Source organism: Homo sapiens, chromosome 3 (genome assembly GCF_000001405.40).
Source record: "Homo sapiens chromosome 3, GRCh38.p14 Primary Assembly".
In the NCBI taxonomy this organism is placed as follows: domain Eukaryota; kingdom Metazoa; phylum Chordata; class Mammalia; order Primates; family Hominidae; genus Homo; species Homo sapiens.
The window spans coordinates 63617327-64049736 of NC_000003.12; the positions used below are offsets into that span (position 1 = coordinate 63617327).

Consider the following 432410-nt stretch of genomic DNA (forward strand, 5'->3'; position numbering starts at 1 on the left):
GCGTGTCCCAGGCAGAGAACATCCTGACAAAGCTCTTGGATGGTAGGAGACAGGATGGATATATAGGGTTGCCAGAGTTTAATGAACAAGAGGCTTTTTGGGAAGTGTGACTGCTGATGGGGACATGGGTGAAATCTGTCTGAAGGCCTAATCAGGAATTCTGTCTTTATCCTAAAGAAGCTAAGGGAAAGCATTGAAGGATTTTTGAGCAGGGGAGGGATGTGATGAGATTAGCATGTTGAAAGGATCTCAATGGCTACAGAGTAGAGTGGATTAGAGGACAAGCGAGAAAAACATCCTGAGGATAAGGAAATAGGCCTTAACTCCTAGCATCTAGGAGGCAGTAGGCTGGGAGTGGGAGGAGGGGATGTGGTATGAGTTCTCCCCGCTCCCACCCCCACTCCCAATTCCCCCTTATTTCCTGGGACGATGGCTGGATTTGACTGCTTCCTTCAGCACTGCGCAGGAGAAGAAAGTGTCCTCTGCTTTATAAGCTGTCATGAACTCAGCAAAGTGGAGAAATCCTCCTAACCAGCAGTGATTTTTACCAGCCTTAGCAGTTCCAAAGCACTCTGGGCACTGATAAATGGAAAACACTACCTGCCCAGGTTGAGATAGAGACATGCTTCCACGGTCCACCGCAGATTCGCAATAAAGACCTGCTCTAACCCAATGGGGATTTTGCTAAACTGATTTATTCCTTCAGGTTTCAAGAAAAGAGCAGTAGATTTGTTATTTATTTATTTAAGATGGAGTCTCGCTCTGTCGCCCAGGCTGGAGTGCGGTGGCGCGATCTCGGCTCACTGCAAGCTCCGCCTTCCGGGTTCACGCCATTCTCCTGCCTCAGCTTCCAGAGCAGCTGAGACTACAGGTGCTCACCACCACGCTGTGCTAATTTTTTGTATTTTTAGTAGAGATGGGGTTTCACCGTGTTAGCCAGGATGGTCTCGATCTCCTGACTTCGTGATCCGCCCGCCTCGGCCTCCCAAAGTGCTGGGATTACAGGTGTGAGCCATAAAAAGAGAATGGCAGGTGAGTTTGAGTCTATGTATCCAATAAGACTAATTTGGAATCTCAGCTTCAGTGCTCACTAGCTGTGTTTCAGGGTGTGACTTCACCTTCCTGCACCTTTGATTTTTTAGGAGGAGGTAAAGGGTGGGCCCTGATATCAGACTGTCTGGGTGAGAATCACTCACTGCCATTTCCTCAACTCTCCTTTTTCTTTCTCAAAGCCTTCTTCAAAGCCCTGGGACTTTTCTGAAGCCACAGCCTACAGGCAAGTGCAGCCTGGAAATGCTGGAGAGTTAACACCCCAGGGAGCAACTTCAAACACTAGGGGATATGGGCAGATCAATAAATGCCTTTGGTAAGATACTTAATATCTCATTCATTCAGTTTCCCCATCTCTACAGTGGGGATAACAGCAATATCTGCCTGGTAGATGAGAAAGATAAACCATCTAGCCATGTGACGGAATTAGAACAGCTTCTCGCAGACAGTAAGCACCCTCTGGGTTTGGGTTTTCCTGAAACTAAGACTAAGACAAGAGCTGGGTGCAAGGAGTTGATTCCAGGAGTCAGGAGTGACAAAGTGGGGAGAATGAGACAGGAAAGGAGGCAAAGCCAATAAAAGGATGTGTTCATGTTGTTGCTGGTAAGGCAGCAGGAGCTCAGTTTCATCAGGGTCTCTGAGCAGCTCCAGCAATTCTCTGAGCAGCTCCAGCAATTGTCCATCAAGGAGCAGGAGCTGGAGTGTTCACCTACCAATCCCCGGCCCTTATTGGTTGAGAGTTGCCCAGAACAGTGGTAACTTTTCCACGTTTCCAGGTTACACTTGCCAGGAGACTGAGCAGGTTCCTAGGACTTCAGAGAAACAAGCTTTGAGTGCTAACATCTCAAGCAGTGGGCTGGGGGAAAGGGGAGAGGCACTGGTATGGGTCCTATCACCACCATCCCCTCCCCCATTCCTGGGGACAGGGACCTTGAGGAAAGATAAAGGGTAAGCCCTGGGAGGTGCATGCGTGAGGTGGGGAGGGGGCCACTATCAATACGAACCAGAACAATTCTTCAAGCTATGGCTGAAATTAGAGGCTGACCAAAGGAAAGCAACACTTGGCATGCAAATCACCCACTACAGTGATCAATGATTACTGTATCACATTACTATTCTCACTTAGTCTGTCAAAGGGGGCTGCAGATAGTCCCACCTCATAGGAGCTGAGTTGGTTGTGTGTGGAAGAGGTTTATGAACTGTACACTACCGGGTGTAGTTAGCTTGTTATTGAATGTTGAGGTATAAACCTAATCCACACTCACAAAAATCTGAGTTTTGGGGATTTTTTTTTAACTTTTATTTAAGGTTCAGGGATACATGTTCACGTTCATTATATAGGTAAACTCATGTCATGGAAGTTTGATGTACATATTATTTTGTCACTCAGGTACTAAGCATAGTACCAAATAGGTGTTTTTTCTGATCCTCTCCCTCCCACCCTGCACCCTCCAGGAGACTTCAGTGTCTGCTGTTCCCCTATTTGTGTCCATGTGTTCTTGTTGTTTAGCTCCCACTTATAAGTTCACTTAGGATAACGGCCTCCAGCTCTATCCATGTTGCTGCAAAGTACATGATCTTGTTATTTTTTATGGCTGCATAGTATTCCATGGTGTGTATGTACCACATTTTCTTTATCCAGTCTACTGTTGATGGGCATTTAAGCTGATTCCATGTCTGTGCTATTGTGAATAGTGCTGCAACGAACATATGCATGCATGTGTCTTTGTGATAGAATGATTTATATTCCTTTGGGTATATGTGGAATAATGGGATTGTTGGATCAATTGATAATTCTATTTTTAGTTTTTTGAGGAATCGCCACACTACTTTCCACAATGGCTGAACTAACTGACACTCCCAACAGCAGTGTGTAAGCATTCCCTTTTCTTTTCTTTTTCTTTCTCTTTTTCTTTCTTTCTTTCTTTCTTTTTTTTTCTCTCTCTCTCTTTCTTTCTTTCCTTCTTTCTTTCTTTTTTTTTTGAGATAGGCTCTGGCTCTACCACCCAGGCTAGAGTGCAGTGGCGTGATCTTGGCTCACTGCAACTTCCGCCTCCTGGGCTCAAAGCGATTCCCCCACCTCAGTCCCCCCAGTAGATGGGACACAGGCTCACGCCACCACACCTGGCTGATTTTTTGTATTTTTGGTAGAGATGGGGTTTCACCATGTTGCCCAGGCTGGTCTCAAATTCCTAAGCATAAGCAATCTGCCCGCCTGGGCCACCCAAAGGGCTGGGATTACAGGTGTGAGCCACCGCGCCCGGCCAGCCTTCCCTTCTTACCAGCATTTGTTATTTCTTGACTTTTTAATAATAGCCATTCTGAATGGAGTAAGATGGTATCTCCTTGTGGTTTTTTTGAAGCCTGAGTTTTTATAAGTCAAACTTCTGATTGTACTGAATTAAGCAAAATACAGTACCTGGCATCTTTTGAGCTTACACTCAAGATTGGAAGATTCAAATAGCAGACAAGTAAATTAACCAGACATGTAAGAATGAACTGTGATTAATGTTGTAAGGAAAAGAAACAAGGGACAGGGTGGGGAGGAGTGGCCTAGAGTGGTCAACAAAGGCCTCTCTGAGGAGGGAACATGTAAGTTGGGACATGAAGAATAGGAAGGAACCAGTTATGTGTAGAATATTTTAGGCAGAGGGGAGAGTACATCCAAGGACCTAATGAGGGGAGACTGCTAGGTGCCTTCAAATGACTCATAGGAGAAAAAAGCTACTAGGGCTGGACATGCAAGGAGTGGGGCGGGAGTTGGGGCTACAGAGTTTGAAAGAGCCAGGTTATAAAGGCCCTTGGAGGACATGGAAACAGATTTTATTCTAAGAGAAGTGGGAAGCCAGTGGGCAAATAAACAGGAAAATGACATGATTTAATTTTCTCTTCAAAGAAATCCCTCTATCAAATTCTTGGCTTTGATATTGTACTATTATAAGACAAGACGTCACCTTTGCGGGAAGCTGGGTGAAGGGTTCGTGGGACTTTGTACTATTTTTGCAACTTCCTATAAAGGATGATGCTGCGAATGGATTAATGAAGTCATCAATTCATTCAACAGCTATTTATGGAGCACCTGCCATGTGCTAAGCTTTGTTCTAGGTGCTGGGAGAAAAATAAGATAAATTCAAATAGTGATCAATGTTAAAGAGGAAATAAACCAGGATGACATGACGGAGAGCAATAGGGTTGGAGGAAGATGGGTACAGGATGAGTTGCCAGAAGCCCTGGATGAGGATATGGCAGCCTGAGTTAGGATGGGGGCCCCATTCATGCTCAGCAACAGCTCCAGCTGGTTCTTGGGTCTTAAATATTGGTTGGGGGAAATCTTAAACACTGGCCAAAGAATAATAAATCTTCACTTTATAGAAAGTGCTTTGTACTGTTCAAAGTTCATAACATCTATAATTTCATGTGGTCTCTCATCAGCCCAGTGAAAGGGTAAGTGCTATTGTCCCCATTTGAAAAAAGTGTCCTAAACCGAGTTAACCCAGAAGCCAACTCTGTCTGAGATAAGAATTCAAGTACAAGTAGGAGGGTGGGGAAGTGAACCAAAGAAGAGAAGGAAAACAATAAATCTTGGGTTATGGAGAAGATTATTGCTATGGGCAACGGGGGCTCAGTCCCGCTAGAGAATATGAAACCCAGGGCAGAACACCAGTCAGCCCAACCTGGGCCAAAAGGAGCTGTGATATTTACCTGCTCGCTCCTGTCAGTCATTGAATAAGGGCTGCTCTAAGAGAGTGGCAATTCCCTAGCTCTTTCCGATCACCCTGTCTATGGGCTAGAGCAGATGGAGAAAGCATGAGGAGTGGTGCGAGTGCTGGCATTTGGGGGTTATTAGGTCAGTATGCATGCAATGGTGAGTCTCAAGAGGATACGGGTGGGCCACCAATAATGTATGCCACATTGAGGTTTGGGAGTGTTAAATAGCTTGCCAAAAATCTCTTTTAATCCTAAGAGGTTTTCTGTTTGTTTGTTTGTTTGTTTTAACCATCAACTCCTCAGTCTACTTAGCATATAAATATGACTTTAACCCCAATATTTCATGTGATTTTATCTAGACATCGAAAGATAATTTTTGATAGCAACTATAAACCAATAGCTAACATTTATTGGGTGCTTACAATGTGTCAGCCACTGAGTTAAGCACTTTGCATTTAACCACAACACTATGTGACAGATACTAGTATTACCCTTGTGTAACAGTTTAGAAAACCAAAGTATAGAGAAATTAGATAATGACAAAATACCTGTGAACAACTTCACTAATAAAAATAGTTCGTAGTTACTACCAGGTACTGAGCCTCTATTCCGCAGAGAACTATGCTACTCAATTTATATCCACTTTCCTATTTAATGCTCACAGGAAATGCAAGATAAATGTATTGTTGTACCAATTGAACAAATGGGAAAACTAAGATTCATAGAGATTAGATAACTTGTTGAAGATCATTGAGCTGGATGTGGGCAGAGCCCAGCGGATGCAGAAATCTAGGTTTCTCTGCATCCAAAACTCCTTGCTCTAAACCACCTTGCCAGATCACAAAAGTGCTACCACACTACCTACTATGTTTTAAGCTGATGAGCTTTGTCTGTCCACCTAGGGTGCAATTGGCACAGACTCAGACCATCAGGTGCTTCAATTAATCTTCACTAGTGATGCTGAGTCCCTGATAGTTGGAAGGAATTTGTTTTGTCAGCATCATTTATCAACATGAATAAAGTCAGACCCAATTCACTGAATAAGTTAATGAAGTCTTTAAGATGGCTAAAAGTCCGGCAGAACTAAGAATAATTTCTTAACATGCTTGGCTTAGAGGCTGAGGCTTTGCTGGATTTTAGGAGTTAGCTGAATGCTCTTCAGAACCTGTTGGCAGCAAGCACTTTCAAGAATGTCCTGGCTCCTCCAGTCCCAACTGGAACTCACCTCTGTGAATAATACACCTTGGGTATAAAAAGGCCAAGATGAGACTAGTGAACTTTAGCTATTTTCCTGGAAGTCTCGTTATTTGTGCGGAAAATATTATGTCTAGTTGAGTATTTCCTTTAAATAAGCAGGTTACCATTATGTGTGCCTTGGCTTATTGAACAAAACCCTTTAAGTTGGTTGTAATAAGTCTAATAGATTTCCTGGTGGCTGAGAAAGAGTTTGCCTTTGAGCCTCTGCTATTTTATTCATATATTGATTGCCTGGCCACTTGGAACTTAAGAGGGTCTAATTGGCTTGTGCTGTGAACAAGACTCACTGGCTCATATCAATTTAAAGTCATCTCCCTACTTACTAGAGACAATCTCATGTAACATGTCACCTGCTGTCATGCCAATTTGGTGAACATAAGAAATGCAAAATACAAACTGAATGTTTTTTCTTATTTCAGATATTTTCCCTCCTTTCCTGTGAAGTGACATTTCTCCCAGATATTTTCTCTTCTGATCTCTTTAGAGAGTTAAGTCTCTTCTGATTGATCTTCACTGTCATATTCCTTCTAGAATTTTGATAGATTCCATAGCTGACACATTGCCCTGAGCATTACTGCCCTTTTTATAAGTCCTTTCTTAATCTTGCTCTCTCGAAGCTCCTAGACATTCTATTAAAATTTCACGGTTAGTATTGATACATGATTCCACTGGACTTAGCAGCATGGTGCCACATGCATTTCCTGGAAACTGCCTTTATCAGCACAGACAATTGCCTCAGATGAGACCTGAGGTCACTCTTTGTCTTGGGAGTAAGAGCTAGATTGCATCTTTTGCATCAAAAGATGTTGTCATTGGCTTTACAATGTAAAGTGATCACATACATTTCTAACCCCCCCGGTATAATCTCCAGCTTAGAATCAGATGGACCTGGATTCAAATTTTGGAACCAGGCTGTGTGATCCTGGGAGAGGGCCTCATCATCCCTGGGGCTTAGATTTTTCATGCATATAATGGGCTGAAATCAAGGGGTTGGCAGGGATTTGTTCCTGTCTGGAGGTCCTTTTCCCTATCATTTCCAACTTTTAGAAGCTACCTATATTCCTTAGATCATGGTTCTCTTTCTCCATCTTCAAAGCCAGCAAGAGCAGGCTGAGTTCATCTCAGAGAGGCATCACTCCAGCCTCTTCTTCTGCCTCCCTCTTCCACTTTTAAGGACATTTGTGTCCACATTGGGTCCACTTGGATAACCCAGGATAATCTGTCTATTTTAAGGTTGGCTAATTAGCAACCTCAATTCCATCTGTGACCATAATTCTCTATGTAACATAACATAACCACGGGTTTGGAGGTTAGAATGTGAACATCTTTGGGGAGGCTATTAATCTGCCTACCACATTATCCCACCAGTAAAGGATAAAAATAAAATCCTATAATTATGATACTTTTATATAAATGTAATATAAAAATGAATATAAGTAAATTTAGTAGCAGATTTCCCTAAAGTTCTCAGTAGCTGATAATGTTCTTAAAATTGATAGTTGTTCCAACCAATTATATTAACTTTTGTTAGAAAGTAACCCAGTCCTTAGCACTAATGTGTGGCAGCAGGTAGCTTTTCAATGATCAAATACTGAGATAACTTTGACAATGCTCCCAATCAGGAGCCAATGTTCATCCAATTTCCTGCTGAAGAGTTCTAGTAAATGAAAACGTACTGTGTACAGATGGGATCCTCGAGGTGCCATACAGTTATTCAGCACACAGCTGGAAAAACAGATAAACGGGACACAATTCTTGCCTCAGCGTTTTTATAGTCCAATGGGAGAGATTAAGTATAGACCTGAAATTACATTATGTATTCATTTGTTTAGTTGTCCTTTCTATCTCTCCCACTCGAACATAAATTCCATCAAGGGCTGAGACTTGACTGGATTATGCATGCCTGTATCCCCAGCACTTGGAACAGTGCCTGAAATAGGCTAGGCACTCAAATATTTGTTGAATGAATACAGTATGATACATTATACCAGCTATTATTAGAGATTGTTCATAAAATATGCAAACTATTATAACATAGAGTACGTAACATTGACTAGCCGGAAAGAAAAGAGTCTGAACTTTCCTTTGGAAAGTTTCCAGCATGTTTATAAATAGCGCTCACTGTGTGCCCACACAGAAAGGGCTTCCTGCAGTGCAGGGCCTGCAAACCTTGCCCCTCATTGGTTCATTTCCACTTCACTGTTTTTTGTTGCCCTGTTTGCAAACTGCAGCATCTCCAGATCATAACACAGGGATCACGTGAAGTTCACACCTGTGCATACCATGTTAAGGATTATCCACTGCACCCACCCTCTCCCTCTGCACCCCTGCTGCCCCCAGTAAGTAAGAAATATGCTAATTTGATAGTGATACCCTATGAAGGATATAAAACAGAGTGATGTAATCAAGAATGTCTGGAGGGGTAAGAATTTTCACAAGCTACAAATGATCACACAAAGATTAATCAAAGTGCTAGAGTCATCTCTTAAGAGGAGAGGCACTCTTAACAATAATTATAATTAAACTACTACATAATAATTACAAAAAATACATTTTGAATGTGCCCCAGTACACACAAGGAACTACATTCAAAGTTTTGAAAAACAAATGTTATGTTTACCACATGGGACCTACTCTTTCTACTTTATTCAATTCTGTTCCATCCCATTGTTTGTTTGTTTGTTTGAGACGGAGTCTCACTCACTCTTCTCCAGGCTGGAGTGCAGTGGTGCAATCTCGGCCCACTGCAACCTCCACTTCCCCGTTTCAAGGGATTCCCCTGCCTCAGCCTCCCAAATAGCCAGGATTACAGGCATGTTCCACCCGACACGGCTATTTTTTGTACTTTTAGTAGAGATGGGGTTTCACCATGTTGGCCAGGCTGGTCTCAAACTCCTGACTTCAAGTGATCTGCCAGCCTCAGCCTCCCAAAGTGCTGGAATTACAGGCATGAGCCACTGCACCCCACCACATCCCATTGTATTTCATTTGTTTTACATGCTGATCTCCACTCTCCCGACTGATTCATATGCATGAAGGGGCCACTAGTGATTTGACCCATTAGGGATACCAGCTCTCCGTGACACAGAGTTTTTGACACCAGATAAGGGATACAGTTTAGCAGATAAAGGTAAAGCTTAGTAGAAGAAAGTTCTTATCCTGGTTCTATCAGTCCTCCCTGCCATCACTTCTTTCTTCCAAAATGCACTGCAGGATCCAATAGAGTCTTCATTTGTTGGGAAAGAAAGAATAAATGGGAAGCGTGTTTTATTGCCATAACCTCAAAAGGGATTTCTGGGTTCCAAAAGAGATGAAGGCAGGCTAGGTTTATTCTAGCAAAGGGTTCATGAACTCACTCAAAATCCCTTTCTTCCAATTTGGAGTTGTTTGTGGGGAAGAGAGAATCCCAAAAGTCTCTTTCATGGAAAAGGGAAGAAGAGGCTGTCAACTAAGCCACTGAAGCCAGACAAACAAGCACTCCCGGCAGATATGAGAAATGGCAGCCCTCCTCCAATCAAGGACTTCCTGGAGAGAGGCCTTATTAGCGCTCCTGCACCACAGCCAGCCTGAGACAAATGAGGGGAGCTCAGTAGGTGCTCTCTTGTGGGGCCTCACTCTCCTTCACAAGATAGTCATTTGTTTTGGCAACTTGGAGACTTTCCTTTACGTTCTCCTTATTTCTTGAAGAAAGTAATACAATCTGAGACCTTCCTCTTCTAAATGATGCTCCCAGACTGCACCCAGAATTGCTCTCCATTTCTTATAGATCTTTCTGGAGATGGCCCATGAAGATGTAAGTACATATATAATTTGTGAATTCTCAACTGGAGGCAAAATCAACTCCAAAACAGTGAAAATTGGTTCAGATGAAGGGGAGCAGAAAAATCTTACTCTTTCTGTATAAAGCAATACATAAACACATATCTTGTATATCTGTGATACTAAAATTTTGGGGGGAGGCCATAGGGAAAAAAATAACTTGAAAGGCTCCTTAGAGGAGGTATTAAAAAAAATCTGTTGAGAAACACTGATATGCCCACTTTTTAATATACCTAAGTGGTAGCTTACTGTCTTGGGTATACATTGTTCCAGGAAGCAGTATGAGGGGAGGGTGAGAACTTAGGTTGGGCTTCAAACCCGGTTTGAATCCTGGCTCCACCACCTATGAATTATAGGAAGTTGACCAAGTTCCTTAATGTGTTTTAGTTTTCTCAACTATTAAATGGGTATAATAATTATAGCTACTTCCTAGAGAAACTGTGAATATGAAGTTAATACCTAGAAAGCTCTTAGAATAGCACCTAGCACTGGTAGACACTCTATAGGTGTTTTCAACATTATGATATTCCACTTAGTTATAGCTCTTAGAGATGTTCCTTTTGACATAGTATTCCCTTGTGTGTGTGTGTGTGTGTGTGTGTGTGTGTATACCATCATTTATTTAGACCAAAAATCAGCAAATTATGGGCCCAAAGCCAAATCCAGTCAACCACTTAGTTATATCTCTTAGAGATGTTCCTTTTGATGACTACATAGTATTCCCTTGTGTGTGTGTGTGTGTGTGTGTGTGTGTATGTATATATATATACATATATATATATATACCATAATTTATTTAGACCAAAAATCAGCAAATTATGGCCCCAAAACCAAATCCAGTCAGCCACCTGTTTTTGTAAATGAAGCTTTCTTGGAACACAGCCATGACCATTTGTTTTCATATTATCAATGGCTGTTCTTGCGTTACAATGACAAAGACTGTGTGGCTTGCAAAGCCTAAATTAGCTACTGTCTGACCCTTCATAGAAAGTTTGCTGGCCCTTGGTTCAGTGAATCCTCTGTTAAAAGGCACCAAGACTGTCAGATCAATCTTCTGCTACAGCAAATATCATAGCAGTGACTATTCTAGAACACACGTCTTTGTACACATTAACAAATATATTCTAAAGACAAATTCTTAGGACTGGCTTTCTCGGGTCAAATTTAAGATACATGTATTCTTAACTGTGATAGATATTGCTAATTGTCTGCTATAAACTGAATTATATTTCCCCAAAATACAGATGTCAAAGCCCTAACCCTCAATGTGACTGTGTTTTGCAGGTAGGGCCTTAAGGAGGTAATTAAGATGAAATGAAGATGTAAAAATGGGTCCCTAATCTAATAGGACTGGCCCCTATAAGAAGAGAAAGAGACTCCAGAGATCTCTCTCTCTACCCTGAGCACAGAGGAAAAGCCATATGAGGACACAACAAGAAGGTAGCTGTCCGCAAGCTAATAAGAGAGACATCACCAGGAACCAAGTTTACTGGCACCTTGATCTTGGACTTTCAGCTTCCAGAACTGTGAGAAAATAAATTTCTATTGGTTAAGCGGCCAGCGTGTGGTATTTTGTTACAGCAGCCCAAACAGACTAACATACCTTCTTTAGAGTTTTACCAATTACTCTCCTACCAGCAGCAGTGTACAGGCATATCTCTTTACCCACTTCCTTTGCTGAATTATTATCTAAGTTTTTTTTTGTTTTTGCCAGTCTGATAGGTGAAAAAACTATGATAGCCTTATTGTTTAAATGCATTTATCTTATGAGATTGAGCATGATTTTGTATTTTAGTAAATTCCTTTATTTAAAAATAAACAGATCAAACAATGGCTCGTAGATACTATGCCTTGCAACAAATTGTGTGAGCTATGTAACATTATCCCTGTTTTACATATGAGGAAACTGAGGCACACAGAAGGTAAGTAAACCTGGCAAAAATGAGAGACATAGTAGCACTGTGGTTAAGAAAACTGACCTTGGAGTCAGACTACTTGGGTTTGCATCACAACTCCACCCCAAGTATCAGCTGTGCGGTCTTGGGAAAGTATTTAACCTCTCTATGCCTCGGTTTCCTTTTTTGTTTAATGAGACTAACAATAGTACTCATCCTATAGTGTGATTTGGGAAAATAAAGGAGGGCTTTGATGATACCAGTTTTAAGTGGTGAAGCCACATTTTGAATCTTTTTTTCTGATCCACAGTAGAAGCTCCTAAACATCGCTGTTTCCCTTAGTGGCAATGTACGATTGTTAGACATTTTCTATTCCCTGGATGAATGCTGTATCTTTCCTCATTCTTGGAGGCTTTGAGGAAGTATGCCAACTCTATCCATTGTTGCAAACATACAATATACAGAACGATGGCCCCCAAGCCTGAGCGTGTCTCCACTTGCTTAGTCATAACTGTTCAGAAATTTTGGAACATCAAACCATTCAGGGTAAGGATTGACGAGGAAACATGAAAACTATGTAATCCTTCAAGTGTTTCAGATTATTCCCATCTGAAATAACACAGACAGTACAGAATTAGATTTTAGAAAGATGCATACAAAATAGTTTTTTAAAAAATGTTTTGTGTCAACACATAAATATATTGCCTGAGTTCACTTTTTGAATGGAGCTGGCTCTCATAGAACAGCACCTCAGCCGATTAATAATCAATCAGCTCATGTTTGTTGAGCACCTACGTGCTCAATACTATATACCTATTACCCCAAATATAGCAATGGATAAAGTGGACACACTCTACATCCATATAGAATTTTAAATCTAGTGCAGTACTGTTCAATAGAAATTTCTACAATGATAAAAATGTTCAAGACTTCCACTGTCCAGTATGGTAGCCACTAGTCACAAGTCGCTATTAAGTAGTTGAGATGTGGTCAGTAGGACTAAGGAGGTGGATTTTTTATTTTAGTTAATTTAAATCAAAATTTAAATTGCCACATATAGCTCGTGGGTACCCTACTGAGCAGCATAACTCTAATGGGTGAATGTAAATTTGGGGCACATTTTCAAGAGTTGAGAAAGAATGTCACTGAGTCCACATTAGGTATTCATTTAACACTAGGGGAAGTAAATTGCTGTGTTCTAGCGCCCCTGGAAATGTTACCTGGTACCCCAGTGTCTTGGTTTACCGACTTCAGCAAGGCTATAACTAGCTCTATACTGCCCAGCTGAGAAAGCACAGAATGGTATGAAAGCAACCCCTTTATCGATAGTGCAGAGGTTGCCAAACATCAGTCTCACCCAGCTCACAGATGTGTTTCATGTGGCCCAGTGTTTTAAAGTTAGTTTGAATCAAGGGTCAACATTCAAAATTGAAGTGATTTTATATTTCTGATTTCTGTAGAAGATTCAGAAGTCCCAACATCTTTCTCCCTGGCAGTAGTTGGCTGAAGTTCAGGTTTCTGGTCTTGTCAGAGGGAGCGTATACTCTCCACGGTGATGAAGGTGCCACTATTCCCTATAGTCTTCCCTCCAGCCACCTTCATTCATTCACCCCATGCAAGCTTGGCCCCAGAAGCCATGTGAGCTTGTAGTCACTGCTTTAAGGCTTTGGTACATCTCCAGCCACTTCCCTGGATGTTACCAGATGCATGTACACATGCACATACACACGTGCCAGTCACATCTTGCACTTCTGCACCTCTGTGCCTTTGTAAATGCTGTTCTTCTTACCTGGAATGCTTTTTTCTGTCTGGTTAAAGGGCTTTCCTCCACAAAACCACCTGGATCTACCCAGGAAACTGCTTGTCCTTGTATATGCACTTAGAACATTACCAACTCTTCTGTCACCTTTTGTTTTTCTCACTCCTGGACTCCAGACAATGTTTTCATTCAGAAGAAGAAGTATCTTATTCACCTTAATATCCCTGAATCCTAGCACAGGGTCTGATGAATGAATTCTGAGTGAATGAATTCTGACATCTCTGTCTCCAGCCCAGGCCTTCTATATGGATCAGGAGGAACCATCAAGAGGTCTTATTCAGCTGCCTCCTGGGTGCTTCCGTGAAAGTCCCTGCAGCCGTTCTGTCTGCACTTGCCTGCTATCTTCCTCCTCTTCGCCTTTCCATCTCTCAGAAAGCCTGTTACCCCTCCTGTTTCCTCAACTTGTATAAGTCACAGAGAACCTCTAACAATTCCATAGTTAGTTACCTGAGCCAACAACACAGAGGTCATTTTAGTTTCTTCTTCTCCCATACCCCACCTGTCCCCTTATTCTCCCTCAATCTCCGGCCAACCCTGGTACAAATGCCTTATTTCTGATGCTCATCACAGGTCAACTATTTTAGCAGTCTGCAACCTAAGTCCCTACATGTTCCCATACCACCCTGATCCATCCTTCACTGTAATACATTCTCAACTTTCTAAACATATCTACAATACTTCTACAATTCTCCATTGCCCTCAGGATAAATGCAAGTCTCCCAAGCATGACAGAGAAAGTCAGCCCTCAGTTTCTCAGTTACTCTGCTACAGCCCCAGTGGCCTCCTTTCCATGCCTCAAAACTTTGCACATGTCATTCTCTCTGTCTAGAATGCCCTTCCCCCAGCACTTCACATGGTTGACTCTTCCATGGTTCAGGACTTAGCTCAAATGTAATCAGAAAGGCCCTCCCTGATGTCTCAACCTAAAGTGGCTCCCTGTCTAAACATGTCAACCCATGCTACTCCATCCACGATGTGTCAGATTCTGTCATCAAAGTCAGTAATGTCCATGTTTGTTTACATGTCTGTCTCCCCACTAAAATGGAAACATCACGAAGGCGGGGACCTATCTGTAGCCCCAAGGCCTTGGCACAGTGCCTGGCACACAATCGGCACTTAACCTGTGTTGGTTTGAATGCCAAATGATGACTGACTCTGGTAATGAAGATAGGAAGGAGGGAAGGAAGGAAGGAAGGGAGGGAGGGAGGGAAGGAAGGAAGGAAAGAAGGAAGGAAGGAAGGAAGGAAGGAAGAATGGAAGAAAGGGAAGAAGGAAGGAAGGAAGGAAGGGAGGGAGGGAGGGAAGGAGGGAGGGAGGGAAGGAAGGAAGGAAAGAAGGAAGGAAGGAAGGAAGAATGGAAGAAAGGGAAGAAGGAAGGAAGGAAGGGAGGGAGGGAGGGAAGGAGGGAGGGAGGGAAGGAGAGGTAGGGAGGGAGGGAGGGAAGGAGAGAGGTAGGGAGGGAGGGAGGGAAGAAAGGAAAGAAGGAAGGAAGGAAGAATGGAAGAAAGGGAAGAAGGAAGAAAGGGAAGAAGGAAGGAAGGGAAGAAGGAAGGAAGGAAGGAAAGAAGGAAGGAAGGAAGGAAGGAAACAGATGTATGCATGAACGTAATAAAAAGCGAAGACTTATTGTAACTCATGCACCTATGAAGAAATGGTTCCAAAGTGTGTTCCAGTGCATTCCTCCCAAAAGTAACACCTGTTCCAAGTTAGGCATTTGAAAAGAAATCTCAGAGTTTATAAAGAGACGGGAATTCCTGCTGATCAACAGTGTCAATGATAGGTAGAGGTATCTGAGGTATCAATTAATTCTTATTTGGGTGTTATTTTTAGGTACCCTGTGTCCCCAGAAACCTACAAAGGGCTTAGCAACTTAAAATTGTGGTGGAATTTGAACAGGTAGACGAGTCATGTAACAATTTATTATGATGACAAGTGCTGAGGAGTTCAAGGGAACTTGCTGATGCCTGCTTTCCTAAGTCAGATCTCAGGAGAACATATTTTGTTAGGGAAATTAGAATCCCCCAAATAGATTCTTGAGTGTATTAATATCTCTGTTGGGCTCAAGACTGGCTATTTTGGTTTACAATTAGTTTATCTCTACTTGTATCTGTCCAATTTCAAACATGCCACAAGGAAGACATATTGCCAGCTGTTTTGAGTTTTAAAAGGACAATTTCATCAACACAATATCTATTTTTTAAACCCCATATGCACATTATGGCAGAAATGAGTTCCAAAATAGAGTGAAACAAAAGCTCTAAAAAAATACATCTTGCCGGTATTCTGGAATCCAAATCTCTCCAGGTTAAATCACATTCTCTTCAACACAGTAGCACCAATAAAAATTTATAGCATATTGTATTTTACTTCTTCAGTATGGATTAGTGTCAAACTCTGACACCAGCATAGAAAAAGCTTCTACTGGGTTTGAAAAGTCATGTGCTAGAGACATAAACTGAGAAAAATAAAGGTCTGAGTGCAGGCGGGGCACTTCATTTCCCTGGGGGAAGGCAGGAGTAGATACAAATAAACGTGCAACAGAGCAGCGAGGAAAGGACTAACTGTTGGGTCAGAAGAGAGGACAGCCGAGACCTCCACCAGGACAATAGTGAGGGCTCCAAACACCTCGAGATATGGAGCTAAGCAGCTCTGTGAATTCTCCCACTCTCAGAGGCACAGAAAATGGCTCATTAGAAATCAGGCAGTGGGGCCATGGCCTCTGTAAGATCCTCTCTGTAAGAGAAAGGAAGGGAAACCATCACTTCATCATGCCTCCATTGGATACCTGGTTTTATAGTTATAAATGGATGTCTTCACTTATTCTGTGCCTTATCCCCTGAAGAAACTAAAACAATCTTGATTCTGTATGAAAACCACACATGGAATATTCTTGCAAAAAAAAAAAAAGGAAATTCAGACTTTATAACCAATTTAGGCTAACATGACTATAACTGGAAGAACAGAGCTGGGTAGGTGGGGCACAGGAATAGGATGGAAATGTTTCACTATCTACCGCTTTATGTAGATAAAGCACGTAAATGTGTTTTTTATTTTTCAAAAATTGAAAGTTTGAATGTATACAGTTAAACCTTTTCAGATTACTCTGAAAGTAAACCATTTCAGGAAAATGGAAGTGAGCATTTCCTTGTCAGGGTAAACAATTCCTTCCATTTTTCAGTCAAACCTCTTTAAGCTAAGCTGAGCATTCTTGCTTAGATTCTACACTCTGTGGGCATTAAAATCCTAAATTAAGAACCCATGTTTTTCCAAAGAGATTCCAGACCCTCTTAGTGTGTGGTGGGTTACCAATAGCAGCAAAGCCTAAAATCTTGTTTAATTATCTGTCTTAATTGATGGGATAATAAGCATTGATTCTACATATATAGGTGTGTTGGCTGCATCACTGCAATTACATGGCATGTTTTATTCATGAGAGAGGCCGCAGACTGTCTTGGTGATCATCAGAACCAGTTTCTCCCTCTCAAATGAGCATCAGAAAGGGCTGCATAATGACAGTCACCAACAGAAAATTAAAGGTTCTTGCTTTTTCTCCCATTACATTGCAAGATAATTAAAGCTCAGACCAATACAATGTTGAACATCTTTATTCAGAAATTTGATTTCCACTACATCAGACAGGCATTTAAATGCTTTAGGCCAGCTGCTGGCAACTTTACTGGGTGGGCCAATGATAAAGACATAGTCTTTCCAACTTGTTTTGCCAGTGCCCAACCAAAGAGAGGGAATAGGCCTGGCAAGTGGACCCTCTGCTTTGTGCCTACTGGCTCCGGGTAACACATCCAAAAGAGCTGTTTTATTGAAAAGAGACAAACCACTAAAAAAAAAATGTTACATAAACTATGGAACATGAGAGGGTCTAATTCTGATATGCACTATTTCCATAAAGCCTGACTCTGTCCTCATTTGTATGGGTAAACTGGCTGTCAACATAGGAGTTCTTTCTTTTTATTTCAACCTTTATTTTAGATTCGGGAGGGTGCATGTGCAGGTTTATTACATGGGTATATTGCGTGATGCGGAGGTTGGAGATACAAATGATCCCATCACCCAGGCAGCAAGCATTGTACCCAATAGGTAGTTTTTCAGCCCATGCCCTCCTCCTTCTTCCCCCTGCCCCGCCATGTAATCCCCATTGCCTATTGTTCTCTTCTTTTTGTCCATGAGTACCCAATGCTTAGCTCTCACTTATAAGAGAGAACATAGCATGGGATTTGAATAGCAAGTCCCCATTATAAAGACAAGACCATCCCAATGCAGATCATTACGAGACAGCAAGAGCATTAGATGTACAGAAAGGGGTCAGCAGAATGTGGACACAAAACTTATTAGAGGGAGAGAGGATAGATAGATGATAGATAGATAGATAGATAGATAGATAGATAGATAGATAGATAGACAGAAATATGTAAGGACCTGGCTATAGAGTATGTGAAGACAACTGGGACAGTGACAGAAGCGCAATGGCATTCCGTAAATGTGGGCACTGTTACTGACAAAGAAGCAGGGTAGGTTTGTATAAGTTATGTGGCCAGGTCAGAAAACATGCTTTTGAGCAAGTTGCTCAACCTTTCTAAGCCTGTTCATGAACATATAGCAAGTATTGAAATAAGGAAATATTTAAAAAATTATACAGGGACTTCTATTTCCAGGAAGATGGAGTAAACGTATTTTCTTTATTCCTCCTACAAGGTACATCAAAAGCTCCTGGATATTATATATAAAATAAACCTAAATCTAAACAGGGAGAAAAGGAGACAGACTGCTAGGGACCTCAGGATGCCAAGAACTTCATGGCAGTGAGTTCCGGGGTTTCTTTTTTCCTCATATAACCTAGAGTGGGTGTGGGGGAAGCCAGTCACTAGAAACAGACACAAAGAGCCTTAACAGAAGTCTGCTGTCTCTAATCAAAGGTACAGGAGGTGGGCGGCCTAGCAAGACAAAAAACTTTTAGAAAATAAGTACTCTACTGCAGCTAAACACCTTTACAAACAACTGTGCTTCACCCCCACCACACCAGCAAAGATCAACTGATGAGCCTAGACTTTCAGCCTCTCCAAGCCCCCAATCATCACCATATCAGAGTGCTGCCAAAGAAAGCTAAGAAGAAGGCCAGGACTTTCATCCTCCAACTGTAGCCCCAAGTCTTCCCACCCACCATGGTATCAGATGATACCATGATGTGAGAGGAGGCCTAGTGAAGAGATGGGACTTTCACCCCCACCTAGAAGTAATGAAGCAACCCCACCAGTGATATCAATGGGGGCCACATGGGGAGCAGTAACAAGGCACTCCTATACCTCCCAGCCAGGAAAACATCCATGGAGGCATAGGAGGAAGTCACAACGCTTACTCCCAAGCAGAAGTAACAAGAAGCCCCCCAACTAAGACATCTATCTGTACCTGGCAGGAAAGTGACACCCTCCCCATTTCCTTGCTGAGGAAGTACAGAGGAGGCCAGTTAAAATAGAAGGTTTAAATAAAATTAGAAGTCTCATAATAACCAAAATATCCAGGTTTCCATTTTTAAAAATCACCCATCATATCAAGTACCAGAAAGATTTCAAACTGAATGAAAAGCATCAAGAGATACCAACACAAAATGACAAAGATGTGAGAATTATCTGACACAGATTTTAGAGAAGGCATAGTAAAAAATGTTTTCATACTTGAAATATGTTTTAAAAATAGAGAATCTTAGTAAAGAAACATAAGCTATAAAGAAGAAGCAAATGGAAATCTTAGAACTGAAAAATACAATAACTGAAAATTTTCCTCAAAAGCAGAATTAAGAGAGCAGACGAAAGGACCAGTGAACTTTAAGATAAAACAACATAAATGATAAAATCTAAGCAATAGGGAGAAAATAAACTTTAAAAAATCAACAGAGCCTTAGGTACCTATGACACTATATCAAAAGATCTAACATTCATGTTTTCCAAGCCCTGGAAGGAGAGAGGAAAAGAAGGTGGAAGACTGAAAACTACAAGAAGAAATAACGACTGGAGACTTCCCATATTTGGAAAAAGATACAAATCTATAGATTCAAGAAGCTGAGTGAACTCCAAATTGGGGGAGACATCCACAGCAAGACATATTATACTCAAATGTTAAAAACTAAAGACAATGTTTTAAAAATGGAAGCAGTGAGAGAGAAACAGCATATTACCCATAGGGCAAAAACAGTTAGAATGTCACTGGATTTCTCATCAGAAACCATGGAGGCCAGGAGGAAATGGGACCTTTTTCAAGTACTAAAAGAAAACAACTATTATCCCAAAATCCTATACCCAGTGGTAATAACGTTCAAGAATGAAGGGGAAATGCAGACATTCCTGGAGAAAGGAAAACTAAAAGAATTTGTCGCCAGCTGACATGGTTTGGCTCTGTGTCCCCACCCAAATCTCATCTCGAATTGTAATCCCCACGTGTCAAGGGAGAGACCTGGTGGGAGGTGACTGGATCATGGGGATGGTTTCCCCCTGCTGTTCTAGTGACAGTGAGTGAGTTCTCACAAGATTTGATGGTTTTATAAGTGGCAGTTTTGCCTGCTTTCTTCTCTCTCTCCTGCAGCCTTGTGAAGAACATGCCTGCTTCTACTCCTGCCATGATTGTAAGTTTCCTGAGGCCTCCCCAGCCATGCAGAACTCTGAGTCAATTAAACCTCCTTTGTTTATAAATTACCCAGTCTCAGGTAGTATTTTTATAACAATGTGAAAACAGACTAATGAACAGGCAGACCTGCCCTAACAGAATGATTAAAGGACATTATCTAAACATAAAGGAAACTATAAGAGAAAGAATTTTGAACATCAGGATGAAAAAAGGAACACAATAAGGAAAGCTATGGGTAATTACAATAGACTTTCCTTCCATTCCTAAAAAATTTTAATTCAATTCCTATGAAACTCCCCCTAAGGTTTTTTTTTTAACTTTTATTTTAAGTTCAGGGGTACAAGTGCAGGTTTGTTACATATGTGAATTTGTGTTGTAGGGGTTTGTTGTACAGATTATTTAATCACCCAGGTATTAAGCCTAATACCCACTCATTATTTTTCCTGATTCTCTCCCACCTCCCACCCTCCACCTCCCATAAAGTCCCAGTGTGTGTTCCCCTCTATGTGTCCATGTGTTCTCATCATTTAGTTACCACTAATAAATGAGAACATGCAGTATTTGGTTTTCTGTTCCTGAGTTAGTTTGCTAAAGGTAATGGCCCCCAGCTCCATTTATGTTCCTGCAAAGGACATGATCTCATTCATTTTTATGGCTGCATAGTATTCCATGGTGAATATGTATTACATTTTCTTTATCTAGTATCTTTGACAAACCTAACAAAAATAATCTATGGAGAAAGGAATCCCCGCTCAATAAATGGTGCTGGGATAACTGGCTAACCATGTGCAGAAGATTGAAACTGAGCTCCATTCTTACACAATATACAAAAGTAACTCAAGATGGATTAAAGATTTAAATGTAAAACCCAAAACTATAAAAACCCTGGAAGACAACCTAAGCAATGCCATTCAAGACATAATCACAGGCAAAGATTTCATGAGGAAGGGGTTTTTTTAAATAGATATAGAGAAGATTATTCTAAAATGTATATGGAAAGACAAAAGAATTGGCATAACTAAAACAACTTTGAAAAAAAAAGAAATGGAGTGGGAGGAATTAATGTGTACAATTACAAAACACATAACACAGTTATCAAGACTGTGCAGTAAATTGGAGGGACAGACACGAAGATCAACAGAACAGAATTAAGAAACTCAAAATAGACCCGCACGAAAAGGTCAAACTGATTTTTGACAAAGATGCAAAAATAATTGCATGGAAAAAGGGTAGCCTATACAACAAATAGTCCTAGAGCTATTGGACATGCATGAAAAAAAAATTTCTACCTAAGTCTCACATCTTTGTTTTTTTCATGTTGTTGTTGTTGTTTTCTTTGAGACAGAGTCTTGCTCTGTCACCCAGGCTGGAGTGCAATGGCATGACCTCCACCTCCTGGGTTCAAGTGATTCTCCTGCCTCAGCCTCCCAAGTAACTGGGATTACAGGTGGCCAAGACCACGCCTGGCTAATTTTTGTATTTTTAGTAGAGACGGGGTTTCACTGTGTTGGCCAGGCTGGTTTTAAGCTCCTGACCTCATGTGATCCGCCTGCCTCAGCCTCCCAAAATGCTGGGATTACAGGCATGAGCCACCAAGCCAGGCCAAGTCTCACACCTTTTAACAAAAATCAAAATGAATAACAGATTTGAATGTAAAATGTAAAAACTATGAAACTTCTAGAACATACATGGGAGAGCTACACAAATAATTCTTAGACTTGATACCAGAGGATAGTCCATAAAAGGAGAATTTAAAAAAATTAGATCTCATGAAAATTTTAAAATTTTTGCTTTGTGAAAAAGTCCCATAAGGGAACGCAAAGACAAGCTATACAGTGGAGAAATAATTACAAACCACATATCTGACAAAGAAATAACTAGAACATGTAAAGAACTTTCAAAACTCAACAGTAAAAATTTTTAAAAATTCTATTAGAAAATTAGCAAAACACATGAAATAATCATATCACTGAAAAATCTACAAATGGCAAATAAACAGAAAAAAGATGTTCAATATTGTTAGTAATTAGAGAAATGCACATTAAAACCAAAGTGAAATATCACTCATAACTATCAGAATGGTTAAAATAGAAAATAATAATAACACCAAATGTGGGCAAAGATTCTGGGAAACTGGACATTCATATATTGCTAGTGGTGATGTAAAGTGGCACAACCAATCTGGGAAAGTTGATGGCAGTTTCCTACAAAACTAAATGTAAAACTACCATACAACCCAGTAATTGCACTTCTGAGCATTTGTCTCAGAGAAATAAAAACCAAAGTTCACACAAAAACCTTACATTAACATTTGTAGCAATTTACTCATAATAACCTAAAACTGGTAACAACTTAGAGGTCCTTCAATGGGTTAGTCAAATAGTGGTGCATACATACTATGGAATTCTACTCAGCAACAACAAATAACAAATATACAACAACCTAGGTGAATCTCCAGAGAATTATGTGAATGAAAAAATTCCAACCCCAAAAGGTTACATATTGCATGATTCCATCTATATAACATTCTTGAAATGACACAGTCATAGAAATGGTGAATAAATTAGTGGTTGCCAGAGTTTAAGGAGAAGTGGGGGTGGAAAAGTAGGGCCAACATGAGGCATACTCTTTTTTTTTTTTTTTTTGAGATAGAGTTTCACTCTTGTCGCCCAGGCTGGAGTGCAATGGCACAATCTCGGCTCACTGCAACCTCCGCCTGCTGGGTTGAAGCGATTCTCCTGCCACAGCCTCCCAAAGTAGCTGGGATTATAGGTGCCTGCCACCATGCCCAGGTAATTTTTTAATTTTTTTTAATTTTTAGTAGAGATGGGGTTTTACCATGTTGGTCAGGCTGGTTTGGAACTCCTGACCTCAGGTGATCCACCCACCTCGGCCTCCCAGAGTGCTGGGATTACAGGTGTGAGCCACTGGGCCTGGCGGAGGCATACTCTTCTTGACTCTATCAATGTCAATATCTTGGTCATAATATTTTCTAAGATGTTATCATTGGCGAAACTGAGTAAAGGGTACATGGGATGTCTGCATTCATTTTTGCAACTGCATCTAAATCTGCAATTATCTCAAAATTTAAAAAAAATTTAAATTATACAGCATATTTGCTGAAAAATACTAGTGACAACAGTGGCTAGAAGAGTGATTATTAGTGTATTATTATTACATTTGGAGCCAGAGAGATATACATTTTTGCCTTTTTCTACTTCTTTATTGTCTAGAAAGTTATTCTCCCAGACACTCTCATGCTTCCCCCACTCTCTTCCTTTAGCTCTTCAGTCAAAAATCATGTCAGGAGACCTTCCTTGCCCAACTTATATAAAATTGCAGGCTTCCCCATCCCCCACCAGTATTACATATTCCCCATCCCTAATCAATTTTCTTTTCTCCTTAGAACTTATCACCTCTAATGCATTCTATATTTTATTTATTAATCTTGTTTCTGTGTCTTCCTCCTAGAATGTATGCTGTAAGAGGGCAGGGATCTTTGTCAGTTTTGTCTCAGCATTGCATTCTCATTGCTATTAACAGTGTTGGACCCATAGTAAGCACTCAATAAATATGTATTTAGTGAATGAATTGCTAAAATTAATTTCTGTATGTGTGTTACAGGGTCCTCATATGTAAAGTTGAGTTAATGATACTTCTTTTTCATGTTATTATGAGCACTAAATGAGATATTCAAAAACACAACTTTCTCAGGATATATAAAGAATTTCTACAACTCAAAAACAAAAAAAATAGGCCCGGCGCGGTGGCTCACGCCTGTAATCCCAGCACTTTGAGAGGTCAAGGCGGGTGGATCACGAGGTCAAGACATTGAGATCATCCAGTCCAACATGGTGAAACCCCGTCTCCACTAAAAATACAAGAATTAGCTGGGCATGGTAGCATGCACCTGTAGTCCCAGCTACTTGGGAGGCTGAGGCAGGAGAATCGCTTGAACCCAGGATGCGGAGGTTGCAGTGAGCCCAGATCGTGCCACTGCACTCCAGCCTGGCAACAGAGCAAGACTCCACCTCAAAAAAATAAAAATAAAAATAAACAAACAAAAAAAAAACCTGACTTTTTTCTAATTGGGTAAAGGATGTGAATAGACATTTTCCCAAGGAAGATCTACAAATAACCAAACAGTACTTGAAAAGATGCTCTACATCACTAATCATTAGGAAAATGCAAAAAAAAAAAAAAAAAAAAAAAAAAAAAAGGACCACAATGATACCACCTCATTAGAAAGGCTGTAACTGAAACAAAGCAAAACCTAAAAGAACTATTGTCAAGAATGTGGAGATATCAGAACCCTTGTGTCCTGCTGGTAGGAATGTTTCAACTGTGGAAACAGTATGGTGGTTCCCTCAAAAATTAAAAATACCATTGCCATGTGATCCAGCAATTTCACTTCTAAGTGTATACCCAAAAGAATTGAAAGCAGGAACTCAAACAGGTATTGGTACACATGTGTTCATAGAAGTATTATTCATATAGACAAAAGGTGGGGGCAACTCACGTGTCCATTGATGGATGAATGGACAAACAAAATGTGACATATACATTTATACATGCACTGGGCCTTAAAAAGAAAGAAAATTCTGACGCATTACTGGTGAAAGTGTAAAATGGAACACTCCTTTGGAAAACTTTGTCAGTTTCTGAGAAAATTAAACAGAACCTACCCTGTGACCTAGCAATTCCCTGTCTATATGCAAAAGAAATGAGTGATTAGATACACAAAAATACATGTAGAAAGATGTCCATAGAAGCTTTATTCATAATGATTCAAAACTGAAAATAAACCCAATATTTATCAGCAGAAGAATGGATACATAAACTGTGGTATCCTCAAATGAGTATTTTTTGAAGTTCTACTATGTGCAAAACACACCCCTCACCCTTAGCATCTCTTCCTTTAGCAGGCATGACACCCTTTCCTTGGGGATTCCGTTTGTTTCTCTGGTTCCTCTGAAAGCAGGGAGGGAGCAGGAACACTATATATTAATATATCCTGGCACCAGACACAAGCCCAACTTCCCTAGTGGCTATCACACTCTAGATTCTAGGGCACACTGTATTCAACAAATGTCCAATTACATAAACATTTCATGATGCTAGACCCTGAATAGAAGATACAAAAATGATTAAGCCATGATTGTTGATGACAAGATAGTGATTCACAAGTTGATACTTGGACTCAGAAAGACTTGAGCTTGAATCCCAGGTCTTACTAGCTATGTACTCTTGGGCAAGTCCAGGTCTCCTAATCTGTATAAGGCATCTGCACAATGCAAACAATCACAATAGTGCCCACCAAAAGAGCGTCCTAAGAATTTAATGAGAGGATACATGTGAAGTGATGTCCAGTGCCTAGGAGGTTTTAAATCAATGCAATTTATTATTATTATTATTATTAATGTTCTCAACCTAGTGATGAGATAAGGCAAATAGTAACTAATTATAAACATAAAGCAATGATAAGAGATGCCAAATAAAAGTAAAACATGCTTTGAGGATATTTAGAGGGAGAAGAGGCTAATTTGAACTAGCAAAATTCTGGTGAGTTCCTATGAGACTTATAGAGAGTTACGATTTGTCAGCTTAGGAAACAAGAACTGTGGTTTTAATTTTCATGATCAAAAAGTGCAGCAAGAGGTGAAATGACGTAAAATAAATAGCATCAGGTTTGAAACACCCCACAGCCTTAGATTTAAATTGAGGCTTATTCATTAATTAGCCAGAGGATTTTGGACAAGTAATTTAACTCTTCTACACTTCATTTTCATCATTTGCAAATGATGACAATTCTTATTTCTAATGGTTATTGAAAAGAAAAAGAAATATTTATCAAACACCTCACACAATACCAGCTACTCAATGCATAAATTTTAACAATTATGCATTGTTAAACAATATTATATAAATGTTATATAAATATAAAAATAATATATTTTAACATATTAACTGACCATGAAACTAAGGGTCCACACACTATTTCTCTGAGAGTGAGGCTTGGGCAGGGGGCAGTTCTTTTCAAAAAGGCAACCTCATGACCAACCTGGTGGCATTCACCTCCAGCAATGACTCTTCAGCGGTTATAGGCCACTAGGAGAACCTAGTTGTCCTTTCAGCCAGGAAAATTCCCATACACATGAAAATTTTTGCATTCATTCCAGTAGTTCTAACACTCCCTGAAACACAATTCATGAAGTTACTGAGTTTCCAGAACCCTCAATAAATAATGTAGCACCAGAAAAAAAAAAAAAAAATCATGAGCCAAATCTTCAAAGGCAAGTCTTTTAGACTCTCACTCCTATTACCTGATATTAATTTTTACTGAATAGGAACCAAGTTGGCAGACTCAAGTGTAAAGAGCGAACCTGGTAAAAAAAAAAAAAACACTTTTCTCTGTGATGGCATTTTTTTTCTCACTCCGATAGCTGACCAAATTTCATGCACCATTAATACTGTCCTAATCTTCCGCTGCCTGCAGCCTGCCAAGCCCACAGACAAGAGCCCTGCTGCTGTGACCTTCAGGTCGGTGGTCTTGTGTGCTTGTCAGTAAATCCACATGGAGTCGTTTGTCAAACCCCTGCTGCCCTCAACACATTTCCTTCCCCCAAATGGATATCTACTGAGTACACTTAAGCCCTGCCCTCACATTGCCAAAGGGCCAGGTTGACTGAGGGATTTTTAAAATAATGTTTGCCCAGATAGTTTGATAGTGTGTGTAAACAGCCTGAATGTTTTGAGAGATGAGATTCTGATGTAGAAAAAACGGTGCATTTTCACTTGAAATGTCTGTGAAAACTGCTGTATCTTTCTGAAAATGTCAGCTTTAATTTAATCCTGACAATAAGAAGATAATCAATAAATCTCAGATTCTCAGTATTTTGCTTCTGTCATCATTATCATCATCATTAGTATCATCATTCTGCTTCTTACCCATTTGTTCACCTCTCCCTCCCATTCCACTCTCTGCCTTTCTCTATGCCCCCAGAGGCTGATTCCTACAGACCCCATCTCCCGGGCTCCCTCACCGCCAGTTTCCTGATTGGCTTAGTCAATTGGAGGCACAGGCTGCAGCTCAGAGCTTAGGGTGTTTCTTTTCCCTCCCTCCCTGCTTTGCTTGCATTTCTAAGAGTAGCTGCGTCCCTTCAATCACAGCTGCTGTGAAGCGGACCTGCTCCAAGAATTCAGCTCTCACTTGACTCTATAATATTTTCTCTCCTTGCCCCTCAGAACTAAGGTTGGTAACAGCTTCCCACTATTGCTAATCTCTGGATGCTGCAGCACCTCTGCATAGTTTCCTGACCTTGCTCATTGCACATCCTTCTGTGAATGTCTCTGATACCATCATATCGAATATCATCTTCTCTACGACTGTTATTTTATTGATTGCTCCTCACTGTACTGAGTGCCCCAAAACACAAACTCATTTAGCCTTGACAAAAATTCCAATGGGAAAGTATTTCACAGATGAGAAAGCCAACTTAGCAGTTTTAAGGATCTTATTCCAGGTAACACAACTAGGAAGTGTCAGAGTCAGAATTCAAAGCCAGCTCTTCCACTCCAAAGTCTGTATTTAACCACTGCCAACAACTCCGCAACACAGCCCACATAAGAATCACCCGAAGTGTTTGCTGAAAATCCAGATTTTGGGGGAGGAGCCAAGATGGCCGAATAGGAACAGCTCCAGTCTACAGCTCCCAGCGTGAGTGACGCAGAAGACAGGTGATTTCTGCATTTCCAACTGAGGTACCGGGTTCCTCTCACTGGGGAGTGCCAGACAGTAGGCGCAGGACAGTGGGTGCAGCACACTGTGCGCGAGCCGAAGCAGGGCGAGGCATCGCCTCACCAGGGAAGCGCAAGGGGTCAGGGAATTCCCTTTCCTAGTCAAAGAAAGGGGTGACAGACGGCACCTGGAAAATCGGGTCACTCCCACCCTAATACTCCCCTTTTCCAATGGGCTTAAAAAACGGCACACTAGATTATATCCCTCACCTGGCTCAGAAGGTTGTATGCCCACGGAGTCTCCCTCATTGCTAGCACACCAGTCCGAGATCAAACTGCAAGGCGGCAGCGAGGCTGGGGGAGGGGCGCCCGACACTGCCTAGTTAGTTGTTTGATTAGGTAAACAAAGCGGCCTGGAAGCTCGAACTGGGTGGAGCCCACCACAGCTCAAGGAGGCCTGCCTGCCTCTATAGGCTCCACCTCTGCGGGCAGGGCACAGAGAAACAAAAAGACAGCAGTAACCTCTGCAGACTTAAATGTCCCTGTCTGACAGCTTTGAAGAGAGTAGTGGTTCTCCCAGCATGCAGCTTGAGATCTGAGAACGGGCAGACTGCCTCCTCAAGTGGGTCCCTGACCCCCGAGTAGCCTAACTGGGAGGCACCCCCCAGTAGGGGCGGACTGACACCTTACACGGCTGGGTACTCCTCTGAGACAAAACTTCCAGAGGAATGATCAGGCAGCAGCATTTGCAGTTCACCAAAATCCACTGTTCTGCAGCCACTACTTCTGATACCCAGGCAAACAGTGTCTGGAGTGGACCTCTAGCAAACTCCAACAGACCTGCAGCTGAGGGTCCTGTCTGTTAGAAGGAAAACTAAGAAACAGAAAGGACATCCACACCAAAAACCCATCTGTACGTCACCATCATCAAAGACCAAAGGTAGATAAAACCACAAAGATGGGAAAAAAACAGAGCAGAAAAACTGGAAACTCTAAAAATCAGAGCGCCTCTCCTCCTCCAAAGAAACGCAGCTCCTCACCAGCAACGGAACAAAGCTGGACGGAGAATGACTTTGACGAGTTGAGAGAAGAAGGCTTCAGACCATCAAACTACTCCGAGCTACAGGAGGAAATTCGAACCAATGGCAAAGAAATTAAAAGCTTTGAAAAAAAATTAGACGAATGGATAACTAGAATGACGAATGGATAACTAGAATAACCAATGCAGAGAAGTCCTTAAAGGACCTGATGGAGCTGAAAACCAAGGCACGAGAGCTAAGTGACGAATGTATAAGCCTCAGTAGCCAATGCGATCAACTGGAAGAAAGGGTATCAGCAATGGAAGACGAAATGAATGAAATGAAGCGAGAAGAGAAGTTTAGAGAAAAAAGAATAAAAAGAAACAAACAAAGCCTCCAAGAAATATGGGACTATGTGAAAAGACCAAATCTACGTCAGATTGGTGTATCTGAAAGTCACGGGGAGAATAGAACCAAGTTGGAAAACACTCTTCAGTATATTATCCAGGAGAATTTCCCCAATCTAGCAAGGCAGGCTAACATTCAAATTCAGGAAATACAGAAAATGCCACAAAGATACTCCTCGAGAAGAGCAATTCCAAGACACATAATTGTCAGATTCACCAAAGTTGAAATGAAGGAAAAAATGTTAAGGGCAGCCAGAGAGAAAGGTCGGGTTACCCACAAAGGGAAGCCCATCAGACTAACAGCTGATCTCTTGGAAGAAACTCTACAAGCCAGAAGAGAGTGGGGACCAATATTCAACATTCTTAAAGGAAAGAATTTTCAACCCAGAATTTCATATCCAGCCAAATTAAGCTTCATAAGTGAAGGAGAAATAAAATCCTTTACAGACAAGCAAATGCTGAGAGATTTTGTCACCACCAGGCCTGCCCTAAAAGACTCCTGAAGGAAGCACTAAACATGGAAAGGAACAACCAGTACCAGCCACTACAAAAACATGCCAAATTGTAAAGACCATCAAGGCTAGGAAGAAACTTCATCAACTAACGAGCAAAATAACCAGCTGACATCATAATGACAGGATCAAATTCACACATAACAATATTAACTTTAAATGTAAATGGGCTAAGTGCTCCAATTAAAAGACACAGACTGGCAAATTGGATAAAAGAGTCAAGACCCATCAGTGTGCTGTATTTAGGAAACCCATCTCACGTGCAGGGACACACATTGGCTCAAAATAAAGGGATGGAGGAAGATCTACCAAGCAAATGGAAAACAAAAAAAGGCAGGGGTTGCAATCCCAGTCTCTGATAAAACAGACTTTAAACCGACAAAGATCAAAAGAGACAAAGAAGGCCATTACATAATGGTAAAGGGATCAATTCAACAAGAAGAGCTAACTATCCTAAATATATATGCACCCAATACAGGAGCACCCAGATTCATAAAGCAAGTCCTGAGTGACCTACAAAGAGACTTAGACTCCCACACAATAATAATGGGAGACTTTAACACCCCACTGTCAACATTAGACAGATCAACGAGACAGAAAGTTAACAAGCATATCCAGGAATTGAACTCAGCTCTGCACCAAGCGGACCTAATAGACATCTACAGAACTCTCCACCCCAAATCAACAGAATATACATTCTTTTCAGCACCACACCACACCTATTCCAAAATTGACGACATAGTTGGAAGTAAAGCACTCCTCAGCAAATGTAAACAAACAGAAATTATAACAAACTGTCTCTCAGACCACAGTGCAATCAAACTAGAACTCAGGATTAAGAAACTCACTCAAAACCACTCAACTACATGGAAACTGAACAACCTGTTCCTGAATGACTACTGGGTAAATAATGAAATGAAGGCAGAAATAAAGATGTTCTTTGAAACCAACGAGAACAAAGACACAACATACCAGAATCTCTGGGACACATTCAAAGCAGTGTGTAGAGGGAAATTTATAGCACTAAATGCCCACAAGACAAAGCAGGAAAGATCTAAAATTGACACCCTAACATCACTATTAAAAGAACTAGACAAGCAAGAGCAAACACATTCAAAAGCTAGCAGAAGACAAGAAATAACTAAGATCAGAGCAGAACTGAAGGAAATAGAGACAAAAAACCCTTCAAAAATCAATGAATCCAGGAGCTGGTTTTTTGAAAAGATCAACAAAATTAATAGACCGCTAGCAAGACTAATAAGAGAGAAGAATCAAATAGATGCAATAAAAAATGATAAAGGGGATATCACCACCGATCCCACTGAAATACAAACTACCATCAGAGAATAATATAAACACCTCTATGCAAATAAACTAGAAAATCTAGAAGAGATGGATAAATTCCTCGACACATATATCCTCCCAAGACTAAACCAGGAAGAAGCTGAATCTCTGAATAGGCCAATAACAGGCTCTGAAATTGAGGCAATAATCAATACCTTACCAACCAAAAAAAGTCCAGGACCAGATGGATTCATAGCTGAATTCTACCAGAGGTACAAAGAGGAGCTGGTACCATTCCTTCTGAAACTATTCCAATCAATAGAAAAAGAGGGAATCCTCCCTAACTCATTTTATGAGGCCAGCATCATCCTGATACCAAAGCCTGGCAGAGACACAACCAAAAAAGAGAATTTTAGACCAATATCCTTGATGAACATCGATGCAAAAATCCTTAATAAAATACTGGCAAACCGAATCCAGCAGCACATCAAAAAGCTTATCGACCATGATCAAGTGGGCTTCATCCCTGGGATGCAAGGCTGGTTCAACATACACAAATCAATAAATGTAATCCAGCATATAAACAGAACCAAAGACAAAAACCACATGATTATCTCAATAGATGCAGAAAAGGCCTTTGACAAAATTCAACATCCCTTCATGCTAAAAACTCTCTATAAATTAGGTATTGATGGGTCGTGTCTCAAAATAATAAGAGCTATCTATGACAAACCCACAGCCAATATCATACTGAATGGGCAAAAACTGGAAGCATTCCCTTTGAAAACGGGCACAAGACAGGGATGCCCCCTCTCACCACTCCTATTCAACATAGTGTTGGAAGTTCTGGCCAGGGCAATTAGGCAGGAGAAGGAAATAAACGGTTTTCAATTAGGAAAAGAGGAAGTCCAGTTGTCCCTGTTTGCAGATGACATGATTGTATATCTAGAAAACCCCATCATCTCAGCCCAAAATCTCCTCAAGCTGATAAGCAACTTCAGCAAAGTCTCAGGATACAAAATCAATGTACAAAAATCACAAGCATTCTTATACACCAATAACAGACAAACAGAGAGCCAAATCATGAGTGAACTCCCATTCACAATTGCTTCAAAGAGAATAAAATACCTAGGAATCCAACTTACAAGGGATGTGAAGGACCTCTTCAAGGAGAACCACAAACCACTGCTCAATGAAATAAAAGAGGATACAAACAAATGGAAGAACATTCCATGCTCATGGGTAGGAAGAATCAATATTGTGAAAATGGCCATACTGCCCAAGGTTATTTATAGATTCAATGCCATCCCCATCAAGCTACCAATGCCTTTCTTCACAGAATTGGAAAAAACTACTTTAAAGTTCATATGGAACCAAAAAAGAGCCCGCATTGCCAAGTCAATCCTAAGCCAAAAGAATGAAGCTGGAGGCATCACGCTACCTGACTTCAAACTATACTACAAGGCTACAGTAACCAAAACAGCATGGTACTGGTACCAAAACAGAGATATACACCAATGGAACAGAACAGAGCCCTCAGAAATAATGCCACATATCTACAACTATCTGATCTTTGACAAACTTGACAAAAACAAGCAATGGGGAAAGGATTCCCTATTTAATAAATGGTGCTGGGAAAACTGGCTAGCCATATGTAGAAAGCTGAAACTGGATCCCTTCCTTACACCTTATACAAAAATTAATTCAAGATGGATTAAAGACTTAAATGTTAGACCTAAAACCATAAAAACCCGAGAAGAAAACCTAGGCAATACCATTCAGGACATAGGCATGGGCAAGGACTTCATGACTAAAACACCAAAAGCAATGGCAACAAAAGACAAAATCAACAAATGGGATCTAATTAAACTAAAGAGCTTCTGCACAGCAAAAGAAACTACCATCAGAGTGAACAGGCAACCTACAGAATGGGAGAAAATTTTTGCAATCTATTCATCTGACAAAGGGCTAATATCCAGAATCTACAATGAACTCAAACAAATTTACAAGAAAAAAACAAACAACCCCATCAAAAAGTGGGTGAAGGATATGAACAGACAGTTCTCAAAAGAAGACATTTATGCAGCCAAAAAACACATGAAAAAATGCTCGTCATCACTGGCCATCAGAGAAATGCAAATCAAAATCACAATGAGATACCATCTCACACCAGTTAGAATGGCGATTATTAAAAAGTCAGGAAACAACAGGTGCTGGAGAGGATGCGGAGAAATAGGAACACTTTTACACTGTTGGTGGGACTGCAAATTCGTTCAACCATTGTGGAAGTCAGTGTGGTGATTCCTCAGGGATCTAGAACTAGAAATACCATCTGACCCAGCCATCCCATTACTGGGTATATACCCAAAGGATTATAAATCATGCTGCTATAAAGACACATGCACACGTATGTTTATAGCGGCACTATTCACAATAGCAAATACTTGGAACCAACCTAAATGTCCAACAACGATAGACTAGGTTAAGAAAATGTGGCACATATACACCATGGAATACCATGCAGCCATAAAAAATGATGAGTTCATGTCCTTTGTAGGGACATGGATGAAACTGGAAACCATCATTCTGAGCAAACTATCTCAAGGACAAAAAACCAAACACCGCATGTTCTCAGTCATAGATGGGAATTGAACAATGAGAACACATGGACATAGGAAGGGGAACATCACACACCGGGGCCTGTTGTGGGGTGGGGGGCGGGGGGAGGGATAGCATTAGGAGATATACCTAATGCTAAATGACAAGTTAATGGGTGCAGCACACCAACATGGCACATGTATACATGTGTAACAAACCTGCACATTGTGCACATGTACCCTAAAACTTAAAGTATAATAATAATAAAATAAAATAAATTAAAAAAAAAAAGAAAATCCAGATTTTGGGAAACTTGCCCAGACTGCCCCTTCTGAGGAAGCCATCTCTAGGGTCTCACTTGAGCAGTGAGAGTGGCTCGGGGTCATCACGTGACCCACAGGAGCTAATTGCATGGGGTAACTGACTACCTATGGGGTGAACTGGCACTAAAACTCTGACCAGCATGGGCAATGGTAATTAGTAAGACCAGTCAAACTTTCCCCTGTATCCCAAATTTGAATTGAAAATGCTAAGGAAATTAATGAAGAGGTAGAGGGAACAAAAAAAAGAAAACCCATAAAGAGAAGCAGGCAATGGGAGAGTGACACACATGGTCATTTGATGGTGGAGCAGTGACCAGTGAAGCAGCAGTAAGATGGCAGAGACCCTGGAGCCTATCATAGCCTGAATAGTGATTATCCTTAGCTTCTCTTGAGAATTCTAGCTCCTCTCACGCATCAGCTCATCAGTGACTTAGGCAATTGTTTGACATGTCTTTCCTGAACCTGACTCATTTCGCTGAGCTGATACAACCTCTCGTTTTTACAGAAAGTGCTCTAAGCTACAAGAGAAATAGCCTCCCTATCGGCCTTCCTATATTTACTCTGTCCACCTCTCTAAACCATTATTCACTTTGAAGTTGGGGTGATCTCTCAAAAATGTAAATTTAACTTCATTAACCTCCTTGCTTAAAATACACAAATGGCTTCCTATTCTTTTGACATACAGTAAAAAATCCCTACAGTAACCTAAAAGTTCCTGCATGGCCTGGCCACTGAGTCTGCTCTTTAGCCTCAGCTTGAGACACACGCCCCCGATCTCTTTGGTTCAGTCACGCTGGCTTTCCTTCAGTCCCTTTTGATCACCACATTCCCTCCTGCCCCAGGGCTCAGCGCAGGCTATTCCTTCTGTCTACAATATGGATCCCTTATCCTTTCACCTAGTTAACACCTACTCATCATCAAGCATCACTTCCCCAGGGATGCCTCGCTGACCTCCCTGACTGATGTCAATCTCATGGCATCTGCCTTGCATAGTACTGTTCACAGGTGTGACTTTTTGTGCAATTACTTGATTAATATCAGTCATTCCCACTAAACTCCCTAAGACCAGGGTCTACATCTGATTTTGCTCACTGTTGTTTCCCCAGCACCTTGTACAGTGCCATGCTAACAGTAGGCATGAAAATATTTATTGAATGATTTTATGTCTAAATACAATGACACTGTGGAAAAGTTCTTCTAGACATGCAACTGTATAGTTGCCATGGAGTGAATGACAATAGTAACAGTGGGCAAGTGACTGTTGCTTAGGAAGGACTGACACAAAACAGAAGATGAGAGAATGGGTGGCTGTATGCACAGTACCCAGGACAAATCTCTCCACTTGGAAGGAGATCCCAATCCTTCTGCAGCCCCAACATCCACCTGCGCACCTAGGAAAATGCCCAAAAGGTCAGTGGCACTTGGCTGTCTTTTATTGAGTTTCATTTAAGCTTGCAGATATATTTCCAAAGAGTTTATGTCAACAGCTTTATAAGCCAAGTTATTGCCAGTTTGGTGCCTATTACCTACCCTAATCCGGCTTTAAATTGACTTGGAAAAACAAAGACAACAAACTTGCAGCCTTGACTGCAAAGTGAAAAGATGGTGCAATTAATGCAAATATCTTTGATTGCCTCTTGAGAAACATTTGTAAATCAAAATTGGTGATGACTTAACTGTGTAGCATATTCTCTCAAATTATGCACAACAGAGAGAAATTGTTTTATATTATTCAAATGTGTAAAGTTATGTTTAATAAGTGAAAAATGTTCTTTCTCATATAATTTCATTTAGGAGACTGGCTTTAGTTTCAAAAACCTTTTGTGGACACCTAGCAAGTTCTAGGTAGTCTGCGAGGGCAGGGGAAGGAGATATGGATATGAACTGCATGATTCTTTCTTCTCAAGGGTCTCACAGACCCTTGAGACCCTTCTCAATCATGGCAATAGAAAGAAATACATGCCATGTTACCAGTGCACATTGTGCAAAGTGAAACGTCCTTCTTCTTATAAAGGAAATAATAATGGTGCAGAGGTTGTAGAAGAGCAGGAGGCACTCACCAAGAAGACCACGAAGGGTTCGAGATAACACAGGGTCCAGCTTTGTAATGTTACAAGTGAAAAAAATGAGGAACCCCTAAAGACAAAGTTCCCTCAAGTAGTTAATGCCAAAACCAGATCCTGAACCCAAAAGTTCCTTTTAAGGAGTTATCCAAGGTACTACCAAATTCTATTATCCTTACTGGCTTTCTCAAAAAACACTCCAGCCATTGGGGGTTGAAAAATCAAGCAAACTTTGATTTGCTGTTTATAAGAGAGCAAGATACAACTTCCTGCCTCCAATTTGGCCCCTTTTCTATCTACTTCTGATATAACCATGAAATAATTTCCTAAAATGCAAATCTGATCATGTGATTCCTGTTGCCCTTAGGATAATAACTGGCATCCTCCATAAGGCCTCCAAGGCTCAATATGCCCTGGCCCTGCCTGGCCTTTAACCACTATCTCCTTCTTTCTCTAGGTGCCACCCACACTATACCTCCTCTGGTTCTTCAATCATATGGTGATTTCTGCCACATCAGGCCTCAACACATAAGTTTCCTCTGCATGGAACACGCTTCCTCCTTCTTCACTACTGATTCATTAGGCTCAGGCAGAGTGCCATTACCCTCACTGTAGACTAGGTTATTACCTCTTTGCCCTCTCTATGTGCTCTGCCATTACTTTTTATCGAGTTACCTGCCTAGTAACTGTCTTCTTTTCTAGACTTAGCCCCAAGAGGGTAGGAATGTCTCTATCAGTCACTCATGCATCCCACACCTCAGCATAATACCCAGATTCTTAGTTAGGAAGGCTAAGCTGCTGGAACAAAAAAACTTCAAAGTCTGAGCATTTTACAGAATGCGAAGTCCTTTTTTCTTTGCCATGTGACAGTCCAGAGTGGGAGTTCCAGGTCTGTGACTGTTTTACTCCATGCAGTCACGTGAGACACAGGATGATCAGCATGTGGCTTCTAAAGTCTTCCTGATAATTTCCACCTTAGTCAGCTTGAATGGGGAAAAGCATGGAGGAGCTTACATGGAAGGTATTCACTTCTCTTCTGCTCCATTTCCGTCTGGAGGAACTTAGTCACATAGCTGCAAAACTACAAGGAAGACTGATATACGTGGGTAGCTGGCCAGCCATGTGCAGGCATTTCTTTACTATGTGGCAGGGAGAAAAAGGATTTTGAAACACAGATGGCTGCTCCACTAAAATCTCAGAGAATGTTTACCAAAATAAACAATTTTTAAATCATTATATTGCTCTGCTATAGATGCTGATATCAATACCCCAACTCCCAGAATCATTCTGTTTCTTTCATTTTGTTGGCAGGATTTCAATATCCAAACAACTGGCTTCAGTGAAAGGTAAGGCACAGATGACGCAGATGTACATTTTTCTCCTCTACCAAGATGGCATGCCAAGTGTTAAAAAAAAATAATAGGACATCAAAGAATGCCAGAGATGTAAGGGAACTTTTGAATAAATCATCAAATATTCATGATGTTCTTTTTAAAGATGTGGGAACTGAAGTCCCGGAGTAGGAATTAACTTACCTAAACTTACACAGTTCATTAAAGACAGAGCTGAGATGAGACCATGGATCCCCTGGCTCCTAATTCAGCGTTCTTCCCACCATATCCAGTTGCGTCTCCAAGGGCAGCATCCTTAGAATGTCTAGAGCAGGACCATGAGTATCTGACTCATGAATGTTAAGTGGAACTCAGGATGCAATCAGCTCCCAACTGCCTCTGTTGACTGAGTGGAAACAGTGTGGCCACCTCTCGAAGTGTAAATATTTGCCCCTGGAAATCAATTGCATAGGTAAAATAAGTTTGGGACTAACAACATTGCCATGGAAATAACAATGTAAGAAAAAAACGCTTGTATACTTGGATCATTCTTTTATTCAAAAGTATAAGGCTTCACCTGTTTACAGAGTAACAAGCACAGCTGTACATTACTATATTGCAGGTTTTTCCCTCCTAGATGACTAGCCAAACTCTCCAAAAGAGACTCTGTAATTTTATTTAAATAAATCTCCATCTTCATGGAACTATTTTTATATTATTACAACACAGCAGACTGGTGATTTATGTTTCAATAATTTACACAACTTCAGGCACTTTTGAGAATTGTCCCATCACATGTCTAACATAACTTCTCCTTCTGGGAGGTTGAGATTGTAACTCGGTCACCTCCACCACACACCCACCCCTGCCCACGTACACAACATTCCTAGCACCAGACTCCTTAAATCGGACCACTGAACCACATTTATTCTTATGCCTTAAAAAAAACACAGGATAAACATGATTCATCTCCCCAGAATGTATTTTATTTAGTGGGAAGTAATTCTAAATGTTATTCATCAAAATCAGACATGGATAGGTCGTGACATAGAAGTCAATACAAACCCACATTTTCTCTGCTGGCTACTTGGGCCTATGCCCCAATCTCATGAGGATTAGGAATGCAGGGTGAGTATATATTTGCCTCTAACACCCAGGGTATTTTTGCAGTGGGAAAATTTGAGAAGCACTGGGAAAATTACTGGCCTAAAAAGTAGACAGCAGGGACCTAGTTTTTAGTTCTGATATATACTACCTATGTGAGCTTGAGCAAACAACTTCTCTCCTGTAGGTCTTCACATCATTCACAAAAATAACTGATATTAGGACAAGTTCTAAAATGAGGAGATTCTTTCATTCTTCTGTATTGAGACTGGTATTTCCATGACACCATTCAATGTGAACTGACAGTGAACGAATTAGGAGATTTAGTGTTCCACATTCCAGAGCAGGTGAGGAGGAAGAGGCAGAGGATTTTTCTGAAGTTCAAAACAGCCCAGTTTAACACATGTATAGTGAAGCCTACAACATGCCAGGGCCTGGGAATGAATGCAAAGATAAACAAGAGGCAATAACTGTCCACAAAGAATATATAGTCCAATGTGCTATACAGTATAGCAGCCACCAGCTTCATGTAGATACTGAGCACTTGAAATTTGGTTAATTTGAATTGAGATGTGTTAAGACTTAGGAGACTTAGTAGGAAAAAAAATGTAAAATATCCCAATAATTTGTTTATATTGATGACATGTTGAAATGATAATATTTTAATATATTGGCTTCAGTAAAATAGATTATTAAAATTAACTTTTACCTGTTTATTTTTACTTCTTTAAAGTGGCCATCTATCAGAAATTTTAAAATTATGATTGTGGCTCAAATTATTTTTGGTGGGGGTACAGCACTGATGTAGAAGATAATATAAACAGAGTGTTTCAGTTTGAAGATTATGAAAAGATTATGTTTAAGAATTACAGAAGCACAAAGGAAGGACATGTAGCCCCACCTGGGAGTTTGGGAAAGAGTCCTGCAAAATACACTGCCTGAAAACACAACACCTAGAGGCAGCGTGCATCTTGGAGTGAAACCAGAGCAGTTGTGTGGGCAAGCTATAATACTTAGCCTCTTGCTGTCTCCGTTTCTTCATCGATAGAGTGGGGGTTGATACTAAGACATACCTCATCGGACTGACATCAGAATGTAGTGAGTTGAGTCATGTGCATTCATCCCAGGGAGGAGTCATTGGCATGTAGAATGTGTGTCGTATATTATTGTCCACCAGAACACAAGCTCCAAAAAGTCAGAGTTTGTTCTTTTGATGTTGCTCACTGCCCTACGCCCCAGAACTATCACAGGGCCTGGTAATAAATACTTGCCAATAAATACTTGTTGGATGGATAGAGTATGCAGCGACTACACACAGTTCAGTATTATTAAAGTACTGACAGTGAGCTAGGGAATAACAAAGAGGGCAGCAGAAATCGGCCTGGCTTAATGTCTTTCCCTGCACCCCCATTCCAGAGGCAAGAGAGCCAATAAAAGATGCCAAAAGAGAAAGAGCAGTCCCTTGTGTTTTCAGTTGCACTTAGCCCTTTACAATATGCTTTCACATACTAGTTCCCAACTCTGCGAGGCAGACAGTGAAGGAATTAAGAGGCAGCATGCTGGGTTTATTAAGGGAAGAATCCAACCATAAAAACAGGAAACTAAAACGCCTCACCGAATATCATCAGTGTTATTAGAACAACCAGAGTTCCTCGTTATCTTTTATTTTTAATATTTTCTAGCTCTGTTTTTACCATGGCCATATGCTATTTTATAGTGAAGGGAAAGGCATGCTGTTTTTTAAAAGAGATGCAGGAAAAGAATGGGAAGTTGGCTAGACCAGATGGAGTTCCCATTTCAGAGTGCAGTCAGACCTGAACTTCATCAGAGGGTCAAAAAATATCTGGATTCCACAATCACGATGGGGATGCCCTTGCAAGAAGATACTCCTAAGTGGCTAATCTTTCTATGGACTTTGAAGTCAAAGATTTCATATACTTTCTTTGCGACATCTTAGCAATGTGAACTTTATTTAACCAAATATATAGCCTGGGCACTGCTCAGAGATACAATAAAAACTGAGAAGGCCCACACACTTCCTCCTTTCACCCACTTGTCTTCACTCTTGTCCATCCTCCTCACCTTTAACTGAAAAATTAGTTGCTCAAAATGCTTTGATGCCTTCTCTTTCCACTTTGAAGAAAATCCTGATTCCTTTACACGGCCTACAAGTCCTGCATGATCTAGCTTTTGCCTACAAACACCCTTCCAGCCCCTAGACTCTACTCACAACTGTCTTCTTTCAGAAATCTGCCAAATATGTCAGATTTCTTCTGACCTGAGACTTCACGTATCCAGCTTCCCAAGCCTGGAACATTCAGCAAATTCCTAATCTCACCCTGAACCTCACCCTTTTCGTGGCTGGCTCCTCCTCATCCTAGTAATCTTAGCTTAAATATTAATCTACTCACGGAGGCCTTCCAGACCACCCATCTAAGTAGTTTTCCTCCCAGACCCACTCTGTAATTTTTTTCCTGTCTCTGTACCTTCCTTGCCTCATACATCACAAGTTGTAAATATATATATATATATATATATATGTAAAATATATATAAGTGGACAAATAACATACAATAACAGAAAAAATAAATACATGTGTATACATATACATACTCTTGATTATTATTGATTTCTTTGCTAGATCGTAAGATCTATGAGAGCAGAAACCACATCTGAGGTTTTTTAATTAAAAAAAAAATAGGGACAAGGGTCTTGCTATGTTGACCAGGCTGGTCTCAAACTCCTGGCCTCTAGCAATCATCCCATCTCGGCCTTCCAAAGTGCTGGGATTACAGGCATGAGATCCAGTGCCTGGCCCCACATCTGGTCTTGTCCGCTCTGTATTCTGGGAAGTAACAGGCACTTAGTAAGCACTCAATATGAAAATCATGTTATTCGGACTGAACATCATTCTTTGAAACTGTCATTGTTGCACATTACCTGGACTGAAAGCTGGGACATTTTGTTCTTATTTTCTTCAGATTCATTCATTTAACAGCATTTATTAGCACCTACAATGTAGCAGACATTTGTACTGTCACTGGGAATACAGTGATTTTAAGAAAAAAGGTCTGATCCCTGGCCCATGGAGACTGCTTTCTAGTTGAGGAAAGGACAGGTAAACATGTAATATCTGTAAAGGGTGATAAGTTCTACACTAGGGGATGTATTGGTGACTAAAAGAACACAAAGCATACGAATTTTCTTCATGGTAACTTGTACATTTCCCTGTGTTCACAGCAGCACAGTGGAAAGAAACGAATTAGCATTGCCCTATCAAGAAGCTTACCTGAGAGAAACCAGCTGGGAGATCACTCTGTTTTAGGCCACGAGTCAAAGAGAACCCTTATTCATCATTATAGCAAAGAGCTTTTCCTGAAAGTCATTCTCCTTTCTCATACTGACACGAAGTGATGCTGTGTCTGACACAGAATATAAATTCCACAAGAGTAGGACTTCATTTTATTCGGTGATTCCTAATATCAAGGACTGAGCCTCGTCCATAGTACATGCTCTATCAATATTTGTTGAATAACTGAATGAAATTACAGATCAGAAAACCAAAGCTTAGAGAGGTGAGAGACTTTTCTAAGGTCACATGGCAAGCAAGTGGTAAATCTCATATCTAACTCTACTAATTCTAATTGCTATTAAGGGACCTTTGTTCTCGGTTGTTTAAAGATGCAGGATTGGAAACTCCCACATCCTTCTCCCAGATAGGAGGCAAAGGGCCAAGATTTAGAAGGTTCCCTACAGTTCCCTTGGAAGACACAACAGCAGGTCTGGGGAAGGGTTATTTCTAACTCAGGATACTTTATTCCACATTTCTTCTCTCCTAGCTCTGAGGAAGTGCTCAGATCTGGAAAAAGCTATTGCCACCACTGCTCTGATTTTCAGAAATTCTTCTGACTCTGATGGTAAACTTGAAAAAGCTATTGCCAAAGATCTGCTGCAAACCCAATTTAGGAATTTCGCAGAGGTGAGAGAATTAACTTGCATAAAGAAACAGAAACTACACCCTCATGGCTGACCCAATGAGCAAATAACTCCAGCTCCAGGTCCCTGTCATGTTGTCTCACGTAACAAATGTTTATTGAACACCTACCTTATGCCAGGCAGTGAGCTGCACTGGAGTTGATGCAGTGAAGACAGCAATCCCCAGCAGAAGAAAGAAATACACTAAAAAAGTAATTAAAAATAGTCAAAGGATGTGAAAGAGTAGAGCATTCAGTGAGAGTAAAACAGAGGAACTATCTTGGGGCAGGTAATCAAAGATGGGCTCCTGGAAAACTAAGGTATAGCTGAGATCTGAAGAATAAGCAGGAGGTAGCTAGGCAAGGGGGAGTGAGAATGATGGCGTTCCAAGCAGAGATCTGGAGGGCCAGTTGGTGAGAAGGGATGGGACGGTAGCTGGGAAGTGGTTAGAGATGAGGCTGGGGAGGCGAGGAGAAGCCAAATCTTACAGAAGCATAGCCTGATAGCAAGAGGAAGCCAGGAACTATGTCTACGTCCAGGCCTAAGAAATTACACCAGCTGCAGTACAGAGAACAGACTAGGGTTGGGGGTGGAATAGGAAAAAAGGGAATAACTAGCTGTGGGGAGGCAATTCAAGAGAAAGATGGTGATGGCTTAGACTACGGCGGTGAAGATGGAGATAAACAAACAAATAGAAGAGACGTTTAGAAGGTGGAATGAACAAGATCTGACAATTGATTGACTGTGAGAGTTGAAGGATAGGAAAGAAAATGATGACAACCCAATTTCTGACTTACAAAAGGAATGGTGGTGTTCCCACTCCTAGAGAAGAAAAAGGCTAAAGAATAAGCAGGTTTGAGGTGGGATGGAGGTAGGGAGGAGATGGCGAGTTTCATTAGGTTGTGTCAGTGTTTAGATGTCCATGAAATATTTAAGAGGAAGACTTAGCAACAGGACAGATGAGTTCAAAGGTGAGAATAGAGATCTGTGTTCAAAATATGGAAATGAGAGTCAGCAGTATATAATCAGTCACTGGCCTAAAGGTTACTACCTTACTCACCTAAGGGTATATTTCTCGAATTTCAGTCATTGAATACCATATTTAGTATTTTTCCCACAACTGCCTATAGCCTGTGTTGCTTAGAACTTTTCCTTTATGTTTTCTCTCTACTTAAGTAAATTTTTATAAGGACACCGTATCATTATTCTTATTGTAAATTCAGTGGATTAGAGTAAAAAATAATAGTGAAAAAATAGACGACTATCAATTCTTATTTAGTGTTTAATATTTATTCTTGCATCACCTAAAATGGCATTACATTCTATCGGCAGTATATATTCATACTTTGGAAAATACCAGCCTAGGGAAAATGTGTAAGAGGAAAAGAGGGCCTCATATCAGCTTAAACTATCAATATTTATTGATGGGTAGAGCAAGAAAGCACATAGAGGCAGTCTCCAAGTCCCTGTATCTGTTCTGAAATATTGAAAAGATATTATTCTCTCTATATATGCACACATACACATACATAAACACCTATATATGGTTTCAGTGCACTACAGTTATATAAGATGTCACCCACTGGGGGGAGCTAAGTCAAGGGTACAACTTTCTGTGAGTGGGTGATTATTTCAAAAGAGAAAGGGAGAATATAGTGTAATACACAGATAAATGAACGGAAGTAAATGTTAATAAGGGTTAGCTATTTTGAGTAATGGGGTAAAGGGTTACAGTCACAGTCCTTTTTTTAAATTTACTTTTTCTAAATGTTCTATATTAAACATGTATTTTTCTGATTTTTTTTTTTTGGAAAGCTACTTTTTCAGGCAGAAATATCAGGCAGAATTTATCAAGAGATAACAAGTTTTGGGGAGTCTAAGGAAAGGATGGGTAAATAAATCCTATACCATTTGCCCACATCCAAGGCCAAAAGAAATGGGGCCCATATGCCAGACAGAAAGGGGGCTCATTACCTGGTAACCTGGCAAATGCTCAGCAAGCTTTTAACACATATGAAAATGAAGAACTAATGGATGCACCATCTTGATGTAACTCATCATCCCTCTCAGAACACCAGGGGAAAAGAATTAAAAACCGGTCCTTAGGAAAGACACCTTCAGCCTCATGTCTCTCAGTGTAGGCTAAACCCTAGAAGTACAGCCAATTTCTGGATCTCTCTAGCAGCAGGCACACCCAGGCCTCAGTGTAATCTTGCCCTCTGCTCAAGATGAAAGCAGAGCCATATTTCAGGGACTTGAGGGGACAGTTCATTCCAAGGCATTCTCTGCAATGTCTGTCAGAATGCTGCCTTGGCCCAACCGCCCTGCCCCATGAGACCCCCTAGGGCAGGTGCATTCACGTGAGTCAATGGCAAAGCTCAGGAGCCCACTTCATTCCTAACTGGGCTTTCTCCTCAATCCCCATGTTGCGTCCCCTGATAAACTGAGCTGGTTCTTTTGGCGAAGGCCTGAGTTCTAAGGGGAACATTGCCTTTCCCATAAGGCTAAACATGGTTTTGGGGATCTTAGCACCTTATAGCCAGTCAGATAGAATTTTAAAAAGCACCTAAAGGCACTACTGGGAAGATACAAAAAGGTGACAGGTCATGCCCCAGGAGGACTGGACCTCAGAAAATGGTGTGCTCTTAAAATATGCAGGAAATAAAAGAAGACCAATACCTATCTCATACCTCTGAGCAAACAGTGTGCCATTCTGCTAGTAAAGTGGTCCTGTCTACCTGTGTCTTGGAATCTGACCCTTTCTAAATAACACTCAGCTCTCCTGGAGGGAGAGAGTAGAGAGCTCCCCTTGGCCCTCATGGATAGGGTGATGGTGACCTCTTGAGGAGAAACAGCCTATAAGAGGAATGTAGCATCATTCCCAAAGTGCCTTAGTCATTGCTGTGATGGCTTTGTACACCTAGCACATGGGTGAGCATTTGGGAACAAACTAAATGCAAATATGGTTCAATATAATGGTGAATCAAATGACTTTAACATTTTTATTGTCACTGGGGAAGATATTTCACAAGCTGTGATTTGAAATTAAAAAGTCTCTCCATTTATATACTATTAAGATGCTTTCCTTCAATCTGACTATTTATGAACACTGTGAACATAGTTTGATTTATAATCAAACTAAAGCTAAATAATCTTTCAAAGCATGTATTTTCTTTTAGCATATTATATTCTATATTTCTGGATAATCTTAAGTCTTAGATAACGAACCCATAGAAGATACCTTCCCTAACACAAAGATTGTATTTTGAAAATTTAAAAACATAATATGTGTGTTCAAAAAAAGGCAGAATAGCTTAGCAGTTAAGAGTATGGGCTGTCAAGAGGTAGATGGGCTACAAACCCTGGCTCCACACCAAAATCTTCCAGCTTGGCGCAAGTCTCTTAATTATCACCTGTCTCTGATACTGCATCTGTAGGATGAGGATAATAGTGGTATATATTCAATAAGGTCACTATGATGATTAGAGGAGATAACACATAAAAAGATTTCACATGGTGTTTTACTGGTAGCATTGTTGGCAACTTGATGTGTTATTATTGTTAATAACATGTTTATTATTTACTATGATTTGGATGTTTGTCCCCTCCAAACTCCATGTTGAAATTTGATCTCCAATGTTGGAGGTGGGGCCTTATGGGAGGTGTTTGAAGTCATGGGGACAGAGCTTTCTTGAATAAATGAATGCCCTGCCTTGGGGGTGGTGAGTGAGTTCTCACTCTGTTAGTTACCACAAGAGCTGGTTGTTTAAAAGAGCCTGGAACCCTCCCTCCTCCTCTTGCCCCCTCTCTTGCTGTGTGATCTGTTCATACACCAGCTCCCCTTCACCTTCTACCATGAGTGGAAGCAGCCTGAGGTCCTCACCACATGCAGATGCCTGATCTTGAACTTTCCAGCCATCAGAATTGTAAGCCAAATTTTTCTTTTTTCTTTATAAATCACTCAGTCTCAGGTATTCTATTACAGCAACACTAAACAGACTAAGACATTATTGTTTATGATCTGTAAACCTAAAGTCTATACAACGAATTCGGTTTTTATTTCTCCATTCTCACAGGGACAAGAAACCAAGCCAAAATACAGAGAGATCCTTTCTGAACTTGATGAGCACACAGAAAATAAGCTAGATTTTGAAGACTTCATGATCTTGCTCTTAAGCATCACTGTCATGTCAGATCTGCTACAAAATATACGGAATGTAAAAATTATGAAATGAACAGTTTTAAATATGCTGTATAAAATAATGGCAAAAGACAGTGTTATTAAAATGTTTCCATCTTATTTTTGATTAATTGAATATATCTATCATGCATCTGAAATTGCCTAGGATGGTTCTGATTGCTGGTATTCAGATCCAATGTAACTCCAAATATTTACCCATACACTTCAAGAATGTTTGAATGATAAGGTCTCTGTGTGCTTTACAATAGGATAGATTTGATACCACTGAATAATAAATGGCTTTTGCTGAGTCAGTAGCGACCTAGAGCACTCTACTTATAGTCATTGAGTCACTCATTTATTCACTAAACATTTGTTGAGCATCTACTTGATGGAACTGCTGAGGATACAGTAATGAATTGGCCAGGCAATTCCTTCCTTCAGACATGTTTGCAGAAGTCTAGCAGAAGAGATAGACATTGAACAATTTTTAAATAATTGCATACACAGTATAATTAGAATTGAAATAAGGGCTATAGGATGCTAAAAGAGATTATCACCTGATCGGAGTTCAAAGGTCAGAAAAGCTTTACTGACATTCTATAAAAAGCAAAAAAAAAAAAATTGGTCCATGGATGCCAGGGATATGGGTGGGAAATGGGGCTGTCCACAAATGGCACAAGGGGAGTTTTTTATTTTATTTTATTTTATTTTATTTTATTTTATTTTGAGACAGAGTTTTGCTCTTGTTGCCCAGGCTGGAGTGCAATGGCACGATCTCAGCTTACTGCAACCTCGATCTCCCAGGTTCAAGTGATTCTCCTGCCTCAGCCTCCTGAGTAGCTGGGATTACAGGCGTGTGCCACGATGCCAGGCTAATTTTTTTTGTATTTTTAGTGGAGACGGGGTTTCGCCATGTCGGCCAGGCTGGTCTCGAACTCCTGACCTCAGGTGATCCGCCCACAGCCTCCCAAAGTGCTGGGATTACAGGCTTGAGCCACCAAGTCTGGCCAAGGGGACTTTTAAGGGGGCTGGAAATGGTCTCCATTTTGATTGTGAGGTGGTGGCTACAAGATTGCATGCATTTGTCAAACTCATAGAACTGCACACTGAAAAGAGTGAATTGTACTGTATGTCAATTATACCTAAATAAATCTGACTTAACAAAAAAATAAAACCCAGTATTCTTGTAATCTCTGAACACAATTTAACCAACAATTCCTTGGGATTATGATGTAAAAGTAGTCATATCCCAGAGACCCACACCGACTCCCATGACCACCTCCTGTATTCCTGAATATAAATTACATACACACATATAGTCAACGCCTGAACCTTTAAGGTAGACTCTCACAAAGATTTTTATTCATGTAGGACCTCACTTGAGGACAGCAGGCCCCAGTAGGGTAGCTCAGCATATGGCAATGGGCACTCAAGGTCCCCAGAGCGGGCACTGGGCAACAGCCAGAGGCACAAGCCTTCATCAACCCTGGCTTTCAGAGATGCCATCTTACTCTATCTTTACATGGGAGTAATAATGTTCCCCCTTTCCAACTGCAGGAACTGAGGATTACAGTAGCTAAATGATGGTCCAGGATCATTGAGGCAATCAATTTCAGAGTCAGAATCCTGGCAGAAGCAAAGAGGTGCCAAAAGGGGAGGAGAAACAGGAGACATAGTTTTCCGGCTTTGATTCCCATTTTGTTCCAGTCACTTGCTAAGTTCCACAATCAGGCAGGCAGTCACCTAACATGTATTGCACTTCTACCGCAGGCTGTTGCCAAGAGAGAGGCAAAGAGGAACGAGTCACAGTCTTTACCTTCCAGGAGTTTATGGCTGGCAAAACATGTATGTAAATGTGGTCTATTGGAGCTATTCTATAATCCTGTCAAATGCATGGTAGGACTTTACTTCTCTGTTTCCTTACAGTTGAGTGTGCCCATCCTTTGACCAGTGACATCTGAGCTGAAGTGAAATATGCCACTTCCAGGTGGAGGCTTTGAGAGCCTGGGTCAATTCACTGCCCTGCTTCCCTGGGCTGTGATAACTGGCAACATGCCCCATGGAGGCTGCTCCTTTAGCCTGGGTCCTGAGGGAGGCCAGTTTAGAGCAGAAGCCCAGACAAACTGATACAGACATCTTGCTGAAGAAAGAAATAAATATTTTACCAGAAAAAAAGACGGTTATTCACTGTAAAATTATTATAACTTCCCAAGTTATCCCTCACCTCTCATTTTCTTCCCAGCCCAACATTGTATGCCTCATAACCTATGTTAAGAAAATCTGCCAGGCACAGTGGCTCACGCCTGTAATCCCAGCACTTTGGGAGGCCAAGGCGAGCAGATCACCTGAGGTCAGGAGTTTGAGACCAGTGTGACCAACATGGAGAAACCCCATCTCTACTAAAAATACAAAATTAGCCAGGTGTGGTGGCACATGCCTGTAATCCTAGCTACTCAGGAGGCTGAGGAAGGAGAATCACTTGAACCCAGGAGGCAGAGGTTGCAGTAAGCCAAGATCGCACCATTGCACTCCAGCCGGGGCAACAAGAGTGAAACTCCATCTCAAACAAACAAACAAACAAACAAAAAAATCCTTTCCAGAGAGAAACCTTCAGCCTTGCTCTGGTGAAGTGTTGCTTCATCCTGTCGTTTTCCAGATCCACCAGAACCCAACTCCCTGGCCCTCCCCACTTCCAAAGCTCAGACATCCTAAATCGAAGAGATTACAGATAATGTAAAGGAAAGGCCCAGAGTTTATCCTCTCACCATTTTAACAGGAGGCAGGAGTGTTTAACAAAAACATTCAAACTCACTTATCTGACAAAAGAAGAAAAAGGAATTAAAGAAAATTTGTTATATGTCCCATTTTCAAAGGCTTCTTGCTTTGAGCTGTTTCAAGTTGAGTGATAGAAAAGTTTTTTTTTGTTGTGTTTTGTTTTGTTTTTTGACAAACACAGGGCTCATACTATGAGCCAGGCACTGTTCTAGGGAGTTCCAAATAGTAACTCATTTAATACGATAACAACCGTGTGAGATAGATATTATTATTATTACCATCTCATAGATGAGGAAACTGAAGCACAAAGGTTGTGATTTTCATGAATCACACAACTAAGCAGATTCGAGAGTTTTCTGCCTTCCCCAAGGGCATTGTTAATTTTGCTTTAATATTAGACTTCTTTGTGAGCAATAATATTATAACTCACCAAAAATAGCTGTGCACATTTCAGGCACTGTGCAAGAGATAGCAGTACCAGCTGGGACCTAGAGAACCATTTGGCATTCCTCAAATAGAATTCTGTGGGCTGTTCTCCCTCAAAGCCCTTTGTGTCTCAGTTGCAAGTAGCTGAATATGGCAACCTTGGTGGCCAATGGAAAGGTCATATTCACACCTTTCAGAGAAGGAAACTAGAGAGCCTGACCAATGGTGTGATGAAGAATCTTGGAGTCCTTCCAACTCTATGGGCTCCCAGTAAGAATTTTTGAAAATCCATCCCAGATGGAAAGTCACACTCCTCTGGGAGAGATATCAATTATAGAATCTATTTTAGCCTGATGCAAAGAATGCAAACAGAGCAAAAGCACATGTATGTGTTGAAGCATCAGCGACAGACAAATCAATGAGTGTGATGCTAAGACACTAAAACATAGGAGATCTACTTCTTGGTTCTAGTCCCAGGACCATGAGCTCTACTCTAAAAACAAAGCTGCCATCTTGAAAATGTTACTGATCGTCACAAGTGAGATTGTGATGCAAATCTGTCTTAAGATACCTTGGTTGAAAAGAAAAAAATCCGTTCCAATTACACATAAATACATATACACACACACACAAAGGAAAAATGGGAGGGTTGTATTTATCAAGGTACAGAGCATATAATGGAATGAAAGGATAGAGAATGCAGTGAATGTCCACACAATCCTGAAAACAACAATAGAAAGCAAAATTGAGGCTTCACTCTCAGTTTCTCTCAAATGAATTGGTTTCTGATCTCTGCTTCTCTCTGCATGTGGTCATTATTTTGTATTCTCTTTCTCTCTATCTCTCTATCTCTATTTCCTAAACCAAGTATTTCTGGATTCTTGGCACAAGAGCCAAACACAATGTCCCCATTGCTGACTTGACTTTTCCCTTTAAATGCTCAACAGACACTCAGTAGCATCTCAGAAGGCCCAATTCTTATCCCAGGAGAGAGACACTGATTGGCTGAGTTTGAGTAATGACTTCTAATCTAATTGTCTGAGGTCAAGGTGGAGGCTGACATGCTCACTTAGCAGGGACTGTGGGAACCGACTTTTTGCGGAGTCTGTGGATGGGTTCTCAAAGAAGGAAGAGAGGAACTGGGGAGGAAGTGATTGATAGAGGAAATTATAAGAATCTCTAGTACAAAATCTGTGACTTGGACTAGAAAGGCAATGTTATTTGCATCTCAGATATGGGCTTAGTGAAAGTGCCTTGAAGGAATAATTTTGTTTGTTACTCCAAGTGAAACCTTTAGTGTATTGTCATTGTACAAAAGAAGCTAACCTGACTCTCCCTGGGAAGTTTTCCTGTGATTAAATATAGCCAAGATATTCCTGTACAAGAGCTGTGGCAAGCTTGCAATTTGGTGAACATGATAGAAACATACCCTATCCAAGAACCCCTAATTTTCTTTATTTTAGCATCTAAAAATGGATCCAACTCTGAGATCAGGATTTGCGCTTTAAATAGTCCTTTATAAGAAAGGGGGAGAGGGTTGGAAGAAAACCAATGGCAGTACTGTTCATCAGCTGATCTTCTTCATGGGTAGAGCTAAGGAGAGCTCTTGGGGAGACCATTCTGCTCAATATGAAAAGGTTGGGCCAGCCCATTAACAAGGGGGGAGAGTGACCCAAAGAATTCAAGCCTGAGAGATTTGTTATACTAGTCTCCTCTTCTCTAACTTCAGTCTAGGCCACATGGATTCCGATTTCACTTTGATCTTTTAGGAGATACAATTTTTAAATCAAATGCAGGAGGTGGCATGGTATAAAATGGAAATTTTAGCATGTTTTATACTCCCACACACTTGAGGAATACCACACGTTCCTGTTACAAGTTCTCAGTACCTTATTCACAACTCTAAATCTAAAGAACAGTGACCATCTAAATTTTTTCATAATTATTTGGTAACAAATTACAAACTGTAACTAACTAGAGGCTATTTGTGGTCTTTATTTCTTCCACTTTGGGTGAGTGTTCAGAGTGTGTAGCTAGGAGATCTATGTCCCTAGAGAAATTGTTGATTTGTAGAAGTGGGCCAGAGAGAGGACCTGAACTCTAGTCCTAGATATACCACCACAAGCTGGGTAGCTCTGTAAAAGTCCTCCAACTTTTCTAAATGAGCCTTGTGTTTTGTTTTGTTTTGTTTTGTTTTGTTTTGTTTTTCAAATAAAAATTTGAGATCAGAAAGGGGTCTGTTTTCTTACAGAAGTTGTTGTGGGACTTCAAGAGGCATATACACATTTGAGGAGCTCAAAGTGTACCTATGCACACGCCTGATGTCTATTCTAACTTGTCTTATTCTAGACAAATTGTTACTATCATTTTCTTTATTAATAACTGCCCTTTATAGAACATCTACTACACTCAAGTACTGCTGTATAGTCTTTTATTAATTCCCTACACAGCTTTAGGGATTGGTATTTCTCTATTTTACAAAAGAGAGTGAAATTTAGGGAAGGTTGAACGTCCTACCCAGGATCTCATAGCATTAAGCGGCAGATCAAATCCAGGATTGCAACCCAGGCTTATTTCATGCTACAGTCTAGCTTCTTTATGATACCAGGAGTGGATATAAAACCGCCAAAGGAGGGTTTCTCCATTATTTACAGTTTATACTGAATTACAACAAATTTATTCTGTAAAATAAGGAAGAGGAAGAGGAAGGAGCAGCATTTCACATGCCCAGAGCTCAAAGGAATCAAGAAGAGTTTTGTGGGTTTTTATAATGCTCTAACAATATAACAATTTCCCTCCCTCTCTGTGTCATTTAGTTTAGTTTTCCAGAAAATTATTCCTCTGGGAGAAGGCAATGGAGTTTTTAAATCTGTGTGGCCTGTAGCCCATGGTTTTCCTTAAAGAAGGTACAAATGTTGGGAAGAAGACCATGGAAGAAGGGAAAGGAAGGCAGTAGAGCCCCTGGGAAGGTGAAAGCATCTTCCTGATCTTAGCACGTGGCAGGTGGCATGGTAGAAACACTGATGCAAAGGTTAGAATGACTTTTACTTCCAGCTCTGTACCTGCTACCTCCTCTCTAGCTCTCAGATTCTTCCTTACTTAGTGAAAAGGGACTCTGTGACCAGATGTTCCCTAAAATCCCTTCCCATTCTGATAATCTTTTATGCAAAGAAATATTTTCAAAAAGAAAATTATAACAAGGTGCTAATACGCATATGGACAAATTCTAATCACCTAAGAATCTGTCTTTTCTACCCCTTTTCACAACCTTGGCCATGACAGTCTGTGGCATAAGCCGAGCACACAGAGGGCTAAATGTCAATAAGCAGATGTCCTAGAAGGGAGAATAAGAAGAGGGGCAGGAGAAGCTGACAAATTCTCAGTGCTTTTCAGATTAAGAACATGAAGATAAGGTCAAACAATTCATGTGGCCATCTATTAATCTGTAAGGTCTTTAAAAGCAAGAGCCCTGCCTGTCTTGTATAGTAGCTTCAGCACCTAGAACAGTGCCCTTATATAGCAAATGCTTAGTGAATATTGAAAAGAAAAATGACTTTGGGAGACCGAGGCAGGCGAATCACAAGGTCGAGAGATCGAGACCATCCTGGCCAACATAGTGAAACTCCGTCTCTACTAAAAATACAAAAATTAGTTGGGCGTGGTGGGGCGTGCCTGTAGTCCCAGCTACTGAGGAGGCTAAGGCAGGAGAATCCCTTGAACCCAGGAGGTGGAGGTTGCAGTGAGCCGAGACTGCGCCACTGAACTTCAGCCTGGGCGACAGAGCAAGACTTGAAAAGAAAGAAGGAAAAGAAAGAAAGGGAAAGAAAGAAATGAATGGATGAATGAGTGCTTCTCAAACAGAAGGGGTAGAAAGGGGACTATTAACATATTTGCTTATACGCAGGTCAATGACATGCCAAAAAAAGAAAACACAGGTGTGCTCTAGTGGTAGATGAGTAAACTAGGTCTGATCACAAAGACTGTGCTAGTTTTCAGAATTGGTGGAAGGGAATATGCAGACTCCATTTAAGACTGCATTTATTCCAATTTAGCTCATAACTAGCGAATAAGCAGTCTTCAAGATCAAAAACACTCTGTGTCTTTGTGTTACTTCAAAGACACAGAGAATGCAGCACTCCGGTTGTTTAAGGGTCAGTGAAGTTCTCACAGAATGGGAAATCTACCAAGGAAGACTTTATCCAAAACATTGCAACAAGGGAGAGACATGGAACTCAACTCTAAATACAGTAGGGGCAAGTGACGATTTATAGCCTATGGGCAGGGTGAGGAAGTAGATGAAAAATTGCGAAGAGGAGACGGGTTAGGTATCAAGGATCAGGGACATGAGGAACTTTATTGGATATCAAGGGTGAGAGATTCACACTAAACAGGTCTTGACAGTCTAAGGACAAAGCCTACTGGAGTAGAGGGCTCAAATGAGGCTAATGTTTGGCCAAGGAACTAGTCCAGGAGCAATATGTGGTACCTCTACTACAATACAAAGATTATTGAAGCATTCAATCTCCCATCCACATGGTTGACAGATATGTATGAAGCACTTCTGCTGGGTTCTGGGATACAGTGTGGGAGCAAGACAGATATGATTCTTGTTCTCATGGAGCTACGTGGAATTCTCATGGCACTTACTGACCTGCATAATTTCCAGTTTGCAGAAACTAGAAATTATGTAGCTCAAGTGGAAATTATGAAGTTCAGTAAGTGTAATGACAGGGAAAGTACAGAAATGTCTAATAGGAGCACCCAACCATGGTTTTGAGTTTTTTTGTTGTTTTTTAAAATAACTTCACAGATGATATTTTGTCTAAGGCCTGAAAGATGGGTAGAACTTGGCAAGGCAGCAAGGACAGAGAATAACATCATTAAGAACATAGCAGTTTCAATAAACTGGAAAAAAAAAGCATGATATGACCCAAATGCAGCATGAGGCAAAGATGTGGGAGAGACGTGAGAAATTAGGCTGGGAAATGGATAGAGGCCAAATCAGAAAAAGCCTCAAGAACCACATTAAAAAGATATATATATATAACTTCTCCTCAACTTATGATGAGGTTACATCCCAATAAACCCATCGTAAATTGAAAATATTATAATTTGAAAATGCATGAAATACACCTAACCTACCGAACATCATAGCTTAGCCTTGCCTGCCTTAAATGTGCTCAGGATACTTACATTAGCCCACAGTTGGGCAAAATTATCTAACACAAAGCCTATTTTATAATAAAGTGTTGAATATCTCATGGAATGTATTGAATACTATACTGAAAATGAAAACAGAAGCCGGGCGTGGTGGCTTACACTTGTAATCCCAGCACTTTGGGATGCTGAAGTGGATGGATCACCTGAGATCAGGAGTTCGAGACCAGCCTGACCAACATGGTCAGCTACTCGGGAGGCTGAGGCAGGAGAATCACTTGAACCCAGGAGGCAGAGGTTGCAGTGAGCCAAAATTGCACCACCACACTCCAGCCTGGGTAACAAGAGTGAAACTCTGTCTCAAAAAGAAAGAAAGAAAGAAAACAGAATGGTTGTATGGGTATTCAAAGTACAGTTTCTAATGAATGCATATTGCTTTCACACCATTGTAAGTAAAAAAAAAAAAAATTCATAAGTTGAACCATTGTTAAGTTGAGGACCATCTGTATGCTTATTGCAGGACTTCTCTGAGCCTTTATTAGTAGATATCTTAGTTTGGGTTCCCCCAGAAGCATGCTATAAAATAAGAATTCGAATATAATTCGTTTATGTGGGATGTTATTTCAGGCAACTTCACTAGGAGAAGGGAAGCCAGTCAATACAGGGTACATTAATGAGCTGTTTTACCACTACGGGGACCTGGAGCTCAATCCCACTGGTGATATCTGAGAGACAATATAGAACACACCTCAGAGTTATCCCAACCAACAGGCAAGAAAGCTGGGAAACTTTCTCCCAACTACCATCTCTCATTTGTTGAAGTCTGCTTTCAAAGGCGTTGACTCTCAGGTACTTCCAACTTGCTCTGCAGGCCACAACATGTACTTCTTGAGTCACCAGTGAAAGAACACAAATAACAAAACAAGAACCTTGAGCAAAAGTCACATGAGCTTATACTATGCAGACAGTGCAGAGAATACTAGTAAAGCAAGAACAGCAACTCCTCCAATAGGTAACGTGGTTTGTGAAGCTCTGAGAGGTGGATTAAGTTTGCGTTTTCCCAGTATATTTGACCACAGAATCTTCTTTGACTAGGAAATCCTGAAGGCTGATAATGTTTCACATAATAAACTTTGAGGGCTCCTTCTAGATCAGTAGTCAATAAATTTTATCCGTAAAGGTAAACTTTATCTGTAAAGATAGTAAATATTTTTGGCTTTACATGACATATGGTGTCTGTCACAACTGCTCAACCCTGTTGTGACATCCCCAAAACAGCCAGAGACAATATGCAAATGAATTTCCATGGTTGTGTTTCAATAAAGCTTTATTCACAAAATTAGGTGGCCAGCCAGATTTCACCCACCAGGTGTAGCTTGCTGACCCCTGGTCTGGCCATTCCTATAGCTCCATCCAGCTCTAGGATTCTAAGACATGTGTGTGGTTGCCCTACACAGCAGGGAGGTCAGATTGACTGATCTTAGCAAAGCCTTAACTCTCTTCTCTCATGTGGATTCATAGTAAATCGTGTTTCAAATCGATGTACCTAACCACTACAGAACCCCATCCCAGCCAGTCCTCTGCTGTAGTCCTGTTCATTCCATCTTGCTGAAGAAAAGCAAATGAGCCTAAATTTAATTAATCTGCTAGGGAAATAAAAATAGTGTTGCCTGAAGCTGCCTGATGCCAAGAATTTTCTGTGTCACAGGAAGAGAAAAATAAATAGTGGCTTAAAATAAACAAAGTTCTGCTCACCCTAGGATCTTAAAGAGATATAAAGACTGGTGGTGGAGGAGGGAAAGGGGTCAGAGAACAAGACCCAACTCCAGCTTCTTTATTTTCTAGCTTGAAGACATAAGGACAACACTTTCTCCTGACACATGCATTTAGCCACCTAGTGAATGCTGGGCATTCATTCCTTAATTCAATAAAAATATATTGGATGCCTAATTTTTGCCAGACACAGTGCTAGACAGGACGGGCTACATAATTTGTTGGGCCCTGAATTTTGCAAAACAAAAATTCAGGGCTTCTTTTCAGCAATTACAGTATCAGGAATTTCAAAATGATGACAGCAGAGTACTATACCAAGCCTGGGGCCCTTCTGACTGCTGTGCAATTGCATAGGCCACATACCCAAGAAGCTAACCCTGGCTAGACATTGGTGTTACAAAGATATACATGGTTACAAAGAAGATTTCAGTCTTCACTCTAGAGAAGCTACTATCCAAGAAGGGAGAGAAAATATGTGTAATAAGACTATCAGAGCTTCATATCTTCCTTTTCAAATGCTTCACCACTTTTATGCATATCAGATCCCAGTGAGCTTCTACATTCAACAGCCAGCACCTGCATCTCTCTGTTGGCATCTGGCCACAGGCTGCTGGTGCCACTTTTTCAGGGAACTCAGAGAACTAGAAGTCCTTCACGAATGATTTGTGTGCGAGTCCATCTGGTTTGCTCCTTGCCCCTGATTGGGTCAGCCCTGAGGCCAGATGTGCATTGGTCCCAAACCTTCTCCATAGGATTAAGTCACACCCCAGCCTGGATCCCTTCCCTTCCTATTTCCCCACTTCCCTATCAGTTCTTCTTGGGAGCACTTCCTAATAGATTATTTCCACACACAAATTTTTATTTCAGAGTCTGCTTTTGAGGAACCCAATCAAAAAACACACATATAAATTATAGGGGATTGTTAATAGACTAAATGTCTGTGACCCAAAAATATTCTTATGTTGAAATCCCGGCCAGGTGCGGCGGCTCACGCCTGTAATCCCAGCACTTTGGGAGGCCGAGGCGGGTGGATCACGAGGTCAGGAGATGGAGACCATCCTGGCTGGCATGGTGAAACCCCGTCTCTACTAAAAATACAAAAAATTAGCCCGGCATGGTGGCACATGCCTGTAGTCCCAGCTACTCGGGAGGCTGAGGCAGGAGAATCGCTTGAACCTGGGAGATGGAGGTTGCAGTGAGCCAAGATCAAGCCACTGCATTCCAGCCTGGGTGACAGAGCGAGACTCCATCTCAAAAAGAAAGAAAGAAATCCTAACTCCCAAAATGGGGCTTTTGGGAGGTGACTAGGTCATAAGAGTGGAGACCTCATGAATGGAATTATTGCCTTTATAAGAAGAGATGATTTCTCTCTCAGCCCTGTGAAGATTCAAGGAGAAGTTGGCCATCTGCAAAGCTGGAAGAGTCTACCCTTAGTAGACACTGGATCTGAAGGGCACCTTGGTCTTGGACTTCCCAGCCTCCAAAACTGTGAGATGCTGTTTGAGCCATTCATCTATGGTGGGCTGTTATAGTAGCCCAAATTGACTATGATAAGGACTAAGGTACAAAATGAGAGTTGGTGGAGATCCTGAGAAAGTATCAGGCCTATTCAGAGATGAGGAAAGCTTATTCCAGGTGAAGGTAGGGAGTGGCACAGGTGAGAGGAATCTTGGGTGGGTGGGTGTTTATGGTAGGTCTCGACTAACGAATGTATTCGTATAATGAATAAGGAATTGTGGAAGTAGGAGGAGATGTTGTATTTATTCTGTTTATTTCTACAGATCTCTTTACTCTTTTCTACCCTGCCTTGTTTCCAGAAAGGCTGACCTGCATGGACTGCATCAACAGGCAATCTTGTCTTTGGCTTCTCATTGCATTAGGCCAATGACCTTGTAGATGATTAGTGGTGGAGGAACATGAACATATAATGGCTAGATGGACAAAAGGAAAGATGAATGAATAAAATCAGTGGCCTCTGAATGTTACTATTAGGTGGCTTGACCTTGACTTTCTAGTACATATTTGGGTAGAATCATTTGTTCATCCTCTGTGATACTTCTCCGGGTTTTGTTTGTTTGTTTGTTTGTTTTGAGATGGATTCTCACTTTGTCGCCCAGGCTGGAGTGCAGTGGCACCATCTTGGCTCATTGCAACCTACACCTCTCGGGTCCAAGCAATTCTCCTGCCTCAACCTCCCAAGTAGTGGGGACTAGAGGTGCACACCACCACACCCAGCTTAATTTTTGTATCTTTAGTGGAGATGGGGTTTCACCACATTGGCCAGGCTGATCTTGAACTCTTTACCTCAGGTGATCAACCTGCCTTGGCCTCACAAAGTGCTGGGATTACAGGTGTGAGCCACTACACCCAGCCTCTCAGATTCTTATGTAGTTCTATGGCTAAGTTTTAGAAGTCCCATTTCAGGGGGTAATTAATAGAGTCATATTTCTTCCAACAAAGTTGTAATCTCTGAGCTGTTTGTGCTCTTGGCACAAAAGAGGATGCAGACAGGAGGATATAGTTGAAAAAAGAAATTATGAGAAGCATTTTGCAAAGTAAAATTAGGAGGAGGGAATGATGAAGCTAAAATAAATGTTTCCTGTTGAAGTCTGCTTTGTATTACAAATCATGAAGGGGCTTGATTGGATAGCCTGCTGGTGACAAATAGCCTGCAATTCATTTCTCTTACTGACATTTGGCCAAAATGCTGCAAGATACACATAAATGTTACTTGACAGTGCCTTTCAGCATTTTGAGGGAGGATAAGGCAGGGCTCTGCTCAAAGAAATACCTGAGTTTTTGGAACCAATTCTACTGCACATTACCCTTAACCCTATATGCTCCTTTACCAATCAAGGGACCTACAAGATACAAGTAACACATTCAAACATGCTAATTGAGGAGACATAACAAGAGAACCATCTACAAAGTGCTGACAGGGTTTGAGAGAACCAGCAAGGTATGATGAAGCACCCTGGACCTAGTATGAAAGCAACACAGAAGAAACCGGAGGTGAGAGAGGCAGAAAGAGGGGTTCATGTTGACGCTGTACAAGCACCTGGCTCCAGTCTTGTTGGAGTGCAGCAATTCATGAAGCTAGATTCTCCCTCTACCTCTCAATTATGTAAGCCAGTTTGTCATCTTTTTTGGCTTGAGCTAGTTGAAGCTAGTTTTTATCACTTGCAATACTGCTCATCTAGGCTCCCTTTTCCCTGAGTCCATCCCTACAGTGCTATCAATCACTTTGTACAGTGCCATTTATTTTTTGCGGGGGATGGGAATCAGACTCCCCCACTAGACTCAGAGTTTTCACTTTTCCTCTTTACCTGGGGCCTGGTGCAAGTTTGTAAGTGTTTAACAAATATGGAAAGCAAGCAATACAAGAGTCAGGGTTCCAAGACAAGGTAGTTCAGTATTCCTAGTTTCTTAATAAGGTAATAAGGAAGATGATGTTGATTATGATGACCACCACCACTAGGTGGTAGTTGTGGTAATGATAATGGTAATGATGACATTTACCATTTATTGAGGATTGCACCTTTAAGGGCTTTACAAACATTTTCTCATTACATCATCAGAACCACCACCTCAAGTAGCTGTGTTAGACCATGCTTCTCATCAGGAAGCAGAGGCTCAGAGATTTCAGGCAACTCATCCAAAGTCACACAGCTAGAAGTGGCAGTCACAGAATATTCACTCCAAAGTCCATGCTCTTATCCATCATGTGAATAGCCCCCAAGCCTTTCTTTCTACTTCTTCATTTTCCTGAATAAAACTCCCTATCCTGACATGCCATTCTTGACTCTGCCTTTGCTTGAACTCTATCAGAGCAAGGAAATAGGACTAAGCATTTTCCCGTCTCACCTCCTTATGCCAGGCCTGGCCCCTGATATACCATGTGGCTTCATGTCAGGCTGAGCACAGAAGCATCTTCACAGAATCACTTTGGGGCCTGAGAAATATGGTGGCACCTGAATCATAGAGTTCATACCCAAAAGTTTAGGAGGAACAAAGCCTGATTCCTACTTCAGAACGTCCAAGTTAATTCCCCAAAATATCCAATGCTTCCTTAGGGCCCAGAAGCAACCTAAAGCATCATCGAAGCATACAGCTTTGAAGTCAAATCCACCTGGGTCTTAATTCTGACTCTTTCACAATCTGGGTGACTTTCGGCAAATTGCATCAACTGGGGAATGCCTACCTCAGAAAAATGATGAGAGAATGGAGAGAATTAGCACTGACCGTAGTAAACTAATGGTATCTTGCATATAGCAATTATTCCAGCAGTAGTAGCTATATTTATTATTATCGAAATCTCTTGTTTTTCAGATGACTGAAAGCCAAAAAAGCTTCCAGAGGAGTTACAGGGAAATGGGGGAAAGATAAAGAATCCCGTTACTCCACACCTCTACTACCTATTGTTCCCCATACACACATGTATATGTCTCCATCTTTTAACAGGCATGCATCCTTCTCCAGGAAGTCTTTGGACCCTCCTTCCCCCAGTGGTGTTAAGAGTTGCCTGATTTACGTAATAAAAATATGGAACACCCAGTGAAATTTGAACTTCAGATAAACAGCAAATACCTTTTACAGTATAAATATGTCCCAAGCAATATTTTGAACATACTTATACTAAAAAAGCATGTTTTGTTTATCTGAAATTCAAATTTAACTAGGCATTTTATCCACAGTCCTAGTTATACGCTCCTCTGCAGTGTGTCACAACTCTCCTGTGCAGTGTTTTTCTTTCTGTATTATAATTGGCCTATGTCAGGAGCTGACACCTGTCACATCTGAGTTAACGTGTAACTTTAAGATCCTCTGATATTAAAGAATTAATGTTAATTTTGTAAAGAATAACATTATTGAGATGAATTTTTAAGAGCTCATATCTTTTAGGATACATACCGAAATATTTGAGGAAGAGATGACATAGTGTCTGGGATTTCTTCAAAATAATAAAGGTGCAGAGAAGTGGATGAAGATAGAGATTAAACAAAATTCTCCATGAGTTGGTAATTGCTGAAGCTGAGTGATAAGTACCTGAAAGTTCACTATAGCCTTTTGATTATTTTATATGTTTGAAATTTTCCATTATACATATTTTTAATGTCTGCTGAGAGAAGTGGGTTCTGACCATGCACACATGCACATACACACAAGACAGGACAGTTAACTGAATGAGCATTGCACAAGAATCAAGCAACCCATGGTTTGATCACAATGAGTTCCTTAAATAGCTCTGGGACATTGAGCAAACCACTTTCTCTTTCTAGACCTCAGTTTCCTTATCTGTTTAAAATGGAAAAGTTAGATTAAATGATTTTAATAAAATCTCTGAACTTCAGATAACCACACCGGGATGCCTCTGGCCTTTTCTAGGTTAAATTTTCTGTGCATTGTCTCAAGCCTCCCCTGCCCATCAGCCACAGAATAAAACAGACTGCTCTTAGCATCTGCCCCACACTTCAACCAAAAGGGGCCATAATGGGGTTCTGTGGAGAACTTTAGTGGACAGTGATCCAAAGCTCTCCAACACCAAGCAGCTGCTCTTTCCTTCTGCCACCTACTGAAAGGTCACCTCAGTGTATAGCCTACCTCAAGAAGGCCTTCCATGTCCCATTTCAGCCCTGAGGGGGGAGAAATAAAACCTCCTTTTTATTTAACTTTTAGACCTGATGTTTTCATGTTTGCAGTGTGTCAACTCCCAACCCACCTTCAAAGTTCCTGCATGGAGTTCCTTAGACTAAAGATCTGATGTGAGCCCAAAAGCCTGTTTCTCCTGTCCTTAAAAGTGCAGTCAATAGAGAAGGAGGACTAAAAGAAGAACCAAAAATGTAAGAAGAAGGGCACCATGTGGAAATTACACCTTGGTAGCAATCTGGTGGATAGTAGTTGCAGTTTTGTTTTGTTTTGTTTTTTACTAGTATCTTTGTGGCTTTGGGGGTGGGGCAAGGGGAAGATATGTGCTCATTATAAACAAAAGTCAAGCAAACAGAAAAGCAAAAAAAGTACATTATTATTATTCCAAAGTCCACTATTCAGAAGTAACCATTATTAGCATTTGGAGATTAAGAGTCTAGGGAAACTAAAAGGAACTAGGGGTCCAAGGAGAAATAAATGCTCAATTTGAGAGCAGCGCCAAGGAAGTACAAGATGAGACTGGAATATTTTGTGCCAGAAAGAAAAGAAGTGCTCAAAAAGTAAATAAATAAAGGGGTATTTCATGAGGACACAGCGGGCAGCTGCATGGGCCTCCTGATGGCCAGATCTGAGACAATTCTGGCATCAAAATAACTATAAACAATTCAAAATAAGAATGCAGGCCAGGCGCGGTGGCTCACGCCTGTAATCCCAGCACTTTGGGAAGCTAAGGCAGGCGGATCACCTGAGTCAGGAGTTTGAGACAAGTCTGGCCAACATGGTGAAACCCCATCTTTACTAAAAATATAAAAATTACCTGGGTGTGGTGGCAGGCATCTGTAGTCCCTGTTACTCCAGAGGCTGAGGCAGGAGAATCACTTAAACCCGGGAAGTGGAGGTTGCAGTGAGCCGAGATCCTGCCACTGCACTCCAGCCTGGGCAACAGAGCAAGATTCCATTTGAAAAAAAAAAAAAAAAAAAAAAAAAAAAAGAATGCATGGGTCCACACTAAAAATAAACAGATAAAAACCAATATATATTTATACCAAAATATGCATATGCTTATGTATTATATGTGTGTATATAAACATATTATATACTATATATGTGCATGTATACATGTTTTCCCTTCTCACATATATATGCTCAATCAAATGTTTGAACTGACAGCAGCTCTCAAGAAAATCTATTCCAATTTATTTAAAGTTATTTTTTATATATCTTGTTACATGAATATTCAGCAAATTTTAGATTATTCTCACGTTATCCTGTTCTTCACAATGACTTCCTATTTCCTCAAGGACTGTGTTAGGCTATCAATGGATTGGTGAAGAGACTGTTTCTTTAAACTGTACATTTCTCAAAAGGTTTTTTTTTTCAAAACTGATAAATTGAACCTTATCAAAATTTTAAAATTTTGCTCTTTGAAAAACAACATAAAGAAGGCAGAATGGCAAGCGACAGAACATATTCACAATCCATGTGTCTGACAGAGAACTTGCATCTCAAATGTGTGAAGACCTCTTACAACAGGAGAACAAGAAAAGAAGCTATCCAACTGAAAGAAAAATGGACAAAGATTTGAACAGATATTTTTATCAAATAAGATATTGAGATAGACAATAAGCACATGAAGAGAAGCTTGGCATGAGTTATCTCAAAGGTATTCTTGAACCCTAAAATACTGTGCTTCACCCTTGCTGGAATAGTCACTCAGAATTTCTTGGAAGTGCTGAGTGCTTCATTAATCTCCCACACATTGTTCCCTGCCTTCTGATTAAATGCTGCTGTCTTGACTTTATCATTCAGACCTAAACAAGTTGAGCATATAGCAGGGTTTACATGCAGATTTGCCATCCTGGAGATTGAGCAAATTAAAATGTTTAAGTGTCAGTGGCCTGGTGTTGAATCTCATACAATTCTGGCTTCATTTGGATGGGTGGTCTGGGCTAAATCTAACCCAGGACTCTGGAATCAAATTCATCCACCCTTTCTGCTTAGCCATTCTGCCAGCTTTTTCCCTTGGAGATGGAGACTGGTTATGGAAATCAGATTTTTTGCTTCTTCTAAACATGCAGACTCATAGTTCAAACTTGTCATTTGTGATTCTATGATAAAGAAAAAAATAAGCTGAGAGGAAGGAAGACATTATCATTTCTGAACTTGACTTGAAGCTGACTTAATTCATCCCAAGCTACGTCTAAGAATAATAGCAATTCCTCATTAGATACCAATTAAAATAAACCTCTCTTATCAAGATGGGATGACGGTTGAGGGGATCTGGTCATTTAAACAGAATGGGTTATTGAGAGTCAGCCTTTGAAATGAAAAGTAGGGATGGTAGTCCTTCGAAATTGTGGACAAAGTTTTTTTCTATTCCTGCATGTAATAGCAGCATCCAACATTTACTGAGAGCTTACTATATGCCTGGCACAGTACTAAACATTCTGTTTAATCCTTTAACAAACCTCTGGTTTAGAAACTATCTCATTTTCATTTTACAGATTAAGAAGCAGAGGCTCAAACAGGTTAAGTAATCTGTCCAAAAAACAGAGCTGTTAACTAGCTGGACTGTGGTTCAAACTCAAGTGAGTTGATTCCCTTGCATTTTCCTAATTTTTTTCCAAAACATTAATTTGTTTACAAACTTTAAAGATCTTTAATTCATCTAAAATTTAATTAGGAACATGATGTGAAGTGAGACATAAATATTTTGTTTTCTGAAAATGCAATCACAATTTAAAATGATTTTTTTAAACAACTTAATATAACGGAGAGAAAAATACACATGACATGATAAGTAAAAAATGGAAGCCTGGGCGAGGTGGCTCACACCATTAATCCTAGCACTTTGGGAGGCCGAGGCAGGCGGATCATCTGAGTTCAGGAGTTCGAGACCAGCCTGGCCAACATGGTGAAACCCTGTCTCTACTAAAAATACAAAAATTAGCCGGGCGTGGTGGCAGGCACCTGTAGTCCCAGCTACTTGGGAGGCTGAGGCAGGAGAATCTCCTGAACCCGGGAGGCAGAGGTTGCAGTGAGCCAAGATCATGGCATTGCACTCCAGCCTGGGGGACACAAGCGAGACTCCGTCTCAAAAAAAAAAAAAAAAAAAAAAAAAAAAACAACCAGAAGGGAAACTAAACTATATACACAGTATAAGTAACTGCATTAAGTACAAAATATGTATAGCCACTGATATGACATCCATTGTACATCTACATGGAAACATGACACTGATGAAGTTGAAGGAAGAGTCTGAAATCAGAAATCTAGCATTAGACTGCTTAGGTGGGTCTGAATCCCACACCTACCTCTAACTCTCTCTGGATGGCCTTGTGCAAATTACTTAACCTTGCTGTGCTGGTTTCTCATTTAGAAAATGTGGATAATATTACTTATCTTGTGAAATGGCTGAAAAGCTTAAGTAAGTCAATCCATGCAAAACAGCATAGTGCTTAACACTAAAAAACACTGCACCTATAAATATGCAAAAATATTGATAGTTCTAATCACTGAATGGTGTAATTATATGTATTTTAATTTTTTTCATTTAAATGTTCAAATTGAAATTTTCCACATTGTTCACAATGGTTTGTTTTGTTTGTTTGGTTTTTATACTCAGGGGAAAAGATGGTTAATTTTTTCAAACTCTGGGTCTTAAGTGTGTCAGTAATGCCAAAATATTCTAAAATCAAAAACTAAGCCCCATACAAACTCCCTTTGGGGATGCGCCTTTGCGGAGAGAACCCCCATGCCCCCCTCATAGAAAACAAGCTCCTCATTTCCATAAGCTGATAACACAGGAAGCATTAGAGCAAGGATTCAGCAAAAAATAGAATCCTGAAATAATAAATTGGAAGTATTGGGCATTGTGAAAACAAGAACCAATAAATGTAAATAACTCCAAGGTAAATGATTTCTTCAAGTCCCTGAGGTTCTGTAAGAGTTGGAAATATGTTATATTGCATTATAATTTATAATTGGATTTTGAAGTCTGTTCAGTAACAGGTCTAGTAACAGGGCTGGGAATTAATCCTCAATTCATACCTCATTATATTGCTGCAAATATCGCCAAACTTGACTCCACATGAGACAGACCTTCATCTATATAAACAAGGGGGCCAGCCAGGCCCATAGTACTCTAATACAGGTACTTTCTTATATATGGGGAACTGTTGGGATGGAAAGCTGAATTATTCAAAATAATGCAGTTCCCTTGCTAAACTTCACGGAGCTGTAGACGAAGCTAATGAAGGAAAGATTTGTCTGTGTTTCTTCAGAGATGATTTGCGAAAAAATCAGCTGCAAATAACTAGAGAAGCAATCTAGAGAAACGCTTAGTATGTCTCCTACAAGCAAGAGTCTGTCCTGGCCACGAAATTGCTACTGTTCAGAAATTCAATATGTGGAAAAAAACGCAAGGAGAATAGTTCTGGGAACCTGTTCTTCTGGAAAATGATGATTAAAACATTTTCTTCCAGCCACCGACCTCCCTCTGGGGACTAACAAGGCTGAGAAAGATAAAGAGTAGCTATGTGGCTTATTGCCCTCTCTGAACTTCATTTGTCCCACCTGTTGAGTAAGAATACCCACCCGGCAGCATTTCTGTGAGGATGTGAGGATGTGAGGACTCCAGATAACTCACACAGTGTGGTATTCTTTTCTTTTCTTTTCTTTTTTTGACAGATTCTTGCTCTGTCGCCCAGGCTGGAGTGCAGTCGCGTGATCTTGGCTCACTGCAAGTTCCACCTCCTGGGTTCATGACATTCTCCTGCCTCACCCTCCCTAGTAGCTGGGACTACAGGCGTCCGCCACCATGCCCAGTTAATATTTTTGCTATTTTTTTTTTTAGTAGAGATGTGGTTTCACTGTGTTAGCCAGGATGGTCTCGATCTGCTGACCTTGTGATCCGACCACCTCAGCCTCCCAAAGTGCTGGGATTACAGGCGTGAGGCACCGCGCCCGGCCCACAAAGTGTGGTTTTCTTAAAACCTGACACATAATAGACGCACAACAGCTGTTAGCATTATTACTGGGGTGCTGATTTCAAGAACCTTGGAAGAGCCTGGGTCTCCAGTTTCCCCAACTAATTTGCTAACGTTTAAATACCTTCAGTTGAAGAATATGCTTTCATTTTACTGTTATAGATAAGGCTTTACTATAAACATCTGGGTGTGATAGCAATTTCCTTAAATTCGTATTAAACTACAAATGATCCATGTCAGATTATAACAGGTTCTGAGGACTACTATAAGGGAGAAAGAAAACATTTGCCTATTCACTTATTAAGCATTTATTTAGCACCAACTATATGCCAGGTTTGCACCAGTTTGGGGGCAGGGACAAAGACAAGCCTATGGACTTTGAAAATGTTCCTTTCTTGGCCTGTAATAAACTGCCAGGCTCATGGTTCTCATCCTTCATGCCTTGGTTTAGATCACTTCTTAGGTTCCGTACATGCTCAGATTCTGTGCTTCTATAGTTTTACAACAACAGAATCCTCTAGACAACTTGTAGTGACCAGGCTTAGCCACACACTCAGATGTGTAAGAAATCACTATTTCTTTGTTTTCATGAAGCTCAGTTTAAATCAGTTTCCAAGGCTTATTCCCACCACGGTGGGCAGAAATTTCATCTTAGTCACCATTGAGCACCTATCTCTCTGAGTCATTTTAGAATCTAGGACTTTCCATCCTTCAGCCCCTATCCTCCATCATGGCCAACTTCCTCTTTGTCACAGCTGACAGTGGCACCTCCCCACTCTAAGAAGCTCTCAGCTTTGGTGGGTGCAGAAACCTTGCTGAGGCAGACAGCTCTGTGTCTTGAGTCCAGTCACTGTTTGATGTCTTGGTGCTCTGAGAGGTACTGCCAGCTACGCAATGTGAAGGTCCTGCCATCTCTCACCTTCCACCTCTGATCTCTCTTGGAGTCCACAGAGCTCCTTCCATCCCAGGCGTCTGCAAACTTTTTCTGTAAAGGACCAGGTAGCAAATATGCTGGGGCATCACAGGCCTCACTATCTCTTTCACAGCTACTCAGCTCTGTTGCTGTAGTGCTAAAGCAGCCATAGACAACTCATAAATGAACGAGCATGCTACATTCCAATGACACTATATTCATGAACCCCAGAAATCTATTTTTGTAAAATGTGCATGTGTCACAAAATAATATTATTTACATTTTTTTTTCTTTTTTGAGATGAAGTCTCGCTCTGTAGCCCAGGCTGGAGTGCAGTGGCCCAATCTCAGTTCACTGCAACCTCTGCCTCCCAGGTTCAAGTGATTCTCCTGCCTCAGCCTCCCGAGTAGCTGTAATTACAGGCGCCTGCCACCATGCCCGGCCAATTTTTGTATTTTTAGTAGAGACAGGGCTTCAGCATATTGGCCAGGCTGGTCTCAAACTCTGGACCTCAAGTGATCCACCCACCTCAGCCTCCCAGAGTGCTGGGATTACAGGCATGAGCCACTATACCCGGCCTCTTCATGTCATTGTTTTAAAACCAATTCTAATGTTCAGACCATTAAAAAAATAGGCAATGGGCCAGATTTGGCACACATCCCAGAGATGGCCAAACTGCTCTATCCTCTTCTCATCTTCAAAAAGCTTAACATAGTTTGTTTCATGAGTGTGGACTTTTTGAAAATAAAGGCCATTTATTCATCATTCATTCATTCGGTTAACAAATCCTTATAAGGTGACTGTCCATCATCCCAGATTGCCTCGGATTAAGGAGTTTCATGGGATGTGGGATTTCTAAGTATTGAAATTGGAAAGTCCTAAGCAAACCAAGAGCATTGATCACCCAACCTATTAAGCGCCAGGTAACAAAGGTTCAGGAGTAAATGAGACAAAGTATTTGTCATTATGAAACTGGTATGGTCTTCGGGAAGGCAAGTGCCTTTGCCCACAACTCCTATCCTTGGTTTAAGATACACACCTCCCCTAACTCATTCCTGGCAAGTGCAGAAGGTCAGGGGAAAGTGCTTGAAGGAAAAAGCCCAAATTATCACCTCAACAGATTGTTCTATTACACAGTAAAGTACTGTGCATAATATTGATTCTAAGCGTCAAAGGCAGAGCAGCAAGAGTAAACATGTAAAAGTTCCCAAAATGCAAGGTGACTGAACCAAAGTCTCACCACACCCACCCTACCCACCCCCGAGGATTGATCCAGGGCTGGAACACTAGGCCCAGGGAGCAGAGTAAGGGCTTTCAGAGTAATCCAAGCACCTTTAGCATCTAGAGGTGAAAAACTCTAGAGATTTCTGTGGTACTAGCAAATGCAAACATCCTAAAATCATTTTATAAATATTGCGAGCAATTTCATTTGTTCAATCCTGTTGGTTCGATTCTGTGATTACATTTATAAATTCAATTTGACTTCATGAGAAAAGTCTAAATTTGAGGCCTGCTAGAAATGTGAGGCCCAGGCAAAAAAGTTCTCCTCTTCTCCTGTGCTCCTTGCCCATGCTCTCCCCTCCAAAAGAGTTTGATATAGTAACACAGCCTCAGCAGGGCCTTTTTTAATCAGGAAAGGCGTACACTTTGGGAGGACAAGATCACATGCCACAGTGGTGAGTGATGTACAGACAGGACCTCAGTCCCTATTTGACTCCTCTGTCGGGCAGCTTTGTGCAGTGCATAACCTGCACCGCTATACAGAGCTACCCTGAGACAGCTGTCCGGACTTCCAGGGAAGAAATCAGACCCTTTTGCTAAAGTTGGAGGAATAATGAATGGGGTGAATCTAATTGCTTCAGACCCCAGGGCAGTAAGTTGCTCCTTCGGAAGTGATTTCTGTCTTTCAATTGCTTGTGTTTTTGACAACTGGCTGTTTCTCACCTATTGTGTCTTCCTGTGGCTCTACTTGCAGAATGTGCCTTCAAACAGTGGGCTGAGCATGGGTTGGGAAAGCCTTTGAAAGCCAGCCAGGCAGAAAATTCAAGACAAAAGGTCTTCAAGCAGATATTATTGACATCCTTTAGTTAAGCAGCTGCTCTGGCTGTAGGAGGATAATAAAGAGTGTACCCTAAACCCTGCTTCAAAGGGGGACTTTGGCTTGGCTGAGGGGCTGGTTGTAGAAGCCTGTAGAACAAGTGCTTTTATACATCCTTCACCTACCTCGCCAGCTGAGAATTGTTCATCCGGTACTAGTGGGAAAGTCTCCCAAATGCACAGTCTGACAGCACTGCCTAGACAGTTCGTGATCAGGTTGCCATGTCAACAAGAAAATACCCTACTGGGGTTTTGTTTACTCATCACCAAGTTCTCAGTTTGTGTAGCTCTTAGCCATGAAAAAAGCTAAGAAATCTGATCTCTGACTTCCAGATTGCTTCTCTGGGCACTGGAATTATTTTGACCCCAGTGGGGAAGACTAGGAGTCTGCTAAGGCACCCATCGTCTATGGGGAGGGGTGAGAGAGCAAGAAGGGATGGAGCCTTCGGATGAAGCATCTTGAGTGTTTCATTGACAGGGGAAATAATATTTATGGAGTATCTGTCATGTGTCTGGAATTCTGCTACAAACTATGCAAATTTGATTTATCTTATTCTCACAACTATCCTGTAGTATTAATATTAGCCTGTGCATTTTATGGATGAGCAAAGAGAGGCTAAAAGGCCAAACGACAGATCAAGCTTCACTAAATAAGAACATGTGCATAAGATGGATTATTATGCAGCTGTTTAAAATAACATTTTTTTGTTGTTCTTGTATTTTTAGTAGAGACGGGGTTTCACCATGTTGGCCAGGCTGGCCCCAAACTCCTGACCTCAGGTGATCTGCCTGCCTCAGCCTCCCAAAGTGCTGGGATTACAGGCTTGAACCACTGTGCCCAGCCTAAAGTCACATTTTTGAAAGACATTTCATGACATGTTCACCTTGGCATATCGCTAAGAGAAAGAAAACAGAAGGCAAAACTGCACAATATAACATATCCAGGCCAGGCGCAGTGGCTCACAACTGTAATCCCAGCAGTTTGGGAGGTCAAGGTGGGCAGATTACTTGAGCCCAGAAGTTTGAGACCAGCCTGGCCAACACAGCAAAACCCTATCTCTACTATCTCTACTAAAAATACAAAAATAATTAGCCATGCATGGTGGTGCATGCCTGTAATCCCAGCTACTCCAGAGGCTGAGGCGGGATGATCACTTGAACCCAGGAGGTAGAGGTTGGAGTGAGCCAAGATCCAGCCTTGGCGACAGAGCAAGACTCTGTCTAAAATTAATAATAATAATAATAACATATCCATAGAAGATATATAGGATGAATAAATAGCCCTAGACACAAAATTATGGAGAATAATACTATGGAAATAACTGAAGATCACCCAAATGAGAACAAGCAAAGTCTATTTATTCAGAGCCTGCTATACAAGGGAGTCAGCCACCATCACTTGCATTTGACAAAGGATGAAAGGCGGGCAGAGGAATGGGAACACTTTACAGTGAAAAAAAAGGGAAGGCTTCAGGTGTGCCTTTATTGGAGGCTGTTGGCACAAGGAAGCTTGATGGGGCTGACCAGAAGCAGGACATCCTATGTGACTGGTTAGGGGAACATATTTGGCTTTCTCTGGTTTGTCCTAAGTGGGAAACAGAGATGCAAATTGGGAAGCTGACAGTCGTTGACCATGTCCTGACAGTCTGGGACCAATTACTGCAAAGGCTGTGGTTTAGCTTCTTGAACTGGTTGCTGTTAGGTTTTGGGTCAGAGTTCTATTTTTATATCTGATTGCACCATTGTTCATTTGTATATTCAGTCTCTCAATATACAAAATGATAGTAGTAATTATCACTAGGTTTCAGGACTACAATTGATTTTTTTCTTTCTAATTCTTTTCAGATTGTTCTAAATGTTCTATAATAAACAAGTGTTATTACTAACAATAAATAAATAACTGTTTTTATAAGGAAAAAGAAATCGAGTTACAAAAAGGTTCAGTAATTTTTCTGAAGTAACACAGCTAGTAAGTAATTTGCCTGGAATCGAACACAGATCTTTTAGATACTAATGCCTGAGCATTTTCCTGCCCTGTGTCTCCTAGGGATCTTCAGGGCTTGGACTGTTGTTGGGTGAGGGGAGGGGGGAGGGATAGCATTAGGAGATATACCTAATGCTAAATGAAGAGTTAATGGGTGCAGCACACCAGCATGGCACATGTATACATATGTAACTAACCTGCATATTGTGCACATGTACCCTAAAACTTAAAGTATAATAATAACAAAATAAAATAAAATAAAATAAAATAAAAAAGAAATGAAGAATGTAAACTTGTGTTGAAGAACTTATACAAACCAGCAGCTTCACAGACATCACTTTAAAAGTATCTTGTTAAGTCTCATTATTGAATAGCTAATACAGTTTCAAGATATATATTTCCAGGAAATTTGAATTCAAATAAAAGGTGATGATACTTTAGTTTTTAATCACTTATCAAATAATAAATAATTTTTTTAGGGGAGCATTCCCAAATACCTTTGAGGCACTAACAAGCACTCTGGACTACCTTCCCAAAAAGAAATGCACAAAACCAAAAAGTCTTGTTACAATTATGGAGGCCGACAGGCCAAAAACCTCTATTCTGATGGTAGATGTGTGACATCACTCACAAGCCTAGATGTAGGAAGATGTTTGAGATCAGTAGGAACTTTCTGTGTACTTTACAAAAATCATCCTGTTTATAATCAGGTGTGTCTATGTTTGGTGCAGCTCAATTCTGATTTATTTGTGGCTAACAGATGACAGTCAGGGGTGCCTCCTGCATAACTCTCAGAATTGTGTCAGGTGACCAACCAGTATGTGAAAAGTGAAATCCATACATAATACACAAATTTTACTTAGGCAAATAGCTAACACCCCCATTCCCCACTTCTTCCACTGCCAATTATTTTCTTACCACTGACACCCTAAAGGGCCAGTTTGACATCCTCTCTCTCTTATCCCTGTGAAATAATCAAAATAGGGATGAACAAACCATGAGATAATATATTCTCAGATCAACAACCTCTGAAGTTAGGGATCATGGTGAGTTACTTGGAATTCCACTTCTGGCATGGCAGTGTAAGCTCCTAACAAACTGAACACTCACATAACAACTGTAAGCTCTGGGAAAAATACAAAAACAACTACCCAAAGCTGTATAGAATGAGCAAAATAGGAAGATTTTGGAAGGAAGTCAAAACCTAGAAGAATGATGTAGAGTGAGATTCTTATTTTTATGGGTCTATCCTGTGAGCTGACTGTAGTCATTGCTGGCTTAAAGTGGTCAAAACTTCAACAGAAAACTCATTGTTTCTCTGGCCTGAAGAACCAGATGACAGAACTCAGGGCAACCATAGCTTATGGAAAATGAGAGACTAACGTTGTAAAAGAGAAATCCAAAGAAAGGGAGTCCCAGATTCTGTTTTCAAACTCTACCCAAGTCTCTGGGAAACCAATAAGTCATGCACACATGGGGCAAACACAAAGCAGTTTTCAGAGAAAGCTAAAAGAAATGAAGTTCAACTTGAAATTCTCACATCCACAACAGGATAGAGAGAATTTGTGGTTTGAATCTAACCAAGTTAATTGCTTACAAAAACAACAGCAACCCTCTTCAGAAGAATATAGCAGAACCCAGAATTGCCAAAGTACTGTATTCACAATGTTTAGCATACAATCCCAAGTTACACAACACGTAACAAGTCAGGATATAGTGATATATTATCAAGGAAAATGTAATCAACAGAGGTCAACTTTGAGATTGCCTAGATGCTGGAATTATCAGACAAAGACTTAAAACAGCTATTACGACTATGCTAAAGAAAATAAAGGAAAATATATGCAAAATGAATCAAAAAGAAAATGTCAGCAGAAAATAAGAACAATAAAAAAGAACTAAATGAAAATTCTAGAAAGAAAACATATAATATCTGAAAAAAATCACTGGGAATAGGCTTAATATTATCAACAGCATAGACATGAACAAAGAAAGGCTCAGTGAGCTTGAAGATAGATCAATACAAGTTATTCAACCTAAATAAAAGAGAGAAAAATAAACAGAGCCTCAGGGGCAACATCAAACATTAAGCCTGTGACACAACATCAAAAACTCTAACATATGTCACTGGAGTCCCAGTTAGAGAGGGCAGAGAAAATGAGCCACAAAAGTTATTTAAGGGAATATTAACCAAAATGACCTCCCAAATAGTGAATATATAAATTTACAAAGTCAAAAAGCATCAAACTCCAAACAGGATATATACAAGGAAAACCACACCCAGGGACATCCTAGTGAAGATATTGGAAAGGGAAAAAAGAAAAAAGAAAAAAATGTGAATCAGTAAGATTAAAATGACACAATAAATATAGGAAAATTATTTGAATGGCAGAGAAAAACAATATATTACATACAGAGGGACTGAAAGGCAAGACTCAAAAGACTCTCATCAGAAACTGTGGAGGACAAAAATGAGTGGAACGTTTTAAAAGGCTGAAAGAAAAACACTAAAATCCCAGAATTCTGTTTCAGCAAAAATATCCTTCTAGAATGAAGGAAAAAAATATGTCTTCAGATTTAAAAAATAATAACAGAATTCACTGCTAACAGACTTGTACTACAAAAAATGCTAAAGAAGTTCTTCGGGATGGAGAGAAGTAATATCAATATGAAACAGAGCTTCAAGAAATAATGAAGAGCATCAAAAACAATAAATGGCTATTTTCTCTAAATTTCTTTAAATTATAAATGACCGTTTAAAGAAAAAAACAATATACACACATTATGTGGTGGTCATAATGTATGGAGATGTAATCAATATGACAATTACAGCTTACCAGATAGTGGGGGAAAAGTAAAGGGAGCTATATAATTAAAAGATTTCTACATGTTACATAAATTGATATAACATTAACTGTAAATAGATTGTGAAAGTAAAGAATATATATTTTAATCCCTAGATTAATCGCTAAAAAATGCAAAGAGGTATAGCCAGAAAACAAGTAGGTAAATTATAACAGAATTCTAAAAAATATTCAGATATTCAAAAGAAGGCAGAAAAAGGGGAACATAGGAATGAAAAGCAAAGAGGAAACACAGGAAATTAAAATTGTAATTATAGACCTAAAGCTAATCATATAATAAGTACATTAAATGCTAGTGGTCTGTCTACTTTCATGCTTCAAAGGATATTATCAACTGAGTAGAAAGGCAACCCACAGTATAGAAGAAAATATTTGCCAATCACATATCTGATAATGGATTAGTATCCATGATATGTAGAGAACTCCTAAAATTCAACAATAACAAAACAAACAAACAACTTGATTCAAAGATAAGCAAATCAAAAGAGATAACATTTCACACCCCCTAGGATGGATATTATCAAAACAGAAAATAACAAGTATTGGTAAAGATGTAAGAAGTTGGAAACTTTGCACACTCTGATGAGAATACAAAATAGTGGAACTGCTTTAGAAAATAACGTGTGGCTCCTCAAAAAATTTAAAAAAGATTACCATATGATCCAGTAATTTCACTTTTGGATATATATTCAAAATAATTGAAAGCAGGGACACATTTGAACACCCATGTTTATAGCAGTACTATACATAACAGCCAAGAGGTGGAAGCAATCCATGTCCATTAATAGGTGAATGAATAAACAAAATGTGGCATATACACACAATAACATATTATTCAGCCTTAAAAGGGAAGGAAATTCTGACACATGCTACAACATGAATTAAACCTGAAGACATTATGCTAAGTGAAATAAGTTAGTCACAAAAGGGCAAATACTGAATGATTCTACTCATATAAGGAACCTAGAGTAGTCAATTCATAGAGACAGAAAGCAAAATGATAGGGCTGGGAAGGTGAGAATGAGGAGTTGTTTAAAGTTATGGAAACTTTTTGTTTATTTCTTTATCTCTAATTTCTGACATTTCTGAAGATTTTTCAGGAGTTTACAAAAGTTCTGAAGATGGATGGCGGTGATGGTTGCACAACAATGTGAATATGTTTAGTGCCACTGAATATTAGATGGCTAAAATGATAAATTTGATATGTATATTTTATACAATTTAAAATAAATAAATACATTTTTAAAAAAGACACTTGGGTCCCGTTCCAAGATGGCCAAATAGGAACAGCTCCACTCTGCAGCTCCCGGTGTGATTGATGCAGAAGATGGTGATTTCTGCATTTTCAACTGAGGTACCTAGTTCATCTCACTGGGACTGGTTGGACAGTGGGTGCAGGCCATGGAGAGTGAGCCAAAGCAGGGTAGGGCATCATCTCACCTGGGAAGTGCAAGGGGTCAGGGGATTTCCCTTTCCTAGCCAAGGGAAACCATGACAGACTGTACCTGGAAAATTGGGACACTCCCACCCAAACACAGCACTTTTCCAACAGTCTTAGCAAATGGCACACCAGGAGATTATATCCCGCACCTGGCTCGGTGGGTCCCACACCCATGGAGCCTTGCTCACTGCTAGCCCAGCAGTCCAAGATCAACCTGCGAGGCAGCAGCCTGGCTGGGGGAGGGGCATCTGCCATTGCTGAGGCTTGAGTAGGTAAACAAAGCAGCCAGGGAAGCTCAAACTCGGTGGAGCCCACTACAGCTCTGCAAGGCCTGCTGCCTCTGTACACCCCACCTCTGGGGGCAGGGCATAGCTGAACAAAAGGCAGCAGAAACTTCTGCCGACTTAAAAGTCCCTGTCTGACAGCTCTGAAGAGAGCAGTGGTTCTCCCAGCTTGGTGTTTGAGCTCTGAGAACGGACAGACTGCCTCTTCAAGTGGGTCCCTGACCCCCGTGTAGCCTAAGTGGGAGACACCTCCCAGTAGGGGCTGACTGACACCTCATACAGGTGGGTGCCCCTCTGGGACGAAGCTTCCAGAGGAAGGATCAGCCAGCAATATTTGCTGTTCTGCAATATTTGCTGCTCTGCAGCTTCTGCTGGTGATACTGAGGCAAAAAGGGTCTGGAGTGGACCTCCAGCAAACTCCAACAGACCTGCAGCTGAGGGACCTGATTGTTAGAAGGAAAACTAACAAACAGAAAGGAATAGCATCAATATCAACAAAAAGGACATCCACACCAAAACCCTATCTGTAGGTCACCATCATCAAAGACCAAAGGTAGATAAAACAACAAAGATGGGGAGAAACCAGAGCAGAAAAGTCAAAAATTCTAAAAACCAGAGTGTCTCTTCTCCTCCAAAGGATTGCAGCTCCTCGCCAGCAATGGAACAAAGCTGGATGGGGAATGGCTTTGACGAGCTGACAGAAGTAGGCTTCAGAAGGTCGGTAATAACTAACTTCTCCGAGCTAAAGGAGAATGTTTGAACCCATTGCAAGGAAGCTAAAAACCTTGAAAAAAGATTAGATGAGGCCGGGCACAGTGGCTCATGCCTGTAATCCCAGCACTTTGGAAGGCCGAGGCGGGCGGATCACGAGGTAAGGAGATTGAGACCATCCTGGCTAACACGGTGAAACCCCGTCTCTACTAATAAATAGAAAAAATTAGCCAGGTGTGGTGGCGGGCGCCTGTAGTCCCAGCTACTCAGGAGGCTAAGGCAGGAGAATGGGGTGAACCCGGGAGGTGGAGTTTGCAGTGAGCAGAGATCGCACCACTGCACTCCAGCCTGGGCGACACAGTGAGACTCTGTCTCAAACAAACAAACAAAAAAAAGATTTGACGAATGGCTAACTAGAATAAACAGTGTGGAGAAGACTTTAAATGACTTGATGGAGCTGAAAACCATGGCATGAGAACTACATGACACATGCACAAGCTTCAATAGCTGATTCGATCAAGTGGAAGAAAGAGTATCAGTGATTGAAGATCAGATTAATGAAATAAAGCAAGAAGAGAAGTTTAGAGAAAAAAGAGTAAAAAGAAACAAACAAAGCCTCCAAGAAATATGGGACTATGTGAAAAGACCAAATCTATGTCTGAATGGTGTACCTGAAAGTGACGGGGAGAATTGAACCAAGCTGGAAAACACTCTGCAGGATATTATCCAGGAGAACTTCCCCAACCTAGCAAGGCAGGCTAACATTCAAATTCAGGAAATACAGAGAACACCACAAAGATACTCCTCCAGAAGAGCAACCCAAGACACATAATTGTCTATTCACCAAGGTTGCAATGAAGGAAAAAATGTTAAGGGCAGCCAGAGAGAAAGATCGAGTTACCCACGAAGGGAAGCCCATCAGACTAATATCAGATCTCTTGGCAGGAACTCTATAAGCCAGAATAGAATGGGGGCCAATATTCAACATTCTTAAAGAAAAGAATTTTCAACCCAGAATTTCATATCCAGCCAAACTAAGCTTCATAAGTGAAGGAGAAATAAAATCTTTACAGACAAGTAAATGCTGAGAGATTATGTCACCACCAGGCCTGCCTTACAAGAGCTCCTGAAGGAAGCACTAAACATGGAAAGGAAAAACCGGTACTAGCCACTGCAAAAACATGCCAAATTGTAAAGACCATCAATGCTAAGAAGAAACTGCATCAACTAACAGATGAAGTAACCAGCTAACATCATAATGACAGGATCAAATTCACACATAACAATATTAACCTTAAATGTAAATAGGCTAAATGCCCCAATTAAAAGACACAGACTGGCAAATTGGATAAAAGAGTCCAGACCCATCAGTGTGCTGTATTCAGGAGACCCATCCCATGTGCACAGACACACATTGGCTCAAAATAAAGGGATGCAGGAAGACCTACAAGGCAAATGGAAAGCAAAAAAAAAGTAGGGGTTGCAATCTTGGTCTCTGATAAAACAGACTTTAAACCAACAAAGATCAAAAGAGACAAAGAAGGCCATTACATAATGGTAAAGGGATCAATTCAACAAGAAGAGCTAACTATCCTACATATATATGCACCCAATACAGGAGCACCCCGATTTGTAAAGCAAGTCCTTAGAGACCAACAAAGAGACTTAGACTCCCACACAATAATAACAGGAGACTTTAACACCCTACCGTCAATATTAGACAGATCAATGAGACAAAAGGTTAATAAGGATATCCAGGACTTGAACTCAGCTCTGCACCAAGCAGACCTAATAGACATCTAAAGAACTCTCCACCCCAAATCAACAGAATATACATTCTTCTCAGCACCACATCACACTTATTCCAAAATTGACCACATAGTTGGAAGTAAAGCACTCCTCAGCAAATGTAAAAGAACAGAAATCACAACAAACTGTCTCTCAGACCACAGTGCAATCAAATTAGAACTCAGGATTAAGAAACTCACTCAAAACCGCACAACTACATGGAAACTGAACAACCTGCTCCTGAATGACTACTGGGTACATAACAAAATGAAGGCAGAAATAAAGATGTTCTTTGGAACCAATGAGAACAAAGACACAATGTACCAGAATCTCTGGGACACATTTAAAGCAGTGTGTAGAGGGAAATTTATAGCACTAAATGCCCACAAGACAAAGCAGGAAAGATCTAAAACTGACACCCTAACATCACTATTAAAAGAACTAGAGAAGCAAGAGCAAACACATTCAAAAGCTAGCAGAAGACAAGAAATAACTAAGATCAGAGCAGAACTGAAGGAAATAGAGACACAAAAAACCCTTCAAAAATCAATGAATCCAGGAGCCGGTTTTTTGAAAAGATCAACAAAATTGATAGACTGCTAGCAAGACTAATAAAGAAGAAAAGAGAGAAAAATCAAATAGATGCAATAAAAAATGATAAAGGGGATATCGGCACTGATCCCACCGAAATACAAACTACCATCAGAGAATACTATAAACACCTCTACACAAATAAACTAGAAAATCTAGAAGAAATGCATAAATTCCTGGACACATACACCATCCCAAGACTAAAGCAGGAAGAAGTTGAATCTCTGAATAGTCCAATAACAGGCTCTAAAATTGAGGCAATAATTAGTAGCCTACCAACCAAAAAAAGCCCAGAACCAGATGGATTCAGTCAAATTCTACCAGAGGTACAAAGAGGAGCTGGTACCATTCCTTCTGAAACTATTCCAATCAATAGAAAAAGAGGGAATTGTCCCTAACTCATTTTATGAAGCCAGCATCATTCTGATACCAAAGCCTGGCAGATACACAACAAAAAAAAGATAATTTTAGACCAATATCCCTGATAAACATCGATGCAAAAATCCTCAATAAAATACTGGCAAAACGAATCCAGCAGCACATCAAAAAGCTTATCCACCACAATCAAGTCAGCTTCATCCCTGGGATGCAAGGCTGGTTCAATATACACAAATCAATAAATGTAATCCATCACATAAACAGAACCAAAGACAAAAACCACATGATTATCTCAATAGATACAGAAAAGGCCTTTGAGAAAATTCAACAGCCCTTCATGCTAAAAACTCTCAATAAACTAGGTATTGATGGAACATATCTCAAAATAATAAGAGCTATTTATGACAAACCCACAGCCAATATCATACTGAATGGGCAAAAACTGGAAGCACTCCCTTTGAAAACTGGCACAAGACAGGAAGCCCTCTCTCACCACTCCTATTCAACATAGTGTTGGAAGTTCTGGCCAGGGCAATCAGGCAAGAGAAGGAAATAAAGGGTATTCAATTAGGAAAAGAGGAAGTCAAATTGTCCCTGTTTGCAGATGATAAGATTGTATATTTAGAAAACCCCATTGTCTCAGTCCAAAATCTCCTTAAGTTGATAAGCAACTTTACCAAAGTCTCAGGATACAAAATCAATGTGCAAAATTCACAAGCATTCCAATAACAGACAGAGAGCCAAATCATGAGTGAACTCCATTCACAATTGCTACAAAGATAATACCTAGGAATCCAACTTATAATGGATGTGAAAGACCTCTTCAAGGAGAACTACAAACCACTGCTCAGCGAAATAAAAGAGGACACAAACTAATGGAAGAACATTCCATGCTCATGGATAGGAAGAATCAATATCATGAAAATGGCCATACTGCCCAAGGTAATTTATAGATTCAATGCCATCCCCATCAAGCTACCAATTACTTTCTTCACAGAATTGGAAAAAACTACTTTAAAGTTCATATGGAACCAAAAGAGAGCCCACATATTCAATACAATCCTAAGCCAAAAGAACAAAGCTGGAGGCATCACGCTACCTGACTTCAAACTATACTACAAGGCTACAGTAACCAAAACAGCATGGTACTGGTACCAAAACAGAGAGATAGACCAATGGAACAGAACAGAGGCCTCAGAAATAACACCACACATCTACAACCATCTGATCTTTGACAAACCTGAGAAAAACAAGAAATGGAGAAAGGATTCCCTATTTAATAAGTGGTGCTGGGAAAACTGGCTAGCCATATGTAGAAAGCTGAAACTGGATCCCTTCCTTACACCTTATACAAAAATTAATGCAAGTTGGACTAAGACTGAAATGTTAGACCTAAAATCATAAAAAGCCTAGAAGAAAACCTAGGCAATACCATTCAGGACATAGGCATGGGCAAGGACTTCAGGTCTAAAACACCAAAAGCAATGGCAGCAAAAGCCAAAATAGACAAATGGGATCTAATTAAACTAGAGAGCTTCTGCACAGCAAAAGAAACTACCATCAGAGTGAATAGGCAACCTACAGAATGGGAGAAAAATTTTGCAATCTACCCATCTGACAAAGGGCTACTATCCAGAATCTACAAAGAACTTAAACAAATTTACAAGAAAAAAACAAACAACCCCATCAAAAAGTGGGCAAAGGATATGAACAGACACTTCTCAAAAGAAGACATTTATGCAGCCAACAGACACATGAAAATAAGCTCATCATCCCTGGTCATCAGAGAAATGCAAATCAAAACCACAATGAGATACCATCTCATACCAGTTAGAATGGCAATCATAAAAAAGTCAGGAAACAACAGATGCTGGAGAGGATGTGAAGAAATAGGAACGCTTTTACCCTTTTGGTGGGCGTGTAAAGTAGTTCAACGATTGTGGAAGACAGTGTGGTGATTCCTCAAGGATCTAGAACTAGAAATACCATTTGTCCCAGCAATCCCATTACTGAGTATATATCCAAAGGATTATAATTCATGCTACTATAAAGACACACGCACACGTATGTTTATTGCGGCACTACTCACAACAGCAAAAACTTGGAATCAACCCAAATGTCCATCAATGATAGAGTAGATTAAGAAAATGTGGCATACATACACCATGATTGAATACTATGCAGCCATAAAAAGGGGTGAGTTCATGTCCTTTGCAGGGACATGGATGCAACTGGAAACCATCATTCTGAGCAAACTATCACAAGGACAGAAAACCAAACACCACATGTTCTCACTCATAGGTGGGAATTGGACAATGAGAACACTTGGACACAGGGCGGGGAACATCACACCCTGGGGCCTGTCCTGGGGTGGGGGCCAGGGGGAAGGACAGCATTAGGAGAAATACCTAATGTAAACGACGAGTTAATGGGTGCAGCAAACCAACATGGCACATGTATACGTATGTAACAAACCTGCACATTGTGCACATGTACCCTCGAACTTCAAGTATTAAAAAAAAAGACACTTGGAACAAATACATTTTTTAAAAGATATTCAACTATATTGGCCCTTTTTACTTGTCAGGAGTTTACATACTTTTATTAACATTCCATTACATCTCCTAAGGAGTAGGTGTCATTAGTCCTGTTTTACTGATACAGTTATCAAAGCTCAGTGAAATTTTTAATAAGAAATATAAGTGCTGAGATTTATTGAACTCTTATTCTATACCTAGCCCATGCTGAGCTCTTTACATATATATATGTGTGTGTGCTAGTAACCTAAACATTACAATTAAAAGGCAGAGTTGCAAAGAACTTGAAAGAGAACTACTATTCAATCCAGCAATCCCATTACTGAGTATACACCAAGAGGAAAATAAATTGTTTTACCAAAGATACAGGCACTCATATGTTGATCTCAGCACTATTCACAATAGCAAAGGCATGGAATCAACCTAAGTGCTCATCATCAGTGGATTGAATAAAGAAAATATGGTGCATATACATCATGGAATGCTATGCAGCCATAAAAAGAATAAACTCATGTTTTTTGAAGCAACATGGATGCAGCTGGAGGCCATTATCCTAAGCAACTTAATACATGAATGGAAAACCAAATACCACACATTCTCACTTATAAGGGGGAGCTAAATATTGGGTACTCATGGACATAAAGATGGCAACAATAGACAGTGGGGACTATTAGAGGGGGAAGGGAGGGAAGGGATAAGGGTTGATACACTAACCAATGGATACTATGCTCACTACCTGGGTGATAGGATCAATCATAGCCCAAACCTCAGTAACACACAATGTACCCATGTAACAAACGTGCAAATGTACCCCTGAGTCTAAAATAAAAGTTGACATTATAAAAATAAATAAATAAATGGCAGAGATTATCAGAATGAATACAAATGTAGAACCCAACTGTATGTTGCCTACGAGAGATACACTTTAAATAGAAAGACACATATAGCTTAAAAGTATATGAATGGAAAAATATATACAATGCTCAGTCACATAAGGAGACTAGAGTAGCCATATCAGATAAAATAGACTTCAAGACAAAAGAGTATTACAGAAATAAAAATCTTCATAAGGATCAAATAATCAATGCATTAGGAAGATATAACAATCATAAATATGTTAACATAAACATATTAACAATAGAGTATCAAAAAAAATGAAGTAAAAAAAGTGACAGAACCCCTGCAAGCATGCTTTTTCTATGGTCTTGGTGTGAGCTGAGTGTATTTCTCCACATCTTGACTTCGGCCAAATGACTTAGTTGGACCAATGACTTGAAAGTGAAAGAGATAGAGTGCCAATTCCAACCCTAAGTCTTTAGAGTCATAGCAGATTTCTGCTTGCTTTCTTGTGTCTCAGCCTTATCCATGAGAAGAATATGACCTGGCTGGCCATTGGTCCAAATATAGTAAGGGACACATAGAGGAGAAATATCTGGCTAACCAGCAGACTTGCAGCTTAAAGCAGAGCCACCCAGCCAAGTCAAGATGAGCTTAGCCATGACTAGATGAACCCTGGACTCTGCATAGGTACTTAAGCAAGTTCATTTGAGATCAGTAAAATCATCCTAGCCAGCCTGCAGAAACATGAGAAACAAATGCTTACTGTGAAACAAAAAAAAATGACAGAACCAAGTGTAGACATCAACAGTTCTGCAATAATGGTAGAAGGTGTTCACGCTTCTCTCTCAGCAATTGATGAACAACTAGTCAAAAGATCATTAAAGACATGGATGATCTGTATAACATCACCAAACTCTTTGGCCTAATTGATATTTATACTATTTATACAAATTACATCCCAAAATGACACAATACACATTCTTTTCAAGAGCCTATCATACATTTATCAAGATAGAATGTATTCCGAACCATAGAAAGTTTCAATAAATTTAAAATCATTGAATCCGTGTTCTCTGACTACAACAAAATTAAACTAGAAGCCAATAGATATATTTGGAAATTAGATAACATACTTCTAAATAATTCATTGGTCAAAAAAAGAAATCACAAGAGAAATCAGAAAATATTTTAAACTGAATTGGGAATAAAAATACAACATAACAATGTGTTAGATGCAGTGAAGACAATGATTATAAAGAAATGAGCTTCTTCAAATGCTTATATGAGAAAAGAAGAAATACTATGAAATTGATTGCTTAAACTTCCACCTTTATAAGCTAGAGAAAGAGGAAAACACAAAGTAAAACAAAGGAAGTAGAAAAGAAATAGAAATAAAAGCAGAAATCAATGAAAAAGAAAACTAACAAAAAACATAGAAAATTAACACAGCCAAAAGTTGGTTCTTCAAAAATATTAACAAAATTGACAAGCCCATAGCAAGTCTAATCATGGGTAAAAGAGAATACACAAATCACCAACATCAGAAGTGAACAAGATTCTATAGATATTAAAAGATCATAAATTCTATAGATATTAAAAGAAAAATTAAAGAAATTAAGAAAAATTAAAGAATATTGTGAACAACTTAATACCGACAAATATGACAATCAGATTCAGTGTCCAGGACAGTGAAACCAGCTACTGAAAAGAGGGATGTTTATGGAGGACTCTAAGAGACATCACCAAGGTTTCCCATAATAATGTGTTTATACAGGAATCCCTTCAGGAGACCCTCTAATTTGGGCACATTGTGCTGAAGATTATTAGCCTTACAGGTTTTTTATGGTGGCTCAGAAAAATCAGGAAAAAATGAGATACATGCAAATTTCAAATTATATAGGTGCTTCTTCTCTTTCTGAGAATTAAATGCAACTGCAAGAGTCCCTTCATTCTGAGTGGGATGATCAGTGGCAATCCATCTGTAAAGTATAATCAATCAACTTCTAGATAATGTATTTGGATCACTGTGCAAAGTTCTGGTAAAATATACAAAAAGATCTGACTACCGTGGAACTTAGAATATCCATGGAAAATTTTATTCATTATGTTTATTTTGCAACAACAATAATAGAGCCTACTCACTGTATTCAAAAGAAAAAGTTTTCAAAAGTTTGAAAGTGACACTCAAAACTTTTATTTATTTATTTATTTATTTTATTTATTTATTTTTTGAGACTGAGTCTCACTTTGTCACCCAGGCTGGAGTGCAGTGGTGTGATCTCAGCTCACTGCAACCTCTGCCTCCCGGGTTCAAGCAATTCTCCTGCCTCAGCCTCCCAAGTAATTGAGATTACAGGCACCCGCCAATACGTCCAGCTAATTTTTGTATTTTTATTAGAGATGGGGTTTCACCATGTTGTCCAGGCTGGTCTTGAACTCCTGACCTCAGGTGATCTGCCCGCTTTGGCCTCCTAAAGTGCTGGGATTACAAGGGCGAGCCACTGCGCCCAGCCTGATACTCAAAATTTTATAGATATTTGCCCACCCAGTCAAAAAGAAGCCCTATGCAGTTGATATCATTAACTTCATTTTAAAGGCCAGAAAAATGAGGCAACATGCCCAAAGTCACAATCATGATTCAAGCTGGGTCCACCTACTGTCAAAGTGCACATGGTAGCCAAGTGGTTAAGAATATCGAGTCTGAAACCAAGCAGACCATCACTTCCAGACCTCCAAACTCCCCACCACTTCTGTCTGAGCCTCATTTTCTTCACCTGTAAATGGAAATAAGAACAATTACCCTTCAGATTCACAAGGGAATTTAGACAAGAGACATGTTGATAAAACATGGTAACACTTTAACTAGAGTTTTGTCTTGGTTTGTGTTCCCTAGAAATAGACCCTGAGGTAAAGATTCAAACACAAGTAGTTTATTTGGGAAGTAGTCCCCAAAATATAAGAGAGTGAGGAATGAGATAGGAATTGGAAGGAAGCCAATAAATGGTATGTTATCAAACAAGTCATCACTCGACCACTGGAGCACACTCCTGCTGGGAAACCACAGGAGACAGCGTAAAATATGCCTAGAGCTACCCCAACTGAGAGGTGGGAGTATTCATCCACCAGCTCCCTGTCCATCACTGGTTGAGAACAGCTTCTGAGAGCATTAGCTTGTTGCTGTTGGCTTGCTCTTGGCCAAGCATGTTCCCAAAACCAGAGGAAAAAAAAAAAAAAAAAAAAACCTTCAGGCATAGATTTGGAGACATTCACGGTAAGGAACTTTCTGTGTATAAAGGTGGGTGCTGAGAGTTATGGCCAGGGTACCAATAGCAGCTGCTACAACACTGAGACAAGAACTGGATTCTGAGACAAAGAAGCAAAGAAAAGAGATTTACTTTTTTTTTTAACTTCATCAGGAGCCCAGAATGTCTAGATAAACCCCAAGTCTATTTCATTTTGTACCAACGTTTCCTTGTTGAATATTTCCAAGCATGATTCCATTTCCTGGACTCCAGAGTGAAATGATCTGGTGAAGAAAGGCTATCCATTAGTCTCCACCTCCAGGTCAACCTAAGGATTCTTGGCTTGAGGTGGTGAGGCAACCAGTGCTCAAATCCACAGTGTACCCAAAACTACCCCGGCATCGTTGCACATCCACCCAAGCCTCAGCTTCCTTACCTAAGAATGATGCCTGCACACCATCTCCCTCTATGTAAACACAAAGCTTTTCCTAAGCCCCCACTATGTGCCCCACTCCAGGATAGGAATTGAAAGATAAATAAGACAATGTTCTCGTTTTAAAAGACTTTCCTGCCTAGAAGACAAATAAGTAAACCAACAATGACCATACAATGAAAATAGTGCTATAACAAAGGCAATCACATAAGGCTAAAAGAGCTACAACAACAACAACAAAAAGTAATCAATTAATGCGCGGGAGAGAAAGAGCACATCTGAAGGAGGTGACACAAAGTCGATCTTTGTGGTGGCCTTACACACCTATTACAGAGGCTGCAGCAGCTGTTGCTCTGAGCTCCATTCTAGCACTCACACCAAGGTCATGTCTCCACAAGCTGCTCCATTCCCATAACTCAAAAGAGCAGGGATACTAAGGCAGGCCCATTCCAGGAAGCCAAGGCTGGCTCAGGGATGATGCCTTTGCTTAACCTTTCTTAAACTGTGAGACAGGCCAGATACTCCCACTATCCAATGTTCTCTCCTTGTCTCCTTCACTCTGGATCAGAGTTGCATTGCAGTCTGATGACTCCTTCAGTCCTTTCCAGCTTCCTCCGAATTTCATTTCACACAGGCATTTCCCCCTAAAGAAAAAATATATATATTTGAATGTTTAATCTTGCCTTGGCATTTTTTGGATGATCTAGACTAACTGTCTTGAAGGATTAGTAGCAGTTAGATAGGCAGAGAAGGCCAGAAAATGCACATTAACCAGGAGAAATGGTGTGAGCAAAGGCAAGGAGGAAGGGAAAGCTATCCCTGTTCAGTGTAAGCAAGGACAACAAGTGGATAGAGTTTAGGACACTAGGGTGGGAAGTAAGAGGGTATGAGTGGGAAATTAGTTTTTGAGCTAAATGATTTTTGCCATTAAAATGAATGGCAAAAACAGCAATTGCTTTTGCACCAACCTAATATATTAGAAGGAAAAGGGCTAGAACCAGATCATCCAAAACCTGTTAGGAAATTTGAATCTTTTCCATATGACACTGAGGAGACTTTAGGGAGTTTTAGGGAAAGAGAACAAAATCAGGTCCTCACTGCCTAGGCCACAGGAGCAAATGGATCAGAGGACATCGGAACCAGGGACTGGGAGGTCAGATAGAAGACACTGCAGTAACTCTAGTGAGCTATCATGAGAACCTGACCTGGGGAGAGCAAAGCTGACAAAGAAGAGAGAAAAGACCCAAGTGATATTTACAAGGTAAAATTACTAGAACTTAGACACCACTGAGTATGAAGAATGGATGAAAGTGAGGAATTGGGGAAAATACCCAGGTTTCTATTGCATGGAAGCAGACGACTTCACTGGAAATGAACTGGCAGAGAGAGACCCACACTGCTCTTCACTATGTTCCATGACATTCACAACTCACAGTTCTTCTGAAATTTAAAAATCACAACTAAGTTGGCATTTCCCAAAGGCACACCCCCAAATCCTCAAAAGCCACTGAGACCATCTCATGCAACACACATTGCTAGAAATGTGGTTTTCCAGTTCAACAATTTGGCCAACCAGTAATGGAATGAAGAATGCATGTGGTGGTGTCAGCAGTGCCTGGGGGAAATGGAGGTGGAGAGCCCAGTTGAGACATGCCTTAGTCATAGAAAGAGGCCAAGGCTAGAGATGAAGAGTAAGGAATCATCAACACACAGGTAGAAATCTAAGCCACAAGGCTTTAATAGCTCACCCAGAAAGAGAAGAACAGAAATCCTGTGTATGTTTCCTATGGCTGCTGTAGCAAATCAACTCAATCTTGGTGGTTAAAACAACACATATTTATTATCACAACAAAGCTCTGGAGGTCAGAAGTCAGAAATGAGCTTTATGGGACCAAAATAAAGGCAACAGCAGAGCTGCATTCCTTTTCGAGGCTCTAGGGGAGAATCTGTCCCTTGCCTATTCCAGCATCTGGAGACTGTGCCTGCATTGCTCAGCTCATGGTCTCCTCCCAGCAATGGCTTCACTCCAACTTCTTTTTTCGTCGTATTTTCTTCTCTGACTCTCCTGCCTCTCTCACACACAACTTAAAGGCTCCTGTGATTACATCTCGCTCACTCAGATAATCCAGAAATATCCCCCCATCTCAAGATACTTAATCATACCCACAAAGCCCTCTTGCCATGTAAGGTAACATATTCCCAGGTTTTGGGGATCAGGACATGGATATCTTTGGGTGACCATCATTGTGCCTCTGGCAGCTAGGGACTAAGCCCTGGAGAACATGACTATTTATGGAACAGGCAAGCCTTGGAACAAGATAAAGAACTAAAGACAGGAATGAATTCCAGACAGTCAGTTACCGGTGACATTTTCAATTTCAAGGGTATCTTAGCTCCAGTTAAAATCACTGCATTGAGAAGTGAGGTTTGGCTTTTTTCCCCTCCCTTCCTATCTGTGATCTACATCACCAACTCAAGAGTAAAAAGCTATTTCGCGGTGGAAAAAAAGCACAGGGATATGCATAAAGAAGCATTGCAAGAATCATAATTATCATTCTGAAGTTACTCCTCCTCCGAGAAAAATAGGCATCTTCCCAAGGCCTCCTCTCCCTCAGTGAAATGCTGTGGCCCCATGAGGTTGTTCTTGATCGTGGGATAAATCTGGGTCCTGTGTGGACTCCTAGAAGCCCTTGAAGCTCTCTAGCTCAGTTCCTCCCTACCATTGAGAGGTCTCCTCTCCATTTCTAACTGATAACTTTAAGGCTTGATGGCAAACACAGTCAAGCTAGGATGTCACACTCTTCCCCTGACTCATGGTTGAACTCAGCAGCCTCTCCCTGACAGTTCACTTGGAAAATGGCTGGCTTCAGACATTTGCAAAGGATGGGATAATTTACTGAATTTTCTCCTCCTCAGCTTCAAGCAGGGAGTCTGGCCCTGGAAATTTCCTTGCCTTAAGAATTTTCTATCATCTGTGGCAGGGCAAACAGTAAGATGAGGCCAGAGTTCACAAAGTGTGTCTTAGGTCAAATTCTCCAGAACAAAATCCTGACACAAGAATTCACTTGCGAGTGATTTATTAAGAAAGTGTTCCCAGGAGAAACTGATAATGGAATAGGGAAATCAAGAAAAGGGAGAAGAAAAGGCTAAATAGGGTACAATATCAAGCAAACTTGCAGTTTTAGACTGATCCTATTACTCCTCAGAATTTGCCCTGCCAAAAGAAAGGAAGCCAGGCTTTTAAATGCCCTCCACTAGTCAGTCACTAGCTGAGAGTAACCTTGATAGGATGTGTACTCCTGGCCCCTGACAGCTCTCTGTACATATACCTTGAACACAAAACAGTGCCTGGCACAGAAGATCAGGAAATATTTGTTGAATAAAATAATTAATATTATGATGATTACTGTCATCGTCTTTTTGTTGTTGTAGCATTAAATAATATATATAGCAGAAGTGCAAATATGAACATGTGCACTGCAGGTCTGCACAGGGCATCATCTCAACTAAATGGTTTGTTTTGTCAAAATAAATGAAGCGGGTGTTGCCACTCTAAAACCATCACCAACAGTTTTACTGCCATTTCTCTGCAGCTAAACACAAATGTGACAATGAAAGGAAAGGACACAAAACTGGGCATCTTTCACTGGAATTTGCCTGAGAAAGAAGAAAATGACAAGAGGTGGAGGGAGAAGAGAGGACTAAGAGGCCCTGTAAAAATATGTGGTCGAGGCCAGGTGCTGTGGTTCACACCTGTAATTCCAGTACTTTTGGAGGCCGAGGCAGACTTGATCACCTGAGGTCAGGAGTTCAAGACCAGCCTGCCCAACATGGTGAAACCTCATCTCTACTAAAAATACAAAATTAGCCAGGCATGGTGGCACGCGCCTGCAGTCCCAGCTACTTGGGAGGCTGAGGCAGGAGGAACCCAGGAGGCTGAGGTTGCAGTGAGCCAAGATCGTGCTACTGCACTCCAGCCTGGGTGACAGAGCAAGGCTCCATCTCAAAAAAAAAAAACATGGCCGATTTGCCAATTTACACCTGAGGCTCCATTATTGCCCATCAATTGCCTTGGCAATAGAGTCCAGCTCTGAAATTAGACAAACCTGAGTTCAAAAGATCCTCCAGCATTTATTATTGGGTGGCCTCAGATGAGTGGCTTAACTTCTCTAGGCCTCAGTTTTTTTCATTTGTAAAATGAAAGTAATAATAATAACCTTCTCCTAGGATGATTCTGAGGAATGAATGAGTTAGTGAATGACCAAATGCATTTACCATGCCTCACAGAGAGTACTCAATTATTATTGTTATTATTTTTGTTGTTGTTGTTTGGGCTTTAGTCCCTCAGGTCTTTTCCTCTGTCCAGTTCACTTATCCACTCACTCAATTAATATTTATTGAGTGCTGACACAATGTGATGTTATCAGAGGAGGCTCAGGAAATACAGTAGAAAATAAGACAAGTATTTAACAGACTAACACAGTTAACATTGGTAATAATTAAACATTTGTTGAACATTTACTCTAACCAGCTTCTATTCCAAATGCTTTATATACATTGTCCCATTTAATATTCTCACAGCACCTCCATGAAGTTGACCATTTTGTCATCCTTGTTAGAGAACCCAAGATTAGATAGATTAAGCTACTTGTACAAGGTCATGCAGCCAAGTGGTACAGTGAGGTAGACCTCTGTTTAATCGTAATTAAGCAGACTCCTCTGTTTAATCACAAGGGGTTATGATGCCCCCACCGCCAGGGCTCTGCCAGAACTTTAGGTTGATCTCCAATATGTGACGCAAAGTTGTCAACCAGTCTCTAAGCCTGAGGCTCTGGAACAATACTCAGCACTCAACAAATTGGGGAAGATAACAAATTTTTCTACTAAACCAAAGCTGTGACAGATCTAATTGAATGCTGGAAGCAGTATGATTGCTTGTGATTTGCCCAGGATGAATGGCTCTGCTTGTCTTCATTTCAAAAGGCATTGCTTCCTGCCTGTGACACAGCCCTGGAGAATACATATTCTTTCCCCAGAAAAATCAGCAAAAAATAATTTCCAAAATATTTCCAACATTCCTCCAACCCACAAGCCCAGCTAAATGAAATTAAATTTCACCTTTCCTGAAGGTGAGTCTGTTTTTAAGTTTGAGCGATAGACTGATGTTTAATTTCAAATCCCCAAACATTGAGGCTATTGATTTTGGTAAGTATAAAGATTAATATTTCTGAAGAGGATAGATGGAAGAAAATATCCAGGCAATTACAAGTAACATCCATTAAAGAAACAATAAATATTTAATAAGTTGAAGGAACTGCTAATATAGGAGAAGCTGAGAAGAGTTGGAAGATCAGTATGTGGGGTGGGGTAGGGGGAGAGAGAAAGAGAGTAAGAGAGAGAGAATTTACTACTTACAAAATTCTACTTCCTCAATTTGTACATTTATTAGGCCAGAGGACTGGTTCAGCCCTCTTTCCAGAGTTTGCACCTCTCTTTCCAGCCCCCTCTATTAAAACCTAGAAATTCAGGCATGTGATGAAAAGTAAAGATAGAACACCTTACTTTTGCAGTGGGAAATGTGGCACTGGGAGCTGGAAATGTGTTAGCAAGATGGAAGAATTACATCCTAGAATAATCTAAGCAACAAGAAGTTAGACTTGATGTTTACACCCTCTGAAATACACAGTGATACTTAACTAGAGGCAGGCCTTTGAATAATTTTTTAATTTTTTTATATTGAGAGAAAAATATTTCCTGCTTACAGCTTCTGCCTAGGTTCTGGCATAAACCAATTCTGTGTTAAAAGAAGAAAAAGGCACTGTATCATAGGGAGGTTATAAGAATTAATTGAATGATTCATAAAGGAGTGCCTGGCACCTAGTAAGTGCTGTGTATTAGTTTAAGATTGGTTTGAAACTTAAATAGAAGATTGGCCCATAGAGAATTACATTTTAATAAGATCACTTGAGAATCAGGGTGGGTGGAGGATGGACTGGAAGGATGAAATTGAAGGTGGGAATATGTGTTGGAGGGCTGCTACAGGAATCCAGGAGAGAGACGATGGTGGCCTGAACCAGCTGGCCGCACTGGGGATAGAAAGAAATAAGGAAATTCTCTTTAATTCAGGAGATAGAACCCACAGGTCATGACAGTGGTTGACTATGAGTATACAAGTAAATGGAGAAGTCCTGGGTGACATCCAGGTTATTTAAGCAAATTGCAGCACCATTTACTAAGAAGGGAAATGTGAAACAAGAGTGGACTGGTGTAAAGTTCAGTCTTTATGCCCCACTCCCTCTATTTTTCATGCTACACAGTCACCAAGTGGTTTCAGATCAAAGGTTTGGAGAGTGGACTCTTTAATCTGAAGGCTTAGTGTCTAATCATGACTCTTCCATATACTAGTTCTGTTTCCTTGGATAAATTATTAAGCCTCTCTGTGCCTCAGTTTTCTCATCAGTAAAATGGAACAATAATAGTAATCTAACTTATGGAAGCATAATTAATTCCTTATGTAAGGCACATAGCATGGAATCTGGCATATTGAAATACTGTCTATACATTTTACTCCTTGGTATCACTACATGATTATTGATTACAAAATCAATATGCATAGTGAACATCTGAATTACTCTCCTTTGAATGGATTCAGCTGGTCTGAACCTTTTTCAAATTATTGGTCCCCAGTACTACAAGGGCAAAAGCAGACATTTCAGGTGTTGCCGTGAGCATACTATTCACACCTCAGGGTCTTCTCTATTTCCTCTTGCTGGAACATTCTTCCTTCTGTCTTCATCTTTCACATCACAATTGAAAGTTTACTTCAAAACTCCTAGAAGAAAACGTAGGTGAACAACTCAATGACATTGGTTTTGGCAATGATTTTTTGGATATGACACCAAAAGCACATGTAACAAAAGTAAAAGTAAATAAGTGTGACTAGTACATCAAACTAAAAAGTTTCTGCACAGAAAAGGAAACAGTCAACCAAATGGGAAGACAACTCATAAAAAAGGAGAAAATATTTGCAAATCATATATCTGATAAAGGGTTAATATCCAAAATATATAAGGAACTCAAACAACTTAATAACAAGAAAACAAATAACCTGGTTGAAATATGGGCAAAGAACTTGAATAGATTTTTTTTCCAAAGAAGACATACAAGTGGCCAACAAGTATATGAAAATGTGCTCAACATCACCAATCATTAGGGAAATACAAGATAAAATCATAATGCAGTAACATATCACACCAGATAGGATAGCTATTATCAAAAAGTCAAAAGAGGCCAGGCGCAGTGGCTCATGCCTATAATCACAGCACTTTGGGAGGCCAAGGCAGGAGGGTCACTTGAGCCCAGGAGTTCAAATCCAGCCTGGGAAATATGACAAGATCCTGTCTCTAATAAAAATTAGTCAGGCATGGTGGCACACACCTGTGGTCCCAGTTACTCAGGAGGCTGAGTTGGGAGGATTGCCTGAGCCTGGAAGGTCAAGGCTACAGTGAGCCGTGTTCATGCCACTGCACTCCTGGGTGACAGGGTGAAAGCCTGTCTCAAAAAAAAAAAAAAAGTGAAAAGATAAGTGTTGACAAGGATATGAAAAAAAAGGGGGATCCTTTTACATTGTTGGTGGGAATGTAATTGGTAAAGCCATTATGGAAAGCAATATGGAAATTCCCCCCAAAATTAAAAATATAGCTATCATATGATCCAGCAATCCCACTTTTTTGAGTATATATCCAAAGAAAACGAAATTAGTATCTCAAAGAGATACCTGCCCTGTCATGTTCATTACAGTTTTTTTTTTTTTTTTCTGAAACAAGATCTCACATTGTCACCCAGGTTGGAGTGCAGTGGCTCAATCTAGACTCACATATTCAAGCAATTTTCCTGCCTCAGCCCCACCAAGTAGCTGGAACTACAGGCATGTGCCACTATGCCTGCTTATTTTTATATTTTTTTGTAGAGATGGGGTTTCGCCAGGTTGCCCAAACTGGTCTCGAACTTCTGACCTCAAGCAATCTGCCTGCCTTGGCCTCCCAAAGGGCTGGGATTACAGGCGTGAGCCACCACACCTGGCATCATGTTCATTACAGCCTTATTCACAATACCAAAATATGGAAACAACCTAAGTGTCCACCAGTGGATGAATAGATAAAGAAAAGATTGTACACGTATACAATGAAATGTTATTCCATCTTCAGAAAGAAGAAAATCCTGCCATTTGTGACAATGTGGGTAACCCAGATGACATTATCCTAATTGAAATAAGCCGGACACGGAAAGACAAATACTGCATGATGTCACTTATAAACGGAACCTGAAAATACTCAAACTCATAGAAACAGAGCATAAGGGTACTTACCAGGGGTTGGTGGAGTGGGAGAAAAGGAGAGATATTTGTCAAAGGCTATTGGAAATTGCCAAGTTACATTGGTAATTGTAAGATGAATAAGTTCTGAAGACTTAATGTAAAACATGATGACTATAGTTAATAATAAGGTATACTTGAAATTTGATAAGACAAGCTGGGAGCAGTGGCTCACACCTATAATCCCAGCACTTTGGGAGGCCAAGGCAGGTGGCTAACTTCAGGTCAGGAGTTCAAGACCAGCCTGGCCAACATGGTGAAATCCCATCTCTACTAAAAATACAAAAACTTAGCTGGGTGTGGTGGTGTGCACCTGTAATCTCAGCTACTCAGGAGGCTGAGGCAGGAGAATAGCTTGAACTCAGGAGGCGGAAGTTGTAGTGAGCCAAGATCGTGCCACTGTACTCCAGCCTGGGCGACAGAGCAAGTCTCTGCATCAAAGAAAAAAAAAAAAAAGAAGAAATCTTCTAAGACAGTAAATTTTAAGTAGTCTCATCACCAAAAGAAGGGGGTAATATGTTAATATGTAAGGTGATGGATGTGTTAAATAGTTTGATTGTGGTCATGATTTCACAAAGTTTATGTATGTCAAGACATCACATTGTAGTCTTTGAATGTATAAAAAGTGTGTTTGTCAATTATACCTCAACAAAGTTAAAAAAAAAATTAAAAGGTTACCTCCCCAGGGAAGCTCACCGTGAAACACTCTAGCCTTACACTAGATGAGCAGCGTGTGCTCGGATACTCTTATAGTATAGTACCATGGTGTTTTTCTTTGTATCATTGTCACAAACCTAATGTCGATCTCCTCAAACCAGACTCTAAGCCCCATAAGGACGGGAAGCATTTTATGATCTTATCCCCAGTGCCCAGGCTAGGGCTTAGCACACAATCAATATAGTTGACTCTTGAACAACACAAGTTTGAACTGTGAGAGTCCACTTATACGTATATTTATTTCAACCAGAGATGCAAAATACAGTATTTGGGGGATGTGAAACTCCAGTATCCAGAGGGCTTTTTGTATGTGCAGTTTCTACAGGGCTGACTGCAGGACTTGAGTATGTGCACACTTTGGTATATGAGGGGCTCTTGCAATGAATCCTTACTAGCTGTGTGATTTCAGGCAAGCAGGTTCACCTGTCTAAGCCTCAATGTATTTATCTGTAGAATGAGGACAATTATATAATGATACATTCTACTCTGTAGAGTTGTCATAAATGTTAAGTGAGAACAGATGTGCAGAGTTCTGTGCACAAGGCCTAGAACAGCTAAGTGCTCCAAATGCGTGATCTACTACTAATATTATTATGACTGTTTTTGTATTTGATTCCAGGTTATACCCTCAGTAAGAAGAACTCATCCTCCACCCTCCTGTATTTACAGAACAAGGCTTCCTTGCTTTTCACTAGCCTATTCACCAGTTCTTTTAAGCACCACATACTAACAAATTTCTAGAACTATATTAGCAAGAAGAAAAACTTTCCCGGATTCTCATATTATCCTCAGGTCAGGGAAAAAGCCAAAGTAGAAAAGGAGGATTATTGCCACTGGGAATGTTATATAATTTTTCATGCAATTAGACCATCCTCCCCAACTTTGTTCCAAAAGTTCCAGTAATCAAATTCTGATTTTTTTTATCACAAGCATAAAAGCAAAGAAGGGTGAAGAAATCTCTCTCTGACAAATGAGGAGAAGACTGGTTCTCTCAACTTACAAGAGTAAACAATGGCTCTATTCCCAGGTCGTTTTTCACAGAGGTTATTGATGCTCTCTCCAGATCTTTCTGTTTCTGGCCTATACCATCCCCCAGCTTCTGCAGTTATTGGATGCTGATTGCTCATACCTGTGTCTGTCTCCAGATGCTGAAGGGTTGCCTAGTCCAAACATATCTGGGAGTTTTGACCTCCACTCCCAAGGATAGTGTGTGGCCAATGGCTGACTAGGTGGAGATATAAAAGCCAGGCCCTGAGAACCTAGGCAGAACAACCTCTGTAGTGCAACTTACACTCAAGAGCATATCCTGAAATCAGGCTGGACGTTGCCAAAAAAAAATAATAATAATCTATGCACCTATGGGGGGGCTGTGTTCCCACCCAAATCTCATCTTAAATTGTAGCTCCCATAATCCCCATGTGTCAGGGGAGGGACCTAGTGGGAGGTAATTTCATCATAGGGGCGGATTTTTCCTGTGCTGTTTCCTGATAGTGAATAAGTCTCACTAGACCTGATGGTTTTATAAAGGGCAGCTCTGCTGCACACGTTATCTTGCCTGCTGCCTTGTAAGATGTGACTTTGCTTCTCCTTTGCTTTCCACCATGATTGTGAGGCCTCCCCAGCCATATGGAACTGTGAGTCCACTAAACCTCTTTTTCTTTATAAATTACCCAGTCTCAGATATTTTTCATAGAACTATGAAAATTGACTAATACACTTACCCTTCGTTCCCTCCCTTACAGATCCCACCTGAGGCACCACTGTAATAAACCTCTTGCACAAGAATCCACATCTTAGACTCTGCTTTTAAGGAGCCCAAATTAAGATACTGGACTCTAATTAAACCAGCTATTAATAGGCTTAATGTGACGATTGTAAAAGAGGCTAATCTTAGCTCATGAGGATAATGTAAAAAGTATTTTAAAAGGAGATATTTAAAATAGTAAATCAGATCATCATTACTCCTTAATTTTCCATCACCATATAGTTTGAAAAATCCTTTTACATATACTGAAAGGAGGTTAATATTGTCCTTCTCCTTTTTGAGGTGGATAAACTGAGGCTCAAAGAGGTTAAACTCATCATATTCAAATACATCTTAAACATTTGGTGACTATTGCTTGAATTAATTGTTTAAGCCCTGTGCCAGATATTGTAAGTTCACTTATTCAACACCCACCCCAACCATCTTCCCTTCCTCTGCTCTAGAGGCTAGAAAGTACAATGTATGCTTGCATGCTTTCCCAGTCTTCTCAGCATCTCATGGTGTCCATGTGATGTATCTCTGGTCAATGAAATGAAAACTCCTAGTTAGGGCTTTTCTCCCAAAATAAACAGCAAAGTCTCAAAATGAAGTGCACTTCTCCTTCTTCCTGCCTGCCCAAACATGACACAAGGCCGGAAGTGGAACAAGTATCTGGAAAGAGTAAGGAGGATGAAGAATAAATCTAGATGTGGGAGACGATGGAGCAGAACAAGACAGAGAGCCTGGAACACTGAAAACACCATGGATCTGGTACACAAGCTGTAGGCGGCCTGCCTCTTGTGACCAGCAGCCAAACGTAAATATGAACGGAGACAAATCTTGATATCGGTTTAGGGAAACTTAAAAATGCTGCACATGCACACGGCTGGAATAGAAGTTCAAGTGTTATTTTAAAAGCTAGAAAGGGACATGTATGAAAAAAGCCAACATACTAGCAAAATTACTCAGCGTGCTAAAGGGAATGTCATGGAAAATCATGAAAAAAAGTTCTTGTTTTCCAGTGATGTATTGCCTAACTCCAACTCTCCATAAAATGAAATGTCTTTGCACAAGTGGATGCAAATGCTTTCTTTCCTTCTTAAAATAGTCCAAATATTATTTTACATATATTGATCAATAAATAGCAGCCATATATAATAGGTTCTATTATTACCTCCTCTTTGTAGATGACAGAACCAAGGCTGTGAGACTATGCTGTCTGGTATGATACCCACTACCCATATGAGGCTATTTTTAATTTTAATCTAAATTAATTAAAATTAAATCATATTTAAAATTTAGTTTCTCAGTCACTCTAGCCACATTTTAAACATATGTGGCTAGTGACTGTCACATTGACCAACACAGCTTTAGAGTATTTTCATCACCACAAAACCTTTCATTGGACATGTTGCTCTAATTGGCAAAGTAATTTGTGTAAGATTCTATGACTATTAAAAATTTGAGCTTATCCCAACTTCTACCTCATAGAACAAACAAGCTCACTTTAGGACAGTGTTTTGTGTCCTGCTTGTTGTTGTAACAAATCACCACAACTCTAATGGCTTACAATCGTACAAATTTACTGCGTTGTAGCTCTGGAGGTCAGGCATCTGAAATGGGACTCACTGGGCTAAAATTAAGGTGTTGGCAGAGCCGTGTTCCTCCTGGGGGTTCTAGGAGATAATCTGTTTTTTTGCCTTTTCCATCTTCGAAAAGTCCCTAATACCTTGGCTAGCAGCCCCATTTTCCATATTCAAAGTCACCAACCATGAGCTGCATCTTCCCCACGCTGCTCTCTCTCTGGTTCTCCCTCTTCTGCCTCCCTCTTCCATTCATAAGAACATGTGATTACAGTTTGCAGTGTCCCCACCTAGATAATCCAGGATAATATGTCCATCTCAAGGTCCACTAATTAGTGATCTTAATTCTATCTGCAAACTCAATTCTCCTTTGCCTTGTCACCAAACATGTTCACAAGTTCCAGGGATTAGGACATGGACATCTTTGGAGGTCATTTTCTGCCTCCCACAAGCAGCATTCCCTCCGTGATCTGACCCCATCTGTTTTTCAGCCTTTTTTTTTCCCTTGAATTCTTTTTTATATTCCTTGTGCTCCAGCCAAACAAAAACGTTCACTGTCCCCCAGCAATACCATTCAATCCAACAAACACAATTAAAACATCTTCTATGCTCTTCAACCCTAGAGAAACAAAATACATTTAGAGCAGGCCCCTCTCTAGAGGACCTCTTCTCCAGGCCCTTGTTTCTTAGATGTTCCCTTTTCCACAAACAGCATTTTAAGCCCCACCCATAGCCCAACCTAAGTACACCTTATCTTTTAATTCTAATCCTAAAAATTCTGTTCAAATAGCAACAAATCCACCAGACAATGTCTGAGATCACTCCAGAATCAGATGGTGGTCAATGGTGGAGCATTTGGCTGCAGCTCCAGAGATGTTTCCAGCCACATCTAGGTGTCCCGTTTGGTGACTCTGGGAGACAGGATATGTACAGGCTATGGCATATGAATAGAAACATGGACTCTAGAGTCAGAAGGCCTGTGTTTGAATCCCATAAGAAATGACTTTACCTTTTAATAATGGAATCTCTTTCTCCTCCTCTCTGTTGTGTGTATGTGTGGAGAGAAGAGTGGGGGCTAAGAAGGGTCCATGTGACTATTAAGATACTTACTTCATTTCAACTTGTTTATTTGATTTGTTTATTGTAACTCTTCTATTTAGATGAAATGGACCTTGCTAATATTCTTTATCCTTACATTTACCTATGTCCTTCTCAGGATCTTTGTTGAGTGCCTGGGTAGAGCATCCAGAAAGGGTCTATGAACACACAATGTCACAACAATGCCAAGGACTTTATGATAGTGATAAATGAACTTCAACACAAAAGAAATGTAAGACCCTACCAATGAGGACAGATGGAAAATAAAATCACATTTTCCAGGGTGATTTATCTAAAGTCATTTATGAGAAGACATTTCAGGGCAAACAGGCCACATCAGAGGAGCATATCTCTCAGGGTAAGTCAACCACCAAGGAGGGAAAGATTGTTTTTATACAGCATGGCCCCTAAATGCAAGACAATACTTAATCTGTTATTAAACTGAAAAATAAGAAACTTATTCAACACTAGAAAGGGAAAAATCACTTTTTAGCTTTTTGGGCTTAGTGAGAGAGACTACAGTGTACATGATGCTTTTTTTGGCACTTTATTGATAATTTAAAGGATTTTCAAGGGTAATTTTGATGCTACACAATTTTTGCCATATGTGCTGACTTTAAACACTAACTCCCACATAAGATATGACGCTACCCTTATGTCTTTTAGCACCTCAGGCCTCAAAAGTCATTCATATTATATTAGTTTCTTCAAAGGCTCTCTGATTCTAATAGAAATCGGCCCCACTAAATCCTAGTATTCATGTTTGCTTTTAAACAACTCACACCTTGGTTTAATGCAGAGGAGCTGTTTCCAGTCTTATTTTGACTGCTTTTAGCATCCTGGGCCCAGGCCCTAAAGAGCTTAGGGTCAGATGGGCCTTGAAGTTTAATTATTAAAGCAGCAATTATACAACTGAGAAGAATGAAATTGAAAATGAATCCAGCAGCTGATAGTGGGGTGAGTTTGAGGGGAGTCAGGGGAACTGTAAGGACTAAAAGCCACAGACACAACCAAACAGAGATTTGCATAAGCAAATGAAAACAAATACAATGCACTTTACAAAATTACGGAATGGAACTTTCTCTTTATTATTTCCACCATCTTATCAAAAAAATGGATGTAATTCTAAAACATTGCCTGGTCATTGGGAGATAGAGTATGGAGCTGGAAGGAAGGAGACCTCCGATTCAGACCTAATCTTTTAGCTCAGGCTCTGGGGAACTTGGCAAATGACTTCATTTTCCTGTCAAAAAGAGAAGAGTGTTTTCTCACAGTGTGTTTCATGTAACACCCGGTGTGAAAAGTATTATGTATGTAAAATTGTCTATAGTCAAATAAATTTGGCCTTGCATGTTTGTCTTGCCATATTCCCGTCTTAGAAATTCACCATGTCCATTAGCATATTAAAGACTCTGAGAAGTCCTGCAGCAAATTAAGCACTTTGCTTAAATTCAGTATTTCCAAATATCATTGAGCATAGATATCTTTTTTGGTGAGACATCATTTAAAGTGTGTTTCAAGGAACACACTTTGAGCAACCTGAACAACTTCATATAAACTCTGTGAGGGTAAAGGTCGTGTCTGTTTGTTCACAGAGTGCCTGGTACAGAGTAAAATGAGGGGCTGGAAAACTACGATCTGGAGGCCAGATCTAGCTCATGAGTTCAGTATGGTTTTTACATGTTTAATATTTGGGAAAAAAAATAGAAAACACAATATTTTATGACACAAAGAATATAAAATTCAAATTCCAGTGTCCACCCATAAACGTTTAATACACCACGCCCATTTGTTTATTTACCTTTTATGACTGCTTTCCAAATGGCAATGGCAGAGTTGTGTAATTGCAACACAATGACAGTAATGGCCCCACAAAGGCTGAAATTTTTACTATCTGGCCCTTTATAGACAAAGTTTGCAGATCCCTAGAGTAGACTCTCAACTAAATTGTGCAGATGAATAAATATCTTTAAAATTCACTATTCTTGCCACTTTCCATGCCAAGCTGCCTCATTTTCTGGGGAGAAGATCGAGGCCTTCCTTTGTTTAATTGGTCTTGTCTTCTTTTTTCTGGTCTCTGCTGTAGTTCATCTAAGCAGTTACTTGAGGTGAGCAAATGTTTGAAATCCAGGTCTTCTCTTCACACCTCACATGTTCCCTAGTTTGCTTCATGAGAGTCTTTCTCAGATATTAAGTATAAACACGCAATGTCAGGAAGGAGAGAAAAAAGGAATTAAGGCTTGGGTGGTTTTGACTGGGATGTCAGAGTTCCCACCATTTTTGTTTGAAAGGGACGAACATAGCAAGAAGAGGAAAGGTGGGACAGGGCACTTTGGATTTCTTTTTAACATTCTGATGTAAAGCACGCAAATCAGCCCCCTAAGAAAAGACCTGGAACACAGATTCTCATTACCACAACCCAAGCTGAAGAAGCAGCACAGGGAACTGGAGTCAGAAGGAAAGAACATGGTCAGAACCCTGGCCCCTGCCACTTAGTTTTCATGTAACCTTAGGCAACAAACTTAACTCTTTTCCTTAGAAAATGGGCCTCCCCAGCATCAACCTGATACCAAAACCTGGCAGAGACATAACAAAAAAAGAAAACCTCAGGGTAATATCCTTTATGAACATTGATGCAAAAATCCTCAATAAAATACTGGCAAACCAAATCCAGCAGCACATCAAAAAACTTAACCAACACAATCTAGTTGGCTTCATCCCATGGTTGTAAGGCTGGTTCCACATATGCAAACCATAAATGTGATTCATCACATAAACAGAACTAAAGACAAAAACCACATGATTATCTCAATAGATGCAGAAAAGGCCTTTGATAAAATTCAACATCCCTTCATGTTAAAAAAGACTCTCAATAAACTACGTATTGAAGGAACACAACTCAAAATGATAAGAGCCATATATGACAGACCCACAGTCAGTATCATACTGAATGGGCCAAAGCTGGAAGCATTTCCTTTGAAAACCAGCACAAGGCAAGAATGCCCTCTTTCACTAATCCCATTCAACATAGTATTGGAAGTTCTGGCCAGGGGAATCAGGCAAGAGGAAGAAATAAAGGGTATTGGTATTTACATAAGAAGAGAGGAAGTCAAATTATCTTTGTTTGCAGATGCCATGATCCTATACCTAGAAAACCTCATCATCTCAGCCCCAAATCTTCTTAAGCTGATAAACAACTTCAGCAAAGTCCCAGGATACAAAATCAATGTGCAAAAATGGCTAGAATTCCTATATACCAACAACAGGCAAGCAAAGAGCCAAATCATGAATGAACTCCCATTCACAATTGCTACAAAAAGAATAAAATACCTAGGAATACAGCTAACAAGGGAAGTGAAGGACCTCTTCAAGTGGAACTACAAACCACTGCTCAAAGAAATCAGAGAGGAAACAAACAAACTGAAAAACATTCCATGCTCATGGACAGGAAGAATCAGTATGGTGAGAATGGCCATACTACCCAAAGTAATTTATAGATTCAATGCTATTCCTATTAAACTACCCTTGACGTTCTTCACAGAATTAGGAAAAAAAATGTAATTCATATGGAACCAAAAAAGAGCCCAAATAGCCAAGATAATCCTAAGTAAAAACAACAAAGCTGGAAGCATCATGCTACCCAACTTCAAACTATACTACAAGGCTATGGTAACCAAAACAGCATGGTACAGTTACAAGAACAGACACATAGACCAATGGAACAGAATATAAAACTCAGAAATAAGACTGTGTACCTGTAAACATCTGATCTTCGACAAACCTGACAAAAACAACCAATGGGGAAAGGATTCCTTATTTAATAAATGGTACTGGGAGAACTGGCTAGTCCGATGCAGAAAATTGAAACTGGGCCATTTCCTTACACCATAAACAAAAATTAACTCAAGATAGATTAAAGACTTATATGTAAAACCCAAAACTATAGAAACCCTAGAAGAAAATCTAAGCAATACCATTCAGAACATAGGCATGGGCAAAGATTTCATGATGAAAATGCCAAAAGCAATCGCAACAAAAGCAAAAATTGACAAATGGAATCTAATTAAACTAAAGAGGTTCTGCACAGCAAAAGAAACTATTATTAGAATGAACAGACAACCGATAGAATGGGAAGAAAGTTTTGTAATCTATCCATCTGACAAAGGTCTAATATCCAGAATCTACAAGAAACTCAAGAAAATTTACAGGAAAAAGCAAACTATCCTATTAAAAAGTGGGCAAAGGACATGAACAGCCACATCTCAAAAGAAGACATACATGTGGCCAACAAACATATGAAAAAAAGCTCAACATCACTGATCATTAGAGAAATGGAAATCAAAACCATAATGATATAACATCTCATGCCTATCGGGCTATTATTAAAAAGTCAAAAAGCAACAGATGCTGGTGAGGTTGTGGAGAAAAAGGAATGCTTTTACACTGTTGATAGGAGTTTAAATTAGTTCAACCACTGTGGAAGACAATGTGGTGATTCCTCAAAGACCTAGAGGCAGAAATACCATTTGACCCAGGAATCCATTACTAGGTATATATCCAAAGGAATATAAATCACTCTATTATAAACATACATGCACACATGTGTTTATTGCAGCACTATTCACAATAGCAAAAACATGGAGTCAGCCTAAATGCCCATCAATGATATACTGGATAAAGAAAATGGTGGTACATATACACTATGGAATTCTATGCAGCCATAAAAACAAATGAAATCATGTCTTTTGCAGGGACACGGATGGAGTTGGAAGCCATTATCCTCGGCAAACAAACACAGGAACAGAAAACCAAACACTGCATGTTCTCACTTACAAGTGGGAATTGAATGATGAGAACACATGGACACATGGAGGAAAACAACACACACTGGGGCCTGTCAGGGGTTGAGGGGTTATGAGGTAGCACCAAGAAGAATAGCTAAGGGATCCTGGGCTTAATATCTAGGTGATGGGATGATCTGTGCAGCAAACCATGACGGCACACGTTCACCTATGTAACAAGCCTGCACATCCTGCACATGTACCCCAGAACTTAAAGTAAAAGTTGAAAAAAATTTTTCTAAAATAGATGCTTTCAACAGGCAAAATAAATAAATAAATAAATAAAAGAAATGTAAGTAATTAGACTGTATAACAGAGATAAAAAGTTAAAACTTACGTACTATATGAAATAAGTCTAAACTAATACTGACAATAACTAACACAGTTTTACACTAATTTTAGTAGTGGGTTTCTAGGCAATCAAAATTTTAAAACTTAATGAGAGGCTGAACTTTCATTAATGGAAAAATGGATACATACAAGTTCCTCCATAGGTGAGCTTCCTCCTTAGAACACTAACTCTTAATTGAAAGGTATTACATGAATCCTGTATACAGGCAAAGACTAATTATCTGTTTCTCATAGTGTGAAGAAGTTGGCTGGTTTGTATAGAAGAAATAAAGTACTTAAAAATATAAAAAATAAAAAAAAAGAAAGAAAATGGGCCTCCACAGCCCTCTCCATGTCTTCCCTTTCCCTGCTGTACTCAGCCACCCCAGCCCTCCTTCTCTTTCTCAAACTTACCGACTCATATTTGCTATTGTTTTTGTCAGGAAGGTCCCTCCCCTCCTACCCTTAGCTTTCTCTTTACCTGGCTCACTCTCTCATCTTTGAGGAACCCCTGGGAGGAGGTCCCATGCTTCTCCTGACTACCTCCACTGCACCCTGTACTTCACAGCACTTAGCACCATTGGAACCAAGCACTTGGATGCCTATGTTGTATTCCTTGTGTCTCCCCTTTAGACCAGCACTGCCCGATAGAACTGTCATGTGAGCCATAAATGTAATTTTAAATGTCCTCATGGTCACATTTTTTAAAAAATGAATGGAAGCCGATGAAATTCATTTTTATCATTTACTTTATTTAACCCAATATCTAAAATGTTGCCATTTCAATGTGTCATCAATATTAAAAAACTATTAAAGGTATATTTTACATTTTTTTCACACTAAGTTTTAAAGATCCAGTGTGTATTTTACACTTTACAGCGCAATAAAATTTGGACCAACCCCATTTCAAGGCTCGGTACTGTCACGCAGCCAATGGCTTCGTAATGGACAGCCCAGCTGTGGACACTTAACTCCCTGAAGACACACAGCACATCTATCTTACTGCTGAGTCTCCAGCACCAGACTGTTTTGCTCAGAGAAAGAGCCAGATAAGTACTCGCTTTGGGGTGGTTTTTTTTTTTTTTTTCGCTTTTTTGAAGAATATTTGTACTGAGGAAGAAATGGAGGTACAGAGAGAGGAAGTGATTGGCCCAAGGTCACAGGAATAATTAATGCTAAAGCAATTCTAGCTCCCAACTGCCAACTGTGAAAAGGAACTGTATCGCCCCTGTGCCTCATGGAAACTCTTTGCAACAATCTCACAGGTCAATCTGCCATTCTTGATGCAAACAGGCTCTCAAAGTTCAGCCCAAAGCACATTTATTAAAAGCTTTACCTTGAAAGATAGGAAAAGTTTGGTTTTATGAGAAAAGTTGTCATTCTATTACCTTGTAAATCCTATCAATTGATAGGTATTATGTAATGGCATTAACAGGCTCTGTGCTGACTACTGCGGATGCTGTTTTGAAGCTCCTGTACAGCTATTATATTATCAGTGGTGATTTCCTTCAGGATTCAGGATTCTAGGCAGAGCTAAGTGAGTCAGCATTAGCCCTCCCTCCCCAGGATTGCGAGGGTGTGAGGAGCGGTGTTGGGTGTGTGGGTGCTGGTGAGGCAGCCAGAAATGTGGTCAGCATACTTCACATTCCTAGCCTTGATTTACCCCCTCTGAAAATCAGAGTGGGGTTAGTCATAAGAAAAATCTCCCTCCTTCAGAAGGTTTCATTGTAAATGAAGGCACAGCAATCACCCCCCATCAAAAAAGAATGTAGAGATGCAAAAAATATAGGCTCAGCCTAAACTTATAAGTAGAACAAAGAGAGTTGCAAAACAATATCACAATATGATCCTACTTTCATCATAAAATGCATATTTCATATATTTATATTAAAGGAAAGTAATTCAGAAGATTGCTTTTCAAAATATAAATTATATTTATCATTAGATGGTAAAATTATGCATGATTTTTAATTTTTCTGCTCTTAGTTCACTCATAGTTTTGAATTTTCTTCAGTAGGTATGTATTACTTGTACAGAAAAGTAATGACTGAATATTTAAATAAGCCTGTGCACACATACATACACTCATATATGATCCCAAACATTCCAACAGTCTTTAAGTGCTAATTATTTTGGGAAGTGCCCATGAAACCCATTATTTCTTTAGCTTTTCAGTAAATGACTTTGGCCCTTTCAAGCTCACATAGTCCCAAGGACAGAAAATCTGCTGCCCTCAGTGCTATCAACAGCATGAGGAATGTAGCCTCCTGCAATGTGTAAACAGAAACCGCCACCCACCTGCAAGCCACTGGGGGTGAGGGGGCCTTCCCCAGGATGGAGATATGGGAGTCGGAGAGCTAGCCTGAGATTTGGCACAGCTGCCAGCAGCCTTGTTAGAAATTCAACATCCTTAACTAGGAAACAGGTTTTGGGGTAGGTTGCCAAAGAAGGTGTTAAACAGGTAATTGACCTTCTTCTGTTTTGGTGATGATTAATTCAAGTAGCCATTTCCCACTTTCTTGAGATAAGAGTTCAGATCAGGATCTAAGCCTGCCAAGTAGCATTTCAAAACATTCTAAGGGTTGCCAGGTGCAGTGGCTCACGCCTGTAATCCCAGCACTTTGGGAGGCTGAGGTGGGCAGATCACCTGAGGTCGGGAGTTCAAGACCAGCCTGACCAACATGGAGAAACCTTGTCTCTACTAAAACTACAGAATTAGCCGGGCATGGTGGCACATGCCTGTAATCCCAGCTACTCGGGAGGCTGAGGCAGGAGAATTGCTTGAACCCGGGAGGCGGAGGTTGCTGTAAGCCAAGATGGCGCCATTGCACTCCAGCCTGGGTAACAAGAGAGAAACTCCGTCTCAAAAAAAGAAACAAACAAACAAACATTCTAAGGGTTTAGATTACTTTACCAAGAGGCTGCTACTGCAGGCAGAACTCTTAGACCAGTGGTTATCAACCAGGTAGACTTTGCTTTTCAAGAGACTTTCGGCAATGCCTGAAGACAATTTTGGTTGTCACAACTGGTGGGAAGTGGGTGCTACTGGCAGCTGGTGGGTAGAGTCCGGGGATGCTGCTAAGCCTCCTACAAGGCACAGGACAGCCCACTACAACAGTCAGGCCAATGTTAATAGTGCCAAGGTTGAGAAACTGTATATTCGACAATGAAAGAAATTCTTCGATGCTTTGAAAGAAGGCCTACTTTTTTTTTTGCTAAAGTGAGCCATATCACTGGTATCTGGCTGTATTCCCCCCATTGGCCAACAGGCCAAAAGGAATTCTCTGAATGTTCTTAGTATCTTGTATCAGTGTATCACCTATCAGTGAACCCTCGCCTTAGGACAGGCAGGCAAAGTGAGCTTCCTTCTGCAAGCCAGCTCCAATCTGTTGGTAGTGACTTCTAGGATTGGTTCTCTGGAAGCAGATCTTGAGATGGTGTTTGAGGTAGGAGATGTTTATTAGGGATCAATGGTTGCAAAGGGAGAAGTTTTGGCAGAGGGAGAAGACAAACACAATTCAAGTCTGACAAAACCGCGGCCACCCTGGAGAAGAGCTCTGGAGCTGGTACTGGTATTTCCCATTAGAAGGAAGAGCTGGGTCTTTATAAACCCCCTCACCTAGCAGCCACCTGGCTCAGTCACTAGGTGAATGCTGTTCCAGGAGAGGCATGACTTTCAGTCAGGGAGTGCACTGTAGCTGAGGCTAAACTTAAAGTTGCTGACATCTGGAATGGCTGCTAACCACACTCCCTACAGCTGGACATCAAGGCCTTCCTTGAAAGGGAATCTGGATTTCACACCTTCACATATATACCACAGGGTGCATCCATACTCAGCAAATAGGCATGCTACAGCCCATTAGCAATGCCTGCCATGGTCCATGTGCAGAACAGCAGCATCTGTGCTAGGTATTTGGCAACCCTACATTAGAAACAGGGGCCAATGAGTAAGACCTATAATTGCAATATCATGGTGGTACCTGAAAATCAACTGGGTCTGGAAGAAAACCAAAAAGCAGGTATGCCAATGAGAAATGGAACCTGCCTGCCATCTAGTTAACTGTCTATCTATTGGGCTGGATTGAAAATGGAAGTGTTCCTTTGGTTTCTCATGATAAATTGCTTACCCTTCCTTTGTTTATTCCATGTCACTTATTACACACCCACTATGTGAAGAATTTGGCTTTTACCCAATTCATTAAATTTGTGCCCTCAGCCCCATGGGCTTCTTCAGTCTCTGCAGCCCTAACTAGAAAAGCCTAGTATTATAATAAGTGGCCTTTAAGAGTCGACCTAACCTTCTCTGCTAAGCATCCACACCACTAGCTTTGACTTCGGAAGGTAAGTAAGAAGAGGGTTTTGCCATACTTACGTTATTTTTGTGGATTAGATTAACATGGTCCAAAACTGTTGAGAAAGAGAGAATTATTTCCTTTTCTAGTAGGCAATCATTTGAAGATGCAGTGTTTTGTGTGAGGAGCTAGACAGCTCACACAGCTAATAACAAGAATAGTACTAGTGACTTGGGTTATTATAATAAATATAATTAATGACTTTTCAAACACTATTGGTTAGATGTTATGCTAATCATTTTAAATAAATTTATTACTGTGTTCCATGTTGATTTTTTAATTAAAATAAGAAGAGGGATTTTTTTTTAAAAAAAGTTAAATTGATAGTCTTTATCCACAAGCATTACCTGCAATCAGGTAGGTTGGTGCCTTTGAAGATACTGCATAATGTTAAATAAAGAACTGTGTAAACCTAATGTTATTATTCACTACAATAAACGCAAACTAAACCTGTTTTAGGTCCAATGGGACATCTAGACTGGCCCTACAGTCAGGTGCACTAGGAACAATGTGTGCAATATATCAAGAACACAATAAAACTGCCAATTTTTCCTATTTAAAGCGATCCACAGAGAGTTTAGATGATGAGCTAACAAAATGAGATGTTGTTAATTACATTCCTTGATAATTTTGATCCAAAAGGGATCATTTTGCTTTTTCCAACTGAAAGTAAATCATTTATTATAGATGAAGGAGTATAATTTTGGAGCTGGATGAAATATCATGTAACAATACTTCATGGAAGCCATTATGCATATGTCTCGGTCCATAGCAGCTTTATTTTCAACTGGTGAAAATATGCTGGTCTGGTCCAAGGAGCCTTCTTAATGAGGAAAAACCTAATGTTTTTGAAATATCTAGGTCAGATTTCAGAGTCAACTAGATTTCCCCTTTGCTTCAATTATATAATTCTAATGATTACTTTTGCTTCACAACAAAAAAAAAGCTGCCTGGTAGATAGTGAGCTTCCTATCTTGAGGATATTTAAGCAGACCTAGGATCAACACCGAAAACATTGTAGGAGAAAGTCATCTCAGTCTATCAAACAAGGATTTGGCTAGCAATATTTCAAAGGTAATTTATTTATTAATTCTACTAGGTATTTATCCAAAGGAAAAGAAAACAATATATCAAGGGGATACCGGCACTCACATGTTTATTGCAGGACTATTCCAATAGCAAAGATATGGAATCAACCTATGTGGCCATCAACGAACAAACTGATAAAGGAAATGTAGTACATATATACAATGGAATACTATTCCACCATAAAAAAGAATAAAGTCATATCATTTGTAGCAACACACAACACAGATGGAACCAGAGGTCAATATGTTAAGTGAAATAAGCCAGACACAGAAAGACAAATTTCACATGTGCTCACTCATCTGTGGGAGCTAAAACAATTGATTTCATGGAGGTAGAAAGTAGAATGATGTATACCATAGCCTGGGAAGGGTATGTGGGTGGGAGTGGGGATAAAGAGAGGCTGGTCAATGGGTGCAGACATACAGTTAGATAGAAGTAATAAGTTCTAATGTTCAATAGCAGACTAGGGTGACTATACTTAACAACAATGTATTATATATTTCAAAGTAGTGATGAGGACTTGAAATGTTTGCAACATGTAGAAATATTCAAGATGATGGATATTCCAAATACCTTGACTTGATCATTATACACTCTATGCAAGTAGCAAAATATCACATGTTCCTTATAAATATAAAAACTTTACACACAGTAAATATGTAAAAGAAAAGTGTTGAGCCTTTCTCTTGAGCCTAGCATTATGGGATGAAACTGTGTGTAAGTTGCAGCTCCTATCTTTAAGTAAAACACAGTCTAGTAATTCCTTTTAACTTTGAGATTCTATAACTTTATCTTAATAAAATTTATATCAGATCTCTATTTTCCACTTTTAAATATTTTCTTTAGGGACAATTTTTAAAATAATACTTCTTTGTGCTTTTTTAATATAAAGAGAAATGCAGGAACATATCATCTCACCTTTTTTCCTGGTGTAAGTTAGCTATTGCTATATAACAAAGAGGTGGCTCTGAACAGCCATTATTTATTATTGTAGTTCACTTGTCTGTGGGCCAGCTAAAGGATAGGTGATCTAGGATGGCCTGAGTTGGGCAGTTCTGTTCATCTTGGCTGGGCTCATGTATCTGCAGGTTGCCTGGAGATTTTGCTGTGGGTTAGGCTTGAATGGAGCAGCTCCAAATAGTATGTAGATAAGGACTGGAGAAAGTGATTGAAAAGCTATCACAATTTTCTTTCGTCTGAACCAAAAGGAACTTTAGGATCTGCACAGGAGAGCCTTACTGCGTAGATATGAAAGAGTCTCATTTTTGCGGAAGAGACTTAGATAGAGTTTACTCCATCACCTACCCCATTCCTCACAAAAAGAGTAGGACTTGACAGTTATAAGGTAAAGCTCCTCTGTCCCTGGAACTGAGACAGCAAGGAACACCCTGTTATTATGACAGATTTGATGGCCTGCCTCACTCCACCATCAATCCACACAGGGGAGTCAGAAGTGCCTCCACTCCTGCCTCAGAAAGATCCATCACGACTCAACCTCAGCCTCAAAGTAAACAAAGAAAAATGATAATTAATCCAAGGGAGCCAAGAGCCCCGAGGAAGAACAAATAAAACAATAAGAACAGACCGATACTGAAAAGGAACTGCTGGAAGAGACAGGCAAAAACTTCAATAAAAACAAAACAAGATGACCTAGATTCATATATAACATGCACTGGTGCATATCTTCCCCCCACACATAGACACACACACACAGACAGACATGTACACTTTTCTGGAACTAAAAACATGATTTGGGGCATCCAAATCAGTAAAGAGGAAGTCGAACTGTCACTATTTGCTGATGACATGATTGTATACCTAGAAAACTCTAAAGACTACTCTAAAAAGCTCCTAGAACTGGCAAATAAATTCAGCAAATTTTCAGAATACAAAATTAATGTATGCAAATCAGTAGCCCTGCTGTATACCAACAGCAACCAAACTGAGAATCAAATCAAGAAGTCAGCCCCTTTTACAATAGCTGCAAAAGAAAAATAAAACATTTAGGAATAAACTTCATCAAGGAGGTGAAAGATCTCTACAAGGAAAATTACAAAACACTGCTGAAAGAAATCATAGATGACCCAAACAAGTGGAAACATATCCCACGCTCATGGATGGGTAGAATCAATATTGTGAAAATGGCCATATTGCCAAAAGCAGTCTTCGAGTTCAATGCAATTCCCATCAAATTCCACCATCAATCTTCAAAGAACTAGAAAAAAAATCCTAAAATTCCTATGAAACTAAAAAAGAGCCCACATAACCAAAGCAAGACTAAGCAAAAAGAACAAACCTAGAGGCATTGCATTACCTGACTTCAAACTATGCTATAAGGCCATAGTCACCAAAACAGCATGGTATTGGTGTAAGAACAGGCACATAGACCAATGGATCAGAACAGAGAACCCAAAAATAAACCCAAATGCTTGCAGTCAACTGATCTTCAACAATAAAAACAAAAACATAAAGTGGAGAAAAGACACCCTATTCAACAAACAGTGCTAGGATAATTGGCAAGCCACGTGCAGAAGAATGAAACTGGATCCTCATCTCTCACCTTATACAAAAATCAACTCAAGATGAATCAAAGACTTAAATCTAAGACCTGAAGCCATAAAAATTCTAGAAGATAACATTAGAAAAACCCTTCTAGACACTGGCTTAAGGAAAGACATCATGACCAAGAACGCAAAAGCAAACACAACAAAAACAAAGATAAATAGATGGGACTTAATTAAACTAAAAGGCTTCTGCACAGCAACAGAAATAATCAGCAGAGTAAACAGACAACCCACAGAGTGGGAGAAAATCTTCACAATCTTTACATTTGACAAAAGACTAATATCCAGAATCTACAAGGAATTCAAACAAATTAGCAAGAATAAAACAAACAATCCCATCAAAAACTAGGCTAAGTACATGAACAGACAATTCTCAAAAGAAGATATACAAATGCCCAGCAAACATATGAGAAAATGCTCAAAATCACTAATGATCAGAGAAATGCAAATCAAAACCCCAATGTGATACCACCTTACTCCTGCAAGAACCGCCATAATCCAAAAATCAGAAAATTACAGATGTTGTTGGAGATGTGATGAAAACGAAACACTTTTACACTGTTGGTGGGAATGTAAACTAGTGCAACCACTATGGAAAACAGTATGGAGATTCCTTAAAAGAACTAAAAGTAAATCTACCATTTGATCCAGCAATCCCACTCCTGGGTATCTACTCAGAGGAAAAGAAGTCGTTATACAAAAAAGATACTTGCACACATATGTTTATAGCACCACAATTCGCAATTACGAACATATGGAACCAGCCCAAATGCCCATCAATCAACAAGTGGATAAAGAAAATTTTATATATACCATATATACTACTCAACCATACACAGTGGTGGCAAGGCTTATCTGCTACAAAGAAGACATGTTTTAGACAAATACTCATGTGTATAGGCACAACACTCAAGGACTGTATTTGTGACTAATCTTATAACAGGTTATTTTAGTTTCTTTTCTGTGGAAAGTATAAAGCATTCCAATAAAGAGTTTAATACAGATTTTTTTTTGCACCTATGCTGTTGACTGCTAAATGTAATAGTCTGATCAAGATGCTGAATAAATGTGTATTTTTAAAAATATATATTATTTTAAAACTTAAAACATCAGTAGATGAGCTGAAACTGAAGGTGGTCACCACTGATGAGACTCGAATTAGTGACTGAAGATCAAGTGAAAGAAATCTCTGAAATAGCAGAGCACAAATTTGATGGATTAGAAACTATGAGAGAAGAGAGAAGAGATCCAGTTACTAAATCCAGGAGACCCAAGAATCAGTTTCACAAGGAGAAAGAGACAGATGGAAGAGTCACACTAATTATACAAATTGGGGGATTAAAATACCCCAAGCAGTAGAGAGACCTGAACCTAGGTTCAATCTGATTTAAAAGAAGAGTCTCAGATCTGTATTAAAATTCCAGAACTCCAGGAATAAAGTATTTAAAAAGAAAACCACGCCCTAAATTATCACCACCAAAAAAATCCCTACTTATTTTATTAAGTATAGAAATAATATTTATACAAGGTTAGAAAATTCAATGATACGTAAAACTATGAAAGGGAAAGTAAAAATCTTACTTTATCCTCTGCATTTTCCTCCCCGAGACTTTTCTAGGAAAATGGAATCATTTAATAATGATTAATATAGTTTCCTGAATTTCTCACAGCCCTCTAAAGTTTATGCATGTAACATACATATACCTGGTGGGAGGAGCCAAGATGGCCGAATAGGAACAGCTCCGGTCTACAGCTCCCAGCCTGAGTGACGCAGAAGACGGGTGATTTCTGCATTTCCATCTGAGGTACCGGGTTCATATCACTAGGGATTGCCAGACAGTGGGCACAGGTCAGTGGGTGCGCGCAACGTGCGCGAGCCGAAGCAGGGAGAGGCATTGCCTCACTCGGGAAGCGCAAGGGGTCAGGGAGTTCCCTTTCCTAATCAAAGAAAGGGGTGACAGAAGGCACCTGGAGAATCGGCTCACTCCCACCCGAACACTGCGCTTTTCCGATGGGCTTAAAAAACAGTGCACCACGAGATTATATCCCGCACCTGGCTTGGAGGGTCCTACCCCACGGAGTCTCGCTGATTGCTGGCACAGCAGTCTGAGATCAAACTGCAAGGCGGCAGCGAGGCTGGGGGAGGGGCGCCCACCATTGCCCAGGCTTGCTAAGGTAAACAAAGCAGCCGGGAAGCTCGAACTGGGTGGAGCCCACCACAGCTCAAGGAAGCCTGCCTGCCTCTGTAGGCTCCATCTCTGGGGGCAGGGCACAGACAAACAAAAAGACAGGAGTAACCTCTGCAGACTTAAATGTCCCTGTCTGACAGCTTTGAAGAGAGCAGTGGTTCTCCCAGTATGCAGCTGGAGATCTGAGAATGGGCAGACTGCCTCCTCAAGTGGGTCCCTGACCCCTGACCCCCGAGCAGCCTAACTGGGAGGCACCCACCAGCAGGGGCACACTGACACCTCACACTGCAGGGTATTCCAACAGACCTGCAGCTGAGGGTCCTGTCTGTTAGAAGGAAAACTAACAAACAGAAAGGACATCCACACCAAAAACCCATCTGTACATCACCATCATCGAAGACCAAAAGTAGATAAAACCACAAAGATGGGGAAAAAACAGAAGAGAAAAACTGGAAACTCTAAAAATCAGAGCGCCTCTCCTCCTCCAAAGGAACACAGCTTCTCACCAGCAACGGAACAAAGCTGGACAGAGAATGACTTTGACGAGCTGAGAGAAGAAGGCTTCAGACAATCAAATTACTCTGAGCTACGGGAGGACATTCAAACCAAAGGCAAAGAAGTTGAAAAATTTGAAAAAAATTTAGAAGAATGTATAACTAGAATAACCAATACAGAGAAGTGCTTAAAGGAGCTGATGGAGCTGAAAACCAAGGCTCGAGAACTACGTGAAGAATGCAGAAGCCTCAGGAGCCGATGCGATCAACTGGAAGAAAGGGTATCAGCAATGGAAGATGAAATGAATGAAATGAAGCGAGAAGGAAAGTTTAGAGAAAAAAGAATAAAAAGAAACGAACAAAGCCTCCAAGAAATATTGGACTATGTGAAAAGGCCAAATCTACGTCTGATTGGTGTATCTGAAAATGATGGGGAGAATGGAACCAAGTTGGAAAACACTCTGCAGGATATTATCCAGGAGAATTTCCCCAATCTAGCAAGGCAGGCCAATGTTCAGATTCAGGAAATACACAGAACGCCACAAAGATACTCCTCGAGAGGAGCAACTGCAAGACACATAATTGTCAGATTCACCAAAGTTGAAATGAAGGAAAAAATGTTAAGGGCAGCCAGAGAGAAAGGTCGGGTTACCCTCAAAGGGAAGCCCATCAGACTAACAGCGGATCTCTTGGCAGAAACCCTACAAGCCAGAAGAGAGTGGGGGCCAATATTCAACATTCTTAAAGAAAAGAATTTTCAACCCAGAATTTCATATCCAGCCAAACTAAGCTTCATAAGTGAAGGAGAAATAAAATCCTTTACAGACAAGCAAATGCTGAGAGATTTTGTCACCACCAGGCCTGCCCTAAAAGAGCTCCTGAAGGAAGCACTAAACATGGAAAGGAACAACCAATAACAGCCGCTGCAAAATCATGCCAAAATGTAAAGACCACTGAGACTAGGAATAAACTACATCAACTAACGAGCAAAATAACCAGCTAACATCATAATGACAGGATCAAATTCACACATAACAATATTAACTTGAAATGTAAACGGACTAAATGCTCCAATTAAAAGACACAGACTGGCAAATTGGATAAAGAGTCAAGACCCATCAGTGTGCTGTATTCAGGAAACCCATCTCACATGCAGAGACACACACAGGCTCAAAATAAAAGGATGGAGGAAGACCTACCAAGCAAGTGGAAAACAAAAAAAGGCAGGGGTTGCAATCCTAGTCTCTGATAAAACAGACTTTAAACCAACAAAGGTCAAAAGAGACAAAGAAGGCCATTACATAATGGCAAAGGGATCAACTCAACAAGAAGAGCTAACTATCCTAAATATATATGCACCCAATACAGGAGCACCAAGATTCATAAAGCAAGTCCTGAGTGACCTACAAAGAGACTTGGACTCCCACACATTAATAATGGGAGACTTTAACACCCCACTGTCAACATTAGACAGATCAACGAGACAGAAAGTCAACAAGGATACCCAGGAATTGAACTCAGCTCTGCACCAAGCGGACCTAATAGACATCTACAGAACTCTCCACCCCAAATCAACAGAATATACATTTTTTTCAGCACCACACCACACCTATTCCAAAGTTGACCACATACTTGGAAGTAAAGCTCTCCTCAGCAAATGTAAAAGAACAGAAATTATAACAAACAATCTCTCAGACCACAGTGCAATCAAACTAGAACTCAGGATTAAGAATCTCACTCAAACCGCTCAACTACGTGGAAACTGAACAACCTGCTCCTGAATGACTACTGGGTACATAACGAAATGAAGGCAGAAATAAAGATGTTCTTTGAAACCAATGAGAACAAAGACACAACATACCAGAATCTCTGGGACGCATTCAAAGCAGTGTGTAGAGGGAAATTTATAGCACTAAATGCCCACAAGAGAAAGCAGGAAAGATCCAAAATTGACACCCTAACATCACAATTAAAATAACTAGAAAAGCAAGAGCAAACACATTCAAAAGCTAGCAGAAGGCAAGAAATAACTAAGATCAGAGCAGAACTGAAGGAAATAGAGACACAAAAAACCCTTCAAAAAATTAATGAATCCAGGAGCTGGTTTTTTGAAAGGATCAACAAAATTGATAGACTGCTAGCAAGACTAATAAAGAAAAAAAGAGAGAAGAATCAAATAGATGCAATAAAAAATGATAAAGGGGATATCACCACGGATCCCACAGAAATACAAACTACCATCAGAGAATACTACAAACACCTCTATGCAAATAAACTAGAAAATCTAGAAGAAATGGATAAATTCCTTGACACATACACCCTCCCAAGACTAAACCAGGAAGAAGTTGAATCTCTGAATAGACCAATAACAGGATCTGAAATTGTGGCAATAATCAATAGCTTACCAACCAAAAAGAGTCCAGGACCAGATGGATTCACAGCCAAATTCTACCAGAGGTACAAGGAGGAACTGGTACCATTCCTTCTGAAACTATTCCAATCAATAGAAAAAGAGGGAATCCTCCCTAACTCATTTTATGAGGCCAGCATCATTCTGATACCAAAGCCAGGCAGAGACACAGCCAAAAAAGAGAATTTTAGACCAATATCCTTGATGAACATTGATGCAAAAATCCTCAATAAAACACTGGCAAACCGAAACCAGCAGCACATCAAAAAGCTTATCCACCATGATCAAGTGGGCTTCATCCCTGGGATGCAAGGCTGGTTCAATATACGCAAATCAATAAATGTAATCCAGCATATAAACAGAGCCAAAGACAAAAACCACATGATTATCTCAATAGATGCAGAAAAGGCCTTTGACAAAATTCAACAGCCCTTCATGCTAAAAACTCTCAATAAATTAGGTATTGATGGGACATATTTCAAAATAATAAGAGCTATCTATGACAAACCCACAGCCAATATCATCCTGAATGGGCAAAAACTGGAAGCATTCCCTTTGAAAACTGGCACAAGACAGGGATGCCCCCTCTCACCGCTCCTATTCAACATAGTGTTGGAAGTTCTGGCCAGGACAATTAGGCAGGAGAAGGAAATAAAGGGTATTCAATTAGGAAAAGAGGAAGTCAAATTGTCCCTGTTTGCAGATGACATGATTGTATATCTAGAAAACCCCATTGTCTCAGCCCAAAATCTCCTTAAGCTGATAAGCAACTTCAGCAAAGTCTCAGGATACAAAATCAATGTACAAAAATCACAAGCATTCCTATACACCAACAACAGACAAACAGAGAGCCAAATCATGAGTGAACTCCCATTCACAATTGCTTCAAAGAGAATAAAATACCTAGGAATCCAACTTACAAGGGATGTGAAGGACCTCTTCAAGGAGAACTACAAACCGCTGCTCAAGGAAATAAAAGAGGATACAAACAAATGGAAGAACATTCCATGCTCATGGGTAGGAAGAATCAATATTGTGAAAATGGCCATACTGCCCAAGGTAATTTACAGATTCAATGCCATCCCCATCAAGCTACCAATGCCTTTCTTCACAGAATTGGAAAAAACTACTTTAAAGTTCGTATGGAACCAAAAAAGAGCCCGCATCGCCAAGTCAATCCTAAGCCAAAAGAACAAAGCTGGAGGCATCACACTACCTGACTTCAAACTATACTACAAGGCTACAGTAACCAAAACAGCATGGTACTGGTACCAAAACAGAGATATACACCAATGGAACAGAACAGAGCCCTCAGAAATAATGCCGCATATCTACAACTATCTGATCTTTGACAAACCTGAGAAAAACAAGCAATGGGGAAAGGATTCCCTATTTAATAAATGGTGCTGGGAAAACTGGCTAGCCATATGTAGAAAGCTGAAAATGGATCCCTTCCTTACACCTTATACAAAAATTAATGCAAGTTGGACTAAGACTGAAATGTTAGACCTAAAACCATAAAAACCCTAGAAGAAAACCTAGGCATTACCATTCAGGACATAGGCATGGGCAAGGACTTCATGTCTAAAACACCAAAAGCAATGGCAACAAAAGCCAAAATTGACAAATGGGATCTAATTAAACTAAAGAGCTTCTGCACAGCAAAAGAAACTACCATCAGAGTGAACAGGCAACCTACAACATGGGAGAAAATTTTCGCAACCTACTCATCTGACAAAGGGCTAATATCCAGAATCTACAATGAACTCAAACAAATTTACAAGAAAAAAACAAACAACCCCATCAAAAAGTGGGCGAAGGACATGAACAGACACTTCTCTAAAGAAGACATTTATGCAGCCAAAAAACACATGAAAAAATGCTCACCATCACTGGCCATCAGAGAAATGCAAATCAAAACCATAATGAGATACCATCTCACACCAGTTAGAATGGCGATCATTAAAAAGTCAGGAAACAACAGGTGCTGGAGAGGATGTGGAGAAACAGGAACACTTTTACACTGTTGGTGGGACTGTAAACTAGTTCAACCATTGTGGAAGTCAGTGTGGCAATTCCTCAGGGATCTAGAACTAGAAATACCGTTTGACCCAGCCATCTCATTACTGGGTATATACCCAAAGTACTGTAAATCATGCTGCTATAAAGACACATGCACACGTATGTTTATTGTGGCATTATTCACAATAGCAAAGACTTGGAACCAACCCAAATGTCCAACAATGATAGACTGGATTAAGAAAATGTGGCACATATACACCATGGAATACTATGCAGCCATAAAAAATGATGAGTTCATGTCCTTTGTAGGGACATGGATGAAATTGGAAATCATCATTCTCAGTAAACTATCGCAAGAACAAAAAACCAAACACCGCATATTCTCACTCATAGGTGGGAGTTGAACAATGAGATCACATGGACACAGGAAGGGGAACATCACACTCTGGGGACTGTTGTGGGGTGGGGGGAGTGGGGAGGGATAGCATTGGGAGATATACCTAATGCTAGATGACGAGTTAGTGGGTGCAGCACACCAGCATGGCACATGTATAGGTATGTAACTAACCTGCACAATGTGCACATGTACCCTAAAACTTAAAGTATAATAGTAAAAAAATAAAAAATAAATAAATAAATAAATAAAAAACATACATATACCTATACTTACTTTTATTTTTAAATTTATATTAATAATAATTCTGTAGTTTATCCAACTTTATTACTTAATGTATTTTTCATATAAATATAAGCTTAATTATTTTTTCTTTATATTCTGCTTATGTAACCTAATTCTTTCTAATAGCCACATTGTACATTCCATAATACTGACATGATATGCTTTTTCAACGAATTTCTTATTAATGGACACTTTTATTTTATGCAAGTTGTTTTTCTCTTACAAACAATGCTACCATGAGCAAATACCTAAATACATTTTGTAGATCTTCTGTAAGCACCTCCACAGGGAAATTTCAAGCAGTGAAATTGCCAAGTCAAAGATATTTGCATTTTTATTGATTAAAGGCCTTGAAAATTTTCTGTTACTTAGTAGGCACTCAAATACTTTTAAAACTAAAACAGTTATATTGTCTATCAGAAAGATTGTCTTGATTTATCACAAATATTAAAATATTTTTAAACTGTGATAGTGTAATTGTGACTCTCCCCAAAGGATATATTTATTTCCTAATTTCCAGAACCAGTGAACATGATCTTATTTGGAAAAAGAGTCTTTGCAGATGTGATTAAGTTAAGAATCTTGAGATGAAGGGATTACCCTGGTTTTGTAAGTGGGCCCTAAATCCAAAGAGAAGTGTTCTTATAAGAGGGAAACTTGACAGATACATAAAGGGAAAAGAGTTATGAAGGGGGAGACTGAGATTAGAGGGATGTAGCCACAGTCCAGGAAGCAGGGACAGAAACCAGGAGCTGAAAGTGGCAAAGAACAGATTTTCCCCTAGAGCCTCCAAAGGTCATGTGGCCCTGCCAAAACCTTCATTCCAGAATTCTAGCCTGCAGACCTGTGACAGAATACATTTCTGTTGCTTTAAGACACTAAGTTTGTGCTAATTTGTGATGGCAGCCTCAGGACACTAATACAATGATTATTACTCAATTGAAGATGGTCAGTATGATAGGAAAGAGCATCTAGAGTTTGGAGGCAAATTGATTATGACACAAAGAGGGGTCAGGCTGCACAGTCCTGCCTCTGTGGACACCCTTTGTAGCTCTCTCCAGTGACCACTGTCATCTCCAGTTCATGCATTCTCCCAGATACATCTGAAACTGAGACCCAAAAAACTAAACAAGGGAAAACAAACACTAACTTACCGATTTTTCTTGGTTTGGGCACAGGCAGATCAAATACAAATTGATCCAATCCAACTTTGAAAAGAAAGTTAATCAATGCTTTTCCTTTTTTTTTTTTTAAAGCCCAGGTGGTGGCAGATGGAGACTCACACATCTATATCCATCAAATCATAATTGATCCAGAGAGAGCCTTGCTGGAGAGAGGAGAGCATTTTCCCAGACAATTTTTGATCTCTCCCCTGGTGGAGAATTATCATGCCATCTGGAAAAAGACAGTATACTCCTTTCGCAGACGTTATGCAGCTAATTACCAACCAATTCCAACTTAGATTGGCCTAGAACCATGGAGTGACCCCCTCTGTATTCCCATGTCCCAAGCCACTGCTCTCTCAGCAACCAATTTTAATTTAATGAAACTGATCCTACTTTATGCTTAAATAGTGCTTACAGTTTAAAAAGCACTGCCAAAGGTGGAACTACAATTGTTTTGTGTTGTTTCTCATGGCAAAACTATGAGATACAAATGGGGCAGATATTATTGTATACATTTTCCAGAAGAAGAAGCAACGAGGTTTAGAGAGGCTACGTGATTTGCCACAAGCTTTAGACTTCAAATTCACTGATGTCCTCTGCACCATAATGCCTCCTGAGAATGGACCCATTTGAAGTAGACATCAAGAAAAAATGAGTCGTTTATTTTCAGATGCTCTCTTTCATTAGGAGGCCTGGTGTCTCTGAGCTGAAAAGGAATCCTCTGTGTGTATACATGCAAAGGAAGACAAATAAGACATTTCTTATCATCCAAGCCCCCAATATGCTCTGAGTCAAATAGTTCATTGCTCATTATATGTTTTACTTTGGATAAGATTAATTTTTAAAAAATTATTCCAAGCTGAACTCCATCATGGACTAAATGTAAATTTAGCCTCTATCATCAACAGCATTTCTGGCCTCCTTCTATCATATATCTTCTGATATCCAAGGCAGGAGATAATCAGAGAGTCCATATGTATTTTAAAACTTATTGTCTAAGTACATAGCTCTTGTAAGACTTGATTTTGACATTTCCTTGGCAATTCACTAATAAGTAAAGTTTTCAGGTGGTCATTCTCTATAGGGCTATAAAAAGAAAATTAAAAGCAAGATCAATTGTGTTTTGAAAAGTGCTGAAAAAATCCTGAATTTTTTATGACTACCAGACACCAAAAAAGTTATTTTCTAAAGATAATTCTCCTTTCTGTTCCATGAGTCATGGAGGAATAAGCAATTTGAATTAAAGGCAAGAGATCTGAATTCATATATTCAAATTTATTTATTCACAAATGTATACAGAGCCCCCACTCTGTGCCAAACATGCACTGGGGCTAAAGCAGTGAGCAAAATAGTCTCTGATCTTAAAAAGCATATACTCTACTGGGCAAAGTAAGACAATGAACATATGTCAATTTAGTATCTTGTTTTCAGCAAAACATATTCAGAGATTCAAAGCTCACCACTCCTGCCGCCTTCACACAGACACCCTGAAATGGAAGACCACAGAAAGCTATAAACACAGACAAAGCAGCTGGCCTCATGTCTATAATTTTAGGTAGCCAAGAAAAACTGCCTGTGACAATCATATACACAAAAAAGCAATCATTCAGGAGCTGGAAAAATGCTATCCTTGCAAATGAATTTTTAAGGATGTGGACTCCTCTAAAGGATGGACCTCTAGGAGGGAATGTATGTTTGCCAAGGGCTCCTTCTGGTGCCTGGAGGTCTTCTTCCACTTTCTTGCACCTGTTCTGCTATTATATTAATATACGTTCCCAGAGACTGTGGGAAGGAAAAAACAAAACACAGACAAAGTGAATTACAGTGAACTTGCAAAGCACTTATTTTTCCCATGAAATGTTTATTGAGCATTTGCTAGATAGCTGGCGTAGTGACAAGTTTATCTTCTCAAGTCTTGTTCTTTTACCAAAGGAAAAACTAGAAGCAGAACCTGAAGCAGTATGTGGTTTCACATGCATTAAAAATTGCCCCTTTAACACAAGGGAGTTATTTCGTGGTATCGGAACAGTGTTGCATCTTGACAGTGGTAGTAGCTATCTGAATCTATAAAGGTGATTAAATGTCATACACATAGACATATAAAAAATAAATATATGCAATAACTGGGGAAATCTGAGTAAAGTCTGTGGTCTAGTTAGTTGTATTGTACCAACGTCAATTTCCTGATTTTGGCAATGCCCTACAGTAAGGAAAGATGTGACCTATGGGGAAAGCTGGGTGATGGGTACACAGTACCTCTCTGTATTATTTTTTTTTTTTTGTAGTTTTTTGTGAGTTTTGTAATTATTTGAAAAGCAAAAGTGTTTTTAATTCAAATGGGTTTTTTTAATTGAAATTAATCTGCCATGTACAGGATCTGAGGTTTAATTAACCAACCCTTCCCAGAAACAATAATGTAATAACAGTAATATACAAGAGAAAAGAAATAAGGTAAAAAATGGCCTGATATAGTAGGAAATCAACCAATTATTTCTTAGGTGACTGAGGTGTTAATTAATGAATAAAAAGAATAATGATAACAATAATAACTGATCCTATAGTATTTACTATATGCCAGACTCTGTTTTCATATATCAATTTATTTAATCTGCTCAATGTCCTTTTTAGGTAAATATTATGTGCCACATTTTAGAAATAAGAAAGCTGGAGCACAGATACATTAAGTAATCTGCCAATACCACATCATCTATAACTGGCAGACCTAGATTTGAATCCCAACAGTCCAGCTGCAGACTCTAAATACTAATGACCTAGGGTAGGGGGCCACATCTTATCTCACTTTAGGTTGGGCTCCATGAACAAAATAGTGCCTTATGCATCATATTTTAGATTCCACGGAACATTTGATAAATGATAGTATGTTCTAACACATATAGGTAAACCTATTTTTATTTTAAAATATTTCTCTTCTTTAAATGTCATGTGAAACTTCACAGCACTGAGTCTGCTCTCAAAGATACATTAATTGAAAGGTGATTCTTCTGCCAGGACCACTGTACTAGAGTGAATAATGCACTTCCCTTCCTTCATACACACACAAATCTATACCACCAAAAAATCTACACCGTCATTCAACAGTTCATGTTGGAACTGAAAACAAATTGCTGAGGCACACATCAAACATCCAGGTTCAAAATAAGCCAAATGCATCCATCCAAACATACAGTAACAATATCCTCCTATTGAGTAGACCAAAGGTGACAAGTATCTGTCAAACACTGAATCAACAGAAAGTGACTGCAATAGCTTGTTGTCTTTATTGGATCATGTATACTTGTTTTTTTTCTCTTGAAAATGGAAGTACCTAAAGCCAAGTCTTTGTTGATGCACTGGTTTTCTGCCAGGCCATTCAATGATAGGAGAGGTCATGAATAGTGTTAGGGATAAAGGTTTCTGTGTCAGACTGCCTAGCTTCTAATCCTGACTCCTTCCTCTCACTAAACTATGGTTGTAGGGAAGTTGCCTTGTCTCTCTGGGCCACAGTTTTCTCATTTATAAAATGAGGATAATAATACTAGTCAGTACCTCATAAGTAGTTATGAGAATGTGCAATTCATGTAGAAGCATTTTGACCACACTCAGAATTCAGTAAATGTTTACTTTATTTTGATATTAGAAATACCCTAAAAACATCTTGCAATAAGTCTGCAACTGCATAGTTAAATATAAACATTTTCAGTTTGCTAAGAATAATAATGTTAAAATTAAATAGATTACATAGCAGCATTATTCACAATAGCCAAAAGGTGGAAGCAATGCAGATATCCATTGATGGATGACTGGACAAACAAAATGTGGTATGTAAGTACAAGGCGATGTTATTCCACCTTAAACAGGCAGGAAATTCTGACACATGCTGCAACATGGATGAACCTTGAAGAAAGACATTATACTAAGTAAAACAAGTCAGTCACGCAAAAACAAATATTGTATGAGTCTACTTATATGAAGTACTTAGAGTAGTCAAATTCACAGAGACAGAAAGTAGAATGGTGGTTAACAGAGGCTGTGGGGAGGGAAGATTAGAAAGTTATTGTTTAATGGGTATAGAGTTTCAGTTAGGGAAGATGAAAAAATTCTGGAGATAGTGGTGATGGTTGCACAGCAATGTGCATGTACTCAGTGCCACAGAACTGTACATTTATAAATAGTTAAAATGATAATTCTATGTTGTATATATTTAACACAATAAAGGTTTAAATAACTTAATAATTATGAACTGCTTAGAACAAGCCTGGTACACTGTAAGTACTAAATGAGTATTTATAAAATACACTTTTTTACGGATCATCACTGGTCATTAGAGAAATGCAAATCAAAACCACAATGAGATACCATCTCATGCCAGTTAGAATGGTGATCATTAAAAAGTTAGGAAACAACAGATGCTGGAGAGGATGTGGAGAAATAGGAATGCTTTTACACTGTTGGTGGAACTGTAAACTAGTTCACCCATTGTGGAAGACAGTGTGGCAATTCCTCCAGGATGTAGAACCAGAAATACCATTTAACACAGCCATCCCATTACTGGGTATATACCCAAAGGATTATAAGCCATTCTACTATAAAGACACATAAAAACCTATGTTTATTGCAGCACTATTCACAATAGCAAAGACTTGGAGCCAACCCAAATGCCCATTAATGATAGACTGGATAAAGAAAATGTGGCACATATACACCATGGAATACTATGCAGCCATAAAAATGGATGAGTTCATGTCCTCTGCAGGACATGGATGAAGGTAGAAACCATCATTCTCAGCAAACTAACACAGGAACAGAAAACCGAACACCACATATTCTCATTCATAAGTGGGAGTTGAACCATGAGAACATATGTACACAGGGAGGGGAACATTACACACCAGGGCCTGTCAGGAGGTGGGGGGCTAGGGGAGGGATAGCATTAGAATAAATACCTAATGTAGATGACAGGTTGATGGGTGCAGCAAACCACCACGGCACGTGTATACCTATGTAACAAACCTGCATGTTCTGCACATGTATCCCAGAACTTAAAGTATAATAATAAAAAAACTTAAATATATATATATGTGTGTGTGTATGTGTGTGTATATATATGTGTGTGTATATATACATATATACTTTTTTAAAGAAGGAAACAAAAAATGGCATACAGTAATTTTTGTTAGTTCCAATAATAACAAGAAAGTAGAGGAAGGAGCCCAGAGAAGGGCACGGCTCTCATTGCAGGCTGCTCTGTTATTCTTACACCAAGAAGTCTGGTACAAGACACTCCACCCTCGGCTGTCACACAACAGTCATCTTGCTGCCCTTGTACCTAAGGACCTAGCTACCTACTCCTTATCTGACTCTTTTCTACCACTATTAAGATTCAATCTCTGCTCTAAACATTTCCACTAACTCTTTTCCTCCCTGTCTTTGAAAGGAAAGAAAGCCATGTTACTCTAGACACATTTATTCCATACTCTAGACTCTAAGCCTTGTTTTAATATGCATAAAATGGGGACAATAATGGTACTTCTTTCACAGGAAGATAGAATATGAAAATAGAATGTTAATTCTCATTGTTTGGAACTTCAATGGGACAAGTCATATTTGGCATAGGTGAACACTCAATAAATGTTCATGTATGCTTTCAATGAATTCCTGGAAATTGGAACTCATTAGAGCCAGATTATTTAATATAGGTCAGATAAGGATATAAACAGTATGTTTTTAATTTTACAAAATACTTTTTAAAGGAATGACTTTCTTTAAGGAGAGCCTGGCAGTCAGTAATAAAGCATCAATAATTTCATGCCAAGCTATCCAGAGCTGTCAGGATTTAACTTGCAGTAAAGTGTCACAAGCTGTTATCATACCAATGAGTCTTTTATGGCTAATATCTCATGTTGAGTGACACTTTACAAAATGACTTTTACTTTATTATATTCATGTTTAAACTTCACAACCACCCCATGAAAGACAGAAAGCCCACACTGTCATGCCTTCTTTGCAGCTAGTAAAAGGGAGACTCAGGGAGGTTAAGTGCTTTCTCCATGTTCACATGGAGTGCTAGCAGTTGTGTCAACACTCAAACCCTAGTCTTCTAACTCTACACCAAGGCTTTTCCAATAACTCTGATGACTTTCTATTTCTGCCTCTTTCTTTAGGGAAGAAATGCATGAAAAAAAAAACTTCAAAATGTTTTGTAAAATGGAGGTATGATCTGCTCTGCAATTCCAGGTATCATAACAGATAAATATTTAGACCAGGTATTGCAAATCCACGACCCATTTGGACTGTAGATGTGGTTGATTAAAGATGGCCACAAATTCTTTGACTCCCATACCTTGAGAACAGGGGTGTATGCTCCTCTCTTTGAATCTGGATAGACTCTGACTGCTTTAATTAGGCAGAAGTGATGCTATGCCAATTTCCAGGCCTGATCCTCAAGAAATCACAACTTTCCCTCCTATCTCTTGGCTTTCTCTGAGAGATCTAAACTGCCACATAGGATGTCCACCTATCCCTGCTGGAGCAACTACATGAAGAGTCCCTGTATTAGTCTGTTCTCATGCTGCTAATAAAAGACACACCCGAGACTGCACAATGTATAAATGAAAGAGGTTTAATGGACTCACAGTTCCACATGACTGGGGAGGCCTCACAATCATGGCAGAAAGCAAAAGAGAAGAAAAGGCACATCTTACATGGCGGCAGGCAAGAGAGCTTGTGCAAGGGAACTCCCATTTATAAAACTATAAGATCTCGTGAGACTTATTCACTACCATGAGAACAGTATGGGGGAAACTGACCCCACGATTCAATTATCTCCATCTGGCCCCACCCTTGACATGTGAGGATTATTACAATTCAAGGTGAGATTTGGGTGGGGACACAGCCAAACCATATCAGGCCCTGAGATTATAAGAAGAGGAAGTGGAACCCAGAAGGGCCAAACTGTAACTGTCCCCACCAAGCTGTCATGCTTGTGAGTGAAGCCACTGTGGACCCACAAGACCAGACAGGCTGCCAATTGAATACCATTGAAGTGACCCTTCATAAAGAAAAAAAAGAAGAAGTCCAGGTAATACCTGCTCAAATTCCTGATGCAGAAAAGTGTGAGATATAATAAAATGGTGCTTATTCTAAGCTAGTAAGACTTGGGGGAAGTTTGTTGCACAGTATATAACTAGGGAATGAGGCAGATGTGTTTTATTTGGCCCATACAGTGGAGTTTAATTGAATTATTTGCCTACTTTTAAAAGTGGGTGGATTTCATGTAACAATTTGGATTTCTATCTTCCTTTTGAAGTATCAAAATTATGGCAACACAAGGCCTCTTCCCAGTAATTTGATGGAGCTGAGTGACAGCCATGTCCCCCAAGTATTAGCTGCCATTGATGATTGAATTTGCTGTTTTATCTGACCCCTTACAGTCATTTATTTACCTGCCTGGCCCTAAAATAGTATGCCTTAGGACCCAGTCTCATTTTATAAAAGAATAAGTAATTCATTCACATAGTTTAATATCTAAATAGGTGAAATGCACTTAAATCAAAAGATATTTAAACACCATATGTGGATCAATGGCTTCTGCATCAAACACAGTCTCATATACAGTGGTTTCCTTTTAAAAAGCACAGTGTATTAGCAGTAAAATCAGCTTTATAAGATTTGTTTTTACAAGTGTTGAAGACTTTGAGCAGATGACTTATTATAAGTTACCTCATCTTTCTAATTTATAGAGGGCTAGCAGCCTCAAGACAAAAGACTTCCCACTGTTTGTATCACCTCCTAATCCCATCCCCCACATCAGTCTGCCTGCCATACCCTCTTATCATGTATGGGAGGTGCTATGGGCTGAATTATGTCCCCCAAAATTCGTATGTTGAAATCCTAACCTCAGAGTGTGACTGTATTTGGAGATAGAGTGATTAAGTTAAATGAGATCACAAGAGTGAGACTTAATCCAATATGACTGATGTCCTTCTAAGAAGAGGAGACTAGGACACAGACAGCACAGGCTGAGGGACAACTGTGAGGACGTAGTAAGAAGGTGGCCATCTGCAAGCCAAAGAGACAGGCCTCAGAAGAAACCAAATCTGCTGGCACCTTGATCTTGGACTTCCAGCCTCTAGCACTGTAAGAAATAAATTTATGTTGTCTAAGCTACCCAGGCTGTCATATTTTGCTATGGCAGATGGAGCAGACTCATACAGGAGATGAGCTGGCTTCAGTTTACTAAAGAGGCAGAGGTAGGAAGCATTGAAAGAGAAGAAGTTTATGAAACAATGTTGGGTCAGTTAGGATTCATCTAGAAATGTTCTTGGTTTATGAGGAGGCAAGCAGAGAGAAAAAAGGAAATGAAGACTAAAAATGCCCTTCCTTGTTCCATTCTACATTTGCTTTTCCTGGAACCAGCCTTACCCTTGTATAGTCGTTTAAATGGATCATTTAGTAAATGAGCCTCAGTCAATTTGAAGATGGTTTGCATACTCTAGGGTGTAGATTTTTTAACATCTGCTAAGAAACTCCAGGGCTGAAAACTTATTTAGCTCAATAACATGTAGAAACTATTTACAAATACAGTGTCTATTTTTATTTCTATTTTATTTTATCTTTTTGAGATGGAGTCTCACTCTGTCTCCCAGACTAGAGTGCAATGGCATGATCTTGACTCACTGCAATCTCCACCTCCTGGGCTCAAGCAATTCTCATGCCTCAGTGTCCCAAGTAGCTGGGACTACAGGCGTGCACCATTATACCTGGCTAATTTTTGTATTTTCAGTAGAGACAGGGTTTTGCCATGTTGCCCAGGCTAGTCTCAAGCTCCTGACCTCAAGTCATCTGCCCTTCTCGGCCTCCCAAAGTGGCCTCCCAAAGTGTGAGCCACCATGCCTGGCCTAATTTTTATTTTCAAGAATGGTGAATAATGCTAAGTTTCCCATTGTCTACAGTTTTTTGTTTGTTTGTTTTTTTCTTGAATGCACTTGTAGTACTTGAGGCAGATTTTGACCTAAGCCAAATTCTAAAACTTAACCTGAATTTACAGTTTTGTAATGCATACAAATTCAGCAAAAGGAGATAAATTGAGATGCTTTTACTTCCTATGGTGATTGAGTATATTTACCATATGTTTACATGAAAGAAATTTTCATTGAACAACAATTACAGGGAAAAATGTAGTTCTCTTTCTTTTACTATAGAGGGTCACAAAAATGTACTTACTGTTAATACTTCTAATTTTTTATTTCTGTGTCCTGTGACAATATTTTCCTTTTGATTTCCATCGCCTATTCCAAAATAAAGAAATAAAAGTCAGGTACTAGATGAGTGGCATTTTAAAAATCACACAATTCAAGCATAATCATGTAACAATTAGCAATCTGTATCTTACCTGCAATATACTTAATTCCTCTGTATGAAAAGAAAATTTGACAAAATATCAGCTTTATTATGTTAACACATGACAAAAATAATTTCATTCAATAGTCAGCACATGATTATCCCATCTCCAAGAAAAAAGAAATACTGTATAAGAAGAATAAAATGGTCTTCATTAACCATCACCACCTCCTTCACTGCACCATAAATAAATTCTATTTAGTTAATAAACATTCATGTCCAACTCTATTTTTGAAGTCATGATATTCTGCACTCTGAAGAAATATTTTTAGATGGTGAGGAAAGTAGCTACATTTTCTACCCATTTATTTGTCCTCTCTGCCCTGCTCCAGATATGCTTCAGATAGACTTAAAACCAGTCAGATGTGTGGAGAGGGTACCTGCATTTATCACCAGTCCCTCAACTAGTTTATGGTGCTTCTCAAACACCTATGAAACCACTTACATTAAAATAATATGAAAAATTGTTTGTTTGTTGGCTCACAAATTTATTTGTTTAAAACATAATCTTGGCTGGGTGCAGTGGCTCACGCCTGTAATCCTAGCACTTTGGGAGGCTGAGGTGGGTGGATTGCCTGAAATCAGGAGTTCGAGGCTAGCCTAGGCAACATGGTGAAACCCCATCTCTACTAAAATACAAAAAATTAGCCAGGCATGGCGGCATGCACCTGTAATCCCAGCTACTCGGGAGGCTGAGGCAGGAGAATTCCTAGAACCCGGGAGGCGGAGCTTGTAGTGAGCCGAGATCGTGCCACCGCACTCCAGCCTGGGCAACAGAGCGAGACTCCATCAAAAAATAATAATAATAATAATCTCTCTCACAGAAAATCTGTTTCATGTGTTCTAAGGTAGAACTCAATAACATGTTGTTGCTGTTTTTCAAAGAAAGCTCCCCAACTCTTTCTGGGATAGAGTAGGTTTGAGATCATTGGTAAAAGGAACCATCAGGTTTCGTATACCAAGTACTTTCCTCTGCCCTTCAAAAGCATACATAAGTCCTTAGAGTAAGTTTACCAAACCTCAACTGGTTTTAGCTCTTTATATCAAAAGCTTAGAAAGAAAAATCACATACTTGGGTTTGGCCTTGGAGACTTCCTTGGTCATTTTCTGACAGCATTCCATAATGTTCCCATATTTCCAAAGCAGGAAACATACCCAGGAAATCAACCCAGCAAAGAAAATAGCCATCAGAGTGAAGATAAGAGGAATGTACCAGTCATTGGATTTGTACGTGTTTATAGCTGTGTACAGGACGATCAGACCTTTTCTTTGCTGGGAAATATCGTTTCAAAGGAAACAGAGCATTAGTTGTGTTTTCAGAAAGCATTTGTTTACACATAGTAGCATCGGTACAGAACCACAGTCCTTTACAGACAGGAAGATACTGTCTAACATATATATATATTTTAAAACACTACAGGTATTTTAAAATACCGAGGAACACCCTTGCATACAGAAGGCCCCAAATTAAGGAAGTGAATACTTGAATTGTATGCAATGACCACTCTATGATCTTGAACAAACCATTTCTCCTCCTTGTCTTCAGTTTTCTCATTTGTAAAATCAAGGGTTTTCACTAGGTGGTATCTGAGGTCCTTTTAAGTTTATATGCCCCATTATCTGCTCTACACACAGTAACTGCTTTTGTGCAGTTTAAGAGAACAATGTGTTCTTGAAAACCAAGCATTCTGTTGGGAGGATTTACCACCCATGTTTTTTTCAATGCTTCTATTTCAAAGGATAGAAAACAACAAAATAAACTAACCATTATGTTTACTGAACAGTTTATCTGTGCATTATTCAGGAGCCATTCTGGAATTCTGCAGAGGCTTTACATACCTATTTTTTTTAAATAATGAAATACTGAAAGGTCTGCTAAACTTCATGGGGTTTGGATTGAAGATAAAATGAAATGATGAATATAATACATGCAGTACAGTGCCTGGCACATGGTATGTGCTCATGACTGTGAATATCATGGCTACTAGAGAAGAAACTTTTTTTTTTTTTTTGAGATGAGGTCTCACTCTGTCACCGAGGCTGGAGTGCAGTGGCGTGATCTCGGCTCACCGCAACCTCCACCTCCCCATTTCAAGCAATTCTCCTGCCTCAGCCTCCCGAGTAGCTGGGACTACAGGTGCCTGCCACCACACCCGGCTAATTTTTTGTAGTTTTAGTAGAGATGGGGTTTCACCGTGTTAGCCAGGATGGTCTCGATCTCCTGACTTCATGATCTGCCCGCCTCGGCCTCCCAAAGTGCTGGGATTACAGGCATGAGCCACCGTGCCCGGCCGCGAGAATAAACTTTCAAAGTACCCATTTGTAGAGATTTTTTAATTGATAAAATTCACTGAGTAGTGGGCCCTTCTGATGGGCAGGACTTTCAGATCATTCAGATGACATAATTAGTTTCTTAGGAGTTCTCTATGCTCTACTTGCAATTCTCATAAATTCTGTTTCACCTCTCAATTTATACTCATAGATGTACACTCTAAAATGTGGTCCTGTGGCTGGATGGGGTAGCGCCCAAGTGGAAAAGCATATGGGTGAAGGTGCTGCCCTGAGTAGCCCTTTAGCCTTTTTAGATGAAACTTGAACTTACAGTAGAACATTTCCCATACAGAGACCCAAATTAAATTCTATAACTCTTTACTTCACAACTAGTGGTTGGAGGAGGTGGCATATTGGCTCTTCTCACATAAATATCTATAACAGCGGTGCCTGTCCTGGGCTTGGTGGATTTGCCATATTTCAAGTTATCATCAATTATATGCACAACAAGATGGTACTGCTGCTGTACTTCAGCTCTACATTCAAAGTTGAAAGGATTCTTCACAATTAATTTTGGAGTATTTGAACCTCGAGTTGGGTCAAATCCAAAATGATGGTTCTCTTTTCCTTTAAAAGTGATAATTGAGAAGTTAGAATTATTTTAAGGTATATTGAAAGATTTTCTCAAACTACCTTAAATTGCTATTAAAACACAGTAGGCGTAAATTTTTTTAAAATTTCCATTGCACCCTGAGTTTTTATATCTATACATGGCTTATAATAAAGCTGAGATCAAATGAGCAACAATTTCAGTTGGTTAGGAAAAAAAAATTTTGAAGATTAAGATCATGAATCTGATCCCATATATAGCCAGCAAGCCTCAAATTATTATCTAATTGATTCTCCTTTCCTTCTACTCAGATCAATTTGATTCCCATCTTCAACTTAGTCTAGATCAATATCAAATGGGCCGGTCAGATCATAAATATCTATTGAGCCCCTTCTAATTTTAAGTTATCTCCATAGCCCTGGAGACATTGTTGATACACAGGGTCCCTACCTTCATGGAGCTTATCACCCAGCAAGGGAATAAGACATCAAACTAGTCTTTATAATCAATTGGCAATGTCCTTACTGATTTCCAAGCTTCTACTCCTTCAGATACATGACAGCAGGTCTGATCTCCATAATTTAAATAGGTCTCCACGTTATGCTGTCTCATGATACCCAGTAGTTTTCTTTTATAGAACTTATCACAGTATGTAATTTTATAATTGCTGGTGTTACTACTAGTTTAGTAAACAATGAGTGCCGTGAATATCTGTCTCATATACTTCTGTGTACACATTTCCGAGCACATTGCCTGATACATAGTTGGTCCCAATATATGCCTTTCGTAAAAAATAAGATGGCTTAAGTTGATATGGATCTGTGCAAATCCAAAAATAACACAGTTTGAAACCACGCATCCTACTGAATCTGTACTAATAGCATCAAATGGAAAGGTGGCTGTTGTTATCCAGTACCATGGACAGCAGACTTCATTCCTTGTAACTTAACCTTCAACATTTCCCATCCAGGTTCAAAGTCCGTTGTCAAAGCATCTGTAAAATTACTGATACTTCCATTATGGGAGGAATTAGATTTGATATGTGAAAGTAAAAAAGATGCCTTGAGGAAACAATGCTATAGATATTAAATAGTTTAACTGTTATAAACATAATTATTTCTGAAGTTATACATAATATCTAACAGGGCAAAACTAATGTCAATTTGACATATGCTCACGATTAAAAGAAATAATAAAATTATGCACCAGAAACCATCTCAAAACGCATTTCAAAATCTTGTGACTCTCCGTCGTGGCAGTTCAGGGTGAAGCCATTGACATTTGTCCCAAGAACAACATTGTCAAAAATGACTGTCTTATATAGAGAGGGTGTGCAGACAGGTGCTTCATCATTCTCATTTTCAATGTCAACAGTGATCTGTCAGCCATGAGGGAAGAAGAAACATCAAATCCACACCATGTGACTACTTATACACAATATCAGAAATAAGCATAAGGGTAGAGACGGATCATTTGGAATTATTAAATAAAAAGTCTAGAGATTTGGATTTAAAAAAAATGTTCCTGCAGATTGGAATTCTGGCCATCAATCAACTAGTCAGTGGTTTATTATTCCTGGGTTAACTGTGACATTCAATGTAGCCGTTAGGTAGGATTTTGGCTCATTAGATAAGCTTGTGGAAAGCTCACAAATTATGTAAATGATGAGAAAAGGAAAGCTGAAGAATGATGCCTCTAGAAATTGTAATCCCTTGAACTCTTTAAATATCTATGCTTAAAGGCATAGATAAATTTGCTTCCTCTTTCTCAAAAGAACTTCCTCAGTACTACTCTCTCAAACTCAATATTTTATTGGTAACAATATGATTACTTCAAAGTATGCTCTGACCTTAATTAGGGACTGTTATCAACCTTTTCTTAATTAAAATACCATAAACTAGGAAACTATAATTTACGTAGAAAAAGATCAAAATATCAAGAATTTTTAAATGTCAGTGATTGAATACCAGTCAGCCTAGAAAGGTTATCTACCCACTTCTTAGATGACTAATAACTGTCTCAATAATACTTGCAGAAGAATCCGTGGTGCACCAATATTTGCAAGTATTATCTTTTTAAAGTGTTTTATGTAATGTTTTAAAAACATAGCTAAATTCTTAAGGAATGGTTCATTCTTTAATGCTACTTCTATAGACTGAATACAGCTATGTGTCTCACCAAGTATGTGAGACTTTTTACATAATAATTAAACGGATTTTAAGGAGATTTCTGGAATAGTCCAGTGCTATTTCCATTATATCACAGAAAGATATCAGGAATCTTTATTAAAATCCTGGGCCTGACACTTATTGATGACTTTATTTGGCACTAGTGACTTACCTTTTCTTTCTTCAACTGCAAAAAGCAGATCTCAATCTCTACCTTCTCAGGACTGTCAGAAGGATCAGTTCATTCATTCAGTGAATATTTATTGAATACTTACTATGTGCCAAGCACTGATCTAGACACCACAGAAGCTACAGTGGTAAACCAAAAACAAAGACCCTGATCTAATATAATTTATTCTAATGACGAAAGCAAAGCAATAACTATACTGACAAATAAATATATTAGGCAAAATCATAGGATAAGCTGATGCTATTTGGGTTAAGGAGATAGAGAATAGCTGATGGAAGTATTTTAAGAGGGATTTATTTCTTTGACCCACTCACCTATTCCCTCTCTCTCATGTTTGTTATATGTCCTTAAGCATGTATGTATCCTCATAGAATATGTAGCTTTTAGTTGTATAATTTTGACTTGCACAAATGATATGGTGCTATAGACCTTTTGTGTTTCTTACTTTTCTCACCCAGCGCCATATATGTGCTTTCCATGTTTTTGTTTGCAGAATTCATTTGCTATTTCTGGAGTCTGTATTCTGTAGTATGCATCTACCATATTTGCTTGTTCATTTCCCATGATGAACACACATGGATTGCTTCAAATGCCCACCATTACACACAATATAAAAGGCCCTTAGAAACAAATTTCATTTGGGCAGAGATATGATTAAAGTGAGAATATGAGCCAATGGAAGATAAGCATTACAGTCTTTGGCAGAGGTTCTGAGGTAAAACATTGTTGGTGTGTTGGAAAAACAACAAATGTTTCATGTGGCTGGATTGAAGTAAGTAAGAGGGAGAGAGCTAGGAGCTAAAGACAAATTGGTAGCCAGGGCCCAGATCATAGAGGGCACTGCAGACTTTGAAGATGACATTGGAGCTTAACTAAGCATGATGGGAAGCCAATGGAGAATGTTGAGGAACAGGATGATTTATCTTTTTAAAAGGTCACTCTGGCTGTGGTGTGAAGAGTAGGCTGTGAAGGGCACAAGTAGGAATGGGGGTTCTAATCAAGAAGCTGCTACACTAGACCAGGTGAGGTATGGTAAAGGCACAGTTGGGGTATTAGCAGTAGACAAGTTAGAAAAGTAAGAAGTGGAAGGACTTAAGGTACATTCTGAAATTAGAGAAGACAGAAATTGCTGTTGGATTGGAGAAATAATTTAGGGTACATGATAGTGATTAAGTACTCAGACTTAATCCTTCTCCTTCTTTCAGATGGGTAATCTTGGATAAGCTACCTAACTTTGAAGCCTTGGAAATAAAATTCTTCCATCTGTTAAAAGGAGTATCAGTAACTATTCCATAAGATGAGATTAAATTCTAAATGAGATAATCAAGGGCATTTCATAGCACTTGACTTTTATTAGATTCTCAATAATGAGTGGGTGATGATGATAGTGATGATGATGATGATGATAGTGATGATGATGATGATGATGGATTCCTAAACTTTGGAGCCTAAAGCCCTATCTCCCTTTTCTGAATTGTGTGTATATATATATATATATATATATATATATATATATATATACACATTATATATATATATACACATTATATATATATACACATTATATATATATACACATTATATATATACACATATATATATACACACACATTATATATATATAAACACATTATATATATATAAATTTGGCATATAAATATATATAAAATTTGGCAGTTGCTATATACTAGTTAACTTCCCACATGTTAAAATTTTGAAGCTCTCTGGTCATATATGCTACCTTATACTTCCTTGTAACAAAGGATGTTGTACATAGAGTAAACATTCAATAAATATTCATTAAAGAAAGAATGAATGAGCAAGCTCCTGCTTTGTTTTTGGGTGAAACAGAGTCACTTGAAGATTTGGGGGTTGTTGAATTATTATTAAATCTGCTTTCCCCTCTTCTCATTTGTAGTAAGTAAATGATAATTCTAAGTGGTATCATCCTATACTATTTGGGAGTCCTTAAATGTCTACAGGAAAAACTGCCACAGGTACCTAGGTCTAAAGATTACTCTTATGGGTATCATACTGAGACAAACAAGCCACTTAATCCCTTCCTCATGACTGTAACTCAGTCCCTGTGAAAGTCATTCTAATTATGATATAAATGGTTGATGTTTTCATCACAATGACACACTCAGAAAACCTAATAACCACATAAGCAGCAAGCCAGGGGGCTCTGTACAATAGGAGGAAATGTACAGGGAGTCATTAGGCCAGATGGAGTCCTTATAATTATTTAAGCCTACTGTTAATGTAAATGATGAGAAAAGGAAAGCTGACGAATGATGCCTCTAGAAATTGTAATCCCTTGAACTCTTTAAATATCTATGCTTAAAGGCATAGATAAATTTGCTTCCTCTTTCTCAAAAGAGCTTCCTGTTTCTTCTCCAATGACAAAACCTTATTGTCATTAATAACACACACCACATCATCAGTACAGCAGCATTCACCCTTGGTTTCTTTCAAGAGTCCTTTGACATTGCTTACATAACTTAGAGGGCCATACCTTCCCCCACTTTGATGCCAAAAGAATGCACCTTGGTTAACTACCTTCATTACAAACATCACCTCTTAACAAGGGGCAGACTGTATTTAAGTCTAGTTCTACAAATCTTATAATTAGGGAATTAAGGGAAGTTTTCTAAACTCTGTCCCTCAGTTTCCTCACCTGTAGGGTGAAAATGATTATAGTATATTATTACCTACCTAAAAAGTTTAAGGTGAAGTTGTACCATGTCAATATATATAATGTGTCTAGAACTGAACACACGGTAAGTACTAGGTGAATATTTGACATTATTATAAGTTTATTATTTTCATCAGAATGAGGGGTATTAGCAGGTTCTTCATTTTCAAACATGCCTCAAACTTTTAAAGTATAACATGTGCAAAAGTTACAGAATGCTTAGGCAGTAAGAGAAAGTTATGAGCTTCTCTATTCTCCATTGTTGTAACTGTTTGGCCAGTCTGATTTTAATAAATTAGAATTTAATAGAGCATCTCTATAATGTCAAAATCTGGGTCTCTCTACTTATCATGGTCATTGCTGTACAAGGGTGAAATCTGTCACAGTCCACAGCTTCCACGGTGAGGTTATATTGCTTCACAGACTCACAGTCTGGCTGTGTGGTAAGTTCGATCATTCCAGAGAGAGGATGAATCCAGAATCTTTGTATAACCTGGGTGTCTCCATTGGCTATTTCGTATGTCACACAATTTGGTGGGTGCTCTTCATCAATGGCAATCACTCTTCCAACTTTATAGAATGCTGCCAATAACATTTTATAAGGCTCATTCTCATCATGCAGATACACTGCTTTAAAAAAAACTTAACATGTCTTTGCCTACCAAATAGTATCACAGTTTCTCAAAGGATCAGCCTCTATTCTTTTGGATAATGAAATATGTTTGAAGACCTTCAACTCAACATAACGGAAAACAAATTCAGAGAAAGTCCTCTATCACTTTAAACCATTTGCCTTGAGTCAAATAACATAAGTTAACAGTAACTTTATAATAATAATGATTAGCTTACATGCACTGCATGAATATTTTCTACTAGGCATCATGCTAAGATTAGCATCAGATAACGGTTCACAGCCCAGACTCTGAAACCAGACTTCCTAGGTTTCAAGTCTCAGGTCTATCATTTATTTGTGCAACTCATTGGAAGATTCTTCAACCGCTCCAGCCCTCATATTATTTATCTGCAAACTAGGAATAATATCTACCATACAAAGTTGTGAGGAGTGAATGAGCTAAAATGTATAAAGCACTTAGAATAGTGCCTGGTATGTAAGTAAATACTAAGTAAAAATTAGCTATTATTTAATTGAATTATCTCATTGAATCTTCTCAACAGGCTTATTATATATCCACTATTACAGTCCTCATTTTATAGATAAGGAAATTAGGTCTAGTGGTATTAAGTAACTTGCTCACTGTCCAGAGCTAATAGTGGTAGAATCAGGATTTAAACTGGTACCTGATGATTCTACAGCCCATATTTTTAAAATCACTTTCTGTAATTCCAGTGTGCAATACCCCCAGATAATCTCTTAGAAGAGAAATGGGTATGATCTATTGGCTGCATAACAAATAGGCTCAAATTACTATTATTATTATTATTGTTATTATTATTTTGAGACAGGGTCTCACTCCATCACCCAGGCAGGAGTGCAGTAGTGCAACCATGGCTTACTACAACCTCAACCTCCTGGCTCAAGTGATCCTCCTGCCTCAGCCTCCTGAGTAGCTGGGAGTACAGGTGCATGCCACCACACCTAAGTAATTAAAAAAAAAAAATTTTAGAGACGAGGTCCCGCTATGTTGCCAAGTCTGGTCTCAAACTCCTGGGCTCAAGCAATCCTTGCACCTTGGCCTCACAAAGTGCTGGAATTACAGGTATGAACCACTGCACCCAGTCTAGACCCAAACTCTTTATCCTTCCGATGTTCATGCTTTTTGCCATTTAACCCCTTAGTGCCCCTCCAATTCTGACTTGGGGCCCAGCCCGCAACTTGTTTTGGCCAATGGGATATTAGCAAATCTGATGCCAGCAGAAACCTGAAAGGTACTTGCATGATCAGGCTTGCCTTTCTTGTGCACTTCTTTTTTTTTTTTTTTTTTTTTTTGAGACGGAGTCTGGCTCTGTCACCCAGGCTGGAGTACAGTGGCATGATCTCGGCTCTCAGCTCACTGCAACCTCCACCTCCTGGGTTCAAGTGATTCTCCTGTCTCAGCCTCCCAAGAAGCTGGGATTACAGGTGCCCATCACAATGCCTGGCTAATTTTGTTTTTGTTTTTGTTTTTTGAGATGGAGTCTCGCTCTGTCCCCAAGGCTGGAGTGCGGTGGGGCAATCTCCGCTCACGGCAACCTCCACCTCCTGAGTTCAAGCGATTCTCCAGCCTCAGCCTCCAGAATAGCTGGGATTACAGGCGCCCACCACCACACCCAGCTAAGTTTTGTATTTTTAGTAGAGACAGGATTTCACTATGTTGGCCAGGCTGGTCTCGAACTCCTGACCTCAGGTGATCCGCCTAACTAGGCCTCTCAAAATGCTGGGATTACAGGCACGAGCCACCATGACTGGCCTCTTTGCACTTCCTCCTTTTCCCTGAAAACAAGCTCAGGCTAGCCTGCTGGAAGATGAGAGAGGAGCCAACCTTCCCAGTCACCCCAGCCGAAGCCAGAATAGATCAGCTGAAAGCTAGCCAACTCACAATTTTGAGCAAGCCCAGCCATGACCAGAGAGACAAGCCAGCCACTTCTTAGACTCATGGGCTAAATAAGTGTTTATTGTTGTATTACACTAATATTTTGTGGGTCTTATTACATAGCATACTTACAGTAGTAGGTAACTGGCACCACAAGTTTACCCCTCAATCATTTTTGCCTGAACTGTAAACTCCAGGGCAGGCATCTTATCTCTACCATTTAGTGAAATACCACTATACAATGGCTGGCTCACTAACACAAGTACAGCACATTTTGGTTGCTAATAACCAAGAATAAAAAATTAATATAAAGCAATCATTTCATTGCTGTGCCCGCCACTTTCAACCTAGTAAGGTTTCTTTCTCTGTTTGTATCCTCCTTTTACCAAGGTTCCCTATCAGTCTCTAATAATATGTTATTTTTCGTTTGTTATTATTATTTTTTAATAGAGACAGAGTCTCACCATGTTGATCAGGCTGGTCTTGAACTCCTGGCCTCAAGTGATCTGCCCACCTCAGCCTCCCAAAGTGCTGGGATTACAGGAGTGAGCCACCATGCCCTGCCTAATAATGTGTTATTAAGCAGGCAATGAACACACCTCATAATACCAAAAACAGAGAAACCATACTCATGAAAAAGAATGTGTTTTACTGTGGCAAATCCAGAATATAGAGTCCAACCTATTGCTCGCATGAAATAATTCGTACTAAGAGAATAGCGTCACAACTGATACAAGACCACATAAAATAGATTACTGGTAAAACTGCCATCTCTATTAGACAGTCCTGGGCAAAGATGGTGTCATTTTCACATTTAACACCTGAATAAGTATAATAGGAAGCTTATTCTTCTGTAAGTGTAAAATTAACCTTTCAATAAAAACTAAAAGCTATACTGAGCATCTTTAGCTGAAGTTTAAAATAGAGTAATTATGAAATTCTGCAATTCTGCCAAATACCTCATCAAAAACTATTGGAAATAAAATATATTTTGCTTTGTGACTTGCAACCCAGTGTGATTTAATTATCATGTATTCTCTTCTAAATAATTTCTGATAAAGAAATATTTTTGCCTATTGCTAACCCCCTCTAGAAGTGTTTGTGAATTTATCACTTACCTTTAGAAAAAATTTACTATAAATATTATAAATTTCCATAATTTGGGGGGAGAAAAACTCATGTAGTTCTCAAATACACTCAAATTTTCTGTGCTAATCCACACAGCATGAAAAAGACTTCCACATTAATGGATTTTTTAAAATGTCCTCAAAGTCTATAGGCTAAACCTTTGATATTACTAGGATAGTTCATTTTCTGAGTAGTTTTACCTTCCCAATTTCCTCCTTTAAAGCAAATTTCCACTGATTGTGAAGATTTATCTCCTCTGATGGACATCATTTGAGATGAGACATCTCATTTGAGATAAGACATCATCTCAAAGAACAACTCTCACCTAAATTTACTCAGTTTATGTACTCTGTTTATGTACTAAATTTACTCGGTTTATGTACTCTGCTGGGGAAGATGAAGAGAGTTTGTTTGTTTGTTTGTTTTAAAAAAAAAAGAAAAGAAAAGAACGGGAAAAGTTCTGGCACATTCTACATTGTAAGCACTCAATAAATGATAGTGATTATTATTTGCAATGGTGTGCTAATCCTCCTCTTAATTCATAAAATAATTATTGCAATCTTTATTTTACAGATGAGAACTTGAAGACACATAGAGATTATGTGACTTGCTTTGAGTCATTTAACTAGCAGTAACAGAGTCCGCTTTAAATCTAGTTCTATATAGCTCTAGCTCCCATAGTTTTTTGCTATATCAGTGTGCTCCCTTTTAAAGACCTAGGAGTCCTCTGTCTGGGAGAGCAAGTCACTAGACAACTATTTGGAAAACAGTACCCACTTAACTCTTTGTATGAATTCTCAGAACTTGTTTTCAGATCTCTGTTGGTCTCAGTCATAAAAATGCATCCAAGAAAACCAGCCTGTAATACTAAACAGAGAACTGGACCAGGAATTTGGAAGTTTTCATTTAGCTACAACATCTGCTACTTATTAGCTGTGTAACTTTGGATAAACTCATTTCTTTCTCCACTCCAATTTCCTCATAGTGAAAAAAAAGAGGTTGAATCCTTCAGCTGTTCCAAATCAACAATATTATGACTGAAAATTCTCAATCCTTCTTCTCAGCCATCAATAAAGTATTAAATTACACTTAAGAAAACATGTAAGTGTTCAATACATTTAGAGGGTTTTACCTTCAAACATAAATTAAATTTCAGGAAAACTTCAGTTAGTTGGAAAGAAACTGACATGAAACACTTGCTTCTCCTAAAATGGCATTTTTAAAAATGCCAGTCTCAAAGGCAAAACTATGGAGATGGTAAAAAGATCAGTGGTTGCTAGGGATTGGGGGAAGGGAGAGATAAAAAGGAAGAGAACAGAATTTTTAGGATAGTGAAACTACTCTGTATAATCGTAAAATGGTGGATACATGTCATTTTACATTTGTCCAAACCCATGGAATATATAATGCCAAGGGTGAACCCCAGTGTAAACTGTTAACGTTGGGTGATAATTATGTGTCCGTGTAGAGTCATCAATTGTAAAAATGCACCACTCTGGCAAGGGGTGTTGATAATGGGGGAAGCTGCATGTCGCGGGGGAAGGGGTGTATAGGACATCTCTGTACTTTCCCCTCAGTTTTCCTGTGAACCTAAAACTGCTCTAAAAAAATAGTATCTTTTTTTAAAAATGCAAGTATCTATTTTAAAATCTTGTTTGGTTCTGTTAACTTTGCGAGGTCATGGAATCCCTTTTGTAACTTGATAAAGCCTATGGAGCTTTTCCCCCAGAGATTCTCAAAGCCCATGTTCACACCCTCTGCTCCATATTTAGGATTTATAAGCCAGGAAATGATTAGATGATTGTGAACTACTCAACTTCTGACTCATCATCATGCTCTTTTAACTCTAGAACTCCCTGGAGCTAGAAGATTACACTATTGACCACCACAGAGAAATGGAAGAATATGAAGAAAGGAAAGAAGTCATTGTAATGAGGCTCTATCAATAAAAGATTACTCAAAAATCAATATTGAGTACTTCCAAAAGCCCATAGGCAGAATGGGGGGGTGAGAGGGGACCAGAATCCTGTTTACAATACATTCAATTTATATGTAACTTTTCTGGATTGTCTGGTCACATATTGCAAAATCAGACTGTATTATATTCCAGAACCAGGATATAATAGGTGTGTATTTATTTCACAGAGACGTTAAGAACTTCTCCAAAGCTGCACAGTGAGAAAAACAAAGAAATGAAATCCAAGTACAGCCCAGATACAGTGGTTCATGCCTGTAATCCCAGCACTTTGGGAGGTGGAGGCAGGAGGATTGATTGAACCCAGGAGTTCAAGAGCAGCCTGGCAAACATGGCAAAACTTAATCTCTACAAAAAATACAAAAATTAGCTGGGCATGATGGTGTGCACCTGTAGTCCTAGCTACTTGGGAGGCTGAGATGGGATGATTGCTTGAACCTAAGAGGGTTAGGCTGCAGTGAAATGTGATTGCACCACTGCACCCCAGCCTAGGCAACAGAGTGAGAAGAAAGAAAGAAGGAAGGAAGGAAGGAAGGAAGGAAGGAAGGAAGGAAGGAAGGAAGGAAGGAAAAAGAAAGAAGGAAAGAAAGAAAAGAAAGAGAGAGAGAGAGAAAGAAATAAGAGGAGAAGGAGAAGGAGAAGAAGGAGAAGGAGGAGGAGGAGAAGAAGAAGGAGAAGAAGAAGAAGAAGAAGAAGAAGAAGAAGAAGAAGAAGAAGAAGAAGAAGAAGAAGAAGAAGAAGAAGAACTAGAAGACAAAGGAGAAGGAGAAGAAGAAGAAAAAGAAGAAGGAGGAGGAGGTGGAGGAAAGGAAGGAAGGAAGGAGAGAGGGAGGAAGGAGAGAGACAGGGAGGGAGGAGAGAGAGAGGGAGGAAGGAGAGAGAGAGGGAGGAAGGAGAGAGAGAGGGAGGAAGGAGAGAGAGAGGGAGGAAGGAGAGAGAGAGGAAGGAGAGAGAGAGGGAGGAAGGAAGGAAAAAGGAAAAAGGAAAGAGGGAAAGAAAGAAAGAAAAATAAGAAAGAAAGGAAGGAAGAAAGAAAGAAAAGAAGAAAGAAAGGAAAAGAGAGAAAGAAAGAAATTCAAATGTGTGGGCTTTTGATTTTCCAGTCTTTCCTCAGAACATTTGTCTAACGTTTGATTTCCTAGTCTCTCAACATTTGCAGTTGTCTGGCAAGGAAATAAGCTGGCTTGAAGTAGTGTGGGTTCCACCCAGTGTTATGCTGGCAAATGTTTAAAAACCAACTCTCTGAAAAAAAACTGGTGTGTGTGTGTGCGCGCGCACATGCGTGCGTGTGCATGCACACACATATTCACATAAATATATGTTTGTTATAAATTTTACTGATATAAAAGATAGGGAATGTAAAATTTACAGTTAACGATGAGATATAAAATACTCTGTATTGTAAATTTCCATATAGACAATTGATTTTCATAGAATGCTTTCACTGATTCACAAACTGTCCTACACATTGCCACACTATGATTGCAAATGACAAATGAGTAGTGCCAACATGAATGTTAGTTGATATTTTCCTTTGTATTAAAGAGTAAGGTGAAAGTGAAGCCGTGGCAGAACTTCACTAGCTCATCAATGATGGGAATGGCTTATTTGCTGAATTGGAAAACAGTTTTTGATTGCTAGAAGACTATTTCCACAATTTTTGTGCACTCACAACAATAATCTCAGACCTTTTTTTTTTTATACTTTAAGTTTTAGGGTACATGTGCACAATGTGCAGGTTAGTTACATATGTATACATGTGCCATGCTGGTGTGCTGCACCCATTAACTCGTCATTTAGCATTAGGTATATCTCCTAATGCTATCCCTCCCCCCTCCCCCCACCCCACAACAGTCCCCAGAGTGTGATGTTCCCCTTCCTCTGTCCGTGTGTTCTCATTGTTCAATTCCCATCTATGAGTGAGAACATGTGATGTTTGGTTTTTTTGTCCTTGCAATAGTTTACTGAGAATGATGATTTCCAATTTCATCCATGTCCCTACAAAGGACATGAACTCATCATTTTTTATGGCTGCATAGTATTCCATGGTGTATATGTGCCACATTTTCTTAATCCAGTCAGACTTTTACATTTAATCTGTATTATTAACATTTTCTCTATCAATTTCTTAAGACAAGATAATTTTTTTTAAAAACTATGAATCAAGTTTTAATATGTAATGTTTGTTGATTTCTATGGTATAAATGCTCTCACCATTTTCAATTTTAAATTTTCAATAATTATTGCTAACTTGGAAAGAGAAATGCAGTAGCATGCCATTCTATCTATGGAATTTCACCATTCTATTTATGGAATTTCACCATTCAGTCCCAACAGATGTGAATAACCTCAAGGCAAATATAATAGTAAAATGTAGTAACATAATTAAGAAGTACTGAGTTTTTAGCATTTACTAACTTTTAACATAACTTTTATAACTAAGTTTATTAATTTATTTTTAAGAATATTATTAATAATCAGGTTATCAAATTCCTGCAGATTTAACAATTGGATCTTGCAAGCCAGTATGATTCAACTCTAGCACACAACTGGTTCCATCCATCCCTTGAAGTATTCAAGTCAAACCTGAAAGAGATGCTGAAGAAAGGATGTGTTCCTCTCTTAGATGACAGAAGATACAAGTAGGACCTCTGCTGTCTCTTCTAAATTTAACGTTCCTTGATCTATACTAACAAATGTGTCCTACTTAATATGTAATAAATGGCTGAAAAAGAACCCTGACTAAGATCTTGACTCTGGACCTAAAATCATGACCCCAGACATTCACAGGATTGAATTGCGTGGACAATGAGCACATCGTTTCTACCTTCTTTGCATTTAGATCTAATTTAGAGGCAAGGGGGAAGATAAATGGAATAAAATTAGTATTGTGTAATTTTTTATTACAAAAATCCTACGTCATCAAATGTTAAGGAAGTCTTCGGGGAGCCATCAAAATGATACACTGAAGGTGTTACCAACGAAAAGTGCCTTGTTCTTGAGTGTCTGGGATTCCATAATGCTCTCTTATTTGCTTGCATTTTGTAAATGTATATGCTTTTTTCCACTGGCCATTCATTTGAAATGTGGTAGGTGTTTCCTTCTGCATGTTTCAACACCATAGACTTGGGGAATCTCTTACCTCCCAACGTTTCCGGAACAGAGAATGAATAGTGTGCAGCTTTAAATACAGGGCTGAAGTCACTGGCAGGAGCAACCTTCACAATGAAGGTCACAGTTGCTGTGAAATTGAACACTGAATAAATGCTTTGTTGTTGTAGTTTTATTCCACAAACAAGCTCCCCGTCCCCCCAGGAACAGGCTTAGCAAGGAATTTTGAAACTGCAGTGGGATTCTCTGTGCTCCCAAGCAACCCCTGCTCCCAGACTGCATTCTCAAGGAACCAAAATAAATTTTGGTGCTAGCCAAAGCAATTTAGTGAAAAATACATAATGTATTGCATGGTATATTTTGTTTTGTATAGTAGAAATATGCATGTATTTATATACATCATTTAAAATATACAATTATATATTTCACACAAGATAGTTTATTGCATTTTTCATGGGTACAGTCTCCTCCATTAGAGAGTTTGTTGGCGTGTCATTCTCAACCCAGCATGTGACATTCTCAATTCTGCTTTTAATGTATATCCTAGAAAGTGGAAGGGAAAGAGACTCAGAAAATCACGTTCAAGGCTTAGCCTTGAACACGTACAGCTGTTCCTCAGTATACACGGGGACTGGTTCCAAGGCCCTGGCATATAACAAAACATGCACATGCTTAAGTCCTGCAGTCAGCTCTGCAGAACCTGTGAATACAAAAGGTTGCCACTCTAATACATGCAGGTTTCTCATACTGAATACTGTATTTTGGATCTGCATTTGGTTGAAAAAAATCTGTATATAAATGGACCTTCACAGTTCAAACCCATGTTATTCATGGTTCACCTGTACCCTGAGGCCTTGAACTAGCTTAATTTCTCCAAGGATCAGTTTCCTCATCAAAGAAAAAAAAAGGAATAACATCAGTTTCAATCTCCTACATCACAGTGTGGGTATGAAGACAAAATAAGATCGTGCCCAAGAAGGTATATTTAAACTATAAAAGGTTAAGTAAAAAGGCAGCTATTACATTTTATTCACCTCAGCCAAATGTTTGTATATTGTGTGTTACCAAAAATGAACTCTGTATTTCAGACAAACAAGCTTAAACTATCATTACAGAGTTGTCAAAAAGAAGGAACTTGATGTCTCAACATAAAAGCAAGAAACTTGCAAACACGGAAAAATTTTAATAAAGGTAAAATAATAATTAACATTTACTGTAAAAGGTACTGATTTGCCATTGGTATTATTGTCCCCATTTCACAGGCAAGAAAACTGAGATTCACAGAGTTCAGTTCTTAGACAAAGATCACAAAACTCATAAGTCACCAGATGGGTATTAAACCAAGCTATGTTCACCAGCATCTCCCAAAATATCTTCTTTGAGATGCTAATGTGTCAAAAGTAGAATCCTAATGAAACAGAGGTAAAAGGTTTCTTTTTGGCAAGACTTCTTCAGATCTCCAATATATCATTATATATGATAAATCTCCAGGTATGCCTTGCTCCCCAAATTTATTTGACCAAAGAATTCTTCTTTAGTGGATTATCTTGTGGAATTCATGTTCTGAAGAGTGCTGGTATTGCCTCTACTGAAAATCCATGCCACGTGTGTCAAATAAGAAAATTTAATCTAGGATTCGTAGGATTCATAGAACGTTTACTTCAGAGAATCTGTGACATTCATTGAATTTTGGTATGTGTTGTTATGTGCATTTTTCAAGGGATAGGATCCACAGCTCTTATCAGAATCTCAAAAGTGTTCATGCCCCACAAGAAAGATTAAGAAGCACTATTCTACAAAGACAGGTGATTTACGTTAAAGCCTCTATATTTCCTACAATGAACGTCACTCATGTGTTGCAAGAGCAGGTGCCATTTACAGCTCTGCCATACAATGATTTTTATTGCATCCATAAACACTCAAAACTATACTAATTAGCTGGCTTGTAAAAATATATTGAACTACTTGTGCACTATTACAAGCATCCTTTATTCACATCCTTTGAATGTGTTGGGTGTGAAGGGACTAGAAAGAATGGGGATTTATTACTGTGAGAAATGTCTTTCCTCTTCCGTATCAGGGAAAGGCTCAAATCTGGTGAGAGGGAAAGACTCTTTTTTGATTAGAAAATCAATATGAGTAGCTGCAAGAAAGTGTATCCATCCTGAAAGGTCAATTGGGCTACAATATAGGCTTCTTGCATCAGAACACAAGTTAGGAACAGAGAAACTACAACAAGAACACTTCTGGGCATAGTGTCATGCTTAAGTCCCTGTCCCTTATACATCATCTTTCCACATGGTTGGGTCATTTAAGTATTCAAATCACCTTTGTAGACTTAGCCTCATTAGAACTCTTGTATCCGTGAGTCAAGAGTGATTTAATGAGCCCTAGATGTGCTGATTACAGTTCAGCCTAAGTTCCCTTTGGTTGCAAACGTATAGATATATACCATCATTCCACTCTTATCCATCCATGACAGACAAAGCACTCTTCCTCATTGCTCCCAGATGCAATCTCAAAATCCTTCTCAATGACCCAGGAAATTACCACCAATGATTCAGACTTCTCACAAGAGAAGAAACTCAAATGCCACCCCTATTCTAGGCTCTCCTTTACCAGGAACTGACATTCTACTACTAAACTTATGTTTGCAACCCAAACACCCACATTGTCTTGAATATCTTTGATGCCAACCAACTGCTCGATTACTTACTACCATATTTTCCAGATACAATAGATGCTTGGCATTAATAACAAATGTATCCAGAATTTTAAGAATCTCTACTTTCACAAATACCTCTATAGCCAACAAATTAACTCTTAAAATGGTAATACATAGGTGAATATGTAAATGACCCTTTAGGGCACTTGTATGTTCTGATGTGTAGTACAATAAGCAAACAGAAGCAGGTGTCAGGTGTTTAACTAAGCTGGGCCACTCTCTAAGTACTCTGCTCTAGATCTATAGCTCACAATTTAAATATGTACCAAAGAGTGGTTTACAATTAGCAAAACTATGACTATTAAATCCACAAATGCCAAGAATTTTATGACCATAGAATCTGGGTGGACTTAATCTCACTGTACCAAAGACTCATTCTAACACAGGCTGACCCAAAATGGTGGGATGGTTATGAAAAGACCAAATGGCAGAGAGGGATAACCATGCCCTGCACCTCCATGAAGGTGTTCCCGGGCTGCGGAACTTGGCAAGTAACTCATGATTTGCATTAATATGGCTCTATATATGTCATATAAAATAATTCAAATAAAATACTTTTAAAACATCCTATTACCTATATGTTCAGACTACATGTTGCCCAACATATGGTTCTTTTCAAGTAAGAAGTGTCTGGCATTACTAGCATAAAGGTATTCAAGTATAAAGCATAAGAGTTAGTTCTACACATCCCTTGCCCCTTCTACCTCCTAGGATCTCTAGCTGGAGTGGTATTTAAGAATTGTGTATTCATTAAGGCATTGTTAAGAGGCAAAAGAGACTTCCCAGATCTAATGAAAACTTCCAACATGAGTCTACTTAATTCTCCTCTTCCTCCTTTGCCCAACTTCAAAAAACTGCCTCAAACACGATGGATCTTTACATTTTAAAATCTAAATTGAAGAGTCTAGAGTATAGACACTTATTGCTCTTTGAAAAGTTTATCCAGATTACCTGTATGGGAAGGAAGTAGGTCATAAAATACTAAAATCATTATTTCATAGGTATGTCCAGCTGCAATTATCTCTGGGTCTTCATAGTCCAACTCTTTAGTAACCTTATAAAATGAGATTTCTTTGAACAAAAATGACCAAATTTTTTAAACGTACATGTTTTCTGTTTTTGTTTTTGTTTTTGTTTTTGAGATGGGGGTCTCACTATGTTGCTCAGGCTATTCTCAAACTCCTGGGCTAAACAATCCTCCCACCTCAGTCTCCCAAGAAGCTGGGATTACAGACATGTGCCACTGCACACCCAGCTAAATGTATGTGTTTCAAGTAATACATCATTCTGCAAAAGGCAAGCATATCTCCATTTTCATTTCACAGGGATGGTCTCAGAATATACCCAAGACTGACACAGACTGACACACAAAAGCAGGCAGTTTGGTGAAACAAAGGCACATCTTAGATTTCCTTCCAGTGTAGATTACTGTTGGACAAAGCATTGTGGCAAAGTAGAATAAAAAACGGGTTGTATCCTGTCTTTACTGCATGTAAATGGTGTGACCTTAGGCAATTTTTTTTTTTATTATTATACTTTAAGTTTTAGGGTACATGTGCACAATGTGCAGGTTAGTTACATATATATACATGTGCCATGCTGGTGTGCTGCACCCATTAACTCGTCATTTAGCATTAGGTATATCTCCTAATGCTATCCCTCCCCGCTCCCCCCACCCCACAACAGTCCCCAGAGTGTGATGTTCCCCTTCCTATGTCCATGTGTCCTCATTGTTCAATTCCCATCTATGACTGAGAACATGCGGTGTTTGGTTTTTTGTCCTTGCAATAGTTTACTGAGAATGATGATTTCCAATTTCATCCATGTCCCTACAAAGGACATGAACTCATCATTTTTTATGGCTGCATAGTATTCCATGGTGTATATGTGCCACATTTTCTTAATCCAGTCTATCATTGTTGGACATTTGGGTTGGTTCCAAGTCTTTGCTATTGTGAATAGTGCCGCAATAAACATATGTGTGCATGTGTCTTTATAGCAGCATGATTTATAGTCCTTTGGGTATATACCCAGTAATGGGATGGCTGGGTCAAACGGTATTTCTAGTACTAGATCCCTGAGGAATCGCCACACTGACTTCCACAATGGTTGAACTAGTTTACAGTCCCACCAACAGTGTAAAAGTGTTCCTGTTTCTCCACATCCTCTCCAGCACCTGTTGTTTCCTGACTTTTTAATGATTGCCATTCTAACTGGTGTGAGATGGTATCTCATTGTGGTTTTGATTTGCATTTCTCTGATGGCCAGTGATGGTGAGCATTTTTTCATGTGTCTTTCAGCTGCATAAATGTCTTCTTTTGAGAAATGTCTGTTCATATCCTTTGCCCACTTTTTGATGGGGTTGTTTGTTTTCTTCTTGTAAATTTGTTTGAGTTCATTGTAGATTCTGGATGTTAGCCCTTTGTCAGATGAGTAGATTGCAAAAATTTTCTCCCATTTTGTAGGTTGCCTGATCACTCTGATGGTAGTTTCTTTTGCTGTGCAGAAGCTCTTTAGTTTCATTAGATCCCACTTGTCAATTTTGTCTTTTGTTGCCATTGCTTTTGGTGTTTTAGACATGAAGTCCTTGCCCATGCATATATCCTGAATGGTAATGCCTAGGTTTTCTTCTAGGGTTTTTATGGTTTTAGGTCTAACATTTAAGTCTTTAATCCATCTTGAATTGATTTTTGTATAAGGTGTAAGGAAGGGATCCAGTTTCAGCTTTCTACATATGGCTAGCCACTTTTCCCAGCACCATTTATTAAATAGGGAATCCTTTCCCCATTGCTTGTTTTTCTCAGGTTTGTCAAAGATCAGATAGTTGTAGATATGTGGCGTTATTTCTGAAGGCTCTGTTCTGTTCCATTGATCTATATCTCTGTTTTGGTACCAGTACCATGCTGTTTTGGTTACTGTAGCCTTGTAGTATAGTTTGAAGTCAGGTAGCGTGATGCCGCCAGCTTTGTTCTTTTGGCTTAGGATTGACTTGGTGATGCGGGCTCTTTTTTGGTTCCATATGAATTTTAAAGTAGTTTTTTCCAATTCTGTGAAGAAAGTCATTGGTAGCTTGATGGGGATGGCATTGAATCTATAAATTACCTTGGGCAGTATGGCCATTTTCATAATATTGATTCTTCCTGCCCATGAGCATGGAATGTTGTTTCATTTGTTTGTATCCTCTTTTATTTCATTGAGCAGTGGTTTGTAGTTCTCCTTGAAGAGGTCCTTCATGTCCCTTGTAAGTTGGATTCCTAGGTATTTTGTTCTCTTTGAAGCAATTGTGAATGGGAGTTCACTCATGATTTGGCTCCCTGTTTGTCTGTTATTGGTGTATAAGAATGCTTGTGATTTTTGTACATTGATTTTGTATTCTGAGACTTTACTGAAGTTGCTTATCAGCTTAAGGAGATTTTGGGCAAAATATTTTAAAAGAGAAAACATTTTGTTTCTTTCCAAACTTCAGTGTAGGAAAAAAAGAGAAAATATTTTGAATGTACTCTGTAAGCGATAAAGCACTATACAAAATGTAAGTTATTCTTATTATGATGTTTCCTCACCACTTAAAAAATACCTGTTAAGTACTAATTATGTTTGAGGTACAGTTGTAGGCACTAAGGACATATCAGTAAACAAGATAGTCCCCTATCAGTGACTTGAAAACAGTCCTAATTTAGTAGCACAGGCATGAATCTCAGGTGGCATAAATTGGAATGGATCTATATGACACCAAGTACCCAGGTGTTCAGGAAGAACCACATTTTAAAAATTTTAGAAACTGACTCATTTGTCCATCCATTCAAGTATATTGAGTACCCACTATGCACCAAGCAGGTGTTGACACACAAAAATAAACCACTTAGAAATGTGTAAAGCTTACAGTCTAATAAGAGCAACAATGAGGTAGGCATTTACAACAGAGTCTAACAAGTGATTTGATAGGGAATATACAACTAATAATACAAGCCCTTATCAGGGAGAACTAAGCCAGTTATGGCATTAAAGGAAGCTCTTAGGAATAAGTAACATTTAATATCTGTGGAACAATTATGCAAATATAAAAATAAATTAGAGGTGAGAAATGGTGGAGATAGTTACCCAAATATAAAGTGAACATACGAAGACCCAAATCTTAGCATCATGTTTATAAAACCTCCATCTTCATCCAAATTTCATTTTAAAAGGTGATAGTTTGGCATTGCATTTCAAAATGAACATCAACCCAGGAAATCTCTTGGCTCAGTGCCTAAGCTTCCAAAATTCACAATATATGCAAAAGGCCAGCTTGTAGCTTATGGAGTTTGTCACAAAAATCTGGGGTTAGGGCCAGAGAAAGAGAAATGTTACCAGTGGTCTCAGCCATATCTTCTGGCTAAGTGTGGGGAGGGTGCTTGGTGATATTTGGGTTATAAAATCTAACAAGGATTAGCACTTTGAAATAAAGATCTATGGAAATTAGAAGTTAGAAGGAGGGATTTCTTCCAAGACAGAATCCCATCTTGGGAAGCAAAAAGAAAACTTAACTGTGTCCATCATCTGCCGATGGAAAGTGTATAATCTCCAGAGGGTATAGAAAAGAGGAGCTGATCAACTGCTCCCAGTGCCAGGAGAATGAACCATTGTCACACACATAGTCACACAGACTAATCTCTAAGGAAATCAGTGTGCTTTTTACCCTCTGATTCATTTCCCCAGCTAACTAGGACACAAATTACTTTGTGCTTATTATAAGAAGGAGAAACTGGCCGGGTGCGGTGGCTCATGCCTGTAATCCCAACACTTTGGGAGGCCGAGGTGGGTGTATCACGAGGTCAGGAGATCGAGACCATCCTGGCTAACACGGTAAAACCCCGTCTGTACTAAAAATACAAAAAAAAAAAAATTAGCCGGGCGTGGTGGCAGGCGCCGGTAGTCCCAGCTACCCGGGAGGCTGAGGCAGGAGAATGGCGTGAACCTGGGAGGTGGAGCTCGCAATGAGCCGAGATCACACCACTGCACTCCAGCTTGGGTAATAGAGCGAGGCTCTGTCTCAAAAAAAAAAAAAAAAAAAAAAAAAAGAAGGAGAAACTGATGACAGGCATCAAGATAATAAAGGACTTGCCCAAATGCCTTCCAGCAAGGGGGGACCGCTTGAGGTCAGGAGTTCAGGACCAGCTTAGGCAACACAGCAAGATCCTGTCTCTACAAAAAAATTTAAAAATTAGTCAGGTGTGGTGGCACAGGCCTGTAGTCCTAGCTACTGGGGAGGCTGAGGCAGGAGAATCACTTGAGTGCAGGAGTTCAAGGCTGTGTGAGCTATGATCACTCCACTGTACTCCAGCCTGGGTAACAGAGCAAAACTTTATTTCTAAAAAAATATTTTTTAAGACAGCAGAGGAGCCCAGAATTACGCTGTGCTATGTTAGAGTTCCTCTTGCTGAATCCACCAGCAGCATCTTAACTGTGGCCATAAAATGACTCCGTCTCTCTGGAGTTACAGCAACTGTTTCTCACCTGGATGACATTTTCAGCATTTGGCACTTGCTCAAAGAGTTGTCCAGAACCAACTGGGCCTGAGCTAGGAGCATAATGGATTGTATCAGGAGGCTCATCAAGGTCCCGACACAAGAGTTTTGCAACTACTGTATCTTTCGCAATTTCCTCCTTGAGTGTGTGCCTGTTTAATTTTTTAAGAAGAAAAATCCCTTTAGATAGATATTATTTTTAAATTTAATGCATTTTCCATAAATATACACTAGTTTGGGTAATGCATGTGTGTAGATGCCCCGTGTATCCTGGAGCAGACAGCTCAACTTTGGCGTACCATCTAAGAAGCCATTTCCCAAAAGGTTCTATGAATTTGGTAGGATTGTTTTCATTTTCTGGGAGTATGTATTTTCTGAACCCAGATGGGCACTTGTTTGGGATGGGCAGTTGATCAAGGACATCACCTTAGTGGAGAAGTCTTAAGTGGGAATCAGATAATTCTCTGGGATTGTTCCAACCTGGAACATCTGGGTGGTGTGGTCAAGACAGATAATCCTTACCATTCTATAGTCAAAGTGGATTTATTTTCATCTCAATATGTTTACCCATTTCTTCATCAGGATCTCTCTGCCTCAAATGCTCACTCTTAAGCCTTCAGCCTCTAAAACCTACTCATCCTTCAAAGGCTAACAGCTCTCATTCCTCAAGAAGCTCCTCTGATTATTCCAGTCTCATGTGTTCTTCCTCTTAACAATTAACGCACAGCACCTAGAACTTGAAGTCATTGCACATTTTTATCATCTGTCGTTTTACATATATTCATCTTATCACTCTGACAAGATACAATCTTCTTACAACAAATGACCATAACAAATACTCATACTGACACCATTAGGGGCTATAGCACTGGGTGCAGCATATGGTAGGTGTTTGGTTAATTAAATATGATTCTCCTGGGGGAAGAAGAAGGAGAAAAAGTAGAAGAAGAAGAAAGAAAATGAGAAGCAGAAAGGATAACATTTACTGAGTGTATGCCAAGCCCAACTAAACAAATTCCAAGTATTGCTTATATTTGATCCTTATGACAATGCTGTGAGGTAGGTGCAATAATCACCTCCATTTGGAAGATGGAGTAATTGGGACCCAAACAAGACCACATGGGTGGTAGTTAGCAAGACTAGATTTTGTTTTTGATTAGGCAATTAGGAGTAAAACCTAGGAAACGTGGGACAGCTGTCCTCTGTGTAAATAAGAAACAGAAGGGAGTTAAGGGGGAAGAAGAGTGACACAGATGTAGGTTTGGAGACTGAGTTTCTGATAATAAAAATATTCCTACCAACGATAATACAAACCCGCCATCCCTTATCCAAACTCCAAAATCCAAAGCTCTGAAACTAAGAATTTTTTCATAACTTACTTGGCATCAAAATTTAGCCTGACCCTACCTGAAATTTTCGACTTCAAAACCTTACCTGAACTGTCAGATCTTTATTTGTCCCATTTAGTGTGAGTATTCACTATAAATTTGAATATGGGGTATATGGATATTACTCTTGCTGGGGAAGTTGCATAATATATGATATACACATCCTATTACATTTCTAAAGTCAGATAAAAATATCTTCATCTTGAAACATATTCAATGCCAAAGGTTTCAGATAATGGGTTATTTAACTGTAATAAATTGCATTTATAAAAGTCATGTGATATGTGAGCACTATGTTCAGAATCTCACATAAATTATCCCACTTTTTCTTCACAACAATCCTGCAGGTAAGTACTATTATTATCCAATTTTATAAAGAAAAAAACTGAAAACCAAAGGCTTAAGTAAGTTACCAAAGATCACACAGCTGAAAAGTGATAGAACCAGGATTCCAAGCTAGGTCTATGGTTCCAAAATTCAAGCTTTTGCCACTTACTGTCAGATCCTGGAAATCCAACTTGCAATAATGAATAGTGATATAGTTTAGATATTTGGCCCCTCCAAATGTCATTTTGAAATATTATTCCTAATGTTGGGGGATGGGGCCTGGTGGGAGGTGTTTTGGTCATAAGAGCGGATCCCCCATGATTTGTGGGATTGGTGACACCCGTCCAGAGTGTTCTCACTCTGGTAGTTCATAGGAGAGCTAGTTGTTTAAAAGAGTGTGACACCTTCACCTCTCTCTTGTTCCCTCTCTTGCTATGTGATGTATTCGCTCTCCCTTTGCCTTCAGCCGTGAATAAAGGCTTCCTAGGCCTCACTCAAAGCCAAGCAGATGCTGACACCATGCTTTTTGAACAGACTGCAGAACCATGATCTTATTAAACCTCTTTTCTTTATACATTACCCAGTCTCAGGTATTCTCTTACAGCAACACAAAATGGACTAACACAGATAGGCCCAACAGGTTATTTCTGAGGACCATTACCTGGGGATGAACAAGAGTCAATTTGATGATTAACCACATGTCCAGTTGGGCCAATAAATATGGCAATCTCTCTTCTCTCGACCCACTCCAAATTCTTGCCCATGCCCACCTATCTCAGCACACCTAATGAGGTACTGATCACAGAAAGGTGAATTGTCATTAATGCCATGGGTATAGGCAGTTACTAGAATTGCTGCACACTGCCAGTCACAGTCACGAGCCTTAATGGAGAAGGACTGGACACTTGCAAACCCAGCTCTCTCCACGTCAAGACGTGTAGCAGTAAACACAGTTCCACGCTCTGTAACAAAATAGCACATCTTCTACAAACTGATCCATGCTGTCATTTTCAAAATTACTTTATTACATACATAACAATGGAAAAGATAAGGGGAAAATTATGCCCTATTCATTAGAATTAAGACATAGATTCAGGCCAGGTGTGGTGGCTCACGCCTGTAATCTTAGCACTTTGAAAGGCCCAGGTGGGGAGACCACTTGATGCCAGGAGCTTGAGACAAGCTTGGGCAGCATAGTGAGACTGATCTCTTCAAAAATAAAAATTACAAGTCAGCCACGTGTAGGTGGGAGGATCGCTTGTGCCCAGTTCAAGGCTGCAGTGAGCTGTCATCACACAACTGCACTCCAGCCTGAGCCACAGAGCAAGAAACTGTCTCATGAAATAAATGAATAAATAAATAAATAAAATAACAGAAAAAGAAAGTGATTCCAAATATAGGCACAATTTTAATTGTTTATCACCAAAATACACTAATTAATCATATTATGTTAGCTGGTAACAAAAAGAAAATTATTTTTGGCTTAGGGAACAGAGAAGACTTTTTAGAAGAGGAGGCCCTTATTTGGGGACTTGACATATGTAGGATAAGAAAATGGTGGTGAATGGGGAGATCGTTCCCGATAGAGAGTATCATAAATGAAAACATGAACCATAACTCACTGTGCTTCTTTCCACACATCCATCCACATATTCACTCGACAAACATTTATTGAGTGCCAATTATGTGCCAGGAACTGTGCTAAGTTCTGTATATGCTACAATGAAGTGAAATCTCTACATTTATCAAATTTATAATCTGGGCTGGGAGACAAACACTAAGCAAGTGTAGAAAATCAAAACACAAAATTCAAATAGACATATTATTAAGAAAATGAAAACTGTAAAGTGATTTTTAAAAATAAGGTCTAATGGTCAGATCCTGAAAAACACAAGAGCAAACATCCCAAGGCAGGCAGCCTAGCTGTTTGGTTTCAGTATAATGGACCAAGAGGGCCAAGGAACAGGATGAGGTTGGAGAAGGATACAAGGGCCAGAGAAAATATCTTGGGAGTGGGGTAAGAGTTTGGATTGCATTCCAAATGCAAAGGAAAATCCCAGGAGGATTTTACACAGGGGAGGAATATGATCCAATTTAACTTTAAAAAAAATTATTCTAGCTGCTCTGTGGAGCTTCTAGGAGGCGGTAAGGGTGAAAGAAGAAGCCCAGTTAAGAGAAATGAGCATTAACTCAGGTAAGACACAATGGTGGCTGTCATGATTGGGGGCTCCTCTAGAGACAGAATCTGAGATGGGGATTAGAGTGAAAGTAGTTTATTTGGGAGGTGATCAGAGCTATGTGGCATAAGAAAGATTAGAGTGAAAGTAGTTTATTTGGGAGGTGATCAGAGCTATGTGGCATAAGAAAAGTGAGACAAGGAAGAAAAAATCCCAATAAAAAGTACATCATCAAACAAGTCATTACTGTGGGAAGCTAGAATTTAATAATCCTGGGAACCCTGGAAGCGAGTGTAGAATGCACATTCAAAATTGTCCCCCACCAGAGGCAAAGAACTAGAGTGCACCAATTCCTTTCGTTCATTGACTGAGAACTCCTAGGAGGTAGTATTTCTCCAACACTTCCTGGGGGGTGGGGCAGGGCAGAGCAGATGTCAGATCCAAATAATACCTCAAGCAAAGAAATGCATATACTAGCAGGTGGAAATTGGGCTTGCTGCACTGAATTGTTAAGGCCTGAGGAGGTATGAGTAGGATATTGACAGCATCTGCTACAATGGCTTAAACCAGCCTAAGTGCTAAGATGACCACCTTTCTTCTTTACTCAGCCCTAGAGGAAGCCTTAAATACCACACAATCTGACCCTCCCCCGGCCTCAGACACAGCGGATTGGATGAGGAATGAATGAGTGACTCTAGAAAGTCCAATCGGATTCTCTCTCTCTCAAAAAACTTGGACCTGAAGTACAGAGTAGAGTTAGTTAGATCTGAGAAGATGTGCTAGAAGGGTATGTTCAGTGAAGGGCTAGGACTGCTGCTTTGTAGCGGATGAAGAGCCACATATTATTAGCTCATAAGTGAACAAAGACTTGGGTCTCACAGAGAGTTATTCAACAGATGTTTATGAAGCATCTACTATGTGCTTCATGTTGAGGTTCTGAAAACGAAGAAGACTGATATGTAACCCCAAGAAACTCAGTCTGTGGAGGAAATATAAAGATCAACAGAAGACGGCAATAGCATACGGTAGGATATATAATTTGCCAAGAACTTTTCTCAACCTACCTTTGTCAACTGCAAAGTAATCATTCCGTGGATCTAGTTGAAAGGTTAAATCCCCCAGGTTATCTTCATCTGTTGCCTGGCATACTCCAATCATTTTCCCAATTGGAATTTCTTCATCCAGTGTGATGTCAACTTTATTGTGCTGAGTTGAGTTTTGTTTGTTTGTTTGTTTTTTAATTATACTTTAAGTTTTAGGGTACATGTGCACAATGTGCAGGTTAGTTACATATGTATACGTGTGCCATGTTGGTGTGATGCACCCATTAACTCGTCATTTAACATTAGGTATATCTCCTAATGCTATCCCTCCACCCTCCACCCACCCCAAAAAAGGCCCCGGTGTGTGATGTTCTCCTTCTTGTGTCCATGTGTTCTCATTGTTCAATTCCCACCTATGAGTGAGAACATGCGCTGTTTGGTTTTTTGTCCTTGCGATAGTTTGCTGAGAATGATGGTTTCCAGCTTCATCCATGTCCCTACAAAGGACATGAACTCATCATTTTTATGGCTGCATAGTATTCCATGGTATATGTGCCACATTTTCTTAATCCAGTCTATCATTGTTGGACATTTGGGTTGGTTCCAAGTCTTTGCTATTGTGAATGGTGCCGCAATAAACATACGTGTGCATGTGTCCTTACAGCAGCATGTTTTATAATCCTTTGGGTATATACCCAGTAATGGGATGGCTGGGACAAATGGTATTTCTAGTTCTAGATCCCTGAGGAATCGCCACACTGACTTCCACAATGGTTGAACTAGTTTACAGACAGTCCCACCAACAGTGTAAAAGTGTTCCTGTTTCTCCACATCCTCTCCAGCACCTGTTTCCTGACTTTTTAATGATTGCCATTCTAACTGGTGTGAGATGGTAACTCATTGTGGTTTTGATTTGCATTTCTCTGGTGGCCAGTGATGATGAGCATTTTTTCATGTGTCTTTTGGCTGCATAAATGTCTTCTTTTGAGAAATGTATGTTCATGTCCTTCACCCACTTGTTGATGGAGTTGTTTGTATTTTTCTTGTAAATTTGTTTGAGTTCATTATAGATTCTGGATATTAGCCCTTTGTCAGATAAGTAGATTGCAAAAATTTTCTCCCATTCTGTAGGTTGCCTGTTCACTCTGATGGTAGTTTCTTTTGCTGTGCAGAAGCTCTTTAGTTTAATTAGATCCCATTTGTCAATTTTGTCTTTTGTTGCCATTGCTTTTGGTGTTTTAGACATGAAGTCCTTGCCCATGCCTATGTCCTGAATGGTAATGCCTAGGTTTTCTTCTAGGGTTTTTATGGTTTTAGGTCTAACATTTAAGTCTTTAATCCATCTTGAATTAATTTTTGTATAAGGTGTAAGGAAGGGATCCAGTTTCAGCTTTCTACATATGGCTAGCCAGTTTTCCCAGCACCATTTATTAAATAGGGAATCCTTTCCCCATTGCTTGTTTTTCTCAGGTTTGTCAAAGATCAGATAGTTGTAGATATGCGGCATTATGTCTGAGGGCTCTGTTCTGTTCCATTGATCTATATCTCTGTTTTGGTACCAGTACCATGCTGTTTTGGTTACTGTAGCCTTGTAGCATAGTTTGAAGTCAGGTAACGTGATGCCTCCAGCTTCATTCTTTTGGCTTAGGATTGACTTGGCAATGCGGGCTCTTTTTTGGTTCCATATGGACTTTAAAGTAGTTTTTTTCCAATTCTGTGAAGAAAGTCATTGGTAGCTTGATGGGGATGGCATTGAATCTATAAATTACCTTGGGCAGTATGTGTGCCGAGTTGAGTTTATGGAAGTCACACTCGAGACATCATTTTCAATATTTAATAAACTTGTTTAAAAAGGAAAGATTGTGAGAGAGGCATTTGCTTGCTGTGTATTCTTTTCTACACCTTATGGTGGCAGAAGAGTAGGAGGTTGGAGATTGCAATGATAAGAGTGGAAATTGTGACCATGAGCTTAACAAGCAACCCATTTATTGATCACTTACCTACAGTTTAGACAAACTCCTAAGCATTTTTTAAGTGTTGTTGCATTTATTCCTCACAGCAACCCTAGGAAGTAGGGACCATTTTTTGTCCCCATTTTACAGACATGGAAATGGAAATTGTAAGACATTAGGTAACTTTCAGAAGTAAATATCAAGGTGGCTGAGAGAGGATTTGACCCCGAGCCTATCTGGCTCTAGAGCCTGTATGCTTAATCACTGTGCTCTTATCCTTCTGTAAGAACCAGCTTCTTACTGGTTCTTATAGTGAATCACTGTTGACCCTCAATACGGTTTTATAAACTCCTTGATGATAATATTAGCCAGAATCTCCCTTGAGGATAGAGAGAGATAATCCAACATAAGTCAGACACTAAGAACATATTGCACTAACACTTTATTCTATTGCAATTTCAATACACTTTATACTCTAAAATTAATTTGCTTTCAGTTTTTAAGAAAACCCTTTTTAAAAAATCTTACATCTTAAAGTGGATGTTTACATCTTACTCGTTTATTTTCCTTCTCAAAAAAAACAAACAAACATAAAAATTTAATAATGAATTTGCAAAACATTTTCAAATTCAATTTTCAAGGTCAAACTAAAATATTATGTTTTATGATCTTACCTGTAGATAAGAATGGGGTCCTTATTGTGTACATTGATGAGAAAAATCTTTAGATTTCCAGCTGTAAACAGTCCTCCAGAGTCAACACTTTAATAACCACTGAAAAACTGAAAATGAAGCCACAAGAAAGACAGTTGAGATTGTACAGAAACTAACAGGCTTTCACAGAAGTAGAATCTGTTTAGTTACAACAATCAGTTAAAACAATCGATTCATCTAGTTAAAATGTCAATCAAGCCAGTTATTTTAACAGTTAGAAATGGCTAACATTTTGTTAAGGACTAAATCAGTCGAGTCAGTTGAAAGGACAGGCAGGAACTTAGAAAAGTCTGCTAATCTCCATACACAATAAAAAGGCAAAGGGAAATCCTTAGCATGTTATAGCAAACAGAACTTATGGCTATGGGTTCTTACCTTCCAAACACTGATGTTTCAATTTTGAAAACAGACACATGCAAAGGAGAAGGTGTTAAGAACACTTCAAAACAATTTAATGACTATGAGGGGATATTAGGACAGTTAGATGACTAATGGGATTTTATTTTAACAGAGATGTGTAGGGGTTTGAGGCATAAGAGTGCTCGAAATGATGAAACTGAATGAATCCTAATTGAAAGATGAATGTTCATATCCATAAAGTATGATCTTGGGTGGTCAACTCTCCCAATTTGCCCAGGACTGTCCAGGTCCAGAGATTTAGCACTGTAAGTCTCCCATCCCAGAAAACTCCTCTGTTCCAGCAAAACTGAGAGCGTTGGTTATCCCTTCAGAAAAATAAAAAATATACTTGAAATGTACTATTAAGACCAAACTGACTGTTTTCTTCCACTTGTAATAAAAACTAAACCAGTTTTCAATATCCCTCTTCTTTCATAATTTTTCCTACAAGAAGATTATCTATGAGATACTCTTGACAAAAACCACAAGTCAATCACTGTTAAGAATAAAGACATTTAAAAAATAATTCTGGGCTGGGCATGGTGGCTCATGCCTGTAATCCCAGCACTTTGGGAGGCTGAGGCAGGCAGATCACAAGGTCAGGAGATTGAGACCATCCTGGCAAATACAGTGAAATCCCGTCTCTACTAAAAATTACACACACACACACACACACACACACACACACACACACACAAATTAGCCAGGTGTGGTGGCGGGCACATGTAGTCCCAGCTACTTGGGAGGCTGAGGCACGAGAATGGTGTGAACCCAGGAGGTTGAGCTTGCAGTAGGCCGAGACTGTGCCACTACACTCCAGCCTGGGCAACACAGCGAGACTCCATCTCAAAAAAAAATTAAATTAATTAATTCATTAATTAATTAATTAATTCTGGGAAGCCTTTACTACAAGAATAGAAGGAATAAGGTATGGATGAGATCTGCAGCACTAAAGAATTCAAGCTACCTGTGGTCTAGCTGAATGCTGGAGGGTTGATGACAGCAAGGAAGGAAGAAAGCAATGAGCCTTTCTAACACTTTCATCAGGACTTGAACAAGTGATTTCATGGCCCCTATATCTTTTTTTGAAAGGAGAGAATGGAGAGAATTGATAAAAGTCAATGAGGCATTTCAAAATTTCCTTGACTCTCACTTAAAGGTCTGCTCAGTGACCCTAGAAGCTCTGCAGCTAAGAAGGAAATTAAGGAATAGTTACTCTCTGTAAAACTTCAATGAGGTCCCATTGCAAAGCTTTAGCCAAATACTTATTTATTCAAATTCTGCAAACAAAGGTTAACTTGTCCCATGTTAGCTCCTTTGATTTAAATCATACTGAGAAAAAGGAAAGATTTAGTTTTCACTTATCAAGAAAAAGTTAGTTTGTTAAAAAGTCATTAACAACTTTTACTCCCATTATTAACAAATCTGGGGATTTATAAATACCTTGCTTGTGCATAATCACTCTTCCATGAGATACACCAGGCCAAAAAGAAAAGAAAAACAAAACTGTGATGGCTATAATCCATTATTCCCAGAGTGATTTATGAAATAAGATAATGCAAATAATTGTTTGTCATGGGGCACAGCAGTGGAATTAAAGGAAAATGGATAAAGATTTTGGCAATTTCTACTAAAAAAATATATAAAGATAATGCATACAGCTGACTTTAAGAAGCTGGCAGAAGACAGCATATCCCATTTTTTTGGCCAGGCATGGTGGCTCACACCTGTAATCCCAGCATTTTGGGAGGCCGAGGCAGGTGGATTACCTGAGGTCAGGAATTTGAGACCAGCCTGGCCAACATGGTGAAACCCCATCTCTACTAAAAATACAAAAATTAACCGGGCGTGTGACACATACCTGTAATCTCCCAGCTACTCAGGAGGCTGAGGCAGGTGAATCACTTGAATCCAGGAAGTAGAAGTTGGATTGAGCCAAATACGCACCACTGCACTCCAGCCTGGGCGACAGAGTGAGACTCCATCTCAAAAAAAAAGTGAAAGTGTTAGAAAGGCTAATTGCTTTCTTCCTTCCTTGCTGTCATCAACCCTCCAGCATTCAGCTAGACCCCAGGTAGCTTGAATTCTTTAATGCTGCAGATCTCGTCTAGTTTTGAACTCCTAATCTGTTTCACTGAGAGGTAATCTCATATGATGTGTGGGCCCCTAGTCTCCACTGGACTTCTCTTCTTCTTCTTTTTTTTTTTTTTTTTTTTTTTTTGAGACAGTGTCTTGCTCTGTCACCCAGGCTGGAGTGCAGTGGCGTGATCTCGGCTCACTGCAAGCTCTGCCTCCTGGGTTCACGCATTCTCCTGCCTCAGCCTCCCGAGTAGCTGGGACTACATGCGCCCGCCACCATGCCCGGCCATTTTTTTTGTATTTTTAGTAGAGACAGGGTTTCACTGTGTTAGCCAGGATGGTCTTGATCTCCCGACCTCATGATCCACCTGCCACGGCCTCTCAAAGTGCTGGGATTATAGGCGTGAGCCACCGTGCCTGGCCTCCACTGGACTTCTCTTCTAAAGATGCTAACACTTAGGATATATCCCATCCTCAGCTTTCATAATAGAAAAGAATATCTTATCAGATTCAGGAGCAATTTGATTGGAAAGGTTTAAAGGTCCATTTCCTTTTCCTATGAAGCACATTGATGCAGAACATATGACTGAAAAGGGTGTTCATAAAAATCACTACAAAAATAAAAATAATAACTTGAACCAGTGGCTACCCACTTAGGAGATGGCATGTGTGTGCATTAACTTTTTAAAGATACTGTATTACACGGTGAATGAATTTGGTGTCACAGGTATCCAGAGAGGAGTATTCACCTACTTCCACAGCAGGATGCAAATGCCACCCCCAAAATAATCGTGGCTTCACTCTGAAAACAGGATGATGCAGAGAGGAGCCCCAACAGCCAAGTCTAGCATCAACCAGCCACCATGCAACTATCTGTTAAGTAATGATTTCATTAAAAAAAAGAAAACCACCAAAAGCATCTTAATTTGGGGAGCACATCAAGGCCAGATGAGGGAAAATATTCATGAAAAGGGAAATACGAACCAAAGAACTGGCATTCCAAATGAAAACCCAGTAGTAGTATTTACCTTCTAGATTCACTTTCAAAATCAAAAACTGCTGCTGTGGAAATTGTTCCGATGCTGTCAATTATAAAGCCAGAGCCCTCCGGGGAAATGAAGTACTGTTTATTGGACAGTAAAGAGAAAGCAAAATATTGCAGATACATCAACTACTTCCCTGGCCTGATTCCACGCATCTCTAAAAACCAGGCGTGAAATCTCTTTGTGCTCTGAGCCCATTCCCACTCCCCTGACCCCCCTCCCCTATACATGATAGACGCTCAGTAAATGTTCGTAACTGATGATGATGATGATGAAGTTATATTCCATTCAACCAATTTCAAGTTTCAATTCTTTCAAGTTTCTATTCTTGAAAAATTTCTATTCTTTTTCAAGAATAGAAAAATGAATTTTCCTGTTCTCTTATGTTCAGTATGTTATCTGAACATTTCTCACAACACTTCCCCCAATGCTAAAATTAAATAAAAAGGAGTTTACATTTAGAGAAACATGCTGACTGTTTAATGAGAACTCAGGGATAATTTTGTTTGTTTGCTTGTTGATGGAAAGAATGGGCTTTTATGTGGAGGGAGGTCGTGGAGCTAAAGAAGGAAAAAAAATATGAAATACTCCGACGTCTGTTCATCTGAATTTGTATGTGTAGGCACAGGCAATATTTTATCAAGTTGTTTTCTTAACCTGTCTTTGATTTTCATTTATACTGCCTTCCAGTTGCTCTGTTAAGTGCTTCAAACACGTTGTCTTTTAATTCTCACAATAACTCTATGTCATAGGTACTGATATTATCCCTATCTCACAGATAGAAACACAGGCTTAGAAATTTCAAGTGGCTTGTCCCCAGTTTGAGAGCTGAGTGTTTAGTCACTTTACATCATGTCTCTCTGTTCTCCACATTTTATCCCTAAGATAAACTTCTCGAGAAAGACAGCAGTGGAAGTCAGGGTCTCTCATCTAGGTGAGAATCAAATGACCAGAAAAATCCAGGGCAAAAATCCATAAGAGAATTAATATCAAGAGTTCATTACCCTGAGTGCTATTTACTTAACAATTGTGTAGACACAGAGATCATTTAATAGAGAAGATTAAGCCCAGAAGAACTGCAAAGCAACCTCAAAATCTTTTGGAGAAATGAGTGACCTTTTAATTTATCGACTTTCTGATGAATCATCATGTTCTGATTCGTTTTAATTCATACCATCCATTTCCATATATGTAAATGAGATGGACTTGATTTCTGCTCTTTCTGTAGAACAATGTAGAATATTAGCATTCAGGAACACAGGCAAATCCATTACATATTTACTTTTACGTCAAACACGGGAATAATAATGCTTATTTCATGGGGAAAGGAAGAAAGGCAGTTGTGGTTAAATTACCTGAGAGCACTCACAGACACTGGGTCTGGTTATATATAAATATATATGATTTTTAAAAGATGCTTGCATTTATGTTTGCAGTTCCAAATTCAATTTCGGTGTCACACAGTTGTCAACAACTGTTTGGGAGCAATGCACATGGGGAAGCTACATCTTCATGAGGTTTAATTTTTCATAAAATTCAATACCCTTTTTTAAAAAAAAATTTGATGACACTGATATGAACAACTCCCACTGTCCTTTAGGGAAGGTTTGGAGATGGTGGTTGCTAGGCAGCCAGGGCCATCACCGGGAAAGCCACCGAAATGAAAGTTTCCCCCGAACAGGAAAGCAGTCCTAGGGATGAGAAATTAACTCTCTGTGGGGCCAGGCAACTTAGATTCTTTTTCTGTTTGTTTTTTTCCCCTCCCATTGTATCTGTAATGATGCCATCAACTGGTGAAGAAATATTTGAGCCACAAAATAACAATGGCAACCCAACTCCCAGGTTCTGAAGCATGAGAACAGATTACTGGGGAGAATGTGTGTCAAAAGGAGCCATCAGTTTTTCTGGATGGACTTATCCACAGAATCCGCTTTATTCCCTTCTCTGAAAGCCTTGTTCATGACTATTTGCTTTTAGAGAAGCTTGGGAATTGGAAATGTCAGTGCCCAAACTTCAGGTCAAACACAATGAGAAGAGTTAGAGCCTCTCCAACAGCTGGCAAGCTTGGTGCTTCAAGAGCAGGGACATAGAAACCATGGCTGGATTCTTCTGGGTTCTTAGCATCATTGATAATAAAAATAACAACAGTGATAGCTATCAGTTACTCTGACCCTGTGCTCAGGTTGTTCCTTAATGAATTCATTTAACCCTTGAGATAATGCTAGCCCATCTTACAGGTGAGGAAACTGAGGCTTGCAAATGTTAAGGAAGTGATCCAAGAATACATAACTAGTGAGTGGTTAGGCTGAAATTCAAACCCAAGTCTTTCTGACTCCAGAGCCATTATGTTATTCTGCTGGTCTCATGGAAGACTACATTCCTGGGAGAAATACAATATGTCTTTCTATTTTTAAACTTGTTTTAAAAACATTTTGAGAGGGGATTAAAGAATCTAGGTGGGTGAAAACGTTGTTACGGAGCAACTCAGTGTCACTGTTTACAGAGGAAGATGAGGAAGGATAAGGAAAGAAAGGACAGGAAGGGGACAGAAGGGGAGGACAAGGCAAGAGAAGAATGGTCTAAAATGGAGCCCTGAGAACTTGCAACATTGGAAGGGCCAACAGAGAGGGGTAAACCAGGAAACAAAATAAGACACAGTCGTTCTTTCTTTCTTTAACCTCATTTAATCCTCATAACAGCCCGGAGGAAGATCCTATTATTAACCCTATTACAATTTAAAAAAAAAAAACAAAAAAAACTGAGGTACAGAAAGGTTAGGAGACTTGCCCAGGGTCACAAAGCTAGAAACTAACAAAGCCCAAATTTTAACCTAAGCTACTAACCTTAGAATCCGTGCTCTTCTGCTGATATACTATGTCTAGTTCGGTTGATCGACCCAGAGTAACATTTTCTTGAGGGGTATTAGTACTGAAGTATGATCTGGGCTGATTTTTTTTTCCTAATAGAAAAATATTTTATGATTCTTTTGAAGCACAAATATTGGCTAATCACTGATCACTTACAACAGGGGTTCCCCAACCCCCAGGCCACAGACCAGTACTGGTACGTCATCTGTTAGAAACTGGGCCTCACAGCAGAAGATGGGCGGCGGGCGAGCGGGCATTACCACCTGAGCTCTGCCTTTTGTCAGGTCAGTGGGCATTAGATTCTCATTGGAGTGTGAACCCTATTGTGAACTGCGCATACAAGGGATCTAGGCTGCACGCTCTTTATGAGACTTCAGCTAATGCCTGATGATATGAGGTGGAACAGTTTCATCCTAAAACCATCTCCCCTTCCTCCATTCATGGAAAAATTGTCTTCCACAAAACCAGTCCCTGGTGCCAAAAAGGTTGAAGACCGTTGATCTACAAAACCTTGTATAGGAGAGATACACTTTTAAGAAAATAGTTTCAAACTATAAATACACATATAATCCTATCCATTACATTAGTGTAACTTTGAATCTTCATTTTGGGACTATGTAGAGTAGAATATCACTTCACCCTGAGCATTTTCAACAGAAGTACAACAGGGGGCCGGGTGCAGTAGCTCACGCCTGTAATCCCAGCACTTTGGGAGGCTGAGGAGGGTGGATCACCTGAGGTCAGGAGTTCAAGACCGTCCTGGCCAACATGGAGAAAACCCATCTCTACTAAAAATACAAAAATTAACCGGGTATGGTAGTGCACACCTGTAATCCCAGCTACTAGGGAGGCTGAGGCAGGAGAATTGCTTGAACCCTGGGGGCAGAGGTTGCAGTGAGCCAAGATGGCGCCACCGCACTCTAGCCTGGGCGACAGAGCAAGACTCTGTCTCAAAAAAAAAAAAAAAAAAAAAAAAGGAAGTACAATGGGACATATGCTTGCCCTTGAAAGCTTGAGACTTCACACTTTACATGAAATCCTTTTTCCTTTCCTCCACAGTATATTAGATCCCTCTCATACATCCACTTTATAAGCAATAGGAATGGTTTTTTACCTGTAAACGTCCACTGGACTATTAGAGCCATTATCCTTCCTAGCACAAATCCTTATGAACCACTCTAATACATTGTCCTTATAGCCAGCTATAAAGCTAGACACCTCTATGCAAGTTTTCGCTGTAGTATCTTTGCTTGCTGAACCCAGACCCAGCCTCAGAATCCTTCTCAACACTCCTGAGAGCCTCTATCCATCAATAAGAGAGGGTATGCAAGTGGAGTATGATTTGCCATCCCTGACCTAGCCGGATTTTCTCAGTGGACTTACCCAGGTGTTTACTGTTTCCCTGGTAGCAGCCAAGACATCTGAAAACAAATATTTGTAATATATGCAGAATTGTTGAATCCTAATACCTGGTGTAGGTGGGCCCAGGAATGTGAATTTCTAACAGGCTGACCAAAGTAATGTTTATGTACTCTGAATCTGGTTCTTTTAAGGCGATTTTCAACCTTGGCTATACAATAGAACCACCTGGAGAGCTTTAAATGGGACAACGTCCAGAACACACCTGAGACCAGTGAAATCAGAATCTTGGGGGTGTAACCTGGGAACGAATATTTATTAAATGGTGTATAATTTCATAGTGCAGCCAAGTCTAGGATCTTGCTATAGCACATCTACCTCTTTTTTTTTTTTTTTTTTGGCACCTCAATGCAGTAATCTATTTAAGACCTACATCTTTCATGGATCTGAGTAGATCAGTATTCATCATTCTTTCACATCTTCCCATTAGACGATTAACTGCATGATTTAACACTTGGTTTGTATAGGTTCTCTTGCAGCTCAGTGGCCTTTGTTTTTGATATGTATCTTCAGGTTTCCCCAGAAACAGACCCTAAGATGAAAATTTGTGTGGAATTTATTTAGTAAGTGCTTCAGAAAAACTGTGGAAGAGGGATTGAGATGGCAAGGAAGCCAAACAAAAGTGTGATTGCAAAGTCCCACAGATGCAGCTTTAGCTTGGCCCTGTAGGCAAGCTCAGGAGTACACGTTATGCCTCAGAGTTGTCCCCACACAAGGAAAAGAGATGGGGCTTTCATATTCATTGAGTGGTTAAGGGTTACTCCAGGGAGATGTAAATTCCCAGGTACTTTTTGTTTTTTCAACCTGCAAGAAACACCCAAAGGCAGCCCTCTCTTCTGGGTGATGGAAGCAGAAGCACATTGAAATTGGTGGAGAATGGGGTGCACCACACAAAAATGGCAAAAAGGTATCCAAAGGGATATGGGAAGAGCATGGATATTGTCCACTGCAGTCTCTAAAACTTCCTTTGTTGGAGAAGGCTGAAATAATTGTTTGGCTGAATCATACTAGAAAGCAGAGTTAGTTACCATATTAGGAAATCAATCACCTTATATGTGAGTAGCATTTAATTCTGTCCCTCCCATATTCTTTGATAAGTCTGTTAGCAAGTGGGTTTCATTTCATCTCTGAATTGATTGGTAAAGGCTACCCAGAGCATTGTACTGAGAGAAAAGGTGAGCTCAGGTTCAGTTAGTGATGCCTGCGGTGAGCAAATGAGAAGGCACCCAATACTGTCAGTGAACTCTGATGCCTCTGGTACCATCAGAATGCCTAGGGAGCTTTTAAAAAATACTGATGCCTGGGCCCACCCCAAGAGATTCTGATTTAATTGGTCTGAGAGGGGGCCCTGGCATTTGTGTTTTATTAAAAGCATCCCACTTGGTTCTATTGTTGCAGTCAAGACAAAGAACCACAGTAATATTCACCATGAATTGCCATGCTATATTCCAGTTGTTCCAGGCAATATTTTCAAGAATACTTTAAAACAATGAAATAAATCCTCCTAAAAATAAATATTTTCTTATAATTTCTTCCTTAGTCTCATAAAAATTTCTTTTTCAAATGTGAACATCAGGACTTTTTTGTTGGTTTTGTCTTGGGCCTTCAACAAAGTGTTGACTTAAACATGCTAACTGATGCCAGATCTTCATCTTGCGTGAAAAGACTTAAATTCTTGATTTCTTTTCGTATATCCTTCAAATATTTACACTCAGAGACATACATACCTCTGTAAAACAATCATCTTTACCTATAGAAAACGTTGCCAGAATGTATACATTTGCAGTGTGTAACACAGAAAATAATAATTCATTGTGCAATTGTTTGGACTTTATTGCTTGCAGCAAAATGATTTAGCAATGGCATGACTACCAGCTACAGTATGTTACAAACTTGCATGCCATCTTGTGGAGGATGTTGCAAGTTGTGCAACTATGAAGTAAACAACTGCCCCAAAAATATTTGTTAAAACTGTGATTGTGGTTTTCTCCAAATACCTGACTTTCACTTGAAGAATTAAAGATATTTTTCTAGATAATTAAAGCTTTTCTTAAAATCACTTTTCCACAATTATATAGCTACTTCAAGCCAAATTGTTTTTCGGCGTGAATAACCCAGATAATTGCCTCCATTCTCAAGTTTATTTGGCCACTCTATGCCTAAACTAAATGATATTTCATCACATAACAAAATTATCTAACATCATATCATATGACTCAAACCTTTTCCCCCCTTTCTCTTGGTGTCACAAAAAGATAAAATTTTAAGATGACGTTAGGGTAGAAGACCAGGACACTGGGAGCAACCCAGAAATTAATCTCTCAAGTGGTTCTGCAAACATTTCCTGAGAGTCTATTATGAATTAAGAAAAACAAGGCCCACTGCCTGTTTACGTGAAGGAAGAACACAGATAATACAATTTTATAGGAGCATTGATATGTCTACAGGACCACAAACCGATTAGGTAAAAGACAACCATTCCCTTGCTATGTAAATTGGCATCAAGTAGCCCAAAGAGTTAGTTTTTCTACTAGGTGCAAAAGGTTTACATCCCTAGGTAATCTCACCTTTTTAATAAATATGAGAAAAGATTTGTGTGCGTCGGCACTATCCAGGTGATGTGGTATTACATGAACAGCAAAACATTTTTGTTTTGTCTTGTTTCGTTGTCTGTTTACTTTGACCAGGTTAACCATTGACAAATCTTCATTTTTATTTCTGCGAATAGACTTAAATTATGGATTCCTGTGTAGTGATGCCATGAATGGGTTCCCACTCCTTTCACACGCTCTCCTTCTTGACACTGACCACAGTGGGTTTTAAGGAAACCCCAAAGAGCTCTTTCTGTTCCCAAAAAGATAGCCACCCTTATTCTCCTTCAAGGGCAATGACTATATCAACTGTTTAAATCTCCTAAGAGACTAGTCTCAAGCATAAATTATAATCAATGCAGACTATTCACCTCCTGCCACCTTTAAGCAACCACCAGGACATATCCATCATACCTCACATATCTCAGTCATCCCAGGAAGTTCAGTCCTCATCACCAGGACAACCGCTTATCCCACTGATATCATCAAACCCTTTCAATATGTCCTCAAAAATTTAGTCTCTCATCAGCAACCCCCCTTTTATCCTCCACCTCTTCTCTGAATGTTCCCTTTCCCTTTCACATTTCTCTGGACAATTCCCTCTCCTTCTCTTGGAGGCAGCAAATTCATGCCTTTTTCCCCTTCTTCGAGTCTCCAGCACTCCCCACAACCCCCTCCCTCTCCTCACTCTCTGCTGCTGGCCTCATTTCTTATTTCACTGAGTGGAAGCAATCAGAAGAAAATATCCACTGCCACTATTTAAAATTCTTGATTATCGTTTTAAAATTGCAAACTATTCCTCTATAGAGTTCCTTATCCTTTTCACTGCTTTATTTTGCTCCGTCACACTAGGCAGCATCTGATATACCAAAATATATGGGCAATCTTCCTACCGCTAGAATATCAGCTCCATGAGAGCAGAGATTTTTGTCTGTTTCCTTCACTGTTAAAGCCCCACTTCTTAGAATATGCTTGGGACAAATAAGCGCTCAATAAATAATTGTTGGTCAGGTGTGGTGGCTCACACCTGTAATCCCAGCATTTACTGAGGCCAAACAGGACAATCGCTTGAGCCCAGGAGTTTGAGACCAGCCTGGGAAACATAGCAGGACACTGTTTCTACAAAAATTTAAAAAATTAGCCAGTGGTGGTGACATGCACCTGTAGTCCCTGCTACTTAGGAAGCTGAGATGGGAGGATCACCTGAGCCTGGGAGGTTGAGACTTCAGTGAACTACGATCATGCCACTGCATTCCAGCCTGGGCAAGAGAGCAAGACTCCATCTCAAATACCTACACACACATACACACACACACACACACACACACACATTGTTGGAAGGGCAAAAGAACGAACATGCAATTACTCTACTTGCCATTTTGAATATGTTCCCTTATACCCCATCTTCCTCCGTTTCTATAAACAAACTGTGCTTCTGACAGTAGGCCCTCCACTCATGCCTGGATGCCATCACTTCAACAACTGTTGTCACTAACTCCTGCATTATTCATTTTCTCCTCTCTATTGGATTATCCCTATCCACATAGAGCATGCTATAATATTTCTCATCATTCCAAAGTAAAAATTTCCCTTGATTCCAAAATCTCCTTTAGGTACTATCCTATTTCCCTGCTCTGCTTTTTAGGAAAATTCTTCGAAAGTTGTCTCTGCTCACTATGGCTACTTTCCTCACCTATCATTCTCTTGAAACTTCTCCAATTAGACTTTCATTCTCACTTCACCAAATGAACCCACTTATCAAGGTCACCAAAGATCTCCTTTCATTCACTCATTAAACACCTCCTATGTGCCAGGTACTTGTCTGAGTTCTAGCAATTAGCATTTTGCCACTTCAGTGATTGGTGATCTCAGTTCTCATCTCCCTCAACATCTCAGCTGCACTTGACCAATCTCTCCTTGAAATACATCGTCCTGAGGCAGGAAAATAGGGTCTGGAGGCAGGGAACCTAAGGCTGTTTCACTACCACTTCCTAGAACTAAATTGAAAGGAAAACCCTAACTTTCCATACCTAAGTAACAAAAGGATCAGAGGCTACACTCTGCAAACCCCCCACCTTTTCTGCCCTGCAGGTGGGAAATTGGCTGTCTGCAATAAATCAGCCTGGTTGCCGTCCCGTCTCCCTTTGCAAATTTTTAACTTCACTCCAGCCTCTGAATTGTTGCTGTTCACAACCAATCAGACTGATTGCGGGCAGAGCCTTTGTTTGCATAGAAGTTTAACTTTGTAACTTCACCCCAGCCTCTGATTGGTTACTTTTTGCAACCAATCAGATGTTTGCATAGGAATGTGACCTTTTTAACTTCACTTCAGCCTCTGGTTGGCTGCTTTCTGCAACCAATCAGACTGATTGAGGGCTACCATTTTATTTACATGAGGTGAGCAGGAAGTGGCCAATGGGAAACGTCTAGGGGGTATTTGAACCCAAGAAGATCCTGTATCCTTGCCCTTGAGCTGCTGCTCAGGTCTGTTCCCACACTATGGAATGTTCTTTCGTTTTCAATTAATGCCTGCTTTATTCTTTCATTGCCTCACTCGTTCTTTGCTTTGCTGGTCCTTTTGTCCAATTCTTTGTTCAAAATGCCAAGAATCTGGACAACTTGCAGTCACGACCCTCTACCAGTGACAGCCCTATACTTCTGGGAGACACTCCACTCTCCTGATTTTCCTTTTACCTTGCTGGTCCTGTTCAATCTCATTTGCTCAATCGTCCTCTTCCTTCTAACCGCCCGAGGTGATCTCATTTGGTTCCAGGCTGTAAACACTGTGTACAAACTGGTAATTCCACATTGACACTCCAGGCCCCATGTCTTTGATGAACTACGTATTTTTAAACCTACTTGCCTACTCTTTCTGGTTGTTTAATTGGCTTCTCAATGTAAACATGTTCAAAACAAAGCACGTGATTTTCCTCCTCAACTTCATTTCTCTTTAATGAGTTGCTCAGGCCAAAAACCTAGAAACAATCTTGATCCCTCTCTTTCCATTATATCCCACACCCAATTTGTCAAGTTTGTCAACATTACCTCCAAAATATATGCAAACTGCCAACGTGTTTAGGGGGAAAGGGCAACCATGTTTGCAATTTACTTTGAAGTACACAAATATAATAAGAGGAATTCATATATGGATACAAAAATGGATAATGTGATAATGCAGAGACAGTAAAATATTAATAATAGAATCTAGTGGTGGGTATATGGGTGTTCACTCTTTCAATTTTTCAGCTCTTTCACCTTTTTGGTATATTTAAAATTTTCTATAATGAAATGTTGGGAAAAATATGTAAAATGCAATAACTTCTCATCACCCCAACTGCCCCCATCATCTCTCACCTGGACTGTGGCAGTCACCTCTAAATGGTCTCCCTGCTTCCACTCTTGCCTCTTGACCGTCAACTTTTTCACACACAAGATAGTTTGATCTTTTAAAAATATTAATATGATTCATTCCCCTACCAAAAATTTCCAAGGGGATTAATCCCACATTAGCCAAAAGAAGATCCAGAATCCTTACCAATGTTTAAAAGAACCCACAAAATCTGATTGCTGGCTACATCTCCAATGTCTTCTTTCTAATTCTCCCACTCACTCTTTGCTCTTCAATTAAATCACTATCTTTGTGGTGCCTTCCAAATAAATGCTAGCCTGTTTCTTCCTCGGGGCCTTTGTCAGCAACATTCTACCCCAAGATATATGCAATATACAATTTTGACTAATCTAAGTGTAGCTTCAAATAACACTATATGACTTTATAGATAGTGTGGGTATCTTATAAGAAAGTTCTTATTTCCAGTTTCTCCTCTTGTCACTTATGATGTTGCTGCCATTCATTTCACTTACGCACTTGATATAATCACCCAATACACTGTTAGTATTAAAGTGATCTTTTAGATCAACTAAAAGGAGAAATACATATACTTTACCTTCATTTATTCCTTCTATATCCTTCTTTATGCAGATCCAAGTTTCTGCGCCATATAATTTTCTTTCTCCCTGGAACTTCTTTAACATTTTTTGCAGGACAGGTGTCTGGTGGTCATGAATTTCCTCAGTTTTTGTTTGTCTGAGAAAGTCTTTATTTCTCTTTAGCTTTTTTTGTTTATTTGAGGTATATTTGACCTCAATTTAAAATTGGATATATCTAAGGTATGGAATTTGATGACTTGATATAATTTTGTTGGATATATTTTATTTAAATTTCAATAAAATCTCATTTTAAATACTTCATTCCACTCTCATTTTGTTTGGTTTCTAATGAAAAGTCTGCTGTAATTCTTATCCTGTTCCTCTATAGGTAAGGTGTTTTTCCCTCTGGCATGTTTCAAGATTTTCTCTCTCTCTCTTTGGTTTCTGAGGCTTGAATATGGTATGTCTAGGGGTATGTGTGTGTATGCAGTTATGTGTGAATATATAAAATCTGGTAGATGAGTCCCAGATAATATAAGGCTCAGACAAAGACTTTTCCTTTGGAGGGTAGGCCTTTGTCCTGCAGAAAACTCTGGGATTATTTCACCATGATTCTCTTCTCTTCCCTCTCCCAGAGACACAAGGTGTTCTTTCTTGGATCTTTGCTGTGAGAACCCAGTAGAGTTCATAACGGTAAAACTTACAAAAGTGTAGGACTACCCTCACAAGACTGTGACACACAGTTTCTCACTCTCCTGCTAGTCCACACTTAGCCTCCAGTAATTCATCAAAGCTACCAAGTATATCTTCCTACCAGTCTATGGTTCCAGAAGCTTCTGTGCCAAATAAGCAGAGATTGGCTAGCAGTCTTCCGTTTACCTGTCACTCCAGATTTTGGAGTGGCAGTTTGCCCTAAGGCGTCCAAGAAAAGTTTTGATTTTCATTTTGTTCAGCCTTTCTTTGTTGTGAAGATGAGAAGTCCCACTTTTTCTACATCTCAGAACAAATATCAGGGATTCTTAACATGTAGAGTAGCAATGGTGGTGAAGTATGAAAAGCCCTGGCCCTGGAATTTAGGTAGGTCTAGATGTGGATATAATCCAGACTCGTTACATTGTCATTTATTCAGCAATTACTATGGAATTTCATCTTTCACCTTTCATCTTTCTAATAACCCCAGAGATAGATCATATTAGATCAATCTTACAGGGTGATCTAGCACAATCTTCCTACTCTGTGGATTCTAGTTAGGCATTGTATAAGATGTTAACAGGTGTTACATTTTTTTAAGTGCAATGGACAAATAATTGGAACAAATTTGATTAAACACACATCTCTCTATTAGACAACTCCACAGGGAATTTAATGTGCTGTGTATTGTTAATTCAGGGGAGATGTGTAGACATCATTTCCCAAAATAATTTGATCACAGGATCTTTTATTTTTCTCATGGAGCATCTGGTAAACTGTGTGTTTTGTGGAATACTTTGGGAACTGTTGGTATGATAGGAAACATGCAAGATTTAGAGCAAGATGGACATGAATTTGAATTGTAACTCCACTACTTACTGTTGAGGCAAATTACTTCATTTCTATTGGCCTCATATTCCTCCTCTATAAATTAAAAATATAATACTTCTTTAGCAATATATTAGGTAATACTATAGCAACAATAGCATCTACTACAGGGATTAACATGGGGATTTAATATATAAAGTATGTGCCTATCACATAATAAACACTTAATAGTTATTAATATTATTTTACTATCATCATCATCATCAGGCCCCAAAACAGTGGCAGCCTCTTCCTAATATTAGAACTTGTTTTTCTGTGAATCAATATAAAGACTGAAACAAATGAATATTGTAACCCAGTCATGAGTACATGAATAGCATCTGGCCTGATCTACTGTGTCACAATGATGTATGTAGGAGTGTGTCTAAATGTAAGTTTCCACAGCCTATGTCACCGCTGAAATGTCATTCCATGATTGGTGAAATTCTGAGAGAACATTGCATAGACCTTCCAAATATGGCCCAGGAACAAATTCTCTTCTGTGAAAAGTGTAGGGCCGGAACCAGAAACATTTAATCTCTATGAGCAAGCATTTAGAAGTCCTTTATTTGAAATGAATTACTTGCATTAATTGTCTAGTAAGTCATTTTGATTGTACATTGGAGTCACAGCTAAACCCTATTGGACTGTGGTGTGTTTTATGCCCTATAATGTCAACATTTTAGGTGGGTGAGCTGCCATGGAGAACAACAAGGAAGCAATTGTGTTATGATATCTGATTCCTGTGCGGCTGGAGCTGCTCAGTGCTGCATTCAATCCTATAATCTTGAACATGCTGATTTGGAGCAATATGCATGATTACGTGGTTGAATTGCATGTTACAGAGAAAGCTGTGACCTTTCCAGTCCCATCCTGGATGTGGCATTGTGCTATTGGGAGAAGGAGGAGACAAATGTGTGTGGGGAAGCTTGTGTAATTATTCAAGTGTACTCAATACTTTTTAAAACCATGTGGACAATACCTCAAATATTAGTGGACATCTACTGCTTAAAGAAAATTTTGTATGATTCAAGTTGCCTGGAGCAAGTATCCAATAGCATTACCAAAAGTTGTAAATATTGAGTGTACAGCATCAACATGTTCAATTGTGTAATTTTTAGCCAGTCTGGGAAGGCAATACAACACTAAAAATGAAAGACACAATATTATTTTCTATCAATTCATTAGCTAAAATATTATAGTTTAATAATGCCATAACCGTTCCATATGGCATAAAAAATTAAGACATTATTATAAAGCCTATCATTTGCAAAATGTTTTACAGTTTAAAAACTACTTTCATGTTCATATAAACATAATCAAATATTATGTTTAATTATAATGAGAGAAAGCAATATGAGACAAGAAAAAGCAGGTGTCATTTTCCCAATTTTACAGTTGAAACAGCAAAGCAGAAATGTTAAGTGATTTGCAGTAGTAGAGTAAGAACTTAAACCCAAGCCTCTTGGTACCAAGCCCATAGTTTCCTCTCCATCTAGGGCATTATAAAACCTGAGGACGAGACCTAGAGTTTTGAAATACAAATTAATTCTGCCAGAAAGCTGGATTCTTTCTCTACCTGTGTATAGCCAAGATTCCTAAGAACAAAATGAAATGTCTTGACATCTTTTGCTAAAGTTACTTAAGGATTAGGTTGGGTCGGCCTGCACAGGATGGAATGTACTAGAAGGGAAGCAATTACCTGGACAACCCAGACCTTAATCATTTTCACCTAAAGTATCCTGATAATTGAGGCAAAGGTATGTTTGAAACCTAAGTTGTGGGTATAAATGACTTGATTGCCTCCATGGCTTTATATTTGAATTCAATCACACATAAAACCACTAGGCACTGTTATTCTCTGTCCCAAAGCATAAATTACCTCCAAAACGGTATCCTCTGGGTCGTTGGCCGCTGCTCAGTAAATGACTGTGCCTGGGGCAATATCTTTCAGGATATAAATCTCAGTAACTGCCAGAAAATGTACAACAGATGTGCTTGAATGAGCATCACCCCCATAAGCCTAAAACCTCTCATCCAATCGTGAATTTCAGATAAAACTTAAGGCATTGCGCTTGCTCAGCACAGATGTTTTATAGGGGTATTCCCATTAAACCTATAATAATAATAATAATAATATACCATTTGTCAAGTGTCTCTTATGTGTCAAGTATAGACCAATGAGATTTATACATTTAAACAGGAACAATGTTGAACATGTTTTGAGTGCTTATTAATTACTAAGCACTTAACATCACTGGTGACTTTATCATCATTTCCATTTTACTAAGGTTTAGAAAGATTGAATAACTGGCTCAAGGTCACATAGCTAATACGTTAATATTGCCTAATTATTTTATTAAAATTTGTCTTGTCCTTAATTTTGCACTCTTCCCATATGTTTTTAAAACAGTGAGGAATACAAACTTGCAAATTTGCCAGTGGAATCCCTTTTCCAAGCAACAGGAACCTTGAGGCAGTAAGAGATCCTTGAGTGTCTGAGGGGAAGAACCACCCAGGGGAAACTGCTGCACAATTGTGCCAAGAAGGCAGGATATGTGGATAGCCAAAGGGTCAATGGGCCTGCTTAGAGGGTAGCCAGGACCTGCTCATCTGATAAGCAAATGCTCATCAAGTGTCCACAAGCACTCTGGCACCAAGCTCGCAGTTTTAGAAGTCAGAAGAGCATAATTTCACCTTGTATCTGCCCAGGAGGAGTTTACCGTCTGCCCTGGGGAAGGGAAAAAAGGGAGACACTTGTTGAGCACCTACTGTGTACCTGGCACTTTAAAACCCTGAGCCTCATCAAGATGGGATTAATATCTCAGTTTAATCAATGGGGAAACTGAAGCTTAGACAAGACAAGTAATTCTCTCCAGTTAGTGGCCACTCCAATATCTGAGCCTCAAATTTTTTTTTATAGTAGAGAACATGTAGGCATTAAATATTTGACTACATAGAAAGAGACAGAGATGAGAAAGAGAGAAAGTGAAAGAGATACATACACGGTGAAAAAATAAATAGACAAAAATAAAAAAAAACAGAGCAAGAAGAAGCAAAAGAGGCATGGTCCCTGTCCTTGGTGAAGCTTCTAGCTTAATGATATAGACACATCATTAATTAAATAATCACACAAATAAGATAATTTTTAGTACACAATCATCAAACAAATAAATGAATAATTCTCAACACTGAGAAAGTTACTTCACCTTTCTGTTGTCTACGTAATAGAAATAAGAGTAGAACTTACCTCTAGTGTTGTGAGCATTAAATAAAGTAGTACAGTTAAAGCTGTTAGGACAGTGCCTGGTACATAGTTAGTGCCCAGCGTCAGCCATTTATCATTTCTATTGTTACTGTCATTTTTATCACTATTATAGCCATGATGTTTTGAGAGTACAAGGGGCACAGGGAAGAGCATCTATGTAGACATATCCACTTCAAGGAGCTCCCTTAACCAAGAAATACAACCCTGGGCTCAAGCTGGCCCTTCAGGTATGTTTCCCTCTGTCCTGGGAGCCCCCAGGGACAGCAAGTGTGTCCATTTTGCTCCCTAGCATCTTACATGGTATCAGGCTTCCCATTCGTTTTCAACACATATTTATTGAATCAATGCAAATGCCTATTCTTTACACTGGGAGAAAACAGGAAGATGGTTTAAGTCTCCATCTGGCAGATTACTTCCATCCAGGGAATAGGCAGGGTGAACACAGAAAGGGTAACTTGGGTTCATTTTCCCAACCTGCCTATGCAACCCCACTTATGTTGCTCAATGACAGGTCGCAATTTGAAGATTACATAACTGGAGTGTACCTTGTCTCATTTCCGTTGATTTATCTATATAATCAGTTCACTTCAAGCTTTGCTATTGTTTCTGCAGAGACTAGCTTGGTGTTCATTTGGTGGTTGTTGGTTTTTGTTTGACTGCCTGACCAATCGCCCTTCCTAACTAAGCTCAATCAGTCTTTTGCAAAACAAACAAGCATATATGCTGCAAGGAAAGAAGTTCAGAAAAGGATAATGATATGCTGGGATATGCCAAACCCCAAATAGAACAGTATTTCCATCCTTGTACTGCAATGTTGTAGAAACAGTTATTAACTCATTTCGTTTAGCCTTTATCTGCAGGTGTACTTGCTTGTTATGAAACTGCTGCATAATTGAACTACTTCTAAAGCTTGTCTTTAATACAGTTATGATTATGTGGCCACATCTTTCTTAGTTTTTTTATTACCTGTAATCTGGCTATAATAATGCTAAATATTGAAGTATAAGTATATTTATTACAGTAACAGCTATTGTGTGTTGACTGCTTGCTATGGACAAAGCAGTAAGACAGCACTTTCCATACATTATCTTTTAGAATCTTCTTGCTAATCCCTGAAAATAATAATTAAAGTGCAGAAAGTCCAATAAATTACCCAAGGTCATGTTTCTACTGACTGAAGGAGCTGTGGTTGAAAACTAGGTTTATCAGACCCCCAAATCAGTGCTTAGAGCAGCTGTGCTCACTACCTTCACACACAGAAACACACACACATACACAGACACACACACACAGACACACACACTAAGCAAAACTACTGAACACTCTTTGCCATCATTCTGCTGCTATTTAGACTTAAAACAAAAATCTAATTAAGAACAAGCAGGAGAAAACATTTTACACCAAACTGAAGCTGGAAGCAAATTTAAGTCTGACAATACCAAGGTTTGGCAAGGATATTCAAAAGCCTCATAACAGACCTCTCCTGCCCCTTTTAAATCTGTTCTCTTTACAATAGCAAATTAAGCTGTAAGCAAATCATGTCTCTTTCCTGCACAACTCCTTAGTGGTTTCTTAAGTGTGGGAGGTGGATTTAATATCCCCAATTCTTAATATTTTCTATATTCATGTCTTTTGCCGTGTGCCTTGGCAATTCCTCCTAATAAAAACAGAGTATATTTCTTCAGCCCATGGCTTGGATATGTGACACTTGTTTTAGCCAATGATATGCGCAGATGTGGGTCTTGAAATGTACATGTGGGGTTGAGAAATCCTCTTGCTCTCCTCCTTTTGCCCAGAGAAGAATGTCCCTCTGCTAGCCAGTGTCCCAAGGAGAATGGGAAGGACAAGAGACAGACCTGAACTCAACCTGCAGACTGAAGCCAAACCAGGCTAGATCAGCTAAACAACATGCTGCTCTCAAGGACTTTATTACTCCGGCACAGCAAGCAGCATAAGCTTCATGTTCACATTGGTCCCCTTGCTCTCACGTGCCATGGGGACCATGTAGAGGAGCCCGGCTGAATGCTGTGCATGCAGTGGGTTTGTATCAAGGTCTAAGAAACTCTGACCTTAGGGAATCTGGATCTCTTATAACAGCAGTCCCCAACCTTTTTGGCACCAGGGACTGGTTTCATGGAAGACAATTTCCACAGACCAGGGTTGAGTGGGAATGGTTTCGTGATAATTCAAGATCATTATATTTACTGTGCACTTTATTTCTATTATTATTACATTGTAATATATAATACAATTATTATACAACTCACCATAATGTAGAATCAGCGGGAGTCCTAAACTTGTTTTCCTGCAACTAGATGGCCCCATCTGGGGGTGATGGGAGACAGTGACAGATCATCAGGCATTAGGTTCTCATAAGGAGAACGCAACCTAGATCCCTTGAATGAGCAGTTCACAATAGGGTTCACGCTCCTATGAGAATCTAATGCCGCCACTGATCTGACAGGAGGCGGAGCTCAGGAGATAATGAGAGTGATGGGGAACAGCTGTAAATACAGATGAAGCTTCGCTTGCTTGCTTGCCACCCACCTTCTGTTGTGTGGCCCAGTTCCTAACAGGCCATGGGCTGATACTGGTTTGTGGCCTGGGGGTTGGGGACCCCTTTCTTATAGTGAACAATCAGCCTGCCTAAACTTTGATCCAGAGGGAAAAATTAGCTATATTTTATCTAGCTGGGTATGATATAGCCATCTAGGTAAACAAAGCTTCCTAACATGGCTCACAGACACTGCAGGCTCTGCCTTCCCCATCTCCTTTGCAGTATAATCTCCCACGTGCTTTCTCTTTGGCTCCTGTCACATTGATCCTTCAGTCTTCTCTTTTTACCATGCTCCTTCTTGCTACAGGGACTTCGCACATGCTGCTCCCTCTGCCTGGAATGTTCTTCTCTTCTTCTTTATCTATTCAATTCCTATGCATTCTGCAGATTGCTTTTCATGTAGCTCTTCCTCAGGGAAGCCTGACTAGTTAAAATGTCCCCTTTAGGGACTCCCACAGACCTGTGAGTCTGCCTTTCTTGGCTGTTACTGCATTTACAATTTTATGTTAGATTGGTGCAAATGTAATTGCCATTGAAAGTAATGGCAAAAACTGCAATTACATTTGCACTAACCTAATACTTTTGGGTATATTCACTTGATCAGTATGTCTCCCTATGAACAAGTCAATTCCATGAGGGCAAGGAATTCCCTGTGTCTCAGTAGATTCTCAATAATTACTTGTGAAATAAATGGATCTTGATGTCCCTAAGGATTTTTAGAGTGTTTGACATATAATAGGATTCCAAAGAGTGGTCACCAAATTAATAACATACAGTAGAAGGTAAGAAAAAACAGAATGATATTTCATTTTAAAGACCTTGTGGTATCAAGTGATAATACTGTTTGCCAACATACTTACTTCCCAAAGATGTATGGATCTATGAGACAGCACAAATGGATGGACTGCAGGATTTGCATTAATAATAACAGGATCTCCAACCAGAGAAGCATGAGGTGAGACAGACACAGTGACTTTGGCAATCTGTGTATATTCAGAGGCATTTTCCAGAAGAGGGCTGGCATTCTCAATTACAAAATTTGGAAAAGCTAGAACATCTTAGAGGAAACACAAAAGTTGGCTTTTTAATGAGGATTTCTACAAGGCTTCCTAACCAATTTTGTATTTTAAAACCACAAAGGAAAAGTGCAATAAATACTTCTTTTTATTACTTTTTTTATTAATTAGAAGTTATTTTTTAAATTAAATGTCTTAAAGATCAGTTGAGTTGGCTTGGTAGGGTCATCAGGAGCTGAGAAAGATTTCAGAACTTACCCTACAAGTTACCATACTGCAGTTTCACAGAGGCTGGCAGAAGACACAAGACTTCTGGGTCAGAGACAAAGGACTTTATTACTCATAGCTCAGCAACCAGCATAAGCTTCATGTTCACATCCTTTCTCTTTGTTCCTCAGGCCCCACGGGGGCAAAAACAAATGCCCTAAATAGATGCTCTGCATGCTTTGGGTCTGCATTTGTATCACAGTTGAGAAACCCTTAACTTACAAACCCACATCTTATAAAACGAGCAGTAAGCCTGCCTGACCTTTGACCTGGAGGGAGAAAATACCTTTATTACACTGGATGCTAAACAAACCATCCTCTGCTTCAGAGGGAAATAGTATCTCTATTACTACTTAAACATGCTTAAAAAAAATTGTCCAGAACAAAGGCAACCAGTGCCTCTGCTCACAAGATGCACAGAAGTGCAAGAGACCCACGGAGAACTGTCTCCCAGCAAGGGCTGGTCTTTTTTCATTTGTTTTGGTTTTGTTTTTTTATACTTTAAAAAATATGTGTAGCAGCTGCGCAGTGCCCCGCCCCCATTTCCTCCATACTCACCTCTACAAGTGGAATACTACTTCTACAACTCTGCCTGGAGAGCAGCTTCTCCTGCACAAAGGATAAGCCAGAGTGCCAGAGAGTGAAGTCCCCTGGAAGCTGTCCTCAAGCAATGGCCAAGAGGGATATGGTGATCAAATACCTCAGCTTCCTCACCTTTAGTGTGGATAAATAACACTGAGGTGTGCTTCCACACTGGATTCCTGAGTACCCCAATGAAATCGAGCTCTGGTTGCCCCTGGCGCTAACACGCTTGTTAACACACCCTTTATCCATTGCCTACCATTCATTGTCTGGCTTCCTTACCCCACTCTGGGTGTTTCCTGGGATCAGCTCCCAAGTTAATTACAGTACTTGCACTGGAACCCTTCCCTTAGTGTTGGCTTTCAAGAGAATCTGAACTAAGGCAATGTGATATAATAATGTTTTGCAATGTGCAACAAAACATAAAGAATATGGCACTGGCCATTTCAGTAAGAGAACAGTATTAAGGAAATCAGATATGATCAGTTAATTCAGATAAATACTGAAGTTTAGAAAGGTCTTCTGCCTTGCCATATCTGATCCCTGCTCGTGTCTCTGGCCTCATCTTTCCATACGTCCCTTTTCATATGCTCGTTGCAATTATCCCGAACTTCTTTCCACTTCTCTAGTCCACCTCTAAACAATTATATATATTTTTTCTACAGCATTTTTAACTTCCTAACATTCTACCCATTCTTCAGTTGGCCCTTAGACATCACTTTCTTCAGAAAGTCTTTCCTGGCCTGCCTGACTCTGCTTCAGTATTCCTTCTCAGTGTTTGCATGTTACCCCATCATGACATTTGACACATTGTATTATAATTGCCTTTAGTTTGGGTGACTCCTCGGGGAACCATAAACTCTAACTGCAAAAAATGTGTTTATTTGATAACTGAATAAGAATACCTCATTTTTTTTTTCTTTTTTTTAGACGGAGTCTCGCTCTGTGGCCCAGGTTGGAGTACAGTGGCATGATCTTGGCTCACTGCAAGCTCCATCTCCTGGGTTCACGTCATTCTCCTGCCTCAGCCACCCGAGTAGCTGGGACTACAGGCGCCCACCACCACGCCCGGCTAATTTTTTGTATTTTTAGTAGAGACGGGGTTTCACCGTGTTAGCCAGGATGGTCTCAATCTCCTAACCTCGTGATCCACCTGCCTCGGCCTCCCAAAGTGTTGGGATTACAGGCGTGAGCCACTGCACCCGGGCCCTCATACATATTTTTTGAATGAATAATAAATAATATTAATGATCATTTGTAGGACAGTCTTTCACTCATATTTTTTTCATTTAATCCTCACAACAACCCTGGGGTGAGGGGTATGATTATTCTCTCTTCCATTTTCCACATGAGAATGCTGAGACACAGAAACACCAAGTGGTTTTATGTTATACAGCTAATCAGTGGCAGAGTTGGGATTTGAACCCAAAATTTGACTTGCTGGAACCAAATCTCATGTTTTCAAATGACTGAGATGCTTTCATGATTCAGGATGAACTTCTCTTGGGTAAAAATGAGAAAAAGCAAAAGTTGGCTGGGCAAGTGGCTCATACCTGTAATCCCAGCACTTTGCAAGGTCGAGACCAGTGGATCACCTGAGGTCTGGGAGTTCGAGGACAGCCTGGCCAGCATGGTGAAACCCTGTCTCTACTGAGAATACAAAAATTAGTCGGGCGTGGTGGTGGGCGCCTATAATCCCAGCTACTCGAGAGGTTGAGACAGGAGAATCACTTGAACCCGGGAGGCAGAGGTTGCAGTGAGCCCAGCTCGCCCCATTGCATTCCAGCCTGGGCAACAAGAGTGAAACTTCATCTCAAAAAAAAAAAAAAAAAAAAAGAAAGAAAGAAAGAAAGAGAAATAAATAAATAAATAAATAAAGGGAAAGAAAAGAAAAGAAAAAAAGAAAAAGTGAAAGTTTTCAGAATGTCAAAATTTGAGAAAGTTCTCACGCAACTGAACAATAGCTCTGGGGAGGAAGGAGGAGAACGACATAATGAACGAACTTTCCGATCAAGCAGATTTTGGCTCAGATCCTAATTCTGAGTCTCACTGGACAAATGACAACTTGGACAAGCAACTCATCTTCTCTGAGGCTAGAAGACAACTGTCACTCAATTAGAAGCCTCTGGCTGGACCAGTTAGGAAGCTCCTCATTGTTATTTAAGAGATAAGTGATACAGATTATTGGTCACTATGATTTGTCATTCATTCTCATAGAAAATGTAGAGTTTCTTTTTACATAAATTCATTATGTTTTATTAGACAGGATGTATGAAAGCTGGGTAAAAATAGTTCCCTAAATGATGTTATTTCATACAACTTCTGTCTAACCCTGTGGTGTCAGGAAATTACTCAATGCTCGAAGTCACAATGCATTTGGAAACAAAAAGTCATTATATGTCCTACTGTGCTGGCTTACTTTGTATTTTTCTCTGTTTTCTTCTTTCTCTCTCTTTTATTTGTTCTCTGCTTCCCTTAATTTCAGCTGAGCTTTTTCTTTACAGTGAAGGTTTTAGCAAAGGTAACTAAGGCTAGACTCTCAGAACATCTTTGGAAAAAGCAAATAATTTTTTTAAAGTGCCCTGAATTCAGGTCCTATTGCCTCTTCATTCCCGAATTAAAACTTCTCTTCCAATTTAGTTGGTCAAGCTTTTATTGAATGGTAAGGTTGGTCCCTAGGTATTAGGTATAACTTAAGAAATTCACAAGGATGAATAGGGCCTCATACCTACCCCTTCACTCCCTGCCCAGGTACACTCAGCCCAGGAGAAAATGTGATGTATCCAGGAAACAACAGTGAGGCAGACACTGTCAGTGCCCCACCCACATCCCTTTCACTCTTACCATTTCAGTGCACACAATCCCAATTCCGTCGGTACCTGTGGTGTCCTCTGGCACTGAAGTACTGGAAAATTAATGTGCTTTTTTTTTTCTTTTGGTCTCCATCAAAGGAGACTTTCCTCTCCAAAACCTCATGAATCTATTTCATGAAGGTGGCTGCAAGCCTCTCTCCAATCATGTATATTTTCACCATCCTCTTTCCTGAATCAAAAAATTATCTTCTACTTCCAAAGGTGGGCTTTAGGATATATAAAACCTTTCTGTTTAAGCAATAGTCTGAAAATTTCTGAACCATAAAATTTGTTAACTAGATATTTTTTATTTTTGCTCATTGACTTTCCTGAAACAGGCAAGGAAACAGATTCACCCCTCCAGCCTCCAGAAGGTAGCATAGCCTTGCCAACACTTTGAGTTCTTCCCAGTGAGACCCATGTCAGAACTTTTAACTACAGAACTGTAAGACAAATTTATGCTGTTTTAAGGCATCATCAAGTTTGGGATAATCTGTTGCAGCATGAAAAGAAAATTAACACAGAGGTTATTTTGATTATGTAAGAAAATATCAGTAAGCACATCTTACGTGAGTGAGCTGCCCATAGTGAATGGCCAATGTGCTAAACCTGAAATTGGGTAGCATCACTCCTTTTCTCAAAATCCTCTAAGAGCTTCTCGTCTCACACAGAGCAAAAGGCCAAACTCCCACAACTGCCTCCAGATCCCACATGTTAGGCCCTTCGTTATCTATCTGGCCTCATCTTCTACCACTCTTGCTCTCCCTCCCTCTGTTCCAGCCACACAGGCCTGTCTGTTCTTTGCACACATCAAGCAGTCTGTGCCACAGAGACTTTGCTCTGATCATTCTCCTCGTCCAAGGTGCATCTTCCCTGGATCTCTCCATGACTCATTTACTCATTTCCTGTAGGTCTCTGCTATTAGGTTGGAGTAAACATAATTGCGGTTTTTGCCATTAAAAGTAATGGCAGGCCGGGTGCAGTGGCTCATGCCTGTAATACCAGCACTTTGGGAGGCTGAGTCAGGTGGATCACTTGAGGTCAGTAGTTCAAGACGAGCCTGGCTAACATAGTGAAATCTCATCTCTACTAAAAATACAAAAAATTAGCCGGGGCATGGTGGTGCCTGTAATCCCAGTTACTGGGAAGGCTGAGGCAGGAGAATCATTTGAACCCAGGATATGGAGGTTGCAGTGAGCCGAGATCACACCACTGCAATCCAACCTGGGCGACAGAGCAAGACACCATCTCAAAAAAAAAAAAGTCATGGCAAAAACCGCAATTACGTTTGTGCCAACCTAATATAATGTCACTATAGCAGAGAGGTCTTCTCAGGCCAAATAAAAAAATTTCCCACCCCTGCAGACACTTCCTATCTCTTAAAATTTCACATATTATTTGTTCATTTTTTTGCCTCCTCCCTATCCCCCTCCCACTTAAAATACAAGTGTCATGAAATTGGGAACTTTCATCTGTTCCTCGCTGTATGCTCAGTACTAAGAACAGTGTCTGTCCATAGTAGGCACTTAATAGAGATTTGTGGAATGATCAGGTGAATAAATGAATACATAAAATGATCCTTTTTTGCTAACTGAAGTATATCAAGCCTATTGACCTATGGGTCAAGACCTTATTATTTCGTGACACGGAATGCACTTGAAAACTTGCTACTACATGTCATTTTGTTGGTTCGGATTCTCTATTCAATTCCACAGGTTGGGCCATGTCAATGACGGCTTATATCTGTATTCGATGGTGTCTTGTTGCCATTGCATTAAAGAGTGAATTGATTTTAGGTTTTTCTTCAATATATTTGCATGAGCTGAGAAACTTGGGAATAATTTGGTTTTCCACTAAAGGTATATTCTGAAAAACAATCTCAATCCCTTAACATACGATAATCTCTAGAAAAGGGGATCATAATTTTCCGAGAATATCAACCCATCCACCAAACTGGTTTTGTTTTGTTTGAGACAGAGTCTCACTCTCTCACCCAGGCTGGAGTGCAGTGGTGCGATCTCAGCTCACTGCAACCTCCACCTACAGGGTTCAAGAAATTCTTGTGCCTCAGCCTTCCGAGTAGCTGGAATTACAAATGTGCACACCACCACACCTGAGTAATTTTGTATTTTCAGTAGAGATGAGATTTTGCCATGTTGCCCAGGCTGGTCTCAAACTTCTGACCTCAAGTGATCCGCCTGCCTTAGCCTCCCAAAGTGCTGAGATTGCAGGTGTGAGACACCATATTCGGTCCAAACTGTTATTTAAGTAAGCAGGGCTGGCATTTTATTATGCATTTCCTGTTAAAATAGTTAAATAAAAAACTCTTCACTTTCTGAAATTAAGTCAATAACTAAAAATAATAAAAATAGAGCCAGGCACGGCCAGGCGAGGTGCCTCGCACCTGTAATCCCAGCACTTTGGGAGGCCGAGGCGAGCGGATCACGAGGTCAGGAGATCAAGACCATCCTGGCTAACACAGTGAAACCCCATCTATATTAAAAATACAAAAAACTAGCCGAGCATGGGGGCGGAGGCCTGTAATCCCAGCTACTCCGGAGGCTGAGGAAGGAGAATGGTGTGAACTCGGGAGGCGGAGCTTGCAGTGAGCCGAGATCATATCACTGCACTCCAGCCTGGGTGACAGAGCAAGGCTCTGTGTCAAAAAACAAAAACAAAACAAAAAAAAAAACAAAAAAAAATAGAGCCAGGCACACTGGCTCACACCTATAGTCCCGACTACTTGGGAGGCTGGGGTGGGAAGATCACCTGCGCCTCAGTTCAACTTGGGAGGTATAGCAAGACCCCTTCTCTAGAATAAAATAAAAAGAATAAAAATAATCATAGGCTCATAGCTGTATTACAAAGACAAATTGTGAAAAAATAGAGAATGCTATGTGAAAATGCTGGCATAGAATGATGGAAACTGAGATGCTGCCTCTTCATACTCAAGGACAAGAGGAGATTAAAAAAAAAATTGATCTCCAGAAAGACAGAACCAATAGAAAAAATATATTAAAAATAAAATTAATTTAAAATTAAAAAAAAAAACTAGTTGAACTCTGTTCATGGAGATTGTAAAATAATGCCTGACAGCTGGTGTAGAGCACTGGGAGTGGTAGCGACTGCGGTAAACTGAGAACTTGTTCCCACCCAACTGGGGTGCCACTCCTCTGCCTATCTGGGAATGTGGGCTGAGTTGCCAGGGACTCTTATTTTTTTATGAGGATCCTGAAATGGAAATTTTTATGTGAAATCTTCTGATATTCAAAATATCCTGTAGGCCAGGGTTGTCCAATCTTTTGGCTTCCCTGAGCCACAATGGAAGAAGAAAAATTGTCTTGGACCACACATAAAATGCACTAACAAAAATGATGGCTGATGAGCTAAAAACATTTTTTTAATCACAAAAAAATCTCATAATGTTTTAAGAAAGTTTATGAATTTGTGTTGGACCACATCCAAAGCCATCCTGGGTCACCTGTGGTCCACGGGCCACACGTTGGACAAACTTGCTATAGGCCAAACATGTCTGAGCATCTCCACTGTGTGTCTCCAGATTCAAGATAAAAATCTTTACCCAAACACATAAAAAAGTCAAAATATAACAAACTAAGTTGAAATAAAATATTTCTTACATTTCATTAGATCTTTCAGTCCTTAAGATACCTATCATTTATCCTTATTTTACTTGATTTTTTTTGTTGTTGTGAATAATACAGTTTGGCTCTTTTCCAATTCTAGAAGTGGTTGATTCTAAAGCAAATGGTTGAATTCATCAATTGAGTTGTTTTATGAATCAATTCATGCCATAATGAGAGAAAAAAAATTTAAACCGTTGTTATTATGCATTCAAAATTTTTGTGATTCATTTCTAAACTTTTGGGTTTAATTTTTTAGCGTAAATGTAATTCATATTCTTTTCCTAAGTCAAACAGTAAAGTCTATAAAGTAAAAAATTTTAAATCTCCTACATATTTCTCCCCACCTCTGCTGCTCTACCACTTTCACTCGTAATCTCCAGAAACAATCAGTTAAATCTTTGTTATACATTATTTCAGGATTTTCTATGCCTGTTGGCATGTGAATGTAGATAGGTGTTTTTAAAAAGATCTTCTTGTGTTCATAGCTTTAGCACATCCTGCCTCCACAGAACTCCACAGTACACCACAGATTACCTCCTTACCTGCGCGTCGGAACTCCCACACCAACCTTCTTCTTTTAATGGCTCCAATACCCATAGTATGCATGAAGCACCATTCATTTAATCCTCCACTGGTAGACATATGGGTTGCCTCTAGCTTTTGTTATTACAAATACAACTACATATATCCTTATATCATTGTGTACTTGTGTAGGATAGCTGTCCAGAGGTGGAATGCTGGCTCTGAGGCTGAAGATTTCAGATGCTGGCAGGTATTTCCAAATTGCTCTCCAAAGAGCTTACTCCCATTGATATCAACAGCATCTGAGAGGACATTTTGATTCATATGTTGTTTTTCCAGTGGGGTACAGCCCAGAGCACTGGGCAATTTTAAAGGCCAACACTGAGAAGTTAGAGAGTAAATGCCAACTGATAGACTACCAAATAATTATTTCAAAGCTATATGAGTCTTAAGTTAGAAATACTAACCTGGGGCAGCAATCAACACAAAAAACAAATGAAAAAAAGGCATGATTTAACTTGGAAGCCTGTTGGCTCTTCGAAGACACTTTACTCCAGCTGCACCTTTGCTCACTTCTGGGGAGTTCACCCCTTGGTAAGGAGTCTTCCCAGGAGAAACACTGTGTCTCCAGGCACCCTCTATACACTTCCCGAGACACAGTTGTTGCTGAGTGATCTGTAAAGTGATACCTCCTTCTCTCAAAAGGGCAAAAGCTTCAGCAAGAGGATTTGCTTGAGCCAGGTGGAAAAGCCCCCAGTTGCTATTTCCCCACATGCAAAGGTCTCCCAAATCCTGGTAAAACTGGGGTGGCCAGAATTAGTGAGGACTCTTCAGGAAACTCATGTATCAAAGGATTCTGCTTCACAATGATTCCGGGTCACTAAAGTGACATTGTCCTGTTCTACTCTATGTATTTACTTCACCCAGACTCAGAATAAAAATCTAGAATCTCAGCTTACCAAGTTTGCAGAGGGCTTACAAGTTGCTAGGCAAGGTTAGTATGCAACCAGATAGCAAGAAGATGCAAAAACAGTCTAATAACGGGCCAGGAGCCAACTGAATGCTTGTGAGTATGTTTAACTTAAAGCTTAGGGGAAAATCACCTTTAGGAGCACTGATGGGAGATACCTGGCTGAACAGAGAGTTAACATGAAAGCATCTCTGGAGGCAGCAAATTGGTGACCCACAGGCTAAATATGGCCTGCAGATCACATTTTTAAATGTGCGAGTCTTCTTAAAGATTTGAAGTTCAATAGAATTGGATTGGTCCAGTACTCTACAGTTTACCACAATTCCCACCCCTCCCTTTTACACCCCACCCACTGCTTCTCACATTTCCCTGCTTGGTTCCTGCGGTTATTCATGTTTGCAATCTCTGACTTAGAGGTTTCAATCAATTGCTATCTCAATAGGAGTCAACTGTTGTCATGGTTACCTGAATAGGATTATGCAATCTCAGACATGTTCAAAGGAAGAATACTGTTAAGAACAAGGGAGATTGTGTTTTGACCAGATTTTGTCCTGCTACAGCTGGCTTTTTGGCTTTTCAGAGGGACATTTACAAATGTCCGGGGAATGATCACACAGGGATAGCTCCAAGCCATGTCCTGTGAAGGGTGGTTGATAAAGAGAGTTGACTGATGGGGGACTCCTGAATGGGTGCCCTTCTCCTTAGTTCCACTGTTCCCCCTTTAGTTAAACCCTTGGACTACAGCAACAACTTAACACCCCAACTGAGTATCTCTTCTCTACTCACCCCCTATAGTAGGCTGTTCTTGCATTACTATAAAGAAATACCCAAGACTGGGTAATTTACTAAAAAAAAGGTTTAATTGACTCATGGTTCTGCAGGCTGTACAGGAAGCATGGCACCAGCATCTGTTTTTTGGGAGGCCTCTGGAAGCTCACAATCCTGGCTGAAGGCGAAGTGGGAGCTTGCACATCACTACGTGAAAGCAGGGGCAAGAGAGAGAGCAGGGAGTGCCACGCACTTTTAAACAACCAGATCTTGCAAGAACTCACTTGCTATCACGAGGACAGTAACAGGGGATGCCACAAAACCATGGGTGAGAAACTGCCCCATGATCCAATCACTTCCCACCAGGCCCCACCTTCAACACTGGCAATTACATTTCAATATGAGATTTGGGCAGGGACACATATCCAAACTGTATCATCCCCTATATCCCAGTTCATTTCAGGGACACATATCCAAACTGTATCTCCCCCATATCCCAATTCATTTCAGTATTTAACTTCTTAAATATTGCCTGGATCTGCACACTTCTGGTACTCCTCACCCCCATCTGTTGCCGGCCTGGACCAAGTGCCTACCTAATGACTTTTCAACACTCACTTTTTCCTCTCCAATGTATTCTCCAAGCTGCACACAGCAACATTTTAAAAACGTATGCATAACTATGCCTTCCCCATGTCACCTATGTTCCCACCACATTGCTCTTCTTCCTGCCCTCAGACATGCCTGGTTTGCACCTGCATGTGAACCTTTGCTCATGTCGTTTTCTGTCTTTGAAATACCTCTCCCAGATCTCAGCATAGTTTGTCTCTTTTTCAACATTAAATGTCTCACTTCAAACACCACCTCCTTAAGAGATCTTTCTTGATGATTTTGGAGGAGTGCCCACTCCCAGTCACTTTCTACCACGTTTTTCTACTTTTTATTTGTTTGTTTTTTTCTTTTCTTTTCTTTCTTTTTTTTTTTTTTTTGACAGAGTCTTGCTCTGTCGCCAGGCTGGAGTGCAGTGGCCTGATCTCAGCTCACTGCATCCTCTGCCTCCTGGGTTCAAGCGAGGAGGCGTGAAGCCGGGAGGTTCTCCTCCCTCGTCCTCCTGAGTAGCTGGGATACAGGCGTGTGCCACCATGCCCAGCTAATTTTTCTATTTTTAGTAGAGACGGGGTTTCACCGTGTTGGCCAGGATGGTCTCGATCTCTTGACCTCGTGATCTGCCTGCCTCGGCCTCTCAAAGTGCCGGGATTACAGGCATGAGCCACCATGCCTGGCCTGTTTTTCTTTTTATTTATTTATTTTTAATTCTTTTTTCTTTGTTGATTTTGTTTTTTTTTTTCTATTTGTCTCATAGCATACTTTGTCAGTACCTGAAACAATTTTCTATTGGTTAACATATTGGTGTCTGTGTCCTCCACTAGAATTGTAATTCCTGGGCAAGGATTTTAGTCATTTTCTTCACAACTGAATTCCATTTCCCTGAATAAATATATGAACAAGTTCCCTAAAAACCCTCAGTAAGGCTGTAATCCCAGCACTTTGGGAGGCTGAGGCAGGTGGATCACCTGAGCTCAGGAGTTCCAGACCAGCCTGAGCAACACGGTGAAACCTCGTCTCTACTAAAAATACAAAAAATTAGCTGGGCGTGGTGGCACGTGCCTGTAACCCCAGCTACTCAGGAGGCACAAGAATCGCTTGAACCCAGAAGGTAGAGGTTGCAGTGAGCGTGGTGCCACTGCACTCCAGCCTGGGTGACAGAGTAAGATGCTGTTTAAACAACAACAACAACAACAAACAAACCAAAAAAACCTCAACAACTCCCCATTGCTCTGAAGATCAAGACCAAAACCTTTAATTTGATCTATAGGACTCAAGAGATTTGGTCCTCCCTCCAGCTTATCACACACATCTACCTCTTTGCTCCAGCCACCCTAGCTTTCTTCCACATTTTCTTTTCTTTTCTTTTTTTTTTTTTTTTTTTGTGAGACAGAATCTTGCTCTGTCGCCCAGGCTGGAGTGCAGTGGCGCGATCTCGGCTCACTGCAAGCTCTGCCTCCCGTGTTCACGCCATTCTCCTGCCTCAACCTCCTGAGTAGCTGGGACTACAGGCACCCGTTACCACGCCCGGCTAATTTTTTTGTATTTTTAGTAGAGATGGGGGTTTCACCACGTTAGGCAGGATGTTCTCGATCTCCTGCTCTCGTGATCCACCCACCTCGGCCTCCCAAAGTGCTGGGATTACAGGCGTGAGCCATCGCACCTGACCGCTTTCTTCCACATTTTCAAAGACACTGGGCTTCTTCCACCTCCGGGCTTTGGCACATGCTGTTTCATCTGCCTGGGTCACACAAATTTTCACACGATTGGCTCTTTTCCCCGTTCAGCATTCAGGACCAATGACCTCATTGGACAGGCTTTCCTAACGCTCCATCTAAAGTCACTCCTCATCCTCAGTCACTCTATCCCATCATCCTCTTTTACTTTTTTCATAACATTTACTACCAGCTGAAATTAAAATGTTCATTTCCTTGTTACCTGCATCTCCCACAGCATATTAAGTTATATGAGTTCAGAGATTTTGTGTATGTTGTTCACTGCAGTATCCCTGGTGTCTAGGGTGGTGTCTAGGGTGGTGCCTGGGAACCACTAGGCATTCAAATATTTGTTAAATAACTGAATGACTCAAAGAAGCTTGGGAGGTAGCAGTTATTACTCCTGTTTTACGAACGAGAAAATGAAGGTCCAAAGAGGTTTTCGTTACCCGCCCAAGGACCCATAAGCTTGGAAGGGGTAGATCTAGAATGTAAATCCAGACACAGCTCAAAATTGATGTCTCTCTATACTCTAACTCTTTCCCCACCCCCTTCCCACTCCTTCTAGTTCTGTCATCTGCTTCAGGACTCCTTTGGGAACCTACAAGTTTTGTCACAGATGCCACAGCAGCAAGTGTTTCAGCCTATTACATACACACATACATGCAGACATGCACACACAGAGACATGTACATAGACACCCATGCACAAATAAAAAACAGCTGTCTTTCCTAGCATAAAATTCATCTCATTCATCTAGATAATTGATGAAATACAACAGAATTAAGGCAGGAGTGCCAATAATTGCATGAAAAATATTGCCCTGTTGCTAAAGAAAATATTCATGTATTCATTTATTCAAGCACCTATTATTTATTGTGCTCTGAGGATGCCAACAGATGAGGAAAAACAGACCAGGGAGGAGCATATGTCCATTTGGCCAAGGCATATTAGATATGCTCTACTTCAGCGTTTCTCAAATAAGGGACAGAGGAACATCTGCACCCACTCTCCTAGAATATGGATTCCTGGGTCTCATTCCCTGCTGAAGCGGAATTTCTATTTCACTTGAATTTTGCCATAAAACTATGGCTTGGGCACTATGAGTTGTCCCACTTTAGGGATGAGAAAACAAGCATGGGTGGGTTAAAATGAATTGGCCAAGGTCACATAGCTAAGCTAGAAATGAGAACTCATGCATAATTCCCAAATCCACTCTCTTAGCCCCTTAACATTATACACTTCATTCTAGACCATTTTAAAGCTCTTTTCCCCAGTACTGAAACATACAAGACCCTCACTACTCCAAGTGCAGTCTGGCATCATCAGCGTCACCTGCGGGTTTGTTAGGAGTGCAAATTCTTGGATCCCAGCCCAGATGTACTGTATCGAAATCTGCATCTTAAAAAGACCTCCAGGAAGTTTGTGTGCACTTGAAAGCTTGAGAAGTATGCTCCAGATTATTGATTAATGCAAACACAGAAAGCAGAGTAATTCTTGTAACTCCCAGAACCTTTCTAGAGGAGTTTTTCTTGTTAAGCATCTAGTTATTTGACTGAACAACTCAAACCGCGAGAGGGTAACAGGAATAAATCCTAGTGTCTGCTGCCACCTTGTGGTGAGAAGTTCCATCACAGGCAGAATTCGCTCTTCACCACGAAATAAATGGGGCAATGTTGGAAGGGAGGGGTGGATCAGGTCCTCAATTTAGCAATGTACTTTGAGAGACCACTGCAAAATTCCAAGATGTAATGAAAACCACCCTTGGGGTACATTTTGAGATGTCCAAACAACAACTGGCCTTGTCATATGTGTCCCACAGGACACAGAGAACATTCACCAGCTGTAACTGAGAGATCTAACAGAAGCTCAACTTGTGTTAATCAGCGTATCGTTGGTATTCCTATAGGTCCCTACCACTTCAGAGTTCAAATACGCACTTCTGAATGTGGTGGTCAATTAGTGTGTGGGTGTTTTTTGTTGTTGTTGTTGTTGTTTGATTTTTTTTTTCTATCCAAATGCCAGCATTGAGGCAATCAGATCATCATTTCTGTATTTGCCTTGTTCAAGAATCTGTGAAGTGTTCCACAAAGGTCCATGGAATTTCACACAGCTCTGTCAAATACATCACTGGTGACCTCTGTGAAGTTGTAAACAGGGCCAGTCCCACAAATAATGTCTCTAACACCTGGAAGGGAATAAGGGAAAGACTCTAAAAATTTCCTACATATTTTATTCCGAATAGCCCACACCTTGACAGTACATTCAGTCACTGGATGATTTTGTATTGAAGTCTGTAAGTTCAAGAACTAAAACAATCCAAAACGGCTACTACAGGTGAAGTTGAGAGCAATGGCCCAACCTCAGCTGTATCTACCAGAACCCTTTAAGATTGCCTACAGAAAAGTTGGACAGTGCCGAAGATTCCAGCAACTCAAGAAGAAAAATGGCTCATTCAAAAGGAAGGGGATAGAAAGGTAACAGAGATTCATTTCCTTTTCTGTCAAATGAGAGTCTTTGGGTTTGGCATAGTGGCATGTCCTTTTAAGCATTGCATTTAGGAATGAGGACTCTGGATGGATTGGCGGGGAGGGTACTGCGTTGGATCAAGAAATCTAGTGTGACAATGTAAGCTTCATTTTATGATCAGAAACATCTTAATTGTAACAGGGAAAACCTTTCCTTTCCACTCGAAATTAAGTTTCAATGTGGCATAGGAGACTAAAATAAGTTCTGATCCTATGTTGATATTTCAGCATCAGAATTTTGGACATCTCACATCCCGTGAAAATACTATTATTTTGAAAAGTCATTAGTGCATTCTTCGAAATAGGTCCACGATCAGTGCTTTCTTTCTCCTATCCCAGCAATTTGGGCTGCTGAAATATGTACTAATCACATTTCACTATGGACACATTGTTTAATGTAACGTTAAAACTGCCTTAGACTTGCTATTTTTTTGCCAATGACAAAACCATATAGACAGGTATGAAACATCCAAAATATAATATATTTTAATTTGGAAAGTCAGTGTGGTGATTTATTTTCCAATTTCTTTGGGCTTCTCTCTTACCAGGTCCATGGGCTATAGTTCAGACATGTAGAAGTGAGGTGTTTTAATGAGTCCTGGAAGCATCAAAGACCAAGCTTGTGAACTTCCATGGACAAAATAAAATACTGCAGAGATTTCCACTTTCAATGAAAAGTAGGCACTCCGGGGGAAGCAATACAACCAAATAAATTCAGTACCAACACAAAAATATTTAAAAACTTAAGAAGGGGAGGGTTCTGCTCATATCAGAAATTGCAGCAGTGTGTTCCTAGGCTCTGGAGCTAAATCACCTTTGTTAATTATGTTCTAGATAGATTGGGGATGAGAGTGGGGAGGATGGGAATGGGAAACACCTTCTAGAGATTCTGAGACCACTTAGAACTGGGCTTTTAACATGGGTGGTCTTCAAAATTCCTGAATCTCCTGAAACTGTATTTGCATTGTTCTGTGTCACAGTATGTGTATGTGTGTACATGTTTATAGTAGTAGAATCACTTAAAAATTAAATTATTATTAAAGGAGTCTCAGAGGGGTCTACGGGAGATTAATCCTACCCATAAGTTATCTCTGGGTGAATTAGGAAATGGTGCTCCCTCCTCAGGACATTTTACTGCCATCTGCCAGAAAATCATTATAATAACTATACACAAGTCTAAGGATGAAATTGAATAGCACCCCCTAGAAGTCATATATGTACATTTTGCAGAACCCTGCCCTTGGTCCCAGAAGGGAGGCTGCTAGCTTCTCCCTTATTTTGCCCTCTAGTGTGGGCTCCCTGCTTGCCTTTTAAGTTAATGGATTTTCCCCATAAGTTAATGGCTTTTCCCCACTGTTCTGATCCACATGGTAATAAAAAGTATCATTTATGGAATGCTTTTTAAGGTTCCAAACACATGAATTATTTCCTTTTATTTTCATAATTCTGAAAAGATTATGCCCATTTTCAAATGAGAAGACCAAAGCTTATAGAGGTTACATGACATGCCCAAGGTCACAGAGTTAGGAATTGTCCTGAGTTAAACCAATACCATTCAACTCCAGTGTCTAGGCTGTCACTGAACCACTTCCCATATATAATTACAGAAAAAGGCTGAATGATTTGGGTTCTGTTTAGAACAGTGTTTTCCTGGAGAGTAGTACATATGCTACTGATGGTACATGAGATATTTTAGGTAATATATGAAGAACATTGTTAATGGTTATAAATTTGTTTTAATCCATATTAGAAATATATGTTATATATTTAATACAACGTAATAGCATAATATAAAACCTGGGATTTCACCCAGAGAAATGAAAACTTATGTTCATACAAAACCTATAGATAAATGTTTATAGCAGCTTTATTCATAATAGCCCCAAACTGGAAACAACCCAAGTATCCTTCAATCAGTGAATAGTTAAACAAAGTGTGGTACATTCACATCATGGACTATTACTCAGCAATAAAAAGATATGAACAATTAATACACAAAATCTGGATGAATGCCCAAAGAATTATGCTGAGTGAAAAAAAGCATATCTCAAAAAATTACATGATGTATATTTCCATTTACATAACATTCTTGAAAGGACGAGAATTACGCAAACAGAAGACAGATTCGTAGATGCCGGTTTAAGAAAGGGGGGACCAGTGGATAGTGGATGTGGCTATAAAACATGAGGGATCCTGGTGTTACTGGAAATGTTCTGTATTCTGACTGTTTCAGTGTCAATATGCTGGTTGTGAAAATATAGTTTTGCAAGATGTCATCATTTGGGGAAACTAGGTAAAGAGCACACAGAATCTCCCTGTATTTCTTTCTTTTTTTTTTGTTTTTTTGAGACAGAGTCTCGCTCTGTCGCCCAGGCTGGATTGCAGTGGCGCGATCTCGGCTCACTGCAAGCTCTGCCTCCCGGGTTCACAACATTCTCCTGCCTCAGCCTCCCAAGTAGCTGGGACTACAGGCGCCCGCCACCACGCCTAACTAATGTTTTGTGTTTTTAGTAGAGACAGGGTTTCACCGTGTTAGCCAGGATGGTCTCGATCTCCTGACCTCGTGATCCGCCTGCTTCGGCCTCCCAAAGTGCTGGGATTACAGGCGTAAGCCACCGCGCCTGGCCCCCTCCCTGTATTTCTTACAATTGCATGTGAAACTATAATGATCTCAACATTAAAATTTTAATTTAAAAAACACCGAAATTTCATGGATATTATTACTTTGGGTGAAGCTAACAAAAAATAGTTAATTGAGGAAGAATATTAGGTAATAATTGTATCACCGTACAGGTGATACTCTAGCACAGTGGTGAACAACACAGACCTCAGGATCAGATAATCTGGACATAAATTATTTAATCTCTCCAAGCTTTAATTTCTTCATGTGTGAAGTAGAGATGAGAATATAAAGATTAAATTATGTTATACACATGAAAGCACTTGGAAGAGTGTTTAGCACACAGAAAGCTATCAGGAAATGTTGTCTATTGTTTAGTCTATTGTGTATAATAAAATATGCCAAAATTATGAAGATGGTACACGTAGTCACTATATATGAGTTTACAGTATGTTATCTAAATGAGTGTTTTATGTAAATGCAGTATTTATGGGGCCTTGGAGGTTACTCCTTATTGACTACCCTAGCAGACTCTCTCATCTTTTATTACTTTCACTTTGAAACTGCCAAATCTAGCAAAAACTATGTCAAACTATCATTGAAATAAGATTGCCAATTTGCCAATATAAGTTAATGGATTCCAACAGTCAGACCTGGATTAAAGTCTGCATTCAGCCCTTGGTCAATTAATTTAAACCATGTCTCAGTTTACTCATAAGTAAAATGAAGACAATAATATAACCTACCTCTAACAGTACTGTGTTTAAATTAAATAGCAGCCAGATTACTATAATTTGGTAACAAAACACCAAGTAGTTGCTTTGGCTTTATTTTTCTGTGATTTGATTCTTGGTCTTCAATTTCATTTTTTTTTTCTGAATTGTATAATTGGTTCACATTTGAAGTTTGTGTTTTAATGATTTAAATTTTTCACTTTTAACTTTTCAGTTTCCCTAATATGAACCATTTTTATTTTGTTTAGATGGCATAGAGCTGTGTCTACCAACTTACTAAAACAAAATGTATTGGTCCCTAAAGAGGAATCATCCAGTGATAGTGACATGGGATTTCATGAAAGCCAGCAAAATCAGAAAAGTAATTTGAAGACGAAAGTGAAGACTGCTTTTGGGAGGATGCTGTCCTACAAGTATAGAAGCAAGCCAGCATGTGCCAGCCAAGAGGGCTCCACTGACCATAAAGAAGCCCTCCTGTCAAACACGCAGAGCCTTCTCCCTAGGATTGTCAAGGAGTTTTCATCTCCCAAGTTATTTACAGCAAAAATGAGAAAGCTCTCAGAGAATGGTAATCATATTTGGGCAATTTGTCTTTGGGTTGAGGCCAAGAGGAAGAGTGAAATTAGGATGGATTATCTTGCTACACCAGTATGGCATCCCTGAGGAGCTTGTCTGAAATGCAGAATCTCAGGCCCTACCTGGGACCTTCTGAGTGAGAAGCCACACTTTAGCAAGATCCTCAGTTGGCTTGTATGTTCATACCGTTGTGTGTGTGTGTGTGTGTGTGTGTGTGTGTGTGTGTGTGTGTGTGTGTGTTTAGATGGAATCTCGCTCTATCACCCAGGCTGTAGTGCAGAGGCATGATCTCGGCTCACTGCAACCTCTGCCTTCCGGGTTCAAGCAATTTTCCTCCCTCAGCCACCTGAGTAGCTCGAACTACAGGAGCGTGCCACCACACCCAGCTAAATTTTGTATTTTTACTAGAGATGGGGTTTTACCATATTGGCCAGGCTGGTCTTGAACTCCTGACTTCAGGTGATCCGTTCGCCTCGGCCTCCCAAAGTGCTGGGATTACAGGTGTGAGCCTTGCTCATACCTTTTGAGAAGCACTGAATTGGATTGCCTTGGAGGTTCCTTCCAGTTCAATTAAACAGTGTTCTAATCAGTTTAAAGTCACTTTTTATTTAAATATATATGTGTGTATATATTCATATATACATATATATATTTATTGGAAAATCAAACTCAAGGGGGATTTTTGGTTTTGTTTCTGGAAAAAGTAGTGATGCAGACTTTCACATGGCTACTTCTAACAGTGGAGGGGGTAGTGAGACTTAAATGAATAAAATGTATAACTGGTAAGTCATAAAGAATGCTCACTTTTATTGCATTTACTTTCTATGTACTGTGTGAAAGAATTAATATTTGAACTGTTAACTTTAAGTCGTTTTTGCAACTAGTATTAATGCCATGTGGCATCCTATGAGTCATGACTAACAATACTACCAATGTTTGCATTCTCATCTGTGGCTTTTAAAAAAATAAATGGAGTCTAGGCCGGGAGCAGTGGCTCACGTATGTAATCCCAGCTCTTTGGAAGGCCAAAGCGGTTGGATCACTTGAGCCCAGGAGTTTGAGACAAGCCTGGGCAATATGGTGAAACCATCTCTACAAAAAATACAAAAAAGATTAGTCAGGCATGGTGGCATGTGCCCGTAGTCCCTACTAGGGAAGCTGAAGTGGGCGAATCGCTTGAATCTGGGAGTCGGAGATTGCAGTGAGCCAAGATTATGCCACTGCACTCCAGCCTGGGCGACAGAAAGAGACCCTGTCTCAAAAAAAAAAAAAAAAAAGAAAAAGAAAAAGTCTATTTTTATAGCACTTTTATATTTACAGAAAAATTGAACAGAAAATGTAGAGTTCCCATATATGCCCTCCCTTCCCTGATCCCCACAGCTCCTGTTATTAACATCTTGCTTTAGAGTGGTACATTTACAATCGATGAACCAATATTGATATATTACTATTATTAACTGAAGTTATAGTTTACATTAGGGTTCCCCCTTTATATTGTGCAGTTCTGTGGGATTTGACAAATACCTACTTTTATGTCATACTCTGTCATAACATACATCCACCATACATCCACCATAATTTCACTGCTCTATATATCCTCTGTAGCTTTTTAATGTCCTTCACAGCACAGAATCAGGAAACACACAGCCCTTCTAGTATATGTAAATATACATACAACCTCACATTTTACACACCATGATCAGGCAACAAAACTGATGTGTGCTTTTTCCAGGAAAAAAAAAACAAAAAAAAACCCTGATGGTTTCCAGCCGACTACTTTCAAACAAACTCTGTGTTCTGGAAAAAGCAGTCATTAATACAAGCATCCAAGCATCTAGCAATTACCTGGTATGGATTGAGCTGTATATTTCTGTTGAAAATAGCAAAGAGGACATGATTCTATATTGCTGGGGCTGGAATTGAAGAATCCAGCAGAAAACAGAGGATCAAATTTCTACTCCTAATCTGTGCACTGGTTTATTTTTATCTTAGTTGGAATAACAAATATCAACTAAGATTTCTCCAGAAAACATGCTCATCCTTTAGGATGTAGCTCAAACATTAATACCCTTTGTTGTGGCCCCAAATCAGTTGCTCTTCCCTGCTGACCTTCAAAACATGTTTTTATCTATTTAACAAATATCTGCTAAGTACTTATTATATGACAGCCACAATATTTGGGATAGAGTAGCACATAGAACAGACATAGTCCCTCCCTCATGGAGAGGCTTTCAAACATGCAGAAAATTACATTTGTTCCAAAGGAGCACAGGATGCTATTGAAAGAAATCATAGGTGCTCTAACTTTAGGGGAGGGGTCTCAGGAAAGGCTTCCCCAAGGAAGGGACAACTAAATTGAGATCTGAAGGATGTCTAAGACATAAAGATGGCTTACACAAGGTGGAGGGGGGAGAACAGTTTCCCAGGAATAAGGGAGAGCATGTTCAAGTCACAATATCAAGAGATCACCAGGCACAATTAGGAAATGAAAGAAATCCAGTGGAGGTTGGAACACAGAGAGCTAAGGGGAGGCTGGTTGAATTAGGTAGTAAGGGTGTCTGTCATAGGACACATTGAGAATTTTTAACTTTCTTCTAAGGGTGATAAGAAACCACTGGATACTTTCAAGCTGGGGATTTATATAATCTGATTTGCATTCTTAAAAGATAGCTTTGGTTATCTTTTAGTGTAGACTGGATTGGATGAGGGTAAGCGCAAATGCAGGAAGAACAATAAGCACCCATACATTCTTTCAGGCAAGGAATGACATTAGCTTGGATTAGTCAGGGCAGTGGGAATGGGGAGATAAAGGGAGAAATAAGCATAGGTAGAAGTTACAAGAGTTGGGGAAGAGTTGGACAGTGAAGGGTTGGGGAGAGGGAAAAATTTCTGGATTGAGCACTGGCTTTGAAGGTGGAGGCATCATTCACTAATATAAGGAGCAATGGACCTGGATTGAAAAATAAGTCATGAGTTCTGGCTAGACTTGCTGACATAAGGTCCCTGCCAAATAGCCAAGTGGAAGTGTCAAGTAGGCTAATGTATTCATTGAGGTCTGAGGCTCCCAGAGAAGTCCTTATCAATGGACTTTAAGCAACAAGATGATTTTAGGTGTGCACACTGCATGAAGAACAGTGTAACACACAGCAAATTGCAAACACCCTTTCCCCAATGCTGTCATCCTTTTGAATACATCAAGGAAAATGTCTCATTTAGTGACCCCCTTTTTTAAGAAAAAGAGAGTACCTGTAGTCCCAGCTGCTCGGGAGGCTGAGGCAGGAGAATGGCCTGAACCCGGGAGGTGGAGCTTGCAGTGAGCCTAGATCATGCCACTGCACTCCAGCCTGTGCGACAGAGCGAGACTCCATCTCAGAAAAAAAAAAAGAAAAAGAGAGTAACCTCAGGTTTAGTGCCTTCTGCAAAAAATAACATAGTTTTGTTTTTAGCATAGTAATTTTAATGCCTGTTTACCATACTAGTCTTAAATTTATGGTAGTGTTTTAAAGTTTCCTTTATAAATACATTTATGGAGTTAAGCACTGAATTGATATGTTTTAAAATGTTAAGGAATCCAAAGTTCACCTGGCTCCTGGATATAGGAAAGACAAATCAATGGTATGTAAATGACTGAGCCTTGAGCCACATTTCTCGAAAATAGATAGAAAATTTGCTTTAATCCACAATGAATACCCAAGGGAGGGCCTTGCATGTTAGAGGGTTACTTTTCTAATTCCACAATGGTTCAGGGGAAAAACTTAAATCTCGAAGAGAGAGAGAGGTGGCTACCTTGTCAAAGACTGGGTTGGTGTCCACTGAGGTCATGACCATAACAAAAGGCAAATGCGTGCAGGAGAAAGTGTAAGATTGGGAAGAGCAAATCAATTTTTTATTCTTAACTCTAAAGAAAAAAAAAGCCACTGAAGCAGCAAGTGATGCTGTCTTCTAAGAATACTGTATTTTTAACAGGAAGAATGTGTTCCTCATTGTGATCCTTACAGATTCCTTTTTCCCCCTTTCTTGAAGCGACTATACAACTTGATGTTGTAGAGGCAGAGACAGAGGAGATAACCCAGGGAAACACACTCCTTCGGGCCAGGAGAACCACCAAGCGGTTATCTGTGACATCTCTTCCTTCAGGACTGCAAAAGGTAAAACGCTAAATGAATTTGCCTCTGAAGACTTACACATAACTCAATGTCTAGAGATTTTGCAAAAACCAAGTTCTGTCCTACCATGAGTCCTCCACAATAAGCCCTTTAAATCTGCTGCTTCTGTCTCCTCTCCAAGAATTTAGGGTACTCTCTGGGTCAGATTCTTCTACTTCTAAGCTCAAACTGTTCAGCTTCTACTACATCTGGGCAACAGTGGATGGAGTTTGGATTTTTATAACTGACTTTCTCACTCTTCAAATGTTAGTATATTAGCATTCTGGCCTATCTGTGCATACTATGTGGAGTGGAACTCATTAGACCAGCACTGTCCAGTGGAACTTTCTGTGAAGATGTAAGTATGCATTGTCCAATATAGTAGCCGTTAGCCACATTTGGCTTTGAGACTTTGAAATCTGGTCAGTGCAACTGAGGAACTGAATTTTTAATCTTAATTTTCATTGAAACTAAAATGTAAATAGCCATATGTACAACACAGACAGTGCAGCGTAGATTATCTAGGACTCTCCAAACCAATGCTTTTACTTATCCATAGGTATGCATGGGTTTTGTTTGTGTGTTTGTTTGTTTTGAGACAGAGTCTCACTCTGTCGCCCAGGCTGGAGTGCAGTGGCACAATTTCAGCTCACTGCAACCTCCGTCTCCTGGGTTTAAGTGATTCTCTTACCTCAGCCTCCCATCTAGCTGGGACTACAGGCGTGCACAACCATGCTTGGTTAATTTTTGTATTTTTAGTAGAGACAGCGTTTCGCCATGTTGGTCAGGCTGGTCTCGAACTCCTGGCCTCAAGTAATCCACCTGCCTTGGTCTCCCAAAGTGCTGGAATTACAGATGTAAGCCACCGTTACTGGCCATGTATGTATGTTTGATCCTAAATTGCCCAGACTATTTTTCAAAAATAGAACCATGAACTATTATTATTATTATTTTAGATACAAGACTTACCTTAAAGCTATGTTCCAAACTCTAAGTGCTTTAAAAATATCAACTCAGATAATCCTTACAATAGCCCTATAACGTAGGTAGCAATATTATTCTTATTTTAGGGATGGTACTGAGAGTTTAAGTAATTTGCCCACGTAAGTGACAGAGCCAAGTTTCAAACCCAGGAACACCTGGCTCTAGAGTCCTTAGTAGTAATTGCCATGCTACAGACTAACTGTACTGTCCAATATGCTAGTCAATAGCTACATGTCACCACCTATGTTAATTAAAATTAAATAAAATTAGAAGTGCAGTTCCCCAGTTGCACTAGCTACGTTTCAAATGGCCAACAATCGCACCTAGTTAGTGGCTGTCCTATACAGCACAGATAGAGAACATTTCCATCTTCACAGAAAGTTCCACTGAACAGTGCTGCTCTTGAACACCACTGTCAGAGTGCACTGATACTAGTTTTGAAGTTTTGCCTTTTGTGTGCTAGGTTCGTATTCATTTTGCCCCTATTATGTTTTAGGCAGTCTGTAGGTTTGGGGGGTATAGGGTGATCTAATGGACATGGTCTTGCTTCTGTGGAACTTACAGTCAAATAGAGGAGATAGACATTAAACCATAGCACCATACAGCAGTGGGGTAAGGATAATCTTTTGAACAAATGTTGCTAGAACAATTGGGCATTCATACAGAAAAAAAATGAAAATTGACCCCTATCTCACACCATATACAAAGATTAATTTCTGTTCAGTTATAGATTTAAGTGGAAAAGGCAAAAATCTTAAAACTCCTGGAGGACAATAAGAATATCTTCATGACTTCAGGATAGAGAAACACTTCTTAGGACACACATAACAATAATCATAAAGATAAAGATGGAGCAATTTGGCTATGATTAAGAATTTCTGTCCATCAAATGGTGTTAGATCAGAGGTTGTCAACTAGCTATAAAAATGTTTTGTTTAGCCCTCAGAATGTTCTCAAAAATATATTTGAATTGGCTGGGTGTGGTGGCTCATGTCTGTAATCCTGGCACTTTGGGAGGCTGGTAAGGGAGGATCTCTTGAGCTCAGGAGGTTGATACCAGCCTGGGCAACATGGCAAAACCCCATCTCTACAAAAAAAAAATGTAAAAATTAGCTGGGCATGGTGGTACACACTTTTAGTCCCAAATCCTCAGAAGGCTGAGGTGGGAGGATCACCGGAGCCCACAGAGGTCAAGGCTTTAGTGAGCCATGATCATGCCACTGCTCTCCAGCCTGGACAACAGAGTGAGACCTCATCTTAAAATATATATATGTATTTGAATTAATTGTCTACGTTTAGAAATTAGGATATTTCTAATACAATTCTGGGTTTTCTACTTTCTCTTGAAAAATAAAAAGATTTGAAAATACTAGGCCAATTCCTCATGGCAACAAACAGGAGCTGCGCCAGGGTACTGCAGAAGGTGTGGTCTCTTCAGTCCATACCAGCCCCAACTAGTCCTGCTTTACAAAACTTGCCTAGGCACTAGATTTTACCATAGTTGTATTCAATAAACACAGACATAATGTAGTGACTGCCAAGTATGCTAGTATGCTAGTTGCTTAACAGGAAAAAGTACTGGGTTTTATGAAAGAGAAAAAAGAGGGGTCTTACTTTAGATAGATCAGGGAAGATTCTGCAAGTGACATTTGAGCTGGGCAAGCTGGCAGGGTAGCAGTGGTTCAGCAGACTCCATTTGTAAAGGCAAAAGGTAGGACCCAGATGTGGTCCCATATCCTACTTTGTGTAGGTCTCACAATAGTCCTAATGCTAATTATTAAGCACAAGGGGAAGGAAGAGTAAACTCAGTAAGACTAAAAAGGGCATATTAGCTGGGAGCCATGACCTGGGAATGATTTCCAATTGCAACACTGTTAGGACAGGTACTTGTAACCAGTAAGCCAGGGACAATGGGAAAAGTATCAGGCATGGGGTGAAAAGAACCCAGAGCTTTCTTTTTATGTTTGAAGACGTGACTGCCGTGAAAATAAGGAAACCTGCAGAAACGAGACCAAATTAACAACTAGATCCACGATAATGAGCTTTCTGGGGCACTGGTCCACAACGGCCCCACACTCTTACTGTGCTCAGCAGCTGCAGAGGCAATTTCTTCTTCTTCCCCTTACGAATGACCTGCTTTTTTCCTGATGCTGTATATTCTTTCAGAGCCAGACAATCTCATTTCTCTGTACCCTATAGATCTCTTCAAAGAGAGCTCTGGGCACAAAGAAGATACTTGGGGTGTGGAGAATAATATGAATACAGTCTGCAATCCAATATTGTTATGTGGCAAATGTTCAGTTTATAAGATAATGTCCTAAGGGTGAGAACTCTTGTTTAAGCACCATCACATAAATAATGTTGGTAGTTCCTAATCTGATGTGTTTTGCATTTTTACCATAGGGGCCATATTCACCAAAAAAGAGACCACACTTTCCAGCACTTAAAAAAAAGAAGCGTGGCATGGAAAACATCCTTCGAAAATCAGATTTGACAGTAGGAAAGCTTCAAATGCAGGTAGTGGACAAAGGCTTTTAACTTTTGAGTCTCAGAAGCATCAGAGAGCCAGGCTTAAGTAAACGCACAGCCCTGCTAGACAGCATGGGTGTGGGATGAAATTAATGATTAGCATTAAGAAATAATGTTAGCAGGGGGGCATTCTGAAAGTGGCTAAAGGATTGCCAAGGACACCTAGGATGATGCTGTGTACCTGATAAATGTTAAATGAATTCAGTTAAAATGAAGGCATATACATAGGTTTCTTTTCAGAAGAACTGAGATTGTCTTTATCACTGGGTGGTAAATGTATGCTTTCAAGCTCCATTTGCTATGACTTGAATTAGAATAATATTTTAAGACTTGCAAAATGTCCGCCAGTTCCAGAACTCTTCTCTCAGGAAAAGCAACTATCCCTTTGATTTTGACAAGGCTTTCCAACACATGGCTTCATTTCTTTGTATTTATCTGTCATAGGTGGATGACCTCATAGAAACAGTGACTGATAAATCCATGAAGCTACTGGCCCAAAGACATGCTGAGCTTCAACAGTGTGAGTTTCTGGGGGATGAAATTCTTCAGTCTTCTAAACAGTTCCAGAGGATATCCAAGAGAACCATGAGGAAGTATAAATTAAAAAATGTGTGTTTCCCATGTACCTGCTGCTGCTTCTGACTTTGTTCCTGATTCTTTAAAAGTTATCTTCCCTAGGCTGGCCGTGGTGGCTCACGCCTGTAATCTCAGCACTTTGGGAGGCCGAGCGAGTGGATCACTTGATGTCTGGAGTTCAAAACCAGCCTGGCCAACATGGTGAAACCCTGTCTCTACTAAAAATACAAAAATTATCCAGGAGTGGTGGCGGGCGCCTCTAATCCCAGCTACTCGGGAGGCTGAGGCAGGAGAATTGCTTGAACCTGGGAGGCAGAGGCTGCAGTGAGCCGAGATCGCACCACTGCACTCCAGCCTGGGCGACAGCACAAGACTCCATCTCGAAAATAAAAAAATAAATAAAAGTTGTCTTCCAAGAGATTCTTATCTTTTGGTACTTAATCCTGAATAAATCTCTCTAGTGAATTAATCAATGGGGGTGGGGATACGGAGGCAGCATTTTAAAAAAAATTCTACCCAATAGTCCTTTAAAAAATAAATATCTTTTTTGAAAAACTGGTATTTGTCTGGGGCACAGTGGCTCACATCTATACTCCCAGCACTTTGGGAGGCTAACGTGGGTGGATCACGTGAACCCAGGAGTTTGAGACCAGCTTGGGCAATATAGTGAGAATCTGTCACTACGAAAAATTTTTAAAAATTAGCTGAGTATGGCGATGTGTTGCCTGTAGTCCCAGCTACTCGGGAGGCTGACATAGAAGAATTGCTTAAGCCTGGGAGGTCAAGGCTACAGTGAGCTGTGATCAAGCCACTGCACTCCAGCCTGGATGACAGGGCAAGACCCTGTCTCAGAAAAGAAAAAAAAAGAAAAATGGATTTTTAATTCTGAGTCAATATAGGCAAATTTTTGTTTCATAATTCTTACTAATAATGGAAAATAAAAACGATTGTCACAGCATAGCAATTCTGCAAAGAAATTTCTCCCATGACTTGCCAGATGAAATTAGAGGAAGCATTTATATGTATTATGACACTTTTAATATGACTACAACTGAGCTAATTTTAAACTTTCATTTTTAAAGATAAAAATTATTATTAAAATTACAAAAATGTAACATCATTAAGGTATGATTCATGCAAAGTGTCATGTTTCTGAACTAAAATAAATGGATAAGGATGGAGCTGAACAAGTATTACACATATAATGAAATACTTAAGAAAATTACAAGTGATTCCGCCTTAGCTTAATTTTTAAAAAGATTATAAATTCTTTATGCAAGACAATCTTTTTTTTTTTTTTTTTAGACAGAGTTTCACTCTTGTTGCCCAGGCTGGAGTGCAATGGTGCAATCTTGGCTCACCACAACCTTCGCCTCCTGGGTTCAAGTGATTCTCCTGCCTCAGCCTCCTGAGTAGCTGGGATTATAGGCATGTGCCACCACACCTGGCTAATTTTGTATTTTTTTTAGTAGAGATGGGGTTTCTCCATGTTGGTCAGGCTGGTCTCGAACTCCTGACCTCAGGTGATCTGCCCGCCTCGGCCTTCCAAAGTGCTGGGATTAAAGGTGTGAGCCACCATGCCTGGCCTACGCAAAACAATCTTAACAAACTATTTACTTCAAACACTCTTCACTTTATCAATACATCTTTTTCTATTGAAAATGATTCCTAAAGAACAAAACAGTAGAGAAAACAGATCAACAAAACATTTGAGAACCATATTCCTCTCATATTAAGGAGAGATATATAAAGTAATGTGCACTATTTTACTTTGCATCTTATAATTAACGTCCCATACCAGCGAATTTTAACAGCCTGGAACCTCTCTCCACAATAAGCATACACCACTAACATTTTGCATGTAATTTCACAGGTTCATGGTCCTCCTAAAGCCTCTTCATAGACTCCGTTTTCAGAAGTGTAACCATTTCCAGAAATTGGCTCATTTTCCCATGTACATCCTAGAAATGCCAACTTCTAACAATTTTCAACTTATTTTGTAAGCCAATCAATGTTACCAGTTAAAAACTACCTAGAATATTAATGAGCACAAACATATGCAGCTTAAAAGCATTTTATTAAGCATTTTTGGATGTTGCTTCCTACCACTTAAGAATAAAAAATGCATTTTAATAAAAACAAATCTATACTGAAGTCATTTTCCTTTGTGAGAGGAAATATGAATGAAATACATTCATACTTAAAAACAGAGTATTTTACTGCCAAAACTTTAAATATCTCAAGAGCATACCACATTTTAAACACATTATGGTCATGTAGCTATTTCAATATTCCTGGGAGTGGTGGGCAATTAGCCTGTCTATGGCTTAGGATCTGTTTCCATGCTTGCTTCCTGAGCTTCTTCTACCTCTGAGAGTTTTTCATCATCTGTAATTGAGAAGGAAACATAAAACCTTAGTCAAGTTTGCCTATATTTTATATTCGATGAACACATGAAAACATGTTTATCCTTTATTAGCCAATACAATTAAAGCTAAGATGGCTACTAGTTGAATCAAACTTTAAAATTTATGTGATAGACTTCACTTAAAAAAAAAAAAATCCAGGCAGGGTCTGGTGGCTCATGCCTATAATCCCAGCACTTTGGGAGGCCAAGGCAGGTGGATCACCTGAGGTCAGGAATTCAAGACCAGCCTGGCCTACATGGTAAAACCCCGTCTCTACTAAAAATACTAAAATTAGCTGGGTGTGGTGGCATGCACCTGTAATTCCAGCTACTAGGGAGGCTGAGGCAGGAGAATCACTTGAGCCTGCAAGGTGAGGATTGCAGTGAGCCAAGATTGTGCCACTGCACTCCAGCCTGGGTGACAGAGCAAGACTGTCTTAAAAAAAAAAAAAAGAAAAGAAAAAATGGGTCTTAGGCTATTCTTTAAAACAATCAGAAGATCAGGTAACACAAAAATTTCCACTTGCCTATAGTGAATATAAAGAGCAAGTCTCCAGTTCCCCAAAGCACCCACTACTCAGTGGGTATGCAAATGTTCGTATGTACTGATTTCTTATTATTGCCTGCCTGGGTCCTGAGTTGTTATATTATAGTAGTCAACTACAGTGAACCAAGAAAGATTCCAAATCTATCATCCTTGAATTTTTCTTAATTTAAACCACTATGTATATGTTTAAATCCTATATTACTACAAATTAAGACTTTTCTACATGTATTCAAGAAAGTTGAACATGAGTACCTTCTAACGTCATCCAGCTACACTGTTCAGAAATTGAAGGTATACTGTCTCTCCAAGATGTATATTTCAAAAGGTACATCCCTGGGTCATTTAAAAAATCTTCATAAGCATTTACTTTGAGACTATTTCTACTTACTTTCCAATGTTTGCTGAAGTTCATGGATGGTACTAAGAAGAACATGAAACTGTTTCCGTCTCAATTCCAGCTGTGTTAACAAGAAAAAAATTTATACAAATGACCTGTATATATAGATATATAGACAGACAGATAGACAGATCATGAAGGCTAAATATATATGCGAATACCTTATCTTCAACACTTTCTTTAATGTGTGAAAGATGCTCTAATTCTTTTCCCAGAGCCTCTAGTTCCCTGGAAATAATAAAACAGTGTTACATTTTGCTGAATGGGGGAGAAGAGTTTACAATTAATGCCTAACTTTTAAGTTACTAGATAGGATTTTTAAAATAAAAAAAGGGCTTATAAGGAGTTATAACACTCCATTATGGTGAAACTTTTAAAGCTGAGGATGATTTCTTCTTAACTTCTAAATATGGACTCACTTTCATTAAAATTACATTTTTGGATCCATTTTTAAAGTACAGAAAAATACAGATAACAGAATAACAAGACCCAAGAAATGATACATATTGTGAAGTTTAACTTCGAGGGTTTTTTATTTTGGTAAAAGAAATAAAACATTGCCAATTAACTCGAAATACCCTTTGAATCTTACGCCTAGTCCTCTATCCTGGGCCTTTTTATCTCCTCTACCTCCCACTCAGGCAACTACTATATCATTCTTATTCTTTTTTATGCATATACTTGTATCCCTGAATAATACACAGTATTGGTATATAATATTTGAAAGGGGGTTCTAACTTTTATAAATGGTTATTATTCTGTATGTGTTTCAGGAATTTAAATATAATTTAAAGTTTATTATGTGTCTTTTCACTGATTATGTTTTGAGAGCTGTGTTTTAAAAGGGCATAACTAGTTTATTCTTTTTAACTGAAATTCAATATTTTAATATATGAAGACCATATTCTATTTATCCATTGTGATATTGATGCATATTATATGCATTTATTTTAGACATATAGCTGGTAAGGTTAGAGGAAAATAAAATCTAACAGAGAAGTATGGGAAAATATAATATTGAATATCTGACCCCTCCTTTTGAAACATATTTATTTCTGCAAAAATGAAATGCCTACGGTAGTTTTCGAGCATTTATGTATAAAGGTTAGTTCCTTTCAAAGTAAAGCTCTACACTTACTTTAATGTCTCATGCCTGTCTGGATGGTGCTGAATCACTTTTGCCAAAGCATCATATTCTGTAAGACATAAAAATATTTATCAAACTAAGGATTTTTTGAATGTGAATTATCAAAACAAAATGTGTAATATCACAAACCTCTCCTAATCACTTTCCTAGTACATCAAGAAATGAAATCACTGAAAGATGAGTATTGCCAGTTTTAGTTAACTGAGTTATAATTATAACGATACATAACATCAAAAGTGTTCCAAACAGGGGTTTTAGCTCCCACTTTTTTTCCATTTATATGTCCTGGACAGAACGTAAGAGGTCAGCATAAGCATAAGCAAATTTAAGTTATTATTGATTATCAAATAGACTGATTCTGAGAAGGATCTTACTCACTAGTTGTCCAAAAAGTAAAATAAAATAAAATACAATCAGTGAATATATCCTACCATTAATCTGAGTTGTTAGTCAACAGCAAATTACACTTCTCACTCATTCCAAAAGTTAAGATTTCAGAAACTTGCAAATAACTTAAAATTCAGGTTCTATTTTCTGCTCCACTGAGACCTCCAAGATAAGTCATGTAACTCCTGTTAAGCTTTCTTATGAAGTGATGAGTGGCAGGATTTACTTAAAAGCCTCATTAACCAACGAAAACACTGCAAAATATTTTTAGATGACTTTAGAACTGATACTAAGTTGGTATATGTTACTGTAAATAAGGCACCAAAACTTCACCATACACATTTTAAACTGAAAAAAAAAACTTGTAAAAAGAGGAAATTAAGCTTCATCTTAATTAGTTCATTAAAAAGTGAAAATTCATTGTTTTAGAACTGAGCATATTAATTCAAAGTATGATTCTTTTGGATACAAATTTTTTGAATTACAAAATAATACATGCCCTATGTAAAACAAAACAAAACAACACAAAAACAGAGAAAAGAACCTAAGCCATAAAAACCCACAACTTCAAAATAACCATTAACATTTTCTATTTTCTTCTAGTTTTTCATATCAATGTAACAGTTGTGATTACACATTATATTTTTTATTTTTACTTTTCTTCAATTTACATTATAAGAAGAGCAGTGCCTCTAACATTAAAAATTATCTTGAAATAGTATTTAGGAACTACATAAGGGTATACTCTAACTTAAAAACAAGAGATTATAACAAAACTCAACTTTAACCTTCTTATTAGATATTCTAGGCAGTCTAGAAATGTTTGCTTGCTTTGTACTTAATGAAAACTCAGAGTTTAAATTCTTTTCCATTTCATTTTTTGGAAAGTAGCTCTATTAAACAAACAAACAAAAAACCCAAACCATAAATCTAGTATATTTATGTAAATTGCCTCTGCTGATTAACCATAACATTATTTAGGCAAAAGGGTCCAAGATGGTAAAAATTTAATACTTAAGAAATACTGGGATAAGAAAAAAAAAGAGAAAAACAGAAAAGAAATACTTGGATAATCAATGTAATCCAGCAAAAACATTCTTCTCAACACAGACTTCCTTCTCTATTTTAAAGAATAATATAGTTTTAAGGAATTAAAATTTGGATTTTTTTTAATCCAGGTTGATTCAGGCTGCAGATTTTACCTCACAACATTAAAAACTGCATGAAAACTGTAGTCAGTAATAATGTATTTGCACATTAAATCCCTCAAAACCCTTACCTTGGCGATTTTTTCGTATTCGTTTTGCTTGAAGAATTTGCTTTTTGCACTCAGCAATTTTTTCATGTGCTCCAGCTATGCTACATTCTATATGAGAAGGTTTTTTAAAAGATAGTTGTAACAAAATCAATAATCCATTTTTAATTTTAAAACGCATTTATAAATTAACCTCTATTGGTAACAAAATAGACACTAGTATTTTTAAAAAATAGCTGTAACCCAAAGTACTATATCATCTTAGAATACACATTTTTTATAGCTAACATTTACTGTATTCTTTCCATTAATACAGTAATTGTTATTATTCTTTTACCACCAAAGAAAATTGTTAGCAGGTATTGTTTCCTTTAGACCATAAAAAATAAAATTACAGATAGAAACATTAAGATTCTTTACCTATTTCCTTGTAAATTTTTTCATAATTTTCCATTTCTCTGAGATTCATATCATATACTAGTAAAGTTTTGCCCATTGAAAATTCACATTGAGACAGCGTGCTCAGCATACGTTGGTACTGGCTATATCTAATGAAAAAGAAAGAAAACCAAAATAAAGATATTTGTGGACTGACAAAAGTGAACTGTTATAATGCAGACAAATATTTGCTAATTAAATTATAGCAAGTTCTGAGAGAATCATTTGCTTATTTAAAATTTAGAATATCTGTCCCTTAAGTTTTCTTTTTATCAAATGTAGTATTCTTGAATTTAACTACTTTAGTTACAAATGCAAAGGTGGGATTGTTGTTCTTATCAATGCACATTTTATTCAAACAATTATTTGAATTTTGTTTAAAAGACTTTAGAAATACTTTAAGATGTTTTTTTAACTTCACAATTCTGTTCCCACAATTTTTTCACTCTATAAAATTATTTATATGGAAAGCAAATTCAAATGAGAAAAAGTTTGCTATGTTAAAAAATAAATAAATATAGTTAGGCGTGGTAGCTCATGCCTGTAATTCTGGAATTTTGGGAAGCCAAGGTGGGCAGATCACTTAATGCTAGAAGTTTGACACCAGCCTGGCCAACATGGTGAAACCCCATCTCTACTAAAATACAAAAATTAGTCAGTCATGGTGTTGCATGCCTATAATCCCAGCTACTCAGGAGGTTGAGGCACGAGTACTGCTTGAACCTGGGGGGCGGAGGTTGCAGTGAGCCAAGATTGTGCCATTGCACTCCAGCCTGAACAACAGAATGAGACTCTGTCTCACAAAAAAAAAGATTAGATATACGTGTGTGCGTGTGTATCAGGTTGGTACAAAAGTAATCGTGGTTTCTGCCATTTCTGCCATTAAAGTTAATGGCAGAAATCACGATTAATTTTGCACCAACTTAATATATACATACATAGCAGCAGCCTTTTATTAGCAAAGGAGAAAATTCCATTTAGATATTTTATCTTACTAAACACTTATGTCCTAAAAGTAACCAAACTAATGAGTCTGAATTTAATCTTCATTTCTCCTTACCAATCTGCCTTCTCCATGTTTTAATAAACATATGAGAGGCCTTTGAAGAGAAGAAAAGGCCAAGAAAATCTACTCTTGGTTAATTAAGAGTTGACTCCACTGTACATTTAAGGTGAGTGAAAATTTGATCTACTCACAGGACCTTAATATAGGGCCTAAAATCACATTAGGACACTGGTATGGAAACAACAGTGAAAATGAAATACCCCTCTTCCTGGGACCCAGAGTTGCACCATTTAATGAAACTCTTCACTAGCAGATTAATTCTCCGATCATCTCCAGCACCATCTCCATCAATGAGGAGACGCTTCCGTATAACTTCGTCTGCAGGAAAGAAGGGCAATGTTACCATCTGGCTCTTGGTAACTTTCAAGTACAAATAACCAGTATCACTGTTCATTTGTTTATTCAAAAGAAAATTATTGAAATGTAAATGCATTTAATGCCACTGAACTGTACACTTAAAAATGGCTAGCTAAAATGGTAAATTTTATGTTATGCATAGTTTATGTTATTGTATATAATAAAAAATATTTATATACTAAAGAAAAAAGAAAGTTATTGCATGACTATTGTGTGTCAGGTACTATTCTAGGGGCTGGAGTAATAGCAGTGAAAAGACATCGTTACAGAGTTGGCAGTCTACTGGGTTGTTGAGTGGAAATAATTTTCAGGTACAATCAAGGAAATAAGCCAATAATTCATAGAGAACCTTTTGTGAAATAACCTGCCCAGACAGACAGAACTCCAAATGTTAATGTCTCTGGCTGTTGAGAAGCACTGACAAAAGGAATAGACAGGAAATATTTAAAAGATGTAGTGGCAAACTAGGAAAAAAAAATGAGATGGGTGAGGGAAAAAGGAATGGATTTGTTAGATAAACATATAATTTAAGGCTGGGTGGGGTGGCTAAGGGAGTATCACTTGAGCCCAGGAGTTTGAGACCAGCCTGACCAACACAGTGAGACTCTGACTCTACAAAAAATAAAAATTAGCTGGGTGTGGTGGCATGTGCCTGTTAGTCCCAGTAACTTGGGAGGCTGAGGTAGGAGGATCACTTGAGCCTCGGAGATCAAGGCTGCATTGAGCCATGATCTCACCACTGGACTCCAGCGCCTATTGGCAACAAAGCGAGATGCTGTCTCCAAAGAAAAAAATAAAAAATAAAAAAATACAGATGACAATGATGGCCAACAAGTGGGGTCCAAATCTGTCTGCCTGGCAGTCCTGAGCTAGTGTTCTTTCCTGGACAAAATGATGCTGGATCGTAACAAGAGCAAGGCAAGTTAAAACCACAGTAAAACGTCATTTTTCAACTATCAGATTGGCAAAAGATCTGATAAAACTGTTGGCAAGGGTGTTAGAAAACTGCACTTTTATACACTAATAAAATGCAAACTGGTAATTCTTTGTAGGGCCACTGAACAATAACAAATAAAATTAAAAACACACTACCATTCTGACCCCATAATTCCAATTCTAGAAGTTTGTCCTATAGAAGTGCACTCATGCACAAAGACAGACATAAAGGGATGTTCTTAGTGGTACTGTTTATAGTAGAAAGATTGCAAACCTATTCATCAGTAAGAAACTGGTTAAATGATGAAACATTCACATAATGTAATAGTATGAGCCAAAAGAATAGTGCAGATATACTGATACCAAAAAACTCTCCTTAGATACATTAAGTAAAATGAAAACAAAACAGGTGTAGAAAAGCATATACAATATGTTGCCATATGTGTGGAAAAAGGAGGCTTTGCGTGTGTGCATGTGTATCACACATGCATGTGTGTATTCAGAGACTATCCTTGGACAGATCCACAAGAAACTTGTAATAGCGGTTATTTCTGGTAAGAGGGACTACAGATAGAGGTGGGAAAAGATAATTTTCCTGCATGTCTTTGTAGAATTTGGGGGGTTTTCTGTTTTGTTTTTTATAGTACGCAGTAATTATTTTTTAAAATAAATTTTAAAGTGTGAATAATTCCTGGAGAGCCTCCATGCTGAATCAACAGCAAAATCTTTAAACAATAGTTCCTGTGTGTAGGCAGAAGTATTTTTGAGCGCAGGTGCAGCGGAGATAAACTTTGGAAGGCAGATGGCTCCAGTTTTAAAATATATTGTGATAATATCAGATAAACATTTTTAGAATTGGGTTTGGTTCTCAGAGTCATGGCTTTGACAGACTGCTCAAGCTACATATTCATCAAGTGTTTTAATTTTATATTTTAAAAATACAAACTAATGCTTTCGGTTTTTTAACCACCAACATTATTATCTGAAGAGACTGAGACAAATAAAACATAGTCCTTGAAGAGATTAAAATGCAGGAAATAAATACTAATAGAATTTTCTTACTACAAATGTTTTAAGTTTATTAAAAAGAAGCATCTAGTGGGTGAATCTGGTGGCACTGATGGTATTCAACAGTTCCTTTGCTAGTCTTATCTGTGTTCTTCTCAAGTCTCCAAGAAATACCATTTTTTTTGCTACATGCCTGGATCTCCAACTGTATTGAGGACTGGGGATTTCAAATGTAAATACATTAAAGTAATAGGAAAACAACATCTAAGGCAACCTGGGGAGTGAGTGCCCTGATTGAGAGGAAAAAATATTAATAGATCTAAGAGAGATTAAAGTTTGATGCTGTGGTTTGAATGTCCCCTCCAAAACTCATGTTGAAATTTAACAGCCATTGAAATGACCTGAATAGACACTTCTCAAAAGAAGACATACAAATGGCCAACAGGTATATGAAAAAATTCTCAACATCACTAATCAGGGAAATGCAAATCAAAACCACAGTGAGATACTAGCTCACCCCACTGAGAGAGGCTATTATCAAAAAGACAAACAATAACAAGTGTTGGTGAGGATGTGGAGAAAGCAGAACCCTTATACACTATTGGTGGAATGTAAATTAGTACAGGTATTATGGAAAACAAAATGAAGAGTCCTCAAAAAACTGAAAATATGAGCTGGAGAATTCACAACCTAAGTGTCCACTGATCAATGAGTGAATAAAGAAAATGTGGTATCTATACACCATGGAATACTACTCAGCCATAAAAAGGAATGAAATAGTGTCTTCTGCAGCAACCTGGATGGAGCTGGAGGCCATTATTCTAAGTGAAGTAACTCAGGAATGGAAAATCAAATACCATATGTTCTCACTTATAAGTGGGAGCTAAGCTATGAGGACACCAAAACATACAGAGTGACATAATGGACTCTGGAGATTAAGAAGATGGAGGCTGGGAGAGGGGTGAGGGAAAAAAAAACTACATTGGGTACACTGGGTATAAGTACACACTTGTGTAGTACACTACCCGGGTGACAGGTGCACTAAAATATCAGAATTCACCACTGATCTGGCTGGAATGCAGTGGCATGATCTCGGCTCACTGCAACCTCCACCTACTGGGTTCAAGCCAGCCTCCTACCTCAGCCTCCCAAGTAGCTGTGACTACACATGCAGGCCATCATGCCTAGCTAATTTTTGTATTTTTTTTTTTTATAGAGACAGAGTTTCACCATGCTGCCCAGGCTGGTCTCAAACTACTGAACTCAAGTGATCCACATGCCTCAACCTCCCAAGTGCTGGAATTACAGGCATGAGCCTCTGTGCCTGCCCCAACCCCTCCAAAAACCGTATGTATATTTGTTTGTTTGTTTGTTTGTTTGGAGACAGAGTCTCACTCTTTCATCCAGGCTAGAGTACAGTGGCATGATCTCGGCTTACTGCAACCTCTATCTCCTGGGTTCAAGCGATTCTCTTGCCTCAGCCTTCCGAGCAGCTGGGATTACAGGCATGTGCCACCATGCCCAGCTAATTTTGTATTTCCAGTAGAGATGGGGTTTAACCATCTTGGCCAGGCTGGTCTCAAACTTCTGACCTCAAATGATCCGCCTACCTCGGCCTCTCAAAGTGCTGGGATTACAGGCATGAGCCACTGTGCCAGGCCTCAATAATTCTTTTAAAATTAAAAATGGAACTACCATATGATCCAGCAATCCCACTACTGGTTATGTGTCCAAAGGAAATAAAATCAGTATGTCAAAGAGGTATCTGCACTCCAACGTTTATAGCAGCCTTATTCACAATAGCCAAGGTATGGAATCAATTTGGGTGTTTACCAACAGATGAATGAATTAAAAAAAATGTGGGCTGGGCGTGGTGGCTCACGCCTGTAATCCCAGCACTTTGGGAGGCCAAGGTGGGCGCATCACGAGGTCAGGAGATCGAGACCATCCTGGCTAACACAGTGAAACTCTGTCTCCACTAAAAATACAAAAATATTAGCCAGGCATGGTGGCTGGTGCCTGTAGTCCCAGCTACTCAGAAGGCTGAGGCAGGAGAATGGCGTGAACCCGGGAGGCGGAGCTTGCAGTGAACCGAGATCACGCCACTGCACTCCAGCCTGGGCGACAGAGTGAGACTCCGTCTCAGAAAAAAAAAAACAAAACTGTGGATGTGTGTGTATATATATATGTGTGTATGTGTTACACACACAAATATGTGTTACACATACACATACATACATAAACAATGAAATACTATTCAACCATAAAAAGGAGGACATCCTGTCATTTCAACTACATGGATGAACCTAGAGAACATTATGCTAGGTGAAATAAGGCAGGCACAGAGAGATAAATAATGCATGATCACACTTACATATGGAATCTAAAAAAGGTGGTCTCACAGAAATAGAGAGTATAATGGTGGTTACCAAAGGCTGGGGTGGCTAGGGAGAAGGAGGTTGGGGAAATGTTAGTCAAAAGATACATACTTACAGTTAGGCAAGAGCAATAAATTTCAAGAGACCTAATTGTACAGCAAGGTGACTATAGTTAATGATGATATAGTATATTCTTGAAAAATGTAAAAAGAGTGAATGTGATATGCTCTCACCACAAAAATGATAACTCTGTGAGGTAATGCATTTGTTAATTAGCTAGTTAACCATTCCACAATGTATATATACTCCAACACATCATACTGTACATGACAAAAATACACAATGTTATCTGTCATTTTAAAATAAATACATAAAAAAGAAGGAAGTTTAATTGCCATCGTGCCAGTATTAACAGGGGGAACCTTGAAGAGGTGACTGAAGAAGTGATCAGGTCATTAGGACTGTGCCCTGATGAACAGGCTTATGCAGCTATTGTGGAAATAGGTTAGTAATCTCGGAGTGAGCTCCTGATAAAAGGGTGAGTTCAGCTCCATTTCTTTTCTCCATCTCACACTCTCCTTTGCCATGTGATACCTTTTGCCATGTTATGACACAGCAAGAAGACCCTCACCAGATTTGGCCCTTTGATCTTGAATTTCCCACCCTCTAGAACCATAAGTCAAATAAACTTTTATTGCTTATAAATTACCCATTCTCTGGTATTCTATTACAGCCTTGGAAAACAGAGTAAGACGGAAAATTGTACTGGCAGTGTGGCTGTTGCTATAATACCTGAAAATGTGGAAGCGGCAAGTGTTGCCCAAGTCTAGAATCATAAATAAAGACAATTGAGATCTTTACATTTGTTGTAATTTTGTCTCTTGACAGATGACCACAAAAGGACCTGGAGACAGCTGACCTGAGACTCCTTGAGGAACACAGGAAAAGGTGATGCTAACCTTCTTTTCTGGGGGTGGGGGGTACTATCTCCTTCATGTAGCCCTGAGGGTTAAGTCCCCCTCAGATCTGAGCTCTGCTCTCTTTAAGTATTTAAGCTCGCTGATATCTTTGGCTTTGGGGGTATCAAGATTAGTTTGTGCTATGAGAGGACATTTGACTTTGGGGTACCTAGGGTTAGTTTGTACTGTGGCAGGGCACATGACTTCTGGGTTCATAGTGGCTGACAAGTCACTGGCAATGACTACATTGTTTCGGCTCCCACTCTGGTGATATCTCATGCATGATGCCATAAAAGGCTTGGGTCAAGCCCTGAAGAATGTGGCTGGACAGAAATACGGGTTGCATCCCATTGGTGACCAGCATATGACCAGAGGGAAATGTGCGTTACACTCTCTGTGGCTACCATAAAGGGCTGCAGTAGTAAAGGTAACCAACGGCAGTCACAGTAAGTGGTTATTACCATGAGGTGGAGGGGGACATGAACTCTGGCTTTTGGAATTCATAGGTATGTGTGTTCTTTTTTTCTTACATGTTTAGATGAGGGAGGCCTCAGGCATCTGACTGGGTCAGACAAAAAAGAAACTGAAATGTCATTAGCTAAGTTGGTCAAGGCGATCTCAAAGCCAAAGCCATTTTGGCTTTGGAAGACCCAATATCCAACATAAAATGGTTTCTTTAATTTCTAAAGATCTGAGTACCCTCCCTTCTGGCCAGTCTGCCTTTTTTGTGTATAAGGTTTCTGGTTCTGGAAGCTACAAATATTTACAAATGGCAAAATCTTACAAAAGATAATTCAGAATTATGATGCCATTACATGGAATGTTCCACATGAAAAAGACTATTCATCTAAGAAGTGCACTCGAACCCCGAGCCTCCCAAATTATGCAGAGAGAACAAAATTCTTATTGGCATTCAGAAGCCTCAAAGAGACAGTCCTCTAAAATCACCTTTTAAAAAGATTCACTGTAAAGAGCTAATGAAAAGCTGGAAATGGAAGATATTCCCTTACCAAGGATGGTAAAACTGATGTAACTCCTACTGCCTCTCTCTCTCTTTCTTTGCCTGAATATTTACAATCTACTACTAAATATTCAGTCTGCTTTGTCTGAATTGCCTTTCTTCCCTGAAAAAAGCAGTTAAACAGTTTCCTTATAAGAGAATCGTCTGAAAAATCAGGAGATAATCCCCAAGCGACTTGCACTCCCTGGACAAAAATGGACTTCAGGGCCACAGTTCAAGATTTTCCTAAACCTAGAGAAAAATTTCACAAGTTTTCTGAAGAATTCAGGGTCTTACTAGTAACTTATTATTTAAAAATTTTTATTTTTTTTAGACGGAGTTTCACTCTTGTTGCCCAGGCTGGAGTGCAAGGGCGCAATCTTGGCTCACCACAACCTTCGTCTCCTGGGTTCAAGCTATTCTCCTGCCTCAGCCTCCCAAGTAGCTGGGATTACAGGCACCCACCACCACGCCAGGCTAATTTTTTTGTAGTTTTAGTAGAGACGTGGTTTTACCATGTTGGCCAGGCTGGTTCTCAAACTCCTGACCTCAGGTGATCCACCCACCTCGGCCTCCTAAAGTGCGGGAATTATAGGCATGAGCCACCGTGCTTGGCCTTACTGGTAATTTATAACCCCAGTATACTTGATCTGTACCAACTAGTATATGTGTTGGTGTACTCTAGGGAGCCCCACATGGATGAAAGAGGCAGAATGATAGTCTCCTGAGAATTCTATCAAGTACCCAACAAGTCCCGTCCGATCTACTTATGGGTCAGGCAAAACCCAAAAGACTGCAAATTACAGTTTGAAAAGCCATTCCCCAAGTATTTCAGCTCCATGACAACCAGCAACCTAGAATGACATTTGGGCCTGTCCTAGGGTGCTTCCCCAAATAAGCAATCCCTAAAACAGCAGTTTCCAAAAATTCACTAGTAGGAGGGCTAGAACGCCTCCTAGTTTGTTGGGAATGGATCGAAGAATTGCGTAGGCGAATAGGAAGTACCACCACTTGTGCAAATAACCAGGACATTGGAAAAAGGACTGCTAAAAAAAATTTCTAGGAAAGCCCCTAAAATCAGGCTTCCCACCCACCCTGTGATAAAAAAAGTTCCTATAAATCTGGTATGTATTGGTATAAATGCTATCAGTCATAATTTTGGTTGAAAAATAACCAAATTTCCTTGTCAATTTCATCATTATTTTAATGAACTCTCATCAGGTTTTAACCATGGCCATTTTAAGTCATGTTGTCCACAGTTAATTGTTTTGGTTCTAATGCCTTTTATGAAAGCTTTCTGCAAGCAATTATAATCCTAAAGTGCTGTGTCTCCAAAAAGCTATATCAGAAGAATGAAAAGAAGGCCGGGTGCAGTGGCTCACGCCTGTAATCCCAGCACTTTGGGAGGCAGAGGCGAGCGGATCACTTGAGGTTAGGAGTCGAGACCAGGCTGGCCAACAAGGCGAAACCCTGTTTCTACCAAAAATACAAAAATTAGCCGGGTGTGGGGTTGCGTGCCTGTAATCCCAGCTACTCAGGAGGCTGAGGAAGGAGAATTGCTTGAACCCAGGAGGCAGAGGTTGCAGTGAGCCAAGATCGTGCAACTGCACTCCAGTCTGGGCAACAGAGTGAGACTCTGTCTCAAAAAACAAACAAAAAAAACAAACTCTGACATAACTTTTAGTTTATACCATTGGACAAAATTTCCAAAAGTTTAATGAAGAAACTGTAAACCAAAAATAAAATTCTAAGCCCTCCAGCCAATTGAATGGACACCCATTCAATAGGCCAAGGGCTTTCCAAAGTAAACCTGAAAAACTAGTTTAGGCCATGATGGGAATGGGGGTGGGGTCAGAATGCCTCATTACACCCTCCTTCTAGAATTCAGGCACAACTGACCAGCATGAACATTAAAACAGAGATCTTAAGACTGACCAAACAGACTCTTTGTACCAATAAGATACATCACATGACAGCAGACATTGAAATAAATTGAAGTATTTTACTCTGAAATATATTTCTTTGATGTATTTAAAAATGGCCCTGCAAAGTTGTCTCATAAATCTACATTCTGTGGAGAATCCCCTTCCCTTTCCAGGTCTTTTCCTGATCCAGGAGAGATTAAGAGTCTGGCACCTTTTTAAGTCTGATAAGAAATATTTACCATCTATTCTCTGTGAAGCCTGCTAGCTGGAGGTTTCATCTGTGTCAGAACCTTGGCCTCCACAACCCCTTATTTCAACCCAGAAATTCCTTTCTATTGATTCCAGGTCTTCAGACAATAACTTAACCAATTACCAATCAGAAAATCGACTCCACCTATGAGCTGGAAGTCCTTCCCACCCCCCACCTTCAAGCTGTCCTGCTTTTCTGTACTGAACCAATATACATCTTACGTGTATTCATTGATGTCTGCCTGTAACTTCTGTCCCCCTAAAATGCATAAAATCAGCTGTAATTCAACCACCTTCGGCACATCTCAGGACCTCCTGATGCTGTGGCATGTCTTTAACCTTGGCAAAATAAACTCCTAAATTGATTAAGACTTGTCTCAGATACTTTTTGGTTGACAAATTTGATGGGTTTGTAAAACTGCTAACCAAGATCAAACAGAGCACGAATTAATTACATGAGACTGATTGAACTGATAAATAAAAACTATGGGTTTTCATGGCTTCTTTATTTGAAACATTGCTGTTTTTTTTAATATTTTGTTTTACAGATTTAAGGAAACTTCTTTTTTTAAAAGCTATCTATAGCTTACAGCAATTTGGTAAAGCATACTTTTATGAATAAAAACAGAAACATTTGCTTTTTCTTTCTACCTGATGATATCTCCAGAATTTGGAAACTATTTGTTAGTACTGTTATTTTTACGGCAATTTGGTTGTCTGCATAAGTTCAACAAAGAATCTGTTCTCTTTAACAGGATACAATTGGAAACAGTGGTTATATTATCAAGGCTCTGACAGGAATACCATATTTGAAAATGTTCTTAGAATGCCTAGCTTCACCTGGGCATGGTGGCTCACGCCTGTAATCCCAGCACTTTGGAGGCCAAGGCGGGTGGATCATCTGAGGTCAGGAGTTCAAGACCAGCCTGGCCAACATGGTGAAACCCTGTCTCTACTAAAAATACAATAAATTGGCCGAGTGTGGTGGCATGAGCCTGTAATACCAACTACTCAGGAGGCTGAGGCAGGACAATTGCTTGAACCCAGGAGGCGGAGGTTGCAGCGGGCCAAGACTGCGTCACTGCCCTCTAGCCTGGGTGACAGAGTAAGACACCATCTCAAAAAAACAAGAATGCCTAGCTTCAAGGATTCTCAGCTTTATAGTGAATGAGTAAAGGTTGTCACTTCCTGGCAGGCCCATGAACCTCAAGGTACTAGATACAGCAGGCAAAGTCTGATGTGTGCCTTCATTTGGCTTCCTAACATTGAGAGGTTTCTAAAATTCTAATCTGAGATTCCTTGTCAAAGTTTGCAGCAAAGCAAATTTAAAAGACGGCTATGTAGTTATTCTTGCTGCACTTTTATAAATAATCAGGCAAATTGGTCTGTGATTATCTTTTGTAGAAATGAGGGTGAATGTAGAGAAAAAAATTACGTTAAAAAAAGTTATAGTGGCCTTGTTATTAGATTGTAGCCTGGCTCATTGTTTTTGCTTTTCTTTTTTCTTTTTCTCCTTTTTTCACTAGTAGACTAGACTGGATTCTGAATTCTTCTAGTTTTCTCTAATATCTGGCTAAGACTCTCAAATAACAAAAACGGCTGTTTCTCAAGCCCTATAAGCAAAAGCTGGACAACTCGATGTAAATTTCAAGGGAGATATCTCATACCTGATACATGTGCCACATAGAGAATTCACCAGAATGCCTGATGTCACACCAGAGACAATCAAACTGCAAATCAGGATGAGAAGTTGTTGACTTCATGCTGGGGACAACTTTTCCCAAGACCATTGGAATAAGACTCCCCATCATAAGAAGACTCTTACTCCTCTTAATTATTCCTTATTTATGCCTACTTCTTTCCCTTGACTAGATAATGCTATACAGTTTCACAATCAGTAATTCCTAGAAGTAATTTGGGACTGCCGGCTTTTATTTATTTATTTACTTAGAGATGGAGTTTCACTCCCATTGCCCAGGCTAGAGTGCGGTGGTGTGATCTCGGCTCACTGCAACCTCTGCCTCCCGGGTTCAAGCAATAACCCTGTCTCAGCCTCACAAGTAGCTGGGATTATAGGCACGTACCACCACACCCAGCTAATTTTTCTATTTTTAGGAGAGTCAGGGTTTCACCATTTTGGCCAGGCTGGTCTCAAACTCCTGACCTCAAATGATCCACCCACCTTGGCCTCCCAAAGTGCTGGGATTACAAGCGTGAGTCACCATGCCTGGCCTCTGCTTTAATTTAAGATAGTCATGGGATACTAGATTACCAACTAAACAAGGAGCAATCTGTGCAATTTATCTTTCTTTCTTTCCTTTTTTTTTTTTTTTTTTTTGAGACGAGTCTCGCTCTGTCGCCCAGCCTGGAGTACAGTGGCACAATCTCGGCTCACTGCAACCTCTGCCTCCTGGGTTCAAGCAATTCTCCTGCCTCAGCCTCTCTAGTAGCTGGGATTACAGGTGCCTACCACCACGCCCAGCTAAATTTTGTATTTTAATAGAGATGGAGTTTCACCATGTTGGTTAGGCTGGTCTCAAAAACTCGTGACCTCAGCAATTCACCTCCCTCAGACTCCCAAAGTGTTGGGATTACAGGCGTGAGCCACTGCACCTGACCTCTGCTTTAATTTAAGATAGTCATGGGAGGCTAGATATCAATTAATTAAACAGGGATCCATCTGTGCAACTGATATTTCTTGTTGCACATAAATACATTGGGTATTGTAGAGCAGATTACTTTGTTAAAACATGTAGACTCCTCATCTAGTTATTTGATTTTAGTTGGTTTGGCTCATGGGAATCCTGGCTAAGGAGAAAGCTCCAAACTCTTCATGTTTTCCACCTGCTAATCACAACAGTAGTCTCCCTGGTGTACTGTATCTTCTCAAAAAGTTTTAAATGTTTCCAGAGAGCCATCTGTCAAGCATCAAATGGTATGTCTTTAGCTGGAACAACAAAAACTCAAACAAACTTATAATAATGGGGAGGACACAATAAGCTATAAACACATGCTGAGACTAGAAACTCAGAATGATGGCAACTGATAGTACTGATGACCTAAGTTTTGGTTACACTCTCACCTACATAACAACCTGACCAAAAGGGAAAACTGTCAAATAAAAATTACAGGAGGCCATTGTTTTGGACTAAGTTCTTGTACTATGTCCCAATGGACCAGACTAAAAATCAAAATGGAGTCACCCATGCTAAAGTTCCATGTCACCAAACCTAGACTAAGTCGTTACCCAACCTTGTAAGAGATCAGAAGAGAATAACAGCTAATTTCCCAAAGAGGCCAGTTTAAATCTTCCGTGGGTATAATAATGAAGTTCCTTCTACTTTAGTCCTTGCTTCTCTACAAAAAAGGTAGGCTGAAATAACCTCATGTTAACTAATTAGTTATTTTTCTATCGTTGGCCTCTCTGTCCCCAACTTACAAGAAGAGTAGCTTTGAAATGACTAATATGCTGTCTGTTCTGTGCTTCTACGTTCTTTAGCCCTTCTCTGTATATAAAGCCAGCCTCTGCTCCTCGGCTTATTGGAACACTTATTCTATTTTATGGAATGATGTCTGGCCCAATTCTAGAATCGAGAATAAAGCCAATTGAGATCTTTAAACTAAAAAATAACCTTCAAGTCTGTCCCTCCCACCACAGACCCAGGCCCAGAACTATAGGCGGGTAGAATGGTTTTGGAGGACTGACCTAGGGTGCCCTCCATAGGTTTGCTGCCCAGAGCTACCTTGGGTCTCTGCTCCCTGCATTCTGGCACAGTGCTCCTCGGCCACCCCAGTTGTGGTTCAAGAAGGCCCAAGTGCAGCTTGACTTACTACTTGGGAAGATACAGCCATAAAACTTGGTAGCATCTACATGACGCTAATTCTGCAGGCATGCAGAATGCAAGTTGTTCTCTGACCTTCCAAGAGATCCGCCTAGATTTCAAAGGATGCTGTGGACAGCCTAGAAGCCCAGACAGAGACCCGTCAAAGGGGCACAAGGAGTCCCTACTAGTGCAGTGCTGAGCAGTATAGATACCCTGGAAGGATATACAAAAAACTAATAAAAGGGGTTACACCAAGAGAGAAGGCAGTATAAGTGGGGTGGATGGGGAACAGACTGGAAGATTGGAGATTATCTTTTTATAGTATTTGATTTTTGAACCATATGTACTCAAAACTTGTTAGCTGTTGTTAAAAAAGAAAGCTGAAGTCCTTTCCTTCTTCTCACCCCAGGCAGGGAGAAAGCTGTGCTCTAGCAGAGGCTGGGTGGGGAATGAAAGGCTGAAGCTGGGGCATGAGTGTGTAGAACACTAGGGAGGCTGGATGAGTGAAGACAAATAGCAGGACCCAAAGATATACAAGCAGTTGGGAGTCAGATTTTGGGAGTCACACCAGTAAATACTATACTTGTACATCTTGCTGGTAGGAAACTGGGAGTTGCTAAAGATTCATGGGCCAGAATTTTTAGGAGGATGTACAAACTGGATTGTAACTGGGAAAAGCCCAGAGGCAGGGAGGCTAGTTAGGAGGCTACCAAAGCATACACAGTTAGGAGCTAACATGGCCTGAACTAAAAAGGAGAGATTAGAATCACAGGTCCTGGCTGGGCACGATGGCTCATGCCTATAATCCCAGCATTTTGAGAGCCCAAGGTGGGCAGATCACTTGAGGTCAGGAGTTTGAGACCAGGCTGGCCAAAATGTTGAAGCCCTGTCTCTCCTAAAAATACAAAAATTAGCTGGGCGTGGTGGCACGCACCTGTAATCGCAGCTACTCGGGAGGCTGAGACAGGAGAATTGCTTGAATCCAGGAGGTGGAGTTTGCAGTGAGCCTAGATCTCGCCACTGCACTCTAGCCCGGGTGGCAGAATGAGACTCTGTCTCAAAAAAGAAAAAAAAAAAAAAAAAAAGAATCACAGGTCCTAGAAGGCAGGTTAGGACTGAGCAGATGACTTGGTTAGGAAAAAACAGGGGCCAATGCCAACATTGGGGTGGCACAAGTAGGAGTGTGGCACCACTAGTTCTGGCAGCACAGGGAATTCCCTGTCCAGGCATTCACAGGCCCTCCTCCCACTCAGCCCTCTCCCTCTTTAGTCTAAGCACACCTCACAGCCAACTGCCTAGACCAGAAAAACGAAACAAAACAAAAACTGGACCCAATGTTTACTGTGTGTGCATGTGTGTATATTCACGTAAGACCAACATCTGATTTCATCTGTAAAATGGGAATAAAACTATCTACTTTATAGAAATATTGGGAAACTTAAGGGAAATAAAAGTATACAAAGGAGCACAATGTCTGTCTATAGTACGAAAACAAAAAATATGTTATCCTTATGTTTATGTTAAATTTAATTCACGGCCGGGCACTATGGCTCACGCCTGTAATCCCAGCACTTTGGGAGGCCAAGGCGGGAGGATCACGAGGTCAGGAGATCGAGACCATCCTGGCTAACGCGGTGAAACCCTGTCTGTACTGAAAATACAAAAAATTAGCCGGGCATAGTGGCGGGCGCCTGTAGTCCCAGCTATTCGGGAAGCTGAGGCAGGAGAATGGCGTGAACCCGGGAGGTGGAGCTTGCAGTGAGCCAAGGTCGCGCCACTGCACTCCAGGCTGGGTGACAAAGCGAGACTCCGTCTCAAAAAAAAAAAAAAAAAATTTAATCCACAACTTGTATCATCCTATAAAAGTCAGAGTAAATGTTGAAGATTTATCTATAGATATATCTATGTAGATACATATTAGGCATTTATGCATATCAAGTTTTGCCCAGTTAGGATTCCTTACAAATTTGCTTCTGTCTCAAATTTACTGGGAAGGTCATGGCGTTTCTAGCTGAAATTGTGCACAGAGAGTTGCTGCCTAGAAAACTCTGTGGACAAGAATTATTGAAATAACATGTATAAAGTACAGAGCACAGCTCCAACAGAAACAGAATAAAACAAAAAGGTAAGCTCTCAGTTTGAGAATAGCCTCTGTTCTTTTTAAATTTAAAGATGGACTGCTGCTGATAGTTCCTAACACAAATGCCATGAGCATTATTATTTTTAATGACATCTTATCAATTAGCTCCATAATGAACACACTTAAAATATGTTTTGTTTACTATACATGTTGACTTCACAAATTATCATGCTTGAAACCCTCTGTAAGCAGTTTGAATGCTTATATTAGTAATTCTGCTGGGCTTTGGTCTATCCTGTAAAAACAGTAAAGATGGCTTAGCAGATTTTTTGTTATTTTTTTTATGTTATCAACATCACTCCTTGTCATAATTACTTTCTTTACTATGAGGATGAACATCATCTGGAAAGAGTTTCTAAACCAAAATACTTGACACCTGCTGTGAGGATGGTGGTTTTCCACCTGGCTTTAGGCTTGTAGGACAATGGCTGGATAATACCATCCATCTAGCTCCTGGAAAGACTGTGGAGTGTGAATCTGAGTCAAGAAAAGGAGGGCCGGGCGCGGTGGCTCACGCCTGTAATCCCAGCACTTTGTGAGGCCGAGGCGGGCGGATCACGAGGTCAGGAGATCGAGACCATCCCGGCTAAAACGCTGAAACCCCGTCTCTACTAAAAATACAAAAAATTAGCCGGGCGTAGTGGCGGGCGCCTGTAGTCCCAGCTACTTGGGAGGCTGAGGCAGGAGAATGGCGTGAACCCGGGAGGCGGAGCTTGCAGTGAGCCGAGATCCCGCCACTGCACTCCAGCCTGGGCGACAGAGCGAGACTCCGTCTCAAAAAAAAAAAAAAGAAAGAAAAGGAGGCAGCAATTAACTTCACGTATTAATTAGTGAGTAATATGACCACACATTGTCTAGAGTATACTGTCTATGAGGCAGGGGCATGAGATACATATTTGCTCATCAAAATGCCTCATATCCAATATGCCTAAATGTTAACCACTGAAAACATAAAAAAACAGGATTGGTTTAACAGTAGACTATTATCACAATTCTAGAACTTATGACTTCCTACTGGATTTCGTTATACCATAATTGCACATACAAAATATCTTTCAAAATCAGTTTAAAATCAGTAATGACACATTTATGCTGAAATGTAAATATTTACTTGCAAAATGGGATACATATATGCCAACATATAGCCAGAAGAAATATAAAATTATTCAAGACACCAAATAAGCCTCAAAAAGTCCTTAGATCTTAAAACTCTATGTTTCATAAACATAGAGGCAGGAAGAAATGACTCCTTTACAGTTACTAGAGCAACTCTAGATTTCTAGGCCTCTGGTCAGATGACACAGCCATTTTAGCTGTGCTCTCATTTTAGCATAAAAGGGAGTTTCTCATAAACCCAGACTAACGTTTTCAAAATTCATAATTGTTCTTTCCCTATATTTGCCATTAAAACCTTGATTACAAAACAACTTCAGAGACAGGTCAAGGCTTGACAACCAGAGGCAATAGCATCATTGTTATGTAACTCCTTGCTAAGGCTAAATTGCAGGTCAAATGTGGTTCCCTTTGAGGGAAGGCTGCAATCTCACCTGCCTTTGTGAACTAGTAATCCTGTGATCTACCAGTGAGGATTAGCATTTCCTTTCTAAATGCAGTTTGGCAAAAAATTTGGTAGGTACCAAACTGAAAGCCACAGGAAGGGATAACAATTTCAGACAGGATTATAGTGGGGAAAACAGCTAGCTACTAAGGCATTACAGCAAGATATACCAAAATTAAAGACACATATACCTTTTGACTTATCTTTTAGAAATTATTCCCACAAGTACGCGAATATATCTATGCAAATATCTCCATTGTAACACTGTTTGGAAGAGTAAAAAACTGAAAACAAACTAAATGCCAATAGAGGATCTGTCTAAAAAATTAATAGACTATACACACTGATATAAAAGAATAAGGTAGATTTATATTCAAAAGAGCTCCATGATAAGCTAAAAATTGAAACAACTGAACTCATGGAGGTAGAAAATAGAGATGGTTACGAGAGGCTGGGAAGAGCTGTGGGGTGTGTGGTGGCAGGGGAGGGGCGGGGATGCTTAATTAGTACAAAAACATAGAGTGAATAGGATCTAGTATTTGATAGCACAATAGGATGATTATAGTCAACAATAATTTATTGCACATTTTATACCAACTAAAAGAGCATAACTAGAATGTTTATAACAAATGATAAATGCTTGAAGACAATGGATATCCTATCTACCCTGCTGTGATTATTTTGCATTGTATGCATGTATCAAAATATCTCATGTACCCCATAAATATACGCACCTACTATATCACTTAAAAAAAATTTTATGGGTACACAGAAGTTGAATACAGACCAGTGTGTAAATGACTGTATAAAATTTTCAAGCATATATACCCACTGGTATACTAGCCAGCAGATACGTAACACTTAAATATGCTAAGGACTGCTTTAGATGCTTTTCACATATAAACACACTTAATCTACACAACAGCATTATAGATTTTTTTTTTTTTTAGACAGAGTCTTGCACTGTTGCCCAGGCTGGAGTGCGTGGCGCTATCTCGGCTCACTGCAAGCTCCGCCTCCCAGGTTCATGCCACTCTACTGCCTCAGCCTCCCAAGTAGCTGGGACTACAGGCGCCCGCTACCACGCCCAGCTAATTCTTTTGTATTTTTAGTAGAGACGGGGTTTCACCGTGTTAGCCAGGATGGTCTTGAACGCCTGACCTCGTGACCTACCCGCCTCGGCCTCCCCAAGTGCTGGGATTACAGGCGTGAGCCACCTTGCCCGGCCTCATTATAGATATTCTTATCCCTATTTTACCAATGAAAAAGCATCTTGCCAAAAATTAAATGTCACAGGAAGTAAGGAATAGAAATGGAACTCAAACTCAGGAGTCAGGCTCCAGAGAAGATACTTTTACCTTTTAGAGGCATTAAAAATCATTCTGGGAGAGGAATTATTACGGAAGGTAAAGAGGGGAAGGTTTTCATTTTTCATATTGTGCATTTCTTCTTGAATTTACTGACATGTAGTACTTTTTTTATGAAGTAGTAACAGTGGTTAACTGGGTGGTAAACTTATTTATCATTCTCAGGTACTTCATTTTCTCTGTATTAAAAATTCTACTCCGTTACTGAATAAAGCTATGATATGTTAACAACAACAAAGAAAACTGGCTTGATTTGACCTACTTTAAATGAACAAGAAGAGAGACTAAGGCCATGTAAAAAAAATGTTCATGCAGATTCCTGTAAGATTTATCGTTAGACCACCACAGCTCATGTTATTAAGATGAATCACACATATTAGCCCATTGTGTTACATTCCTTATGGTAAAATAACACCTGGTCCCTCCTTTCAAAAAGCTCAAAGCCATTAAAACAATTTTTAAGGTCAACAATATTAAGGAGACACATAAAAGGTGGGTGGAAGGAACAATAAGATGGTTTGATTCCTCCATGTAGATATTAACCTCTCCTAAGATACTTCTGACTGGTCTACATAAATTGCTGATGCCAAGGTAAATTACGTGCACCAAAATTAAATTTAAAATTTTAAAAGGAAAATAAATGCAAAACATCATGTTGAGGTCCTTTGTCTTTTCTCTCTATTTAAATGTTTAGAGTAGTATAGTGCTAATAAAGTCAAGGTGAAATGTCCATCTTGCTTTGAAAAACCAATTATCTTGGCTAAAGAAACATCATTTCATAGTTGAACTGCAGCAGTTATCCCTGTGTTGGGGCCACAGAAGATGGAAGAAAGTGGGCAAATGCAATGGCACTAATGAAAAAAAAACCCAAAAACAAAAGAACCCTGTGCCCACAAATGTCTAATTAACATTGGATCAGCAATTGAAATAGGAATAACAGCAGCAGCAAACACTTGCACAGCATTTATACCACCCTAGTTGGTGACCACACAACCCATTTGTTTCTTTTCACTCTGAAAAGTGTCCTGGTTTACACAATAAATTAAATGGTCACTCAACTTCAAAGTGCTTTACATATATTATCATGTTTCATCCTTGAAACAACTCTACAAAGTGTGTACTATTATCTTCCTTTCACAGATGAGTTACTACTCACCTCTGCATTCACAGAAAAATATATACAATTACATTATTAGAAAGTCATAATGCAGCTCCATTATTCTGTCATATTATTCGTAGGCATATTAAAAACCATTATTTCACATTGCAACAAGTACATATTCATGCATTACATTTTTCTAAGTTAAAAAAAAAAGCTACCGTCAAAACCAGCAAGCTTTATTAAATAGAATGTAGAGCCACATTCCACCCCAACCCCTTTCTCCATCTCTCATCTGTTGCTCTGGCATATCAATATATCACCTAATGTTCTCTGTAGTGCAAAAAGTGCTTCTGAAATGATTTCTATCAGGGTACTAACAATATTTAGCATCCTTTAAATTAACACATACAAAATACAGTTAACATAGTTTAAATTAACAGTGACAACATCCACACTGTTTTTCAGCTAGCCAGACTGCTAGAGTTGGCAACAAGGGAAGGAGAGAAAATGGCTTTGTCACAAACTACCTGTGTGACTGCAAGTCACTAACTTCCAAAGACCTCTACTTTTTCACTTATAACATGACAGTAGTGGTGAAAATATCCAGTCTAGTAGCTATAGCTACTCTAAAGCAGGGCAGTTCCTCAAACTGAGTGCAGGAAATAAAGGGCTGCTTCTTCAAGAGCTCCCAGTCCAACTGGATACGCAGACCCAGAGGAATGGATTACATGAAGGGACAGTGATACAGGCACATCAAATTTGTAAAAGACATTGGCTCTTATGTAAGCTCCATGGACAGGTACTGGTACTCCTCCAAGAGCTTTCCAGGAGGATGAATGAGATATCAAGAGCATCCACTTCTATCTTCCACACTAACATCGCTCTAATCCAAGCCCACATTTCTCTCATCTGGAATATTTTGCATTGGACTCCCTGTTTCCATTCTTGCCTTCCTAGAATCCATTTTTTATGCAACTCAGAATGATCTAAAAGATGAATTGGATCACTAACTCTCCTGCTTACAATCCTCCTATCATTTCTAAATGCCCACAAAGGACAATTCAGTCTCCTTTCCAAAGCCTGCAAGGCTCCTCCTGAGCTCCCTTTTACCTCCTTTTGCATCGTACTCCTCTTGGCCCACCTGGATGCAGTCCTGTCCCTAGATCCAGCCCAGTGGCTTTCCTTATTTCCTCTAAAGGGTGCAGAGCTTGTTTTCACCTCGGGCCTTTGCACTAGTTGTTGTCTCTATCTGGAATACTTTCCTGGGCTCTTCATGTGGTTGAACCTGTCAGGTATCACTGCCCTCCCCCATTACTCTCTGTCCTCATTCCATCAAGTTCATTCTCAGAACTTAATTACATTCCTTTTCAGAAATTATCTTATTTACTTATTTGATTGCACACTATGGCTTCTTTCCCCAAAGCAGGGGCCAGGGCCCTCCTCTGTCTAGTTCACTGCAAAGTAGCCAGGACCTCGCATTGTGCCTAGAAGGTATGCAATAAATACTTGTTGACGGATCACACATACCACTCATTTCAGCTTGATTTTTTCAAAAGCTCAGCTGACAAAAACCATGTTTATAGAGGATTGTCTGAAGAAGTTGTAGTTTGTCTTTCCTCTATGGTCTAGATATTCAATCAAAAAACCCTGATTTGAATCAAGCCAGATCAGCAGAGCTACCCACTACCCACCTAAACCACATTGTCCATTGATTTTATTTATTTATTTTTAGACAGGGTCTAGCACTGTTGACAGGCTGGAGTGCAGTGGTGCAATCATGGCTCGTTGCAACCTCAAACTCCTGGGCTCAAGTGATCCTCCTGCCTCAGCCTCCTGAGTAGCTGGGACTACCTACAGGTGTGTTCCACTCCACCTGGCTAATTTAAGAAAATTTTTAGTAGAGATGAGTAGCTGAGACTACAGGTGCACACCACCACACACGCCTGGCTAATTTGAAAAATTCTGTAGTATAGATCATGTCTTGCTGTGTTGCTTAGGATGGTCGCAAACTCCTGGGCTCACGTGATCCTCCTGCCTTAGCATCCCAAAGTGCTAAGATTGATTACAGGTGTGAGCTACCACACCCAGCCTCTACTGGCTTTAGAATGTCTTTCTAAATTGTGATTTAGCCTTCTTTTACCTAGCAAGGGATGTGCTACAAAACAGCTCTATGATCTTCAGTGCTGAAAAGAGGTTAAGGATATGACACTGGCTTTCATTTATAAAGACCTCAATGATAAACTTTTCCTCTAGTTCAAATCAGAAAAAAAAAGTGCTTTTCCTGGGCATCTAAGATTGCCTTCTCTCATGAACACTAGATCACAGAGCAGACGAGGTCCTGCCTCTCAGAATGGCCTACTGGAGAAACAGGTCACTTACAGCTTGGTTAATTAATGTACTAGACTTTATCCTCCTGCATTTTGAGGATCACCCCACTTCTGACTTCCCTTTATTTTTCCTAATCTCAATGTTCTTTTTGTCTTGTTTTCTAATCCGTTTAATTTTTATATTTTCTCATTACAGTGAACTGCCTTAAATGTTTTCTAGCATAAGGCATATAAATAACGTATTAAGGGTGACAGCAGCAATATGCATAAAATAATATGGCTAGTAGGCAGAAGGTCAACTACTTCTAGGAAAGAAAAGAGGGGATTTTTGAGGTGGGTCTTGAGGAATAAGTGGAGTGTCACCTGATAGAAAAGGCAGGAAAAGGCAACCTGTGCAGATTAAGAGAGAAGGCAAAGTCCACATCAAAGGAAAGTGGAAGACAGATTAGTAAAACAACTCTGACATTAATATTTACTGAATATTAATTATTATGTGTTGGACTCAATGCAAAGCCCTTTACAACTTTTTGTGTTTAATCCTCAAAACAATCCGCTGATGTGGATTTTATTATTATCTCCGTTCAGAGACTGAAGCTGAGACAGTCTGTAAGTGGCAGGGTAGAGATTCCTGTGGCTTTTAAGGATGTGGGGGGGCACTTGACTGCAGTCATTACTTTAGAACTCATCTTCTGTCCCTATCTCCCATCTGACAAAGCCTGTTGCTCCTTTGGACATCTCAATCTCAATAAATAGAAAAGTAGCACTAACAGGCACACAGTGAAGTCAAAAACCTGGGATCATCCTAAATCCCTTCTCCCACCATCCATTCAATACCTGAAGTCCTGACATTCTACCTCACAAATTTCCCTATTTCCCTCCCACCTGTCCTCTTTGCATTCCCTCTTGGTCACAGTCCTCATTGTCTCTCACCAGGGCCACTGCAGAAGTAGCAGACACAGGACGCATAATAGTGAAGAGCAGGAACTCGGCAGGTGGTCTCCCTGCCTTTGACCCTCTATAACTACTATCTGTGCGACCTTAGGCAAGCTAACCTGTGTCTGTTTCATCTGTAAAATGGGGATAACAATTAGAATAATACCTAACAGCACTACGTAAACGTTAGTAAGTGGCGAGGAAACTTAGCTCCTCATTTTCTCTTCCTCTAATCATTCTGCACATAACAGAGACAGTGTGTATGTGTGTGTGTGTTTTTTTTTTTTTTAATGAGACACGGTCTCACTCTGTCACCCAGACTGGAGTGCACTGGCGCGATCTTGGCTCACTGCAGCCTCAACCTCCCAGGCTCAAGTGATCCTTTCTCCTCAGACTCCCAAGTCCTGGGACTACAGGTGTGTGCCACTGTGCCAGACCAATTTTTTTGTATTTGTAGACATGGGGTCTCACTATGTTTTCCAGGCTGGTCTTGAACTTCTGAGCTCAAGAGGTCCGCCTGCCTTGGCCTCCCAAAGTGTTGGGATTACAGGCGTGAGCCACTGTGCCCGGCATGTGTGTGTGTTTTAATGCCAATCTGATTAACACCACACCAGTGTTAAAACTTTTAATGGATTCCTATTGCCCTTAGAGATCTCTGGCTCATAACTTTCTAAATTCTAGCAATACTTGTCAGCTTTGAGTTCTTCCAACATCTTGGGGTCTTTATACAAGTGGCTACCAACCCAGAACACCAGTCCAATATCTATTTATTCTTCAAAAATGGGATTAACTTCGAGGAGGCTTTCTCATTTCCATTGATTGGATAAATAATCTTTGTTACATGTTCCTACAGTTCCCAACCTTGTACTTCCTTGTGGTAATATTTGTCACTCTTAAAACTCATTAGTCAATGTTTCTTTCCCTTCAGACCAAAATTTTGGAGAGGGAAAAGTTCTTGCTTGTTAGTTCTGGGTTGTAATCCCAAAGCCTAGTCCAGGAAGGATAAATATCCACTAAATAAATGAAACTGGAATGAAGCAAAGCTGAAATTCCACATGAAGTTCCTGGGTCTTTAGTAGCCTCCCACCTCCACTACTCTTTATCAGTCTGGAAATTTGGGCCTATCACTGTTCTTCCCATGGCCAGGCCCTTTAATGTGGAGACCCTGGTGGTCTTCAACTCTTAAGAAGTGGCCTCTCCACAGGCATTTACAGTTACCGGTCACCATCTCCTGAAAAACACCCAAGAGCCCTAGATATCCCCTTCCCAGATATCAAAGGACCTCCTTCCTCCCTAACCAGATACCTTGTAGGTTCTCCCTCCAGTTGCCAATCATGCCCCTTCCCCCAAAGTGTCACCTTATTTCCGCTCTCAGTCCATAGACCATCTCCCTTAGACTGTCCACAAACCCAGCCTTTGCCCCTCTAAATTCATCCCAGCTGACAACCACCCTTCCTAACACACACACATACATCTTTTATCGTCCTGATCTACCCTAGACGGTCTCATCACTATACTGGCTCCTCCTTACCCCCGTAAATCTCCCAGGTACACTTCCTGATCACCCTCCGGATACCTCATCCCTATCTATTCCTTTTATAAATAATTCCCTGCTCCTCCTTCTCACCCACAATCCACTCGCAGTTCAAGGCCTCATTGCCATCGACTCCACTGTCTGTGAGTGCTTCCCAATATGCCCCAGGACCCCTCCTGGTGTCACGCTCTGTATCCTGACACCCCTTGTAGACGAGTCCCGAAATTCCCGCCCCGTCCCTGGAGCTCCCACTCCCTCCCAGACCTCCACAAACCTTCCAGGCCCCCAGCCCTAAGCCCGGCACCACTGTCCACCCTTCGCGGCTCCTGGGTCCTCACCGCGCCCCTAGACAAACCCGGACTCCCTCTGGTCCCACCCGCCCTTGCACCGCTTCTAGCCGTCTCGGCCACCCACGTGTGTTCCCAGCCCACCGACCACGCTCCCGGCACACCCTATAGCCCCGCGCTGCCTCCGGGAGAGCGGACGGGGAAAGCCGAGGGTCTCCGAGGGGCGCTCGGGCTCTGGCGAGAGGAGGAAGGACTCAGGGAAGCAGCCGGGGAGGCCCGGGGCTCCGGGGAGAGGTCGGGAAGGCCGAAGCGCTCTGGCGAAGAGGCCGGGGAGGCCGAGGGGTTCCCGGAAGCGGGCCGGGAGGCCAGGGGTCTCAGGGGAGGCCCAGCGGGCCGTGCAGCGGGCGCGTGTGGCGGCGAGCGGGGCCTCACCGTCAGTCACGGCTCCCATGGCGTGCGCGGCGGCGGCGGCGGCGGCGGCGGCGCAAGCTGAGGCGGCGGTTGGCGGCGGCGGAGGTCAAACTCCCACAATGCAGCCGGGTAAACAGCCATGGAGGAGGAGGCGGCGGCGCCCGCGGCCGCCTGCTCCGACGCCTGAGCCGCGCCGCGCCGCGCCGCCGCCGCCGCCGCCGCCGCCGCGGGACCCGCGCTCCCCGCGCTCCCGGTACTCCCCGGGGGCGGCCGCGGCCGGCGCGAGTTGGGGCGAGGCTTGGCGGCCGGCGGCGGCCCCGGCTGCAGCCCGGGCTCCCGCCGCCCCCCTTGCAGCCCCCGCCCGGCCCACGCCCAGAGGCCGCCCCGGAGGCCGCAGCCAGCCGCCAGGTGAGCTCGCCCGGACGCCGCCAGGGCTGCGGGGGTGCGGCGGGAGCTGCGGGCCGCCCGCAGTCGGGGTCCCGGCTTCTTCCCCGGGAAGGTGACTGCGGCCCCGCCGCCCCATCCAGGGTGACGCTGCTAGGGGTGGGCTCGTTTCCCTGGGGGGTGGGGAGGGTGACGGGGACGCCCGGATCCGGCTGAGCCCAGGAGAGGCGGGACTAGGGGTACCGAGGGGGGCGCGTCGCTGGGGGTCCCCGCGAAGTTGGCGCCCACGCGCGCTGGGGCGGGTCTCGAACGCCGGCACTTGCGCGGGGCGCGGCCGGCAATCAAAAAAGGCCCCGGGTTCCAGGTCGCGCGGTTCCGGCCCCTGCGGCCGCCCCCTTCCTTCCTGGGCTCGGCGGGTGCGGGAAAAAGGGTGAAAGAGAAACTTGGCGACCTCCCGGAGGAGTTCGCGAAGCGACCAGGAGCGTGTTGCCATCGTCCTCACCCGGCACCCAATTCCACCACAGAGTCGGGATTTCGTCGGTGATCGTGATGGGGTGCTTTTATTTTTCTCTTTGATTTTCAAAAAATGTCTATGTGACTGTCCCTATCTTAAGGGGAAGTTGAAAGTGGGGGCGGGGGTGCTCAATGAGAAACGTTGCCTTGTGTGTAGTTGTTTGGAGCACACTGCAAATTATATTGGCATCTCTTTCCAAAAGTCACTTTGATTCAACTTCGATAGCTTTCTCGTAAATGGCACGTTTAGGTGGTGAGAGGTGGATGAGGAAACAGGCACCAGTGCAGCTGATTTGACCTCCAGTGGGATAGATACGATTAGCACCAGGATCGTGTCTCATTTTGAACCCAGGTTTGTTATTTTATTCAGCCATACCGTTGTTTTCCAATTTTCCTGTCCCCCAAGTAGATCTTGCATCTTCATATCCGGGATGAAGAAGTTGTGTAGGATAAACTTGGTTGTTTCACTTTCCTTACTAAATTTAGGTACATTCTCCCTGTTTTCCCCCAGTTCTTTCAAAGAGGAGAAGTTGCAGATGCAAATGTATTAAAGTGAAGTGTGTTTAACCTCTAGCAAGAAATATGTACAATTTTAGTCATATTATGTGAGACCAGTGACTTCAATAATACCATTACAGTGCTCTCAAGAATTAGTGCTCAAGAACTTGACTTTTGTCACAAAGACAAAAATTACTTTACATGAAGATTCTGAGATGTGACTTGCTCTCCCCTAAGGTATGAAGTTTCCGACTTTGAAAAAATACTGACCTAAACGCTGGCTGTAGGTGGGCATCATCAGACCCTGTTCATTTCCTTGGTTTTAGGAGACAGGGCACTCTAAGAGAAGAATTGTTTTAAATCTTAAGTACTACAGATTGTAAACTGAAATTGTCAATTGATTGGGGTTCACAATACCAAGTTGCATTTTGGTGGGGATAGTTATTGTTTAGAAAGTAATTGTCGGCCGGGCGCGGTGGCTCACGCCTGTAATCCCAGCACTTTGGGAGGCCGAGGCGGGAGGATCACGAGGTCAAGAGATCGAGACCATCCCGGCTAAAACGGTGAAACCCCGTCTCTACTAAAAAAAAATACAAAAAATTAGCCGGGCGTAGTGGCGGGCGCCTGTAGTCCCAGCTACTTGGGAGGCTGAGGCAGGAGAATGGCGTGAACCCGGGAGGCGGAGCTTGCAGTGAGCCCAGATCCCGCCACTGCACTCCAGCCTGGGCGACAGAGCGAGACTCCATCTCAAAAAAAAAAAAAAAAAAAAAAAAAAAAAAAGAAAGTAATTGTCATGTGGTGAAAAGTTTTTTTTAAGTGTTTCTTAATCTTATCATAATACTGATTTTGAAACAGTGTCAGTGATTTAAAATAATCTGTAATATTTTCATGGGAAAGTATCACTGCCCCCTGTAACTTAAATTTTCGTGAGATACTCTCTGAGTTATTCATAAATGGAGTGCTGTTCAAACATTTCTATAAGTTAATTTGATAACCTATAATTTTGTTGGATGATGCTAGAAATTTTCTGGAGTAATAAGACCAAGAGGAATTTGAAAGACTTTAAAGTTTGAGCTGTACCTGAAAATAAACATTCCTGAAAGTTATTTTATTTTTTTTTGAGACAGGACCTTCCTCTGTTGCCTAGGCTGGAGTGCAGTGGCACGATCATCAGGGCTCACTGCAGCCTGGAACTCCTGGGCTCAAGTGATCCTCCCATCTCAGCCTACCAACTAGTTGGGACTACCGGCATGTTCCATGATGCCTGGCTAAGTTTTTTATTTTTATTTTTGTAGAGACATGATCTCACTATGTTGCCCAGGCTGGTCTCAAACTGCTGGGCTCAAGCGATCCTCCCGCCTCAGCCTCCCAAAGTGCTGGGATTATGGGTTTGAGCCACTGTGTCCAGCCTGAAAGTTCTTGACTCAAGTGGTGGGAAACACATAATTTGAGCCTTTATGAACTCTAAAATCTATTTTGTCAGCTACATGATTTTACTTGCAATTGCATTGACACAGATCTATTCATTGAACATTTAAGAATTGTCTTTTCATCATATCGTATATCTCATATATATGAGAGAACATCTTTTAGTAAACTTTACAAGTGGTCTTCTTTTTACATATTAACATGTTGATGAATGTTAAAGTAGCAAAGACTCAAGCCCTTACCATACTAATGTTTCTTCTTTTCAAGACAGATCTTTATGGGCAGAAACACAGAAATGGAAGTAGCAGATTTTAAGAAAACTGATTCAGACTTTGAACTTGTATGACCTTATATTTATTGATTTATTTGAGTCATAAGATTTCTGGGTTTTTTTTTTTTTGAGAATATGAAAGACTAGTTAAGAAAATTTGTGTGTTTATTTGATATTTGCTTTCTGAAAATATAAAAAATTATGAGAGAGCTAGCTATATATGGTCTTTATTCTGGGTCTGTGAAATAATGTAAGGAATTTTGTACTATGCTTTTAGAGCAAGAGTTATCCTGGGGGTCTGTGACCCTCCAAGGGTTGGTTTCAAGGGATTCCTGAACTCCCTGTAGTTGTGACCAGAACTTTTTGTGTATGTGTATTTTTCTGGAAGAGGGTCTGTAGTTGTTTTAGAAAAGAGATCCAGGACTTAAAAAAATTAGAGACACATCTTTTTATTGAATAAAATGGAAGTTAGAATTCTTTTCTTTTCTTTCTTCTTTTTTCCTTTTTCTTTTGAAACAGGGTCTCACTTTGTTGCCCAGTCTGGAATGCAATTGCATGAAACTGGCTCACTGCATCCTTGACCTCCTGGGCTCAAGTGATCCTCCTGCCACAGCCTCCCAGAGTGCTGGGATTACAGTCATGAGCCATCACAGAATGACCATTCTAAAGAGAAAAAAACATTTTTGAAAAGTAGATCTGTGTGCTCGTTACTTGCCTTTTAAAGTTATCTTCAGGCTGGGCACAGTGGCTTATGCCTGTAATCCCAGCACTTTGAGAGGCCAAGGCGGGTGGATCATTTGAGGTAGGCCGAGGCGGGTGGATCATTTGAGGTCAGAAATTCAAGAGCAGCCTGGCCAACATGGTGAAACCCCATCTCTACCAAAAATACAAAAAAAATTATCTAGGCGTGGTGGTGTGGCCTGTAATCCCAGCTACTCAGGAGGCTGAGGCAGGAGAATCACTTGAACCCAGGAGGCTGAGGTTGCAGTGAGCCGAGATCACTACACTCTAGCCTGGGCAACAGAGTAAGACACTGAAATAAATAAATAAATAACAAACAAATAAATAAATAAAGTTGTCTTCAGACTTAGAGGTGTAAAAGCACTTCCATTTTATTCCCACAACAAAGCATTGCCTATCAGTTGATAAGCCAAGCTGGTCTGACGTGCTAGTCCTGCATGTACTGTGGCTGTGTTTTTAAAAAATTATATCTAAAAATTCAGACCAGATCGTTTGATGGTAGATAAGCAAAGATTTGATCTTGACACCAGCCGTTGGAGTAAATGGGTCTTTCAGCTCCACTCTCTTCTCTCCAGAAAATTTGAAATTTGACTCAAAGGGAATCATTGTAAGAAAATGTGTTTGTGCCTTGGCAGGACAGTAGAACATGATGGGAAAAACACAGTTTGAGTCAAAATAGACTTAAAATTCAAATTTGGTTTCCTTTATTCACTGTAGCTACTTACCCTGCTTGACTCTTCAGTTACTCATCTGGATATGGCTAACTAGTAGAGTTGTTGGGAGGCTAGCTAGAAGTTTCCCGTATAAAAGTCTTAGCTCCTCTTTGGCCCGCAAGAAGGACTTACAAGCCAGGTTTGGGGAACCATTAATAAACATCTGAGGAAACATGTATATTCATGGTATAGGATAATAAGTACATTATTTCCAAATTGGTGTGATGAAGATATTAACACTTAAAACATTGTTTTTTAAGAAAAAGATTTTCAAAAATGAGTTAGGATTGAGTGGTCCCCAAATATAGATATTTAGAGGAAAGTGGAAAATGATGGTTTATTTGGCAGAGGGGAGGACATGGATGCTGCTGGGCAGGAAGAAATGATAGCCACCCACCAGCATTATATTTCTCTCTGTGGGCAAGATTCCATTTAACATTTTCTCTTCACTTATAATCTGAATTAAAAAACTAAAATACTGCACATGTACTTTATAGTCCATCACCCCTAAAAGTGCTTCAGCACTCCTTTCGTTTTGAGACCTTCACAGGTAACCCAGGGACTTCATGGGTGGAAGTTACACTTATAACTTTAGTTGTCTAATTCTGCTGTCTTTAAAATGCCTTCACAGTTGGGTACCTGTGTTGATTTTTGTCAATAGGAAAGGGTCTGGCAGGACTGAATCATATTTTACTTTAAATGCTGAAGTAAGAGAGGGCATTATGAGTCAAAAGAAAGTGTGAGATACGTAAATAAAATACTGTATAATGCTTATGGCCATAAAAATAAACTTGCTTCTACTATTTCTATAGTCTTAACCTTTCCTGTCATTTATTCGTGGTGATCATTTATGCTTTCTGCCCTTGGGTTGGGAAATGGTTATGAACACAGCCTTTAGGCTTTGAATATGGCCTTGATTCTCATTTCCTGAGCTCTCTGGTTGTGTTCAACTTGGTCCAGTCTCCTTCTTTGAGTCTAGAGGAGATGACCATTAAATGGGATAATAAATGCAAAAAAGTTTTGCTTACTCCTAGGCTCCTAGTAAGTACTCAGAAAGTGGTAGCCATTTTGAAGACAGTTACATTCTCATCTTTAGAAGGAGATATCATACATCTTTTTCTTTTCTTTTCTTTTTGTTTTTTTTTGAGACAGAGGCTCATTGTTGCCAAGGCTGGAGTGCAGTGGCATGATCTTGGCTCACTGCAACTCCTGCCTCCCAGGGTTCAAGCTATTCTCGTGCCTCAGCCTCCCTAGTAGCTGGGATTACAGGCATGTGCCACTACGCCCAGCTCATTTTTGTATTTTTAGTAGAGATGGGGTTTCGCCATGCTGGCCAGGCTGATCCTGAGCTCCTGACCTCAGGTGATCCACCTGCCTCGGCCTCCCAAAGTGCTGGGATTACAGCTGTGAGCTACCGCACCCTGCTAGAGATACTATACATCCTTTTAAAGAGAATACCTTTATTCATCCTTATTCCCACTTAGACCTTCTGGAACCATCTTACTTTCAACTCAGAAAAGCCTTTTACATTTTCTTGTTATGATAGGCAGGTATCCCAACATCTTGATGACCTATTGGACTTCTCCATTGTTCTTAGCCAATGGGGTTGCATTCTCTATTGGCCTGGCAGGTTATATCAAAATCTTGGATATGTCAGGGGCCAAACCAACAAGCCTGCACAGGTTTGGAGCTGTGATCCATCAAACAACTGTGTGATTTTATAGCCTGGAACAGAGATCAGCAAATTTTCTGTAAAGGACCATATAGTAAATATTGTTTACTTTGCCAGCCATCCAGGTCTCTACACCTACTCAGCTCTGCCATGATAGCAGGAAAACACTCATAGATATAAATGAATGGGTATGACTGTGTTCCAAGAAATGTTGATGAACACTGACATTTGAATTTCATGCAATTTTTATGTGTCACGTCATATTTTATTTTTTCAACCATTTAAAAATGTGAAAGTCATTCTTAGCTCCTGTTATATACAAATCTTAGCTAGATTTGGTCCATGGGCCATAATTTGCAGAATCCTTGCCTAGAATATTAGATGCATAGATTTGTGGCATTGCCAAGCAACCACCCCCAACATGTGCACACACACGTATGTGTGTGTGTGCTCACACACTGCTGTTTTATTTAGCATACTCTGCTTTTGGTATGGCAGTTTGATCTAATGCCTCATCTCTTTGGATAGGATGAAACTTCAGTCAATAAGTTTTTATTAGTCATATTGTGTGGCCGCCTTAGCACATGCATGATTCTGTCACCAATTAATTTTATTTATTGTTAAGTGTTCTCACCTTGCCCATTTTTTTATAGAGCTTGATGATTGGACCCTCTCAGATGTGATGGTTTTTGAAGGGAATCAGTGCTTTTGGAGCTGTCTTTTGCTTAATGTTCCTATTAATCCTTCTTTGCCGTGGAAGGGAAGTAATTAATACTGGCCTCTCAAGCTGCTAACTAGACATTCTTTCCTAAAGGAAATCTGTATCCTGGCCTTCCCTATTCCCTTTCTGCATGATATGTTTGGCTTTATAAAGCACACAAAAATTCCTCTTGTGTTCTAACCCCTGGAGATTAGCTCTAGGATTGGTGTGTACAGAGCATGTAGATATATATGTCTGTGTGTAATTTCATCCGGCCATCACTGAAGCTCTGAGGGCTGCTTCTTTTAGTTTCACCTTTTCACTCCCTCTACCTTTCTCTCCTGGCCATTGTGTAAGGATGCAGATTTGGTGACCTGATAACTGCTCTAACTGATTGGTTTATTTTTTGCTTCGTTTCCTGCTTTTCAACATTCTCTACTGATTTGCTTATTTTGCAGCAAGTACACTCTTTTTGGAGTTTACCTTTTCAAAACAACATTGTGCTGAAAATAAAACCACTAGAGATTATTTGGGTATTGTAGGATTTTTCCCCCTCCAAATGTACAGTAAATACAGTATAAGAGGCATGACTCAGTATTTTAGATATAGAATGCAATTTAAAAAATTGTTTGCCATTTTATATATAGATATTAGAGGTGTAAAATGTGTTCTTACTTTTAGCATTTAAGGGTTTCCTTCTTGTTAAAAAAAGTAAATTTGCTACGTATCTTTTGGATAACAGTTTGGGCAATATGAACCCAAAGTCATTACAAAAAAAGAAAAAAAGGTAAATTCACATCTAGGAATTTAAAGAAACAGTTGGTGAAGTATGCACAGATGTATGTACCAGATTGCTCACCTGTCCTTTTTTTATAACAAAACATAGAAAGTGATCTAAATACCTATGGATAGGGGATTAAGTGAATTAGGGCCTATCCATGTAGTGGAATATGCTGCAATCTTTAAAAAGAATGATGCAGTCAATATTTATTCATAGAAAAAAAGGTATATAATGAGACTATGTATAAGATGGAACTTTTAGAATAGGGTTTTAGTCATCTTTGAAGTATATGGAAGAAAATGCCAGGAGCAAGAATTGTTACAGGGGAGAATCTGTTTTAATTATTAAATTATAATCTAAAACTATAATTTTGATTATTAAACATTATTATAATCTGGTTTGTTTTTAAATTTAAAAAAAAAACAGATTATAATTTAATGCTTTAATTATCAATTAAATTGTTCCTTTTTTTTCCTTAGCCAGTTACCTTCAAATTCAACTCACCTTTATTTGCACCTGCATCTTTGTGGTTTAACTATGATAATTTTAGCAAATTTTCACTTCAGTTATTTTGGCTTTGGAGTATGTTCTATCTCCTATGCCCCACATTCTGGTGGAGATACAGTTCATTGTTTATATGAAATTAGCAACATTGATCTAGCCTTGACGAATGAGAAACGTAACCACATCTGGCTGTGACATAGTGACTCTTTGTGGACTTTGGGCCTTAGAGTTTGTTATAGGAAACTTTAGGACGTGAATACACTATAAAATATAGAAATATTACGATAATTCATGAAGCATGTCTGTCAGTTATCTATTGTTAACAACCCATTCCAAAAGTTTGTGGCTTAAAACACATACCATTTTATTTGCTCATAATTAGGGCAGAGCAGTTCTCCATTGGTAGTGCCTGGCCTGAGGTCACTAATGTGGCTGCAGTCCTCTTAAGTCTTGAGTCAGAACTAGTTAGTCAAGCTGGGCTATCTCTCTGAGCTCCACATAATCTCATCTTCTAGCAGCCTAGATCAAATTTCCTCAGGTGGAGGCACTTTGTTCCAGGAGGGTGAGAACTGCAAGGTTTCTGGAGGCTTAAGCTTAAGAGTCACACAGTACCACTCTGCCATATTCTGCTAGTCAAAGCAAGTCACAAGGCCAACTCAAATTTTAGGAGTTGGACAAAGATACCCCCTCTTGATGGCAAATGCTGCCAAGTCATATTGCACAGGATAGCCTACAGGGAATTGTTGCAGCCATCAACATATGTGCCAACCTGCTTTTGTTATAGTAACTAAACTCTGTTTGTTTGCCATGATTGATAAAACTCTGTTCTGAGGAACAGTGCTAAATGGTTTCCTGTGTTACCTCTTGGGATAACAGCTCTACATGTAGGTAGTATTATCCCATTTTAAAGGTATGAAAAGTGAGCCTTAGAAAGGTTAAGTAACCTGCCCTAGAGCTTTTATCTAGTTAGGGACAGATCTTAAAAGTTAAGGAAAATTTATGTCTATACCAGTGTTTCTTAATCCCATCACTAAAGAACTTGCATGGGGGAGGGAGAGAGGAAGGGTGGGAAGTGGGAGGAAGCGTAGTTTTTAAAATCTCAAAATCCATTATCTTAAAATTTTACATGAATTTTGTATTCTACTCTATAATATATCCCTTTTCAATGTGAAATTCATGGTTTAATTACTTGCCAATCAAATTAAATTTTATCCCCCCAATTTTTAAGAAAATGCAATTCTTCTAGACACAGTATAACAGCTAATCAGCCAGAGATCTTTGGTTGTAAGCAGTAAGAACTAAATCTGACTACTTTAAACATAAAGAGATTACTGGAGGGATGTGGTGACAACAATGCCAAAGAATCAGGCTTCAGAGTGAACCAGATCTAGAGCAGCTTCAGGGATCCAGGTAGCAGGACTCAGTAGACAGTCTTCTCAGGATACAGGAGGGCCAACCTCTCCAGCAGTTTTTAATCCCACTTTCTACTGAGAGTATATCTTTCAGGCCCATACTGGGTCCCAGCAGGTGCCTTGGTTATTGCCTCACTCAGCCAGTACCCTTTAGGGGAGTTGTCATTCCCCAGAAGTGGGAATTGATGGAGGGCAGGTAAAACCAACAGATATTTACTATCTGAACATTTGTGGGCCACTATGAGTGGACTTGGTTTAGACATTGTATCACATATAAGCGACACCATAATGATCCCTGGTTCACCCGTCTCCTTCCCAACCCTACATCTAAGGGTTTTGTTTTGTTTTGTGTTTGAAACAAGCTGTCCTTCTGTCACCTAGGCTGGAGCGCAGTGGCACAATCGTGGCTTACTGCAGCGTTGACCTCCTGGCCTCAAGCAGTCCTCCCACTGCAGCTTCTCAAGAAGCCGGGGATACAGGTGTGTGCCACCAAACCTGGCTAATACATTTTTTTTTTCTTTTTTGTAGAGACTGTGTTATCTAGACTGGTCTCCCATTTCTGGGCTCAAGCCATCCTCCCACCTTGGCCTCCCAAAATGCTAGGATTATAGGCATCAGCCACCACACCTGGCCCCGAGGATTCTTAAACTCCCATCTTTAAAAGCATTCTTGTGGCTCTACACTGTCTATTTCCATTTAACCTTACTGGTACTTACCACTCTAAATGCAATACTACATGTGTTTTTTACATGATAATCTTTCCTAAAATATGCATTTTCCTCATTTTTAAAGAAAAGCATATAGACTCTAACCATTTGTTGGTAACAGAGTCACTATAAACATTTTTATCCAGTGCATAGTGATCCCCTTAGAACCCAGTGAGATAAAGTTTATGGTCTCTGCACTAAATTTTCTCAAATTTCTCTGCATTTATTTTTCGGTCTTCTTGTGTCTAAGTGCTTTCACTGTAACTTTGCTAATACTTTAAAATACGCATGTTAGACTTTATAAAAGCTTATAGGCTGAAGGGGCAACTTACATTTATTTGGCCTTTGTAAGTATGAGTTAAACCACACTTCAAATGATAAAATGCTGTGCATATACAGTGTGATTTTATACAGAGCATTTGCACGTATGTTCTCCTGTTTCATTGTATATTCCAATCCTTTGAAGTCAGGGAAGAGGAGATATTTTCTCTATTTTTCAGCTGAGGATAAGGTTTAGAAAGGGTGATTTCCCCTCCAACCTAAGACTACTGCAGAATTCAGGTGTTCTGATTGCCCATGCCTTATTGAGGGTGGTTCTAGAACAGTGGTTTACTAACTGCAGAAGCTCCTTTTCTGGATTCTGAAGTTTCCAGGCTGAACTGGAGATGGGTAAACTAATGTTTGGCCTCATTTGAGTAATGTTCCCTAATTGTAGTGACGTTGGTGTGTGTCTTAGTCTGTTCAGGCTACTCTAACAAGATACCATAAACTGGGTAGTTTGTAAACAACATACCTTTGTTTGTGACAGTTCTGAAGGCCGAGAAGTCCATGATCAGGGTGCCAGCAGATTGTGTGTCTGATGAGGGCTTGTTTCCTGTTTCATAGAAGGTGTCACATGGTGGAAGGGGCAAACAAGCTCCTGGACCTCTTTCGTAATGGCACTAATCCTATTCATGAAGGTTCTGCCCTCATGACCTAATCACCCTGCAGAAGGTCCCACATCCTATTACCATAACTTGGAGGGTTAGGATTTTATTTTATTTATTTTATTTTTATTTTTTGTAGAGATAGGGTTTTGCCATGTTGTCCAGGCCGGTCTTGAACTCCTGAGTGGCAAGTGATTCTCCCACCTCAGCCTCCTGAGTAGCTGGGACTGCAGGTGCATGCCATTACACTTAGCTAATTTTTTGTGTTTTTTGAATAGACAGGGTCTTGCTATGTTGCCCATGCTGGTCTTGAACTCCTGAGCTCAAGTAATCCTCCTGCCTCAGCCTCCCAAAGTGCTGGGATTACAGGTGTGAGCCACTGTGCCCAGCCTAGGATTTCAACATGTGAATTTGGGAGGACATAAACATTCCGACCATGACAGTGTGTAATGGTGGTGTCTAGTAGTCACCTTGGTAATTAGTAGCTGCTGCTGTTTATTCTTGCCTTGGAGGCCCAGCATCTTTTTATTTCCCCACAGATAGCCAGGTGAGGAGCTGATTTACCCCATCTCTTCTTGCCACAATTAGCTGGGTTTGAAGTACCTCTTGGAGCCCTTCGATCTGGCCTTTTTTATTTCTTTTCCCTGTAATTACCACTTTGTGATGTAGTCACTCGTCCTTTCAGCCCCTGGACTCTTCTTTTATATGGTCCTGGCTGTTTTCTGCTGACAGGTCTATCACTACAAGAGGTTTTGAGAGGAGCACTTGACACTTTTGTTTAATTAAGGTCTCCAGACAGTTTTCTGTTAATAGCAGGGTTGTATGTTAGGCTCTTTCCCCCCATTACTTTTAAAGTTTCATTGTAGTCTGGATCATAAACTTGTCTGTGGTGGTAATATGGTGGTTCTTGTTTGGCCAGACCTTTTTGTAAATACACACATCCCAAGACTTCTGTAGCTTTTGGAACCTTGTTCTGACATTTAACACTAGTTTTAAAGTTGTCTTTTTCTAATTTGTTTCAGGCACTGATTTCTACAGCTTCTAACCATGTTTTGATAAGCACTAGTCAAAAAACTATTTTTTCCTCTTGCATTTTTAGTTTGTTTGTTTTTTGTCTTATGGTTTTTGTAGATACTGTGAGCCTTTGGAATCCTTCAACTTAATTCTGAAAAGAATGCGAGTAAAGTTCTACATTGAAAAATAAGTATTTTTCATTTCCTTATACTTTTTTCACTGGCATTTTTAAGTTTTAGCATACTGAACAGAAAGGCATTTTTAGTGTTCTGGCTCATAGCTCCTCTTAGCTGCTCTAAGAGGAGATATTTAAGGCTCAATTCTCTGTGTCCTCCACTCCGTACCCTGTTTATTATTATTGTGGTAGTTATAACTATAAATCATTTGCAGATCGAAGTTAGAAAAGAGACCATTTGTCATTACATTAAGACAGTTTAAAGGAATCGCTTGTTCAAATTTACTAGCTTCCTGAAGCTAGTAAAGATGTTTATGGTTTCCAAGATTCCCTGTTAATATATTTCAACACTACAAGACAGTGAATAACACATGTTCAGCTATTATAGATTATGAGGAAAGCTAGCTCCTAGAAAAGATTTTTCAGTACTATAAATGGCACTAAACTGAAAAATCAGTTGTCATAATAAACAGCGGTCCTGATCTGAGAGTAGGCAGGTTTCTTGGTGTGTCTGTGCTTTTAGCTAATGGCCAGCAATGAGTAGCTCTCTTTTCCATAAATCTGGTATCAAGTATTAATCAGCTGTAGACTGGAAAGTTTTTATTTGCTAGCATTTGTAGTGGAGGAAACACCAGTCTGTTTTATCTGTCTCTTAGCCATATAACTGCATATGATATCATCTGCATGGCGTTCTTACAGAGAGAAATAGTTGTATTCTTTTTCATTTGTAGTCGGAGTACTTCAGAATATTAAAATAGTGAACTTTGACCTTGAAGCATCTAAATTGTCTCAGTTAAGATTGTGATGTATACCAGAAAAAATTTACACCTTAAATTCAATTTAGCATTCTTGTTTTGCACATTTTGAATGGTTTTTTTAATTTAAGAGCAAAGTCCATAGAATGATTGTACTATTGAAAAATCTTAAATCTCAAAAGCTAAGAAAGGTAATTTAGATTTTAAGTTTCAAGAATTACATAAATTTGGGTCTTAAGGAAAAACTGAAATTCCTGAATGCTTACAGAGGTTTTTGTTTAATTTTTTTTCGTGATTACAGAAATCATAAGTGTTTGTAGAAAACTCAGAAAATTCCACAGATAGAAGGAAATAAAAGTTACTCATACTTCTACCCAGAGATATCACTATTAACATTTTATGTATATCCCCCCAGCTGCTTATAGAGTTCTCCAATAAAATATACTTTGAAATGCATGCTTAGAAGTAAGGGTAGAAGAGTGGTAGAAATGGGTACATAGTGTGAACCAAATTTTGTTAATCCTACTGCTTGTCAGACTGCCCGCCAGGTGTTGCCTTCAGGCTGATGAGAGCTGCCTGGCCCTTTGGCCAGCTTTGGCTGATTTGCAGCAGAGCATCTTTTCTTAGACAACTGTCTATATCTGTCTGTGTCTTTATCTTAGCAACTGTTTCTTGTCAGCTCCAAATGCCTGCTGGTTGCAGAGAGAGACATTTGGGGTCCTTGTTGGAGTGGCTTATTGATATGAGCCATAAGTTCTTATCAACCCCGTGGAAAAATTCTTTAAATCAGCTCTTATTCAAAAGAATGCCCGAATATTCACAAATATAGTATCCTTCAGATTACTTGCACCAAGTAACAGCAAGGTATTTAGAGACTCCCAGGTGATTTCAATTAACATCTAACCTCAAATCCGGTCTCCTTGGTAAGAGAAAAATCCAGAGAAGGAGCTCAAAGCAGATTATGGTATAAGCATATGCCAGTCCTCTCCTGTGGAAAAAGAAAAGTGCTAATCTGGTCAGAACTGTTAAAGAGACAGGCAAGGCTGAGCACAGCAGAATTCTCTCATCCTGTTCATCTTTTGCATTAGTGCAGAAAAAAGATTTATCTCAGGATGAAAGAAAGAAGGAAGGATGGCAGGCAGGTGGCTAGTAATAGGAGATGGTTGGTTCTCTTCCTCTCTGCCTGGGCTAGTGGTAAGCAGGTCCTCAGGTCTGAAAAACTAGTAAAAGTGAAGTGACACACAGGGCAGCTTCCCCAGGCAGTGATACAACTTGTTGGTATTCAGTGTGAAAATACAAAGCTGACTTTGATTCCTTGCCATCAGCCAGAGGAAACCCTGGAGAAGTAGGAGGCAGTGGCATCTCTTTGTAAACATTTTATTCTTGACAAGTAACAGACTCCTACCTAGAGAATTGTAAGCGTTGGCCCCTCCATTCTGCCAGCTGTCTTTCAAGAGCACTCTCAGTATTCTCCTGCACTGACCAGTTTAAAAGGTGTCGTTTCTGCTCCCATGCAGTGCTTGGTGTGAAGGAATTAATTTGCAAGATGAATAACCATTGTGATAACTGCTCACATGCAAAGGAGAGAGATTGCTGATTTTACAGGTGTGTGGTTTGCTTTCTTAGATCTGGCAGGAAACAGAGTCCAACTCAGATGGTTTAAGAGACTTTAAATGAAAGAATTATTTTCAGAAGGACGGGCAGAGTTCAGGATGACATGGGTTTCTGTCACCTAGAAACTAATAGGAATGGCAAGCTGTTATCACTGCTAGATCTGAGGGAGCAAAGAGAAGAAATAGTGTTACTGGAGTCTAGTGAGAGCTGGTGCCATAGTGGATGGGCTGTTAAGACAGGAGCTATAGTACTAGAGGCATTCAGCCACTGCCAGAAAAGGGAGCCCAGAGCAGGGAGGGAACAAGGAGGGAATATTCTCCTCTCTGACTTTTTTCTTTGCTCTTTGATCTTTTTCCAGTGCCTTCTATTGGCCAGACTCACCTGGAAGCTGGCCAGCAGGTGAATCTATGATGCTGCCCATAGAGGTCAGCCTCTTGGGACTCAGCAGGGCCCAGTATGGTGGAAAGTTGGTCTGGGGGTGGAAAGTGGATCAGACAAAATTATACCATACCCTATAGCATATTCTTAATTTCACTTTCATCATTTTATCTCATCATCCTCATCTCCTGAAATCCCAAAATAAACCTTAAAGCATGTGAACTATTGATTATGACTCAGTTCTATCTTTTAATATAAATAGCCCAAAGAGTTACCCTACTCTTATCAGAGAAATTAAATATTCAAAGAGAGAATCTGAACAGTTCTCAGAAGAATTGGAAAATCACTGAAAGACCTTCTGTTGGGGCATTTTGTTCTTGGTTAAAATTAAACTAACATTTAAAAAATATGCATATGAACTGTACAAGTGATTTATCTTAAAATATAAAACTTGTACTTTTAATGACACATTGCTGAAATGTGTTTTTTATTATTAAGGTTAAGGTGCAAAAGGAAAGTGCAACTTAAGTCCTTATGGATTATCTCTTCAGTTTTTTTTTTTTTTTTTTTAAATAGAGTCTTGCTCTGTCACCCAGGCTAAATGAAGTACAGTGGCGCGATCTCGGCTCACTGCAACCTCTGCCTCCTGGGTTCAAGCGATTCTCCTGCCTCAGCCTCCCGAGTAGCTGGGATTACAGGCGTGTGCCACCATACCCAGCTAATGTTTGTATTTTTAGTAGAGACGGGGTTTCACTATGTTGGCCAAGCTAGTCTCGAACTCCGGACCTCAGGTGATCTTTATAAGGCAGAGTGAATTAGCAAAAAGATTCTTATTCCACCGATCTAGAAATACAAGAACAGATGTGGCCAGTCGCGGTGGCTCATGTCTGTAATCCTAGCACTTTGGGAGGCCGAGGCAGGTGGATCACGAGGTCAGGAGATCAAGACCATCCTGGATAACATGGTGAAACCCCATCTCTACTAAAAAAAATACAAAAAATTAGCCGGGTGTGGTGGCACGTGCCTGTAATCCCTGCTACTCGGGAGGCTGAGGCAAGAGAATTGCTTGAACCCGGGAAGCAAAGGTTGCGGTGAGCTGAGATCGCGCCACTGCACTCTATCCTGGGCAACAGAGCAAGACTCCGTATCAAAAAAGAAAAAAAGAACAGATTTTTAGCTTATCAAAAGAGAGTCTGTTTTAGTCCATAACTTTATTGAGTTTTGAGGTTTGAGAAATGGGAAGATGAATATTTACTCTGTAAATATGAATGGTGAAAAGAGGTCCACACTTACCTATAATAATTGGTGCTTTAATAAAAGCATCAGCTGTGGGACTAAAAAAGAGGGAAAAGTGATGTAGTCTGTCTTTATCAGAGATTCTTTTAGACAGGTCACAAATATTTATCAAAAGTCTACAGTTGCCGTGTCCTAGAAGTACAGATGAAAAAAGTGCCAGATAGCCCTGACTCAAGGAGTTGGTGTCAGAGTGAGCCTTTCATTGCTGTTTCCTTAAGGGCAGCCAGTCTTTTGGTGCCTTTCCATTGCCTAGAGGAAGGATGATATCCAAAACTTTGAACAGATCTTTCAGTGGTCCTCTGATCTGGCCCTGCCTGCATCTTCTGTCTCACCAAGTGCTCTGGCTTTTTAGTTCCTTGAACTTGCTGTTCTTCCTCAATGTCTTTTCTACTGAGATTTCATTTGTCTGGGGTGCTTGCTGCCACCCTCATCTCCCTCATACCTTTTTGCCTCCTTTAAATGCCACCTCTTCACAGAAGCCTTCCCTGACCTTCTAGACAAAATTCAGTGACTTTGTTACTTGCTTTAAAACCCTGTGTATTCAGACACGCCGCCCTTCTCATTCAAAGCACTCTTTCAATTTATTTGTGTAAAGGTTTTATGGCTTTCTTTCCTACTAGAAGTAAACACCATGAGAACAGCGTTCATTGCTGTCTGTTTCACAGCTGTCTCCTCAGTGCTGAGCATGGCGCTCAATAGATACTTGCAAAAAAGGGAAAAAGAACTGCTTTCAACCCAACCCCTACTACTCACCAGTTGTGTGACCTTTAGTGGTTTGCTTCTTGGAGTCGCAATTTGTTATCTGTAGAATGGGAATAATGATGATAATGGCTATCATTTATTGAGCAGTTAGTATGTGCCAGACTGTGCTTTACTTGCATTATCTTTTCAGTTAAACCCCATCAGAGAAGTGAAAAGATTTGCTTGAGGTCACATAGTTTGAAAATAGAAAACAGGATTTAAACTCTGGTCTGTTTAATTCAAAAAAATGGATTACTCTTAGCCATGCCTTTTTGTGATTGAGTAGTACCAATGCTGAGAATGCTGAGGTTGAGGAGGGAGTAGGTTTGGAATCTCCTAAACCATTTTAGGGAATCGGTATGGGATTAACTCTGCCTATTTGAAGAGATAAGTGACCTCTAAACTGATTTCTGAAGAAGTTAGTTGGGTCTAGAAGCAGCCAGAAGTGCAAATACTCTAAGAGAACTTTTCAGTGTGCTGGAAACTGGCCTTGTTCATTGTGGTTGGAGCATTTTTTTTTTTTTTTTTTTTTTGAGACGGAGTCTCGCTCTGTCGCCTGGGCTGGTGTGCAGTGGTGCAATCTCAGCTCACTGCGACCTCTGCCTCCTGGGTTCAAATGATTCTCCTGCCTCAGCCTCCTGAGAAGCTGGGATTATAGGTGCCCACCACTATGCCCAGCTAATTTTTTGTATTTTTAGTAGAGACAGGGTTTCACCATGTTGGTCGGGCTGGTCTTGAACTCCTGACTTCGTGATTTGCCCGCCTTGGCGTCCCAGAGTGTTGGGATTACAGGCGTGAGCCACTGCACCCAGCCGCTTGATTGGAGCATTCTACAGGGCTAAGAACTATAAGGTTGGGCCAGAGAGTAAAGTAAAGGGGCTTACCGGCTGCTGGGCCAGGCTAGGCCAGGGAGTTACTTTCTGCTAAACACTGTGGGGAGTCCTTGATGGATTTTATTTGTTGAAAATACTTTGGAAGCAGGAAGTCCCAATTTGGAGTCCATCTTGGGGGCAGAAGTATCCAAAGCCCTTCTCTCAGTTTGCATCTCTAGCAAAGAACACATTTTAACTAATAATTTCATTCTGCTGCACCCAGTGTGACAGTGTTTGAAAAGGAACCAGCATTGTGAGGTGAGGAATGGATTTTTATGTTTAGTTGCAGCAGTATAATTTTGCTGCTGCTGTTACTGTTTTCCTTTGGGGACAGATTCCCTAACCCAGATGGATGGCAACCTTACACAAGTTACTTCACCTCTCTAGCCTGTTTCTCATCTGGAAATTAGAGATAGTTAAAATATCTATCTTGTCAGCTTGTCGTGCAACATTTACACAGTGCATGGTATAAAATGAACTTTTAGGCAACATTAACGGTTATTGTTTTTAATATGACCTATCCATTCTGGCCTTTGATTCTTTTTTTTTTTTTTTTTTGGGTCGGAGTCTTCTCTGTCACCCAGGCTGGAGTGCAGTGGCACAATCTTGGCTCACTGCAACCTCCGCCTCACAGGTTCAAGCAATTCTCGTGTCTCAGTCTCGCAAGTAGTTGGGAATGTAGACATGTGCCACCATGCCCAGCTAATTTTTTTTTATTTTTAGTAGAGACCGATTTCACCATGTTGGCCGGGCTGATCTTGAATGGCTGTCTTAAGGTAATTCACCTGCCTTGGCCTCCCAAAGTGCTGGGATTACAGGTGTGAGCCACCAAACTTGACCTCTGGCCTCTTAAATGAATATGTGTTGTTTATTTATCAGACAGGTTGATTGGGACATAGGTGCTGACATTTTTAAAGATCATGATTTTAGGATCTTAGAAAGTAAAACTGGCAATTAAAAAAGGCAACGAACACCTTAGTGAGGCAGTTTTGGTGTTTCCTAGATGTGTTTAGGATGAACACATAGATGAAATGCATAATATGAACATGAGCCAGTACTTAAAGAGCTCGTGGTGTGTGCCAGGAGTGTGTTTTCCATGCATTCTTCCTGAGAAGTAGGTTTGATTATACAGTATCTATTTTACAGATAAAGGTTGAGGTCTTTTCTTTCTAAGGTGTTATTAGACAGCTATAGACATGGACACCAAAACTTGTTGAGCCTTCAGCATTGTAAAGGCTTGGCTTACCTTCCATCAACCTCAGCAGTTCTGCTGGAAGGGAAAAATGGAAACAGGGCCCTTAATTTTTTCTCATTATTGGATTAATTGGAAGCACTAGGCATGGTGTGCTGCCTGGTGGATAGTAGAGGCTCAGTAAATGTTTATTGAATATAAATCTGAATCAGACCAAGTGAAAAAAAGATAGAGAAAAGCAGTATTAGATCCTGGCCCCAGACTTTAAAAAAGTCTGAGGTCACCAGAGATTTTATTAGCATAGTCCATTTGTTAATATTGCAGGTTAATGGTTGGTTGAAGGCTGAGGTGAAGAATTGTCCAGTGTGTGTTGCATGGGATTAACTCCAGTCTGGGCAATTTAGTTATCTCTAGAAATCTGTTCACTTCCCACTAGGTACCCCTGCTGCTCAAGAAGCTCCAGGCTCTGTGTTTGTGTTCAGCTGATTCATTTATTCCCAATTAAAAAAAAAAACAAACTAGTTGTAACATTAAAATATGCAAATAAGATAGGTGTGACTATCCTAAATAATCCTATGTAACTATTCTATTTAAACATAAATAGGAAGGTATAACTGCCATAAGTCATCACGAGTGTATTTCAAAGCCAGATCTGATTGATATTTCTGTTTACCCTTAGCTCAGGTAATTAAGAGTTGACACCAAGGAAGTATCATTTAGTATTAAGGGGAGAAAATAGGATACCTTATTGCATAGAATAGCAAACAAGTAGCATTTAATTCTAGATTTCTTCTTGTTTCCCCCAACAACAGAAAAAAAAATATTTTTTTCTCCTGGGGGAGGTTGATTAGGATATTTATTTACCCTGTCAAACCTGAAAGTCAGATGGTAGCCTGATTACCAAGCTTGATTGATTACCAAGCATCCTTTTTGTGATTTATTATTTTATGCCACAAAAGGAAGATACTTGAAGAGATAATTTTGTTCATTTACTATAGAAGTAGTTCATGTAGAAATTTTAAAGTGTCAAACATTAAGACCCAGTGTCCAGATCTTGGTTTCTAATACCATTCTCCATTAAAAGGAGATTCTGTGCCTGAGACAGGGAATAAACAATATGAGCCTGTAGTATCTTCTAGCTCCAGAAAGTAAGAAAATAACATGCGCACACACACACACACACACACACACACACACACACACATACTCTCACACACACACACACTCATTCACTCTCTCTCTCTCCACACACAATGATGGGGTGTGTCAGAGGGACCAAAGAGACAACTGAAAGAGCTCCCAAAGGTCAAACCTAGAACAATTTGAGCAGCTAAAAAACATAGTATTAGATTGTAACCCAATATATAAAATAAATGTAAATAAAATATACAGTATATATATTTTTAAAGGCTCATATAAACATATAAACAAATAATATGTGATATAAAATCATAAATATCCATGAGGCCATACTGGTATAAATAAATGGTTGGATAAATAAGCAAATGGGAGAGAATAGATAAATCTTTAATATAAAAGAACTCCAAATGATTTATGCAGATAATCATCTCTCAAGGAGATGGAACATCACTGCCAATCTTTTTTTTTTTCTTTCTTATTTTTTTGGGGGGGATCAGGTTCTCCATCTGTCACCCAGGCTGGAGTGCAGTGGCACAATCTTAGCTCACTGCAACCTCTGTCTCTTGGGCTCAAGGGTGTCTTCCCACCTCAGCCTCCGAGTAGCTGGAACTACAGGTGTGTGCCACCATGCCCAGCTAATTTTTTTTTTTTTTGTATTTTTTATAGAGATGGGATTTTGCCATGTTGCCCAAGCTGGTCTTGAACTCCTGGGCTCAAGCGATTCACCTGCCTCAGCCTCCCAAAATGCTGGGATTACAGTTGTGAGCCACCACGCCCAGCCCACTGCCCATCTTTTAAGTCTGAGCTGTGCCTAGTGACTTCCTTCCAAAGAGTGCAATATGAAAAGGGAGGAAAGAGACAGCTTCCTGACATTGGCCTGGGCAGTGACTTTTTGGATATCACCCCAAAAGCACAGGTAACCAAAAAATAGAAAAATGGGGTTGCATCAAACTAAAACAGCTTCTGTATAACAAAGGAAATAGTCAACAGAGTGAAAAGACAATCAACACTATGGGAGAAAATATTTGCAAACCATATATCTGATAAGGGGTTGATATCTAAAATATATAAGGAACTCAATAACAAAACAGATAACCCAATTAAAAAAGGAGAAAGAAACTGAATTGACAAGACGTACAGATGGCCAACAGGTATATGAAAAGATGCTCAATATCACTAATCATCAGGGACATGCAAGTTAAAACCACAGTGAGATATCACCTCACTCCTGTTAGAATGGCTATTCAAAAAGACAGAAGATAACAAGTATTGGTTAGTATGTGGAGAAAAGGGAATCTTTGTACATTGGTAGTGGGGATGTAAATTATAGTACAGCCATTAAGAAAAACAGTATGGAGGTTTCTCAAAAAATTAAAAATAGAAAAGAACTATATGACCCATCAGTCCTACTTCTGCATATATATCCAAAGGAAATCAGTATGTCACAGAGGTATCTGCACTCCCATGTTCATTGCAGCATTATTCACAATAGCCAAGATATGGAGTCAATCTTGGTATCCATCAATGGATGAATGGATACAGAAAATGTGATATTTAGGCCAGGCACAGTGGCTCATGCCTGTAATCCCAGCACTTTGGGAGGCCAAGGTAGGTGAATCATTTGAGACCAGGAGTTCAACCTAGCCGGGCCAACATGGTGCAACCCCATTTCTACTAAAAATACAAAAAATTAGCAGGGCATGGTAGCATGCACCTGTAGTCCCAGCTACTTGAGAGGCTGAGCCAGGAGAATCGCTTCAACCTGGGAGGTGAAGTTTGCAGTGAGCTGGGATCACGCCACTATACTCCAGAGCGAGACTGGGTCTCAAACAAAAAAAGGAAAAGAAAATGTGATATCCAGTGTATATATGCAAATAATGTAAGACTGTTCAGCTTTAAAAAAGAAGGAAATCCTTTCATTTTTGACAACATGGGTGAACCTGGAGGATATTAAGTGAAATAAGCCAGACACAGAAAGACAAATACTGCAGGAATCTCACTTACATGTGGAATCTAAAAACATTGAACCACAGAAGCAGAGAGTAGAATAATGGTTGCCAGAGGCTGGGAGTTGGGGGAGTGGTGAGGGAAATGGGGAGATGTTGATCAAAGAGTACAAGTTTCAGTTAGGATGAATGAGTTCTAGGAATCTGTTACACAGTAATGGTGACTATAGTTAATAATACTGTATACTTGAAAATTGCTGAGAGTAGATCTTAAATGTTCTCACCCCCCAAAAGATGAGGTGACAGATATGCTCATTAGCTTGATTTAATTATTTTATAATATATACATAAAAGATCATATTTACACTGTACAATTTTGTCACTCATGCCTTAAAGCTGGAGGAAAATAAATAATCACATGTTGGTATTGGTTCATTAGCTGTGACAAAGATACTATACTTACATAAGAGGTTAACAATAGGGAAAACCAGGTGTCAGGTTTACAGGAACTCTCTGTATAATCTTTGCAACTTTTCTGTAAATTCAAAGTCATCCCAAAATTGAAAGTTTATTTTTAAAAAAGACTATGGCAAGGACAATAGTCTATAGTTCAAGTTTAATTTTCATCCCGTAGGGAGCCTGAGGTAAATAAAATAGTCCTTAGTGTTCTGGTCTTATTATGGTGTAAAGTGGGGCAGTTCTTCCTTGCTGTTGTCTTATAAAGCCATGACAGTTTGTTTGCAGAATCAGAGAATGCAGTATTTCTAAATGTCCTCCTGTGGAATTTCCTACTGGCATGACTTTTTTCCCCTTTGCTTCTGCCCAGTAGCAGTCCCTTGAGTGGCATTTGCTGTCCTAGTTAATCAGAGGGTAGGAGAAATGAAAAACTCTCATCTTCCCACTCCCATGAAGTTTCAATGGGCACTGGAAATGTAGGTCAAATTGCATCACCATAGAAAGGAGCGAACAGGAAGGTATTTATGAAGTGCTGCCAATGTCTCTTTAGATTCAGAGTCATGACGAACTGGTATTGAGCCCGTTAGGTGTGAGATACAGGGAATCAGGGGGCATGTTTGTGATGTAGTGCCAGAATGTTATATTTCAACCAGTGATAAAAGATCTCTGTCTGAAACCTAGTGGAAATGACTTACACTGGCTTTGTTTAATTTGCATCTCCCAGCTTCTGGAATTCTTTTTGTCTCTTATTTATTATTGGCACATTGCAAAAATTTGTATTAATTTAGCCAGAGAGATGTTTGAAGTGTAGAAACTATTGCCATGTATACATTTTAAGAAGTCTATTGTTTCGTAGTCACATAAGTCTAATAATATATTTTGGAAATTACGTATAAACATAAGCACAGTGACATCTTGATTAGCACATAGAAACCTCAAAATATTTTTTCATTTTTAAATTATGTTTAAAGTATCTGTTAGATGGATCTCTGTTTTATTATTTATTTTATTTTATTATTTTTTCTAGACAGGGTCTCACTCTGCCACCCAGGCTGGAGTATGGTAGCACTATCTCAGCTCACTGCAGCCTCAACCTCCCAGGCTCAAGTGATCCTCCCACCTCAGTCTCCCAAGTAGCAGGGACTACAGGCATGTGTCACCACACCCAGCTAATTTTTGTATTTTTTTGTAGAGACAGAGTTTCACCATGTTGCCCAGGCAGGTCTCAAACGATCCACCTGCCTCAGCTTCCCGAAGTGCTGGGATTACAGATGTGTATCGCTGTCCTCAGCCTCTGTCTTCTTTTTTTTTTTTTTTAATGGAAAAATCTTACAGATTTTAGGATATAAGGAAACTTTAAATACGTGTTTTTATTTTTTACATATTGTGTGCTACCTACTCCTTTGTAAGATACCCAGATATTGACTGCCAGAATATTCTGTTACTGACAGTGTTATGAACAGTAAGCATCCTGATAGCAAAACCAAGTCTAAAACCTCTATTTTCACTCCCTTCTTCTCCCATCAAGATAATCAGTAGTTGCTTTATGTACAAAATGGAAAGTCAGATGATAAGAGATTTTTACAGAGGCTTGGATATTATTTAATAATATGAATTGAATAGATTATTCTGTGGAATATGTTTATAATTCAACATGGTTTTGGCTATTTTTTAACTTTTTATTTTGAGATAATTATAAATTTATAGGAATTTGCAAAGATGGTCCAGAGAGGTCTCGGTTATTCTTCACCCAGTTTCTCCCATTTATTATGTCTTAACTATAGTGCAGTATTAAAACCAGGACATTGACATTGGCTTAAAGTACATATATGGTTCTGTGTCATCTTATCATGTGTATTTTCATGTAATCACTACCACAATCAAGATATAGAACTATTCTATCACTAAAAAGATCTTGGTCGGGCGCAGTGGCTCATGCCTATAATCCCAGCACTTTGGAAGGCTGAGGCAGGTGGATCTTGAGGTCAAGAGATCGAGACCATCCTGGCCAACATGGTGAAACCCTGTCTCTACTAAAAATACAAAAATAGCTGGGGGTGGTGTCAAGTGCCTATAATCCCAGTTACTCGGGAGGCTGAGGCAGGAGAATCGCTTGAACCTGGGAGGCAGAGGTTGCAGTGAGTCGAGATCGTGCCAGTGCACTCCAGCCTGGCGACAGAGCGAGACTCCGTATCAAAAATAAAAATTAAAAAAAACAGATCTCCCTTGTGCTACCCCTTTATAGCCACATTCATTCCTATTATCCTCACAGTCCCTAACTCCTGGCAGCTGCTAATCGGTTCTCCAACTCTAAATTTGTCATTTTGGGAATGTTACATAAATATGATCTTTTAAAATTGGCTTTTTTCACTTAGCATTTTAAAAAGAATTTTATTTTTAAAAGAATATGATAAAATTTTTAAACGAATATTTATTTTTTTAAAGTTGTTACCCAGAGTTTGATTCACTAATTTTAAGACCATATATTTCTAGCTTGGGTGTTCCATACTCTGTGTTGCTATATTTGAACAGCAGCTAAAGTCGAATATGCCGACGTAATAGCTGATTATAGCATTAACCTTATTGCCTGCTGTTAAGGATGATACCTTGATGTTAAAGGGAAAATTACCCTGGGAAAAGTCCATCCTATCAACAAAGTAGATATTACAATTGATGAAGAGCAGGAATAAGAAGTCCCAATGTTTATACCAAATAAAGTAACTGACCATATTTGTACTCCATTTCATCTTGAAATCTTCAAAGGAGAGAGACTTTTTGGAACATGATATTTAAATGAACAGCAGTTGAAATATTTACATTAATTAACTAATGCAAAGCTTATGTCACAGAATTGTGGAATGTCACCATACGAAATCAAGTGTCTGCATCATGTTAAGCTTCTTTGAATGTCTTAAGTAGGAAATGGAGTTCTATGGATAGGCAAGGGCTAGAAATAGCCTCAGAAAAATCAAATCTTCAGATGCTGGTATACTATTTTCTGACAAAATACGGAGAATATTCTAGGATCTATAGGAGGGCATGTTAGTGTTTGGCTGCAAATAATGATACCATGGCTCTAGGGAATGCCACATGGTCAAACCTATAGCACTGAGCAAATAGAAAGTGAATCCCAGGATACCATTCTGCAGCACATGGCAGTGAATAAGCACTGGCTCCTCAGCTTCTCCAGAATTCATGTTCCTGAGGTTGTGTCAGGACAGATTTTTATGAATAGGGTAATCTTGCAACTAGCAAATGATTTTTGTTTGGCCCTAGCTCCTAACATTTTAGATAGTCTTCCTCCCAGTTGGGAAAATATTCCTGGTAATTAAAATCATCCTCTACTTACCAGCTTAACATTTTTCCCTTGATCACATTTGTTTTCTTTAAGCAGCATATGATTGTACTTAAAGTAGCTATTGGGATAGAGGAGAAGGGAAACAATCATTTATTGACCATCAGCTATATGCCAGCCACTTTGCTAAGTGTTTATGTTCATTCATGCATGTAACTGCAGTATTGAAAAATTTCATTAATGATACTCATTAAGTTATGGATCTGAAATAAACAGCATCCTAAGCAACTGTTTGTAGCAAGCCAATTTTCTTGGTCAGATTTACTCAAGGGGTTTGTTGACCAAAACACAGTAGAGAAAGAGTGAGACATAGTGCATATATGCCTGTGAGAAATGGTTTAAAGAATATAATTATATCTATTAATTTGTATATTCATGAGACAGTGTGTAAAATGATACAGAATTTAGACATGTAAGACCCAGCCCCTCTCCTCTTAGCTGTTTATCCAAATGAGGGAAACAAGTTTTGAGTTAAAGGAAAATATCAACTAACTACAGGACTTAAACTGCTTAACCCATCAATGTAACATGTATAACAGGGCATTACATAATTATTTTTGAAATCTTTCAGATTGTAAATGCTTTAATATTCAGAAGAGGAAATGATTACTGATCTCTGACCCTTGATTTTGTTATCTGTATGATTTTGCTACCTCGTAGAAGTAAATAAAATAATGTATATAAAAGACTTAATATAATGCCTACTACTTAGTATACCTTCAATAAATTGTAGCGGTTGCTGTTGGTAATGAAAATTATGACGATAGTAAGAATACTTTATAAGAGTAGGCTAACTGCTATAATGACCCAAAACCCCAGTGCCTTAACACAATATAATGTTTATTTCTTGTTTAAGCTCAGAGTGTGTTGGCAAGGAGGCTCAGAGTGTGTTGATTCCCCCAGTCATTCAGGAGTGAAATTGTGTGGCTCTGCCCTCCTGTAAGTACTTGGAGCCCTTTCCATTTGACCAACAGAGGGTAGGAGAGACTGAAGCTCAAGCCAGAGAGGTTTGTATGGGCCTAGCCCAGAAGTGTGGCACCCAACATTTCTTTTTTTATTTTATTTTATTTTATTTTATTTATTTGTTTATTTTGAGACAGAGTCTTGCTCTGTCACCCAGGCTGGAGTGCAGTGGCACCATCTCGGCTCACTGCAACCTCCACCTCCCGGGTTCAAGTGATTCTTGTGCCTCAGCCTCCTGAGAAGCTGGGACTACAGGCACGCAGCACCACGCCTGGCTAATTTTTGTATTTTGAGTAGAGATGGGGTTTCACCTTGTTGGCCAGGCTGGTCTGGAACTCCTGATCTCAGTGATCTGCCCACTTCAGCCTCCCAAAGTGCTGGGATTACAGGCGTGAGCGACGAGCGACTGCACCTGGCCCCAGCACTTTTTTTTTTTTAAGAGATGGGGTCTTGCTCTTTTGCACTAGCTGAAGTACAGTGGCACAGTCATAGCTCACTGCAGCCTTGAACTCCTGGGCTCAAGTGATCCTCCTGCCTCAGCCTCCCAAGTAGCTGGGACTACAGGTGTGAGACACCACACCTGGCTAATTATTTATTTTAATTTTCATAGAGATGGAGTCTCGCTGTGTTGCCTAGGCTGATCTCGAACTCCTGGCCTCAAGGGATCCTCCCTCCTCAGCCTCCCAAGGTGCTGGGATTACAGGCGTGAGCCATCACACCTGGCTTACACAACATTTTTGTTCACATTTTGGATTCAGTCACATGTCTCTACCTTACTGCAATGAATATTGGGAAATTTAGGCAAACTATGTGCTCAGGCAGAGAATGTAAATATAGGTGACTATTGGCGATCTCTATCACAAATAGTATTTACAAAGGCTTAGTAGAAGTGGAAGCATTTTCCCTGGATCTTTTAGAGAAGAGTGAAATTTGTTGTGTGCTGCTCAGCCTGTATTTAGGAGGTAATATTTAAAGAGGTGGGTAGAATAATTAAAAACTGTACGAGCATTATTAATGAAAACTACATTTATCCCACTAGCCACTGCCCTTACTGTCAGTCATTTGGTAAGTGACCTTTGGGAAGCCATTTATCTGTTACAGACCTGCATTTCCTCACTTACAAGTATTCTTTGTAGGGCTGTGGTGAAGATTAAACAAGACAGTGCATGTACAGAGTTTAGCAGAGGGTCTGATCCAAGTTAAGCACTCAGCGAAAATTGTTCTTATTGGTAGTGTTGATAAGTATGGCCTCAGAGTAAAACGCGTGCTAGCTGTTCATTTATTTAACATCTATCCTAAGGGACCATGCTAGACTAGCAAAGAATGACTTGACTGAGGACACATATATGAATTTTAGAATTTTGTAACCCCAGGCCAGTCATAGGAGATTAACGTTCCCCTGGTAGACTATTGGGGAACAAACTCTCTCTGTTCCCCAGGCTTTCCTCCTCCCAGTCAACTTTAAAGACACCTCTACCACACACACACACACACACACACACACACACACACACCCGCCAACTCCTGTCAACAGGAGTACTGGACTTTAATTTGCCTCTTATCGCTCCTTCACACACACACACACACACACACACACCCACACACACACACACACACCCCAACTCCTGTCAACCGGAGTACTGGACTTTAATTTGCCTCTTATCCCTCCTTCTCCCTTCCTTAGCATTGATGTCTATAGGTGAGTTTGCCTGGTGAGAGTGAAGGTAAATGCCAGAGCAGCTCTTTATTCCACTGGCCTAATTGCGGGTTCTTAGCAAGGCAATAGCATCCCACTCCAGGCACATATTAACCTGAGTGGCTGGGTAGCCGTCAGGACCTGTGGTTCCATTTTATCCAATTCAATTCATCAGGCATTTATTAACACTTAACAACATTGGGCCCTAGGGATACAAGAATGAAATGTTGCAGACCCAGCCTCCAGGAAGCCCACCTAGGGCAGTAGGCATGATGACCTGATGAGGTTTCATCTGAGCTGGGTTTTGAAGTCTAGATGTGAGTTACTTGGAAAGTAAGAAAGGAGTTCAAGGAGGCATGAACAACAGGTGTGGAGAAACAGGTGGGAATTGTGGTGTATTGCAGTGGAGGGAATGGTTTTAAGCTCAACTCTAACATGCACTACCTCAGCTTTTATTGGCCTCATCTCACAAGCCTCAATTTTCTGATAAAGGAGCACAGAAAGAGTTCCTGTGTTATAGATGGGAGGTCTAAGTGAAATGATGCATGTAAAAGGCTTACTTTTTATTACTGGGCGCATGGTAAGTGTTCAGTAAATGTCAGCTACTACTACTATTATTATTGTCATGTGCTTTTATAAATTGACTTTCAAATCTACTGACTTGATCAGGGTTTTGCACAATGACAAATTGGAGAATTACTGGGAATTTTATATTTTACTTTTAGCTAATGGTGAAATGGTGCCCTGTAGTCACAAATAATGGATAGAAAAATGCCTTGCTGACCTTTCTTTGCTAAAAGAAGAGGGAACCTAGTTAACCTCAGTGAAGCCTGGGAGAGATAGGCTCAAGATGGGAGAACTGTGTGTCCTGAAATGGCAAAAGAGTGAAGGATGGCTATATTGAACATATTTGGAGAGAGCAGAGGGACTGAACATTGTGTAGGTATATACTAATAGAAGCTGTTAGAAAATGGAGGCTCCTTTAAAAATAAGACTCCACATGAGGCGTTCTACGAAGTGTTGAGAAAGCCCTAGGACTGACTGCAGTGGCTGAAATGTACTCAAGAAACCCAGGCCAGAGTTACTGGAGCCCTTCCTCACAATTGGCCTTGGCTCCCTCTCCACTTGTGTGTTTTCACATTGACTTGATCTTCAGTGGAGTAACTCTGAGCAGTGGCTGTAGCTCAGCAGGTAGAAAAACTCTCTAACCCTTGAAGAGGGGAATACAGTAGCACCATTGAAAAAAGAGGTTGTGTATAGAGTTTCATTCTTAAATTTGCTTTGCCAAGGAGAAAGCCTGTGAGAGTGAAAGCAAGGTGGAACTGGGGTCCAAAGAGAGGGAGTAAACTAGATGCCATATTAATTTGTATTTCTGGAGAATATGACTGCAGTTTATATATAACTTGGTTTAAACATTTTTGTAACCTGCTTAAGAAATTTGGGTTTGGGTGGTCGATTTTCATTTGGAAGAAAAGATTAGGAAGACAGTATAGTTTTGGGGACACAAGCATGGCTACCTACAGGAGACAGGTCTGAAAGGAAAATAAGTGATGCAGCCAGCTGAGTACTTTGGAAATTACATGCCAAATGACAAAGGGCAGCTCCCAACACAGCTTCATTCAGTTATCCCCCTCCAGGAAAGTTGGCCCCTGTGGCCAGATTTTTAGATTTTTCCCAGAGAAACCAGGAGTTTGGAATTTTATATGAATCTTCCAGCCTTTTAAATATTAACAACAAAGTCATATTGTTTTCCCCAAGATCACCATGGAAAACAAAAAAGTGGGCTATTTTAGGCCTGTGGACTTTTCCATTTGCAGTGAGTATCAAGATGGAGAGAAAAATGCACAGCCTAGGAGTTAGGTGGCTCAGCTGAATAACACTGCCAATTCTAGTGCCAGACACAGTACTTGGCATGGAGCACATTCTCAATGTGTTTTGTTTTGTTTTTGAGTTAGAGTCTCATTCTTTTGCCCCAGGCTGGAGTACAGTTGCATGATCATGGTTCACTGCAGCCTCAGCTTCCCAGGCTCAAGTGATCCTCCTGCCTAAGCCTCCTGAGGAACTGGGACTACAGGCATGCACCACCATGCCTGGCTAGTTTTTAAAAATTTTCTGTAGAGACGGCGTCTCACCCTTCCTCAAGCAGTCTTGAACTCCTGGACTTAAGCAGTCCTCCTGCTTTGGCCTCCCAAAGTGCTAGGATTACAAGCATGAGCCACTGTGCCCCAGCCTCAACATATTTTTATTGAATAAATAAACCAGCTGAGATAAATCTCTCTTGGTTTTCAGTCTTTACATATCTAGAATGGAGAGATTGGAGTCAGCCTTCAAGGTTTCAGGTTGTTTTTTTTGTTGTTGTTTTCTCTCCCTCCTCCTCCTCCCCCAACAAGCTCTGAATTTATAAGATCACAACTCTTTGTGCTTTCCTTGTAGGACTAATTTCTCTGGCTCCTTTTCTTCCCTGTTATGCCCTCTCCAAGAACCTAGGGTGGCAGTCTCACGTTAAAGCTTGGCGATTTTGCCTAGAAGTTAAGAATTTAAGTTTATACTGTTAAAAACAAGACTGACTTGGTTTAGCCTTTTTTCTTTCGTTTATTGTGATTAGTAGGTTTGTGCTTAATTTTGACACACTGGATGACATAACGAGGTGATTCAGATTATGCCTTAAATTGCAACAAAGTTCTGAATCTTAACAGAACACAGAAATGTTACTCCTAGAAAATAAGCCATTTTCCCTGTAAAAGCCAATATAACACTGCCCATGTAGCATTGTAGGCTTTTCTCTGTTTAAAAGGAATGATGGGGTGTTTCTGAACCCTTCGGCCTTCTGCAGTATATTCTTTTATAACACATTCTGGTGATAGCTCTACTTTTAAAATACGTTTTTTTACTATCTTGGACAAGATCATTTTTTGTTGCAGTTATCACAAATCAGTTCCAAAAAATAAGCTCATTAAAAGGTGGGGGCGGGGGCACTTACCCTAGATGCCAGGGGATTCTTAGAACCCTAGGGAACCTAGGGAAGGAAGTGCTTTGGGCCACTCAGGGGCTATGGCAGTAACAGGAAAGCCCAAGAACACTCCCAGGCAGAGATTCTCTCTCTCTTTCTTTCTTTCTTCCTTCCTTTCTTCCTTTCTCCTTTTCTCTCTCTCTCTCTTTCTCTCTTTTCTGTCTCTCTCTTGTTTCTCTGTCTCTCTCTCTCTCTCTGTGTCTCTCTCTCTCTTTCTTGTTTTTTCTCCTGGGGGAAACGGGAGATAAGTGGCCTCTTGGGTCAGATTCACTCTGAGCAGCACATTCATTCTTTCATTCTCTCTTTGCTGACTGTCTTTTTCCTATAGACTGAGAGAGCACTTAGAGGTAGCTTGCAGCCTCCACCAAACTAGACCCTCTTCATCTCAATTTCTCGTTCTAAGAAGAACACATTGACTGTCTCAGTTTGTGTCGTGTGTCCAGCTTTGACAAAGATGGGAGTAAGTAGTTTGTAGCCCCATAGTACAAGTATGACTTGGCATGGAGTTGAGAATTACTTAGTGCTTAGAAAAAAGGGTCAACATAGGCTAGGGAGCTCCTGTAGGATAAAGATATCTTCTATAATCTCCCTCCCCCTTAAAAAAAAAAGTAAATAAATTTATGCTTCAAGTTAGGTCTTCTTTCTTTCTCTCCCACTGCTAACTGGCCATCATTTAAATACATCTTTTTTAAAATTATATTTATTGAATGCTTATTACAAAGTAGTTGTTGCATGAATAAAAGGTATCAAGTTTAATGATTCTAAGAAAATTTTCCAAGTCTATTTAAAATGATTTCTTTTTAACTATTTCTCTTTGCAAAACAAAATTAAGTTGCCATTGAGGCAGTTTGGTGTACTGGAAAGGGAACTAAATATCACCAAAGGCCCGGATTCTAGTTACAGTTTCACACCACTTGTTGGCTAGGTAATCTTGAGCAAATTATGACCTTCCTCAATCTGTTTCTTCAGTAGTAAAATGGAGATCATAGTAACAGCTCTTTTGAACACAGGGTTATTGGAAGATCAAATGAGAGAAAACATACAAGCATGTAATAGGTTTTTTCCCATACTAAAGAAAGGCTCTTGACCCCTATTCTAAGTAGAGAAGTTTCTGTTTTTAAATGTTTATTTTTAGTAACTGCAACTATCATTTTTCTCTAAGAATTGGATTTCCTATAAAGCATTTTTACAGTATGTGACTAGTAAGTGATGAATTCTTTTAAAACCAAAACTATCCTGAAGGAGATTTCATAGTATTCTGAATCTGATGACTTCCTTGGATACTTTGGAGAAATAGCAGCAGTGTCCAGATGGAAAATTGAAAAATGGCTTGACCTAGTGAAATAAGATCAAGTGCAGAGTCTAATCTGATGCTGGTGTTGTTCTGCCTTCACCTTCTGTCTACTCTGAAGGAATCACCATCAGGGTGGTGAATGCTTATCATGAACATAACATCTTTATTGACTGTCTCTATCATGACAATTTGTAATTAGCTTTGAATGATTTTTGCACAGCTATAAAGTATTTAGGATTCAAAGAAATGCATTTTGGCTCAGGACAGACATGTTGAACAAGAAAACAGCTTTTATTGGAAGTAAGGCAGAAAAGGAGCACTAAAATGGAAATCAGAGAAATTTTTTAAAAGAAAGGAGACTGGGAAGGAATTAGAAATCTGAAGAGAAACATCTGGTTTATAAAGATTGTGAGAATGATTTTAAGCATTACTGAATAGCATTTTGAGTGAATAAAATTGACACTTTTAAAAAGGGAGAGGGAAGCAGTATGACCTGGGAATAACTTAAAACCTAATAAAGATAATTATGAGTAAATGTTCAAAACATGGCATATAATTTCAGCCACTGATTTTCAGAGATGCTTTATTTGTATCTTAGGATCTCAGGCCATAGGAATATTTGGTTACCATCTTAGAGTACATGAAAATAAATAAAAGTTGAGCAAAGCACTATTACCTCCTCCACATCTTGCTTTATAGCCAGTGAGAATTATAGGGAGAGAAGTATATGAGTAGTGAATTTTTCATGTGAGCTCAGCCTGTCTTGTGCTTTATACCTTGACAACATCTGCCCGATAGCTGTGTCATTGCCCATATTTGTCGCTTTTTCTCTTCTGCTGCATGTGAGATTTGAAGACCAGCTTATTTTCTAACTTTGGTTTGTTAATCTGTAATTTATTGACTCCTTAACTCATTGCTCCTCCACAAATTAATTAAAAAGTTACCACATTTTACCTGAAATATATGCACACAACTATGAAGATAATGGAGCACATAGTTTCCTTGTGCTTTTTAATAAGATGGTTTAATTGAATTGTTACCTGTTGAAGTATTAAAAATTGCTTTTATAAACTGCTGAAATGATAAAGAACGACAGCTTGAGCTCTCCAGATAATAATCTCATTCAATCTGTGTTTTTAAAATCTGTGATTTGACAAGTTTCATAGGAGCAGGCTTTCTGAATCGCCATTTTAAAAATTAAGTGGAAACTCATTAGTGCAAATTATATACAATGATTTTAAGCCCCAGGAGGCTAACTCTGTGTACATATTGAATAGTCATTTGTTCTTGGTTTATTGTAACTATAGCCAATTAAGTTCATTGTAAAAAAAAAAAAAAATCACATTTGTAGTAAAATTGGTAAAATGTCTTGAAATTTAACAGTTTGACATCTCAAAGCACATATAATTTTGGAATATCTGGCAACCAATGAGATTGTATGTTTCTGATTAGCTTTGTCCATCCACTGTTTCATCCATTTGCCTTTTTTCTGTTTTTGCAGATCTGAACAGAATTAAGACGAACGAGCTTTCACAATTGCAGCAGATGAAGATCCATTGGTAAATTGATCAGGATTTTTGGCCTACCCTCCAAAGAAAAGGTAACTGGCTGTTCTGATATCGCAAACACAGTTGAATAAATATAATGCTTCCAGTTATAATAGAGTTTGAGTTTTACCAAAGGATGATAGTTTATTTTAAGGCATCTGTGTAAGATCTCAAATGTTAAATGTAATCCTGAATATGATCTTAGAAAAATAAAATGACAATGAGTTTAGGAGTATGATATTATTAGGTATTTGTTTCTCAACACAAAAACTACTAAATAACATCCCCTCCAAATTTGTTAAAATTGCAGGAAGACTTTAGTTATAGAATCCTCCTTCTTTCCCAGTCTATACCCACTTTTTTCTGGAAGTTATCCAAAAGTGTGCTCTTGTTTCTTTCCAGCACCATTCCCCCAGCTCCTGTTTTCTTGTCTTTCCATGTAATGTAGACCCAGCTGCTTAGGGCAGGGAAGATCATCAGCAAGACTGTAAAACAGGCAAGCGTTCTTCAGGAACACTTTCTGGGCCCATTGCCTTTGCCCAGGCTGACAGACAGCTCTGTGGTAATGAGTAGTCTCTGATCATTACAAAAATAGCAGCCATCATTAATGGAGTGTCTTTTTTTTTTTCTTTTTTTGAGACAGAGTCTCACTCTGTTACCCAGGCTGGAGTGTAGTGGCATGATCGTGGCTCACTGCAACCTCCACCTCCTAGGTTCAAGTGATTTTTGTGCCTCAGCCTCCTGAGTAGTTGGGACTACAGGTGTGCACCACTACACCTGGCTAATTTTTGTATTTTAGTAGAGATGGAGTTTTGCTATGTTGGCCAGACTGGTCTCGAACCCCTGACCTCAAGTGATCCACCCGCCTTGACCTCCCAAAGTGGTGGGATTTCAGGCATGAGCCACCAACGCCTGGCACATTAATGTTGTTTCTCACTGCATGTCCACCATTGTACATTTACTGTTTTGGGAGGATAGTGGTGAAGTTTCACATAATATGAAGCAGGAAATTCCTGGAGGAATTTTGATTTAAAAAAACAAAAAGGGCTGAGTACAGTGGCTCACACCTGTAATCCCAGTACTTTGGGAGGCTGAGGTGGAAGGATTGCTTGAGCTCTGGAGTTTGAGACCAGTCTGGCCAACATAGCTACACCCCCAACTCTAGAAATTTTTTTTTTCTTTTTTTTGAGACCTTTTCTTGCTCTGTCGCCCAGGCTGGAGTGCAGTGGCGCCATCTCGGCTCACTGCAAGCTCCGCCTCCTGGGTTCACGCAATTCTGCCGCCTCAGCCTCCCGACTAGCTGGGACTACAGGCGCCTGCCGCCACGCCCGGCTAATTTTGTTTTTGTATTTTTAGTAGACACGGGGTTTCGCCGTGTTAGCCAAGATGGTCTCGATCTCCTGACTTCGCGATCTGCCCTCCTCGGCCTCCCAAAGTGCTGGGATTACACGCGTGAGCCACTGCGCCCGGCCTAAAAAAAATTTAAAAAATTAGTCAAGCACAGTGGTGCATGTGTATAGTCCCAGCTACTCAGGAGGCTGCAGCAGGAGGATGGTTTGAGCTCAAGAGCTTGAGGCGGCAGTTAGCCATGATGATGCTGCTGCACACCAGCCCCAGCGGCAGCAAGACCCCATGTTAAAAAACAAGCAACAACAACAACAACAAAATTATTCTCCTACTTCTGAAAGGAATGAGATAACCTTTAAGTTAAGGTGCAGTTTAAGATGAGTCATTAAAGACTGAAACAACAGAATCGAAACAAGGAAGACGAAAGGAGTTTCAGCCTCTGGAATCAACTATCTTACATACTTAGGCAACAAATGTGATGCCACAATCAGGTTTTAGGCAACTGTAGCAAAAATGGTAGCATTTCAGACAACACGTAAAAGATAATATTTTTACCATTACCAATCTGAAACAACTTCACAAAAAGTGTTTTAGTACTGTTGAGATGTTTGAAAGAACAAGAGTTTGGGGAGCTATGAAGTCTCCACCTTAAAAACAGCCTCTTAAAATGTTCTGGACTAAAGCTGAAGGGCCATAATGCAGAGATGTCTTTCAGTGATCGTTGAAGTCATCACGTTGAATGTTGTTCATTGTATCATGTCTGCAAGGTGCCAGAGAAGAGAGAAACAGGCTTTCCTGTGTGGTGTCCAATCACTGACAATGGAGGGGTATGGGGAGAAGTTAAGAGGAAACATGTTTGGCAGAATGCCAGAGGAGCTCTTTAGTGCCTGTTTATGGAGTTTCTACTGTGTGCATGGGGATTGTCCCTGGGAGGAAAAGGAGAAGAATAGGAGGTGATTTACATGGACTGCAGTGATGACCTAATGCTTTTTTGAATATTATACCAATGAAAAGATTAATATGATGCCAGGAAGTAAGTGACCAAGAAGCAGAGAAAGAAGAGGAGGCACAAGTTCAAAAGTCTGTAGAGGCCAGAGAGACCAGAGAGGGGAATAAAGTGAGCCAGGTGGAACTGTGAGAAACCATCCGGTCCATGATCCATCTAATGTGGCAATCCCTTCTCAGCAGCAGATTGTAGGCCCGATATCTGTTCATTCAACAAACATTTATTGGGTGCCAACCTATGTGCTATGTTCTCTTATGGTCACTGGGGATAAATTAGTAAATCGAAAGGACAAATATCCCTGCCATTGAATTGGCACTTACCTTTTTTTCTTAATTAACAAGTAAAAATTGGATATGTTTATCATGTACAATGTATTCTTTTAAAATATGTATTCATTGTGGAATGGCTTAAATTAACTAATTTAATAGCTAATTAACGTAGGCATTACTTCTCATACTTATGTTTTGGTTGTGAGAACCTTTATCTAGTCTCTTTGCAATTTGCAAGAATACAATACATTGTTATTAACTATAGTAAGCATGTTTTGCAGCTGAGTTCTTGAACTCATTCTTCCTAACTGAAATTTTGTACCTTTTGACTAACTTTCCCTAAACCCCTCACCTCTATCCTCTGGTAACCACCATTCTATTCTCTACTTCTATGAATTCAACTTTTTAAGATTCCACATATAAGTGAGATTGTGTGCTGTTTGTCTTTCTGGGCCTGGCTGATTTCACTTAACATAATATCCTCCAGGTTCATCTATGTTGCTGCAAATGACAGGAGTTCTCTTTAAAAAAAAACAAAAATAGAGATAGGGGTCTCGCTATGTGTCCTAGGCTAGTCTGGAACTCCTGAACCCTGGCCTCAAGTGTTTCTCCCACCTTGGCCTTCCCTCCAGAGTGCTTGGATTACAGTTGTGAGCTACCATATCTGGCTGGATTGCCTTCTTTTTAAAGATTGAATAGTATTCCATTGTGTGTGTGTATAACACAGTGGAATATTATTTAGCCATAAAAAAGAAGGAAGTATTGATAACATGTTCCAACATGGATAAACCTTGAAAATGTTTTATTAAATGAAGGAAACCAAACACAAAGACCACATATTATGTGGTTTCATTTAATATTCAGAATAGGCAAATCCATAGAGACAGAAAGCAGATGTGGTTTTCGGGGGTTGGGGAGGGAATGTGGGCAGTGATTGCTTGATGAATACAGGGTTTCCTTTTGGAGTGATGAAAATGTTCTGGAACTAGATAGTAATGTTGGTTGTACTACACTGTGAATGTACTAAATGTCATCAAATTGCACACTTAAAATGGTTAAAGGCCAGTTGCAGTGGCTCATACCTGTAAATCCAGCACTTAGGGAGGGCGAAGCAGAAAGACTACTTGAGTCCAGGAGTTTGAGACCAGCCTGGGCAACATTTGAAACCCCGTCTCTATAAAAAAAGTACAAAAATTAGCTAGCCGTGGTGGCATGCGCTTGTAGTCTCAGCTACTTGGGAGCTGAGGTGAGAGGATCACTGGAGTCTTGGAGGTTGAGGGTGCAGTGAGCCGTGATTGCACCAGCTGGATTGCACTTGAGCCTGGGCAACAGAGCGAGACCCTGTCTCAAAGTAAATAAATAATAAAATGGTGAAAATGGTGAATTTCAGTTATGTGAGTTGTATTTAAAAAATAATGGCATTTAGAAAGACTTTCAGAAATGTGTACTTTATGTCTTGGACATGAGAAGGTGGTTTAGCTAGAGTGGAGTCTTTGTAAGGGGGAGCGGTGGATGCTAAGGGTGGGAAAAGGTTTGGCTAGATATTGAAAGATATTGACTGGCTAAGGAGTTTAGCAGCTATAAATATAGCACCATATACTCCATGAGGAAGAAGGAAACTCAAGAGAGGTTGGTGCTCTGGGAATCCCAGCTAAAGATGAAGTTTCAAGCAAAGGAAGTGACTTGTAGTTTTATCAGTCCATGCCGTTGCCACTCACCTAACAGAGTTTTGTGACAATCTCACAAAAGTTTCAATATTAGTTTAGAGTTTCTTCTTCAAAAAAAAATCTTTATAAAAGGATAATCATCTTTTAAAATAATCATCCTGAATATAAAACTATGTTGATAAAAAATCTAAACATTATATAAATATATATGCTAATAAAAAGTTCCTTTAAGTTTAAAGAATTAAAGCATCTTTAATTCTTTAACTCCTTGCTTCTCATATGGTAAATCTAGAGTTATCTAGATTGTTTTTTGCATAGACTTATCATCATCATCATCATCATCATCATCACCACTTTTTCACAAAAATAGGCACATGTGGGCCGGGCACGGTGGCTCACGCCTGTAATTCCGGCACTTTGGGAGGCCGAGGCGGGAGGATCACGAGGTCAGGAGATTGAGACTATCCTGGCTAACATGGTGAAACCCCGTCTCTATTAAAAATACAAAAAAATTAGCCGAGCTTGGGCCTGTAGTCCCACCTACCCCGGAGGCTGAGGCAGGAGAATGGCGTGAACTCAGGAGGTGGAGCTTGCAGTGAGCCAAGATTGCGCCACTGCACTCCAGCCTGGGCAACAGAGCAAGACTCCGTCTCAAAAAAAAAAAAAAAAAAAAAAAGGCACATATGATTCATAGTATTTTTTGCATGTTTCTTTAGAAAATGTTTATCTTGGCTGTCATTGCACTTCTTTCGTTTGGACCATTACATTATATGCTATTTTATTTGTAAAAACAAACAAAAAGTTGAAAAGTAACGGCCACATACCTCTATTAGAGAATGAATTGTTATAAAATGTGAAAGTAGCTAACACACTGAGCACTTAATATGTGCCAGGCACTATTCTGAACATATTAATTTATTGACTCTTCATAAGCTGATGAGGTAGATATTATTGTTATCTTCCTTTTGCAGAGGAGCTAACTGAGGTACAGATGAAAAAATTATCCTGCCAACGTCCAGAGTTAGGTGGTGGCAGAGATGGGTTCCAGGACCAGCTTCATCTCCAACTCATGTTCCTATGAGGAATGCTGTGGCTGGTGGTGTCAGATTTTACTTAGGATTTTTTCAAGATAAGTCAATCTGGAATTTTTTGTGAAATTTTCCAAGTTTTAATGTTGGCTTAAAAAATAGCTTTATTGAGATGTAATTCAAATGCCATAAATTTACCCCTTTAAACTGTACATTTAATGGTTTTTAGTGTATTCACAGTATTGATTGTATAACTGTTTCTTCTATCTAGGTCAAAAACATTTTTAGCACCCACATTGGAGACCCCATCGCATTCCTAAGCAGTCACTCTCCATCTTCTCTTCCTTCAGCCTCTGGAAACCACTAATCTGCTCTCTGTCTGTATGGATTTGCCTATTCTGGCTAATTCACCTAAATGAAATCAAATAATATGTGACCTATTTGTCTTCTTTCATTTAGCATAATGTTTTTAAGATTTATTCATGTTGGAGCATGTATCAGTGCTTCATTTTATGGCTGAATAATTTTTTTTTTTTTTTTTGAGATGGAGTCTCACTCTGTTGCCCAGGCTGGAGTGCAGTGGCACAATCTTGGCTCACCACAAGCCCCCCCCACTCCCCCGCCAGGTTCAAGCGATTCTCCTGCCTCAGCCTCCCAGGCAGCTGGGATTATAGGCGTGCACCACCATGCCCAGCTAATTTTTTTGTGTTTTCAGGAGAGATGGGTTTCACTATCTTGGCCAGGCTGGTCTTGAACTCCTGACCTCGTGATTTGCCTGGCTTGGCCTCCCAAAGTGCTGGGATTATAGGTGTGAGCCACTGCACCTGGCAATAATATTCTTTGTAGAGATATATCACAATTTGTTTATTCATTTGTTGATGTACATATGGGTTGTTTCCACCTTTTGGCTTTTAGGAATTACACTGCTAATGAATATTAGTGCTCAGGTATCTGAGTCTCTGCTTTCAGTTCTTTTGAGTGTATACCTAGAAGTGGAATTGCTGGATCATATGCTAATTCTGTGTTTAACCTTTTAAGTAACTACCACTGTTTTCCACAATGGCTGCACTGTTTTACATTCCTGCCAGCAATGTATGAGGATTCCAGTTTTTTCATATCCTTGCTAACACTCTTCATTTTCTGTTCTTTTGTTGTTGTTTATTACAGCCATCCTAGTGGGTGAGAGGTGGTATCTCTGATTTAGATTTGCATTTCCCTAATGACTAATGATATTGACCTTCTTTTTTTGTTGTTGTTGTTAATTTACTGGGCTGCGTTCTTTCTTTTCTACATTCTAGTTCAAGTCCCTTATCAGATAAATGATTTGCAAAAATGTGTAGGTTCTGTGGGTTTTCATTTTCTTGATGGCATCCTTTGAAGCACAGAAGTTTAATTTTGATGAAGTTCAATTTACCCATTTGGCTCTGTTTTCATTCTTTTTTAATTTAATTTAATTTAATTTTTTTTTGAGACGGAGTCTTATTCTGTCGCCAGACTGGAGTGCAGTGGCACAATCTGGGCTCACTGCAACCTCTGACTCCCTAGTTCAAGAGATTCTCCTGCCTCAGCCGCCTGAGTAGCTGGGATTACAGGCACGTGCCACCACGCCCAGCTAATTATTGTATTTACAGTAAAGACGGGGTTTCACCATGTTGGCCAGGATGGTCTCGATCTCCTGACCTCGTGATCTGCCTGCCTCGGCCTCCCAAAGTGCTGGGATTACAAGTGTGAGCCACCGCACCCGGCCTTGGCTCTGTTTTTAAAAAGAAATACCTGGTAAGTCAGATTCCAACCCACTAATTGCCCGCTTGTGATTGCTGCTTTGCTGCCACTGCCCCAGAAACCATTTGGAAAAATCCTCATGCTTTTTGAAAATACCGGTTTTCTGAAGAGATGGAGCAAGCTCTGGAAGGCAGGAAAGGCAGATTTCTCACCAGGAGCAATTTTGTTTTGGTTCCCCTTTTCTACTCCTGAAGTTCCTTCACTTAGAACACCTTGATGTAGACGTGGGGGCATAGTAGGAAGTGGACAGAGGATCAAGGTCTCCAGGTCTTGAAAATTTTATGTTTATCAAAAGAGAATATTGGTTAAAATAAAAGATTAAATTGGTGAAAATAAATATTTGTCTTGAGCCATAGATGATGTCATTTAAAATCAGAATGGCCATAAGAGTGTGGTTAGTAATTGTGTGTTTCTAGGAAGAAAGGTTTATGAACCAGTACACCTAGAAGTCATCTGGGGTAAGGTCTTACCCTTTATATTTCTTTGAATGTGTACTTGGGAGGAGAGGAGGACAGGTAACTGTATTCATTCATAGTCATTCATACACATTAGTGAAAAATAGTTAAATCTGCAGGCCTTTACCTCTACCAAGAAAAGGAGAGCTTTACTTTGGAGGTGGAAAGGGAGTGCAAGTTTTTGTGGAACAGTCTGTCTTTTGAGAAGCAGTACAAACCCAGGTAGGCTCCTGGATCACGGTGCAAAGACAGAATGTGGGAAAGTCAAGGGTGTCATGTTTGCTGGATCTATAGCTTTGCTTAGAGCTGGACCTTGGCTGAGGAAAGGAGGAAGAAGCATTTGTGTTGTTCCTTCCCTCTTATACTAACACACCTGCATTGTTCGTCCTAGGTTTCACCCCAAAGGCATTTTGCTGACCAATTTGGAGACATGGTTACAACTCGTCTTATGGTTTGTGGGAAAGTGGGTTCCAGGTTCTAAATAACACCCTTATGTTGGGAATGCAAACTGTTGATCTCTGGGAGACTAAATGTATGTCTCATTGTCACCTTGATTTCAGAGCATATACTCTTAACTCTGAATCCATGAAGTCCTGTGATATAGAGGTGGGGATGAGTTCCCATGTATGTGCTTAGTGAGAGGGTTCAGGAAAGAGTTTGTTAAAGAAATGGAATTTGTGGAAGAACTTTGATTGAACAGCAGGATTTCTGCCAAGGGAGGGAAACTGTTAAAGATGGAGTGTCCTATATGAGCAAAGGCTTGGGAACTGGGAGTTGGATGGGGTTGGGGTGGGGGCATGTTTGAAGTTCTGAATTTGTCATTTGGGCTAGACCATAGACTACCTGCAGGAGGCAACTGAACAGTGTAGAAGTGGTGGAGCTGAGGCAAGGGCAAACTGTAGAGGACCTTGAATGCTAGGAGAGAAGTTTTTATTTATTTTATCCGTCAGTGGGGAGCCCCTAAAAATGTTAGAGCAATCACTAACATGGCTAAAGCCATAATTCAGCAAGATTGGTCTGATAGTATAGCGTACATAGATTAGAATTAGGGCTTACTATGTGACAAGCATGGTGCTAATAGTAATAGCTGACACAGTGTGCTTTTTTGCACTGTAAATTTCTTAATGTTCTTCATAAAGTAGTTACTCTTGTTTTACTCATTTTATAGATGTAGAAATATGCACAGAGAGGCTAAGTGATTTCCCCAGAGTTACACAGCTCGTAGTGGTAGAAGTGGGATTCAGCCTGGGCAGATAGGCCCTAGAACCCACGCTCTTAATGGCTGAGCCCCCAAAAATGGTGATATTTACAGCATTGTCAGTACAAAGGTACATGGGAAATTACGTTTAACAATGTGTTTAACCTGCATTTTATGGTAGCTGACGCAGTACACTAGAACTCTATACAGTCGACTTCCTTTTATAGCTGAATATTGGTCCAACTTTTCCATTCCTTGTCTTTTTTTTTTTTTTTTTTTTTGTAACAGGGTCTTGTTCTGTCATCCAGGCTGGAGTACAGTGGCACGATCTCAGTTCACTGCAGCCTCAATCTCCCAAACTTAAGCAGTCCTCCCCCTCAGCCTCCCGAGTAGCTGGGACTATAGACACATGCCTGCATGCCTGGCTGTATTTTTTTTTTTTTTTTCAGTAGAGACTATGCCTCACTGTGTTGCCCAGACTGGTCTCCAACACCTGAGCCTTGGTCCCCCAAAGTGCTGGGATTACAGGCATCAGACCATCACGCCTGGCCTCCATTCCTTTTCTATAACTTGAAACTTTCTATTTGTAAAAAATTCCTCAGCCGAAAGACTTTAAATCAACATTTCAAATCAAGTTCGTCATAAAATTACAAGCCAGTTTTAAATCCCTAGAAACACTGGGCATTACTAATTACCTTTTATATTATAATTTATTATTACCTTTTATATGTGTATTTTCAAATTTTCTTCTCTTTTCAAGCAATTTGCTATTACTGGTGAATGTTTCTTTGGGAGAGTTCATATGTACATGCAAACATATGATTAAGAAAACAATCCAAAAATTTAAGGGTTTGAGATGTTTAGCAAATGATGCATTTTACTATAGAATGAGTATGTGTACAGGTTGAGTTTTCAAAAAGCTATTTATGTCTTATCTTTTAAGTCCTCACTCTTGCAACTTTCCTTATTATTCCTAATTTTGCACTTGATTGCTATGAATTCCAGCCACTAAGCTGATGAATTCAATTTACTCTTTCCACTGTTCTCCCTCTACTGGAATACTGATATTCATGACAAGCTGTAAGGTACTTCACTAGAGGGAGCATAGTTAAGGAAAGGCATGCCCCTTGTGCAGAATACAGCCCTGGCTCTCTCTGGAGAAGAACGAGGAAAGGGGAAAGATGTAGTCAGAGGAGTGAGAGAGGATTTGAACAAAGGCTCAGCCAATTTTAGGAAGATAAAAAGAAACCAAAGCCAACACATTCCTAATTTAGTGGATCTGAGTTTCTTGTTACTCAAATGACTTCAGTCCTTTGGGGTTGATAATGGAGAATCTCTGTTACCAACCCTGTAATTTACACAGATAAGTATACTGTAGTTAACTGCTTTTCAAGTTTATTAAAATGTTGTACTGGGACTGGTGGTTTTTTCCAATTGAAGACGGTTGTGTGGGATCTTGTATCTTAGAAATGTTTTGGGTAGTTTTAGCCTTTTTACATTAAACTGGATTTAATGTAGGAAAGGTCAACTTTTTGTTTTGTTTTGTTTTTGTACATTGTGATACCTTTGGCCTTGGAACAAAACATTTTATGAGTGCAAAGAATCCTTTTTGTAAAGAGAGACTTGTTAGCCTTGGCATCTACTGAGAACATCCCTAAATTTGGGTGACGAGATAAGACCACATTTTAAATATGTCCTTGGAAGGGATGAAATGCACAGAATTAGCAGTACTTCACCTCTGACAGCCCAGTTCTTAAGCCATAGACAATCTAGTTGGTGGTGACAGTTTTGATGAATTGTTTCCCCTACTTACTACTTTTCTCACATACTCAGTGAAATTACTATCTTGTGTTCACCCTGGTGCCTAGTAGAGTGCCTAGTCTGTAGCAGGCAATCAGGAATTGTTGGATAAATTGAATACTCATTATTCAAGCCATATAAAATGAATTATTACTTAAGTTTTCAGACAGTGAAGTTCCTCAGAGTTACAAGGCATCATCAGAAATGCACTGGCAGAAGCACTGATTGATATTATACAGGCATAATACTATATTAAAATAACATATTAAGTGAATGTAAATTGTATTGGCCTGGTGTGGTGGCTCATGCCTATAATCCCAACACTTTTGGAGGCCAAGGCAGGAGGACTGCTTGGGCTCAGGAGTTTGAGACCAGCCTGGGCAACATAGTGAGACCTTGTCATCTCCACACACACATACACACAAAAAAAATTTATACACAGTTATATTCTTTTTATAATTTGGTGGTATGGAAAGGGGATTATCTAGGTAAGAGGTCATCAAGTTCTTTACTGTGGGACTGTAGGTAATACAGCTAAGTATTGGGTTTCTGTTGTACTCTTGTTTATAAACAGTATGCTTTGCATAAGGAATGCTTTTAAAAGTTGCCAAAATTCAGATATCAGATGCAGTGTGTCAGCTTGCTGTTTTGACTTTTTTTGGTGACTCATTCCAACTTTAAGGAAACTTCTAACGACTATGGATATCAGAACATTTCTAGGAGTTAGGACTTTTTTATGGGTGAAGAAAGAGTGGGTAAAATGCATTGGCTGCAGCAAAAGAGAACTGGTTGAAGAAATACCAGGAAATGCCCGTCAATCTCTTGTCTGCACATCCTCTTCAGTTTGATAGTAAGTTTCCTAAGGGATTGAGCTGAATTGCTCAGTTTAATATAAGACACTTATTTATAGTGCTTATTTATGAGATTCCTCAATAATTGATAGCTTGCTATTAGTTTTGAGTATTGAGGTACTCAATAATTGGTAACTGCTATTTGTAATAATTTCCCTTAATAACGATCATAATGCCAAGAGGATACTTAATATTTTTCATTTTAAGCCCGCTTGTGTTTTATTAAACCAATCAAAAACTTTGAAGAAAAAAAGAGGTATCAAGCAGGAATTGGGAAAGAAGTTGAAGTACTCTAAATTGCTGCATTGATCCCCATTGGCTAGAAGTCATATTAGTGAATCTTGAAGTAGTTTCACATCCAAAAGAGGAAAGTCAAGCAATGTCTTGAGGAAGTAGGACCATACTTCATGTTTGCCATTCTCCTTATTTTTGTTCTCACTCTGTAGTTTCAGGGATCTGAAGAGCTGTACTCAACAAGCAAGCTCCCTTTGTTATCTATATGGCTTGGTGGCCGCAAGCTTTTCTTTTCAATGGTAGCTTCAAATGCCGTTAAAATCCAAATTTTCGTTTTTCTTAAGTGTAGAATTTCACAATTCCAAGTAATAAATTGTGTACTTTAGGAAAACAGAGGTTGGGTGTTTTCATGTAATTATTCAGATTTTGCAGTGATTTGGAATGAATGAAAAATTGAAAATCTGCATAGGGGTCATCTAAGCTATGTTAAAAGTTAGAAGGGAACTCTATTCCTGTCAAGGGAATTATATGTTTTACTCCTGTGCATTTTTCTCATTGATAGTCTTATGGAGGAAGTTAAAGCTGTAGAAATGATTTTTAAAATTAAATCTTTCCAATCATTTCTACTATTTTGGTTATTTTGATAAGGACAGGAAGTAACCATGGTTTCACTTTTTGGACTTGTTTGCACGCAATCCAGGAAAAAATTTTACAGACTTATTTCTAAATCTTTCTAAAATAAAAATGTGTGTGTGTGTGTGTATGTGTAAGTATGTGTGTGTGTGTGCGCTTTTAAATTTTGAACCCCAAACCCTCTCTAGCAATCCCACCTTATGTTTGGGTTGCAGTGACATTTCTTTATTAATTTTTATGCTTATGTAAACTTCCTGTGTTTCTGCAAGTTGGACCAACAAAGAAGTTGGCTACCTCTGTCACATCAGATGTTTGAGGTACAAAAAAAAAAAGAATTCCACTTCCTCCCCATCTAGTCAGAGAAAGCACTTGTGAGCAAGCATCTCTGACACACATTACAGGAGTTGATACTACTGCAGTGTGAAACATGCGTGAAACATGCTGATAAGAATCACTGTTTTTGTCTCAGGCTTCAAATTTTCACATCAATTTGAGAAAATAGTAATATCAACAATTATTGAAAGTGGTGTGGTCTGCTACTGTTTCAAGTATTTTTAATGCTTTAGGTCATTAAGTAGCCTTTTATTTTGCCATCTGTAGCCTATCGCTAAGCAAATGTTGTGTATGTTGGGGAGGGGTGCTAAGTTTTGCGGGCCAATGCTTAATTTAGTGAACAAAATTTGACCGAAAACAGTATTTTCTAAACATGTTTTGTAGGAATTCCTTATATTCTCCTAATCCCTAGGGTCTCGTCCTGCCCAAGAAAAGACAACCATAAAGAGGGAAGGACTAACAACTCAAGTTAAAAATGAATCAGATTTTTACTTTTGGGGTGAATGAATCACTTCCAGAAACTTGGGGTGGTGCCTCTAAAATATGTACACGGGTTAAAGCTTCTCTCGGTTTGTTTCACTCTCCTCCATTCCCTCGCACACTGATCTCATGTTCTCTCTTTGCTGGACGAATTCAAGTTCCCCAGGCGCACAGTGTGACTTCCAATTGCGGGTCGGGGGCACACATGTGGGCGGCGTGGCGTGCACACGGTACTTCGTCCTGACACCTGGGCAGACACCTGGGAGGCACTTCCCCGCTAGCCCAAGGTTCCCTGCACGCCCGGAGTCCGCTCTGCGGCGGCTTCCCATTCATGCTTTTGACAACTCTGCGGCCGCCCGCAAGCCGAGGGCAAAGTGCCCCCTGCACCAGCCTCTCCCGCGCTGCCCTGGGGCCGGCCGGCCGGCTCCTCCATAGGTGGCTGCATTTCCGACTTCGCCCTGGCTCCAGTCCGGGGGCTTGACGTGCAAACTTCGCCGGAGCGAGCTGAGAGGGAGGGACCGGCAAGTGGGAGGAGGCGGCGGGAGGCGTCTCCGCTTAAGGGAGCCGGCCGGGTGCCGCCGCTCGGACGGACGCGCGGACGGAAGGAAGGAGCGGGGCAGCCGGGCCGGGCCCGGGGATGCAAGCGGCCGAAGGGTGGGCAGCTGGAGGTCCTGGGGTGCGGCTCGGGCTTCCCCGCGCGGGCTGCCATGGTGGGGCGCGGGGTTGGAGCCGGGCCGCTCCGGCGCTGGCCTCCGCGCCAGGTCCTCTGAGCAGAAGCAGGCAGGGGACCCAGCGCCGCGGTGGCGGGCCGCCTGCTGCCCGTCCCCTCCCTCGGGCGGCCGCGGGAGTCGAAAGCGAAAGCTAGCCCGCGCCGCGGACTTTGAGCCCGGGGCGGGGGGTGGCCTTGAGGAGGCGGGCTCGGGGGGCTGGGCGGCCATGGGGGCGCTGTCAGCGTGCCCCACCCGGTCCGCGGGCCGCGCACGCCGCCGGAACTCCCTGGCGCCTCCTTAAAAAACGGCCCCCGCGCGACTCTTTCCCCCTTTTTTTTGTTACATTGTAGGAGCGGAAAGAATGTCGGAGCGGGCCGCGGATGACGTCAGGGGGGAGCCGCGCCGCGCGGCGGCGGCGGCGGGCGGAGCAGCGGCCGCGGCCGCCCGGCAGCAGCAGCAGCAGCAGCAGCAGCAGCAGCCGCCGCCTCCGCAGCCCCAGCGGCAGCAGCACCCGCCACCGCCGCCACGGCGCACACGGCCGGAGGACGGCGGGCCCGGCGCCGCCTCCACCTCGGCCGCCGCAATGGCGACGGTCGGGGAGCGCAGGCCTCTGCCCAGTCCTGAAGTGATGCTGGGACAGTCGTGGAATCTGTGGGTTGAGGCTTCCAAACTTCCTGGGAAGGACGGTGAGTGTCCACGCCCTCCTCCCCCCTTCACCCCCTCGCGACCCCCTCCTCTCTCCTCCCCTCCCCCCTGCCCCCCTCCTGTGACCCGCCCCCTCGAGGGGCAGAGATGCTATCGTTTGCTGGGTTGCGGAACGCGGAGGTGCCCACACCTACCCCGTGCGTGCGTGAGTGTGCGTCACACTCCTGGCCACTGACCTGCCTCTCCCCTCCTCCTGTGTGTGTATATCTCCTAGGGACAGAATTGGACGAAAGTTTCAAGGAGTTTGGGAAAAACCGCGAAGTCATGGGGCTCTGTCGGGAAGGTGAGTCCAGCCCCCCTGATGGAGTTTGTACAAACCCCTGGGAAGTTTCATTGACAGTTCACTGGGACCGGGAACATCAGCCCACCATACCGACTCCCCGACTCCCCGTGCCTGCGAAGATGCTGCCTGAGGAGGGAGGGAGGGGGCAGAGCGCTTGGAAAGTTTGGTTTGGGGGCCTCCTGTAATGAGAGCGTCCGGAATCCTTCTGTGACCAGGCAGGAGCAGCATTATTGGTGATGAGCGCTGGGAACCGGCGGGAAGTTTAACCTAGATCTCTGCATTTCTGACCTCCTTACGGAGAAACAGGAGTAGAGGAAGGAATTCTCAGCTTTGAAACCTTTCCACGAATGCTTAGGGGACATTTTCTGTTGGCAATCGAAACGAATTTTGAACTTAAAGAAGATGCTTTACCTATGCAGTCTTATTTCTGTAGGATTTAAGGTACAAGTTGGGGATGTTAGAAAAAGGTCATCATAACCCGGAGTGCATTTTGGTCAGATTTTTTGCGAGCTGCCAATATCACGGGGGAAAGAAAGCCAGAATTTTATTTGGTCAAATAAGCCTTTACTGCCCGTGGCTGGTGAAATCAGGGTCTAATTATTTGTTAGTTTTAAACTGTTTGGTAAAAAGATACACTAGGGAAATAGGGTATGCCTCCAAATGAAAGTCAGGCCAGGTATCTGGAAAGTGTCAGACTTTTTCTTGAGATTTTCTTTTTCTTTGAATAGTAAGCTTTTGTTGTCTAATACCTGCACTAGGCCTGGGCATACCGTGGTCAGAAAGGACTTCTGAAGTCCAGTGAACTTCGGGTTCAGTTTCAAGTTATTCTTTCAGTGAGTTAGGACAAGGCTTTGAGTGAGGTTTGGCCCCGGAATACTGAGTTTATAGTCCCCGAATGCAATTTTATTTCTCACTCGTAGCCATTTATTTTGCAGAATTGTTGTCTATGGCCCAAGGATAGGTAGAACTTTGGCAACTGGAACATTTTTAAGTCCAAAGTTTGCCCATTGTTACTGTCTTCACATTTCCTTCTCGCTTTTCACACCTGCTTTTTCTTCACTTAACTCTGTTTCGGTTTTTTTGAATTGGGCGCTTTTTGGCCTCTTGGCACTCGGAGGAAGAGTAATACCAGTGACAGCCCGATGAGAGCTTCCAATTGGAACAGATTATAGAACAAATTAGTTGATTTTTAAAATGAGAATTGCTATTTGAGGGTAAAGGAAAGCAAGGGAAAGCACAGGACTTGTTGATGATGTTGCAATATGAAAAATCAGTTGCTAGTCCGGTTTTAGTGCTGAATTGGCAGCCTGCCTGGGCTTAAAAAATTAAAATCACTAGGTGGCAACTCTCACAGTAAGCAGTTAGAGTAGAACTTTAGAGGACCTGACCTACTCTTGTTCTTAGTTTTCATTCTCTGGGTGTGGATACATATCCTATAAAACGTTTCTAAATCTGTGTGAAAACAAGATTGTAATTATCAATAATTCTGCTGTAAAGGATGAGTTAAGTGTATTAATGTTTCAGTGGGTACCTTGAGCTGGACAGGGACCCAACCAAATTAAGGGGACTGTACCTCATTTTTGCTAGATATATTATTTTCTGTTGGGATACTTTTATCAGCATGTTTTTCATGAAGAACTAAGACGTTAAACTACCTACTTGAGGCACAAAAGGGACATGGATCTTGTTAGTGTTTTGTTTTGTTTTTTGAGACGGAGTCTCACTCTGTGGCCATGCTGGAGTGCAGTGGTGCGATCTTGGCTCAGTGCAACCTCCACCTCCTCAGTGCAACCTCCACCTCCCAGGTTCAAGCGATTCTCCTGCCTCAGCCTCCCGAGTAGCTGGGACTGCAGGCGGCGGGCCACCACACCCAGCTAATTTTTTGTGTTTTAGTAGAGAGGAGGTTTCACCACGTTGGCCACGATGGTCTCAATCTCCTAACCTCGTGACCCACCTGCCTCGGCCTCCCAAAGTGCTGGGATTACAGGTGTGAGCCACCGCCTGGCCCTTGTTAGTGTTTTTTAAGGGTTCCCCTCCTCCCCCTTTTAAAGTTGTTCTAACCATTTAGAGGATGCTGTAGCTACCAGGCCACTTGGAACGTACACCTGTCTGAGTTGAGACCGAAGTTTTAAATTCAGTCAGTTCTTCATTTGTTTGTGACTTTGCGGATTATGTGGGGATATTTTAAAATCCAAGTTTGAGGATGTTCAGCACTCACTCAGTGGACCTTTATGTTCTCCTAACAGACCATTGTAGGCTGCTTCAGAAATGAAAATACATTTAATATTATCAAAACTTATTAGACTATTATTCATTCATTGTCTGCTTAAAATTATCAGCTACCAAGAAAAGATGTTTTGAAGTTGAATCCATACTGATTCCTCTTGTTAAATTGAAGAAATATGTAGATAAATTGATCATGTGAGTGAATCACTGGAAGTCAGAAATGACCCTTTATTTATTTTTTTTTTTTTTTGAGACGGTGTCTGACTGTTACCCAGGCTGGAGTGCAGTGGCAAGTTCTCGGCTCACTGCAACCTCTGCTTCCTGGGTTCAAGCGATTCTCTGGACTCATCCTCCCTTGTAGCTGGGATTACAGGCACGCACCACCACACCTGGCTAATTTTTGTATTTTTTATAGAGATGGAGTTTCATTCACCATGTTAGTCAGTCTGGTCTGAAGCTCCTGACCTCAGGTGATCCACCCGCCTCAGCCTCCACGAAGTGCTGGGATTACAGGCATGAACCACCACCCCCGCCAGAAACTCCTCATCTTGAAATATCTCTAGGAATATGCACTTGACTTGAATTCTCCAATGTGCAATTTTGGACCTAGGGGTTAGAAAGCCTGGATGTGAGAGAAAGCTGCTTAACCTTGCATTAGTTATTTCATCTTTCTGAATATACTTTCCCTCTTTGGAAGATAATACTACCTACTTCCCAAGGTTATTGTAGGAGCTGAAATTAAATTAGATAATATGTGAATGACTCAGTACACACTAATTCCTTTTAACTCTTTCAACTGTTGATAACCTGACTTCTTAATTCTATATTTCTAGGTACAGGGTTTTAAAATCTGTGACCTTTGAAAAGGCTTCAGGGGATTGTAGTTCCCCTGAAATTGTATGCAAAATAATATGTCAGTTTTCTAGGGTAGGTGTTCACAGCTTCCCTTGGATTCTCAAAAGGATCATTTACACGTCCCCACCCCTAAAATTCAAAACTGCTAAGCTAACCTCTCTGCCTGTTTTTTCTTTTCACTTTTTCCTCTTGTAACACATTACTTTGACCAACTCCTATCAGGCAAGACTACCCAAGGGTTAATGCTGTGGCAGAAGGTTGGAACTCTTGATTTAGATGGAGGGAAATTATTTGTGGTTTAGGTAGTAAACCTACCCAAGGCAAGAATACCCAAGGGTTAATGTTGTGGCAGAAGGTTAGAACTCTTGATTTAGATGGAGGGAAATTATTTGTGGTTTAGGTAGTATATCATTCCCTCTTCTGCCATTTGGCACAAGTAGGCAAATGTTAAGACAAAATTTGGTTATTTTTCAGAGGTCAACCTAGTTTTGTTTGCATTCTTGTATTTGTATTGCCTTATTCTTGTTCTGTAATTTGCAATATTAGTTGTTAGCATGATTAATTTTGGTGGGAAGAAATTGGTAATACATTTTGACTTTTTGTTGTTGTTGTTGTTATTGTTGTTGAGATGGAGTCTCGCTGTGTCGCCCAGGCTGGAGTGCAATGGTACAGGCACGATCTGTGCTCACTGCAACTTCCGCTTCCTGGGTTCAAGCGATTCTCCTACCTCAGCCTCCCAAGTAGCTGGGATTACAGGCACCTGCCACCACGCCTGGCTACTTTTTGTATTTTTAGTAGAGACGGGGTTTCACCATGTTGGCCAGCCTGGTCTCGAACTCCTGACCAGAAGTGATCCACCCACCTCGGCCTCCCAAAGTGTTGGGATGACAGGTATGAGCCACTGCACCTGGTTGACGTTTTTGAAATGATTAAACGTCAACCCTGGTTGATGTTTTTGAAATGATTAAACGTTTTTGAAATGATTAAGACAAATTACTGCTTTTTCCCCCAAGGTGATTTGTGAAATTCCGGACTTCCACAGATTTTGGATTTGTGAAAGTTAACAAAATTATGTTTAGATTGAATTAATTGGTACTAATAACTGATTAGGGTTTCTATATTAGTGCCTGAATATTTAGAGACCCTTAAAAAATAAAAACTTTAAATGCCTTAGTTGCACAGCAGATTTTAAAACCTATATTGTGTCATTGTAGGAGTCAACAATGGTATTGGGAAAAATGACATCTTCTTTGGGAAGCTGTCCATAACTTCTCTAAGTCTAACCGTTGTGTGGTATCAAAGTACTCTGTACTTTTTCTTTCTGCATTCTACGTGTCAGCATTTGAAACTCTGCATTATGTGATGGCTCCTTGTTAAGAGAGTAAGTTCCCTGAGGGCAGGAGTGTTGTTGATGAAGGCATATTCAGCTCCTGCACACCATTGTGCTCAGTAAATATTTGCCCCAAAAGTGGATGAGTAGAGCTACTAGGAAGATTGAATTGAGTCACTCTAGTGTGTGATTCAAATGACCAATTTTTCATTGTATTGTGACTCCAAAAGAAGACAGTATTCTGTGTGTTTGTGTGTTTAGGGGGTGTTGCTGTATGGCCCCAGGGGAGGCCAGAAGGTTTCAGCACTTTTCGTTGCTCTGTCCTTAATATAGTGCTCCATTTACACTTTCCAGAAAGGGTACAGACAGGACATCACCTCTCTTATCTTTGATATTTAGGCAAAGAAGTAGAATAGCAACCCAGTGTGATGTCCACACTTGATGACAGGTTATTTCCTTCTCATAATTAACCTGAACGTGATTGAGCCTGGGGCAAGATGGAAAAGTGTGTGGTTAGCACCTGTAGGCAACTAGAGTTCAAAACAAACAAACAAACAAACAAACAAAACAGGCTTGCTAGGAGTTGGATAGCCTCAGTAAACACAGACTGAGTCAACAGAGTACCACCTTTTTTCTTTCCTAGGGGAAAAAAATGGTTCATGGTTAATTAATGGAAAACAGGTGTTTGTGAAGTATTTTACTGTTAAAGGTACTACATTGTGGGTATAATATCCTCTCCCTTAAATAGCATTTCTGTTTTTCTCTAGGGTTTCTTTTGTCTTCTTTTCTCCTCAACTGTTTCTTATGAACAATTTGAAACATACAAAGTAGAGAAAATATTTTAATGATCCTCCTTGTATCCATCACACAGTTTCAGCAAATAATGAGTCATGGCCCAGTCTTGCTTCACAAACTCTGCCCTACTCCCCACAGTGAATTATTTTGAAGCATATCATTTCTTTTGGTTTTTATTTTCTGCTCACATGGACTTCAACTTATTTCCTGCAAAATGGAGGCTTTTTGTGTTCTGCACCTTTCTTTTGAGGCAAGTCAGGCTACCATCCCTGATCCTCTCTGTGGGTGTGTAAAGGTTCTGCAGATGGCAGTACTTGCAGTCTGCTTATATCTTATGTGCAGATATAAACCAAGCCTCAGACAGGAATCGGTAAAATCCAAGTTCCCTGCCTCAGCATCACCTCGTGCTTGTTGAACATTAATGCACATGTAAGGAGCAGTCAGGTGATTTGGTTACAGATCGCCCACACTTAAGAAACACCTCCATAGATGAGAATCAGCGTGGCCGTGACAGTGGGCATTGTCCTTGCTGACAGCTCCTGTGCGTGTCTCCTTCCTTGTAAGCTCTTCACTAACGCGTAGGTGCAGGAACCCCCAGAGACCCAGAAAGACCCTCCTGTAGCAGGGACTTTTCCCCAGTTGCAGCGTGTGGGCCAAATCTTGCCTGCATGGTTTTTGCATTGCATTGGTTGGAATAAAAACTCAAAAGATTTCATGACATGTGAAAATTATATGAGACTTCAGTGTCAGTGTCCATAACTAAATTTTATTGAAACGTAGTGACGGGCATTCATTTACTTGTCTGTGGCTGCTTGCTGCATACAGTGAACAGCAGAGTTGACTACACACAACAGAGACCATATGACCCACCAATCCCAAAACACTTACTATTGGTTCTTTACAGGAAAAGTTTGCTGACCACTGTTCTGATGAATTCCTTGGTTGATAAAAGGAAACCCAATCTGCAGAATCGCAGAATACAGTCTTATTATTCTTGAACTGTCTATTTTGAAGGGGAGAATCTTCAAAATAATAAAATCCGTTAGTCTTAAACCAAGAGTTCATTCAATATTAAAGAAACATGTTGAGTTAGAAGGAAATAATGGAGAGTAGAAATGGTTTCACATAAGAAGGTTGCTGTCTTTGTCCACTTTTATCATTCACTATCTTTTTTTTTAATTATTATACTTTAAGTTTTAGGGTACATGTGCACAATGTGCAGGTTTGTTACATATGTATACATGCGCCATGTTGGTGTGCTGCACCCATTAACTCGTCATTTAGCATTAGGTATATCTCCTAATGCTATCCCTCCCCCCTCCCCCCACCCCACAACAGTCCCAGGTGTGTGACTTTTTTATGGCATACACCTGGTTGGGAGCAGTTCACATACAGAGCACGAATAGCGCTGTTATTGCCCCAGCTTCCAAGAGCCATGGACCATGAGAATGGTGCTTGTGTTCTGTTAAGCCCCTCATGGTATGTAAATATGCAAGAGAAAGAGTCCAGAACTTTCATGGAATTTCCATTCAAATTCTCCAGAATCGCTGCCCCTGAGCTGGTTTAGAGAAGCTGAAGCCTTGTTACAGGTCTTAGGAGTTATAGGAAGAATTCACGGGGAAACAAATCTGCATTTTGATTGGAGAAGAAGGCAGACGTTGTTCTTTAGGCCCCATATCTTTATAATTTTGTGCTTACTGGAAAGTAACACCTGGCACAATCCATGCTGAATTTCTGAACCCTCATGTTTCGCAATTCATGGAGACCATGCACATGTTTCCATGTGCACAGTAGGATGGGGTTCCCAAGCTGTGTCCAATTTACAGTTTTGATTGGTTCTTGTAAACTCTAATCTCAGGAGGGAAGTATGAGGTATTTATAAATCACAGTCCTGTGATCTAGGTATCACCATTATCTCCATTTTACAGATGAGGAAACTACGACTCAGAAAAGTGAGGTAGCCCGCTAAGATCACAAAGCATGTAAGAGGCCCTGTAACCCAGATCTGTCTAATTACTCCACAGCTCACATGCTTAACCATTCTGCTGTTCCGAGCCCTTTCCAGAATGTACATGGCTTTTCATGAGCTTGAGCAGGTCACCCTAACCTTTGTTTTTCTTATCCTTGTCTAGAAATACTGACCTTTACCAAAAGCCATTTTTTTTAAGTAAAAATATCAGAGCCTTTTCTTGCTGTGCCTTACAACAGTCGGTGTGTTGTATTTAGTTGTTCTTTTATAACATTTTTTCTTTGAGGGGGAGGGGAAGTATCTACAGTTTGCATTAGAAGTAATGGGCTTTTTAAAAAAAGATTAAATGAAAGCTAAGGTTGCAGCAGATAGCAAACACAATCATCTGGGATTTGTGCCATTAAAAAAAATTCCTTTAGAAAGGGAGAAGTGAAATTTCACTATTTAAATAGCATTTCAGTGCAAGATTGCTTTTAATCACATTGTTGTTGAAAGTTTTTATTGCAGTATTTCTAATAAATGTGCCCCTCTGATTATTAAAGTATTTTTTGATTGAAGTTCTAAGAAAAAGAAGCCTGTTAGTAGACTTAGCAGTTGGAGTTACTGTACTTTTGAGAAAAAGGCAGAGGGTTACATTTATATTCATCTTGTACAGCAGGGATTATAATAAATGAGCAGAAGAAGGAGAACGATTTTTGCATTTCACCCACTCATAACGTAAAACTAGATTAAGTATTCTTGTTCTTCTTTGTAATAAAGACCCTGCTAGCATGAAATGTTTTTTTCTCTTATATGTAAGCATATGGCAAGGAAAAAGCACTAGTTCATTATCAATTAGATTCACAATCTTAAAACAGAAACTATTTCCCTCCCAGGTTATACAGATGTTTTCCATAATCCTGAACTCCAGTCATGCAACAGAAAAAAAGGTAATGCTTTTAACCAGTGGTCCCCAGGCTTTATATTTCAAACAAGAAAGTTTCAGAAATAATTTGGGGACTCCAGACATACGGTTGTTGGCAATTTATATGTACTTCCCCTCAAAAAAGTATGAGAACATTGTTTTGGAATAAAGGACAGTCCTTTAATTGTGAAAAAGCACTGTGGTCTTCGCAGAGAAGAGTATCTATTTTGGTGTTTGAGTACCATAGCTTTAAATCATTATTTCCAAAAGCGTGTTCCAGGGAACCCTGTTTCTGTGTGCTCTTGGTTGGTGTTATGCAGAAAAGAGGTTCCATATGGCAAGTTTGCAGAAGTTAGCTTTACACAGAGACAGTTCTGGGAACCCCAGTTCTAGAATTAAGCCTGGGCTCAAATCTAAGATCTAGTAGGTGAGCAATTTGAAGGAAACCGCATAGCTTTACTGAGCCTCACTTGACTCAGGTATAAAATGAGAATAATGCTAGTAACTAATAGGGGTTGGGAGAATTAAATGATATAATGCAGGTTATCAGTAATGAAAGCACAGTGTCACAAGCACGCCTTTAATCAAGTCATCAGCCAGGACTGTCAGAGGAGCAGCAGAAAGTGAAATGCCAGTTTTGCTTTAGCACACAAGGTGTAGGCAGTGAGAGGAAACTCTGGCATGACAGAGTGTAGCAAATGAACCGCAGTTTTTTTCTTTTTCTTTTTTTTTCTTTTTTATTCTTTTGAAACAGGGTCTTGCTGTATTGCCCAGGCTATAGTGCAGTGGCATGATCCATGGCTCACTGCAGGCTTGACTTCACTTCCTGGTCTCAAGCAATCCTCCCATCTCAGCCTCCTGAGTAGCTGGGGCCACAGGTGCACACTACCATGCCCGGCTAATTTTTGTATTTTGTTTGTAGAGACGGGGTTTCACCATGTTGCCCAGGCTGGTCTCAAACTCTGGAGCTCAAGAAATCCTCCCACCTCAGCCTCCCGGAGTGTTGGAATTATAGGCATGAGCAATCATGCCCAAACCTCAGTTTCATGCCTTCTTGGACTCTAGTAAAAATGGGAAGTGGGAGGTGACATTTCTTAGTTCCTCCTTTAGCCACCTCTTTGACTTGCAGAGAGAAGCATGATGTGGGTATTTACTTTTTCCTGCTTATGCAGAGTTGTACTTGCTCATCTTCTGGAAGCCTGTAGTTTGTGCTTCTTTATGCTGCTGCTTGTAATGTTTTTCAAACCCCCTTTTTTCTGGGCAAAAAAGGTAAATTATAGGCAATGTAATAAAGTCATCATGAAGGTGGGGAGTGGATCAGAAAGATAAATGAGGATCCTACTTACATGATTTTTTTAATGTGTGGTGATAGTCATGGGGGTTTTCTGCCTGTAGAGGGAATTTAGAAAATTGCCTTTTCAGTTCTTGGAAATTTCCAATTTAACTTAGCAGTTCTTCACTTAAATTACCTTGTTCTTTTTGGAAACTATATAGGAAGATTGGTTTTAATGGAAAAAATTATTACAGAAGTTAATACATGCTCACTGTAAAGATTTTACTAATAATAGAAGTATGGAACACAGAAGCCATCATTCTGTGTAATCCCACTCTGGGCCAATTTTGTATTTTCAGTTACAGGATTTGGACTTAGGGCAAATCACACTCGATCAAGGACACCTATGTAACTACTTTGGGCAGTTACTGGTAAGCAAAACTGAAACTTGCCAACCTGGTCATTTCACTTTCTGACCAGTTTCAGACCGTGTCCTTTAGTAGGCCTCAGTGTATTTTGTTTATTTTGTGATTACTGCCTTGAGAATCCTCTGACTGTTTTGCCTTAACTTCACTCATTTAGCTTTTATCCCATGTTCTCTGGGCCTCATGCTAGGCTAGATAAAGTCTGAGGATACAACTCCACAGAAGGTGAGAAAGCACAGTCCTAACTCCCAAGTCAGGCAGTTGGTCAGCAGATACTTAAGTGCCAGGTTTTCTGATGGGTGTTAGGGATAGAGTGACACAAATCAGATGGAGCCCCAGCCCTCTAGGGAAGTGAGATACAGTAAATACACAAATATTTCCAAGGACTGTTGAATGCTGTGAAGTCAAAAGTAGGGTAATGAGTTGGGGTTAGGGGGATTCTAACTAACATGATCAAGGAAGACTTTTCTAAGCATTTAACATTTGAGCTGAGACCAGAATGCCGAGAAAGAAGTAGCCACAGGCTGGGCGTGGTGGCTCACACTTGTAATCCTAGCACTTTGGGAGACTGAGGCGGGAGGATCACTTGAGTTTAGGAGTTTGAGACCAGCTTGGCAACATAGTGAGACCCCATCTCTACAAAAAAAATTAGCTGGTCATGGTGACCTGTAATCCCAGCTACTCAGGAGGCTGAGGTGGGAGGATCACTTGTGCCCAGGAGGTCGAGGCTGCAGTGAGCTGTGATTGCGCATACTGGACTCCAGCCTGGGCAACAGAGCAAGACCCTGTCACAAAAAGTAAAAAAGAAAGAAGCAGCCATCAGATCATCTGGAAGGGGCACTCTGAGAAGGGAAGGGGGAGGAATGTAGGGAAATAATGCTGACAAGGTTAGACTGTAGAGGCCAAGGAAAGGAATTTGGATTTAAGTGTAATGAAAGTTGGGGGGATAGTTGGTGGTTAGGGGTAGCTTCAGCAAGGGAATGATCTAATTCATGTTAAGATCACTGGCTAATATGTGGAGGGACTGGCTGACCAGGTTAGAGGTAATAGTGGCTTGGACTTTGCTAATGGCAGTGGTAATGCAGAGAGGTTATCCTGTTCAGGATACGTTTGGAGGTGGAGTTTACATGATTTGATGAAAAATTGGATGTGGATGAGGGAGAAATATAAGAATTGGGATTTGGGGCTTGAGCAACTGAATGGTACCACTTAATGAACTGAGGAATGCTGGCGAATGTGGGAGACTTAGGGTCAGCAGCTCTGATTTTGGCCACACTGCTTTTGACGTACTTAGTGGGCATTCATGTGCGGCTGTGGTGTCAGCAGTTGAATACACAATCTGGAGCATGGTGGAGCAGTCTGGGGTGGAGACTGGGTCAGTCTGTATCCTCAACATACAGAGGACATGGAAAGTCGTGGGACCTAGGTTTGTTTCCTAATATAGGAGTGTCAATAAAGAATCCATTAGGGCCAAGGGCTGAGCCTTGGGTCCCTCCACAGTGAGGTGGTGGGTGGGCGAGGAGGACTCTTCAGTGAGGCAGTAAGGAAACCAGATGAGTGTGATGGTGGTGAATCTGGGAAGAGAGAAGAACATGCTTTAAGTGAGGAGTGATGGTCTCTGTTATATGCTGCTGTGAAGTAAAGTCAGGCCAGAGAATCGATCTCTGGCTTTGACAGTATGAAGGTCATTAATGACCTTAATCTGGAGAGTTGGGGAGGCAGAACCCTCATTGTATGGGGAAGTGATAGCCTGAGCTGAAGAAGTGGAGAGGGCAAGTATGGACAGCTTTTTAAAGGGTTTCACTTTGAAAGGGGATTGGAGAAATGAGGCAGTAGCAGGATGAAGACATGGGGTAAAGGATCTAAGGGAATGATGAGGAGGTTTGTTTTATTTTATTTGGATAGTATTAGGGAATGTTTGTCTGCCACTGGGAATGATCCAAGAGTAAGGGATAATTGGTCACATGTGAAAAGAATTGATAATCACAAGTATAGTACCTTGAGTTGGAAAAAGGAGATGCAACTCAGAGTCCACATGGACAGGCTGGTTTTGGATGGAATCAGAGACTTTATCACATTCTCATGAGAGGAAAAGCATATGGATTCAGTTGCAGGTAGGGATGTAGAATTGTGGAATAAGATGGTTAGTTCATTCTCGTCATTTCTGTGAAGGAAGAGGGAAGTTGGGAGATCATCTGTTCACAGTAAGAGGAAGAGTTTTGTCTTCCTTTTTAAGTATCCAGTCAAGGATACAGGGATACAGCCAAGTAACAACAGACATTTATGCATCCTTTGTAGTAGGGATCCCCAACTTCTCGGCTGTGGATCAGTACCCGCCTATGGCCTGTTAGGAAACAGGCCACACAGCAGGAGGTAAGTGGGGGTGGGGGACTGAGCATTACTGCCTGAGCTCCACGTCCTGTCAGATCAATGGCATTAGATTCTCATAGGAGCACAAACTCTGTTGTGAACTGTCCATGCCTGGGATCTAGGTTGCGTGCTCATTATGAGAATCTAATGCCTGATGATCTGAGGTTCCCCTGACCCCCCCAACCCTGGTCAGTGGAAAAATTGTCTTCCACGAAACTGGTCTCTGGTGTCATAAAGATTGGGGACTGCTGCTTCAGAGGCTTCCCAGCACCCTTAGAAGAAAATGTAAACTCCCTAGCAAGGCCTGGATAGTGGGAGTGTGTGCCCAGAAAATCAGAAATCTCAGCAACTTGAGGTGGAATCCTGTCAGAGCACTGGGGTGAAGAAGTAGAGATCAGGAAAGGAAGGCTTCCTGGAAGAGGCGAATGGGGAGAGTTGGAGAGTTAGCCAGTCTGGTGTGGAAGCAGCTTGTGAGGCTGGGGCATCAGTGTGTGGGAGCCTGGAACTTGTTGCAGCCTTGGCAGGTAGGTAGTGGAGGACAGGAGATGGGAGTAGATATGTTTGAAAGATCACTATGGTAGCATTGTAGAAATGAATTGGTGGTAGCTAAAGTTAAGGGCCAGTTGGGCATGTAGCCACCTCCCTAATGTGAAATCCCCAAGTTTCTAGGTAATGATAAATGGAGGAAGTGGAATTTTAAAATGTACTTATACAATCAAATGAATCAAAATGAATTGTTTCTCCCCGGTAAAACCCTTTAATGGTTTCTATTTGCTTGCCTTTGTTCGTTCATACAACACATATTTATTGAGCATCTACTTTGTGCTAGGTATTTTCAGGAAAACAACAGCAAAGAACTGCCCTCTAAAGGTTTATTTTAGTGGAGGAGACAGGCAACAACAACGAGTTAAAGAAAAGTATATGGCAGGTGGTAAGGGGTGTTTTGGAAAAAGATGAAGTATGGGAAATACAATTTTAAATGGGGTGAGAAGGGATTTTCTGAGTCGTGACTTGTAGGATGTGAGAGCTTCAGTCGTGCATATTGTGGATAAGCTTTCACACAGAAGGAACAGCAAATCTGAAGTCTCTGGTTGGAGAAGACCTGGTGTTTTGAAGAACAGCAGGGGGCGGAGTGGCTGGAGAGGCCAGTGTGGAGAGAATGCTGTGGAAAAAGGTCAGGTGCTGAAGGGTTATGAGTGAGTTGGGCAGGCAGATCACACAGGGCCTTGTAGCCCACTGAAAATCCAAATCCTTTACTGTTGCCTACAGGCTCCACTTGGGCTTTTTCCCACTCCTCAGTTCTTGCATATGCTCTTCCCACTGACGGGCTACTGCTTCTCCTGCTGCCCCACACCTCTTCCCTGATGGTTTCTTCTAAACCTGCTAGACTTAGGTTAAGTGTCACCGTTTTTTTTAATTTGTCCTAATGCTCTCCCTCCCCTTGCCCCCCAATGCCCAACAGGCTCCAGTGTGTCATGTTCCCCTCCCTGTGTCCATGTGTTCTCATTGTTCAACTCCTACTTATGGGTGAGAACATGCGGTGTTTGGTTTTCTGTTCCTGTGTTAGTTGGCTAAGACTGATGGCTTCCACCTTCATCCATGTCCCTGCAAAGGACGTGAACTCATTCTTTTTATGGCTGCATAGTATTCCATGGTGTGTATGTGCCGCATTTTCTTTATGCAGTCTATCATTCATGGGCATTTGGGTTGGTTCCAAGTGTTGCTATTGTAAATAGTGTTACAGTAAACATACGTGTACGTGTGCCTTTATAGTAGAATGATTTATAATACTTTGGGTATATACCTAGTAATGGGACTGCTGGGTCAAATGTATTTCTGGTAGGAGTCACCTTTTTGAATTTTCCACATCACTCTCTATATTGCTTTATAGCCATTATCAAAAGATATCCATTGCTGTCTGGTGTCAACATAAACCAAGCCATCACTCTTGCTGAAAGGTGCTGTTATTGTTAGATTTGGGGTATAAATGCCAGGTAGAAGGAATTATCATGAGAAGTGTTTACATAGGTCTTGGCTAATTTGCACAATTGGCCCGGAGGGGGAAAACAGTATAGACCACCCACTAATAATAATTCTTGTTGAAGGAGGGAGATAACATTCACGGCATAACACTCCCCTGTTGGTGATAGAGTGTGGTTCGTCTTTGGTTCCAGTGTCCTGGTATTCTTTTTTGATTGAGTAACAATAAGCCGTGAAGAGAGAAATGGTTTTGGAATAGCTGGTATATACAAATAAATGACGGTGTGCTTGAATCCCTCTGTTACATCACCAGGGTTTTCTTTCCCAAGATAAACTCTGTGCTTTTTTCCAGCCTCTGAATAGGATATTTATTTTCTCCCTTCCCTTTATTTCTGTTTCTAGGCCTTTTTCTTTCCACTCTGATGAACTACTGTACTGGAGACAGACTCGGTGTCTGCTGTAGATTTTAAATGCTACACTTTCTGTTCCTCTTATCTTAGCCCCATGTCTGGTGAGCTTTTCATTGTTAACTGGCAGCTGCGATGGCTATTTCTTCAAAAGATGTTGTTGTTTGGTAGATGTTTTCTTAAAAGCTGGTGGCTGTTGCTGAAAATAATCTGTGTTGTGTGAGTTTATAATCTATTCATGAATCATATTCTCATTGTGGTTGTAGTTACGCTAGGGTAACAAATACAACAATTAATTTTTTTATTCATCAGTGCTGGGTAGTCTTTGTAGAAATTTCACAAAGATCCTCTTTTTTTCTTCACTAGTAATTCTGAAGTAAAAATAGCTACTGAAGGCTGAGCGCAGTGGCTCACGCCTGTAATCCTAGCATTTTGGGAGGCTGATCTGGGAGAATCACTTGAGCCCAGGAGGTTGAGGCTGCATTGAGCTGTCTTCATGCCACTGCATTCCAGCCTGGGTGACAGAGCGAGACCCTTTCTCAAAAACAAACAAAAAAACAGCTACTTATATATAGGATTTAGATAGATGGCAATCAAGAATTATGAACATGTGACAAATCCTTATAGCTATGTGGTTGCATACCCATTTTTTTTTTTGAGTGCCAAGGTATTTTTGAAAAGTAATTGATAACTTAAAAAATTAAGCATCTTAGACAATACCTGGTAGAAAGTAGTGGTAGTAATAATAGTAGCTCTCATTCTTTGAGCACTTACTGTGTGTGTCACGCACTGAGTAAAGAGCTTTACATGGACTGCCTCAATCCTTACAGCAGTAGTCTGAAACAGGTATTTATATTATCCCCGTTTTAAAGAGGAAACTGAGGCTCAGGAAAGTTACACTGTCCCAAATCTCACTGCTTATGAGTGGCAAAGCTGCGATTCCTGGTCTGGCTCACCCCATGGCCAGATGGTTCCCTGATTTATCAATTCAGCAGTGGCTTATTTCTGCATGTTGAGCTGACATTTGTGGGGACAACAGGAATAGGCTTTTATTTATTGGTAAATGAGTAAAGCATCAGGCGCACTCCAGAGAGCAGTTTAAAATCAGGGAATTTGCTTGGTTAATGTTTTAGATAATAGCAGCAGTAGTGAAGTTCTGGTGGAGAGGGGGAAATGGATTATGTCAGGACCTTGGGCCTAAAACCTTTGCGAGGCTTGAGTGTGCATATTAGTCCACATAAGGGTTCATCTAAACTCTGTAGGGTATATAGTTTGTAGAATGCATGGTGGAGAAATGGTTAACTCTGAGAAAGCAAATCCTAATGGTTAGTTGAGACAGGTGAAAACAATTCAGAAATTAAACATAAAAGGGAAATGGCGTATTTATTACCCACTTAGGACAATGTCTACATCTGAGAAGATAAACACAACTATTACAACATTTTAGAATAATGCATGGAAATCATTGTAATCCAAAGATTATCTAGGAAGCTTTCTCTCTCTCTCTCTCTTTTTTTTTTTTTTTTTTGTTTGAGATGGAGTCTCGCTCTGTTGCCAGGCTGGAGTGCAGTGGCGCCATCTCGGCTCACTGCAACCTCCGACTCCCTGTTTCAAGCTATTCTCCTGTCTCAGCCTCCCAGGTAGCTGGGATTACAGGCATGCGCCACCATGCCCAGCTAATTTTTGTATTTTTAGTAGAGACCGGGTTTCACCATGTTGGCCACGATGGTCTCGATCTCCTGACCTCGTGATGCGCCTGCCTCTGCTTCCCAAAGTGCTGGGATTACAGGCGTGAGCCACTGCGCCCGGCCTGCCTTTCTTTTGAGAATTAGAATTGTTAATTTTTACTCGTACCCATTAAGCAAGGCTCTGGTTGATATTAAGTAACTAAGTAGATTGATCTGACCTCTCATTCTTTTTTCCCCATCTCTGCTTGCCCGGGTGGTAATGCTACCCAGAAAGGAAATAAGTTCAAACAACAACAAAGGACAGAACTTTTCATCAGATATTTTCTTTAGACTTGGTCATGTTACATTACTGTGGCCTTACCTGTGTGTGTCAGGGCGGGCACAAGGCCGATGGGAGTTTGCTCAAAGACCAGGCCAGCTTGCTCTCTCTGACCGCAGAGCCTGTCCCAGAACCCTGTCCTTGGCTCATCACACAGTGGTTCACACTGTATATTGCCAGTGAGCTGACTGACAAGTAGTGGAGAGATGACTGAGAGGCTCCCCGATCCATCCACAGGAACTGGGAATTACCTGCCCAGTAGTCTTTGGCAGGAATCTAGGGTTTTGAAATGGTTATGACTAAATAGGACATAATTTTTTTAACATGAAAAATGGGTCTTAATATATATTTTAATGGTTCTGAAATAGTGCCGAGGACTTTGAGAGGTCAGGCTTTAATGCTTGATTTGGTAAAATTTACCAGCCCCTGTTCAGAGACAGATTTTCCTTGCATTTTAAAAGATAAGTTTTTATTTTTATTCCCAAATCCCCAGGAAATTTTAAGTGCTGTCAGTTTTGTGAAAAGGTAACTAGAGAGTGAGTAGGGAATATACCTTGCAAGCTATTGGTTTGGCCTCATTACTCAAATTCTTATTTGCCTGATGAAGATATCCTGTAATAGGATCCCTTTGTGTGTAGCCCCTCCACAGCTTTCCCTGGAAGGCCTTGGCCATGATTCTGTCTATATCTGGGCACTGTCAAATGAAGAGAGAAGTCCAGAGTGGAAGAATAGCCACTTGATCTTTTTCAAATCCCAGAGTTTACAATTTTTTTTTTTTTTTTGAAGATGGAGTCTCGCTCTGTTGCCCAGGCTGGAGTGCAGTGGCGCAATCTTGGCTCACTGCAAGCTCCGCCTCCCGGGTTCACCCCATTCTGCCTTAGCCCCCTGAGTAGCTGGGACTACAGGCGCCCACGACCACGCCCGGCTAATTTTTTTTGTATTTTTATTAGAGACGGGGTTTCTCCGTGTTAGCCAGGATGGTCTCAATCTCCTGACCTCATGATCCGCCCGCCTTGGCCTCTCAAAGTGCTGGGATTACAGGCATGAGCCACCGCACCCGGCAAGTTTACAAAATTTTTAATGGATTCGAATGTATCTGTACTGCTTAAGAATTTTTGCACCAAGTTTTAGGACACTAGACAGGTGGCTACTTCTGTGAAGATACAATAAGAACTTGCGCATTGATTTTGTTAAATATGGCTGTTGATTGCCGTATGTGGCTTGGGAGAGTAGAATGATGCTGTTTCAAAGAACTGCTAAGAAAAGGTGAGACACAAGGATCTAGAAGAGGTGGACCCTTAACGCTGGAGTTAATGGTATATACAGTAGAAGTTTTGTTTGTTTGTTTGTTTGTTTGAGAGAAGGTCTCACTGTGTTGCCCAGGCTGATCTTGAACTCCTGGGCTCAAGCATTCCTCCTGCCTCGGTGTCCCAAAGTGCTGGGATTATAGGCGTGAGCCACCACATCCAGCCTACAGCAGAAGTTTGCTGATTTATTGTTTCTAGTGCTGATCTTCTTGCTGTTACTAACTTGTAAACACCCGCCCCCCCAAAAAAAAGTAGAGGAGAAAGCATGAAGCTTAATTACCCCAAGTTGTATTATAACTCTGATAAAGGTTTTGTAGGCAATAGCTGTGAATACCCATGTGTGGAATCTATGCTTATAGTGTGTCTGGCCTTGACTAGGTTGTCAGGGGCTCAGGGAGAGCCCCTGGAGGCCATAGAGGACACTTCGGGACTTTCTCTTGCTACAGAGAGCAAACTGAAGGCCCCTGGCTAATGAGGCCGCTACAGGTCTGATCCAGTGTTCTCTTTTCCTTATGGCCTTTTTGTCTTCTCTTCAGAGAAAAGGAACATTATTGCCATCTATTTTTTTATTTTTTCAAATACCCTTGACTGTATTTATTCTGTATTAGGTGATCTCCTTTGTCTCCACCCATACCCTCTTTAAATTGCCCCACTGCCCCTGAAACTTTTACTTTAGGAAAAGAGTTTACATTAAATGCTGCTCTCTTTTAGTGTCTCCCTTGTCATTTAGGTGACATGGGTGGCAGATGTAAGTTTTAACGATAATAAAACTGTGTCAAAGGAAAGAGAAGCCTGAAGTTTGGAAGTAGACACAGGAAGGACGAGGGTGTGGGCTTTGAAATCAGGGATTCTCAAACTGGGGTTATTTGAGCAATGGGAGGTCCTTGCATCACTTCATGTATATGTGCAAAATATTGGCCATATTTACCTGAGTACAGTTTTGTAGGGAGAGAAAATATACCTTCCAACAGATTTTCAAAAGCCCTCATGACTCAATAGTGTTTAGCACCACCAATGAATATCCAAAGTGTTTTTTTATAAGATCATCACAAATTTCCATTATTATTTTACTTGTACTTAAAGCAGGTGTTTGTGCAGGTTCCCATATTCAAGGTAATTAAAAAATTTTTTAATTTGGTTTCTAAATGTTTTGTTTTGCTTAGTGCATTCACTGCTGTGTTTTCTGCAATATTAATTACAGAAACATACAGTATTTTGGCTGCATTAAAAGTTAAGAGTCAGAAGTAGGCCAGGCTGAGAAGATGAACCTTTTTTTGTCATAGTAATACCACATAGGCATGCATCATTTCAGATAGACAAAAAAATTTCAGTCCTACCTGAGGTTTTGGAACTGAAGTTATTTGTAAATTAAGGGCAAATGGGAGACAGACTTTAGGACTTGAGGTGGCAGCCAGGGTGATCTTTCTAATACTCTCATATAATAGGGTCTTGTTTTTAAATGACTTCATTGATTGCCATTGCCCTTAGGGTAAAGGTAAAACTACTTAATGTGGCTGGTGGACAGTGTTGTATTTGCCTAAGGCCACCACAGCCTCTAAACTCCTTGGCTTTTTCACAGGTTATGTGCTGTCCCTGTGTAGGTACACTTTCCTTTTTCCCAGACAATTTCCCTCTGCTCCTTTCCCGTGACCCCTTTCCCCAAGAAAGAGAAAATTACTTCTCATCTCTTAGATCGGGGCTTAGGCAGTAGTTCTTCCAGGCAGCTTCCCCAGGCCTCTGGTCCAGTTTTATGTCTGCTCCTTGCTTTTTGTGTTCAGCCATAGGGAGATTGTTACATGTCATCACAGATAGATCTGTCTAATTTTATTCAACTACCACCTAGTTTTTGGTATTATGGGTGTGCTATTCTTGTTTAAACTTGACCTTTATGGATGGACATACAGACTCTTGGCAGTGTTGCTGCTTTTACCGACAGTCCTACAGTTATTTTTACAAGTTTATTTGCAGTAGTGATGCTTTTGTTTGCTTGTTTTGTAAGTAAACTCAGACAACTTAAGAGTGTATCTAAAGAGGTAATGTCAAAGTGCCCTCCAAAAAGGCTCTACTAGTTTCAGGTGTCAGAGGTCTATCTAGATGACAGAGAAGTATGTTTTATGGCTAGGGACATGTTTCCTTTCTCTCTGAGTCTCTCCCTAAGGAACTGGCAGGCTCTACCTTTTTTTCCTGTGTCTCCCTTTCTTCAAGTTTTGGGCTGTTGAAATTATAGTTTTCTGTCCTGTAGAAACTTAGAGCCCTGTGATTTTAAAATGCAGTCTGACCTTCAAAGTAGTCAATGTTGTTGTTAAAGGAAGAATTAATTGTAGGCTTCCTGGTTATAATAATGTTCTTCATCCAGCATCTGAAAGTACCTAGGACATTAGCTTTTTTAATCCACACAAAATCTGAGGTACAGTTTTTGCCACCTTGTTGTTGACTTTCTTCATGTACTCTGCAAGCCCTGGCCTCCACAGTCTCAAAAGCAAAAACTGTTTTTGCCTCCCTCAAGAAAGTCTGTGATGAGTGAACTATATATCTTGTAACAAGATTTTGGGGTTGAACAGGAAACAAAATGTTAAGTGACTATAGTTTCAGCTACTTTTCTTTTGCAAAAAAGGGAAGTAAAATTTCCCTGTGACTGTGGTAATGTCCCTTGTATCCCTCTCAATTAAGTGGTATTCTCTACTGGGTATTGAAATAAACCTGTGCAAAGTAGTTTGTTATATAACATTTAATGGGCAATAAAGGGGTGCGCAGTGGTTCCTGCTGAATGGGTAGTCAAGTTGATGCTTCATAACTGTCGTTACCTATTGGAGGGAGTGGCTAGTTGATTTTCTCTTTTCTGTTGTTTTTTTTTTTCCTAAATTAGCCAGTATGGTTATTTATTTTAAGATATGACCCTGGGTTTTCCAAAACAGTGGTGATTGGAAATTGCGTAGTTGGTTGAATCACAAATGTTGTACTTAAAAAGCTACTTATGTTCATCATTGTTTTTAGAATCATCAATTGGCCTAACTCCTTTGCAGCTAATTGCTGACACTGTATTCGTATTGAGAAGCCAAAGACTAATTCCTCCAGGAGCTGGGGAAGTCTGAAACCACCCCCTTGTGTCCTGTCCTTTCATACTTCTTGCCTGCTGGCAGCCTCTTCCACCTCCCACAGCCTACTCATTCCTGCCTACTCGGAGGCTATGATAGAGTCTGGCCTCTTTGGCGCACAGTGTCCTGATGATTTGCCGCTTCTGGGAAGAAGATTCACAGAGGGAAAGAACTGCTGGTTTTCTGGGTTCTTGGGGGCAGGGGATGTTTTTGTTTATGCTTATGGGAACCACTCTGAGCCATGGGTGGAGAAATCATACAGTCATCCTACTTCTTTCCAGAGATCAAAATTGAATAGGGGTGGGGCACTAGGAAAGAGATGTTCTTGGTGAGAGGCAGAAAGAGAATATTTCTAGATGGGAACTGAAGGAATAGAGAGTGAATTGAGGAGTATTATGTTGTGGTGACTCAGTTTTTAAAGTACTTCCTCTCTGAGTTCCTGTAATCACCAAGAATTTTGTAGGAACTTAATGTTTGTTGCACAGCAGCATCAGATTTCTGGGTTAGAGTCCCTACCGCACTTACCACAGACCTTGGGCAAGTTATTTAACACCTTTTTGTTTCAGTTTCCTCAAAGTGGGCATGGATTTGAATTGTGTCTCCCCCATAGGGCTCTTACGAGAATGCTTTAATTAATGTAGAGTTTCTCAGTCTCAACACTGTTGACATTTGGGCTCAGATAATTCTTTATTGTGAGAGAATGTTCTATGCATTGTAGGATTACAGTAGTTAATCTTGCTGTGTGTTAGCAGCCTCTCTGGCCTCTACCACTGGATTCTAGTTGTGACAACCAAAAATGTCTGCAAACGTTGCCAGTGTTTCCTGGGGGCAAAATTGTCTGTGCTTGAAAACCACAACTTTAATATATAGAAAGCCCTGAGCACAGTGCCTGGTATGTAGAAATGTTCTTCAGTGTTTACTGCATAGTAGGTAGCTTAGTAAAGGTAATGAATGAATGAATGAATGAATGAATGTTGATGCTGCTGCTCTTCCACTATTGAAAGAGTGCTAGTTCCTTTCTCAACAGTCACATTATGGAGGAGATCACTTACGGCGATTCCTGTGGCCCTGCAGTAACTAAATTATTTGGAGTGGCTACCAAGGGGAGCACTGTCTCCCTATCTTGAGTTTCACTGGTATTGCACAGTGGCACCTATGAAGTTCCAGAGTAGCCCTTGCTCTGTATAGTCTTATTTCCAAGATGCCTACTTTTCTCTTGTTTTAGTATTTCTGAAATCAGAATGGATTATAACATTTAAGGGTACATTAAAAAAAAATTATTCCCCCAAAGCTATTCACACACACTCGATGGCAGCTTTGACATTAAGGAATGTGGTATTTCTGTGAATATCTGGGCTTTGCAACTGAATTGGAAGCTCCTTATGGGCAAAGGCTATAATACTGTGCCTTTTTTTCCCCAGTAGTGAGCTCAGTGACTGGAACATACTGCTTCAAACTTTTGAACAGTCTGCACTTTCCTGTGTTGTGTGATGATGCCCTTAAACTGCCTTTCGTATGGTTTTGGACCTTTATACAGCTCAGGACAACAAACAGTACAGTCTTTCACATGATGATATTAGTACCAACGTTTTTTTTTTCAATAGTCACTGTTTTGCCCTTTCAGCAATGAGTTTGAGTGGTTATTTGATCATTTTACTGCATTTTGCTCATTATAAAAGTGAGTATACAGCACAAACTAATGTCCAGATGCTGGGGATAAACAGATATGTCGAACCTTATGTAGCAGGGTTGCATCTTAAGTGTTGTTAGCTTAGGCAAATTGTACTATATGCTGTAAAGAAAGAAAAATAGTGTGGCTAATTTTACCAGTCATTCAATGCATATTGTTTTGAAATATGCTTGGAGTAGGAGGTATGAATCAACTAAGATGTTAAGATGTAAGTCCCATGAGGGCAAGGTTTTGCTCACTACCATATTTTCATGTAGAAAGTACCTTAAACATAGTAAACACACAAATAATTGTGGAACGTTAGTCGCTTTTCCCTTATTCAGTCTCAATTCCTGCAAGTCTCTCAAACTATAAGCATCACATTGTCCTGTGATTCCGGTATTTAATTATATGGATTTTTTTTTCATACAATAAGGCCTCTAAATGCAAGCCAGCTATCTCACCTGGTTGAAACAGCCATCTGTGCTAACATCAGTGACACAGCTTACTGTGTAGGACTTAACTGGTTGGCCTCCATGTGGTGTCTGTGAAATTTTCAAGGATTATATTAGCTGACTTGAAAATAGCCAACTGAATGCTCCCTTAAAATGGAAACCTGCTATAAAATCAAGACGGAGGAAAATCATTAGATATACAGTAAGTTATGACCTCAGTTATATGTTAGGTGGTCTTACGCTAGTCAAGAGACTGTCGTGTTTACCTTTGAAGTGCTGGAAATATATCCCTTCAGACTGAGTCCCAAAGGTGAGGTATAAGTAGAAATTTTGTGATTTGAGGTGGGGCATACAGGATCCCAATAACCTCCTGTTTGACTTTCTCACATATGGTTTTGTGTAGGAAAGTAGGAGGAACTGCCTGTGATAGGTTCTAGGTAAATATTTGTTGATGGATTTAACCTCAGATTGTAACATAATGAAAGAGATAATGATCTCTCCTTGAATACAGCTTGATTTTTCTTTATCCGTGATTCTACTCAGCCCATATTTTGTACCTTTGACTGGTTGGTCCGTTTTCTAGTCTGCCCCTTTCAGTCCCAGTGGAATATTCAAGCTTATAGTAAAGAATGAAAATATTATCATTTTCAAATGACCACAATCTAATTTGTAAGTGTTCTACAACTGAAACTCATTTAAAGAAAGGCAACAAGCTCAATGATAAGAAGTCTAAAAAATAAGAGTGAAAATGTTCCTGCCTAGCCTAGTGTAATTATTTTTGCTGTTCAGTTGCATAGGCAGGCTGCCAGAAGATGGGGGTACGAATTAATTAACCAACTGTTTGCAGAGATATGGCCATGTAATTACTGATAAGCATGGACGTAAATAAGGCAGTGTGTCGACTGTTTTTCAGAAATGAGGGAAGACAGAAATATGTTAACAAAAATAAAATAGACCAAAGGCTTAGTAGGGGAAAAGAATAGTTTCTGTTGGTTTCCATTTATTAGCGCATAAAGTTCTTTTTTCTTCTTGTCTTTAAGTGCTGAATGTGGGGAGGAAATGTGGATTGTCACATTAGTTTTTTCAAAAATACTTGAATGGTTTATGCCTCAAATGAACATATTTGGAACTCAACCCCTACTCAAATCATTTTCAATATAATTTTTTTGTACACCATAGTTTGGGGTAATAGAGGTTTATTAGGCCAGTGGTGAATTTTAAGTAGTATTATGTGTAAAAGTAACTTACGTGAATAGTTTTACATACACAAGTGTCTTAAAGTAAACAGTATTTGTAATGTAAGACGCTGGGTCACTTCTGTAAGAGCTGAATTTTTAAGTTACTTGTTTACTCTTCCCTAGAGATGAAACATAGTAGGACCCTTAGTAAATATGTGTTGGAGGAAGGAATGAAGCTTTGTAACCAGTGACGTATCATTGCATGCTGGTTAGGGACTGGGATCAGGAGTCAACTAGTTTTAACCTTTAACACTAGCCCCACCTCTTGTCAGCTGTGTGATCTTGGGCAAGTTACTTAATCTTGCGGTGCCTGCCTGTTTCCTCATTTGTAAACTGGGGTTAAGAATGGTACCTATACTACAGGGTTGCAAGGATTACGTAACATAAAGCATGGAAAGTACTTAGCACACTGTTTGGCCCATTAAGTTCTCAATAAATGTTTGACATGGTAGCTGTTGTTAGGTTGTATTTTAAACATTTGCCTGACCTTTTACTTCAGAAGCACTCGAAACAAATCTGGGAAGAAATAGGTGTTTTAGGTTGAGACATCAATCTGAATTGTAGCTGGTCAGGGTGTTAGCTGCCAACCACATTTGTTTGCATATGGTTGTGGTAAAGTGAGCTTTGAGTACCTTGTTCAGGTATGTTGACCAGGTTCCCCGGGAAGGACAAATAGTGAAACTGCAAAGTCTGAAGAAGTAAAACTGAGATAAGAGAATGCATGATACTTTCTTGTGGAAGTATTGCCATTAGGTCTTCTAGTTTTTGAAACAGAAATAAGCAGATGAACTAACGATCAAAACAAACTTGCATTTAAGTATTTCCCAGTGGTAATAAACTGCACCTAATCTGTTTAAACAGAAAAAGCCTTTGTAATATTAAGAAGGATTAGGAGTAGAAGTAATTAACCAGCAGTTAACACTCCCCTTTCCCCTCTTCAGTGTTGCCTTACAAATCTCTCCCCTCCCCTTTCCAAACCAGAGAAAGCAGCTGTACACATGGGTTTTATGCATAAAGTGAGACCTAAGGAAAATGCATTCAAAGCTAAAAAGGTACAATGTTGAGAGAAGTTGGCATTAAAACCAAAAGAACAGTTCACACTTACAGGACCTGGTCTGACCAAGTGCTGTCAGCTGTGAGGCACCATGAGTATTTATGGAATGAGTGGAAAAGTGAAGGAGTCTGATTGATTTGAATTGTTTTCACAAGCATCAATGAAAGCATTAAGTTGATGTGTATGAGTGCAACAGAATCTTTTGGACACAGGAGATTTATCTTTATTTTTATTGTAACTTCTCTTTAAATAAAGCTACCTTTGGGGAAAACTTTAGTTCACTTCAGTGTAAGCAATTAGTAGTTTCAGATATTAATGCATGGTTCTCATCATTCTTGGAACCATATTTTAAATTCCTGGGTGACTTTGAATTATTGATACTTAGTATGTGTGCCTTGCCTTTTAAAATTTTTTTAATTTTTTTTTTTGCATATGGAAGAAATAAAGTTTTAGGACTTGATTTGTAAGACATTTGCCTGAAACTAGGGGAGAATCTTCAAGATGATGGCTTCTTTGGTATCTTGGCTGTCTCAGAGGCCCTTAGAACTTAGATGTCCCACATATATGGGCTTCATTCTCAGACCTGGCATTCTTCCAGGATTCTTTCTCAGAGACTGATACCTCTTATCCATCCATCCTGTTCTGTAAGATGGGAAGCATGGCATCCTTCTCTTCACCACCTTTGTATCCAGGCTATTACAAAGTCATGTCAACAGTTCCTTCTAAATGTCTTGGAATCCTTTCTTTGTCATCTCACTGCCATCCCCATGTCTTTCACCCTGTACTGCTGCAGACAGCTCTTGATTGACCTCCTCACTTCCACTTTCAAACCAAGCACCTCCCTTCCCCATACTATAGTCGAAGCAATGTTGAACATAATAATAAACAAACTGATGATATTATCCTTCATTAAAATGCTTCTATTAAGCACTAACGAATGTCAGAGTAAGGACCTCCAAAAATCTGCTCTGCCATAAAAGCAATAAAAGCACTGGCAAGAATTGTCAAAATCAACTTGTTTAGAATTGTGCAAATTAACCCCAAAGGCTTGCAAATTCAGATGAGCATATATTCAAGAAAAATGGCTGAATCTGTAAGTACAGAGAATTCTATAGTGTTTTAACTTGCCCTATTTCAACCTCTCCTCCCCAACTCCACAGTAACTTTGAAAACCAGCAGCTTCACAACTAGGGTAGCCGTGAAAGCCAGCAGTCTAGCAGCCACTGGAGGGGACAGAATGGGTTTGGAACTCCCCCAAAGCCTTATTTTCAGAGAATTGTCACTGATGTATCTGGTAGCTCCCTGAAAAGCCCCATTCTCAGGACTTGTCTTTATTTGGGCTAGCTCAGAGCTCATTCTGTGACCTATTCCTAGGGTGTTAAAAAAAAAAATCAGCAGTGATTCTTCAATGTCACAGTTGCTTGAGGTGGTAATGCCAACTGGGGCTAAGAAGAGGCTGACCAAAAAAGTAAATAGGAAACACTGGGGAATGAGATGTCAGTTGGGGGCTTCAAAGAGTTCCACCATACTCCTGGGAATCCAGAAAACCACATGGATGTGTAGAGTTGTGCGCATGCCCAGAAAGGACCTGAGAAGGCCCTAATCTCACCTCTTGCTAACCTGGAGGCTGTATACAAGCAGGAAGTGAAGGCTAAAGCAGAGTCATAAACTCCCTGCTGGAGCATTGAGGCCATGCCCCATCACACACACACACACACACACACACACACACACACACACACAGCCCCTCAGCCAAGGCTGGGAGCCTTACGGCAGACATAAATGCTACATTAACCATTTAAAAACGTAAAGACAGGTCAGTAGCCAATGCCATTTCATAATTAATTCTGTTCTAAGTTGAATGAGAGCCATGGAATTTACACAATATACCTGACAGATGTGGTGTTGCAATGAACAAAAGAAGGAATGGTATTCTTAACTGAGTCATGAGATTATAATCATAACCACAATAATAATAATAGTAACAAAATAAACACTGTTCTTTATCGAGCCCTTATGTGTACACTCTGCTTACTGTGTTTAGACAGATATAGACCGCAACTTTTTACATGAATTATCTCATTCCGTCCAACAGTCCATTAAAGTTGATACTATCATTTTCAAATGTAGAAACTGTATGCCTAGATGTGCCTAGAGGTTAAGTACATTGCTGGAGATTACAAAACCAAGCTAAGTGGTAGACTCTTAGAGCCCGTATCCTACTCTAGACTACATGCTTGTCCAAATGGTAGGGATGCAGACAAGATTTATAAGGTTTTTGGTAGGCACTTCCAGATTTGGGACACATGGCATTGAAAGCTTGTTTTCTGACTTGAGAGGTCAGGATTTGCTGACAGTATTTTGAGGAGTAGCTTAAGGAACCCGTGAGACAAACCTGTCGTGTGTACTGCCATGTTGGTCACTGTTGTAGCCCCACCTGCCATTCCTAACGCAGGTTCCTCAGGATTTTGATATTTGCCTACTCTATTCTATCCCCAGCATTTTATCTCAATTTCAGTACAAGCAATGACAATGTAAACACTGTAACTCTTACCTGTTAGGGGTCACTATTGATAATATTGGCCATTTGTAATTAGTGAGTAATTAATATTAGGAATATTTTCATCTTTCTAGCTCCTTGGTCGTCTGGTGCAGGGGTCCCCAGTCTCTGGGCAGTGGACCAGCACCAGTCTGTCAGTGGCCTGTTAGCAGTCAGGCTATGGGGTGGGGGGTTTGGGAGAGAGAGAGGAATGAGCATTACCGCCTGAACTCTGCCTCTTGTCAGATCAGCGGTGGCATTAGATTCTCACAGCAGTGTGAACCCTATTGTGAACTGCACGTGCAAGGTATCTAGGTTGTGTGCTCCTAGAATCTAACTAATGTCTGATTATATGCGGTGGAACAGTTTCATCCTGAAACCATTCTCTCCTTGCCCCAGTCCCATGGAAAAATTGTCTTCCACGAAACTGTTCCCTGGTGCCAGAAAGGTTGGGGACTGCTGCTGTGGTTTTTGTTGCTTGCTTTTTACTTGAAACATCTCACTTTATTTTCTTTAAATCTAGTATTTATTGACTGCTTTGGTTTACGCAGGGCCAGACCTCATACATTTAGTAGCTTGCTGATTGGTCTCTCGTTGGTTCCATCATTTGACATCTTTTGGTCAAAGGGAAATCCAGTTATCTTTAATTATTGGAGTAGACAATATGAATCTGGGAGTTGTGCTTATGGAAGGTGGAAATAAAATTCTACCTTTTTCCTTTCCTACTTGAGACTAAAGCTCACTTAACAGCAATTTAAAACTTTAAAAATATCATTGATGCTACTTTTGATTACCGACTATTGAGAGTCACCTGTTGAAATAAATTTGGAACTGACTGTAGTAAAACCTGTTACGTGGAGACCAGCCTTCCTCTTCTCTCTGGTTTCTTAGAAATATATCCAACAATGGAGCCGAGAGTCCTAGCATCTCAGGAAACCTATGAGCAGCGGTGAGAGCAGACAGTACAGAGGTACCCGCAGGAGTCTGCTGGCAGATAGGAACAGCTTGATTGACTTTTCATGAAATGAGACAGAAGAGCAGGGATTTCCTGGGAGAGGTGGAGAGTAATTCAAGAAGGGCACTGAGTAGTGGAGGAGCTCATCTAATAAGATGGTAAAGAGCATGTACTTTGGAGTAGCCTACCTTCACATCCCAGCTCCTCTGCTTACTGACTTTGTGACATAAGGCACACAGCCTCTCTGTGCTGCCTCACTTGCTTTCTATAAAGTAGGTTATTGACCCTGAGAAGTCAAATGAGTTAATACTTAGCATTGTACGTGGAACACAGGAGGCACTCCATAATTGTAAACTGTTTTATTTTTGTTATACGTATCAACACTTCGCAGGGTTTTTTTTCTTTTGTGTAGGGTTGTGAATTTTGTTCACCGATATATTTACCCAATACCTTGAATAGTGCCTAGCCAGAGTAGCCATTCATGTATTTATTCAGTGCATAAATGAATGAATGATGTATTTAGAATACCTGCCACAATAACTGACACCCATTAAGTACTTAATACATAGTGTTACAAGAGGTAGTGGCTACAGACCAGTAGAGATTGAAGCAGTGGCTAGTGTATCCCACTGATAGTAAAAATAGAAATGATTGTAATAGTATTACATACATAGCACATGCTCCATGCCAAACACAGTTACAAAAGTTTTATGTGTGGTAATTCTCTTTATCCTCATAACTACCCTTAAGGTTGCTGCTATAATCTCTATTTTACAAGTGAGTATACTGAGCAGAGTAACTTGCCCAAGGGTCATGCTCCTAATGAGTGATAGGATTGGGATTTGAACTCAGTTTTATTCCAGAGGCCATTCTCAAATTTTTTTGTTGAAAACCTGTGTGTCAGGTACTGTGCTATGTACTTGTGGCCCCTGACCTCATGGAGTTTAAATCTTAATGAAGGAGATAGCCACAACACAAATAAGAAATAACTGAGTGACAAGAGAGAATTGTGTGAAGCCACAGGGGCCTGCCTTAAATTGGGTATTCAGGGAAAGTCTTTCCAATGAAATGTGAGCTCAAGCCTAGAGCCAGGCAGGCAAAGCATTCCATACAGAGGGAACAGAACTAGCAAAGGGCCCGAAGTGGGGTTGGCATAATTGTCAAGGATTTCAGAATGCCAAAGCGGAGAGTTCGAAGAGAGCAGTGTGTCTTGAGGTTGCCGATGTTAGGCAGGACCCTCCAGTATTTGTTATTATTCTGACTACATTGTAGAACCACTGAGGAGATTAATTGGGCCTGATGACATTTATGATTTAAAAGTATCACTGTGGTTACTGGGGAGCAGGGGGAGTGTAGAGTGGGCCCTGGTAAGCACGGCCAGCTCAGAGACCAAAGGACGACAGTGGAGAAGATGATAAAAATGGCTTGAATTTCCAAAGTACTTACTGTGTAGGAGGCACTATTTGAAGCATTTACATATATTCGTGTAGTCCTCCTAGTAGTCTGTGAGGTAGGTACTTTGACTTTACCCATTTAGAAATGAGAATATTGAGGTATAGGCTAGTAAGTGGCAGGGCTGGGATTTGAACACAACTTGAGTTCTTCTATTCTGTGCCTAACCCTTCATGTGTTTATATTAGCTGCAGTAAAGAAGGAAGAAACTACAGACTCATCTTTGGATTCCTTCCTCTGCCTCAGCCTCACATCCATGGTCTCCTGAGCTCTTTGCAGGGTACTCTAGACCATGTCTTCAGTCTGGTTTCACTCATTTTCATTGTATAGTCTCTTCCTGTCTCACTCTATTGCATCAGCCTTTGGGAGCTGCCTTCCTTACCTAGGTCAATACACATTCATGGCAGAGTTACCTTCTGGATCTTGTGGTTTCCTTGCTAAAAGTTGTAGGTTGCCCTTGGCTTGCAGTATTGGCCCTCTGCTGCTGGAGCCCCAGCATGCCTCCCCTACCTCTCCCTTGCATGGCCTTCAGGGAGGAGTGTGTGGCCAGCAGTAGGAGCACAAGACCACTTGAGAGTTAAGCTCACATTGTGAAATAGTCAGTTGCTAATTGGTGTATATAGTTGTTCCCCCGTATCTGCGGGGGATACTTTCCAAGATCCCCAGTAGATGCCTGAAACTGAGGGTAGTACTGAATCCTATATATACTGTTTTTTCCTGTACATACATAACTATGTTAAAGCTTAACTTATAAGTCAGACACAGAAGAGATTCACAACAATAATTAATAATAAAATAATAATAATTATAACAGTATGCCAGCATTTTTATTCTTGTGCTTTGGGGCCATTATTAAGTAATAAGTATTACTTGAACACAAGTACTACAATAGCAGGAGTTGATCTGATAACTACTAAGTGACTAATGGACAGGTAGTGTAGACAGTGTAGATATACTGGACAAAGGGATGATACATGTCCTGGGCAGGATGGAGTGGGATGGTGCGAGATTTCATCCTGCTGTTCGGAATGGCTTGCAGTTTAAAACTTAGAAGTTATTTCTGGAATTTTCATTTTAATATTTTCAGACCACAGGTAACTCACACCTCAGAAAGCAAAACCATGAATAAGCGGGGATTACTGTAGACCAGACTTCTGTTAATTAGTAAGAGCCGGGGACCTTGAGACAAACATTTCTAATGTGGATCAATTTTGTGAGTTATGTTTTTTTTTGTTTTTTGTTAGTTTTTGGTTTTTGTTTTTTGTTTGTTTGTTTGTTTGAGACAGAATCTTGCTCTGTCACCCAGGCTGAAGTGCAGTGGCGCAGTCTCAGCTCACTGCAACCTTTGCCTCCCAGGTTCAAGCAATCCTCCTGCCTCAGCTTCCCAGGTAGCTGCAATTACAAGTGTAAACCACCACACCCAACTAATTTTTGTAATTTTAGTAGAGATGGAGTTTCACCATGTTGGCCAGGGTGGTCTCAAACTCCTGACCTTAAGTGATCCACCCACCTCGGCCTCCCGAAGTGCTGGGATTACAGGCATGAGCCACCGCACCCAACCTGTGTTTTTGTTTTCTTGAGCTAACTTTATTGAGTGATTACTATCAGTAGTACTAAGCGCTCTCCATGGATCATTCAGTCTTCACAATAGTATTGTGAAACACAGGTCCTGTTAACTGTATTTTAGACACAGGGCAACTGAGATTCAGAGAGGTTAAATAATTTAACCATGCTCACATAGCTAGTAAGAGGAAGAGTAGACGTTTGAATACAAGTAGTCTCACTGCAGAACTGCTTTTAGCTACTGTGCTGGATTCACTAGCACAAAAGAATTTGTCAACATGCAGATTTGAGAATCAGACATTGAAATACAGAAGTTTTACTAGAAACTGCCTCTAGGTATAAAATGTTTTCAGGGAAGACTATTGAACTTGAACTTCTCTGTCACTGAATGGCATACCCAATTCCAGCAGATGATGACCATGTGTCACTAAATGACATAAAAGCACAATTATAACCTTCTGACTTACGGTGGCATCACAAGGACTTAATCTTTCAATTATTATTCATCAAGTAATATTTAGCACATATTCATTGCTGCTTTCTGTCAGCCAGGTTAGGCACCATTAGGCACTGCCACCAGAGCAGTCAACAAGATAGATATGGAATGTAGTCTAGTGGGAGGAAGTTAAGGCTTGCACAGCTGGATGAATGTTTACAAATGGGAGATAGTGCTTGGCTAGGAGCCCTACCTAGCCAAGTCTCTGGGGAAGCCACATTGAAGCTAAGACCGAATGAAGTAGAGCAACAAGCCAGGTACAGGTCTGGGGGAACTGAGTTCCAGGCAAAAAGAGCAGCAAGTACCACACAGGATTCTGTGACGAGAGTGTGGTGTAGTTCAGGAACAAAACCAAGGCCAGAGTAACCAGATGCAGAGAGGCAGGGCCAAGCTGTTCAAGGCTGGTGGGCTAGGTCAGGGATCATTGCTTTTATCCTAAGAGCAACTGAAAGCTACAGAAAAGTTCCAAATGCCAGTCATTTACTTCATAAACACACAGTGATAGGGAACTTCTCAGGTATTGTGCTAGGCAAGGCAAAGAGTCTGCTGTCCAGACAGGACTACTGAGGTTTCCATTTGTAAATTTTTATTCATAAATCATAAATCAGTGAGTGAAGGGCTGAAATGGCAGGCATAAAGGGTATGAGTAGGAGCCTAGCAGAGAGGGCATTGGGGCTAGTTCTTGTCGAACGGTGGGAATTGTAGAAAGAGCAGAGAGAAGAGCTTTCTATGCTGTAGGAGCTGTTCTGTCCAAAAGAAGGAATTGTGGGCCAGGCGCGGTGGCTCACGCCTATAATCCCAGCACTTTGGGAGGCTGAGGCAGGAGGATCACAAGGTCAGGAGATTGAGACCATCCTGGCTAAGACAGTGAAACCCGTTCTCTACTAAAAATACAAAAAGAAAATTAGCCGGGCATGGTAGTGGGCGCCTGTAGTCCCAGCTACTCCAGAGGCTGAGGCAGGAGAATGGCGTGAACCCGGGAGGCGGAGCTTGCAGTGAGGCGAGATTGTGCCACTGCACTCCAGCCTGGGCGACAGAGCGAGACTCTGTCTCAAAAAAAAAAAAAAAAAGGAATTTTAGGAGAACAAGACAGGTTCTGAGAATGACAGGAGACTTGAGGCAGAATCACATTGACTGAGGCTGGAGAGATGGGAGGGACCAGAATGCTAGGTAGGCGCCTTGTTGCAGAGCAGTAGGTCCAGAGTCCAACCCCCACTTTGAAGCCAGCAGGGGTCTTCAAGTAGAGAAGTGGTATTATTGCTTTACAAGTTTGTGGGCTCAGGCAGCTGGGAGGAGGAGGCTACGTAAGAGGAACAAACTGTGGCCTTGTTAGGAGACCTGTTCAGGTGAGTAGAGGCCCCATACCTTGACCTTGGGCACTGGCAGTGGGAGTGGCACTGGCATAGAGGAGGTGATTCTGGGAGAATACTGGAAATTGCCAGGGGTGTTATGAGTCTAGCAGACCTGGGTTTAAACCTTGGGTGTGCTATATACTAGTTTGTGAGATTTCAATCCTGTGTGCCTTAGTTTCCTGACAAATAACAATCATGACTTTTATCTCATAGACTGTGGGCAAACATTGAGTGAGCACTTCCTAGGGCCAGGTGCATTTCTAAGACTGGCATGTAGTAGCTCTCTTAGTCTTTCTGTCCTTTGAAGTACCCAGTGAAGTAGGTACTATGGTCATCACGGTTCAATATGTGAAGAAAATGCTGGCCAGGCGCAGTAGCTCACACTTGTAATCTCAGCACTTTGGGAGGCCAAGGTGGGAGGATCACTTGACCCAGGAGTTTGAGACCATTCTGGGCAACATAGTGAGACCCCTGTCTCTACAAAAAATAAAACAAAATTAGCTGGGCGTGGTGGTGCACACCTGTGATTACTCCTAGCTACTCAGGAGGCTGAGGTGGAAGGATCGTTTGAGCCTGGGAGATTGAGGCTGCAGTGAGCTGTGATTGTGCCACTGCACTCCAGCCTGGGCGACAGAAACCTTGTGTCTGGAAAAAAAAGTGATAATTTGAAGAGATTGTATAACTTGCCCAAGGTCACGTTTCTTTTGATTGAGGGAACCAGGATTCAGAGTGATACTGACCCACACTCTTAGCCACTCTGCTTAAAATGCCAGTGATAGTAACTAACTGGGGAGGGGGAAGGAACAGCCCTTTGAAGTGGTGACAGCTGAGCTGAGACCTGATGTGTGAGAATACACCAGGCATCTTGTGAAGTGCAAGCATAGAGTCTGGCTGGGGAAAAGGTTTCTGGGTTTGAGGAGAGAAGGGAGGTCAGTGTGCCTGGAGCAGAGTGAGCCAAGGAGAGAGAAGTGGGGAACGAGGGAACAGAGGATGAGAGGGAAGTGCAGGTATATCTGGCAGGACCTTGGGAGCCAGGGTAAGGGCTGGAGTTCTATTCCAAGAGGAGTAGAAAGCCACTGGAGAATTTTAAACAGGGGAGTGATGTGATCTGGTGGGGAATTTTAAAGAATCACTCTGGCAGCCTTGTGGAAAGGTTTGTAGACTACTTAGGGGACTTCTTCCAGAGTTCATTGAAAGGGTGCTGGTGGCAGGCCCAATAGTGGTGGCCATGGCAGTGGAGAGAAGTGGATGAAGATTTTAGGATAGAACTTAACTGGGTGTGCTAGTGGCCTGAATGTGTTGAGGGACAAGAGAGTTGGAGGTGACACCTGGGCTTTTAGTTTGAGCTGTTGGGGGATGAATAGTATCATTTACCCAAAATGGGGAAGGTTGTTGGGTGAGGAGCAGAGAAGGGTCAAGAGTGAAGTTTTGGACATGCTTGTTCTGTTTGAAATGTATATAAGACATCTAGATGGTAATGTCTAGTAGGCAGTCTGGTACGTGAAACTAGACAGAGCTTGGGAGCAGTCGGGGCTGGAGATAGAAACTTGTGAGTGGCATGTAGAAGTTTGGGATGCGTGGGAAAAGGGAGACACGCAGGGTACTGGGCAGGTTAAATGCTTTGCAGTGCCATTCAGGTTTTCTTGTTACTGAACAAAGTCCTCAAAATGGAGATAGCAACACCAAAGTAAATACATTCACCACAGTTTGGGGTATGGTTTCTAGCAGAGGGACTTCATTCTGCATGTGACTGAAGTTTCCATATACATGTGCTCAAGTGTCCTTGTGCTTAAACCTAATCCTCCCTAGTATGCTGGCCTGGGGTCTCCAAAGTACATGATGGCCTAGATGTGGGTGCTGGCCCACTCACTAATTGGAACATAGGGGTGACCTAAATCCTGAGAAAGATTTAGGGCTTACACAACAATAAAATCCATTCTTTCAAATTCGTTTAGAATCCATTAATTCAAGTACAATTTTTAAACTTTATGCTCAAGTACATAATTAATGGCCTAAGTTGTATATTACAAGTATATTTTGTAAACTTTTTAATTGAATAATGAATTCATTTTTATTAATTTTATATTTTTATTTTCTGTTGTAAATCAAGCTTTTCACAGCATTTGAGCAAGATCCCTATTTTAATTTGCAGACGGGTTGATTGTGAATTTATGCTTTAAAATATTTAGGAACATACATACTGTCTCTCACACACACATTATTTCATTTCTTTCTGTTGCCACAACATTCCACACTCTGTTCCTGTTGCTAAGGCCCCTGGAATGTCCCAGAGCAGAAAAAGAATATAGAATTCCTTTTTTTTTTTTTTTTCCTGAAGAAGCATTTTATTTAAATTATTTTGTATCCTCTAGTTTACTTCCAAATATGGATATCTGAAAGTGAAGAATTTAGAAAGCTAAAATTAAAGTTGCTTTACGTTTTCATAAAATGAACTCAATTTCTTTTTCTTTTTGTGAGACAGAGTCTCACTCTTTCACCCAGGCTGGAGTGCAGTGGCGCAATCTTGGCTCATGGCAACCTCCACCTCCCAGGTTCAAGTGATTCTCCTGCCTCAGCCTCCTGAGTAGCTGTGGTTACAGGCACCTGCCACCACACCCAGCTAATTTTTGTATTTTTAGTAGAGACAGGGTTTACTATGTTGGCCATGCTGGTCTCGAACTCCTGACCTCGGGTAATCCGCCTTCCTCGGCCTCCCAAAGTGCTGGAATTACAGGCATGAGCCACCGCGCCTGGCCCAGGGAGCTCAGTTTCATAGGGTAGAATGAACTGGGTTTAAGTATACCATGTTTCTTCCCACAGAGGGGGTGTGTGTGTGCATGCTTTTTAGAGAGATTCAGTGTGCTCATGAGAAATTAAGAACCGAGTTTTCCGGTCACACAAACCAGAGTCCTGGTTATGCCGCTTTCTTGCTGAGTGATATTAAATAAGTTTGTTTCTCCATAAGTAAAATGGGGATTATTATGTAGGGTTATTATTAGAAATAAATGGGAAAAACCATGTAAGAACTGCTTGGCATAGGACCTGGCACATAGTAGTCTCTCAGTAAATGTCAGCTGGTTATCATTATAGTCATCATCAGTTGCAATTGATCTTAAGTTATTGAGGAAATAGAAATTTTTACAGAAGTATAGATTCTTGGTTCCTTACAGGATAACCCCTATCTTTTTAGTTTTACTAGTCCTAAGTCTCAGAAAAGGATCAAAGGAACCAGGGCAAAAAAGAATAATTTTGTACATGATAAACATCATGTGACAAATTGAATCCTTATTATTTGAAAGGATCAGTTTAGGTTTTTATTTCTCTTAATTGCTTTATTTTTAAAGGGGTAGAGGGTTAGTCCACAGAAGAATCTGGTATCTGGCAAAGTGATCTATTTTAAGCAACAGTGCTTTACATTCAGAACTGAGGGAAATCACAGAGACCACCAGCAGCACATTGCAGAGACCTAAAACTAAACTAACACTGTTTATTTAATACTGTTTTAACTGCTATCTAATAATAAAACTAATTGAGTTGATTTCATTAATGAAATTGTTCATTTGATATCTATCTCACACTCTTCAGTTGTAAATTATGAATGTTATACCAGTTCTGTAATTTAGATGTATCAGAGGCATTTAGCACAGAAGCATATGGAACTTACGGTAAATGACTTTAAATTTTATTTTTCAGAATGAAATGTCATGTCAAGAAACTGTAATCTTGGAAAGTGACTTATTACATGTATATCATTGCATAGATATAACCTTTCCCCTTCTCCCACATGTACTATATTTAACTCAATGTGGGCAGGCTTTCAGGGAAAATAGCATATTGTTTGGCTCTTATTTTTTATTAAATAAGCGTAGTCACAGAAGTCTGTAGTCTACTGGAAGCTTCTTATCTAATCAGTTTATACCATCAAAGATGGTCAGCCCTGACATTCCAATTTATTGACATTGGAATCTGGAAGGACTCTCTAGATATCATTATTCCTCTGGTCTTCAAGAGGTAAGAAATCCAAGCCACATTATAAGTCAGAATTGAATTCCAGCTATTGACCTTAGACAAAGTACTTTACCTCTCTGTGAGTCAGTTTTCTCTTCTTTAGAGGGGGGATATAATGATGTCTACCTAGGTAGTTGTGAGGATAAAAATGAAATAATAGCTTGTAGAAACTACTCGGTGCTGCAAGTACATCCCCAAATCGTGCTAGACTCTAGTATATTTCGGATTATAGCTAGCTATCTGTGCAATTCAGTGTAATAGAAACTGTTTAAGAAAATTCAAGCCATAGCCATGTGTAGATACTAGATCAGTAATTTGATATTTTAGAGATTATCCTCACTTGACATCTCCTTAAGGAATTTTCTTCTCCCTTTAAAACCACCAGGATCTCCCCGGCTGGAGAAAGTGTGAAATTAAATCTTCATAGGAAAGAAAGTAGATGCTAATCAGCTTTTTGGATCTTCCCCCTTGTCCTTTAAACTTGGTATTTGATCTACTAAAACTTTTGCTTAAATTGAAGTGTGCTAATTATCCATTCATTGCAGATATTCTAAAGAGTGAATGTAGTGTAAAATGCTGTTTAAAATCCACTGATTTTGAAATACTTAAAAAGTTAGATTCTGGATCTGAACTTTTAGCTCTGTTCCCCAAATTGTTGTTCATAATTAATTGAATGGTTGAGATGTTTTAGTTAACCATATTTACCAGGTATCAAGTTACTTTCAGTTTTCATGTATATGCAGACAGTTTAGTTTTACTTTTGCATTTAATTAAGTTGCTGTCTTACTGTTAAAACAAACAAACAGCTCGTATCCTACCCTATTTTGGTAACCAAACTGATTAATATATGAAATGCTGTTTGTACTAAAGTTCATTCTGCCTTTCTGGTGGCATTAGTATGTAAGCAAAAGGACTAGAGGTTGCTATGACTTGGAAAAAATATATTAAAATAATTTTCTTTATATGACATGCTGGCAAACCAGCAGTTCTATTCCTCTGTCTCTGCTCCCTTTCTTAATTGTTCCATAGAACTCAGGAACCAGAGAGCTGGAATAGAATGCACAGTTAAACAAAAGCATTAGATGGTACAGCTTTGTGAACTAAGCAGTTTACATGGTTGCAGATTCTTTCCCTTAACTCTTGGTAGAGTTCATCTAATGTTGCTTTATTGTGCAAATATATTCATTGTTTGCATTTTAAAAGATTGTTTCACCACATCATAATTATTTTTGGTGCACTTTAACCCTTTTTAAAGTGTGTCTGTAAGCCTGATTTGATTTCTCTGTTTAATAGTGGTGGTGTACCACATCAGTTCATTTGTCCTGGTATACTTTACAATAAGGCAACTCCTTTAGAAAGTAGTTTCCCAAAATGGTTTTATATCAGTCAGAACCAGATGAGTGAGTGATGCTCTGTTTCTGTGTTGCAGACATGCCAATATTTGGTTTCTGTCCAGCCCATGATGATTTCTACTTGGTGGTGTGTAACGACTGTAATCAGGTTGTCAAACCGCAGGCATTTCAATCACATTATGGTAAGTGCTTAACCATTTAAAAAATTGTTAATAGAAGGTAAAAGGTAAAGCAAGATTAAACTAAGGAACAGTGATGGCATGCATGGGACATAATGTCCCTCCCCCACCAGGAAGTAGGCTTTTTAATTCACTCAGTGGGTTAATAACTATCAGATGTTGGGTATTTTTAAATTTTTATTAAAAGTGATAGGAATTTTTTGACTTTTATTGAAATTAGAGAAAGTATAGTTTATAAAATGTCTCTTAAAATGTTGCATCAGTATAATTACAAGTTTGTTTCCTTCTGGAGCCCCTGGTTGTGAATTCAGTGGATTTTAAAATTATATACACTCACAATATGGATGCATGGGCCTTTTTTTTTTTTTTTTTTTTTTTTTTTTTTTAAGGAAATGTGATTTTGAAACTTCTCTGTTCAATAGTTCTAAATATTGGGTGTTAATTGTTGAAGAATCCAAATACAGTTAGTTGGCATTGTCATAATGCCTTTAAAGTGTTTAAGATTCTGATTCTAAAACTTGGTTTTCTGCCCAGTTTGGCTCAATAGCAAATCATAAGTATTTGAATACGTACCTTGTTTCAGGCATTGAGTATGTAGTATGATTCTTACCGCCACAGAGTTTACAGTCGAATTGGAGAGGCAGGCAAAACTAACTAGATATACTTTAAAAATAACTATAAGTTTTTTCCTCATTGCTCTTACTACTACAAATGCAAGCTTGCAATAGAGTAACATTGGGGTTCTTCTATAGATAGAGTGTTTAAAGAAAGCATCTTAGGAGGTGACACTGGAGCTGAGTCCTAAGTGATGAGAAGGAGCAACTCGGGCAGCAATCTAGAATAAGAGCGTTTGATGCAGAGGGAACAGCCAGCACACAGAAGGCCCGTGTGGCTGAAGGGTATTTAGTATTTAGAGAAGGGAGGTAGAAACTGGAGGAATCCAGCATTATAAGCAGGAACCTGATATTCATAGGCCAGGCTAAGAAGCAGCTTGGGAGCACTGGAGGATTTATGTAAGAGAGTAACACAGTCCTATTTCAGTGGTTGATTTGCTGAGAAAAATTTCTGGGAGAAGGACAGAAGTAGGGGGAATAGTTCAGAGGCAAGAGATGACACCGGACTGAGAGTAAGATCTGGCAGTAGAGCTAGGAAGACTGCATAGCTTTGAGATACTTCTTTTTTTTTTTTTTTTGAGACGGCCTCTCTGTCATCCACGTTGGAGTGCAGTGGTGCGATCTCGGCTCACTGCAACCTCCGCCTCCCAGATTCAAGCAATTCCCTTGCTTCAGTCTCCTGAGTAGCTGGGACTACAGGCACCCGCCACCACCATCTAATTTTTGTATTTTTAGTAGAGACAGGGTTTCACCATGTTGGCCAGGCTGGTCTCGAACTCCTGACCTCAAGTGATCCGCCCACCTCTGCCTCCCAAAGTGCTAGGATTACAGGCATGAGCCACGCGCTCAGCCAAGAGACGTTTTAAAGTTAGAATTTACAGATCTTGGCTGTCGAGACTGCTGTTGTTGGGTTAAGAGTCACACCATCATAAGCAACATTCCACCATTTTTTCAAGGAATAATAAATCCTTTATTTAACCATAAAAAGATTCTTTGAGTTCCTGCTTCTAGGAGAAGCCCTAGGGTAGGCACTAGAGTGGGTACAGAGGTGGATAAGATGTCATTTCCCTGCTTCTGAGTTGTGGACAATACAGACAATATTTTGGAAAAATCACTTGTAATGCACTAAAGATGGGAGGTGTTTTACTGGGGATAGACAGAGCTGCCACATATGGCTGCACAGTTTGTGCACTGAACAACCATATTTGGTGGCCCCGGATTGGCAACAAGGTTGACGTGAGCAAGCACAGGAGCAGGAAATTCCAGGCTCTCTGGGATGTGCTGCACGAGTCACCATTGGCCAGAACTGATGTACCCACCTGTGGATGAGTGGAGTGCAAAGGCAGGCTGGGACTAGCTCACAGGGCCTCAGTGCCAATCGGAGTTCCCTGCTCTGGACGTGTTGGTGAGGACCTGTTGCAGATTTTTTAGAACCAGAGTGATGTGACTTAGTGGTGCCCCAGAGAATTGATGGGTAGAGTGGATTCCTTAGGCAGAAAGAAGACCTATTCTAGGAGCATTTACTCACTGGTTACAGTATACTTATTTTTTTTTTAATCTTCTCATTTCCCTCTTAGAATATCAGTGTACGGGTAGGAAAAAGTGTTTTTTTTTTTGTTTTTTTTTTTTTTTGAGACGGAGTCTCGCTCTGTCACCCAAGCTGGAGTGTAGTGGCGCCATCTCGGCTCACTGCAACCTCTGCCTCCTGGGTTCAAGCAATTCTCCTGCCTCAGCCTCCCGAGTAGCTGGGATTACAGGTGCATGCCACTATGCCCGGCTAATTTTTGTATTTTTATTAGAAATGGCGTTTCACCATGTTGGCCAGGCTGGTCTGGAACTCCTGACCTCAAGTGATTTGCCTGCCTCCCCTTCCCAAAGTACAGGGAATATAGGCATGAGCCACCAAGCCCGGCCAGGAAAATATCTTAAAATCACATTTTTCTGTCTTTCTCCTTTCCTGCCTTTCAGTCCCTAGCACGGTATCTCCTAATAAGATACTTGTTGAATGACAAAGCGTTGGTGATAACTTCAAACATGTAAATGGGAAAGTGTGAATTCAAGATTCATTTACTCCAAGGTCTCCTGTGGCTTGGCAGGAGATGTGACTGACAAAGCCACTAGGTAGGAGGGCTGAGGTCCCTCTAGTGACAAGGGAAATATTAAAGATATGAGAGAGGAGAGTTCCTGGCAGAAAGATGAGGGCCAAGTGCTCTGAGAGAGGGATTCTGCTGGGAAATGTGTAAGGAATGCCCTCTTTGAATCAGCAGTGGAGATGGCTGCTGGTGGAATTGACAAGAGGTTTAGAGGTGGATGGGGGTTTGGGAGAGTAACTGCATGAAGTAGAGGGAGGCACCATGTGGTGGCCCTGGAGTGACACCCCACTTACTTGGAGGGAAGGAGAGGTGGGCAGGGTTCCCAGGACCAACAACCTTTCCCAGTGCTGCCACAGTGTCGTCTATCTTTTGGGGACAGGGGTTGTGACAGGAAAGATTATTTTTGGTACATTTTCTTTTTTGTTGAAATTTTTAGAAAGCCAGTTGTTGCATTATTGTTTTCCACAGTTAACAAAACACAGTTTTCAAATTCAGAATCTTTCACAGTGACTGTTGTAGTCTATTTACGTGCCAAAAGAGGGATGGTATTTTCTTTCAGTGATATTGGTGAAAATGTGTCGGCAGTCTTCTGTGAATTCATGTATTGCTGATATCCATCTGTGACTTTTATGAACAAATGAATAGTTCCTACCAACTCCAGCAGGCAGTTCCGTTAAAACCACTGCTACCAGGACAAGAAAACATGCTACCGTGGCAGCAAGTCTTGTAAAATCAGTCAGTGTTGGTGGTAAAACTATTCTGAATTGGTGAGCAGCTTATTATTCGGAGTAGTTAAGAAGCCCTGTACTTTTTTGCTAGCCAAGCTGCAGTTTTAGGAGTTAACAATTAACCAGGATTTCCATTTGAGCAATGATGGTGAATGATTGTGCTGCCATTTTGGCATTTCCAGTTTTTTCAGTCTGATTGCTCTCACAGCATAGTTTGCTTTCTTGGAAACTACATAGTAATACCATGATTTCTTGATGTTGTTTTAATGTTTTAAAATACTCCAGTGTGCCTCATATTTCTCTTCAGTTACTTAGTATTTTTAAGAATAAGGTGTGAAACCCCGTCTGTACTAAAAATACAAAAAATAAGCCAGGCGTGGTGGCGTGCGCTCCCACTTGGGAGGCTGAGGCAGGAGAATGGCGTGAACGCTGGAGGTGGAGCTTGCAGTGAGCCGAGATAGCACCACTGCACTGGAGCCTGGGTGACGGAGCGAGACTGCATCTCAAAAAAAAAAAAAAAAAAAAAAAAAAGAGTAAGGTGTTTCTTACTGCTAATTTCAGATTTAAAAATATAATTCGAATCAGTGGATCCCAAACCTGCTGTGCATCTGAATCAAAGAGGAGCTTTCTAAGTGAGCAGCTTCCCAAGGCCCACTCCAGATGCTCTGAGTGGGAATTTCCAGAGATAGAACCCAGGAATCTGCATTCTAAACAGCTCCCTGGGCTGATTCTGACACACTGGCTGGCTGGAATGCATTGCTTTCACAGATGCAGATACAGTCCACTCTGGTGGAGCTGCTGCTTGGTACATACAGTGGGAGACATACAATGACTGACAAGAGATTGGTGCTCAGAGATTCGTTGAGCCAACCAGAATGGCAGGAAGGGAGGCCCCTACTTTTTAAAGTATGTGTATTATGTGCTGCAAATGTCACATTAATTGCCAGAGAACTTTTAAGTAGGAAGCAGCGTTGAGATGGTGACGTTCCGAAAGTCAGAAGCCCCATTCTTTTGAGGTGGGAATCTTAAGTTCTTCAGTTAGTTTAGTGATAAGTGTGTTGGTCCTATACTGGCTACTGAATAGCATAAACTGTGTAGTACTACTTACATGCATTTACTCTGGATCTGAATGGTGGGATTAGCACAGGGTTAGCAGATGACTTGTGGGGTGTTTTTGAGGCTGTATACTGAGAGCTTCCCAGGAATTCCTATTTTGTGCTCTGCAGCTTCACTGAGTTTGCTTATGAAGAATACCTTAATGTTTCTCTTTTATGCAGACACAGGGGTGATATTACCTAGGAGAAATAGATGAATGATGTTTATTCAGCTTGGACAAGTACCACATTTAGAATCTCTGTGATTAATTGAAACCCTACTCAGATGTTGGCTGTTTAAGTATTTGCTTCAGATTAGTTAGGCTGATCCATTTGTTCACCTTTGGGCTCAGCTTGAGTCTCTAAGCAGGTTGGAGCAGCCACTTTTTCCCAACCTTAATCAAGTGCTGGTTTTATCATCTGCTGACTTAATTCCACTTAGTATTTTTCTTTAAATCAGACCACTTTTATTTAAATAAATCAATTTACAAGGAAAATCTTAGTAGAACAATAAAGGGGGAAACTAGTGTTGTCTGCTATAAGAAGTAGTAAATGTGAAAATGAATACTGTGAAAAGAAAATTATTTAATTTTATGTTGATGCTTTTGCCAGTGCTGGCTCTGAGCCTGAGGCTTGCTCTCTGTTAAAATGGAGACTAGCACATTTTAGGCAAGTGTTGTCCACACAGTAGTGTGATATTATCAGGAAAATGGAAAGAGATTGGAAAGGGAGTAAGTTTTCACTTGTCATTTGATGTTATTAATATTAGAGAGTGATACCTACTCCATATTGTTGGGAAATACCAGCTCAAGTTCTTGAATTTTGTTAAATCAGATGTTTAAAGAGCTATCTACTGAGGCCAGCCTTAGCCCTAGGAAATAACAGACCTTGAAAACAGAATTTTAGAATCTCATGTTGATCTGTAAGAAGACCACGTAAGACAAATACCCTTTGTCACCTATCGATAATGTTATATATTGAGCCACTACTGATCACTGTGAATGGTATTTGAGTCTGTTGGTGAGGCTTCAGTGTAAAACATCTGCATTTCTCTCAGACTGTTCACAAACGGAAGTGTCAAAATTTGGCTTTTTCATGACTTTATGAACGTAGTTTTAGTAGAAACACTCCTGTGATCTTACAGCTTTCTCTCCTTGCACATATTACAAATCCTGTAAAATTAACAGCCACACACATTGCTTGGACTTAATGTTCCTTGATATGCATTGAGGTGGTTTGGATTCTTTTAGATGCTATCATAAATTATATTTTCTGAAACGTCATTTTCATCAGGATGAACAAATTACTTATATATTCATATGAGAAATTACTCATACTTTTTTGAGCTAAGTAATTGGTTTCAAAGAATGTTAGTACTATAAGAGAAAAATGAATTTTTTCTCTGAGATCTGATGGACTGGTTCTGGCAAAAATGCTGGTTCTCATTGTTGACAACATTTCTCATAGTTCTGACCAGCAATTGCCATCGTATAATTATCTTGCATCACAAAGCAAAGGTTTTACCATTTAATACAGAACACTTCCCTCCCCTTTTGCTCTCTGATTAACTTAGACCTGGAAAGTAACAGGTTCAGATAGTTTTTAACATGTCATTTTATTTAGCTCATAACTGTTTTTGATAAAGAAAGAAAATGTTTTTTTTCTCTTAAGTATGCTAAATTTAAGTCCACTGACTAATGATAACTTTTAATAGTACCTGGTGATTTACAGAGAATTTTTGCATGTATTATCTTATTTCCTGTTCTTAACAATCCACTGAATAGATTTTATGCTTAGTTTACAGATCAAAGTCGTAAATTAAATTTCATTCACACAGATAAAATATACCAACCAGACCATCTTTTCTACCTACTAACATTGATTTATTTTGCATGATAAGGATGTATAGAGTAAAAAAAATTCGGAGACAATATGAATTGCATGTGTCACAAAACTATCATTAGTGACAGATGTTCTAGCTGAAGTAGAATTTTAAGTTTGCTTCAAGAAGCTGGATCAGTATTGTAAACCTGTTACCTCAGAACATTTAGTAATTCAAAGATATAATGATGGTAGGTAGATAATTGATTTAGCGTAGTCATTGGATTTCTCTTCTGCCTGTTCTACTTTATTTAATTCTAAATCATAGTCGCTATCTAAAGCCAAACTCCTCCTCTTTTTGTATGAGACTCGTAGCATTTTGTAGCTTCTTTAGAGAATTGGCTGACATGTTTATTTCTGCAGTCAGTATAAAGACTGAAACTTGTTGCAGAGCAAAAAAAAATTACCTCACTCTTTTGCTTGGAAGACTTGTACCAGGTCTTTCTCCAGCAGTCGGGGGATGAGCCAGGGATGGGAGCTAACCAAAACAGGCACATGAAAACATGAATGATGTCAAGGTGGACATTAGTTTAACTCTGGAAGGAAATTCCAGGTTGGCCTTTTGCCCTAAACTTCTTGTCATTAAGTAACCATTTTTGGATAAAGAAAGAAAATGTTTTTTATTTCACTTGTCATTTATTGTTATTAATATTAGAGAGTGATAGCGTGACATACAGTGTATTCATTTTTTTCTCTGCTACAAGTGAAAAAATGCTAATTAAATTTTTCAGATAACTTAAGTAGCATTAGATAAAGGTTTATTCTCTCTCAGCTAATATAAATTTATCTTTTTTCCTTAGTTGTATTATAAGCAAATATCTTTAAAATAAAGTTATGTCATTTGTAGGAGCAACATTTTAATTTCTAGATATAAAATGTACTTATTTTTCCTCTTACTGATATCTGTGCTTTTATGAATGTCTGTGCCTTTGGGGCTGCTTTAGAAAGGAATTAAACTAGCAATGGTATTATTCATGCATTTAACAAAATTTACTGGTGCCTAATATATGCTAGGCATTGCCCTCCACTGAGGTAGGAAAACAGTGTCTATGATTTCATGCACCTTATATTCTGACTTAATACAATACATTGTATTAAGGAGGAGAGAGAAAAATGAAATTGTGTGAAATCAGATTGTTTCAGGTAGTGATAAATGCTAGGAATAATGTGAGAGAAAATGACTGGGGCAGACCACTTTAGGTAAGGCTAGTTAAAGAAAGCCTGTCTCTGGAGTTGATGTTTAAACTCAGTGATGAAAGAGAGCCAGCCCATTTGAAGATGTAGAGGACAAGTGCTTCACATAGAGGAAATAGCAAGTGCAGAGGTCCTTAGATGGAAGTGGTCTTGGCAGAAAGGCCAGTGAGGAGGCCTAAGGACAGTGTGCAAGGAGGAAAGGGGTCCAAGTTGAAACTGGAGAAAGTGGGTCCAGGACCAGATGACACTGGGCCCTGCAAGCCATGAGAAGAATCAGGATTGGACGGCGCAGGCAATGGGAAGTCGCTGGAGGGTTTTGGCCAGGAAGTGTTATGATCACGTGGTTGCTGTATGGAACACGGGGCAAATGTGGAACCAGGGAGACCAGTTAGTGAGCTGTTTTATACTAGTTAAGGTGAGAGCTGGATCAGGAGAGAAAGCTTAGATTAGGATTGTAGCAGCAGGGGCAGAGAAGTGTGAACAGAATTAAAATCTGCATCGGAAATATAAAGCCAGCAGGGCTTGCTGATGGACTGGGAAAGGAAGGGAGGAGGAATGACTCATGGGGTTTTTGGCTCAAGCAGCTGGATGAATTTACTTGAGCTTATGGATCAGGAGGTTGTTCTTTCAGTTTGTATATGGGCATTTATTTTTAATGAGGTGCACTGACCTGAATAAAAAGTGTTGATGTATTATATTAAGTCTTTAGGCATTTTCTAAAGATTATAGAAGAAAATAATTATTGCAGTGATGCCAAGTTGGGGGTGGGGGGTCATTTTTTCTTTTCAGTTTTTTAATGTTTCTGTAATCTAGTCATACAAGCCAGGAAACAAAAGATACTGTGTGCACTTTCCTGGGACTTCTCATGTATTCATTGGGTAATTGTGAAAATTTATTGACTAACAAAAACCACTGCCTTTCAATTTGTTTTTAATTATTAAAATAAAATACATTGTAAAAGAAATTAAACAACCAGAGGATAAGTATGCAATCAGACTGAAGAAAGCTCCTTCATCTTACTTTTCAGGGGTACAGTTTGACATGTACTCTTGGAGGGTTCCTAGAACCTGGACAAAGTAATATTTACCAATGTATTTTTTCCCCTCACATAAAAAAAAGTAGATTCAGTGTGAATTTACATTTTTAACTTAATAATCTATCTAAAATATTTTTTCATGTTAATACATATTGTTCTGCTATAATCTTTTTAAGGACTGCCTGTTATTCCACTTTATTAATGTATTTTCACTTAACCTGACTCCTGTTGATGGACACTTAGATCTTCAGTGTTGCATTACTGTATACAGTGCTCTAAGGACCGTCCTTCTTTGGGAATGTCTGTCAGTATTTTAGCATATTGATTCTCCGCATGGAACCTGGTCACAGTGCCCTCCAGGTTTGTACTACTGTGATTTGATGAACTACTTCAGCAGTTCTGATTTGGGTTGCCACAATAATAAGGCAGTGAAAATGTGAGTTTCTGGCAATATCTATCTTTATATATATATAAATTGTTTATAATGTGTATATGGATCAAAACATTACACTGTACTGTAAATATATAGAACTTTTATTTGTCATTTATACCTTAATAAAGTAGAGGAAAAAACAGTTGGAAATTTTTTTTAAAAAGGCTTAATAAAAATTAAGTAAGAAATTATTATTTAATATATATATGAATTGTTGATATTCACCAGTGTCACTCTTGACTTGCCTGCTACATGTAGAAATCATTAGCTATTATAGGATTGCCATGCTTCAGCTTTAATGGAGATATTTCGGGATATAAATCCATATTTTATTTATATTTTCTAAAAAGTACTTTTCCTGACAGTCATTTCACAAGACTAATTTGTACGATGACTAAGATAAACACACCTGCGATTTCAACCCCACTAAGCTGTGATCTTACATATGACCAGAAGAGGGAGTTTTTATCACTTCTTAATGCTGTGGTACCTACTACCTGACTGGAATAATTCCTCTGATGTATGTACTAGTCCAAGTCCATAAAACAGACTGGTTTGGGAGGGGCCCAATAGCTAAATTTAGCTATTTCCCTCATCCCACATTTTGTATGTAGAAATCCCACTCTTGAGGTTTACTTCAAAGTAATTTTATACCTTTTCATCTTGTGCATTTGAATGTTAAAAAAGAAGAACAGATAATTATTTCCATTTAAAATAAAATACAAATAGCCCCTGATCACACAATATAGAGTTCTTGGTTTGTATTCTCTTCAGGTCACAAATAAACTTTGGAATGAAATTTGTTTCGTTGCCTCTTATGCTTGATATATTTATTAAAAAGGTCGTTAGAACTTCTGTTTTGTTTTTTTGAGACAGAGTCCCACTGTCTCGCTCAGGATGGAGTACAGTGGTGCAATCTCAGCTCACTGCAGCCTCCATCTCCCAGGTTCAAGTGATTCTCGTGCCTCAGCCTCCCGAGTAACTGGGACTACAGGCATGCACCACCACACCCAGCTAATTTGTGCATTTTTAGTAGAGACAGAATTTCGCCATGTTGGCCAGGCTGGTCTTGAACTCCTGACCTCAAGTCATCTGCCTGCCTCAGCCTCCCAAAGTGCTGGGATTATAGGCGTGAACCACCATGCCTGGCCTACAACTTCTAATACTGAAGATTTGTAGTGAGCTTTAGAGAGTTAAGATGTTATTTTGCCAAAGTGGCTAATAGGCCTTTTTCTGGGTGATTCAACTGTGGTCTGTTGTGCTACTTGAGTCTCAGTCTGCTTAGCCAAACAAATTAAGAGAGTGACAATAATCAAGATACACTTGTTTGATGTAATACCAGAATTTTGTATTTCTTTTTTTTTTTTTTTTTTCTTCTTCAAGACAGATTCTCACTCTCTTGCCCAGGCTAGAGTGCAGTGGCGTGATCTTGGCTCACTGTAACCCCCACCTCCCGGGCTCAAGCAATCCTTCCACCTCAGCCCTTCCAGTACCTGGGACTACAGGCACACGCCACCACACCTAGCTAATTTTTGTATTTTTTGTAGAGGCAGGGTTTCACCATGTTGCCCAGGCTGGTCTCAAACTCCTGGGCTGAAGCAATCCACCTGCCTCTGCCTCCTGAAGTGCTGGGATTACAGGTGTGAACCACCACACTCGGCCAGAATTTTGTATTTAATTTTTCTTAGCTACCTTCACAGTGCATTTTTGTAACACAAATTTTTTAGACCTGTTTCTTTATAGATTTTTTGATTGGCATATGAATATATGAAATATATACACCTATAACGTATTTTTATATAAATACACAAATGTAATCATCTCAACTATTTTCAGTGCAGCCTTTTTCTTATTTCATTGGCTCTTTCAACTTACCTGCCTTCTCTAACTGTAGCAGTCCATGCTACGCTATAAATCATACATGCTGCATTCTTAGTATGTAACTTAATATGCATCCTTGTATATTTTTCTCATGCTTCTAACTCTATCCAGGCACATAGAATCACGTATTTTATTAGTAGGGGCTTTTGGTGATAGTTTTACAAAAAAGTGGATCCTATTATGCACACTTCTGCTCCTTTTCTACTCAACAATACCTCATGTAAATCCATTCACAGCCCTGGATAACACTAATCCCCTCTTTTTAATGGTTGCATACTGCTCTAAAGTGTGGCTGTGCTGTAGCTTCCTCTGCCAGGCCCTCTATGGACATTCATTTTGTTTCTTGCTTTTTGTCTGTGTGAACCAAACAGCAGTACCCACTCTGGTACATACATACTTAATTACTGGTGGTTTAGTTTCTGTGGGATAGAGTCTCAGGAAGGGATTCCTGGGTCACAAAAGACTAGTTATTTGCAGTGTTAATAGCTGCTGCTGGATTGCTTTCCAAAAAGGCTGTAATGCTTTATATCTCTACCAGCCACTATGAGAGTTATCTCCAAAGGAGTAGGTGTTGTATTTATTTTTCTAAGCTTCCATTTAATTTTCTAAAGCCTCTTACAATGTTCCTTAGACACATAAACACACACACACACACACACACACACACACACACACGTATGATTAATTTTAATTTGAAATAAATTCCTCAAACAACCACAAGTCTAGTAATACTTAATAATATGAGACAAAGAGATCTTTCAAAACGAGTGATTATTTTAAAAAATATTTAAACAATTATAGGCAGTTTCTCGGGCGTCTATGGGAAGTTTCTATTCATTCTGTATGGAATTTAAGGAAGAAATCTCATTCTCTTATGCTAGGATTCCCCTGTGCAAAATGTGAGGCCTCCTAGAGGATCATAATTTTGAGTGTGATTAATTGCAAGGCCAAGGAAAAACTATGGCCAGTTTTGTTTCTGATCTCCCTATCCTCTTTGCAGTTGGTATGACTGGTCACCTTATAAAGGTGTTCATTGTGTGTTTCAAATAATGACTGGGCTGAGGTCACGCTGTGGTTAACTCAAAGCCTGTGTAAATCAGGCCATGAAGATATATTTTATTTGCCTGCCTTACACACATGAAGTGTGGCTGAGCCCTGGAGAGCCATCGACCAAAAGATCAGCTGGAGGAAGGCTGCTGCATGGTTTTAGCCCCCAAGGTGAATTATCCCCATTTAAATTTCATCTCCCACCTCTCCTAATCCAGTGTGAGTACCTAATGAGCTCTGGATAATAACATAGCAACATTTCTAGGTGAAGCTAATCTGATTCTGGATAGCAGGCTTCCAGGCCCACAGCCGAATGAATTGCTTGGTATTTCCAAGTTTGAAAATACTTTTTTCCCCTTTCAAGTGCTCCTTGGCAGCAGGTAAGGAATGTTAAAGCTCCTGTAAGTGCCAATTAAGGCCAATTATAACTCACCCGGCCTGCTGAGACAGTGAAGTGGAGTTAGTGGAGACTTGTATTCCTGTAAAATGGAGAACTGGCTTTCACCAATGATAGGAACACAGTATTTCATAACTGCCAACAGCTTGTTTATTGCCCTCCAGAGCACTGAATGACACCTCTGCTGGCTTCTCAAGGATTCAGTTTAGGAAATCCCAAGATTTGTAGGGGACTTGACTAATTTCTATAATAGAAACCTCAGTTTTTCTGTTTCTGTTTAACTCCTCTATCATCCATCCAGTTTCTCCTTGGTTGTAATCATAATAGCTAACATTTGCTGAACGTTTAACAAGTGCTGGGCGTTGCATTACCTGCATTATCTCAAATTTACTCCTCACCCCAGGCTTGTGGGAGGAGGCAGTATCAGTCCTTAGCTCTCCTGAGTCTCTTGCCCACGGCTGCACAACTAGAAGTGCTCAGACTGCAGGCTGGCTGCCCCCTGAACCCAAACCTTGAGTGTTCCTCCTAGCCTCCTGCAAGTTTGCCTGTTTGCTGCGAATAGGCTAATGCACAGTTCAGAACTCCCTTTGTGCACTAGAGTAAAATTGACATGTGTACACCATCCAAACCACAGCTGATACATATAATTTTCGGTCAGTGAGGCACGGATGTTATTCTATTAAGATGTTATTTTAGTCTGTAGTATTTTTTTAGTCTGTAGTCTTAATTTTTTTCTTAGGGAAAAAGAAATATGACCATGTCCCCAGACCTAGACAATTAACGTCTGAGCCATCATTGGGATATTTAATATCAAAATAAACTTTATTTGGATAGGATATCGAGAAACGGTTTGAAGAAAATTGTGATAATGCTTTACAAGCAGAACAAAGCAGTATTTGCTTAAACATTTTATTCAGGGCATTAAGGGGGCACATGTGAGTGTTTAAAATTTTAATCTGAGCTTTGTTCTCAATTTCTGTGTATGTGTACAAAATTAATATTTTCCTGGCATACACGACCATTCATCCCTTTTCTGATGTAGGTCTTAAAAATAAGTTAAAATTCGTTTTTCTCTTGTTTATTTGTGAACTTAAATATAGACGTTTGTTTGTAGCATTTAAGAACATTTGCTAAAATTCACCCTGGTTTTTTACAGGGTTGCAGAACGACTTGATTCTTAGAACTGTCTTGGATTGGCTGACTCTCATAACGATATTTTTCCCCACTGTATTTCGTACAATCACTGTGTACGAAAGGGAATATTAGAAAGGCAAGCATTTGTGCTAGGAAGGCCAGCAAGGACTCTGGTGTTCTGTCATACAAGTACAGTGATAGGGAAGTGAGATTTAGCTCCAGAAAGATCCTCCTACCCTGTTCTTTTCTGCTATTGATGGCATTAAGGAGATTCCTTGGCTACCCCTGCAGGGAGGGCAGGTGAAGTAGGGTGAACAATACTAAGACCTGTGGCAATCAGGTTTTACAGCCATGGAATTTTTTTTTTCTAGCTTAAGAAAAGCTTCAGTGAATTAACTTAAAATTCTTATTTTCGCTTATGAGCTTTTAAAAAGATTTGGGAGATGTATCCTCATCCTGTGCTTCTAAGGCTTGCTGATGGCTCTTCCCTTGCGTTCTTCTAGTGTCTTCTAAGGGCTTCCATAGTTTTGGATTGTATGAACGTTACTGTAAGGAATCTGGGGGAAAAAAAGTGGGTTTCAGAAAACCCCCTGGGTCTTAGTATTGTTGACATGGGTTGGGATCTGAATCCTTGTGAAAATAGGGCAGTGCAGCTACTGTTCTTCTGTTTTAGAGTCAATTTAGAATTTGGTCTAATAGAAGCCGTTTTCATGCCTCTCTCAGAACTCTTCCCCGCACCTTTCAGGCTAAATCATTTCCACATATGTAATTCATGACTTTTGCCAAATATTCTGTATGGGGTGATAGGATTCTGTAGAAGAATCTTTTGCTGCTTCTTTTGACATTTAAAAGAGTTCATTTTGAACTATCAGGTATCTAAGTCATTATTATCATAAAACTCAGATCACTTGGCAGTTTTTTCCATGTCACTTGTGGGGATTTTTTGTTGTTGTTTTGTTTTTATTAGAACTCTGTCACCTGGGCTGGAGTGCGGTGGCACAGTCATAGCTTACTGCAGCCTCAAACTCCTGGACTCTTGCCTCACCCTCCCAGGTAGTTGGGATTACAGGTGTGAGCCATTACACCCCATTCTGTGTCATTTGACAGTAGATTTGTTGATTGGCCAGAGAGAGGGAGTGTGATAGGGATGATAGGGAAACAGGCCAGGAAGACACTGTTTTCAAGGGGGCACTCAGTGAGAGAAATTCTTGGATTTAAAAGTATGAAAGCTTTAGTCAGTCCTCTAGTGATTGAACAACAAACTGGACAAATGTGGATATGAAATTATACATATTTTACAAATATGCACAGAAAGTGGGTTCAGATATTTTGTTACTAGATTTAGGAAGGAAAAGTATGCTTAGGAATAATAAACTTTTTTTGAAAAGCTTAGCAACTGTAGATAGTATAGGGGAAATAAAACCTGGAAAAATGCTGCAGGTATTTTATAGAAATGTTTAACTTTAAGACCTTTAGGTCTACCGAGACTTAAAATGTAGGTTTTTAAATAAATCATGTAAGTTTTGTAATATACCTGGTAGTAGCTTTGTCAGTTTAAAGGTATTCAGAAAAAAAATTCACAAAATATAAGTAATTTGCATTTTAGCAGGTTAAACTTATAAATTCCATCTTCCCCAGTTTTGACAAGTTGCCTTTCCAATAGAAAGATTAATTTACACCAGCCAGGACGCCTTGTATGACCATATTAGATGAAATTAGACTCCACCCCCTGTTTTCTGTTGATCTGCCAGGACCTTTGTAATTCAAGTGCTTTTTACAGTAGTAGCAAATGTTACATAAGCCCAAACATGGAGCATATTTGGAGTTGGTGGGCAGACCCAAATCATGATGCAAGCCTGCAGTAGCAAGTGTGCAATGAAGCACAACCAAATTCTGTGAATGGAAGGTAGCAAGACGCCTCTCCAAAGCAGCCCTTCTGCGCAGGAGCTGAAAGCTCCACTGGGTAAGTTTTCTGAGGCAGTTTTCAGAGTCTGGGCTTGGCTCAGGGCCCAGCTCTGGATGAGCCTGTGGACGGTGGGGTAGGTCTTTGCTAACCTTACATAGAACCAAGCAGATTTGGGAAGAGTTTATGCAGGCCTTTTTCCTCCTGGCATTTGTCTTGCCTTGCCAGCAGGCCAGGAGGGTTCTGCTGCTCAAGTAGTGGAGGGAGGGAGCCTGCAGAGCTAGGGGATCAGCGTGGGTAATCGCAGCCACAGGGATTAGCTGCTGCAAGCTGTCCACAGAAGCCATTCTGAAATGTCATTTGAGTGATCTGGCCAAAGTTCAGATGCAGACGGGAGCCGAGTTTGTTATTAACTCCAACAAAATGCTGAGGTTTGCACCAAACAGTTCCCATATCTCAAAACAGAGAGAGTATTGGTTACATCTCTCTCTAAAAATGGAGGAACGTTGTAACACGCTTTAACTGTTTGTTTTTTATCTTACTTGTGGTAAGTGAGGTTTCATGACAGGCAGTTTGCAGTGTTTCCTGTAGAATGTGTTTGAAAGCTGTTTTGTCAGATACTTCAATTCCACAGCAAAGTTTCAAACAGAACACTGCGTCAAGAGGAAGAACAACTTCAAAATACAAACAGTAACCCTGGGAAGTCATTCAGTAACTTAAATTGAGTGTATAAAAATTTAATTATGGACTGACTGCCAGAAAAGATGATTTTTTTTAGTTGTGTTATTAAGGTAGCCAGCAGAGCTAAGCTGATTCTTGGGTGGATGTGTGGAGGCTGGTCTCAATATTACCTTACCTGTCTCAGACCTTCTGTCTTCATGCGGGAAGTGAGGTGTCAATTGAGTTCTTCAGTTTTCAGGGGATTCAGATTTCATGCCTTGTGTAATAATGAGCTTGACCGGAAGGTTTTAATTGAGGTTGAAATTGAGCTCCCCAGTTGTAGGACTTTAAATATGAAAAGATCTTAAACCTTTAATCAAATTGCTGTTGATTCTCTATAATTGATTTTTCTGAAAACTCTTGTCAGACAGTTTTAGGTTCACTGTTTCTGCTTTCGTTTTTGCATGTCACTTCTGATGTTTTATTAGTTGACAGCCCTGGCATGCAGGTGGAGCAGATACTGTTTCTCTCTTCAGAAAAAATAAATGTGTGTTGCAGACTCATTGAAAACATTGGCATTCCTGGGTAATTAATCACTCATTCCTTATTAAAAGAATGTATAATGAAGGAATCTGTAAGGCTGTGTTCAAAATGTGAGGTTTTTCTTATTTCCATGTTCTGGTCTTCAGGTATTCTGCCCTCCCCCACCCAGAATAAGGTGATATAAAAAGGATATAAAACCAGTGGAAAATGGCAATAAGGATTGTGACTGGCTCAGTGTAGCACTTTTCAGCAGATAGTTTTGTCATTTCGTTGTACCTTGCAGAGTTGCTCTTGTTTGTTGGACTGTGGGAAGATGATGCTCCCTGTTGGGATTCCTACACAGAAATTTCTATTTTAAAAGACAAAACAGAAACAACCAAACAAAAACAAGGCAGCTCCTCTAAATTGAGTTTTACCAGGTTCCTTTTATTCTCTCTCTTTTTATGTTTTTGTAAAAATTGGATTGGAGTGGTTAACGGCATAGTTTTGTTTTGTTTTTTTAATTGTCTTTTAGCATTTTGGTAATAGCCCATATGTTTCATTTGGGAAAACAGTGACCTAGACCAAATTGAGACTATAGAGATACTTGTGTAAAGACTGAGTATGTTTGATGCTTGAACTACAGATAGTATAACAAATTGGAAGGCTATCCTTATAAAGGTAAATTGCTAAAATTCTAAAGTGTTCTTTTCCCTAACACATAGAGGATTGAATCAAAAGTAGCTAGAGACTGGTGGATTTTCGTTTTGGCTCTCTCTTTTCTTCTCACCTGTATACCTGAGGTATAGAAACAGTTCAAGTGAATGATGGTGTAAGAGGGAGAAAGGGGAGTGAAATTTTACAAAATGATGTGCATCACTCAGATAGTGAGGTCAAATAAATCGGCCAGGGTGATTTATTGCTGTACTCTGTCAGCATCATTTGGGTAACACCGTGCTCTCTGAGGATAGCAGAGAGAAGTCCTTATGGCTGTTAGCAAAGTAGAAGTGTCAGCCAGCATGTCATTCATTGTGTGGTATCTGTAGTCAGAAACAGTGACATAAAGATCACAGAGGTGGCATAAACAGTTGGATGGTTGTGTTAACACTCAAAAGCAACAGCATCCTTTTCCCAAAATGTACTTTCCCTAAGTGTTGTGTGTATGCATGTGTTAGAGAGGATGATAATCCTCTGGTCAAAAGTCTGCACCTTGAACAGGGTTGCAGGAGCATAAAAAGGGCGTCCTTCAGGAACTGAACTGATCACTCAGACCACTCAGTTTTATGTAAGACAAGCTGTTTTTTGAAAGACAAAAAAAAAGGGTGTTATACTCATAGCTGAGGTGATCAACTGTTGTGACATTCTGTACCTCCTCTTTTTCCCTATCATTCCGTATTTTTCAATAAAATATTTGGATTTTTTTTAAAGCCCTTTTACAAATGTTTGCAAAAAGCAACAAGTTAGGCAGGGAAGGAGTATCCCCCAGATATTCAATAACTTTTTCATATTTCTCACATACTTGAAAGCAGAGTTTAGAAAGAACAGTCCTTTTGGGAAGAATTCCTGGCAAGAGGATTATTTGAGGTTGCCATATTTCTGCTCCTTTCTTAGCAACATTATTTACAATCCATTCACGCCTGTCCCTTCCCCCACTGGAGTGGAGTCGTTCTCCCTTGTAATCTGCCCTTTGTGATCTGTTCTCTTTCATGCAGCCAGTGTGAATGGGTATGCTGCAGTGCGCGCTCTGCCCAGAGACGTGGAAATGCCAGGAGACCCGAATACTTTAGTGGGGCCTTTATTTATGTCATAAAGCGCTGACTTCAAGAGCTTGATAATTTGATTAGGACCTTTGGTGAAAAGTTGTTTCAAGTGGCCCAAGTGCTATAAATGACTCTCTTTTCTGCACTTTCCCGTTAGGTTTTAATTTAAAAGCACCTCCGCATTAGGGGGAGGAGAGATGCCTTTGGCAGAGGTAGCAGTTGGAGACTAATTTGTTAGGGCAGCCAGTGTTGAAATCATCCTTTTCAGTTAAATCTCTCTAGTGGAAATGATGCCGAGTGCTTTGTGGCAAGGACTTTTTCTTTCTCAGTGTTTTCCAGTGCCATTTGTAACCCACCTAAGCATGCTCTGGAGTTGCCTCCCAGCCCCAATTTTGGCTAATTGTCCTTTGAGGCACTGCATGTCAGAGGTCAGTTCTGAATTCCCCAACTTGAGATTTGAATGTTCCAGGGACAGTCCCACCGACTTGCTTCCTTTTAAGCAATTAGACTACACTCAGCTCTCTCTGGAATAGTTTCATCAAGTGCCTGGGGAACATAAAGAAATTGGATCAAAGATAAAGCAGATTTAGGAATAAAAAGGACCTGGGACTACAAAGAGTGGATGGAGTAGGACCATGTTTGCTTGTCAGGCCATATGTGAGTGCTTTTAAGAAGAATAAGAAAATTTAGAGGGAAAAGTTGACAACAATGAAAGTAGTGAGGAAATATTAAATGCTCGATGTTCATGTGTAGTCCATGGTGTGATTTTCAATGGTATGCCAAATATTTTTTAATATTCGTGAGAAAAAATATATACATATATATATAAAAAACTCCTACATCAAATACAAAGTCATTCTTTCAGAGATATTATTGCTTAGGATAATGCTAAATTAGTCCCTAGTCAGCCACTGAATTTTAAAAAATATATTAAGTAAATAATGGTCTAGATATTGTGCAGATTTGGAAAAGGATCCAAAATATGGTTTAGTTGTGAATAACAAAAGTTTAGGGAAAACACTAGTCTGGAGCAAAGTAGATGTGTAAGAAAAAAGTGCTGAGTTTTTTTTGTTTTTGTTTTTGTTTTTGTTTTATGCAGTCTTTATTTCTAGTTTGCCTCAGGTCCTGCTCTTGGATGTTTTCTTAAGGAGTTATAATCCTTGTGAAAGACACATGATGCCAATTGACACCTCACGAGTTGTGTTTGGTGGCCTGGAAATGGATTATGACAGTTTGGATTAATTGGGAGCTGTATAATAGCAAGCTGCAGTTATTTTTCAACCTGGACATAAAAATAAACAATAAATAATTTTGTGAAGGGACAGCTTAATGAATGACCTGAAGTTTTTAAACTGAGCTTTTGATACATGCGTTGTTACTTACTGTGACTGGCCAAAGACTGTGTGCATGTTTACCTATGTTTTACATTTTATAGCCATGTATAACCTTCATTATTGAAAGTCCTTGCTTTAAATGGGCGTCATTATGGGATGTTTGTGGAATGGAGCTGTCAGAAGGCATGAAGTCATGCATTCCTTGAAGCATGCATTGGTATTTCTCATAAGGCCCATCCATGCAGAGTGCACACTCTGTTTAACCTTAACTGAGTCTATCTGAAAGTGTGAGTGAGTTTCATTTAAAGAAAAATATGTGGGTTTTACTTAGAAAATCTGCCCAAAATTTCCACCTTTGGATCTGTAAACTGAATTTGAGACTTGATCTTCATTTTATTCTACTTGCAGTTCTTCCTGAGTGTCTTCTGAGTTCTGTGAGGAAAATGAGCCAGCCTTTTATTTGTAAAATAACTTTAGCTTGAATGAATGTTCTTTTTGTTTGGTGTGAATTTGCTGATTTTTAAATGAATTCTTAAAGTTGCTCCCCTGAGCTCCTATCTTAGAAGAGGTTGATATCTTCCTGAAATGGCACGTAAAAATATGTATACTAAATCCTTATCACACTGGAGAAGATAACTTACAGTAAAGAGGGTTTGATTTGTTCTTAAGTGATTTCTACCTCCTTTAGAAGTCAGGAGGTGTTATTTGTGAGTACTTTTCTGTCTAAATAAACAAGCCTGTAGCTGGTATCAGCCAAGCTAACAGGGGGCCTCTGTCTTATGTGCTGATGTGTTCCCAGTACTTGGTCCACAGTAGGCTCTGTGCTGCAGGCTTTGCAACTCTTGATCGTTTAATCCACAGCAGCCCTGCAAAGTAGGCTTGGCAACTGAAGACGCTGCCAACGAGGATGGAGTGAGCTGGTTGCCCAGGGTCACCCAATTAGTAACTGGCAGAGCAAGGATATGAACCCACATATCCCTGACTCTAAAGTTCTTGCCCTTTTCAGGTAATCTTTTAAAAAGTGTTTTTATTTGATTTGGATTCTATTCAGGCTGATTACTCAACCCATACATATCAAGACTGTGCCCAGCAGTCCTGAGCCTCTGCTGGGAAGGTGACCATAAACAACCTGAGAGTGACTCGAAGCATGCATATTGTGTTGTGTATTGGTTGGTGGGTCCAGCCTTACCCTATTGAGCAGGTGTTTGCTGATGGTCTTTTGTAGAGCATCCTCACCTGGAAACTGTGTAAGTTGATTCTTTTTAGCCAAGCTATAAAGACAGCCCCAATTGGCACATTCTGTCACAGTTCACTCTTCAAACTGATGCAGGATTTTTCTTCTTGGTCACTCTGCAAACCAGGGATGCCCGGCCAGTGATACGCCCTGCTTGGGCCTCCCTCGGCCACGCTGGGTGTGCCGCAGCTTGCCTGTGTTAAGGTTGTACCTGCGTTTGGCAGTTCCTGAGCTCTTGAATTGCACCCAAGAAGAATGAGGATACGTGGAACATTGGAGGGTGAGAAGAGTGGAGAAGAATTTTATTGAGCAATGAAAACGGCTTTCAAGCAGAGAGAGGATTCAGGGAGAGGGGAATAATTCCCCCATGTGGCTGGTTCTGGGGCCCTTTATGGACTCAGAATGGGGAGTGCCTGCTGATTGGTTTGTGAGTATGCAAAAAAGTTTAAAGGGAAGGCACAACTCAAAGGTGGGCATGACAGTGTAGAAAAACCAATTTGGAAAGGGTAAGTATATATAAAAATAGGTGAAGGGTGGGGACCAGTTAGAGGAAAGCATCCCAAATGGGAAGACAAATTCTTAATCCAGTCCTAGGATTTAACCTGTAGCTTGGTTTTCAGGCTTTAAACTGTCTTCGACTTGGAGGTGGGGTTTCGTCGGAGACCCTCCCCTGTCTTTCTAGGCATTTGTCTGCCTCTATCAAAACCATCTTGGATGCTTTAAGACCCTCCAAGCAGGGAATTGCTACACTGGCTGACACACCCATAGCTGATTTTTAGCTTAGCAACTTCCAAAATGGAAAGATGAAATCGAAAACAATCTGGATTTCCCTTAAACATATTCTGGATCCCACCCTGAATATACCAAAAAACTGTCATCGATGACAAATGTTCAGCCTATGCAGACTTGTACACTAACAACCTGATTTTGCCCAGCACTTAGGGAAGATGGGCTTCTTACTGATTTATGCCCCAGCCCTCACCTTTATCCCTGCCCCTCCATCATGTATTATGACTTGCTAATAATGCCATTTCAGAGCAGGCAAGTTGCCTTGTGCTTTCACCCAGGTGCTGGAGTCAGCCTGCCTGGGATTGCACCCATCTTTGCCTCTTAAGTAACCATGTGATGTTGGACAACTGACTTGAGTCCTTTAAAAGCCTTGGCTTCCTCATCTGGAAAGTGAGGTTAATAATAGTATCTACTTTGTTAGAAAGATGGTCAGGATTGAATGAGATAATCCATGTAAATCCCGTAGCATGGTGCCTGGCATGTGGTTTCTACACAGTACACAGTAGCAGCTGTTGTTGATGTTGTTGTTCTTGAAGGTGAGATTTCTCATCAGCCAGTTGTTTGGATTATAAAAGATTAGTAAAATGTTTAATAAGTTATAAGAAAAGAGCCCTGAATAAAGGGTATGGGAAGGGTTGCAGCTTGTGAGTTACCATGAGATGGTGGAAGGAGGTTATCTGAAATTGAATGAAAAATTGTAGCATCAGATGTGTTTGGGTGTGGTTAATAATACACGTGGTGGTGAACTGAGGTAGATGGTAGAAGTTTGAGGGTGTACATTTTGAATCTTCCCACATGGCTCATTTCAGCCAGTTACAGTTTTCTGTGTTCACCTAGTATTTCTTACAGACAAAAATCATGAAAAAGTAAATGCAAAATTTCAACATGTTCGAATTGTTTCTTAGTATATCGGTGGCTTTGGAATGCATTTTCATTCTCAAAACAAGCTTTATAGCAGAACTGAAGATATTTAATTCAGGTTCTGTGGGGGTTTCTTAGTAGTTAGCCACTTGCATGATACCCGTTGAGAATGGGACAAATTGATACTATGCTCAGGAATGATAGTATGCCTTGCTTTATTTTGGCATGTGTAAAATTGAAACCAGAACACCAAATTTTTCTTCTTTAGAAGTATGTATTTGATAACCAAGTAAACTGTATTCATTATAGAAAAACAATACACAAATGTTTTAAAAAATAGAGCCATAATCCTGGGAATAACCACTTTTTAAAAAGCTTGACATATATCCTTCTAGATTATTTTCGAGTATGAATGTTAGCATTTGGAGTTACATTTTGTTTTGACTGCTTTTTAGATTTGTGCCCTAATTTTGACAGTTGCTCACTGTAAATTATTTTTAGTTGTTTTCAAAGCAATATTTATGATATAAAAAGATCTAATTATTTGCTTTGAACTCCTTTTTGGTGTGTACCTGGATGTTAATACTTATAACTTTAAAAAAATCTCAGCGTGAATTCAGAATTATAAGCTTAGTATTGGTTGCATTCTATTTTGGAAGACCTATAGAGAGCTGTCCACCCTCCTACACCACTACTAATATCCTGTCCTTGCCATGTGACGTACTGAAGCCACAAGGGGAAAGAGCCCCATGAAGCTCTGTCTCCCTCTCTTCTCCCCAGCACAACACACACATACACACTTAGGCATGTTTGTCTTTCTTTGTCTCTGCTCTTTTCTTGTGTCTGTACTTGTCTGTCAGTCGGCCTGTCTCTCCCTTACTGGAGCCATTCATCATGCCCTCCTCATTCAGGGACAGAGTGTGCTTTCTCTGGGCTGGTGCCAGATCCTGGAGAGAGGAGCGCTTTGAAAACTCAACTTGGACTCCTCAGCAGACCACATTGCAGTTGTGCTCAGCATCTGGCCACCACTTTGTCCACTTAATATAGGGTCCCTAACCCCACCTATAATTTGCCCACTTCTCTTCTGATCTGGGAGCAAACACTTTTTTAGAGCTAGATGCCCAGTTTAAAATCCTGTGAAAAATAAGAGCTCAGTGAAAGGATAAGGGGAGTCCAACTCAACTACAATAAATTTGGTTTTTCCTTCTTGCTTTCTTGTGGGGGGAAAGCCAGATGCTGTCCTTTTCACAGAGTAAGTTACCAGTCCGTGATAATTCAGTAGCATGACAAGAATTTGAGCTGGCACTTTTCAGCCAGAATCTCAGTTACTTACACACACTACACACACACAATCTGTTTCAAGTTTTAATGAATGAAAAATTCACATGATAGATTGTCATTCTTAGTTTTTAAATAGTTTTTATTGTTATTGAAGTAGAAAATAGACTTTTTTGGGATATTATCGATACATCAGCAGACTTTTAACTTAAGAAGCTTTGAACCTTGATTTTTCTAGTGGAATTCCATATTAAGAGTTAATAGGCAAGAAAAGAAGATTTTAACCAAAGAAAACGGGGAGGATGGACAGTGATGGGAATGGAAAATTGAAAGGACAAGCTTAAAGTTACAGTCAGTTCTGCTATAGCACAACATGCATTCCTAAAAAATTACTGCACAATGCAAAATTACGCAACAAAAACCACATGAGGCTTATTGGGAAAACAGGGTTATGGCACAACACTCAAAGACCTCATCAGTGACACACACAGAAAAACATAGGAACCTAATGAAAAGGGTAGCACAGTCTTACAAATGTTAAATGGTAAAAAAATACATAAATACTAGAATAAACATGGCAGTTACCTTGAAAAGACCTGGCATTTGCTTGTGGAAGGCGTGGGAAGGGTTGCAGCTTGACTGTGAAGTCATGGAAGGAGGTTATCTGAAATTGGATGAAAAACTGTAGCATCAGCTGTGTTTGGGTGTGGTTAATAACACCCATGGTGGTGAACTGAGGTAGATGGTGGAAGTTTGAGGGGTTGTGCATTTTGTGTTTTCCTACGTGGCTCATTTCAGCCAGGTATAGTTTTCTGTGTTCACCTGGTATTTCTTACAGACAAAAATCATGAAAAAGCGAATGCAAAATTTCAGTATGTTCAAATTGTTTCTTAGTATATCGGTGGCTTTGGAATGCATTTGCATTCTCAAAACAAGCTTCATAGCAGAACTGAGGGTATTTAATTCGATTGAGAATTTTATCTAATCATTTGATCTTCAAAGAAAATACATCACACATTTGCTCTGAGACACCTGCTTGAGAATTCTGATACCTAGAGTGTACTTCTTAAAAGTCAGAGTTCTAGTTGAGGGTTTTCTCTGTCTTCTTCATATCACAGACATGCTGTTCCTTTAGTGCACTGTTTCAGGGGGTACACAAGGTGATTTTTGTAGATAAACACGGATGAATATTTTAATGTTCAGTTTATATAATAAGCTTATTGAACTTACTGTTTCACAGATACTATTGTTTTGGAAAAAAATCTATCTCAGCTGAGGGTAGAGGTGCCCTGCTTCACTCTGGGGCCCATCTGGAAATGGATTAGGGGGTGGTTTCAGGTTGTCTTTGGCAGACGGGCACTACTGGTGAAGAAGCAGTAGGAGAGTAGGAATGCTAACCATCCTGAAATCCTGTATGAAGAATTGTCCTGTCTGAAATACCAATGATGTCCCCATGAGAGACTGGCTAGTATTAGAGTAAGGAGGAGGAGATGATAGAATTGATAAAGTAAATTAAAATGTTGAGTTTTAAAAAAATAGTATTTTATGTAGCTTTGGTAAGAACGATGAAAATAGTTTGCAGTTGATGAAAATTTGGAAAACACTAATTCAAGACAAGTAGTAGTGGTGAGCTTCATTTGACAAACCCTTTAGTGCCTTGTAGCAGGCAGTATTCTCAGTGCCATGCACATGATAACTTACTCAGCTGTGGTTAATGGTTCTTGAGGCATTAGCCTGGTCTACTGTAGTGTCTCAACCGTGGCTGCACAGTAGAATCAGACAGGGAAACTTGTCAAAAATCTGGATGCCTAGTCCACACCCCAAACGAATTAACTCAGTCTCTGAGGGAGGGACCTATGCATCAGTGTTTTTAAAGCTCCTTACGTTATTCCAGTGGGTAGCCAAGGTTGACAGCCACTGGTCTAGGGCCTTCCAAAATCACTCCTTTTCACAAGAAAAGCTTTACTAGTCATGCAGAAGTTAATTGAAGACCTCTGTCCCATGCCTTACAGAGAAAGACAATGGAGACATGGCCCACAGAAGCTGTATCGTCTAAGGCAGGTGACAAAACTGCAAACACATGTTTACAATCCTGGCTGACAAGTGCTGATGCTTAAAAGTATGTTCAGAGTGTTTGGGATCATAAAAGAGAGAAAAACTAAATTTAAAAACATCTTCAGATGCCAAATTTGGAAAACTGCCGAACTGAATTTATTTTAGTTTTTTATTCCTTATACACAGCTTTCATTTTGGGGTGAACAAAAAGCAAAAGGCACTTATAAATCACTATCAATTTAACCTTCCTAACTTGATTGTAGCCTTTGTGTAGTTGAGTTGGAGAATAGAAATTTGAATTTTGTCTGTAGATAGCTAGGATAATAATTTTGTCCTGATGTGGAACACACAGTTAAGTACTTTATAAGCCATCATTGAAGTAATGCCCTTCCAGGAATAAGTCACCACAGTTTTACCAAGAAGCTCAGGACTGCTATAAGAAGATCTTTGGAAATAAACCATTGAAGTCTTACTTGTGGTCATTGATCATCATGTGCTTAATGTTTTAAATACTTATATAGCTCCTGTATTGTGATAAGGCAGTGTTGGATCACATGCATTTTAAAACTTAGAGTTAAGCAAATGTGTAATTTTAAATTAATTAATTAAAGGCAGCCACTAAGGTACTCAAGCGGATAAAGTTACCAAATGATTTACTTGTTTCTGATGGTAACATTCTTCAACAGCTCTTGATTTATATTAGTATGGATTACCTTACTCTAAGAAAACCTGATTCTCCAGTGGATAGATTTATTTTCAGCTAAACCTTTGTAGTCTGTACTTAACCATGAATTACTTCCTGGTTTAAAAAACAGGCGTAGCTATTTGTGGTATTTTTGTCTTGCGCCTTTGGCATCTTAGCGGTGTGAACCGGAGCTATGCCATCTGTAGTCAAGTGAGATTATTAAAAAAGGGGGGGTGGGAAGTGAAATGATTCACTGGAAAATTTCAGCACAGATTCTTAGGGAACGATAAGATAACCCTAGAAACATTCTTATTTGGTGTCATCTGCTGGTGGGTAGTGACAGGGAAAAAAAAGAAGGTACAACTTGTTTCTTAAGATTTTGCTATTTTGAAAATCAGAGAGGTGCGGTGTTAGAAAGGAAGAAAGAATTGCTTGCAGTGTCATTTAGCAGAGCTCTGCAGATGAATGAATAATTTTCCTCTCTCTTAATGCAAGTTGGAGCCAATGAGGTTCATTTTTAGCACGCAAAACCCAAAAGGCAATATTCTCATGTTTACGATGGTTGTCTAATTTCCTGATGGGTGTATGTGATAAAACTCTTTATGCTGAGATACTTCAGAAAGAGAAGGACCCGTTCCTAGAATGCTAAGTAAGTCTGTGGGGCCTAGATGAGCCATTTCTGAAGTCTGCTGAGTTTAACATACCTTCACTTAACGACACGTGTTTTAACCTGAATATATTGATTTCAGGGAATTCTTCCAGAATTACATTTGAGATTCGCCTAAAACATGATGTCTTTTTTTCTTTGCTTTCGTTTTCAGAAAGAAGACATAGCTCATCCAGCAAGCCGCCTTTGGCCGTTCCTCCCACTTCAGTATTTTCCTTCTTCCCTTCTCTGTCCAAAAGCAAAGGAGGCAGTGCAAGTGGAAGCAACCGTTCTTCCAGTGGAGGTGTTCTTAGCGCATCCTCATCAAGTTCCAAGTTGTTGAAATCACCCAAAGAGAAACTGCAGCTCAGGGGGAACACCAGGCCAATGCATCCCATTCAGCAAAGTAGAGTTCCCCATGGTAGAATGTGAGTATGGCCAAGAGGGTTTTTAAAGCTTACCTGCTGGAAATGAAACTGTGTACACTAGTGGCATGTGAGAGTGCCTGTGAGTAATATAAAAGAGAGTCTACTTGGGGAAGAATTCAAATGTATGTTGTATTGTTTCTTGATGTTTCCCTGTCATGTCATAGGAAACTTTTCAGAGTAGTAATAGCAGTGATAATAAGGTTACTAACATTTATTGATCCATTCTTGTGTGCTAGCTACTGAAACCTAACTCTATGTGTGTACTATGTCACTTATCACAACAACCCTATGGAATAGGTACTGTTACTATCCTCGTTTTCCAGATGAGGAGAAGGAAGCTTCGTGAGGTGGGGGAGTTTTGTCCAAAAAGGCCTCAAGTCACATAGGCCTGGATTTGTGTCCCATTTCTGTCACTTCTTAGCTGTAGGGGTTTGGGCAAGGCACTGTTTCTGTCTAAGAATAACAGCCACTATGCTGGGTTATTGAGAATATTTTAGTTAATATATGTCTAGCACCTGGCATAGTGTCTGGCCATAGGGGACGGTTAACAAATGGATACTGGCACTCCTGCTACTGCTGCTGTGGATAATAGTAATGATAAAAAGATGCAGAGATTCCCAGATGCTGCTGTAGAATTTTTGGGGGTCTACGGAGCAAATAGGGAAGCAGTGCTTCCTCCCTTCAGCCTTAGGTTCACATCACAGCAGTGATGAGGGAAGACTGAAGGAAGTTCACACCTGCCAGGCATGGCTTTGGCAAGTTTCCATGGTCACTCAGTAGATTGACAGGTTTCTTGAGGTCACGTGAGGGAGCAGCCACGCACTCCAATAGGAACATGCTTCGCCTTGTCATGGCATCCCTCAGCCTGGTGACGGATGGCTTTTCTTGGGCCAGCCTGCTTTTGGAGGGTATAGCACACATCGTAGGTCCAAGATCCGGTAACCTGGTTAATCTCAGGGTAGGGTCCAGCACCTGCTGCTGCATAAGGACCTTGCCAGCTGGGAGAGGATGTGACATCTTGCAGTCTCTCTACTGCTGTCAGGCTATTCCAGGTACAGTTGTTTGGGGCTGTTTGTCCTGGTTGCTAAGCCCCCAGCCCCTGTTCTTCTGTCAGAAGTACAGTACAGCAAGCTTGGTTTTTGTTCCGGGAGCAGTCTGAAAGCCACAAACGGTGCCAGTGTAGTGTGTAAGTCACTGGCCAGCTTAACAGCTGTTAGAGCACTGACTCCACTGAACAAAGTTTATACAACCTCATTGATTCAAATCTTCTTTACTTAGAGCTAGGCCTTTAGATAGGAACCAGGCCAGTTGTTAGCTTCCTACCAGTATTTTCAGTTTTACCAAGCAAAATGATAGTGTCAGTAAGATTCCAAGATTCATATCTTTGTTAATGGCACAGGTATTCCCTAAGCTCCTGTCATAGAAACATTTTTCAAGGACTGGAGAATTACCACTTTAGTGACACAACATATATTTATTAAACACTAGTCTCCCTTATTGACAGAAGCAAAGAACCTCTTCTTGGAGATATGTTATTTAGCATGTTTGAGTTCTCATAAGTCTTTAGTGACATTTATTGGAAATATTTGCTCACTCAGAAGTTTACTTTGTTTTGATGAATCCTTTCGTACAAATGGCAGTCCTCAAAAGATATTCTCCAAGGGTTCTGCAAATAGTCTTTGTTTCTTTTAGACCTTCTCATGTTTTGCTTCTTATAGAAATTGCATTGCATTGGGTATCAGGTCTGAGTTTCCCATTGCCTCATGTGTAAAATTTTTTGAAATGATGAAAGACCAGGCAAATTTGATGGTCCACTGAGGGTTTTGCCTCACCAGAAGGGCTTATAGACTTAATCAGTATGAACCTTACTAACAAAACTCATAAGGAGCCTTCCAAGAGGCTGGCCCTGTGCAGCGCTTGGGTAGGCCCAGGCTCTATCCTCATCCCTCTGGCTCACCATTCACCTGGGGGCTGCTGAGGCACTCAGGCACTGGTTTTCTCACTTCCTCCTGTGACAGCATGACACCCTCTGTGAAAGTGGAAAAGATTCATCCGAAAATGGATGGCACACTACTGAAATCTGCGGTGGGGCCAACCTGTCCTGCTACTGTGAGTTCCTTAGTCAAGCCTGGCCTTAACTGCCCCTCAATACCAAAGCCAACCTTGCCTTCACCTGGACAGATTCTGAATGGCAAAGGGCTTCCTGCACCGCCCACTCTGGAAAAGAAACCTGAAGACAATTCCAATAATAGGAAATTTTTAAATAAGAGATTATCAGGTAACTTCAAATTTTCTTTCTTCATAATGCTTCTCTATATATTAAATGGGCATTCGTGGGGAGCAAATCAACTGCAATCTAGAATTCCTATTTTTAAAACTGGTCAACTTCAGCTTTAGGAGGAAGTTCCTTAGTTAATATGTTTGTTCTTTTCACTCTTGGGTTTTAAAGAGCATGAGTGTGTGTGTGTGTGTGTGTGTGTGTGTGTGTGTGTCATGTAAAAGTAGCTTTCTAGTGGTGTATTTCTGAAGGAAGTAATACAGACTTAAACAATATCTTTTCTACCATCTGATGGCAGTAGTCACCCCCTGTCTTAGTGATGTTGCTGCTTTGTTGCAGCACTCACACGTTGTATATTTTTTATTTTATTGATAATGTGGCTTTTATTCCAGCTATAATTTATCTAACTGTTGATTTCTTCTATTTTCTTGCTTAAAAAATACATGGAGGAGAGTTTGTCAGGCCACATGTAATGCCTGTGTTCTTTTGACAGAAAGAGAGTTTGATCCTGACATCCACTGTGGGGTTATTGATCTCGACACCAAGAAGCCCTGCACCCGGTCTTTGACATGCAAGGTAGGTGGACTCCTGAAAGTCAAGTCGACCATCCTGATAAACATGGGTGACTGGGATGTACCACACTACTCCCACAGTCTCTCTAACCCAGAGAAGATGCTCTGTGGATTGTTGTGAATTGTGTAGGTGAAGGAATAACTTGGTTCTGTTGAAGAAAGCCTCAGATTGACAAAATGTGAAGTGCGTTGTTATAAATTATAATCTTGACAGAGGTTTTGTTTCTAATGAGCAGTGTTGTATCCACAGGAATAGTGTTCTCTCCCAGTCTGTTATTTTTAAAAACTTTTAATATTTCCATATAGGCTACCCTTGACTGTGCTTTAAATTATACTGGCTTAAAGCAAGTGCAGAAATTTCCCTTGCGTGTGTATGAACATTTAAAAAATGTGTCACCCATGGTCTTAAATTTTAAAGAACCACTTTTTAAAAAATCTGTGATTTTGAAATATCCCTGTTTTCTAGTTTAAAAAAAAAATACTGCAAGCCAGGCATGCCTGTAAGTCCCAGCTAGTGGGGAGGCTGAGGCAGAAGGATTGCTTGAGCCTAGGAGTTTGAGTCCAGCCTGGAGAACATTACGAGACCCATCTCTTTTAAGAGAAAAAAAAAACTAGATAAAATATATTAATAATTTATATACAAGCTAAGAAAATGTAATGGTCTTCCTTTTTGCTCTGGGGTCTTCCTTCTTTTAAAATGCCAGTATGCTAATAAGGTATATTTGCTGAAAAGTGTGGGTTATTGATGTGGGGTGGCTTCAGGTCATCAGTGAACACCTCTACATAAATGAGCTTGTATGTTGATGTGCATTTCTCTGGAGGGTGTCCCCAGCTACCCCCCAGATAGGTTCAAGAAGCATTCAGAGTCACTGCTTTGAAGTATGTAATTTTAAAACCTTAGAGGGAGGAAGTAAAAATGATAAAAGTTAGCATTTTCTTCTAAAAATTAATAAAATTGTTAGTGTTTTACTTTAAATTTTATTAAAGTGTATTTGAATAAAGGACTTCAGGCCCTGTCCCATGCCCCAGCCAGTGGAGGCATGTTACAGTCTTCTGGAGTGGGAAATTTTTAAGTGGTTCTTACTTTAAGCTTCTAATTTAATTTTAGTATATAGATTTTGTCTTACAACAGTGGTTCAGAACCTTTTTGGGGAAAAGGGTTGGTCAAGAGTACCTTTAAATATCTCATTTTTAAAAAAAAAAAACCACGGTCCATCTTCCGAGAATAAAATAGTGCATACACATACACATTCTGAATTTTTCTATCTTGGATTAATGGACACCCCCACCCCAAGCCCATCCTTGGATTTCTAGGTTAAAAACTCTCATAAAACAAACTGCTTTTTTTTTGTATAGGGTACTAATTGGACACACAGTGGTGTAGTGGTGGTGGTGTATGAAGATAGCCACCTGAGTTCTGTAGAATTATGTCAGTTTCAGCTGTCCCTAAGAGAATGTGTGAAAGCATGCCTCAGCCCTGTCCACATCATGATCACAACTTGCCATTCTCCTTCTGCGCTCTTCCTGCCTACCTGACTCTCAGTAACATGGATTTCTCAGTAATACAGTACCTGTGGGCAATGAGGTTTGCTTTTTTCAAACCCAAGATGTTCTTTTTCAGTCATTTACAAAGCGTGGCAGGGAACCACACCTTTAAGTGTGCAAGACAGTATTGTTGACTGTGAAAGAATATTATACAGCAGATGTCTAGAACTTGTTCATCTTGCTATAACTGAAACTTTATGCTCATTGATTAGTAACTCCTTATTTCGCTCTCCCTTCAGCCGCTGGCAGCCACCACTCTAGTTGTTGATTCTGTGAGTTTGATTATAGATCTCATATAAGTGGAATCATGCGGTGTTTAGTCATTATGTGACTGGGTTATTTATCTTAGTATAATGTCTTCAAGCTTACCTCATACTTGTTGTAGCATATTGCAGAATTTCCTTCTTTTTAAGGGCTGAATAGTATTCCAGTGTATGTATATACTATGTTGTCTTCATCCAGTCACCTGTTGACAGACATTTATATTGTTTCTACATCTTGTCTATTATAAATAATACTTCAGTGAACATAGGAGTTCTAATAGCTCTTTGAGATTCTGATTTCAGTTATTTTGGATAACTACCCAGAAGTGAGGTTGCCAAAAGTTTTTTTTCAACTCAAAATCTTCAAGGAGCTTGACTGGCATTCTTCCTGTGCCTTTATTGCTAGGTGGAGTGACTTTGAATGGGTCTGCATTTTTCTCACATCTTCCTTTTCAAATGATATATGCTCCCCTTGTCGTCCTTCTTTAAGGGTGTCATTACTCTCCGTGGCATTGGGCTAAGCCTGTCATTGCATTAATAAGTCTTGAGACCCAGCTTGTCATGAGATCAGCATAGAACTGGCAGAAAATGCAGCATCCACCAGGCCTGCCCTTTTACAGGATGACTTGACTTTTTTTCATTGTTTTGTCAGTTCTTTTCCTTTTCCTTGCCTTCACGTTGGTCTGAATCTATTAAGCTTGGTAGGGCTAAACATGCCTGCATGTCCCTACCCTGAGTGTTTCCCAAGTTGCTGCCAGGTCTCTTCTGTCTTAGACTTAGAACGTTATCTGTTCTCTTCACCGTCAGGGGATTTGCTGCTGTTCATTCCCATTACTCATTCTCTGTTGTCTGTCTCCCATCCTCACTGCCCCTCCTCACTTCTTCATCTGTCTAATATCCCGTCGAAAGTCCTCTGTGCCTTCCACGCGGAGAGATTTGTGACTCCTGTAGCCTTTGTCCATTCACTCATTGTAGAACTTTTTATTACGTACATCTGTGAGCACAGGCCTCACTCTTTCTAGGTCGCAGGGAATAAAGGGTTTAGCACAATAACCACGTGTTCCCTATGCTTGTGGTGCTTACAGTCTAATGAAAGAGATGGAGAGTATTAATCACCAAAATAACTGTAAAATTACCACTGATGAGTTATAAAAAGATGAGAGGACTACATTATGAAAGCCTGCAAAAATGAAGTTTTTCCAGGGAAGGCTTTCTTGCCATAGGAACATTGGGCTGAAATCAATGTGATGATTTATCTGGGCTTGAGAGGGATGGGAGAGGTAGGAGAGGTGGAGGAAACAATATGTGTGAAGGCTCTGTGACAGGGGCAGAGCAAATTCCTTAGAACCTTAAAGCCAGCCAGGTGGCTGAACAGAAAGAGGGAAGAAGAGGTACGCGGGACCAAAGGAGCAGGGAGCAGTAAGCAAGGGTCTTAGAGTGTGCAGGGTTCCGGAGCCTAGTTATGCAGTCAGTCTTTATCCTGTGAGCCTTGGGCAACCCCTATCGGATTTCTGTTTGGAATGTTCTTCACAGCTCAGTGGAAACCCTACTTAGGCTTCAAACTGAGCTGGGAAAATGTATCTGCCTGCTTTCTTCATTTGGCTGTACTGTGCTAGGCACCGGGAACATTCAAGCTGAGGAGAGGTTTATACATCTGCTTGGAGAGACAGGCAGGTGGACCAGTAATATTATATGTTCATTCGTTCTTTCAACACACGTTGGAGGGCCATTATTTTTATAAACTTTTTGTTTGAAGCATTTGAGCGTCAGGTACTCTTCTAGATGCTGGTACAACACAAACAAAACAAAGTTCCTGGTCTTTAGGTTACTTTCTTAGGGATATTTTCCATATTAAAGAAAATCAAGTAAAAATGTAAAAAGCTAAACACATTTGTCTGTGCCAGGTTAGATTATTTAGGTAGACATAGTTTGCAGTGTGTCTCGTAAGGAGGTGGGTTGTGTTATTCAACCGAAAATGGTAGTTAGAAGCATAATTCCCTTTTTAAGTCCCTAAAGTTGTACCAACTATGCCAATACATTTGTATTATGTGTAGGGGCATGCACACACACATTTACAATATTTTGTAATATAAAAGAAGGAAACGTGGGTGAATTCATTTATGTTTATGGATATGTGATTAGGGGCCACTGTAGCTCATGTAAACTCATCCACTCCTCAGGATTAGCATCTCCTTGCATTTTTACAGACTGAGATCTCAGCAGTATGGAATGGTCAGGTTTAACTTGAGTGATTGGACTCAACTGCCAATAAGATTTGCCCAACTCTGACCAGTTCACACTTGTACATTCAACTTTATCTTCTGTTAGCAATAGTATTAGGCTTATTTGTTTTGTTTTGTTTTAATGCCAGTAACTATGAAATGCGTTTGGACTACAGACACATTTTCTTATACGATTTGCTTCAACCACAGGTGTGTGTATTGGTTGCCTTAAGACAAACACTGCCATAATTTGACTTTTCTTTTTCCTCTGTGTATCCATTTCTTAATTCTGAAATTAGACATTGTCTGAAGACCCAGGGGTGTTGTCCATCCCATTTCCTTAATTTCCATAGCCAGTGTCTATCTATAGGGATTACTTTGTCTCCCTTCCTGTTCATAGCATTTCTTCTCAGCCTCATCTTCTGTCCAGTGCTCCTTGGCTGTGGCAGTCTGTCTGCAGAATGCTTTGGGCCACTTTCTATTTTTGCATGGCATTTTCATTGGAATAGAGGGACGCAATTGTGTTTAATTTTTATTCTGTGGAAGTTACTAAAAGAACACTTTCTGATACATGTTTTATGGAATGATTGTTTCTTCCCTTTACATTAACATTCAAAATTTTAAATGGTCCAAAGAGGGTTTTTCTAATGGAGTCAATAAGAGCCCCCAAAACCAAATTGCTGTTGTGTCACAAAACATGAGTACTTGTTATATAGCGCTAATGGTTGCTCTTAGTTACATACCAGGTGTCACCGCTCACATATCTTTTTTCTTCTGATGGAAATAACATTTCCAGATTCTTCTGCATTTAGAGCCTAGAACGTATGCTTCTAGTCTAGCTAGGGAGAAAATAATGGGCTCTTAAGGTTTTTAGCTTATCAAATGCTGAGTAGCCTTTCACTATGCTTATGGTCTAGATTGCTTATTTATTGGGAGTGGTGTTTTGGGATATAAGGCAGACCAAAAATTATTAATGAGATTCCTCAGTTTCTGTATTTTTTTGGTCCACAGACACATTCCTTAACCCAGCGCAGGGCTGTCCAGGGTAGAAGAAAACGATTTGATGTGTTATTAGCCGAGCACAAAAACAAAACCAGGGAAAAGGAATTGATTCGCCATCCGGACTCTCAGCAACCACCGCAGCCTCTCAGGGACCCGCATCCCGCCCCTCCTAGAACGTCACAGGAGCCGCACCAAAACCCTCACGGAGTGATTCCTTCCGAATCAAAGCCTTTTGTAGCTAGTAAACCTAAACCTCACACCCCCAGTCTTCCAAGGTAAGCCAGGCCCTCCAACTCTTTCTCCCACCTTCAGAGATGAGACTTGCAGATACTGTAAAATTTCAGTATGGTCATGCTGTTGAGAAACATATCTCAGGCTCACTGTGGAGATAGTTTTTTAAGGAGTTTTACTATGAAAAAAAAAAAGGAAAGGTTGAGTTCAGTAAGTTTCAACCAGGGCTCCTCTTGGTTGTAAATGCAAGCAGCAAAATAAAGCTAGAGTTATCTGCTCTATACTTGCTGAACATCAAGTGTCTCAACTCTGTTGAGCAGGCAGAAATTGGGTCCTTCCTGCGGGTTAGTGACAGGAACTCTTCACATGGCTTTGGCAGCAGTTTCCCTTTCATTTGTCTTTATATAGCAGTGGGAATTCTTGCTAGGGACAAGCCGTTTAGCCTGAGTTTTTACAGCATCCGTTTATCAATGTGTTTTCATTCATTCATTTGGGGCTTTGGCCCAAGCATGTATTAGCACTTTAGTAGCAGAGTAAACAGTGGATCAGAGTGTTTTAATGAGAACTTATACACATACCTCAGAGACAGTGATGGTGGAATATGTGTGTGTTTGTGCTTACATACTGAACCAAGTTGAAGTAAAGACTGTACCTAGTTTCCAGAGGGAAGGGAAAGAGAAAGGCATAGAGAAAGAGGGGCTTCAGTGTTGGCCGTTCATTTATTGGGAGCAAGAGCTTCTGCTGAGGAATGTGCCAGTCCTCGGCTGCTATTGCTTACCATTTCACCCTCACATGTCTGATCTTTAAAATGGTTGCATAAAGGTGGAAGCATCTCCCTCGTGGAAACCCAGGTGCCTGTTAGAGCCTGTCCCAACGTGAGCTTTGTGGTTTCTGTGCAGTATGCTGGAGGAGCCATCAGAGGAGGCTCCTCAGAGTGTGGTCAGGACCTGGCCAGAGATTTCCTCCCCAAGTCCTTTCTTTGGTCATCTTCTCATTGAAGTTTTTGCATCTAGAAAAATGTAAGCTTAATTCCAGAGACCATTGTAGGTGTAGGAAAAATACATTACTGCCCTTGAGTAAGAGGCTGTAGGCTATCCACATAAAGTGGTAATACCACCTTATTCTTGTATCACCTCCTGTCTCTCCTAGGTTATCTTAGAGCATTTTGCAAATTACAGTCAGCCCTCTGTATCCATGGGTTTCACATCCGTGGTTTACACCAATTGCAGATTGAAACTATTTGGGGAAAGAAAAATTGTGTCGTACTGAACATGTATAGGCTTTTTTTTTTTCTTGTCTCAGTATTCCCTAAACAATACATTACATAGCATTTACATTGTATTAGGTACTAAAATAATCTAGAGATTATTTAAAGTATACGGGAGGATGCGCATAGGTTATATGCAAATACTACACCATTTTATATCAGGCCACTTTGTACATTTGTGGATTTGCAGATTTTGCTATCCCCAGGAGGTCCTGGCCTCAATTCCCCATGGATACCGAGGGACAACTATGTTTCATTTATTGTGTAGGTAAACCAAATCCAGTTGAAATTTGAAGAGGAATCAAAGAATTCTGTTAAATTCCACATGTATTTCCCCTTCTTTGGGGGAGAATAGAAGAGGGATCTGAACCACCCAAATGGCAATAGAAAGGATTCGTTCTAAGTTACCTTGATTGTATCTGGCAAACAGCTGAACTTAACATCCTGCAGTTCAGGAGAGAGGTTCCTTTACTCCCAAGCCACCTGGATCAGCATCTGTTTTCCCCCAGTGCTAGAGGTGGAACCCAGGCCTCTGCTAGGTTGTTTTGGACACACTGTTGTATCTCAGTTAAGGTGGCTGATTCCCAGGTGTGTGATCTGATCCGTGCTGCACTTTCTACTCACCAAGGCCTCCAGGCTGCCCTGCTCAGCAAGGTGGGAGTGCCCCCATTGACCCTCCTCCAGTCCATGAATCTCCACACCCTCCCCTGCCTGCCACTGAGCCAGCTTCTCGGTTATCCAGTGAGGAGGGCGAAGGCGATGACAAAGAAGAGTCTGTTGAAAAACTGGACTGTCATTATTCAGGTCATCATCCTCAGCCAGCATCTGTAAGTTCCACGTCCACCCCCGCGTTGACCCTCCCCACACAGCATGGACAGGGCACTGCAGGGGGGCGCGCCAGGGATCTTGGCATGCCCGTATGTGTGGGACGCGGTCAAGGTGTGAGAGAAGTTCAAAACAGGGTGCCCCAGAGGCAGCACACACTCTGTACGGGGGACATCTCGTGCTTTTTTCCCTTTCTCTTCCATGACGCTCAGGGCTAGGCATTGTCACTCTCATGCTTCACAGCCTCCGGTACTCAGAGGCAGTTCTGTCTTTCCTGATTAGCTCCTTTCCTGAAGGATCTAGAACCCTGACTGGGCATGCCAGTGTGGGAGTCAGCAAGCACGCGGCTATGTTTTCTCTTGCAGTTTTGCACATTTGGGAGCCGGCAGATAGGAAGAGGCTATTACGTGTTTGACTCCAGGTGGAATCGACTTCGCTGCGCCCTCAACCTCATGGTGGAGAAGCATCTGAATGCACAGCTATGGAAGTGAGTGCCTGTTGTTCTTGGGAGAGGAGCTGACTTTACACAGTGCTGCATTGTCTTTTATTTCCTGTGAGACTGATGTTATGAAGATATGCTTATCTAAACAAAACTGGCCTTTGGCCCTGAGAAGAAGGTGCCTTGTCATTCATTCATTCATTTACCCCTTTACCCCACAACTACATATTGTTGTGGGTGCTGGCATTCAAAGCAGAAGGACTCCCACATGTATGGAGCTCACAGTCTAGTTGGGATTGGGTAAGGGGAGAAAAAAACTAGTCTACAGAAGAATAAGGAGATGATAGCTTGTCCTAAGTGACAGAATGGAAACAATAACAATCAGCAAGACTTAGTGAGAGCCAACTATACACCAAACAACTTAAATATACTTAACATTCACAATTCTCTGTCAGGTGACCATGATTATACCCTCCCCCCACCCCTGGTTTTTTTTTTGTTTTGTTTTTTTAATAGATGACAAAACTGAGATACAGTGTCATGCAGCAAGTTAGTGGTAGGGCCAGGAATTGAACCTAGAGGTAACATGTTTTCAAGTAAAGAGCTGAAAATACAGAGGCCAGAGGGATTCAGGGAAAGCCTCTCTGAAGAAAGAGGCAGTCCTTGAACTGAGAAGGATGGATGAGAAACAGCAGTCACTGGGACAGTAGGGAGGAGTGGGTTCTGGGCAGAAGGAAGCAGCTGTGTCAAGGTCTTGAGTCAGAAAAGACAGTTTGTTGAAGAAATAGCAAGAAATTGAGCACAGTACAAGGATGAGGTCCAAGAAACCAGCAGGGGCCAGGTGACACTGAAATTGTTTCAGTGTTGAAGGTTTTAGGTAGAGGAGCCATGTGCTCCAGTTTGCAATTTAAGACACCTTGTGTGATATTATGTACCTAATGCTTCCCAAACAGGATTTTAAGTGGAAGAAGAGTTCCATGGCCAAAAAGGTTTAACTCAGCCTTTCCTGTAAAAAAAAAAAAAGGTTCTGTTTTTTACTGCAGAACTTGTCAGAGCCTTAATGGGCACTGTGCTTTGTAACTCTTGAAGCAGGGAATGTCACGTCATGTATAATGTGGAACATGTCCCAAGCTCTTTTCACCTCGGAACCTTTTTTAGGGGAACATCTTGGAGAACTAGTATTCGGTGGGAGTGACTTTGGTGAATAGTAAGCTTTGCTAAAGTGACTGTCCAGTAATCCCCAGGCCATCCCAGATCCTCTGTTTGGGCATTATTTACTAGTGCCTCCTTAAATGGACTCTGCCAGTACATTCATTTGACTCCCTGCCTTGGTTTCCTAATAAAGTCAGACGCTAGTCGGAGGCCTTGGATTGTCTGCAACCCAAAGAACCATCTCCATGATCATTAGCAGGACTTACATCCGTTTCCTTAGAACACCAGATTCAGAGCACTGTTACTCTGCTTTTCTTTTTCATATTTCTTTCTGGTTCTTGCTGGATAAGAGGTTCTTCTTTATGAAGGAACATTGTCCCTGGCTAGACACAGAATCAGGGGACTGGGTTTGGGGGTTCTGCAGGGGTTTTTCCACACCAGAACTCCCTAAGATACATGAAATCTCAACTTCATATTTCTTCAGACTACCCATTGGGAGTTGGAAAGCACACTGAGCTCATGAAACTATGGGTTTAATGTACTCCTAAGAGTTTAGAATGGATTTCTGAATGTTTTATCCACATTATGTTGGTATGTGGCTCATGACCAACAGTTTGGGCAAAGATAGTTTCAGTTCCTAGTGGCTTGTATAGTGAGACTTTCCTCTTGATGTGAACTTTTTAAAAAGTAAGATCATAAGGTCGACTCTGCTGTCTACTCTGTTCTGTCTGAAGGCTGCCTACTTGCTTCCGGGGAGAAGGAAACCAACCCTTTCCATTAGCATGACCATTGGTTTTTAAAAAGTCTACAGCAACAAGGGACGTGTTGCTCAGTAATGAGCTGACACATAGGCTTGGGGCAGAGGGGAACTTGGTGCATGTTGCCTCCCAACATAGGAGTGCTGGCGGCCTTTTCAGGCAGCCCCTGAGATTTTCTCTGGGGAGCTCAGCACTTCTCATCCAGAGAACTATTCTCACCTGGCATCTTTGAAGCCCTCAAGGAAACTTTCAAAGTGATCCAGGTCCCACCCTACCGGCTCAGCCCAAAATCCTTCCTTACAGGGTTATTGTGGTAAAATTGAAGGTAAGTGAGGTGGGAATTGAGTATGAAATGAGTAAACTTCAGTTTGTGGAGTCTCAGGCCAGTGGTGAAATTAGACCAGCACTTTCTCTGCAGCATGGCCATAACCTGAAAGGCCACTGCCCACCTTCTATGATTTCTGTGAACTACTTGTCCTCTGTTGATTTGGGACCAGTATCCCATATTCCCTAAGAAGGGGCTGGGATGGTTTTCAAAGATTTTTGTTGGTGTATTTTTTTTTTTTTTTTTTTTTTACTTTTTGAAATGGTAATACAATCACTGGGCTTAAAAAAGGAAAACCAAGGCTGAGGCAGGAGAATGGGGTGAACCCGGGAGGCAGAGCTTGCAGTGAGCCGAGATCGCGCCACTGCACTCCAGCCTGGGGGTGACAGAGCGAGACTCCGTCTCAAAAAAAAAAAAAGAAAAACGAGTATAAAGAGGCATACATTGAAAACCGAGTCCTCCTGTCTCCTACATGCTTGTTTTCCACCTAGCCCCCACAGACATTTTTATTATTTTTTATGTATCTCTACATAGTTTATTTATGCAAACACAAGTCAGTATGAGTACATATTGTTACTTTGCCTCTTTATACACAAAAGAGTAATTAACTACTTAAAAGAGCTTTTCTAAGAGGAACTTGTGATTGCCTCCCGGAGAGATCCACATCCTTCCCTGCTCTAGAAGGCTTTTCCTTTCCTCGAGATTTGGTTCCAGGCAGCCTGGTCTTTAGGCCCTGGCTTCCTGAGCCACCTGGTGGTCATGAGAAGCCACTGCTCCCAGTGAGCAGTAGGGCCTGGACTTCATTTAGAGCAGGGCTTCTGAATGCTCCAGAATCACCCAGGGGCCTTGTTGCCATGCAGCTTCTGATGCATCATTCTAGGGTGGGGCCCAGGAACTCAGTTTTCCTAACCAACCTCTCAGGTAATTAATGACACTGCCTGCCACCCTCCTCTATGAGTAGTGCGGGGAGAGAGAGCCTAGCCTCTCAATCTTGGCTCCACATTAGAATCCCCTGGAAAGATTTAGAAATGACTGATGTCTGTCCCCACTCCCCGCAGAGACGCTGGTGTAATCGTTATGGATGTGGCTTAAGCTCCACAGGTGACTGTAATGTGCAACAGCTGGAGTTGAGAAGCACTAACATCAGGCCAGAGCTGTACCCTTGAATGGGGTTTTGGGTTTTTTTGTTTGTTTTGTTTTGTTTTTGAAACAGGGCCTCACTCAGTCACCGAGGCTGGAGTGCAGTAGTGTGATTTCAGCTCACTGTGACCTCCACCTCCCCGGTTCAAGCGATTCTCCTGCCTCAGCCTTCTAAGTAGCTGGGATTACAGGTGCACACCACCATGCCCGGCTAATTTTTGTATTTTTAGTAGAGATGGGGTTTCACCATGTTGGCCAGGCTGGTCTCAAACTCCTGACCTCAAGTGATCCACCAGCCTCAGCCTCCCAAAGTGCTGGGATTACAGTTGTGAGCCACTGCGCCTGGCCGAATGGGATTTTTAAAGCATTTGCAAATACTTGCAGTCATTAATTCATTTTATTAATAACAGTAGTCTTTAAAAGCATCTGGAAATCACCTGGGCAGCAGTCTAGGCCAGCTCTCTCACTGGGGTAGTGGCCAGGTCAGCCAGGGCTACCCCTTAAGTCAGGATCAAGGCAATCCTGGCACTTGCCTTCCAGTCAGGCCTTTTTGTCTTCTGCCACCTCGGTTTAAATTCTGCCAAAGAAGTTTTTGAAATTTTGTTACTGTCACATTTAAGATTCAGAGCTAAAATAAAAGGAGACCCTCCCTGGTTTGAATTTAGATGGTTTCCGCATCCCCTAATAAATACCTTGCCCACACATTCTTAACAGAATCCATTGTTACAACACCATGCTGAATATCCCTTGATACTGTGGGGCTTTATTCCCTTGTTCAGGCCAATAGTTATGACCTAGCAGTTGCTGTTAATTAGCTGCACCCTTCCTTTTCTCTCATTCATTCCTGACTTCTCTCGACATTTATTCAGTGCCTTCTGTGTTTCCTGCACTGTGCTGAACACTAGGACCACAACGGTAATTAAGCTGGGGATGACTCTCTCTGCAGAGGATTTGGTGATTAGCAATCCGACACTTAAAGGATGAGCAGAAGCTGGGGTATTGGGTCATGGCATTTTCTCAGAATATAAGGAAGTACAGTGGCTGGAAGCAGGGAACGGGGGCGTTGGGGGTGGGAGGTGGAGCTAGAGGCTGGGGCAATAGCAGCGGGGAGTTGCACACATACAGTTCTGTAAGAACTGTACCAGGAAGGCATTAAAGAATTTGAAGGAGAGAGGTGACAGGATTGGCTTTGTAGTTCAGAGTGATTGCTTTGATGTGGATGGTTTCTCTTTGTCACAAGCAAAGAGGGTGGTGCCATCTGAAAGTCTCTGTGAATGGCTGTGGTCAGTGTCATTCACTGTCCTCTAATTTTTTTCAGGAAAATCCCACCAGTGCCCAGTACCACCTCACCCATCTCCACACGTATTCCTCACCGGACAAACTCTGTGCCGACATCACAATGTGGAGTCAGCTATCTGGCAGCAGCCACCGTCTCTACATCCCCAGTCCTGCTCTCATCTACCTGCATCTCCCCAAATAGCAAATCGGTACCAGCTCATGGAACCACACTAAATGCACAGCCTGCTGCTTCAGGGGCGATGGATCCTGTGTGCAGTATGCAATCCAGACAAGTGTCCTCTTCATCCTCATCCCCTTCCACGCCCTCTGGCCTTTCCTCGGTTCCTTCCTCCCCCATGTCCAGGAAACCTCAGAAATTGAAATCCAGCAAATCTTTGAGGCCCAAGGAGTCTTCTGGTAACAGCACTAACTGTCAAAATGCCAGTAGCAGTACCAGTGGCGGCTCAGGAAAGAAACGCAAAAACAGTTCCCCACTGTTGGTTCACTCTTCCTCCTCCTCTTCCTCCTCCTCCTCTTCTTCTCATTCCATGGAGTCTTTTAGGAAAAACTGTGTGGCTCACTCTGGGCCTCCCTACCCCTCAACGGTAACATCTTCCCATAGCATCGGCCTCAACTGTGTGACGAATAAAGCAAATGCGGTGAACGTCCGGCATGACCAGTCAGGGAGGGGCCCCCCCACCGGGAGCCCTGCTGAATCCATCAAGAGGATGAGTGTGATGGTGAACAGCAGTGATTCTACTCTTTCTCTTGGGCCATTCATTCACCAGTCCAATGAACTGCCTGTCAACTCCCACGGCAGTTTTTCCCACTCACACACTCCTCTAGACAAACTCATAGGAAAGAAAAGAAAGTGCTCACCCAGCTCGAGCAGCATCAACAACAGCAGCAGCAAACCCACAAAGGTTGCCAAAGTGCCAGCCGTGAACAATGTCCACATGAAACACACAGGCACCATCCCAGGGGCACAAGGACTGATGAACAGTTCCCTCCTTCATCAGGTAGGAAATGGACTGTGAGCCCCATGGGAATGCCCATTTCTTCTCCCTTAAGATCTTTTGTCAGCTCAGAAATGTGTTTGGTTGGGTTGGTTGGTTGGTTTGTAAACAGATATTCAGCTTCATGGTGTCTTCTTAAAAAAAAAAAAAAAAAAAAAAAAGGTTCACGGCCGTATGAAGGTAAAACAGGCTCTTCTGCCAGAATTTCTGGTGCCTTTGGAAGATGTTCTTCAGTAAAGAAACTACAGTAATGCATTTTTAGTAGAGCTGCAGAAAGCATCGGTTGTGACAGCAAAATCATAATTGGAGGGTAGCCCCTTTATGAAATAGCCAGTAATGTGTTATCCCAGTGCTGTGAAGTGTGTGCCATTCGAGGCTTTAAGGAAGGAAGCAGGCATTGTTTCCTGGATAGTGGTTCTTTAGTATGTTCCGCTGAGGAAAGCTGCGCTAAAATCAAACTGATCTAGAAAGGGGTGATTTAAGATTTAAAATGAGGCTGGGTGCAGCGGCTCACGCCTATAATCCCAGCACTTTGGGAAGCTGAAGCAGGTAGATCACTTGAGGTCAGGAGTTCAAGACCAGCCTGGCCAACATGGTAAAACCCCCGTCTCTACTAAAAATACGAAAATTAGCTGGGTGTGGTGGTGCACGCCTGTAATCCCAGCTACTCAGGAGGTGGAGGCAGGAGAACTGCTTGAACACGGGAGGCGGAAGTTGCAGTGAGCCAAGATCGCGCCACTGCACTCCATCCGGCCTATGAGACTATGTCTCAAAAAAAAAAGAGCATTTATTATTTTTCCCTCTCAAAAGAATTTCAGATATTCTGGTTAAATCTCACCCCATATTTTCTCTTCCCGTTTTTGAGGGAGGCAGGAAAACAGGATTCAGTATGGGCATAGCAGAAGACTGAAATCTCATTCCAAGCTCATAGTTAAAAAGAAGTCTGCATATGAACCCATCAGTAGAGAAGTGGCTAAGTGGTTGTGGGATTCATAATTAACCATGACTTTCTCTCTTAGGCTGTATTTTTGTCTCGTCCCAGCTCTTCTGCCTGTTACTGACCTCACCTGTAGCTGTTTCTTCCAGCTTCCTTTGCTCTAACTTCCAGCTCATCTCTCATCTTGTTATTTTATTCATCAGGATATCTCCTCACCTTGCTTACGAACAGGAATTTCAGCAACATCACCCCAGAGCCCTGACTTAAAATGTGAGGCTCTTTTTCATGATTTTTTTTCCCCTTCCTCGTCTTCAGAACTTAACTCAAATGCCAGCCGGGTTAGGACTTTTTCAGAAAATACCAAGAAGTTTCTTAGTATTTTCGTAGTGTGATATAATTTTCCTCTAATATTTGGGTGAATTAACACCCATTGCCAAAGGTATGGGGAAAATATTTGTGAATTTAACTAGCTGCATGCATTATGGGTTATTATATGTTGTTTGGCATTCTGATCATGGGATTCCTGGACAAATGAGAAGTGTGCTTTTCCTTCTTGGTTTGTAGTTACTCATTACAGTTTATAAGCATAACAGTCCAATATAAACACAGAAGACATGGTGTGCCGATTCTTCAACGCACCGTCTTTGAGAGAGACATGATCCCCACGGAAGGGGCATTCCATTGTGCTGTAATGTCCATCTCACATCTGTATTAGTGAGCACACTGTCTTCATTTAGACAGGAGTGTAGATCTTAATGCCCACAAGTAACAAAAAGGACAGAAGGGGGGGGGGCCAGGTGGGGCACAGCAGAGATTGACAGTGCCTACTAGAAATTGGGGGGACATGGAGCAGCTGCTTCCAGACATTTGTTACCAGTTTTAAAGAGAGGCTGCAGATCTGGACTTGCATGTGAAATTTAGTTGAGATATATGTGTGTGTGTATATATATATGTATACACACACGTATACACACACACTTTTTTTTCTCTTCTTAAATCTGGTATAGCCTATGTATCTGTGGGCCATCTTTGGCTCATGACCTGCCATTTTGCCACCTTTGATTTTTACCATGTAGTGGCACTATGTCTTACTAGAACAACACAGACAGCCTAACTTTGGGCTTTTTCCTTAAAATCAGTTAAAATCAGTTTCCACTTAAGTTTGTGTTTGAGAGAGATTTTCTCTGTGCAGAGGAATACTTTTTATTATGCTACACAAATCCTGGGGCAAGAGCAGGGGTGCTTGCTTAGAGATCAAAGGATCATTGAACCCCAAGAAGTATTGCACATTTTTATGTCTTTGTTCATTTATCGTATAGCTTTCATAAGAATCTCAAAGGGACTCGTGACCCCAAAATGCTTTAAAGAATGCTGCTGTTACAAAAGTAGGGACCTCTACTTGCTGTTCCTTGTGGAGCTGCCATTAAAACAAAAATAACTGGGCTAGTTGAAGTTTTCTAAACAAGGGGATGAAGAGTGGGACATGCTGGGAAGCCTAGGAGATGATGGGGTTGGGTAGGCACCCCCAAGAGTCTGTTCATGGCCTGTGCCACCAAAGATGTAAAAGCCCACTGTGAATGCCAGAGTTTCCTCCTCCCCAGCATGGGCACTGCCTTGAGTGCGAACTGTCACACCTGTGTGTGCTAGCCCTTGACCTTGTTCCCTTCTCAGTTAACAACCTGGAATACCTTCAAGGACACAAAAGCACTGGAATACCTTCAAGGACACAAAATCAGTAAATAAAACCAAAAGGCAAACATAAGAGCCTTTTCTCTAAGTTAGAAACCCAGGCCTGCAACTCTTCTAGCCAGTTGGCTAGAAGTGAATCTTTGCAATGATTGTGCCCAGTAGTAGTGAAGGCATTTGAAAGCTAAGAACAAAATCTATAGCTGACTGTTCCTGGTGTCACTCAGTCAATGGAGACTTTAGTAGCGTGCAGCCTTTGGAATATTCTTGTTTAGAATCAATAGAGTGCAGTGTACAAACGCTTACTTACCATTTCATTATTTCCCCACCCCCTCTTTTTTGAAAGCCAAAGGCACGTCCCTGACAGCTGAAAATAGCACGGGGAGGAATAATGCGGACACTTTTGAGGACAAGTTACACCTCCACTCAGCACTCTGGACTCCACGATGCCTTTGAGTCTGTTTTCCCAACCTCCTGTGGGCCTCAAGGGTAGAAACCTGCCGGGCTGTTGTTTTAACGAGGATTTCCCTGAAGCTATGTCTCTAGCAGTGAGTACTCATAAAGGACACTGGATCAAGTTCAGCCACCGAATTGCTTTTATCAGTGTTAAAGTGGTCTGAACTGCTTGCTACCAATCTGTGAGAAGTTTTTGTTTTTGTTTTGTTTTTTAACTTGCAGTATATCACAGAGCCACTCTTCAAGTAGATTGGCTGGGCAAAAGAATGTTTTGGCAAGAGCGTTACTGTAGACCTTTCTCCCTCCTTCCTTTTACTACCATTTTTTTTTAACACTGTCATCTGTAGGTCACTCTCCAGCAGTTAGGCACCTTAACTGGAGACCAGAAACCTTCCAGAGAACACAGGGCTGCATCCCGAGCAACCCTCTGAAGAAGGGAATTAGGCTTTAGATTTTGATAGCAATGTTCCAGGAATGAAATATAGATGTTAGCCCAAGACACCATGACAAAATAGCCCAGCCTTTTGAGAGTAATTTGGGAAAAGAAGCTGTCAGAAGTTTCTAACTTACAAACTGGTTTGAAATTTTTGATGCCCAGACAGCAAGTATAAATCATTTTGGAGGCTTACTTTTCATGATACAAAAGCAATTCTGTGTGATTTTTTTTTTTAAGAAGAAAGAAAATGCAAGCTAGTTTTGAGAAAGGAAGGCCAAATTGGGTCGGGGGAGGGTGGGAGTGAGGAAGTTAAAATCACTATAGGGAGAAAAAACTTTTTTCAAGATTTCCAAAGAGATGAAATTTTCTTAATCCTTTTAAGTTTTCATAGTAAACAGTATGGCAGATTGGGTTGGTTGTCCTACCTGGTCTATTTTTAAAAGTCACCTTTTAAAGTGACATTATTAGATACACTTAAATGTTTCCAAGGCACTCTCTACATTACCCTTGTTTTTCTCTTTGGATACTGTCCTGGGACTAAGTGTAGATTTCTGCTTCAAGCACTTCTGGCATTGTGTGTTTTTGTATGCACTCCCCTTCATGCCACTTCAGATGTTTATTTGGATGTGGTTGGGGACGAGAGCAGACACCAAGGAAAGGGAGTTGGAGAGAATGTAAGTCCTGACCTGAAGGTCTTTTGTGATGCATGTATAGGATTGCCCTGACACACACCCTCCTTTCTTGGGATTATACCAGCCATCTTCCTGAGAGTTTTGGAGCCCTCTAGGATATTTTTTCTAGTACCCCACCCCCCACCCCTAAAGAAAGACCTTAATATGTTAAAACAGCATTGCTTGGAGAAGGTGTCATTGAATTCCGGGACGAGCCGGAGCCTTTAAATGGGTGCTTCCACCACTACAGGCTCCTGACACGAGTAACAGGCACTGTTGCTTAGAAGAACACACGAAGTTGCCGAACACAGGGTAAAATTTCCAAGGCGCTGATCGTTGCCCTGGCCAGGGCCTGATGAGAGCCAGTCAGTACATTCTTTTTTTCCTACAGTTCTTGGGTTTCAAACTTCAGTTTCAGGGAATTTCAAGTCAACAACAGGTAGAATGAATAAACTTGGTTACCAGCCTAATAATGTGAATTGCTACAGAATTATTCTTATTATGTAAGAAAACAAAAACTTTATGCAGATACTTTAGCTATAAATTGATGTAAAATACTGATTTTTTTAAAGGAAGGAGAGAACAGTATCTTGTTCAATTATTATGCAATCAATCAGTAAATGTTTTTAAAATGATACTACAGGAGAGCTTAGTAAGGAGAGGGCATGGATGGGCCAGTTTGGCATAGTTGGGAGAAATCAGTCTGGTTTCCATCCCAGTCGGGGAAGAGAGAGGTGAGAGGGAATCAGAACGTACCTAGTTGATTCCTTGGTGACAAGTGCAATGGGGTATGGGTAGAATTTATTTTCAGAGCCAAGAGGACTTGATGGTTATAAATAAAGTTGCCTTTAGCAATGGAATTTACAGATCGATCATGTTGTTCCGAAAGATGTGAATAGGATCCACAATAACAAGTTGATTCAGACTAATGTAGATATTTAGATTAGCAAGTATTGAACATTTGATTTCTTAGACTGAGGTTTTAAATGAATTTCATTATTTCTCCCGGTAATACACAGAGCATCGGGATTAGGAAATTAGCCATTTTGGATTCTGTCTGCCACAAACAGACCTATTCTAAACAGTGCTATTAAATTTTAGACTGTTGTTCAAATATTTTATTTTCTCCTAAACTACTTTTTATGGTGATGAATAATTAAGACCATTTAAAACACGGGAGTACAAGTATTTTTTTGAATTAAATTAACTTGCAAAAACCAAATTTGCAGTGGTTGGGTTGTTTCTAGACAGACTTTGGTATCAATTTAAAACCAAGATAATTTTTATATTCTTTCCAATAGAATTTCATGACAACTCCTGCAGTTTTCTTAACCTACAAAAAAAAAAAAAAAGTGCTGCAATGATGAACAAAGAATTATACAAAACCTACTTTTGTATCTTTATTTTGGAATTTCTTGTTCTATTATAAATATGGAAGTATCCCTATTTCAGAAGACATATTTTGTTAAAAATGAATTGTACATATTTAAATATGTATTTTTGCACAGGTCTTTTTTTCTGATATCCTGTTTTGGTACAATTGAGATCATCTAGTATTTATTTATTAATTAATAAAAGTAAATACCTTTTTATAATTTGAAGTGGTTCACTGCCAAGCCAATAGTTCTAGAACCTGCCTCCTTTACAGTTTTAAGGGATGCCTCTGTTCTGTGAAAAGTCTTTGTCCCTTTTAGTGTCTCGGGAGTGGATTCATACAGATGAAGTGGGCATTGCTTCTTCCTGGTTGCCTGGTTTCCCGATAGACTACATGTAACTAAGTGACACACTGCTTTTCTTTTGTTAGTATTTTATGTGTGGGAGTATGTGACTGCGTGTGTGTGTGCCTGTGCGTGTGTGTGTATACTCAGCACATGTATGTTACTATGTGATGTGGTTTAAAACTAATGGAAAAAACTGAAAGTGCCTGAAACTAGTTTTAAGCTTAGACAGAATCTCTTTAAAAAGACTTGAATGTTCAGTTGAACTTTTGGAGTTTGCTTTTTCCACCTAAATATTGTTTCTAAAATTTTAGGGGCGGAGTTGAAAACCACCAATGCTGGTAATTTTATAAGGTATTTTAAAATTAAGACCTCTTGGTTCATAGTAATTCAATTGGTGATGGATTGCCTGGTGGCACCAAGGGTTACAGATCTTTTTGTCAGCCAGCAACTTACACGATGTGTCCGTTTTGTTATTCACTCATGAAATACAATTTAAAATATTTAAAATATTTTGTATTCCAAAAATATAATACAAAGAAGTACCTCTGAGAACATTGAAAAAAATGTATAATTTGAAAAATGTAACTTATAAGGGCAGCTGTCTTCCTGCAAGAGTTCTGTTGCCAAGGAATTTCTTAATGTCGCTCATTCTGTCCAGGGGGTTTGGGGCGATTGGGCTTTGAAAAAATATTCTTAAAAGTTTGTTTAGCAGAAAATAATCACTTTTACATTTTGTGCAAAACATTTTACATTTTCAGATAATTTAAATGAGCACTACATACTGTCAGTGTGAATGTAGGGCCTTGAAAGCATTTTGCTTTTTTTTTTTTTTTTTTTTTTTTGAGCTTGGTTATAAAAGCAATCTCCTGTGTTAAAAACGTGTGAATAGTTTGATAATTTGTACACATAATCAAGAGCATCTCAGCTGGACTTTGTGTTGGCTGCTGTATAGAACATGAACAAATGTCAAGGGATAGAAAATTACTTTGGATATTTAAAAGAGAAGAAATATATAGTCTATTTGTTTTGTAACAAGTTTCTGTAAATAAAATAATTTATACTATTTATAAGAAAAGGTTGTGCTTTGCTTTATAAGAAATTAGCTTGTGGAACAAACATGTTACTAAACGGGCAATAAAATTAGGACTTCTCAATAAATAAGGTTGGCTGCATGAAATATTGTACGTTTCTGCCTCGTTGTGATACTAAACCCTTTCAGTCTACTCTGACTTTTCATCACTTTTGGCATGGAACACCCTTGTGAAGCCCCTTCAATTTAGCCTTCCTCTTATATAAGCTAAATACTTCTAAGGCCTGGGGATGTTTCCATCTGGGGGCACAAAGCTTTGCTTTGGATAAATTAGTAACTGTGTAAACAGTGAACATTACTGTATTCTGGCCTTGCATGTTTGTGAAAGAAACGAGGGAGTTGATGGATTGAGAAACACATTCTATTTGTACTTAGGTGCAAATTTGATGACATGTAGTTTTGGTTTAAGATAAGCTTTTTATCCAGACCCGGTCTAATCTCTTCCTTTCTTTTACATACCTCCCTTACTGGCAATACAAGTGCATTTTAGTATTATTTGGAACACAGCATAATCATTTACCTCTAGAAATCCAGACATTTTTACTGTTTGCAAATAAACCATTCTGATAAATTATTTTTGTTGCTTAAAATAAGAGGAGGAACCGCTGTGTGTTAGCAAGAATGTCCATACCTGATATGAAAGAGTCATGTTGGCTTCAGTTCCTACTGCCCTGTGGACTTCCCATTCCCTCCTTACTTGAGTCAACCATCCACTCAGTACTTTCCACAAATCTAATAATGAGGTGCTCTCTGTAGGTAAATCCTTTCACTATGGCTTGTCCTCAAACCTCCCAAGAAAAGGTTCAACTGCTCAATCTCTTAACCTTTTTAATTCCATTCCCTTGCAGGTATCCCGGCCCTGCATAACAAGATGATCCCAACTCAAGGAAAGGGGTTTAGCAGTGTTGGATCTTGGCGTATGTGGGATTTAACCAGGCAGAAAGGCAGACAAGAGTAAGATTCTAGGCAGAGAGAGCAAATGCGTCGAGCATGGGTATGAACATGTGAGGGATAGAGAATAATTCTGCAGGAAGTTTGCTGGATGGAAGGGCCTTATAGGGTTAGAAAAGCTGGTGTCAGATTGTCAAGGACTTTGAATGTCATGGGGCTTCTCTTCCAGGAACACATGGGATCAGGCTTAGATTAACCCAAATGTAATTGTCAGAGCCCAGAGATATTTCATGGTCCAGTCCTAGCACTGTGCAGCTGCCAAAAGTCAAAGCCATTCAAATCTGTACTGAAAACTGTGGAAAAGCAAAGGAGCACTTAAGTCTCTTTCCCCATGTCTTGCATTCTCACTCTCTTTTGCTTCAAAGATCTGTCTTTACCTGCCCCTGTCCCCAGTCCTAACAAAAAGCACTCCCCTAAATCAACTCTTAAGTTCCTCTCCCTTCTCACTCCTTTCTTAGTCTCCTCTTTCTGTAAGAAGTTCTTGCTCCTGTTGTTAATGGAAGTTAATTAAAGTAGTATTTCACCTTGTAAGGCTGTAATTCTTGGCACTTGTTATCCTCATTTTCTACATCCAAAGACCATGGACCAGAATATCTCTTAGGAGGTAAGGGAGAGTGAGGCTATCAGCCAAAGAAAAAGTCTCCAGGGGGAAGGGGAGAATCACTTATAATTTAATACTTTGTGGAAAAAACATCTCTGCCACCTATGGCCCTCCAATAACAATGGAAGACAGAATCAACAGGTGAGAACCTTGGGACAAAAATAAGTTACAAAGCTGTTGTAATCCAGGTAAGAGCTATTAAGTTTCCAAACGAAGGCTGACTGTGAGGATAAGTGATACTGATTTCAGAAATCTTTAAAAAGTAGAACCAACAAGCCTTGAGGTCTAACTCTGTTCAACATTAAAGGGAAGAGTGAGTCTAAGAAGACTTCAGGTTTCTAGCTTGGCCAAACCAATTGAGCTTTAAGTGAAATGTGCGATATGGTAACAGAGAAGGAAAAAGACATAACGATAGATTTGAGCTGCTGGTGGGAAATTCTGGTTTAGTGCCCAGCTGGCTGTACAGGCTGGTTGGACTTTAGGAGGGAGGTTTGAGCTGGAAAATAAAGATGGAGAGTTGTCTTTCAGTTTTAGATCATCAGTGAGGTCATAAGGGTAGATGGAGTTTACCTGGGAAAATTAAGTAGCTATTCGATTTGGCTTATTATTATGTTAAAATAATACTTCTCTAGTGAAGTACTTAATATGCCAGATACTGTGCCAAGCATTTTATATACATCCTCTCTTTTACTAAGCCCTCATAGGGCAGGTATTTTGATTCCAATCATACTGATTGGAACTCCTAAGAAGGTATCTTGCTTAAGGTCCCACAACGAATAGGTGGCAGATCCAGGGTAATTCAGGTCTGTCAGAACAGTGATTCTTAATTTTTTCCCTCCTCAGACTCCAGGAGTCACATGAAGTTATGCATCCTGTCTGACCGAGGCACAGGCACACCACATTTTTATATTCCGCTTCCAGGATATCACAAACCTGAAGCCCATCCTCCATGGCCCAGAGAGAAAACCCAGGACAAAACCTTGGAGAAGACTATTTTCATGAAGACAAATGGAGAAGGAGCAGTAGAGTAAAAAGAGAGGTAAGGGAAGGCATTGAGATGGTTTACAGGGTTAGATGTTTTGAGTCAATCCCATTATAATTACCAATGCTATCTACCTATTTAGTTAACGTTTTATTGCCCTGCTGTTTTCTCCAGGATAATTGGAACAGCATGTATTGGTTGGGTGGAAAAGATAGAACTTGAGCAGGGAGATTGCCAAAGAGTGAAGATGTGGCTGAGTGATTGATGATGGTCTGAACTGGGTATTCAGGGAAGAGAACTAGAAGCCAACCATGTAGAATCTATGCAGGTGCTCTTAAGACATTGGTTTGACTGGAATTATCTTCTTGTTAGGTCTTAGGAATCTCCTTCCAGGTAACTTTTTCTATGATTAGACAATTGATTTGTTCAGGGTCACAGAGCAAAGTCCACATTTAATTCCACATGGCCAATAAAAGTGAGGGGCTACAAGGTGAGATCCAGGGGCCAGAGTTATCAAAGTGATACAGCACTTTTAGGAATAGGACAGGGAATGGAGGAATTGGAATTCCAGTATTACTTTCAAAAGCAGAACTGGCCAGAGGAATTGGAATTCCAGTATTATTTTCAAAAGCAGAACTGGCCAGAGGTGCTTGTGATTCCTGGGTGGAAACCATGGCAGTGGACAGAAGCAGCATGGAGGAAAAGAGCACTGGAATTCAGGCTGAGGAACTGTGAAGCCAAGGGTGTTGTATAGGTTGTCCATTTCAAATTAGGGTTGCTTGGTTCTGGGATGATTTGCATGGAAGAGGGGAGAGTGACTTGGAGATGTGTGATTGAGGACAGTGAGCACAGTGAGTTGATGGTGTTGCTGGGTTATAAGCAGCTTCAAAGAGAAGGCATTTTGAATGAAGGTGGAAACATAATGGCCAGGAGAACAAGCAAAGGACTAGGAAACAGTGAACTTCATCTTGGCCTCAAGTTCCTGAGGTGCATATGAATAAACAGTCTCTAACCCAGAGGGTTTCAAGAAAAGCAGAGTCCTCAAAATCCAAAGGTAGAGTTTCCCCACATTGATATTATACTAATTACACGTATAACAGTACTTTGGAAAAGCACAGGTCTCTGGTCACCTCTAAAAGGCAAGGTTGGTAAGGAGGTCAGGGTGTCACCTGTTGGTAGTCTTAACTAAATGGTCTCTTCAAGGGATCTAAGGATGGAAAGGGGATATATAATGGTTGGATTAAAGGCTCATCATTGATTAGCAAATTGTCCCTTTTGTTTCTTAAACCCAATTTGTACAGGGAAAGTTATGCCACTGTAAGATATTTTTAAATGGGGAAAAAAAAAAAAAAAAAAAAAAGGTTATACCCTTTGACCATGTATGTCAAGGTTAAAATGGCCTGGATCAGATTGCTACAAATTCCTGATAGCCTTTGTATTCCTTCAGAAACACAAGCATAATGCAAATCTGTGGCTCTACAGCTTTGAAACCAAAACTAGTGATTATCAGAGCTTTTCATGTTATCCAGATGGGGATTTTACCCCACTCCCCCATTGCCATTGTGGAGGCACAGGTTTGTTACCAGCAACTACAAGTTTATGTAGCATTGGGAAGGTCAGGGATTATCATAGTTCCCTCCACGCTTTTTCCCCCATAATCATGGGGGCAGATATTTCAGCTGTCAGCTGTTCATCTTAAAAACATTAGGTTAACAGCAGCACCAAGGACTAATTCAGAATATGAAATTACAGAAATGATTTGCTAATGATTTAGTAGCCTTTTATCAGTTAATGTTTGGTCAGGTTATAAAAGACCAAATGTGTTCAGTCACAAAATCCTAAGTGTATTGAGTATTGCATGCTTAGTGATCAAGTTGTAGGCATCCTTCTAGCCATCTGGGGCAGGTAAAAGTTGGGTGCTTAACAAAAGTGGTTTTTACACTGTTTCTGTCCTAAGAGACACTGTTTTTTAATAGCTTAAAAATTGACCTAAAGCTGTTATTTCTAATACAGGAAATAGATTACCATAATTTGACATAGCTTTAAAATATTTAGCTCTTACTCGATAGATTTGCTATAAAATCAACTTTTACTGAGGTAAGAGAAACTGGCATTTCTGCTTTAAAAATAATCACAAAAGATAGTTTATCCTGGCGATATCATTTCACACTAGGATAGTTACTTTTGACTGAAACCAGGGTTAAAAATAAGATTGTTTCCCACTTCAAAAGAAAACATTTACCAACATGAAAAAGGAACTATGTATAACTGTTTTAGCATCATTTCATAATCTTATTTTCATATTGTGAAGTAACCTTCTTGAATAAAAGCAGAAAATTAAGACTTTCAGAAAACAAGCTGTACCAGTTAAAGCTACTAGAGACAGGATAAAGGTTAGGAATTCTTTGGATAGTTTCTCCTAGCTCAAGCTTGTCCAACCCAGAGCCCACAACAGCTTTGAATGTGGCCCAACACACATTTGTAAGTTTTCTTAAAACATTATGAGCTGTTTTGTTTTGAGCTCATCAGCTATCCTTAGCGTATTTTGTGTCACCCAAGACAATTCTTCCAGTGTGGCCCAGGGAAGCCAAAAGATGGGACACCCCTGTCTTAGTTGATTAACACAGGAGGCTGTTAACCATCAACCTCACATGCACAATATTGGGGGTAGTGCAGGGATAACAAGCTCAAATGCCAGCAGGGGCCAGGCAGACAGGCAGTGTATATGAACAGACTGGGTGGACTGGGGCACACTGGAAAACACGCTATGCTTGTCGCTCAGCTTATTGGAGCGTGAGTCCAGATTTAGCTTCACCTGTCCTTTTTCCAGAGAAGCTAGATATGTGGTTTTTAAACTGTCAACTTTTACGTGGTAACTATAAATTTTTTTCTTGGAAAAGTATTTAGGGTGTGTCAATTGCCGCCTGTGGGTGAACAACTGCAACTCTGTAGCATTCAGAAGCCACCTTTGCATTCCTGACTAGCTTTGGTTTTCTGTAGAAAACCAAAAAGCTGAGGTTTTTTTCCTTTAAGAAATGTTTTCTAGATAAGCATTTTTAGAAATTCATAGGTGGATATTCTCAAATACATTAGGCATAGTCAGCATTTTAAAAGCCTCCCCTCCACAATACAGTGCCTACAGGAAACTCCTTTCAAAACAGAGATCTAGCCACATTGCTTTCCTTGGCATACAACCAATGGCTCTTCTTCCAGCGATGAGAGCTGCTGTCTTCACTTTTAAGATAATGCTTCTAATATTTTGCCATTAATTACCTTGTGATAGGGCTTTGATATCCCAACCTATTATTCATAGTCTACTGAAGAGTTTTTTTATCATGAAGAAATGTTGAATTATATCAAATTATTTTCAATCAAATGAGATCATGTTAACAGGAGTATGTTATTCCTGTTAGGAATTCCATATTAGGAATATGTTATTCCTAATATGTTAACAGGAATCATTCCCATCAGTAAATGTTATTTAAAGCAAAAAAACTCAAAACTCTTCTTTCCTTCCCTTGCCTTTTACAGTAAAATGCCATTTCCCATTCTCTTCTGAACTCACCTCTACCAAAACTGCTCATTAAGGTCACTAGCTGTCTTTCACTTAAGCCAAAAAGCCTAGGATCTCCTCTGACAAATTTTCTCCCCCTCATCCTCCTCACCCCATTCTTCAATCTTTTAGCAAATCCAGCTGCCTGTACAATCCATGCCACCGAATGCCGTAAGTGAGACGTAAAAGGTAAGCCAAATCCGCACTTAAAATTGCCAGTGACTTTCCTCGTCTTTCTTCCCTCCATACGTTCATGGGCTCTCCCTCCTTTTCACTTAAATGTCACCTTACCATAGAAGCCTTCCACAACACCTCAGAAGACGGCCTATACCCTGTATCTCTATCTATCTATCTATCTATCTGTCTGTCTATCTGGTTTTATACTTCTTATAGCACTTATTCCTATCTGACACACTGAATAAAACTGATAAAACTAATAAACTGTTTCAAACAAACAGAGGAACAACTTTGTTTTCCTCACTGCTATTATTACTATGGTCCTACTTTTGGAAAAAAGATTCAGTTTGCTAATAAATACTTACATATAAGGTTTTAGAAAACTGAGATCAGCCTTGGTAGATTCTGTAATCCAGGTTATGTCAGCTTCCTAAAAAAGAGTAACTTCCTGCCTTATATGGTTACTTGTTTCTGAGGGAAAGCTTATTACACATTTTCTTTATCTTCTATCTTTTGTATACTAAAAGTGGGAGACACTGTTTGTTTAATTTTAGGCCACTACTCTTCTTTCTAAAATCGGGAAGCTTACAGGTAAGAGATTTAAAGGTAAGCGATAATGGGCTGTGTCAACATCCGTATTTTACTGACGTATTTTACTGATGAGGCAGTCAGGAGCTGAACCTAGCTGAACCCAGCTGCAACCTTACCCTATAAACCAGATTTTCATTAATGAATAATTCAAGTGACATTATTTTAACATAAGTGGACCCGATTCTAGAAGGCCTATGTGTTTAAGAAAAAAATAAATGGAAAGAAACAACAATGCAGTATTTATTTTATACAGCTGACCTGGGCACATTGTGAAGTAAGCTATAAAAATTCCAAATAATTATCTCTAAAGCAAATCCTTTGTTAGTTACATGGCTTTACATATTAATTACTCTGGAAAGTTTTTGAACTCTGTTTAGTAGCAGATCTCCTTTCTTGATAGTTTCTTGGTACTGCCAGTTCTTGCTATCAGGTCTATAAATAAATTCAAGAAAAAATGAATTATTTACCAGTCACATTATTCCATGACAATAGTTGACCTACTTTTAAAATTTAGGAATGCCCCTTATTCTGAGAAATGAGAGTACCTGTTGGTTTCTACTATTTCATTCACTTTATCTATTTTGCAGTGTAGTCTCCCGGCAGCAATAAACCTGGACAGTTCCCTAATTTAGAGACAAAAAATAACAGAATTAGCTTTATAGAAAATTCTTAGAAAAATGCAAACGGCATTAAAATACTGTCTTAAATTTGTAACAAACATTTAGCTTCCCTTCAAGCTTGTTATTGCACATGCAGTAGTTGACGTTGTCCCTCCTATACTGCAGGCTTTAAGTCATCATCTACTAGAATAAACATGATCCTAGAAGTTCATATTCAGATAGATAGAAAGTAGATCAAACAATGAAACCATATGTACTCAGAGAAAAACTGTAGGTTAGGAAAAATTAGGGACCAAAACTGATAAAAACAGTAAACTGTTTCAAACAAAAGACCTAAAACAAAATTATGGAACACAGCCCATCAGTAAACATGTCAACAGCAATAGTATTAACATGTCAACAGCAATAGTATTTACTAAAACAACGACCCTTTCCCTCTCTAACATATCTTAGTCTAAACAAGTGGAAGGGAAGGGGAGAAATGATGTAGAATTATTGCTTTGCCCATTTTAAAAAAGGGGATTTCATCTAAAATGTAACTTTTTAAGGGAGAAAAAAAGAATAAAGAATCCATGACAACCCAGATTTGAAATTCTTAGGTATCACAGAAATTTAAAACAAGGCCTTTTTAGGTAACAACAACTAGAGCTCAGTGGTACAACCTTTGCCTCTCAAGCTGGTCTTAGAACATGAAGGGAAAAAAAAAAAACTGAACAAATACTACCTGAATTCAACTACTACCTGAAAGGTACCAGCTGCCTTGCATTCACTTGTCATCAAGATGACTTAAGGAATACTGCGGTGTGTGCCCCTAACTAATGAAGGCTTTATCTCCACATTACAGTTACGATACTGAAGAGACGTAACCTGACCAAGGCCACAGAGCTGGAAAAAGAAGCAAAGCCAAGCCGTTTTTCTCATGCACTGCTCACAACAAGCCCCTCCTTCCACTGACTCATGAAAAACACACTCATAATGCCCAGCCCGCACCCTAATGAACAGCCCTCTTAAGAGTGGTCATCAGACTTCAATTTCACAGACTAGAATTGAGAAATGGAACAAAACCTTGGGATACCAGCCTTCCATTTTGGTAGGGATCATTTAAAAAATGGTAGGGATCATTTAAAAAATGTGTTGGTGTCTGAAACTTACTTTGAAGTGGTTAAAAAACATAAAATGTATAGATTGTAACAAGCAAATATGTTAAAATGTACTGTACAATTCTTTCTTTACAATTTTATGGATGTTCGAAATTTAAAAAATACTAGAAAGAGAATGGTCTTATTTAAAAGAAATGCATCTTCATTTAAAGTTTCCACTGCAGACCATTGAAAACACCATCATCAACATTTAAAAACACCTACATGTGGGAGCCACTGATCTAGATGCCATCTGGACATCCCATATTGAGTATGTCTCCTACCCAACTCTACTCTCACCACCCTCGTCCACGCCACGGTAACATCTCCTCTAAGAGCTACTAAACAGCACAACTGGTCCTCTCTGCCACCTTACTCTATTTCTTATATAAAGACACTGCATAGGACCATGTAACTTGGGCTCTAAATCTTCCAATGGCTCCCTATCAAACTTACTTAAAACTCAAGCTCCATCCCATGACCTACAAGGCCCTACACAAATCATTACCTACCTAACTCTCCATATATTATCCTCAAAATCTCCTACCACTCCAACTATGCTGGAGCCACCCTGACATTTTCTGTTCCTACAACATCCAAGCTTATTCCTGGCTCAAAGCCTTAGCCTTTTCTATTCCCTTTTCTGCACGCAGAAGGACTCCATATGGCTGACTCCTCTCAATTCAAATCTCAGAGCAAACCTCACCTCCTTAAGCATGCCGTACGTAAGGATAGCATTTTCTCATCTCCATAGGTTCATTTCTATATGTGAAATTACGTTTTATATTTATTTGCTTCCTTGCCATCTCTTCCCTACTACTACAATGAAAGTGTGAAAAGGGAGCTGTAAAACAATACCAAACATATAGTAATGAATGGCTCATTAAGTATTTATTTGTTTAATCACTGATGCAAGTACTAAAAGTCCCACATTTAACAACCAATCTGACCAGAATTGCAGCAGCAACCTAAAAACTGGAAGGAATTATCAGAGGGAATATGACCAACTGTAAATATCAGATCTAAGAGTCATTACCGTAGCTGCAGTGTGGTCTACAAAGAAGTAACAGAAGACAACTTTTGATAACAACTGGTCTAATGACCTTTAACAAATCACTTAGCCTCACTACAACTCATCTTCCCATCTGTTAATGCAAGGGGCAGACATGACATGAGGAAGGCAGAGGCAACAGGATACGAATGTTTTGATAATACTGAGGAAAAAAACCTCTCCCCTCCCCGTTAAGATTGAGGGAACCAATGTAAACAAGTAAAAAATTGTACAAGTTCACATATTTTAAAAGGCAACTTTAAAACTTCAATTAACATGGCATTATTCAAACTTACTGATCAATGAATTCCACACCAACACCAAACGCTTCTGCCATATAGCCAAGGGTTAATGACCTATATGATTCCAGCAGCTGACTGTATGCATGAATTCTCATTTCTCTTACATAGTATCGATAATGAGGGGCAAAAAGCCAGTCCTTTTTCATTTCCTGTTCCACAACCGCTGCAATGAATAAAATGACAAATTATAATAGACTCTCCGTTTCAGATAAAAAGATTAAAAACTAAAGCAACACTACTAGTTGAGTCCAACAGATAGATGAACAAGTATCAAATTTCTCACTGCCCTTCCACATCATGTCATCAACAATGGCAGCAACAGCAGTGATAAAGGAGGGGCCAGGTATGCAAACATCGTCTTCAAGTAACAGGTGGCTATTTGACATCACTATCAGAGCTCAGCTTCTAAAGGAACTTGTTCATAGATGACAAAGTTCACGTACTAATATTTTAACCACGGAGAACTTCTTATGCCTTAAGTAAAATAAAGTAAAAATCATTTTTTAAACAATTCTAACAGAGAAACAGCAGGTACAGTGAAAAACGATTTATACAGACCAGAAAAAAGGTATAAATCAGACATTTTCAAAAAGCAACAAAACTCAGAAGAAAGCAAAGACTGATGACTCCTATTGCCTGTTTATTTGTTCACGTAAATAGTCTACGTAAGAAAACACTATGAACAAGGTTTGAAGACAAATGATAAACTAGAAAATTTATAACGATGAGTTAATGGCCTTAATCCAGAAGAGATCCTTAGAAGACAGTAAAATGTACGTAGAGTATTAATGAGCAATCCACACAAATATAAATTATTTTACTGAATAACTCCTGTATATCACTACTCTAGATAGTTATATGGCAGTGAACCAGAAGACAAGACCCTTGCTGCCACAAAAACTAAATTTTCAAAGGGCAGAGACAGATGAACAAATATACAAGATAAATCCTGTGAAGAAAATAAAAGTAACATGATAGAGTGACTAGGAAGCCCTCCACTGGATTGGGGTGGACAGGGAATACCTCTCTCAGGGGCTGGCTAAGCACAGAGCAATGTAAATGATACAAAAGTCTGAAGGCAGGAAAAGCATGGTTAAGCCCAGGAACAGAAAGGATGCCAGACTCAGAATGCAAGCAGGAAGACAGCAACAGGTATATAGAAGGTGAGCAAGAAAAGAGACTCTAGAGTATACTTATGTTTGTGGTTTCAACAAGATGGAAATCCCTGGAGAAGGAGAATATTTGTTTTTAGTGTTGGGGGTGAGGGTGGGATTCAAGCATACTTTGGCAGTGTTCAAGTGGATATGCCTATTAAACAGCCAAGTGAGGACACTAAGGAGGCATTGAGGCATGAGTCTGGTGCTCCAGTTTGGGGCTGGCGACATGAATTTGTCCATCACTGCCATCCAAATGTATCTGATGGCACAAAGTGAAGATAAGAAACAAGGGCAATAACCCAGTCTAAGGCAGTCAGACACTGAGAGGTCTAACAGTGGATGAGGAGGTAGGTCCAGAGAAAACAAGAGCACGTTACTGCAGAACCAAGAGAAAGCTGTGGTGAGAAGCAAAGGATGGTCAACATCAAGGCAGATAAAGATAAGCAAGGGAACACATGATTTAGCAACATGGAGATCAATGGCCACTAACCATGAGATGGTGCGTATTCTCACTAATAAGAGAAATGCATAAAACATCAATAAAATTATTTCTGTCCTCTCAGACTGGCAAAGAGTATGGAGAGGGTGGGACAGGTTCTCTCAAATGCTATAGATTGAGAGAAGTATAAATTGTGTAAATGTAAACTGACATATCTCTGGAGGGCAACAGTGGTCAAGACACAATATATTTAACCTTTGGAAAGTTCAATTTTTTAGACTTTTTCCCCAAGGAAATAACAAGTGGGAAAGATAAATTGTTGGAGTGTTCAAAACAGGGTTGCTTATAATAGGGCAAAACTGGAAACGACCTCGTTTTCTATCAGTAGAGGATAAATTATGGCATAGCCAATACATTGAAATACTAGGAAGTCCTTAAGAAAGGATAACCTGAAGCTCCTAGGAACACTACCTGTTCAATTTGCTGCTATTCTCAATGTTAGTACACGATAGCCACTCAAAAACACTTACTGACTAAATGACCAACTATATGTATAGTGACATGAAAAGATATACACGTTACTTGTGAAGAGAAAAAAAGGTACTTACAAAACAGCATATAAAATACATCCACAATACACAAAAGTGTTACATGCTCTTATCTCTGGATAACAGTGCCCCTGAAGGACACACTGGAAAACCTGATTAACAGCAGTTGCCTCTAGAGAAAGGACACTGGTGATCAGATATTAAAGAAAGCCTTTTTCTTCTTTATATGATACTGTTTACAACTGTTCCATGTGTACATATAACTTCGGTTTTTAAATGTTTTTTCTTTTTTAAAGTGCATATAATAAACGAGTAAAAGGCCGGGCGCGGTGGCTCACGTCTATAATCCTGCACTTTGAGAGGCTGAGGCGGGCGGATCGTGAGGTCAGGAGATCAAGACGATCCTGGCTAACACAGTGAAACCCTGTCTCTACTAAAAATACAAAAAATTAGCCGGGCATGGTGGCGGGCGCCTGTAATCCCAGCTGCTCAGGAGGCTGAGGCAGGAGAACGGCATGAACCCGGGAGGCGGAGCTTGCAATGAGCCAAGGTCATGTCACTGCACTCCAGCCTGGGCGACAGAGTGAGACTCTGTCTCAAATAAATAAATAAATAAATAAATAAAAGGTCTACAAGGATATAAAACAATATTAAAATCACCGTCTCAGGAAAAATTTTATATGTGAGTGAATGTGTGTATGGATTTGGGGGTGAGGTGAGATACAAAACCTTTCACTTTCTCAATTTATTTTTGATTTCTAAATATAGTCAGGTACTACCTAGAAAAGGATACTACTTCCTTTTCCAATTGAATTATTTTAGAGCACATTAGTACCAAGTGCTGTCCTGCTGTCAGGGTCATGAAGATTAAAAAAAAAAAAGCATAAGTTCTGCTCCCAGAAATTCTAGTTAGCAAAGGAGGCAAACTAGGAAATTATCACAAAACAGAGTGCTAAGTTTTAGCAATTGGGGCACATGGCCAGTTAAGTATATGAAAAGATGCTCAATGAAACTAGTCATTAGAAACAAATCAAAATTACAATGAGATATCATTTCACACCCACAAAGATACCTATAATCAAAAAGACAGAAAATAGTAAGTACTGGATGTGGGAACACTGGAACCCTCACACAGCTGATGGGAATGTCAAATGGTGCGGGCGCCTGCTTTAGAAAACTGGCAGTTCCTCAAAAAGTTTATCAGAGGGTTGCCATTAAGATGCAGCCATTCCACTCCATATGTCCACAGAAAAAGCTGTACACAAATCTTCATTATAGCATTATTGATAGTAGCCAAAAAGTGCAATCAACACAAAAATCTATGAACTAATGAATGGATAAATAAAATGTAGTATATACATACAACAGACTATCATTTGGCTATAAAACAAAATGAAATACTGATACATGCTACAACATGGATGAATGTGGGAACATTATAAAGTGAAAGAAGCCAGGCACAAAAAGCCACGTATTTTATGACTGCATTTAGATGATATGTCCAGAATAGGCAAATTCGTACAGACATAAAGTAGATCAGTGGTTGCCAGGGGCTGGGGGAAAGGAGTAATAGGGAGTGACTGCTAATGGGTGTCGGTTTCCTTTTGGGGTGATCAAGATGTTCTGGAATTATTAATATTTGCAAAACCTTGCCAATATATGAAAAAGCACTGAATTGTACACTTGAGGTAATTTTATGGTGTGTGATTTATACCTCAGTTTTTTTAAAGGAGGGGGCATACAATAACCCCAGGAATGCAGAGAAGTAAGAGATTTGTTCTGACTGAGGGAAGCAAGGAAGGGCTCCCTCAATTTTTTTGAAGGAGGGAGCATACAATAAGAATCCCAGGAATGCAGAGAAGTAAGATTTGTTCTGACTGAGGGAAGCAGGGAAGGGCTCCATATTTGAGTTGAGTGATGACCAGGAGACCTCAAGCATAAAAAAGGGAAAAGAGCAATTCTACAATATAACCTTATATGCAAAAGCAACATAACTGTGTGTGTATGTATGAGAAGATAAGGCCAAGTGAGTTACTCATCATGCTCGGGAAACCTGTTCCTACATTACCTGAGGTAAATACTATGAATTCTCATAAAGCAGCCCAATTTATATGCATGGAGAAAGCATCCAAAAACACTGGGCCAAAACCCACTGCAAAAACATTAACAATCGTCATTTGGAACCGTCCATTCCCACTTTTCTCCAAAGCTATCTATTTAACCAAACACCTTCTGAAATTTGCAGCATAAACAAAATATATCAATGTCAAATTTTAAGTTTTGGGAAAGACCCCTGGGTCAACTTGATGCAAGCTGATTCTTCTATCATCTTAATAGTTTGTGGTCATTATTAGGAAACCAAATAGCCAGGAAAGAATGGGGACAAGAGGGAGAAACAAGCAAATGTGTGAAGGCAGGATCACTACAAACTAGCTTTGAAGGAATACAATTACGTTCAAGAGATTATTTTCTTAACCCATAGCCCTTGAAAATGATTTGCAAATCAGCACAGAGATTTAGCTATTTAGCTATTGATACAGAATAGCCCATTGCTGAATTCAAGGTTCAATTAATCTCCACCCCAAATCACATTCAGAATTCCCTCACTTCTGTCCCCATGAAGCTCAATACTTAATAACCATTTGCTCACTTTTGCCTTATACCCCATTAAGACTCTTAACCAGGGGTCTGGCAAATACCCTCAGCAAAGGGCCAGAGGGTAAGTATTTTTAGGCTTTGCAAGCTACATAGCTCTCCGTCACATCCTCCTTTTTTAAACAACACTTTAAAAATGTAAAAATCATTCTTACCTCCTGGGCCATACAGCAGGCCACAATCTGATGACCCTTCTTCTAAACAAAACTGGGCACATTAGGAATACTGATCAAAGACATGCAGCTACCTACACACTACATTTCTCAGATAGGTGAAAAATCGTCTTAGGTTATTTGCACATAGGATCAGGAGTAAGATGAAGACAGATAATCAAAAATATCAACCCTATCCTTACCTAATGATTGGAAGAAAACAGAGTAACGGCATTCATAGAGTGAAAACAGATACTGCCGAACTGCTGGAAGACTGTGCAACACTTCAAGAATCTCTGCTCCTTTAATGACCTAGGTATTTTAAAAAACATATATACAAAAAAAATGTACATTTTAATGATTTGTGTATTTAAACAAAAAAAACAAGTCTTTAAATTTGAGTATTAAAGTTTGGTCATTACCTTTTCCCTGAGATCTGGTCTTTCTAAGGCAATCATACTGACATAGACAGTATAAGTCACAAATGTTTTATAATCCATGAGTTCATAGGATGTAAATGTTGAAACAGTGTCAAGGAAGAGTTCAGCTGCCTGTTTGAAATCACGAATAGCCACACAATAAAGACCCTGATACACTTTTAGGCGGTTTCTCCTGTCCCAGTCTCCTCCTTCTTCTATTAAGCTATGAAATAAAAACAGTAAGATCATAGTCTGGAAACAGACAAGGCCACGTTTTAAAAACTTGTCTGTTATTTGAAATGAGAAAACAACTTTTAACAACTTGAACCGAAAGGAGATATTTAAATTATTTTACTAAATAAGTACATCAATTATTTGACCAAACTTACTAGCTGTAAACAAAACAGGCAGTTTCTTATATCAGCTTCTCATTTGTAGCATCATAATTTAGAGAAAATATAATCCCACCCTTAGAAAGTACCTTTTGGCCTTTTCTGTGTTTCGTGTGATGAGATCATTATCCATATAAAATAAGCCAATCCTAAGGAGATAGAATACAATATCCAATCGGTGACCCAGGGCCACAGTTTTGTCATATGTCTTGCGAAAGGCTGTCAGAGCTCCCTCCTGTCAAGAAAGCCAAGGCAATAGGTGAGAAAAGGCTACAAGTTTCCAAAAAAAGCTATCAGCTGTCTGGGATTTTCTTCAAAGGTTGAGGGAAGAGGTAGGAGTAGAAGTACAACAAGATGGCCATTAACTGTTAATTGTTGAAGCTGGGTGATAAGTACACAAGGGTTTATTATTCTACTTTCTCTACCTGTATAAAGTTTAAAAAATACATAAGAAATGCCCAAGCATATACTTAGATTCAGGAAAACAATTTAAGAAAAATATATTCACAATTGTTAAGTATTTTTCTCTGTTCTATATATTCAATGTTTTCTCTCATAATCACAATACACTACATCAAAATAACATCATCTGAAGGGTTTTGGAAATTGTATCTTAGTCGCTATTAGAATATGACTAAATTTGTAAATATATAATTTTCTCTCAAAGCACTGTGGAATGTTTCCTTTGCTTTGAATATGAATAAAATAATTTGTTCACACTTGGTAGTTTTCAGTATGTGTCTGCCTGGTTTATGTAATTATTAGTTATATTTCACAAATTTATAAGGGACTGGGAATACAGCAATGGATACACCTAGCACTAAGATCTTGGTTTTTAAATACTATCCCCCACTAAAAGGAACCAGGGATCCTAGGAGAAATAGATAATTCTACGTTTATTAGAGTGAAAATAACAGGTGAACCTGTGACATTTTGTTTTATCAGAAAATAAGACTAATGAGATATGTCAAAAGGACAAAGTGTCTTGACGGAGCCTCTGCTAACAAATTTGCAACAAACTTAGCACCATAAAGAATAAGACTCTCATCAGTGGTAACAGTGAATAATAAAAGCCCACTAAGTCCATTAAGTATTTAGTAATACTAAATAAAATAAAATATAAAAAACGAGAGTAAATAGGAGGGGAAAAGTTGTTCGTTTTGGAAGAGTATTTAATAAATACAGAGGAAATATAATATTAGAACATTTTACAACTTCCTGATACTGATTCAAGCATGTCCTTGTTGAAATTCTTCAAAACCTGAATCAAAAGTTTCAAGTTTCTCATTCATATGTAATATATTAGTCTTTAAAACCAAGCCACAAACATACAGCTTAAAAGTAAATGGAAACCACTAGATAATTCTAAACTTTTCTGTATTTTCCAAATTTTTACAATGACCACGTCTTAAGTTTACAACCAGAAAAGAGAAAAAAACCTCGTTTTAGATATACATTGCAAAACAACATTTAGGCACTTACTATGTGCTAGGTACCAGTCTAAGCTTTTTCCTATCCTTAATCCACATTAAGTAAAAACTATCAGTACTCCTGTTTTACACATGAGGAAACCGAGGGTTTCATAAATCATAATTACCGAGGTTGAAAACAGAACCCAGACAATCTGATTCAAGAGCTCATGTTATTTTTATTTTTTATATTGGCACCATGTCATTCTATACCTAAATACTTCCAGGCAAATAATTTAAAATTAAAAACATTCAAAGCCCATTTTCTTAACCACTATTACACAGTTACTCAATTAAATTTCAAAGATCCAGTAATGGTGAGTACCCCTCTGGTGCCCTGATGGTGGAGTAAGCTGGCTGCTATGCAGAACAACTGGCCACACATATTTAAAAAAAAGAAGAAAAAAAAAAACTGTTCATTGTCCCGGCGATTTTGTTTCATATACTATACCCTAGAGAAACACTAGCATATACACACAGAGACATACATAAGCATATTTTTACAGCAGCAGTTTGCTAAAGCAAAAACAGATGAAAACAACACATATGTCCAACAACAGCTGAACAGGCAAATAAACTATGCCAGAGCTAGCTCTACAGTGGAACATTAGGCAGCAGTTAACCAGGATGAGCCAGATTTATGTATGTTGGCATGGAAAAGACCTCTTAAATATAATGCTGAATGAAAAGGGCAAACAGGACTACACTAATACACTATGATCCTATGTACTTAAAAAAAAAATTCTGTAGAATTAAAAATTTCTGCAAGTATTAACTTTTTTAAAAATTGGTTCTTTCATTGAGCATTTATATTCTTTTACATATAAAATTTTACGTAAAAAAGATTTTATGACCGGGTGCACTGGCTCACGCCTATAATCCCAGCACTTTCGGAGGCCGAGACAGGTGGATCACCTGAGGTCAGGAGTTCGAGACTAGCCTGGCCAACATGTTGAAATCCAGTCTCTACTAATAATACAAAAAAATTAGCTGGGTGTGGTGGCGCACGCCTGTAATCTCAACTACTCGGGAGGCTGAGGGAGGAGAATCGATTGAACCCAGCAGGTGGAGGTTGCAGTGAGCCAAGATCACTCCATTGTACTCCAGCCTGGGTGGCAAGAGTGAAACTCCGTCTCAAAAAAAAAAAAAAAATTACCAAAAAGTTTGCATAAATGCACAATAAAAGAACTGAAAAGCCTATCCCTGGGCAGGTACAGAGTAAAGAAAGATAACAGAACTTCAGCATTTACTATACTGTTTCTTAGTTTCTGCTAAGTATTACTCGTGTAAAGTACTAAAGACACCAGAACCAGTGCTTCCCAACCAAGTGAGAAAACTGCTGAAAATGATCCCAATTTTGTAAAAGCAGTAAATAAAATTCTCTAGATGTACACTTACGTTTTTATCGGCATGGGGTGAAATGGGGAAGAATACAGCCCTAGCTGCTGTTTGGGGAAATGACAAGGCATTTCATGGAGACGACTTTTTCATCTTTACATTGATTCACCAGTACAAGCAAGCATGATTACCTTTATACTTTTTCTAAAACGAAGTTAATTTTTTTAATGAGAAACGATTACCTGGAATAGTCTCCAATTTTAGCCTATACTAACTACAGAGAGGGAAAACCATCTCTACTCACTTTGTCACCTATCCGGCAGAGGTACTCGGCCTTTGCCATCATTGCATCGCGAATTTCGCTCTCTCCTAGATTCTTCTCTGCATCTTCCAGCTCCTCATCCAAACGCTTCAACTCATCTTCATTTGCCTTCTTCATTTTATTGAGTAGGTCCACGTCTATCTGCCAGTCGAGGGATTTGCACAAGGCTTCATAGTAAGGAGCCATGTCTAACATGCAAAAAGAGGGATGTGTGAGTGGGGACACTTGTGCCCTCAAGTCAAAGTCTGCCCACGTATTTCACCCCCCGCCCCGCCACAAGTCATCCACCAGTCTCTTCCCCACTAACAGGAAGGCATGCGATGGCGCTTAATAATCGGCTTGGCAAAACATAAACGTATGCTGGTGGGAGGTTTGCGTGACGGCCAATCCTGGCAATGCCAACCTCTACTAGGGCTGGAGGGAGGGCAATCCTCGGTTTGCTCTTGCCGGATTCTGTTCCAAAAGTCTTCAAACAGGGAAAGACTTTTTATACACACATACTCACATACATATGTTCAAACATACACATTCACTACAGAAGGGCCAGAAAGAACCGAACCCAAATTTCCCTTCCACAGGCAAGCTGAACTCTCCCACAGGAATACCCCGCGCCCGGGAGCAGTCCCCACTGACAGAAAGTCACGGGGCCTTTACTCTGTGCCTAGCACAGGGGTAAATATTAATGCCTCACGATTCTCCCCCAAGCTGCCCTTACAGGGGAAGGCGGCACAGAGAGATGCAGACCCCGCTGAGGCAAGTCGAGGTCCCCCAGGGTATCCCCAAACCAAAGCAAAACCCTAAGGGCCGGAGAAGCCAGGCCTGGTCTCTGAGACCCCGTCAGAGGGGTCTGGAGCTCCATCAAAAAAAGTCCCCGCAGGCTCCGGAACGCGGGGACGGCCCAGGCCTAGGCCGCTGACTCGGCGCTCGTGCGGGCCTCACTGTTATCGCGGACGGCCGCCATCAGCTCGTCGCGCACGGCAGCGTCTCCGCGGTGCTCGGGCAGGCTGAGCAGGAAGCGCAGCTGCGCGATACGCAAGTCGGGGTTCTTGGGCAGACCCTCCTCCTCCAGGTTCTCCAGCGGCATCGCGGCGAAGGGGACAGCGGCTGACAGGACACAACTTGGTTACGACCGGCTGCGGCAGCGGAAGCGGGAGGAGTCGGCGAATACGCCCGGCCGCCTGCGGCCCGGCTTCCGGTCCCGTCTCCGCCGGCAGCGTCCTCTGCTGGACACCTCCGGGAACGCCTCACCCGGCCTGGGCGCCTGCGCCCCTGTGTGGTCACGGGGGCTTTTCCACCCTCAAGGCCCCCTGCGGAGTCCCAGAGTGGGTGCAGCCCAACTCAAAAGCCCAATTTCTTGAATCTCTTTCTCACTCCCTTTTTAGCTATTTTACTTTCCGTTTGTAACTGATGGGAGCTTAAAATTTTTTGAAAACTGAAAATGTAATAACAGCATTAATAAAAACAATCACCATAGTTTGTCGAGTCGTTACTCTCATTCATCTTATTAAAATCATCTTCATGCTGCGAGGTAGTACTATTAGCCTATTTAGTAGGTAAGACAAATGAGGCACAAAGAGGTTAGGGAAACAGACCAACCAAGGTCATGTAACAGCCATGTCGCAAGGCCTAAATGAAAACCCCTATCTAGAACTCTAAAATCCACATTCTTTCTGCGGTTTTAAGAAGAAAAAAAAACTGCACCCAGGATTCTACGTCATAGTACAACAGCATCATCGTTTTGTTTACACATAAATTAAATCATTACATGCCTGCATTTTCAGCTTCCTTTTGTTCACATTGCTACAGATCTTCAGAGGTGGTAATCTTTACATTAAATTCCTTTTTTTTTTGAAACGGAGTCTTGCCCTGTCACCCAGGCTGGAGTGCAGTGGCACAATCTTGGCTCACTGCAACCTCTGCCTCCCAGCTTCAATCGATTCTCCTGCCTCAGCCTCCCAAGTAGCTGGGATTACAGGCCTGCACCACCATGCCGGGCTAATTTTTGTATTTTTAGTAGAGACGGGGTTTCACCATGTTGGCCAGGCTGGTCTTGACCTTCTGACCTCAAGTGATTCCCCCGCCTCAGTCGTCCAAAGTGCTGGGATTACAGGTGTGGGCCACCATGCCTGGCCTAAATTCCATCTAATGGATTTACCATAATTTACTTTCACTCTTCCCTCTGTTAGAGGTGTCTTTAGGTTGACCAGAGTTTTTACTTACCTAATATAAAAACTTGGATGAAGACTTTGGATGTCTAGATCACTTCATGTTTTGCATCTTTTTCCTTAGCATAAAATCCCATGAAGGAATAACGGACAAAGGGAAGAAGGATTTTGTGACTTGGGGATATTTAATGTTAAATGGTTTTCCAAAAGAGCTGAACCAGTTTACACAGCTGCTGAAACAGGTGAGACTGCCACATCTCACAGGCAGTAGGCATCATCACATAATTTAAATCTATTATTTGTTTCTATAAAAATGAAACAAGCATTTTGAAGACAACTCAAATGATAGAGAAAATATGAAGAGTAAAAAAAAAATACTATTAAATAGCTCTCCACCACTGCTAAACTTTTGGTAAAAAACTTTCTAAAATTCTTTCATTTAGTCATTCAACAAACATGATTGCATGGTTACAAAGTACCAGGCACTGTCTTAGGCCTCAAGGACTCAGCAGTGAAGAGCACAAAGCCCTGTCTTTGGAACTTACATTCCAGAGAAGCATAGCTTCTTTAAAACTCATCTGGGTATATTAACATGATCATTCTATACTCGCACATTTTAAACTGTGTTTTATTCATTCTACCATGTATTGTGGATATCTTGGATGACAATGGATTGACCATATAGGATTCCATTATATTTATTTCTGTTTGTTTGTTATTTTTGAGACGGATCTCACTCTGTTTGAGACGGATCTCAGGCTGGAGTACAGTGGGGTGATCTTGGCTCACTGCAACCTCCATCTCCCGGGTTCAAGCGATTCTCCTGCCTTGGCCTCCTGAGTAGCTAGGATTACAGGCACGTGCCACCAAGCCTGGCTAATTTTTGTATTTTTAGTAGAGACGGGGTTTCACCATATTGGCCAGGCTGGTCTCGAATTCCTGACCTCAGGAGATCCGCCCACCTCAGCCTCCCAAAATGCTGGGATTACAGGTGTGAGCCACCACACCCGGCCCATTATATTTCTATACCAACTTTTTCTTCATCAGTCCTTAAGTGCTGGTTGATTTGGGTTATTTTTGTTTTTTTCAATCTTATTAATATTACAGTGTCACTTATCCGTGTACATATATATTTTCACACTTAAATAGTTATTTCTCAATCTAAATCTCTAGACGTGCAATTGCTGAATAAGAGGGCATTAATATTTTATATTTTGATGTATTCTGTAAGTATTTTATGAATTATTTTCCACAAATGATATATATATCAATTTACATTGCCACTAATATTGAACAGAGAACCTGCAGGGGAGAAAAAGTAGTATCCTTTCTTCACCCATTGCGAGGTTCATAGCTGAGGCACCTATAATAAAAGATAGAATAGCAGGGCCAGGAGAGGTGGCTCACACCTGTAATCCCAGCATTTTAAGAGGCTGAGGCAGGCAGATCACGAGGTCAGGAATTTGAGACCAGCCTGGCCAGCATGGTGAAACCTCATTAGCAGGGCATGGTGGCGCACACCTGTAGTCCCAGTTACTCGGGAGGCTGAGGCAGGAGAATTGCTTGAACCCAGCAGGCGGAGGTTGCAGTGAGCTGAGATTGTGCCACTGCACTCCAACCTGGGTGACAGAGTGACACTTTGTCTCAAAAAAAATAAAATAAATAAAATAACAGAAGAAAAGCATACAAATATATTTAATATAAATTTTAGGTGACATGAGAGCCTTTGGAAATGAAGACCCAAAGAAATGAAGAAATCTGTATATTTGTAAGGTAAATTTGATGAAGAATGGACAGTTATGTAGAAGTATGATTGGTCAAAGGGGGTGTGATGTGATGGTAATAAACTGGGGGGACTTACCAAGGTCTGTGTGTTCAGATTCTTCTCTGTGTCCCTGTATCTTCATATATAAGGGATTTCTTTTCTTTGAGCATAGGGATAATATGTTTGGAATGAGGGTCTTATGACCTACCTTATAGGAAGTTCAGGGAATTCTTTTATAACTGGCTTCAAGCGAGAAGGGCACAGAGAAGATGAGAGTGACCTTCCTGCTTCTACCACTTCCTCAAAGCACAAGGTGTGATATTTTGAGATTGCGTGTCCTGAACCCCATCAGACCTGTCTCCCAATGTACTTTCATCAGCTATTTTAAGTTTTGCTAACAGTTGCTTTTCCTTTGCATTCCTTTTATGATTGGTGAGGTTAATCTTTTTTTCACATTTTACTGACCACATATATTTTCTGTTTTATGAAATTCTTGTTTGGCTTTGTCAATTCTCTATGGAATCTTTCCTCACTGACTAGTAAGCAATCTTCATATTTTAAGGATATTAACTTTGTTAATTTCCAAGTATCACAGTTTCCCCCCTCATTTATTTTTCTAAATTTTTAGGGGTTTTTCTTCAACATAAAAGCTTACAATGTTTACATAGTTAAATGTATCAGCCTGTTTACATTTGTGACAAGAATTGGATGTATGATCCAAAACTCATGTTGAAGTATAGGGGGAAACCTGTATAAATAGTCTTGTAGTTTAAATTGTATGTGACTGGTTCATTCTGGTTTCCAGTTCGTCCTAGTATAGACGCATAATCAAATTAAGGTTGCAATTGCCAGAAAATCTCAATTGCAGGGGATTCTATGACTCTTCATTATTCCAGGTGCAAATGAGCTTCAAGGTGCACAATGCCCTGCTGTCAGCCTCTCCACTCAGCACAGAGGAGACCAATTTCCAGTCAGATCTGTCTTCTTCTCTTTTTACTATCATAACCATTAATTGCTGAGGAATCAATCGAGCCCTGAACTGTGGCTGTGATTTGACTGCCCAGCTGATCAAAGCAGCTCTTTGCCCCATATTGACAACTCATTATTGAACAGTAAATTGTCCATTCCATCAATCTCTTTGTAGCCATTAACTCAATTTGACTGGATTAACTAGTTTTACAAAGCCCCTTCTTTAAGCTTGAAACCTGAGGTTTTTGTAATCTCAGGGAGGAAAAATAAATGTGTATCTTCTTGGTAGATATATATCCTGCCCCATGGAAATTAAAATGTTTGATGGAAACAGGCTATGGTGAGCTAAGGGCATACATACCTTTTCTTATTTGCTCTGGTTCTAGGGTTTATTTTAGAAAGCACTCTTTCTTCCTTTTTTTATCTGTGTTGCAAGCCCTTTGCTATTAGAACCTGGTTTTATTTCGAGATCGCACCAAGCAGGGCCCTCCTCCTTTTCAGCCTTTGTACTTTTCCTTTATGTGAGATTATATGGCTCTGAAAAGGCTGCTCTGATTTAGGGCACTGGATTCCTTCATTCTGAGCAGAGCGTCGTCAGCTCTCTGTACAGGCCCCACGGGCTGTTGATTTTGATGACTACCATGCCCACTGCATAAAACAATGTTCCTCTAAGTGTATAATTGACTTTATCTGCTTTGCTCACTTTTAATTACATGCACTTTCAGCTTTTTCATTGAATTTCAAATAATTTATGTGCGCGGCCCTGATTATAGCTTTCCTGCATATGTCCAAGATGGGTTTGTGCAGGCGGAGTTATCTCTGCTCCTGCCAGCATCCTTCCTGTTAGGCAGTTATTGATTACACCACATAGGATGGAAACTTTACATAGAGTATCCGCTTGGAACGCACAAAAATTTCAGGGTTATTGCAGCATCATGATCAATTGATGTAGCATGCTCATTTCTTCCTCACTAAATTACTCCTTTCCAAAAGAGTATTTTGAAGGAAAAAGAGTGCTTAGGAAACACTGTTGTTTCTGGAGCAGGTTGGGTAATTGCTGAGAGCAATATCAGTTTTCTTTTTCCATGACGAGAAGACACTTGCACAAGGCAGGGAGAGTGAAATGTGTCCCCCAGGATGACACACTTCATGCAACCCCACTGTTAGCATAGACCTCTTACTATGTGCTGGGGTACCAGACAGAGCAGTGGTCAGAAAATTCATGGGGTTCACATTCTGGTGGGGAAAGGGTAGAAAGAGACTGAGAAGCAATACACGATTAAATAAATTATTCAATTAGTGGCAAAATTAGTGAAGGCATGAATGCACGAATGGAATAGAAAAGGTTTTTTTTTTTTGATGAAGTGATATTTGAGGTTAGATCAAAATGATGGGCTTGGGTTAGGGTCATCTTTAAAAACAGTTACTTTGTGCCAATTTCCTTAGTTCCTTTAATAATTACCCCCCTTTGTGTATAAAATAAGTGGTGATAAAGAGGTTTTTCTAGTTTGTTTTCCTCTTTGTGGTTTGAAAATCAGCACACAGTCATCTGCAGGGCGCTAAGTATACGATCCTGGGAACATGATGTGAAAAATCAGGAACCTGCAGCTGAACCAGCGTAGCCATTGAGAAGTGGCCATCCTCCCACTTCTGGTAAATTGCCTAAAATTTACATATCAATCATGTTAACCTGTCATACCTCTAGTTCCACCCACACTCCTTCTGTAGGACTCATCCTGGGTAGACACATGACACCCAGGGAAGCAGTCTGAACTGCAAGTGATCATCTACCTGAAGCCTACAAAGTGTTGTTCCAAAGGGAAGATCTGGGACACTCAGACTTTTACTTTTCAGAATCTGAATTAGAAACTGTGGCTGGAATCACCAGCTAGTAGTGGGTGTAGACACCATAGGGTCATGAAATAGAAGGGAGGATGTTGGAGGAGAGCAGCCGGGATCTGTCAGAGATTGAATAGCAGGCTGAAATCAGGAGCAAGGAGGGGCAGGAGAAACAGAGGTATGCCTTACTGAGCAAAGGAGCCCAGAGGGAATCTGAGCAGAAGCAGACAGACAGAAAAGAACCTAGCCACAGAAAATGATGGCACACAGGGGTGGATCATCATCAGCCTATGTGGCAAAAAGACTTAGGTCAACCTTACATGCAAATCCAGCAGCAAAACCATCTTTACAACACCAATTCATGCTACTATTCCTGCTCTTCCCAACTCTTTGAGTTTACGCCTCTTGCCTTCGCTGACGTCACACCCTATTTTCTTGAGTACTAATATTCCAGTGTTTTTAATCACTTGTTAAATTATCCTCACAATAAATACTAGTCACTTGCAGTCTCATAGGGAGTCTCCGACCCTAAGAAGAACAATTACCTGCAATTTAACAACAATACCCATGCATTCACCCTTTGACCCAGCAATCCTGCTTCTGGGAACTTATCCTGAAGCTACACCTCCAAAAATTCAAAAATACCCATGCACAAGGTTATTCATTGCAGTATTGTTTAAAATTGTAAAATACTGGTAACAACTTAAATGCCCAAATATAGGAAAATGGTTGCATACACAATGGTACATAACACATGATGGGGTATTATGCAGCTGTAAAAAATAATAAAGAAATAAATAAAGAAAATGTTCATGAGCTGATATGGAGCAATTTCCAGAAATCAAATGCAATTATTTAACAACAAAAATGATAAAGAGGACTAGAGGAGAGACACTATAAAAGCAAAAATTCAAAGGAACCACTAGAATATGGAATATCGAAAGAAAAACAAAAGAAGGGTGAGTCTCTGATTTGTGTAAGCAAACAAGTGAAATTAAGACACAGCCACAGAGCACTATGGTAACACATGCAGCAAGTACACTGCAATTTCTTAAGATAAACTTGAAGAAACTACCCTGCACATATTGAAACAGCACTGTCTCAACCACCCGCTGATGGAGCAAAGCATAGGAACAAGAAAGTGAACATTGGGAAAGAATTAACCAGTAAACATTTAAACAAGAGGTGTGGTCTAATCATGGGACGAATCAGAACCGTATTGGACTTCCTATCACTCATCTGTACTACTTAGTACTGTTTTTATTTTAACTAATTAATTAATACTTTTTTGGAGATAGCGTTTTGCTCTGTCGCCCAGGCTGGAGTGCAGTGGAGCGATCTCAGCTCACTGCAGCCTCGACCTCCTGGGATCAAGTGATTCTTCCACCTCAGCTCCCTAGTAACTGGGATTACGGGGGTCACCACCACACCCGGCTTTTTTGGGTAGTTTTTGTAAAGACGAGGTCTCGCTATGTTGCCTAGGCCGGTCTGGAACTCCCAGCCTCAAGCAATCCACCTGCCTCTGCCCCCTAAAGTTCTGGGATTACAGGTGTGAGCCACTGCGCCTGGCCTGTTTTTATTTTGAAAAAAAAAAAAAAAAAATTTTTTTTTGTTTTTTGCAAGGTGCACAGGAGGTTGGTGGGTGGGTGAGCTCGACGGTTTCGGGTTACAGAGGTTTCGAACCCATCCCTCTTCTCGTGCTGCGATTTTTGCTTATTCACAGCCCCTTTCCTCGGAAAAGCCCAGAAGTGTTTCAAGTGGTGACCAGCAGAGGGCAGCAGTATCCACCGCTTCCCGCAGAGCACGGCGTGCGGAGGTAGACTGTCTTCCGGTCCCACCCGGAGATGGGGAATTCTAGGCCAGGTGGGTGTGACGACGTGCAGCCCTAGCGAAGGACAGGGGTGCACGACAGAGGCACTGGATGGTAAGCACAGCATTTTCTAAATCTCACAGGAGAAAAATCACTGAAAAAAACCACTGGTGTAAAAGCTGAGTCTGTCCTTTGAACCGCTGCCCTGATTTTAGTTACAAATGAAGCAAAAAATCCTTAAAGATCCATATTCCTAAATTTAGACCTTGACCTCAAAGATCGCCTCGGAAAATATACAAATCATTGTTTCCTTCATTTAGTCAACTATCTATTGATTTGATCCCTACTTCCTGTTCAACTCAGCATCCCTTGTCATGGGCAAAAAAAGTGAATGGACTCAGACCATTGAAACAAATAAACTTAATCTTGGTTAGAAAAATTCCAAGTCAATGAATTTTAAAAAGTGAGTTAGTATCATACCAATTTAAGTGTTTTTTAAATAATGTTTAATAAGCAGGTGAATAATTAGCATTGGCCTAAGAAGGCAGCATTCTTAAATCACAGAAAAGAGGTATTTCAGCTGTGGCTGTATGTCGGACTTTGTGATTCCTTTATTTCTGATTTCCTTAGTAAGTTATTCAACCTTACAGGGAAACTTTTTAAATTTTACGTTGCTCTTTTAAATTAGCCTAAGAATAATAATGGTGCCAAAATCTTGTATAGCACTTGCTATGTGCTAGGTACTTAAGCATTACATATATATTAAGTCATTTAATCAAACAACTGTATCAGATAGATATTATATTAACCCATATTACAGAGGTTCAGAGAGGTTAAGCAATTTGACCAAGGTCACACAGCTAGTTCATGACAGAGTAGGATTTGAACTCAAAAAGTCTGGATTCAGACTCCATGCTTCTAGCCATAATATCGTACTTCTTATTATTAAATATTAGCCACAACATGCTCTCCACGAATAATGGCCTTCCTTATAGAGTCAGTTCCTTCTCCCTCCCTTGAATTCCTACCTTCGAGCATTCTAGATTGATTGATTACCCTGGTCCTCCCTACCTCCCTCCTTTCCTATAAAATGCCATGTCATGTCACATGAACCTTGACATTTAGAAGATAGAATTCTTTTGTTTGATTCAGGTTTTTTTCCTAAAAGAACATCACACTCGATTCTGATCTTTTTTTGGAACGCTTTGTTGATAATTTAAATGACTGTTTTGTGACTTTTTATAGAAGCCTAATTAAAAATGCATAGTTTAAAAATTAATCACCCGAGTCACCCAGACTCAAAACATCTGTCATCCTCCCTCCCTTTTTACCCCGAGGTAATTTTGCCAGGTCCTGTGGCTGCTTCCTCCTGTATATTCCCTAAAATGTCTCCTAAATCTTCTTTCTCATTTCAGTAGTGGCTCCAAGTGCTCCTTACCCCCAGCCTGGGCTTTTATAACAACCTCTCAACTGGTCTCCAGACCCCAATCCATCCCACAAACCACTGCCAGATGAAGCTTCTGAAAGCAATGCTCTAGCCGGGTTGTATTTTTTGCTCTGAAACCTTGCGTGGCTTCGCTTGTCTACGGAATTCAGTACTGAATCGATTAAGAGGTAGTCTTTTCACTGACTTAGTTTTACTGCTCCCTGGTACACAAAAATACTTCCTTCTATAGGTAAATTCATAAAGAAACACACACACAAAAGTAGAACAGAGGATACCAGGGGCTGGGGAAAGGAGAATGAGGAGTTAGTGCTTAATGGGTACAGAGTATCTGTGGGGAGTGATGAGAATGTTTTGGAAAAAGACGGCAGTGATAGTTGCAATTAATCCCTGTGAATTATGCACTTGAAAATGGTAAAAATAAAATTAGCCAGGCATGGTGGCTTGCAACTTTAGTCCTAGCTACACTGGAGGCCAAGGGAGGAGAATGGCTTGAACCCAGAAAGTTGAGACTGCAGTGAGCCATGATTGCACCACTGCCCTCCAGCCTGGGTGACAGAGCAAGACCCTGTCTATAAAAAATAAGAAATAAGAAAATGGTTAAAATGCCACATTTTATGCATTTTTATCATAATAAAAAATTTTTAAAGTATACTTTCTTCTAGTCCAATTAGATCAATTGCTCTTTTCTCTCTGAACACCATTCCCCTGCTTTTTAAGCTTTATACGAGGCAGAAAAATGTGGTCTCTCCTTATTGCTGACAACTATTTCTTGAACCTTGCAAGGCTTCCTGCTTCTTCCTTCTGGTCAGTGAAATATTAGAATAAAAATTTCAGAATGTCTCTGGTGGCTTTTATTGCTTTTCCATCACAAGTTTATAGGAACATTCTTTTCTTTCTTCTCAGTGAGCATAGGCTTCCTAAAAGCACACAGAAATAGCAAGACAAGTCTATTTCATGGACTCTGCTTTCTAATCGGATGGTCTCATGTGGAATATTGTCTCTGGAGAGGTCATAAATGGTTGTCACGCCATGTGTTGTGGAGCCTTATCTTCTCCTTTTCAAAAGCAGGCTGCCTAGTAGGTTTCCTAGACCATGAACAAGCCAAATTTTTGCTTGAAATTTTTAATATTCCTCTTTTTTTATTAATAGAGAACAATGATTCCAACACATTCAGCTTTATTTTAGGAAGAAATAATTTAACGCCTAACCCGTTATTTTTATTTATTTATTTAGAGACAGAGTCTTGCTCTGTGGCCCAGGCTGGAGTGCTGTGGTGCAATCTTGGCTCACTGCAATCTCTGCCTCCTGGGTTCAAGCGATTCTCCTGCCTCAGCCTCCTGAGTAGCAGGGATTACAGGCGCCCGCCACCATGCCTGGCTAATTTTTGCATTTTTAGTAGAGACAGAGTTTCACCTTGTTGGTCTAGAACGCCTGACCTCAAGTGATCCACCCACCTCAGCCTCCCAAAATGCTGGGGTTACAGGTGTGAGCTATGGCGCCCAGACTAATTTAGTGCCTAATCTGTTTAAAATGATGTTATAGTTTTTGTACAGCCACTTTGTTGTCACTGAGAGATCTCTCAATTTGAAGAGCTCACATCTGTAGAGGAAAAATTATAAGCAAGCCTTGCTTAACGAATTACGCTCTAAGGGATGAGGGACATTCTGGGCCCATGGCTACCCAAAAGCAACCCTCTTTATCTCCATGCTCAGTTCTGCCTCTGCATCTCCTGAAGTCTTCCTACTGAGGCCTAAGGGAAGTGAGGTTTAGAGGAGACCTTTAGCTCTCTGGAAGCCCAGGTGGAGAAAACTGGTGGAAGTATTTTTTCCCTATAGGCTGGGGAAGTACCTGGAGATGAGGCTTCAGATAGCCTAGGATGAGGACAAGACAGTGGCAGATGCTGGAAAGAATTTGACCTGCAGTCATCCATGACTCTTATGATGAAAGTTGATGTGAATGGTGCCTCCTGGAATTGTGCGTGGTGACACCTGGTTGACATTGTTTTCCCATCCTTCAAACCACTCCTCTCATCCACAAAAGACATATACATACAGCAAAAAACTCATCAGAGTGGCCTAAGACTTCTCAGTTGCAACACTGACAGCTAAACACAATGGAGTCACATCAAAGAGAGAAGGATCAGCAACCTAGGAATCCCATACCCAGCTAAGATATCTTCCATCTATCAGGCTGAAAGACATTTGAAGATAAGCAAATAGAAACTATAGCACCACAAAACCCCTTTCCGAGGAAATAATTAAGACTGAAAACCAACCACAGGTGAACCAGAAGAGGCATCTGAAGATGGAAGAAGATAAACAGAAGAGGTAAAATCACTCAACAGGATGTACAGGGCCATTTTGGAACCACAATACTGACATTTATTAAAACAATGCAACTGACAAAACATTTGCACACCAAACTGTAGAAGCCCAATGCCCCAAGCAAAACTATTACAAATCCAAGGATAACTTGATAAAATTACTATTGTAATCAGGGGCTGCTATATAGTTCCCTTAGCATATGCAGCAGAAAAAAAAGTAGGCAAGAACATAGAGGATTTAAAAATACAATCAGTAAACTAAATGTAACTTGTACTATAGAATGTTACATCCATTGAATAGGAGTATATTTCTCCATTATTTCAAATGTCCAGGAATATCTATAAAAAGTGATCATAAGAAGTGACATAAATCCACAATTAAAACCTTAAAAATTCAAAAGCATTGAGATGTTATAAGACATGATTTTCCAATACACAATCTAACAAAATAAGACATAAGCAATTTTAAAATGGCCAAACATTTTACCCATTTGGAAACTAAAAGGCAGCTGTTGATAATCTTTGGATTAAAGAGAAAATCAAAAGAAAAATCACCAGCTTTCTAGAAAGCAGTGAAAAGGTGTGCACAAAATACAAAGTCCATCAGACACAATGACACCCAGCCTGGAGAAGAGTTTATAGCCTTGAATGCCTTCACTGCCAGTGAACCACCAAAAAGGTGCTAAAGACTTACTTCTATAGTTTTCTAAAAAGAACAACATAGTAAACTCAAAGACACTAAGAAGACGGATGAAAAAAAAATAAAATACAAAGGTAATAAAATAGCATATCTACAGAGAGGAAAAATAAATTCAAATACTGCTTCTTGGCAAAGACCAGTGACATCTACAGATAAGCCCCTTCAAATCCTGATTAAGGAAAGAGTGAGCAAGAGAGATAAAGACGATGAGTGTGAACAAAAATAGGTTACATTAGAAACGTGAAAGGAGAAATAACCATAGATATAGGAGTGATTAAAATCGTTTAAGAGAATATAATAAGCAACTCTATATAATAGTTTTCAAAACTTGGAAGGATGAATTCCTAGTAATATTATAAATTATGAACATTGACCCAAGGAAAAAAGTTTAAAATTCTAAATCATCAAAGACAAAGCTAGAGATACTAATAAAAGATCTATCATACATTTTTAAGAAAAACAGCCATAGATGTTTTGGAGACATTAGAGATATTTGAATATGGACTGTATATTAAATGATATTTGGGGATTACTAATTTTCTTTGCTGTGACAAGTATGACAAAGCCCTTATTTTTAAAACTTGCATATTAAGTATTTAAGGAAGAAATGTCCTGATGACTGCAACTTTCTTCTCCCCCACACCCACATATCCACACACACACACCCAAATATGACAATATCATTATAAAACTATAGTAATCAAAACAGCATAATATTGGTGTAAAGACAAAGTGTTCAATAAAACAGGCTAGAGAGTCCAGAAAGAAATGAAACAGATATAGACAACTGATTTTTGACAAGGTTGCAAAGGCAACGCGTGAAGGATGAGTCACTTTTCAATAAATGGTACTGAAACAAATGGATATCAAAATGGGTGGCTCAAAATCTCAACACACAACAAGCACACACACCTTTCCAAAAGAATGGGAACCAATGTACCACATTTACTACTTCCATCTTAGTTTTCAGAGTCTGATTCCACAGGCATTATATTAACTAGGGCTCTTTTGTGGTTGAAAGCCACAGAAATAGACTCTGGCAACTATAGACAAAAGGAAATTTATTCAAGGGAGATATGGATGCCTACAGGATGCAAGTCAAGCCTGGGGAACCAGTTTTATTATGATATCTCCAAGGAACTCCAGCAATTTGGCCACTTACTTTAGGGAGCCAAAGCTGAGATGAATTAATTTTAGCATTTGTTCTTCCTTCTACCACCCACTTCAAGATTCAGAGTGGGGAGAGAGAAGCCAATTGGTCCAGTTGGGTCCCATGCTTGTGCTTGGCGACGCAAGCCCCCTGAGTGACAATCCTCCAGAAGCAGGCACTTTAGGGAGGAAAGTCATTGCTCCAAAAGGTATCAGGGTGTGTTGCCAGAAGAAGAAGGGGTGATGCTGGGCAGGGAAGAGCAACTGTGATCACCACTGTCAGTGTTCCGCTTGGAGTCTTGGCACAACTGGGTGATTAATTCTTCCATAGAGGGTGTGATCCTACTTGAGTTCCATTTAACAAGCTTGGGTGTGAAACTAGTATTAAAGTAGTATTAATTCACATTATTTTTTGAATTAATAGTCAAATTATAAAATATCTTTCTCTGAATCTCCATCTTATTGATCTGGCAGAAACTCAACTGAGTCATTATTGCACCCAGGGGTCAGTAGGTGACAAGGCTGGAGCCCCGTGTCCTGGAACTATGCCTGGAACAGCACTCTCTCTTCCAGAGCACTGAGAGGATGCCATGAGAGGCCTGCACTCACTGAGCCCCATGAGCCCTTCTGGTCTTGAGGAATCTTCTCCACTCCTCTGCGTTCTTCATTTCGGCCTTCTCCCATCTTCTAAGAAACCAAACTTCTTTCCCTCTCCCTGAACTAATCCCTTCAATGAACTTAAGATTTGGGAGAAAAGTCAAGGAGGGAAGTTGTTTTCAGGGCGCTTCTACGTAAAGCTCTTAATACCAACCTCTTTGGTCAGCGTGTATGAGTCTGCTCAGGCTGCCGTAACAAAATACCACAGGCTAAGTGGCTTAGACAACAGAAATGCATTTCTTCCCAGTTCCGAAGACTGGAAGTGCAAGATCAAGGTATCAGCAGGGTTTTCTTCTAAGGCCTCTCTCCTTGGCTTGCAGATGGCCACCTTTTCCCTCTGGTTTTAGAGGGTCCTCTTCTATGTTTGTCTGTGTCGTAATCTCTTCTTATAAGGACACCAGTCATACTGGAACAGTGCCAGCCCATATGACTGCATTTCACCCTAATTGCCCATTTATTTATTTTGAGACAGAGTTTTTTTTTTTTTTTTTAATACTCTGTCATCCAGGCTGGAGTGCATGATCTCGGCTCACTGCAACCTCTGCCTCCCAGATTCAAGCAGTTCTCCTGCCTCAGCCTCTCAAGTAGCTGGGACTACAGGTGTGCACCACCATGCCCAGCTAATTTTTGTGTTTTTAGCTGAGACAGGGTTTCACCATGTTGGCCAGGCTGGTCTTGAACTCCTGACCAGAAATGATCCGCCCTCCTTAGCCTCCCAAAGTGCTGGCATTCCAGGCATGAGCCACCGCGCCTGGCCATGCTTTTAAATCTGGCTCTGCTGCTTATGGCCACTCAGTGGTCTTGGAAAAATTAACCTTTCTATGCCTCAGATTTTCTATCTATAAAATGGGTAATTATAATACTGCACAATCCTTAGGACTCCTGGCTGGTTACAAGTGATATTACGTGAAATGTTCTTAGAACAGGGTCTGACAACTACTAAGTGCCCAATAAGTGCTAGCTATGATTTATTATGTAGCAGCCAATTTAAAATCTTACCTTAAAAATTAAGAATCATTGGATGACTTGAAGAACAATTTTATTCTCAAAGTTGCTACACAAATAGAAATCAATACCTCCCTAGCTATCTGAGTGCCAGATCTCTGAAGACCTAATCCATTTAAATTGAGCAGTTGAAACAGTAATCATGAAGGCCTGTACTTTATAATAGTCAATGGTCCTTGGACCATTACTTAGCCTCCATAGACTCTTGCTTTACATATATTTCTAGCAGCCTTGCCTCTCAGGCTTTCCAGAAGCAGCAAATTAGGAAGTAAAGAAGGAAGGGCTTAGAACTGACAGTAGCAAGAAGTGACAGCTGACAGCTTGACAGCTAAGGAAGAAGAGAGAAAATTAAAAAGCAGAGCAAACAGTCCCACGTGGTCCAGTTCCCCCCGAGGGCCTCCCTGCCAGGAACATGATTGATGTTCTTCAGGATGACCTGCAGACCTGCGTCCCCAGCCAATAATGGTCCCTCCATCCACTTGGCCATCCGACCTAGAGAAATCAGCCTCCTCTTCAGCTACTTCTCTTTCCTCCTGAAATTTAGTTGGTCACCAAATGCTATTAATTCACTTTGAAATGTATCTGGTCAACACACATTTCCCAGCACTCTACTGTGAACCCTTTATTATTGCCTGCTGGACAATTGTACAAGGGACTTCTACCTGGTCTTCCTACCTCAAGTCTCAGTGTCTACAGAAAGTATAATCATGGCAAGGATGGAAGTTGGAGACACACAGTAAGGGTTGCTGAGTATCTACCGTGTGTGAAGTAATAATGCCCACTGTTCTGTTCAAATTATAAAGAAAAAAAGCTCCTCTTGACATGTGCTATTAAGAGTATTAAAAGCTGCTATTTTAAGGTATTTTAGAAAATAAGACTAAGTGTATGTATTCAGAATGAATTACAGAAAGTGAAGTGATAGCTCAATAATTCAGATCCCAAATACCAGCCTCACTTCTTCCTTACCTCCTCTTCTTCATCCAACTGTATGGATAATTGAAAGAAACTAAGGGGCGAGGAGTGTCCCTTAATTCTTGTGTCTTGGAGTGTCCCTTAATTCTTCACTTTGAATAGCACAACATTTGGTTTTCCTTTTCTATTTCAGTATCTCACATTATTCTTCTGTTCAGACACCATATGAGCTTGATGAAACATTCATCTTGTTTTTGTTTTCCTACAGATATAAAATCTCTACACTGGCTCTCTTTTAATCCTGCCCATCCTGATTTGCAAACCCTTCACAGTGGCACTGTGGCTAGAACAGTTGGCTGTGCTGCTGTGCTGGGTGTTCGCAGGTGTGTGGGTTTGCTGGTGAGAGAAGTTTTGCGTGTGATGGTCTGCTGCTGCTGCCAGAATCATTTGGTTCTCTGTGCAGTAGGATGCAGTGGCCAGCACACATCTGGGGTTATTATTTTCCACTCACTTTATGTGAGGCTGGACTCCAGGAGAGGCATTAACACAAATACAGTAAAGAACTTAAGATCTGTATCTTAAGAGAATTCTTATTATTTTCCCTCTACCCGTACTCTGAGCTGAATGCAAATGTGCTTCCCTGTCGTTAATGCAGGCATTTCTAATAATCAGCATCCTTCTGATCATTAGGTAGATAAAGTGCCTTCCAATTATGAATCTTAAATGGAGCATTTTGCCTGCTCTGAAGCAATTTGCCATTTAGCTCGAAAACCTTTTAGTAAGCATATTAGTTGACTCCATTTAGGCAGGTACTTGTTCTGGTTGCTCCAGGAAGCACCCTTTATTAACAACTCCCAGATATTAACAAAATATTGCTATCAACACATTGTCATCACCTCCGTTGCCTGCACATATAGACTGCTGTCCTAGATTTTCCTTTGTCATTTGAGTATGCCCTGTAATTCCCCATTCTTGCTCAGAATCTCACTGATCTCTGCCATGCCTTGTCCTCAGATCAACAGTGTTCAGTGTCTGTATTCTGATGAATCACTCGACCACCAAGCAGTGCCTCAGATGGCCATGTTGCATTGCCCTGAGACAGACTGCCCTTACACAGTGACATTTTCCCCGCTATGTCTCACAGCTTTGAGGCGTATGTCATGGAATGTCACAGAGCCAAGTCAGAACTCTGCTTCCCCGCCAAAGCAAAGCAAAGCAAAGGGTGGGCATAGTTCCACACACAAGTCATGCAAACAAGAAGAGGAGATTTTATTCTTAATATCTATCTATTCACCGACCACCCACTCTCAGCCTTCCCTTGATTTCTCAGGATAATGCCTATTGAAACTCCAACCTTATTCTGTGTTATTTTAATCTCTGATGTGTTCACATTGTGAGGAAGAGTCTGAGAGAATGAGAACAGTTCTGTTTTTTTCTTTTTTTTCTAACCCTTTGGGCTAATTTTACATTTATAGGAAGTAGAAACTGATACAAATAAAATACTTTTGCTTTGAATTGACAGGTGTTGCTTTTATTTTTAAGTGTGGCTTTTGACCTGAATTGTTCAAATAATTGTATAAACCCAGCTTAAGATGCTCTCAATATTTTCAGACCTGCTTATATATTCAGTTTTTGTATGTCTCCATACACAATTTTATTTTGTTTTATTTTTTTGAAATGGAGTCTCGCTCTGTCACCCAGGCTGGAGTGCAGTGATGCAATCTCAGCTCACTGCAAACTCCGCCTCCTGGATTCAAGCGATTCTCTTGCCTCAGCCTCCTGAGTAGCTAGGATTACAGGTGTGTGTCACCACACTCAGCTAATTTTTGTATTTTTAGTAGAGACAGGGTTTCACCATGTTGACCATGCTGGTCTCGAACTCCTAACCTCAAGTGATCTGCCCATCTCAGTCTCCCAAATTGCTGGGATTACAGATGTGAGCCACTACATCCAGCCTCCATACATAATTTCTTTTCATCCTCATTCTTTTCTCTTTTTGTTGAATTTTCTCTTCTAATCCTTTAATAAACAATCTAGAACATGTGTAATTGATGCCAGAGACATATGCACTCCACCTCCTCTGAAAGCTTGGGAATACTAAGAAAATGGTTTATTTTTATTCTTTATTAAAGAAATATTAACATTTAACTTTTTTCTTATTAGACTTCTTGCTATTATATAAGATGAGACAATTAAAATGGTCTGTAATTCTACTTCTCTGGTATAATTATTGTTAACATCATGTATAGCCACCTAGTCTCTTATAAACAGAGAAAACATGGTAAATGCTTTCTGCACATTTTAAAAGTCACATTTAATGGTAAAGTGAAGTGAAGATTTGGTAGCAAATTGAAATAGCCTCAATGTTCAATAATAAATTAACTCAAAATGAATTTTTTCCTGAAAAGCTGAGGCCAGTCTAATGTAGCTGTCTGAGATTACCCCAAATATACAACTCCAAACTTCTAATTATGGTATGTGTGGTGTCTTTTAACAAAAGTGAAAAGCTTAGCCACAAAAGAGCAGGAAGCTCAGAAACCTGCAAGAACACTGGATTTGTACATCAGAAGCAGGAATTTGTGTCCTCTAAAAAATGGCCCACTAGAGAATTATTTTTTATTATTTTTTTATTTTTATTTTTTTATTTTTTTTATTTTTTTATTTTTGAGACGGAGTCTCACTCTGTCACCCAGGCTGGAGTGCAGTGGCATGATCTTGGCTCACTGCAAGCTCTGCCTCCCGGGTTCATGCCATTCTCCTGCCTCAGCCTCCCGAGTAGCTGGCACTACAGGCGCCCACCATCATGCGCAGCTAATTTTTTTTGTATTTTTAGTAAAGACAGGGTTTCACCGTGTTAGCCAGGATGATCTCGATCTCCTGACCTCGTGATCTGCCCACCTTGGCTTCCTAAAGTGCTGGGATTACAGGTGTGAGCCACCGTGCCCGGCCAGGAATTATTTTTAAAGATCCTTCTTCCTTGTGTTACCATAAAGCAATCTCTTCCGTATATTTGGCTGATGTGTTTTTAAAAGTGGTTATGATCTCCTATTAGGAAGCATGTATACGTCACCTTTCCTTTGAAAAACTAGAGAATGTCAAGTTTTCTTACTTGCTACAATTAAAACAAGTTGAAAATATGAACACGTGGTCAAAATTAGATAGGAATGGCTGATTTTTTTTTACATTTGGAGGAGCCGGAGCATGATATATATTTCTTTACAACTTGGGGGCTTTTCCAAGGATAGGCAAAGGTTTCAGCAGAGGTTCTCTGACAACATACTTTACCCAAATATCTTTTTAAAAATAATTTGAATTTCAATAGTTTGGGGGGTACAGGTGGTTTCTAGTTACATGGATAAGTTCTTTAGTGGTGATTTCTGAGATTTTGGTGCACCTGTCACCTGGGCAGTGTACCCAATATGTAGTATTTTATCCCTCACCCTCCTCCCATACCTAATTATGGTATGTGTGGCAAGTGTTTTTTAACAAAAGTGAAAAGCATACCACAAAAGAGCAACAAGCTCAGAAACCTGCAAGAAGACTGGATTTGTACATCAGAAGCAGGAATTTGTGTCCTCTAAAAAATAGCCCACTAGGGAATTATTTTTTTATTTTTTATTTTTTTATAGTCCGCAAAGTCCATTATATTATTCTTATGCCTTTACATCCTCATAGCTGAGAACATTTGATATTTGGTTTTCCATTCCTGAGTTACTTTACTTAGAATAATGGCCTCTAGCTCCATCCAGGTTGCTGCAAAAGTCATTATTTCATTCTGTTTTATGGCTGAGTAGTATTCCATGGTGTATGTATAACACATTTTCTTCATCTACTGGTTGGTTGATAGACATTTAGATTGGTAATATTTTTGCAATTGCAAATTGTGCTGCTATGAAGATGTGGGTGCAAGTGTCTTCTTCAAAAAATGACTTATTTTCCTCTGGGTAGATAATCAGTAGTGGGATTGCTGGATTGAATGGTAGTTCTATTTTTAGTTCTTTAAGCAGTCTCCACACTATTTTCCCGAGTCATTGTACTAGTTTACATTCCCACCAGCAGTGTAAAAGTGTTCCCTTTACACCACATCCACACCAACATCTATTATTTTTTGACTGTTTAATTATAACCATTCTTGGAGGAGTAAGGTGGTATCTCATTGTGGTTTTAACTTGCATTTCCCTGATAATCACTGAGGTTGACCATTTTTTTCATGTTTGTTAGCTATTTGTATATCATCTTTTGAGAATTGTCTATTCATGTCCTTTGCCCACTTTTGATGGGGTTATTTGTTTTTTCTTACTCATTTGTTTGAGTTACTTGTAGATTCTGGATATTAGTCCTTTGTTGAATGCATAGTTTGCAAGTCAAATATCTTTTTAATGGGAATCATTAAACCAGTCTGGAAAAGAACGCTGGTATTTTATATAAATTTTATATCCAGAGTAACATTTCTACCATTGGTCTATAGAAAAAAAATAAAGGCAAGGAATACTGTTCCTTTGGTTTTACCCTAGAATAATTTGCTCTTTGGATCGGTATCTAGGTAGAGATTATGACTAAGCATTGGTTAAGTTTGGGAAGCTGGAGAAAATCGTCTGTGTTTATCCAAAGAGGAAGTTTTAAGAGACCTATGGGCTACTTTGACTTGCACCCATGCTTATTTCACATATTTATAGACATTGCAGCCTCTATGTAATGTCTGTGCTCTTACTTAGGGCTATGTGGCTATGGCAATACCTCACTCACCATCCTGCAGAACAAGAGCAACCGTGGATTTTATCACCCAATCCACTAGCTGAAGCAGAATATGACCCACATACAACTGGGGTCCCACATGGCTGGAGCTCGGGGCTATGCCACGTTCAAAGAAATAGCAGTCTGATAGAAAATGAACATCAAAAGCCATTTAAATCTTTACTCGGTCTCACAAGAAAACCCTAAAAAGAAGAGATCATTTTTAGTGCAAAGTAAATTTCCTTTACAAAGCCTCCCAAGGTGACTCTCCACTTTCAAACCCTTTCACACTCCTAAGAGTGACTTCTACCAAAACACTATCTTCTCTCTCTACTCTTCAAAGACCTTCTGCCCACATCCAGACCCAGAGGGCCCTTCCACCTCTGTCCCCGTCTTCACTCCCTTCCTTGTTCTTTATTCTATGAATGGATTCACACTTGCCTGCTTCTTTGTCTTTTGCTTTTCATTTCTTCTATTAACAGGATTCTGAGCAACAAAGCAAAGACTAAGAGCTGACCAAGCAATCAAAAAGTAAGAACCCAAGAAACTTTCCTTTTTTGATGGCTTTAACAGGGACAAATATGATCAGCTAATGGGATTACAGGTTTACCTGTTTCCTACAAGCATGCCTATAATTTTTGATTCTTTGCTTTTGTGTGTGTGTGTGTGTGTGTGAAAAAGCCAACTTTCTTCCCACCCACCTGCTTGTTCCAAAGACCCTATTCTCCAAGGGAAATGTTACATGCCTTTCAAGAAGGCCTTTGCTTTATGTCCACTCATCTTCTCCTGTATTCCACCTAATTCATTCAACACATATTTTCGAAACACAGTGCTATGCTGGACCTCATATGAAGCCTGGTTTACAAGACGTATAAGTAATATGCCAAAATGGTGACACATACACAAATGGCCTTGAGAACAGATACTATATCCTTTATTTTATAATTATACTCAGGGAATATGGGGGATGTTGTGTGGATCACTAATTTCATGTTCAATTGTAATTCCCATTGTTGGATGTGCGGCTGCGTGGGTGAGAGTTTTTGGATCACAGGGGCAGATCCCTCATGAATGGCTTAGTGCCATGCCCTTGGGGGCGAGTGAGTTCATATGATATCTGTTTGTATAAAAGTGTGTGGGCCGGGCGCGGTGGCTCACGCTTGTAATCCCAGCACTTTGGGAGGCCGAGGCGGGTGGATCACGAGGTCAGGAGATCGAGACCACGGTGAAACCCCGTCTCTACTAAAAATACAAAAAAAATTAGCCGGGCGTGGTGGCGGGCGCCTGTAGTCCCAGCTACTCGGAGAGGCTGAGGCAGGAGAATGGCGTGAACCCGGGAGGCGGAGCTTGCAGTGAGCCGAGACTGTGCCACTGCACTCCAGCCTAGGTGACAGAGCGAGATTCCGTCTCAAAAAAAAAAAAAAAAAAGTGTGTGGCACTTCCCACACACTCTCTCCCCTTCTCTGGCCATTTGAGTGCCTGCCCCCTCTTTGCCTTCTGCCATGAGTAAAAGCTCCCTGAGGCCTCCCCAGAAGCCAAGCAGATGGTGGTGCCATAGTTCTATACAGCCTCCAGAATGGTGAGCCAGTTGAACTTCTTTTCTTTGTAAGCTACCCAGTGTCAGATATTTCTTTATAGCAATGCAAGAACCGCCTAACACAATAGGCAAGTAATGTGTTAAGTACTCAGATAGAAGGTGTATTGAAGGACTTGGAGTCCAAGTTAGAACATGAAGAACATGGGAAGGAAAGGTGTCGCAAGCAGAAGAAACAGCATTTGCAAGAACTCTTCTCTAGAATATAAGGGAGAAAAGCAAAGAGGGTCACAATGATTAGCTTCAAATACTTAGGACACACATGGAAGGCAGTTAAGGCTTGATCTGAGTTACTTCAGGGCTGAGAAATGGGATAAACAGGCAGGAATAAGAGAGGCCAAATTTACTCAATCTGAAAAAGAACTTTCTTATCCATGGAACAACCTGAATGATAGTAATGATAATACTAGCAAGTACATATATGCCACTTATTATATGCCAAGTACTGATATGTGCACTTTATGAATAAATATATAAATATTTACTTTATATAATTTTATATATGTCTATGTGTGTGTATATAAATATACAATTAATACTCATAACGGCACTCTGCTACTACTATTCCCAATTCATGGGTACAGAAACCAAGGTATCAGGTAACATGTCCAAGGTGCAATCAGTAGCTGGTGGCCCCTGGATTTGAACCTTGGCAGTCTGGCTCTAGCATTCGTGTTCGTAACCACCCTTCTATACGGCCAATGGACTAGCACATGTCCTATTACTGAAGGCATCCAAGTAAAGGTTGGGTGGCCCTTTGATAGGAATGCCTTAAAAGGGCTTCCTGCATTGAATGGGAGGCTGAGCCATATCACTTCTGAGGCCTCTTTCTCCTCTGACCCTGTGAGGCTGGTAACTTAATTCAAATTGTCTTTATACTTTCAAGGTTCATAACTCACAACTCGTAACCACACTTCTTCCAGTCTCCTTTCTTCCTTCTTCCACTCAAACCATGAAACTCTATCCGTCCTAGCTGCACAATTTTCCCTCCACATACTCTTGATGCTCTCTCCCAATTCTTCGTTATATAGGTTGGACCAAGCCTTTCTGGAAATGCCTTTCCATCCTCCCCTCCTGCCTCTCAGTTTCCTTCATATGTTTTCTCTCCATGTTCCCCTCTCTGTAACTACATCATCCAGGTCAAGAAATTCATCCAGCAAAGACAGCATTTACCTCTGAGAGTGGGTAGAGGAGATGCCCAGGGTGGGAGCAGGCAGGGAGATGGCTGGTCGGGCACTGCCTTTCCCATGGCAGTTTGGCTTTGTGGCCACTTTACTCTTCTGACTAAGAACTCCTCAGGTTTAAAGAGCAGAACGAGAGGACAGAGGAAAAGGAAAAAGTGAGCTTCTGTGTGCCAAGCCTGGCCACTCAGGCTGGAGGGCTTTTAGCTGAAGGGTCTCTCAGACTTGGCACGAAAAGAGGGAGCCATTTCCCTTGTCTTTATAGAACCAGGGAAACCTCAGACATTTCTGTTTGTCTTGTGAACAGCTGGTGACTCCTATGTGAATCTAGTTAAGCATCTTCCTGGCTGCAAACACTACAAGTTCTATTTTTAAGATTAAGAACATTTTCCTAAAATGTATCTCATAAAAGATTGGCTTCAGACATTTTATCCCCAACACACCATTTTGTGGTGCAGGCTAAATCTCATTATAGAAATTACTCCAACCTGAAGCTTGGCCAAGTCAATAATATTGATTGATGAGCCCAGGATGTCAACCATCTCAATACGATGCTTCAGACCCGACCCGTTGTTCTTTAACCTTGTCATATTTGTGGTTAATGCCCCTTCCCCTGGCAGCCCCTCCCTAAAAGAATAAATGTCAAATACAAACCAATTGCATTTGCTTCAGTCAAATGAAGCAAGATGCAGCAGCGTTTCAGTCTGGAATCTGTGCTGCCATTGGAACTTGGAGGGGTTTGGTTGGTTGATTCTGAGCTCTCCTTCAAGTGCACTTGTGGCGTGCTCTGTTCTGTCCCAGGCACTAAGACCTGCAGCGTGACATTCCAAGCAAAAGAGACATGCAGATACCAGGATGCTCAATTTGGGAAAGTAAAAGCCAGAGTCAAAGAAAGACAATCACTGTGGAGTAAATTCCAGGGCTCCTGTGGAATCTGCCTTTATTCCCATAAATACATACTTAAATCAAGCAGTTCCTCTTAGAACTCTGAGTCTCCTCCTGTTTGTTGCCACCATCATTAAAGGGTATAATCAGGTGACAGCCTCTGTAAATAGGAGCAGAAATCAAAACCAGACAGATTGCTACCTACCCATAATATATTTCACCTTAAAAAATAATAGTAAAAAATACAATAGTAAAGCAAGGGCTGTAGAGTGAAATATATATATTTTTTCTGCCTAAAGAAAAAGAGAGAGGAAACAAGTTCAGCTAATTCAGAGTGGAAGGTTGTGTATTAGGGACCTCACATTTATCCAAATAGAGGATGGTGTGGTGAGGGGTTGCCAGGGGAGGAAAGCATCACAGAAACAGTACGGAGAAAAGAAAGCGACAGGATGACGCCACAGAGCCAGACTGTAAAAAGGGGGAAATGGTAAAAGAGCCTGAAATTCTTCTTCAAGAATTCTTTCTTTTCAGCTGAGTGGAGCCATGGTTTCCTGTAATTATCCAGTCATGTGGCTGGCATGGATATAAGTGGGGCTTCTCTTTAGAAAAAGACGAAAAAGAGAAGGGTGTTGGGCCGTAGCTGGGTCCTGTCTTGACAGTCGGATAATTTCAGCAGACCTCAGTCGGCAGCTCACCCAAGCCACAGCACAGACTGGTCTCAGAATTCAAAGTGCAAGTATCCTCAGTAATTGCCAAAAGGCTTTTGGATGGGGAAAACAGTTTTCCAGGACCCTCCCGGTCCATAAAGCAGAAAGGTGAGCATGTAATGCTGAAAGGTTGGCTCTGCCTTGGTCCTTGGTTGACCTAACAACACAGCCTCAGCTTCCTTCTGTTTTCCAAGTTTCTCTGCTTGTCTGTGAAAAAGGAGCAACCCCTGTACACAGAAGAAAGAGTGCAAAATGGAGGAAATCCTTCTTCAGGCATAATCGAAGCTAAGTCAAAGAGGAGGAGAGAGACCAACCAAAATGAGCCAAACAATAGGAGACTTAAATAAAACCCAGGCCCAGTGAGGCCACTTCAAGAAGGCAGCAAAAATTACAGACATCACTGGAAAGGATGGTGGCCACTGAAAACTGCAGGCAACAGCAGTTGTGGTGAGGAACTGGCTTGGACTAGTGTAATAATCGTTCTGGATATTATGTAATGGATGATTTGGCATCTTGAAATCATGGGCCAAACTAATGACCAAAGTTGTTTGCATTCATATTTCCCTGTGTTTTTTGCAAGCACTTGGAAATGGTATTACAAATCCTCTGGCCACAAACTCCAACATCTGTGTTTTGCATCCTGCCCTGTAAAGGGCATCCTCACCCAACAACTTCCTGCCACTATAGTAATAAAGGCCATTGCCCACGCTTTCTCATTCTTCCTTCTGACTCTTGACTAACTCTGGCTGTTCTCCTTGTGACCCCTGCAGGGCACTGTGTGCCCCCTCCTCTTGGAACTGTGCATAATAAACTCTTCTTTCAAATGCAATCGTCTCTGTGCCTGTCATCTTGCCCCACCTGATTCAAACAAGTCCCAGGCACATTGTAAAACAGCTACAAAACATCATTTTGGATTCTCAATGGTGTACGCATTTCTAAACTGTGTTTGTGTGAGCAGTGGTCTGTGAGACAGACTTTTTCCTCACGGCCTATGTGATTCTGAAGGTGGAATTCACAAACCAGCTAATGATGATAACAGCTAACCTGGTTTGACAACTTGCAAACAATGAGTACTTCACATGACTCAACTCATTTCATCCTCATCTCAGCTCTATGTGGTAGGTCCCATCATTATTCCCATTTTACGCATGAGGAAAGGCTCAGAGAGGGTGAGTAAGAAGCAGGAGATGACTCAGCCTGTGGGCAACAGAGCTTAGAGGTAGTCTGGCTCCAGAGGCAGGGTTTCTAACACTGTACTTACTCTTACCTCAAATTCACTTGCTGCATCTTTAGTTCTTTCTCACTGTGATGGCCACATAGTCATGAGCAACGACAAACATTTACTGAGGCCAAATGAATGCATGTCATTATCGTAGGCACCAGGAGTACCTGACTATGAGAAAATGAGTCCTACTCTTGGCGGATACGATGAAAATATAACAGACCAGCATAGCTTCCACCGAGAACCAGTTATAGAGACAACAGATGCTTGCAAAAATAAGAGAGAAAAAAATCATAAGCTTTAGGGGAGCTGGAAAATTTGAGGGTGGGGGTGATTA

The 432410-nt window shown here is 40.2% G+C and overlaps 5 protein-coding genes, 5 long non-coding RNA genes, 1 other non-coding gene and 1 pseudogene across 31 annotated transcripts, besides 27 other annotated features; 7 read left to right on the top strand and 5 right to left on the bottom strand.

Moving 5' to 3' along the window:
• Window positions 28067-28620: an enhancer, noted in NCBI's record as "NANOG-H3K27ac hESC enhancer chr3:63631069-63631622 (GRCh37/hg19 assembly coordinates)". NCBI's record gives its function as "activates a minimal SCP1, AML or CMV promoter by ChIP-STARR-seq in naive H9 embryonic stem cells {active_cell/tissue: H9 hESC(naive)}" and the evidence as "EXISTENCE:reporter gene assay evidence [ECO:0000049][PMID:30033119]".
• Window positions 34671-35195: an enhancer, noted in NCBI's record as "NANOG hESC enhancer chr3:63637673-63638197 (GRCh37/hg19 assembly coordinates)". NCBI's record gives its function as "activates a minimal SCP1, AML or CMV promoter by ChIP-STARR-seq in naive H9 embryonic stem cells {active_cell/tissue: H9 hESC(naive)}" and the evidence as "EXISTENCE:reporter gene assay evidence [ECO:0000049][PMID:30033119]".
• SNTN (sentan, cilia apical structure protein) lies at window positions 35349-47886 on the top strand. 2 transcript variants are annotated; one of them, NM_001348756.2, is made up of 5 exons: window positions 35349-35471; window positions 37436-37470; window positions 42399-42538; window positions 46371-46460; window positions 46611-47886. In NM_001348756.2, exons 1-5 carry the CDS (start codon window positions 35362-35364, stop codon window positions 46767-46769), a joined length of 534 nt encoding a protein of 177 aa, NP_001335685.1. In that variant the 5' UTR covers window positions 35349-35361; the 3' UTR covers window positions 46770-47886. The 2 variants fall into 2 exon arrangements, with proteins under 2 accessions (NP_001335685.1, NP_001074006.1); NM_001080537.2 differs by lacking the exon at window positions 46371-46460.
• Window positions 69826-71784: an enhancer, noted in NCBI's record as "VISTA enhancer hs1387". NCBI's record gives its function as "enhancer in: neural tube[9/11] | hindbrain (rhombencephalon)[9/11] | midbrain (mesencephalon)[5/11] | tail[9/11]" and the evidence as "EXISTENCE:transgenic organism evidence [ECO:0001131][PMID:17130149]".
• LOC105377119 (uncharacterized) lies at window positions 86410-94460 on the bottom strand. The gene is made up of 3 exons (XR_940902.3): window positions 94329-94460; window positions 87910-88229; window positions 86410-86684 (listed from the first exon to the last, which is right to left on the bottom strand). It is a non-coding gene; the product is annotated as an uncharacterized LOC105377119 (long non-coding RNA).
• Window positions 115647-116282: an enhancer, noted in NCBI's record as "NANOG-H3K27ac-H3K4me1 hESC enhancer chr3:63718649-63719284 (GRCh37/hg19 assembly coordinates)". NCBI's record gives its function as "activates a minimal SCP1, AML or CMV promoter by ChIP-STARR-seq in naive H9 embryonic stem cells {active_cell/tissue: H9 hESC(naive)}" and the evidence as "EXISTENCE:reporter gene assay evidence [ECO:0000049][PMID:30033119]".
• On the bottom strand, window positions 140671-196311 carry CDHR18P (cadherin related family member 18, pseudogene; annotated as a pseudogene). Of its 2 annotated transcripts, NR_197413.1 has the most exons (5): window positions 196202-196311; window positions 167405-167528; window positions 165106-165212; window positions 149347-149445; window positions 140671-141152 (listed from the first exon to the last, which is right to left on the bottom strand). The product of NR_197413.1 is annotated as a cadherin related family member 18, pseudogene, transcript variant 1 (transcript). The 2 variants fall into 2 exon arrangements; NR_197414.1 differs by lacking the exon at window positions 167405-167528.
• Window positions 162381-231310, top strand: C3orf49 (chromosome 3 open reading frame 49). Of its 3 annotated transcripts, NM_001355236.2 has the most exons (7): window positions 201973-202270; window positions 205924-206243; window positions 210275-210399; window positions 213784-213897; window positions 214354-214518; window positions 227697-227756; window positions 231038-231310. In NM_001355236.2, the coding sequence occupies exons 1-6, from the start codon at window positions 202146-202148 to the stop codon at window positions 227724-227726; spliced, it is 879 nt and encodes a 292-aa protein (NP_001342165.1). In that variant the 5' UTR covers window positions 201973-202145; the 3' UTR covers window positions 227727-227756; window positions 231038-231310. The 3 variants fall into 3 exon arrangements, with proteins under 3 accessions (XP_047303426.1, XP_024309121.1, NP_001342165.1); XM_024453353.2 differs by lacking the exons at window positions 227697-227756; window positions 231038-231310 and adding an exon at window positions 197653-197800 and having other exon boundaries at window positions 202131-202270; window positions 214354-214932; XM_047447470.1 differs by lacking the exons at window positions 201973-202270; window positions 227697-227756; window positions 231038-231310 and adding an exon at window positions 162381-162461 and having other exon boundaries at window positions 214354-214932.
• Window positions 201320-201439: a silencer, noted in NCBI's record as "silent region_14497". NCBI's record gives its function as "represses an Ori minimal core promoter by ATAC-STARR-seq in GM12878 lymphoblastoid cells {active_cell/tissue: GM12878}" and the evidence as "EXISTENCE:reporter gene assay evidence [ECO:0000049][PMID:35858748]".
• Window positions 216544-247158, bottom strand: THOC7 (THO complex subunit 7). Of its 4 annotated transcripts, none has more exons than XM_006713339.4 (8): window positions 247052-247158; window positions 222330-222447; window positions 221046-221173; window positions 220650-220736; window positions 218975-219032; window positions 217998-218064; window positions 217828-217897; window positions 216544-216873 (listed from the first exon to the last, which is right to left on the bottom strand). In XM_006713339.4, the coding sequence occupies exons 3-8, from the start codon at window positions 221152-221154 to the stop codon at window positions 216806-216808; spliced, it is 459 nt and encodes a 152-aa protein (XP_006713402.1). In that variant the 5' UTR covers window positions 221155-221173; window positions 222330-222447; window positions 247052-247158; the 3' UTR covers window positions 216544-216805. The 4 variants fall into 4 exon arrangements, with proteins under 4 accessions (XP_006713402.1, NP_079351.2, NP_001272333.1 ...); NM_025075.4 differs by lacking the exon at window positions 247052-247158 and adding an exon at window positions 246446-246479; NM_001285404.2 differs by lacking the exon at window positions 247052-247158 and adding an exon at window positions 246178-246479.
• THOC7-AS1 (THOC7 antisense RNA 1) lies at window positions 243319-244493 on the top strand. The gene is made up of 2 exons (NR_104326.1): window positions 243319-243670; window positions 244173-244493. It is a non-coding gene; the product is annotated as a THOC7 antisense RNA 1 (long non-coding RNA).
• ATXN7 (ataxin 7) lies at window positions 245818-386136 on the top strand. Of its 7 annotated transcripts, none has more exons than NM_001377405.1 (13): window positions 246541-246832; window positions 281073-281171; window positions 295262-295597; window positions 295831-295899; window positions 335053-335157; window positions 362589-362841; window positions 364860-365119; window positions 365613-365695; window positions 370733-370998; window positions 372850-373048; window positions 373412-373533; window positions 378179-379157; window positions 382124-386136. In NM_001377405.1, exons 3-13 carry the CDS (start codon window positions 295273-295275, stop codon window positions 382139-382141), a joined length of 2679 nt encoding a protein of 892 aa, NP_001364334.1. In that variant the 5' UTR covers window positions 246541-246832; window positions 281073-281171; window positions 295262-295272; the 3' UTR covers window positions 382142-386136. The 7 variants fall into 7 exon arrangements, 5 of the variants coding, with proteins under 5 accessions (NP_001364334.1, NP_000324.1, NP_001170858.1 ...); NM_000333.4 differs by lacking the exon at window positions 246541-246832 and adding an exon at window positions 247208-247673; NM_001177387.1 differs by lacking the exon at window positions 246541-246832 and adding an exon at window positions 380295-380361.
• Window positions 246198-246417: a silencer, noted in NCBI's record as "silent region_14498". NCBI's record gives its function as "represses an Ori minimal core promoter by ATAC-STARR-seq in GM12878 lymphoblastoid cells {active_cell/tissue: GM12878}" and the evidence as "EXISTENCE:reporter gene assay evidence [ECO:0000049][PMID:35858748]".
• Window positions 246748-246987: a silencer, noted in NCBI's record as "silent region_14499". NCBI's record gives its function as "represses an Ori minimal core promoter by ATAC-STARR-seq in GM12878 lymphoblastoid cells {active_cell/tissue: GM12878}" and the evidence as "EXISTENCE:reporter gene assay evidence [ECO:0000049][PMID:35858748]".
• Window positions 246998-247217: a silencer, noted in NCBI's record as "silent region_14500". NCBI's record gives its function as "represses an Ori minimal core promoter by ATAC-STARR-seq in GM12878 lymphoblastoid cells {active_cell/tissue: GM12878}" and the evidence as "EXISTENCE:reporter gene assay evidence [ECO:0000049][PMID:35858748]".
• SCAANT1 (SCA7/ATXN7 antisense RNA 1) lies at window positions 294186-295057 on the bottom strand. The gene has a single exon (NR_148359.2).
• Window positions 294326-294405: an enhancer, noted in NCBI's record as "active region_20031". NCBI's record gives its function as "activates an Ori minimal core promoter by ATAC-STARR-seq in GM12878 lymphoblastoid cells {active_cell/tissue: GM12878}" and the evidence as "EXISTENCE:reporter gene assay evidence [ECO:0000049][PMID:35858748]".
• Window positions 294736-295575: a silencer, noted in NCBI's record as "silent region_14501". NCBI's record gives its function as "represses an Ori minimal core promoter by ATAC-STARR-seq in GM12878 lymphoblastoid cells {active_cell/tissue: GM12878}" and the evidence as "EXISTENCE:reporter gene assay evidence [ECO:0000049][PMID:35858748]".
• Window positions 295359-295390: a tandem repeat, named in NCBI's record as "ataxin 7 repeat instability region".
• Window positions 295360-295389: a repeat instability region, noted in NCBI's record as "repeat instability region; expansion of the (CAG)n trinucleotide repeat is associated with spinocerebellar ataxia type 7". NCBI's record gives the evidence for it as "EXISTENCE:polymerase chain reaction evidence [ECO:0000082][PMID:9288099]".
• Window positions 304675-304774: an enhancer, noted in NCBI's record as "active region_20032". NCBI's record gives its function as "activates an Ori minimal core promoter by ATAC-STARR-seq in GM12878 lymphoblastoid cells {active_cell/tissue: GM12878}" and the evidence as "EXISTENCE:reporter gene assay evidence [ECO:0000049][PMID:35858748]".
• Window positions 343087-343586: an enhancer, noted in NCBI's record as "H3K27ac hESC enhancer chr3:63946089-63946588 (GRCh37/hg19 assembly coordinates)". NCBI's record gives its function as "activates a minimal SCP1, AML or CMV promoter by ChIP-STARR-seq in primed H9 embryonic stem cells {active_cell/tissue: H9 hESC(primed)}" and the evidence as "EXISTENCE:reporter gene assay evidence [ECO:0000049][PMID:30033119]".
• Window positions 347214-347718: an enhancer, noted in NCBI's record as "NANOG hESC enhancer chr3:63950216-63950720 (GRCh37/hg19 assembly coordinates)". NCBI's record gives its function as "activates a minimal SCP1, AML or CMV promoter by ChIP-STARR-seq in naive H9 embryonic stem cells {active_cell/tissue: H9 hESC(naive)}" and the evidence as "EXISTENCE:reporter gene assay evidence [ECO:0000049][PMID:30033119]".
• Window positions 350987-351206: an enhancer, noted in NCBI's record as "active region_20033". NCBI's record gives its function as "activates an Ori minimal core promoter by ATAC-STARR-seq in GM12878 lymphoblastoid cells {active_cell/tissue: GM12878}" and the evidence as "EXISTENCE:reporter gene assay evidence [ECO:0000049][PMID:35858748]".
• Window positions 351647-351726: an enhancer, noted in NCBI's record as "active region_20034". NCBI's record gives its function as "activates an Ori minimal core promoter by ATAC-STARR-seq in GM12878 lymphoblastoid cells {active_cell/tissue: GM12878}" and the evidence as "EXISTENCE:reporter gene assay evidence [ECO:0000049][PMID:35858748]".
• Window positions 351737-351796: an enhancer, noted in NCBI's record as "active region_20035". NCBI's record gives its function as "activates an Ori minimal core promoter by ATAC-STARR-seq in GM12878 lymphoblastoid cells {active_cell/tissue: GM12878}" and the evidence as "EXISTENCE:reporter gene assay evidence [ECO:0000049][PMID:35858748]".
• Window positions 353151-353802: an enhancer, noted in NCBI's record as "OCT4-NANOG hESC enhancer chr3:63956153-63956804 (GRCh37/hg19 assembly coordinates)". NCBI's record gives its function as "activates a minimal SCP1, AML or CMV promoter by ChIP-STARR-seq in naive H9 embryonic stem cells {active_cell/tissue: H9 hESC(naive)}" and the evidence as "EXISTENCE:reporter gene assay evidence [ECO:0000049][PMID:30033119]".
• Window positions 355784-356284: an enhancer, noted in NCBI's record as "H3K4me1 hESC enhancer chr3:63958786-63959286 (GRCh37/hg19 assembly coordinates)". NCBI's record gives its function as "activates a minimal SCP1, AML or CMV promoter by ChIP-STARR-seq in naive H9 embryonic stem cells {active_cell/tissue: H9 hESC(naive)}" and the evidence as "EXISTENCE:reporter gene assay evidence [ECO:0000049][PMID:30033119]".
• Window positions 383118-383619: an enhancer, noted in NCBI's record as "NANOG hESC enhancer chr3:63986120-63986621 (GRCh37/hg19 assembly coordinates)". NCBI's record gives its function as "activates a minimal SCP1, AML or CMV promoter by ChIP-STARR-seq in primed H9 embryonic stem cells {active_cell/tissue: H9 hESC(primed)}" and the evidence as "EXISTENCE:reporter gene assay evidence [ECO:0000049][PMID:30033119]".
• PSMD6-AS2 (PSMD6 antisense RNA 2) lies at window positions 386696-394917 on the top strand. Its single transcript, NR_038286.1, has 3 exons — window positions 386696-388742; window positions 392371-392427; window positions 394471-394917. It is a non-coding gene; the product is annotated as a PSMD6 antisense RNA 2 (long non-coding RNA).
• On the bottom strand, window positions 393225-406681 carry PSMD6 (proteasome 26S subunit, non-ATPase 6). Of its 7 annotated transcripts, none has more exons than NM_001271779.2 (9): window positions 405949-406168; window positions 405317-405475; window positions 404992-405197; window positions 401970-402115; window positions 401492-401711; window positions 401273-401381; window positions 396113-396281; window positions 393552-393629; window positions 393225-393438 (listed from the first exon to the last, which is right to left on the bottom strand). In NM_001271779.2, the coding sequence occupies exons 1-9, from the start codon at window positions 406091-406093 to the stop codon at window positions 393342-393344; spliced, it is 1329 nt and encodes a 442-aa protein (NP_001258708.1). In that variant the 5' UTR covers window positions 406094-406168; the 3' UTR covers window positions 393225-393341. The 7 variants fall into 7 exon arrangements, with proteins under 7 accessions (NP_001258708.1, XP_016863058.1, NP_001258709.1 ...); XM_017007569.1 differs by lacking the exon at window positions 405949-406168 and adding an exon at window positions 405725-405799; NM_001271780.2 differs by lacking the exons at window positions 405317-405475; window positions 405949-406168 and adding an exon at window positions 406479-406681.
• PSMD6-AS1 (PSMD6 antisense RNA 1) lies at window positions 394638-398936 on the top strand. The gene is made up of 2 exons (NR_189168.1): window positions 394638-394716; window positions 398559-398936. It is a non-coding gene; the product is annotated as a PSMD6 antisense RNA 1 (long non-coding RNA).
• Window positions 405470-406092: an enhancer, noted in NCBI's record as "H3K27ac-H3K4me1 hESC enhancer chr3:64008472-64009094 (GRCh37/hg19 assembly coordinates)". NCBI's record gives its function as "activates a minimal SCP1, AML or CMV promoter by ChIP-STARR-seq in naive H9 embryonic stem cells {active_cell/tissue: H9 hESC(naive)}" and the evidence as "EXISTENCE:reporter gene assay evidence [ECO:0000049][PMID:30033119]".
• Window positions 405470-406126: a biological region, named in NCBI's record as "H3K27ac-H3K4me1 hESC enhancer GRCh37_chr3:64008472-64009094".
• Window positions 405777-406126: an enhancer, noted in NCBI's record as "active region_20036". NCBI's record gives its function as "activates an Ori minimal core promoter by ATAC-STARR-seq in GM12878 lymphoblastoid cells {active_cell/tissue: GM12878}" and the evidence as "EXISTENCE:reporter gene assay evidence [ECO:0000049][PMID:35858748]".
• Window positions 406093-406714: an enhancer, noted in NCBI's record as "H3K27ac-H3K4me1 hESC enhancer chr3:64009095-64009716 (GRCh37/hg19 assembly coordinates)". NCBI's record gives its function as "activates a minimal SCP1, AML or CMV promoter by ChIP-STARR-seq in naive H9 embryonic stem cells {active_cell/tissue: H9 hESC(naive)}" and the evidence as "EXISTENCE:reporter gene assay evidence [ECO:0000049][PMID:30033119]".
• Window positions 406277-406376: a silencer, noted in NCBI's record as "silent region_14502". NCBI's record gives its function as "represses an Ori minimal core promoter by ATAC-STARR-seq in GM12878 lymphoblastoid cells {active_cell/tissue: GM12878}" and the evidence as "EXISTENCE:reporter gene assay evidence [ECO:0000049][PMID:35858748]".
• Window positions 406749-409034, top strand: LOC105377121 (uncharacterized). The gene is made up of 3 exons (XR_940906.3): window positions 406749-406825; window positions 407299-407416; window positions 408886-409034. It is a non-coding gene; the product is annotated as an uncharacterized LOC105377121 (long non-coding RNA).
• Window positions 431407-431701: a silencer, noted in NCBI's record as "tiled region #15028; K562 Repressive non-DNase unmatched - State 24:Quies". NCBI's record gives its function as "represses a minimal TATA promoter and a strong SV40 promoter by Sharpr-MPRA in K562 cells {active_cell/tissue: K562}" and the evidence as "EXISTENCE:reporter gene assay evidence [ECO:0000049][PMID:27701403]".

Excerpts from the sequence above, each read along its gene's own strand:
- C3orf49 (XM_024453353.2), top strand. The coding sequence starts at position 202,146 with ATGGCCCAACCTCAGCTGTATCTACCAGAACCCTTTAAGATTGCCTAC. Across the intron at positions 210,400-213,783 it reads TTCCTTCAGGACTGCAAAAG|GGGCCATATTCACCAAAAAA; the intron begins GTAAAACGCTAA and ends TTTTTACCATAG. Across the intron at positions 213,898-214,353 it reads TAGGAAAGCTTCAAATGCAG|GTGGATGACCTCATAGAAAC; the intron begins GTAGTGGACAAA and ends TATCTGTCATAG.
- PSMD6 (NM_001271779.2), bottom strand. The coding sequence starts at position 406,093 with ATGCCGCTGGAGAACCTGGAGGAGGAGGGTCTGCCCAAGAACCCCGAC. Across the intron at positions 402,116-404,991 it reads TCTGCCGGATAGGTGACAAA|GAGGGAGCTCTGACAGCCTT; the intron begins GTGAGTAGAGAT and ends CTTTCTTGACAG. Across the intron at positions 393,439-393,551 it reads GAAATAGTAGAAACCAACAG|ACCTGATAGCAAGAACTGGC; the intron begins GTACTCTCATTT and ends ATTTATTTATAG.
- ATXN7 (NM_001177387.1), top strand. The coding sequence starts at position 295,273 with ATGTCGGAGCGGGCCGCGGATGACGTCAGGGGGGAGCCGCGCCGCGCG. Across the intron at positions 295,598-295,830 it reads CAAACTTCCTGGGAAGGACG|GGACAGAATTGGACGAAAGT; the intron begins GTGAGTGTCCAC and ends TATATCTCCTAG. Across the intron at positions 335,158-362,588 it reads GGCATTTCAATCACATTATG|AAAGAAGACATAGCTCATCC; the intron begins GTAAGTGCTTAA and ends TTTCGTTTTCAG.
- SNTN (NM_001348756.2), top strand. The coding sequence starts at position 35,362 with ATGGGTGGCTGTATGCACAGTACCCAGGACAAATCTCTCCACTTGGAA. Across the intron at positions 37,471-42,398 it reads ACAACTGGCTTCAGTGAAAG|CTCTGAGGAAGTGCTCAGAT; the intron begins GTAAGGCACAGA and ends CTTCTCTCCTAG. Across the intron at positions 42,539-46,370 it reads AATTTAGGAATTTCGCAGAG|CTCCCCTTCACCTTCTACCA; the intron begins GTGAGAGAATTA and ends TTCATACACCAG.
- THOC7 (NM_025075.4), bottom strand. Across the intron at positions 219,033-220,649 it reads AATACGAAAAAATCGCCAAG|AATATGATGCTTTGGCAAAA; the intron begins GTAAGGGTTTTG and ends TATGTCTTACAG. Across the intron at positions 217,898-217,997 it reads AAGAAAGTGTTGAAGATAAG|CTGGAATTGAGACGGAAACA; the intron begins GTATTCGCATAT and ends TTGTTAACACAG.